The sequence below is a fragment of the Corvus moneduloides genome, chromosome 5 (assembly GCF_009650955.1).
Source record: "Corvus moneduloides isolate bCorMon1 chromosome 5, bCorMon1.pri, whole genome shotgun sequence".
Lineage (NCBI taxonomy): Eukaryota > Metazoa > Chordata > Aves > Passeriformes > Corvidae > Corvus > Corvus moneduloides.
Genome location: NC_045480.1, coordinates 16550352 through 17127067, shown reverse-complemented (window position 1 = coordinate 17127067; position 576716 = coordinate 16550352). Strand labels below are relative to the sequence as shown.

The 576716-nt window shown below is 36.6% G+C and overlaps 3 protein-coding genes and 1 long non-coding RNA gene across 15 annotated transcripts in view; 2 read left to right on the top strand and 2 right to left on the bottom strand.

Annotated features, from left to right (window-relative positions):
* KCNIP4 (potassium voltage-gated channel interacting protein 4) overlaps positions 1-84867 on the top strand; it is a 401922-nt gene extending 317055 nt beyond the window's left edge. For 9 of the 12 annotated variants that reach the window (XM_032108714.1, XM_032108710.1, XM_032108709.1 and 6 more), the window contains 7 exons: positions 40669-40793; positions 64064-64133; positions 68232-68302; positions 75570-75677; positions 76745-76849; positions 77460-77522; positions 83881-84867. In XM_032108714.1, the coding sequence (XP_031964605.1) occupies positions 40669-40793; positions 64064-64133; positions 68232-68302; positions 75570-75677; positions 76745-76849; positions 77460-77522; positions 83881-83928 (590 nt within the window). In that variant the 3' untranslated portion in view covers positions 83929-84867. Of the gene's footprint in view, positions 1-35643; positions 35746-40668; positions 40794-64063; positions 64134-68231; positions 68303-75569; positions 75678-76744; positions 76850-77459; positions 77523-83880 lie in introns of all 12 variants that reach the window. The other 3 variants (XM_032108708.1, XM_032108707.1, XM_032108706.1) reach the window with 1 other exon arrangement.
* Positions 84868-86441: 1574 nt separating this feature from the next.
* PACRGL (parkin coregulated like) lies at positions 86442-98050 on the bottom strand. The gene is made up of 8 exons (XM_032108719.1): positions 97796-98050; positions 95182-95312; positions 93599-93666; positions 92416-92506; positions 91084-91218; positions 89276-89383; positions 88246-88326; positions 86442-86878 (listed from the first exon to the last, which is right to left on the bottom strand). The coding sequence occupies exons 2-8, from the start codon at positions 95293-95295 to the stop codon at positions 86822-86824; spliced, it is 654 nt and encodes a 217-aa protein (XP_031964610.1). The 5' UTR covers positions 95296-95312; positions 97796-98050; the 3' UTR covers positions 86442-86821.
* Positions 98051-120344: 22294 nt separating this feature from the next.
* Positions 120345-383729, bottom strand: SLIT2 (slit guidance ligand 2). Its single transcript, XM_032109098.1, is given in 43 exon segments — positions 120345-122194; positions 123281-123492; positions 127401-127689; positions 133385-133539; positions 138867-138997; positions 139335-139575; positions 139668-139805; positions 141691-141784; positions 153189-153328; positions 154731-154828; positions 154960-155084; positions 160180-160343; positions 162838-162909; positions 165519-165590; positions 165807-165878; positions 167849-167917; positions 172798-172930; positions 173699-173840; positions 173842-173866; positions 175016-175159; positions 176711-176783; positions 176786-176874; positions 182161-182235; positions 185799-185801; positions 188294-188441; positions 191999-192022; positions 192789-192888; positions 192890-192952; positions 193082-193226; positions 195119-195190; positions 195718-195748; positions 195751-195788; positions 196393-196464; positions 213776-213914; positions 215780-215791; positions 216302-216465; positions 219183-219254; positions 223156-223227; positions 232506-232577; positions 362921-362992; positions 380025-380096; positions 381327-381398; positions 383141-383729. Coding segments are annotated over 43 exon segments (4614 nt in total). The 5' UTR covers positions 383317-383729; the 3' UTR covers positions 120345-121952.
* Positions 326511-331854, top strand: LOC116444044. The gene is made up of 2 exons (XR_004240188.1): positions 326511-326638; positions 329625-331854. It is a non-coding gene; the product is annotated as an uncharacterized LOC116444044 (long non-coding RNA).
* Positions 383730-576716: the final 192987 nt, after the last annotated feature.

Below are 576716 nucleotides of genomic sequence, written 5' to 3'. Positions count from 1 at the left end.
GAGTCAGTGGTCTCGAATTGGGCCAGTGGACCCAGATAGATGAAGTGAACTCATCTCCCTCATTTTGACCTTTTTCGCCTTTTTGAACTTCAACAATCTTAATTACTTTAGTGACCTCCAAATTTCCTCTTGCGTGACTTTTGGATCGGTTCTCACAGAGGGAGGAAAATTAGTAATTGTCTTTGTTTCCTAGACCAACTTATCAATGTTTCTGTTCCTCATTCTAAGCACAGCTAAACAAACATGCAAATGACAGATCACCAATTATTCAGTAATCAATTACTAACATCTTGAAAACCGTTTCAGGTCCAGCTCTCCTAACTATTTTAACTAACTCTAGCTGGGCCCTAATTCCCTCTTAGTCTAACTAATTTCAACACAGCGAGCCTATAACTAAAATCCTTATGTTTCTTTTAAATCCATGTTTCAGGCCAAGCTGTTATACTAAAGTGAGAGTTAAAATTAACTTTAAAAAATGCATTTCTTGATGTTATGGTAGCAGATAGCATTTTATTTCAATCAATGAATAGAGTACTATCTGTGGATGCTACGTGTTTTAATTTTTTTCCCTTACCCTCCTAGAAGTAGTAGGACATTAAAAATTAAATAACAAAAATGAATTCAAAAGTTTATGATTTACAATTGTTCCTGAAGGGGACAGATTAATGAGAAAGACTGGGCTGGGATTAACTAAAGTGATTCTCCTTCAAAATTATTATGACTATATTATAAGGGACTGGATTATGAAGGTGTGAAGGTATAATACACAGTGGAAGTGTAATAGGCTTAAAGAGGGAAAGTTTGTCAAATGTATGTCAAAGATATCACATGACAGTCCCATAGTTTAAGACTATATTTCAATGATCTATTTAAAATGAAGTTGAGTCAAAATGGTCTGAAGGTTGCCCACAGAGCTCTTCAATGGTGATTTATTTTGTGGTTGTACATTGTAATAAAGAGTAACGAAAACTTCCTGGAGCACGAATGATCTAAGTATTGTAAATGTTAGCCACGAAGACAGTATTTGTCCACGAATTCTTGAAAGACCACTAGGAACTCTAATTGAAAAAAAAGGAAAGAGGCTATGACTCATTATTAGTCTCCAGAACTAAACTGGTTTAATTAATTGAAAAATAATGGTAACTATCAAAGTGAACTAAAAAGGTACAATTTCTGTCAATATTTATTGGATTAGACCTTCCTGTTTTCTCTGAGTTGGGTACTGCAGTGGTGCTGCCTTGTCTTCTGGTAGCTGTGTTCACAGGCTGGATCTACATGGCAGCACTGTCCTCATTTCAAGCTGCCTTACGTCACTTTAACCTTTAGTCTAATACTGGCTCCATATGACAAACAGCCAACCAGACTACTGGCCTGTGAGCTGGGGCTACCACAGTGCCTCTGATATTAGCAGGGTATGTCGCTCTGGAGACAGACAACCTCTTCCCTCCTCTTTCCTTGTGTGTACTTAAAATACACTCAATGTCATATACACATCATTAGCAAAGCAAATTTCAGACAGCAGAGACTATGAATAATATTTTCAGTGTAATAGAAATGAACCTCAGGTTAAAAAACCTCTCTCTTATTATTCCTTCTTCAACAATATTTTAAATTAGGTTAATACACACTGAGGCATTTTACCTGTCACATTCAAATGAAAGTGGTGAACCATATGCTGGTTATTTTTCTGAAGAGCTGTTCCGTGTGAAAGCTATTTTAATAAGAACACGCAGTTGTGATAGTTCACAGTATACATTTGTAATGTATAGTTACTCGGGGCTTGTCCTGCATTTTCTGCCAATTCCCATTTCTCATGAAGAACCCTTGATTATAATCTTCATTGTTAAAGTTACCAGGAGTTTAGAATATGTAAAAAGTGCAGAATGTGCCCTCCTTATTGTTATCAGCAAAAGTGATCTTCAGACAATATGAATAAATTACTGTTTTTCAAATAGTAGAAAGGTCAGCTTCTACCTCTCTGTTCTTTGCAGAGTGAAATTGTATGCTTGCTACTGTTAGTTTAATAAGATCTATTAATAATATAGAACTTTTTGGCCAGGAGAGAAAAAATCAAATGGCACAGGACTTTCAGTCCCCTTTTCAGATGATGCACAAATTTAGCAATTCACACAATTGCATTATGAAAATGAGACACAAAATATTAATTGCCTTTTTGTTTTGATTATGGTTTTTTTTTTCTTTTTGCCTTGTTTTTTTTGTTTGCTGTTTTTTTTTTACTGGCACATCTATAGTAATTGAAAGACATCTTTGGTTTAAGGAAATCTCATAGGCAAACTGCTGCATCACAGTGGCTGACTATTTTAATAGCTGTGAAGAAATCTACCTTTCTGGGCAATTCATTTGTAGTAAAATGGCTACTAGGCTCCTTCTGCAATCTTTAAACTTTCCTTGATCACATGCTAGCAGAGAAAAATAGCTCAGCAAAGGCAATTGGTTTTGGGACCCTCTCTGCCTCAGTAAAGAAGTGGTGTCTCCATTCCCAGGAGAGGAATGGTCTGGAGACCTTATGTACGTGGCCTGTTATCTACTGCCCAAAGGAAATTAATATCTCAAAATTATGATTTTTGGCTGCATTGAAAGCACATAGAAATGTGGTTTTCAAGGTTATCTATGAGTTTGTTGAGCTGTAGAGCTTTTAATTTATTCAATGCTTTATTTTTTATTAGGAAACAGTCTTCCATAGTCAGTTAATGTTGAACTTTCTGTTTGTTTTAAAAATGAATAATTAAAGTTGCTGACCAAGGCAAAAAAGATTCACCTTCTTTTAAATATTGATGGATTTACTGGTAATTAGACAGATGTAGCTAAATTTTCTAATTTATTTATAGGTGTTGTTCATTGAAACATTATTCAAGAAAATTTACGATATTGTGGTGATTATATGAGGTGCAACATTACATATCTCCATAAATGAGAGATAATTTAATATATTGTACCAACTATTTTATACAAACACTTATAACAGTGACAAATTGAAAAGTAGTATATTTTACAAGTTCATCCTTGAGAAAGGCCAGACAAAATGGATTGATTTAGCAAGAAACAAACTTTTCCCTTGGAATAAATTCCTATTTTTTTCAAGATAAATGGTGAAAAAGCTGTACAAATTGCTGAGAGGAAAAGGGATATGAACTATTCTCTTGAAGCATTTTTCAGGCTGGCAGTTACTCTAGCTACAGCTGCCAAGGTACAAGCTATCTTGACTGCCAGGCTTTCAGGTTTTTTCAACAAAAAGTTTTTTATCAGTAACATTTGTCAGGGAGCCAGAGAAAGCTCATCTGTTTGAGAGAGGACTCAGTTACCCTCACTCAGGGTCAACTAAACTTTGGAATTTGCTTGTAGCCAAAGGTTCCAGCCTAACTTACGGAAAGGTTTTTTTTTAATCAAGCTGTGAATTGATTAAGTGAATTGATCAAGTGAAGCCATAATAATTCCCTTGTATTTGGATCCCTTTAGGCAAACAAGTAGATGTTCATCATTATCCAGCTTTTCAAATACAGTAAATTCTAACTTTTCTGCTCACAAGTTGCCTGATTGTACTAAGGAGTTGGTACCTTATTTATTTCTAAATATGTTTCCACACATTACAGGAATCAGTGTAGATGAGAGTAAACCATGACTAGGATTTATGTCCATCTCCTGGCTTTGCAAAATTGGTCTGATCTGCACATATCTGTTATGACTGCAATGACTGGTGTTAAAGATGGAGAAAGTGTTAGAGACTGATGTAGAGAGAGATATTGTATAACTTTCCATTTCTGTTCTTCCTGTATACTTAAAAAACCCTTGCTCAAGGAGAAAGGCTGGATGTCAGACTGACATTTTCAGTTGGGACCAGAGTAAACCAAACAGGAAATTACATATGCTTTTCTGATCAGTGTTTGTAAAAATATTTTGCTTGTACTTTTATTGCCAAATGAGACTGTAACATTGTCTGTCCCAAAAGATGACACCATAGACTTCCCCATGGCACAAGTGTGACTTAGACCCTTTTTAGTGGTTTAAAAGTTCCTCACTTGAAACTTCCCGACCCTTACATTTCTAAAGATACCAATTACAAATAATTTAATGCTGCAGGATGCTAGTCACATGTTTTTTTCTCCAGGAAAACATTCATAGGAATGTGTAAATTAAAAGACAATTATTTCCATTAAAGTCTGCACACTTAAAAATCAGTTGAGTGAATGTTGCTCAAACTTAGAAAAAACTGAAAGCTAGAATAGTATCAGAGAAATTATTGCTTGGTAGAGTCACATACATGATTAGCCATTCAACCTAATTTATGGTGTTGTCTTGGGTTTACCTAGAAAATTATCATTTATTAAGATGACAGGTGTGAATAAGCATGACTAAATTAGCATGTGGTGGCACTGTATAAAGGCATGAAAAGTAAGGAAAGTTTGCAAGACACATTGATTATAAGAAACCTCTTACTTAAACCAGGTCTGATGTTGCTTCCAGTGTACCCAGAAATGTACATTAGTCATCATTATAAAATCAACCTGTCCCAACAATTACCACAGTGATACATGGATACTGCAGTTGTTTCATGGACACACAAAAGCTTTGCAAATCCATCCCTTCAATTTCTGAGTTGAAAAACATAAATAAATCCTGCAGAACTCTGAGCACATGGCTGTGCTAGAGATGAGGTAATGGCTGGATTGCTGTGGAAATTTATGGGTCTCCAATAACCCATGTTAAAAATGTACTATATTAATATGCAGAGTCAGAGTGGCTTTTGCACAGTAAAAATCAAATTAGGCAATGGTATTATTATGGGTTACTATTGTGCTCTTGTTACAAAAATGCTGTCTGAGATGATTCTTCCTGTTTGAGAATGTAATAAAATATTTGAGGTCTCTACAGCTGTGTTCTGTGGGGCTAGGGAGAAGAGTAAGGAATGCCTTCAGAATAGCTCCTGGCTTTTTTGTGAGTCACTCTGATAGAGCCTAAGGAGTGCATACAAAGAAGTATTATCACCTCTGGTACAGGCATGAGTGATTACTAGGTGTTTCTGAGGTGCTAATGTGTCATGACTTCTGAAATTTTCCTTCTACTATATTTTTTTTCTGATTCTAAACTTTCCTTTCACTTGTGGAAGGTTCATAGAAATCCCTCATCCCAAAAATTACTTGCAGCATTTGGTTGCACTTAAAGGCTTAATGACAATGATTTCATAAATAGTGGGATGAATAAAAGAATGTGTACCGTATATATATATCCAACATTAATGAAAGTTCACTGAAAATAATAGGTATTTGTCATTCTGATCTTTGAAAAATATCACTCTTGTATTTGTGGTATTGTCACTAATGCTTTTGACAACCTCAGAAGTTCATGACAATGTCATGTCAGTCTGTGCCAAAGGGACCCTTCTTCTGGATAGGGCTTTACTCCGTTTCATATCCTTGGCAGATAAAAAATCCTTTTTTCTCAAAACTTAAACACAGTTCCATTTGGTGGGACTGAGAAGGGGCATGTGCACACCATTTCTTGGTTCTCAACAGCTGAGGACAATTGTTTAAATTCCATGTGGCTAATCTTATATTTGGCAGAACCTTAAGCAGTTTTGGCATCTTTGACAATAAATTCTTCAAGGAAATCACTTCTATCTTGCCACCCTTTTTTTTCCCCCCCATCTAATTTAATCAGAATTACTATAGGCAGCTTGAAGACTTAGCTTTCCAACATTTTTTCTTTTAATTCTGCAAGTTGTAAAACACTCACATTTGTAGTTCTCTGTTATTATTATCCTATTAGCTACTTTTAACCTTAATTTTACTGATCATAGATAAAAACCCCCTTCATTTCATTATAAAAATGTAATATTCCAAATTAACTGGAAATTATGAGGCAGGAATATATGAATGAAACATTATTTTAAGGCTGAATTGTAGATGAATGCAGGAAACCCACCTAAATAAAATATAAACTTGCTATAATTAACCATCCCCAAGGCTTTGTATATTTATGTTGCTATACTGAAATTTGCTTCAGTTAAAATGGTGTCTTAGAAGAAAATACCAATGTGGGAATGACAAGATACTTTCTCAGATTTAGAAATTATGAAGATTACATTTAACACCCTGAACGGGTTTCTCTTTCCCATAAAGGGGCTTGAGTTCCACATAGAGAAATAACCCTTCTGCAATGGAAGCAGAACCGCACAAAGCTCTGGTCTAAGTGCCAAGCTGGCTGGTGTTTTGCAGACACTTGAGGTTTTTTATGGGGAAAAATTTCCTTCTCTGAACTACTTAATTTCCTTAGATTTCATCCCAAAAACATCGCAGACAATCTAATTTATCCACTGTTCCAAAGGTGGCTTCTTTCAGTGAACCTGCCAAAATTGTATCCTATTACTCCAGCAAGCAGATTACCTATCAAACCATCTTATAATACGTCTCCTATCCTTTACACAGGTCCTCTTCTGCATGGCAATATGCACTTTTAAGAACATAAAAATGTGCTTTGGTATCAGTATTCCGTTAGTAGACTTGGGTTTTTGCAATACTCTCTCTTCAGCTGCCTATCAGAGATATCATAGAAAGCAATGCATTTTTACAAAATTTCAGATTTTTCACCATAAGGATTTGCAGGTTATATCTACTTTTCAGACTTTTTAGAGCAACAATTACATCTCTTATTCTATTTCAAGGCAAAATAACTGATAATGTAAAGTAATTTCAATATTTTGTCTGGTTCTCTTGAAAACAGCTTTGTTAACAGTCTGTTACAGAATAGTGTATTAATCTTAATATCTGTTAGGTTCAGGACCTCTTGGTACGAGCATATGTAAAGTTCCAGTCATATGAACTTCATCATCTCTACTTACATGGCATTTGTCACTTTCCTTGTTGGGATGGTTTTTATTGTTTATTCATACATTTATCCATAAAATCCATTGTACAAGAAAATTGACATAAAACTTCCCTTCTCCCCCTGTTCTGTAACATGAGATCAACAATCTGCTCTCTCTCTCTGTGCCTCTATGAGTTAAAATTTGGGTTAAAGTCAACCCTTCTGTGTTTCTCCATTTTTAGTAGAGGAATTCCTTCCCTCTTCTACCATAAGCACCAACTCTCACTTTCCACCTAAAAAGGTTTTCCAAGGCCCTTCCTTCAGGTCATCTCTTTTAAACTTGAATGTGTTGTGTCTTCTTGAAATTCCTTAATCCACTGGAAATGGTGTTCCATGTTACTGGCCCTTTCTTGGATGTCTGGTAGGTGTGGAGGAGATTCTTGTAGATTCACAGCCTTCTCACGTATTTCAGTGTTAATAAGGACTTTATCTGTGGCCACTGAGAAACTTTCTGTAGCTCTCCTTTAATTTTTTACAAATTTCTGTTCTTGCTTTAAATTACTTCTGTCATTTCATTTTCATATCTGTGAGCAATTTAATTTTTTTCTGTCTTGGTCTAATGGAAATTGTCATTTCCACTTTCCCTTCTTCATCTTACGCCAACACTGCTGTCTACTCTCAGATCAGCAACATTCTGGGATTTTGTGTTGGTGGTGGGGTTTGTTTTTTTTTTTTCCAGGGGATTTTTTTTCTTCTAGTATAAGAGAAAAGACACATTGGGCTCACATAAATTCTAACATCCTGTTAAATTACTGCAGATGTACATCGTGTTCCAGGGTATGGTAGGCCTAAAACAAGAGACAGAATTCTATTTACAAATACTGTTGCAAATATTGTTTCTGTTGACTTCTTTACTAAGTTGCATTGTGTGAGCCATTTGAGACAATATAATATATTTGTCATGTTAACTGCATTCCTCCGTAAAATGTAGTTACGGAGCTTCTCTTTGCATTAATTTTTACTACTCCTACTGCCTTTCATTCTGAGATTCTCCCTGGCTTTATTAGGATTTCTACTGACTGGCAGATGCCTACTGATTTGATTTTCCAATATAGTCTTTGCTTTAAAAGAATAGAGACAGCAGACAAATGGAGTGTGGTTTATTATTCTTGTGTATATCTATTATAAAATGCAAGGAGTGATGGTTCACCAAGGTCACTGTCAAAGTCAGTGATGATGTAAGAAATTTATCCTTTATTTCCCAGTACTTAGGATACCCGTTCCTGCTGGTGAAAGATGCAATCAGGAATATTCTGTATTACTGTAACTTCTGGTACATTTATTATGCTTACCTTCACACAAGCTGGAAGGAGATTTTTCATTGTGTCTGTTTTATGTGTTTTCATGGCTTATGTCCTGATGCCAGAGCAGAGCAGATTCCCTGTAGTTTATATTGTGCTCCATTTACATCTGACAGGTAAAAAGCAGAGTTACTGTGAGTGCATGGTTTATTGAGACAGAAGCTTTTCAGTCAGGGCCTGAGACACACTGACTCTGAAATTTCAAAGTAGATGGTACAATAAAAATTGGTAGAAAACCCATGTCAACCTGGAATAAAAACAGACAGTATGAAGAGAGGTTAGGCTGTTGAGCTGTGTAATTAAGCAGTATCTTATATGTACTGTGTGAAGCTGAGGTTTGGGCATGGGAGTAATGTGTTACTGTGAATCACTGGTTCTTTGGTAAATGCCCCGCGCGTGTTTTACTATGTTACCTGTTCATGGATATATGAGATGGTTCTCTCTCTTGTTTTTAATTCTGTAAGGATTTGAACAGAAATCCTCTGCTAATGAGGACAGATAGGAGTGCATCCCTCAGGGGTAGATAGACATGTCTTGTATTACCACTATGACAAAAAATAGGATGGGATGCTAAACTCCCAAAAAAATGTGAGAACTGAACTGTAACTCTTGAGGACTTATTTTACTGAAGAGTTCATTCATTACTAACAAGACCACTAAACCACTGCTTGTTTTAATTGTGGAAAAATAATCTCAAAGTTAGTTAAGCATAATGCAGGATATATGTAAGGGACACAGTCTTTACAATATTTTCAACAGGTTTATGCCATGTGCTTTTTCCTAAAAGGTATTTGAGGTATGTTCCCTAACTAAAAAGAAAAGCTGCATCTTCAAAGTCCAATTTACCTCTAAAGAGACAGCCAGAGAGTTCCTCTTAGACCATCAGTTCAGCTAACAAGCAATTTAAAAGCTAAAGACTCAGCATAGTGTATACATTTTTGACTGAAATGAAGCTGCAGTAGATGTACAACTTGCAAAAACAGCCAGTGGAAAAAACCCAACAGATATGTAAAATTATTAAATATACGTAAAAATAGTGACAAAAAAAAAGAGAAAAAGCTCAACTTCTTTGTTGTTTGCTATGTAACTTTCCTGGTATTACCTCAGAGCTTTATATACCCACAAAGATGATTAAACGGCATCACTTTGCATTAGTATTTAGACCCATAAAGGTCTTACTTAAACATTTTTACAATGAGTAGGTTATTTTGCCAAACCATAATTTTGGCCAAACTATAATCCAACACTGTGATTTATTGAAGTTCACTGAAAGGTGCTATAGGAATTTTGAGTGTTGCAAGGTGCTAACTGGACAATATACCCCAAGGGACCAAGACTGAAGAAGGACTCCTGTCCTGACACATTCTCACAGAATTCTTCCCAGAGCTCTTCTGGAGCACCTGCATTGCACCAGGGAGAAGGCAAAGCTTTGCCCCAGTTTCGCTCCCAAACCTCTGCAATTCACTAACGTTCATAATTAAAATTACTTTAAATTGAAGGTCCTTGTTCTGGGTCACAATAATTACCATGGTGATTTAGGGAATATACCTAAGTATAATTTCTGATATCACTTTGAGAATTTGAACTCTGTACTTGTAATTGTGTCAGACTGAAAACTCCATTTGTACTCCACTTCCTACCTCCATATTGGAAAAAAAGCTAGCAAAGGATGGTCAAGCTTTGATTCAACTTATTTAGGTGCAATGTTTGAACAATTTTGAGTGTTGCCACATGTGAGTATGGTCATCTGAGAAATATATTAGAAATCATCTGATGAACATGCATGGAAGTTGTAAAAGAGATTTTCAGATCCAATGTTTTGTAGAGGGAGAGTAGATGAGACAAATTTTGTTGAGGGGTAAAAATTCATGTCAGAGAGGTAAGGAAGAACAGTGCATTACTCACACAACTCTGATTCAAGTAGAAAGGAAAAATTTATTGTTGATGTAATAAATTTTCACCCGCTTTTTAATTTTTTCTTTTTTTTTTTTAATATTTGATGACATATCTAGAGACAGGATAAAGTATATTGGAGGTTTTTACAAGTAGCACATACTATATGCTGTAACTGTTGTTTAAGCCAGAGGAGGTTAATTGTAAACCAAAATTCTGGTCAAACTAGTGCTCTGGAAAATGCTGGGTTTTTAGCAATTGAGGTATTTGGGAGAATTTGCATTAGTCATAAGGCCTAGGCAACTAGGCTGTGGGAGATCTTACCTCCCATTAATGCTCACTGTCTGGCAAATGTTATATCCTGAGACAGCATCTGGAGACTGAAAACCAGGTTTACATTTTAACAATGTTGTTTTGGTAAGTAAGCCTGAAATAATAGCTTAAGGAGTGATCAGCAAAGGCAGATTTACCAAAACTGCGATGATTGCCAGCTATAAAAGTCAACCAAATGAAATTGGAAGAGGAAATGTTCTTTTAAGTTAGCTGGTATTTCAGAACATCTGTTTATATTATCAACAGCTTCTAAAGGAACTTACTGTTCACAATGTGGTCTCCTGGGATGTTAGAAGAAAACAGCATTCAGGCTACTCCAGCAAATCCTCAAGAAGTTACTACAGGATTTGGTTCTGGGTAGCTGAACCTCTCTAATTTTATCCTTACTTAAATATAATCCTGATAGAACTTGCACTAAAAATCAATGGAGGAATTTAGGAGAGATTGCTGCTTCCTTTCCAGAGGGAAAACTTTAGGAAAGAGATACAAACACTTGACTGATAAGTTATGGTACTCATCTTTGCATATTTTCCTGTAGAACCAGTGGTCTTATTTTCTATAACTGCAAGACTAAATCTCCTGGATTCCCTTAGCAATGTTTCCTTATACTTTCTACAAGAACAGACCCGAGATTTTTAGAAGCTCCGTTTTGCTGCAGTGCTACAGCATGGTTTTATGTGGAAGGTGTTGTTTAGCTCAGACCATTCTGTAGTTAGCACTCTGATTTCCTAGCCTGCACCTTGGTGGTTCTGGTTCAGCATATCAAATTTCATGGTTCCTCCCATAACAACAAGATGAGATAAATAGTTGCTTTTCTCTTTCTTAAAGTAAAATGGAGCATACCAAGGGAAGATGACTTCGATAACATCACTCTCATCTTATTTTAGGCTATCTGACTTAGAATCAGTGTTTCCCTTTCCTTTATTTCTCTAATCTTCCATACACCTCTGGACAACTCAGTCTAAACTGCTGGTGTTCTGTAGTTACATAATTACTGACATTTTGGACTTCAACAGCAGTCTGTGATGGAGGAAGTAGCCAAAGGAAAACAGTTATAGAGCTGTTACTGATCAGTAATTGATCAGTTACTTTATTACATAAAAGAATGTGTAGTTGGAAATGATTAGCAATATCCAGTGATCTGTAATTAGCAGTATCTTTTTAACAGGATGGCGGAAAATTGTGATGGAAAAGCTCATGGGTGGACATAAAGACAAGGTGCTGGCTTACTAAGTACCTCCTCTTCCATGGCAAGCAGCACAGGGAGAAGGGGAATGAGGGATTGCAGTCAGTCCGTAACAGTTCCCCTTTCTCTCTCCTTCCCTGTTACACTTTTTCTGTGCTCCAGTGTATGTCCTTCCCATGATCTGCACCTCCAGCTTGGTCTCTCCACAGGCTGAAAATTCCTTCAGGAAATATCCTCCTCCTCAGGCGTAGGGTCCAGCAGCTACCCCACTGCTGCCAAAACCTTGCCACTTAAACCAAGCACAAGAGGAAATAAAAACCTGGATAAATACTCAGTCACCAAATCCTAAAACCTCAAAGGCAACAGTCATATAATCTTTTGTGCTGTGTCACCAAACATTTACCTTGAAACTGGGTATGTTCTTGAGCTTACTAGTGCAGCTGAATGACTCCAGGTTTCATGGTATATCAAAATCTTGTTATTGTCCAGCTTCAGAGTACTTGCAGTCATTTCATACTCGTTTGTTCAAATATTATTCTTTGACTCACACAGCATTATTTCCAGTTCTCAAGTTGCTATTTTTGATATATCTGCTGACAAGAGCCATATCCTTTCTTGGTATTGCCTTAACTGAGCTAAACAAGTTCAGGTCATCCTGGAAATTTTTGTCTTTCTCTATTCCAACTTCAGTTCATCTTTTACAAACATGACTGAACAGAATTTTGCATTCTATCATTGAGTGTTTCTGTCTGATACCAAAGACTCAGAGTTTCAAACTTTCTCTAAAGCATTTTAGGTATCTTCTGTCATGCCACGTCAGATTGATCAGTAGTTGATGGCCATTTAATGATCAAGTAATACATGCAGGTTTTTACTTTCTCTGTCACTTCCAAATAAGGGGATCCTTTTTCCAGCTCACCTTTCCTGTTGTTAGGTTATTTAGATTACTACTGCTTATTGTGTCAAAATATTTTATAAAAGCCTTGTTATTTTGGTATTACCTATTGGTACAAGGTATTGTCTCAGTACTCGTATGAAGAGCTGTGAAGAGAAATTTGCCCATTAAAAGAGTTGAAACAATTGTTTCAAAAAATTGTGATGGAGAGGTAAGAAGAGAAATAAATATAACTCAACAACCCTGATAAGTCTGGCTGTTAAACTGATACTGTCTGGGTGAGAAGGAAGTTTCAGAAACTCAAATAATTGGTTAATCTAAATGTTAAATGAGTGCAAGATTGGCAAGTATACCATAAAGGAGTGTTATTTTCCTGGTTAAATGTACTAATGCCACTAATAAAAAAACTAAAGCAAAGCAACTCTAACCCCCTTCCTCACATACAAAGTTGTTCTTTTCTTGAATGACCTTCATAAGCTCCAGTAAAACATCTGTTCATCTTTCCTACCTGACAAGACCATAAGAACAAAAAGAGGGTTGCTTCCACCTACAGATCTCAGAAACATTCTGGCAAGTTGTTATTGTTATAAACTTTGCTCTCAACCACCAAGATAATAACCACAGAGTGGCAGTCTGCTTTCATCTTTTTTAATACCCCAAATTTGTTGCCTTTCTTGTCTTTGTGTCTCCATGGCAACAGCCAGTAATGAAGTTGCCGCAGGTGTTTTAATGCCAAAACTTTGTAGATCGGTTAGTTGACCAAATCCATGCACCTGTAGCCTTTTCATTAACACTTAACTTATTCCTATTTTCTCTCCAACATGCAATTAATTGGGTACTTGAAGCAAATGCATAGGCTACCACCCAAATCTCAATGCACCTAACTATGCCTGAACAATGTGTTTATTACCTATTTACAGTTGTGAGAGTGTGTGGAGTGTATATTGTATGAACCTCATACAGTACACAAGTCTCTTCCATTCAGTTAAGTTTTTCTTTAAATATGAGGTTTATAATTGCTGTTGCTTAGTTCTCAAAATTGTAAAATGAGGATGAAAATAATTTATGTAACCTCTGCCTGAAAATAGCTCAAGCCCTGTGTATTTTAAGATTTGGTTGTTGATAAGTATAGGAGTTTGCTTTTCATGCAGAAAAGCAGAGGCACAAAGCTGAATGGTTTTAGTGCTTTTCAAATCTGAATGCCTCATCATCTTTGGGTATCTATTTTGTGTTACACACCAGGAATGATTTTGGTACTAAAGCTTTAATGTACATCATAAAGCTCCCATGGCAGCTCTTCTGCAATATTTTGTTTTGCTTTTTTTTCTCCACATATTTGCTGCCCAGATGATTTAGGATTTCTTAGATCACAAGGGCCACATTGTGAGTGAAATTGTTTTTTCCCAAGAAATGTTCTTTCTAAAGGAACAGAGATTTGTAATTATCTCAGAGCTGAGAAAACCTCGAAGTTGCAGAGACATATTGATTGAAATTTATTACTTCGGGGCTTTGTATGAGACATATATGACTAGGAAGAGCTTATTAACAGAAACAGTGATTATCCCTCCATGGAAATGTTCATCTTGGCATGTGACTTCTGATAGTGCTAGCTCAGATACCTTACCTTCTTCCACTCATTCTCAGTTAGACATTATGGGGGACAGTCTCTCCTGCCAAATAAAGTAAAGGATCAGACTTATTTTAGTGTAGACCAGATACCACTTTCTCTGAAAGCAGTGTTTTGTTCATCCAACTTACAATAGTGATACCAAACTTTTTTTTTAGTACCTTTTTGATGTAATTAACTTTATGCGCAACTTGGCTCATCTTTCAGAACTAAGCAGAACTGACTGGGTTTGCATACATTTTATACTTAAACTCTTCATACTTTAGTTTGTGTGTTTCTAATCATTCAGAGCACAGACCTCAGCATCAAAATGCTGGTTGTGAGTTGTGAGAAATGTATAGGAAGACACGTGAAAAAATATTATCTCTGTCTATTATACACACAGAATTGCTGGTGTATGCTTCCCAGTGAATGTGTCCAAACAATCCAATAACTGGGTGATTTAAGAGTTCAGTTGGCAGCTGCTTTCATTCAGCTTTCAGTGCTTTTGAATTATTAAATGATACAGTCTGGTGACAGCAGTAGAGTTACACTCCAGGTGCCCTAAAATTAGATACAGAATTTCATTAAAGCCTGAGAAATGAGAAGAGAAAGTTCCTGTGTTGTTGGTTGTGCCCTAAAACATACTGTATGACTAATATCTGTTTTAATTTGGGTCCAAGCATCTGTACTTGGGAAAGACCACAGTCATCAGTCCAAGCAGTTACAGGTAATATTAGTGAGGAGCCAGAACAAAAGGGTTGTGATGGATGATAACATAAGACCCATTCACAGGAAATTAGATTTTTGAAGTGCCAAAGAGAAACATTACAGAACTCAAACACCATAAAATAACTGCTTTCTCCATCCTTTACCCTGGAGGAGGCAGCACTAATGTTCCTATAAGCCAGAAGGAATGTTGTTTTAGTAATTGAAACTGTACACTTAATCTTGCCACAGATCTTCTCTTTCATTAGACTTAAAGGCAGTTCTGACTCCTAAGTTCTGACTCCTATTCCTCACAGAGGCACAGAAATACATACTGAAGAAAATAGTGTACAGACTTTTAAAATGTAGTTACCAAAATGTATATTTTTGTCTTCATTTGGGTCATTAACACTTATTTTTCTGATGCTGATTAAGAAGACATCCAAAATGAGAAGGAAAACCAGAAATACTTCAATTTCAAAGGCAGCTCTTAGTAACGGGATCTTTAAGCAAGTGTTAGTTAGATTAGGCTCAAGTAATAGACTACCTGATGTAGGTGAGGTTTGACATGATTAACAGTTCTGTGTTTTTGTAAATATCTTCTTTAAACTTATGCTATATGCTATTATATTCCTTTCTGCATTTCATAAAACATTCTTGATAAATATTTGCTAATTACAGCCTTACTGGAATACTAAACAGTCAGAACCATCCATTATCCAAGCATCTGAAGGTGAAGAAGATGGAAGGAGCCCATCCTCAGGAACTTGTGCATATGTTTTGCTGGGAGTTCACTCACACCACTGTACCAGCCTCTTCTGAACCAGGGTTAGTGGTATGATTTATTAGTCAGTCTTAATCAGCAGCTATGCTAACATAGACTCAGGTAGAGGCACAAGTCCTGCCTCAAAGATATAACAAAAGTCACACTTAAGACAACTGAAGCTCCTTGGTAGGCTGTACTTAGATAAAAAACGAGATTTATAATTTATGGAGGTCATTGGTTCTCCACAGGGAATTGTCACTTCTCGTAGAAACAAAGGTGGTGAGGCTGTCAGGTGGTCATTTATTGTGTTGCCTAGTCTAAAGCTTTAGCCATTTCTGACAAATGTTTTGAAACAACTAAAGCAATGTTGAGTACACAATATGCCTAAGAAATCTGACATTATATCAGAATTATTAAAAAAAACCCCCAACCCTTACTATAAATCTTTTCTGGAACTTAAGTTTATTACATATTGTTGTGGCTCAACAGGCATTAGAATATACTTCTGGTTTTTGTGACAACTTTGCAGGGAGTGAAGATTGTTGTATTGTTTCCCTTAAGTCTTATCCTTCTTAAATGAAAAAAACCCTTGTTTTTCAGAATTCTTTCTATTAGAGTCCATTTAACTCCTGATACTCATTGTGAATTCACTTCTACAGGTTTGTGTCCTTGAAAAACTGTTCCCTGACACTGGTGCAAAGCCATACCTGAAGTTTTACTAATTTTGCAAAGTCATTCTTTCTTCAGGGAGCACTTTGCTCTTTTCTCCACTGACTTGTATTCTTTTTTTTTTTTTAACTTGTCCAAATCTCTTTGAATTCTGATCCTGTCTCCAGTGTGCTCCCAGATCTTCCCAAAAAATTCCTAGAAGAGTTATTTTAAGACCTGTGAGGTTATTTCATGTAACTTGCTGGTGTTAGGATGTGATTTTCAGTAGATTTTGTCCAGAAAAGCCTTCTAATCATAGCGAGATAAGCCATTTATGCCATATAGAAAGTTATAATTTTCCCCTCTTTTTTTGATATTATCAATAAACTCATCTCAAAAGTATTTACAATAGTAATGACATATTCTGAATATTTGGCCTTTTTTTTTTTTTTCAGTATTTCTTCATCAATGTTTTTCAGCAGAAGTGCTAAAACGAAATTTCTGCATCATTATTTACACAAAAATGCAAATGGTTTTTTTTGTAAGTGATATTAAATGACTTGCAGAACTATCTTTCTGGTTAGCATATTTGAACAGTTAAAGCAAAATTTCCACTATGAAAATGTTTCTTTACGCATCTTGGAATGCGCTTTCTACTTCCATTTTTACCCCCTGCTCAAGAGTGATATAATACAGTTTCAATTCTCTATTGTAAAATTGCATTTTAGCAATTATTTAACCAAATTCAAACCAGCACAGCCTTGGTAACTTCATCATAACTGCAGTAGTTCACGTTTGCCCAGCACCTGCCTATCACATTTTTATGCAACTTCTAACTGTTATGAGTGATTTCAGTCATTTGTATTACACAGACAAGGACATGTAATAGTGACACCCAATTGATGCTAACCTAATAAGTCAGTGCATATGACTCACTCTCCATGAACCTTTATGTGTAATAGGATGTGATAGTCAATCAGAACAAAGATCGCTTCCATGTGCTCTTCCATATAGTTTCTCTTTACATAATTCAATCTTAGGAATGACTTCAAATCTACCTATTCTTGGATTATATTGCTTGCTGGAAAATGATACATTTTCATCTGCCATCAGTATTACAAATTTATGATTGCTGATGAATCATTGTTCCTCAATATTTGACATTTTAATCAAATGTTCCCTGGGGCGCATTTTCATTTCAGATCATTAGTGTGATTCTTATTGGAGTACAGAAAGAAATGTAATGGAAAACACCCAAGAGCGATCTGCAAGGCAAAAATTTTTCTACAGAGGGTTAAAAGTCTATCAGAGTCCCATTCTGACATTTTTAATGAAATAATTTAGACTAATTTGGTATTCTGACTGTGAAAGGAAGCTGTGTTTTAGGTGATCACAGAGGATCTTCCAGGATTACATGGGCCTTTCAATTTTAAGTAATCCAGTACTTCTAATATATGCATATGGCATGTAGGTTTTTTCTTTCTCTTGCTTTTGGTTGCAACACTTAACAAAAGGAAAAAAAGGTAAAAAAAAAGTGTTTCTTTTTGCACAATAGGTGTTACTGAAAAAAACACAGCTGCAGGCTGTTTTAAGTATTGGACTGCAGCTTTCATCAAGGAGATTCAGACTGTAAATTTCTCTGTTCTATAACACAGTGTATGTTCCAAATAGCCAGCAATAAAGGAGAAACAGGATAGCTTTCCAGATATCTCAACAAATAGGCCCCTGGATTTGCTATCAGGAAGGGACTAACAGTAAATACAGTAAAGAACATTTCCATAAGGCCAGAATCTGTAGCAGCAGATTTCAATGTCTTTCTGAAGAAATATGGATAGATAAATAGTAATGCTCAGTTGACCAGAAAGAGGCTAGAGGATGACTAACTGGCCTAAATTTCCAGAATATATTTCCTGAAGTTGTTCCATTCTTAAGGTCAAAAGAAAGGTGTGATCTCATCATCAACCCAGACTTTAATCCTGAAAGCAATGTGTATTCTGCCCCCAATCCAGCAAGATAATATTTCTGCCTTGTATGAGACTGAATTTATAAAATTCAAGTATTTGTCTATTTCTTCAAGATGAAAGTAGGATCTCATTCTCCACATCCTCAACTTCGTTTTCACTGAGTTTATCATGAGAAGTGTGGGTAATAATTTAGTATGGCTTTTAGCATATATACATCTTCTCTGACTTTTTTAAACATCATTAGATTGATAGTTCCATTGAATTGGCAGAAACATTCTTCAATTAAGTAATTCTGATTACAAAATTATGATTATCCTCACAAGGTTTAATTCAGAACTGATTTTTTTTCATTCAAACTATTTTCATAAAGTCACACCACTGGTGCTCCTTTACTTTCTATCTTTCCTGTGTGCACTTCTGTCAAAACTTTTCCAACAGATTTACCCTGAAGTGTCCTAGGATGGTCTAGCTCTTTTGGTTGAGTAGACTCACAATGACCTGGTAAAGAACCTTGGGCTATGTTTGTGAAGAGTGTGAATGTGTTCTGAAGGACCATAATGCTATAGAGTAACTTTAGCTAAAGAGTAATACTTTGATGTGTCTTTTTAATTGTGGAAGCAACTGCCAAATTCTTTCATTCATTCATTCATGCATTCATTCATTTATCCTTTCATTGATTCTCCTGCTGTTGCAGCTGCTGGCTTTATGCTCCTGAAATTACTGCTTTTTTTTTTGAGACATCATAAGGGAAGGAGCCCTGTGTGCTACTTGCAGGTTTTGCTTTATTCTTGCATGGTTTTCCATTAAGATCAGAGCATTGCTGCAGGCTTCACACTATGAGAACTTTCAACAAACCCTAACAATATTTTAGAAGACTGTATTAGTCTTGGGCTTCTGTAATAAGTCTCAAATGTGCCATCCAAGAGGTGGAATCTCCATCTCTAAGACGAGCTTGTACATAATTTTCTCTCACCTTATTATTTTGAAATAATTACTGGCATTATTTTGAAATACAGTATTGTCAGTTGGAACCACCTCTTAAAGCATGCAGTGGAGCCCTTTCAGACACACACTGTGCAGTGAAGACAATTTTAATTAAACAGTTCTAAGAATTTCATTTATTCAGCTGTAATGAGCCCTGCAGCATATAAGTGAAATGATAAAGTTTTTGCAATTCTGAAAAAGCTCACAGTCTAGAAGCTATGAACTAGTAATTTGAGGGAATAAAATAACATATTTTTTGCTATCATTATGAATTCCCTTTGTGCGTATTATATCCTAGAGACAGTTTAGGAAAGGTTTTGATGCAAGTGATGCAACATCTTGTTTAGTAGCATCATTGTCTGAGGGGATGAGATGAAAATAGCAAATGCCAAATGAGATATTTTAGTTACACAGATTTGTATAAGGAATGTTTAGCAACTACAATAAATAAACCTTTGACAAAGTCTGTGTTGATTAATTCACCAGGTGAATATTTTTAAAAATATTTAAAACATATATATATATATATTAAAATCACACATAGAAAAATAGCATTGCAACTTAAGACATAAGCAATGCTTACACCAGCAAAAAAAGGTTTCATTTAAAAATAAGCTTTTTTTTCTTTGATATACCTGCCCCATTACCGTAATTAAAAGCCAGAAATTCTTCCGAACACTGTGCTTTCAAAAAATGGTTGACTCAGAACTGAGGAGCAATTAGAAATGGATTTTCTGTATATAAATATAAACACTTGTTTATTTCAGTGCAAGTGTTTTCTATCTGCTAATAAAATCATAGAACTCCTCCAAGAACATGGAGTCCAACCAGCACTGCCAAGTCCATCACTAAATTGTGTTCCTAAGAGCCATGTTTACACTAAATCCCTCCAGGGACAGTGACTCCACCACTTCCCTGAGCAGCCTGTTTTAATATTTGACAACCCTTTTAGTAAAAAAATTACCACGTATTTATTTTAAGTTTATTAGATAGTGGTCCTGTCTGACAAAAGAACCTGTAACAACCCTGATATCAGCAGCACCCTAAAGGCTCAATCACTTCTGGCTACAGCTTTGCCGGCAGGAGAGATTATTATCCACTGCTTTCTTACAGACATTTTTCACTCTGGGGTGGTTATTGTCCTCTCACATCTATTAGCTCAGTCTCAAAAATAGACCACACTAGTATAAACAGTTTCAATAGTATTTTGTTCACATTTCTAAGCATATATATGTGTTGGGTAATGAGGTTTTATTTCTGAATTAACTGCCATAATGGTTGTGTCACTGGCTACTCAAGGAGAGAAAAAACTGGTAGATGCTAATTTACAGTGTATTGCACCCCAAAAAATAGCCAGGTTTCATCTCAAAAACACATTAAGCTATACCGTAACAAAGTGCTGTACTAAATTGCTTATTGATTTTGAGATCCTGAACAATGGGTCATCAGGTTGCTTTCTCAATGCTCTTTGTCCAGTTCCCTCTTTATTTTTGTAATTGATTTTTTTATTTAGTTAGCAATAATAGAAGTTCTATAGATTGCAAAACAGTATTAAAGAGTCTAAAGTTATTCTAAAAATGATTAATTATAAATAGAAATGACGGTTTGAAAAAGAATTCTTAAATTGCTAAAAGAAAAGCAGTACCAAACACCAACAGATTTTTTTTAAAAGCTTAATTAGCTAGCATTAGTATGGCCATCATTAAACACTTATTCCAAACAGTCACCAAGAAGATTGCTGATGGTTTATTAGGCACCTTTTATTCTGTCAGTCCAAGTGCTTTTATTAGGAGAAGGCATCTTAAAAAAAAAATCTTCCTGATGTCCCTTTTCCTGAACCTCAGTAATTTCCTGAAGTTTCAGGGCACAGATTTTCTTTGCAGGTAATTGCAGACAGAATGCTGCAAGCCTTAGTGTCATTGTTGAGTGCAGTGCAGCCACTCAAGTCGGTTTGACTGTCCAGAGTGACAATTTCCCTAAATCTCTTTTCCACATGCCTAAGAGATCTGAAAGAAAAAAGAAGAGTAAGGTGCTGCTCTACTTTTCTGAGCTGGCTAATAAATATCCTTGTGACACAGGTCACCAAAACAGGCATTTTCTGAGAGATTTCTGTCCTACTCAGAGGATCAGGCTTTCATGCAAATATTCCTGGTGTAACAGCCTATGTTTAGTGTAACAGCATCAATTTAAAAATCCCACTTACATATAGAAAGTCTGGCTTGTTTTGTTGAAAATGATATTTTTCTCCTTCAGTATGTTTACTCTGTAGTTTTTATTACTGTTTTTTATTGTTTTGGGTTGTTTTTTTTGTATTTCTGAGGACAACAAAGCCAGTAGAGAGATTTGATTTCCTAATGAGAAAATGTGCATGTAAGTTACAAAAATGATCATTAAATACTCTTATCAGAAATAATATCTGAAATGATTACTGTTCCTTTTTAAATAAATCTGATTTTTTTTTTCTGTGTCCCCACTGTCCTAATTCTATATGCAAACAGCAAGATTTTGTTCTTTATGTCCTAGCAGAACTTTGAAAACTGTTGAATTAGGCATTCTTTAGAAAATACCAGCTTATGGTTTTGTCCCTGTGATAATTTATTTTTTTATACCTAATGTATTTTTTTAATTTTCAAAAGAAATAATTAGGAGGGTACTTTTCTTTAAAAGTAGATAATTCCAGCTTAGAGAAGCTGTTCTCTTGAAGCCTGTTACAAAAAGAGACAGACAGAAACTTCTGCAAAAATGCCATAATTGGGAATTTGCTGTCTATCTCAATATTATTCTTAATTGGTGGGAAGGAATTCTGATTAATTATGGATTTCTGTTTTAAATTCTTAGTGTCTGTAAATAAAATTAGATTAATTTGATATACATGGGCTTTTGAGAAGGTATTAAAATTGGGTCCTTCCTACTGCTTCTTTCACCAAATTGCTTTAATTATTCTTAATTCCTATTAGATAAAGTGAGAATTATTGGTCTTACTGTAAGTGTTGGTAGTGGTCTGTATTAAAAATTCAGAAACATACAATTTTGTCAATACACAGTCAAGACTAGAAATAGAAAGGTACTTTCTATGCAAATGTTTTTCCACTGTTACTGTTTTAATTCTGCTTCCCAGTCTTTAACAATTGATACTAGTTCTAGTGTTTCTCTTCCACAGCTGTCCCTGTAAATTTTTACAAGCCACCTACTCTATTCACAGCTCGTTCCCTGTGCTCTGGCTTGCCAAATTATTGCTTTCTATTTTAGCTCATTTCTTTATCAAACCACTTCTCATCTATGTTACTTCATTTAAATAGATCAACAATATCTGTTATTTTATCAACTTCTCCACTGGGTCACAAAGTGGGAAGGCTTGAGACCCTCTCTATTACTGATTTGTATTTGGACTGTTAAGTGCTTATGTGCTTTTCCAGTTACAGAACTTTCACACAGGAATTCATGTATTCTGCACTCTAACTAACCATCATTTGATGACTGTCTGGTAGTACAGAACACCAAAACAAATGGCTTATAATCATGTATTAATCTTTTTGAATGTGGATTCTGTTCAACAGAATTAAGCATTTTTTCCATTGAGTTAAAATCACACCATATTCTGTGCAAAACAGAATGAACCATTCACTACGGTGAACTATTTTCTATATTCAGATATTCCTTGAAGGTAAATCCCGCAAGAAGAAAGGACTGAAAATTGAACATCTTACTGCTACTCATATCTTTCTTCCATAGGTTTTCACCACCTAGGTGTTAAGCACTGGGTAACCTTCTCAGAAGTAACATATTTTTTACTACATGAAAATCTAAGGGACATAATAAGAAATGGAGTACTTCTGCTGAAATTACCTTAGACCAGAAAAATAGAGAGCTTTATTCAAACATAATTGGAGAATTATATGCCAAGGGCTGTAAAATTATTCTTTCAATCTTTTTCTTTTTAAGAAATTGCTACAGATTTGCATATCTACTTACAATATTTATTTGGTCATGTCTTATTTAGTGTATTACTTAAAAATTAAAAAAATATATGTGGTCACCCCAGATTTTTCTCAGTATGACATAAGGTTTTTTTCTGACAATTTATGTAACTACATATATTTATCCATATATGAATGTGGTTATATCTGTATCTGCTCACCTGATTTTAAATTGAGCAACAAATACCATTAAACTTTGTGGATATAATTTCAGACAGTAAGGCTTCTGTCGCTAGCAGCTGACATTAGACAGCTGTGCTGTATGGCTTTGTGCATGCATATGTAAAAATCCACAACGAATTTTGTTGTTTCTCTACTTTATTGTGTTTGCCTCATTTACTTTGTCTGGGACTTACCAATAAGTCTCTATATCTCACACTTTAAGGAGTTAATTGTGGCAATTAGTCTGAAGTGATATGCTGTAAGCACCCTGAAGAAATAATCTGAAATTATTTCTTTATAACACAACTTCTTTGTGTTCCACTGGGAAAGAAATTATTTGAAGAAGTCTTGAGAAACTAAAAAGGAATTTCAGTTTATTCCTGACAACAGTTTCTAGATTCCCAAGATGGCCAAGATCCATGTGTGGATGGGCTATCAGAAGACAAGAGAGCAACTTGAGGACAATTGCCAAACTACAACAATAAAAAAGGTCCAAGATTTTATTTAATTGCAGTCAAGATTGGAAGTGGTCTGGAAAAGAAAACTAAAAAACACCCAACCAACTATCATAGCCTTCTGTGAAAAAGATAGCAAGTGGTTTTGTGTGCTTTTAGGCCTGGTAAAAACCAGTATCCAGTAGGGCAATTTATTCTAGTATGGCAAGAGTGTGGTTTGTCAGGATCCCTGGGGAGTCTCTCTGAACTGAACAGATTTGCCCTGGCAGAACTCCCAAATCAATAACCCTTGCTCTAAAGGGACTTTGCAAATACATTTTTTTTATTAGTGATAGGACCTTTGGGGCAGGTGGTTTCTCTACTGGAAGTTTGCTTCTCCTTGTTTCCTGTATGGTAGAATTACAGCACTCAGTGGTCTTCCTACTTACTCTTTCTCCCATATTTATTGACTCATAAATTGATGTTCCTTTGGTCGCTCCTTTTACCACAAATTGATACGTGTTATCATTCATGGGTACTTTACACTGGTTTAGCTGAAAATTTTGAAAACTAATTAGATATCATTTAGTAATAGGGAATGAAAAAGACATAGGGATTTTATGTATAGCAAATAAGTCATAGCTGATTTATACCAGGATCTCTCAAGTTCAAAAGTCAGATGTATTTCTTTCTGATTGACACCAAGTAAGCAGGAGAAAAATGAGATACAGCATCCTCTTCAACAAGCTGAATCATAAAATATCCTGAGTTGGAAGGGACCCTCAAGGATCATCAAAATACAACTTGCTTGGAAGTAACTGACTTACAGCAGGGCCATGAGAGCTGTGGTCCCAGCACTTGTTCTTCCTGAGCAGTTGGAAGTTCTGTCAGTCTCAATGTAAGAATTTGCTTCATGCTGCTGATAACAGAGCACTGCAAAGGCTCTTCACATGAAGTTAAAATCAAGCACTTCTTCCTGTTGAGTAGCTGCCACAAGTCTTTCTTTTGTTCTTTTTAGTAATTGTTTTAAGCTTTTGAAAAATATTGTCATTTATAATCATCCTGTATGAGATTATTGCCTAAGGATCGGAGTCAGCCTGCATTTACTGTAGTAAGTATTAATTAATGTCCTTGTCCTCCCACACACAGTGGGACCTAAGTGACCAGAAGATAGAAAAGGAGTCCCTGATAAAAGCAGAAATAAAATACAAGTAAAATACAAAGCAATGCATGCCTTAAATGCCCTTATTTATGCCACTCACAGATCTTCACTTTTCTCTGTGAAAATTTGATCTAGTTGTAGCTCAGTGCACAAATAGAAGAGTTTAAAGGGATGGCAAAAAGAAGAACATGGTCCAGTTTTCACTTCCTTGTGCATGCAGAGATATGAATAGAAAGTCTCAGAGTCTTAGCTAGAAATTCAGAGAACTGGGTGATGAAAAGCTGAGATCACTAAGAGAACAAAGGAAGATGTCAACCTTATATTAAAGTAACTAGTCTAAATGAATTAGATATATTTAAAGTGTGGAGAGTTTCCACAAGATGAGAAAGGAGTATTACTGCTGGAGGAGCAATATGGAGAGAGAAGTTTAGAAGAGATGTCTATCCATGTTACAGAGCAGCAAGCAGTAACTCCATGTCAGAATGATATGGTTATGTCAAGGCAGGAATTTTATCTTAGTAGCAGATTCTGAACAGAGTGCTGGAGATACTAGAACTAGGAATGTAATTAATGCACAACAAATGAGAACTGAAATACGAAGTTTATGTGGCGAAATTGAAGCTGCAGGCAAAAGAGAAGAAATTGAGCACTAGCAACTTAAAAAGCATTTCAACCACAAAAAACTGCATGTTTCAACAAAATCAGGAGGAAGTAATCAAACCCCATTATTTGCAGCACTTTTTTTCTTTTGTCTTGTGACCTGAATTGCCACAGGGCAGACTTGCTATCAGCATTAGCATACTGCAGTCAGTGTTTGTGTGTGTGCCCGTGAGTGTGATTGTTGGTTCGTAGAGAAGAGCATCGTTAAAAACTGTCCAAAACCTAAAAGTTTAATCTCTTGTTCAGTAAGTGGCATTTCTTTTATGTTTCAGTGTTAGTCCTTACTTATGTCCTTTGCAATGGTTAGCAAAGCATTAGGATGGAAAATTTCATTTGAACCTTTCTTCCTAATTGTTTTGCAAAGGTTTCAAAGTTCCTTTATAAGCCAGATTTCATATCTCCTTGTTCAAGGAACTAGTTTTGTAAGGATTTTTGGCTGGCAGAATCTAAAGGCCTTTTCTCCAAATGTCCTCATAATGCTCTGTGAATTAACCAGCCTTGAAAACATTGTAATTCATAGAAAGAACTAACATAAATAAATTTTTGGAAACTTTTTTTGTATATTTATTGCATGAAATAGATAAATCTCATTTTTATGACAGTGTATAATCATCTAACATTTTTCAGGCTCTTGCTGGTTAATAATTTCGTGGTTTTGCTATAGAATAGATGCCTTTGAAAACATTCTTGAATAAAGAGGGCTATAAATGCAATTTCTAATCTCAGAAAGTATCGTGGACTACCTCAACTTCTTTCTTTTGCAAGGATTAACGGGAAAACATTTTTTGTCTTCTTTCAATAACACTGCACCTTCTCTCCTGCTTTGTGATGTAGAAAACAAAATCATGTGTCAGCATTATGTGAACTTGGCAGCAAGGTAAGCTCACACTTGCCCAGGTTAAGCATTTGTTCTCAATCCCACACAAATCCATCACTACCCCAGGCATTCAGAAAGAAATAGTTTCAGAGACGTTAGGAAATACAACCAGTTTTGCAAAGGAAAGGGCTGTTCTTAAGCAGTCAGATGCTGTCATGGGAAACAGTGTAAAGGAAGAGAGGAATAGTTAGGGACTCTCAGCCCAGGGATTCAATGGAGTCTGCCATTGAATCACAGACTTATTTTTACTAAGGGAAGAAATTATGATTTTTTTTTACTTATTTAAACATTATTTAAAAATGATGCAAACACATCATATTTATATAACATATTAGCAAATACATGACTCCTGATTTTTATTACGCCTTAAACTGCTCATAGAATTATTGTAAGTTCTTATATTCACCACTTAAGAGATTTTGTTACTTCAAAAAGATTTCTCTAATTAATACTTTTAGAACTCCAGTGAAAAAATTATGGTATATGATCACTCCTATCCAGATCATTAATACTTCAGCCTATCTGACATTAATTGTACTCTCCAAATGCAACTGTAGTCAAGATGTATGAGAAGACTGAGTAGAAGTTCTGCATTTTGTAGCAAATTACACAATGGTTCTTATGGGATCAGATTGACAAAAATATATTTGTTACTTCTAGCCAGTCTGATAGCAAATCTGTCTTACTTGCTAAAATCCATCATGCTCACATGCCAGGTATTTTTAATTACAGATTCACCACAACCTTGGTGTTATTAGCAGCTAAGACCGTCATCTTTTGTGTGCCTAGAAGTGGTTTTCAAGATGGAACTGTACACATGGTTGTAGTAGCTGCACCATTCTTAAGGAAATCAGAACAATTTTGAAATAAAACACAGCACTTACCTTTTTGTTAGTAGGGTGTACTGCATCCAACTACATTAAATAATTTGTAATAACTCAGCTCTGTACAAAGGAAATGTAAATGTAAATACAATGTTACACTTTGTTTTAAGGCTAGTTAATGAAGAGGAAGGACTGATACTAATTTCTTCTATTTCTTTATAGTATTTTTAATGAAGCATTTAATGAATGGCACAATTTTTGGTTTTTTTCAATCTTTTTGTGAAAAGGAAAAGTAACATGTTCATTACTTTGTTCTGCCCCTCTTCTGTCTTAGTCAAAAAGATAATTTTTATGGAAGCAGCATATAGATTTTCAGTGGAAAGTGGAGCAATTTACCTCAAGAGTGGCAGCATAGCAACTGGAAACTCTTAGTATGTCAGAAAGTTGTGGTGTCTTCTGTGCAAAGATAGTGTAATGTCACTATCAGGCCAAATCAAAATGAGCTTTACCCAAAACACAAAAAATTGCAGAAAAATGTTAGCAATTTAAGTATGGAATATAAAATTTAAGCTCCAGACAAACCCTACAGAATTCTGTGGAAAATTTGCTGTTGACTTTGACAGCAGGCTTGGAAATGACCTATTCCTGACTGACCTAGGTCAAAGCTGACTCACTGACTAGTTCAGCAGAATTGAAAAACATGTACTGGTTTAATTTCACCATTTTGTGGCAGTTCTCTTTAAAATCTTATAAAGCATTTAAAAAGCACATTACAGTGACTGCCTAGAGCACTGCAGGTTAATTATTTCCACTCAGATTAATAAGATAATAGTGTGAACACTATGAAGGTATACTCCTCAAATTATTCATTAAAAGTATCTCTCTCCTTAACTTTCCTAATGAGTATGAAAAGACTTCTCTCCACAAGATACTGGTGTACTTGTTAAGGGATGTTATAACACGCTCCACACACATGATTTGGAGGAGACACAGATGCTCCTCCCCCCTGCAGCTGGTACCACACACACGGGCTGTGACCTGGGGTCCCGCTGCAGCTGCTGGCACTGAGCCTCTCACTCACACTGGAGCCTGCAGTAGGGGTTTTTCAGGACATGCACCCAGCACAGTTGCTGGGACTCCCACCCACTCCAGTGGGTGGCACAGAGACCTCACTGGCTCCAGCCAGCGGGTGACACCACAGGTCAGAGGCACCTGTGCTCCTGGGCTGACTCCAGCTGCTGTCCCTTTGGCAAATGTAAGCGTCTGAGTCCAGCATTGTACATGTTCACATATGGCATAGACACAGTTTAGATAAGAAGCTAAATTTGGAGGTAATAAATATTTGAAAGGTCTCTTTCTTTTTCATTCAAATGTGTTTACTTTTTCATTCAAATTATTAACTACTCTTAAACATTTTTGCTTTTTTCTCTCTCTCTCCTTTCTCTGCTGACCTCTTCTTTTTCATTACAGCTCATCTCATATCACCCATTTGATTTCTGTCACTGTCTTTTGATAGACTAATTTTTTTTTTCAGTTGCTTTCTCTAATCTTCTTACAACAGTATTTTTCCCTCTTTGCTTTCATATTTCACAGCATAGGCACTGTGCGCCATTGGTCTTTAGCCTCCAGGTTAGATCTGATCCTTCATTTCAGTTGAAGCATCAATTAGTTTTACTTCACTGCAAAACTCAGGGAATCTCCACTAAACCAGATGAACTCAATTGAGTAATTAGTAGAAATTCAATCACTTTAACAGGTTTTCTTTATGGGTTTGTGCTGCTGTTTGTGACACGCTAAGTGCTTGGAGGGCCTTTCGCTGCCCGCGCTGCCCTGTCACTGGTGCTCTTCACCCTCCAGGCTCTTCACTGACCAGGGACACCACCACTGAGGTGTCCAGAAGTGTCTGCCCAGTGCTAGGGCCCATTCACTGTTACTCAAGTTTCCACCTTCTTCACTCTTTGTATCCATAAGCCATCTGCCAGATCTCCACTTTCTCAGCATCACTTGCTATTTCTGTGGCACCAAACTACTTGTGAATAGATATGGCCAGAGAGACTTTTCCTAAATTCAGTGTCCTTCCTGAAGTAAAACATTATTGAGCAACATTTCCTTTGCCCCACAACTTATATTTGCTGCTTATTTCTTTGAAAGAAGCTGTTAAATTCCATTAAAGCTGTACAAACATGTTTGAATTCAAACGCAAGGAAAAATAACTTTAAAAATAGTTCTTTCATCTTTTTTGATTACTACTTACACATTTGGTTTTAAGTCTGCTAGAAAATGTTAAGTACAAAAGTTGTTAGCTGTGGTTCAGCTTTTTTTTTTTCAATTCCAGAATCCCGTTGAGCAATGCTAAATTAGAAATTTTGTTAAGTACAGCATGCAATTCTTTTATTGCTCAGGATAGTAGAAAAGCTTTACTTGAAACTATTGTATAGGACAGATTTTTTATCTTTTTTCTTTTATTATTATTGTTTTTCTACCCCATCTCCTATACTCTTCTTTGAATATAATTTTCCTCTGAGCTGATCTCTTATCTATCTAAAAAACCTCATCCTAATCTGTCTGCTTTCTAAATCCCCACAAGATCCCTTTCTGCTGATGTAAGTTTTTCTGTGAACATTTGTATACATTGCAGATCGCTAAAAACTTCTAATAAACAACAAAAGTGGGGAGAGGAAAAGGAAGGAAGCTGCATAGTTCAGTGTAGCAGTAAACCTGATTCATTGTGCATTTATTCATATGCTCACATGGTCCACTTCAAGTGAGATTTCTCTAAAGAAAATAAGTGATCTGGTAAAAATGTGTTTCCTCCCATAGGGGACCAGCTTAGCTTTACACACACAGAATGTGTGTGCACATGTGTTGAGTGCTATTAAATGAATGAAGTCATCTTGACATACTAGTACACTTTCAAGTATTGCACTGAAGAAACTCTGCAATTTTCAGCGTTTATGCTCCTGGAGATGTTTATAACAGTTTTAGATAATGTTTGCATTGAATATTTGCATAGAAACTGTTCATAACATACTCAGTTTTTCAGATTAAAAATCTGCACGTATATCATGGAAAGGCAGGGTCTGAATGATAAAGCTGTATTTGGGAAATCTAATGAAGACTGTAAGGAGAAAATTATGGCCATTTCTCTGCTTTATCATTTTTATACTTTGACACTTATCTACTCTATTTCTTCTCTCCAGTGGTACTACTTAAGCCTCTCTTCTTTCATCCTTTTTCTTTTGACAATCCAACAAACACCAAACTGTAGTTACTGGTTTTGACAAGATCACTGGGTCTTTGCCCTTCATTTTCAATCAAATCCTGTTGCCTCCAGACTTCCTGATTGGCTCTGATCTCTAATTTATTGATAGAGAAGTGTAACTATCAGTTCCTAATCTGCATTGCCATTGGGAGACTGATTTATAACAGTATGTACAAGGGAATTTAAAGTGAAGGAGAACGATCTGACTTTTAAATTAGAATTTCAAGGTATTCCCTAAAATGTTGCCATCCGATTTTTTAGCTCAATACCTTCGTGAGTGATCTGGTGTGATTTATTGGGTTTTAGTAGTCAGTGAAGTTGATAGGTATATATTGCAATGAAAAACAGGAAGCGAGGGTCAGTCAAGGAAGAATCAATGAAATGCATGTGTACGGACAAATGAGATTGTCAAGAATGTTTTCCTGGCTTGACAAAAAATGCTGATGATCTACCAAGTAGCCTACTGACAACGCACACAGTTCCTTGGCAGGTGCTTCCAAAGAACTGAGGCTGAGACTTATAAATATTTATGTTGTACATAATTTCATTCTACTCCCAAGCTTACTACACAGAAAGCACATGTACTCTGATTTGTCTCTCTTCCACAAGTCCTGAACTGTGAATATGAAATCTGCACTTCATTTTGTCTTCTGTGCCTTTCCATCTGTGATGAACCATTAGCAGTTTAGTGGGGCTGCCACTGTTAAGGCCCTGAGAGAAATTCCATAATACACCTGAAATTGAGCATAAATCATCATGTCAAGAAACCACTTAATGCATTTCCCTTTCAGTTTTCAGAGTCTTTCTCATCTTTGTCTCAAAATTTTATATTTAGAAAAATGAACTCTCCAGCCTAGATTTCAGATCTTCTGCTAAACTGCTTCCAAAAATATCACATCCAGAACTAATATAACATAGATATTTTCCCCATTTTTTTGGAAGACATAAAATTCTGTTGGTGAACAAAATCCAAATTCCAGCACTGCTGGGAGCTTAGCTGTACTGTCAAGGCATTGGAGGTGGCCAGTGGATTGTAAATACTGCTGACTAAAAAACAGAGTTAAGACTTAAAAAGTAAGAGCTAATCTGCTGGTTTTGCCAAATATAGGAGGGAGACTTTAAGAAGGAAAAAAAGTAAACAGAAATAAAAATACATGAAGAGAGAAAAGAGAGAGGGGGAAAAAAAGAGGTAGTTTACATGTGACTGTTCTCCTTCACCAACAGTGAAGGAGGAAATTGTTGGAAGAATTGTTTCTAGTTTTTGAACTAGAAGCATCCTCCTAAATAGGATAGTTACCCACCCCAAAAGCTTTTAGGGACTCAGATTACTGTGCCTTCTGTGCATATTTGTCACCTAAATCCCATTACAAAAAGACAGCAATGAGGCAGGTGGGTACTTCTTTGAAGGGAGAGCATTTGATGAAAGCAGGAAGGGTGAACAAGACTTTGGGGGCAAGGGCAGCAATAACAAGGTCTATCTTGTGCACTTAGTGGGCATTTAAGACAGACTGTCTGATTTATCTGCCACACCTGCAAAATGTGGCCTACCTGCCCTTGCTTTCATGCTGACTACAAAGAATTTTCAAAGACACCAATCACACATGGAAAGGGAGATATTTTGCCTCTGAAAACTCTTTTCTAGATTGTCTCTCCTGGGGTAGTCTGACCTGTCTCTGTAACAATAGGGCAATGTGTAGTATATACTGTCTTTCTAAAGCTGAGATCATATGTCTGAAAAAAGTAAATACATCGAGTTAAGATAGTCTGGGTGTAGATGTATAGGATTAGAAGTATACAGTCATTTATAAATCACTTATAACTTTTAGCTTATAAAATTTATATATTTTTGTATTTTTTCATAACCAGCAGTGTCAACACTGTGATAAAGAAGTGACTAAGTCACACAAATAACAATGACCTGGATGCTTCTGGTCAAGTAGAATTTTTAAAAGTAGCACTTCAGAAAAAAATTGCACTGGCCATACGTCCATGCTGTACTCTCGATATTAAACCTTGATTAGTAAGTTACAGTTCTCTAGTTTAAATATCTCTACACCAGAGCTTTAAGCTGGTGAATTTAACAGTTGCAATTACAGATATAAATCATGCTAAATAGCACTAGCTGGGCACTCCCACATGTCTGTGCACAGGTAGCAGTACAGGGGTACCAAGATATGAGAATAAGCCATGTTCCAGTTACAGAACTGTTTGTGAAATGTAAGCACCTCTTGGGACAATTGCCCACAATTCCACTGGTGTCATATGGAGATGAGTTCTAGGACACTCCCACAGTGAATTCTGGGGAAATATGTGTCTCATAGTTTAATTTTCATTGCAAGGAAACAGATTATTAAATCCAAGAGCGAGCAGCACCAGTGAACTAACCTTAATTTGAAGAACCTTCATACCTAGCCCAGAGGAGTTTGTGCCTTACTGGGTTAGGGATAGGAGCTATGACAGTTCTAGTCAACATATTACTGAAAGAAACCCAAAATGAGTCTGGGAAATTTAGCTTCTCCTGAATATCTATTTTCAGGCTAATAATTACTATTCTTCCATTATAGAAGTTTGAAGGAAATAGCATCAGTCCATCATTATCAGTGTGTTGATGCTTCATAGCTCTTCTTTTCATGACGAGGCACTTTAAAGACTGGTAATAAGAATTTCCTACTGTGTAAATAGTTTTAATCTATTAGATTAATTAGCTTCTTAATGGTCACACCTTTTTCCTTAGTCTGTTTCAAACTGGGAAAATTGGTACAGAATTCACAGAAATCATTGCAATATTCATCTCCATTATCCCCTTTAGTGTTTCGACACCACATAGGTCCAGTGTGCAACATATTTTCTCTGTATTATGTATTTTTTTAGCTCATGAAAAATCACGTTGAAAGTTGCAGTACTGATCAAGAGATCGCAACAGCAGACTGCAGTAGCTGCAGAATAAATTAACTGCAGCCACTGGGAATGAAAATCTTCCATGCTGCTTTCTCATACTGTGACAAGATCAACCAATCCCTTCACCGCTGCCCTGACCATAGTGTCAGAATCTTAAATTAGCTCCCAGAAGTGAGTACAGAAGCTATACTGTTCTCCTTGGTTAGTTACACCTCTGATATTACTTTCTCCCATATATATTATTTTGGTTTTGACCTTTATCATACGACTGCAAAGCCCATATGGTTTGCATTGAATTCCATGAGCTTTTGTGTGAGCCAAAAAGTAGCAAAATTGTCTGTTTACTCAAGGTTTTTAGCTTCAAACTGTTTAGAAATAATACATCCCTTTAGGTTTTTTTAAGCATTGTATATATCTTCAGTAATTACATAGGTGTGGACCTATGTAATTATGTAAGTAATACATGTATAGTAAACTTTTGCAAATCTTTAATGAATGAAATAGCAGTAGATATTTCTGCATCATGTCTATGCTAGAAGAATTCCTAATAAAGAAAAAAATCTTTAAGGTAAGAACATTTATTTCATGCTCAGATAGGTACACTTCAGGCATAGTGTGATACAGAGACTGCCAGCTGAGACAACAAGCTACCCATTTAAAGGCTCAGGTTTTGTACTCAACTGAAAATAAGAAGTTTGAGATCCCATCAGATCCCAGATTGCATTGTATCTTATGCATTTATCTGCACTATGTTTCTGAGTTGAGCTTATGGTTAGGTGCTACGGGCTAAAAGTATATTCATTCTTATTATTTGTATTAAAAGGTTTAGACATTTCCTGAGACAGTCATTTAGGTCCATCTGACCTTCCGGATTGTTTTGTCTATTCACTAGACCTGCTTCTCTCTCAGAGGCAGAATTTGTCTGCTGAAAGTTGGTTGACTTTTTCAGTCTGTGGCTGAGTTGTCCCTGTTTTTCCTCATTCCTTTTCAGTTTCTTTCAATGTTTTACTCATATACAAACTGATATTTTTTCCTTTTATTTACAAAGTTTAATATCCTTAAAGCTTCTTGCTTGCTGTTCCCAAATACAAGCGTGTACCTAAGATGGCTTGGAAACAGTTCTATGTCATGTCTCTAACACCGGGATTCAGCACAAGTGTAGTAGAGGGGATAACCAAAGATTATCCTGGTGCCTGTGCCCTTACCACAGGACCTGTCAGTTGTGTCTTTCATCTCTTGCCCTGTTTTGCACTCTTGCTGTTGTGGCAAGAGCCAGCATAGTGTTTGTGTTTCTGTGCACGCCATCGAGATGAAAAGTGCAGGAGTTGCATAATGTCCCAGCCAAGCTCTGCCTTTCTCAGGAACATAAATCAGTTACTAAGCTGTTTTACAGGTGTTAAGTCTGCCATTTGCAGCAAATATCCACCCAGGCAAGGCTTGCTTATATCACCCATTTTGTATAAAATGGTTGGTTAGACCTCACAGGAAGATAGTCCAACAATTTCCATCACAGTAAATAAGGGTGATGCTGTTCACCTGCTTTATGGCACATGAACATTAGCTATTCAGCCAAATTAGTTTTTAAAATGAGAATATAAATAATATTTATATTTTATATGTGTAGAATGCCAAATATTACAGGGAGACTGGCTACACATCATGGTTGATATTTTAATACTCAGAAAAGGCAAAAGTACCACATTGGTTATCACAGTTGCCGAATTCATTATATGGGAAAGCTCAGCCATGAAACTAGAAGTCTGCCAGAAAGGACAACAAAAGATATCTTTGAGATTTCATTTGGGTTTGGTTTTGTTTTCCATTTTAAACTTTAAAATTAAATAGACTTAAAAGTCTTTAAAATATTTTAAGATTAAAATTTTTACGAATCTTTTACCTTCTGTTGCTTCAAATAAATAATCTGATACTTCTCTGTTAGATGATTTAAGGTGGGTTATAAAAACTTAAATGAGTTATAAGAATATTACAAGAGATGCACACAGACAAACAAATCCCTTTTATTGGAAAGATGCTGGAAAGATACAAAGACAAAACAATTTTGTTGTCCTGTTCAAAAATTCTGTTTGTCCTTTGTGATTCATAATGGCTGCCATCTGTTTGGCCTTTTCCCATGAGGATTCTGCTATAACGATGAACTCTGCAGCATGTACAGAAATTGTTCTCAAGCCTATGTTAACAGTCCTGATAATATATTTTTTAGGTTTCCTCTACGCTCAGAACAGTACCAAACGCAGCATTAAAGAGCGACTTATGAAGCTCTTGCCCTGCTCGGCTGCCAAAACGACATCTCCTGTTACTCAAAGCAAGTTTTATTTTTCATTTTTTTCATTTGATTTTTTTTTTTTTTTTAGGTTTGCATGCATTAAAAGTTATGCTTTCATTAACTGCTCATTTGAGAGGCAAGATATCTGCTGAAGTAATCATAAGGTCTATCGAGGTTTAAAACCTAGTGATGAACAGATTTGTCTATGCAGAGTGCGATGGCAAGATACCAGCACCACAGTCTGCCATACAGGAGCTGCTGGGTTGGCACTTAGGATCTGAAAGTTAGTTGAGAAGTGATTCCTTGGTTAAATTTGATACTTGCTCTCCATGTATTTGAAAAGTGGTAACTTTTTTGCATTTTTATGCACACGTCTACATGTGCTTCCTATCCAATACACAGGGAGTACCAGCATAACTGGTCTGGGAGGAAAGGATTGGCCCTGCAGGTTTTGAACATATAACTTCAAACTATTTAGGGAACAGGACTTAAATTTGCTGTCTGAGAGAAAAATAACATTAATGAGATTGAAAAGAAAGTATGTGAATGTGGATATACAGGAAAAGCACACTGAATTATACTGAATGTCTTGATATGCTGTCAGGAAATAAAATATCTCTAGGGTGGGTAACAGATAAATATAGAGGGACAGAGGGAGTGAGTGAGAGATCAATACATAGATACATATCTATACCTAGATAAATTATAGTAATAACACTATAATGTCTTCCTATATAAATAGGCTCCTATAGCAGATTTTAAAATATCTCTCTGAACCCAATTCAATCTAGATTAATTTGATTTAATTCTAGGCACTAATATGAGCACCTAAAACCAGAAGCTGAATGGTCCATGTGCTTCCTGTATACTCTTCTGATAAAGCATATCAATCAATCTCAGGTAAAAAAAGCCTGCAAGAGCAGTTTCCCATGTCTAGTGAATCCAGGACAACCAAAGGCAACTTGGCTAGAAATGCAAGCCCCTACTAAATGTCCAGACTTCACAGATATAGATCTGGGCTTTCTTTTTGCTATCCCCCTTCACTGTCTTTCATATGCTCCTCTGTAGTGAAAACTCTGGTACTTGCTTTCCTTTTTAAGCATTTGAGATCTCTAAGATGAAAAGGGCTAAATTTCTGGATGTACACTGATTTATTTTTTTCATGGTATCTTCAGCTGATATATTTTAATTGAAAATAGATTACCTTAAAAACCTCAGTTACTGTTGTGGCACTTGATAATAATTCCTTCTGGAGAAGTTGCTTTCAGCTGCATGACCTGATCAATATAGCCCTAGACAATAAAAGGAATCAGAGAATCACAGGTTTGCTTGAGTTGGAAGAGAGACCTTTAAAATCATCTAGTCCAGTCCTCCCGCACTAGACCAGGTTGCTCAAAGTCCCATCCAATCTTAACATTCCCAGGGGCATGGAATAGATAAAGAAAATAGAACAGAATTAATAGAAGTTTGATCTGTTTGTTTGAAGTTGGTGAGAGAGTGACACATCCTTATTCCTTGCATATTTCTATTAAAGCTCTTTGTCTGCACAGGTAACCAAATATATTTAGTCAGTCTCAGAAACCTTGATCATGTCAAACTTATGTTTTCTTGCTGAAAGTATTCTCTAAACCAGAAAAGAGGTTGAACTAAAACTAGTATTAAATACTTCCTATTTGACAACCAAGTGGTAAAAAAAGTGCACTCAATAATTTTCTCTGTAATCTCCTCAATAATGAAGTGCTATGTTAAGTAAGAATGTTATATTAAGCTAAAATGTTAAATAAAACTACCATTGTAGATACACATTGTTATTATTCCATTTTGACATCATGTGCTATTTCATTTCTGATAGCATGAAAGAAGCAACATTATAGTGTCCTAGGAATAAAAACAGCTCTACTTGCAATAACAATCACATGATGTGAATTCCTTAGAAATTATCAGGGAAATATTTTTAAAACAAGTAGCTTATTGAAATATACATAGGCTGAATTTGCACTTCTACACTTCTATCAATATGTGCTGACAAAGGTTATTTAAACACATAAAATCTTGTTTCAGCTTTTGTATTGAACATATTTCAGCATTCCCATTGAAAAAAACATGTAAAAGTACACTTTTCTTATTTGTGTGCTCTAGTCTAGTAACTCTAAATTTAAAACCATCATTCCCTAGATACGTGCATGTACTAGCACACTAGGATAGGACTACACTCAAGAATGGTTTTGAAAAAGAAAAACATGCTAAATAGTTATTAAATGGTTAGGGAGGCTATAATTTGGAGTTTGTGCAGGGAAATGCATGTGCACAATTTTTAAAGATACGAACTGAGCCCTAGCTTTGGGCATGTTTCTCCAGCTGCCACTGTTTACAGTGTCATTTGCTTTTTGCAATGTTTTTACCATTTAGTTCTTTAATGAATAATGAAAGTTTCACAGCATATCTCCTATGACATTCACATTAAAAACTCTCTTTACTATTTATCTATAAGAAACCCACTCATTAGTGAAATCAGTAAGGATATTTTGTTTAGTATATTAATGAGGGATTGTGAACTTGTTTCTGGTTTTCAGTTGACATGAAATTTCATTTTTATGAAAAAAAAAGTACTCCTAACTTTTCTAGGCTGAAGAAACCAAAGAACTGAAATAACTAATGCCATAGAAATCATAAGTGTTTTGAAATAGATAAATTTTTACACATTTTCCCTGCATATTTTAAAGTATAGATTTTTTTTTTCCAGCCTGGTAGCTAGAAGTGTGAAGAAAAAAATTTAAAAACTGCAAATGACTCATGAATGGTATAGCATTTTAATCATCACAGTTGTTACATTCTTATATTCTTATATTTTTATTATTTATATCTATAGGAGACTAGAGAAGTTGAATGTGAAGAATGTGGTACTGAACCTTTTCATTAACATCATCAGCCCATTGCAGTCTTCTACATTCTCACTGAATCATTTAAACACAATAAAAATGTTTACTGCTAAGGATATACCAAATATTGTGCTCAGTATCCCATTGTCTGACCTTTATCTCTAGCCTCACATTTATTATGTGTATTCATTTAGCTTCTAGAAAAGCTTGTAGATGTCTCTCTAGGTAGCCAGATGTTTTACAAATGGGTGCTTAGAGAACTCGTTTCAAGTTAAGTCCTTTTCTGTCTAAACTAAAGCCCATTTAAATCCCATGTAACAATTTGAATATAAAATACAAGTGAGCTTTCAACAATATTTATTCTCAGGTTGATTTTTTTTGCCAATTTAATCTAAGTACCTGGTGCTGACTTGCAGTTAACAAAAAAAAAATCATCTGGATCACACTGAGATCATCATCCTGAGATGAGTGCTAACAGCAACATATCTTTTACAGGAAGAAGGACAAAGCCCTAAATTTTGTGAATATTTTTCAAAATGTTTATATATTATTAAATATCTCTTTAAAGGTTGCTCATTTTTTGTTTAGTAGAACTGTATCTTCTCTTGCCAAATTTCTCCCAAGCAGCTGAAAGCTATTATTACTGCATTGTAGCAGAACAAAAAATATGTGAAACTGTAGGCATAATACTACTTTGAGTATTCTAACTCTCTGCTCTTATGGATATTGAACCAAATAAAAGTTTATTCTAAGAAAAAAGAGTCCCAGAGTCTAATGAAATAAAATATGTATCTTCAGCATTGTAGAAGTGACAATTAGGCATGTTGTATTGTTATATTTCTATAGTTGGTATATTTCTTAAGTTGGAATAAGGCAGTGATTTCATTAAATTAGTCTGGACTACTACGTAAGTTATGTTTTATGCTGGCAGTACTTAGAAATGGACACACATATTCGTAATTTTTGGTCAGAAGTGACTGGCGCCCTATATATGAATACATATTGTAAGTTCCTTCACCTGTTTTATTGAACTTCCACATTTAAAACTGTACCTAGGAAAAAATGCATTGCTAATTCTCACTGGTTTAGGGCTACACACAACTGTAAACCTTGAATGTGTATATGTGCATTCTTACTCACCTAAAGAAGAGGTCACTAAAACTATCATGTTCCCCACTTAGGCTGCTCACCCTCAATAATATTTGCCCCAAAGTGTCAGTTACACGATACTCAAAGTAAGATCTGCTCCTGAGTGCTCAATATCAATTTCATATGCCTTCCAAAGGACAACTTCACAATAAAAACCCCAGTCTGATATGGTGAATTCACATCCATTAACTAACTGAAGGAAAATGTTCAGTTTTCTGGAGTCGCTAAAGTTATATTAGATTGTTTCCTTTTGTCAAGGAGTTGTAGAAACAGGAAAGTCATACTGAATGTATCATGCCTGCCCTTGCAGGATGTTGGCTGTCCAGTTTATTGCTATTAGTACTCATGAGATAATATGCAGGCTACTGGATCATCTCTGCTGTTCACGATTGTTTGCAGCCCCAGAAGCAGATGATAGACACTCTTTTCCTATGAGCTCAAAATGGACTCATCATTTGTCATTAAAGCGGCAAAAAAAAGTCTTTAAGAGAATGTTTTCTTTCTTTCTTTCTTTCGTTCTTTCTTGATTTCTTTCTCTCTTTCTTTCTTTCTTGCTTTCTTTCTTGCTTTCTCTCTTGCTTGCTTGCTTTTGCTTTCTTTTGCTTTCTCGCTTGCTTTCTTGCTTGTTCTCTCTTCCTCTTTCTTTTTTCTCTTCTCTTTCTCTCCTTTTCTTTTCTTTTCTTTTCTTTTCTTTTCTTTTCTTTTCTTTTCTTTTCTTTTCTTTTCTTTTCTTTTCTTTTCTTTTCTTTTCTTTTCTTTCTTCTTTCCTTTTTTCTTTTTCTTTTCTTTTCTTGTTTCTTTTTTTCTTTTCTTTTTTCTTTTTCTTTTTCATTTTCTTTTCTTACTTCCTTTTATTTCTTTCTGAAAGTGTTAAGTATTTCTACCTCCTGTATTTCTTGTTGAGTTTTCCTTCTCTGTCTCTTGTATTCTGCAGACACTGTAGAAGATGAAATGGAAATGGCCACAGTACGACATAGACCTGAAGCTCTTGAACTGCTGGAAGCACAGAGTAAATTCACAAAGAAGGAACTTCAGATCTTATATAGAGGTTTCAAGAATGTAAGCACTTCCTTTTAAAATTTACAATCTGTTTACAGGATATGCCACTGCAATCTCAGCTGTGTAAGAGTGACTAGCAGTGCAACTCATGAGATTCAGTAGCTAAATACTGCATGTCTGATCAGATGAGGAAACAATCACTCTGAAACAATTGGTCTAAAGTCATTAAACTATTTAATGACCAAAAGATGCAGACAAAAGAGAAAGCATGCAGAAGAGAATAATTATAACTTAGTTTAGTAGGACTTTGTTCAAAGACAAATTGAAAGTTTTGTTGGGGTTGTTTGTCTAAGGATGCAATAATGGAAGCATCCTGAAGAATTTGGTCAGTAAGAGGAAAGATTTTGATTTTAGTATTCACAGGAGCTGTCAAAAGAAGTAATTGATTTCAACTGCACTAGATGGCTTTTTTATTTGGTGAACAGCTTACTAGTTCTACAAATCTATAAACTTCTTAGACCTCTTATATCCCCTAGATCCCTTTACTGGGAGTTACTGGGAATTTTTTTGCTGATAATGTGTGATGTAGTGGCAGGTTCAATGTTTTACTCGGCAGGGATCCCAGCTGAGGACCCCAGTACATCAGTGTAGTCTGACTCCTTTCCAGTGTGTACAGCTGCCCTGTAGTGCTGGACTTGGCTTTGACTTGTGAGGCATGCATGGTTAGTACAGCAAAAAAATAAGACTCAAAAACATGTCAGTAAATAGGACTAAGCTCTGTTCTCTTAAAAAATAGACTTTTTCTCTATTTATTTTACTATCTTTCATGTGATTAAAAAATATGTAGAATATTGCATGCAGTTAACATTGGATAGAAAATATTAAAGAAATATTATATTAAAAAACTAATAATAGTAAATTTTTAATCATCAGTGTTAAATGTTAATCTATAGTGCCAGACGTAAGTATTAAAATTGTGCAGATGCTATGTCTCCTGCTAAGCTGAAGCTGAAGATGAATTTAATTGCATTTATCACCTTGTGATTTAGTTTTTCTTTCACCCTTCTTGGGTGAAAAGGGCCGACTTTTTGTCCATGGCATTTGCTACTCAGATGAAACTGCATAACAAAGTATAATGTTGATAAAAACACAATGATGCTCCATTATGGAATCAGAAAGGGTATCTTCAATAGCTTGTACAAGAAGTGTAAATCTTGCAGAGTTCTTAGCTCTCCTGCATTCTGTAAAGAAAGCAAGACATGCAAAGGGATGTTTTAAACATATATTTTTATGGAAAGCTTACAATGCAAGTGAAACAGAGTCACTTAATGTGTCCTGTCTGTATCATCCTCAGTTCTAGAAAGTATGTAATGTTGGCATGTTAGTGATTAACAGTGATTGCTCTTAAAAGCTTTTCATTTCCTCAGGGTTCCAGAGAACATTCCCCTGCTAATGACAGTATTCTCCAGGCATTGGAAATCATGATCTAATGTCCCTAATTATCTAAGGCAAAAAGGTACAAAGTATAGTGGATAAAATAAGCCTTCTGTCTGTTTCTCCAAGAATAATTATTTTAGAGTCTCAGAAAGGAAGAGCCTTGATATTTCTTTGCATAAAATGAAGTATGGAGAAAGAGAATAGGTTATAAGGAAGTGTTTTAATTGATACCTGTTTTAGCATATTCTGGAAAGAGGAATTCCAGCTCTTCATATGCTTTTCTGTTCCAAGATGTAAGTTCTACTTATATCTATACAAAGGAATGTTGATGGTAAGACATGGTAATACATCTTTATCCATATGTTTAATTTCTTTATCAGTACATGATAATTCAAGATGTGCATGTGTAACATATCTTTGACTATTTAGAGTTAATAAGCATGAAATTCAATGTTTCTCTGTATAATATCATTGCAAAATTATCAATTATGATCTAAAATGCTGTAAAGCATGCCTAGGGCTAGTGGCTATTATAAAGATAAATCAGTTCAAAGTAGTATTCTTTAGCTCAAGAATTAGATTTCAGAAATGAATGATTTCAAACTTTTGGTTGAGTTAGAGTTTGTTTTATTTTTCATATTAACCATTTCTACTGCAAAATATGGTGCTAGATCACAGTTCTCTAATCACTTCAGAGAACTGGTAGGACAGGTCTACTTCAGCTCTATGTCTATGCTGATTAGTTCACCTTTCCTGTCACATATCTATTTTTTATCAAATACAGCTTGATTGGCTTTGGTGGGTACTGACCCACAATGGCATTGCAGTGCCTCCCATGATTTGCTCTCAGACTGTCTTGCCCTTACAGTGCTCCATCATCCTCTTCTGCCTGCCACAGGCCACCTGCCTTCTCTCTTTCTGATCCAGCTTAATGCTATCCTGACAATATTTCCATGCCTGTGTGCTTCATGTGTCTGCTTCATGTACCAGTATCTCCTGGGTGCCACCCAGCTGGAGACTGACTTTGCTTTTTTGGGCATGAGCCAGCAGATGTGTCTATGCGGCGAAGGCAGCAAATGGTACCCTGTTCTACTTTAGGCAAGGCATTTCCAGCAGGTCGAGGCAGCACTGGGAGGCCACACCAGCCCTTCCCTCACTCAGCCCTGGTGAGGCCACATCTGAAGTGCTGTGGCCTGTTCTGGGCTCTCCAGTAAAACAAAAATATTGACATACTGGAGAGAGTCCAGCAAAGGGTCACAAACATGTCTAAGGGAGTAGAGCATCTCTCCCCTGAGGAAAGGCTGGGAGAGCTGAGGCTGATCAGTCTGGAGAAGAGAAAGCTCAGCAGGGATCTTACCAGCATCTCTAAATATCTGAAGGGAGGGTGTAAAGAAGGTGGAGCCAGGCTCTTTTCAGTAGTGCCCAGTGCCAGGACCAGAGGCAATAGGCACAAAGTGAAACACAGGATGTTCCCTCTGTACATCAGAAAACCCTTTTCACTGTGAGGGTGACTGACCACCAGCACAGGTTGCCCATTGGGTTTGTGTCACCTTCCTGCTTGAAGATATCCAAAAGTTATTTCTCTGACATGGCCCTGGCAATCCTGCTTCAGGTAGGCCTGCATACTCAGGAGTGTGGAACCAGATATCTCCAGAGACCCCTTCCAACCCCAGCCATTCTCTGAATCTGTGATATTCTGTTTAATCATTCCACTAAGAAAGGAAACTACTGAAGAGATTTAATGAAACACGCAGGTACACATATTTAACATGACGCCATCAAAACTTGTGCAGATCCTACCTCTGTGCTTTATGGTTTTCACCTGATATTTGCCTGTCTTACTCTCTCTTCAATAATTTAAGTATATAAAGCAAGATGAATTAAAGCATGAACTTAAGTTACTGTAGTTCTGCTGATGTTGTGGTCCTGTTAGGTGAAATTAGCAGCATCCTACAGCACATTAGTACTAATTGAAAAGCTTTTGTCTGTAGAATCTCACTCCAGCCTGCTTATTTCCCTGAATCCTGTCGAGTTTTAGGATGTCCGTTCTGAGATAGGGATGAACAGAACTTTTTGCAGCTTACCTCCAGTTTTTTGTTATTTATGACGTCAAATTGCTTACATGTAGTTCTGACTGACTTCAGATGAGAAAGCAGCAAAATACACTTGTATTTATGTAGTGTTGATGATTACCAAGGTTAATTTATTATCATCCATTTGATTTTCCACTGTACACAAATTACATGCAAAATTCAGGCAGAAGGAGCACAGGGTCTCACAGAGCATCTTTGTGTGTGCATAAACACCTGAAAACTTTCGAAAGTCTCAGATCACACTGTAGTAGAGCTGATGCTCTGAGTAAGCAAGAGGTAGAGTATAATTGCAGGGAATGCTCAAAGTCTATTGAAATACTTTTGGGACAATGGTTGTTTTGGTAGAACTCAAAGTCAGCATTTAAAATGGAAGAGGGGACACACTAAAGAAAACCTAAGGAAGTGGGATAAGCACCTTCAGATGACCTAACAACTATTATAAGGAAAATTATCATGGGAGAGCTGATGTCTATATTAGGTAATTTAGCCATTTTTAAGCTTCTATACTATCCTTGAAAAATGAGCTTAATATAAGTCCTAAGCCCTTCTCAGGCTCAAAAGGTTGTCCCCAGAACTCTGGCTTTACAGTATTCCTGTGCTGTTGATGAATTGTTGCTCAGCTGCCATCACAGTGGGACGTTTCCAATTTGTAGTTGGCTTCCTGTCATTCCATTTCTTGTAAATTGAAATTGTGATTGCTGTAGTCATTAACCTTTCAAACCAATGGCTCTGTGGCAGTCCTAGTACAAGTGGTACTTCACAATAAATTGTACAGACTATCAAGCATGGACTCAACATGTGGTCTTTCTTTCTCTTCTGTCCATTGATAGATCTCTCCCAGTTCTAAAAACGTCAATTTTAAAAATACCTAGATAATGCTTTTGCTGCACAAAAGATGCTCCTCTGCTAAATTTAAATGTTAATAATCTTTTCATTTCGGTTGATTATTCTTTAAAAATTTCTGTAGAATCCTGTGTTGGGAAACTGCTAGATTTTTCCAGAAACTGAAAGGATTTTTCATGAACATTTATCTTACCTGGCTGTATATCAGAGAAAAAACATAAATTGAAGTCATACATGCATAAGAATGTCTGTGGACATATACTGGAGCTTTAAATAGGCAGCTCCATACTTTTGACACTTATTGGGAAAATGGCATTTCTAAGACACTTCCCTTTTTCAAATGAGACAAAGAATGATAGTAAGAAAATAAATCTGACAATGTTACAACACAAAGATCTGTTCCCTCATCACACTACCCATCTATGTGCGTAAGTCAAAATATGATAACTTATTCTGAAATTTTCATATTTCAGTTATGATTTGATGGTGTGTGGCATTTTTAAGTCTCACAGAAAGTTTAATGGAAGCTAGTTTTAGAGGTGATAAAGCTCATTTATTGATTGTCTAAAGCATTTTAGTTTTGTGTTTGAACATTTTCCCATGTAATTCGAGTTTTAAAAAGGAAAAGGAAAATTATAAATTTTATAAAAGTAATTGAGATTTAGAAAAGCAGAACTGAGTTGGTACACTGCATACAAATAATTTTTACTGTATAAAACACTTTTCTACTGCAATTTTTTGTTCCATAATGAAGATGAAATTTGAGTATATACCATGCATTTTGCAGGATATGCACTAACTTGTGCAAAAGCTGAAACACCTCAATGTAATTTTGAGTACCAGAGTTAAAGTTTTCAGTAAGATTTAACTTTTCTGATGTATTTGTATGCATGATATTCTAGAAACTAAATACAGTTGTTTTTTTCACTGCAATTGGAACTGACTTGGTAAGAAAGAAGGTATGAGAAACGTATCTTAGTGTCCTACACATGGATGGCTTTTATCTTTATGGCTATGCTATTTGCACAGCCTCTGATCTATGGCAAATAGAGATGTACAGTTCTGTCTTTCACTTTTGTCTTTCAAATGTATCTTCTAAGATAATCAATGTCTTGATTAGAAATTATTTAGTACAAACTGAAATCTTGTACTGACAAGGGATGTTTGACTATAAAAGAGATTAAAAAATGGGCATCGCAAAGAGTTAAAATACCTCTGTGATGATCCAAAACAGAGATTTTGAAACTCCATTCCATTTTTCTTGCTTTCTTACTTGACCTTTTCCACCTGTTCTAAAGCATGACAGGGGACAATGACAACATAATCCTCTTAGTTTATATCTCTGGAACGTATATTATGAAACAGAGGCTTTCATGCTACAAGAAGTAATATTTTAGCTTGGATCAGCTTTCTCTGAATTGGCAGTGTCACCTGTCTCCCAGAGACAAGAGGATGTCTTCAGTTCATTGTGATCCCATTCAATTCTATACTGAACCTGTATGTTAGTATTGCAATGAGTAAATGCAGATTCAAGATTAATACAGACCAGAACAGAGAGGAAAAACCCCAAACTGAACATGAGTGGAAGTGGCACTGGTGCAAGAGTATTTTGCCCCTTACATCAGTCCTCCAAAGCTTGTTCTTGTAAGTGAAGTAGCTTAGAGCTTAAATATGATTTTCACCCTCCCATGTGGAGCCCTAGTACAAGCAAGGAAGAGTTTTCATTTGACCAGCAGTCGGTGCAGTTGCTTTTCCTCGAGATCTGATGACTGTACAAGTCTTAGGGCTTCACAGCATGCAGTCTTAGCCAGAGTAGGTTCTTTCCAGATGCAGAATTTCTGACCAAACAAAAGAGGGCCTAGAAGAAAACTATAGATCAGTTAAAGGTTCCTACCTGGTTTTCTTGGCTAACATAAATCAATACTAAAACCATTTGAGCTACATCCCTCTGTGACTCTGAATATCAAATGGGATCTCTGCTGGGCATCAGTGCACGAGACATTCCCATTGTGCTGAAAGCTTTTGCAGAGGTGCTGACCCCTCTGCACAAAGCAGTGCTTGAACATCAGTGTTGTGGACATGAAGAGGCTGTACGAACAAAGAAGTACCAACAACTTGTCTTTTCAGATAGACATAGTGATGGCAGCTGAACAGGTGGTGCCTCATGCATATAAACCTGCTAAATTTGGGGCATAGAAATGCCAATAAAATAGAAAAAAAAAAAAGTAGTTCTGAATCTTGCTAGAAAATCAGATAGTAGTAATTCAAACTGAAGATAAACATCTCCCATGTTAGAAAACTCCTGTGACTTGTTTGTCTTAATAAACTAAACAATATACAACAGCATAATGAAGTTCAAGCAAGTAAACCTAGAAGCCAGATAATGAATGTAAGCATTATTTACTGCTCAGTTTGTTAAAAGATTTTCACAGTTCCCTCTGTGCAGTCAATAGACAGATTTCTGTAAATCTTCTTTTTCTCTCTAGGGTTTCAGTAGACATGTATAATGCACATAGCTCAAATCTTCCTTTTTTAAATTGAGTTCTTGTTTTCCTGTTGTGCTTGAGATCAATTGTTTTCTCAACTTTAGATGACTGAAGAAAAACTTTAAAATAACCAGCCCTTGCCAATGAAAAATTTTGTTATTATTTTACAAAAGCCCTGGCATTCATTTACTACAGCCTTGGAGGGAACTCTTCCATATTTCAAACAAGGCTATGTGAAAATCTTTTCGCAAACTGAGCAATAAATAATGCCTACATTCATCGTGTATTTCCTTCAAATGTTAGTAAAGAGACTTGAAATATTTCAAAAATGTATCAAGTAAAAATAATTTGGAAGTACATTTTGACAGACCTAGAGTATAGTTGTCAGTTGTCACAAATTTACAGATAGTAATGTGTTCAGCAGCAATACTTGTTTCAATTAGTCTCACAGTTACTGGCAGAGACTGAAATCTTCTTTCTGAAAGTTAGTAATGAACTCAGTCCCTATACTTCTATTCATCTCAGGACTTGCACGGAGATACTTCACATCGTGTTCACTAGGGAAAAAATGTCATCTAGCTTACCAAGGACTGTCTTCATAATAGTGTCTGCTTGCTCATGAATTATCTCTGAAAAAGGTAGATGCCAAGTCTCTAATTAAGAAACATACAAAAAGACTGTGATTTTAAGTACCCAGTATTAATAGCAGCACAGAGCACCAAATGCCTCTAAAGATTGTCTTTGTGAAGAAAAAAAAAGAAAAAAAAAGAAAAAAAAAGTCAATATTAAATTCTAGTGGAATTGTATTGCTCTGTGTGCTTGTGAGCCCCTCCTATTTGGAATTGGCAGTACCCTGTCCTGTGCTCTGGTGTGCTCTCACTGGGGCTCACAAGTGCCAGGTTGACACTTGAAGCACAGTACAGACCTTCTGCTCTACCAGCCAGATGCTCAGTGTAACTCATCTGCTGGTAGAGCTGTTTTCTACCACATGAGCTTTTATGTGCATCAGTTTGGAATATAAATGTTTATGTACTAGAATACGAGCAGCCAAATGTTGTCTTTGGCTACAGCTCACTGCAGTTATGTTTTTGCAGCATCTGGACTAAGCAGTACAGAGCCCGGTATTTGAGTTATGGGCAATTGTTGGATTTTGGTTTCTGGGTAATCACCAACACTAGAGAAATAATGTTTGGTGCAATGCAGCTCTGATGATGTTGGAAGTTAAAAATTTAGTAAGGAGACACCTCTTATTCTCCTTTCTCTGTCTGTCCCCTTTTCTTCCTGAGGTGAGATGCATATTAACTGTAACTGCTATAAACATTGTACTTTATAACACACAGCTTAACATAAAAAGGTTCAGTGATAATATTTATCAGTTGAGACAGCAGCATTCAAAAATCCCTCTACCTGGCTTTCTTGCTACCAATTTTCTTACTTTCAAAGAATTTTTATACAAAATGTTGTAATTCTGTATTAAATCTTGTACTAAGTGGTCTCTCTGTTTCCCTGCAATTCTGAAACAGCAAGTGGACGTACACATTTTCAGGTGGGGATCCTAAGCCTGCAAAATGAGAGGAGAGGAAATAACCTGCTGGTGAAACTTCACAGTCGTGCAGTTCAACCATTTGGGTCCTATGGACTTGATAGATAAATCTTATTTGTTCTGGACTCAAGGTTCTGTCATGGATCCCAGGAATTTCCAAATTATTTTGGATCTTTATATTTTTTTCTACTTTAAATTTTTGATCAATGTGAACAAAATTAGCAACATGCAAGTTTTGTCAGAAATAAATGAAACAGAAAAAATTCTTTTCTTTCAACAGAATTAATTTCTGTTTACAAATGTCTTTAGATCTACATCTGTGCTAAAAATAAACACTGGTAAATCTTCAAATGAAACAGCAAATCACAAGTGACAAAGTCTCAAGGTCAAGTCTTTCAATGTCAGGGAAGTTTATTACAAGTCTTGGGTCAACCTGCATTTACCTTTGAGTGAAAGTGTCTGACAGAGCTTGTATTCTTTAGATCAGCTGGACATTTGTGCAGTTGCTCTTCCCTCCAATTATGTGAATGATTCTCATATTAGCTTTCAAGTAATGGAATTCATTCAACCCAATGAATTCCGTTGTGAAATATTCTTAAAAGATCTTCGATACGGTGAGTGTCAGAGAAGAAATAGGAGCCAATAACTCAGAAGACAGCATGATTCAGTAAACACAGCATGAAACTAAAAGTCTAAAGACTCCAACCTTTTTTGCTCTCTGGCAGGCTTATTAACTGCCACACACCTTTAAAGGCCTTAACTATCACACTAAAAAGCCTTCTGGGTTGCCTGAGAGCATTATACCAGTGCTTCAGAGCCTGCGTGGGCTCCACATTGACAGCTGCCTAATTTAATGTCTCTGGTCTGACAGCCAAACCTTTCAGAGGGTTCCTGGCTATCGGAGAGATTGCTTCTCAGCCATTGATCAAAGCCTCCTCAAACACGTCCTGGGAACAAAGTGGGAAGTACCAGTGGGGGGGCTGGTGGCTGTGGGAAACTGAACTTTCCCAGGAGCTGGAGATAGCAAAGTTCATCCCTAGAGGAGAGAAAAATGAACACTGAATTCCTTGGTGTTAAAAGTGAAATGTGTGTTCTGTGGGCAGTGTATTTGAGGGAGATGCTTTACCCTTCATTGGTCAAGCTCTGTATCTGTCAAATAGAGATCTCAGTAAACTCCTGCCTGAAAAAACACTGATCTAGAAAGCATTTTATGTGCACTTTATGTATTTCTAACAATTATTTACACACTCCATTTATGCATCTCTGACACTGTGACCAGCTTCACAGTAGCCTCACAAAAAAGAAGAACAACTTTCGAAAGTGAACTCTCAGTGGCTGAATATAGCAGTGTTTGTATCTGACATACTATCTTCGAGCAATTACAAGTATCAGAACAACACCATGATTATGATTTTGCTCGTGACTTAAAATGTCAGCATTAAGCACTGAATTTTGATGCACAGGCTACCAAGTCAATAGTCTACTTCACTGAAAAAGAGGCATAGTACCACCTCCTGTAATAGAGCCTAAGTTATAACAGCCTTAATTTCTTATTCTGTTCTCAAATATCTGCAGTTATGGAACAAAGGCAAAGTTTATGTGCCATAAACTTAGCAGACTATGCAAGAAGTTTTTATGTCCTGCAATTTCAGCCTCAATGTACCTCCATAAGGAATGATACAACTGTGAGAAATGAAATCTCTTTTTTAGGCCTGAACTGATTCATAGATGACTCTTTTTTATATGTATCTGATTCTCCAGTTATCTCTTTTTATTCTTCTTGTTACCTGTTTTAACTGGGAAATGCCTTCTCCTTTTTTATTTCTCTATGCTGTTCATGTTTTCATGAAAATATGCCAGCAAAAATCAAGCACCATTTATACTGGTTTATTTAAGTATTCAGTTCCAATGATTTGACTTATGATACAAATTTGAGATATGCTGCCAAAAGCAATGTGACAAGTATCCACATATGAGAAAAGGAAAGTTTCAGAACAGTCTAAAGGAGATTTATATGTTTATTTCAATTTTTTGCTGTGCTAAAAGATTTATCAGTTCATATTCCTTGCTAAACTTCAAATTCCATTCTGATGCTTTTCTCATGTCTTTTACTGAGTTATAGGAATAATATCTCTTTTGTAAGCAGTAATGGTACATCCTCCCCTATCTTACGGAGCTGTTCACTCCTCCTTCTCAAAAGGATTTAGATGTATGGCTGCAAAGCCCTCTCTGGCCCTTCCATGATCACCATGAACAGGAGAGCTCTTATGGCTAAGTATTTTCTCCTTATCATGGACCTGCACTCTGGGGAGCCCTTTGGGCGACAGAATAAAATAAAAATGTCAGTCCTGGTGGACTGGGCAAGCACGGATGTGACAGTGAGGTTTTCATACACGGGGGGGACCTTGTGTCAGACATTGAGTGCCAGAGATCCTCCAGGATGAGGCATATTGACCTCACTGTGTGGGCAGGGAAGAAGCATTTCTTCCCACAGATCACATCTCTCTCTCACCCACAGCAGCCTCATACACATCACTGCCTCAATTGTGTCTGATTTTCCCCACTGTACTTGGTGAATCAGCTCCAACTTATGCTAATGTCAGGATCAGTTTTATAAATATTTATGCAGGTAAGCACATTTGTTCTTCTGTTTGCACTGCTGGGGCCCTTCTCCTGAGATAAAATGTTGTTAGTAGTGGGGAAAGCAAAAACCTTTGTTAAAGGGTAAATGTATTACCATATAAAATATAAATAATGAGCACAGTGTTTGATTTTCAGTTCTAAACCAGTCTCCATTGAATTTTGTTCTTTGCCATTTCTGAAAACTGGCAGGAGGCTGTAGGCAGTGAAATTCCTTGGTCTTTTCATTGTATTTAGCACTAACCAAATATTGACCTGTCAGCCTTTACCATTGCACATCTTTGAAAGAAACAAAGAACAACCACTCTGAAAAGTACTGCTATAGCATGACTTAGGACACACTTTCAGCCTGACTGTCTTTCATTCAGACATCCATCTCAGGAACACAAAACTTAGTGTTCTTACTTCATTTTTAAAATAAAAAATTTGGTTTGAGGTCAGTACTTAGAATCAACACCAGTTGATTGATGAGCACAAAAAAAAAATCATATCAGCATTTGAGACAGGATACAGAATATTTTTTCACCCCCAACATGCTGAGTCTGCTTCATAAATACCTTGTTCTAAATTCAGGCTTTTCTATTTTCAGATAAGGCTATGTAAAGATGGCACAAGTCCACTAACATTTAGCAGAAGGTTGTTGGTACAACTTCTTCCTCACTGAATCTCTGACTCTTCAAGGATGCATTGAGCTTTTAGAATAAACAAAAGCACCATCTCCCTCATGTAAGAAAAGCAAAATAAATGCCTCCATGGTTTTAGAGTAGGGAATTGACCTACCTTAAAATATAGCTTTTAGGGACTGGTAATGTTCCCCATGCTGCAAGAGAACTGTTCTTGCTGCACAAGAGAATCTCTTGAGTGGGTCTAATGGAGTACACCCAAGGGACCAGCACTTGCTAATATGGAGCTATTCCTCCTCCTCTCACCTAGGATTTCAGCTGATCTGAAGGGGCTTGATCAAAAGAACTCACGTGGGAATGTGTGAAAGGCAAGTCACCAAAGCAGTGCTCACCTAAACACAGCTTTTCCCAAGTGGATGAGCACCTTTTGTTTGCCAAAGTGTTTACAACAAGCTGCACTGCTGAAGTATAGCTTCTGCTTGCATTTAGTTTAATTATATTTCCTGCCTATTTGTCAAGTCAGGATTGTAAATGCCCTCCTGCAGTGACAAGTAAGGACAGAAGCAGTAAGCACCATTCAGATGCCAGGGACTCATCCATGAAGTTCGGTGTATCGAGCTTTTGGGAGAGCTTTTAATTTCAAATCTTTAGTCGTGTTGTTTACTGTTGTTTTACTGCCAGTGCTAATAATAAGAAACTAAAAATTTCACTAGCACTAGTTAGTGGGCATTGCTAAACAAAGAATGGCACTGATTAAAAGCATTTGCTGGCACCTTGCCTGCTGAGTTGTGGAAGCGGCCAAAGTGTTGATTGTTATTTACTGTGTGAAGCTGCACATGCTGGATGTGAGCTAGTTCCTTTATTTCTGCTTGTTTTCCTCTGAAACTGCCATAGCAAGTAGGGGGTGGGAAGAGGCTTTTGTTCATTAGAGTATCCTCCAGTGGAAGACTTAAAATGTAGTACATCTTTGCTGTGCCATAGGGAAATATTATTGTAACTCTTCTACAGGTGGCTAAGTAAAAGCAAGAAGTTCTGTGTTTTACCTGATGACACAAAGCTTGGAAGGAGTTTTTACACATATTTCACCAATGGATGTCAATGGAGACTGATGCTGTCAAATAAAGACTGCCACAACGTTCCTAGAAATGTAGACTGTTGTCACTGAGCTATAAAATGAGTTTACAGCTCCTGTGACAGACATGAAAATGCAACAACCTGAGGTGTTCCCCCTGTGAGTCTTTAGCTGAAGTAATCTTACTGTACTTTAAGTCAGAGAGGAAAGATTGAAAGGAAAGTTGTCCCTTTACTCCCAGTAATTAGGGCACTCTGTTTGGGTCTCCTTTATTTTGAGTCTTATAAAACAGCTTGAGCTTTACACTGGTAACCAAATAGGCAAATTCATAGGAAGACTTAAGAGTAGGGACAGAAGATTTTCTGAGGTAACCATCCCTAACCATTTCTGAAAAAGCACCATCCTTTTGTATTACTCTGTATGTCTTTCACCCCATATAGCTTCTATAAAGACTGGAGAAAATTTTTCTTTCCCACCATCACTATTAGCTCTCTGGGCTCACAACTATATTCAAGAATGCAAGACTAGAGTATGTTCTTTAGTGTTCTTATCTATAAGGACTGATTCTGCAATAAATGAAAACAATAGCAGACTGTCTTAGGGAAGTATTTTTTGGCCCTCTTGAAGTAAATAAACCTGATCCGAGATATAATTTTGTTTACGCATATTTCATCGTTCATCACTTTTTTTGTTACATCTTTCTATATGATGGCATATATAACCATATGAAGTTATTTCTAAAAATGAACACCAAATTTTTTTCAATAAAGAATAGGTGCTCTGAAAGTGATTTTTTTAAAGCACACTCCCGAGAAAACTAACACGAGAAACCAAATAAAAAGCCAAGAAAACTAAGAACTAGTTCAATTTCAATAGATAGGAGGTTAAATTAATAGCTGTCCCTTTCCTGATAACACAAAATATAGAAGTGAAAATTGAAGTTAAAAACACCAGTGGTTTTCAATATAACTGAGTTGAACATAGGTTATTTATTAGAGAAAATGAGTGAAAATCTATCACACTAGAAATAGGTTGTTATAAACAAATTCATGTGTATAATATATATTGTTACACATAGTGAGGAAAATATTTCACAGATGAAAAGCATATTAATACTGGCCTTGGAGTTAAATTTTTCATAAAAACTAATTTCCAGTAGTGTAATAAATAAAAATTAAAAACCCTACACCACCTTGTATTTTGTGCTTTTACAATTTCTCCTCTCTGAGTATCTTCACGTGTCTTACACACGTGAATATACTGGGACACTCAACTCTCCTACAAAGTAGGAAAGGCTTTGAGCCTGTTTGGCGGCCAGTACTGTTGACTGGGCACCCGGTGCACACATATTCAAAATTTTCCTTTACCCATCTCTTCTACAGCAGCCTCTGCTCTTCTTCTTTTCTCTGCATGTTTCTTGATAATGAACCAGCAGCTCCTTCAACAGCCTTGCAGAAGAAAGGTCTGGACTTGTTCCATTATAGCACAGGCCTGGGCAGACCCCAAAATGATAGGCATAAAGATAGAATAAAACAAATTGTCATCCTTTGTGAGTAGTTTGAGATGCTGTCCTGCCAATCATCCTCCCAGCCCTTTGACAAACTGGCTTTTACAGTAGGCAAACAGCAAAGCTCAAGGAGAACACAGAGTTGGGTGAATAATATAATTGCTTGATCAAAAGAGCCAAAGCTGGCATCTCTTCTGTAGTCACTGCAATTATCTCATACGTGCACTGGTTTCCTAAAAACTTTCTCAAAGCTCCCATTTGATGTGCTGACATCTTGAATGATAAATCTATACAAAGGAATCTCTCATTCAGGTAGTTTCAAAAAGAGGTGTTTAAATGCAGAAGCCCAAATACTGACAATGCAGCAGTCCAGAAGGCACCAGTTCAAAGAAGCTGATCAGAGAAATGCCTGTCTAGAATAGATTGCAAAGACATGGGTTTTTCCTTTTAGTTCATAGCTGAAGCAACCCCTTGAAATTTTATCAACACCTAATGGATAATGCTTATATTTCTACTTCTGTGAATTTGTTGCTCTCTTGGGGATATCTACAGCAGGAAAGCAGCGGCTCTCTTCTCCCTACATAATCTTCTGTTATTTATTCTTTTAGAAGTATTTAGAGAAAAGGAAAAAAAAGAAAAGGAGCATAAATATGGTTGTCTGTGATTTCTGATTTCTGAAAATCTGTAGTGATAGAAAAGATCTTTTGAACTGTCTGAACCCAGGTTATTTTTTCTATTCTTAATATCTAGTGCTTTGCTCAGCCACATTTCAAATATTTCAAGAGAGAGGTTTTTCTCTGAATTAGTTTTCTGAGGCAGCTTCACAGGCTAGTGCATGGCGTGTCTTTTAAGCATATCTTTTGAGATATTCTTTATACTACACTTGTTTTCTCTTTAATGACTTCAAAACCTTCTCTCCCCCAGAAACCTCATTTTGTTTGCATAATCTACTTTGAAGTCCTGCTAGAATATGTTCACTTTTATTAGCAGCTGCAGGATATTTACCCTGCTCTTGGTGTTTTTTCTATGGCCAGTAGTGTGACCAGAACTCCAGAAATTCCACCCAGCCCCTTTTCACAAAGATAATTTCTGATATGTGTTCTGTGTTTTTACTGAAATAAACCAGTATCGAAAGTAAACCCTGTATTCCAAGAGTACTTTCAGGACAGAAAATTAATCATACTCACACTTGCTTCAAAATAAATAGGCAATGAAATATATTCCTGATGAATATAACATGGACAAGTTTATTTGTATTTACTACAGAGAAATGAGTTACAAAATTACAAATTTATTTGGTTTTTAATTTACAATAAATTACAAACTTATTTATTCTCGGCATGCAGCTCTAAGGTAGGTCAAAGTTTCAGTTTAGCCCTGTTGGTATTTGGTAAATACATCTTTAATTCTAAAAGTATTCCCAAGTAAAATGGCTACAGTACTGATGAATGAATGTATTGAATTATAGACATTTATTAAATAAAAGAAATGAAATAATTACATTTCTTAGGGGGAAGTATCAGATTCAACAGCATGAGAGAGAAGAGGATGCTGCCATGCCCCAGATCCATCCAGCAGAGGCTGAAGGTGTATTTCCAGAAGGCACATGCACACAGAGCACATAGATACATCACGTGTGCCTGTACACACGGCCAAGCACACGGGTCACAGGCAGGTGCACAGAGCAGTCACACAAACACAGGCAGCACCAACAGCCTCATCCTGCTCCCCTCTGTGGCTGAGCAGGATGGAGGTCCACTAATGCAAATACTTTCGTACATACATACATGTGCACACACACATATACACACAGGTGCAGATCCCTCCAGCAGCCAGACTTAGATATGGGGCTCAGATGCCCAGTGACTGCTTCTAGAGACCAGTTTCTCCGATTTCTGGCACCTGGGCTCTTAAGATCCAATTAAAAGAGATGCCTCTGTCTAAATTACTGTGCAAGTAAGAACAATGTGCCAAAGTCAGTAGTATGGATTTTATTTAACAGTAACTGTGGGGTAAAGAGAGAAAGAAGGAGGGTGGGGGGAAAAGGGGAGAGAGAGAGAGAGATTTAGCAAATATGTCACTACTACATGGATCCCTGTTTCAGTCTACAACTCACTTGTGAAGGGAAGTGGAGGTGCAGACACTGATCTCTTTTCTGTGATGAACAGTGACAGAACCCAAGGGAATGGCCTGAAGTTGTGTCAGGGGGTTTTGGGTCGGATATTAGGAAAAGGCTTTTGACCCAGAGGGTGGTTGGGCACTGCAACAGGCTCCCTTCCAAGTGCTCACAGCACCAAGCCTGGCAGAGTTCAAGAAGCATTTGGACAATGCTCTCAGGCACATGGTGTGACTCTTGGGGATTGTGCTGTGCAGGGCCAGGAGTTTGATGATCCTTGTGGGTCTCTTCCAACTCAGTATATTCTGTGATTCTGTGAAAATGCCAGAAGCATCATACTTACAAAATATAAACAGTTATTATTAAGTATAAATGAAATATAAACAAGTTTAGTGTCGTATTAAATTCTGGTTTTGTTTTCTACACTGCTTGAAGTACATTCAGTGGTCTGCAGACATGACTAAATTATTATCTGGGTACTAGCAAAATTTCAAAGCTGCAAGGCATAGTAAAACTGTAAAATCCAATTTCTGCATTGGTCCTGGAGCAATGAGGTGCAGCAGGCATTGAATTCTCTTCTTCCTGTGTCCACAGGCCATGGGATTTTTAGATTTATTTAGTGTATAAATGTCTCCTAACATTTTGCATGTGCAGGTCCACATGAGGACATTATCTGGTACCATTACTTATTTGCAATTAAATAAAACACCTAGTAAAAATATAACTTATAAGCATACATGCTTACTTATATAATCTTTCAATTGTTTTCTTTAATGTCCAATTAATATGTTTCCAACACTGCTTCTGCTTGCCAACTTAAGATCACCCCTTTCTCATGTCCCATGAGTGTTGCAGTTGCTGAGGGAACACTGACTTTTCCTGTTAGCCATGAGCATGTATGCTATCAAAACAACATGATGTTATCACACTGCTTAATGCTGCCCATCTTGAATTACACCTCCTTTTTTCTGGGAAAAGTTTCTCTCTCTGCATTCTTTCTCTGAGTTATGCTACAGAAACAGCACAGGACAAGATCTGACAGAGTGAAAATGCAGGAGTATTGGGAAATAAATTCTTTCATGCCTTTCACAGAATGTGGCAATTCTTAAAAGCGAGCTGGGATTTTGGATCTGTCTGACATGAAATTTGCATCTATCTGATGCCTTCTTGGTCTGATCTTGGACTGTTCTGTCTGACATATGGGGTACTATTTGGTGATAGCCTCATTAAAGGTTATCTGGGAAGGAGCTTCAAGAAGGGAAGAAAAGATCAAGATCTGAAAAAGATTTTGAGATGTGGGGATTTGAAGGGGAGTTGATAGACCTGTTCTTCCAAACAGGCACTATGTGAAATAGAGCTTGAGAGAACTTTTTCTCCCACCCTCACCCTTCTGCTTTTTTAACTACTTACCCTCCTTTGTGCAATCAGCCTACGGATTGCAAAAAGGCTACAGAGCTGGTGCCTGGACAGCAACATTGGGAAGCAAAACGTTATCCAAAGTGAACTGGAAAAACATATAGAGGCTATTGAGGGTCAGAGATCTATCTTTAGGTCTTGAGAGTGACAGTTGATAAGATTTATAGAACTAGTTGGGTTTGGATCCAGTTCTGTACCTGTATGACAGATACCTGCTTAGCTCATCTGCTGCAGCACAACGCCTGGTCAATGCCTTTGTCCTGGCAAAAGTCTTCAAGGTAAAAGTCATATTGATACCAATATGTCAGTGTCTGTGTCACCTTTCAGAGCAAGATTTATGTTTTTATTGTTTCTCTTCTCCCAAGGCATATGAGAACATGATAAACATGTTTCACCAAAGTCATTATCTTTTCCATCCCCAGGGAGAGTGCTTGTACCTGAGTTTCTTATATGTACCACTTTTGACACACGTTTTGCTTTGGAGGAGGATTGTTCCAGATAATTTATATAATGCTTAAATACTTCACCAAATGAATCTTCAGATCATCTGAGTTCCCTTGTGATAATTTTTCTATAAGCCTAAAGAACCCACTGCACATTTCAAATACAAATTTTGCCAATATAATGCATTACTGTAGCCACATGAACAAAATGCTTCTATCTGATAAAAAATTGGCTAATGGTTTGCTGGTACTTTTGCTGAGTAATTTTGCTACGCAGCCACTGATGTCTTGACACAGGCTATATGCAAATCAATGTGCACTGATCAAACACCAAATACATATAATTCTTTTCTGAATGAAGCTAGATGTTTAGTCCAAAAATACTAATTGTATTTCTTAGTGGGAGAAATTAATTTGGTATTGCAACCCATGTGAATTGTTTAAATTGTAATTTAGCTCACTTTTCTGAAAAAAAATGAAAATCATCAGCAAGGCTAGGTTTTAGAAGTAGCGGAACATTAGATACAGCAAATATCCCTGGAGGGCCCCGAGACTGTCCCAAGCAAAGAGAGAGAGAATAACTCCTCATCCTGCTGGCCTTGTCCCAGTAGGTAGTTTATCTCATATGTCATAAAAATGTTTTGCTGGCTCACCCTCAGCACCCCTGTACCCCCACATCCTGTTTGGCAGTGCTGAGTTCAGTCATTTCACAGCTGGTGCTGGGGCAAGGGCAAATTTCTTCCCAGATACAGAATACAGAAATTCTTGTTGAACTTCATGACGTGCCGGATGGCACAGATTTTGTTATTATTTGGCCTAGATTATGTAATTAAATCAAGGCCATTTGTTAAATGCTCATGTTGTTCTGTTCAAAGCTCTATCATGCTCAAATGGAAAAATTAGGAACTGGATGGGTCTGTGAAAAGCCACTGTGAGTTTAGGTTTTGAGAGTTTTGGTAGCATTAGTTTTGACATATGTGCACACTATGTTCTTCCATTAAGTTTTGTGTTCATGGGAAATTCAAATTTGCGGTCAGAATAGAAGTACATGCAAAAAGAGAAAATATTATGAGTTATTGATAATTAAATCAATGGACATGAACATGTATCTAAAATGAAGCAGTATGAAAACTGACAGCAGATGAAGCATGGGATGGAAACCTGTCATGCAAAAGTTTAAAATATATTCAAAGTTGCCAAAGTTCCAGCTTTATCCATCATTCAAAATTGTTTGTTATGCAGACAAATGTCTGAACTTTGTTTCTCCTTCATTCTCTTTTCTACATTTCATTATTTCTCCTTTTTTGTGTCTTCTTGGTTTTCCTCTTGTCTGAGGAGGATGTTGATTAGGCAGTAAAGAAGAATCACCTACTGCAGTCTTTTTAAAAATACTGAAGGAGAGACAGCTTAGACAGTATGAGGCTTGTAAATAATTTACAGGGTTTGGAGTGGTTCATAAGACCATGTGCTGGAGGTGTAATTTCCCAGCAGCAAAATTGCAAGCAAGAGAGATCATCAAAAGGCGGAATATACTCTGTCTCTTCTTTCTGTCAGTTTATATTATTTTCTCTTTAAAAGAGAGAGAACTAGACTCAGCTCAAGATGAACATTCCCTCCTTTCTATTCTAGAGAAGGACAATCTAATACATTAATGCAATTTTAAAAGATTGTCAAACAGAAATTTGCTGTAACAAAATAAATTTTATTCAGATCAAGGAAAGAAAGAATATAGGAAATTTTTTAAATAAGCCTCACTTTTTTTTTTTTCAAACTCTTTAATTATTTTCCTCTCTTTTATAAGAGTTTAATGAAAGGTTAGGTGGATTTTTTTAATTATAGTTGGTACAGTGGAAAAAGTCAGAAATAGCTTGACATAAAACCATGGGGCATACTTAACAATTACAGTATTTAATCTCTTTCCCTGAACTGCACAAATCTCCTGATAAACACAATAAAGACAGATTTAGGAGTCAAGAAAAGTACAGTCATGGAGGTAAATCATGTTGGCCACATATATTTTTAGAATGAAATTATTCAAGATCAGAAGTGTTCCCTGTCATGTAGAGTCTCAGAGGAAAGATGCATGCTAAAGAAAGAAAAGTTTGAGCTGATATTTCTGGTAAGTATAATTGGCCAGCATCTCAGATTTTTAATGAATGTCCTTAAGACACCATTCCTACAGACCTTCAAGGATGGAGAAGGTAAAGTGTTACTGGTAATGCTGTGGCAAAGAACAGAGGAAACTACAGAGGGACACGCTAGAGAAACTCAAGATGTCATTCCTGGCTCTGCCAATATATAATTATCTGAAAGTAGGTTGCCTTTTCAAGCAATGATTCTTTCAAACAGTATGGTGAAACCAGAGCTTATTAAGTGACAGAAAAAGAAGGACTGCCTTTAAAGGAGGTAAGTAGATCATGTATTTCTCTAATAACAAAGGCTGCCAGCTTATTTTGAGCTAACAAATAATAAATCGTATAGATTTTTGCAGAGTATCCTTAATTCACCTCTAACATCACAACATTTAAATGCAGTCAGGAAACGGGACTCGGTCTTCACAGCTTCAGACTAAGCACTGACAGAGTTGGACTTGCTGGCATTTCCTGTAAAAAAGGAGAGAGCATTCTTTGCAAAACGAGTATAGTTTGAATGTCTGTGTCATCCAAGGAAAAGGGGAAAAAAATGCTTTACATGTTAATAAGTCAGAGAGTTAGACGAACTTAAATGTACATTTTGTCATTCATTATTTATTAAGCTTCTCAGGGAAAAAAAAGGCAATATCTCACCTGTACAAATTCAAATATACAGGTTTTCTCTTTAATTCCTTCAAAATGTGCCTATCTTCTTTTTCTCTTGTCTGAAAAAAAATTACCTGCAGAACATAGAGAAGCCACTGCTTCTTTTTGCCACTGCATTACTCTTTCACACTCACAACCATCTCAGGGGAAAGGCTGTTTATTTTTCCTCCTGCAGGTCTGGGATTGACTTAGATCATATACCAGTGTATGGTTGGAAGAGGAAATTGTGAAATAATTTTGTTGTATTTTCTACATTGAATAACTATAATATTATTTCGGTATCTGAAGAATTCACTAATATTTTCTTTATTGTACTTTGAATCCAAGTAAAAATACTGCTCTTCTGCATGCACTTATACAACTCCAGAAGGCTTCACAAAGCCAAGCAGCCTAGTAGAATCACAACATCATAGAATCATCAGGGTTGAAAAAGATGTCTGAGGTCATCAAGTCCAGCCATTTACCCAGCACTGCCAAATCCACAACTAAACCATGTCCCAAAATGCCACACCTACACGCTTTTAAATATTTTCAGGGATCGTGACTCAACCACTTCCCTGGACAGCCTGTTCCAATGCTTCACAACCCTTTCAGTGAAGAAATTTTCCCTAATATCCAATCATAACCTCCCCTGGGGCAACTTGAGGCCATTTCCTCTTGTCCTATTGCTTGTTACTTGGGAAACCGACTGTAAACCTGCTAGGAACCACAGAGACAGTGGCCTATCTGACTACAGTCTTTTTGGGAAGCTGGTAAAGAGAGAGAGAGATGTTTTAGAATGCCCTCATACCAAAAGACATGACAGACAGAGAGATGCCTTCTCAGTTATGGGTTGCTCTTTACCCAGTGAAGGGTAGGGATTCATTTCACTGTTCCTCCCATTCCCCACAGGCTTTGGTTCCAAAGGCAGTGTGGCCCAGCAGTCAGTATTCATCTCATCTTACAGACACCTGTGCTACAACTCTGCCTCCATTGGTGACAGCCTCTGTGCCCAGGGACAAATAGTTTTGTATGTGTATCTCTGACACAGCTGTTTGTCTGCCTGTTTGATCAAACATAATTATTTCTAACTGTATGTTTGCATATACTTAGTTATGATGAAAAGCTGATTTAGCTAAGGATAAGTGACATAATAATAATAGACCTACAGATTTGACATACATTTCTCAGATGGTGCATTTGTATCTCAGTTAGAAAGTTTACACTATTTGTTTCTTAGCAGAAGGTGCCAGAACTATGAATATTGCAGTGGTACTTATTTGATCTAATTGGAGTACTATTTATTCTCACAGGAACAGTTGTTATTACACTGGTAAAGGATGTGATACTGCTCTTTATCTCCATTTCAAGCTATTTAGTTTCCTGAGTTTAGGAGCACGTATGTTTTGACTCCTCAGTCTAAATAGCATGACAATAGACAAAAAAATATATATAAATGTATGAACCTTAAAACTTAACTTGCATTTTCTTGTTTTCCTTTGTTTCTAAAAGTCCTTTCCTTTTAAAGAGCATACCATGCTTTTTTCCCCCCTCTTTGTGATAAAGAAGGAATTAAGGCAAAAAAGGAATTAAGTGCATTGCCCAAAGTCTTCTGCTCAGTCTGGCAAATTCAGGACTAGAAATCAGCTCTCCGGTCTCGGATGTTTATGTGTGACTTAGTAAACAATTACAGTATTCCTTCTGCTTTTCCTACCTCTTTGCATACATCATTTTTGTAAAGTCATTGGTTTAATCACCTTTATTCTTCTCCTTCACTTCCTTTCATTTTCTTTGTAGTCACTGTGTTCCAACATTTCCTACTTATTCTTCTTACATGTTTCAGATTTTGAAAATGATGTGAAGATGCAAAAGAATCTGCAGGGCTTGAATAAGATCTTCAGTGGCAGGGTCTTTTGAATTCATTGAATATAACTCTTCCAGTAGAGTATGACTGAGTGTTCTATCAGTAACATCGAAGTGTTCACATTCCTGCTTGATTTCCATACCGTGCAAATGCTGATTGCAGCTGAGGGAGCCACCACCCATGGCCCACAGGTGACCCCAACAGCTCCTCTCACTGCAGCAGTGTGGCTGCTGCTCACGTGTGTCACTCAGGTCTCAAATGAAGTTGAGATCCACGGCACAGAAGGAATTTTTGTCTCATAGGAATTCTTTAGGAAGATACCTCAGTGTGAAAATGTGCATTAATATTTGGTTGAGAGTGCGAAGTCACACATGTTGAACTGTCAGTCACACACATGTTGTGGATGGTCTCATGAGCTGACTAAACCAGATTGGATGGTATTCATTTCTTGTCATTTACTTTTTTTCCAGGAATGCCCCAGTGGTGTTGTCAATGAAGAAACCTTCAAAGAGATTTACTCTCAGTTCTTTCCACAGGGAGGTGAGTACTTGGCAGACATAATTAGTACTAAAGTACGTCTGTTGGTACCTAAGTCTGACAAAAGAGCCTGTTGTTCAAATTAACAAGATTGTTGCCTCAAGCTCTGCCTGAACTCACAGGGTACTTCCTTGAAGCTTGGACACATTTTTAAGTATATATTTCTGAATGAAATGCAATGATATCTACAAAAATCCAGTCTTCTGTTATGAAGTTACTGCCGGTGCTTGGATACCTTTGAAAAACAAGTTTCTCTGAGTAGGTTATTTCTCTTTAATGTTTCTAAAAATTCTTGCCCATTCTCTTACTCAAAAAACCCTTTCACAGTTGGAGGAACTGTAGGAGGTACTGCAGGTACCCTCTAATATCAATAGCATAACCCCACTTTAATTCTGTGGGGTTTCTCTTCTTAAATGCTAACCTGGATTTCAATCAATTGAAATTCCAGGAGTTTTGTAATTTTTTATTTCCATTATCTTGTAGTCCAATGAAGCTAACACAAAAATGTGTGACAGGTTTCTTTTCCTTGAACCTCAGATTTCTTTCATTTTGAATTTTTTCCTCTTTTTTTTGCTCTTGTGTTTGCTACTTAGTTACCCCTCTTTATATTTTCCTACAACCCTTCAATCCCACCTCTTCGACTTCTCCCAGAGCACTTGAGATTTGTGTATTTCTCTGAGACTGTTCAGAACTCCTTCTTTTCATTTTTTATTTAAAAACCCATATTAATAGGTAGGAACAAAATATCTCCCCATTAGTTTTATTTTGAATAAAGACCTAGAAGGTAAAGAGCAGCTTTCAGTATGGATTACCATCTCTGAAATCCTTAAGAAGTAGGCACACTCAATAGAGATGAATAAAAGGCTAGAAGGGTTGACCTGCCTAGTGTTTGTTTCTATATGTAGACTTTTAGACCAAGCTAACAATTACAGTTTGAAATACTCTATTTTGTATTTACCCTGGATAATGAAAAAACTCTCTCTATGCGATTTACTATACCTTTACTACACTTAATAAAAAAACCCCTATCTTATTTCCTACTGTTACACCCAGCATTTTTTATGGGCAAAGAGAAACCACGCCTGTTCTAAAAGTAAAGTCAAAACATATTGTGAGAGTAAATGTAATCTTAAAAGACCAATCTTTATTAGTCCAGATCTAATTGTTACAGAGAAGAAAAATTATTAATGTAGTTAAAATGGATATATACTGAATGCCTAGTTTCTCCCCCTATTCCTCAAGTTAACGCTGATCCTTCTCTTCCTCCTCTGGCACTTAGGGCAGTGGCATCCTTTGGAGAAGGAGGTGAGAACTGCAGCTGACTGTCTAGTTAAGAAGCCAGACTGGGTTCTTAAATCTTTGAATGTCTTGTCAAAATAATGTGTCCAGCTGGGGCTTTTAAATTTCAGTTGTGCTTAGAATAATGATTTTATGTATGTCCCAATATTAAAGAGGAAAAAAGAATCTTGAAAGTTGTCCCCAAATTAAAACATGTAGATCTGTACTCCAACTGTCTGCGTGATGAAAAAACAGGTACAACATGATATATCATTATGACAATTCATATCTGAACAAACAAAATTATGTCTGTAAGATTTCAAGCTTCAGGGCAACCAAATAAAGTTTTCAATGTCATCGACCAAGTCACTTCCTCAAGCAACTTCCAAGACTGTCCAGGACAAGGTACATGAGGATTGCAAATAGGACAAGGGGCCACAAGAGTAACAAAGGAAAGGAGATGACACTGGATTGCAGTAAAAGCAATGTATTTTAAAAGTCAAAAGTAGCTTTGTAAAAAGCTTTCCATGCCAGAAAGGGCACTCCAGTAACTTCTTTTTAGATTCACTGCCATACAGGTGAATGAATACAGCCCCTGCATTTATGCAGTGGATCACCTGAAATAAAACTTGGGATTTTTCTTCAGCCAGGCAGGTCATAGATAAGAATCCACACATCGAATAATTATTACACTCCTTCATCACTTCTGAACAAAATAGATCGTGCTCGTAGTTTGATAAGCCATACTCTTCCACGTATAATGATTATCATTTTTTGTCTCTGACATTTAAAAGGCCGTGATGGTGTTTTTCAAGGGAATTCTGATTTAATATCTGTTCCTATCTCAGCCTGTTAAAAGAGCAAACTAGCCTACTAGTTATGATATCAGATCCTTGGAAAGAGACTATATTTAATTTAAAAAGTTAAGATTTTGTCTAAAATGAATAAAGTTCAAGATTTAGGGGGGAAACCAAAAGGAGGAATAAGACTAATCACTCTAGAAGACTAACTTGCCTCATCCTGCTGTGGTTTTGAAGGCAAAATTTAAGACCAGAATTGCTTCAAAAATCAACTCGGAAAAAGGTTTTTGATTTATTTTTTTTCAGAGGAGTTACCAGAAAAAAATATTCTTCAACTAGAAACTTTTTTTTTTGTATACCACCATACAAAAAAAGTAGCATATTGTATCATGTATGGGCAACAAAAATAAAGTACCATTGTGTTTTCTCTATATCTACAGAAAATAACCAGGATTATTTCAGATTTTTTTAAGAAATGAGTGCCAAGAGAATAGGAGGGTATTTAAAATTTATTTTACAGTAATTATACCTCTATAACGTGTTTTGTTCTGAAGATGATTTGCATAATATAGTCTATTGCACAACAGAAGTCTCAGTAGATTATAGAAAACATGACTATTAAAATGCTAAATATAAACTATAGTCAACAAATTTACATTTTTCAGTTAAAGTGTGAAGGTTCCTGCCAAGCTGTGCTTAAGCAATTACAGTGGTGACTGGATATGTGGAAGAATGAATGACTCTCTCAAATAGAGGTGGTGGGGATTTAATTCTCTGAAAATGTGTTAACAGACGGGGTTTAAAGATTGTAGGTTTTTCTTGTTATGATTATTTCACATCATACAAAATTAACATGTTGAAGCAAGACTAGAGAATTTTCTTACAAATATCAGGTTTGAACCTGTGAAGCACAAAGCTTTGAGTTTTGGTATATTTGGTTTCTCGGAGTCAAGGTGGCATTTGAGGTGAGTGTCCCAAGACTATTGCTCAGTTTAATACAAAACAGTATTTTGGGCTGTGAAAAATAAAGGTTTGCAGCATTGATATAAAAGATAAAATAGTTTAGTGCCAAGAAATTGGAAAATGGCATTTCAGCACTGATCATGTTTTTCCATAATAGGGAGAAGTTTGTTCTGCAAAGAGGACACTGATTTCATAACACTTTGCCCTTTATTAATAATTTGTGAGGTTAATGTTAATTAACCTAAAATTAAGGTAAACATATGAAATAGAAAGAGAAAAATGAGTATTAAAAGTAAACAAACTCTCATTCTACATTAATTTGCATGATTTTGAGGGAGGGAAAAACACTGAGGACAGCTGACTTCCCTTAACCCCAGCAACTTGTACCTCAGATCCACAGGGCATTCTCTGGATAAGTACTCTCTCTTTGCAATATATTACTCCTGGAGCAGGTTGTGCCTTTCAGAAGGCATTCAGTGGAAATAGAAAGATGGATCTTTACAAAAATTACAGTCTTGACAGATTTATATTCATACCGCCTTTTGTTTCTGAAATGAGTCAATATGCACTGAGGAGGAGGTTTGGAAGGTATGCAAATAGTGAAGGGATCATTGTTTAAGGTCATATTTCAGAGTCTTACTGACCATTTAGTGAGTCACAGCCAGTTTTTCCAATCCCTAATACCGCAATCATGGGAATTCAGCAGCAAGCCAGCTTTAAGAATCTGTTTCTCAGGAGAGGAGTTCCTCTCAGCTGTGGGTGAGCATCGGACCCGATAGCAGCATCAGCTTTCTGCCCAGATCAGCTTCAACCGGGGAAACAGGTCTGTGTCCAGAGCAAAACTGATACAGTGAGGGTAGTGTCTGTTTCCCTCATTTAACAGGAACAAATGAACACATCCTTCATTTCAAGCATATGAGATAGATCCCTGTCACAGTCAGTGTTCCTGTTAAAACAGGTTGTTTCAGAGTACAATAACATGTCATCTTTGCTAACTCCTCAGGTATCAGTAAATAAGATGTGCTTACTGTGAATTATTTTTTTCTGCTTTAAATTTTAGATTCCACAACATATGCACATTTTCTGTTTAATGCATTTGATACTGATCACAATGGATCTGTAAGTTTTGAGGTAAGTGATGCCGTTGCTTAGTTCTATAAAATTGAATATTTTGCCGTTCCTTGTAATGAAGTACAGTTGGTGCCTGGCTCACATTAGAGAAAATTTAGCTTATGTGACTCAAGTTTCAAGTTTTTCCAATGTAATAACAAAAGTCGTTTTACAATTGTATATTTCATAATGGTAACTCAGACTGTGCTACTACATAATATTTTTAAAAACTTGTCCATTTAAAAGGTAACCCAATTTAAACACAAGTTACCTAAAACAGTTCTTCCTCTCTGTCTTTACAAGGTCTCTGAACTACAACTAATGGTGTGGGGATGACTCGGCCAAAATAGGATTTTTCATACTTAGTTTCCAGAAAGTTCTAGAAAAAGGCTTTAAAACAAATGTTTTTGCAAGCACAAGAGTTGGAAATTCATTCTTCCTCCATTTAACTATTCTGTTTTCCCCATTCTGCCTTTCCGTGCTAAAGCTGATGTCATCCACACAATATAATATGGAAAAAAGGGACCTTACTGCAATGGTGTAGATGAGAACAGGGTGTACAAAATACTGCAAAGGAGACAATATTTTAAGCTATAGAATTAAAAAAAAAAAAAAAAGTCAGTTCATTTGCAAAAGGATTTGTTTTGTCATGTTTTCTTTGGTTTTGATTATAATGAACGAATTATTTCCTTACAACTTTTGATATGTTTGAGATAAATACACTCACTTTAAATTTATTGAAATGTCCTGTCATGTTTTTATGATTTATTTTACTGAATGGTGTTGTGAGGTCTGACAGATTTTTTTTTGTAAAAATAATGAATTGATGTAATAGGAAGAAGACATGTGAGTCAGGTGCTCTGTGATCAGGAATCTGTACCCTAAACTAAGACTATAATCAGACAATTTTTTGATCATTATTTGCATTTATTTAAAAAAATCCATGAACCCTATCTACCTTTTTCGAGGCAGATGAAGTCTGTGTGAAAAAGGGATCTGTGTGAAACTAGGAGCAGGAATGGAGGTTTTATTCATGTCTTCTATGCATAAATCTGCTAGGACCCTTCTGGTCAAATCACAGAAAATCATAGAATGGTTTGGATTGGAACAGATATTAAAGATCACCCAGTTCCAAACCCCCTGCCATGGACAGGAACACCTCCTAGTAGACAAGCTGCTTTATCCAACCTGGCCTTGAACACTTCCAGGGATGGGGCATCCACAACTTCTCTGGGCAACTTGTGCCAGTGCCTCACCAGTCTACCAGTAAAGAATTTCTTCTGTATATCTAAACTAAACTTCCCCTCTTTCACATTGAGAAAAAGGATTTTTAGAATCAGTAGTTGTAAAGTATTTCTGCTGTTATCACTAAAAAGAATGGTAACAAAAAAAAAGCTTTTGTACCTTTTCTGGTCGATTTGTTGACATTTGTATCTCAGAAAGCCTTTAGAAATGTGCTGTATTTGGAGCCCTTCTTAAGGGTTTTGATTATCTCGGAGTGCAGGTTTGTGCACTAAAAAAGGACTTTGGAATAAAATAAATCAGGAAAATAAAAGCAGCAGTGCTTTTTTTTCATTGCTCAAACAGACATTTCTAGCTTATTTTTGTTCAATATCAAGGCAGGCATGAGTGATCCAGACTTTGATATTATTTGCACTAATTGTGAATGCAGCATAACTCTACTGCTGTCAAAATATTCTCACTTCTGTGTCCTTGTAGCAACATTATAGTTACAAACTGTATGATAGCATTCTAAAAGAATCCTCCTGAAGTTAAAAATGTATGGGGTTTTTTTTTGTAATCACATGAAAATAGCTGCAAAATGTGAAAGAAATACTGTGAAATGTGCAAAATACAATCATCTAATTTTTTTCCTGCTCCTTTTAATCCTAGGTGCAACTGTGCCATATTCTTTCTATTCCAATCTTTATTCTAGTTTTCTAATTTCCATTAGAAAAACAACAAAAGTAAACATCTCAAAAGGTAGAGAGGGAGTAATTTAAAAGTTTGGAGAACAAATAATCATTCTTTCCAAAGTACCTTCTATATCAAATTGTAGGACTAAATACAATTTAACGTAATTACCTATGATAAAAACACTCTGGCTATCTTCTGTGTAAAAAAAATGGTAGCAAAATTCTTTTGAAGGTAAGAATGACTTTCTTTTGTATTGCACTCTCAATTTTCCATGAAGCAGTGGTAGCTGGAGCTGTGGGTAAAAAGAGAGAATTTGCTTTAGCTTTTTCCTCTTTTTTCCTCAAATTTTCAACCATCAACAATGAAGTGTTAGAGCTGAGCACAACTTAAATGCACACCTCAATTGACATTTCTTAGTGAGATTGCATGGTGAGATTGCTGTGTCCTTAGAGTTTTGTCATCTCTAAATCTGTATGATCTTTGGTAAGAGCCAGGATCTCTAAGTGAAGGATTTATGTAGTATAAAAAACAAACTTATAAAACTAGGTGCTTGAATTTATCTCTCCTTATCCCATGATTGTATTAATTTTGAGACTATTTTATTTCATTAGTTATGTGAACTAGTTTTGCTTTAATATGAGGACAGAGTTTCTGAAGACCCAGTGACTCAGCAATTGGGCATATTAATGAAGCTCTTTTTTCCATTAGGCAGAGACAGATATAAAAGCAAGGTTTTCATTTGCTGCATCTATATTGTCACTGAGCCAAAATTAAGATCTGGCCTCAAAGCTGTTTGAACAGCCAGAAAAATGGAGGCTAATGAGCTTTGGACACATGGTCAAAGGTAAAGCTCATTGCACACACATGAAAATATCCAAATCAGTATCCTTCGTTTGTTGTAGATGCAGATTAAGGCTACTCTAAATGTGACCTTGCTGAAAGTCATTCAATAATCCCACTAATTCTCAGTGCCTTAAAGCACAACGCTGTGCCCAAACACAATGGAAGTGTTTAAAGATTTCTGTCATATTTAATCAAAACCAAACGTATATTGGTTAATAAATTAGCAAGCGTGCTAATTTTCTTCTGTAGGGAAGTACAGTTCTTAAGATCAAACACAATTTCATATTTCACTAATAATAAAAGTAGTGTCCAGGGCAGTATTATGAGGGCAGCAGTTAAATGAGCCATAGAATCATCGAATGCCTTGGATTGGAAGGGACCTTGAAGATCATCCAGTTCCAACCCATGGCAGGGACACCTCCCACTAGACCAGGTTGCCTGAAGCCCCATCCAATATGACCTTAAGCACTTCCAGGAACAGAGCATCCACAGCTTCTCTGGGCAACCTGTTCCAGTGCCTCACCATCCTCACAGTGAAGAATTTCTTCCTAATAGATAATTTAAACCTACTCTCTGCCAGTTTAAAGCCATTCTCCTTGTCCTATCCCTACATGTCCTTGTGTAGAGTCCCTTCCCAGCTCTCTTGTAGGCCCTCTTTAGGTAATGGGAGGTGTTCTAAGGTGTCCCTGGAGTCTTCTCCAGGCTGAATGAGCCCAACTCTCTCAGCCTGTCTTCGTAGCATAGATGCTCCAGTCCTCTGGACTTGTTCCAGCAGGTCCATTGCCTTCGGCCCCTGAGCTGGATGCAGTATTCCAGGTGGGGTCTCATGAGAGCAGAGAAGAGGGGCAGAATCACCTTCCTTGACCTGCTGATCACGTTTCATTTGATGCAGCCCCGGTCATGGTTGGCTTTCTGGGCTGCAAGTGCACATTGCTGGTTCATGTTGAGTTTGTCATCAATCAGTATCCCCAAGTCCTTTTCCTCAGGGCTGCTCTAAATCCATTCTCTGCCCAGACTGTATTAGAGCTTGGGATTGCCCTGACCCAGGTGCAGGACCTTGAACTTGGCCTTGTTGAATTTCATGAGGCTCACAAGCATAATTCTGTGAGTCCAACACAAAGATGTTTGTCCATGTCATGTAGGAAATGAGCTAATTTTTCTCAGTACAATGGTGATCTCATAAGCCTTTTAACATCATCTGATTTAAAGTAGCTACAAAGAAATGCATTTCCTTTTAGCAGCAGTTCCTCCTCTGTAACCTTTGTTTTACACATACCAGGGCTCCACCACTTCTGTGACATCATTTGATTCCTTTGCAAAATCCTAAAATCTAAATTTAAAAATGGATTTAGGTTCCTGCCTACCTACTTCTGGCCTTGAAAAAGACATAAAGGAGCACATGACCAGGTGGAATAATTTTAAGCTTTCCTATGGATTTGAGACAGCCCACTAATAAGCTTGTTAAATAATTTATTAATGAACTAGTTATCCCCAAAGATTTACTGAGCGATAAAGCGATCAGAAAGTCATCAACAACCTCTCTATGAGATAATTAATCACTGCTGAAAAAAACCCCACAAATACAAGTTCATCCCTGATCACAACCAGACACTCTCTACAGCTGTAGTGCAGAACAGAAATGTCAGCAGGCTCTGAGTGCACAGAGGCTCTGATACAGGTGCAATGATGCTGCATTTTGCAACCCTTCAGTGAGACATCCCCCTTTCTTGAAGAATCAAAATTAGGCACAGAAGGAGGTCTGAACAGGTATTAGCATGCTCTGCAGGAAACTGGCAAGTTACAAACAGGAAGCTGTGGAAAGGAGCAAAGGCAAGTACCAAGGCAGAGACTTTTGTGCTTCTAACTTCACTGTCACAGACTGAAGAAAGACCAAACCTCGAGCTGAGTCTCAGCCCAGACCTCCTGTTTTAGGCTCCTTTGTCACCCTCCCCATTAGGTGCTCAGCTGAGCAGGACCATCCCTCTCAGTGGGCAGCGTATCTGAGTATGGTGAAATTTTCTTAAAAAATAAACAGGCTCTAAAAGTAGAATTCTTCCCTCTCTAGAAATTAGATGTCTAAACCAGGCCAGAAAACAGCATCTGGGTACTCTAATACTGTAATGGGGACTTGTATTCATGCTCTTTGCTAAATGCTGTGCCTGATTCGTGCATCACTGTGTTGTTGGTAATGTGCATAAAGATGGGCAGCTGCTCGCTGGGTTTAGCTGCTTCCCTCTGTGCTGCTGTTTCACTGTGGCTTTCTGCACTGGATTTTCAGCTTAACAGCTAGAATGGCTACACTGCTCCTGACACACACATTGCCTCCCACCATGCAGAGCATTTTCCCGGTCAAGGCTCTTGCCCAAAATACCCTGTGGATTTGGCCTATATCCATTGAATCAGATACTCTATTTCTGTATGATTCTATTATATGTTCTTCAATTGCTTGAAAGTATGTGGAAAAGACATCCCATCTAGCTGGTCATTATCCAACTCATCACAACTTCCTATTACAATAAATCCTTTCTGTTGTTCCTGAGATGACTCCTGCACAACACTCAGACAAAAGCAGTGCACTTGAACTATGTGTGATCCCAAGACATGTTGATGCAATATGGAAGGAGATGACTCACTGCTGCAATGTTTAGATCACATACCCAGAAGGCTTTTGAGTTGTCTCTGCTTTTTAAGAACACCCAGTCTCATGAAAAACAATATAAAGTAAAGGGTTTTATTTTTAAAATCAATGACAGAAGGGTAGCCTTGGAAATGGGGATATAAATGATTCCAGGAAGCCAGCTAACATCACAGAAAGGAAGAAAGAGAATTGAACAGGAAAAGAAAAATGGATGTATTTTAGATAAAATAAATTCACAAATATTGCTGTCCCAAATTAAAAATAAATTCAGAATTCTTACATATAATCTAAGAGAATAATGCACCTGGGGACCTTAACACAGGACTTCAGAAGAAGCTGCATCAAGAATGTAAAACAGTGTAGAAAAGATTTGAAAACATGGTACTGAATTAAAAAGGTTAATTGTTAATGCTGTAATGTGATCAAATCTGTTCTGAATTTCTTGAACGTTTTAATGCTTAATAGTACATTGTTAAAGAGCTGTTTGGAGATTTAACCTTGTGACCCTCAATTAGTCATTGACAAGACAATGACAAGCATTAGACAAAACAAGATGAGCAAAATTCTTTCAAGATTCATGTATTTACCCCAAAGGGCACATATACCAATAAGACAGAAATTTGTGACAGACTAAGAAAACCCAGAGCATGCCAACTGAATTGTTAAAAAGACTGAAGAGCTGTCTGTGCCTACTAGACCATCTGAGGCCGTGATATCTGTGTGTACTTCAGTGTATCAGGTATACTCATTTGACTGTGTGGTATGCCAGACCTTTGTAATTCATGTCTAACCTCAGTGTAGACTTTTCCATTGTTCCTGTGTTAGAGAAAATGCAAAACCTTGCTGGTGCAAGTAAGAAATAGGTCAGCTTTTATTGTCTTTGCTTTAATGTTACTCTAAGACTTCCTGTATGTCATTGCCAGCAATGTAGAAAGGCACATTTAAATATAAGCACTTGCCATATTCTGCTCAGCCTATTATGAAGTCAATTTCATATAGTTATGGGTTCATATGCTTATCAAATAAAAAGAGGTGGAGGAGATGGTTAGGGAAGAAGAAAGCTATTGTTTACAAAACATTAACATGCTAAGAAATACAGAAGAGAAGTGATGGGAGTTAATATTTTCTCCAATCTGGAAGATGCTCACTAAATGTAAATGAGGTTTGTGCTGTCAAAAGAGTGTTTATTATGAACAAAAATCTATAACCAAATACTACATATAAATAATCTCAAAAGCCTTCTGATTCATTTCTGTGCAATAGCTCTGTAGCAATAGAGCATTGGTGGGTCACAGAAACATTAAGATGGTACGTGGACACGTAATATATTTACTATTCCCTATCATACATCCAATAAAAGCAGTAAGAATTGAGGTGTGCAGCATCATACATGAAGTTTGAATTGTTGACTGCAGCAGATTGATATCAGAGATCTGGGAACCACATAATCCACTTTAACAAGGTACAGATTTTACAAGAATTTAATGTTCCTTAGTACATAGTTCTCCCCAAATTGATCTCCTGTGCATAGATTAATCTAACTGCCACTTAAGCTTTTCTTGGACCATTAAACCATGGGGATTGCTTTTTCCTGGTATTAACTTCAACAGGAACTGCTTAGGTGCAACATTAGGCATTTCAGAGGATACAACCACTAATGGTAAATGATGGTTTACTTTATAGAAAATTACTCAATTTACTTATTAATTATGAGTATAGGAAATAGTTCTTAGATTGTTAATCCAGCAATCATTAACACAGTCAGTGAAGCAAAAAAAAATTGGAACAACCCATCTTTCCAGACTTCTGACAAATGCATTATTCTGGATTTCTGAGTGTTTGTGAAAAACTGCCCAATTCCAAACTGACCAAGACTTTTTGTCTATTTAGGATTTTGTTATGGGTCTCTCAATTTTACTCCGAGGGACAGTACAGGAGAAACTGAACTGGGCTTTCAATTTATATGATATAAATAAGGATGGATATATAACTAAAGAGGTAAGGTCTACTTCTTACTGTAGCCACTGAAAGCAAAGGTTGTAAAGGTAAGTCCTGCATTGAAAGAAGAATGGTTTCATTTTCAAATTAAGCGTGTTAACAAATTATCAGATATTATGAAGTTAGACACGCTGAAAATTAAAGAAATTATCTCATTTTAAATGCATATATGAACATTTAAAGGGGAAAATCTTTACAGAAATTGTAAAAGTTCAGAATTCTTCATGTACAGAAATGGTTGGCTTCAACCTATACAGTCCCTAGAATAGATTCATAGGATATTTGGACAAAAATGAATTAAGTATGTGGACAATAATTGTTACTTATTTTATGAAACTACTTCTAATAATTTCTACTTGAAACAGAATTTATAAAGATTCCTACCTCTTTTATTCTGCAAGGATTCAAACATATACTTAAATTACAGTGGGACTAAATGAGTGCTTTCATCAAAATATATGGAGGTTTTTTTTAGGTGGGATTTATGCAAATATATAAATTACAATTATAATTTTACACTTTTAGGAAACACTTCAGGATCATTATGAAAGGGTAATCTAAAGAATAATTTCTTAGCATACTGCAGATGACTTATTTTTGGAATTATTAAAATTTTCACAAGCCACTCTTAATAAAATTCAAAGACTTTGATATAAAAGGAGGACTCTGCATAAGTGCAGGTGTGTGCATGGGTGTTTTGATTTTCTCTGGGGAAAACAAGTTTTAAGAAGCTGATGTGCTTTGGCCATTCACTTGCTGTTACAGAACTTATTTTCCTTTTAATTTTTATTCATAAGACATTGGGAGATTCTTCCCACAATCAATGAATTTTCACGTATTAAAACCATTTAAAATTAAAATCATACATCTATGAAAGCTGAAATCAGATGCTAGAATTTCTGGGAATTAAGTAGTTCCTTCTTGAAGCTGTTCAGTCAAAAACTAACAGGTGAATTTCAAAATTTTATTCTAAAATGCAAATCCTAAAAATTATTTATGTGTTCTGAGTTAAAGCAGTGTCTACAACGCACATTACATTGCAGAAACATAAGTTTTTTCCTCTTCAGGAAATGCTTGATATCATGAAAGCAATATATGATATGATGGGGAAATGCACTTATCCTGTTCTCAAGGAAGATGCACCTAGACAACATGTGGAAACATTTTTCCAGGTAGGTCGGGTAACATAGAAGTCAACAAGACTGCTCTGTGAGCAGGTACAGAAAGATTTTCATTGCTATAACAGTTTTGCATATCCTTCCAATTCTGTAATCCTTTTTATTCTCTGTGGTTCCATCCCAAGTTTCTCAGATCTACTCATTACATCCTGTTTTTTCAACAAGCTCTTTAAGCATAGTCCAGTATATCACTTACTGTGACTTTTGGACTGGTTGTTCCTGGGCCGACATGTAACTGAAATGAATAATGAAAAGGACTTGTTTTACCCAGGAATTCAGGAGAAGAAACACACTGTAGAGGTTTGACCCTGTCTGGATGCCAGGCACCCACCAAAGCCTCTCTCTCACTGCCCCGTCAACTGCACAGGGGAGAGGAAATATAGCAAAGTGTTCAAAAGAGTATCATTCCTGATGGGCTCAGCCTTGGCCAGCAGGAGGTCTGTCCTGGAGCTGGCTGGCATTGGCTCTGCTGCACATAGGGGAAGAAAAGCCTCTGGCAGCTTCTCACAGAAGCCACCTCTGTAGCCCCCCTGCTACCAAAGCCTGGCCACACAAACCCAATTCCCATACATTCTTCTTCTTTTTCTTTTTTTTTTTTAAACAGAAAATGGACAAAAACAAAGATGGAGTAGTTACCATAGATGAATTCATCGAGAGCTGCCAGAAAGTAAGTACTCAGTGTTAAGTACTGAACACGTATCTGTTGATTATTTCTATCATAGCTCTACACAGACTTCTGGAGTGTCAGTGAGGGTGATCTGAATACCAGAGACAGCACTTTCCCAAGGTAGAGTATGTAGGTACACCATTACACAAAAACACTAAACAGCGTAAATCAATTTGCTGCCTGAATCTGCAGAAGAGCTGTTATATACAAGCTGTCACTGCTTATTAGAAAACTGTGCCAATATCCTTTCTCTCTTTAATAGTGTATTGTTTGCACTTGATAGGAAAAAGTTTCTTTACATTCAGCTAAATATTTATTTCTATCTTCTGCTCATGCTGGGGCATACAGTCCTGTCACAACTGGCCTATAATCAGGACAATAATAATATTGCCTGAAAATTTGTCACCCATGGGTGAGTTTCACAGTGAGTTGTGATGTGCTTATAAGGAGTGAGGCCTTATAAAAAGAGAGTGCAAGGGGCTTGCAAAGTGTTGGATGGCAAGAGTTAACACCAGACAAATTTTCTCCAGGCAAGGCTGAGAACTGATTGTGATTATCAGCCACAAGCCTTTACACTACCCAGGTGGCTGTTAATTTCTTTCAACTGCTGTGAGCAGCTCTTGGCCTCTAGAGCCACGATAGAGAACTTCTGAAGCAGGAGTTACAGCCTGTTTTCACTCATTTGCTCTTCAGAAACCAGCTTGTTCTCAGACCAGTATATGATATGAGGAAAGGTAAGATGCATTTTCATAAATTTAAGGAAATCCTGTTAATTTGACAAAAATTGTAAGAAAAAGAAACACGATAAAATAAGGATGACTAGCCTTTGGCATGATAAGAGGTTCATAGAATTGTAGAATCTGCTGAGCTGGAAGGGACCCATCAGAATCACAGAGTCCAAGTCCTGGCTCTACACAGGACACCCCAATAATCAAGGTTGTTGAGTGCAGTAAAGCATCACATTAGACCTAGTGAATATGATAGGCTTGATTGCATTATGTAAATTGATACAGCAAATAAGCCTGACACTATTTGTTACAGTGAGAAATATAAGAAGCCGTAGTAGTGGTCTACTGATACCTTGCCCAGCAGACTGATTAATACAAAGCTGATGGAGACCAGCACTATAACCTGTGCTTATTGATTCTTATCTTCTATGTCAAGAATAGAGTAATAAAGAGACAGAAGATAACAAGACTATCAAGATAAATGCATTTATTGAGTGATAGTTTTTTAACTATTTGGAATACAGAAATCTCTAGATGCTCAAAGATGCTCTAGAAGCAGTCTGTTTTTATATGCATCTGTAGCTATTCATTGGAGTTGCTCTTACGAGCACAGCTACTTAGTAAGTGAATCTTTGATTTTAATCCACTGATTTTGGGCGATGAAAGACAGCCAAGAGCTAACGGTGGCTGTTCTGTGGATCCTTAGCAACGGGCACTGGGCAGTGTCTCATCTGTCAGCAGTGCTCTGTTGCACTGACCATAGTTCCAGCTTGTCAGTCTTGTTCAGTACCAACAAAAGGCATTTGCTCTGCTAACTCTGCGTGATGATCAGAAACAGAGAAGAGATTAATTTCCCAGCTGAGGTCTGTAGCATTCTGGAAGTTAAATGACACATTAATCTGCATATGACAGCAATTGTGCTGATTGGGCTGAGTGATTCATTTACAAAGAAAATGAATACCTTTAGTAAGGAATTGCCTGCTTCTTATCCAGTGCAATTCAGTTTCTCAAGTCTGTTAGATTTATTTTGTTTGTTCTAAGTATTCAGAATACATGTGAGAGAGATGCTCTCTAGACTGCTAAATGATGGAGATACAATGAATGCTACAGAATGCTACGACTGTCATCATGCTGCTTATCTCACCTTCCCTTGCTTTTAACTTCAATGGTGGCCATGGTTTTTTGATACAAAAAGTGTCCTGCTGCCTAAATTTTTGTCTCTCTGACAATTAAGAACTGTTTTTCTTTTAAGACTTCTGTGCTTCAAAGTGTGTAATTCATGTTTATATAGATATTTGGTTTTAGAAATGAGGTTTGGGGTTAGGATTCATAGACTCACAGAATACACTGAGCTGGAAGAGACCCATCAGGATCAATTGCAATTCCTGGCCCTGTGCAGGTCACCCCAAGAATCGCCCCAGGTGCCTGAGAGCATTGTCCAAACGCTTCTTGAACTCTGTCAGGGTTGGTGCTGTGACCACTTCCCTGGGGAGCCTGTTCCAGTGCCCAGCCACCCACTGGGTGAAGAGCTTTTTCCTAATATCCAACCTAAACCTCCCTTACACAACTTCAGGCCATTCCCTCAGGTCCTGTCACTGGTCACTGCAGAGAGGAGATCAGTGTCTGCCTCTCCTCTTCCCCTCATGAGGAAGTTGTAACTGCAATGAGGTGTCCCCTCACTCTCCTCTTCTCAAGGCCGAACAGACCAAATGACCTCGGCTGCTCCCCGTACAGCTTCCCCTCCAGAGCCTTCACCATCCTCATGGCCTCCTTTGGGTATTCTCTAATAGCTTTATATCTTTCTTATATCGTGGCACCCAAAACTGCAATTTTCAAGGTGAGGCTGCCCCAGTGCAGAGCAGAGTGGGACAATCCCCTCCCTTGCCCGGCTCGTGATGCTGTGCCTGATGCTCCCAGGACACTGGTAGCCCTCCTGGCTGCCAGGGCACTGCTGACTCATGTTCATTTTTTCATTGACCAGGATGCCCAGGTCCCTTTCCACAGTGCTGCTCTCCAGCCTTGCATTCCCCAGTCTATACACACAAGCAGGATTGCCCCACCCCAGGCACAGAATCCAGGACTGGCCCTTGTTAAACTCCGTATGCTTGGTGATTGCACATCTCCCTATTTTGTCCAGGTGTCTCTGCAGGGCCTCCCTAACCTTGAGTGAGTTGACAGCTCCTCCCAGTTTAGTGCTCTCCCCAAAGTTAGTATTCCTTTGAGTCCTGCGTCCAGGTCATTAATGATGAAGAGAACTGGTTGAGGATGAGCCCTGCAGGACCCTACTAGTGACTAGTCAAAGTCCTTCAAGAAACTCAGTTCAGGAGTTAATATGGCTTTGCTCTTTTCAGGATTATTTATTTTACTAAAGAACATGGCTGCTGCTATTAAAAGACAGCTGCAGGAAACCCTTTTCTTAACATCCTGATAGGTATGAGATCTAAAACGGTAAGGTCTGAATCTTGAAATAGACCAAAAGTGTGTTCTGCCAGGGAAAGGCTGCAGGAGCCTTTCTTTGAAGGTTATCTCAGGCAAGATTTGCAGTCTCTGAGAACTGGCATTCCTCTACTTTGAGTTGGAAGCCAAATTAGTGAGTTGCAGAAGTACATCCCTTTTACTGCTGTTTTGCAATAACCAAAGGAAGTGTGGCATGCTTGCTTTACAAGCAAGAAGGAACACGGCAAAACATCTTTGAACAGAGGTCATACTTCAGGTTCCTGGGGTACATTCCTGAGATTTTTTTTGTGTAGCATCAAGAGACTATGGTGTGTTCTTAAACACTCATTTTACATGTGTGCACCTTTTTTTAAAACTGTGTTGTGCTGAGCACTTGTTTGGCACAACTATCAATGCAGCGGCACTGTACAGCCTGAGGTATACAGTTGGTTCAAGGCTCTTAATTCACAGTCCCATTGCAAAGAATGGCCTGTCCATTCAAAAAGCATTAAAAGTTATGCAGGGAATTAAAAAGCATTCAGGCTTTGAGCACTGTCTTCTCTGGCCACTGGGTAGAAAGATCTGAGTAGAACGGTGCTTCCCCTCATCCTTCCTCTATCTTAGAGAGGGAACGTGTATGACCTCATTTCCCTGCCCTCCCTATCCCACATGAGTTTGAATGTCAGTCTGCCATCCAGACTCCAGGATTCTTCCTGCTCCCACAGGAGAAATGGACGATGCTGCCCTAGACACGCCAGACCGCATCTCAGAAAGCAGTGGCTGTTTGTCTGGCTTCATATAAATTACCAAAGAGCATATCTAGGTCCTGAGAAACAGTAGTGTGGCTACCTCAAGACCTGGGCATGTCCCAGTTCCTTACCTGCCTCCTTTCACTGCTTGGTGCTGGTGGAAAATCATCTGGCATTGCTTCGTATCTACAGCAGCACCATGAAGAACAGAGACAAGGACTAAGGGCATGCACGGGGCATAGGTGACTGTCGGGGGAGTGACTTATAGGTCCTTCTGATAATGAGAAAAAGGCTTCTGGCACAGGTGTTTTCTGCAGGAGTAACCTTTTCCATATACAATGCTGATGGTCTGGGTTAGCCTGAAAACAGCAAAGAAACCATTTCAAACCTAAGAAAAACTGGCTTAAAGGTAGGTCAGATCTGCCAAAGTTCATTCATCCAGCTTTGTGCTTCGTATGGACAATGCTTCATATGCGCTAATACCTCCCTTTGTCTTGAGTTAGGAAGTGTTTAACAAATCTAAGATGAAAAATTGTGTAGAAAAATGTACTGAAAAAGAGTCAAATGAAAAATATACACTTGACAAAGAATTCCAATGCAAGCATCTGGGGGTTTTCTGGTTGTGTTTTTTTTTTTTTTTTTTTTTTTAAATGGGAAAAAACGCTACTAAAACTCATCCTGTTCTAAATATTATGACAAGTCTGTATTTTCTTGTGAAGACTCTTCCCATTTGATTTACTAAGGGAGTGGCATTGGAAGTCTGTAAAGAAACAGCCAACCTCAGAAATACGTAGTTGATTTTAGAAAACTGCTAGCTTCATTCATGATAATACATATATAATAAAATTGGTAGGAAGTGTCAAAACACTTCGCAAATTCAGAGCATGTTCTTTGCTTCACACATTTGCTGAGCATAGTTGCCAGTGTATATACAAAAACATATTAGTACAAAAACATTTGTACTAATTATATGACAAATTACTTAAGTCAAACCAAAATTTAACCTTACATCAGTAACATTCACTGGTTTATTGATGTTTCAAAGCAATGAAGTGAGGAAGAATTTAACTTTCAGTAATTTAATATAATAGCTTTACTATACAAATTTTTTAAGCATTAGCCTATATTGTGTATTTTTTGTAATTACATTATCATTGCTTCCCTAAGTTGTTTTATTGTACAAAGTAGTGTGCAGATCATTCCTTACAGCAGCATCATTTGAGATGACATACTGAATCAAAGATAAAAAACCCCACTGTGCATGTTTCATAACATAAATTAAGCTAATTACTCAGACCTGTCATTTTCTACAAAGCAAATCACCCACTAGACTGAAGAGTGAATAATTTAACTGGAAATTGATACTGAACATGTGTTACTGGAAGATTAATGTACAAAAATCTCACATACTTATCAGTAGTGAAGAATACTGTTGAGATAACCTTTCTAAGAAGTGGGTTTTTCGATGCACATCTTTCATGAAACATTCAAAAATAAAAATAATTATTCAGTCTTTTTATTCACTAGAATTAAAGATGGCTATATTATCTCTGAAGAAAGTACTAAAGGGTAGGATCATTACAGTGGAGACCAACAAATGCTAAATGAGCATGTAATAAACTCTTGTATTGTGTATATACATCGTTTTGTGCAAACAACTGCTGATGTAGAAATGCCAGCAAATATGGGCTATTGCAAGTACCTCTTCTATACACTGGAAGGTAAAGCTTACAAAGAAAAATAATTTTTGCTGACTGCTGTGCTGAGTGTTACCTACTGGTAAAACCTGGAGTAGAGAGTGATGCATCAGTATAATACAGAACTTGAAAGAATAATATTTTGTTAAAAAATTACCTAATGCAAAGCAATCAGAAAGCAGAAGTAGCATTTAGAAGCAGTCACCATCTTTCAGTGTGAACACGCAGAAAATCTCAACTGAGGAGCTGAAGAGTGTTGTGGTGATACTTGTCAAACTGACTGATTTTGGCTCATGCAAAGGTGCACACTTCAGTTTATTTTTCTTAGAGTTATCCCTAACTATGCAGCAGAAGCCCCAGGATTGCAAAAAGGATCCTATGTAATATGCACAGGACTAGCAATTACATGTACAGGTTCACACTTGATACCACTATTCCATGATTATTTATTGTCTAAGTGTATTCTGTTATCCTGAATATAAAATGATAACTTCAGAAATGTTGCAGATGTAATTTTCTCAACATGCTATTGTATTCTTGACAGAATAGTTTTGGTTTCATTAATATATAGAAAAACTTATTTAAGCATGGATCCATTAACAGCCTTTTTCTGCGAACCATTTCTCCAAACCAGCTGAAAAAAATGTTGCAATTAACTAGAATTTTCTACCACATTTCAGTATAGATATATGCCAACTACATTTGTAATGGTGTATGATTTTTGGTTTTGTGTTGTCTTTTTTTACAGGATGAGAATATAATGCGATCCATGCAGCTCTTTGAAAATGTGATTTAATGACGACATCAGGTCTACAACTAATGGAAAAATACGAGCTATTCTGCAACATTATCTAAAAAATTGATTTCCCACTTTATCATAAATAAAGTTACTCAGCTTTACACTGAGACAATGTATTATGCAAGTAAATTTTTTATTATAAACTTCCCAACAAAAAATCCTTTCTAAATTATACAGTTTAGCACTTCAGCAGTGGCTACTTAGTTAACAGGATTGTTCTGAAAAATCAAGTTCTTACCACAAATGCAACAAAATAGAACTGACATTATGCACCCTTATTATCATTCCAACCCCTAGTCAAAATCGAGAAAATCACAAGGAGATTAAATAAATATTCTTAGTTTTGCTACTCGTTTGTACTGGATTAACTCCAGGTGTTGAAGCGTATTTCTTAAATCTCTAGCTTCTGATTTATACAGAGGCATTACAATTTGTTTTCTTCTCATATTTCTAGGGTGTAGTCCTCATTTTTGAATGATCTTTTGAGTTAAAATGCTATAATCAATGTGCAATGCACATCTTGCTACAACTGCCTTCCAACTTTGACTTGATTTTCTCTTCAGAAAAAACCCCAACAAACCCAAACATAACAGATAACTTGAGAGCAAGATGTTACAGAACAACAACAACAAAAAAATTGCTTATAGGTATTTTTATTCCCTAAAAAATATGAATAAGCTTCTATCAATCTCACCTAATAAATCTGTACTTAATTTATCATGACATGAATATCAGGAGTCCTACATACTGTATTTTTAATTCTTCTTGGATGTGTCTGCAAAATTCTTTGCCTAAAATTAAGGATCTTCTGACTTCTAATTTTTCATGAAGAAACCTTAACTGGATCCTAACACTTCTTTCCTAAGTACGTGTCCTTCTGCCTTTAATGAAGAAAAAGGCATGAACTTTTGAAACTGCCATCCCCCTTTAGTGCTGAGAATGAACATCACTAAGTAGTAACATCTAAATGACTGCTAGAGAGGCTAACATCCATTTCAGCTTTTTGTAATACCTTTAACTATGAGACAGAACCAAGAAAACAATGAAAACTTTAGCTATATATCATCTATATGTGATAAATGCATTACATTTTTTAAGATAATTTCCTCATTAAGATTGGAGCTACTTAATTCTGAACCTAGAAAGATTCTTCTAAAAAAGTATGCATATAAAATATAACACTGCCCCTCCATCCATGTAATTTTTAAGATATATTGTCCACAGAGTCTATGCCAATACTTCAAAATAGGTGAAATGCTATCAGATAGGCCAACCTTCATTGTGACATTGCTGCAGAAAATGTGAAAGGGGATTAATGAAGTAGAAAGAAGGTTACAAGTATTCTTTTGTAAAAATAAATCAGGTATCTATTCTGGTGTAGAGATGGGATGTTAGAGGCATGCTGAAGGCTGCTCTGCTATCACCAGTGTAGGATAAGAGTAGTACAATACATGTACACCTGAAATCTGCTGTAGCGTGTTTGTGTAAACTAAATGTGCACATTTTGTAAAAAAAAAAAAAAATAAAGTAGACATGAAGAAAAAAAGGACCATGATCAATTTTTTGAGCTGTTAAATACCTGCTGGCAAAAATGCTTATTGAAGAAATAAAATATTTTTAAGGCATAAATACATTTATCTTGACTTAGCACAGGTCTGATCTTGGCAGAGATTGGTCCTGAAGTGAATTTTAGGCTGTAGTAATTTTAAAAAAACTTCTGAAATTGCTTTCACATGACAGACTTTTATTAATACTCTATGCATCAGCATCTTGTTATGACAAAATACATCCTTTCCAACAACTTTAAACGCCAGAATTGAATATTCCTCAGGGGAAAACATTCTGTGCAAATTTTGTTCCTTCAGTTAACTCTCCCTCACAGTGTACTCAAATAAAACAAGACCCTGAATAGGGTCAAATTCAAATCAAATTCAAATCTAATTTGAATCAAATTCAAATACATTCACAGACAAATGTTGTACCCTACAAAGCTTGACAGGTAAGCTGGCTTGTACACTCTTTTTGTTGTCTTTAACTCATATTTTTTATAGCTTCCACGTTCAGAAGCTTAGTAACTTGTCTGGACCTGAATTCACAAGCAAGTCCCAAACATATCTATGACATTACTGAACTCAGTGCAAAGGGAGCACAGTGTAAGTACTCCAAAGTTACATCCAGCTCCCATTCAGTAGGCCCAAAGTTAACAGGGACTAATGAGCTGAGCAAAACCTCTGCTGTGGCTCCGTGGAGCAACCTGATGCCTCTGCACTGGATTTCCAAGAGCCTCTCCAGGCTCTCAAAACATCATGCTGAGAATGCACTGAGCAAGTTCAGCTTTGCACCATATGCTGCCTGTTTACTGGGTTCAGCTTCACACCTTTAAAAGCTGACTCTGAAGAAGTCTGTGAGGGCTCACAGTTCTATGTCTGCTCTAGTCCTGATGAATCTAAATGCATCCATCTCTCCTGTGTCAAAAAATAAGTAATATACTTCAAAAGCAACTATACATATACAATTTAGCACCAAGTTAGATTTTATTTAAGTAATTACAACCAATTTATTTTGCATCACACAATTATACAAAACATATTAAGCACAGCAGATATATTAAATGAAATTGTAATTTAAAACAAAATAAGATTCAATATTTACTCTTTGAAATAACAGCACATTAACCAATGTCATTGTTAAGCACAATGCATATGCAAATATACAAAGAGAAGTCTTCCATAATTACATATTCACAAACTGATAAGACTCCTGCTCTCCATCAGACTGAAGGATTATTATTATTTTAAGAGAATGTATCATACCCCAAATAACAGTGATATTTGCAGACAGTTTCTTTCCTAACTTCACCTTACAGTACAAATCACTACAGTTTTCTTGTTCAAGAGTAGATAGAACTATAGGTTGGAATTTTAGATTTGATGATAGCCACAGTTGCCTGTTGAAGAAAACAAAACAAATTTAAACAAAATAAGGGACACTAGCACTACATATGACTACTCATATAGTCTCTACAAATTGCATAATTCATCTTTGCTATTATCAAACAGTAGAAAACTAAAAAGTTAATCTTGGCTGAGAAATTTACTGTCAAAAGGGCTGAAAAAAATGAACGGAGAAAATGCACCATTGTGATAACTAATGCTGGAGAGTAAACATCCAAAAGAAGGGACATTTAAACTCATACCCAAAACTGGGCATAAATATAGACATGAAATAGTAAGGATTTTTAAGTAGAGCAGTGATGTTCTGGAAGGCACTTCCAACAAAAGTAAGAATCATATATCTTATAACTAACTTAGAAAATAAATTTGATAAATTAATTGGTTGGATTATATAGTATTGCTTTGTAACCACAATTTAGGAGTCTGTTTCCAGTTTTTTTTGCTTTATCTTATTACTGTATTTTTAAAAGACATACAGGAAGACCTACTCACAAAACAGGTAAGACTACAAGAAATTGGGGAACTGACAGAAGAATTAGAGGTTAATGACTCACTGGATTAGTTACGTTATTGACACCTAAATTTTCAGAACATTAAGATGAGACATAATTTTCCTTGTCTTGTCTCACTTCATATAAATAAAAAACTCTCATCCTCCTTCATTTTTTGTAATGTTTTTCAAATCTGTAAGACAAACACTGCTACTGCTCTGAAATGAATATGAGCACACACACAAAAATGAAGAGGCACCTACTGATTATTTTGGCACCTACTGATTCAGGCACACAAGCTTGGTACTGGTAGGCCTGCATGTATGGTCCCTAATCTTCAGGTTATTGCTATTCTTTGCAAATAACCATTTAATATAACACATACAACTGTTCATAGGGTCAAGAAAGCAAGTATTTTCTCTTCTGGACAAACATCCAAGCCACTACTCCTCACTTTTTCTCCTTTTCTCCTTTGTGCACAATGTACAGCATAACATTTGGCAAAAGAACATTCAATGGAAGAAACCTCTGCCATCTATTACTTAAAGCATCTTTTTGATTTATAGCCACTGCAGATCCAAACTCTGCATTAACCAGGGTGGGCTGGAATGTGTCAGATTCCCTCAGTAAATGGCATAAACAATAAGCTATTATTGGGAACAGCAGGCATCATCAATAACAGCAAAAAGTAACTTTTTGCAAGAGTAAATCTTGTTGAGAAACATATTTAGTCCCAGAAAATGGAGCACCAAGCATGTATCCCAGCCCTACTGAAGCAAGAACATGGCAACAAAGCCAGAGATGAAAGTTCTTTTGGCAAAATTGTATTCAAAAGTGCAGATTACTGAATAATCATCCGATCAACTCACCTTTCCACCATACTGCTCCAACTTTTGTAAAGCAACAGTAACTTTTTCTCTAAATTTCTTGTCCATTAATCTCTTTAAAAGCTATTGGAAAGGTAAAAATAAAAAGGTTTGTTGCACAATATAGTACAGCATATGCAAAGAGGCAATATTAACCTATTTTGTTACTTTATTCCACTTTAACTTTGCAAGATTAAAGCCACAAAAAAACATTATAACTTGCAACTGATGTCAAAGTATGGAACTCAATAAAAGCAAATGGAATAAAAAGTTAACTAAAGAGAAACTTAAATTCAAAGGAAACTGATCTGTTAGCCAACAAAAATATTTCTTTTTCTTTTAGCGAACAAATTTGAAAGAAATATCAACCTTAAAAAAAGTAATGAAAAGTCGTCCACATGAAAAGTTTTTTTATGTGCATTGAAAGAGATTTGTTGTAGTGGAAATACTTCAAAAAAACATGCTGTAGTTTCTCTCTTTTGTATTGGATGTCAAAAACGGTCCTTTTATTTTGCTGTAAAAGTGCACTTTACAAGCAGGTTGAAAAAAACCATGAAAAGCCTGTCTGACAGAGGAAGGATGTCCCCAGAATGACTTGGTATAAAAGTACTTCTCATAATCCCACTCAAAGCTTATTTAATGAAAACTTCCTTGTGCAGAATTCCCATCTGAAAGAAGTGGGAATATTTGCTTCTGCTAATGTATTGAAGCGTTCATGGTTTTGTTAAAATACTCAGACTTAAAAACTCATTTTATAATAAATTTTCCTCCCAAAACAAAAACATCTGGATGTTTTATTAAATAGAGAGAAGACTTCCATTATTCTCCAGTTTACATTAACAACAGTTTTTGGTCCCTGCTAGAACTTTATAAGTCACCATACTATAGGAATGAAGGAGTCACACAGGGGACCATATGAAATAATGTTTTTCATAGAACTGCTGAGTCCTCCACTGTATCTGTGCAGATATTATAGTAAACAAGAGTGCCATTAAAATACAAATAATTTTTTATTACAACATTAAAAACTTACATTTGTGAGTAGAAGCTTAAGATGATCATTAAGAGATGGGCCCACAAGAGCACTCAGTTGCACTAAAGCATCCAATCCTCTTCCAAATACTTCGTCATCTGCATGGGCCTTCAGAAGGGGCAGAAAGAAAGAAAATCCTATGAGTAATATTCAGACTAACACACAAGTTTTTTTAAACTGCAATGTCTGCATTATGATTGTATGGAGTAGTTTTAAACATAAAAACTACTGTGCGTATATACTAATACTGACTGACTATTACTATCTAGAGGCCATGTTTAAAGCCAGAGTGTATTTCTGAAGTGGACAACAAAAGCATCCATGAAATGTCCCCAGAACCCTTGCATTTCTTCTGAGAAAACTAATAATTTACTATTGATGAAATAAAAAAATTGGCATGTAGAATATCTTGCTACACTGGCAATTTCAGTATTTCACTGCATATTAGAAATAACCTTCCAAATGCTGCTGTGTCGAAATTGAGAGACACCATTTTAGTTGCAAATGAAATGAATTCTAGGTAATTTCTATGTAATTCATAATGATAACTTTCTTTGTTGGAGAAACAGAGGAGCCAATGACCTTCTGCCTCAATTTATTTAGTTCCTTGCCAACTACACCTTTGTCACCTGCCAGCAATTATCAGGCTCTTATCTACTTCTACAATTCTTTGTCATCTTTATTGCTCCCATGGAAAGGTTCTTCTATACCTGACTTCTCTAATGGTTTAGTTATTTCGTTTTTCCTTTAGCAGAGAAATAGACTCATAACAATTTATTGTGGTCTCATATTAAATTTTAAGTTTGTTTAAACAACTGTTTTTCCTCTCCAGCATCTGGGCCCTGAACATTTTCTTTTCAACTATAAATCATTGACTGCTTATGCAGTAGAAGGTTTAACAAGACTTAATACCAAAACAGTACAACAATAAAAATTATCAGATGAGTAACATTAATTGGAGAACTATAATTCTAATTTTGTCTTCAAGCTAAACCAAAGACAGTGATAACATACAATTCTAAACTTCTGTTGCATCTGATTTGAGATCACAATTAATCTTCAAACTTCAAGCCATCTCTGTTAAATCAGAACTGAAAAACAGCTAGATAAAAAGGACAGATACTTACTGAACCAGAAAATGGCTCTCAAAGACATGAGAAAGATCCAAAAGAGATAACCTTCAAAGTCAATATCTCATTTTATTTTCTGATGGCGTAGAAGAGTTAAAAATATTTTAAAAATTAGGAATATGACCTCAAACACTATAAATGTATTCTTCCCTTTTCCTCACAGACATATTCTGGAGATGGTGCTGTGCAGGGCTGGGAGTTGGACCCAATGATCCTTGTGGGTTCCTTCCAACTCAGCTTATTCTGTGATTCTCTTTTACCTTTGTAGCATGTTTTGAATTGTTACATGTAATAGATGAGTATTTATTCCTGAATATCCATTTTACTTCACCTCATTTTTATTTTTTTAGATGTTATTGTGTGGACATATAAAAAAACCCACCACAAATACATATTTTTATTTCTGCTTATATTAAAACCTTTAATAGAACAGTTTCATAAAATTTTCCCATAGCTACTGTTATGTAGTTACACAAGAAGTTGCCCATCTGAATTTATATTTAAAGACATATTTAGCTAATAAACTAAGGTAGGGTTAACAACAGAAAGAGAAACCATTCCTACCCCCCGCCCATGCAATAGATTCATTACATTAATATTATCCATGTATTTCTCACCAGCAGATGAAAAAAAAAAAATCAAACCCATTAAAATCTCTGCATGAAGAGCAAGACGTACCAATGAAGCCTTTAAGACTGGAACTAGACGAGGCAACAAGGGAATAGCTTTTTCAGCAGCACCTTCAACCAGAAGTAATTCTTTAAAACCCTCCTTGGAAACAAAAGTATAGGGATGTTTTGTCTCTCTTAGTCCCTGTTGCAAATGTAAAACATAATTTTCTTAATAGTGAGCCTTCTTTTACACAAAAACATGTTTTAAAAGTTCCACATAGCAGCAAGATAATGATTACATTTTGTCAGATCAGTTCAAAACATAAAGTACACTAACTCCACCATGTGGAGCCACTGGGTACAACTCTGCTCACAGAATATTCTAATTAATTTTTCTTTTAGAACATTGAATATTAAAACTCACATTATGAATACTGCCAATTCGATCAATATTTGTACTTCACTACCTTTAATCTAACAACCCAAGGTATTTTTTCAATGAGACCATGAACTAGAACAGGCCATGTTTGTAAAGGGGTTCTGTACCCTGAAGAAAAAAAAGAATAGAAAGTGAACTGTGGAAGGAAAGACACCCCACACCACATACCTCTGTATGCAACACTAAAAACTTGTAGACAGTAAAAAGATGCACTTCTGGCAAAGGCCTGACTGGAAAAACTCAAAGATTTAAAGCCCTGTGGCTGAAGCCTTTTTTCTTAACATAATAGAAGCTTTATGTTACTTTAGGAGTTGACAGTTTTGTTTAATCTTAAAAGAAAACAAAGGAAAGAAAGAAAAAAACAAAGGAAAAATAGAAACAAAGAAAAAAAACAGAAAAAGAAAGAAATAAAATAAAAATTTAAAAAGCCACCTTAGTGTATGCACTTTATTCTACCTGCAACATTGGATTCAGCCATTGGATCACATTTATTTAGACACCTGAAACATTTTTGGTGATAAATGTCACGGATGGTTCTGAGAAAACAGAAGCCTCAACCTAATGTATAGTATTTCTCTTCCAGTTATTTACACTGTACTATTTCAGTCTATTGAGGAGAGCATTCTTAATTCACAAGGTAGGCTTTTGTACAAAAATAAGCAAAACAATTTAGTTTACAAAAGATCTGCAAAACCACAAATTTCATTCAACAGCTGGGAATTTGAGATGCAGTCTTGCATTTGATCAGTATTATGAAGATTAAACAGCTCTACCTAGCTCTCCCAGAATGCTCTAATTAAACTACAAATAGCAATGCTCTTGACCATTTTCATTCATACAAGTGGGGGTTTTTTTTAATATTTTCCTAGTAGCTAAGCCTAAATTAGCTAGATTGTTTAAAAATGACATTTACCATTAGGAAATGGTTGTGTGCTTAATGTTACAAGAAATTGAGTTTACCTCTGCCAATGTTATAAGGAGAGGATCAAAGGGAACAGTTTCGGGAAGGCAGTCCCACTGCAGTTTGTGCTTTACTGATCCATGCACTAACCTATATAAAGAAAAAAGTTTTAACAAATTAACATATAATAACACATAATTTATTGCTAAGACTATTTGCTTTAAATGTATCACCAATTAGTTTGTCGTATTACTACATTGTACACACAATCACAATACATACTGCTCTCCTCAGGGAAATCACAGGATCACAGAATCAACTAAGTTGGCAAAGATCTCTGTGATCATTGAGTCCAACCTGTGTATATGTATAACGGTTAAGAGTGCAATTATAATAAATTCCCAAAATATGGCAGTTTTCAAAATTCCACTCCTAATCACATAGAAATCAGAAAACAGAAGTTACAAAAATTATAGATGCCTCTCATACCAGCACAGAAGCTATTCCTTTTGCAAAGTTACTTATTTTGGTATGTATATCAAGAAACATTTTCCTCAAATAGCAATTGGTAAGGGAAATCAGTTCAAACTGAAAAAGATCATATTGGAATTTACTATTTACTCCTAAGACACAGATAAATGTATTAATGTATTAATACTATGTATTAATGATTATTTTATACAAGTATATACATGTACATTTTATTAATGATGACTTATATTTTTGTAAAGTAATTCTGCATCCATGTGACAAAACACTAGAGTATTTATTGTCTAGGCATATATATAACTAAGTAACTTAAAATACCCTAAACTATTACTTAGAAGTAGTTTTGTTAATATTTCATATTATTGAAAACTACAGAATAGAAATATTCAATAAAATGTTGTCATACTACTAACTTCAGATAAAAAAGGCTGTGAAATGTTTACTTACTAAAATGACACTAGAGAAGTAAACACATTTACCTGAAGAAATTGTTTGTGAAAGAGGTTTAGGAAACCAAGTGTGCACATACTTAACTATTCTTCAAAAATGAGGCTTTGATATTAATACAGCATAAAAAAGAACCAAAATAAGACCATTTCAAAAGCATGGAAAGTTGCTTTCTGCTCTGGAAAGAGTTAAGTATTAGAAATTTTTCCAGAAATTAATGGAATCAAACAACCTAACTAAAAAATGAAACATGAAGAGATGTATTTCATAATATATTTAGTAAAAATAAAAACCAATCCAACACACCTGCACGGAATGCCACCTCTAGCATATTTAGCAGCAAATGCAGTTGACGGTTGAGAATAAGGACCAAACTGTGAGGACAGAAAAAAAAGCATTATTTATTCATAACAGTAATGTTTTAAAGCTATTATGAATATGTTAAAACTGAAGTTTACCAAAACCTGAACTTAATCATGTGATTCTAAAACAAATCAAGAAAAGAACTGCAGCCATGGGGTGGAAAACGTGAGACACTTATGAGAAAACAGCTTCTAAGACTCATCTGGCTGGGGAGTTGTTAAAACATATAAAAATGTAGAATCAGTGGTCTCCTGATGGAATAACTTTATTTTTCTATTTTTTCTTGCAAATGGTAATATTAAAGTTTTACAGGTTCTCTCCTTAGCAGATCAAGGACTCCCACTTACCTGAAGCTCTTGTTGCTATATTGGAAACATACAGAAAGCACGTTTACTCCCATGCCATCTTGATCTGAGTATAGACAAAAGTGTATGGTGGCAAGATGTGGGAGAAACACCAAATATTGGGCAAGATGGTGGGAGGGCACTGGAAATGCACAGGGAGGTTCACACTGGGTGAGAATCTAGGTAGGACACACTGGAGAAGGACACTAGGACCTTCATGCAAGGAAAGGCTGAGAAAAATTGGTTTTTATCATATACATGCCTCTTATGCATATGAACTATTATATTTACTAGCATGATCATTCAATGCTGCTTTCCAGATTATACATATTATCACAAAGCATTCAGAAGGAAATACCATGAAATCTCAGTTTTTGTGTTTTGAGTGTTTAAACCTCCATTATGATTAGTAGAATTGTGTTCATGGCTTAATTTCAGTCATTGTGCTACTTGCAAAGAGATTTCAAGTAAAAAAGATTCCCACATTGAAGTATTCAGCCTCTGTTTATCAGTGAAGTACTTCTGCATTTAATTCACTTTCCAGAAAGCCTGTGGCATTACTAATTGTCCAAATTATATGGCCCAGTGGTGAATTATAATTCATGCATTCAATGCTAGTTCTCCAGGCACGTGACTTCCATAAAATAAACAACGCCTTTCATTACCATTCTCCCAAGAGCACAAACTTTTCCTGAAGCATTACATAGTCACAGTAACTGTGAATTTCAAATAATGCTCACCAGCAATTAATTTTCCAGATTTTATGAAGCCTTGAATACCTTCAATATGCCACCTGATTCTTGGTTTCATTGCACAATTGAAGTAAGTTTCTCTAAAGGAGCAGGTGCCAAAGTTTAGACGTATAAGGAAAAGAACAACAATCCTTTTTAATGTTTAGCTCTACGTCTCTTTCTAGGGCAATAGTACATAGAGAATAACAGTTACCATCCAAGCCACAATTGTACCAAAATACCTTTTTATAAAAATGTAATATACAATGTTATACTTCAGGTATTTGAGCTTAGAAGATAAGGAATGTATGATTAATAACGGAAGTTTAATTTCTATGAAAAAAATAGGACCAGAAGAAGCATGTCCTGCATGCCATTTCATAGAGTAAGGAAAATTCTTCAAACCACAGATGGGTTTTGACCAAACAAAACCACCATCACCTATACATACCGGATCAATAGTTTTAGGATTCAGCTTGTCACTAGGCTTTGGCTGTGATTCTGGAAAACATGTCTTGCTTTTCTGTGCTGCAGTCTTTGTTTTTATTTGGATGCCTGATGACATTCTTAGAACATTGCTTCCTACAAAAAAAAATTATTAAAAACATAAAATAATTTTCATTCCTATATAAGAGAATATAAAGGGTTAGAATCCCCAGGCTCAAAGACTGACATGAACAAACAAGTAAGTCTGAGTAAGTGCACTAGGAAACAAATGCTTATTCTAATATATTGGACACAGTGCATGGAATAATTGTAATAGTCTTGTTACTCCATTTTTCAAATGCACACATTTCCCAACCTGCTCCCCTTCACTTGTGTTTTTTGAGACCTGCAGCTAAAGTGAATTAGATACAGTCTGCTTTTCAGGCAGCCTACAGAAATCCAAACAGCAGTACAGGGCTCTGCAGAAGAGCCCAGAGTGAAAGAGGATTGGGTGCAGTTACTTCAGAAGAAAGCAACAATTTGAGGAATGTCCAGGATGAAGGAATGAAGCTAGTACATTCAGGACACAAACTCCAAACCACAATCAATAAGAGATGAGAATAGAAATGTAAGCCAGCAAAGAAAAAACACAGAAAATGAATTCCAATAATAAGAATGAAAGTACTTTTTTAAAAAGAGTGCAAAAATAACTTTGTCTACATCCTTAAATACTGATTTAAGTACACTTATCTTCTATAAGTCAATGTGCCAGCTACACATATGTATGTAATTGGGTTAAAGTGTCCCTAATAAAAATAATAGTTCTCTGCCTATTTAACATACCAAGTCTGATACTATGCTGAATAATATCAATTATTCCAAGATTTCAAATATTAATGAAATTATAAAGAGTGAAAATGCTAGTTTTGAATAATATTAGTGCTCAGTAGTTTTTGCTGTGGTATATTCTGCATGAAAAAAAACAATTTAGTAAATAAGGAATTAAATTGCAATAGTGAAAAAGAAATTACACTATATAGAGATGAAAATAACAGGAAGCTAAACATGGAAACAAATATTGCCTCAGGGATGAGCAGAGTGCTTGCTATCCAGCCATCACCCTTGATGACACCTGTCTTTCTCAAAAACATGATTAAATGCCAAATACTGAGATCAGGATGAATCAGAGAGCCAGATTTTTTGGCCATGCTACTTTCTCACCCTCAGCTCTACCAGCCACCATGCAGTCCTTGTATAGCTTGGCTATTTTAATTCTTCTCTCCAAACAGGATTTCCAGTCAGGTACCTTCTTCATCATCTACATTATGAAATCTTTAGGATTGCTTCTGTTTCTGGTAAGTGATAAGGTCCCAGCACGTGTGTAAATATGCTGTCTTTATGACTTGTGGAAAGAATTAAATTAAGTGCCTAAGTTTTACTGAATGTTGTGTAACAACATATAATAATGATTAGCAAATTAGCTAAAATACAAAGCAAAACTAAAACTGAAAGTTTAAATTCATACTTCTTGACTGATGATTTAATCAGAACTAGTCATACAAATCAGTTCACCTACTGCACATATTGTTTTCTCTTTCCTACCATTTCCAGAATGTGGCCTGTCTCCACTGAAAGTCTTTTTAAAAGAACTAATAATATACCACAATTAGACAATTAAGCCTCTTCAGAACACACAAAAACTTACATGACACTTATGGGAACTATTCTGTTTGTAAAATGGAATCAAATGAAAAACATTAATATAGAAGGAAATCTACTGATTTTGTATGTCCATTTATTATCACAAAATTCTAATCACATTAGAGTTAGAAGACAGATTTTTAACTGTCAGAAAAGTAAGAATCAAGATCGTTTCATACTATAAAAACACCAGGTAAGTTCTTGACAGTAGCAGCACATATCACAAAATACTGCTGTCAGTGTCAGCCTTTGAAATGTACAATTGCTCATAATACAGTCAGCCTGCTAATACCTACATAAATATTTTTCTCAGAAAAGTATTTAGAAGTAATTCAGGTGTATTTAATCTTCTCTGTTTTCCAAGTAATCAAGATACATGCTAAGGTACATTAGGTTTTAACTAATGACAAAATCCAGAAAAGTCAGTGGTTGTACCAGGAGAGAAAGTAAACAAAAAGAGTGACAATAAGCAGGAACAACGTCAGCCTTTTGGTACAAAGTAAAATAAGAGTAATGAACAGTGATAATGGTTTTGTAAAAATACAACTGGGACAACATGCCAATGTATTGGCAGTGAAGGAGGTAGCACTGAGCAGAAAAAGAACTTTTCATAAGGACGTCCCACTCTCCAGAGATGAAAGCTCTTGTGTAGTGAGGAGCTGGAAGGGTCACACGTATTTGTAGAGCGATCAGACGGCTGAAGCACGGCTGTGAATCAAACAAGCGACATACGAGGTTTGATACAGAAGTGACCCATCTACTGGCAGACGACGGACTTCAAATAAAGGAGCGGCACTTTAAACAGAAATAGGAAAAGCGCTTTTAAGCGACATCTTTCAAAAGACGAAAAGTGCAGCCTGCAGTTCGGGTTCTAGAAGTCACTTAAGGCAGGCAGAATGGAAGTCAGTAGGATTTGAAAGGCGAGGTTGCTCCCTTACCCTGCGGAGTGTCAACTCTCCAGGAGTGCAGAAGCAGAAACAGATGAGGAGCTCCGAGCACCGTCACCGCCGAGAGGCTCAGGCAGCGAAGCTCCGGCGAGTTCCCGCAGAGCCACCGGCCCAACCCTCAGGAGCCCCGTGGGACACCCAGGGGCCCCGCGGGACCACGAGAGGCCGTCCCGCTCCCCTCGGCCCCTCTCCCGTCCCCCGACTCCCGCTCCCGCTCCCTGGGCTCGCCGGGATCCGGGCAGCGCCGTCCCGCTCCCCTCGGCCCCTCCGCACCGCAGACGCTTCCGGCCGGTTGCCACGGTAACTACGGGCCGCCGGCAGCCCAAACTTCCTCCGTGCTTGCTGCAGACAGAGCGACAAGAAGACTAAAAGATCGAAAGATCGGGGGGGTTTTCTTTTTTTTTTTTTTTTTAGCCTAACTTGTATGCTGTGATTAGAATGAGAACGATGAATTTTCAGGTGACATCTCCACTCAGTTCTAGCCACTTTTTAAATACCTTCTCAGCTATACAGCTATACGATACTGAAAGGTCCATTGGAAGTACAGCATCATATCTGAATGTGGTAAACGAGCTTTTGGGTAAAAGGCTACTTTTTAACTTGACCACGAGAGTGCTTTCATGTTTTCTTCAAGAGATCTGTATATTCTTTCACGCACACAAAAATAAATCTTCAAGCAAATTGTTTCCTTGGTTTGCTTAAATTGTGTGGGATACAAGCTCTCCACCATTGCATTCTTTCTCACTTCTGTCATTTCTACTGCAGAACTGGATGTCGATAAGAAAGACTATTTTCCTGATTTTCCACAGGAAAAAAATTGCACTGACAGTGGTGAAAAGTAGTTGCAGACTATTTTTAAAATGCCATCGGCGTTTTGGGCAATGCAGGCATTTCATAATTGTTTTTATCCAACATAAATACTTTGTATCTGCCAATAATGGGGAGTCAAAAGTGAGGACTTTTTCAGAGTTAAAATAGGCTGCGTAATTGAGTGCTGTTGAAAGGCATTAGTGCAACATACCATTTGGAAATAAATAAAGAAAAAAACCTATAAATAATATTGGAGAAGGGAAGATTTCTATTTTTTTAAGTGTTGTTAATTAAACTCGAGACATTATAGTACTTTAACAGAATTATTTTACTGTTCCACAATACTGAAGGCAATAGAAAAATGGATGGTTTTTTATCCAAAAATGTTATGGATTGATAAATGATCTCAGAAAAAATCCAATTTTTGAAAAGCAGACCATGAAAATCTTTGAAAATCACACTAAAAAATGCAAAGCAGCCTGATCATTTCCAGGATGAGAAAAAAAATCTGCTTTTCTTTTGAGCAAGGTTTATTTTTAGTTCAGTGTTTTAGTATCATTTTATACATGTATGTGCTGTAGCTGTTTTGTGAGTACAGAACAGACCACAGCTGTGGAAGAAAGTAGTAGTACAATTCCTAAGTCAGTAGGAGGTACGAACTGCTGTGTAGCACGAAGCAAAACCCCACTGATCAGCTCCGTGGAGTCAGCAGCTCCCACTGAGTTCACGGAGGCACAGAAACGACTGGGTTGTAAAAGGACAAGTAAGTCTCCAGTCTCTGTGAAAGAGCAGGGCTTAGTACAGAGTCCAACCATTTTCCTGAGAAATGCAAAATAAGAGTGTCACGATCCTGCAGTGAGTATGTACCATGGGGAATCCTGCTGTTCTTGGGGTGTTGAATGTATGGCAAGGCTCAGCCACTGAGTGAGTGCAGGCAACCCGGTATTTTGGGTGGGCTTGGTCCTCTTATGTGGGAGCCTAACTATCCCACGTGGGAGAAATACAGACTAAAATGATCCTAAATTCCTGGAGTAGGGTAGGATGAAACTGTATCCTTATCTATATTTTTCTAACTTGCATGAAATTTTAAGAGTTAGGAAAAGAGAAGTCCTAAGGTTAAACACAAATTCAGTCCCTTCTGATTCCTACAGTATGATCTTAAAATGGTTTTTATTACACTTGTCCTAAGCATTTGCAGATCCCCTGCTCCCTGAGTAGCTTCTTCATTGTTATAACTGCCCTTGGATTTTCTCAATATAGACATTGGGAATATGGGTCAAAATGCTTGTAATAAAATATATTTATTTAAAATAAAATGCTTTTCATTCTGTGTCTTACTGATTTTGGTAGTTTTAATAGGAACTAGTCTGTGACATTTTAAACATATTTGGTGGATGGACAATTTAGAAGGGAAAATACTGTATGATCACAGTATGGATCAACAAAACACGACGAATTTTAGCATTTTTGTTCATTGTGATGATACCAGTTCGTAATGTTAAATATGGTAGCATGAGCCACTATTACTGTATGCTTGTGTAGCATTAGCTCCAGTGATGAGTTTCTTCATTATGCATTTTTAGTTTGTTTAATTTAACTGCCATAAACTCTCCTAAAGGTTTGAAAATAAATAAAGACAAAAATATGAATAATTTCCAATGAGTATTTATAATGAAAAGAAACTTATGTGTTTGTGTGTTCAGCTGAGCATATGGAATACAAAAATGAAAGTTAACTTAGCACTGATTACTTACTTTTCCATAATAATACTCAACCAATTTAAATAGAACCAATGATTAATTAATTATCTATAACTGCTGATAAAACCAATGTGCAATTTGACTTCTTTTTTTTAATTAGTCACAATTAAATAGTTAAGTACTGAGGGGGAGGAGAATTCACCAATGCCAAATGAATTCTGAGGCTTATGAAATAAAAACTAAGGCTTATTGGAATATGGCTAATTGAAAGAACATAAACCAGTCACATGTTAGATCTTTTTGTCTGAGCATATTTATACCTTTGTTAAGCTAATTCATTTGGCATGGTTTAGACTTGGCATGTTGCCAGAGCCAGTTGTGAAATTGTGGGGAGAATATTTCTTGACAAGTGCAGGCTTTTGAATGTGAAAGGAAGAGAGTAGATACTTTAATTTTTGTCATAATTTAATTAATTTGAATTGTGAACATTTTCCTCTCTGTTTTAGCAGTTTTTCTGTTAGACAATAAGTGGTTTATGCTGATTTGTTCGCTATTTTTTTACTAAATACAAGAAGGAGATTAACAACGGATTTAAAAATTGACTAATTTTACATCTTACTAGAGTCTTAAATGTTCGTCTAATAATACACAAACATATATTTTCATTTGAGATTATTTTAGAAGCTTATAAACCAAGTGCAATGTTAACCACAGTTGGGGGCTGACAACTTGCAACCTAGTAAGAACAGTAAAAGAACAAAACATATTTCCTCTATGTATATGGTAATTCCTTTCATTTCTCCAGAAACTCTGAAAAGTTAAAAATTCTCACTGGTCTTTCAAAAAGTTTAAAACTGAATTCTAGGAGTGTGTTACTTAGATAGTCTTCAAATACCATTCCACAAAGCTTTTATCCTGACTTGACCACTTGGCATGCTTTATAAATAGTGCTCTCTAAAAGAGGAGTTACAGTGTTTGGCAGTAAATGTGAGCTACAGAACAGATTGTTGACACCTAATAGTAGTTTTCAGGTTTGTCTGCAAAGATTAAATGCTCCAGGCACTTGCATTGACAAGTTGCATCAGATGATTAGTTCAGTGCCTGTCACCTCGATGGACCTGTGAATATACCCTTTTATCTTCAGTGAAAATTGGTGTGAAACAGCATCCCTTCAGCTGAACAATTCTGGACAACAGTCCATAGACTCTACTGGATTGCTTGCTCTTTTTCTGTAATACACCAGAAATTATTTGATTGCCTATTATTAAGTGCTAACTTGCTATAGGGACTTTGGATTAGCAGATCAAAGTCCTGTGTAAAACTCAGAGGCAAGGTCCCAAGAAACAGACTGACCCACAGGAACCTTCAGGGTCTGATGTTTCAGAGTAACAAAAATTCATACAGGTATGACCCCCAAATTGACAAACTTAATGAGATTCCTGATGAGTATCATGGAGTAGATGGTACACAGAGTACTGTTAGTGTGCAGGCATGCTGCTTTGGGTATGATTCGTGAATGAAGATGCAAGGCTGAGCACAATCAAGTAGTTGCATGGACAGTTGCATGGACAACTGCAGTTAAATTCCACACTAGGCTTTTTGATTGCTCTCAAGGATATCTTGCTGATCTGAAATTATTGGGAAATTCAGGTTTTTCCATGAACATGAGTGCCTGAGTTGGAGAAATTTATGTCCATATAGATATAAAGATGCTAACTCATCATTGCTCCACTTTACTTAATTGTTTAGAGCAGCTCTGCAATGACTCAGTTATACTTGTATTCATCTTTTACCCATGGCCATACAGAACCAATGTTCCTGTCTCCTGTATATAGCTAGTACTACCAGGAGCCAAAGTAGACCAATTATACCCATACTTCAGTGAACTGTACTACTTTAAAAAATGAAATTAGGATTAAAATGAGACATGTCAGGATTTGGTTTTTCTTCTGATTTGTCTAACTTTTCATATCTCCATCAATAATGGCAGTTTGAATTTGCTCTTTCTGGTGATGCCATTTCTGGTGATGCCAATTGCTCAGGTAGGACAATTAATTCCATTCCATCACTCAGATGCTGGCAAAATCACAGCTACTTCTGTAAAAGTACTGTGCTTGTTTATGGCGAAATCCATTCCCACAAATTTAGTTAAAAAAGAAAGAGTTAGGAATCTCCATTTCTTTGAATCACTAAATCTGAGTTTTAAGATACTTGATTTCCTGCCTCCCTGCTGTTCACTGGAATCTTAGTTCCTAATTAGTCTCAGGAGTCAGAGCATTTCCATAGTTAAACACCTAAGAAGAAGATTCATAGAAAGTACCAAAGATGACCTGGTGATGACCACCACTGAGTCATGGAAAAAGTAAAGGAAAAAGCTATGGTTTCAGAGAAAAGTAGTTGACAAACAGTTGGGGAAAGAAAAGGGGGGGTTGGATATACATTTGTGATTTCTTTTCTGAAATTCACAATTGTCAAAGTTTTCAAAGGTAACAAAATGTTTTGAAAGCAGTGCTAGGAGGCTCACTGGATTATGGAAAATCTGGTTTTGCCTGATTTGTACAGACTTGAACCCAGACTCTCCTGCCTCTCAAACCTGACAAACACATGGTGATATCTGAGTATTATTCTCAATTGCTTTAGGGCATAGCAATGGTATTCTAAATTTTCCCAGAGTACACACTTTTATTAACTATTTTTTTCACTAAACAGGTGAAAGTATTTGTAAGTAGAAACAGAATGAAAGAATGCATAGTAATCCTGAAAATGAAGTCATACCCAACATCACAGAAAAAAGTGAAAGAACTAGAAATGATATGTTCTCTTTGTAAATCAGAATCTACCTTTAAAAAATGGACAGGATATTAAAAGATGACTACTTTACCACAACTTTGGGTGCCTTGAGAAATGTTCACCACTATTTTATATTGCAGGTACTTGTATCTAATATGATATATGCCACCCCATGCAAATAAAAAAAAATTAGTAGTGTGGCCTTTCTCTTTGCCCTGCAGAGAATGCCATTATTCTCCTCTTGCTGATTTTTGTGAACTTGGAATTTGATTTTAAGAAAAATAAAAAAGTTCTCATTGACTAATGTTCTATAAATGCAAGACAGACATGAATGAGCTCTAACTGTACTCACCAGATGATTTTTCTATAATTATTTGAAAAAAAACCCTCCCTACTAAAATTCTAAGGCAGGATAAATATAATTTAAATTCTGCTGAGGGAAATAATTAAGCAAAGTTGAAAACTTGCACCTCATTGTCAGGGTGCTGCTATGAGGGCTGATTGACATGTTTTCCCCATCAGAGTTGAATAGAGAAAAAAAAACAAAACCAGTTGAGGCACACACTGCAGTTTTGTGTTTTCCCACTCGGTGGCAATGATTCCCTCTCTTTCCTTCCCACTTCTGTGCTTCCTCCCTGATAGCTGCTGCTCTGCATTCTGCAGCCTCTGCTCAGAGGAAGAAACAAGGGAAAAATCATAGTTTTCTGTTACTTCAAATATCAGAGATGGCAAAATAGAGGAGTTTGTTAAGTGAAAATGTAAGTATCTTATAGTTCACTTGTCAGAGAAAATGTGTTCTTTGATGGGAATTTTTTTACCAGTTTTATCCCATTCTAGGGCACAGACCAGTAGCGGTGTGTAATGTATTGAATATGAGCAAGTTTACTGGGCTTTATAGCCCTTCGCAGAATAATGCAAATAATAATAAATACAAAAAAGTCTGCCACAAATTCACAAGGCATCACGAGAGTATTTCCACTCTTGTCTTTTCTTTCTTCTTTTCTTTTTTTTTGTTTTTTCTTCCCAACAGCAGGAATAAACCCATGTACTTGGTACTACTTGGTCTGCAGGGAACATGTTAGGGAAGAGATCTAATTGCACTGGCTAAACAAATGTATCTCTGCAGAAACTGTAGCTAGGTGCAACATGTTCTTTCATAACGTTTACAAACCTTTCAGCTTTTGCCTGAGTCCATGAGGTTCCCTTTGCTGGATCAGACGTAGCAGAGTGCTGCAGCAAGGGCATCAGCCTGTGCTCTGTGGCACACACAGCTTGGGAGTACTGCATCACAAAAGCATTTAATGTCTCCCACACAACAAGCACAGCTGGCACTTGAGATAATAAGTCCAGGCATGGTAGGAAAAATATCTTTGCTTAAGACATAGAGAAGGTTTGAAAGAAAGGCTTAAGATTTATAAGACTCAATTCAAGATGGTGTCTCAGAACTAGTAACAGCCTAGAAGTACTGGCCATAGTGATGGTGATGAGCTGTGATAACAGTCATGACTAAATAATAGACTCAAAGGTAGTGGTGATGTAGCAATAGTTTTCATATTTTCTCCTTTCAGAAAGTGGTTCAGCAACATCCCCTCTGTCCCTGCCCACCCAGGAGTAGCAAGTGGGGGAGGAAGGCTGCCCTGCTCTCTCTTGCTCTGCTACTGGATTTTGGAGGAGGATGAATTGAAACATCTTTGCAAATCAAATAAACAGAAAAAACCAGAAAACCCCAAGGAAAAAAAGAAAAGGAACGAAAGAAAGAACAAAAATAAGATATTCCAGGAAAGGTGTTGGGAGGTGGGGGGAGGAGAGGGGACAATGGGGACAGTGCACTGGAGTTGCAGTGAGAAAGAAGGCGGTTAGTGGAGAACGTGGAGGGATTAAAAATGAGGATATTGGAAGTGCAATGTCTTCAAACTCATGTCTTTTAGACTTTGTCCGCTCATGGATTGTAGTTCCTGTAATTCAGACATCATTTTGGTTTTCCACAGTTCTACTTTTTATATGAGAAGACACTGGGTAAGAGAAACTAGAGGATGGAGAAACTACATAATTAACTAGAGGAAAAGGGGGCAAGGAGGAAGGGAGATAAGCTTTTGGTATATTCCTCAACATAGTACATTTCTTCAGTCTGTATTTGAAATAGTACGATATGAGCACGTGTATTTTTGAGGAAGGCAAAGGAAAGGATGGGAACGGGAAGTGTGGGGAATGAGGACCTCACTGCACTGTTCAGCTACAGACTGCCCTGCTATTGCTGGATGCCAACATAGGTCATGCTCCTTGTGCGGGTTGACTGGAGAATCTCAAACTGATGTCCCTGTGGATGTGAAACTAATCTCAAGAGTAGGCTGAAAAGAGTAGTGGTGTTGTCAGAAAGGCTAAGAATGCAGGAGTCTGGAAAGTTGGTGGATTCTGTAGGATAAACACTAACACATACACACTATGGGAGGCAAAGAGGAAACTTCCCAAGAGCCTGCCAGGTCATTTATTTGCCATGAGACAAGGTATGGACAAGTACAACATTTACTATCAGCTTCAAGTCTGAAAGGTAATTCAGTTCACAAGAGAACTGTGTGTTTAAGTACTACAAACTTGCCATCTCACAAAAAATATCACTTCAAAACTGTTGCACATTCTGTCTAACTGGAAGACTTTTGTTGAATTGAACATAGGGGAGATCAAAGATTAATGCATCATAGTGTCTGTTCATTGAGTGTCCAATCTGAGAGAGCTGAAGAGGGTGCCCAGGGAAGACTACATGAAGTGAGGCAACTGAACATAGCACTCCCAGCTTTCAGCCTTTTGCCATTCAGTAACATCCTGAGCCAGGGATGGTTGCAGCATATTCAGTAGTTTTCAATGGATTTCTTTCATGGGCAACTCTCCTGTTGAACCACAGGAGACTTAGTATTCACAGTAGCCTCTTGCAACTCACCCTCACCTTTTTATGTTGGTTGAGTATTTTCTATCAATTAATTTTATTTCTTGTCAAATAGTTCTTCTACTTAGGCTTTTTCAAGGTATCAGGATCATGAGCAGCACGAGTTTGTGTCATCCCACATATTTCAGGTTTTTTTGATTGGATACTGAAAAATATGGTATCACTTCTCAGAATCTCAATACTATCTCTTTGTTCCTAAAGTCCCAAACTTCTTTAGGTTTCAACTTTTCTAGACATTCTGTAAAATTAGTTTAAATTGTGGCAATTTTTCTAATCAGTAGTGCAAAGCACGTCAGTCTGCAGTGGGCCAGAGTGTGCTTTATAACTGTCAGCTGGTTCACACTATACGTGGAAATTTTACTGCACATGGAAGACCCCACAATGTTTTCTCCTGTCATCCTCCTTAATTTACTATTTCCTATACTTATTTACTTCTTTTGCTACTCTGAAAATAGATTCAAGTTTTGGCCAGGCCACTTCAGTCTGTGTCCTGTTCTAGGCCAACCTCTCAAATGCTTCCATCAGACGCTGGTTCTGTAGATTTCCATCCACAAAACTGAAATGTCATCATTTTCATTACCAGCCCAATCTAGGAAGTGCAGTGCCCCACTGAATATGTTGGTATAACATATTCTTGAGAGCAATGCAGACTCAGTCCTGCAGTATTATTCCATTCTGTGCATCCATCCATTTTATTTAGCATATATACCATGAATGCAGCTCTAAAATGATTCCATGAGCACTTCTAGCATGGAATTCAATCTTGCAACTTACTACAGTTTTCTAAAGATGACTTCTGCAAACAGTGGTGTTATAATTGTGGAAATCAAAACAATCAGTGAGGGATGAATAGTGGTAAAGACACTGGTGTCCTTGCATGGTCCCAAAAGGACTGTATCTGTTGGGACAAATACTGTGTGCATTCTCCAAGTAGTGGAGAAAAGCAATGAGCTGTGGGAGAAGGTTAGGTCACCAACTGGAGGTTTTTTGTTTGGTTGGTTTTGTTTATTCTAATTAGATACATTCTAGTTTGAATAAATATTTTAATGCTCTGTGATTTTTGCTGAATAGTAATTATCCATCAGCGGCAATAAGTGCTGCATAAGTGGTTATTCAGAACTTACATTATTTCTTTGACTCAAAATAAATAATAATATTTTACACCCTTCTTCTTCACTAAAGTGTGATTTTGCACTCAATTGTTTTAATGTTATAGCTTTAGATAGTGACAGTAGTAGTCAGAAATTGATTTAATAGTTTGTTCTTAAATTGAAGAGGCAATGACCATTTAAACCTACTCTTTAGTTTTTGTTCTTTAACTGGTCTTTTACTTACAACAACATGTCGGCCAGTAATATTTCATTTCTTAGTGCTCTGAGACACTGGACTTTGTCACAAGGAAAATGAAAAAAGATTAGTCCACTGTTTTGACAAGCAAGCATCAGATATTTTATTGCTAAGAAAAATCTCTTTAGCTGAATCTGACAGTTAGACCCAGACATATCTAGGTATTCTAGTATTGATGTATGTGCTTTTAAAAATATGCTTATATTATTATTTCCTTCTGTTTTATAGGTGCAAATACAATTTTATGGAGTGCTGCTGTTTAGATCAGATTATTATGATTATTAGAGATATTCCTCTGCCTGAATTAAGGTGTAAACTACACCATATGCTGAAGTCAATAGTATGGATTTTATTTAACAGTAAATGTGAGATAGAGAGAGATAGAAGGAAATAGAAAAAAGGAGGGGGGGGAAGGTTAGAGTAACAGATTAAGTAGAAAGATATCACCACCCATGGATCCAGACAGTGTCCCATTGGTCCTGTTCTTCTGTTCTTCTTAGTGATGGGGAGGTCACTCAAAACTCACCACTTACACATTTTAGCAAACAAAGGAATCATTTCTCATTGGATAAACAGTTCTCTTATTCTATTGGTTAAATGATTCCCTTGCTTCCAATGCTAATTAGTCCCATGCTTAGTCTTTCTCTTCTTTTGAGTTGGTGGGCCATGGCCTCTGCCTGCTGGACTCAGTCAGAGCTGATTTCAGCACAGTTGCTGAGTTGACTTTCCTTGTAGATTCTTTTTGTTCATTATCAGTGCTCCCCCAGCTTGTTTACCTCTTCCTAGTTTGAGATAATTGGACAATAGTACCACCTTTATTCCATCTCAAGTTCCACTCAGGTGGCTCAACTTATTGCCCAGAAATCCAGGGTTTCACTGAGACATATTCAGAAGGGGGTGTGTTTGGTGGTCACAGATGAGCAGTTACTTCTTTATACAGTTTGCCATAGTGGGTAAAGTCCTTCAGTGATCTTAACAGTGTTGGAGGCAATTACGACCTTTAAGTCTCTTACAGTTGCTTCCTGACCACTAAGTAGAGCAAACTCTGGGAGATGGCTTTTGAGCATCAGCTGTGCTTGGGAGCCTGTGAAACTGGGTATAGAGCAAGTACAAATGTGGCAGTGTTTCTAGAGCCAACATGGGTCCAAAGGCACTCTGTGCCTGCACAGCCCTGAGCAGGAGCTCTGCTGTTAATAATAAGGCCTATGGCCTCATGCCGGCAATGACCCAACACCGCACCCTTGGACCTGAAATGATGACAAAAAGGATGGCAGGAAAGCTGCATGGTGCCACACAGTCAACAAGAAGCTGTAGGAATTCATTAGCTCTCATCAAGGTCTGACTGGGCTTATTAACTGCAACTTAGCACCGTATTTCTTCAGTTCCGGGTGTGCAGGCTGTAGGTACAAGAAATTCTCTGTGCAACCTAAAAGTTCAATAGTTATTTTAATAAGAGAAAATCCTTATTTTTGCAAGATCCTGAGATATTTCAGACTTAAAATCACTCTGTGTAGCATGACCCTTTCCCAGATGAGTTCCAGCTGAGCTGGTATGTCTTCACAGCATAACCTTTTTGCTAATCCGTACAGCAGTACCTCTGCCCCAGCAATGTTCACCTGGCCTCTCAAGCTGTAGTCTGTAAGACTCTGCATGATGCCCTATTTCCCCAGGTGCTTGGTTGGTGCATAAACAAAAAATGTGAAGATACCATAATCTCTAACAAAATTGTGAGAGGTTCACCATGCTGAAGAGGCCTAAGGTCCAAATGCATGTGTACAAGCATTTTAACCATAGATGTGGTGCCAGGTTCACTGTGAAAAATAGAAGCACCAAAAAGCAGAGGTGACAATCAAATCCTGTGACAATCTGTTGGTAACAAGCCATTGGAAACACAGCAGGTCCACTGAAGATTTAGAAAAATTAAATAGGAAGCACCATTCCCAATGGGTTTCTTTGGAGTACTGTTAATCAGTAAAGCAGAATCATTTGGAGAATGAAATTGAGATTTAGAAAAGAATTGTGAAAAGTGCTTATACTGGAAATATGAGCCACAAAAGTGGCTAGAGCAAAACAAAAAGAGAAGAGTTTTAGATTATAAAAGTAAAAGTTCAAGACAGTATTAAGTACAGATGTTTGGATATACCTCTCAACTACAAAGTAATTTACAATAACAAGACTGAACTTGAGCAGGCTGAAAAATGTCATGTGACAATTATACTGAAGGAATTGTTTCTGCACAGTAGAATATAATAAAACTGATTCTGCCAGGCCCAATTCAATGCTGTTATGTGCCCTCAAGGCACCATTTATACTCCAATAAAGGGAATTTGCGCATTGAAAATTATTATATCCTTAAATCACAACAATTCCCTGCATTTTGTCCTTGCAAAACTACAAAATGACTAATTCAAGACTCCTCCACAGAAAGTTTAGCAATTAGTATTTTTCCCCCTCATCCCAAATATGTGTTGCTGGGTTGGGATTGTTTTTTTTTTTAGGATCTTTGTGAAGGAAAGGGCTTTGAGGTAATGAAAGATCTTCTATCAAAACAAAAGAGGAGTCTTTAATGAGTTACTCTTTAGCTCTATTGTAAATGTAGTGGCCCATTCCAGATCAGTCAACTTCTTCATCAGCTTAGAAAGAAATTCCCAATAGGGCAAATCCCAGATTCTGCCAAAACTCCATTTGTTTGTTTATTTTTTCTTATTTTGACTTGCCAAGGGTTTGTGTTTGACTTGTTGCCATGAATAAAACTATTCCTCTTTCAACAATGGGCTCTCTGGGAATGGTGTGGGAAAATTAATCCCATTACACAGCTCAGAAGTTCCCACTCAGTGGTGACCCAGGACAGGCAGCTTATCAGGCACTTAGCAGAGCTGTCAGCTGGTCAGCTCAAGTGGGATATTCTTCTTTGTGAAGTGAAGCAGGCCAGCAGGAGCAGTAGTGGGGTTTGTTTGTTTGTTTTAAGTAAATAGAACAACAGGGAACTTCTACATCCTTGACCTGAAAGTCATGCTCTGTAAATAAAAGGCATTAATGGTAGAACATGTAGGGTGTCATTAAGACACTGGTCAGAATTGTTAATTAATTTATATTCCACAGATGAGAGGGGTCTCCCCAAGATGCTGTGTCTCATGACATTTCCTTTGACTCTTTCTCTTTCCAGTAGTTCAGACTAGCCAAGTCCTTTCCTAGGTGTCTCTTAACAGAATAGTTTTCCTTCAAGGGAAGTTGTTTTCAGATTCAGTGATGCCTTCATATTTTTGCTCTGAGTGATGGGCATCTACTGATACTTCTTGCCACATGGCCAAGCTCTCCTGATGATATTGAAGGGAAGATAAATACCTAGAGAAAGAGTTCTCTTTTTTTTTTTGCTAAGGTGGAAACAGTGGCAACACTGCCTGAGGGAGGGGCCTTGCTTCACAGTAATGAGGTGAGAATTTGCTGGGGAGGGACAAGATTATCCATAAAAACATTAAAAAATGCATGGAAAAACATGTGAGAGTACCTGGGTTTTGGAGAGAGCAAGATTAATACAGAAGAGGAAAATGTGATTTTTTTTTAGTGTAACTGTGCCTTTGACTTATGAAGCCATCTCTGCATGAAGGGGAGGCTGCATGTGGCTTTTAAGCACTACTGTTCCAGAAGCCCAAGCACTGGAGACTGAAATAGAATAGAGTGCCAAATTGAGCCTGACCCCAGTCTTAGTAGTGTTGATGTCTTAACTCATTGTCCTAATTGTTCAATTAAAGCAAAATATTATCTGATTGTGGCTAGGAAACACCACACTGTATCAGAACTCAGAAAAATTTGGATTCTGGTCATGGTGCAGCTTGTGGAAATCTTTTTGTGTGCAGTCCTTGCCATTATTTCCCTGATATTCTCAGTATTTCTCTTTTACCTCAATGTAAGTGTAGTGCTCGTATTCAGGAGACATAAACCAAACTGTGCTCATGAGAGTTTTGAATAGACTAGTGACAACAGCCTAGCCAGAAAATATAGTGGTTAAAAGTGCCATTTAGAGAATGGCCTTCTCAAATTCTTCTTTAAGAGGAAATGCATTACTTTTTTTTTTTTAATCTCCTTTATTTTAAGCAATTATATTACTTCAGAGCAGCTCCCATTTCCTAATATACTTCTCGAGATGAGCCAATCTTGCAAGCTACGAGGTGTCATCAGTTCCCAGTGCCAGTGAAGACACTGAGGGACCTCAGTGATTCCACAGACCAAGGACTCTACAAGGAATTGTCCTTCAGCCATAGTTTGATATTTGTCTGTTTTTTCATAGATTCTTAACCAATGGCATGGCATTCTGTGATTCTGAGTTTCTGGTTTTGGGGTTTTTTTTCTGTTTTTTGTTTGTTTATTTTGCGGTGGTTTTTGTTGTTGTTGTTGTGTACTCAATATTTAGGCCACATAGCATAAAAGGCTAACAAAATGAAGCTGTGTTAAGAGCACCTGGGTGTGCCACCTAATACTTGCTAAAGGAAATAAGGAGGCTGAACTAGATAAATATGATCTGTGTTTTAGTTTTGCAATTTTTTTTTTAATTGCCTGTTACTTCATTGCCCAAGGTCAGTCTTGTCAGACAAGTGGACCAACAGTTCTCTAGAGTAACATAAAACCATTAAGTTGCTCTTTGATCTTGCACCTTCTTTAGAACCTTTTAATCAATTAACCATGAAGCTACTCAGCTTATTTCCTGCACATAAAACTACTCTGGTCGAGCTGACACATCACTACATTATAGATCAAAGATTGAAGGAAATTTCACATCCAACTAGGATAATTATGTGGAATTTTTCCGAATCCATTATATACATTTTCATGCCTCAAATGGATGAAAAACAACATTTTGATCTAGAATGAATTAAAGGATTCTTGTGTATTTTAAAGTTTGGTTAAAAGGGTTTGTGCATGATTGGCCTTACACAAGGTGTGGATAGATTTCATGGCACTGTTGCTGAGCCTCAGCTGTCGGTCTGTCCTTTGAAAGTGACCACTATTGACAATAATAGGAAACATGACCTGTTGTAACATAAGCACTGTTCTCTTGCTTAGGATACCTTTAAATAAAAACGATATTTCAGTTGTTGACTGTATTGTAAAGTGATACATATTGAAGTCCTCTTAGCTCGGGAGTAAAATTTTGATAATGGAAAGAGTTGTGGTTTTAGGCTTGTGTAGGGCCACACTTCTGTGTTCTAATTTGTATGCATAAAATGCTTTTTTATCAAGAATCAGAGATACCTTCAGTATTATGTTTTTAAAGATCTATAACTGTTTATACTTTTATTTTCTAGTTATATGGGAATGAAGGTGTGTCAAAACATATATTCCACTCCTTCTGGACAAATACTGGAATACACAAACAACTTCAATCAGCTCTTTGTTTGAGCTTCTCCCTTAAGTGGGACAGTGTTACCCACACTGGTCCAAAGGAGCAAAGCATCTGCTCATTCAGATTTTGCTTAAGGCATATTTTGCACAGCTGTTTCTTGTGGGACTGGTTTGTTCCCCTTCTACTTGCTGATGCCGAAAGCAAAGATGTCCTGACCCAGATAAGAGTGTCACCTGGTGCAGGTGCAGCGGTAACAGGTAGAAATACCAAAAGCCAGCACAATTTCTGAAGAAAAATATGACCCAGTAAAGAAGCATTTTTGAAAGAACCCATGTTATGAAATAAAGGTGTAGGATCTTCTTCACAGATATCACCTTATTCCCTGAAGACATATCTTGAATTTAGACTCACTAGACTTAGAAGGAGATAGGAAATAGGAACCCTTAGAGCTTCTATAACTCACATTCTTTTCACTGCTAAGTTTAAGCCACGCTCTTTGCAAATCTGTATTGATTTTTCTGAATGTCGCACTTCCTTTAGCTAAATAGCTCCCTGCTGATATTTGTCATCTTCCTTTTAAGCTGAATTAAAAGTGAATGAACAAGTTTGTGGATAGCGTGGATAAAGTGCTCTTTGATAGATGTACTTCTTGTCTTCTGAACAAAGATGAGTACATTCAGCTCTTGGTACTAAGGAGGAAATATTTTCCTCAATCTCCTTCTATATAAATCCCTCATTTAAGTCTAAATGGAAATTTCCCAGAAAAGGGAAGGATATTTGTGAAGCTTGCTTCTACATTTACCACTGCAGTGTCTTTTTCATGCTGGATTCAGGATTCAGTGCGGTGCTTTCCTTCTGGGATTTGAAAAGACACAAAAATCCAAAAGGAGTCAGTAGGAGGTTACACTTGATTTTGAGCATAAAGCAAGCCAAACTTTAAGTTCTTTACTTGTTTTCTTTCTACCTCCAGCTATAAATCATCCCAGATTCATCAAACTGTTTGCAAAGCTAATCCAAGCTGGACCATGTTACAGACTGGACCAAGATGTAGGTTTATAGTAATGTCTGAAAACAGGAAAGACTTTACATCAGAAAGGAAAAACTATCTGGTTTCATTACATGTGGCTTCAAGTTTCATTACAAAAGGTTTTATATGGCTTTGATGGTCTAATTTGGCTAAAAACTGGGGGAAAAAAAAAAAAAGACGTGATCTCCATGTGCACACAGCTATTTCAGTGCATGTATGTGACTAAATTTTAGATATGCTGTACCCCAGTGAACTACAGTGTGTTCCACACAGACATGCTGCATTTAAATGCATAGAGTACAAAGTCAAGATAGATTAGGTCAAACCTCCTCGCTGCCAGCTACCTTGAATTCTTAATCATACCTGCTGTTGTTCATAGCTGCTCAGGGGAACCAAAAAGCCTGAATAAGTTCATATCCTGAAAAACAAACAAAAAAAAGTACTCACTTTCTACTCTTGTATATATGTATATATATACACACACACACACTAAAGATTTTACAAGAAGAATCTGTTTTCCATAATGCTCTCTTATGGAGCCACAATTGAGTCTTTAAAAGAGAGTATTAAAGAAATGACTTCAAGAAACGACTTCACTAGAAGCAGTTTTACTGCAGTAGTACTCACTTAATTTTATTTTTTTGGTTAAAGACCTTCTGTCTTTCATTTTTGATTGCTGTTGCTGAAGAGGAATTGCCAATTCCCTTCGTTCCCCTGGAGTCTGGAGAGCAGCACTGAAGAGCAACCTCCTTTCCCACAGATCCTCAGCATCCTTTAAACGGGGAAGCAGGGCAGAGCTGAGCAAGAGGGGCACAAAGGTTTTCCCAAAGTAACACAAGTGATGGTTCCTTTAGCCAGTAGGCTGCAGGATGAACCACAGTTCCAAACCCAGGTTTGATGCGCTGAATACTCTTTTTTTCTAACAGATAGAAGTTGTAGTGGCTCCAGGCCAGCTAAGTTGGGTTTACAGCTGCTTTGCATCACTGAAACAGCGTGAAGCAGCTTGAGCCTACAGTGAATCTGGCCCTAGATGTCTTCAATCTTTAATATTTTCTTCTGTCTCATCTAATACTGTTGTTTTTCTACATTTTACAAGTCTGTTAATTACCATATGAAATTCAAATGAATTGTGATTAGTTTTGCTAAAAGAACTTATTCCCAAACAGTCCTTTCATGTCAGCATGAAGTAGGATGACTTGTGTAGCTGGTCACTCTTTTCTGGGCTGCAAGTGTCCTTTCTACAAAAGTTTGAAAATACATGTTTGTTACCCTCAAGCAATTGCAGCAGTTAATTCCTTTGTGAATTCACTGCCTAGCATTTTGATATATCCAGAGCTGGTTCCTTTTTAGCACTCTTATTTCCCAGGCATGCATGCCTTACCTATTTGATTGCTAATTCTTTGTTCTCTCAGTAAAAAACCCAAACAAAACAGACAAACTGGGGCATATTTTCTGTTTGTAGTGTTTATATGTGATTGCTGAGCAGATTTTCAGTTAGTGCTAGGTCTCTTTACCCTTCCTTTCAATTAACCTGGTTACACTTGCTTTTCAGAATGAAAACGAAGAGGTGCCATTCTCCATGTTACACATAGACTGGGAATTTTATTACTTAAATGTTTTGACAGCCACAGTTCCCACTGATTGGTACTAGCACTTTGCTGTAACAGTTTAAAAATTAATAAGTTATTTTTAAATGCTCAAATGTTAATTAGCTGAAGAGTGTTCTTTCCATTGCCAGCATGGTGTTTTGCCCTGACTAGATGCCTCATGTTATCTTAGGGAAGGCACATGCAGGAAGATGATTGCTGTGACTTTCTGTGAATGGGAAGGAAGAAGTGGCATCTGGGAAGGCTGTGGGAATGGCAGGCACAGTCAGGCCTGGAGTCGGGTGGGTAGGAAAGGGGGGAAGCAAGCAGTGTCTGGAATGCCTGGAGCAGGAGAGAAGGTGGGGATGCCAACAGCTGGTCTGTGGTTTGCAATAATGGATGATGAGCACTGTTTTGATCACTTGGGACTGAAACCTTTTGCTTCTTACATTTAAGCTGCTTTTCAAAGTTTCTTGTTACAGTTTTTTTGTTTGCCCTTTTTGTTTGTTTGTTTTGGGTTTTTTTTCTTTTCTTTTTTTAAATTATTTAGAGTAATAGTGAATCTTTTTCTGCAGAGGAGTATGTGCTGTGCCACATGATCTTGCTGTGGATATTCTGCGTAGATCTATGTGTCTTCTGTGGTCAGTTTTATTTACTGTTGACATTGTCTCATGTTCTTACCTTGCCCCTACAAAATAAACATAAAACTACACAAAAATGGGTGAACTGTTAGGGAAGGAGATCCAGTGAAAAATAAAACAAAACAAAAAAAAATAAAAGAAAGGAAAGAGGAGAGAGAACAGGCAAACCTCAGACTCTTTGAATTTGGTATTTCAAAACAGCAAACAACTTCTAAGGCACAGGTCAGAAGGTACTCCTCTTATTGCTGTTACCATAGCAGAAACACATAAATGTGATTAAATAAATAAAGCTAATCAGAAGCAAAAGAAAAAAAAAAAACCAGCTCAAGCTAACCTAGTCTCAGAGGACTTTGAAAGAAAACAAACTTCTAAAGATGTTCTGTGAGAGATTTTAGGCACAGCTGCAGGAAAAAAAAAAGGTATCATTTTCATTTCTCTGCAAGCATTAAATCTGTTCTGGAAATTAAACAAAGTCGACAAAGTTTCGCAGAAACAACAGATTGACGCCTAGAATGTGAAAAACTATGAGAAAGAAGAAAAATGTCCTGAAGAAAGGCTACTGGATACTTTTAAGGAACTTTAATGTCAGAATAAGCAACCCAGGCACATTAATCCTACCTTTATTTGTCTCTTGTGATATGGAAAGTATCCTAAAAGGAATTTTAAAAAAAAGTAAAAGTAGTAGCAGACAAAACCAGATAACGATTCCCCGGTCTACGTCTACAAATATACAAAATAGGTAAGTTTATATCACTCTATAGCTGTCAGACTGTTTCACATGAGCTAGTTTAATATTTTCTGAATTATAAAGGCTATGAAAACGTTTTATCTCTGTAGCTGGATGTATAACCTTCTTCTTTAAGGCAGGTCTTCTGATCCCTCTACAGATGTTAATAAATACCTAAAACAGGAACAAAAAATCCAAGTCCTAATTTCCTGTATGTAGCATAGAACAGTGATTGAGAGTACTGAGGCTTGATGTGTAGAACTAGAGGAGTTTACCTCTTATCTGGAAAGAAATAAAAGGATGGAGTTGTAAAGACCAGAAAACACTACTAAGATCAGCATTCTGAAATAAAGTTGTGGATCTGGGAGGCAGTTTTAAAGCCTGTTCCCATGGCTGAGCAAAATTCCTGCAGTCATGCTGTAGAGCTGGAGCATATTTACTGGGACTGTGGATAGCCAGAAGTCTTGCTGTTCAGTGAGATGACTGTTTTTTCTCAGCTTGACAAATGACATGCAGCTCTGACAGAGTACTTCTCCTTTGCTGGCCATCACCCCTACGGACACTGGCCAGAACAGCAGCAGCAGGAACATACCCTCCAACTCTGATTTAATCACATGGAGCCCAGGAGACTAGTGAATAGAGCTGTTAACTCTCTGTTTGGTTTGCTTTTCCCATCTGTGTTTTATTAAACTGAGAGCAAGATTTATTCACTTTTTTTAACATCAGGATCTGTTGGTGTCCGAGATGATGGTTGATGTTAGGGTATACAGACACAGCTTAACCTGGCTGAGGGCCAAAGAGGCCTATGATTTCCAGCCTAGACAATTTATTTACAAAAGGACACAAAATCCCTCTATTCTAAAATATTTTAGAAAGGATGAGCATGACTTCCCACTCTCCCAGGAACACAATACGTAAAGAACACAGTGAAAGAGCAGGCTCTCCAGGCATGCAGGCAAACACTTCAGTTTTACTCTACTCCTGACAGCCTCTACATAGTCACAACTACCAATGATTTTCTGATTTCCTCTCCAGGAATCTTAAATAGATTGGAGATACCAGCTCTGTCTATAGATACTTCTAAAAGCCAAGAATCCTGAATGGCTCAGCTGGTGAACTGCACTTTATGGGAACTGAAATTATGTGCCAGGCTCTCCACTGTAAGGTGGGATAGCTGAAGAACAGACACTTGCATGCCTAATGAGCTACTGCAGGAATAACACTTGCTTCGAAAGGAGAAGAAAGGAACTAAAAGATGAGATTTTGAATTGCTTTGAAAAGATACACTTTTCCTCAAATAATAGGGTTAACTCAAGACAGAAATATCGACTGTGTTTGTCAGAACTGTAAAGGATTTTTTTAAAACATGTAAGTTTCAAGCAGCAGCAGATAAAGCTTCCAAAATAGAGGTTCAATACAAACAGCCCCCAAGACTCTTGACAGTTTTCCAAAATTTCTGGGCATTTTCTTCTTAACAGCAAGCTCCTTTCCATAATGTACCACTCTCTCTCTCTTAGTCATCACCTTAGTGACCATATTTTAGTCATCCTCTCACCAAAACTAACATGGTGCAATCCACTTACTGTAGTGCCTTGCTACTGTCCCTGCAAGTACACTGTGGATTATCAGGTCTGCCAGAATTCTTGTCATTTCCAAAACCTCTGCATGCTCCTCTTTCCAAGCAAATGCCTTCATAACATCATATGAGTGTTATATTGGTTGTGGTGCCTACACAGAGGATCCTCATATTACAATTCTTGTAATACTAAGGCTCGTGGTATCCTCACATGGCAATGAAAAGTATTCTGAAGACAAAATTGTTACTACAACAGATCTTATAAAATGAACTGCATCTCTTAAAGCTTGTTCATAGCCTACCATTGGTTTGCTTAGAAAAAATATCCCTCAAATATCCATCTGTCCCAGACAGGTTAAAACAGACTGCAGAATCTGGTTCCATGTGTGATAGCTGCTGCTCTGAACTGACTTTCAATGTTACCAAAAGAACAATGACTTTTGTTAGCTTTATTCAAGAATGGTCTTTTTTCATGCTCTTCCACAATTTTGTCATCTGTGAGATGACAGTAAGAGCTGTGCATGAGCCAGTACAAATTAAGCAGTATTCATGTGTTTTCTCTTTTTTACAGCTTTTAAGAATACTGGCAGAAAATGATGGAATCTTCAAGTTTTATTTTTCTTAGTTTCTAATGAAAAAAGAATTCAAATTGTATGCAGTGCTGCATTGACATGAGAATTTGGACACTCTACTGAGTCATATCCTTCAGATCCAATGCATTTTATGGATTTTATTCAATACATTAAAAGCAGACTGTACGAGAGTGATTCCTAGAGAAAGTAGCAGATACAAAGAGAAAAACCTAATCCCTAAGCTCTGTGTTAAAAGCTGCATGACTTATGTTTTTGAATGAAAACTTGTGTCTGGAGCATTCTGCAGTGAACTAAATTCTCCACTGTGGTAGTGATACCTGAAGTAGCAGTTCCCCATTTCCTTTTTGTGGAATACAGGGACAAGACAGCCTATTATGGCAGTATTACAAGAACCTTGATTGGAAAGGTGTTAGGCTGACCCAACCCACTGAGGAAGTTCTCTCTTGTCATGCACAGTGGCACTTTGTGATGCTTGAGGATGCTTGAGGTGGTGAGAAAAGGGGTTACGGAGAGCTGAATCATCACTTGATGTAGGTGCCTTGTCTTTCTTCAGAGGGCCGGGCTTTGTTTTGGGGTGTTGGGTGGGTTTCTTTTTTTTTTTTTTTTTTTTTTTTTTTTTCTTTTTCCCTCTTTTAATTCTAACGGTGTTTTCTGGTTCTGCTTGGGCACCACAGAAAATCCCTCTCTTGATGACCTCAAGATCACCAGTAGCTGCCAGTATTGCTTGAACACCATTGCAAAGTTCCTCTTTCTCTGTCAATATGAGGACAGAAAGCAATCCAGCTCCAGATACTTGGTACAGGGACTTTGAGCTCCAAGCGATGTTTCCATATCCAAGAACACTGTTTAAGGACTGTTAGGCAAAAATGGCTTCTTTCTCCTCAAAGCTACCCCTATTTACAGCACATTTTTAGCAGTCATAGAAGATGCAAAGAAGGCCTTATACCATAGGCTGTTTCACTGGATATCTAGACAAATTCTAATGTAGACTAAGTAAAATAAACACAGAATTATTTGTAAAAAATATTTTAGAGAAGATAAACTTGGTTAAGTATCATCCCATCCAATTGAATTTAAAATACTCAGTCAAAGATTAGTGAAAATGAATCCCTCTAAAGAATCAAATTACTTGCTAGAACAACTATCAAATTGCCATTTTTATAACCAATAACGTATTAGGATAGACTCAATTTGCCTTTTCCTCCAGTGTACTTTATTTATAAGTATTTTCTTAGTTTTGGTGTAAGTTCATCTGAGTTCATAATGCACAGAGATTTTCAGATGTCACTGCCTCTAGGTGTGGTAATCCCAAGTAAATTCCTTCTTCAGATTTTCAGCAATGAATACACTAGATCTAGAGTTGGGTTTATACTGTTTTTTACCAAATATTCTTTGCAACAGATGTTTAATTAAAGGCTGCTAGACAACTTAAACTTCTCAGAAGAATACAAATAAAAGCTGTTAATGAAGTAAATATCTGTTTAATTTACAAACATCAGTAGCATTACTGATATCAGTCCAAATATGACAAAGCACACTGCATTACACATGTACATCTAACTTTTTTTGTAAAAAAAATAATAAAATAAAATTGAAAAAACATCTGCATTTTTACAGGGTACCCTGGGTTTTACTGAAAGAAGAACACAACCCACTATTGATTACCAATTCTACATTATAATTTAGCAGCAACATGTTAACATGGGGAACATTAGGGCAGTAAAGTAGTTTTATTATTCGGGGAAAATCACAGTTTTTGATAGCACAGCCTTTTTTCTTTTTTATAAAAAAGGTAAAGAGCTCCATGGGAATATTAATTTATAAAGATCTATCTTCTAATATCATTTTCTACACGCCATCTTATTTTCTGTAAGTACTGTATATAGGGAAAATTAACTTCTCTACAATTGCCATCTAGTGTAAAGACATTTTCTGTCATATATTACAGGTTCTTGGAAGGTGTCCTGAATATCTGCTATACGTGAAACTGCAAATTGTCACCACTTTCTATTCAGTGACACCAAGTGGTCAGATTCTAAGGAAAAGTAAAAGGGAACGGAAAGATAAAAACAGATTGAAAACATTTACCCCAAGACGACATGCTACCGTTAGTTCTATTGCAAAAAAATCCTGATTTTTAAGTCCTTTAAAAAAAATTACAAAAATACTGGGACAAATATAAATTAATATATATTAAAGCACTGAAAAACAGTAAAAGGGGTGGCCTAAAAGGGTTAAGTACAATGTACTTTGATACAATAAATATTTCTCAATGAAACCCAATACTGTATAGAGTTGTTTAGAACTCATAGAAACAGAAATCCATATTATTACTAATTTATCCATCAATAATCTATTTTATCATCCCCAGAACATTTATATTACAAAAAATTAATACTGTAAAAGGGAAGATAAACAATTTTTTATGCTTCTTTTGCTAACATGCTGACATAAAAGTACACATCATAAGGAGATTTCAGGATTATAGTATATTCTTGTATCTCCCATTTCCCATTCATTAAATGAGACCCCATCTTCTCAAGATGCTTAATAATTCCAAAAGACAAAATGTGTTTCAAGCAATTATTATTTCTGTGTAATCTGATTCTTTTTTCTCATAAAACTTCCTCATCCATAGGTAAGTGACTGGTATGGCCTGTCAAGACAATAAAATAGACTGATACGAAAGTGAAAAAACAAGCCTCGTGTTCTGGTCAGTATTTCATCTCTGAGATGTTAAGTTGAAAGTCACATGTGTATAGTGTCAGTGTATCTTCAGCATGTTATAAAGAAGAATCCATGTTAAAAGCAGTTAAAGTTTCCCATCTCTGCTGCAATGTTACCAGGTCTTTTTTTTTTTTCTTCAAAGCTCCTCTTGGGTATGAGAAGTCTCAGTTCAAGCACTTGAATCTTTTTTTCAATGAAGAAAAAGTCTTTATTCTCATAATAAAAATAAGTCTGTTCTGTATTTTACAATATATTTCAAATATTTCCACTATGAAGCATTAATTAGTCCGACACGGTCAATAAGTATACAACATTTTCAAAAGACAAGTGTGACAGGGACACTTAGGAGGGACAACTTGTACAGCCACACTTCACCACTTTTTCAACCTCGTCCACAAATGACGACCCGTCAGTGCATTCGAAGGAGTATTTCCGTCTCTTGCTCCGTAGTGGCCCACAGCACTGCCCGGCTGAGCACCCGCCTTTACATTCTAGTCTCGATACCTTCTTAGTCGTCTGGCACGCAGCATACCCTTGCTGCTTTTGGTAGTAATCTCGGACTCGTTCCCCTCGACAAGAGATTTCTGCACAAAACAACATTTAAAATAAGAGATACAATTTTGAGACATGGGTCAAAGAATGTGCAACACAGGAAAATGCTGTGTTACTATTTGCAGTTGGGGTTGATATTTTAAAGTTTGACTCAGACTGTATATTGGAAACTAGTGCTTCTACCAAATGTAAGTTGATTAATGCTGGGTTTCATTCCCTATACCTCCTATTTTCGGTAAAGCTTATATTATGTATATGTAAACCATAAATACGAAGCTATTACAATGACAAGAAAATTGGAAGCTTAAATCTTTTCCTCTTTTATAAAAATACACATCTTCTGTTCCTACACTGCTTGCAGCTGGTTCTGTTTACCACAGGGAAATGTTTCAGAGAGCATGCAATTTAATTTATTAGACCTGGAGTTTAATATTATTCAAACTCTTATTTAATATAAGTTACATTCCGCTAACTTCATAAATTACTGAGGTATAAAGCCAGCTAAAAATGAGACATCTGTTAAAAGTTCTACAACCATATTCTTCTATTCACATCTATGTACAATACAAAATAAATGCCATCTGGGGTAAGGGAAAGAGAGGGAGAGGGAGAGCTTTGATAGACAAAGGAAAAAGAAAAAGGTAGGGGGAAAAGTCATCCTGTTTTCATCCATCTCACCTGCATAATTCGTTGTGATAAATCAGTTGAAGCTGAGAGGTCAAAAGTAGAGTTTGTGATAAAACTAGGAGCAGAATCATTGGATTTGGCTTCTCAGTTGCAGAAGGTAGAGAAACAATAAATACAGAAAGATACAGCAGGTAAAAGGTAATAGTTAAATATAGTAAAAATGTGTTTCTGAATAAAGGCAAAAAAAAAGAAATGTTTTCACGGCAAAACATTTGATGAAAAAATCCTCAAAATGTAAACAAATTCATGGGAAAGGCTTGATTTTTCTCTCATCAAGATAAATTCTTATGGTACAAAAAAAAGCAACAAATGTGTGTGTTGTGGAAAAAAAAAATTGGTCATGTTTTTGGCTGTTCATGTGCTTGGCTGTTCATGTTTTACTAAAAAGGCCTATTTTCTAAGACCACAACAACGTTAATTAATTTTTTTACCTTTATCACAACTGTCCCCCGTGTATCCGCTGCCGCATTCGCAATATGCTTTCCCAAGTCCTGAAAGCCTACATTTGCCATGTTTACACCTGATGGATTGGCAGGGGTTAAACAGCATTTCCTCTTCATCACAGAGGACTCCCCCATGTCCCTGCAGGCATTTACAACTGTATGAAAATGCATTGATCGGCAAGCAGGTACCATGCACACATCTACAGGGGAAACAAGCCCAAGAGAATAAAAATAAATTATTCATCAAAGTTCAGGCCAAGCAACATTAACTACAAATACTTTGGACTGTACTCAGGAGAAATTGCTTTTGTTTCTAATGGACTTTTTCAGTGAGATGCAGTGAAGTGGTTTATAATTGGTATGCAGGTTTACACAAAATAAGCTGCAGTACAGAACTCTCTCTCACCAGAAAATAGCCACTGTAGATGTGTTATGGAAAAATTTTACAAGCCACAGTTACTAAAAACAACATTTCCTGTCTACCTAGATTTTAAGCATGCTTTTGAGAACACAGCAAAATCAAGCCAAAGAAAAAAGAAACTCACCTGAAATTCTGGTTCACGTATCATTTAAAAGGAACTCCATATTGTCACTCATGAAATATAGGGCTCCCAGCACAAAGACAGGTCAGGCCCTTCCTAACAGAAACTATTTTCACTCAAGAAATGGTAGTATCAAGCTGAACATGTGCTTTCCCTTCAAATACATTAGTCTGCATTGCCAACTGCCAGTAGCAGGGTCTTGTATGAATGAGGCAGGTCTGTGCTTCACTGCAAGGCAATAGCACTCACCCAGAATTCATACCAAACCTCACATTAGAGGAGACTGTGCATTATCAAGTCTCACCCAAAGTGATTAAAGTAGCTAATCTCCCAGTTGAGCTTTGATAAACGTTTGTGGCAGGCTCAAACTTTGTTAGACAAAAAAAAAAAGTGAGTTAAGCTGCATCTGCTAAGTTCTGATGTACAGTGGTATGGGAACACACAGCTGGTCTTACTTCTCTTTGAGAGAGAAGTGGTGCTTCCCAAAAGGAGGATGCTTAATTACCTGTTCATAGGTGTAATTCTAGGGGATTTCATCTTCAAAACATCGCCAATGACTCAGAATAAAATTACTTCCCTTTCCTCATTTTTTAGCACAGGGTCGATAACTTCCTTCCAAAAAAAAATGTTATTCTCTTTAAGTGTTGTTTCCATAGAAAAATTTCTATCTACATACAGTTTCCTAGGGAGATCACAGTGAATATTCCTGTGTGTGGAGGAATGCAGTCCTGACATACAAGTCACCCTTCCTGATGTTTCTCCTCTCTAATATTTTTCCTCTCTATAGTGTAAGCTTCTTGAGCTCGCAACCTCCTTAGTATGCTATGTATGCCACCTAAATAAATGCAAATCTTTAGATATAAAGATCATATAAAAATCCCATTTGATCTAAAATAAAATCATTTGTTTCAATTTGAAGATAGCAAAAATTCATCTAAAATTGTATGATGTTGTAAAAGAAGAATTCTGTTAAGAACAACATCTCATTTTGAAATTTTTAAGATAACATAGCCAGTTTGGGATTAAAACCTGCAAATATAAAACTAATAGGTTAAGCACTTCCAACTTCTCTATTAGTCTGTATATTGAATCAACTATATTCTCTACAAAAATTAAAAATTGTTCCTGTGGTTGAAGTCTGATATTCCAAGACTGTTATTAAGCATTCAAAATTGAAGGCATAGACAGTATCACAGGGCAGATAGCTTTTGTTTAGTTTTCATTATGTTCAGCATTTGATCTTTTCACCATTTATAAAACATCCACTTTTAGGACATCTGATCTACAAAGTTACTCATGTGGCACTGACATCCTGTCATACTCTATACAGGCTTTAGATATCAAAGCAATCTGTGTCAAGATCAAGTCAAAGTTTTGCTTTGACTTAGAAGATGATTAAATTTTAGCTAATGCCAACTCCCATACTTTTGTTTCCACCTGCTCTTTGAAGCTCTAAATTTCATCTTCAGACTGTACTGAAAGGAACATCAAGCTAAGTGCAAACTCTTGGGCACAGTTTCATCTCATCTAATTTTAGGTACCTGTGTCAGGCACTCAAGTTAGATGTATAATTGCCATAAGCTCCAGACACAGTCATGGAGAGAAATGAGCTTACCCAGCGGGTGATTAGTCAACTTGAGGTCTAATTTATTCTTTTGAAATGGGCTTATTCCTTTACTGACTAGAGAACAAACTTTGGTCACTATATTTTGAATTCAAATGCCTAGATGTAGGTAAAATAAATCTATCTCAAGCCTTTTCATGACGTGCAGAGATCTCCAAAAGATCATCTACATTTTTGAAACAGAGATCACAGTGAGAATTCTGTTGCTCAGATAAAGCAGCATGTCAAACTGTATTAGATGGATAAAACACATCTATTCAATAGACAATTTAGAGATGAATCAAGAAATAAAGAATTAAAATCCACAGGAACTAAAGAACAACAAAGCCCTCCTCCACTCAAAATAGTTTTGGTTTGGCTTTCTGTCTTAAAAGCTCACAGCACTGTATACAGCTGAACCAAACCCAATACTTTTCAAGAGCAAACAAAATATTAATGCTGTGCTCCCTTGCTTTTATCTTTGATCCTGCCTACATCTGATACTGAGAACTTGTAATTTGCTGCAAAAACCACTCAGTTTGGGTGCTAATGTGCACAGTTATAAGAACCTTTGAAGAATCTAGTATTTCAAGGACAGTTGAAAGAAATTCTTTGGCTTTTCTTATAGTAGAACTTGTGGTTACAGTTTGATGTTATTTTTTAATCCTAAAGTATAGAAGTATAAAGTCACACTTGTATTTTTTAACCTGCTGTGACTACCTTTCTTTAAAGTTAAAAAGAGAAAGAGGACAGGGTAAGTAAAAGACCAATAAACAATGAAATGGTATAATGACATCCTTCAAATCCTGACTGCTCTAGCTCTAGGAAAAGTTCAAAACTTAATGGCACTGAAGGAGTCTATAACCCATATAAAGAAAACTGCATTATAAAGCATGCTTACTGCTGTATAAAGATTTAAAGTGTCAGACACTCCACACACTATGTGAAAAGATTATTTAAACATCATTTTATATGGGAGTTGAAAATCATCTTATTAGAATCTCTTAGCCAACTGAGGCCACTGGTCCTTAAAAGTCAAAAATTACATAGGTAAATGCTGCACTGAAAAAGCAGCAGCCAAAAGATCCAAGCAGGCTTACTTTACCAAAAAAAAGAGATATTTGCCAAGCTGTAATGAGTACAGTGGTAATGACAAACAGAATGACATCTTGTTGCCTAAGATCAATAAATACAGAAGAATTTTGAACTTCTGAAGTTTCTGATCTTCTTGTGCTGGGAGTCCATGAACCCAAATTGAATCTGTCTCTACAGCAAATTTAAAAGATCAATACTGTCATATACACAATTATGCCCAACTTCTTCTCTCTCCACACATTTATATACATGAATCTCTCTACAGACATATATAAAATGTCTAAACTAAAATTTTCTGCTCAAATCAAGTAAATAGAATTAACACACTCAGACTTAAACAGAAGTTCACCATAAAGATCGAAATCTATTTTCCTGCTAAAACCTGGGGTACTCTGAAAATATAAAATATTAGATATATCCATTTTGTAATTTTTTAAAACACAGTAGAGAATATTAATAATAATAATAATAATAATAGTATTATCTTCCTCTATATACAATTGAAAATAAGCAAATAGGTTTTTTTTTCCATTTGCAACTTCTTCAAAATTATTTTTGTGCCAAGGATCATATCCACAGTTTCATCAGTGCATCTCATTACAAAAGAAGCCCATTCAGAAGTATGTAAGAGAACCTCCCAGGCTTTAGGCAGAACTTCAGTGAGATGTGTGAATCTGTTCCTCTAAACTGGGGACTTTTCCTCATTAGGTTTATGGAAAGAATATATACTAAACCTGGATGCTGTTTTCACTTTTCCATGCTCAGTTTATGTTGCTTCTTGCAAGTGTGAACTTTTATGAAAAAAATATACATAACAGGAGACTTATATACATATTATACTACTGCTCTTTCTTGAGGAAGGACGTACTTATTTCCAAGACATGGGTCGTTAGTTTGTTGATCACAGAGTGGTCCGGTCCATCCTCCTTCGCACTCACAGGAAAAGCCTGACTGGCTGGTAGCATGGCATGTTCCATGCACACAAACTTTCTTATGACAAGGCTCACAACCTGGCAGAATTCCCACTTGCAGTGGCACATTTCTGAAGTCCTGGAGTTCACTGTTGATATATAGATTACGGATGCAGCCATGGAAGCTAGTGCCATTCTGCCCTGGGGACTGGCGTAAAGCTGCTATGTTATTTTTCACAGGCATGCCTAGGAAATTAATAAAAGCAAATAATCAGCGTAATAATCTCACAATTTTCTATACCCTTTTTTAAAATTTTTAAAACACTTCTAAAGGACTGCTTCTTCTTAATTAATTATTCTTAGCTATTCAGACTAGAACCATGAACAAGAATCTAATTTTTGGAAATTTTCCTGGTTCTCAAGCATGTGTGTAAGCCAGCTCCGAACCTGTAAGTCTCTAAGACACACTTAAGAGATGTATATAAGACTTCATCATACAGGAAGCTCAGAACTGTGAAAAGGTCAGCTCTGCCTGGTTTTGACCTAGTGCTTTTAAGCCCAGGATAGCACATAGTTTCTGAATCCCAGAAAAACAAAAGTTGTTGAAATTTAGCAGCTGATACGTCATTTTTTGTAAGCTAAGATACTGAAATCCAGAAAAATTTAGTAGGACCAGCTCATCAAAATGGGGCTGGCATACACATTTCAAATGTGAAGTTTTGCTATGGAAAATTTCTTGGAAAGGACAGGTTGAGGTTCCAAAACTAAAAATACTTTTGTTTAGCATGCCTCAAAAACAGATTAATGAAATAAAACTGAAAGCCATCCATAGTTTGATATTACAGTCTAAACCAGTCAATAATAACAATAATTCAATATCAAACTACTTATGTGTATAAACTTTTAGGTAATGCAAATGTCCACAATGTTGACCATTTTCAGAGTAATTCCTCTGTTACAGTCTATAATTGTAACAGGTGAAATTACAGCTGTAGGTGTATGTGATGCACTTATCCTGTTATGATCGTTCAAGAATAATTCAGAAGGAACATTACTATTAAACTTTTTCTTGTAAACATGGAAGTTTCTTCTACTCTACCCCCTGCTTTTCTTTATTCTTTTAACTTATTGCCAACATATTAGCCCATAGTAGGTAGTCCTTAAGATGCTATTTTCTAAAAATGAATACACAAATGCCTAAATGAATCCCAAGACTCACGAGTAAAGGAAATCAAAGGGCACTGAGCACATTAAAAAGGATCTGTTCACCTGAAAATAAATATTCTTATTAGCTGCATAGGTTTATTCCTAGACAAAATCAACAATTTTCATTCTGGTACTTAGATAATGACAAGAAAGCAGCAATGTTCTGCATAGCTGCTCCTTAATCATGTAAACTGATACTTCTAATAATTTTCTGTATTACTCTGAACAGTTAAGAGTCATGCAGAAATGCTTTGCAACCTAATGAAGTAGACATGCCTTTCATTTAGAGGTTATTGTAATTTCATTTGTGCTAGGCTTCAGTGATTATAGAAATGAACAATATTGTATTCATATTGTTGAAGAGCCTAATCTTCTTTGATCTTATCAGTTAAGTAAGTGTATTGGGTTTGTGTGGCCAGGCTTTGGGTAGTGGGGGGGCTACAGGGGTGGCTTCTCTGAGAACCTGCCAGAAGTGTCTCCCATGTCTGAGAGCGCCAATGCCAGCTGCCTCTAGGATGGACCCATCAAGTCTGCCAAGGCCAAGCCAGTCAGTGATGGTAGCAACAGCTATGTGATAAGATATCTAAAGAGGAAAAAACCCCAAAAGAGTAATTGCGCAGATGTGACCAGAGAGGAGTGAGAACACTGTCAGAGGAACAGCTCTGCAGACACTGAGGTCAGAGAAGCAGGAGGGGGAGGAGGTGCTCCAGGCACTGGAGCTGAGATTCCCTTGCAGCCTGTGGTGCAGCCCATTGTGGAGCAGCTGGGCCCTTGAAGCCCATGGATGTTCACAAGGCAGCAGAGATCCACCTGCAGCACATGGAGGAGCCTCATGCCAGAGCAGGTGGATGGATGCTCGAGAGAAGACTGTGACCCCATCGGAAGCCTGTGCTGGAGCAGGCTCCTGGCAGGACCTGCAGAACTGTGGAGAGAGGAGCCCACACTGGAGCAGGTTTTCTTGGGACTTGTGACCCTGTGCGGGACCCACGCTGGAGCAGTTTGTGGAGAACTGTCTCCCATGGGAGGGACCCCACACTGGGAGAGGTGAAGGACTCCTTTCCCTTAGGAGGAAGCAATGGCAGAAAGAACGTGATGAGCTCACCATAACCCATAATCCTCACCCACCTGCATTGCTTACAGGAAGGAGATAGAGAATCGGGGGAGAAGTTGTTAAGCCTGGGAAGGAGGGAAGGGTGGGGGGAAGGTATCTTTAATAAGTGTTTTACCTGTCCTTATCCTACTGTGATTTGGACTGGAAATACATTAAATTAATTTCTTCAAGTTGAGTGTGTTTTGCCACATCAGTAAACGATAGAGGATCTCTCCCTGTCCACATCTCAACTCATGAGCTTTCATTATATTTTCTCTCCCCTGTCCAGTTGTGGAGGGGGATGGTAGAGTGGTTTTGATGGGCACCTGGCACCCAGCCAGGGTCAAATGTTAAAAAAGGCTTTGAAGTATTATATTAAAGGACTCAGACTGCAAACAATCATGAGTTTCCATTTCCTCACACCTACTCACCCACCATATTCTCAAACCAGGGACAGGGCAGAGTCACCAAGGTCCCTTCACCCTGTTGTCTCCCTTGAAAGCCACACTCAGCTAACGTTCATGGAAAAGGCTTGAAGTATCTCAGCAGAATAGATGCACTGAACTTACTCTTTGTAAAAATAAAAGGTGTATAAAACTAAGCACACCAATGCAATGCTGAACTAGATGTTATACTTGAAAGTGTCAGGAAACTTAGGTGTGATTTCTGGGAAACATATAAGCATGCATGTATGATACCAGATAATAGGCAGTATATCACACATCATTCAGAAAAACTTTTGTCTACATTCTCTAATAAGGAAGATGTTTGGAAACACAATGCAAACATATGCACAAGCTTTCAGCCTATACACTTTTGCTTCTTCTAGCAAGCTAACAAATGTCAGAAGGCCAAAGTGTGTAAAACCTGCTTATATTCTTTAGCAATATTTCTTAGATAATTTTTATATAAAGATTCTTTGCCAGTTAGGAAAGAACTGTGATAGAAACAATACAGACAAATATCTCAGATCTATTTTTGGCAAGGTAAGAGTGTAGTTCCCACCCCCTTTTAAGCTTTTGGAGACTGAACCAGACTATGGGTAAACTGCTGTTCAAGGAGGCAAATGGGAAGAACCTCTCTTAAATAACAGTCACACAGTAAAACTGTCAAAACAAGTATCTTATTCTAGAAGCTGCCAGAACAGAGCAGGCACAAATGAGAAGCAGCTGATAGTCTACCTGTCTCAGAAATAGGGACATCCATGAAAGAAGGTGCCACTCTCAACTAGTAAAATATGCTCTAATTTCTGAGAGAAGAATGTGAAGTATCGGTGATGTCTGTGACTCCTTTGAAGAATTTTTGAGAAGAAACAGATTGTCCCTTAAGAAATCTTACAAAAGCCATGCACTCTCAATATGTTTTACTGAAATTTGTTACAGAAAGACTGAAAAATATGAAGCACGTGTATTTCTGACCACACAAAAGAGCCATATACTTGGAAAGGTAAAAAAACCCCAAAAGGTATAAATTGATTATCTCACTTTTGGTAAAAATAATGTTAAATTATCCCTTTCAAACCAAGCTAAATATTGTGACCCAAGAGTAACATTAAAAAAAAAAAAAAGAAGTAGGGGGAAGGCAGGAAGAGATGGAACGAGAGGGAATGAGAGCACACACTGTACAAGGGCTTGCTGTCAAGTCTGAATTTCATCCTGCCAACTGAGGTGATGCTTATCAGAAATGCCATTTTAGCAGGAAAGTGGTAAGAGTAAGTGTAAGTTACATGATGATATAGGTGTCAAACTAAGACTTTGGCAAAGATAAAAATACTGCATAAAATCCTAGTGAGAATTTAAGTTCTTAACTGATGGAAATGTGTGATAAATTCTCTAAAAAAATCTAGATATAGTTGGATAAGAAAAAAATTATTGAATCTCAAAAAGATGGGTAGTATAAAGATACAAGAGTGAAAATTACCATCTTGAGAATTTTAAAAAAATCATAAATACATAAATTAGATAAAGAAGAGGAAAGCTTGAGAGCTGAACATCAACCTATGTGGTTCTTTTATTTTATTATCATGTTCTTCTATGACTAGTTTTCATGTTTTTTTGAATCAACATTTTCTATGCAGCAGAAAATTGTCTGTTTGGAGCCCACATGTGAAGAATTATAATAGAATAAATGCGGGACCTCCCTAAAGAGCATGCACTAGAATGCAAATGACTGCTGCTCTTAGGTATCAAACCACTCAAGGAAAAGATTATTTCCAAAAGTTATTCTTCCGATACTTGAAGATGACGATGCAGATTGGTATGGTTCTCCCAGTGGAGGCACAGATCTGCAGGGTGAAGAAGCAAGGAAGAGAACCATATGCCACAAATCAACATCGCTGTGTTAAGAATGTGCCCAGAATAAATGTTTACAGTTGGCAGGCTGGCCTCATTTCATCAAAAGGTGCTTAGAACAGACAGGAGGATTATTGTTCTGCACTAAGCTCAGATTTCAAGTAGTACAACTGGCCTCAGCAGTCATAAGACAAACTAATGTTGACAATACATGTAAGCAAGCACACAGTGTCTTATCAGAGTCTAGGACCCCTTCTTGCAAATGTGGCATAGGACACTGTGAACAACAGAAGTGATACACAGGAAAAAATGCAATGTGCTTCTACAGGGCAATCCTCATTTGAAGGCATCAGTACCTCACACAAATGTACTACTGATAGCATAATTTTTTGCAAGGAGGCAAGATGCTTAAGTCTAAAAAGTTATTCTCAGTCATAAAAGAATTAGGCAAAATGAAAAAGAAAGTAAGTATTCTTTTAATAGAAAGATCAGAAGGAGACTCCTTACATGCCTCTTGTAGGAGTATAAGGTTAAACTCAGAACATGAAAATTTGTAGAATTTAAGCAGTATTTAAAAACCATGCTGAATCTCTGATCACAAAGAACTTTGACTTGCTACCATGTGAGGAGGCACAAAGTGTGGGCTGCATTTTCTTTTACCTAGATTGCACAGGCCATCAGAAATCCAACAGGAACTGCTAGTTAAAACAATGTATTTGAACTCAGAGTTCTACAGAGTAAATTGCATCAAATGATCAGAATTTTTCAAATACTTTAGCTGCACAATTTAAATGAACAATTAAAAAAAAATTTATTTTTTCTCAAAAGAAACAAAAACCAGGCCCTGACAAATACAGTGAGGCAACTGTCCAGTTGGTTCCCTTACCTAGTGTCCTAACTCCTATCAGCCCTAAGCAATAAGATCTCCGGACATAAATTATACTTCGTGACATTATACACTGCTTTCATTTCCTGCAGATACCAGTACAGGGAAATAGAAATGTAAACCGAGCAAAACAGAATGCTACCATTCTACACTTTCTAAATATGCATTACTAAATCTTCATGCAGTTAAACAATGTTAAGCACACTTCTTCAGTATAATAAAAGGTTAAATAACAGTAGAAAATGACAAGATTTTATAGTCATAAAAAATAAACACAATTATAAAAAAGCAACAGGTTCAGTTTGAGGACAATATTTCTTAAAATTGAAACTATTGACATTAACTGATGAAGTTTCATTGTAAGGTGTTATGTCAATGAATGAGTCTCTTACCATGTGTTTCTTAAAGCATGCTACCAGAGTAAATTGTCCATAATATCTCTAGTAAGAAGCAGTAAGATCCTCTTACCTCCCACATACAGCGGAGAATCAAAATTCAGAGTGGATTGCTTGGACAAATTGGTAATTATCTTGGGACTTCCTCCATCAATAGTTAAAGATAGAATCTGATCCATAGCTAGTAGCTCCACAATGTGGAAATTCCCATCATTAATTGTTTCCACACTGCAAAATAAACATTAATATTAAAGAGGTTGATGGTCTGGTTAGAACAGTTTTTTATCTTCTTCCCCTTTAAGAGTCAATACAGTTTCAGAACAGAACTTCTCTAGGAGTGCATTCTCCTGAACATTACATTTGAGGCAAAGACACGCATGTATGCTTAAAAGCCAACACAATGTAACATCCCTTCTTCTGCACTAATGATGACAGGGCTGGAATGCTTTTTCTATGAAGACAGGCTGAGGGAGCTGCGGCTGTTTGTTCAGCCTGAGAAGAGAAGGCTCCGGGGAGACCTTAACAGCAGCTTTTCAATATTGAAAGGGGGCTTATAAGAAAGATGGGGAGAGATTTTTTACCAGGGCCTATGGTAACAGGACACAGGCTGTTTTAAACCGAGAGAGGGTAGATATAGATCAGATAGACTTTACTAAGTAAAAGAAGTGACATAAAGAAAAATTTCTTTAATATGAGGGTGGGTTAACATGAAACAGAGAATTTGTGGACCTGTTATTGGAAATGCTCAGGATCAGGTTGGATGGGGCTTTGTACAACTTAATCTAGTGGAAGTTGTCCCTGCCCATAACAAAGAAAGTGGAACTGGGTGATTGTTAAAGGTCCCTCCAACCTTAACCATTATGTGATTCTAATGTTACTTCAAGATCATATGTGCATGCAAGTCTGCGTGTATCCTACATTTTGCAGAGTATTGGGTTTACATATCTTGCTTGCAAGTATGAAGGCCTGAGTCAACTCCAGTGATACATAAATCTACTATTTCATGGAATATGGAACTGCATCTTACTTTAGTCCTGCCAGACAAAATCACATCATTGGTGCAGACAGATCCACTGACACTTGCAATAAAGTTGTTATCTTTACTGGGCATGGTTATTTGTGTTCAGCTTCTGGCTAGTACAGTGAGTATGAATATTGTATTCTTTTTCTTTTTCTTGTCTACATACACCATTTCCTTCTGCTTACTAACAAGATATGAACTCACTAGCAAGAAAATGCCTGAAGGTTGTCAAGGTGAAAATGCTTGTTTCAAGCACGGGTGCTTACCCTGCATAAGGACAAGCCTACTCACGTTACTAGGCACAAGAAATGGCTGCGGGTGCTTATCAGCCTCAATATCTACGTAGCAAGTGCTTAAGTGCAGGAACTACTCTGCACTTGAACACAGTTTAAGTACATCAGAGAAAGAAGAATATCATTACTCAATTCTGGGACTGAATATATCATTGTACTTGCATAATTTGTAGTCCATTTTCCACTGGAGAAATAGAGCTGAATATATGCATGGAAGGTGTGAGCTGTAGTCCAGAGACCAGCATTCCCACGAAAGCCTTTATTTGTTTCAGGGCACCACCAAATAAGTGAACTTAAGCCATTGAAAAAAGTTATTTAAATGAACCAATTGTATGATAGCCTGAAATGGACTGAACAGTCACACAGTCAATCAGCTCCTCTCATTGAGAAAGCAGGATAGCTGAAAGGGATTAGGTTCCTAAATCTCAAGGCAAAAATCAAGCAAATTACCTTAAAACATCCTTTGTGATGTTTTAATTAACCTAACTGCTTTTGTCCTGGAACAGATCAGCAGCACACATGGTCATTCACAGCTGTGACACATTAAATACCTTCTTAGCCATTTATTACCAACTCTGTGAACAGCCTCTGCTCACTGTGGATCAAAGATCTGTATGGTAGCATGCATGCTTTACATAAACCCAGCTCTATGTGAGAGTGCAAACACATGACAGAGCAAACACTAGCACAATAAACACTTTGTGGGAGCTGGCAGGAGGGGGACTACCAGTTTCCATGAGTGGAAAGGAAATGGTCAGGGCTCATCATTGCTAAAGAGCAAGATTTTTTCAAGGTACCAAGAGGTTTGTTTGCTCTGATCAAGCAATATAAAAGATGCCATGATTAAGTTACTTAACACATTTCAATGAATCCAGGCAAAAAAAAAAGTGCTAAAAAATCAAAGTGCATATAACTTCTTGACTTCAGGAAGCAGGAAGCCCTAATATAATGTTCTTGTTTCAAGGAAACTTATTTTACAACTTCTCAACCTTTCACCCAACAGTATTTAAAAGAATAAGAGCAACACAGAAAATACATTTTTAGAGCAAGAGGTCATACCAGGGATATACAAACCATAATGTGTAAGGGGAATGTGTCTCTGATAAGATTATTAAAAGCCTCTGTTTTAAACTGTTTTACATGGTAAAAATTTACTGCACAAAGAGGAGCCCTCCTAGGTAAGGGTGGTTTAAATTGAAGGGGAAATAAACTCAAGGCATATCTGCGATATTTCCTGCCAATGCACTGACATTACTTCTAGCCCATTTCCCATTGGAGATATAAGAGTTGAATGCATAGATCGTAATGAAAAGCTGTAAGAGGAACTGATTTAAGGCTTCTGATACTCCGTAGAAGAATAACGATCTGGGAAGAAATACTCCCATATTTCCAATAAATATATGATGAAAACTAGTTTACAAAATGAAAAGGGGTTTTTTGTTTGTGTAAAAAACAGTTAACATTAAAAATGGATGCCTAGACAGAATAAAACACAAGTGAATCAAATTTTTCCAAATAACCATCTCCAATGAATGAATATTAATTATTGGTCGTGGCATCATCTCATCTTGTTTTACAGATTGACTGATGAATGCTTTTGGGATGACGGCTCTTTCAGCAGTCAGTTCCCATGAACTGGGAGGGAGGAAGGAAACAAAAGGGAGGGACTGAAGGAAGGACTGGAAACATCCCAGGAGACAGCTTTAATAGGCAACAAAGGTACAGAAAGACAATTAACGGATAAAAAGAAGGTAAAGACCTTAAAAAGGGCAGAAAATACCACAAAGATCCTAGGAGGGTAAAACCGTAAGAACTGGAAATGATGACGAGATTAGAGTAAAAGATCCTGTGCTACAACATACTGCTTTCTAGAACCTGAAATAGAGATTGAACAGTATGCCATTTGTAGAGCTATCACTAGATGCACAATACCTATATACAAATGTGGAGATGTATATATGGCTTCCAAAATGGAATCATGAAATCACAGAATCTTTTAGGCTGGAAAAGACCTCTAAGATCATCAAGTCCAACAACAAAACCAGCACTGCTAAGTCCACCAAACAGTGTCCCTAAGCACCACATCTACACTTTTAAATACCTGCATGAATGGTGAGTACACCACTTCCCTGGGCAGCCTGTTCCAATGCTCGACAACCCTTTACATGATGAAATTTTTCTTAATATCCAATCTAAGTCTCTCCTGGTCCAACTTGAGGCCTTTTCCTCTTGTCCTATTGCTTGTTACTTGTGAGAAGAGTCTCACCTGGCTAAAATCCTCTTTCAGACAGTTGTAGAAAGAGATGAGGTATGCCATCAGCTTTTCCTCAACAGCAGGAGACTTCACTACAGTTGGACTATTACATGAAAGTTTTCAAATATCTCAGTAACTCACCATCACACTTATTTGAAATTAAATGGAGGTTAATAACAGTAACAACAATAATAGAAACAAAAATAATAACACTAAAAGTGTGTATCTGCTTCACTAAACAGTGTCACTCTGTAACACGTCACTACATTTTCCATCCCTTTCTTCACTACACTTGCATTCTTCATATGCCACATAATTCAAAAGAGACAATCAACTATGTAGGTGAGATGCTTTTTATTATTTTGTAACAGTAACCTAAATGGGACTTTGTTAATTGGTCACTTTGTTATTAAGTCCTTACATGTTTATGTTTTTTTTTTTCCTGTGTGAGTACTGTTTTTCAATCCTTCTCTAGAAAACTATAATGGACAAGTGTGAATTACCAGTATTTATTATATTTCAATAATGCCAGAGAAAGCATTAAATTTATGAGAAGGAAATATATGTTTTGAATGGGAAGAAGTATTCTGGATAGATTAAACAAATGGGAGCCAAAATAGCTTGGAACTACATATGACCCTCATTCGTATTGCTTCTTATTCTCAGACAGATGTACCTATTGAAATAAAAATCAACAAAAATAATTAAACTCCTGAAAAAACAATCTAAACTTTTTGTTTAGCCCTAACCAAGATAGAAAATAAAAATAATACTATTTTCAATTGTAGAAACTTGGAAAAGTGAAAATCTATACAATTGAAATACATACACTATTTCTACATGTTAAACCATTTCATGAAGTCGTAAGGAAACCTTATGAAATACAAATCACATAAAAAAAAAGGACTCTTAAAGACGCTTATTGGGTATGTTTTTTCTAAACAGCTTTATATTGTGTTTTATAGACTTTTTTCCCCCCTGTGGAATGCTTTTAGTAATCTACTAAAATGATAGTTCCCTAGGTGCTACTACCTAACAGAGTTTAACACTGTTTCACTGCTATATATATTTAAGCTTTTGATTTTGTACTGCCATAGGAGTACAGTCATTTATAAAAATCATTTGTTTTCAGTGAGATGTCCCTAATAGAATGCAGAACAGTGTCACTGCTACAAACTCTATAAAGCAAATATACACTATATATAATTTTATAACACAAAATAGAACAAAAAGAAGATTCAAAGAAAACTGATTTAATACTTCCCCTTTACTTCTGAAAGTAGTTTTAGCACCAACAGGGCAGTCAAGGCCAGGAAGTGATGCCTGTTGTCTTTCTGCTCACTCTTGCAATGACTGTCTGCAAATTTTTGTGAAGTTATATAATACCTCCCAAAAAATTCAGGTTGTAATTTTTCAGAGAACCAGAGAAATTTGATTTTAAAAAACCCTCAAAAATTATTCTCCAGAAGCAGCTGTGGATTCTCTCTCTTAAATACTTAGGAAGCAAAAGCCATTTCTTTTTCAAAGGTAGTGCCTTTTTTCAGAATCAAGTTTTTAGCTTTCTCTTCACTTGCCAGAGGAAAATCCCACATTATATGACTGTCTAACAGAGAAGAGAAGCTTCTATTTAATTTCTGCTTATACAGTACAGTTTTACATTTTATTCAGCACACTAGGAAATTATTTGGCAGTTACAACAAAGAAAAAACTCCAATGCCACTTGTGAGCTTTACACAAATGTATAAATATTCTGCTGAAAGCTAACTCTTATTCTGTTTTATTGCATCAAATAATATATTTATCTGACATATCTGCATTAGAGTTATTTACCAAGCCAAATCACATCTTTTGGCAAGAGGTTTTAAGTGTCTGACAATACATTCATTTGCATATATTTCTTTTAACCATCTATTAAAAAATGTGACACTGATATAAGGAATGAATATAGGTTTTGTTTCAGTCACAAATGTGTTTCATCCAGGTTCACCTGTAAATAGCAGAGGCTGGATATGATCCTGTGTCATAGCTGACCCTCACTCTACCCCGGTACAGTTCCACTGCTATATGATCTTTATCACCTTTGTACAGCAGGATCCCACTGTCTTCATCTGTGGCAATCTAGTTAAAAGATAGAAATATTTAGAAATAACTAAAATTAAGTATTTAATAAAAATGAGGTATTAAGTGAATCTCTGAATTTACTGCCATAGTCTGTTACTTCATAATAAAATTCTGTTTTGAAGGGCAACCTGACAAAACTCTTTCTATTCCTATCAATAAGCCCACCTTCTCCCATATGAATATAGTTATTGCATTAACTCTTCTAGAGTTTTTAGCTCAAACTGTGAAAAGCTCTTTAAGTGACCCAATGACAACTTTGGGTCATTTTCCATATCATGAAAAGTCATTTATTCTCATTTCCAGAAAAGAGAATCTACAACACAAGCAAACTTACCTGTAGAGTGATATTGGTCTGGGGGCGTATCTTAGCTGAAGGGATTTGCAGATAGGATTCTTTGTTGATGAAGTTTATACTAATCAACTTTTCACATTTCTCACCCTGGTAGCCTGATAAACACTGACAAATTGGTTCACTTTCTTTTATGATACACTGGGCTCCATTTTGACATTCATAATTATCACAAGGGCTGGTGCGAGGTAGAACCATTGGTGGTGAAAATTCACAAAACAAGCCACTAAATGAAAACAGAAAACAATCATTATTTCCAAGAAAAAGCAGCTTTGACAGAAGACATACCTGTTTGTACTACCTTCAGATCTTTCTCACCTGTATCCTTCTGGACAAATGCATGTATATCCATTAACTGCGTCAGTGCACTGTGCTCCATTTTTGCATTTGTTGTCTTGGCAGTCATCAAAGTCAATATCACAATGCTCACCTACATATCCAGGTGTGCAATCACATCTGTAAAACAGGAAAGAAAATCAGATAGCACAGTGCCCTTTAATGATCCAGTGTGATTATGACCAAGTTAAGGAACTACTCTACTGTTTAAAAATCAAGGAAAAAAAGGCATTACTGTTACTTCGTGTGTAAAGACTATATAGCTTAATCATATTATTAGATGGGGAATCTACATATGTAATGAATAGAGGTTTGCTAGTTAAAATGTTTACACACCTGCTATTATATTGAAGAATTGTGTGTAAATCTAGAGAGCCCTCATAAATAATTTTGACAGTTTTTAGAATTTATGAGCAATGCAGAATATTGCAAGATGTTGTTCGTGGCTGCAAACACTAAATATAATCAATATTCTTAACTAGTGAAACTGAGGCAAATAGTCCAAGTCTTGTACTGATGGTTATTTTCTTTGTCAACTGAACAGCTATGAACGGACCAGTGGTCCATTTATACAGTTTAAAGGTTATGCATAATTTTTTCCCTTACAGTTCCACCAGTCTGATTTACTGCAATAGCTCCATGGTTGGTGAACTAACAGAAATCTCAAAACACATCATCTGCCGTCCCTGAACCCCCACTGAACTAGAAACAGCTCATCCTCAAGAGAGTATGTAATGGTTTTTGTTTATTTGTTTGGGTTTTTTCCATGTGAAACTCTCATTGCTAATGCTAGTGACTTTTCTTTGGGGATGTCTCATATGTAAGGCTGAGTGAATGCCCAGAACTCTGTGAAAAATTAATGGAAAAGATTAGAAATCCATGCATCCAACATGGTATTCTTTTTAATTAAGATGTCTTTAATTGATTTCATGAGATCTTGTGATTCCCTCCTTGATGTTATTTCTTTCAGTATCCAAAATTTTCTCTAAGCTGGCAAGTGTGATTTTAAATAGCCGTGTAACTTTAAATTTAGTACTTCAATCAAGTATGTCTCATTTTTATTCAACAACATGCATGAAAAAGAAAAGGGAAAAAGAATATAAAGCATGCTATTAAAAGTCTGACTGAGATACATTCTTGAAGTATACTGCATGTGATGTTTTCTGATTTATAAGCTCAGAAAGTAACATGAAAGGTTAATGAACTGGACAGTAAAGTATAAGACACTAAACTAGGTTTATTGAAGTGACATGAAAAGACAAACATAATGCACTACAACATAACCCAAACCATTTTTCTATTTTCGAGTTGAAAACTATCAACTTAATTTCACATACAATTGAATATTTAATATATTTTTCCCATATTTTAAATAAAATGTCATTTCATAACTAGTGGAAATGATAATAATTAATCTGATTTTAGCACAAAAGCATGCTATGTATAAAACAGGTACTTGTGAGAACAATTTAAAGCTGCAGGTTTCCTGTATTTATTAACCTAAAGCTTATAAAACAACTTTAAATTGTGCATACTAATTAATCATGATAAGGATATGGCATAATTAAAGATTAGCTTTCCTGGGGAGGGAATTCTTTACTTTATACCTTTCAGCATGCCTTCCTAATAATCTCTTTCACAATTACTTCTCTAAAAGCAATATAATTATTTCACTTCAATTAAATGCAATTATTTTCCTACTGCCCAGAGTCCTAAAAGGGTTTTGCACAAACCATCATAAAGACTACCCTGTGTTTCCACTTAAAATCTGATTGGAATTAGAACTGTTAAAGATCAGTAAAATTCAGTAAAACATACTTAAGATAATAATGCAGCTTTACATGAAAATAATGGCCTGTTATGCCATAATGCTTACTAATAATCAAAATTACTACTTTGAGAATAGAATTGACTTCCACTTAAACAGAAGGAAAAGGAATATAGGCAGGATAGAGAAATACAAATTTCGATTCAGTTGGACTCTGAAACAGTATTTCAGACTTACTTGTATCCTTTGGGTGTCAAGATACACTTTGAATCATGCTGGCAAGGATTCAGGTTTTGGGCACAGAAATCTAATTTCTCCTCACAGAGTTCACCTGAAATATAATGTATGTTGTCAATTCAGTGAAAATATCACAGTGACCTGAAAATAGCAATGAACAGAATTTTAAAAGTAATGGCTACAAATTCCTTTGCTAACACTGAAACATGCATACTTCTTTACATAGTAATAAATACGTTTAGAATAAATACTAATAAATAAACAGTAATACAGAAATAATAAAAATAAATAAGAATATACCTGGTAACTCCTTTATAAACAATATCAAGTTCAACATCAATCATCTATCCATGGATATAAATGTTAATTTTGTAATTTTTAAAAATTTACAATATTTATCCACCTCTGCTATATAGCAACACTAGTGATTGAGTCTTCTCACTAGAACAAAAAAGCCATCAATATGTTTTTCTCTTATTTTTAAGCACATTATGCACAGATTTGCCCTATCACTATAAGCAATCTATTACCTGAAAAAAACCTGTTAATATCACTGCATGTCAATACAATTCCAAATATCCAAAAATGAACACTTGTTTTCTACTTTTCCTTAAATATGACTCTCCATTTTTTGCATTTGTTAATGTACCATAATTATCTATCATCTGTGAAGAGAAAAGAAATAATCTATGTAAAATATCTACCCTTCCCTACTGATAGAGGCAGTGGCTCTAATTTCCAAAATGGGGTTATAATCTAAATAGTATTTTAATATGGTTAAAAATTATTTTATTTGCAACTTTATGAAAAGGAAACACATGTTTATAAACAGATCAACAATATCTTGTTCCCTGACTAACTCACCAGATGATACCACGAATAGTGCACTTGCTAAGCTTGTAACCACTGGTTTGTAAGGTAGAGACACTTATTCCAGCTTCCACATGAAGAATATATATATAATGAACAGGTATAAACCTGTGCCTGCTGAATTCAGGGACTGACAGATCCGTCAGACTCTAAAACTACAGAGGGAGTAGGATTGTCCCTTGTCCTCCATCCAGTAATAAAACATGAGCTGGCAAGTAAAGTAGAACTGTACATTAAAATGACAAAGAAAAGAGCAGAAGAAAGGATTGAATGATCAGACAATCAGTGCTCAAGCTGAACTTGCCTTCAAAGAGGCAATTATTTGGTATCCCTCAGTTTTACTGAGCTGAGCATGGCAGTGGCTTGCAGTGGAGTGGACAAATAAACAAAAACTTCAAAAGCGTTGAGGAATAGTCTATATTAAAGCAAGGATAGAGAAAAAGGCAAAATTGAATCAGGAGAAAAGATGGTTATGCCAGTAAAAACAGAACTGAAGCATATATACTAAGCGCAACAAGACATGGGACCTCTACACCTTCAAAAATGAGAGGACAAGCCAAAAAACAGCTAGACAAGTATTTTGCAGCCATTAAAAAGATACAGCGTGGTTCTACACAAAGTTTTTTTTTTTTTAAAGATAAATAAGTAAGTAAATAAATAAATACCACATTCTCAATTTGCAGGTAGTGCATTTTCTCTACAAACCAAATAAAGGTTTGAGTTAACATAAGAAAATGGCGCTCATGCACAGGCCACTTAACAGCCTCAGGAAAACTGTCAGCAACAACGTGACTTACTCATTATATGTAGGAAACTGAATGGAGATCAAATGCAGGCCACTGAAGACGACTAATACAAAGGATTATAATTCTATCCTCAAAGTCTCTTTGAGCTCTCAACAGAATTATTAGTCTGGAAATGTGCAACTGTTATGACTAGGTCAGTGCACAAAGAATCCTGAAATACCAGGGATTCTTTGCATCCCACGCTATATTAAACAAAACCCAGATCTCTTTCTCTTTTCAATGGGCTTTGTTCAAACAAATACATATATAAGAGGTCTTCAGTGCTATTCTTCACATAGCATTTAGTCAATTTGCAGAACTTGTAATAGCTAAAATCTGTTTAAAGACCAGCAGTGTTTAAGAGTGAGATGCAAGTATGGGAACAGAGAATTCTGATTTTAAGGATCATGGGAGTAGAATAAGCAAAAAGTGACTGTTGTTTTAACCTAGTTTGTGCACATTCCCATAGTTTAGAAATGTATGTATGTGCCTACATATATGTGGATATATATGCACATTTATACACACCTACACAAATATCTTATTATGGCAAATATTGTATATTAAATTGTATACAGAACTGAAAAAATATATGACAGCCCAACTACAAATAATTAAAATGTGGTTGTATAGTACTAACAAAAATTGGGACAAAAACACTTCTAAATATTCCCAAGATTATTAAATCTAACAGCATATCAGAGTTTCTGAAAGTGATACACTGAGCCTCTCTCCCAAGCAGGGCTGCAGCTTGCTGTCTCTTACATTTTCACAGCAACAGTTCAGTGAAAAGAAAACCAGAATACCTAGAAAAAGGCAATTTAGGAGTGGCATAGTAGGAGCAAGCACTCTTACCATTGCTGTCAAATTTATTGAACTGATTTTGCTATAGGATATTAATTGGGCCACGGCTTAGATTATCATTGGCACAGACTTCGGACATACCTTGTGGGGAAAATAGCTTTACTGAACAGTGTCTAAGCCTGTCCCTTTTTGTATATCCTCCCCCAGGTATTTATAAAATACAGGATTTCTTAGAGTACACCGCATTTCAGTATTCATAGGTTGATGGCCCTAATATCTTCAGAACTATACTGAAAGCTGAATCACCTCATGTGGGGTGCTCAGGGGCACTTGACATCTCCTTATTTCCCACTCTTAGCTGTGAATCCTACATAATGATTGGATTTAAGTTTTAAACAGGTTTACAGTTTTGAAAAAATTCCCACTTCAAATCATAAAATCAATGTTACACTACCAGGCGTACTGCAGCCAAACAGCTTGCAAACATCATCAAACATCACCAGGCATTTTTGAGATTATGGTCAGACTTTGATCTGAGTACTCTGTAGAAAAACACTTAGAAGCAGGACTTTTGTGCTGTGACAGCAGGAAAGTAAGGAAACTTTCCCCTTGCATTTGTAAATTGTATGCATGGTGAATCACATCCCTGGAGTTTTAGTTAAACAGTCCATAGCAAATAGGAAACAGGATTCAAGGAAAAGGATATGGTGAACATGGTGGCCATATAGCAAAAGACTCATGTAAAAAATCCTATGATCATAAAAGCTAGCTTTACTTATAGTACAACCTTCAGTCATTAAAAATCCCGTAGCATTAATGACAGACTTGAGCACAGGATCAGTAAAAAGAAAAACAAGAAAAATTCAAGATGGAATCCAAATATGTACAACAGATACTCTATTTCTGAATGAAGATATAAATACCAGAAGAAAAAGCCAAAATAATCCATACGCAAGTCTTCTACAGCTAATAGATAGTATTAATAATTGTTAATAACTGCTAATAGGTCTATACTTCAAATGGAGCATTCTCATGGCCAAAATAAAGCTGAAAAACTTAATAGAAAAGGTAAGTAAATTATGGGATATGGAATCTGAAGCACTGAAGAGTATAGTTTCCTGCTAAAGAAACCCCTCCTTCAGCATACTGAATAATCACTGTGTTATTCAGAATTTAAATGAGACAAGGTGGAAGGGAGTAGTTAATTTTGTTGAAATGAAAATATAGCGATGAAAGTGAAACACTCATTGAAGAAAATACCAGATTTACCAAGTTAGGCTCCTTGGCTTTACTGGAAGGAAATCTTAGAGACTTTCCTGATTCAGGACACATAATACAATGTTTAAAGAGCATACTGCAAAATAATCAAAAAAGGTTGTGAGAAAGAAGTCTCAATTCAAGGAAGCTTGACACCAATATTTGAGGACATTCTTTTATTCATCTAATAATATTTTAACTGAGGCTTCTGTAAGAGCTTGGCTAAGTAATTATGTTTTTGAAAGATGGGAACATTTCTGTGTGTAGGAAAATAAGGAACAGACTAGTTTGTTTAAAAGTAAGTAGCGGATAAAGTGTCAAAAAACCTGTGAAAAGTTTCCAAAGTTTAATTAGAACCAGCAATAACTCTTTTCATAAGACATCTTGCTTAATTCATCTAGGGAGTCTGGATTCTGGTATAGAGTAGCATTGAAACCAGTGGAACTCTGTGTGGCACAAATGAACACGGCCCTCCAAGCTCCAGACAAATATTTACTGAGATTTTGCATAGAGTACGATGCAGACTTAAACAGCCAGAAAACATTATTAAATACTGATGTATGCTGACGATACTTGATATAGCTATCCAAGGCTATTTACGTTTGCTAGATTCACAGGTCAGTTTGTGTTTCCCCTGAGTGTGTTAATTCACTCTTATGACTTGATAAGATTATAAATCACAAAAAACTTAATCACAGAATACCAGGTTGATCCCTCAAGGATCATCTCTTGGCAAAAGCAGAACAGACAAGATGGCCCTGCACCCTGTCCAGCTGATCCTAAAAGTGACTAATGTTGGGGAATCCACCACTTCCCTGGGAAGGTTATTCCAATGGCTCAGTGTTCTCATTGTAGAAAGGTTTTCTCTTTTTAAATCTAATTGGCATCTCCCCAGGAGTAACTTGTACCCATTACCCCACCCCTTTTCCACATGACTCCTTGTGAAAAAGGGAGTCTCCATTTTCCTTGCAGCCACCCTTTCAAATACTGGAACAGGGTGATAAGCTTGCCCCAAGCCTTCTTTTCTCAAGGCTGAACAGACCCTTAACTCTAGATTTTCCAATATATAGACATGCAGTACAACAAATAATGAGTAACAAGGCAATGACGTGAAAGACGATTTACATCTTTGTTATTTTGAATAATTGGGCAATAAATTTAAAATAAAGCAATGTCAGCCACTACATTTCTGAATGAAGAGCACAGCTCTAACAAAAATGGACATAGGCTTCTGAATATAATAGCACATTGCTAATTACAGGCAAGGTTTTGAAGAAACAAGTTTAAAATCACCCTTAAATTATTAGCAAAGCTGAGTTTGCTATTTGAACAAAAACTAGACAGAGAATGAGAAAGCAACAGTAGTCAGTTTTAATTATCAAAACTCAGGTTTTTCCTAGAAGAATTATTTCCTCTTCCAAAGTCAAAATACCAAATACCTACCACAGACTAGAATAGAAGGATTTTATATGTGTGCTTATATATTCGTTCCAGCTTCTGAGCTTAGTTATGATATACTGTGAGTCAACTTTTGCAGTGTTTATGTTTTATCAATTAGGTATCACTATCTGACTGTGACTGGATGTCTCTGTTTGATGTTGCGACTCAAATAGCCAATAGAGCACATAAGGGGTTGGAAAATGTCAGTGCCATTTAACAAACCATATACAGAAAATTGCTGCATTTTTATTAAGCCTTGAGTTCAATGTACAGTATACAACATAAATTATTTCAGGTCTTAAACTCATTATTCAGAAAATACAAATAAAAGTATCTACTATATGAGGGACAAAATTACTTAGAATTAACAAAAGTTTGCAGTCACAGTAGGATGCATTTTATAATCATAAATCTAAATATATTTTTGGAATTTAATTTCAGAGTCAAATTGCTGGATTGTTCCTATCTTTCACCATCTCATAAGTCTTTCTAGCTATCCCCCGTGCCTGTGGATCTCAGTGTAAGACGGGGCTTATTTAGTTTAACATTTCTATTTGTTTTACATTTGCTGCTTGATAACAGCAGAGAAATAGTAACTTTTAGGCAAGTAAGCTTTAAGACAATTAAGGTATACAGAAGGGTGGATCGTAGACTAGAATGAGTAATGGCAGTGATTAAACCAGTAGCAGGTAGCTTAGGTGCCACAAATATCATGTATAATTCCCCTTTATGCAAATGCAGTAAAATTACTTTACTACTTGAGCTTTTAATATAGAACAGTCATTTAAAGTATATTAAACTAGATGAAATAGAAAATTTTATGAGTGATAAAAAGCAAGAGTAACAAATGTATCTATTTATTCTAAGAATATGTAACACATGCAGTTCTTACAAGGATGGGGATTATGATTTAATTTGATGAAATTATTAAACTTTTTATCAAGTTTGATGTCACATGATTTTCATTTGATTACTTGCATGCTTAAATTTCAGGAAGGTACTTATTTGATTAGCAAGTGAATTCAAAGTAGTAAAGCAGCTCCTTTATTGCAGTGGCAGGAAGGTTGTCTCTAAGGCTTGCCTAAACTGAGATAATTGCTTGAAATGATCTCTTTTTTTTTTCTTAATACTGTCACAATTCAAAAGATGTCTTTCATGATAAAACTGACTGATCCTCTAAGCAACTTATAAACTATCAGTAACTTTCATGTTCAGCTGGCAAGCTAATATAAATATGTATCACATGCACATCTGCTTAATTTTGGAGCTGAACTTAGTTCACATCCCCTGGATGTTTGATAATTTGTTTGTGAGGACTTTGTTCTTTCTATAATCAGTAATTTTAATATGTTACAGTTCACACTTGTGTAATAAACAAGAAAAACAGCAGGCTATTTTTGCTGTCCACATAGTAGTAATAAAATGCAAATACAGCAAGATGTCTAAATGGAAGACAGTTTAAGCATGGAAAACCTATGGTTGGAATAATTTTCTGGAAATACCTTATACTCTGCTTCAGTTACAGAGAAAATTTACATTGAGTTTATGTTGTAGTAATTATTCATCAGAGGTCTAAATTAATCAACATAGATGATATAATTGCAGTCTTGCTCAACATGTTACTTCATGGATAATGAACGTATTTTCATTACTATATATAATCTATTATATTGCTTTAAAAACTGAAAATATATTTATCAAATTAATGGCAAATACACCACAAAATTATTAATTTGCTTTTAAAACTAAATATGCAACTTTGTACTGTCATTAACTATGCTAGGCCTCAGATTGTATATATGATTGGATTGCAGAGAAGATGGTTTATGTCTGTTAGTGTGATAGGTGCTAAGCAGAAACTTAAAAAAAATTAAAAATTAAACACCCAAAGTCAGTGTCATAAATCTCTTCAATATTACCTTTCTTTTACCACAGCCCCAGATTAATATGGTTATTTCAATTTTTTAAGATATTTACAGCAAATAAAAAGCCACAGAAATAATGAGCAAGAAGATTGCCATTTGATACTCCAGCATGTTTTCTAGTAACACAATCTATTGAAAAAATTAAAGCAAAACAGTGCTAAGTGCTATAACACAGAGAATACATTGGCACAGAACCAAGGGATGGCTTTAAGGTGAGGCGAATAAGGATTTCAGAACATAATAATTTAAGCTTTTTTTAGTCCTGTATCAGTGTCTGCACAAGTTTTTAATGGATCTGAAAAAAAGACAATGAATGCAGTATTAAATTAATCCTGCACAGCAATCTGCATCTTCAACAACATTCTTTGGACATGTATTCACAGCAACAGCCAAGTGCCTAATTTGAGGATTTGCAGTGAGCTTTCTAAATTATATCTATATATGATTTATTTGGTCATTTGTAATAACTGAAATCCATGCACCTTTAAGAAAAGGAAAGTGAGAAACCAAGGTAAGTGAAAATAGGCTTAAAAGACAACTGACCTTTTTCCACTTCATTCAGATTAGCAGCTTGCAGTGACAAAGACAGAAGAGACAAGAGACTTTTTACATTGTAATACGACAGCATAGCACATTAAGCTAATGCACAACTATAGCAGCAGAGAGGTTGATACAGCAAATGAAGCAAGCTTCAAAGTCTCACCTCCAGCAGAACAAAACAAACAGAAAGGTAAGAAGTACATGCCACCAGCGGCGTAAGAGAGGTTCTACTTCTGGATCAGTTAGTTCTGTGGTCTAATGACTGACGACAATGAGCAAGAGAAATGATTATCTGTAATCTATAGAATGTACATAAAATGACCTGAAGTTTACTAGACTGAGGTTAAAATAAAGGACATGGTAATGTTAAGAGAATAGCAAGATTAAAGAGTGCAGGACATAGTGAGGTATTTTGAATGTTTTATTTCTCCAGGCTTCATGAGACACCTGAATGTCTGTTGATTCCATTTGCTTACTGTTGTTTCACAGTTACAGTCTTAAGAAAGCTCATATCATAGTGCAAATACCATTCGTTGTCTTTCCACCTGTAACTGTGGTGGTTGCTGTAAAACTTAACTGAGGCAGAGAAAAATGGATTCCTGATTCTTAAGCAACAGCACAATAAGCTTTTTAATTGCTTGTTTTTAAATCAACACAATATAGTTGAGAAGTGTTGGTTTTCAAGGAATTGTTAGAAAAGTCAAAAAGAGACAGTTTTACACTGGAACATTTTTTGCAGTTCATTTTGGATTCTAACAAGCCCTCATAAAAATAAGACTTTATAGAAGAATGATTTACATTTCATACCAGCAGGTTTCAGCTGACTTCTTCCTTACACAATGCTGCTGAAATGTAAAGCGTATTTGCAGATAACCATTCACCCAGAAAAATATTCTGGGCTGGTGCAATTCCATGTTGAGTTCATATACGCTGTGACATCTTGAACAAAGATGATTCGGGGTATTGCCAACAGAATTAAAAGAGGAAAGGACAAGGCTACAGTAGTATTTTCCTAGTATTATATACTGTGCCACTTACGGCTCAGGGACTTTCTATGCTAGAGATCAACACCTGTGAATCTAAAAATCTTTGTATATATTGAATATATAGCCTGTTTTCCTGATTGTTAACAGACTTTTGGCCAGCTAGTACATGAATTCATTCAGTGAAAAATACCTTTCTTAAAAAAAACAAACATTAGAAATATCCATATCTGATTTTAACCTGTTAGGACAGATATCAAAAACCAAATGCTTACAAAGTTCCTCATGAAAATCACTCTATACGTACTTGACAGGGATTCTGTTATTTATCTTTCAACTCAGGTTATAGGCCAGAGAGGAAGAAAAGTTCTACAAATTATATGGTACCTCATACACACTTGAGGAAACTGTACAATTACTTTATGTTCTGAACGTTACCCTTTTTAGATCCTGATGTGTCCAGACTGCTTTCAGTTCAATTCTTAATACTGAAGGTTATTTACTATGCAAGACCATGGTTGACAGATATGGGGACCCCTTGGCTAGCTCAGTGTTTCATTTCACCTTATAATTTATTTCAAAAATCACTTAAGATCTCACACATTGTGTCTTATTCTTAGATGCTTTGTATGATAGATAGTATATTGTAGAATTCTGTACTTTATTCTGTATAATGGAAAACCTAAAGTTTTGCTACAATTTCTATAAAATGAGTCGAGGCTCTAGTGATGCATTTAAAAAAAGGTCTTTTTAAAAAAAAAGTGTTGAAAAAAGTCTGATAAGCTAGTGCAAATTCTCAACAGTTTTTAACAGGGAGGCTAAACGTACTGATTAGAAATAGATTGTTTAGATTTCTTTTAGAGCTGGTGAGAAGATTCTCACCTATTCATGTGTCTTACTGACTTCAGTAGAGATTATGAGCAGGTATTGTATCTGTAAAACTCACCATATGATTACAGTGAAATTATGCACAGCTATGAAACAAATTTAAAAATGCATTTTCTTGTATTTTGATTAAAGAACTGCAATATCAACAGCAAAAATTTTATCAATGTTTATGCACTCCTTTTTTGCTCTATTCATAGAGATATATAGAGAAATGCTTCAATTTTTATTTCAACTGTAAATTTAAAATTTACATTTCATTTTCAATACTCCAAAAATTCAACAGGCACGCTTAATCAAAGTTTTAATCTAGGACATATAGACAATCCTTTGTATCCAATTTATGGATATTCAATAAAAAGCAGTCCTTCCCATGGCATACTTTGAATCCAGAAAACTATTGACTCTAGCAGTTAAAGTTAAAATAAGGTTGAAAATGTAGAAATGAGCAACATAGGTAAAAACACTTGCAAAGCTGCAGAGGAGGAATGCACTTGCAAGTGAATTATCTGCTATGCAATAGATACATGAAACCTCTTAGCATGAAGCTGCTGAAGAGGAATACTGGACTGATGTGACTTTGCTTTACATTCTTCCAGCCTACACAAGAGAATACCTGATCCCATTTTAAAGGAGATAGCAACTGATGCCTGGGGAGCTGAAATTCGACTCACATATACCTGAAATATTAGTTGTAGGAGAAATAGAAAACACCTGTTTCTGCTTACTGAGGCTGTTGCCTGTTATTTCTTTCCAAGGCTTGAATTGTCAATTGCTCTTAGGTGATAAGGTATTGGTACTTGGCAAAACAGTATTTTGTCTTAAGAGTAGATTATGTCTGTCGTTTCAGATATGGATCATCCACTTATTGTTAAATAGCTTTCTAGCTTTCTGGCTTTTTTATTGCTTTAGATATTGTAGCTTATCCTGCATGGGGGAATTTCTACCAAACATTTACTGAGAATAAGTACGGGGTGAATACCTATATTAGATTATGAAGTTGTATTTCTTATACCTGTGTTTTAACATCTTCACTCACTATGCATTCCCAATACTTAAATTCTGACTTTAAATCTGAATACCTTGAAACATGGGAGCAATCCAACATTCTGTGGAACTAGTGATGGAAACACATGGCATGAGAAAGGAGTTATCTGGGTTTTCAATAAAGGAAATTAATTCATGCCTTCACCTCTCCTTACAGTTTCCCAGAGCTCAACTTTGATTGATTGATTAAAGTAAAAATATAGGATAACTGAGTAGAGTTAATTCCCAAATTATGGTGGATCTTACATTTCTTTTTTTTGCATTTCAAATTATAATTAATTTAAGCTCTATGTTCTTCTAGTGGTCAGCTAGCTGATAGAAAATAGATGTGTCTAGTTAGAAAAGCTATAAAACATTTCAATGCAAACAACAGATCTACTTCCCCTGTGCTGCTTTTCCAACTATCCTTCATTCCTACAGAGACCATGACAGCAAGCAAGAGATCCTCTGTCACAAAGAGAAGGATATGCTTTGGCTTGGCTGCCAACTGATAGAAACAAATAATTAGACACTTGTCTTTTTATTCTGTGCAGGAAGCATCACACTCGGTATTAATATTTCTAGCGGAGTACAGGACGGACAGCATCCAGCCAAACACAGTTCCCCAATGGCACAGACAAATTCTTTATAGTAAAATGAGGATTACAGATAAAAGTAGAATATTTTTCAGATTTCTACAGCTACAGAGGTCCTCCACTGAGGTGTCTAGGCAAACAGTAGGGAGGAACACATTTTGAATGACCTTTTAAATATAAGAATACTGTAATTTCAAAACGAAAAAAGGAATTATTGAGTGGACATTAACTCTAGTTTTGACTACAAACTGTACAGGAGAAAAATATGGAGGGAAACCTGGTATTAAGTCAGTTGTAGAGTAACTACTAATTCACCTGCAAAGTGGAAAATATTACTGTTCTGCTAGGAATTCTTGGAATTACCTGTGCTTTCTCTTATACTCCTACCTGTATATTCAGGTGGACAAAGGCAAGTATAGTTATTAATTCCATCCACACAAGTAGAATTGTTTTCACAGTCATTGTCTTCACAGTCATCAACATTTACTTCACAGTTTTCACCTTCAAATCCGTCTGCACAAGTGCACCTGTTAATACAGAAAACCAAATAACCACATGGACACTTTAGATGGGGAATCCAGACAAGAAGTTCTGAAACTAATAGAATTATATTAGAATTATAATATTCCATAACAGAACATGATTGATATAATGTAAAAAGCCCTTATATCAAACAATCCCAAAGTATTTTTCATATTTTAAATAACAGAAAAATACTTCTAAAGTCATACCTTAGTCTTTACTTTAAGGACCCTGCTAAATTAAATCATGGAGCATTCCTTTTGAAAAGCATGCTTCCTTTACATTATAAGATTATATTTCTTATGGAAAGTGATCCTTTTGGTTTTTTAAGGTTAAATACATGGAAAATACTCCGGAATCAGTGATTAGTATGTAATAGTTTTCCACAATCATTCAGTTAAGTGCATCAATATAAACTCTCTTTAACGTACATGCATTCATATAAAAAACCAAATTCTGTATAAATTCTTCAAAGCAGTAATTTATTTTTTGCTTTTAATCATGTTTCTGCAAAACAAATACATCAAAATAGATAGTAAAAGTCACTCAAACATGACTGCACATACATTTTCATGTAGTTTGCACTATCTATAATTTCTGAAGCTTTCACTATGAGATTGTTTTGATTTTCAAAATATGTAGTGTTCAAACAAATAAATGAAAAAGGTCAAATTCTGAGGCATGACTATGTCAATTTAAATTCTTGAGGCATAGTATTAAGATGTATACACTTAATTTTTAATAGAAGACTATTTAATCCTTGGGCAGAATTTGGATTAAAAGTAAGAATAATGCCATAATGAATTGCAGGATAATGAATTGTATCTTTTTGAAGTGTCATTTCTAACAAGCTTGAGGTATAGATTATTAAATGACTAATAATCTCACATAAGAATGCTAAAGAACTTTATTTCATAATTCATGAAGTACATCTGGAGTAATTGTACTGTGTGATTAAATAACTCAAGATTAAAAATGCTCACAGCATGTTTATCTGCTGGCATAGTGAGTTTGAAATGAATCATTAATTTTCTGTTTCACTGGGATTTACATTTTATCGTTTACATGCTGTCTGTTGAAGTAATACACACAACAACAGATGAATGATGAGATTTTTTCAGCAGGGATCTAGCTAGCTATTAATTAGCATTATGGAGTCAATACTATGTGTCTTGACCTGATATGCCTCAACTAATTACAATCATTTGTTATTGTTTTTAACTGATTCAAAGCTTTAGAAGCTTTCCAAGGATGGCAAAATGTTCTGAACATTTCCCAAGTGCTAAAAATCTGCCTTTGTGGTGCACTTACCAGCAAACACAGGGAACCTAAAGATTAACACCAACATTATTTTACCATATAAATCTCAGTAGTTTTCCATCCTGTTATTACAATTAAAAAACCTACCAGAAACCATCTTTTTCTCCTTCTTTCAAGTGACAAGTTCCACCATGGTGGCACGGGTTACTAATGCAAGCATGAATGGGAATATCACAGTCTTGACCCTACAGGGAACAACAAATATAATATAAGAGGAAAATACAGACACTAGTGGAAGGGAGACAAAGAATACTTCAAGGTTGTTAAGGATAAGCTTACATTTCAGTGAGCTTTTTCCTCTTCATGCAGTGCCTACCTTAAAACCATATGGGCATGTACATCTGTAGAAGTCAACTGGATCATTATTGCAGGTTCCATCATTTTTACACGGATTTGATAAACAGGGATTACACTTTGCAAGAATATTAACATCCACAGGCCCTTAAAAATACAAATTGGATAGTCAGAAACAAGCAAGTATTAATTTACCATGGACAGGACCTATCTGCCATGTTGCTTTAAATTTTAAAATAGACTTTAGACTTTGTGGTGTATTAATGAAATGCTGAACTGTCCTTAATTCTTTTGATGCGACCAAATAAATTTGGGATTGGATTTTTGGTTTAAGTATTACTTTTTGGTTTTTGTTAAGAAGCTGACACCAAAGTGATTCCCATATTCCTATTCTATGAAAGCTGTACAGTTATAATCCATGAAAATTACCTTCCCTTTCTACTAACAAAATGAAGAATACAATTTCAGCTTTTGCTTTGATATGGTGTAGGAATTGCCTGTGAGGAAACGGGCTATCACAATTTTCAATCCTTCCCATGATGGTGTTACAGAGAACACTTTTTTAAATGCATTTTTGCTTTAACTTATTTTTTTATCTGCAGGATCACGGAGATGGCAAAATGAAATGTTAAAATTGCCTGTAAATTTCTTGAACATCTGCAAACTGTAATTTAAATTCATTGTCCAAGCTATCTCGCCATAAATAGCTCTATACTGTGTCTTTTTTCCTTAGAAGTCAGCCACTGTTCTGTGCATTACTGTGTTAGTTGAGCCCACAAATTATGTAAACTGTACCTTGAACCTATGTGCAAATGAAGACTGCAATCCATGCTTGCAGGCCAGCTTCTTCTATTAATGATTATAATTAAAGGATTCAGAAACGAAAATTGACAAAACCCTAAGTTTCAGAACCCAGACTTAGAGCTTTGACTTACACAAATCTTGTCTCTTTTATATAGATGTTTTCTAGGTTGTTTTTTTTTTCCCCCTGTAGTTTTCCAGTTCTAAAGCCATTTTATGGTGAATATTTAAGTTAGGTAACCTTTTTTGTTTGTCAAGCAACCACAAAAATCACTGGTTTCTTGTTAAATGTTACAAAACACCTGTGTACAAATAATCATTAATTTTCATAATTTTTGTGAAGTTTGATTACTGTAAGAGAAAATGGGTGACTTTGCCAAATGCCTATTAAAAGAATGAAGATACATTCTCTATCACCCACTCTATGGCTTAATGACAATACTGCCTCCAGTTTGATTTCAGATTTCTCCTATTAAAAAAACCCTTGAGTTACCCACAGGTGAATTGTTCCTCTGAAGGAATAAACAGTGATTTCTTCTAATCTAAATGGAAAAAAGACCCCAAACTCCTGGGACCTGCAAGAGCTAATGTCTGATGGCTCCGTAACAGGTTTTACACAAAATGAGCCAAACTGCAGAGTTTTCCAAGCTGAAAGGGATTTGCTGAGATATGGGGCTTTATTCTATTTTTAAACTTAGATTGCCTAACTTTCTGATTTGTCTTTGCAAATTAATCTCAGATTAATTGTAAAGGAGCTGGCCTGGAAGGAAGCCATGTGGTTGTAAGGATCCAGTAGGAAGTGTTAGACAAAGAGCGGGTGACTTTAATTTTTTTTTTTTTTTTTAATCTGCAGTTGCTGGTATCCTTCTGTGTCACAGCTTGCAAGCAGAACATGGTAATATGTGATAAAGTGCTTACTGCCAAAGCCATAATCTGTATGGATCATTAATTTTTTTTTCTCTTCATTACATTATTTTGAAAGAGAAATCTATAGCTAGTTAAAGTATGTGTTATATCAGCACACAGGAGAGGTAGAAAAGTTGAAATAAACATGACAGAATCAACATCTAGAAAGTCCTGACTGTACTCTAGTCTACTGCTGATTATGGAGTACATTAAGAGGTTCTGTGAAAAAACTTAAGTCAAAGAGGCACATGCATAAAAATTTGTAACAATGCAATATAGCCTGGGAGTCAATCCTTGCTTCTGTTTATTCTGAATACTATATCCTCTTTTCAACTTTTCATGCAATAAAATGCTAATTAATTGGCACAAATTAAAAAACATTCAGTAACTAAGGTCTTCTTCCAAAATGGTTTAGCAATCTAAATTTCACTTCCAAAACACAGACAGAAAATGGGAACCTAAGTCTCAACAAGATAGTAAACAACATTATCTGATTTCATACTTTATTTATTTCAAACTAACACATATGTAGTATCCAATATAAATGAGTATTTTGATTTATCATTCTTCAGTTGTAAGATCAAAAAAAAGCAAAGACAATTTTGGAACCTATTTGTGTTTTCACTATAGTGTTCCTCTTTCTGCTTGCATGTGTTAAAAGACTTGTATGTGAAAAAGAATTTGGTTCATAACTTATTGTTTAGTTTAGTTTTTCAAATTGTAGACATCTATGTTCTTGAATAAGCCCTGAGAAAAAAAATTCTTTTGTAAATAGAAAAAACCTGATAGTATTTTATTGACACAGAGACATACATGTAGCTAAGATGCTTTAAGAAAACCTATGACACAAACCCTCTCAAAACAGCTTCTAGAGAAACCTGTTCCAACAAAAACTTTGAGCTCTGACATTTTATGACTCCTCTCTTGCATATGGCCTCAAAAGCAGTATCTACACTGCTAATGAAATCACCAATTTTAGTACAATGCAATGGAAGTAATAATTTCAGTTAGATAACTTTCAGATTTTAAATCCAGACTTTTGAAATAAAAAAACTGTTCATACAATATGCTATATATATATACATAAAATGATATATCATGAATAATCAGCTGTAAATTCATCACAGGGAAAAACGGACAGTAAACATGCGTGTCTTAGGAGAGAAGTCTGCTTGAGGTACACAAAAGGAAGGTCAGAAGGTCTGTTCTTAAGCAGATCACCCATTCCAGATCTACTTATAACCTTACCTGGTATCAGAAAACCACAAGGCCCTGGAATCTCTAGAAGCAGGGCATGGATGACAAAGAGGTAAAAGCAAAAGATTGAGAAGCTGTTAGAGGCCACATTAAAAAAAAGAAAGAAAAAACCCACCCACAAATGCAAAAAAATAACTGGAAGAAGAAAATATTAACAGATGATTCCTGCAGTAAAAGAATTCAGAAAATTAGAGTAAGGCAAAGTGATTTTGCCGAGCTTTACAACTGGAAGAGACTTTATTGTAAAATGCCATTTTCACTGGGAATTATCATTATGTAGGTAAAATTCAAGCACCCATTTCACTATCAGTCAGATCCATAGATAGTGATAGGAGGGAATTACACATTACTCTTTTCCTGTAAATACATATACAGTAGCAGACCATCAAGGGATATTCTGAAAACAGCCCTTTTATTCATAGCCAAAAATTTTGGTTCTAATAGGAACCTAATTTCTATTATTCAGCAGTTTATTTTTAAACAAAAGATAAAATTACTTTGAGCAACAGACACAAAATGTCTTACAGGGCCATCATGTCACTGAGAAGCTGCTGATCTGCAATCTGCAATTGTGAGCATCTTCATATGACAGTGGCAGGAAAATTATTTTCTTTCAAAGGTATCCATAATACCAGATCTCCTCTCTTGGAAGTGAAACAAATACACAGTTCTCACCCTGCATAATAATATAAAGGATATTTTCTGATGGGCAAGAGGGAGTAAGATATACTTTCTGGATTGCCTGACAGAAACATAATGATTGTAAGCAGAAGTGATACAGTTTGTAAAAAAAACCCCTTGAAAAAGCTGGAAAATAACTAAACAGGTTCTTCATGTCCATGCAAATATTCTTTCACTCTCATCCCTATGGCAGTGTGCAATAAAAGCATATCTGCAATATTGTTCAGTGGATGTTTGCAAAGAAAACAATCAGATTGGCCAGCAAATGTCCTATCTAAAATGAGGTTAAGAGACTTTACAACAGATGAGTATCATATGCAATGAACACTGGCATGACCTCAGAGATGTGATGCTGAAAAATTTCAAGAAGGATTCAGAGGGAAAAATAATTCACTGGCATCACAAGTAACAAGATGGCGTCCAGTAGTTTTTATATTAAAAAAAACTAAAAGGTTTTTTGACAGAAAGTCTAAAGAGAAAAGATTGAATAGATTAAGTGTGCAGTAAAGAACAACTTTGGATAAGACAAACTCTGAGAAAGTCCCACGGCTTTTTTAAGAACAAAATGACAAAGGGATAAAGTTCACCTTTGAAGATACATTAAAAGATGAATAAGTCAAAACAGCTTGAAGATTACCTAGACATTACGTTACTTCTACAAGACTAAAGATCATATTCATCTGATGCCTCAGAAATCACAATGAGCTTAGTAATGGCTTAAAAATGTAAGAACACATAATTGGTTGGTTTTTTTTCAGTTGGAGTTTTAATGTTTTGAAATCAGGCCCATGAAAAATGAAGCTACAGTAGAAGCTTTCTGTGTTTTCAAAATATTTAAGAAGAGATAAATCAGTGGAAAGGAGGAAGATTAAACAGTAAACAAACAAAGTTCTCACTTGATGTAAGTAAAAAGTGTACTTTTCTAAAAAGTAATGGTACAGTTGAGAAAAAGAAACTAGGAATTAATGGACAATAGTACAGGTTGTGATACAAATGCCAGCAACACTGGTACCAACATGGAGTTAAATACCCTGAGAAACCTGCCCGTTTAACAGCATTTTAGAATGAGGCCTCTAGAGTGGTTATTACATTCCTTTATCTACCTTTTCCTTGGTTTTTTGTTTGTTCATTTTCAGTTTGGTTTGTGCTTTCTTCTGAAATATCAGAGACATATTATACATTTAATTGCAGAAGACTGCAAGGATTATCAATGTATTTACAGTTTTTACAGTGAACAGCTTGAAGGAAAAAGGCTAAGGGAAGTGTAGATGTTTAAACTCTATTCATGACTGGGGCAGTACAAAGTACCTGTGTACCTCCTGTACTATGTTGTACTATGTACACATGAGGAATACTATACTGCAAATCCGAATACTTTTTTCTCTATCTATTTTAAAAGAAATAGGAATTAAAATCTTTAAAATAAATACATTTCCTAAGTGGAACCAAAGGCCATCTCACTGAGTAATAATGACAAACTGAGTGAAGATGTTATAATAAACGTATTTTGAGCACACACGACTCCTAATTCACAGCTCAACTATTTGTACAAGTTAAAAACTGACACTTCAAAGAGAAAAAAAAATAACAACCATACCTTGGCAAGTAAATTTCTTAGAAGGAGTTGTGAGAAGAAGTTTATCTGCCATTTCTCCAGGACCAGCACAACGTGCAATACCAGGTTCTTTGTATTCTGATTTTACCCAGTCAGATAGCCACTGCATGTTACAATCACAATAAAGAGGATTTGCTCCAATAGCCCTGTGGAGAATAGACAAATAAAAAAGGGAATCAAGTTTTAAATGGCTGCGTTTTAAAAAAGAAGGCAGAGAATGGGTTGGCAAAAACCATTAAAAACCCAAACCTGCTCTCCCACCACCAAAATGCCTGTTAGAGCACTAAGTGTCTGGATTTGGGTTCTAGATCAAGAAGTGATAGTTTTAGTAGAAACTTGGTCCAGAAATCTAGATATTCTTAGCAGCACTATGTGTGAACTTTGATGAGCCAATACCAGCTAGCTGTGTTTCACTGTTAGCTTGTAACAGCAAAGATCAGCTGCATCAGCAGAGTGAGACTAATACTGTGCAATTCAGTTAACAAGTATAAAGTATTTCTTCCGAAGCAGTCAAGACAATTCCACAGAGTTCTGCCCTGGTATTTTTCCTTTTCAGTTTATGGCTCCCAGGCTGGTACAAACCATCTGTTTCTAAGCTTACAAATTTGATTTAATTATTTCCTCTTTGGAGCTCTCTCACTGAACTCACAACTATGTGCAGAATTCTGTAAGAGTTCTCTGCTGTGTAAGTAAATAAAACTACATTATCCTGGCTTTGTGGTAGTTACATAATAATTACCTCATTATGAAAGAAAAGCCATTTCTTTAAATGATGATCCTTCTGATTTTTTTAAATTAAAAAATAATTTAGCTAGAGATTTTCAGAATTAATTTCTGTAACAGCTTTTTAAGTGTTTATTTTCTCTGCTAGAAACTATAAATACTCTTAAAACTCTGAAAACAATAGCACATTGTGTAGTTAATTCAGAGGATTGAAGCATTGTGCTATTCTGTAAAGATGTACTCATGTTCCTTTTCAGAAATAATCATGGAACTTTTAACAGATACTCTCAACATGTGTGAACACTATCAAATGGCAGTATTAGAACATCCTCCTTCTCTAGATGTTTCAGTAATTTTCTTCAGATTGTTCCACAGCTTTGAATCAGTGGGTCTTCTAGAGATACAAGTAAGTCTTTGGCAAGCAAAGGCAGTAGAAACTACCAGAGCTGACATGCTCTTCTCTGCCTCACTGAGCAGAAAGCCCTCTCATATTAACTTTTTAATACATTCAAGCCGAACTCAAGAAAATATACATCTCTTTTCAGTCAGGCTTAAGAGCCTGTAAAAAAATGAGCAGTAAAAAATTAGACTTAGTGACAAGGGAACTTCCCATGCAAGGAGAAACACCTCGAATTTGTCCATTCCATATTTGCAAAAGTGGATGTCAGCCTGAACTGAGATAACAGAATTGCTCTGCTAAAATAAGAATATTAACAAGGATAACTGGTATCCATTAAGAAAGAAATACCAGCAACAATCAAATTTATGTAAGTTTTACTGATATTTTATGCAGGTAAGGTAAATAGTTGCATTTGAATGAATTATCAATGACTGGGAGCTTAATCAGTATGAAATTTCTGAGAAATGGCAAGCTAAATGTAAATGTCCAATACTGAATGAGAAACAGATAATTAAGTTTTTAACAACTGCTGCTGTTCAGAAACTTAAACCCCCAGATATATCTAAAGGCACTAGTCAACTTACTCCTCAAAGTCTTAACTATCCATAAACACGAGGTTTGCAGAAAGGTAGCTTGTTCTCATTTAGGTTCCCAATGAAAATTAAAAACCAGAAAACTATTGCCTCAAATTATGTTCTGAAATCAGATGTGATGTATTCAGTGTCAACAGACACCGACACAGAATCGTAGAATAATTTACAGCACTCTGGAGGTCATCTATTCTCACCTCCTGCACAAAGCAGGGCTACCTTGGCAGTCAGGGTTGTTTAGGGCTGTTTCTAACAGCTCTCGAGATCCCCAGGGATGGAAATTCTCCTGCTTCTTTGGGCAACCTGGCTGAACCATCCTCACAGTGAAGAATTTTTCATTATGTTCAATCAAATTTCCCTTGTTGCAGGTTTTGATGGTTTACTCTGATTCTTCACTGTGCACTTGAGTCTTCTTCATCGATGTAATCCTTAGAGGCCTGAAGACTATTAGGTTTCTCCTTGGCATCCCTTTCTTCAGGCTGGATAAGCCCAATTCCTGTAGCTTCTCTTTACAGCTCATACGGCCACCTCCCAAACTTGCTTGCCCCTATGCTGGACTTGCTGTAGTTCATAAACATCTGCTTTGTACTGGAGAAACTGAACACATATTCCAGATGTGGCCCTAGGAGGGCCAAGAAGAAAGGAGTGATCAGTATCCTCAATCCCCTGGCTGCTCACTTTCAAACTCAGCCCAGTGTCTCTAGCCTTCATTGCCATAAGGATGCAGGGCACACAAGTTCAACTGGCAGCCCAGCAGCAGGCCTAGGATTTTTCTGGTGAGCTGCTGCCACCTCTCTGGCCCATGCCCAGCCTCTACACTTGCATAAACTTCTTCCAGAGAACTTCTTTGCATAATGTCTTTGTTTGACTATATGAAATTTGCTAAGCATAACAAAAAAAAATACAGTATACCAGCTGAATACTCACAGGTGTGATAATGCTGAAAGATCATTAAAGGCTCCTTCAGGAACAACAGAAATATCATTGCCATGTAAAGACCTTAAAGAGGAAATAAACACAATAATGTCAATGCATAAAAGTCAAGGTTAACTTGACAAATTTCATCTTCTTTCAACAGTTTTCAGCTTTTCACATTTTTTTTTCTTCCAGTTCCTCAGTGTTTCCAATTGTTTGTGGTTTTTGTTTCTTTTTTGGTAAGCTCTACCTGGCAGCCTACTTATCATTTGATTTTTTGCATCCTGGATTTTCATTAGAAATGTAAATACTGTGGTTATTTTAAAATTGAAAAATACAAGTTGATAAAAGTAGGTACACTTCTGCAAAGTAATGATTGGATTTAGAGATAGCAGATAGAAAAAGAGTTTCTGATTTTTTTCAGCAGCTCCCTGAAATTTGCATTAATAATGTTCATATGTTCTTTTTAATCTTTCATGAATGCATAGAACATACAGGCATTGACTGTTAACAGAAGTATTAACATTTTTGTCTGAATTTGATAGCGGAGGTAGAGAATGAAAGATTTCCATAAGCATCACTACTGGGAATAGTGATATTTCTTTTGTAGAAAAGCTGCTGTTTTCACCAACCATATGAAGTTCAACAAGGGCAGGTGCTGGATTCTGCACCCAGCATGGGGCAGCCCCAGATGTAGGTTCAGACTGGGCAATGAGATGCTGAAAAGAAGCGCCACAGAAAGGGACTTGGGGGTCCTGGTCTTCAAAAGCTGAACATGAGTCAGCAGTGCCCGGGCAGCCAGGAGGGCCGAGCGTGTCCTGGGGCCATCAGGCACAGCATCGCCAGCTGGGCAAGGGAGGGGACTGTCCTGCTCTGCTCTGCACTGGGGCAGCCTCACCTCAAGTCCTGGGGACAGTTTTGGGTGCCAAAATAAGAAAGACTTTGAACTATTAGAGAATGTCCAAAGGAGACTAATGATGGTGGTGAAGGGCCTTGAGGGGAAGCCATATGAGGAGTGGCTGAGGTCACTTGGTCTGTTTAGCCTGGAGGAGAGAGGGGAGATCTCACTGCAGTTACAGCTTTCTCGTGAGGGCAAGAGGAGGGGCAGGCACTGATCTCTCCTCTCTGGTGACCAGTGACAGGACCCAAGGGAATGGGCTGAAGCAGAGTTAGGGGAGGTTTAGGCTGGATATTGGTGAAATGTTCTTCACCCAGAGGGTGGTTGGGCACTGGAACAGGCTCCCCAGGGAAGTGGTCACAGCACCAAACCTGACAGAGTTCAAGAAGCATTTGGACAATGCTCCCAGGCACATGGTGTGTCTCTTGGGGATGGTGCTGTGCAGGGCCAGGAGCTGGACTCAATGATCCTTGTGGGTCCCTTCCAACTCAGCTTATTCTGTAATTCTGTGAAAAGTATCTCTCCTTTTCTAGAAATTTATTCACTTACATGAATATCTAACACATATAGAATTATGGTTCTTGAAATTATCTATATTTATATTGAACAACTGAAGTTATGAAAGCACACTTAAATAATGCCACGCTTGAGGTAGTTAATCCAACCAAGTATTTACATGGTTATAAATTACCCAAATGGAGGCCTGTGTTGGCTGGTGAACATACATTACAAGAAACAGAGAGTTTTCAGTAAGACAAGTCCCTAGTACCACAAATACCTTTTTACATTAGGGTGACCAAAAAGGCTTCTCCCAGGATGCATTGTTCTGTTATGTTAATCTATCCCAGTTTGGATTCCCCGGTTGGCTGTTGGCCTCTACTCCTCGTCACTCCCCCAGAGTTTCTCCATTGGTCCCTGTTCCCTAGTCCTGCCTTTTCCCCGCCCCTGGATAAAACTGTGAGCTTTGGGACCATGTTGGCATTTGCCTCTGCACCCTTTGACAGTGTAGCCGCAATAAATGCTCCTGCCGGAACACACGCAAATGCCCTTCTCGACTCTTTGCTACCGACTGTGATATTGAACCCACGCGTGTGACTGTGGGGGCACGTGGGACCCCATGGGCTGGGCAGGGACAGTATTAGAGGCCAAAATTACATGTTCTGCTGTGGATGTTTGAAAAGGAATTTTTGCAGGCTTTTTACTTAATGACAAAGTGAAGCTGTAAATGAGACTGACTGTTCTTTATTTTCCTTTGTCCATTTCTGTGCCCTGTCAACCATGTTTTTCCTAGTGGTAAAAAGGAAAGTTTTCATGCAACCAAAAAGTAAAGTTACTGATTTTCAGTACTTAACCATGATGTCATGGTTTTGGAAATACTCCCACATTAAATGAAACAAGACAGAAAGAAATTTACTGTTGGGTTCAAAATTCAACTGCAAACCCCCCTCATATATACTGAAGGAATTTATACATACAGCATTTCTGCTATACTTTAATGCTTATAACAAGGAAGAAAATAACACAAAAAAAAAGAAATACAGCTGGCATTAAAAATCAGAAAAGTAGAAAGTGCATGTCTGTATATAAAATGTTCTCCAGCATCAGGTCACTTCTTGTGCAGCATTTTGAGATTGTACGTCCCCAGAATGAAGCCACTTAGTTTTTAAGGCTACATAATTATCACTTCTCAAATATTTGATAGGTTTTAAAATCTTCTAACTTCCTACGGTTCTGCTATCTTCTGTACACAAATAAAAATTATGGAAAATAGCAATGATTAAAAAATAATACTTACAACAACCTAAGTGATTTCAGCCCATCGAAAGTCCGTGCAGGGATACATCTTAGGCGGTTGTAACTAAGAATTCTGAAAATATATAAAATGCTGTCAGTAAGGGTATCAGTCATTCAATAAACTATGCAGAGCATGACCAAAATCAGCTTTTGCACACACAGCTAGTTAGGAAACAAGTTATTTTACAGCCTCCAAACCAAGCAAATTTTAATCAACTAAATGCCCTTTCTTTCCAAGACAAAAAACCCCACTGCTTCCAAAGAGTCACTGTTACATGTTTAAACTTACAAGGTGAGCAGCTGAGTCATGTTGCTGAAGCTCTGATTAGAAAGAGTGCTGATTCTGTTGTTACTTAAATCTCTAAAAAATAAATTCAGAAATTCAGACCTTAAAATGACTGCCCCAGTCCCAAACCACTGTAAGTTAAAATGACAGATATATTTTCATTAGTAGAAGTAATATCATCATTGATATAACTATTTAAAGCAGCACCTGTTTTTATTTTCACATGCCATATACAAGCCCAGCAAGTGTTTAGCTTGATCAATAAAAAGCATTCTCATTTCAACACAGATGAAAAAGCAGTGCAATGCATTCTAATACAACAGCAATGTTCATCATGCTACCAAGTTAATAATGCAATCCTTCATAAACTCAAGCACAAAAATGAAAGTGATTTTTTTTTAAAGGGAAAGTCATTCCAGTCATGTCCCTAATGACACCTAAGTAAATATCATTTAATACTCTACTTAACACTTATATGTGGAAGACATCAAAGCCCAGAGCTATTATTATAAAGAACTCTATCTAAGATTTACAGATAAAGCCTTAAGGTCCTCTTTGTTCAATATTCTAATGAATAAAATCTTAAATATGATGGAATCTGGAGTGGTATGCTGGTAGCTTCAAAGATGCTGCATTAAATGGGAATACTCTCTGTTCTTTGTTCTCATATTGTGCTTTACTTTTCATTTTATGTTGACTACTTAACTATTATTTCATGTATTTTGTGGTGAAATATTGCCTTTGTTTCTGAGGGAACCTTGATGTGTTAACTTAAGAGTACTGTTGAATAGCTATGCAATATACATATTTCCCCACTTGAAATTTTCATGAAAGTATGTAAGATGACTGACTCAAAATAAACATATAAGGCAAGTATAACAGAGCAATATATTCATAAGAGAAAGAAAAAGTTAAAAATAGACAAATTTCCTTGTTAATTGGGAGCTCAGGAGACTTGTATGTAATTCTTTGTTTGGCCACAGAACTATGAATAGTGGTTTCTTTTTCCAAACACAGCTGAGGAACATTCCCGACTACATAACAGCAGTATGAGTAAACGTACAAAAGAATTTAAAATAATGTGCCCTGCAGGTCTGATAAATGGAGACTGTTAATACTCATTTGCATTCTATTTACTGTTCGTCTATTCATAACTTGTCTAAACAATTCACAAAGATTTCCTACAAGTTCTACACTGGATGGACTTGAAAATATTGCAAGGCTTTTTTCCTGATGTTATTTGAAAAATACAAAAAGTTTTGAAAGTATGGGTTTTTTAAAAATTTGTGATTGTGACTTCTTTTGTTTAACATGAGATAAATAAAGGAAACCAAACTCTTATTTTTGAATTGCTCTAAACCCGCTGAAAAACGAAATTTAAGAGATTCTGTTACTCCCCTCCACTTTTCATTCTGATTATAATGAAACCACAAAATGCTTTCAGAATGTAACACAGTTCAGCCTCAGCTGGTATAAATTTTTATAGTCCTAACAAAGACCATGGAACTACTGCCGGAATTACAGCCGTTTACATCTACAGTCTTCCTGTTTTTCTCACTGTACACTTAAAAGGTCCAGAAATCATATTCAAACCATTCATGAGGTAGAGGTAATAAATATTAGAGCAACTAGGGTTTTGCCTGAAATCACATAGTGAGTCAGCAGTAGTGTTGGCAGCAAGGCATGTTAGACAAGCTCTCTCCTTGTGTCCATACACAATGAACACCATACATTGTGGGAGAAACAATTACCCTGACTTTATAAGATCTTATGTCTCTTTTGAAGTCAACTATAATTTTTGCTTATTTATTTTGTGATGTAATCACTGGAATAAATACCCATGCTCATAAAATGTGACTGAATATATTATATGTAGGATGTGATAAGTAGAATAAAATATACATTATAAAATATGGTTGGGCATTGGCTGAAAGATATGATACATTTTACAGGCTTTTTCTTTTAAATAAATTCAGGTATAATTGAGTAAGGTATTTTATTATGTTTTTAATTCCAGTAAAGAACGTTGCTTCAAAACTACTTACATGAGTGTTAAATGCTTGTAGTTGGAAAGCTCTTTTGGAACAAGGGTAAACTGATTTCCATCCAAATATCTAAACCAGAAAAACAAAACAAAGAGCATTATTTATTTCATTAAAATAGCATAGTAGCATCTTCATCTACTAATCTCAGTATCCAACAGTAAAGTTAATAGCAAATGAACGCATACTATTTCCATTTTATAAGAAAACATGCTTACAAATTTTGGGTTTCAGAGGCACAACTGAAGATTTGTAGCCTAAGATCCAAATGCTACTGTATCATATAGAATGCATATTATGAAGTAACACAGTAAAAATCATCTCTTGCATTATAGTTTCTATTACTTCATAATGACTCTGCAAAATGAGGTCTTTATCATCTCCATTTCCCACATGCCTACAGAGGAAAGGTAAATCTGACTTCCACAAATCACAGTGAGTGTGGATTTTTAGCTATCATAAATAGAAACAGACTCTGACATTGCAGAGGAAATCCTTTACAGTATGAAGAGCAAGGTCTGGTTTTAGCTCTAACAGCAAATTCATTTGTCGTGCCTGTGGTTCAGGTCACCTTCCTTAATTTATCCCTGTATATTTCATGATACATCACGTGCTACAATCCTATTCCTATGAAGTATGTTAGGGACTGAAAACAGTAATCAATTACCCTTCACTAGAAAAGTTAGATTTTTTTTTCCCCGTCTTGGTAGGTTTTACAGCTCCTGTATTATATTGCTCACTCTTCTTCCATGCTCGTAATTCTCAATAAGAGACCTTCTCATCCTTAGAGTTAATGGGTACAGAGCCATCAAATTGTATCAGCACCTGTGTTACAGGCAGAGAAAGGTAACAAACCTTGCCTAAAAAGCTTCCAGTGTGCAGCAAGACATAAAGTACAAGTGGAGGGGTTCTTCATGTAACCAGGGCAAGTAGTTTAGAGATGATAAGAAGTGCTGAATTTACCCGATGGTTTGAAATGAAGCAGATAGTGGCAAGAAGATTAAAGGCCTTTAGTTTCTCAGCTGGGGCAAATGACTTTGCTGATGGTGGTATTACATATGTTTCCTGGAACCCAAGTGGAAACTACACCCTCATTATCCCTATACAAAGAAGGTATTTTTGCTATCCAAATACTTGCAACAAGCTTGAGCTAAGAGCAGTCTTTGAAAGAGACATTTTTAGTCTGATTTTGGGCTTAATGTCTTTACGTATGTTGTAGCATCTGTGGAAACTTTTGTCTTGACTAAATGGATGAGCTGAAACACAGTTAAGCTTCACGAAACAACCATCTACATCTAATAAAAAAGCTTTCTTTCTTTCTTCCTTTTTTTTTCCTTGGACCATGCCTTTCTAGGGCTGCTTGCCAAATCCAAAATGTGTCTCAACAAGCTTTATACTTACACTGTGTTAATGGTGGTGAGTAGAGCATGGGCTCATATAATTAATTATTAAGAAAACCAAACCAACTTTTAAAATTTTTGAAGTAGTAACTATTCTGAGGAAATTCTTTTATCAATAGATAAATTAGGTTATATTATTAAGCTTCATTAGAACTGAAGTACTACAAGTATCCACTTGTCTGATAAAATTCCTCCTTGTTCAAATGAAGCATTATTAAGATATTTTATAAAACACATGAAGAGTGCATGTTAGAAGAGCCATGCATGCTAAAGAGCAAGAAGAATCAATCAGTATGCAACTGTTAACAGGAACCACCTCCATTATCCTTTTGAAAAATATGCCAAATTGCATGCTTAGACACTAACTAAAGCTTACAAAATTGTACACAAATGGCTTTTCAGTCACAGGGTTCCACTTGCAATTCCAAAAGTATCTCTCTTTATCTGCTTTGTTTTACATTGCTTTGATAACCTTATACTGCCAAATTGTGTTTATACCGAACTATATTCAAGAAAGTCATCTCTTTGAGGAAAAAACCCCAAAATACCAAACCCAAAACCTAATGAAGTTATAGTTTTATATATGTGTGTGCTAATTTGAGTTCTTAATAATTTCAATTTATTAATGGCTAAAGACTTTTGGATGCTATTAAGCACCAGACTAATGATGGATGATGGATATCTCAGAATCTTCTATACAATACCAAACCATAAAACAGTAAAATTATGACTTATGAAACATAGTTATGCTATTTCCTGGAAAAGCACTATATTAACCAGGCATTATGAAACATTATTAAATACTTGTCATATGTAACACAAACCAACATTTTTTCTCATAAATAATTTCTTTTTATTTTTCAATATTGTGACCTATCTGATCAAGAATTAAATAAATTAATATCTCAATTTTTAGGTTCATATTTTCCCTTTCATAATGCATAAAAATTTGCTCATATATTCTTATGAGTAGCTTATTCAGTTAATATCTTCAAACAATACATGAGGTAGCAAGCTGTTTTTTATATCTGTTACTGTTCACCTGCATATTCAAATCGTATCTTTCATGAAATGCAATCTTAACAATTTTTCTCATAGAAAAAAATGTATCGAGATTAATAAAATATCCCAGATTTTATAAAACTGCCTATGTGAAAAGGAAGACATACTATTAAAACCAGTATTTTTGAAATATCACAAAACTATCACAATCTCTGTATCATAGAATATTCTAAGTTGGAAGCATCACAAAATCACAGAATCATTAGGACTGGAAGGGACCTCTGGCAATCATCCTGTCCAACCCCTCTGCCAAGGCAGGGTCACCTAGAGCAGGTAACACAGGAACACATCCAGTGAGGTTTTGAATGGCTCCAGAGGGGGAGACTCCACAACCTCCCTGGGCAGCCTTTCCAGTGGTCTAACACCATCGATGTAAAGAACTTCTTCCTCATGTTGAGGTGAAGCTTCTTGTGGCTTAGTTTATGGACATAACTCCTTGTATTGTTGCTGGGCACCACGGAAAAGAGTCTGGCACCATCCTGTTGACACCAGCCTTTGAGATATTTGTATGTATTAATGGGATCCCTTCAGTCTTCTCCAGACTAACCAGGCCCAGCTCCCACAGTCCCTCCTCATAGGAGAGATTCTCAGCCCCTAATCATCTTTTTGGCCTCCACTGGACCCTCTCCAGTAACTCCTTGTCTTTCTTGAACTCTGGAGGCCAGAATTGAACACAATACTCTGGAAGTGGCCTCACAAGGGTTTGAATAGGGAGGAAGATCACCTCCTTTGACCTGCTGGTTACACTTTTTCTAGTGCACCCCAGGACTGAGTCCAACTCCTGGCCCTGCACAGGACAATCCCCAAAGGTCACACCATGTGCCTGAGAGCATTGTTCAAACACTTCTTGGACTCTGGTAAGCTTGGTGCTGTGACCACTTCCCTGGGGAGCCTGTTCCAGTGTCTGACCACCCTCTCAAAAATAACCTTTCTTTGCCATAATTTTACTTCACGCTGAAGTGAAACTGACTGGTTTGTAGTAACCAGGGTCAACCCTCTTGCCTTTCTCAAAAATTGGGACATTCTCCAGCTTCCAGTTGACTGGGACCTCTTCCAGATTACCAAGAATATACAGAAATCATTGAGAGAGGCCTTGCAATGACAGCTATCTCTTTGAGTACGTTTGGATGACCCCAGAGACTTAGAGAAGGCCAGCAGGAGCAGCAAATCCTGTGCAAGTTTGGGGTTGGCTGGGAGTTAATCATTCTCATAGTCATGGTCCTCCAGCTCAGGGCACTGGAACCCTCAGAGCCGATCATTGGTATTGAAGACCAAAGTGAAGAAAGCAGTAAACATCTCTGCTTTCTTTGCTATCCCTGTTTGTGAGGTGACCATATTCATCAAAAAATAAACCAGTGTTATTTCTGGACTGCCTTTTGCTATTAAGATATTTTAAAAAGCTCTGTCTATTGTCCCCAGCAGTACTGGCCAGCTTCAACTCTAACTGGGCCAATTTTCTTCCTACGCTGATGAGCAGCACCTCTGTATTCCTCCCATGTCACCCGACCTTGGTTCTACTGGATGTACACTTTTCTTTTTTGCCTTAGCTCCAGAAGATCCCTGCTTAGCCGAGCTGGCCTTCTGCCTCACCTGCTTGACTTCTGACATCTTCTAATTGCTTGCTTTTTAGCTCTTAACAGGTGATACTTGAAAAGTGACCAGCACTGATGTACCTCAGTACCTTCCAAAGCATTTCCCATGGAGATCTAGCTAGTTCCCTGAGCAGCCTGAAGTCTGCTCTCCTCATATCCAGAGTTGAAGTTTTGCTGGCACTTTTCCTCCTGTCAACAGAGATTTTAAACTCGACTGCTTTATGACCACTGTGGCCAACGCAGACACCACATGCCACTTTACTCACAAGACCTCTTATTAACATGCAACAAAACCAGGAGAGCACCCTTCCCAGGCCACTTCCTTAGTACCATAAAGCCACTGTCCAGGTGTTTTTAACTCCCTGACCGAGATGAAGGCTATTGATTTAGAGGATTAAGGTGCTTGATTTGGAGTTAAAAAGTATTGATTTAGAGGTATAATAAACATGTTCATTATGAAAACACATTCATATTATTTTCTTTTTGCTTTCTCGTGTAATTGAACTTCATTCCTTCCTAACCAGTGACCAGAGTTTAATCAGATTCACTGTTGCCCCTAATTTAACCCATTGTAACATATCATCTACACGTGGTTATACAATTGTTCAGTGCTGGGGATATAAATTATGATTACAATTTTATATACATATATTTTTAAAACTTTTCAGTAACAGATAGTTCTTAACAGTGGTTTGGGACTTAAAAAGCATTGCTAATTCAGACTTAACCTCAAGTTTCTCAAGATAATGTGAAAGTCTTTATAAAGCAGTGGATTAACAAATTTCAACTCATCTACTAAATTCAATTCTTCATTTTCTTTTCTTGACCTCATTCTTGACCCTGACAATAAAAATCTGACATTAATTTTCATAAAAGAGAAAAAAAGTGTGCCACTTACAGTTCAGTTACATCTTTTGGGATGCCTTTAGGCAAGGCTTTCAGACCTTTGTTGCTGCAGCGAACTACTGTGTCCAGACAAGTACATTCTGCAGGGCAGCGGGCCAGGGGAGAGCAGCTATTGTCATCATTTCCTGGTTAATAAAAACAAACAGATGCTAATATTGCTAATAAATGTCACTTCAGTATTAGCAATAATAGCCCAACTGGATTTTCTTTAAGCCAACATGATATTTCTACATTATAATATCTCGATAGGGAAAAAAATTACATCATCTATGTAAACCATCACTCCAAGAATTTACATTTCAGGTGATGCTTTACTTAGTACAATGCTGTTTTATTAGGTAAGAATGTTATTATAAGGAAAAAAATCATTAAAGAAAGAATAATCTTGAAAAGAAAGACAATAACATTAATAAAGTATTAAAAACCAATGTCTTTAAGAAAAGATACAGCCTTGAAAATTGACAAATCAATAATGCAGTAAATGGGAAAGTATATGTGAGGGATACAAGATAGCAGCATTTCTTTTAATTAAGAGCTAATGAAGCCACAAGCTATAAGATGTCATGCTATTGATCAAGTACCTGAAGTGTGCTTGATTCAAGCATTGGTGTTTGAAAATATTCTCATCTGAACTATAACATTTGATCAATTTCTTTATAACTATTCTAAATTATTAAATTACAGTACAGAACATAGGCGAAAGAAACTTTAGAAAGCATATGTACAGACAGCCTGTGCTTGCTGATCATCCAAAAATGAGTGGAAAATTTTAAACTGACATAGAAACTGAGCACGAAGGCCTTTAAAGTGCAATACTTTGGGATCTATGGGAGTCATGCAGCTATCTATATGAAAGCTGAAATTATAAAAGGTTCAAATATTGATTTCCTTACCATCATCACATGTAAAATCCTGAATTGCCACATCCTGGATAGGAATCTCTTTGAGGAAGTAGGGTTTTTGGCAGCGAGGGTTCCCCGTCACAATGCGTTTCTTCCTTAGCCAGTCTCCAAGCCATGCGAGATGGCAGTTGCAGGTTGAAGGGATTGGCCAAGAGGTTTCTGAGAGAACCACAGGAAAATTTATCTCAGATGACACCACCCTTTCATCCTAAGGATTCTACTTCTATTTTCAAAAAAGCATACCTAATACACTGTTCTTCAAAAAAATACTGCATGTAAACCATAGGTGAAAAGGTGTAATTTAGGCTCTGTGTGGGTGAATCTTAATACAGCTTGTTCAGAAATAATTTAAAACTGTCAAAGACCTGACTGCATGTCAAGCCACTCTGTACCAATAATGCAATAATTTCATATAGAGATGGAGGCTGATTACTTTACATTATTAGCTTTAACCTGACAACAGCTATTCCATTAATTTATCATCTCAAGATTTCCATCTTTTATTTGCTCCAGAGAATAAGTTTCCTATCTGAAATGACAGCTAAGTTGATTACATGCCAGTTACAAAAATGAATTTACTTCTAAAAACCTCAGTACTTTTGGCATTTCCTTATTTCACCACAAACCTATCGACAATTCTGTTATTTATAAACATGTCATCCTTAATATGCAAAATTAGTAACTGGGTGCGAAGTGTCACTTTTCATGTAAAAAGGGGATTAAGTACTTTCCTGAATGATGCTACCTACAACCAGCATTTCTTCACGAAACTGAGTGGCAGCTTTGCTTACTCTTTGCACTTCCCTTAAATTATACAATATTTAAATAAAAAAAAAGATGCTTCTTTTATAGAAAATATGACTGAAGCTTCATTATTAACACATATGAATTAAGATTCTCAGCAGGCCAAGGAAATTTAAGCTAGTAACTTTGTGGCACAGGGCAGAAGGACAAGACACATGGTAATCTGACCAGCTGTGATTGTGTGCTGTCTACCCAAAATGTGGCTTTCTACACTGGTTTAGATCAGGGGGCTTCCACGAGGGGACTGACCAGGGTGTTTTTCCTGCCTTCTCGGACACTCCTGCAAACCAGTCTAACACTGTATCAAAGGGCACCATGAAAACATACTCTTCATGTGCCCAAGGTGGTCCATAAAATAAAATTTCTCAAAACTGCCTCTATAAAATCTTTTTATCCCTTAACTTTACCATGTGCTGTGAAATTACACATCAAAGTATTAAGGGAAATGCCCCCCAAAGGTCAGAGATTTAAATATGGTTATGGTAAAAGAAGAACGTGACTTACAGCGTAGAGAGCGAATGCAGCGTGTCGAAGGAGCCGGGCGCCACAGTGGTGATCTGGTTGTCATACAGAGAGAGCAGGCGGACAGAGCTCAGCCCTGTGAAGCTGTCGTTTCCCACACAGCTCACCCTGTTGCTCCTCAGCATCCTGAGAAAGAAGGATCAGCATTTTTCAGCTTAGCCTGGGCAAGGACCGGGGCTGAAGTGACTGCTGGAGTGAGGACCAAGAGGTATGACTCCAAAGGGGCTGCTGCCAGTGAAGAGACCACCAGTGCAGTGACCCCTGTGCTGCCTGTCTCCTCACTGAAGAGACTGAGTGCAATGTGTGTGGAGCAGGCTGGAAGACAGGTGGGTCAGTTTCACAAAGGCAAGGTGTGTTTCACAGAATCACAGAATGCGTAAGCTTGGAAAGGACCACTCGAGATCATCTGGTCCAACCTCCCTGCTCAGCAGGGTTCCCTAGAGCTTTTCCCTAGAGAGTTACTCAAGATTGTGTTCAGGTAGCTTCTGAGTATCTCCAGACGAGACCCCACAACCTCTTTGGCAGCCTACTCCAGTTTCCCCATGGCATTTGTGGTTTTTCTTGTTCTTTTCAATACGAGAAGCAGTAATTATGAATTTTTAATTGACAAGAAATGAAACTGTTTGCAATTCCCCAAATTAGAGAAACACAGCAGCCCTCTCTTCATATTTCCAAGGCTGATGATTCCAGAACTGCTATTTATATAGAGCGGAGGCATGTACCAGCTGACCTCCTCTTCAAGCCCCTTCACTTCAATTTTCCTTAGGACAAATTCCAGAAACCACTTCTACTGCATTCAGAAGCATTTCATTCAAATAAAATCAAGCTACCCTGACTCCTCCTCAGCATGACTCTAAGACAGTACAGCTTTCAGAATCCTAAGCTATTCTAAAATCTCTCGAATTTCTATAAAACTTAAGAGCTTTGAAGTCTGTTGTTCTCCTCTCTGTCCACTGAAAGATGGTAATTTTCCCCCATGCTCTTGTCTAGGACTAGCTGCTTTAAAAAATTTTAGCAGCTTTAACTACAAGGTTAGAAACTGTAGACGTGCTTTATTTAAAATACCTAATGTCTGTGGACAGCTGAAACCCCAAAGACCATTTAATCTTGGCTCTGGCCTGCAGATCAGGAGGACAGGCTCTCTGAAGAAGGCCAAGATGCATGCAGACTGCATAAACTCCTTTTTGAGTGGAAAGAACTAAACTGCTTCATGGAAAAGAATGAAATTAGTTCAAGATATAGTGCTTTTAATCTTGCCTTCACTGTTGAAATGACAGAAAAATTACTTAGGAGAGAATCATTTCCCACATTTCAATACACACTAGAACAATTTCCTCCTCCAGCAATTCCCAGTAATGGCTGAGCTGAAATGAATCAGACTCCATTACGTAAAATGTGTAATTCCCGTGCAAAATTCTGTTACTTTGATGATTATTCCCATTTCCATTTCTGAAGTTGGATGTTTACCCATTCTCAATTGCTTCATTGCTTTAGAGGACTCATTATACCCATAATTAATAATTAATAAATTAATACAATGTATAGCTTCTTGTAAAATAGGAACAAAAACTAAAATATGCTTGAATAATCCATAGCTAATTCTACCAAAATAATTTTTTTTAGGACAGATACAATAATATTCTCAAAAATACTGGAGAGAAAAGAAGAATAAAACACACTGAAATAAATATACTTACAGTGTTTTGGAGACTTTCTAGTCCTTTGAACATTTTGTGTTGAACACTTTCCAGCGGTTGCTTGTGAGCAAGAGTTCATTCACACCAGAGGCTCCATCAAATGCTCCTTCTTCTATATCTGTAATCTTGTTATTGCTCAGGTTTCTATTACGCATGAACAGAAACAGAGAAGAACTGAGAGGATTTTCTTTTATAAATATCCTAAATTAACTGTTAAATGCTGCAGACTGCATAAATTTCAAGACAAACTTAGAATCTTAGTTTTCCACTAAGGCCCACTAATATCCTCCAAGATCATCAAATGCAATCTCGATGCAACAGTCAAGTTATTGTGTAAAAGCACAAAATATAAATATACCATTCAACTTCAAACCAGTAAAAAAATTTGTATGCCCTTCTAATTAAAGAAGCAAAGATTTTTAAAGTAATCTTTGGAAGATGTTTTTAAATAATGGCAATTACCCAACCCATGCTGCAGTCCCACAAGAACATATTTTCCTAATTTTGAATCGTATCTCTAACTATATTTTTTCAGGTCTCCAGCCTCTGTAGTATTTTTAGATGAATTTAATAACAAAATTATACTGTATGAGTTCAGCACAACTAACCTCTCTGATTTATTTTAGCTTGATAGACAAATATAGGAAAACAGTATAAACAGCAACATATGTAAAGGAAGGTGTGAATGTAAACAGTACATGAAATGTTAATAATTTGTGACATTAGTTAGAAGGCAGGGTTTATAAGCAAGATAGTTCATTTATCTGCAATTTGCATGCAAAGTGGATCAAAATGGTGGGAAAAATGACCTAAAATATTGCCAAAGTATTTAGTAGTTACGATTTAGTTGAAATATGGAAATTACATCCCAAATGTGTAGGATCTGTACTATATATACACAAAAGCATACATACGCAACAGCACAACATTTTCTTAGATATTTTCATGTTAGTCTCCTTTTGTTTTGTTTGTTTCATATCATTAGTTACACGTATTACAGAAGTACATAGCTACACATTAAATTAGTGTTATAATACACTAGCGATTTTTCAAAAGGTCTTAAAAAACTCTCTGAGACAAAGTGAATGGAAGTAAAGCTAAAGACTCTTTGATGGAATTAATGGTATTGGGAAGAAAATCAAACATTATTTGATGCAATTTTTAGAATAGTGTTTAAATCATTCAAAACAAGAAAGATACTATTTCTTAGAAAAAAAACCCAAGAAGTTGTGGCTTAATCTTTAGTGCTGACTACTCTCTCTAACCTGAAATAGAACCTACAACTGAAATGTAACCTACAACTTGCCTGTGAGGAAGGATACAATCATGGAATCAGTTAGGTTGGATAGGACCTTTAATATCATCAAGTCCAAGCATTTAATCCAGCACTGCCAAGTCCATTACAAAAAGGTATCCCTAAAACCTTTAAATTCCCCAGGGATGGCAAGTCCAGACCACTTCCCTGGGTGGCCTGTTCCACTGCTTGACAGCTCTTTCCATGGAGAAACCAAACTAAACCTCCTCTGCTGCAATTTGATATCATTTCCTCTCATCTTGTCACTTGTCATCTGGGAGAAAGGACAACCGCCACCTCACTACAACCTCCTTTCAGATAGTTGTAAAGACATGAAAGGTCCCCACTGAGCTTCCATTTCTCCAGGCTAAGCAACCCATTTCCCTAAGCTGCTCCTCATCACACTTGGGCTCCATACGCCTCCAGCAGCTTTGTTACCCTTCTCTGGACTCGTTCCAGCACCTCAATGTCTTTTTGGTAGGGAGGGATCCAAAACTGAACTAAGTACTCAAGATGTGGCCTTACCAGTGCCAAGCATTGAGGAACAACCACTGCCACCAGTGCCAAGCACTGAGGGACAATCACTGCCCTGGTACTGCTGGCCACACTATTGCTGATACAGGCCAGGTGCCATTTGTCTTCTTGGCCACCTGGGCACACACTGGTTCATGTTCACCAGGCTGTCGACCAGCATCTCCAGGTCCTTTTCTGCTGGGCAGCTTTCCATCCCCAAGTCTGCAGCACTGCATGGGGATGTTGTGACAGTGCAGGACCTGGCACTTGGACTTGCTGAACCTCATACCGTTGGCCTTGGCCAGTCTGAATTCCTCTGCAGAGCCTTCATGCCCTCCAGCAGATCAACACTCCCGCCCAAAATGGGATCATCTGCAAACTTGCAGAGAGTGAATTTAATCCTCTCATCCGGGTCATCGATACAAGTATTAAACACAACTGGCCGTAACACTGAGCCCTAGGGAACACCACTTGTGACTGTCTGCTGACTGGATTTAACTTCATTCACTATCCTCTGGGCCCAACCATCCAGCCATTCTTCTATCCAGTGAGGTATAAGTCCATCCAAGCCATGAACAACCAGTTTATCCTAGAGGATGCTGTGGGATATGGTGTCAAAGGCTTAGCTAAAGTCCAAGTAAACAACATCCACAATCACCGCTTTCATTTAGTTTAACAGTAGAGCTGTTCAGTCTGCAAGGTGCTGTGGAAGACTGGAAGCAAGAAACTAATTGTTTCTAATCTCAGATGGCTTGTCCATGTCAAGCCCTTAGTTTCCTAAAATCTTTTTTGTTCTTGTGGTAACACAGATACTACTTCACCCATTTCACACAGATATTTTAGAGATTAATGTTGCATTGCTAATCAATGTTCCAGTCCATACACATGCTTTGTTACTGATGAAGCATCCAATCAATGAAACATTTAGGCCTTAATTTTTCAATGTCATCTGTGCAGAAATATCTTTGCACCTATCTTGAACCTCCAAAAGAAATACGAACTTCACAAAAGTATAGAATTCACTCATATTGGTGTCTCTGTAACACTAGTACTTCACTGCTTTCCAGTAATGCTTAAGCAGTCACTGTGTTATTCTCTCAATGAAAAAATGTTGTAACAACTGATAACTATATTAGGAAGTTATGGAGCAGTATTATTAAAATAGTTAACTTTTTATTTATCTTTTTAAATTTTTTTGCCTTTTAAATTAACCAGATTTTAAAGCCTGTGGGAGTTTCAACAGACAGGTACCCCAAGACTGATTAATATTCTTTTTTTTTTCTTTTGTCTTGAACACCTCCTCAACTTAAAAGGAATATGGTTAAATATGAAGATCTGATATACATATGTGTGTGTATGCATGTGCATGTATGAAGCATGAAGCATTTTATTTATTTTCTAGAATCCTGCAATCATAGAATGTCTTTGGTTGGAAAAGACCTTAACTATTATCTAGTTCCAATCAGACTGCCGTAGGCTGGGACAACTTTCACTATACCAGGTTGCTCAGAGACTCATCCAACCTGGCCCTGAATACTTCCAGGGATGGGGCATCCACAGCTTCTCTGGGCAACTTTTCCCAGTGTCTCATCACCCTCACAGTAAAGAATTTCTTTCTGATATCTAATCTAAACCTACTCTCTTTCCGTTTAAACCCATTCCTCCTCGTTCTGTCACGCCCTTGCAAAAAGTCTCTCTCCACCTTCCTTGTAGGCTGACTTTGGATACTGAAAGGCCACAATTAGGTCACTCTGAGGCCCTCTTCCAGGCTGACCAATTCCAAATCTCTCAGCCTTTCCTTGTAGGAGATGTGCTCTCCATTCCTCTAATAATTTTGGTGGCCTCCTCTGGACTTGCTCCAACAGGTCAATGTCCTTCCTGTGCTGCGGACCCCAGAGCTGGATGCAGCTCACCAGAGTGGAGTAGAGTGATAGAATCCCCTCCCTCGCCCTGGTGCCCACACTGCTTTGGATGCAGCCCAGGACACATTTGGCTTTCTGGACTGCAAGCACACATTGCCTGGTCATGACCTTCTTGTCAACCAATACCCCCAAGTCTCTTCTGTTCATCCCTGAAACCATATTGATACTTGGGGTTTCCGGGACCCAGGTGCAGCACCTTGCACTTGGGCTATTGCACATCATGAGGTTCCCAGGACTCCCCCCTGCACCTTGTCCAGGTCTCTCTGGATGGCATGCCATTCTTCAGGTGTGGCAACAGCACCATTCAGCTTGGTGTCATCTGTAAATTTTCTGAGGGTGCACTTGATCACTTTCTCTATGTCATTGATGAGGACATTAAATATAGGTCCTTAAGGGACACCATTTGTCACTGATGTCTGGTGGGACTCTGATCCACAGACCATTACTCTCTGGATGCTGCTGTCCAAACAATTTCTTATCCATCTAAGCCCACCCATCAAATCCAACTCTCTCCAATTTAGAGAGAAGGATGTTGGAGGGGACCATGTCAAAGGCTTTATAGAAGTCCTGATGAATGACATCTATAGCCCCTTCCTTGTCCACTGATGCTTTGTATTGATACTTGATAGTTCCGAAGTACACGGTAGTTGTAAAAAGTGCTAATCTGAGATTCTTGAAGATTGAAGAAAACAGCGTTATCTACTATATAGCACCAGAACACTGTTGTGCCAGACATTCCTACATTCTTTTTTCTAATTATCACAGCCCAATTCAAAGTGGCAAGGTGTACTCAAGTGGAGAGGTCAAAGGCAAGGTCATTTTACATTGTTGGAATTTTTAAAATCTTTTTATCTAAAAAATCAGTAATAAATATTTAACTAATTGTGATCATGCCAGCAAGGATTTGGTTAAGGCTAACAATAGTTGAAGCAATACTACTGCTCCCTTAAGATTTTGATCGCTAATAATTTAGACTGATCTCTTACAAATGGTAGTCACTTGGTGACTACTAATCTATTTCCACTTGCATTTTTCTTCACTTACTATTTATGTTTGGATTTAATCCTGAAACGATTGAGCACAGAGTCACAAAGTCTAACTAAATGATCTACCCTCATATACATCTTTTACATAGGCTAAAGAAAAGATTTTCACAGTCTTATTTTTAGAAACAACTGCACTGGTAAAATTATAAACTCCTCTTAAAATATTAACTGTTAACATGGCTTTACATGGACGACCTATCAAACCACTTTTTTTCAGTCATTTTAATTTTGATATTCCCCTCACCTAATGACAGTTTAATGGAGCACAGAAACAATGGCATGTCCTTAATGTGCTGTAAGAGGCAAAATTGTCTGGTTAGAGAGTAATACAGCAAGTTACAAAAGATTACTGGAATCTTTTCTAAGCAGCTTATACTGCGAGCTCCCTGCTGTGGCTGCACAACAGACCAGCTGGCTGGACATTGCCACAAAGGTGCTGGAGCTATACACCATGAGAAGTGGTTGCTGGCAGTGCCAAGCCCCATAGAGAAGAGCTGCCAACTCTGACCTACCTCAGGGATTAATTTAAACCCATTCTTGATTTTCGATTGGAATATACTGAATCTTTTGTACATTAGAACTAAGAAAGGTGGAGAGACACAGCAAGGAGCTAATACACTATCTGAATAGACAAGGTCATTGAAGTTGCACTTACATTTTACGCAGCTGAGGAAGTTTCTTAAAGATTCCAGTAGCTTCCAGGACTGAAAATTCATTGTTATTTAGTCGCCTAAAAGAAATTACATCAATGTCAGAAAAAAATTATTCAGGCACTGGTACAGAATGTTCCACATTAAGTGAACTTTTCAGTTTGGTTTCCCTGGATAGCTGATGTTTAACTGGTAGCTGAAGAACAATTCCTTATATAGTGACATTTCTAATTTTGATAATTCCTGTGAATGAACATTCTCATTCCTGTGAATGAACATTCTCATTAGTTGAACTTAGACATATGTAAGACATTTTTAAAACCTGATCACAAAATTTTATATAGCTGAAATCGAAAAGGAATATAAGATGATGTTTTTAATTTTTCAAACAAAAATGTAACTAAGGAAGGATTCCATGGCAACTTATAAATAAAAGTCTTTAAGAAGGACATATAAACCACTGAAGATTAGTCTTCTGTTCTTTAAAGGATATCAGATGGAGTCTGCCAGACATCTGGAGGTACTCACAGAACACTATTTACAAGAATGAAATAATTACTCTTCTTTTGAATAGGGTACCCACTGCATTGGTCTTCCCATGAACTTAAAAACACTTCTCTCACCATGATTTATCTTCATACTACTACAGCTGGCACACATATATTGCTTAAGACAGCATTTAATGCTGACTTGTAGCACTGTAAGAAGATATGCAATGAGCAACAAATACCAGCTGGGCACTTCTCTTTCCTGCACAGGTATCAAGGCTTACAGTACAGTACACCTTTAACAGCAGCTAGGTTAGGGGACCATCTATAGTTCAAAAATTACCTGCATTGACCCAGTACTCCCTATTTCCTCTCTTGAAAGAAAATGGAAATTAAGAGTCTTAGATCCTTTATATGCTCTAATTATTATTTTTCATAAAATAATATTATTTTATTATGCCATAATATTAAGGAAGGGAGTCTGTCCAGCTTTTCTTTAAAGATTTTAGAAGATATGACTGACAAGATCACCGTGAAATGGAATTCAGCATAATTCTAAACCCAGAATGCTTTTCAGAATTGTCTTACTGCAAGACAAGTTTAAAAAAACCCTAGAAAATTAAAGAAAGCTGCTTGTACATCCTTCCCTCCTGTTCATTCTCATTGATAGCCAGAAGGGAAATTAAGGTTGTAAATCTGAAGATATGGTTGTACAACAGTTTCAATATGGAACCAAACTGAAAGAAGACAGAAGTTTTTGGATATACACAAAACATTCGTATACCACACCAAATTACAAGAAACATGAATTTCAGAAGATGCTATCACCTCTAAAAATCATCTGAATGATTTGGTATCATTTTTAGTGGGACCATATAAAATATTCTTGCACATTGTCAATTAACAAAATTACTTCACTCTAAACAGCCTTTTCTTTACCCTCTCTATCAACAACAGAAGCACTGACCATTCTATAAATGTTGACATCTTCAAATACTTTTCAAGTGCTATACCATCTAGAAGAATAACTTAATAATGAAAACATTTACTGTTTCTAATAATACTTGCTCTACTGAAAACATTTCTAACCCCATTGAAAAAGGCAAACAATTTGATCATTTATTCTTTGCAACAATCTTCTACCTATTAAAAGTAATTTACTTTGTCTGTCCCTCAAGTTTCTTTCACACAAATGCCCTCAACCTTTCCAGTCTTCTTTTCCATGATTCTTGTTCTCCTTGAATCTTTTTCTGAGCAATTATATCCATCCTGAAAAGTGAGGCCTTTAACACAGTATTCCAGCTGATAGTTTACTACTGCTATGTACAGTACAATAATTATTTAATATAATTTACATGCTACATTCCTATACCTATATCCTGAAATGAAATTTGCATTAGTGCCCAATAGCACTTCTTCATCTTTAATATGTATGATAACCACATCCTTTTATCTTGACCTACTTGCTGGTTTTTCCTCACTCTTGTATGTCCGGTGCTATATAGTTCTATCTAATTTCATATGTAGAATTTTAATTCTCATTTAAATTGTATTTATTTTGTTTAAATTAGTCCACACACAATGGAATCAAAATTATTACACATGGCTGGAAAGTTTACAGATGTGATCTCCATTCTGGATCTTAATATTATTTTTTGAGCCCAGTGCTCCTCACTGGTAAAGACAGCAACTATAGTTGTTACCTATCAATCACTAGATCAAGAAAATGATCTTAAAATTACATTTATCTGGTTTAGTCAAAGAAAAGTACTGAAATACCATTCTCAAAATAAAAAAGTAAACAGAGGCATTTGATGATGATGTCTATACATTCTGTTTGGATGGAATATTTGATGCTTTTTCCTGTTTTAGTAACACAATGGCTAAGATATTGCATGTTTTTGAACAATAGCTGAACTTTCCTGGAAGGCAATATAGTGCAGTGATATTCATGCTTTCCAAAATTACCTTGTTAGGTTATCATCTATTGTATAATCATTTTAAAAATTCAACATATAAGACTGAAATTATTTCTTATTTAGCATTTATCCTGGGGACTTTGGTTTGAATGATTTCTGAAATGCTTCCTGACTTTTCCTATGTATTAGAAAGCTACCTGAAAAATATTTTATTTCTGGGGTGCAATTACAGACGTGTACTTTATATCAAAATTGGCAGATTACACAGATATTTTCACTGCTTTTCTGGAAGACTGTGAGCAAGCGACAAAATGGGAAGTTAGAAACAGCAGTTAGTTGGTTTAGTTATAATTTTTTTAACTTTAAAAAATTAAGTATCTGCCTTGAACAACATTAATATTTTCAGATTTTTAAAAAAGAAAACAACTACTTCGAAGAAATAGGGTTTTTTTCCTGTGATATTATTACTGTTGCAATCTACACAATGGACACTTTTTTAGAGAATCAGAGAATATGCAGAGTTGGAAGAGACCCAAGGATCATCGGGTCCAGCTCCTGGCTCTGTCACTGGTCACCAGGGAGAATAGATCAGTGGCCTGCCCTCCTCTTCCCCTTATGACAAAGTTGTAACTGCAGTGAGGTCTCCCTCAGTCTCCTCTTCTCCAGGCTGAACAGACCAAGTGACCTCAGCTGGTCCTCATACGGCTTCCCCCAAAGGCCCTTCACCATCTTTGTTGCCTACCTTTGGACACCCTTTTTTCCTTACTTTTGATCTTCATTTCCAAGCTGAGATTCAACTCCAAACATCATCCTGCAGCAATTAGTCTAGCTCTCCTCATCACCTACAGAAGCATCAATGTAATTTGACTCTAACAAGTATTTTTATATCACATTTTGTGGGTAAAAAAAAAAAAGGCTAACTAGCTGCTATTCTCATACATGCCAGTAAATATTGTGAACTGGAAATCAAAGAATGGGCCTAGAACTAGACTGGGAAGTCCCAAGATGAACAACAAAGACAACACATCGAAGACCAGGAATAACAGAAGGAAACAAGAGAAAGAGCTGTAACTTTTGCATCAGTGAGGCAAACACCTAAAAGAGTGTATTTGGCTAGAGCAAATGGATTTTTAGCGGAGTAAAAAAATGAAGAAGCAATTTTTCTATCCTCTCTAGAATATTTTCAGGACTATTGAAATTTTTATTATATCAAATGGCTTGAAGGACAATCCGTACAGCCTATCAAGTACCATAGAAATAGAAGGTTGAATAATGACTTTGTCACAGTTTAACACCCTTATACTTGGATAGAATGCTGGAAAGAAGAGGGCTCTTTAACAGCAAAAACTATAAAGGCAGCCATGATGGAAACCGAAGAGTGGTAGATTCCATCTCAAACTAAAAGTTCTCAGTTAAAAAAAAATTTACAGAAGTGAAAGGAAATAATTACCTTCTGTAAAAGTTTCAGGGGAAAGGTGGATTTTTTAATCCACTAACATTTCAAACAAGACTGGATGTTTTCTGAAAGAAGTTCTGTAACCAAACATTTAGTCAAAAAAAAATTGTTGACTGAAATTTGAGTGTTTAGGATATAGAGTAGATGAAGCTTGGTTATCTAATTGTTCCTTCTGAATTTAACAGGTAGGAACCATAATTACGGAAGAGAAACACCTGACACTATCTTCCACATGTAAAAAAATGAATGAGAAAAACCAATTAAAATGCTAAATTAAGATTATTATTTCTTCAGAGAAGAGACAATTAAACATGTTTCCTCCTAAAAATCAAAGCAATACATGCTTAATCACTTCAACAGACTCCATTTCTCATCTCTTGGTTCAGTAACTATCGTATTTACAACCACTACTTATGATCTCCTGCCACAATTTAACCTGTTACCTATTCCATCAGCTTTTATTTTTAAATTTAAAAAAAATTATCCCAAAATATTGGATAACATAAAATGTATTTCTCTTCTGAATCTATCTCCCTTCATCCAAGACATGTATCCATTTTTTTCTCTGATTGTAATTTTCAGATTTGTAATAAGAAACATGTTGTGGTTTAACCCAGCAAGATACCATGTTCAACACAGCCACTCGCTCACGTCCCCGCCAGCAGGATCGGGGAGAGAACCAGAAGGGTAAAAGCTAGAAATCTCCATGGGTAGAGATAAGACAGTTTTAATAGTAAAAGAAAAAAGCCAAGCACACAAGCAAAGAAAAACAATAATTAATTCACTGCTCTCCACGTGCAGAGAGGTGTTCAGCCATCCCCAAGGAGAGCAAGGACTCCTTCATGTGTAACAGTGTCTTGCAAAGACAAACACAATCACTCCTAATGTCCTCCCTTTCCTCCTTCTTCCTCCCCTTTAACATCCTGAGCACAATGTCACAGGAACGGAATAGCCCTTCAGTCAGTTTTGGTCACCAGTCCTCACTCTGCCTCCTCCCAGCCTCCCAGGCACACCAACTTCCTTCCCAGCATAAAAAGCAGAAAAGGCCTTGGCACTGTGTAGCCCTGCTCAGCAATAACAAAACATCACTATACTATCAACCCTGTGTCAGCACAAATCCAAATCATAAGCCCATACTATCCACTGTGAATAAAATTAAACTCTACCCCAGCCAAACCAGCACAGACCATCACTAAGTTCAACTCATTCTCCCAGCTTAGAGACAGACAAAAGTCTCCATCTGTGTTTTAAAAATACTTCAGTTTTGAATCCCTTTTCGTCTCCAGGTATTCAAATACTTAACAATACTCTCATTATTTCATATCTCATTGCATACTGCTGCTTGATGCCAGCTGTAGACTGCTCTTCTAAGAGATGTGCCATCCTGTTGCTCATCTCACCCCTGTGGGTGACAACTTGATCACAATACTCTTGTCTCCACATCTCTATACTGCTTTACTATATCAAATCAAACTCTCTTTTTTTTTTCCCCTCAACATTTTGCCTTGTTCTTTAAACTGAATCTCCTAGGAAAACCAGCTATTTCCTTCCACTTTTGCTCTGCAATGACAGCCACTTTCATCTACCTTTCTGCCAATCCTTCAAACCACCTCTGCACTCCCATAGTATTCTTTGCACATGGGGAAGCCTTGTAAAGCTGTCTTATTTTTATCTTTCACTCCCTGCTCGAAGACTACATCCAGTTGTAATGCCTACAAAATCATTCCCATATGTCACTTATTAAGCAAGTAATAATCTCTGAGTTCTTCTCTGCCCATCTCTATTCATTATATATTATCTCATCTTCTTAACCCAACTCTGTCCTGTTTGTCTGCTTTATCTTCCTCTGGTCTCCTGCCTGATAAATGTAATGTGTGCTTTGCATAGCGATCAGCTCTGTCTGTTTAAACATCTAGGCAGCACTTTTTAAGACAGACCCCTCTGGTTACTGGTGCCCTACTTCTCCTGTAGTTAAAAATTAAAAGTAAAATAAACCCCACTACCTTTCAAAAATCCAAGTGGGTTGCTCAGGTCCTGAAAAACTAGAAACATAGAATAGGTACCTATTTATTTATCATGGGTTTTTAAGGCTACAGGGTATTGAAATAATGCATAATATTTTTTATGAATATTTAGTCCATTGAAGTGGCACCACAGAGGTTACTTTTAATTTTGCTGTTCAAAAAAAAGTAAGCTGTGGTTTTATATTTGACTGTTTTAGTTAGTTTCTCCATAAGTAATAATCCTTTCTTATGGGTTCATACAACTTACAGACTCTGCTGTGTCTTGGGGGATGTGATCAGGAATTTTGTTGAGTTTCTGATTGGAGCAGTCCACTGTGGTCCCTTCACAGCGACATTCTCAGGGCAGGCCCAATCTGCAAAGGCAGTCTCCACTTAATTTGGATCTGTAATCTTCAGTGCCTGTAGAAGAGTTCAAGTCAAAACACAGATACTAAGTCAATAAAGTATAAAATTTGCTTCTTGTGAGAGGGGTTGAAAGACGTCTGCAATGCAGATAATGGGTGGGGCAACTTGGGAAATGCATGATAACTTCGTGATACTGAACAGACACAAGGGCTTCAAGAGAGGGTTCAATATAGGGACTTAAGATATGCTGGAAAAAGAAACTGGAGACAACTTCACATAGCAGATAACATTAACTTGAGCTTTCACAAGCTGTACTTTCTGCTGATTATGTTGGTCAGCCAATCTAGCCTTGTTATAGCTCATCACACAAATGCCACTTTTTGTTTTAGAATTTGTTTTCTTTCTCTGCATCAAGAATAAATAGATCCTGAGTGCCACCTTTTCTCTTTCTCTGGTTACAAATTTGTATTGTTGACTGGACTTCATTAACCTCTGATTTTTTTGTATAGCCCCAATACTCCACATCATCTCAACACATAAGATTGAAAAGCCCTGTTTCAGCTTTAATTTAAAAAAAATGTGTGATCCTGACTTAAGCCTCAGCAGCGTGCCATGCTGTAGAAAGCTGCGTGACGTTCCATGGTGCTTGACGAACCATGTTTTATACTCATACCTCACAACCACATGGTTAGATCAAGCACAACAGAAAATCTCGCTACATTATCAAAACTGCATCCATTAGGCCAAGGATAAGAGCAAGGGAAAAGAGGAAGGAGTAGGTATAAATCACAGAAGCAATTTGAAGTTTAATACTTCTTACATGACATGGCATTCTATTACTGAATGTCCAGTGCCACAGTAACAGTATCACTGTCACAGATTAAATAAAAGTACAGTATATATTTAAAAAAAAAAAAAAGAAAAAAAGAAAAAAAAAAAACCACATTGAAGTTTCCTCCACCATTTCCCAGAGTCAGTCAAAAGAAAACATCCTAAACATATCAAGAAAAAACATCCAGTAAGGAACTGAGGGTAGGTGACAAAGAAAAACAAAGAGAAGCCGAAAGGAACCTGTGGGTTCTTCTTGGACAAGGTGAAAAGACTGAGACTAGTAGAAGGTGCATCAGGGCTGGGAGGTACACTGTGATTTAGTTCAGACACTGAACTTTACTTACAGCCAAAATGGTGAACTCCTGCAAAAAGTAAAGATAGCCAAGAAGGAAAGAAGACAGAGTAATGCCAATTAAGACAAAAACATGAACTAAGCTCTCGTGTCTCTACTTAACTTTTGTTTGATTAGAAGATGGTTCTAGGGCCATTGTCTTTAGCAGAAAGAAAGAATAATTCATTTTGAGTGGCATTTAAAAATGAAGGTAAGATTGGGTTTATTACAGATTTCATATAGGATGATGATCATGCCTCCCATGAATTATTCTTCACTATTTTGAATGCGTTCTTTAAAAGCTGCTCCTGAATATATATAGGAGTTACAAAGAATATTCTGAGTTGGAAAATACCCTGAAGGATCATTGAGTCCAATATACATGCTATGCCACTTAAATCCTTAATAAACCAAACAAATATAGGAGAAACAGATTGCTCAGTGGAGGGGAAAAAACCCCAAGAGTCATCACATATTATGTTATCTACAACTTGTAAATGTTTTAGTAATACATATGATGAAACTACTATAGAGTATTTCTAGGAGGTAGCAGATGAATTTTTTTTCAAAGAAATGATTTAATACTTGCCAAACTTTTAGTCTTCCAAATTACTATAAATGAAACTTTAATAACACTTCATAGCGTCCGCAGAGCAACATCTCCAAATGACATATTAAAAACAAATATTAAAAAATATTTAAGTGTTTAAAGAAATGCTAAGATTTTTTTTATAGTATCTGCTTAAGTATAAAGAAGTGTTTTAGCACTTTCAAATACCGAATGAACAAGTCTACAAATAAGTTTTTTTTTTCCTCCTGTGTCCAGAGTACATCACTGTTAGCAGTTTAAACAATTAAAATATTCAGGGACAATGCCTTCAACAACTAAATAATTTTAGGTAGCATCTACCTGATAGCCTGCTAGAAAGAGAAAAGCACAGAACTGTATTTCAAGAAGCAGGTATATAGCCCATTTTGTTTAATTGAATTGTTTCCTTTCTTCTTCTTTCCCCCCGCATCCCCGTGGAATAGCAATTTTTAAAGAGTACTTAAAGAAGCCTCAACTGCATGTGTGGCCATATTATAACCAGGCTGTGAAGACACCTGCTGGCAAGAAAACACTTGTAACTCACAACAAAAGTTGTGCTGGTAAGGTTGGGTAGAAGCCACTCTGTGGCAGCTGTTCTACGTATTAGGAATTGAGTGGTACTACAGGTTTGTGAAATTGAATAGCCCCTGTTTTATGCTGCTTTAAAACACATTTTGTGATGCCAGTGCTGATAAATTGCTGCCTTATTTTGTATTCATTTTGTCTTCTCTTCATATTCAAAACAACATATTAGTATAAGGGCATGAAGAACTTCACATGACTGCTGCAAATGTAAGTGTTAATTCACACAGCATTTGGAGAAGAGCTGTTAAACACACGAGCTAAAGAGACAACAACTAAGATGACTTCAGAATGATGATATACCTGTAGTATTTGAAAGAAGATGTGCACTGGTGTCCTATTCAATTATTGTAGATATTTTTCTAGATATTAAACTATGGCAGAAAATCCTGATTGCGAATCACATACTGTAATTCATCAATAGATGCATTATTCTCTTGTTAATTTTGTTATTTATAATCTGTTATGAATATAACATGAGTATATTTTTTTCTATTAAGAAAACAGTGCACACACTGACAAGCAAGGTAAAAATAGAAGAAAGATCCATACTTCAAAGAGCTAGGGCCAACATCAGTAAATCTTTTGTAAAAATATCATAGACTTATTGTAGCTTAAAGCAGTGTGTAAATTGCTATTTCACCCCAAATCTAAAGTCATATTTTCTTTAATGGAAAGCATTTCTGATTCACTGTATGCGTGTGACCACCGAATGCCTCTAATTAAGAATATCAGCTTTCTTTTCCAAGCATTCCACTGTGATTTCCTAAACAAAAGGAGGGTGAGCAAGCAGTAGATGCAGCCAGTGTAGAGCATGAAAGCAAGGCAAGAAAACGTTCATTTGTAGAACGTTTAGTTTTTAAAGTTGTGCTAGCTCTTTGATGGCAGCATGGTTTCTTGTGTTTAAAAGCAGCTCAGGAGCTACATTTTAAAAACAGCAGCAGCAGAAAGGCAAGGTACAAGGTAAGTAAAAGTGTCAGTTAAAATATGAACTAGCAGGTGCAACCTTCTAAATAATTTAAGTATAGCTATAATTTTGGTAGGTTGTGTGCAAATCTGTGAGAAAGAAAAAGGTAACGGAGCTGCATGCTAAGCTCTTATATTCAGAAAACAGAATTACTAAATAGTCTACAAAGGAAAAACTACGTATAGCTACAGGTATTGACTAATGTTAATACACATGCATCAGTTTCCTAAAATCTATGACAAACTTTGCTTATGGGGGAAAAGGGAGAGAATATCTGCAGTTAGTCCAATCTTACTGCAGAGCCAACCTACCTGGAATGAAATACTGTTCTTTAGCTAAAATAAAGAGAAAAAAAAAAAAAATAGAAGATGCACCTGAATGTCAGCAAGCAAAGAATGAGTTTTATTAGATTAAGTATGGACTGCAGTTAACTACAGATAATTTAGTGAAAAAATGTGTATTCACAACGAGAGCTGATAAACAACAAAGTGTGAATAGTCATAAATGTATCTGGAACATGGATAAAAAACCAGTTTTCATCTGGTATTTGCACTTGAGACTGAATAAACTGTAGAATGGTGAAATGCACCTGGAACATCTGGATACCATATGACGAAAGTTAGGATTTAAAGAAATGTAGTAGGAAACGGAATAAGATTAGAAAAAGAAAACAGTAAATTTCAGTATGAGGCAAGCTGCCTATATAAAAGGGGATATGTCATGTTTCCATATTTAGCTTAGAAAATTTTCAGAATCTTTCACATATTCCAGAAGCCCTGTGGAAATTTACAAAATGGATTAATGGTGTGATATTTGTAGTGAATAACTTTAGCATTTCATTCTGAAGTTTTACATATTACATTTATTTTCTTAGACTTAATGCTAACTCAGAAATAGTGCCAAATGTGTAAACTACAGTATGTTCCGTGATCCAATAGTCTATGACTTCCAGATTTCCCTTTATTCAGTCAAAAAACTAAAAAAAAATTCTGCAATGTTTAATAATTCTGTAGAGAGGACAGCTGCTTTCATTAGAACTTCTATAACCACTACTTTTTTTGCCAATAAAGGAAAAATAAGCAGCTGAACTAAGAAAATTACCTGAGCAGCGGAATTTCTTGCTATTTGATCTGGCCGATCCTTTGTTTGCCAGACGGCGGGGGCTGGTGCAACGGGCACCACTGGTCTCAATGGGGTTTGTGGTGAAGATAATCCGCCAGCCACTTCAGATGGCAGTCACAGATAAATGGGTTCTGAGCCAATGCCTTTCATGAAACAAAAAAACCAATAATATCACACATTATTTCCCTTTTGTCTCAGCAGTACCCAGTGCTTTTACTGCACTGTAGAATATGAAGTCGTACTTGAGAAACCATAAACAAGAACATACGTACAAGGGTCTGAATCGCACGTAGGGGTGAGAAGGTGCCTTTTGCAATGGTCTGAAGCTTGTTGTCATACAAAGAAAGAAGATTCAAGTTGTGCAGATCTTGAAATGCATCAACTCGCAGACAATTGATCTTGTTGGCATTCAGTAATCTGTTTAATGGAAGACAATTATAAAATTGAAAGAAATTGCTCCATGCTGCAGCTTCAGCATTTTTTCACAGACAATTCTTTGTGCACCTTTGCAACCAGAACAAGAGATGTAGTTACAAATAATAATTGACAGTGACATAAGGAATTTCAGTGAATTGAAAGTGATGTAAGGAATTTCAGTGAATTTAAGTATCTTCTTTAGGTTATATGTATTCCTACATATTTGAACCTTGGAGTTGAAATCTGTACATTTATTTAGCTAAAATCACATTTCTTATATGTGCTGGTAGAACGTCTGTGTGGTATTTGTGTATAGTGCAAAGAAACAAGCCTAAAAATCAAGTATATTCAAGGAAAACTAGTTTCTTTTTGCCAAATAAACAAACAAAAAAAGGAAACTGAACACTGTGGTTCATTAGCTGGAAGAGATGTTGCAGTGGCACTTTTAATTACATGTTACTAATCAGCATGCTGCCACATTAACAGAGTTGTAGTAAAAACTGGTGGCATGGAATATATCCAAATCTGTCTTGGATCCTTTTCCTCTGCATCTTCAAAGGGAACCTTTTCTTCCCCGTACCTCCCAGACTTTTAGTGTTAAAACAAACAAGCCAATCTAAACCAGCTCCTTTTGAAGAGAAAAAAAAAAAAAAGTCATTCCATTAGACGCATTTTTATAACCCAATATTTTTTTACTCCTTCCCATGTTGAGCCAGAAATGGAATGAAATGGTGGATTTGAAGTCTAATGCTCTGATAAAAAGTTTTGCAAACAAGTAGAAACTTACTTGGACCTAAATGTACTATCTATACAATGCATATTAAAATATGGAATTGTTTTTTAATACAGAATTGAGAGTTCAGAAAGGTCTCTTACTTTTTTTTTTTTTTACAAGATCTGAATTATATTTTATAAATAAAACATCTTTAAAGGAAAACAGGAAAGTATACCCTGCCCACCACTATACTATTTTTGTGGCTAAATTAAATCAAAATGCAAACCTCTAGGTGGTGCTAGAACTTGCATTTTCTGTGTATATATTTACTGTTTTGCCATCTTCAATTAGTTGTTAGTAACGGACACTTTGCCAACACTTCATGGTGAAGTCTGGACATTAGAAAATTCTAAGCATGTGTGAAGAAGCCTTAGATTCTTTAAGAAGACCCTAACTCAACAAGTCAGTTATTCTGGGACAAGTTCTTTCAAAACCACCGTTGTTTTATGGTCTATTTAACACATTTCTTTTACACAGTACACCTACTGCACAGCCTCTTCTGCTAAATATTGACAATATTTAAGAAACATATTACCATGGCATTCTTTATTCCAGTATAAAATCTAAAGAGCAACGGTTTCAAAGGTTACATGTGGAAATTTCCAAAGTGTTAAATGAAGTAGCAGCTGGAGTTCACAGAGTCAAAGAATTGTACTGAATGTCAGAAAACATTAAAAGCCACCAATGAAACTGTGGTGTAGTACTGTTCTTTCATGGGTACAACTAGAAAGGCAATTGCATAGCATTTCCACTATATATCTTCTCTTTATAAAACACACAAATATTCCTTTTATGGTTCCCACACAACTTCATACATGCTATTTGCCATTTAGAGGGTATCATATCTTTATGTGTGTTATCCTTAGAAATTCCACTCAGGAGAATGATTTAATTTTAATCATTTTAGGCTGAAACAATAACTGATATGATCACATTTGTGGATGAATGGCAAGCTGGCCTAGAACAGTCTTGACTCTTTCGGTTTTAGCATAATTTGGTTTTACTGTACTTTGATCTTACATTTGGGATTTCCTGCCAGTTCTTCTGGCATAAAATCTCTCATCATGTTTACCCTTTTGAATGATTCCAAAATAGAAATAAACAAAAAAATACTCACAGCAGTTGCAGAGAAAAGAGTCCTTCAAACAGGCCCTTTGGAAGTTCTGTGATTTTATTGCCATAGAGGACTCTGTACCAGGGAATAAAGCAAAGCTACCATTATGAAACGCATATGCTATGGGATTTTGACTTCAAAATTAGAGAAATTCCAGTATTCCTGAAAGGAATTTAATAACAACCACTTGATACTTGCAATATCCTTGTGGTCCTGTGAGGCAGCAGGATCACACAATTTTCCCAAAAGGTGTGTAGCCCAACGAGCTCTCTGCAGAAACCAGCACCTCACTGATTACAGGTTTACCAAGGACCTTGCTAAGTGGATTTGCTGTTTGTAAAACAACTAACTGGGGAATAAAAGACATGTTTGGTTTTGTTCAACTCCTTGCCATGAACATATTTACAAAAATCCCCATAAGTTATTAGTGTCAAGCTGTAAAAGAATGTTCAATTACCACTGTTGTTCTGAAATGATTATTACAACTTTCAGAATTGATTGAATTTATAGCAAAATTTTGCAGGGAGCCAAAAGGGCAAAATAATTTCACCATAAGAATATAAGAAATTTTTCTTCTGTTTACAGGTCAAACAGATACCTACAGTGAATTGAGTGAACGTAAGCCCTGAAAGCATCTGGAGCTGCTTCAGAGATCTGGTTATTACTCAGGTCACTGAAATAAATAAAATTTGATTCAATTAATTCAAGCTATTTTCAAAATAATGAAGTTTAAGATAATATGTAATTAGAATTAAGCATGAATGTGAGGAAAGAAATTAAAATATTTACATGAGACACTGCTGAAGATTTTTAATATAAACACCACTAAAATTGCCAGTACACTGAAACAAAATGCATAATTAAAATAGACCTTTCAAATGCTTGAAAAAAAAGACAAAATATTTACTTTTCCTAATTGCTTAAGCACATTTTCTTAAGAATCCTCTGCTTGCTATGACCACAGCGCTATATAGCCTCAAAAACAATCTGAAATTATCCTCATTCTCTTTTTTACTAGAATTTTCACTACAGGAACATACTGCTTCTATGCAGAACCATATTAAACAATTTCAATATTTTTTAAAAACCCAAGTATTATTAATATGACAAGATGCTATATGGTGTCAATAATCAGGCAGCCGTATCAGTTTACCTTCTAGCAGTCAAATTTTTTAAGTGTTCACACATTAACTGCAGTTCCCCTGTACCATCTGACTTGTTTTTTATCTTGTTATATATAAATTTATGAAAGTAAATGTAAGTTATTGGGTACATACATTCTTCGAAGCTTTTTATAGGGGGAGAAAGCTCCAGGAGGTATGACCTTAATTGAATTTTGTTCCAAGCGTCTGCAAAAGAACAGCAACAGCATAAAAAATACAGACCCCCAAGCTAAATAAGAATCTAAAGCCATAAGAAACTAGAAGGGATAGACTTCAACAAAGAAGACAACTTTTTCTTCCTTTTTCAGTATAATTTTTATTTCTTTCATAAAAAAAGAAAAAAGAAAAAAGAAAAAATTATTCAGCCTAACTTAACCTATTGAGAGTAATACTGAAATTAAAAACCCAATATTGATTTTATATTTAAAGAAAACTTATTTTCAGAGCATACAAGAGTTTTCTAAAATTTAAGATAAAATTGTCATTAAAAATTTCCATCTTGAATTAGTCTTAATTTACTCCCAACGTACTATTCACATATAGCAACTTACATATTTTAAAATGCCTAGAGACTTCCATGAATTCATTGAAATATGCAAACCATGGGAATGAGAAGGGGAATGTACCTACAGAGCAGATAACATATGTTGCTACCTGCAATAAGACAACTGCCATGTTTTTAAAGATGCACACAATTTCTTTAGATACGGTACACTAATTATTTTCTTTAAGGTATAATATTAGGATTGCACAGCCACAACTCTAACTTCTTTAAACAAGTATTTTAATCTCCACTTGTAGCTAATGTTACTGGCCACACTTGCTTTGTGTGTATAGTGGCTGTAATTGAAAATTCCCATACTGCAAAGTGTGAATTTATTGATGGAAACCATTTTCCAAGAAGTTCTTGAACTTGGAGAGATTTGCATTTGGGAAATCAATGCAGATATAGACCTATGGCTCAGGTACCAATGAGTCAAAACAGAATCACCAATGAGCACACTTAAAACAGAAGCTACTTACTCACACACGCCCTTATACCACAGTTATGGCAGTGCAAATTTCCACCATGTAGACATAAGGTAAGAAACTATTATACCAAAAAGCACTACAGGAAAAGGCAGGATTATTCGAACTCCATACCATGCTTATCTAATAAGCTTTGTATTTCCCTCTTTCATGCACAGGTATCAACTCTATGATTTATGTACACAAAGACAATGCCAAAATCTACTTAATAAAATTAATCAAAAATCTGTAAGTTTACTGCGTTAATCTAAATTACAAGGACATTGCATCAGAATTTAAGGGGAAAGAGCCTTTTTTAATCTGGATGCAGAAGTATTGGCCTATTTTTTTCCTTTTACTCTTGTCCTATTAACTGTCTTCTGTTTCACTTTTGTTCTGATTGAGACATATGAGCATCTGTGTGTGTACAGTGTAACTAATAAACTCAATATTTTGAGTAAGCTTTTCCATGAAAATATTCTAACAGAAATTGTTTCTTTTGTAAAGTTTCTCAAGAGATCATGATATGGCTTAACTGAAGCTTTTTTTCCTTGCCTTCATTAAGTCTCGTACAGATGGAGATATTTATATATTTAATACTTAAAATCTCTTTATTCTGGTCATGCTTTTAACTTAGCAGAATTTGTTGTTGAATGGCTTATGATGAACCCAACAAAAAAAACCCAAAAGCTCCAGAAAAATCTTCCAGACACAAAGAAAATCTCACTTCATCACAACTGTTTTAGCTCTTTCTAGGCAAATGTTGTCACCTTGCTATAGATTTCAGGTATATTTTAAACACGGAAGGGAATCCCATGGCACAAGACTGAAAACCTTTCCATAAACACGATGCTCATTCATACTCTGCCTTGGCTGAGCCTTTTGGATTCATGAAACACATTTTGCATCAGACTAGGGTGCTGGCCAGGATACAAAGCAACAAGGTCACTTCTCTCCTATACACTTGGCTAGATGCAGGAGGCAAACACCTGAATAAGTAAAAACTTGCTGAAGTTAAAGGCCAACACCAAATTAGGCCACACCCAAGTATTTTCTGTCCTTACATTAAAATTTTAGCTTAGTTTTCCCAGAAAATAAAGATTTGGCATGTTTATCACCTAAGACAGTTTTCTACTCAGATGGCTAAATCAGGGAGAGGTAAACTCTCCAGATAATAAAACTTCCTCATTTTAGCAACTGGAAGGAGTTGAGAAACCAAATTAACCCAGCCATGAAGAGCACGGTTGCCAACCATCCATACCTGTTAAACACTCTACTAGGCAGCAAGCAACTGCCTAACCACCAGGGATAGCCTAACCTGACATTTATCAGATGTGGAGCTCTGAAAACCAGCCAAAGAATATCTTGCACAGGCACATACATAGGGCATATGCAGAGGACTGGAAGGGAGCCAGGGGCGAGGGGTAGGTAAAAAAGGACAGGGAAGGACTAGGCCATAATACAGAGGAGGTCTTGAATTGCCAGAGAGAGAGAGAGACTGTGGGGAAAAAATGTCTCTGGGTATATGGGAAACAGATATTGCAGTAACAATGCTCCCACGTGAGGCTATCATTTATAAAACTGCTTATTAGCCCATGACATAGAGATTTGTAACTGGAGTTACTAGTGTCTGCACTAGTGCTGGAGGGGCTCCAGCCTACATTCACGTATCTTTAAACATATAATGATCTTAACTAGGTAGAGATAAGGCATGTAACTCGAGGGCTAGCATTAAATAAAGACACAATGCATTTTCCAGTTTACTCTCTTAATTAAAAATATATATTAATTCTATAAACTGAAGTACCTTACAGGATCAATGTAGGCCATTTTTTCAAGAGAAGATGGAATAGCAGCTTCATTTACTTTTGTCCAATTTGCTACAAATTACATGGGTCCAAAACTTGAAGAAGTCTTGCTGCAACATATTTCTGAGAGCTAATTTTCCAGCAGTTTCTAGTACCAATTCCACTGACGGATATGAAAATGAACTTTATGTCAACTTTACCTAATATTTCCTTTTAGTGAGACATTTATATTCTAGCAGACAAAATGTGCAGTGCTGGGATATATTTACAAGCTCTTCTGGATAAAGGATTTGTTATAGTAGGATCATCTAAATATGTCTTTTCTTATGCCAAAGTGTAGGAAGTGAAAGACATTGCATTTTAGAAAATGAGATTAACATAAAAAGGGAAGAATAAGATTATATAAATACAGAAGAAAAATCTTTTATACTCCACTTTGTCTGTAAAGAGAGCAAATCAAATCCGCATTTTCAAGCTTTGTTATCCTCTAATTTTCTGCTTTATCTTCATAGAATCAGCTGAATTTCACAGAGTATAAATTTGCATCCACTATTCCAGAGAAAATATAATTAGATATATTCCAGAGTCACAAAGTACAGATAGACTAATATCTAAAGGAAATTTGCCATTCTACTGATAAAACCCATAGTAATTAAAAACTCCTTTATATTAATGCCCTATATTAATGAAATATTTGAATTCTAGAATAGGCTGGGTTGTAGTTATCTATTACTGAAAAAGTCAGCCATTAAGTGCTTGCCAAATGACTTGGCCAGAAATAGCATTTTATCACCAAAGAACAAAAAAAAAAAAAAAAGCTTGAGTCAGTATTTTCCATGAAATTTGTATTAAAATTTTGTTCACAACAACTTATTTCAAAGTCATTCCAGAAGTCATTCTTCCTTATAAATGAACATCTATGTATCATAAACAGTGCCTTGGTGGTTCTTTTTCAAAAGTCACAGTCAATTTTAGTAGCATATTTAGTAAGCTAAGCTAATGGAGGAAGACAGTTAAGTACATTCTTCATCAAAGCTTGCATTGCCTCATGTAAAGAAAGTACTCTGCCCATCACAACACAAACGCTAATTAATAGCTTTTAATTAATTAAATCTCTGTCTCCTTTTAGTGTTTCACTTCAAAGAAGTTCTGCATTGATATATAAGTGTTTTATTGTCTGTTAATTCTACCAAACTGGTTGAAACCTTTTTTGAGGGCTAACTCCCTAATTTCTCCTATCTAGGAATGTACTGAAAACATTTCTCTTTGGAAATCTTTCCCTCTGCTTATCACTGCAGACACTGTAATGCACAACCACTTACTATTCTAAGAAACAAAGGCCGCTTCTGCAGTTGTGACTTCCAACCTAATCAAATCAAATCAAAGTAGGTCCCCAGCCAGTAGACAGATTCTTCCCACACGGTCCCCAGAGAGCCCTGTGACATGTAAATCACTTGACACTTTCCAGGAGGATGCTGTTCTGTACTATAAGCCTGCAGCACACCATTACTGATTACTAACTTCTGCACTTACAGAGACAGACAAACATGCTTATTATACTGACGCTTTAAAAACTAGCTTATTTTCCCACTATAAAAAGTCGTTTCTGTGAGCGACTGCTGCACCAGGAAAGAGTGCAGACTGGGAATGAAGAACACCCTGTTGTCTACAGAATCGATTTTTACTTAAATCATACAGATGGGGTACAAGATACTAAGTCCTCCCAGTAGAGAATGGTAAAAAAATACACACCAAGATGTGCTGGCACCTAAATGCATGTAAAGGGATCAGAGATATATAAAAAGTATTTTGTAATACTAAAATACAAACAAAACATGTGCTTAAGAAAACATGAATTTGAATATGGAGGAGCAAAATTAGGACATATATTTTATAATTAAACAATCAGAACATAAAATCTTGATTAAGTAAATATGGATGACAGAGTAGTACCTTTAGCAGTTAATTAATCTATACTTTTAATTCCACTATCTACTAATTTACAAAAAGTCTTGCCAAGAAGGTTGTCAAGAAATCCCAAAAGAATTTTACTACAGAGAGAAAGTATAAGCAGTGCAAATGAGTCTGATGTATTGCACAGATGCTGATTATACATGGTAATAAAATTGACAGCTCTTCTTTGCATTTTTCCCCATCTGCTTTTAAACTAAATGGCAAAAACAGCTGTCAAAACCCAAAAAATAGATTTCAATGATGGGGATTGAGTGCAGCTCCTGAATCTGAAGAACTGCAATACACAGCCAACACATCTCTCATCACATGCAACATCTGCCAGATTCTGGGTTTTTTTTTGTTTGTTTGTTTTTAAAATAAGGAAACAGTAATGATCTCCCTTGCTGGAGGAATCCTTGAGGCTATTAAACAAAGTACCTTTTTTCTCTCTCCACAACTGTGCCTCTAGAGTGCTTAAATCCACTAAATGTCACTCCTAGCTTTAGCAGCAGCAGAATTCTGTTGAAATCTGTGGATATCATCCACATCTAACAAAACAAAAGATGTATTTTGAATGATTAGATTACTTGCATTTCTTACTTTCAGAATCTAATTCTGTGTATTAATAAATCCATTTGACAGTTTCCTAAATATTTGTATATAAAGAATCACTGTCAATGTTGCCCTAAAGCTTGCCAAACTGTTAACATCCAGTCTAATTGTTCTATCAAATATTTCCTCAGGGGATTGATTTTAAATGACAGATGACTTCTTCAGCTGCATTACATGAAGAAAGTAACAAGAATTGCCATTCTAAAGCTATTAAACAATTCATTGAATTTACTCAAAAGCAGGTCTCAAACCTGCATTTCGTTACAGAAAGGGCCATCTCATGCTCTGAACTCTAGAGCATCACTAATGATGATGGGCTTGACATCTCTCCATTGTTACAGATTCAGCCTATAGCAAAATACACCACTTGTTAAAGAATTATTTGGTTAGCACTTTGGCTTCTGTCAGTGTGGCTCCAGTGCAATTAGCCTGAGCCACCCAGAGTCAAGTTAGTCTCTCTAATTAGCCCATTTTTGATGAGAGTTCTTATACTACGAAACCTAGTCAAGCTGTTCAGATAAGTGTTTTAAATTCACAAAAAAGTAGATAAAATCCTGCTACACTCTTGACTCATCACAAGCATGATCACAAATATGGATCTGTCCACCTGTTCTAAAAGAGCAGAAACACTACCTTGAAAATCTCTCCACTGTGTGAGACCAACAGTGTGACAGGAGTTTACCTTCTAAACAATATGTGGTTTCACACTACAAATGTGCCATAAAAATAGAAGTTTTTTAACTGAGAATATGTGGTTGCTTACTTTAGCATGTATTTAGAAATGTAATTGATGAAGAAACATTTGAATGATAACTACCGAGAAGTCAGTATCCATAGTTTCTTTTGAAATTACTTCACTCCCATAATTGCTGAGGAAAGTGAAGAGCCATGTGTAAAAATAAAATCTAAGATTAACAACACCTTTGGAGTGTGGCACAGCTGTCAGAGATCTAAGAGGGTTTTTCTGGAAAAGTGACATGGGCCTTCTCCAGCTTGCCTTCACAATGTATAAAATATTCATTTATTCCATGCTTGAGTTATTTTCTTTCCCTTGGCAGCAACAGAGAGGTCCATCAAGGTGCCTCTTCTACTTAACACCCACGAGAAAATTGCACAAACCCCCAAGAGGTGGAATGGTGTTCATGCTGGCCAGTACCTACTGCTAGTGTCTGGAAACCAGCACTGGTTTCATGTGTTTCTTGTCTGGTTGTTGTGTTCTGTGTCTCTATGTTCTCTTGACTCCTGAAATTATCCTGTTGTCTGAATTTAATTAGTTTTCAAGATAGGACACAAGGGTATGAAGAAAGCCAAAGATGTGAACAATGGCAGCATAGAACACATGCTAATAAAGAACAGATTAGATGTTATACATACAAAACCATCTGACAACTCAAATGAAAAAGCTGGTTTTCCTGTTTTGTAAAAAGCACAAAGGCACACGATTTACAGTAATTTTCAGATTAGGAAGATATTTGAGTAAGAGCATGACAAATCATTTCTCTTGTGTGTGTTAAGCAGGAAGGATTAGCTATCCAAGTAGCAAAATCATCTATTTTTGAAGTAGTCAAATGGAATATGGTTTAAGTTTTCCCCAAGAAATATTAAGATAGGAATGCCAAATATAAGCCACAGGTAATTCAGTGAAATCTGCATTGGTAAATTAAATATATTAGGGTGAAGACGTTAATACCTCCACAGATTTCTTTACCTCATTTTAATTTGCTGAACCTTTATTCAATACTCTGCATTATGGATAATGCATTTTTTGTTATTTACATGTAGTTATTCTGTGTTTTTATGCATATATAGAAGATGTTTAGATTTTAGCAAATTTCTAAATTTTTGATTAAGCACACAAAGCAATTTTATATTGCAATGGGCATAAACTCTGCTTTAATTAAGAAATAATGACCTTCCCAAGATCACAGAAAAGCACAACAAGAAAACTGTATCATTGACAGATGAACAGTCTAAACAGAGGTCAGTGAGTGACAAATCATAAAACCTTTCTAGTAAAATTATAATATAGTATTATTTTTATTTTCATGAAAAGATTTTCAATGTTTATGGCCTTATTTGAGATATTTAGCCAACTAGAGAGGGTAAGGGACATTTTTTAAATTATCATGCAGAACATGGAAAACTTCAGTCACAGTGTATATTGATACTAAAATTTTAGTTTCATGTCAGCTATTTTGCAGCAGATATTTTCATTTCATTAGGAACCTTTTTGGTCCTCCTCCATATGTAAAGCTTATGAATTCTCATGAACTCTTATGAATTCTCATGAACAAGCATGTAAGCAATACATTATAACTAAATATTGCATCTGAAGATTATGTACTATTATTATTTGATATAAGCTTTTGGACATAAAAATGCATTAAATTTTATCAAAAACAGAAGCAAAAGTTCTAGATTTCAGTGAAAATTCACTATGTCTCCATAGTCCAATGGTGTAAATCTGATTATCTGGTCCAATGCATTAGCCAGGACTGATCTTGAAAACACTGGTCTTAGAAACCTTTGGGAAGGGAAGACGATAAGAAAAGGTTTGAGGAAAAGGACACATGAAGTACAGTTGAAGAGAAGTTAAGAATATAAGAAAAGTTAATTTTAATATCAGGGCAGTGATATGAAGTTGCTCAAAAGTTTGGAGTGTTAGAATAAGAGCTGAGAAAATATTAGCCAGACCATATGAATTTAAGGAGCATTTAGTTACTTATGTATCTTTTAAGACACTTTATTTTAATCCAGCAATTTCTGAAAATTCAAAACCTGACAGTTTTCTGACTTCCTACTGACCAAAGTATGTATCAGTATTCATAAGAAATGAATGCTATAACAATTAATTTAATTTTTTATCCATAAGTAGACATCATCTTTTCACTTGACAACTGCAAGTGAAGAGCCACGTGTGAAAATAAAATCTAAGATTAAAAGCACCTTTGGAGTGTGGCACAGCTGTCAGCATTTGTTATGAGAGCAATTAAGAAAAGATTTTGATAAAACACGGAAGTTGCAAAAAGAGCCATAAGAATGATTAAATTATTTTGAAACATTTTATAGTGAGACCAAAGAGATTTAGCTATTTCAGGTAACATCAGAAAGTTAACATATATTTTCTCAAAAACAGAAAGACACAGTTATAGAGGATTCTTGCAAACTGCTAAAAGCAATACAGTGTAAAGAGCAATGACTATATAAACATATGTATATATAGAAACAACTTGGAAAAACCCTTCTAGAATCTCACTGGATGTGCAAGATTCTTGCTGATGGCTTAACTGTTTAAGAGGTAAATCACATATATGAACGGAGATTCTAAGTCCTAAGAAGACTGATGTTTTGATTTAAACTAAAAAGCAAACACAAACCTAACACGGAAAACCAATCACCAATTTAATGTCTTGTAACTTAATGCATCCTCTCCACAGTATTCCTCATTCCTTTCAAGCTGCAAAGATACAGGGTTTGCTCTCATTTCTGTCCTGCTACATAGACAGCCAAATCATGCTTTGAGCTGCTAAAAATAGAGAAAGCTGCCTTATCACTGACATTTCAGAATTTTCCTGCTATGAGAGTCTTTAAACTGTCTTCAATAAACATGCCTAAACCCTCCCCAGGTGACTTTTCTCTGTAAAGGGCCATCCTTACAAGTACCTTTGCATCTTGATAGACTAGTCTCTCTGTTCAATTGCTACTTATTTAAGACTGTACTTTGGGCTTTTATCTAAGGATTAATATTAAAAGACAACAGAAATGGCGAAACTGTACACATGCCAACCGTCACTGGGAAAGATACAGACACAGAGCTCCCAGTACCCAAATAAAATTCCTCATGTATGCAAAGCACTTTCCCAGTGTCTGCAGTGTGAGCAGACCACTTTATCTTGGTTAAGTCCATTTGTCAAAATCAGTTCTGTCAGATCTCTTTTCCTCTTCTTTTTCTTTTTTCTCTCCTTTCACTTCCTTTTTTCTCCCTTCTCCTTTAATATAATCTGAGTGTTACTTTGAGAAGCGATCTCAGGAGCTTTTAATCCTGCTTAATTTCAAACACAACTCACAAAAATGTAGTTGAGTGCTTGGCATAACACACAATCATTAATCAACAGACTTATGAAAACAAAGTATAAGGAAAAATGAGATACAGGAAGATGAAAACATCAAGAAAAATAGCCAGAAATCAGGATGGCAAGATAAGACAAGACTAAGAGAAAAAATTAGGAAACTCATGGAAAATGTAAATAATGTTGTCATGGAACAACTGTACAGTTTCTACTTTTGGCATTCAAGCATTATAAAGCTCCATTCACATGAAACAAAAACTTTATCCTGAAAGCCATAGTAATAAGAAGTCAGGGGCTTTTCAGTACACTGGATTGTGAAGCTGAACTGTTAAAATTCCTGACTCTGATATGTTTTTTCATTTCACAAATTATGTGGTTTAGGGTCTTTTCTGCCCATTACAAAGACTAGAATTATCTATACAACTGTTCCTTTTTTAACAGTGGCAACCCTGCAGTCACCCTTTCCTCCAGCAAACCTTCCTCCTCCCCAAAACGCCATTGTAGTGACCGTTATCCTTCTGAAAAAGAAAAAGAATTTAATTAAGTCCTTCCTTTGACTAATAATTTTTTTTAATATAAAAAAGTGAAGGAACAATCAATTTAATTCCATTTCTTTTTGCTTAAATAATCACTTGTACAAATTTATGGACATTAGCACAGGTACTCCTTTTCCCCCCTTCCCCCTCCCCCACCCCTTAGAAACACTTATTGCAGGTCTATTTACTTTTGTTTATGCATAATATTACAGTAAGGAAAGAAGTTTAGAACCACTTTGACAGGTTGAGCCATGGAAGAGAAAACAAAACCAAAAGAATATAAGAGCAGCAGTTCACAAAGTTAGGTCTAGCTCATTAATGGCTTTTTGGCCTCCTTTGAAATAAGGGCCTGTCACACCATTATGAGATAAGGTACCAGTACAATTAATAGAATTGCTGCTGGGTTGCTATTTGTACAGTTTCTCACAGTCTGTTTGAACACATGCCAAAAAAAAGTCTCTATTTGAAGGGGACCAGAATTATTTCTGCCGATCATTCAAAGATTTTTCAGAAGGTGAATCCTGAAATTGAACCAAATGAAAAGAGACTAACAGGGACGAAAAACTAAAATATGGAAGGAATGCCTGCATAGAGGCTGATAAATGCTATTGCCATTAGAAAGGCTGTAATTTCTAGCACCAATTAAAGTAATAGTTTTGAACCGTAAGAATGACATTTAATGCCTTTAATACATGAACTGCATGACAAAGGAGGAAAGCACTAGGTCCATTAGGCCACTTAAGCTGCTTATGTCTAAGAGACTGAACATGCCAATGAAAGGGCATCCCCTAAAAATTTCTGTAAAAGGAGAGGGGTTTAAACAAAAAAATCTACACCAACTCAAATTATGATGTTTGAGATGAATTAATGAATAATGTACCAAACTTTGCTTAAGTCTATGAAAAAAGGCTAAAGTAAGGCATACAAAATAACAAAAGTTGGAAGACTATTTGTATTATTTATGGCCACTGTATTTTGCCTCACAATGTTACAATACCAACATTAAAATAACAGGTCTATGGGAAATATTTTAAGTTCCTGAAATGTTTCCTGCAGGTCACTCATGGTATGAAATCTATTCATTTGAACCAGTGGCAAAGGTACATCTGTGCACCCTTTTAATTGTTGTGTTTACTGTAGAATTCATAGGTGCACTAAAACTGGAGGAGTTTTGGTGCTCAACAAAATATTTCTAAATGTTTTTAAAATACAAATGGAATATGAACTATTTCTTTCTCAAATATTATCACATTGATTGGATAAATCCTGAAAAGTTTAGGTATTCTAATTTGGCTGTGAGTTTATTTAGATAATAAAGTAAGGATTAATTTTGCAGAAAGGGTGTAACAGGTACAGATGCAATTGTACTAAGTCAATACAGATTAAGAATTATATTTACTGACATGCGGAATACTTAATTTTGCTGAAGCTTTATCAAACAGAAGGGAAAAATAGAGGACACCACAGGTTTTATTCTCCTTCCATTTTCACTGGCAGCTACTTGGAGATAAGCAGTCCTGTTTCTGAAAGCATCTTCCCAAGAGGCACTTGGCAGACAATGCACTGCCTGCTGACTGCCTTCATGCAGTGGGAATCGCTGCTTCCAGCCAACTGACTTCTGTACCAATTGAGAAGTCAGGCAGAGAGTATGACAAAATCGTCTCAGCAACACCCTGACAGTCACCAGTAAATCCAACTACACTGGAATGAAACAGCATTTTGGCAACTGGCTCTGCCGCCTCCTGCTCCCGCCATCACAGAATGCCTGCTCATTCCTCAACCACTTCAGCTTCCAGTGCTATACTATTTTTCTTAGTGGTTTAGGCTATCACACCAAACTCGAGAGACAGGGAAGCTGCAGTGCAGTGCAAGCACATGCTCTCCCTGCCAGCTCTGCTACAAAGGTAGCCATCAGCCTGAAAGGACAGTTCCTAATGTCTTAAAACAGCATTCTGAGACAGTAGGGCTATCAAGGCAATGTAAAGTCACAGCATCAGTGTTAGACTAAACAGAAAGCCTTTTCTTGCACTTTTCCACAGAGAGCTAACTCAGAGCTTCAACATGCAAAATTTTACTCAATTGAAACTGCCAATGTATAATACTTAAGAAATTCAATATTCCATTTAAAGGTTCTTTATTTAACACACTGTTTAGATACAAGCTAATTTATCAACCCCCTAGGGCAAAAAACACAAGCATACAATTGTCAACATGGAATATACACTTTAAACCTGCAATTTCATGGTATTTATCAAAAGGATAGAGAATAGCAACATTAGTAATACCACTTGGCTTTATACAATATTGCCCCAGACAGACTAACAATGTAATGAATTCAAAGTGTTCTTGTGCAGAAACATATCAGACAACATTTTTTTTTTAAACAAAGTTAAGAAATCAGTGTTTCATAGGGTACTGAGAAGTTGATTGAGGTCAGGGTTTCCACTGAGAGAAAGAATGGAAGAAACAGACAGAGAACTTGGCAAAAAATCACAAAACCGCGAGCATGTGTTGAAGACAAACTTCAAAATAAACTCAAGAAAAAAATAATGGAATTACAGATCTTTTAAAAGTAAATATGCATTATATTCTTATTAAAAATAACCTGCTCTCCATATAAGAACAAATAAGTAAGAGGCAGATACAGATGGAAAAACAAAATCTCACAAAAATAAGTTGTCAGATTTTAAATACCTCTATAAAGGAGGTTTGACAATAAAGTTTAATGTCAGCTGCACAGGAAAATATTATTCATATGAGATACAATAAAGAAAAGACAAAAGGATGGAAAGGTGTAAGCACCAGAGGAGTTTGTGTACCATGAAGTTGGATGAAGCACAATATAACAGGCTGGTGGTACTCAGCACTGGATTCTTCAAACACCGCTCATAAGCAGGGGAGAGAGGGCAGAGAAACTTGTTCAGAGCAAGGGAATTTGAAAGTATTGTGGATTTTTCTAATGTCCCTATCAATAAAGTATAAAATGTTCAGATGAAAATGCAGTAAAAGATTGACAAAAAAGGAAAAGTACTGAAAAGATTGGACAATAATTGGTGTAGGTAAATTAGAAGTATAATCCTAATTTTCTTGCAGTGTGCAGAGGAATCTGGTAGTATTACAAAGACGAGTGAATAAATAATAATTCGGCTGTTAAAGCCTGTACATCCTTCAGAAAACAACAGGGAGCCAGCACAATTCTCTTTCCCCCTCTCACTGAGAACTGGGGAGCTCCTGCCAAAGCATGTGCTTAAAATGGTGATTAAGGTAATGAAGCCATGTGTGTGGGAACTGCGTAGTGGTGGTGGAAAAGCAGTGCTCACTGTACCCTTCTGCCTTGTGCTCAGCAACTACCCAGTATTCCTAATGCTGCCATGACAGCATGGGCTCATCTCTTCAAGTATTTACTGTCAGCTACCATCTTGGCATACTGACAATATTATCGCCTAAGAAATAATTGAAAAAACAGATTATTTTGTGGGATACAATCATTCCTTTCAAACTAATCTCAAGGGATTGCTATAAGCAACAGTTGCAGAGGACTTCTTTAAAAGTGAAGCTTTAAAATACTTCTTATTGTATGATAACAATACTGGAATGTCACAATCTTCCAGCATGTTAAATTTAGTTAAAAGCAGAGAGGACTGAAGTCTTTCATAGAGCAGCTTTAAAACGTGACATACAACCTGATTCAATGCTAGAAATGTCTGTGGATGGGATAATAGGATTACTTTTACCAACTTCTTGTTCCTGACAAAATCGTAACAACTAGAAAATAAGCCTAGGACTCTGCAGGGCTAGTACAAGGTGCAACATGTACTGGCAGTTAAATAATGCAAGTGAGTATTAGGTTGCAAAAGGCAAATGAAAGAAAACTAAAATTCTGTTAATAAAAACCTAATGATTCACTGTCATCTGGAATATTGTATTCAACTCCGGTCATTGAAGGTAAAAAAAAATTACAAAACAAGTATTTCAGAGAAATAGGAGGAGATTAATTACAACATGGAAGGTTTTGGCATCAAAAAAGATTGAATGGAGTTAGAACATCAGAGAAGAGAAGAGATGAATGAAGATGGCATGCAAAATAGAAGGTGACAGGGCAAATTATGTATCTGACTGCATTTTCCTTCCCTCTACAAAGACAAAGGAACATTAATGAAACTTTAAAAAACTGTATTTTAAACTGGAAGAGTTTGAGCACAACTCCCTCCTCCAAAATTTAGTATCTTAACATGAAGATTTAAACATAGTAGGGTTTAAAGCAGACCGGATATTTAAAAGAAAACCCTTTTTTTCCCTGAAAGCTATGCAAATTTTCAAGTTTCAGAGCAACCCCAACACATATTGGGAGCAAAGAAAATATTTATGCTACTGGTATTTTATTTCTGAAGTTGTAAATTTCTGTTTCCAAAATATTCTTTAGGGAAAACTGATGTGGGCCACTGGCCAGGGTGGAGTGCTAGTTTAATCCAGAGTCTCAGACTCCCCTCACTTCGTTATTGGTAAAACCTTTTTCACTCCACAAACCACCCATTTTCCAACCTCTTCTCTCTCTCATTCTCTTTGATGCTATGAAGCTAAATACACCTCCCACCCATGAAAATCATAAGAAAACTATCACTAAGTATTTTCTTCACATTAAAGCAACGAGTATAGCATAAAGCTTTCTCCATATAACCAGCAAAATATATTTATTGTCAAAATTTATCTCCTCTTCAACGTACTGACAAGGAAGGAGAAACAATCCTGTGATTCTCATCAAATACTTACAAGATCCTCTAATTCTTCCACTCAGTTTACCCCTCAATTTCAGAACATTTCCTTCCTTCCTTCTTTCCGTCCTTCCTTCCTTCCTTCCGTCCTCCCTCCCTCCCTCCTTCCTGCACTTTTCTCTCCTTACCTTCCACTCAACAGGGAAGTGTTATTCTCTCTATGATAAGGTCAGCCTACCACTGGCTCAAATCATATCTTGTATCATATTCTTCTTTCTGAGTCACTCAAAATCTATCACTGAAGTTCAGCTCTGTCACCACACCAACATTCACTGTGTGTGCACCTGTTTAACATAAAATGATTACTAAAATTTGATTTTTTAATGTTCTATATCTTCTTACCCCTCCTGAGCAAAATACTGTGATCTGCATTTTATTTAGCCAGAACCTATGAACTAGATACAGTAGAGAGAGGTAACAGATAGTTTACACTGTCTCAGTATGGACTACATACACTGTACATATTTATATGAGCACACATATCTCTATATTTTAATGGATTATGGATCTCAAAATGTGAAAAAACCTCACTCTGGAAACTGAATGATGCCTAGCCTAGCAGGAAACATTGAGCATCAGTTTGCAATCTGTTAAATGCCTATAATCTGTTAAATGTACTGAAGGTGGTGTGACATGGTTACTTTTACCTTCCAGGACAATAAGCTGCTAAAGAACATAACATTCCATGCTTAAAACTCAAGAGCATTTCTTACATATCTAAGAAAAGTATAGTGGAAAAAAAGTCAGTCTTCAGTGTCTGTAATCATTGGTTAGCTCCAGTGGTTAGCACCAGAAATATAGTGAGGAATATGTGACACATACTCCCTACTTCTTTCTTGCAATATTTTTCCTCCTCTATGCACATATATGCATATATGCAAGTAAAAACGTTGATATACAGTTCATTAAGTAAACAGTTCTTCCTGGCCACTGTGAGTGGATTTTATGAAGGAGTCACTTTATTTGGAAGCAGAGGGATTTTTCTGAGAGTGGTGAAAGGTAAAATTGTTTGTACTATACAGCTGAATGACTGTATTGGTTCATGTGGGGTCAGCCAGGTCAGTATTAACAACAGTAATAATGAACTGACAGATGTGATTATTATTCACATCCTAAGAAGAAACCAGGGTAGTTCCAACCCTGTAATGTTCAAAACCACAGGTCAGATATTAACAAGATAATTAAAATCTCATTGTGGAGCCCTAGATTTAAACATTCAAGATCGTCTTGTATCATCAAAATACTCACAAGCTTTTTATTCTGAAAATTTTCTCCAACTCATTTACTTCTAGTCAGACTCCACTAACCAGGTTGTTGTCACAGCTACTTTGCCACTATTTCCCTGGAGGGAACTCCCAGCTTCCCTTCCAAAACACTGCCCCTGCCGATCCCAGAAAAGAGAGATCTTCATGGTGCTGTTCCCCTACCCATCTTGTTAGCAAGCTCACCTTTTACTTTTGCTGCTCACCTGCACAGACAACAATGCAGCAGTAACTTTCCTGCTATGCCCACACAACCTCTCAGCCACATTGCTTTTGGAGACTGTGGGCCCCATAGCACCCTTGCTATGACTCTGCTCTGCAGTCAGGACATGGTAGTACTCTGCATATGACATGTCACAGGACACTACCAGTGTTCATGCTCTTCTGTACACAGATATGTGGCATTAACACAATGACTACATTTTACTCTTGCCTTCTCAGATTACCCCCTGAGGATACTGCTTTAAGCAGAACACTTATTATTGGTCGTACAGATTGCTGATCTTTCACGCAAAGATACGCCTCTCTAGTAGCAAGTCTGATGAATAAAGTGACTAAAGGTGAGTGGCACAGTTTAACCCCAACTGGCAACTAAGCCTCACAAAGCTGCTCACTCACTCCTCCCCACAATAGGATGGGGGAGAGAATCAGAAGGTTAAAACTGTGAAAACTCATGGGCTAAGACAGAGACAGTTTAATAGGTAAAGCAAAAGCTCCATGCGAAAAAGCAAAGAACAGAATTCATTTGCCACTTCCCAAAGGCAGGCAGGTGTTCAGCCGTCTCCAGGAGAGCAGTTCTCTGTCATTGTAACACTGTCTTGGGAACACAAACGCCATCACTCTGAACCTCTCACCCTTGCTTCTTTCCCTGGCTTTATATGCTGAGCATGATGCCATATGGTATAGAATATCCCTTGGGTCAGTTGGGGTCAGCTGTCCCAGCTGGGTCCCCTCCCAACTCACTGTGCAGCCCAGCCTCCTCTGGTGGAATTGGACGAGGAGCAGAAAAGCCTTGGTTCTGCGTAAGCACTGCTCAGCAGTTACAAAAACATCTCTGAATTATCAACACTATTCTCAAATCCAGAACATGGCATCATACCAGCTACTATGCAGAAAACTAACTCTATCTCACTCCAAACTAGCACAGAAAGCAAACCTGAAAGCAACAGGCTTTAGAGTCTGCAGGGAAAAGCCATTCACTTACAGAAGAGCAAGATTCCCAAACTATTTTTAAACCAATTCAGAATGCAGTTTACTCATGAAATATGAGCAGAACATACAAAAATAACTCATAAGATAGCATAAAGGCCTTAAATGCTATCATACACCCGCATATTCTTTTTTATATCTGAAGTTGAAGGTATATACCAAAATTCCTACCCTATATAAGGCATGAATTTATACAAATAACAAAAAACTAATACACAAGAAAAAAATGTTTTCTGTAAATTAATGGAAAAATGTCAGATTACACACATTTCAGTAATGGTTTCTGGAAGGTTCGTTGGGATCTCAGTAAGGCCTTTCCCACGACAGTCCACAATGTTGTTACTACAGGTGCATGCAGTAGGGCAGTGCAAGACACTGCAGGATGGAGCCATAAAGGACTGGTGACCTGCAAAGGAAAACACAACATTTCACTTTTTGCTAAATTTAAGGCAGAACTTCTAAAATAGACATTGTAGCCTATCAGTGCTTTCAAACCGCACTAATTTAAACACACAGTTAATAGTAACATGTTGATACAACCCAGAGAGGTGAAAGACAAGTTCACAACTATTGGGCCAGCACTACATAATTTTTCAACTTCTTAGCAATAACCATTCAATATCATCTCGTTTAAGAAGACTAAGTGTGATCCATTTTTCAGGTATATTTTATTTATTGCATGTTGTTAAAAACTAATTACTGATTTATTTAGTTTTCAGAATGTTGTATAGTACTAAAAAATGCATGTCAAGAGAAACTAATGAACTTTGCTACAAGCACTGAAGGTGACCTGCCAGTTTTGTTCTGTTCTGTCAATACTTATTTGAATATGGTCCTTCAGCTATGTATTGCTTAGAGACAATTTTGGAGTCTTCGTTCATTTCATGATGTTTTCATTCAGTCACACAAAAATACATAGAAGTTTTGACTTTCACTTACTCTGTTTTAGCTCATCAGACTTCTTCCTCCCACAATCTACCATTCTTTCTAACTCGGGTGGATAATTTACATGAGTTCCCTCCAGATTTCTTAGTGCTGTATGTTAAACTCGACATTTTATATTGCATTTAAACTTAATAATTTCATATTTAGGTATGTTTTAGAAAGTAAAAACTGTATTATATTTTCCTGCAAACAGATAGATTGCACATTTTAAAATATATAATGCACTCATTCTTCTATCAATTTAATGATACAGAACAGTTGTTTTGTGATGGTACAGAAAGACATAAAGGGATGGGAAAGGCACAACAGCCTTTTCTTTCTTTTTTCATTAAGTTAGGAAAAGCTAGAGACTGTTTTGAAATTCTCAAGGAAAAAAAGAAACAACTTCTTTACTATGAAACCACAATTTAACTTAAGATCTCTCTCACAGTATTTAACGTCATATATTAATATAGGAAGGGTACATTGATAATGTAAGTTGCAGCCAGCGCTATTCCCATTTAAAACTTCATATAACAACTGTCCAAGTTCTAAATTGCTGAAAAGATTTTGAGGCCAGGTTGGAAGGGACTTTGTGCAAGCCTGTCTGGTGGAAGGTGTCCCTGGCCATGGCAGGGGAATTGGAAGTAGATGATCTTTAAGGTCCCTTCCAAGTCAAACCATTCTATGATTGTATGAGACAGACTTTTACAATATAATAACTTGATTTCACATTTATGTTTGTGCTACAAAAGTACAAACAGCTGCCAAATCTAATAACACACACTACTCTTTTTATACTATCAGGAAGGAAATGTTTCACCTACGTTTATTGAACAAAAATACAGTGATTCAGGGAGAAAATACGGTTATTCCCCTTCCTAATAATCAGCATTATAATGATCAAGTTATAAAACTGTTCTTGACACCCAGGCTCTGCAGCCATAACATTTACATGTAAGATATATGAAATTATCTTGTTAGGAAGCCTTTTAAATGTACATAAAAGCAGAATTAGTGGCAAGAATACTGTTAGCATTTGCTGTGTGAAGGTGGCAGTGCCTCACACTTTGATGTCAGAGGCTATTTAATAAGGACAGAACACTGTGCTCTCCACAAAACTCTTTTTAAAACATGGATCTGTGCGAAATTTGGCATATTTGGCAATAGGCTTCTGGGAGTTTGCAGAAAATCAACCAGTAGGAGAAACCCTGCTGAACCACTGAAAAGACAGCAATATTGAAGCTGGTTTTTAATGTTCTTGGCAAAACTTGAAATGGTAGACAAAATTTACAGAAGATTTTCCATCTGAGTGTAAAAATATTTAAATAAGAAAGATAAACTTGCCTTCTTCCTCATCTAGAAGATACAAATAAGGAAAAAAAATTGAATAGAGAAAATGTGATTAGTAATGAACTGTTAGTCATTTCATTATTTCATATAAAAAATAACCTGATGTATTAAAGCATAACAATAAAATTCAGAAAGTTACTTAGGAATTCAAAATAGTATTTAAAAGTCAGAAAATAACAAGTATATACCTGTAAAGTTTTTAAAAAAAAATTCCTTACTGCTAATGGCTTTATATTCTCAATCAGTACACATTTTATTTCATTTCCTGTACCTCTCCCCCGCAACTATACTTTTAGAAGTTTAGAAAATCTATGTCAATGCAATATTTACACAAAATTTGAGAGGACAGGAGCACCCCCACAAATATCTATAAAAATGATTAGGTTTTTCTTAATAAGCATTCATGCTTGGATTATGCAAAAGCTAACAACAGCGAACATGCAGTGCTAGCAGCCACCCTGAGCTGTCAGTAGCGTGGCTCAGGCGGGCCTCGGTGGGCGAGCCAGCTTCTCTTACCGCTGCAGACAAACTCGCGCTTCTGGACCTCGGCTACGTTGTGGCCGCGGAGGTGCGAGGGCCCCATGCACTGCGTGTAGAGCCCGACCCGCGGCCGCTGCCGCAGCCAGTCCGACAGCCAGGCCAGGTGGCAATCGCAGTACAGGTTGTTGGAGTGAAGGCGGCTGCAAGGAACAGAACATGGCAACACCTTCCCATTAGGAAGGACAAACAGAAAGGCAGCCGGCTTGCCCAGCCCTCCCTTCAGCAAGCAACTATTCCAATTTAGGAATAAAATTGTTAATGAGGAACTTTTTACATATTTCATTGCAAGTCTGGGAGTTACAAGTTATTAAATAAAACTATACAAGCAGCAAAATCACTTTTTATTTGTGGTCTAATTAACCGGAAGAAAAAAGAAGGTTTCTTAATAAATTAACTTTTCTGTAGTTTCTTGTTTCTTGTCTAAAAGAAAGAAGTAAATATACAAAAGCTTGAAAGCTGACATGGGACTCTTCCATCCAGATCTATAAAAATAGTGAATAAGACAAAAATGTCTCAAGAAAATGCCCTAGAGTGGTAATATAATGTCAGCAAAAAAGGGTTAATAAAAGATTTGGTTTCCAATTAGATATATCTGTAAGTCTGGCCATTATTAGTCTCTATAGAAACAGCCTGAAAGATCCCTTTAACAGGTCATACTCATTTTCTGCTGAAAAAGATAGAGTAATAACTCAGTATAAAGCACCTTCTTTCACATCTCTTTTCTGATTTCCTCTCTAGTTGTTTAATAGCAGAAAGTGGGATTGGCTGCTTTTGGCTGCTAGGCATCTATGTTTTAAGCAATGCCTGAAATTAAAAGACCAAATGGAAGCAAGTGATGGAATTAAGAAAGTTGTCTCTTTGTTGGTGTGATCTGACACAAGACCATGGCTCCTTGCCAAATGGCAAAAAGCACTTTGCCATTGATAAAATATCAGACAAGTGTATTCACTAAATCAGGTAAATGACTCTGGCTCTTACATTTTCTTAAACTACTGAAAAGGATGTCCATAGCTATAAATCAAATAGTTACTCAGAATCATCTATAACAGGGAAATGCCATTTCGGTCCTTTTTAGCTGATGTACTCAGCCCTAACTAAATAACTGGAAAGGAAGTGCAGGAAATTCAGAATGTAGACAAAGAGTCTAATTAATCCATTAGAAAATAAATCTGCAAAGCAACATGAAATGTGTAACCAACATAAACTAAAATATTAACTAACAATTTTTCCCCCCCATAACTGACTAGAAATCAAAGGCAATATATTTTCCTGTACTAATTCTTGGGTGGGTGCTTTGCAAATACAGCTCACAATACAGCACACTCATTCAGTGCAATCTGTGGCCAGCTGTAGGCAAGAACACCATTGCAAATCAGAACTAATGCCACTGAAATCAATACAGTTATACAAGCATATTCTGACTGCAAAAGCAATGTTACAGCTATAATCCAGGACAATGTGTGTCCAGTTTATTTTGTTTCTAAAATATATTTTCAGAAAATGAAATATCCTAACCAAAGAAAACATAAATATAGCTAATTTGATTAACTCTATTTTATGGTTCAAAAGAGAAACTGTATTTGAAAGTTTGAAAGAAGTACAGAATGCACATTTTCAAGACTCAGGCCTGCAAGAATAGAATGAAATTCTATTATCAAAATCTAGCTGAAGTCACCAAAAGCCCATGGTCAGCATTATTTAAGTACTCTCATATTTGTCCAAGCAAGAATAGTTGCAATTCTGTTATGAAAGCAACAGAACTGCTCACCTGTGTGAAGTCTTCAGTGACATGTCATACGTTAACCTGGATGAACAGTCCTACTGATTTCAGAACAGTTATGCAACCCAGCATGGGTAAAAGAAACTAGACAGGTTTTTTGTAAAAGTAGTTTTTTAACATTAACAGCTACTTTTGGGCTCTGATAGAAACATCCCATTCATTTTTAATTCCCACTTCACTGGAAAATCTGTTTGAAAGTGAGTCTCTGGACTAAACCTGGTTTTGCCAGTCAACAGGATCTAGATTTATTTGTAGTCAGTATAAATATACCAAAACATAATTCCAGCCTGTATGACTTGCATACATATTCTTTTCCCTTTGCTTTGTTTTAGAAGCCTGAAGTGTTCCTCTGTGAAAGTCATAACCTCTAAAAATGAGGACCTTATTGTAAATGCTGACACAACTTTAATTATAATAGCACTACTGGATGATGCTATAATTTTATGTTACAAAGAATGTTGGCAAGCCAGTTTAGTTTAATTAGGTCTGCTAGCAGTATGGTAATAAAAGCATAAAGATTTCCCATTTATCACGTCTGACAATCAATCAAAGAATCTCCAATGTTCCTAAATGAAATGTGACCCATTCAATAGCTGAAAGTAAAACAAATTTTTGACTTTCAAAAAACATCAATTTATTTCTCCATATAGCTGTAATATGTAAAAAGAATTCCCCCTGCCTTCATCTTTTTTTTGGTTAGAAGGTGAAGCTTTTCTGTGACTGAATACAGCACTGTGGGAATACCATTTGGGAAGAGGGCACGAAACTGTTTTTATAGACTTATTCATCTCATATCCTAAAAAAGTTGATGGAAAGGGATACAACTGCTTCTTTATCTCCTGAGCCCCAAGTATAGCTTTGGGGTCACTTGTTAGGTTTACCTTTCAGAATTAGCTTCCATAGACGCACACACAGACTTCACGCTCGTCAACCTCATGAGACATCAATATTTTTTATTTGAGCTTATGCTTGCTTTGCCTGTATAGGTATTTATAGATCCCTGACAAAACTTAATAGAGGTAAAAATAAAATATTGAACTGATAAAAAGGGCAGCCAGTTTCAGTGGGACTACTCACAATGTTCTGAGTTTGGGCATATGGTTGAAACTTGCCACAGACAGTCGAGTGATGTTGTTATTGTTGAGAGTGCTGCAAAGCCAAGAAGAAGCACATTAACATGTTAAGAGTTTTGTCACATTTAAAAAAGGCACAGCTAATGAAAGTCATGGGTACTGCTTTTAAGGATGGGTATCAGGAAAAACCCCATATTTTTAGTTATATTTTTCCTCCTTGTTGAATCCCTAACAAAATACCACAGTTTTACCATTACCAGTCCTAAGTAAGAGGTCGCATTAGCCTATGATTCACTCAAAAGGAGCTCCCACCATATTGATAACATCTATGGCATTCAAGCCAAACTTGACATCCTGAGGTAAAAAACAGAGTCCTTGGAGAAAATGTCTTGGTTCTAGGATGGTTCTAGGATGCTGATTTCTCTTTCTAGCTTCTGAGAGTCTGTTTTTTGACAGATGATACAAGAGCTGAATGGTTTTTCCCAAGAATTTTAGGAAAACAAAATGGACTGCACTTAGGTTTTATATGGAATGAGTTGCTATAAATGATCCAGAGCTGCATGAACAATGGGGGAGTTTCCAATATGATAGAAGGAGTCAGGAATTATAACACTTTAACAAACTAGCAATTTAAATTTTAGACAAGGTGTTGGGAAATTGAGATAGGAACTAGAAACAAATCTTAGCCAATTCTTGGCTACACAGGCCCATTATACTCAGTAAGTGTAGCTTGTAAAGATTCAGAAACTTTATGAATTAACTTGCAGTTAAATATTGTCTTTAGGCTGCAAATAAAATGCAAACAAGCTTTACTCCAGAAAAAGGAAGCAAGCAACAGAATTGAAAGATTTGACTTAAAGATTACTCATTTGAGCAGAATGGAGAATGAGCTCTATGTAACTAAAACAGTAATAAATAACTCCACCGAAAAAATCTATTCTCACTTTTGAAACAGAAAGTATTTTCCTTTTTCCTTTTGTTTTTTTAAAGCAAAAACTGTAATTTGTACCTATTTTGAACACATTTTTAAGTACTGTCTGATCTTGAAACACAGAAAGGTAAATTCACAGCACCCTGACCAGGATCAGGCTATATATATCCACATTAACCAAGCAATTATTAACTGGTGCAATGTGCTGCATTTTACCTTTGTGTGCTTACTCATTCCATGTACAAAATCTTTCCTTCGCTGTGCATAAGGGATCTCTCCTGTGGGTTCTTAGGGATACATAAACAGAAAGAAGAATAATTGATAAAAAGATAAAAAAAACCAAAATGAAACAAATAAATAGGGGAATTGTGGCCCTTTTCAAAACATAACAAAAATGAAACAACAAAAAATGGCCATGCACAAAAGGTGTCTTAATGAATAAATGTCAGTAAATTGTGGCAGAGTTTTCTTACAATGTTCACATGGTAAATGATGGCTCCCACAGTTCTTCCTGCATAACTTCTTACAAGATTTTAAAAGCTTATCTTATCAATGAAGGGGAGGGAAATCAGTCCATATTTCCACAGCTGTTAAGAGAAGGCAAATCTACAAATGTTTTAATTTCCAATTTTGACTGCTTGATGTTTGCCTTGCTATTTTGTATATATGAGCTATTAATTTATTTTTGCAAGAGTAAAAAAATTAAAAATAGGAATAGATGTAGGGAATACATAAGGAATTAAATGATTTTTATAGCTATTTCTCTATAATGATAAAAATGCTTGATTTCATTACAGACATGTAATTAAAAAAATTTGGCTCAATACTTTTACCTAAGTGTTACATACTATAGCAAAGAATTTGATGACTTTTTTTTTCTATTTTGTAGACACTTTCCTTTTTTTTAACATGTCAGCATTATATTTTTCTCATAGTCTGTTTCCCAAATTTCCCAGATTTCCCATAAAAAAAAAAAAAAAAAAAAAAAGACAAAGGAAAACTAAAATTTCACAGAAATTCATGGGGAGGAATATTCAGGCTATTTTGTATCTTTAACACTAACAGCCTCTAAAATTCTACAGTTATTTAACCAAGATATAAAGACTTGTTACTTTGGTAAGTGTTTCAAATTGTCACTAAACAGGATTACAACCTATTTAAAAGCTTTACCTCAAACTTGGAGTTTCAAGTAATATCCACTGTCTGTGCTTAGTTAGAATAAGTGACTCCAAATGAAAACGATATGCATAGCCTTATTTGCTACTCAGTGTATATACAGTATGGTCTGATCTACACATCTTACATTCTTTAAGCCATATTGTAAAGGAAGCTTAATTAGATACAAAATCTTCAGTTCTGTTTGGAATATCTATCTCAATTTCTTAAAAAGCCATGAATCTGTACATTATTTTTATCACATAACATAAATCAAAATAGCAAACATTTAGTTGTATATTTGAACAATGCTAATAGACTATGTATATTCATTCACAAAAATTCTATCTACTTTTCAGCAGGCTATTATTTCAGAGGCTTCTTCCTTCTTTTTTCCACTCATTGAAATCAGTGTAAAAATTCTACTCCTGACCTATACTGCAAGGATGACCTTTTAAGAACACTAAAATTGCAAGCATTAAAAAATGCAGAAAACATTTCATTTCTTTTTTTTCTTTAATAAATATGTAACCCTTGCACTTGTAAAGAAAGGCTCATATTAAAAAAAAAACCAACCAAAACAAAACCATAATAAGTAGATTAAGCCATTACTGGAAAAAATATTCTGCCACATATATGAGTTCCAAATGTAAAAATCTCAGAGAACATCACATTTACTGATGGACAACTAATCATCAACTTAACAATTAGATGTAGTATTGAACCTACACTATATTTTACATGGCTTTATACCAGAGAGTTAACAACAGGCTTGTTATTATGTGATTGCAAAGTAAAAAAATATCAAATTTGGCTGCCAGTTTCATTCACTCACAAGTAAAACCAACTAGTGTTTAATAATAAAAAACTTTTACCACCAGCTACTCACATACTCTTCGGTTTCTTAGACATGTAGACACTAGCTATTGCCAGAGAAGCTTCTGTTCTTCAGAATATTTAAAAAAAACCTCAAAAACCCAAACACAACAAAACCTTCCTCACCCTCCTCAAGTTGTGATTTATCAGGTGTGATTCAAATTAACATGAAGTAACTCACTTATACACAAATTCTTTCACTTCTCTTAATGAAGAAAATCCAGAAAAAAATGTGTCATTTTGACTGACAGAGCAAGTATTTCAGGAATGTGTCCTGTGCCTCAGATTCTTTGAGAACTAAGGCACTTTGCTCATTACAGTAACTATTCTCAGATGATAATTTTGTTACCTTTAACCTCACTAATAGCCACTTGAAGAAAGTGAAAAAAAAAGTGTGCAAAGAAGAGTTGCAACAATAATCTTCTGTGACACAAAAAAAGATTTTCCTACACATACAAATGTATTTATGCACATAAAACTTAAAATGTTTTAAAAGGAAGCCATTAACATGGACATGATAAATATCTTAACATATAGCAGTAGTGTTTGCTAGAAAGTGCCTCTTTGAAAACATCCAGATTGTCAAATAGATATAGCATATTGCTCCTTACACTGAGTGTGAAAGATCAAATTGATGTTGAGTATACAACAAAAGCAATCCTGAAAACGTTCAGCACATCAACAGTAATGGATAATTTACAAAATTAATTGGGTTCATTAATACTGCTGCCCTCCCCCATTTTAAAATGAAATATATTCTTTTCTTACAGTATCTGCCAGTGGCTTTTTAAATTATTATTATTATTATGTTTAATGGCTGTCTTGGAGAGTAAAGGAGTATCTCTGCCTCTCCATATCTTCTTACCATTTTATAGCACATTGCAGTGGATTATTTTAAGACATCTTTTCATTAGACCATCCTGACACCAGGCTGCAGCTTGCAGATAAGCTTCTACATTAGTACTCCCCAGATGCTGAGCTCTTGCTACAAGTAAGAGATACAAGGAATACTTACAGCACTTCCAGGTCACGCAGAGCCCTAAATGCCCCATCTTCAATACAGCTGATCTGGTTGTAATCCAGTTGCCTGTTAAACAGATTAGGAAGGCATTTGTAAGGGAGAGGCACGCTGGCAAGGAGAGGTGTAAGGGAAGCCTCCCAAAGGGGTGGCAGAGCCAGGCCATGCGAACAGAAAGGCTCTGGCCATCCCTGCCGCCCGCTCGAGGCTGTCGCACGGCGCTGGCCTGCACGCTGCCACAGAAATCCCTTTTTGTTCTCAACTGTCTGCGCAAAACAGCAGCACTGGGAAAGCTCCAGTAAATAATAACTGCACCTTATATTAAATGCCAAAGGAATGCAATTTCATTACATCAAGAAAAGCTATCCATTAAAAGCTCTCAGCGTCATCTTGCTGAAACAATTTCATTAAGGTAAAGGACGGTAAATCACTTAATGTCACACGCATCCCCTCGGTGACCTAACAGAATCCATTTATCAGAGCAGCCCAGCTGCATGTTAATTCCACCCGCCGCGGCAGAGACCAGGGACAGACACGAGTTTTAGGGGTCTCCCTGCGTGTGTGCATGCCTGGAGCGGGTGGGAGGTGTTACCCCCAGGCATGCGGGGGCTTTAGAATAATTACCTCCTGGAATATGTCTACATGTAGAAATAACAGTCTCTGAGGCATTTCCAGACTTGTTTACTTATCTCCTTTAATTCTGCTCCAAATGAAAGTAGTGTTTCTGCTGTAACCTTCAGTATCTGGTTTTCTACGGACTTTGTGCTGTCTGCAATTATATGCAGACAGTATGTTGTAATGGAGCACTTGAATTCTAGACATAAAACTCAGCAATCCATCCCATACATTATTAATCCTTAAGTATTAAGATATGAAAAATTTAGATTCATTTCTCTGAAGAATATTATTACCTTTTCAATTCAAAACATTGATACAGCACATATAGACCAATTAAAAATGTCTGCTTAAATTAACAACCATGCAAGTATGAAATCACACTTTCTCGACTGATAAAAGCTTTCCCTATAAATACTGAAATGTCTTATGCATTTCAGGGCATGACTTGCAAAGCAAAGATGATAAAACCTCACTTTAAAACTTCTCCAAGCTGGTAGCTTGTCAGTGTCAAATAATATACATGAGTAAATGTGTGTGAACAATACTGAGAAAATGAACAAAATACAAATGAACTCTCCCCTTCTGTCTTCAATTATATATTAGCTAGCAGGGCTAATGACACTTTTACTAAAGCATTTTCTGTGATTCTTGTGAATCCATGATAACATTTTACTTTATTAATAAATCATCACACCCACTGCTGAATGTAGTACCAACTTCTATAAAGTTCTTCTAGTTTCATCTGAATTACTACTACAAGGGAATAAAATATTGTCATAATTGTAACAGTGCCTGTGTTTCTGTGTACTGAAAGTTAAATGCAAACTATCAGATGCTGAATATGATATTTAATCATTTTGGTGCAATGTTACAACACCAGTGCTGCAGTGTTGGAATATTTAAGTGTACTTTCTAAGGCTTCTTCAATTTTTACTAATGAATTTCATTTAACAATTAAGCTAATAGCCTTTTTATTTTAAAGAGGTAAAATATATACACAGTACAATTCTCTAACCTCTCAAACAATTTATCAAAGCTATTTAAATTACTACAATGGCATGAAATGTTACCCTTGACACAATACAAAAGAGAAATTGTTTCCAGACAAATTGGAAAAATCTTTTAATGCTATCAAATTTGCCTAATGCAGTCTGCAGGTTAATCTGTAAAAGGGTGAGCTGTATGTTTGCCCATATCTTATTATCCTTAGCTGTCAATGTATAAATCAGTGCTGACACAGCTTCTTCTAAATCATCCATATTATACACAAAGGAAAATCTTTTAAAGCAGAGAAAGCACTTGAGCAAATCTTGTCCTACACAAACTGAAAGGCAGATGTCTTCCACTAGACTGTCAGCAGTTGCGGTGATCCTGAAAACTTTTGGACTTCTTCCTTTAATGAGTCACCATGATCATAACCTTAGTGAAGGGTGAGTTGTTACCATTTAAACCGTCTTACTCTGTTTGCACTGAACTAATGGATTGGTTTCAGTTTGAGGAAGGGAAGTTTGCAGATGGGAGAAAAAAAATATTCCCTAGTTTTAAAAATTACTGTCTTTGAAAGATGCATTCATCTTTATGTTTTAGATTATCTCCCATCAGTTACACTCATGATATAAAAATGACTAGACACACACCATGAAGAGCAATTGGTGTGATATATATATTTTTGTTTTTCTAAGCTATGAAAAGGACATGATTTTGAAGACTGTGTGACTGGTTTGAATAGCAATTTATGGTAAAAGTAAAGGTTAAGGGTAAGGATACCTACACTGCATATATGACCCAAACAGAAAGTTAGGCAGTATTCCACAACCAGCATAACATTAACTTATGATGTCCTTCTAACAGATATACTGAAGAAGTCTGATTGGGTTTTTTGATTAAAAAAAAATACTCGATAGCAAGTATGTATTAAGATATGTCTTAAGACATAAGCAAGAATACTAGAAATTAAAAAGTACATATTTATCTATTTTTATGTTATACTTTACAGTTTATTTTAAACATGACTTTCAAAACTACACAATAAAAATCTCCAGTATCATAACAAAACCTTTCTCACCACTAAGCTACTGAGGATACTAATAACCCTAATTCCATTTTAGAAAGCCTTTTTTTCCAAAAGAGCTGCTTTTCTTCTTTTTAAATTATTAGAACACTCTGAGAACCGAAGCTGACCAGACACGGACCAGCAGCTCTGGCCCATTCTCATCCTTCCCCTCTCCCCAGTTTCTCTTCATCATATTCCTGCCTGCTCCATCTCCATTTTGGATCTTTTCTGTGTGGGATCTCTCCATGCTTTTGCAAAGTTGCTGTTCCTTTCTGCCTCCAACATTCACAAAGCTTCGGCAGTGCCATTCCTGTGAAGCTCATAAAATACCAAACACCAGTTGTCACGTCCAAAATCTTTCCATAATCACAAAGAACTAACTGGACTTTGCACCCATGTCTGCAGCATTACCTGGGTATTTCATATACTTACTAACCTACTGCTACTTAAAATGTCAACGTTTTTGTGAGTTCAGCAATAAGAACTAGTAAGAATAATAAGCATTCAACTAATAATAAAATGTCTGCTTTAAAATGTTTTCTATTTATTGCTCTTGTGGATATATCCTATGCTGTAGAAACATGTTGCTAACTTATATTTTCTTCCCTTCTGGCATATGTTGTCTACCAGATAATGATAAATAAGTAAATATACTTTGTTATCCCTCAAGTAGAACATTTAATGACTAACAGAAGTTGCATACATTTAAAAACTACTACCCTCATACAGGCAAAATCCATCATCTGACTCTTGACAGAGAAAACCTTCTTTACTCATTCCTAGAGGGTTAAAAGTTGGGACAATTCAAACAATTGTCTGCTTTACTCTCCTGTTCTTCACAGTTTGAGGACACTTTGTGGTCCCATGCTAGAGAGCTACTTTTTACAACAGAACTGAGTTATGTTTCCTATTTCTTACTTCTCAATTTCAGTTTCAAGACAAATCAATAATAATTTCAGAGGAATTAGTCAAAAATGATGTAAACAAAATTATGCCAGAATTTATTCTGTTTTTATCAAATGTCAGAGAACTGCTTGTTTCCCATGACTATTACTATTTACATCCAAGTAACCCATACTTGCTGAACAAACTAGAAGAAAAGGGAGAACAGATCTATAGTTCAGGTGCTTAATCCCCTAAAAATTGTCTAGCACTCAACTTGGTTAATCCCAGAATTATTTTATATTGTCAAATAACAAAAAAAAGTAAAAATGAAACAGAAGAATATCATCAAAAGGAGAATGTGTACAAGATGAACAATCTGTATGTTAAATGACTCAAAAGATACGATCACATTATTAAGAAATAATTTTTAAAAGAAAACGAAACTCTAAAAATAGTATTGAAATGCTATTTATTTTAACAGTCAGTAAGAACAAGGGGGGTTTTTTGCCAAAGGCTCACCAAAGGATCACCAACCTGCTTGGGAACAAGAGGTTTAGGAGGCACTAGAAAACTGTACCTATTCTTTCCTTCATGGCTTTAGAGCTATTTTTTATTATAACAAAAATCTTAGGCATACACAGAATATATTTCACTAACACCCTGTGAAAATCCTTCTTGATGTAAACTTGAAATGCAGGTGGCTAGCGGTCCAGTTGAGATTCTCAGTAAGAGCAAGCATGAGAAATATTGAATTCTAGATTCTTTAAGCATATCTTAGACAAGTGATGCATTTGGAACAGCACTTGTACAAATGAATAGACAACTATACTTCCAGTTGCAGTGGAATTTTATGCGTGATCTTAGAAGAAATAAGTAATTAGAACAGCTTCAGCAGGAAACTATTTTTCAACTACTAATATCTGAAATTAAAAAAAGTCCAATCATTCCCAAAAAAAGATTAATACAAAATTCATTTATGTCCTTAGTGGCAGTTTTAAATGTTTCAAAATCAGCATAAAAGAGGCATCAGGGCAACAAGTAATACCGATCAAGGTTTTGGACAAAGATTAGTATAATGGGAAGGACTTTGATTGGAGGCTGCTGACTGTCTCCCTCTTCACTAATTCTTCATTTTCCCAGGCAATTTAATGGGTGAAGCTACTACATTGCCCTGCAGCCTTTATCCCTGGCATGACAGCTACAGTCTCCCCTGCTTGCTGGGAATGAATGGAACCAAATAAACACAAAGAAGAGAGGAGTCGAAAGAAAGGCCAAAGGCATGATAAGAAAAACAGGGCACAAGATCCTTGCATGAGATACGATGAAAATGTGCCCTGCTGTTTTTGGTAACATTTAAAATTGCATATATTTAGAGCACAATTCCACCATGATATTTGTATATTCCTTTCCATCCTCTGCCAAGTATTGATTACACAGAGAAAGAGAAAATTGGAATCTTATAAAATTTTACACACTTGAAATGGAAAAGTCATAATGTCAAAATCTACTCAAAAGGAGAGCATAGCACTATTGTTCTTTCAGTGGTGTCTTACACCTTTATGTAACTGAGTTATTTTTCTTCCTAATTCAACCAGCTTCAAAAAAACCACCCCATCCAAGCTTACAATCTGGGCACCTAAAGCATTTTCTTACCATATCAAATATAAACAAAATTCCTGAGGTTGGGAAAATTTAGAACATCTTTCACATCCAGTGTGTGTGCTATATCACCAGGGAGGGTTATGACACCTTCATTAACATGTATATTAACAAAATTGTGTTTATTTTCCCATTTAGATGATAATTTCTCTTTATTTTTTTAAAAAGTGGGTGCCACTGTGTTCTCTGAAGAATCTAATGTCTTGGTGAATACTTTCCTCCCTGAAAAATTAGCAAGTTAAGGGTAACTTTCAGAATTATATTTCCAGAATTTCACGTTTATTTCTCTCAAGTTGCAGATGAGTAGCTATACTTACAGTGTATTACTCTACGTCATTCAAGAATAATTCCTTGAATAGAAAAATTGAGACTTTGACACATTGCAGCTGTTTTGTTTTCCTACATATGAACAGCCAAAATAATGGATACTGGTTTTATAGTTTGGAGAACTACTACAACATACGCTTCCCTCATTTTTTGTCACTTTTACTGAAGAGCTTAATGCTTTACAAACAACTGTGCTGCAGTGGTGAGAGTGAACCCAGGGACATTCTGTTTGGCGTCTGTGAGATGACCTCTGAGTTTGTGAGATGGCACCTGGCGTTAGCCTCCCCAGTAGAAGACAGAGACTGAGTCCAAAGAGGGCCACCAAGATGAGAGGGTTGAAGCAAGTGACATTTGGGGATGGTCTGCAAGAACTGTGTTTCTTTGGCCTTCAGAGAGAGGGGAAAGGGGCGACCTTACTGCTGCCTACAACTGCCTCAAGTGAGAGTACAGACAGAGCCAGACTCTTCCCAGCTATAAGACAAAAGGCATAACAAACTGGAAACTGTGTAATTCCAGTTTGATGTAAATTACATTTGTGAGGCCTGAAGGTTTCTCAGTTTGGTTTTTTTTTATTATGAGGGTGTGGCAGGTTGCCCATGTTGTCAATTCTCATAATGTCTTGCCCATTTTGTTTTTATTTTCTACAGATTCTATACTGTGAGTGTTATTAAGATGTCTAGAAAGAAAACACAATGGATGCATTTTATGGAAACAAAACTGCTTCTTCTGAGAAACATCAAGAGGACTCTGGAGCTAACATACTGCAGGAGATTTTAGTGGTATTATCAACCTTAAAGGAAGCCATTTCCTTCAGATTATCTGAATTAACACCTCATTCCCTTTGCTCTGCAAAGACTAGAAGTATACAAGTATCCAAAATATTCCAACTCCTGATTCAGAACGAAGGTATTTGGTGGAAATGAGAGAATGGTGAGTCTCCATTCAGGAACATAAAATACTTATCAGGTCAAGTTCTGTGAAATTTGTTAGCCACTTTTAAAAGAGCTTAATAGAACTACTATTCTGGATGGTTATCAATCATTCCATGTTAAAAAAAAAGGCTCATAAATTAAAGTGAAACTGATGTAATTACTATTGTTACACAATTTTTTTTTTTTTAAATATATATTACAATATGCTCTAATGCAGATTTCTTTTCTCTTTGTACCTGCCCATATCTCATAGATGAGTTTGGAAGAGATGTAACATTTTTAACATTATGCTTAGCTACTGGGCTATTACTAGAAAAATTATCCAAAACTAGAACAAATATGGAATTCTGTTTATGACAATTCTTAGTAAGGACATACAAGTACTTGGTTCCTGGACCTTAGGTTAATGTCTATTAACCTAAGGTTAATCACCTTCATAGGTTATGAGTCTATGAAGGTTAATCACCTTCATAGACTCATAGAATCACTTAGGTTGGAAAAGACCTGTAAGATCATGGAGTAAACCTGACACTGCCACGTCCACCTCTCAATCATGTCTCTTAATGCCATATATTACACGTTTTTTAAATACCTCCAGTTTATGGTGACTCAATCTCTTCCCCAGGCCACCTTCCCAAAGCTTTAAAAAATTTCTGGTGAAGAAATTTTTCCTCATGTCCAATCTAAACTTCCCCTGGTGCTACTCTAGGCCATTTCCTCTTATCCTCTCGCTTATTACTTGGGAAAGAGACTGACACCCACCTGGCTACAACCTCCTTTCAGATAGTTCAATTCCTTCTGGAATAGTGATGCCTTCTACTACCTATCACTTATCAATTGTCTCCTTAATTTTCTTGAACAATGAAATAAAACTTGTAAAATTCTTGCTATACCTTTCTTCTCTAAGTAATGTCCAAGGCTAGATGGAAGGCTGGGGTTTATCTCTCCTTGCCAAAGATTCTGGAAAGGCACAACGGCCTGATCTAATTATATAAATGCTGTGCTAGAATCCACCCAACCCACCCCATGAACTCATTGGTCATTCTGCAGAGTGACTGTAGAGGGATAATAAAGTTTTCAGATTAGGATTTTGATGGCATTTTTTCCCAGGGACAGCTAATGAGGAGATATCTGTAGTATTTGTCCTATCACATTAAAAAATATGCCACGGATATGATTTGGAATTTGTGGCAATGCTATGGAATTTATGATTTTTTAAAATATTATTTCCCCAAAAGAGAAAGGCTTTAAAGGGTAGATCTACTGTTTTATGCAAGTTTCAGACACAATTCAGGATCCTTAGCTTAAAAATACACACTAAGATAAAAATAATATCTCAGATAAAGATTAGCATCCTAATGCTGTTTCTAACTGGAGTTTTCTTACAATGTCTAAGTACACTTACATTCTAAACTGCTGCTTTGCCACTAGAATATTCTCAATGATGCTGCTATTTTTACTACCAAAGTTCCCTTCTGTAGCTGTATAAATTTTCAAATATAAAAGATCATGCAGAAAAATGCAGGTTTCTTGTAGCCAAACCTCTTTTTCACCATGCATAGTGATGGGACTAGTTCTGAAAAAAACTCATAACCTGTCAATTAAACCAAAGTACCAAAGCTACTTTGAGAAGCACTTGCATGTTTAGGAACACAATAGAATTGAACATAATAATTTTTTCCACTGAGGTACGATAGAATTTCACAGCAGGAAAGAACTGTAGTAGGCCAAATTCTCGGCATTCCACTAAATCTTAAAAAGACATTTTCCTCACCAATTTGTGTGCAGTGCTGCAGGCAACAGAATGAAGTAGAGTCCATCACAGAAAGACAGAAACGCAAAGGGCTTCCTGTCCCATCCTCTCCTACTGAGGATACATCACAACCCTCCCTTTACAATCACAGAGCACTGTGTTTACAAAGCAGTACAACTAGAAAGTTTGTCTTTCTTTTTTAAAACTGGCAACTTCAATTAATAAAAAATATTTCAGCAGGAATTACATGAAAGCCTCCTATAATGATTTGATATTTCCCTATATTTATTGATGCCACATAATTTAGCAATCATATTTTTTCACAGTTCCATCACACACTGGAAGCTCCACAGTCTTTCTGAAACACATTATTGCATGTCCTCTGTCTTTGTTGGTTGTTTATAAGTGGCGAGTCCTTAGCTTACAGCAGGGGTTATAGCTTTTGAGAGCATGACATTTGATTTCCTGCTACAGAAGTTCAGAACAGTCTTCAGGTTGCTTGACTCGTTCAATCCACTGAACTGACCTACCACTCTGAACAGAAAGTTGAAAAGTCACTGCTTTGCTTTGTCTTGAAATTCATGTATTTCCACATTTAGAAACCATAAGAATACAAAACCTGCCCGTGAACATCAAGGTCACTATCTCCAGGAAAGTGTCTTTCTTTCAGAAAAGACAACAGAAGAAAACTGAGCAAGAAAAATAGTCACACAAGTATAAAAACATATGTTAGCAAAACTAGATAATAGCATGATTTTCTTTTATGCAAGCAAACAAAAGGCAAACTTTTAAAACCAAGGCAAAATGATTTTTTCCACTTGAAGCCATAAAATGTTTCAAATTGCCTGACATTCAAATATTAAACTCAGGTTTTATAAACTAATAGTTATAATGCCATGTTGTCTTCAACTCTATTTCAGTGTTTTACATTTCCATAAGGCAATTTTCGGATGTTTAAGATGTGTTAAAGTATTTTGCCAAAGCAAATGGTATCGGTTTTATGCAGAGATTCCTTATGTAGCTGTAACAGTTCTTAGAAAAAAAAAATCTGATACAATGAAATAGCACTGTATCAACAAAGTATTATCATCAGAATATATGGAAAGAAGGAAATACTTACAGATTTTTTATGTCTACTGCTCCTCGGAATGCCTTCCTTGGTATTGCTTGAATCTGATTTTCACTAAGATCACTAAGAAAAAAAAATTAAAATAAATGTAAAAATGCTATATATATATATTTAGTTTTGCATATAACAAAAAGGAAATATAAGAAAATAATTTCAGCCATTATGGTTCAGTCAGTATTTCTAATGAAGGTAATTTTATTACATTAACTGATTTGTAATTGAAAAGAAGAAGTAGCAATAATAGTCAAAACAGTTTATCTGTGTTGCACTAAGTAGTTCCTTTAAAAATAGCAACTTATATGCCAAAAAAAAAAAAAAGCAGAAGTGAGTGTTTTCACTTTTCAACCATTGCAAATCCCTGTTTGATAGTATATTCAGCTTTATGTAAAGAAGACTGTAATCCAGCAAAAAGAACAAATAGTGACCTATTGAGAAACAACAATGAAGCTGTGTAATATCTGAGATCAATATGCTTCTGACTTTTGTTTCAGAGTGTCAAGCACCATATATTTTAAAAGAAGGAATTAAAATACATTCTGCAGCAGATATCTAATATTCCTCCCCAAATCCCTGTATGATCAGCTGTACCATGCTATCTGAAACTATTGTCTTTTACAAAAGAGAAATATTATTAAAATGCTTATAAAATTATTATTCAGTAGTGGTTTTTTGCTATCAGTATGAATAAACAGCCCTTTTTTTTTCTGAAAACCAGACATATTTTTGGCCTTCACAGGTCAATATTGGAAATAAAATCTAGTGAACTGAAGACAGTAGCAGAAGACACAGAGAAAATAAAAAAGAAAGAAACAAAAGCAAATTAGGATCCAGAACTTTCCATTTATGCTATGCACTATTAACAATGATGCACTGCAATAGAAGATGACCAATACGTTAAAGTCAGTATTGCTGTATCTATACCACATGCAGTTTGGAGGTTTCACTTCAGACAATAGTTTGCTACCCTGGACCAAATACACCTATCACACACGGTACATGAATGTTTGAAGTCTTGCAAAGGGGCTTATCTACTTCGTTGTACTAAAATTATGAAATAAGATCTTCTTTTGGAAGCCCTCCGAGATGCACCTATCTGTACACAATATGGGCAACACAATTACATGAAGAAGCTTTCTTAAGCATCTGAATAAAATGTACAAACAAATCAGATGCATACACGTGTATCTACAGAGGGATTTTAAGTCCATTTGCACAGCAGTTTTCTTGTGGTTAACTAGATTTCATTTTTCTAAAACCAATCCAGGATCTTCACTCCAAAGCATATCAAATGCAATCCAGCTCCTAACAGAAGTTTCTCTGTCTTGAGCTTTAGAGACATCTTTAGAGGGCCTTTTTCATAGAGTTTTTAGAGAAACATTGCAAAACTGTGCACAGCAAAAAAAAATCTAGCTCAGAGTAAGTGAACAAGCAAGAATAATTTAGTTGATTAGATATAAATAGTCGTGCTTTTGAGATATTCTTTCTCTAAAATGTAATCTAGCATGGGCTCATATTGCCAGTTCTGAGAAATCACTCCTGAAGATCTTTCAGATTTATGAACTCACAAAAAAAAAAATTTGAGGACTTTATAAAACCCCATGATGCCCAACTTTAACAAAATTTATATCAATATAATTATTTTGAAAATAATTCCACATACATTGACAGCAATTTTGTTTTATCCAATTCATTGTTAATTTATGGAAAATCACTTTCTATTTACTAAATCTTTCATAGTTCATGCACCTAATTGCACTGCAATATCTTACGAAGTATACTTAAAACTAGACCCAATTTTAGTATTATTAACCGTGTGTGAAAAAAGAGAATTTGTGAGCTGTGATTTAATTTTCAAGCCACCTAAGTAATCTTGAAATGGGATATGACTGCACTGCTCTGACAATAAATTCAGGGGCAATGAATGAAAAAGCAGCCTTCAGCATTTGTTACGGTAACATGATTTAACAGCCTACTTCCTTGGAAAAAAATTCCCTCATAAGCATAAAATGCAAATATCTATATTTACACTTCTGCTTAATTGACTAATACATTTTACCTATATAAAAAATTATGTGTGAAGTGGCTAAGCTAGCAGTAGTGATTTGTATCATGATCAATGATGAGTTTATAACACAGATATATGTATGTATCTATGTAAGCCACTGCCATACTCATATACTAGAGGAGATAATGGGTAACAGTGCATCAAGCTTTTCATGGCATTTGATATAACATCATCATTCACCATTTTATAGAATTTTAAAAAGTGAAAGATGAGCAATACTGAGGCCATCAGTGCAAGTGCAAATTATTTTAAAAAACTAATAGAAAATATCAATGGTCAAAATCTTTGTTTCTGTGGGAAATTTTGGCACAAACATAAGGACTTAAAGGACAGCTATTGTGCCAGGTTCCTCAACAGACAATACACTTAGGCTGGATGTGCAAAAGACAGAAGACTAATTAATTGCATGCTAGATTTTCTGCTGGGTCCGCACAGTCAACACCATTTCCATGTAGCACAAGCTCAAGAAAACTGAAGTATAGTGTTCCCTGGTAATTTTAGCTCATTTCAAATGTAAACTGCTTGACTGCAAAGGTTCCCAACCTTGCTGAACAAGGCATTGTTTAAAGCATCCATTTAAATATGCAGAGCTAAGTAAGGTTGGCAATTGTTGTTTTCCAAAAGTAATTTTTTTGCAATGTATCAGCTGGTTTCTGAAACTTTCTTTGAACTGTTTCTCTAACAGAAGTGTAAGTTCATTTCTACACTGCAAAATTCTACTTCTCATAAAAAAATATGATTTTCCTTATAGCAGGAAAATTTTTAGTAGTTATTTATTGATTGCTTCAAGTTTTCATCTGCGCAGTGTAAAAAGGTTTCTTCATAGAAACCTTGAGGGGCTTAAACAAACATCCAACTTTTTCTTCTTGCATAAATTACACCTACATTTCACTACTCAGAAGCTGTGTGTGGTCTTTTTTATTGATGACTGAACCCATTCCACTGCAATTCTTAGACTGCTCACAAAAATGGCCACAAGCAGCACAAGGTGCATTGTGACTTTCAGGGCAAATGGGGCAAAAATCTATTTTGTAGATTAAACCAGACAATTTTGCAGGCCATTACACTACATTGATTTGACTTTGCAACTTATATTCTGTAGTGAAGAAAGGTGCAAAACCCCTTTTCAACCTGATGGTCATTGTATTGCTGCACTAATAACTGTGTGGACTTCATCTTCCATTTCAAAAACAGGCAGCATTTGAACAGAGACTCTATGATGGCAATTGATACCCCTAAAATGAAAGAATGTCTAAGCATTTCAGTAACATTTAAGCCAGGATACAACAAAACATCTTTTATAAGAAAAGATCTGTATTTTTTTTAAAAAGGCATGAACCTGCTTCGCATTAGAAAGCAGCAATATGACCAAGATACTTTAATTGGAACAAATTATCCTCCACTAATATTACAGCCCAAGACCTTACATGAAAATCCAGAATACCTCTGAAACAGCAGAATTAATTTAAAAATACAACTAGAGTGAAAAAGCCAAGGCTATCTGACAATTTCTTTCTTTAGAGCACAATGATCCAGTGAGATGTTTAGACAAATTCATCTTTATGCAGATTCTAGCTGTCATAGAGGCCTCTTGCAACTAAATTATTCTTGACTCTGTTATATAATTCCTAGAGAGATACACTCCCAGTTATTAAAGGGAGTACCTTAGACATTGAGCTTTCAAGAAAATTCCATGGCGGAACTTTGTGAGCCTCATTTATGTCATGCAGTGGTGGGCAGAGCACCTTCATTCCTCGGCTTCCACCACTCCTCCTTGCTCCGGCATCACCAAACCTGTGCTCAGGGCCACATGTAACTTCAGTCTCTCTGAATGTGAGATGTTCTCAAGGAGAACTCTCATGTTTGTTTCCTCAAGTTAAAAGGTAATACAGGGGTTAAATGGCAGATTTGCACCAAAAGCCACCTGGGTGAGTTAGACTGGCAGCAGCTGACAGAGATTTTTTAGAGGAGGCACAAATGAGCATCACTGCTGCTCTAGATGCACAAACCAGCCTGGGTACAGCAGATTGTTTCAGATAAGTTTAAGATGTATATAAGTCAAGAATTCTTCTGAGTTGTAATATCTGGCTGCAACCTCATTTTCTCAAATGTAAAAAAAAGGAAAACCAAACCCATACACCAAACAAAGCTAAATCCCACTATAAATGAAGATACACAGTGGAGAATGCACAAAGATTTCTGAATTTTTGCCCAAGTACAGCAATGTTCTGAAAAACTTGCATACTACTTTTTCCTCTCTTAGAAGATCAGGTGTGTTTTTCTAAATCAAAGACTAAATATGCTGCATCTAAATAATTACTTTTTATAATTAACATAGTCTATCCAAGTATTCAAACTCATCAATAAAACCAGAAATAGTATAGATTCTCTAAGATCCATGATCAAATAAGTTCTGCAATTACGTGCTTTTGTAAAATAAAATTTCTTTTTAAACAAACTGGATAAAGGAAATTTACATGCAATGGATTCTGATAAGCACATATGCCTCAGCTTTTAAACCAAATTCCAAAGATTAAAGATTTAATTCGGATATTCTGACAAAGCAACTGAACTTGTCTAATTTGACATTATGCCTAAAAGAATGTAGATTTCTGTATTTCACAAAGCAAACTAGAAAAAAAATCAATAACAAAAACAACATCAAAAAAGGCCCCAAAGACCTCTGCCCCACTCTCCCTCTCCCAACAGCTTCATTTTGTGTATGCAGGGTTTTTTCTCTAAGTATCCATGGGTAATGATAATGTATGACACTTGTGGAAATAGCAGGAAGACCTTGCCAAAAACCTTGTTACTACTGAATCCCTCCTAAGAACAGGCGGGAAATGGTACAGTTATATTTATCATATCTACTGGTTAGTAGAGAGATGTGTATCAGGGAAAAACCTCACAGCTTAGAGTCCTGTGAACATTTGAAATTCATACCAATAGAAGATACAAACACGTTCTCAGAAGATAAAACCTTGAAGACTTACATGCAGTATTGTTTTCTTATCTGAAGATAAAGCCCTGAGATAACCTGAAATTAATGATCCTGATAGAATGTTTCAGCTCTTAAAAAATGCAAACACTACCACATCTCAGTTATTTTATTACTTACCATGTATGGTTCTCAGTTGAATATCCTATTTACCCTTAAAAAGGAGTGCTCAATTTTTAATTATATAAATTGAAACATCACATAAAATATCTATATCATAAACTGTTAAGGCTGCATCACAGTTTTGTTGTGTGGCTAAATCATTGTTCATTCTGAAACACTAAATCTTTTGAAGATGGCAAACCTGCTTGTAAATTTAATTACTTGTAATTTTATTTTCCTCTATGGTTTAACCTCCCTCTGTGTCTGACCAGTGATATCATAAATCTGTACTGCCATCCTGTACTTTGCAAAATACTGAGTACTGGGAATGAGTAATGTGTCCTGATTTTTAAAGGAAGAGGCAGAAATACTCAGCCAAACTAAGTATTGAATGCTTACCAGTTTACTTACACCAGTTTATAAAAACTTCTCAGAAAGTGGCTATTCCATAATCAGCAGCCTGATAATTATTTACATATAAGTGACATGAACAAAGTAAGCCTTGCTAAGTACTTCTCTCTTACTGGAAAACAACAGTCTTAACATTAGCTAACTATATTCTGCATGAAATCCTCCATGCCTGCGCAAGGTGGCAAAGTGTCATAGTTCATGAGACTACTGGACATTCAAAGAAATAACAAGAATGAGAATTATTTAAATTATTTGACTGAAAATCTATTATATGTATTTGGACATGGGGGATTTCACTTGGAATACAAAGATGGTGAAAAAAACCAAACAACAAATTTTAGAATAGGATAGTTCAGTTGAAAGGGACCTACAATTATCACCTAGGCCAATCAGATGATTTTGATGGAACAAGTAACAACTTCTTTTTAGGTATCAAATAGACAATTATCCTAAAATAGTAAAGCTAGCAAAACAATTGATTTATGAATATCAAATGCTCCTGTCCATTTCAGCTGTTTTTATTATGATCAGCTTTTTCTTCAGTGTTCCTGCAATATTTCTGTATCTGAGTACACCTTAAAAAATACAGGTGGCAGGGAGAAGACAAGCACTACCTATTCATTAAGGAGCTCCTTGCAGAAAGAGCCTGTGAAACGTGCTCTGGTATAGGCTACTCACCGGATCCTGGACTTGATTAAGACCTGTGAGGTCTTGCATGGTCTGAGATACTTCTCTAGTCACAGTCACATTAACGAGGCACATCATCTAAAACCTCAAAGCTATTCCAGAGCAAGACCTAAGAGCGATTGTTTACTCCTCTGGCTTTGATCTTAGGGAAAGCAAAGTACTCTGCCTCACTGGGAGGCACTGAAGACACCAGCAGTAAAATCTGAGATATGGAAGGCGAGAACATGCTGACACATGATAGTGTAAGACAAGGGAGCCACAGCCCCAAGTTTCAACTGTCTTGATATGTCTCCAAAGAAGTATGGCAAAAGATTATTTCATATTATCATGAACACTGGCAGCTGCCTCTGTTGGCAAAAGCTGCCATAGCCATGGGCTTTCCGATTCAAAGAGGAGAGAATGAAACCCCAAAGTAGATTTTTCATGTTGCAATGGATCTCTGATTTGGATTTTACTCCTAAGATGCCAGTTTTCGACTTCCAAAATTTGAATAAATACGTTTTTCTACTCTGTATTAGATGTCTTGGGTTAACATGGAAAATTTCTGAACAGATGGGTTTTTTTCTGCTCATGAAACTTCATTTATCACTATACAACCATACTCCTAAATTGCAAAATTCCAGCATGACTAGGAATTTAATCTAAGACCTTTTCTGAATGCTACAGAGGCATGCTTCGACAACCACAAGTTTTTGTTGTATTAGGATAAAGTATATATGAAAATTATTTTCCAAACTATGTAATGAGAATCAAACCAAAGTAAAAAGTCTTCAAGAATACAGATGCTACTGAACATTGTGGTGCTATACCTGGAGAGACAGTTCCTTCAAAATTAGTAGCTCAGGTGAACTGAAGATACTGAAGCCTATTGGGAATTCCATCATGGCAGAAATATATCAGATTGTAACACAAGCTTTCTAAACAAACGTGACACAATGTGCTTTAATCTATGACACAACATGTTTTATCCTATGTCCAGAAAATACATTAATATATACAAACAATTAAGTACCTTTCCCATCAGTCAAGCGAGGCTTATCCAGTTAATTGTAAGAATACTGACATATGCTTGGCTTTAACTTTATACAGCTACTGTATAACAAGTTACAGTACAGCATCACTTATTCATGAAGATAATCTTATACCCAAATGGCTTGTCGTGTCCTTTTAGCAGGCATAGCTTCCTGGCAGATCTACAGATCAATTATGATGGAACAAGGAAATGTTTAAAAATATATACTTAAAAATACAGTCTAAACTCTTGTTCTGAAAAAGCAAAACAAACAAAGAAATAAAATCAAACAACCAACAACTCTGCTGCACCATTATTCTTTGACTGTGAAATAAACCAGTTAACTTCCTATTAATTTCAATGTTTTTTCCTTCTGTTCTTTAGTAAAACAATCATTGCAGCTATTTCTCTTCATATTGAAGATACAAAAGGTGTCCAATACTATCAGACTAATATGTCTCTATGGCACATATATCCCTTTATAAAGATAAAACCTATAAATTATAATTTCAAACATCAGTCCTGTAAACCATTATTGCTGCTGCTTCCCATAGGAGGATTAAAATTTCATGTATGAGAAGGCTACTATGAGCCTCCTTTTACAGATGGGGAAACCAAGGTTGCATGTATCAGCGGTAGCATGTATCAGTACCCTGCTGAGGAGCACAAAACCGATGAGAAAGATTTTGATCACAGAGTTTCAGGTTCTCTCCGCATCACTAATTTCCATTTGCTCTGTTGACTCCCTAGAGATTCAGATGCTGCACATAGTAGGCACATAACCTATTCTCACGCCAAAGCAGGATCACTCCCTGGGCCATGGTGTGCTACATTGCCCAAGTGAATATTTCACATTTCACAACACAGGGCAATCATCACTGCAACACGGACTGAATTATTAGAGTCACACCAATTCCCATGGTAAGGAATGCAGCTTTTTTTTTTTCCTAAGAATATTCAGACTGAATTTCCCTGCCCACTTTTATCTCTCATTTTTTAATGATAGCACTTTTGATGATATCATTGATGTTTCTTTCATTCTTAATGCTTGAGGTTTTTTAAATGTCATCCATTTATAAATCTGTTACAGAATCAAAATGTACTTTTTATTATAGTTCTGACATACTATTATTTGTATTATTTAAGCAGCAGGTCTTTTAATCCACTTTATCTATTTATTTATTAAAGAAGAGAGATCATTTATGCGTAAGTATAGAACATATACAGCAAAAGAGAAAAAGTAACGCACTACACAATAGTAGTACAGGTAGTCTGGTGATCTCCAGAGTTTACCAGTACCTTCAACCTTAACATTTAGTACAAGTCATCCAAAATTTAAATTCTGATAACTAGGTCTAATTTTTTTTTTTTGTTTGAGAAACTCTCTCATACCCATGCAATATAATACACAACTTATTTATAATTTTGAGTATTAGTAATTAGTGATTTCTGCAGAATCTAAATAGCACAGAGTACAAGTACTAGGCCTTTAACTTTTTAATAGGAATACATTTTGGGTTTGGACTAAGCCAAAACCTTCAATCTCAGTCTTGGCAGAAAAGTTAACCCATGGGCTACAAAATCAATTCTACTCTACAGTGTCTCCAAAAGTGTACTTAAATCAATTTGTATACTCAGATACTACTGAAAATAATTGCCTAAGAATATTCACCATTTATTCTTTATTGTTCTAGAGTGGCCTAGCAGGGCAAATGCTAATTGTGCAATAAAATAGGAGTATTAGGACCACACATGTATTTTATTGGAGTCTTAGAAATTATTTTTGAAAAGGAAAGCAGTCTTTAATAGTCTTTTCCACTAAATTAATTTAGAATTCTCTTTTGTTTAGACTATAAAAACCCCAAAACAAAACAAGAAAGGAAATTACACATTGTAGCTCCTGAAGAGGAAAGGACCACCCACAATTTCAGAGAGAACTGACATACTACTTCAAATTTGGCTTCAGCGTAATCCTTTTCATAGAAAAACTTGAAGCTCTTAAGAACACCCCTCACCCCCCAAAGAAAAAAATTGACAATTTTTATCCTCCCCACAGTCTCAAATTGGTCAAGCTGAAGAAAGGCACTGAGTAACATTTTACTGACTGCTGCTTATCATGCATCCCTAATAGCACTATCATTCCCCAACAGGGCCCAAGACAGCAGCACAGCTGTGATGTGTCCAGGCATTGTTGACCTACAGCCCTACTTGCAGTTTGCAGAGTGGGAAATGACTTTTACCCACGTGGATGTATATCCATATGGTGAGGCTGCACCTCCGGTGCTGTGTTCAGTTCTGGGCCCTGCAGCACAAGAAAGATATTGAGGGACTGGAGTCCAAAGGGCAATGGAGCTGGGGAAGGGTCTGGAGCACAAGTCTGATGAAGAGCAGCTGAGGGAGCTGGGGGTGTTTAGCCTGGTGAAAAAGAGGCTCAGGGAAGACCTTATTGGTCTCTATGACTGCCTCAAAGGAGGTTGTGGATAGGTGGGGATCAGTCTCTTGCCCTGGGTAACAAGTGACAGGACAAGAGGAAATGGTCTCAAATTGTGCTGGGGAGGTTCAGGTCAGATATGGGTTTTGTTTGTGGATTTCCCTCTCCTTTTTCTTTAACCAGTTTGGAATTGAAGGCAAAATAGAAAATAACTTAAATCTTTATATGTCACTTTTTCATACAAGGCCACAAAAGACTGTTTCTTTGTAGGGAAAGGGTGAAGATTCTGCTATTTTCATTTTACTTGTCTCTGATAGGCGATTTGGTGATTAATTTTTAATCAACTATTACACTTGACAGACTTGAAAATGCACTATAAGTTGAGAACTTTAAAAGAATAAAACAAGATTCTGCCAGGTAACTTTCACTTCTTCTGGCACATTAGACACTCAGCATATGCATGGCTGAAACATCCATTTGGCTTGGCTGGGGATCTGCTCACATTAAGAATAGATGAGATGGCATATTTAATTTTCCAAAAGACCTCTTCAACAGTATCTGAAAAATCTATCACTACTTTTCCCTGTAACAAAACTTCCTTTTTAGAAGAAGTTTGCAGCTGTCAACATGTCTTTAATATTTAATATTGTTTCACCTGCTTTGGAATTGAAACTGTAAGCACTTTCAGGAACTGATTGAAAGGTTGTCTGGTACATTGTCTAGTTTCACTACACAGTCGGTAACCCTGTATATTCTCTTCTGAAATATCACTCAGCAAGCTGTGGCAATTTCTGTTTCTTCAAAACAGAGCAGAGCGGATTCCTGATCCAACCCCATTATGCAGAGCTGCAATTCCAATACAGACAAGTAATAATTACATTCCTGGACGTTTTTCATGAAGTATAGCTCCAAACTTTTACTCTAATAATAACCTGAGTAGTTCAAGTCTTTCCTAACAGTAAAACTAACCTTGAACAACTTGTCAAGAGACAGGGAAAAATTTGAAGAGTAAACTAGAAAAGATCTTGCAGACCATTAATGTTGAACAGCACTGTGCTCACTCTTCCTTCGAGTCAAATGATGCAATTTGGGGATTGTCTCTTGAGATAGCTCATTGCTTGATAAGACAGATTTATTGTACAGTCTTAGCTTTATACAATATGTATAGTTGCATAATATATATGAAGCACTGATGCTTCAAGCTTTAAGGCTGTTGCCTGTCAGTGCCAAAAACTATGCTAAAACAGTGAAAGAATCCAAAGCAAATTATTTAAAGGATTACCACAGATGATTTAAAAAAAATCGACAACAGCTAAGCTACCATCATGGCTGCTTATCAATTTTATGTGACTGTTTTTCTGGTCTTCACCCATCTCTTTATAGATATCTGTCAATTCTTATACTGTAATATCTTTCACAAAACTATTTTGCTTTACTGGGTGCTGGTTTGTTGGTATTTTTCTTATTCTGCATAAGAGTAAGTACAGGGACTAGCACCACTGGGCTTCTGGACCAAAGAACTAGGGCTTTTAGCTGTTCTATGAGAAAACTAATAATGGAAAGGACAAGAAACGTATGTTCATATTATCTTCCACTTCACTGACAATGAACTATAAAACAGTAATAACAAGCTCAATTATTTAACTGAATGACTGGATTTTTTTGTTTATTCTATTTGTTGTGTGCTGTTTATGTGCTGGTTAACACAATTAAAAGCTCTTAGGAGAAAAAAAAATTGTTGAGAAACTTCAGGGCAATTACTGATACATATATTCAGGTACTCTGGAAGTAAAACTTCCCACTGACCAGGATTAGATTACTTTAATACTCTAGCTGCACGTCCCAGAAGTGCCTAGCCTCAAGTTTCTGTTCAAGGGCTTCAGGCTTTTCTTTCTTCTTGAGCCTGCCTTCTATTTCTCTGACTTTTCCAGCCTTTTCCCCCAAACTTCTGTCACCACAATTGTTTTCCCTTTCAGTGCCACACAAAGAATGAGAATTTCAAGAGGTATTTTCCTCTTAAAAAAGGAGCTGAGAATACAGAAGAGGCAATATAACTGGTCTGTAAAGCAAGAAGAGTGCATCCTACCTGGATTCAGGGGCTATTTAGAATTGAAAACCCTTGTAAAAATGGTAAAAATGTATGTAAGTAATAAAAAGAAAATTCGCCATTACAGAATGAATTTATCACAACCAATTTCTTAATCAATAGCAAAATAAGATGAACAACTATGGGTAATATCTGCATCAGAGTGCTTGCATTCTATATTTCAAGAATGTGAAAAATCCCATTTCTTGTTACAGCCCTGTGTGTATGCTGTTGCCACAATACCAGTATGTAAACCACATTAAAATGTTCTAGGAAAAATAATCCATGCAAAATGGAATTTAATATTTTTTATAGAAAAGCTTAAATTTTATTGCTACTTCTGCCATATTTATCCCCCTTTTCCCTCTCAAACTTGCAAAAAGGCTCAGCTGCTTGTACTAGGAATAATTTCCATTCAGACATTTTTTTAAGCTTGAAGTCTACAAAGCTGATTTTCTGTTCCAGGACTGCACTTTTCCACTGACACCATCAAAAAGTAGCTGCTCTTAATTGCACTTTAAAAACCCATCTTCTCCCTTTTCAGATATTTTTCCTCTACCTGTATATTCTCAAGCCTTTTTTTCCCAAATTGCTAAATTCTTTCCCTTCAACCAATATCCAGACTCTGCTAAGCAGCTGATGGAGCTTTGCCTCAAGTAACTACCCAGAAAATTCCACTAATCAGCCCTAATAATTAGGGTAAAGGGCATTTGTGTGGGGGGGTGTGGTGTTTTTCTCTTCTTGTTTGAGGGTTTTTTCATTCAGGAGGATGGGTGTTGTGTTTTGCTGTGTGAGGGCACACAAAGGCAGTTGGATGGAAGGGATATGAGTTAAGCAATTGCAATCAAATGAGAGCGCGGCACACTCCGGATGAGCAAGGGTGACATTGACGTCTCCATTCACAAGATACTACACACTCCAGCAGTGAATAAATGGGTAATTTCAGAAAATAGAGGTCCAGGTGACCACAGAGAGGCTGAGAACACTTATGGTAATGGGAAAAAAAGACTATTAAATTTACTTGTAAAGACCCCAACAAAAAATGCATAAGCTTCCCTATTGCTTAAGGACTAATTTAAAAATATACCATAAAATGTTTAAATATTTTGATTGACTGCATTTTGTTTGAAGCATAAATGTTAAAAAGGGATTTAAGAAATAAGGCTAAATATAAGAACACATGGCATTGCACCTGTACCAATAATAGCCACTAAACAGATCAACATCTCAGCCCTGTACAGCTGGGCTTTCTGATAAAGCAGTCAGTGTGAATCCATTTGCACTTCTAGGGAATTCAGAAAGACTTCTGCCAGCTCAAAAATCCTAGGACATGCAACTTTACAACAGCAGGAGCATCTGTATTCGCTCTTTTAACTGACTGTGAACAGATCCCCTCTTAGAACGGGACCGACTCTGAGCCCTGAGGTGACTGAATTTAAACGATATTTACACAGATAGCAGAGAAGGTGTGAGAATTTGCCTCTTCATAGCTCCACTGCACTTGCTATCTCTTGCCATATGGCTAATTCCTTCTCATGCTTATTCTTCTGTTTCAGTTCATGTTACAGTATATTCTTTTTACAGACCTGCAGCTTCTAACATCTGTAGCAAAGGTCCCAGAAATTGATTTACAGGCTGAAACACAAGCATATCCAATCCTGCTCCTACGCAAGGCTATATATCTTTGTTGGAAGACTGACACATGGGCCCCATATGCATCAGTGATAACATAAGCCTTAACATAAGCCTGCCAGGCACAGATGTACTTATAGCTCCAGAGAGATGCAATCTAATGATGGATAGGAATAACCCAATCATACGAACATTTGTATTTGTAAACCCTACCTAGTGCTACAGACAATATGTCTACATTTCACTGCCACATTTCTGCAAGGATATCAAGATGTTCCTAAGGTATGACAGGCATATGATGAAACTTAATGGTATGTAAGATAGAGAGACTGCTTTCTGAAGCACAACTTCATAGCTGGAAGTTCTAAAAATTAATTGCTCTTCTGGCAAACCCAATGAAAGTTAAATTAAATTAGATACTGGAATTTTTTCATTTGAAAGCTCTGGCAAAATAAAGTTAATAGATGGAAAGCTTTCTGCAATTAAAAGTGACAGGTGCATTGCTTTCTCTAAGCTTTTAAATCACATCTGTCAAAAAGCCTACTAAAATGCATTTTTTAAGCTCCTTCCAATGTACTCAACTTTTATGAATCAAAATACTGTAGAATTATTAAAGATATATAACTTAAGTCACAGCTTTATGGCAGTAAAGAGCTAAAATTTCTATAGAGTTAGTCATCTAACATATTTAGGACAATGGATTAAATCACAGAGTAACTCTGTCTCCTGTTTCCATTCACTTCATTTGTCAGCATGATTTCCTACTTCGGTTCCTAACCACTGCATGAGAAACACACAACTTGATTTCCCTAATTTAAAGCTAAGTTTATAGTAAATTCTGGCCAATCACAACTTTGCTTGAATTATCTATTCTATGTGTTTAAGGTGATTTAGGAGAGATGGTTAACAGTATTTGTGCCTTTGAAGAAACTTTTTCAAGACAGAAAGTGTCTTGGAAAGAGGCAGAAAAGTCTGAGGTCAGGTTCTGCTGTGCTTCTTGCAAGTGAAACTATTTTCAAAGAACATGTGTTCCAACAGCGGGAGCAAAACCACTTATTGCATGTCTTCCCCCTGCCCTTCAGACATACCTGAGCCAATCCTCTACCTCTCATTCCTCACTCACAAAACCAGGAAGTACTTATGCCCAAAACTCAAAAATCTTCAACTCAAAAACTCCAAAGTCTATAATGATTATTTACAGGGGTTTTTTTTTGTTTTGGTTTGGTTTGATTTGGTTGGGGGTTTTTTAGGTTTCAGTTTTCATTTTGTTTTGCTAGCTGTTTTACTGTTGGTTTTGTTTTTCTTTAGTAATCAACAACCAACCCCAGTTTTGATAGGTTAGGAATGAAGTTTAGTTAGGGAATGCTTCTCATCCCCACTAATTCAGAAAATAAAGAAAAGCATTACTCTTCAAAGATCCTAACTATCAACTAAATGTAAAGCTGTTACACATTGTAAGATGACCTGTGACAATATGAATTTTATAGGCCATGGCACAGCACCTTCAAAGACAGAGGATGGAAAATTACCCTCAGTGGTACATATCTCTTATTAACCACACACATACAAATAATCTCATCCCAATTCAGGAGAGCACTGAAGTATGTACAATTTATCATATGTGCTCAAATCCCAATAAATTCATTGTAACTACTCACAAGTTTAGTGTTATGAAGGTCATGAAATATATCTTTAAATCACAAACAACTTACAGAAAAGCAACACTGAACAGATTTCAATTACAGGCTTCCCTTATTTAAGCATATATGAACAAAGACAAAATTCTCCTCAGGTGGGAAAACAGAACAAGAAAAATAAGTAAATTGGTTTTTGTTATCCATCTATAAATTTTCATCACGCCCGATGCCAAATTATTGTGACATCAAAACTAGTATTTCAGACAACTGGACCATGTGCAAGTCCTTAACGTAATTATCATTCGTATTTAACAAAACTCAGGGGTTTGGTGCTGCTTTTTGGGGGTTTTTTTGAGGAATGGGGGTGAATCTTGCCAAGTTCTCAGTTACTCCTGCAAAAAAAAAATTTTGAAACTCCAAAGTCCTCACATGCTTCTCCCTTGCACTCCTTATAGGTTCAAGGGATTTTTCTCAGAGATGGAAATCTCTTCCAGTGGCCAGGTAGATGAAAGCTTTGGAGTGGAAGGTCAGTATTTCAGGAAGATTGACCATTCAACATAATACTACACTTCAAAATTATGTGTCAGGTCTGCATCCCTGCAGAATAACACAGGAACTGTGCTATTGAGAACAGCATTCTGAGGAGGAATCAAAAGCAGTTAACATATACACTGGAAGAGTATATATCTTGCTGGAAAAATAAACACAGATAAGGATTCATCCCTGACTTGCAACTGAGTAAGTCTGAGAGCTGAACTGCAGTGCTACTGAGTGCTTCACGCATGAAAACTAAAAATACACCAAAACTGCCAAAGGAGCCAAGGTGTCATCAGGATATGTCTACAAACATTTGCTCCAAACAGGGACAAAAATATTTAAATATTTTCCCTTAGTATCAATTTTAACTAGACCGTGGGTGAGAATGAAAGGTCTGCAGTCTGTGAAAATGAAAAGATCAAATTCAGCATTCAGTAGGGATACAGAATATCTAATTAAGCCCTGGATCTGCAGTAGTTTTTTTCCAGTTTCTGTTCCATATATCTTTTTCCCTCTGTTAACCATCTTCCCATCCACATCTATAAATAATGAAAATAAGCCAAAGTTTCCTCACTGATATGTTTTATACGAATATCTGAATGGAAAATATATCCAGAACTCTTTTGATGAGCTGTATTAATTGAACAGTTTAAACAAACATAAAAAACCATATAGAAATATGGACTTGAAAAAAGGTATTAGATAACCCTCTTGTAAATAGAACTTAAAATACTGGAATCTTAAGGAATAGGAATTACCAGATTCAAAGCCAGCATTAAAAACAGCCTGGTGATACAAAATGAAATCTAAGTCTCTGTGTTGGTAATATTGACTTTACTCAGGTGTTAAGTCTAAGCTTAAAAATAAATGTTCTGATGAACTTTAGGATATGTATTTTATTCTCCTGCATTTGTTTTTTCTTTTCCTTTAACCTAGCTGAAATTTCATTATAGATACTTACTATTTTTAATACTGATTAACGCGTATTTTTATATAGAACAGGAAGAAGAGTCTTACATAGACTTGTGCATACCTATACCAATTTCTCCTTGTTGGGTTTTCTTGTTTTGATTCTACTTTTTTAATTAGGGACACATCACTTCCAGTGGGAAATTACCCTCCACATATGAAAACAAATGTTAACTACGGTACAATGCCTGACCTGAAGAACCAGAAAACATCTTACAGTGTCTGTTTTCCACAATACTTTTAATATGCATTATTTCCTTTTCCATACATACAGTAATAAGCAACACAAAATAGAGATTCTCAATTGAGGCAGAGATGACATCTGAGCTTGCAGTTGAACAAAGAAACATAGAAAAACCATTTGAACAACAAAGAGAAACTGACTGTTTTGTTCTGGTTTTTTTAATAAAATCAGGATAAACCTCTGGGTAAATGTGCTTAACAATGAAAATCACAACAGCCAGGATTACAATATAAGGATTTCATATTACTGCCAGGTATGTACATGTCTAATAGTGAATGTCTTTGTCTTCCTTCCATTTATGAACAGTTAAAGATTATAGCAATAAATCCCCATGCTGAAATAAAACGGAGACTAATCTCAAGATTAGGAATCTAATCTCCATTAGAAATAAGATATAGGTATTTAAAATGAATAGGAGGTCAATTTGCTACAAGCAACGTGACATTCTGTATTGTTCTGTATTGCACATGCAATGCATACTCCTGCACCACAGGTGAACTATGTTAAAACTTACAAGCTGACACAAAAAGCAACAGATTGAAAGGAGAGTTTCATTAAAAGAAACCAAATGTGTCAGCAACCATCTTCAAATCGAATTTTGGTCATACAGCTCCCTGGTATTTTTCGCTTTGCTTTTCTAACTAGTTCCCCTATGGATTAACCTCTTCTCACCTCTGGTTGTATATACACTGCAAGATAGAGCTGCTGGACAGTTCATTAGAGAAGCTCCTGCTGTTTCTTCCACTGGAGAGGAGGCACCTCTAAGTTATCACACACAGGCAGGCCCAAGTCAACATATCTTCTAACAACTTCTGGCAGCTTTGATCACACTGGTGGTTCATACAAGTTTCACAGGAAAAAAAAAAAAAAAAAAAAAGAAGGCAGGAACTTTGAGGCATTTCCTGCTACTGCTACTCCTTTGGAAACCAAACACCCTCACTTAGTAATCCATGCACCATACTAGTATCACCGGGCGGGGGCAGTGGGGGACGGGATCTGGGGGCTTTTTCTGTCTGGCACACCTTAAAACTAGAAAAAATATATTTAAATGGAACACTTAAATGCACTGCTAGAAAATTTATGTTTTAAACAACTCCTAGATAGAGGTTCAAACATAACACTAAATCAAAATTAAGTTTCTTGATTCAATATTTCAAATGCCTGTTTCTGAGATGTGATCCACCCCAAGGTTTACAAGAAGCTTTGCTTTTACAGCCTCACCTTTGTAAACTGCTTGAGGCTGCTTCACTTTTCTAGAGTTGCTCTATGTGACATGGTGGCAAAGAACCTTAAATTGCACTTAAGCACTTGAAATAGGCTCCTTCATACTCAGCAACATTTCCCACTACTCAGCTAGGTCTCTTTCCTTGACACCTCTGGTGGCCAAGCCAAAAAAGTCAATGGTCTGCAGCAATGAATGAATACTCCAGGATCCTTTCATAATGGTGTAGCTGATTGAAGCCGTGTTTGAGAGGCCTTACCTCATTTCCCACACATTTTCTGACCCATTTTGTCTGCCTCTTCTCAGAGGGGTTTTGCCTGTTATATTGAGGACTAAGCAGTAAACTAATTATCTTGTTCAAATCCCTTTGCAACCCCTCTAATCCTATTAGTTATAAGAATGTGTGAATACTGATTGCACAACTTAAAACAGGGAGAAACAGAAAAAGAGACAGAGGCAGAGGGAAAAAGCCAAAAGGCAGGATCTGGGAAGATCTGCTAGGCACTTCAGCTTTTCAAACTTGTCAGGACGCTCAAGACTCCCATCCATCACAAGACAGGACAATTTGTAAGGTCCACATTTTCATTTTCTGTCAGTCTTTCGTGTCTGCCCCAGAACTGCTGCTATTATCCGAGGCAGCTCCGAGTCCTTTGCTCACAGCAGAACTTGCTGACCTGTGACTCCAGTTAACAGTTACATTTTCTCTCTTTCCCCTTTCATAATGAACATTTTAATGAAGGGGATGACAATATTACAAGTGTCAAAGAAGCCATATGAAGTACCGGAAATGAATGGATGTTAGTGTAGGCATCTATAGGCCCTATGAGCCCTACTTCTTTTCTTCAAAGAAGCCTCACAAGTCTTATTAAAGAGCCCTCTCGCCCTCTCCCTCAGCTGAAGATACCGGAGCAGTTGCCTCCTGCCGTCCAGTGCTGAGTGAACTTTAATCACTTTTCCTATTTTGTTCACACTGGGGAAGGAGCCAGACTTCAGTGAAAAGCCTGCAGTCACTGTTGATGTTAAAGAGCATGAAATTTAGCTGACTTCCATAAAAGATGAGCTCTGCCCTTCCATTCCTGCTTTTGCTAAGCTGGCTGCTCCGGGGACAGCCATTCTCTGCTCCAAAAACAAATATTTGCTTTTAGCGTAGATGGATGCTGCTGCCTAGGAGCGCCTTTCCCCTTGCTTTTTAAACTGTACATTTAGTTGTTTCCACCTACAAAGAAGACTTGTGGTCTTGGGAAAGAAATTTAACTTTATCATTTAGACATGCTGTTTTGCAAATGAAGGTTTTAAAAATTCAAACAGTTCCTGTTTTACATGAGTAATAAGCTCTGGCTAATTGGTTACCATAGAAGCAAATTCACCAGAATTCTCAGAGAGTAAGAGAGTAAGAGATTTACCTTTTATTTTTTGACCCCCCTTCCCTACAGAAATGTCTGACAGTGAAAACCTAACTCTAGGATAAAATACGAAGTTTCTTTTCTCACACACCCTACTTGGAAATTTGAGACATAATTTATCTGGTGAAAATTATAGTAAGTTGTATTATTTCATAGCATTCTATTACTAGGTTTTAAAACCTTGCTATTTGGAATTGGCTCTAAAATTCCATTATTAATGCTTGCTTTCCTCACAATGGCAAATCAATGACGTTTTTGTGTATATTTCGCAGTGCACATCTTCTCTAAGGATTACTGCTATATAAATAAGTGTTTTCAAAACAACTGACTGTGTAACTTTAGAAATGTGTATTTCAGAAGTGGTAACATTTCTGTGTCATTTAATTACTCACATATTTCAAATTCTGTAGCAAAATGGAATGTAAAGAACCCCAAAACAATTCCAGGAGCAATTTATCTCTAAAACATTTTATGTATATAGCAAACCTGAAAAGCAGTAACAAAATTGCATTGATAAGCTTGATAATAAAAAGATTGTGCTGGAAAGGAATGAAAAGTGGTACTGATCCACTGACCATCCACTGTGCATGCCATAACCTACTCTAATCCCCAATTGATACTGACAACTGCAATGACAAGGGCTAAATTGGAGCCATAAGTGGGAGTAATGATTGACTGCCACTTCAGTACGTCAGCAATTGCCCGATTAAAATGAATACCACGCAAACGTTCTCCTGTAAAGCAGAGACCTATCAAAAGGAAAGAAGAGCTTCTTTAACTGTAACGCATCCCAAAAACATGCCACCGTGGGCAGGATGTGCGCCCAAGTGCCCAGCAGACGTGAGCTGGCCCTCAGCAGGAGGCAGATGCACAGAGGAGGCTTTTCTTGCTGTACTTTTAGCTGTGACCACCTAGGGGCACTCAGCGTCCTACAAATCCATTTATATCTCAGCTTTTGATCCAGCCCCATTCCGGTGTAGAGCACAAAACATATTTTCTGTCAAGCATCCTGCCTTATATTCAACTTGAACAACAATGATGAGTATTGTTTATTGATACTTTATTACTGGCAGATAACCAGCCAGACAGCCTTGTTCCCTCTAAATGCTTCTAAAGAGCTTTTTTGATAAAGGCTTTAATATACCATGAAGATTTTCAATCAATAGGCAAAAATATACAGACCATATCTTTTGAGAAAGTGATTTCAGAATTTAAGGCTGGACTTCTTCCAAACTGCCAAGAAACTTCCAAACTGCATGGAAAGCTGTCTAGAGGGAGTTCACTTAATTATAATTCACTACTGCTTTGAAAAGGACATGGCAAAAATGGACAGGAATATAAAACTGAGAAAGCACCATAAGGTCAAGAGAACCGCAATTTTTTCTTCTTCACATACATTCTTCCTTTGTACATTATATTTTTTATATACAAAATGTAAATGCAAACATAACTATTCCTACATTTTGGGATTCTGTGAATTATTAAAAAAAAAAAAATTGGTATCATTAGCCTTCCAAATTTTCAACAAAAAACCCCTAAATATTTGCAGTGAAGCAATCAGCAAAATAAAGTTTTACTTTGGCACAAATGGTTCATTTAGGCTAAACTGCAGCAGCCTACTAGCCAATCCTATCTGATATTTTATGGTCAGGTTTTATAGCATGAAAATTCTGACTTTCAGCCACATTTTTTTCCGTTCAAACAGAGTTCACTTAACAAGCAGAATGCAGACCTGCTGCTTTCCCTTGTGGCCAACTTCACTTGTTCAAAGTCTTTGAGAATCTTGGAACACAGCAATAGCTCTTAAAAGAACTTTGGCCTGCAGCTGTTATTAACTAGCTTTGGACGTATGGACCTCCGTTGACAAGCATCTCATGTAGAGAGGTTAAAAAATTGCTACCATATGCTTTCAGCTTTTTTAACCTACAATGTAAAGACTCAAAAAAACCCAAAAAAAAACCAACCCCAAACAAACCCTTTCAGTACTTTAAAAATACAAATCAATTTACACATAAGCCAACACTTCTATCTTCTACTGCCTTACAGTTATGAAATATATATGTCATTTTTAAAAGGGTACTGCAGTGTTCCAAAAGGCAAGAGCTGATTTCAATGAAAGGAACAACTGCTTATAGGTACAAAGATCTCAATGGGCTTTATTACTGGACACAAATTAAAAGCCACCACACACTTAAAACCAACATTAAATAACAATAAAAATCTGCGTCATGAGAAAATGTCTACTGCAGAGAAAAGCATTCTCTCCTCAATGAAAGCTAAAGCTAGCACTGTTTATTACACCTTTAGCCTCATGTGTGTATACCTCACGTTAGTTTTCTTTTTTTGTGATCTAGTTCAGATCTGAAGGAGGAGCTGTATGCTCAACTCCTTGTTCCTTTTTTCTAGACAGATCCACTGGTTTACTGAAAGGTATAACTCTCTGGACAAGGACAGTCCCATCGTGAGACCAGAGAACTTTTCTTACTCACTAAGGAAGAAAGGTACCAGTACTTGTACCATACATAGCCTGAAATGGATATTCAGTATTTTTGACTTTGCTGAAATAAACACCCCAAAACAGTTAATTGCTGAACTCTTATGTCTCTGTTCCACAGACTCCCATTTCATTCTCTAAAAACACCTTAACAGCGTTTAGTGAGAGGTTAGTGAGCCTCACTTCAGCATACATCAGATCTGGGTTTGAAGATTTCAGATTCTACAGGTACTGTACAGATTTCCTTACTTACTGGAGGATCCCCACTGAGTATCAACAGGAGTTTATTTTTTAATTTTAATTTATCAGGGGGTTAAAGTGCCTACTCAGACTGTTAGATGAAAAAAAAATACTACCATGAAATGAATCGCCTTATACAAGAAAGTTCTGCCATTCACAGTGTAGCCAAATATCCCAAGCAGTAATCAACAATAAATTGGAGTTATGTTTACAAATCCAAGCTACTGCTCTATGAGATGATGAGAAAACCCAAGGAGACTTACTTTCCCTTCTACCATAATAAGTTTTAACTTCATGTATTTAAATCCAGGCCAGTTTTCCCAAAATCCAGGAATATTCCATGTGCCAAATATGTTTTTTTAGTCAGAGAATAGAATAATCACTGGGAATATTAAAACTACCAAGAATTGTATCTAGATAAATGGGCAGGAAACTGTAGATCTAGAAGAAATGCAGTCACTAAGGAAAGATTTTCTGTCTATCATAAGTACTTACAGAATTTCATTACCATGTTGCCTAAATATACATATTTATACATATACATATACCTATTTAATACTTTTACAGTAAAATAAAAATTCATCCTGCAAAGTACATAAATACAGTATTATAATTTCATTTTAAGATAGGGGAAAAAAGGGATCAGTACCAAGGGACTAGCAGTGGGAGTCATCTCACCCATCTTCAGCCAGATAAAAAACAGATAGTCTAGTCTTAATTGTCTACAGAAAGGTGATGACACCTTTAGAAGAAGAGTAGCTTTATCTCTGTCGCCACATTTGAGAATACAAGAAGTTTTGAAAGGCAGCTTGGATTTAGCACCTCAGTTTCAAGGAAGCCAAGACAGAAATCCACACAGACTGACCCTGGCATGCTGCCTAGCCAAGGTCAGAGAACAGTTCACATTAGTTGCATACTGAACTGATGTCTCCCAAATACCAGGATGGTTCCCTAACCATTTGTACATTAGGATATGGCATACTCTAAAAATGCTGGATTTTTCTGAGTAGAGGAAACAATCCAGACTCTGTTCTCTAGCCAAACTGGAGCATCTAGTAGAGTATCTATGGGCATCTCCTGAGCTCCACAGCCTGCTCTGAAGTATGACAGGCATCCTGTATTAGAAGACTTACAACTGCTCAAAGCTAGAGTCAACTATCCCAGTCTCACTGCCTCTTCCTCTAAGGGATTTAATTGACAACTTTTAAACCTCAACAAGCTCTATATATTTTCATGTTAATTACAAGAAACACAACCTATTTTCCAAGGGGTGACCAGAGTGGCAACCCAGAGACTTTCGAAATAATTTACCACTCAGACCCACTCTTCAGTCACAAGTAGAGTCAATTTTTTCATTTAAATTATTAGCTGGATCAACAGTTAGCTCTTAAACATGCAAATTTGCTTACCACTTCAGGCTCAAAAACCTTAGTTAAATTCTACCCATATAAAAATGTGATGAGAAATTGCTAAGACTTAGAAAATACAATGCTATTGAATAGCCACCTAAACTTTCACCTAAAGCTGATCATCTTAATAAAGAGAACCTGTTAGATATTACTTATATGGCAGCATTTGTCAACGAATGGACACATTGCCTTCTAATGAAGTTGCACTAAAATATTAAGGTGGGGAGGGGTTGGGTGGAGTGTATGCATGAAGTTGATTTTGTGTGCTTGTTTAGTTGTGAAGATTTTTTTAATTTGGCTTTTGGACAAATTCTTAGACCATGACTTCCAGGATTGCACAGCGTTACCACACAGGCACCCCTAAGGGAGGGATCCCCATTCTCCACTAACAGCACAAAGACATAACATAGGAGGTTCATGGAAGTGCTTCATCTCTTCGTGCATTCCCTGGCACACAGCCAGGAGCCTGACAGCCTCAGCCCAGGAAACCTACTGGAGCAGGGCAGCCACAGGAGCCTCTACTTTCCCGCAAAAAAGTCAAACACAGAAGTTTGAATTTTTTCAGTTTGGAAAAATGTTCAGGGTGGACCCTAGGAATTGATAAAAAACCTCTAGCCTAATTTTTGTCATTGTGAAAAAATATGAAAATATCAAAATCTTTCAGAATATGAAATGCAGGAAAATCCATTAGTGTACAAGTCCACTTACTGAATAATACTTTAAAACACTTCTCCCCCTGTTTTGGCTCTATGCACCATCTGATCATTCAAAAACTAAACCCACATGATAAAGACAGAAAAAGATACATTTTCAAAAATGTATCAACATGTATAGGTGACTAACAGAAAAAAAACAGATTATTTTAAAACCTTTCAATAAATCTCACATAATTTTCCAACAGCAGTATCAGCCAGCTAAAGAAACCAATTAAAATGTACCTACCCTCCCATACTGACGTAGGCAGTAAAAACAGCATGGATATTCTGATTGGCATTCCTCCCCATATACTATGAGGATTTAACCAGTAGTCCACGGCATAAACTATCTCCTTTTATATTTCTTAAACACATCATTAGTATAAAAAGTTTACTGCTTTTGGAATGAGGACCTTTTAACTAAAGAAAAAGAAAATAAAATAATAAAAAGAAAATAAAAATTCCTTTCTAGACTACTGCTTTTCTATGCTTTTCTATGTGAGACTATTGAGTGACTCACAATTGTTTTACTCTAAAAAGTTGTCAGCATTTACAGTAAGTTCCTTACAATTTATTCAGTATAAGTAATTTAGGGATTTTAATTAAGCTTGGTAAAAATAGGCCACAATTCTTTATTAATTTTGCCACTGTTAAGAGGAGTGTCACAGAAGAGCAAAATGTCTTGAGTAGTTTCACAATATTTTTATATTTTAACTAAATGTAGGTTTTAACTCTCTAATGGAAGTTTCAATTATAAAAGTATACTAGGTCTTAAACCTACTTGAAGGCATGAAGCTAAGAATTTGATAATTACAGGAAACATCAAATTCAAGATGTAATAAGCAAATAGTCGACTTCTTTACAGAACGGACCTTTTTTATTGCAATGTGCAATATGACATATTTCCTATATATTATGGTAAAATGGATATTTTAACAGTAACAGAGCTAAATATAGGAGAAATTTGTGATATAGGAAGAACATTTGTTTTATCTGAATTTAATAAAGACACCATGGCTTAGATACAGCTGTTTTGATCAGTGAAAGCCACAAGAAGTTGAAGTTTGGTTATTGCAAATTTAATTAATTTAGTGAACCCATTCCATTACCTTAACATATGGTATTTTTTACAGAAGCATGTTATATTTTATGAAGTTGTTTTAGCTATATCTACTAGCTTTCATAATCTGGTTCACAATTCACCAACTCCTGGAAAGCATCAGTCCTGATTTGCATTTTTTAAAAGATAATGAACAAAATGTTCTCAGAACAATAGGATTGTAAACATAGGGCAACCTGTGAACTTCTACATTTCCATTCGGATTTTGTAGTACTAGTACCATTTCTAATGAACATTTGAAAAATATTTTAATTCATGAATGATTTAGCATCAGTACAAATCTGCCAATACGAGCAATTCTTGAATGAGAAGAGAAAACAGAGTTCTTTAAAGAACAGGCATTCTTTAATGGATTATTCCTCTGTGTTGCTTCCTGGGTTTAGATTTAAATCAGGGCATCTATTACAGCAGGGACCTCCATTCCTGGGGGGATACTAATTCCATCTCATGCAGTTAAACACCAGGCAGGCTTAGACTATTTATCTGGACGTCAATAGCATCATACAGTGTCACACAACTGACTAAGCAAAGATTGAAAATCCTCTATTCAACAATCATGTCTTCATGGTCACTTGCACAAGTGTTATATTTCATGCTGCACCTATTATAACAATCGTGCAACTATACTTTATGGGTAGCCAAGCACTTTTCAGAGTAAATGCAGCCCAATTACCTGTTCCAACAAGCAATAGGAAGTTATTTCACAGAGACGTGATGAGTAAATATCATTAAGAAAATTTATGAGGGTTTTTTTTCAATAATTATTGTTTTCCTATATATAAATTCTTTTGTTACTTACTACATATTAGCAATCAACTTTTCAGGATCCTGGTATGAAAGCTCTTTGGAGATTTCAGCAGTACCAAAAGCATAATTATCCCTTGTATCTACACAATGTTAAACTAATTGCCCTCACATTTCCCAAGCAACTTCAGAAGCCACGTGATGGTTTAAACTGAGCTCTGCCTTGTGAGCAGAGCTCTACCCATCAGGCTGGCAACAGAATGCAAACATCTTGTTCCTTGCAACTTGCTTTCCATCCTGAAGCACAATGACTCTTTAATACTAAGAGAGAAGGAAAAGAAAATAACAACCAGAGTTGTGTTAGCACCTTCAACAACTGTAAAACATATTCTGCTTCATAAGAAATCAAGTCTAATTTTGACACAGAATTATTTCTAAAGAAAACAACAGAATTCTTAAAGAAGTGATGCTTCTGAAGTTATCAGAGAAATACAAATGACAAATATGCACAAATGACAGTAACCAAACTCCAAATTCTGAATTTATCCTTTAACATATTTCTTTGACAGCCAGAAGTTTTGATGGGATACCAATAGCAAAACATTAAAAGCAATTTCTTCTGGATTCTGATAAGAGTCATCTGTCCAGCTTCTGAAAAGCAAAGCAACGACGAGTTTTGAAATGAGAGCAAAGATGTGTCTTATATGCCACGAGGGCATGTGCAAGTTCTAAAAAACAGCAAAAGAAATAGGAAACTACACCAAGGGGAATTTCAGATCACTTCACATCAATTTTTGCCTGTGGAAGATTTGATATACTGCATTACTGAATTACAAGATGCTTATCAGGCTTTTTTGTTCCTGTCTACAATAGAATAAAACGAATCTATTTATAATTTTTATTTTTACAATTTACAAAAAAAATACACAACTTGAACAACTGGAAAGCTAAACGAAAGAGTGAAAATCAATAATTTTTATTTCTGCACCTAGCATCTTTCCAACAAAGAGAATAGAGAGTCACAAACATTCCTTTGGATTAACTTAATTATAACCTTTTCACATGCAGGGACCTAGAGACAAACTGCAATCAGTACAAGTTCTCACCTTTCTGTCTGCTCAGTCACAACCCTGTCTCTCACGTAATTCAACCCCAGTATTCCTGCTAAAACATTTTGAACTTCAAATTTAGTTCAGTGTCAAACATCAGCAGCCAGCCTAGCAAGCACTGACCTAAAGGATTCAATCTGTAATAAATTACATACATTTTAATCAAGTAAATACAGCTAAATAAGTTTGAACGGATAGACACGAAGGAAAAAAACCCTTTGAGTTAGGTTTGGGGTATGCTAGTGATTCCAAGGACATCATCATACATAAAGAGAAAAGCTTTTGAAATACGAAATAAAAGTCGTTTCTAAACATTAATATCAAACTCTTTAAACATGTGCAATCTAGCAAACTACAGAAGATTTCAGCTACTGGTCTCTCAGCACTATTCTTATTTAAACTTAGTTTATAGGAGATGATACATTATTCAAAAATTCCAAGGAAATATACTCTAGATGATTGTGATAGGCTTCTCTACTTCACAAGTTTAGGAAATTTTAAAATTCACTCTGTAACTCTATTTTAAAGAGCACTATAACACCAAGAACACAGAGGTTTTTAAGTTGTATTTGAGGGTAAAGAAGAATGAATAACATGAATCTGAGTCTCTGAAAAAGGATTTTTCACACTTGGGAATTTAATTAATTAACTAATTAATGACTGTGAAGTGTGAGATGGTGGGAATATGAATCAGAATTTTCCATCATAGAATTTTGTGCTTGATTTCTAGAAATCATTTCTACTGAACAACTTAAAAAAATTTTACTGAACAACTTAAAAAAACCTACCAAAACCAACTAAAAGCTCTACTGCATGTGAAGTCATTGACAATCAGCCTAATTACTTACATGAAAATCTTACTTAGTTAAAAAAGAATTGTATCTTATGACAGTATATAGATTTACTTAATATTGACTGAACTATTTTCCATAGTTTCATAAAAATTGGCTCAGAAACAGAAATTAAAAATACATATTTCAAATCGATGCAAGATAGTCCACCAGCTCTAACAATTAAGATGATGCAGCACCCAGATTTAAATACTATTTTCAATAGTTTTTAGTGTTTTAGCAACTTGTATAAAGTTTCAAACAGGGGAGATCCCCTGTCTCTCACAGGCTGTAGAAAGGGCTGAATTAAAACCTTGGAAGGAAAAGCAGAAGACTGAAAGGAAGTACCTTTTTGGCATGTATGGTTAATGAAAGTCTGCATCTACACTGCAAAATTTGTAAGCAGATCTGTCCTACCATCTTTGAGTCTACTAGTCTAATGGGTAGTCTCTTCTGCCTGGGAAATGATCTTGAATGAAAACCATCTGACTTACAAGCCACCATACAACTCTTAAAAGCACTGAGTACCTAAATCAGAATCATATGAGCTCCTGGTGTTGAACTGAAACCAAGCTGTGCTTCAATCTGGCCCTCCAAAATGGCAAAGATTAGACAAATATTCACCAGCTTGAAGAACCTGAGAAAAACACTGACAAAATTATGATCGCGTGTCAACATGTGACCATAGTTAAACTGCTCACATGTGTAATCAGCAGGGACCTTAAACATATTATTTGCATCAACCAAAAAAGAGAGACCTGTCCAAACCATTGTCACAATAAAACTTTGAGAAACAATCCAACTCCAGTATTTTTACGAGGATGTAATCAAAGTCATTAATCAAAACACCATTTCAGCAGAGAATTAGGCCTCCATTGACATTTTTCCAGCAGCTCAAAGGTTATTAGGAAGAGGCAAGTATACCACATTTCAGTATTTTCTCCTTGAAGCCTAGATTACATCTCCTGGAAGTGCCTGACTGAAAATAAATTCAAGTTTCCTGTATTTGTTTAGAGGAATTAAAAAGGAAAGCATGGGAAACAAATACATAAACAAATTTGTCCAAGAGAGAGGCATAAACTTATACTGAAACAGCTGCTGAGAGGCTGCTGTGGACCACAAAACACACAAAAAGGAGGCTGTGAGCAGGGTTGTGGTTTCTAAGCTCCCAGGGAACTTCTCAGGCAAGAGATGGAAAATGACAGGACCATGGATACCAGGCTTTCAGAAGGAACAGCTCTTTGGAAGATGCTTGCAAGCCCTCAGCACTCTCTTCAAAAGGGTGATGATCTTATAAATTTGAGACATTTTGCAAAATTCACATTGTTCCCTAAAACAAGCCACAACTTCAGATTTCACCATGCCATTGAGACGTCTCTTCTCCTTTTTTCAAGGATGAATGAGGAGGAAGGAAAAATTGGGAAAAGCACATGCATCATCCCCTTGTAAAACTGTCCATGGAAATAACTTCAGTGTAGCTGGCCCTTCAAGCTGTTGGAATGCCTCCCCATATATCAAAGTAGGAATGAAAGGTGGTAGCAGGAAAATCACTGACAAATTCCTACTGAGTCAAACTATGTATTTCCATACTAAATTACACAACATCTTTAGTATTATTTTTCCTATTACAAAGAGCTGCCCCTAAAAATAACTGTGATATTTGTAACATCTTCTCCTGGCCATTGTTAAGAGTCTTCACCGTTATTCTCCAAAAATAATATTCCACATGTATTTATTTAACTATTTAAAATCAAAGTTTTAATTCAGGAGGAGAATAGTCCTCAGATCCTACCTTAAATAAAATTTGAAAAATTAATGCCAGTGCAGAATGGAAACGAGGACTAATTTCCCCGTGGAAAATACTTAACACACATAAGACAGTTAATGGAAACAGAACTGTGCTAATGTATTTTACATTATGAATACACATACATATGTTATTACTTCACACTTACATCATGTCCCTTATCTGATAATCTTCAGATGTGTTTAAAACATTAATGACTTTATCCTCACAGAAGCTCTACTATGTTGGAAGCATTTTCCTGTTGATTTCATTCCCCTCGTGTGAGCTCTCTGAGCATGCAATACTATGTTGTACCTGTTTGGAGAGTGCCTATCAATACCATGGAGAAACCCTCATTAGCAAATTCACGATAATTAAGAAGTCACCGTGGAACAGTGAGATTGTGCACTGTGGAAATTATTTATATGCCCCAACTATCATACAACCATACCATATTCCTACTTCTATCTGCTTCTGACCCTTCATAACTCTAAATCAGAGCTGTTTCTACTGTGTTACACACCGCACAAATCTACCATGAAAAGAAAATTCTACTACTTCAGAGAATTTATATCTAAACTTAAAGCAGAAAGACTAGGCAAGGGAAAAAAGACAAAACATAATGTGATTGTAAAGCCACAAGTTAGTGGTATCTATAATTAAAGCTAATTATTAAGACACTGGCAAGTTCTCTTCTACCCTGCTTGCAAAAATCACTTATGTGTGAAAGCCACTTAACTTGACCCAAATGGCTGACTAACAAAGGGGATCTTAACAGGATAATAAAACCCACGCTTTTTGACAGAAAAAACCCATGCCTTTGAATTATATAAATTGTTTAATTATATATGGTCTATTTAACTGAGGTTTATATAGACAAGAAAAAGATTTTAAATATTAAAGGCATGACTGTTTCTCAGCATATAAATAAGACTTTTCTCTAAATCCCTAGTATATTGAAAATTTACATTATTCTTCATAGGATATCTATGTAGGCAAAAGACACTGGAAAAGATGGATTTGATAAACAAAAAGTAGTATTTCTTAAGAAAACGTGAACATCAGAAGTTAAAATACCAACTGAGAGAGGATTCATGCCCCTCTTAGACTGAACACGATTTTGTCTATGATGTATATGCTGGTGAACTCAGAAAAGAGCTATCTCCCCCCTCATTGATTTACATGCTTTGAGATTTAAATAAATAAAAATTCACTTTTAGGATGCTATTTATAGTTCTTTTCTATAGGTTAAATAGAATTCCCACCTCAGTAGACACCCTTAGTGAAATATTTCATGAATTAGTTCTAGAAACAGATTTCCAAGAAGCTATAAAGACCTCAGTCCTTTAACTGTCTGGGAAAAAATGTCACACACGATTTTATTTCACTTTATATTTGAAGTTGTTTTGTACAATATGTTCCCATCTTTATCTCTACCAGTGTATATGCCAAAAGAGGATAAACAGCTCTCTTATCATCCCCCAAATGTCAGTCTCCAGGAGGTTATCTTACATCTGGCTCTCAGTGTTCCTCTTGGAAACTGGACATAAATGATTACCAGCAGTGCTTGGAAGGCTTTGGTCGAGCAGCAGCTCTGGTCAGGCTTTGTGACATAAGCCTTCATATCCTTCATGTCCAGAGTCAGAGTGTTCATCACCTGAATCCAGATGCCAAAAACTAGAAGGCTGAGAATCCCAGTGGATTCCATTGAGTATTGCTGTGCCTTCAAAGAGCAGGAAAGAGTTTTATGCCAAATATTTAAAGTGAGCACTTTATTGCCAATCCCTGGAAGCTACAGTGGAGCTATTTCTTTGGCTCAGAAAACTTATATTGCTTATACACATATGTGAATTAACTGAAATAGTGCTCATTAGGCCATTTAAATTTGTAATGGGCACATGAATATTTGCTGGAAATAAGGAATATCATATCCATCTTATTAAGATTAGGTAAAAATGCCCAGGCTGTGTATTCTTTGTGCTTCTGTATCAATTATTGCATTGAATGAAAGAGACCTGCACTTTTGGTTTCAAAGTTTCTTTCTCGTTTTCCAGTCTAGAAATAATTTCATAGCCTCCCTGTATCAATTTCAGTAGTACATAATTTCACAGATATTTAAACCAGATTATATTCCTATTTTTATAAGATCCATAGGTTTCTAAGATACAAATTGAGGTGTTGCATTTCTCAAATTGTCATCATTCAATGAGATTCCAAAGGTCCTTCCTCGCCAAGGCACTGAATAAATAATTATTGTGATTTACTGTAGGGAACAGCATTGTTGTAAGCTCAGAGCACGCAACACTTGTATTGTCATAAAACGAATAAGTGGTATCACAAGACAAGGAAGTGACTTGTCAAAACCCCAGGACAAAACAACACAGAAACTCAGTATTTAAGAATCATTTTTCTGCACCGTAAAATAGTTCTGAAGTTCAGTACAATTATATGATACCCAATAGCCCACACCATCAACAGTTCACAGACTGTGAATTCTAGTTTTTCACATGACAGGACATAGGCTTTCTAAGTTAGTGAGAAAGAATGAAGACTGAAATGCTGCACTTGTTGACCCCAGAATTAGAACCATAACCAACTACATCACGTAGTCATACAGATTTTTTTGCTATAAATGCAGATGCAGCTGTATGTTTGTATTCAGCATGTTGCAGCAAATGCGTACATTTACAATAGCTCAAAAATATCTTGCTCCAAGACCTCATGAAAATGCACTTGTAAATTTAAAATTCTTATTCTAAATAAATTTCAGATCTACCCAGACAGAATTGTACTTAAAAAATTATTTACTCAAATGAGTATTCTACAGTCCTTGCTAAGTCAGTCTTCAGCCATGAATCCATTTGTTACAATTTTCTTCAAATTTATTCTTGACTTCAGGTGTTACATAACAATTGATGTAATCCATAAAACAGCTTACTTATAAACAGTTGCAAGGAGGGAGTTTAGTAAAGCCTTCTGCAACTGCCCACAAATTAAATGTGCTAGGAATAAAGAAAAACTGTTTACAAAATCAATTTCTGTGAAAGAAGAGTTAAAGAATCCTCTCAAAGAGTTAAATTAAAAACCAGAATTTGTTTCTCTGCAGAAAATACTACGACTGCATCTCCAATCTTTAGAATGCTATTTAATGTACATAGGTAAGATGCTTAAGTGTGGGGAAGAATGGGCAAGCAATACAAAGATAATGATTTCTTCAGTCTCTAGCTTGTCAATTTCATCCTGGAGAAGAATTAGCAACCAGTCATAACAAATGCAGAAACTGTACATTCTGAATATACTGAAAAATGTCCATTTTAGAAGGAATAGCACAGGCAAGGTTGCAACCATATGGGTTTCTGGAAATCATACACAGGAAGAGAGGAGTTTTGGAAATTATAATGACCTAAGTGTCTTGTGAGACATACACAGAATATAGTTTTGACATAATATAAATATATTTCACCCTAAAATTTGTTATTTTTAATTAGTTTCAGCAAAGAGAAGTCCTCACCTCAAAGTAAAATGAGTTAGATGACTTAACACATTCTCCAGTGCTGTTTTCTATTATTTCAGCTTATAGAAATAGAATTATTTGGTCAGGAAGGGACATTCAGAGATCTCTACTCCAACTCTCTGCTCAAACAGGGATCAGGTGGTTCAGGACCACATCCAGTTAGGTTTTGGAACACCTCCAAGGAAAGAGATCCCCTAATCAATCTGGGCACTTGCTCCAGTGTTCAGCCATCCTTCATGGTGAATTTTTGCCCTCTGTTACATAATCAGAATTATATATATTCATCTTCTATATTGCCTATTGTTCTACTGCTGTGCAGCTCTAAGAGGAGCATGGCTCTGTCTTCTCTGCATCCTCTGATGACGGTGTTGCACACAGCAGCAAGGTCTGCCTCCACCTGCTCTTATTCATGCTAACCAGACCCAGATCCCTCTGCCTCATGCGCCTCAGCCTCCAAACACTGTGGTGTGATCTTCTTCTAATGAAGAGCCCAAACCTGGTCACAGTTATCGAATTACTTGAGAATACACATTTGAAAAGAGTGCTGCCTGAAATAAAGCTTTAAATAGTGCCCTTAAAGGAAGACAGCATTAGTATCATAAAAAAAATTTTCAAAATCTGTATCCTCTTTCAGTTTGTATTTTCATCGTTAAATATTTCAAAGATTCAAAATTATTCTAAAGAAACTTAAAATACTGGTTAGAAGTTTTGAATAAAGTATTACATGTGGTCGTAAAAAATATAATTCCAACCAATGCTATGGACAGAAATATGCCATCAGAATTTTAATAAATCCCAATGAGACATCTTTTAGGCACTAGATAAGCAAGACATCAAGATGACTATAAGATATTATGAATGCCAAACAGAATCTCTATGGAGATCACTTCAAAGGACATTTTCCTGCATCCATAAAATTAAGTTTAAATTATGTGCTGCATGGATCTTTTGTATGTGTTCCTGTTACCATGAACAACCAAATTCCATTACAGATGTATGAGCAATTGTTTTCCATCTTTTCATGACAGTACAAAAATTCTCTTTAGATAAACTTTCATTTGTCTTTTGATTTTACAATATTAACGCTGATAGACATTAAAGGTTTGCTGGAAAGGACTGATAGAGCATTTCTATGATCTTTTATTTCCACTCAGACTTAGGATATAATCTTTAATCTTGGTACATAGAAAACTTCCCTTGATGCAATTTGGTATTTTGCCTAGGAACAAAAATTGCAGAATCAGGTCTGCAATTTGAATTATTCTGCCTTTTTTTTTTTTTCTTTCTATAGCCAGTTTCATGACTGTGGTTAATCGACTTTAAGGCAAATAATGAAAGCAACACATTTGAACTGCCTTTTCCTTGGAAGTCAGCTTATATATTAACAGAAAATAAATTAAAATTCTTAAATTACAAGTTAAAAGAAGAACAAAGTAATGCTGAAGCCCCATTATTTGAACATTGTGGGATTTGTTTTTAAACTGTTTCTTCTCATCACGGGTCAATTTAATTAGAAGTAACTTCTCAGAACTACCTATAGTCATGAAACTAGACAGAAAACCTGAACACATGCAGGACTTACAAGGCCCTTCAGTTCATTCTTACTCTTCCTTAGGGCTCCCCTCTAGAAAATTAAGACTGACCTTTGCCAGTATTATATGACTTTACGCCAAAAACTTTCAGCAAGAATTGTCAAATTTTACAGATTTTAAGATGTCTTTTACCCCAAATGATGCATTTCTCCCATGCACCTGGAACTTTACCAAGATTTAACGTTCAGGGTTGTTATAGTTTCACACTTCAGTTAGGCCAGACAAAGATAAATCACAAACATTTCCCTCCTTCTACTTTCAGTGGTGACTGACACTGGATTAAAATGTTTCCTGTTTGCAATGATTTCAATGTGCAATTCTCAGAGCTACAGAAAATTGTTGTACAATTAAGAATTTAACCTACAGCAGATGATGCAGACCTTGGTACAGTAAAACATTCAAATACATGCCAATTTTGACATTCTGCAAGTGTGTCATCAAATGATAACTTACAGATAGATGTTCAAATTTTTAAAATATTTTTTCAGTGTCCTAATCTGGGAAGCCTTTAAATGTATGCACTCAACAGGACTTCTATTACTGAATTCAATAGAACCAAGATTTCACCCTCTGATTCACAGCACCTATACTGGATTAATCACAGCAGCTAATTTTAGGCTCCTACACATAACCTTGCAAGAACACCACACTTCTTAGTATTTATTAATGCAATCTTTTCTACAAAATTGTTCAAATACCTTTTTTTAAACAGCAACAGAATGAGAAAAAAACAAAAACATCCACTCTCTTGCATTCTCAATCTGTTCCTGTTTTAGTTTCTGTCACAGACACAAACTGTTTTCAGCAATAGTTTTTGACTAGATTTCTGCTGGTGTAACCAGACACAATTTAACAAACTTCTGTTACAGGAAATTATGAGAAAAAAATATTGCAACATCTCTTTTGAAACCTAATTTAAATATCCTAATCCTGATTTTTATAAACTGGTCTAAACAAAAATCATAAGCACACATTACTCTTCCTTTACCTTCACTCCTCCTTTTCTTTAAAAAACTAATGGAGTAGCTTGCCTTTCCAGTCAACAAAGCTCTTTTCATCAAGCCATGCTGACTATCTCTTCCTCCCTTTTTTACCCCCACAATGAAATTAGTATCTTGTTAGTATATTATAGAAATTAGTATATTTCCTGACACACTCAGCTTAGTAAATCTTAAAATGTATGTATTTCTTCTACAAAGGTGATTTTCACTCTTTCCAGTGACTGCTGTTCAGTGTATAAATCAAGATTTGAAAAAAATTTATTTCCTGAAATTTAATAAGCTTACGATGTTAGTATTCTTCTAGCCAATTCTGTGGAATGCCAGTTTTCAGCTACTGGATCCACATTTTTCTATTCTCACATTCTTAAGTTTTAGTCGCATGGAGAATTAAAATCTCACTTTTAATTGCCGCGGATCATCTCACCAAGTTTATTTATGCTTAAATCAACCTGTCAGTGGATAACACTATGGAACTTTGTGACTTGCAGAATAGAGACTGCATTTGAATTATAAAGCTATTAATTTTGGCAGAGGTGGGCTCTTTTTTGGCCAACATTTGTGGTAATCTCATTTGGTGTATCTGGTAGACTTTCCACTCAAAATGCAACTTTGCTTGCTCCACCTGTTCTTTCATGTCCCCTCAAGCGTCTGCAGCTCTCATTCTCTAGCCAATACCATTTAGAGGGCAAATTCTTCTCTGCTAAAGCAACCATCTGCAACATCTTACTGATCCCTTCCTTTACCCTCTACATATATATGTGGACCCTAAAGTACTACTCTACTCACACGTGCCAAAACCCACATGAAATTTCTATAATTTTCTTCCCGATCCTGCCTCCATATCCAGCTGCGGGATAAATTAACCTTCACTATTTATGTATGTTTCAGGAAAGAAGTAAGCAGTAAGCAATCCTTTGAAAATCTGCAGGAATAACAATAATGTTATTTTCATCCATTTACAGCTGAACAACTGAAAAGAAATTTCATTCATAAAATGCATTGGTAGTATTCCTCTTTCTTGTATACACAATGATCTGTATGGTCATACTCTTGTGATTTCACAGTACTGTCATCTAAAGAAGTAGATGTCTATAAATATGGAATAGTCAAAAAATTGATTTTTTAAATTTTTTTTCCATGTAATAGGAATAAGCTCATTTTTTTCCTCAAGTTAATTAGCTTTCCTATTTACAAGGAAACACCATGTTTTATTACCATGAAAAGATTATTACTTGGATAAAATATCAAACAGAATAGATTTGTAAAAGTGTTGTAAATAATTTTCCTAAAAATAACACTGGGTATATTTATCTTGGATACAGCCAAAAGCGTAAAAGGACATTAAATTAACATTCTCTGAAGAGTTACACAAATTTAAAATTTCTTTCAGCTCCTGTGGGAAGAAGGAAAATAAGCACTGTTATTTCTATTTTATGGCTAAAGAAACACAGACAGAAGTTAAGTGACTTGCCCATAGCAATGTCGTGAATCAACGTCAGTGCCAGGACTAAAATTTATGAGTTCCTTTTTCCTACCAAGAATGCTAAGACACACACTGCTCTTTAAAACATATACTACTTAATATTTATTACTATAAAAATATGCAGTGTGCACCTGGAATTGGATTAGTACAAATATGAGTTAAAGGTTTACAGTCCTTTGCTATTAGGTGAGTTGGTAGATGGATAAAAATACTCATTTAGCTACTTCATTACAGCTTTACAATTACAATTTTAGGCCAAATTAATACTCTGCTAATCATCTGCCTTCCCTTAAAGCTCCTCCCCCCTTACTTGAATGACAATCAGTAACAATCGCTGGCATTTAAAAATTGCTGCACTGGGTGGTCTTCATTCCTAACCCAGATATCCATATACATGTATTTCAAATAACTTACCTTACTTCTGCATAGTCAATATTCCTATTTATAAATAATGTTAGGGTATTTTTTTCATGTGAATCCAGTAGTGTCAGGAAACCAAAACTGAAAGGAAGTCAGAATTGCCTAGCAGCACTTAACAAATGCACAGCAAGAAAGGAACTCAGGTAGATAAGAGTAAAACAAGTAAAGAGGAAGCAAAGCAAATTGAAGTTGTTCATTCCAGAAGTCTCAAAGATGGTCAGGAATTCAACCCTACTTTCATTGCTGTTACTGTTGCTAAAAAGACAGCTTTGCCCCTCATCTGACATGCATGCTTCTCCTCTGAAGGTCCAGTTACCAAATTTTCCTTTCAATCCCAGGATGACCCCCTCCACAGGGTAGCATGGAAAAGTTCAAAATGCAGTTCTCATTGTCAAAGCTGTGCCTGGATAACTTTCTAGTGCTGGCCCAAAGTCTGTGTGCAGTTTAACATATGTATAACAAAAATTAGGCAGAAAAATAACTTAATCAACAACTAAAAAAAAATGCAAATCTGGGCAAAGGAGCCAACAAAATTCTATCAGCGCAGAAAGCTGTAGCACAGTTTACTATGTCTAGGATTAAAAATACTTCACTGCATTATGCTGGCAATATTTCCCTCGAATGCATTCTTAAAACAAATTAAACCCCAACACAGAATTATTTCACATAGCAACTGGTACTTAATGTTGTATCAAAATGTAATTTGGAGTTTAAATTAAAGCTTGTTAAAATGCTTATCTGAGAGATTTACCCAATCAGCTTGAAACATCAGTTAATCGATGAAATAGTGATAGCAGTGTTGTATAAGTACAGAACCACCTACCAAAACTAAAGAAAATACAAGATAAAACAATCTGTGAGTACTACCTATTTCACTATGAACACTTTACAAATCTGCAGGAACCTCATCTTGCTACAGGGGATAGGACATGTGATATGCAATATAATCCTCCAGAAAACCAAAAAGGATCTTCTCAGTACTGAAAAGTTGTGAGACTGAACAGAAGGAAAACAGGAGTTGTTAAAGGGACGCCAAAGAAAGATACAGCAAAGAAATGTGTTCAGTTCAAGTCAAAACATACAAGAAAGTCACAACATCTCAAAAAAAAAGAACGCAAACACTGAGTCACAAATTTCTTTCCTACAATTTAAAAACATTGAAAAAACTTTTGAGCAGTTTTTTCTGACCATACTACTTTTCATGAATTTAGGAATATTTCCTTCTTAAGCTCTATGCCTTCTTACACACTGCAAACTCTAAGTAGTGACAGAAGTAAAATCTATTTGTATTTACAACAATGCAGTTTAAACCAACACCTGCTGCTAATTTAGCAAAACACAGATTTAAACTCCTTTTGCCTTCACATCTCTCTCTTCCAATTCTAAACTTATTCTTTTTCAACCCTGCTAAAAATCAATAAACAACTTTTAAGATAAAGAAATAAATATTCAAGAATAAGTACTCTAAGAAACTACTGCCTCATCATCTTTATGTCAATAATGTCATTTAGATTCTTTGTTTTTACTTGTTTAAAAATCGTCAAAACTTCTAAACCTTAGAAGTTAGGTGCTAATGCAAAACAATAAAATATCTTTGGGGCTTGATATATGAAATTTGACTGAACACCTATATTCTTCATTCAAGAAGCCCCTATACAAAACATAGATTATGAACATTGCCCAGTCTGATGTGGGGCTGCTTCTGTGTGACCAAAGCCTTCCAAGGAGAGCCAGTGACAGTGCCCCAAGGAAAAAAAATTGTCACACTACAGAAAGGTTACATCTAAATGGAGACAACATGCTTGCAGTAGAGTTATTTTGAACAGTCTCAAAAGACTGCTCATCGCAAATCTCAAGAGTAGTGTAATTTAACAATAAGGTTGTTTTGTTATATATAAACTAATCATAATTATATTAACTTACACTGGCCAGTCAGGCAGGAGGGAAGGTTCAACGAAACATTGTACAAATGGCTTTGTAACACTTTAAAAGTCCTCTCAGACACACTACCATTCACACAATTGTAATTTTATTAAAAATACATCACACCTTTATTTTAGCAGAAATGTGATCCTGTTTTAAGGATGAGTTGGTGAGGAATGTAAAATTACATTAAAAATACTTTACAAAAAAGAAGTTGCAATTTTAATATGTATTTATACACATCATAAAAGATTCTCTTCGACTTCCCTTTATCAAACCAACAACATACCAGTCTCTTACAACACAGGAAAAAAAACCAAACAACCCAACATTAAATACCTGAAACAAAAAGTTTTACCATAACTGACGTTGACCTTATAGGAACAAATACCTATCACAGAAGACACTGCAAGTGTCCCACAAACACCAATAATTAATTCATTTCACAGTACCTTCTGAATACAGTTTTTCATCTCATTATGAGGTGCTTCAAATTTAATTACTTCATATTTTACATTATTACTTCTGTTATAAGATAAAAAGCTATTTGGCAACCTGCCTGCTTTGATCAAAGTATCTGATTTAAGAGCAAAACAAAATGAAAATTGAACATTAAATACTATGGCAACAAAAATTTCTGTGTGCACAAACATACTGGATTTCTTAATAGCATTATTTATATTAATGTCTGTTTTTATACAATAGCAAGTATTTGCCTTTACTTTTCCTTTGTAATTTTTTAATCACCTCTTATCCTGGTGCCTCAAAATTACTGGCATAAATTAAAACATAATTACATGCAGATTTCTTCCAAGCAGAAAAAAGAGACAGTTTGGGAAATTCCATCACATATGTAGAGGTTTCTTGTAGTTTACTATATGTTTACTTTGCAGCTCTATAATCCAGCCATGCTGAATGCAGCATACAAATTATCAAAGAGGAAGAGGTCTCTGTGGCTTCATCAGGGAACTGTAGAAGTCATGTACAAAACTTTTATTAGAAAGATTGTGGTACTGCTAGCCAGTTTCTCAATCTCATTTAAGATTTTCCAGCATTCAGAGACAGATATATCAGGAACACAACTACCTGGGACAGAAACACAGACAACATAACTCTGAGGAACACAGTGTCTTTCCTAACTTTCACCAAGACCAGTCATGCCCCTGAGTATCCACCACCACAGTTAAATATATTTCAAACACATCATTCCTCATTCAAACATGCAACAGTTTACCCACAGACTGAGCCTGAGGAGTTGCAGACCCCAAAGGGGTATTTTAGATTGCTAACTATTTACCTAGAAAGTGGGATCATTTGTTTAGTTTACCCACACAAACCCTAGAGATAATGAAATTTTTTACAAAACTGATAAATAACTTGATATAGGCAAAAATTCTTGCTTCACGTGTTAAAAATGGTGTGCCTATATAGGTGAATTTTATTCATATATAGATAAACGTGTAAACAGACACGCAAACACACATATACATTCTCCTTCTCCACAAAAAGTCTAGATTACCAACCTTCCCCAAGTGAAAAAAGGATTCTCTGATATAAATGCATTCTCAGACTATGGCTGATTTGTTTAATAAGTTTCTAGACATTTTTTCTCAACTTTCCTACAATTAAAATCTTAAAAGACATTCAATGACTTGATCAAACAATAGACTTGCTTAGTCTTGAAGCTGCATTTGAAGGGGATGATAACAAGGTTTAACCAGTTTATGAGAGTGAAAACCCCCATTAATATTTCCAAAGTTGAAGTGAATTTTCTCATACAAGAGATCCACTGGTTTCCATAAGATATGAATAGAATATCATTATTCTATACAAATAGAACATCATTATTCTATATGCGTTATTTCTGCAGCACTGATTCCTCATGTGGAAGACAACGAATTGTCATATTTTATGTAATTTCCATTCAAGTCAAAAGAAAATTATTGGAACATTTTTGTAAGCAAAAACATGATTAGTGTTCCCCATATAGTTCTGTGTAACTCAGATAGGAAAAACTTTTTGATCACGGCCAACAATTAGGTTCTTCAGATGTTAGTCTCCTTTGAAAAGAAGGTTTCCCTGTGTGTTGTATTCATGGATCTTTGTAAATACCACAAATTGGAATGAAAATCTGTTTAGCTAAAAGGTTCAAATACAGAGGAGTTGGTGTTAACACTAACAGAAACCTGCCCATCACACTGTTTTGAAAGACATTGAAACTCAACAGCAGACATGTCTTTGGAATAATAAACAAGTAAAAAAAAAAAAAGAGAAACCAAACACCACAGACCACAGCCATCACTAAGTTCTAATCTTGTCTTCTGCTCTACCGGCAGTTTTCCAACCTTTTCAACCAAAGAAATTTTTCAAATATACTCCTCTTTTGAAGTATCTTTATAATTCATGGAAGAAATCCATGAATCCAAGGGGAAGAGAATGAACAAGAAACCCATAGAATGGATATCTACAAATTTCTGAAAATTGTTGTCCAAATAAGCATATTTTCTTTTGAGCTATGGCCAATAAGCATGGCAAAATAATGCTGTGTTCCAGAAGCTAACGCGTATCTTTAGACTTTGCCTTTGAAGAAAGGTATGTTCTGTCTTCTCCAGGAATATTAATTCTTTTAGAGACAAAGATGAGGCTGGCCTTGGTGATCATCCTACCCCTGCTTTCCCTTTCCTAGACCAATACTACTGCATAGCCCTATTCCCTCTCCCCACTTCCCCCAGCACAGCAGTTGGCATTCTGCATATCACCTTTATGGTGATGAACAAGTAAGTTAAGTGCTCTCTGGATGCATTTCAGTATTTTCTGTGCATGTTCACATCTAACTTTCATAAACTATGTGGAAAGATTGTTAAAAAACCAAAACAAAACCGAATAAACAGGAAAATAAAGGGGAAAGTAGAGACATTTTCTGTGCTTCATATGCTTTCTGAGTAAAATGAAAGCATTATTTCACTTTTGACTTCAACATAACATTACCAAAAACTGAACTCAGGTACCAGAACAAACAAAATTAAGGTGTTTACCACTAACTTTTAACTGATGGCTTTGCCCTTTTCCATGATGGCAAAACCTTCCCTCTTTGAGCTGCAGAGAATATATTGGTGTCCATACCAGTCTCAGTCCCATAACCTCCAAAAATCAACAGAAATCAAAATTGCATAACATAATAGATTACTTTTGCTTCATAAGCTTAGAAATATGAACTTGTGTAAAACAAACAAAATTTGATTCCTCCCTGTGAATTTCTTTTTACTATGAATACAGATTGATATGGTCTTTCTATCTAATGCCACCCTTCCTTGCCTTTAGCTTCCTACAATAAACCTACAGCTATTACTATTTCAAATTTATTCTTATTACTTCAGAATGTTAAATTTCACATCTGAAAACAGGGAATGTTTATGCTGAAAAAACCACCTCCACACTAAGGCAGCTTTCTGTAGTATTATTTCTCCTATTCTTTTTGCTTTGGAACTTGTTATTCTGAAAAGACTTGTCAGCATTAAACTTTAAAAAAGGAGTTTTTCCTTTGAGTAAATAAAATCATTCTTGTTCACCTGTACGCAAAAGTGAACTCAAAAAGACTGGTGAAAAATAAGTCCAATACTGCAAGGATAAAAATTTAAACATTTAATTTCAGCATGTTTTGATGGAATATAGTTCAGGGCCAGAAAAAACAAGAGATGTGCAAATGTGTGTGTCCTGTTAAAAAAAAAACAGGCAGCCTTAATAATAAAACCATTACACCATCTTATGATGGCAGAGCCCAGAAAACTCTTAAGGTTTGTATCTTTTCACAGATAAGTAAAAACTCCTCCGAGCAAATAGCATTAATTATCGTTACTAATTAAGTCTAGACAAGCTAGATCTCTTCCCCTGGAATGTTTTTGCCAAGCATTTAATACCTGCAGACTTCAGGCTGGGTGACGGGCTGGTAACGCTTCATGAGTTACCCCAAACGCAGCACTCAAAGCTGGCTGGAGCTTTGTGTTAACTTTGCACCTGCGCAGGGCCCCCGGCTTCGAGAGGCTGTGTGGGATCAAGTGCTCCTGCCACGGGGGTCAGTCAGCTGTATCAAAATCACAGCAGACTCCCTCATAACAAAGTCTCCTTTTTGTTGTTAATTAAGACAGTACCAAAGAAATAAACTTACTTACTCAGTCATGAGGGCTGAATGCTCCCAGTAGGTAGCCTTTTCACAATTCAATTTCCCTGATGGGACTCGAAGAGGAAATGAAACAACAAATTGTGCTCCTGATGATCTAAGCAGAAGCTGCAATTCCATGGGGAGTCCTGCTAGGTCAATTAGTTCATCAGGCTAACAGAGTGCAAATCCAGAAACCAGTGTCCCACCAACAAAGGTTTGAAAAAGTGAAGTTCAAGGCCCAGTTGTAAGGCAGTATCCAGTAGATATTATTGTTAGGTTTGGCAAAAGCACATTTATTGAGTATAAAACCAGGGCAGCAGTACTCAAAAGCCAGGGGGATATGCCTGTCCTGCCAGATTCATTATTTTGAATGCAACAGATGCAGCCCACCTTTGTAAGATCTCTAATGAACGCTCCTGAAAAAAGAAGTTCATCTCAACAAAATGTTTCCTTCTTAAATTAGTTATTGAAGAGGTAAGTACCTTTAAGCAAGCCTTTCTCTGAAAAGTCAAAGTGCACTGCTGCACCTGTTGTTTTTTTTCTTTTAAAGTGTTTTGATATTCTGTAAACTCAGTATTATTTCATATTATATTCTTATTGCATAATATTGTTTTACAAAGCTGTGGCAAAAAAAATTAACAGGACATTATTCTTATTATACCACCCAACAACATTGTAATGCAATTGACAGCATTTAAATATTTTTAAAGCCCCACTTCAAGCAAATGTATCAACCTGTGCCAAGTTTTTACCCTTGATATTTTGAATAAGAACTTGATACTTCGGTGGTAATTTTATAAATTGCAAGCACTGTTTCTGGTGCCACAAGGACAGGCTTCAAAAGAAAAGGTGGTCTAACAGACTGTTGAAACTCCCAACTTTCACCTATAGTCCTGTGAATGTCCCAAAATATCCAAGCACCCATTTTGTTGCTGTAACCTATGGGATCTGAATTACAGAACTCATTTTTACCAACCTCGCAGCAGGACTCTGGGATTAACAATTCTTCTCAGTTTGGGAACAGAAAGGACTATAAATTCCAGGCAGCTGTACTCCTTACATCTGCATACATTGCTGCAATATAGTTGTCTTACTTGAATAGTCAAACACGAGGCAGCTGAATCTGCAAATTGTTGTCAATCCTGTTATGTTTATAAACAATTACTGCATTTTCTGCTGCAAAGCCACTCTAGATAGTCCAAGTTTTTGCAGAAATAACAAAAAATAAATACTCTTTTTTTTTTCCTTTACTGGTCACAGTTGTAAACAAAGATGTGTAACGAAAAGTGGGTTATTTGGTTCTAGTTTACTTTATTGCTATCAGCTACTGCAATATTAGACCTTGATGCTTTATTTACAGAACTCCCCACTGACAAAAAATAGCACTGTATAATGAGTAGACAAATGCATTTCAAGAGCACATCTTGAAAGCTGTTTTTGTAAAACGCCTTCTGGCTGCAGTATTTGAATGTACTGTATGCTGACAATCAGTAGGGACAACAACACAGATGTGCTTTGTTTGGCTCCTAATGGATTCAGTCCTGAAAAGCATTAAAAAGAAAGAGTGGAGAAAATTTAAGCTTTACCTTTTCATGAAACACTGATCATGCACTCTCTTTCTCCTCTGGCCATGTGGGTTGAAATAGGGCAGAACAATAATACAGGCTATTTATGAGAGAATGCATTCTCTTTTCTTTCGAAAAAAATATTAAAGCTACAATATATATTCACAGAAAATTATCCTTAGATTGTTATGTTTAATTTTATTTTCTTAAGAATAGGTTAATTTCATTTAAATTTAAAATCATGCACTAAAACATTTAGGTCAAGACCCTTTAGCTTGTCTATCTAAAAATAACACTTTGTTTGTAAGTCCTGTAGAGGTTGTAAAACTTGTTTTACTTAATTAACTTTTTATAATTTAAAACAAATGTTTTTACTTGCAGTGTCTTGAAATAATTTGAGTGCTTCTACATAGTAAATATAAGTGGTGGCTGAAAGAAATTCACAGCCAATGATCCATCGTAAAGCCAGTCCTAGCAGTTAGTTTTAATGGTAATGCTGTTGCCAGTAAGATCATATTATAAAAGATATCAAAGAAGCACCTCTGAACATGATTATTTCATTTTACACTGGAAATCTGCATTTTGATGCAAACATAGACTACCACTAGATCTGATCAATTATCCAGGTGTTCTGACATAAAACTGAAACTAGAAAATATGGTAACTTTACGGGAGCAATTGCTAGTGATCATGTTCTATGAAAACATGATCTCTGTGAAGACTGCTGTTTTGAACAAAGCGTACCTTTTCAAGAGGGAATTATGCTGACTTCAATCCCTTTTAAAATTTTCTGGCAGGAGAACTGGTGTGACAGCGTACATGAGTTGGTAAGTGTAAAGTAAACCTGACCTACAAGTTTAGCTCCTAAACTTATACAATGTCACAATTGCTTTCTCATTTCTAGGCACCATGCTCAACTGTCAGCTCTAAGAGTCTGTGTTACATGTGCCTGAGAAAACAGGCATGGAGCACCTCATGTGAATCAACAGAGAGTATGTAAATATAATACAAACATCATTATCACAATCCTGTAGTCTTCCAGATTGCAGCAAAGAAGAAGAAATAATGACACAGTAACTTGTGAAAAAAATCTTGCTAATAACAGGTTATGCTGTTAGTTTATATCAGATGATGGCTTTGTAAATATTTATATCTAATCCATTTTCACATACCACAGTAGAAAGGATGAAAAGTGGAATTAGTAACCTTAGGTCCAGATCTTTTCTTCAAGTAAAACAATATCAGTACACAAGACCACAAGTTCTCTACTAATTCTCTTGCGTTTTCTTACAAGGAAGAGAAGGAGAGGTTCCAGACACTTTGAAAAGGCTGCTGTCCTCACTGTAAGAACATTCAAGTGACCTTTTCAACTGATGATACTTCCATATGACAGCTTTCAGGAGCACTAATTAATGCCCTATGGTCTTCACATTTGTGTGCCTATTAACAATTATTAGCTCACCGGACTTCGGATGATTGCTTTATTTCCATCTACAATAGAACCTGCACACCAAAGCTTCATCTGAGAACCACTCAAACAACTGTTTGAAAACATCTCTCATAAATGTCAGGCCACCATTCAATTGCATTTGGCATCATTTTAAATGACAACTAAACCATGCAAGTGGAAACTTGCTCCAAATAACAAGGTAATCATAAGATGTTGGGTACTTAATTAGAAACTGCTCCGGGTCCTAGATTCTCTGCTGCTTAGTAATGACCACAGCTTCACCTGATTATGGACTTCAAATTCAGTCTAGCAGACAGATAAATTCTATAAAAAGAACACAAACATGAAGAATGCTCGCAGGAAAGTGGACTTCTCAGGAAAAAAGTTCATGTTAAAACAAGATGTCTGATGGACTCATCAGATCAGTTGACAAAGGCAACATCATTAATGGAAGCGACTTCTACAGACTCTGTAACGCAGGCAGTGATATTACTTTGATCTGGAGCATAAAAGAAACTCTTCTGAAAATACATTATTTCTAGTTCCAGTATTTTTAAATAGCGTGTTGGAAAAATGGAAAGGAGAAAACTAAATGAAATGAGAAAGCAGGCTCTTTAATGACAGTACTTCAGATGCTCATATTGCATACTCAGCAGACATTTTGAAGGTTAATTGAGCACTGACACTGCGAAAAATTTAAAAGAAGATCCTATACTTGGAACATGAAGATAGATAACCTATAGGAAGCAAGGTACATTTTTAACAGTAAACAACAAAAAAAAAATTGGAAAACCTACTGGGGAAAATTCAGCTTTTCATGATGTATTTACATGAAAAAAAAGCATTTTAAATAAAATTTTATTTTTAACATCCCTTTTGAAAGTATGCTGAGAACCACTTAGGTACTTGAGAACAACATACTAGCCAATTCTGAAATTTTATGCTCCTTACCTAAAACATCCAGTAAAATTGCCTTGTATAACTAACCAGCAGCAGACATACAATGAAAAACACAATCAATTTCTTAAAAAAAAATTTAAAAAATAATTATGCCAAAATGTATTATTTGTCATGTTTATAAATTTTGGAGCAATGAGACAAGTGGGATTTCACTTGGTGCTCTAAGCTCCTCTCTGTTTTCCTGTCTGCCTACATGTCCACATCACACAGTTCTTAATGTTCACACAAGTCATTTCAAGTGTCAACAATATTGTGATGGTTCTTGGATGAGTCAATAAATTATACCGATTTACTTTAAGAAAAGACTGAAACACTGATATAAATGACAGCTTGGAATATAGAGATGATTTCACAATAGAATAGAGAAAATATCTGCCTTTGTTATATGATTATCATGCTACTTATATTTGCAAAATAAACTTCAACAAAGGAACCAGAATTAATAATATTTTTTTAAATTTATATTGAGATTTTAAATCTTGAGCCCAAAGTACCGCCACAAAATTAGGTGTGTCATAGTAGAAGTGAAAAGAAGCAAAACCCAATATCATGTACACTCCCAATATCATTACACTTTCTTCAACTAGCAATGAAGTGGAGTAATAACTTTTTATGATTTCAATGTGAATAATCTGAGCCACTGGATATTCCACAGGAAAAATTCATAGGTCTTCCCCACACCCACCTCAAACCGGATTTATTCAGTCTAATGCAGTCAATGATAGGAGCCATGTAATTTGGTGCCATGCAATCTTCAGATAGCTTTATGGAATATACCATATATTATTCCCCATTTCATATGGATTGGTAAAACCTGTCTTTTCCTTGGTTTTCATATACACACTTGCATTTTTATTTCCCTCAGAATATAATCAGAATTCTATTAAAAGAACGCAGGAGATTACTACTTTTCAGAGGCACCCACACTGTTTTCAGGAAAGGAACCAGTGCTTTTACCCAAAACTTTTTACAAGCTATTTTTAAAGATGCAGAAGTAAAAGGAAAGAAATCTAATACTAAGTTTTTGACTTTGATTTTACTTTAAAAGAGTTAGAACAAAATGCTAAGTACTAAGTAGTATTTTAACAAAGAATTGTCAAAATACTTTTAGAATTCAGAAATGTTTGTGGGTTAAGAATTGCTGAACAACACTACACCAGTTCTTTTATTCCGTGCATAAGTATCCCCTGCAGTGCCATAGGAACTTCTTGATGTATTTTTCAAAAGGTTTTCAACTCAACCTACCAGGTGGTTTTAGGAACTCAAATTCTTGTGCTGAAGCCCTGTGCCAGCAGTTATCAAAGAATGTGTGGCATGCATCCTAATGTTCTTGCTGTGTGATCAGTCTGTTTCTATATTTGTGAGCATATGTATGTGTATTCCAAATCTTGTGACATTGAACATGGAATGGTGTAGTGTTTTACTACAGCTATGTACATAGCAGTCTCACCAACAGAGGCTTTTCAAGCAACCATTAACTGACTTCACCAGAATGGTTTGAAAAGCAGGCTTTTCATTTCTAATGGTTTAATAATAATGGTTTGGTTTTTTTTCCAAAAGAGATGTAAAGTTTGGTTTAGTGCTAAAACAGATTAATTCTCTCAGGTTTCTACCTCCACACCATGGGAGATCTGACTAGGTTAAATATTGCCACGGTTTAAGCCCAGCTGGAAGTTAAGCACCATGCAGCTGCTCACTCAACCCTCCCTCTCTCCCTGGCCCAGTAGAATGGGGATGAGAATAAAAGTAAAACTTGTATGTTGAGATAAGAACAGTTTAACATTTGAAAATAAAGTAAGATACAATAATAATGGTGAATGACAACATTAATGTTAGTAAAAAGGGAAAAAACAGTGATGCACAATGCAATTGCTCACTACCCACTGAGCAATGCCAGACCCCTCCTTTCCTGAACCCAGATCAGCACCACTTCCAGGTAACTCCCACCAGTTTAAATATATATATATATATATAGTGTATCTTTATTTAAATTATTAAAAGAAGAGCATCAAGTAGTCTAGTATTCTGTTCTTCAGCTCTTGTAGTTACCTGAGCTTCCAATAAATGTATATACAGCTATTAAAAATGAGAGCCATGAAACATTAAAGGAAACCTTGGTCTTTATCACTGGATACCGATCATGTTACAGAAAGTAATTATTACAACTTCCTTTTAATTGGTTCTAGTATCTAGTCACAGCCAAAAAATCAACTCTCATACAACAAATATCTAACTCCTTGACTTCAATCTGAACAGGAATGGGGATTAAGGAGAGCTCCATGATGCCACATCAAGGGGAGTGCATGTTGTGAGAAGCTTCTTGCTGCTCACCCTGGAAATACTGGGTAAATTCTTTAATAGTGATACCTCTGGTACTGAATACAGCAGCTCTACGAGTAGCAGCAACTAGACCAGGCAGCTTTCTGGAAAGTCTTTTTTCCAGAAAGGGTAAATTCAGCTCCTTGAATTGCCTCAAAAATTGCTCGCAGCGAAGCTACACTATAATACCTGGGTGTTTGCTCTTGAAATTTTGACTGCTGACAACTATGGCTAAGCATCTGGGATCAAAATTTACTGCAGCACCCATATATTGCTCTATACCAACTCCATCTTTGCACTTTCATCAGTTAATATAAAAATCCTTCATTTGAATTTATTCAAGTAATTTTGTTTAATGATCAGCTCACCTAAAGCTGGACAACCAGAAAGTGCTTCTTCCCTTCCAAAGCTGCATATATTTGAGATGCTAGAGGATAGCACTTAATACCTCTAAAAGCTGACAGAAGAGTACTCAGTATCCAAACCTCTATGAATAAGACACCTTCCCCCTTCCCCCACTTCATGCTTATATTCTTTTGTAGAATGAGTATAAAGTTTCTACTAATAAACAATTTTTAAAAGCTAGTCCTCTGCATTTTAATACACACACAATTTTAGCAAGTGTAGTACATTCAGGTATATCTACTACTTAATGTGTGCAGAGTTAATGCATCATTTTTGGCAACATGTGAAAACATTGTAAAGATTAAATTGTATACTACATTTCATAACAGGTTTGAACTATTACTATCAAGTATTCTCAGGGGAGAAAGACACACACCAGACACTAGAGAATAAAGCCTTTACCTATAACTGCAAATAACACTGCTCAATGACATTCACCTCCCAACCACGTGGGCTTTTTTGGGCAATTGTCTTTATGAGTTCTACCTCTTGCCGAAGTTCCCTATTTGTCTCTAAGTAACTTTTTTCCACCACTGTAAGATACATTGTACTTTCACACTAATGACAAAATCTGCATGCATCTGGCTGAAAGTTAGTGCAGGTATCTGTGGCTGACTTATGGAAATCATTTCTAGCACATAGAGAAATCCACTCCTCACTATCAACATGTTTTTCTGCCTAAAGTCAGCTCTTAAGAGCTGCAAAAGGTAGTTTAAATGCCTCTACTTAGTGTATGAGTAATGATTTCTCAATAGATAATAATTTCAGATCTATGAGGGTGGCTCCAGAGCCAGGATGAGTAATTAGAACCAAAAAACAACCATTGTTAAGCCTCCTCCCAGTACTCTTATCTGTGTGCCATCACTGTTGCTTACAAAGCAGCATGGAACAGGAATATGGGAAAACCTAATACAAACCACGACTGATGCAATTCTTAAGAAAGAAAAACCTAACTATGGCTAGCAGAAAGTATCCTGCAAGCTGATAAGGAAGTGTAGGCAGAAATAAAAAATTGAAACTTGTGTTCAAGGCTGTCTGGACAACTGAATATCTTAAAGCATAAAAGCACATTAGCCTAGCAAAAAAAAAAAAAAAAAAAAAAAAAAGCTCAAGTAGGGTTTAGTTAGCAATTTCAGTGGTTAAGTTCAATTTAGAGTGGGACAGAAGCATAGCCAGTTCAGCTTACAGTTCCCCCTAGCTTAGCACCAATCCTGATGAGTGCTTCCACAAAGAATCACCAGCCAGTTGAAGGAGGTGACTGTCTGTCCTGCTTTGCTCTGCACTCTGCTCACCCCGAGTGCTGCATGCAGTTGGCTGCCACAATAAAAGAAGGATATAAAGAAACTCAAGGAGGGCCATGAGGTGAAGGGCTTTGAGAAGCCGCGTGAGGAGTAGCTGAGGTTGCTTGGTCTGTTCAGCCTAGAGAAGAGGAGAGTGAGGGGAAATCTCATTGCAGTTCCAACTTCCTCATGAGGGGAAGAGGAGAGGCAGACACTGATCTCTTCTCTGTGGTAACCAGTGACAGGACCAGAGGGAATGGCCTGAAGTTGTGTCAGGGTAGGTTCAGGTTGAATATTGGGAAAATGTTCTTCACCCAGAGGGAGATTGGGCACTGGAACAAGTTTCCCAGGGAAGTGGTCACAGCACCAAACCTGACAGAGCTCAAAAAGGGTTTGGACAACACTCTCAGGCACATCGTGCAATTCCTGGAGTGCCTTGTGTACGGCCAGGACTTGGACTCTGGTGGAAAAAAAGTCTTTAGTGTGAGGGCGGTGAGGCACTGAATCTGTTTGCACAGGGAAGTTGTGGATGACCCATCCCTGGAACTGTTCAGTGCCAGGCTGGATGGAGCTCTCAGCAACCAGGTATAGTGAAAGGTATCCCTGTCCATGGCAGGGTGGTTGGATCTAGATGATCTTTAAGGTCTTTTCTGACCCAGGCCATTCTACGATTCTATGATCCCTATGGGTCCCTTCCAACTCAGGATATTCTATGATTCTAGGAATGATTTAGTTAAAATATTATAGCATACTGTGTAACAGGTGCTCTGAAACCAACCCAAAAATTTTAAATTAATAACACAAAAGGCAGCACATATATACATACTTGAAAGACTTTGTAAAAAGAGGTGAAAATTAGGTATCCCAGTTTCCAAAGTACCTATTAATATGCAACACTAATCAACATACAATTCAGAGCTGTTTAGAAGTGGTTACGGATCATCTCCTTAATATTCTTTACCTTGCTCTTTAGGCATTCTGAAGAATAAACCATGCACACATTAAGAATTCTCAGTATAAAAACAAGCCGCTGAAAAGCAATCTTTCAATATTTATGTTTCACTATTACACCACAAAAAACTGTAAAAATACACATACATCTACAGTAAAAATAGGAGAATGCAAAATAATACTGAATTATATTAACCCCTTTTCAGAGAGCACAAAAGGTCCTAAGATACATTTCAGTCTTATTTATATAGCAGAATATTAAAAAAAAAAAAAATTCATGCTTACTTGAACTCCCTTCACTAGATGAATTTCATAGCTATGCGATATTTTCAACTATCAGTGTTGAAGCTTTATTCTTATCTAGGTCATTTGAAATGTATAGATATGTGATCTGTATGTACAGTTGTGCATATAGATATCCACAATCAACATCAGCTCAGGTTTTACATCAGTAACACAAAACTGAAGAAACAGGCATAAGGATGCACAAATATATCTGCATGTTAACAGAATACTAATAAAGATAGTGTTACACTGGGGTCTAATTGTTGGCAGCTTTAATTTAATAACAAATGGAGAGCAAATTTTCACGCCATGCTTAATCCACCTCACAGTGGACTATTCCCTGCAGTGTCCATCCACAAATGTACAGCCACCTCCCCTGCATCAGGTGTAACAAATAGACGGTCCCATCAGACAGATCCACAGAAAATCTAACCATGTTTTCTTTCGGATTGTCTGTGGCTCCAGATCAGTGTGCGCCATCTTCTCTGTGAGAGGAACTCAGCCACAGGCTCAAGAAGCAAGCAGAACAGCAGCATTTAGAAGCAAAATGCCTTTATTTTGGATCCACCGCCATGGGAAATTATATCCCTAGCAGCAAACGTGGCTGCAGAAATACGTGGCAGTAAATCACACAAACACGGGATCAACGGCAATGATGTGCTAATGCACCCTGTGCTCACAGCGATATCCACTGAAGTGCGATTTATAAAACCATAGAACAACGCCATCCCTGTGCTTCAGGACCACACAGACTTGCAGCCTTTCCTTTCTGAAATCAAGTGTAAACCATGTTATTCAGGTAATACTAGCTGGACCTAATTCTCCCATGAGTGCCTAACTTGATCCAGCTTTTGTCCTTCTTATGCCTTACTGCCAGAACTTGTAACAGATTTTGGTTTTTTAGCATGAGTACCTAAAATGTATGTTGTGAACTGTTAATATCAATAAACGAGAACAAAATACCATATTATCTTCAACCCCTGCCTGTCTGGATTTGAGTCAGTATACTCATGGGAGAGGCTTTATGGAATAATCAATAAAGAAGTAAAAAAGCGCAGCATCTTCTCTAAAGGAGAGAACAGAGGGCACACAGCAATTTAAAAACCATGCCAATAACAAGAAAGGAAAAACTAAAGTGGAAAAGGAAACCCAAAACACATCCTCTCAACAGAGCTCCCAGCAGAGTAGAAGATAAATCCATAAAATCTAATTTTTGGTATCCAGCTGAGATGTAGTAGCAAGCTCTCTCTAAGCACTCAGTGCTCTGCATCAGATAGGTACAGAACAAACATATATAGCTGTTCAAATTAATCCTGCATAGACCAGTGATTAGTAACCAAGTATCCAGTGATCTGCAATATAATAAGGTACTGGTCTGTTCTGCTGCAGGAATAACCAGCAAGTCCTACTCCCAATCTAGGCAGGTTATCCTCTAAGTGCAGGCTTATTCCCCTCTTAACAAAGTGCACAGAAACCCTTAAGCTTTCTCTCTTGCACATCATGTTATTCTTATCAGAGTTTTTCCCAGCTCCAACCTCTGCTCACTACCTAGGCACTAACAAAGTGCACACAAAACCACAGTGCTGCTACTGTCCTCCTCTCAAAAATGGAAGAGTCAGGAAATTACTCCTGGAACACCCACACAAAACAGATCTGTGAAATGACACAGAAGCTTATAAAACTACTCTGATTACAGAAATACAGAAGGATGGTTATAATCATCAAAGACTTCTAAATATAGAGAGGAGGATGACACTGAAGTGAAATAACAGACTTCAAAAATGTTAGATTTGCTAACACATATTGTAGTGACCTTAGTTTGTTTTGTACTTGCAGAGCTGAAAAAAGGAAGGTCATGATGAGCTGTCAGAACCTAACAGCACACAGGCATGAGAGTGCTGCATCAGAGGCCTCATCCTTACTCCAATTAAATTGTGACACAGCAACATCGATTTTAATGGGCTCAGGGTGGGATCTCTGTTGGAGTTTCTGTCACCATTGACCCAAACCAGAACTCAGATGCTTTGCTTGAAGCAAAAAAACTGGTGTCCACTAATCCCTGAAGCCAGTCTCTTTACAGTAATCCATTTTTCAGGAACATTTTCTGTGTAAATATGTCTATTTTTCAAGCTGCACTCTCTCAGAAGTCTTCAAAAAAATCAAAAATTTTTTCTGTGGCATGTAATGATAAGTTGCTTGTGAATTTTTAAAAAATTTTAAGTCTTACTTAAATATTAAAACCAGGACTTAAAGATACACCATAAATTATTAAAGGAGAACCCAACTTTAAAAATAAACATAAAATCAAGACATTGCAGTCTATGTATACTTCAACATAATTTCTCCAGAGTTAAGCTTTCAATGCATGCAACACCTACACAAGACGGGTGAGTTAGAAAAAAACATAGGACTTACTTTTCTGGTTTTGGACATATGTTTAAACAATCATTACCAATTTTTGTCATTTAAAGATCTAAACTCCTGAGGAGGTACAATGGAAATATCCAGTACTCAAATGTAATCATCACTCAAGTACGGATTTAACAAACTGTATTTCAATGATTTGAGGTCCCACTACAATGAACAAACAAAATGAAATTATTAACGGAGTTTTTCACAGTTATTTGTTAATTAATCATTGTATTCAGAGACGAAAACTAGTGCCACAGGACATTACCAGAATACTATATCTGATGCATATGCATAGTTTTTTTTCACAGATTCCTTGTGGCAGTGCTACCTTTTCAAATCCTGCTCATGTTTCGTATCATTGCACACCAATGAACAACTACAATTGTGCTATTCTTTGTACATACTAAGGGACATAGATAAAGTCTATACAGTAATCTTCTGGTATTTTTTAATATTACAAATTGTAGAAGGAAAAACCCCGCTGTGATCATTGAACCATGTCATGATCCTTCCTAGGAAATCTCTACAGAGATAAAGATAACACAAACTGACCTTTAGAAATCAGATGAGGGACACAGCTATCATAACAATGGTAGCTGAGTTCAAATGCTCAGTCTACAGGGAACAGGAATACTCTACAAATAATTTTTTATTACTTTATTTATTTAATCCAAGTGGAAATGTTTTTTTCAAGACTCCACTTGAAAGCTGGAGGCAAAAAACAAAGATAAATATGCTCACTAATTACACTAGACATTGCATTTTTTATTTTTTTGAAATTTAAATTAAAAGATACTTCCAAGATCTCCATTCAAATTAGGAGATCACTGTTGAACAAATGTACAACAGGTTTCATCATTGTCAACAGCAATTTAGAAGCAACTTGTACTTAAACATTATTATGCTGGAGAACAACAGGAAGCAGAAGCATGGGATTCTGCCTTCTACGCACTTTCAGAGACCAGATGACACAACAGCATGCACAGAAGCTCTGCCTGACTGCTTTTCAAAGCAAAAAGTGCAATGGAAAAAGCAGTCAGTTTTTCCTGATTTTTAAAGAGTTAAGTGTTCTCCCTGCAAGCTGGTACCCTGAAAAATGGAACATCCACAGAAAAACCCATACATTTGGCAATCTGAGTCATTTTTATATGGAATGACAAGAGGTGGGGTATTAAGCAATCATATAAATGCATTTGTAGTACATTCACAGCCAGCTAGAATGGGCGTATTGGTAAACATAAATTCTTGCATCTATACCACTTGATTCCAAGTTGTGTTGAGTATGTGCATGCAATGAATGAAGTGATACAAGTGATACAATGAAGACACGACATGAGAAATAAGATGCAAGTAGTGAAATAACCCACTTGACATAAAATGCCAGAAAAAAAATCACTTCCTGTAAATATGCAAAAGCAACTAATAATTACAATCTTGTTTTTGTTAATATGTGTTACCATACATTAAAAATGTTTCATCTTGTCTTAACTATGATAATATTGACTGTCTCTGATTTAAATTCAAAAGATACACAAAAATTGTAACTTTTTATCTTTATTAATATGGAAATATAGCTTATAGCAGTGAAATTTTTTTTTATGCATTTCCATCAGCATATTTATAGGTGCCTAAATATAAGCAGCTTGATGGCTTTTTTTCATACTACTATCAAATTCTTCTGTCAGCAGCAAGTATTGAGTGCCTAAAAAAATTAATAACTAAAAGATATCTGAATTTTGAGTCGGAAATAACAGTCATATTGAAAAATTTCATTATTCTATTTAGAAGCATGCATTTGAATCAAGTTTACCATTTGCAAACTGAATTGCTATGGATAGACTGTGAGTAAAATGCTACTGGTTGACACATGAATGATTGTACATAAAAGAACTCTTTTTAGAGATCAAAAGGAGATTGCTCTCTTGAGCAAAAAAAGTATCATTTTCATAGAGAAGTTACTACAAGTTTTAAGAACCTTTGTCAAGGAGAGATGTATCTGTTTATACAGCACATGTGAATGCCTCCAGGAGAAAAGACAGATAACTCATCTAAAATTATATACCTGCAAGGTCTTTTGGTTAAGCATTTCTATTTTCCTTCTGTCATCTTTCCTGCAATAATGACATCATGGGTTTTGAAAGAAGACTTATGTAATGGAGAATACTGTAGAAAAAATTGCTATGCTTTTTTTTTTTTCATTTCTTTGTCAGATCTCCCTTGCACACCCATAAAGGAGTTTACCGGTGTCTCCCAATGCTCCACAGCATTTATGAATACATAAACAATGTATTTAAGGTCTGAGTAGATGATCTGAGAAAGCTAAAACAAAGCATAAAGCAGGAAAAAAACTGCATCTCATGTTACTGTGATGCTGAAGAGGCCTCTTGGTTATCTGAGGCACTTTGCACATTATTAAATTTGAGGACGTTTTGTCAATAGAGTTTGCAGATAACAAAGGCTTGGTGAAAGCATTTATGTTTTAAACAATTTAACTAATATTGCTCTATGAATATTGCAAAAAAATGAATTTTCACTGGTGAAAATGTGTTGGGTTTTTTCCCCTCAGGTCAGGCAAAAAACTCAAGTCCTGTAGGAAGACTTACCTTCACCTCAGATTTTGTTGGAGCTATGTCAGTTCATACAATAATGATCTGGGGGCTTTTTCTTTTTTTTTTTCCTATGGTGAAAGATTTTCCAGATTAAAAAATTGCTTTTAGCCTCAAATTATATTTTTGGGGTAGACCTTATCTCTTCTGCCAAACATTTAATCACATTGTTATAATTTTTTGTAAGCCTGCCAGATCCACACAGAAATGAAGATCAGACAACTCTCAGACAATTAAGCATTCTTTGAAATACCATTAAATAAATTAACTTAAATTGACTTTCAGAAAACTATAGGACAAAAACCACAAATTAATAGCAGGAAAGTTTCAGGTATCAGTCTCTTTCTATTTCTCCTGTTCACTCTTCATCAGAATGAAAGAAGTTAATAAGTAGTTTAAGTGCCTTTATTAAAAAAAACAAGTCTTCCATGTTCTTTATGTGATCCTAACAGACAGCCTCACACACTATAAAGCCAAAAGGACCACTCTTTTCATTTCACACTCATTTCCAACACAATCCTCCAGATTTGCTTGCAAAGTGCCTAATGCTAAGAAGTGCCACTGACAATACTGATTTTAAGTTAAAATCCAATTATCTTTTAAAAATTAGCTTGCTTGCTACAACTTCCAAGTGTTTCATGATGTACCCAACAGTTACAGAGCTCCTCAGCAAAGTACTAAAAAACTTAGATACAAGTAATCTGTATTTGCAGATTAAAAATACCTTTCTTAGCAGCTGTGGCTTACCATGATTCTCAGTTATCAATGAAATGAAAAGTAGGTTGAAAATCATCACTGATTTTTTGATGTTAAATGAACAAGGTTAGGCCATTCTCAGTTGGGATTTTGTAGGTAGCACCAGCCATTGACCATTGTCTAATATCATATGTAACCATTTAAAGCACAGATTCTTACACTTTTAAGATTATTTGCTTCTGAATTGTCAGGACTAATAAACATATGGTGTCATTTTAGGTTCAGAAGGCCACTTACTCTCTCTTTTGTTGACTCTGTTCACCGACATGTGATTTCTCTGTGAATCATGAGCATTAACTTTTGCCTGGACAGAAAGCTCACTTACAAAGGTGCAGGGATGCAAGGAAAGTCGTCATCTCTCTTTGTTTTCTCCCCAAAGCAGTCTTCAAAACCAGAAACAGCCAAAACCTCTTGCAGAGCAAGCTCCCATGAAAGAGCCTCCTGGCCCCATTACAGTGTTAAAAGGATGAAATGAATGTGTCTAGTCTCTGTAATCTCTTTATCACCAGCATTGACCTGTTCACTGCTGAGCAGGTCGATGATGACTACGCAAAGATATAACAAAAAGTCACCATTCCTAAACATTCCTCCCTCTCCAGAATTGCTGGTAAAAGATTTTGCTAGCTAACATGTATAAATCCCTTAACAATTAAAAAAAAAAAAAAATTGAAAATGTTAATAAGAAAAATCAACATACAATGGCCATGAAATGGAACACAAACAACTCCACTGTTAAAGAAAACTGGATTTTGTTGGCACAATGTACAGAGCAGAGAACGAAGAGCTGATTAAGTAAATTAATCACTTATGCAACCAAGTGGAACTTTAACTATGGAGCAATAAAAACACCTCATATAAAGGGCAAAAGCATTCAGGATATCCACTAATTCAAAAGACTGTTAATCTTCAAACTTGCTAGTTAGAATGAACCTCCCCTCTTTAAACCCTGGGGGTTAGATATAGCTCACATGAACTGCTGAAATGAGAAAATGTAAGGCATGTATTAAATATCCCAGAGGCAGCAGTACTTAGTCCTCCAACAGCCATTCAGACTAGCTCTTTATACCTGAATGCTCCAGTGAACTCTTTGTGTTTGCTATACTAGATGGCATTTTTACCATGACATCAACAACTATATATCATCCCTCTTTTTCTCATCTTAGGTGGACTCTAATTTTCTGCACTCAATACAGATTCATCTGTAAACCTGCTTTTTCTAAAACTGCTTTCATTCTCTTCAGGAAGCAAAACAAGGAATATGTAAGAGCATGTACTTTTTATAAATTCCAAAGAAAATTTTTTTTTAAAAAAATCAAGTTTATATTAAAACTAAGAAAAACTGAAGACTTGCACTTTAGATCAGGAAAAAAAACCCCAAAAACCCAACAAAACTAACCACAAATATTTATAGAGGGAAATAGGACATCTGAGTTCAAAATGATATTTAGTTATGAAATCAAGGGAGCAGCAAAGGTAGCCCACCGAGCTTCCAGTGAATATGTACACTTCTACAGGGAAACTAATCTATGCTTCTTTTATAGTCAGAGAGCAACAAAAATTTATGGGATGCAAATGATCAAAGCAATTTCAGATTTTATCAGCATCAGAGAAATTATACCCATTATTCATGTATACCTTTGACTCCTTTTTCTCCCAACTGATTTAAAGGGAGATGAATAGCTCTAATTCAGATGTCTTTGTTGCAGACAACAGCTCTGGTCCTTAGGCTTCATGGGAGCTTGTCTTTCCAGTCCAGCAATTAAATTCCGTTTCAGTGTACAACAACACTTAGTTATGGAAATTTTTATTTGATTTCAATAGGACTTTGACATCTACGGGTCTTAAAACTGCAATCACACTTCAGGACCACTAACTTTATCAGCTCCTAGATCTGCTCAGGGCCCTGCACATACAGAAACAAAGTGAATAATATTCAGCCATAGAAGAGTGTTAAGAACCAAAAAACTGAACCACAATCTATATATCAGGTGTTACCTACCACTTATATGGGCTAAAGAGAATTTTTGTATATACTTTTAAGGGTACATGAAAGGATATACATGTAGAGGGCATTAATGACAAGAAGTTCTTGTTTATAAACTGCAGATAGAGAAGTTCCTTAAATATTCAAATTCTCATTGCACTAATCCTCATGAATTCTAATATGTTTAACCCATTTAGGCTCATGGATATTTACTGCTATAATTTATAATTAGTAAAAAAGTTTATGTCTTAATGCAACCAGTTTTCATAGCTGTTTTACCAGTAGTCAAATCCTAGAAGGAGATGGAAAATTTTTAAAATAAACTAGAAATCTATAAAGAGGTGGTTGCTGTTGTATTCTATATGAAAATAAAAACAACCTACAACTACTGAAATATAAAAATATAAAACCTTGAAAGATTTCAAGAATAGAGGGAGGCAGTCCTACATAATTTTTTGCTTACACTCAACTCCTTATCAGTGATACTTCCCTCATAACCTTCACAGGAGATACAACATCCCCTGTAATGCAAAACTTTCCATACAAATAAATACATAGTGCCTAATAAAAAATAGCAGTGTGTTATTGTCTTTTTTTGTACCTTTGACTCTTCCTCACTTCCCCCTCTCCATTTTTGTGATGGAGTAACACTATCTAACTCCTTGAGCTTCTTTCTTTCATTTGAAAATTATGCCCAGGGTATAGAACTACCCTGCAAACAAGGTAGAGCAAAAGACATTCATGCAATTGACTTATTGCTCTTCACATACAACATAAATGCACACGACTCCTCCTCCTTTCTTTTTCCTCAAGAAAAATGTTTGTGTTTCAGACTACCAAAAAATATTTTCAAAAATTTTTATTTTCATAAACTTAACTTTCCAATAAACATGTGATCCTATATGAATTCTTACATAGGTCATTTAAACTTCCTGGAAGTAGACCAAGTTCTTCCTCTTCTTGTGTGAATTCGTAGTAGACTACCTTTTCCATGGACACTTTGGGAGATGAGAAAGACATTTCCTCACTGTGTTGGGCAGGAGAAGCCTACAACCCACCCCACAGAGTGCCAAGGAAAGCCTTTTCCCGCTTTTGAAGCTCACGTAGCCAGGAAACACAGACTGCCACATGACATACCAGGAATCCTTCGAGTGCTAACTGTCCAGTCCAACAGCATTCACAAACAGCCAGCTTTTTCTACCCAACATCATCCAAGAACAAGTCAAAAGTGTTGAGGTTTAACCCCAGCTGGCAAGTAAGTACCACACAGCTGCTTGTTCATTCCCCCTCAGCTCTCCCCCATGGGGAGAACAGGGAAGGAAAACTCGTGGGTCAACATAAGAATAATTGATAATATTCAATTCAGCTTAATAATTGAAACAAAGTAAACTATACTAATGATAGTAATAGCAATATTAATAAATGTAATGGAAAGTAGAGAGAGGGAGGAATAAAACTGAAGCAAAATAACTGCTGCAAACTACAACTGCTCACCACCCACTGACTGATGCCCAGCTTGTTCCCATGCAGTGATTGGCTGCCTTCCTGGTAACTCCCCCACTTTTTACTCTGCACATGACATTCTATGGAATGGAATATGCCTTTGGTAAGTTATGGAGCCTGAGAAGCTTCACATTACAGCCTTGGCAACATAAAGGCAAAAGAATCAGGTCAGTAAAACAACATAGTTTAACCTAATTTTTAAAACACTCTGCATCTTTTACATGCCACTGAACAAGTTTCTTCACAAACCATCCCTGTTTTCCACCATAAAACAGCCATTTTTGTAGGGCTTTCCTTGCCACCTAAAAGAATAGTGGTTTTTTATTTCATTTATTGAATATTTATAACTCACAACAGCTTTCCCAAATAACTCTGCTAGGAATACTTGCATGTTGTATAACTAAGTTACAGAAACTAAAAAAGGCCCAGTGGAAAACAGGTGGCCCCAATTTTACTCATCACTCTGGGATATAACTAAAACTCAAAACAGCACAAAATTAAGAAAAGCAGATACAAATTCTTCCAAGCTTACTTTCTTTTCTAGTGTAAAATCTAAAGCAATGATGATATATATATGACCCCCAATTCTTCCTGCATTTTCTGTGTACAGACTGGTAGGCTAAATATTTCTTCCATTTTTTAAACCTACAGAGTATGCTATACATTATGCAAGTGTTTTACATTATAAAAAAATTACCACACATATTGGATTCTGTTTTATAGCCTCCTCATTGTTTAGTCTGTACAGCTAATAGTTCTCTAATATTTCTCTCTCACTCAATAAAAAACTTAATCCCAAAGATTTCCTTTTATTTTTAAGCAGGACATTTCAAAATTGTGTATGACATCTGAGCAAGAGCTATACACAAAGTTTCACTTCATTTTACTGTCCATAATAACCATTTTTCTAGTTGTTTTACATTCATATGCACACATTTTTCCCAAAAAATGTGCAGTACTTGCAGTACTCTACATCAGAAAGCTTCCTCACTGTACCAAAGCTTACAATAAAAACAGAAGTATGACATTAAAAAATTCAAATAGGCTCCAACTAATGGAGGCCAAATCCAAGAGCAAAATCTGTGTCTCGGTTTTTATTCACTGCTTTTGGAATCTATATTAATTCAGATTTTTTCCTCCTTACATCTTTTGATTACTGAGAATTTTGCTTCCCACTGTTTCAGACAATGGAGGCTTAGAGAGCAGAAACAGTTTCAAGGGGTGGTGCACATTTAACTACCACTTTTCAGCCCTAAAAGCACACACTGGCTTTTCACTTCATTTGGACAAAAAGACAAGGAGGCTAATTGAAAACTCTTATCTTGGCCCATTTCTATTGCTTTATCTCAGTTAAGTACAAAATACAGCTTAACGCAGGAATCACTTCATAAAATTCTGGTCTCTGAATACAGTTATACTTAATGACAATTCTTTGATCTGGCCTTCAACATCTATTACTCCAGTTAAAAAAGAACCTTTTAATTTGGCACACAATGAATCTTTAACTGCAGTTGTATTTTAAAAACAGAACATTAATGCATTCATAACTGTGCAGTTATTACCACCTTCCTTTAAACTCCTCTTCTCTTGTAACAATTCAGAATCTATATGCTTTTGGGTGCAGAGTGACTCATTTTTCTTTCAAATTAGTAATGAGTAGTCTATGATTTACAAGATTTTACTTCTGAAATAAAATCCGTACTTTTTCCTTTTTTTTGTGATAGTTTGATACTTTTATATGTCATTTTTTCCCCCACAGTGTTCCTACTAATCCGATTCTATCTTGCAAGGATGTGAGATGAATCTATTTAGAATTCAAACCAGTAGTGTAGGTCAAGTCCACTAATAAATTCAATAGCAAAGAACAGCAGAGGTAAATTCTCCTTCCCTTGACAACAAGGTATTTTCAAGGATATATATGTATGGGAAGGAAAAAAAAAAAAGCAGTAACTGCAATCCCCTATTTTCAGTGAATAAAATATTCCAGGTTTTCCTTTCCAATAGGCAGAAAAATTAACTTGGGTTTTTTTTGGTAAATGGAAGTGAAATCACTGATTACTCATTTACAAAAGTATACTGAATTTGTTTTGAGCAGATGTTTTTCTGCTACATAAGAAAATTATTAAATGCTTTGTTCTAAGTATTGCTGTATTTATTCTTGATAATTTTTTACTTTTTGTTGTTGTTGTTGCTCCGTGTGATACCTTGACATGCTTAGGTAATCTTTCTTAGGTAATATTGCTGGAATAAATGGAATAAGATCTTATGAGGCATCAGTGCAACAGGACATTTACTAAAATGACAGATTCCTACTGACCCTGATGCTTGTTCCAATCCTTGCAGAAGTTCATGACTTAAACCTGCTAGTATCTACTTGTACTTTCTCAAGCTAAGAGCATTACATACATACTCCTGCTGGACTCTGAACTTGTCTATGGATGCCATGAAGCTCATACCACATGAGAATTTCAGAAGTGTTAATAAAATGGCATTGAAGCCTCTGTGCATATGTTAAAACTTTCCTTGATAGATGATCGGAAACAAAGCTGGCTTGTATAAATATATACAGTACTGCTCAAACGTTGTATTTGACAATAAAAGTAAATTCATCTAGGGACTGTATGTCACTTAAGACCTAATGCCAGAGAGCTAAAGAACCTTTATGACAGGAAATTCTTAAGGAAACTCAGGAACGTACACATATATAACCATATAATATACTACACATTACCATGAGAGTTCTAGAAGTTTCTAAAATAAAAATCCTGAGGTGTATGAGATCATGGCTGAAAACAATCATCCAATGCCAAGACATTTTTAGGGTAATGACTAAGTTGTGACTGAAAAAACACCACCTTAAAATACTGTTTTATCTCACAAACAGGACTCGATTGCCACAAATGCACTTGATTTGCCATGAATCAGCACAAAAAAAAGAGTTTTTTTCTGCATTTTAACAGTGTTCTGCTTTGATTCCCAAGTGTTTGCATGTATGCATACAAAGCAATGACAGGAAATAATATTCAGTGTTCAAAGTGTGAGTCTGGGCACTCACCACTACAGAGTCCTTTTGAGAAATCTCAGTAAGTGACTCAGTTCCCGATACAAAATGGTTCTTCTACCCCTAGCATTCGTGGCGTTTGCTATATTACCTCCTTTTTCTAATCCCTAGGTCATTAATATCCTCTCCTATCCATACTGTCATTCTTTGTAAATTAAAGCATGTCATTCTCATACTCTCTCATACTCTTTCACTGTGTTCTCCTACACTCTAATATATAAATGCCTTTGTCACCTCTCCTCCTGCATCATTCCTATCAGGTGTACCTTATTCTCAGTGCACCATCTCACACCTCTTGTAGATGCACAAGGAATGTTCTCTGCTCACCTGGGGCATCAATAAACTCCGGGGTGAAGTTGTCAGTACTGAATGTCTTAGTCTTAGCTACTTATACTATCAAGTTCTCCCAGATATTATTTTAATAATTAATAATAAAGATGGATCCTGACAATTAGTTCAAGAATGACAAAATATACAATGGGTCAAACTGATTAAAGGTCTTGAGATCTTCTCCCCCTCCCTGAGTTCTTGCTTGCTTACTCAAGAGTGAATTTTTCTAAGCAAAAATACTTTGTATTTTTATGTATATAGTCTATAATACTTTCAGTGACCCTGGAGGAGAGATATGCCATTTTGATATGGAATATCACTTTAGCTGAGTTTATACAAAAGTTCAAATATGAATAGTTTCCTATACTGTATTTATTCTCAAAGCAAGGTGGTTTTGTGAAGAATCAGGTGTACTACTACTTTTTGGGGAAAAACCCTCAACAAACCCTAAGAAAAGCTAAAAAGCAAAGCAAACATTAAAATAGAAAAAATTACTGGAAAAAAATTTTAACTGTATTCTTATGCTGAGCTTTCCAAAGACTCTTAAACAAAATGGGATTAAGACAACAAATGTTTCTTAAAAATTTTCATTTTAACAGCAGTAGCTTTAATACAAAATAAATCTACTGGATACTCTTCAAAAAAACAAAAACCAAAAAACTAATATTAAACTGTTTTTCAAAACAATAATCTCTATCTCCTTTAGTATCTTCTGCTAGACGTGTTTGTTTTTTCTGATTTTCCAAAAATATCTCTGAACTCCCTCAAATCTAAAGGCATATTTAGCTATGCTTTGTGATCAAGAATTATTCAAAAGTTTCCTTGTTGAGTCACATAATCCTCTGCATCAATTATTTTTCCTTTCTTAGTTTCACCTCTTCTGTGTAGTTTTACATTACAGCATTATCCCCCTTGATAAGTGGGAACAGTACACTGCTCCTTGAGCATCTTTCAAAATTTCTTGCCCATTCTCCACTAAATTTTCTATTTTCAGGGTCCAATCTCTGTCCCTCCGCTGAACAACTAATCCTATTGGACTGATAGGATTATACTACAGTCTTTGCACTTTACTACAGTCACTGCAGTTCTTCTGTGCACTGCCTCCAAAGCAGCCGTAGGAGCAGTAAATGGAGCTTCCATGTGGTGCCTGTAGCTGTGCTTCCCATTCCCAATAAGCCCTGCCAGGTCTGTATTTCACGTGTAGATTTCTTCTTTCCCTTCAAGACTAAGTCCCCAGTTCCCAGTATGGAGTGCATTTCCGCCCATTTAGCTCAGCTGCTCCATGATGGCTCATGGGCTAGAACCACTGTTGAATATTTTCTATATTAGACTGCATTTAGCACCTGTGGCTTCTTGCAGCAGTAGTGATAGAATCCTTCCAAGTTTGGAAAACACAGTTTCAGTGTGAGCAACACTGAAACTCTTGTCCAACTAAAGCAGGAAAAAGGTATTAAGAAGTTAATTTAGATACAGAAGTAAATATGGCTATATCTTATAAATATACAGAAAAAACAGAAAGAAAATGGTAATATTTTAAGATTCTAACAGGCACCACTCAAGAACAGAGGTCCCAAATTTTATAATATTACTCTTTCCAGCTGAGCACAACTTGCTATACTGACAAATAGTCTTCTATACTACACTGATTAAGTTATCAGTTTCACAGTGCCTAAAAGACCAGTTAAAAGACTTGAATAAAGATTTTGTAAGTGCAGTTTTATCTCTAGTAAAACAAAATACTATGCTGCTACTACAGTTATACACTGAAAACACTAAAATCTACACTCAAAGTTAGCAGAATTACACTATGAAAAAAAAAGAAGATGACCCCAAAAAAACCAGAGAATGGCATTTTATCCATACACATTTACAGAAATTGTTGGTTCATCCAATAACCTGAAGCCATGCTCTGGGTAATATCGCAGGCAGTAGACAACAAAATCACTTTGGGATTCCTACTGACACAAAAGATGTTCTTATAAAACAGGCTTTTGATTTGAGAACTTAGAAGTCTTTGGTACAAGAACCATGAATCTCATTTTGTAGCAAGACTGAATTTGCTCTGCTTAAAGACCCTGACAAATCTTATTGAATTGCATCAATGAGGAATTGCCAGATAGTTTCCAGCATGCTGATAGAGGGATAGGTAGCTGTGATGTATCTTTTTTTAAATTATTCTACCTTTTTTTTAACATTTTTGTTTCTATTATATAGTTATTGGCTTAAGTATGATTAGGTTTTCCATGTGACTACGTAAACTTGGAGGTTAAGAACCTGAACACACAACCCTTATTCTATCAAGTAAGATGGAAAGAAACAAGCACATCCTAAATCTAGTTATCTCTTTCATTTCACACAGCACTTATAACCAGACTAGGAAGTCTCAGAGCCACTCTGCTCTCCTTCATACCCTAGAGAACTCTTATTATTTCAGTCCAACTTGCTATCTTTAAATTTACAACTGGCCTAAAACCTTTTGGGAAAAGACACAAACGCTCTGGTTCTGTGAACTAATTACAAAAATTTGGGTGCAGATGAAAAGAGATGGGACATGCAATTTGTCCTTTAGTGCCAATCCTCCTAGTATTATTCACTCATTTTTTTTATAACTTCAGAACTCAATGAACAGCATCATGCAGTGTTTGTAAAGTATCAAGGGACGTATAACAAATGCACACTTGTCAGTTACAGCAGTAAAAGTTTAGCCTTAAGGGGAATGGAGAAGGCTGGGTGTCAGGAAAAAGAGAAAGGCACAGGTCAAATAAATTCCAAAGAAACCAAATATCTTGGGGTCTGTGCCAGCGTGACATTACTCATGAAACCACATGGAGCCAAGTCAGTAGAGACATCCCAATACACAGGTCAATGTATAAAGTAATACTTAAATTATTATCTCAAAATAGTGGCAGAGAGAGAACTGAAAACTATCAGAATAGAAAGCAGATTAAATCATCATGTAGCAACACTTTTTTTCCCCCACAGATCTTTAGCTCATGTTACTTGGAGAACAGTGATGGCAATATTCAATTCCTTAGCCAGAAAATACAATACCAGCCAATGTTTCACATAATATTACAGCAGATTATTTGTATTCTTTGTATTAAGGAAAATCTATTACTGAGAAGGCATCCATGCCTCAGCATTTCTCATATACATAAATAACATGGTTTATAAACCAACTGAAAAGATTTTGCATAGTAGCTGCTCAAAAGAGTAATTGGTTTAACATAACAGACAAAGAAGCAAGATTGTTCAGGTCACTTATTTGTGAATTAAACTAAATTATATAAATAAGCATGGGATTCGATTTATCCTGTTCACCAGCTTGCTCAAGCTAATAATGACTGATTCACTCTGAAATGCTGTATCAAATACAATTGATTTCTGCAATGTGAGAAAAGGAAACAGCATGATAAAAGGAAATGCACGTTAGGGAAAACTTAACCTAGGCATATAGAGCATCAGGTTTGTTTAGAATTCATCACATGGCACGTGAGATGAACCAGCACAGCATAATTTAAAGGTAACGTGTTTCTCAATGGTTTAACCTAAAGCAGAACCTAAGAACTAGTTAGGCCTTTTCCTTAGTCCAGGATTTTTTAAATCATCAGGTAACTGCTTTTGTGGACATCCGATGACATTGACTCTTGGCTGGTGCGGAGTTTGTTTTTTAGCCAGATAGTTGTGCATGCTACAATGCTGCATTTAAGAGGTCATTGGTTTAGCATCAAAAAGGTCACAAAAAGCAACCACATTGACTGTGATCCTCCTCTGAATCCCTAAGCACTCAACTGGTATGACTTGGACGTGAAGGAAAATGACTGGAAGGTTTTACTCAGTAGAAGGTTTCCAAGCAACCTTGCACAGTTGAGCAACCTCAAGCAATGGGAACAATGGCTATCTTTGGCAAGGATCCATTAAAGCGAAGCCTGCAGCAATACCATTGTATTCCCACCACCACTGGCTATAAATATAGGCTACATTAAATAGGATAAGAAATAAAATAAAAACAAACCTGGAAACGCGGTGAGCAGAGAGCTGGGCAGACTGACTAATTTTGGCATTGCTTTAACTCCAATTTTGCAGAATATAGTAAAAAGATTAAGAACCTTTGCTTAAAGCACTAAACTTTGTACTGGGATATTTCTAATACATTTGTCGTTCTGGTCTAGGCACAGTCCTCACATACAGCAAAGATAACAAGGTGTTGTGAGATTGCTAGTCACGCACAACTCGTAACCAGTTCAACCCCTTAAAGCTATAATTTAGATCCTTGCTGGGATAGTTTAAGGTAGGTCAAGCTTGGTCTTTTTCGCATTCTTATCTCATGCTTACAGAGGATTTTCTCAAAATCTAAGAATGCCAGCCCACACATCTGAGTGAATTGGTGGTGGTTCTGAAGAGACACAACTTGGATGCCAGACAGCTACGCAGTGGTTTTAGACTTCAAATTGCAAGATAGGTGGAAAAAAAAAAGAAAATGGTGAAATGTTTTTTACTATTATTTCTCACAGCCGTGTTTTTAATGAAACTGCTAAAAAGCATTTCCTTTTGAACCCTGCATCCAAATGATTTGTGTTATGTAGGGTGACCAGAAATCAAATTGTACACTTTTCTGCCATTAGCATTTATGATCCATTTGCATAAGCCTTACAGCTTGTCTCTTTCTCTTTAAAAAGAAGCCTGATGTTTTAATTAAAGTGTTTGTAAAGGAAATTCAGTATGTACAGAAATAATCTAGAAGATTTCATTAAATAAATTAATCTGACTGGACTTCCTTTGAACTCCCACAGCTTCTGTGCAACTGATTTTTTTTTCAGCAAATAAGCAACCATAATTAAGAGGTTTTTGAGCTTTGCAGAAACACACAACCTTGTAATACCAAACAAATAACTGAAAATTCACAATATGTTTGGTACATGCCATTTGGCACTAAACACCCTAGTTTATTTCCTAGAATGTCAATAGAATTACATTTCCAAGAATAAATCACCAAGTACATGCCCCATATTCAGTAGATACTCTTGTGATACCTCTAACTACAGCACTAAAATACCTTGGGGGGGAAAAAAAAACATTGTGAAGGTAGAGATTGCAAAACTAAAGCGAACACATATTCGCCTTTGAAAATAAAACACTGGATTGATAGACTTGGAAAAGGAACAAATTACTCAGATGCTGTGAAGTAAAAATAATCTATAGATAACTAGGTAAATTTACAAGCCATCCTCAAAGCATTGTTCTTGTACCAGAAGTTGGTGAGCAGTAAAATTTAACATTCATTCAGCCAAAACAAATAAATTAAGATTTGTAATGCTGAATACAACACCTGTTGCCATACCAGTTTTTGGAAGTTCAATATTCTGCTTTTAAAAATCAGAACAGGAAAAAAAATCAAGTAATTTTAGCAGTTGTTTCCTTATTTTAATAAAATCAAAATAATAATGCATCAAATATGTCTTAGATCTTTAGAATTATATCAATAAAGAGTATAATTTCTGATTAAGTTTCCCATTATGCAAACAAGTTCTCCTTGAATAACAAATGTAATATAGTGAAGTTTTTCCATTTTTCCAAATACAGGTAGAATATATCTTTCTCTACCTTTCTATTATCCTATTACAACAGATGGTGATGATGCATAATCAGATTTCGGAATCTCATTCAGATCAATTTCTGTATTATCTACCATCATTTAACCATTTGGATTGTTTGCAAGCTCTTTTTAATGTACAGAAAAGACTTTTGCATCAAGCTGTGCTCATTGAGTCACACACAGAAAAGCTTTACACCAACTGAAGTTGTTTTACAGTTATTAAGTTATTATACTTGAAAACTTAACTTGCATAAGTTTGTACATGTACTGAATCTATAGTCTAAACTTAGGATACAGGGGTTTTTTTAGGGTCTTTCATCAGTGCAAATGGTTATTTTACAGTTGGATTTTTTCCCCTGCTTTGCGTTCTTACCATCTAATCAGCCCAGAACCCAGATTAGGACTGTCATGTTGCATCAGGAGTTTACAGTGAGTGCTCACTAGAGTGCCTTTAATCCTCCAAGGTTTACTCAAATATCACAACCATCTGGAGGAAAAGGCGACTCCTTGCTGGGTCCCGCTGACCACAAATTATTTGTAAAGAGAAAAAACAGACAATAGAAAGCAAAATGCTAAGTGTTTTCTCCCCTCCCTGCCAAACACACTTGCAGAACTACTTTTGACATCATGAGCAAAATCAGGAATAACCTCACAACTTCACTTTAACTACTAAAACTTATTAGATGCCTACGGTCATTTTGTTATCAGAGGCCCAGAAGAGCAAATAACACAATATAATGAGAATATGTCAATGAGAAATTTTCCTATGAGTTTGTAATCAATTTTACAATATATAGACATCTTGTTTGGACTAGAGTTCCATTATATTACATTCTTTGTCAAACAGACTAGTTACATTCCAAATTTGAAAAAATTTAGATTCTTTACTCCAGATTTTTTATTTCTTCCTAACTCAGAGATACTCATAAAATTCCTGTGACAAACTTAAAATTGCATAAATATATGTTAAGTAGTGAGAAAATCATATTGCCTTAATCAAATTACAGTAATATAATGGCAGCTTTACAACAGTTTTAATAAAAATCTGGCATAAGAAATATATGGTATTATAGCTTTGCTCAAAGCTTTTACTTCACAGCAATGAGGAGGAGGTTGTACACCCAATGCACCACCCAATACACCCAATACACCTTCTGCTTCTTGTGAGAAAGAAGTCTGTGTCTAGTTTTCATTTTGAGAAGATACATTCCTAATCCTCTTCTCAGAGGAAACCCCCTTCCTAATCTAGAATGGACAAGACTACAAAGGCAGCTGCAACCCATTCTTTAAATAGCTGCATTTGCCACTGTATTTACTTTCCGTGCACCACCTCGAAGAGTTTACGTGTGTTTACTGTTAGTTTTCCATTTAAAAAATAAGAGAAACACGGAAAGATAGGTATTGTAAGTAATTTAGCTTCACATCTTCTATACTTGTCAAAATGGCATTCCTGTCCTTACTTTCTGCTTCTTCTCTGCACAGTATTTCACAGCTAAAAAGTAAAAAGGGTGTGAAAACACATAACAGAAGTGTGGAGCTTCCCATAGCCACCATCTAAACAGAAAGAGCTTTTTTTCAGTTAACAAGGCACTGTCCAGATTTAGCCTGATCACCCTAATAAGTTACTTTAAAAAACAAATTAAAAAATCAGAAGTAAATGCCTTATTGCTTGCATAGGGTATATCAACAGCATCTTTGACCATTGGTTTTATGCAAGCTCACTTTCATGTTTGCTCACTTTCATGTTTGATCATATAGATGCCATGGTATTGTTTTCTATTCAGAACTGACTAGCTAAATATTAGGGTTGATTACTCAAAGTGTCACTGGATGACTTGCAATTGCAATGAAGTGCCCTTGTTGCCTATTAAGATATCTAGTTGGCAAAATTTCAGCCAAATTTTATACCTACTTCAAATACATTCATCTACAGTTTTATTCTCTTCAGTGAACCCTTGATGTCCAATATTTGCATTCATAAGCTTGTAAATACCTCAGTGAAAGCTGGAGGAAAAATCACTCATTTCAGAAATACTGCCAACTGAGTTGTACCACTTCTGAATCTGCCTTTGCTTTCCAAGCTGTAGGCTCCACTTGAAATTAATTTCTGATACTTCATGATGAACAGTCCTTATGTGGTGTGTAGGGCAGAAAGCTCTATTCCTTTTCTTGCAGATACAAGATATGTTCAGTTCTCATTGTAAAAGAAAACATGACATTTTCATTTTTGTCCATAGTCTACTACTTTATTTACTCATAAGGAAGTACTACCTTCAGCACTGTATTTGAATTAATCATTAAAGCCAAAAAATGTTTTGTTATAAGAAACAAAAATGTCAGCTGAATTCAAAACATAAAGAAAACAAGCCTAATGTCTTCAGTGCTTTGCTTTGAGCTGAATTTGGGAAGATGACAATTCTATCCTTAGATCCTTCAAAATAAATAGAGCAGAGGTTTACGTTGAGTTTTAAATCCTATCTTGCAAATATCAGTTTTATTTATATTCCTTAAAATTTCCCAGGAGAGAATTGCGGTCTCTACTTCCTCGCCTTATATCCTCCTACCAAGCATCAGGCAGCCAACTCAACCAAAGGAGTAAGAGGGGCTAGGTTATCAAAACAATTCAGAAATCTAAAGCTCTACAAATGCATAAAATACATTTACTCTGAACTGTTTATAAAAGAGAAAACAGTTTTTCTTGTGAAAAACTGCTTTCTTTCCTGCTATGGTGCGTCTTGTACGTGACAACATGTTGTCATTGGTTGACAGAAGGTACTCAAAGCCAGTCAAAAGTCAGAGTCAAATGATGAGAACTAATTGAGAGTTACCTCTGCTCTCAAACAAATTTACTTTCTAATATAGAGAAAGTATTGTGAAAAGATAACGCAGTTCTCAGAATTCAATAAAGATATTAGATGTTACCAGTAAGCTTCTAAATAGCATTAAAACACGGAAATGGTTTTAAGCCGAATGGTATAAGCCTACAGTTTGTGGGAACTATTTATTTAAAAAACAGTAAATTCTCTCTTTCTAATTTGGCATATTTGTATAGTACAAAATCTTTAGGCCCAATAGCTACAACTCATTTTACTTACTAACAAAATCACATACCCCTTTTAAACTTTTACCTAGTACAGTTGTGACTATCTCTAGGAATGGTAAAAAATGTCATCAGAGAAGAAATATGGAATAAATAATCCTCAATCCATTGAACAAGTAAATGCAATTGCGGGGGGGGGGGTGTGTGAATCTTTCTCCTACATTCTGAGCAGGAACCAGACAGGTTTAGCAGAGCAAGAACAAAACAATCTACAGTAATGTATTTTTCAGATCTGTGAACTCACAATAAGTACCAATCACTATGACACACTAATTCAGTCAAGCACCAAAAGCTGGAAGGAAATTGATAGAGAACAAGCAAATAAAAATCTCACACAGTTATCATTCGTAGACACCTATATTATGCCAGCAGCAGTGGGGAGACCAGTCAGCAAATATGAGCAGATGTTATATCCTTTAAGTTTTGTACAAAAATTAAAGATATGAGCAATATAAAAGTGATAGCACAACATAATGATAGATATTACTGTCGTGTTCTCGGAGTAACATGTTCTCTGTAATGAATAAGGTTCAGAAACTTCTTGACTGGATATGTCAACATAGAAAGTTAATCATCTTTTCTCCAAAGTCTATTGAGATTAATGTCACTATTAAGATGTGCTATGATCCAAACAGTACAGACAGAATTTACATCAAAAGTGATTTTTGTAGTAGGGCACTTTGCATATATAATACAAACATTGATTACAGAGATCTCAGTTAGGGCAAAGTCAGTATCTGCTTCACTTATGCTTTACCAGAACCAGGCAAGGCTTTGGGCTACTCTGTGTGACAGGGTTCAGGTGACAGTGAAGCCTCATCACAGAGACTTCTAATCCCTCATTCATTTATGCACTTAGCCCACAAACAGGCAATTAGAAAACAAATATCCCATCCTACATCATGTCCAAATATTGATGTTTCAAAACCAACTCAGGTGCTTGGCAGAAGGATCATGTTGAAAGATAAGGTTGTGTTTGCACTCACTAAAAAGAAAACTACAAACAACAAATATTACAGTTATTTTTCACAGGATAAATGACACTGTGTTCTGCCTTAAAGCAAACTTAACATTTCAAAACAGAGAGATGGGACAGATGAAACAGACTGACCTTGTCTGTAGAAGTCAGAAAGGAACACTGCCGGGGAGCTATTAATACAATCCAATAAGATTAAGGATATGCTTTTCAACAGGTCTCTATTTGGAAATAACCAGTCATAATAAATGAAATGATAGGATGCTTTAAAGCACAAATAACGTTAATGGCTACCCCTAATGAAGGTGTAGTGGTTTGGTCCAAAATACTCACTACTGCTTACCTTCTGTGAGATAAGAATTAGGAGAAAAGCAAAGCAGGCACAAAACTTGAAAGAATATAAAGTTTATTAATAGACCTAAAAGAAGGAGAAAAAAAATAAAATCATACCACACCTTCAGAACACTTCTCCTTCCCCCACTGACAATGTAAAAAGACAACCCTTGAGATGTCCAGTCTGTTTACCACGTCCATAATAACCTTGTTCAGTTCATTTAGGAAGAGGAGTCTCTCTTGCTCATACTATGGAGATACTATCACAATGCCCAGGCTGGTTCTCTGCTCGCATCATGTGTGACTCCCTTCCCCCGACTCGCAGCTTTTCCCACAACTGCTTTCAAGGGTCCAATCTTGAGCTACTGGGGTACAATTTTAAGGCTGAGCTGCTCAGAAACAAAAGTTCTCTTCACCCATCTCTGGGAGCATTTTCATCTCTGAGAACAGAGGCCCTCCCCCGGGAGAAAAAGGGTCCTCATCATCTTCATCTCTAGGACTATCTCTGGGAGCATCTCTCGGAACTAAGATCTTCTCCTTCCAATTTGGAGCAAGAGTCCTCATCACTTCCATCTCTCCCTGTTCAAACTTCTCATCAAATTACAGCTGCTTCAGCATTTGCTTATTCCAGCACAGGTACTTTTGCTCACAAGTACAAGTTGAACACTCCACCCTCCATGCTTTCATGAAATTACAACGGGTACTCTGATATATCGTAGTCCATCACCATCATAGCTTTACAACAGAACTTCAGCTTTAAGCATCTCCTCTTTCTCCTCCCTCAGGTTTTCAGCTCTTCACAGCACTAAAAGGGTTAATCTCACCTGGGCCTTGCAGCTGGAATTTCACTTATCACTGTTGGTCACATGATCTTTGCCGGGCAGTGGGCAGCCTCATCTGAATCTTCATTTTCGGCTGCACTGGAGAGGAGGGGAGAAACCGGGCTGCTCTGTCTGCACGTAGCAGGGATGTGGGGAGGCTGTGGCTGGAACAGGGCTGCACGGCTCCAGGATGGCTGTGGCCTGGCCCGGCCCAGGCAGAGCAGGTCCCAGCGGAGCCGAGCAGGTCCCAGCGGAGCCGAGCAGGTCCCGGCAGGGCCCTGTGTGGGCCCAGCCCAGTTACCAGTCCTCTGGCCGGAAGCAAGAGAGAGAGCTTCCTGGGGTTTGTCCATTCTTAAATGTGGACCACAGAGGCGGTCAAAATTCTAAGTGGCTTAAAAAATTGTCCATAATCAAACTAGCCAGCTGATAGGTTCTGTCATAGAGGAAGCTGTAAGCACCTCTTTGCAAGAAAATCACTTCCAGGGCTGTGCTTGTTAACCCACAGCAGAAGGTTTGTTCTATGTGCTACATTGATAAAGAATGTGCACTCCACAAATGTATCAACAACAGGAGGGAGGATCAAGCTCACAAGCTCCATGGCCTGAACAGAAAAAGAGAAAACTACCAAGAAATTTAAAGACGTGCTAGATCCTCAAGAAACACTGCTGGGTGCAGGAAGAGAGGACTGAATTTAATTTCTCGATACAGTTTAATAAGATTTATAATATTTCCTTGAACAGTTGACTAGAAGGCATGCACTGTTCCTACCACACTTTATGCTAATATAATTCAACTTTCAAAATCTGTCCCAGTCATTGCATTTACCAACATGTTCCTACTGCAAATTTCCTGCATTTCTTAACTTCATCAGTTGTCTTTTGGACTTAAAGAAATTTACAATATTTAAGTATATTCTTAAAAAATACTTCATGTCAGAAATGTTCAAACATTTTACTAATGCATCCTGTTAACTTTGAAAAAGAAATAATCCCAGATGTTTATCTTTTGGTAATGCACATCTGATATAAATTAAGTCATCTTAAAGGTAATATTTTCATATGAAGGGCATAGTTAGAAATTTGTATTAGCCTATTGATAAGACTCAGATCAACAATCATGGTCACATCATCAATCAGATTCAGCTCACTACAGCATGAATACTTTTAACTCTGTTTAGCCACCAGATTCATCATACAGCCTTGCTGCTTCTTCAGGTGTACAACAAAAATTTTAATCATGTTAGCCCCAATAATATGCAGTGTTCCCCCAGGTGTCTAACCTTTTATAAATAAGATGGCATTTAAAATAAAAACCCCAAACAATATATCAGCACAAAGGTATTTCTACACGCCTATTAGAAGATGCAAAGATGCAAAAAATTAGACAATTAAGGCAAAAAAGATAAGCATACTTATGGGTCTATATAATGCAGAAATAAAACAAACATAGTGAGCAAATATACCAACACACCAAGTACTATGTACTATAATCAACTGCTCAAAGAAAGCAATTTAGGGTTCTAAAATTCTTATATCTTTTCCACACTACAATGAAAAAAAGGAAGTCACTAGCACAGACTTACTGTTTCTCTGACAAAATGAAAATTTACTGAGAGTCCTCTCACAATAGGTTCTATAGATATCTCCTATTTCCATCCCACTTATATGTAAAATAAATGTGTAGAATGTGTAAAGCTCCTACAGGATTTTTTTAAAAAACAAAGATTAAAATTCTTATGAAAAGAGGTTGGTTATTTAAAAAAAAAAGTCCAAGAACACCAAGTAAAGAGATTCAAGACTCCTTGTCCAGCCATTGGAGAGATGTCACCTGGGGGTACTTTGGAGAAAAAAAAAAACATTCCATGCTAAGTTTCTCTCAGAAAGAGTTGTCTGCTCATCATAAAGTGTTAGCCTGCACTGTCAGTCATCTCTACCTATTTAAACTGAAAGACAGCTGAGGAATATAGGAACAGCTTATATAAGTTTTCCTTATTCCTACAGCTTATTAGTGTAAGCTAATTCATATTACTTATATGTATGTTTTCATTTATCAAAGGTTTCAAATGTAGGGAAGAAAAACCTTATGGTCTAGGTAAGACCTTGTGGTGGTTTGACCCTGGCTAGATACCAGGTGGTCACCAAAGCCATTTTATCACTCCCCTCCTCAATTGGACAGGGGAGAGAAAATACAACAGGCTCATGGGTCAGGGTAAGGGTAGGGGGCGATCAATCACCATTACTGTCATGGGCAAAGCAGACTCAACATGGGGAAGTTAATTTATTACCAATCAAATCAGAGGAAGATAATGACAAACTAAATCAAAACACTTTCCTCCCATCCCTCCATTCTTCATGGGCTGAATTCCACTCTGAAATTCTAGTTCCTCCTCTCCCTCAACAGCACAGGGGGACAGGGGGTGGGGGCTGTGGTCAGTTCATCATATGTTGTCTCTGCTGCTGCTTTTTTCCTCATTCAGAGGACTCCTTCCCCTGTTCCAGCACAGGGTCCTTCTCATGGAAACAGTCCTTCATTAACTTCTCCAACATGAGTCCTTTGCATGGGCTGCAATTCTCTGTGAACTGCTCCAGTCGAGTTCCTTTCCACCAAGTGCAGTCCTTCAGGAACAGTGTGGGCCCCCTGTGGGTGTCTCAAGTTCTGCCACCAAACCTCCTCCAGAGGGGGTTTCTTTCTCCACAGGTCACAGGTCCTGCCAGGAGGCTGCTCCTGCAGAGGCATCTCCCAGGTCACTGATGGGCTTGGCCCTGGTCAGCAGCAGGTCCCTCTTGGGGCAGTCTGGCACTGGCTCTATCAGACATAGCAGAAGCTTCTGGCAGCTTCTAACAGAACAGCAGCCCCCCCATACTCCTCACTACCAAAACCTGGCCACACAAACCTCATGCAGACAAAGCTGCCATCCAGCAATTCCAAACGATATCTATCCATCACCAGATCAGCAGGAATTGCTTCTGATGCACAATGGGAAGCAAACAGAAGAAGGGGTGTTTTATCTTATCATTTTTGAGCCTGTGGTAAGTGTGTGAATTAAGTGATATATAGGTATATACATATATGTTTAAATGTCTGTTTCAAAATTAATTCATGTCTCTATGCAAAGCTTCTTTTGTAATGTAGCGTGCATTCCATCTTTATATAAAATTTCATCTATCTTATAGCAAAATAGAACTTTCACAGAACAGAAAGGCACCCTTCATAAAGTAAAATACAAAAATGTACAGAGAAAATGGGTTTAGCTTCATGAAAAGAAAGGAGCTTTGTTTTTTTAGTTATGTTAAACAAGAAGTGAATTCTGATTCCTTCAAATTACTTCTACTGACTGTTAAATCATTGTGTTTTGGCTTTTTCCCGACCTTAACCATTACTTTATTGCAACAACAAGAGCAAGTTATGGATTCACTGATGTTACCTCCTTCTGGAATCACTTCACAGGTGTTAAATTCCTTGCACATTTTGATTTCAGGAAAGGGAGACCGACAGCACAGAGCAAACCAGCCAAAAGACACATTATGCTGGACTAAAATTAAGACAGCCCAGATGGGTAAACACTATCAACACAAAAGACTACAACAGGTACTCATAAATCATGCAACAGAAACCAAATATTGGTTGGAAAAGGGAGAAGGAACAGAATAATGACACAGTTGGTTTTGATTAAAATGGAAAAAAGCCTGAAAACTCTGGGTGTTCAACACACAGGCATAATTTCAGAAATCTATGTGACATCAGTTGCTATAAACCATAATGGTTGCCCAGAGAGTATCAGATTCCACTAGGAACTTCACTTTTATTTTTAGACTATTCTAATACAAAGAGGGCCCAATTTTTGCAACAACAATCAGCAAACCTTTATTTTATGGCAGCATGATAGAAAGAAACAATATGACTTCTCTAAATATAATTACTAACCTTGTCAAATTAATACGATCAGTAGTGTTCCGCTAGATTAAACTTTCAGCTGGATGAAAACAGCTCATTCTATCCACTTGCTATTCTACTGAAGTTAATTCCTGTCTAAATAAAGAATGACAAATACTGAGACCACTTATTTTCCAAACTTGTGCAAAGAATTATACTAAAAGACAAAGAAATTCAAACAAGGGAGGTAATAATTAATTGGAGAAAAGCTTACAATGATAAATCTGAAGGAAAATAATAAATTATAATTGGTAATATAGTGTTGGATTTGAAAGTAGGAAAAAAGATGCAAAATAGATAAAAAGACCAGTGATGAGTGGCATCCCTCCGTGTTCTGTCTTGGAAGAAGCACCATCAGAAAGTTTGCAGATGACCTGAAGCTGAGCAGTGCAGTTGATACAACTGAAGGACAGGACGCCATGCAGAGGGACCTGGGAAAACTTGAGAAATGGGTCTATAAGAATCTTATAAAGTTCAACAAGTCCAAGTGCAATGTGCTGCACTTGGGTCAGGGCACTCCCAGACAAGGTTATAGACTGAGAGAAGAAGTCATTGGGAGCAGCCCTGTGGAGATGGGCTTGGGGGTTCTGGTAGATGAAAAACTGGACAGGGATCAGCTTGTGTGTGTGCTTGCAGCCCAGAAGGCCAACTGCATCTTGGACTGGATCAAAAGCAGTGTGGCCAGAAAGTCAAGAGAGGGGATTCTCCACTCCCACCTGGAGTACTGCATCCAGTTCTGGGGTCCTCAGCACAGAAAGCACACGGATCTATTGGAGCAAGTTCAGAGAAGGGCATGAAGAAAATCAGAGGGATGGAGCATACTTCCTTTGAAGATGGGCTGAGAGAGTTGGGGCTTTTCAGGCTGGAGGAGAGAATAAAGACTTCATTGCAGCCTTTTCAGTACTTGAAGAGAGCTTATAAAAGAGAGGGAGACTGACATTTTACATGGGAACATAGTGCTAGGAAAAGGAGGGAGAGGAGGGATTTAGATTAGATAATAGGAGAAAATAGTTTACTGTGAGAGTAGTGAGGCACTGGAACAGGGTGCTCAGAGAAGTTGTGGGCACCCTATCCCTGGAAGTGTTCAAGGCCTGGTTGGATGGGGCTTTGAACAACCTGATCTAATGAAAGACATCCCTTCCTGTGGCAGGAGGGATAAACCTAGATCATAATTCACTTCCATAGCAAGCCACTCTATGATTTTCTAGTCAGATTTTGAATGTGCTGCTTTAGAAGCATAAGCTATAAATATGGCATTAAAATTAATTTCAATAAAATGTTATTTGAAGGCAGATGGTAAGAAGGGTTGAGATGGATATGTCCTTACTCTTTGTATATATCTATATAAATTTATAATATTAAAGTATTTATACCTGGCACTCTAGACTGATTGTATGCATCTACTTCTCTATAGTAAATACTATGAAAGTAAAACAGTTCTGAGACCAATAATCCTAGAACACATGCAAGTACAAATGTCGGACAGTGAACGCCTTCACTGAAAGCAGTCTTTCAAATATTCTGTGAGATAGAGCACTGAACTTCATCATGAAAAAAATCAAAACACAGTAGTATTAAGTTATCAAAGTCAATAGTTTCCATGGGAAGTAAAGAGAAAAAGTTGATTGGTACCGTTTCAGCAGGTATCCATAAGTTGTTTAAACCAGTGTTTGGGGAACAGAAACTTTTGAAAGCAATCAACTAAAAACTTTCAGAATTAATGGGATAGAAGTAGATGCTAAAATAAGCTCTTTTCGTCCTAGGTACACTGCCAAATCACTACATGCAATTGCCTAAGATTTATTTATCCTGTTTATTTATTACAGATTTAATTACATTTTGAAGGCACAGATCTGCTTTACATGGGGAATTCCCCCACGCAATTCCCAAAAAGCTCATCTTGCAGAAATAGCTCTGCTCTCAATTGTGTTACTAGGAAGCCATACTGCAAGCTGATGAATGTTTGAAAGCATAAGTGTCTTATCAACACATAAAAAGAGATTGTTGACGCAGCTAAGAATTTTGCCCACTTTCAATTCCATCTTTTCCAAGCAATAGGCTATGATGATGGGGAACGTGAGGATAACCACCAGCACTGACAGATTGAAAGCTCCTTTTAATTCCTTGCTCCATAGCCAACACCATGGATACTTTTGCACCACCTTTGTGATCTGTCATATAAATGCTCCAAGCCAATTTCCAGAACACATTTATTTTGCTAAAAAAAGCAAAACCACTGATTTACTGAAAAAGCTAGGCTTGAATGTTTTGTTGTCAGAAGATGATCTATCCCATGACTCAATAATGAACACTTGATCAAAGTGGAAGAAACTAACATAGCTCCAACCAAAACAAGGAAAATATTAATGTCCCTGGGAGAACCTTACCTTCCTTTCAAGACAGGTGATTTTATAAAGTAAGAGTGCAAATGAAGGCTCTTAAAAGAAAACATGTAAAAACAGCTGGGTACAAAATTGACATAGTTTGTCTAGGACTAAGAAGACCATAGGGAAAATTATAAACTTAGCACCTGCTACTAGCATCCCTAAATAAATGCAATCAGGAAGCAGTAATGCCACTACTAGCACTTACTCGATTTAAACAGCAGTGGTATGATGTTTGTCTCTAGACATCAGCTTCAAAAGGCTACCTTAAAAATATAACCCAGACCCTGAGATAGACTATTACTTCCATCTCCTATCCATTGTTCATCCTTCAAAAAATGCAAGCATTTAAATCCATTAACAAGGGCAGACTTACCTGTTAAGCACTGCATTGCTAATTGCAGAGATGAATATAAACTTAAAAAGCAATTACAAATTTTCTTTAATCTGATCATTTAAAAGAGGGTAAATTATGCCACATAGTGCCTTTCAATCAAGGTCTGCTTCTTTAGGACTTATTTACGGAAGAAAAAAAAAAGAAAACAAAAATTCTAGTATTTCTTTTCTTCTTGTAATAAAGACTGATCACAAACATTTTTTCATGAAACTTTACAGCAAACAAATCAAATGTAAAGCCCTTAGCAAAGCGGTACACTGATCAGGTATAATTTGTCAAGAAGAAGGATCTGCTATAAAAAACTTCACCTAAATACACAAATGCTTTAAACAAAATTTCAAAATTAGATACCATATCACAGTTGTAACTCTCACACTTTGGTTGTTTACTATATTGAACTTTTCATGAATTGTCTTTCAAAACAGAAAGAAAGATACTTAGGAAATGTCTTCACTTTCAGAATTAATAGACTACTGAATATTATACAAAAATATTCTTGTTTGTACCAGATGAAAAGCTTCCTGCTCTAAGAACCAAAACATTGTTTTACAGAGGCCAGGTTTTTTGTGCCCTGGCTGCTTCACTGATTTTAAATTGAGGGAATTTTGACATACTCATCAAAACCAATATCTATAAAAACAAATCTAAGGCAATAATATAGTCCACCTGTAGCACTGAAAGCGTATTTGACCTAAGCAAATCCAAAGTTCCTCAGATTGCTGTAATATGAACATCAGCCTTAATTGGTTATTAAAGACTAACATAATTAAGTGACAGACAAGAAAATATGACTATTTCAATGACACATTAAATTACAGTAATTCTAATAATCAGTAATGTTTGATATTAGCTTTTTCCCATCTTGTATTGATGAGAGCACTAGGATCCTTTTATTTTTTTTTTGTCTCAAATGTAAGCAGAATGGGAGATTAGGTTAACTTATTTCCTGAATAATTTGCTAAAAGCTAGATCCAAGAAGATAATCAGGAAAAAATCAGAGCTTCCTTCCTCCATACAAGAAAATACATAGTAACAGAGAGAAGAAAATGAGATGGCCAGCATGTATCATAAAAGAAAAAATGATGAAAAAAAGAGATCAGTGAATGAGAATAAAAAAATAATAATGGAGTTAAGGGTTCAGACCCATGTCCCTAACCCATACAGTTAGTATAAAAGAAAAAGAAAAAAAAACAGAAACTGAAATCATAAAGAAAAGGGAAGAAAAATAAATTCATTAGGGGTACTTACTGTTAATAATATCCACATTCCACAAACTGAGTCACTGAGATTTTATCATTGGTGGGAAACTAAAATAAGGCCCCTGTAAAATTATGTGATTAGAACACAATATTTCAAGCAGACCAAACAACTAGGAAATCCCTCCAAGTGAGTAGTTTGGGTTGGATGGGTTTATTTATTTTTACTTAACCTACATACTTGCTACATGCAGATTTTTATCACTTTAACTCAAGACGTGGGCCTAAATATATTTTTGACTAATGTCAGGCCAACTTGACCAATCTGCTTCAAGTCAATGACTTTTCTTCAAGATGCAATAAAGACCACTTCCAACTAATGTCGCTGCCACTACTGGTTTACAAAACATGTCAAAACGAGAAGCATGCAAAAAGAAAGATTAAAATCTCAGAACACAGCCATATCCTAAGATGCATTTCAAAAGAAAGACTAAAATTATTACTATGACAAAATCAAACAAAGGATCTCAGTTTCTATGAAGAGTAAGAAACAAGGACTGAGAAGAAGTAACTTTTCAACTAGTAGAACTATCATCCAGGTGTCTTGAAAAACTATGAATTCCCACCCCCAAATCCCCTTCTCCTTGAAGGGAATATAGCTCCTCAACTTTTAAAAATGTGCACATTTAAACTATATAGATTTACCTTTTTTTATTTTTCAGACACTGAAATTTAATCATCTCAGCAAAGCTGCATTATTTAAGTTCAAATAAACTGTTTTCAGCCTGAAAATCTGACTCCACAGTAGACTGTGAGGGTAGTAAACCGTGAAGAACCTGAGTACTTCTGACCAGCATGAATAAGCTGCATGACACTGAACAAAACAATGTTTCCCTGTGGTCTACTTCCCATATTGTCTATGCATGCTCTTGAGACCAGGGACTGTCTCACTGTATGGCTGCCAAGTGCTCAGAAAAGTGGATTTCTCTAAAAACCTACTGGAGTCTAAAGAATAATGCAAATAATATAGTAATGAGTTGTGCTTAAAAAAGGGGAAAAAGCTGGGTTGCATTCTTGCAATGCAAGAAGAGATTTATTCCCAGTATCACCAGATAAATTATATCTGACAAAGCAGCGCTCACGCATATACAAGTCACCAACACATAGTCTCTTCTGGTATGCTACTAAGACAGAAAAATTTTTGGATCATGTCCAAATCATCCAGCTATTAAAGCTGTGGGGGTGTCACAGACTGTCTCCGGAAAGTCTACTGGCTAAGGTGAGAAGTCACCAGCTCTACCGTTTCACCCCTACTTTTTGAGACCATAAAGATGAGGATTATACACACTATCTAGCACACTGTCTACACACTGCTGAAACTCTTCTGCACCTCATATTAACATGAAATAATATCCTACAAAACTTATTTTATCAAAATAACATCACAACACTGTTTTGAAAATGAATGATAAAAATTTTGTATTTATTAATTTTTTCACCTCAGATTCATGTTTACTAATAAACGCAGACCAGACAAGGGGATCAGAGGAATAAGGCTCACTAAATAGGTTATTGTCTTACAGGTCTATACTTCCTAATAAACAGTCACAATGTAGCGAGTGTCAAGTGGGTTTTAAGACTTATAAATGAGCAAAATGCCCTAAATAAGTTATTGTTCTTTTTCAAGCCCTCATATACAATTAACCCTATAAATGAACTCTCATCCCTGGCAGATACAAGAACTCATGCACATTTAAGAGATTAAATCTCTTCTGTTTTTCTGAAACATCAGGTATGTATGCCATCCATCTGATAAAGCTTTTCCCTATTTGTGTGCCCAGAAAATCTGCTTGACACTTCTGACGTAAAAATGAATCATTAATACGGAATGCTAGGAGAAACTGTATGAACATTGCCATTTTATGAGTATTTACTTCTTAAGAAAAATCATAGCATACATCATCTGACTTCAAATTTACCTTAGTATGTATTTCTTAGTGAAGATTTAACTCTCTTCTATGTATTCATATGGTCATTCCTCACACTATTTCTGTTGTATTAGGTCATTGCTTCATCAGCTGCACTGATGCTTTGTCTAAACTTGGCTGGTTTGGTTTGGACAGAGATTAGAGAAGTGACCAAGAACTGTTCCTGTTGGATGAAAAATGAAGATGAAATGATTTGGGACTTGTCCAAAATTGTTCAATTTCTAATAAACAAGAAGTGTTGAGTAGGCTTTCCAACTTTAGTAGAAGTTTGCTGAACTACTTTTCATTCAGAAACTATGAATTGAAATGATGATCAGACTTCCTACTGGGCTTCTGGTGGACAGGTATGGAAAGCCCATTTTATAAATTTAATTACATTTATTATGTTTCAATGTATTAATATTGCTAACATACAATACTTCAGCACAGGAAGGCTTTTTTTTTTTTTTTTTTTAGCTTTGACAATCTGTATGATGTATAATAAAAACAGAGACAAGACATGTCAATGTATTAACACCTTCTCCAATCTGAGCTAAGGACAACCATAAACAAGAGTTCTCACTATAATGCCTTACCAAAATCAACAACCTCCCACAGATGCATCCCATGCCATTCATGCCTATCCCAAGATAAACAATGGCAAGTGAAACCAACCAGCAACTTGCCAGCTTCTGACACAGAACACATAGTACTGAAGAAGCTATGCAGGTTGTTTATTTATTTATATATATATATATACTCCTATTTATACATATATATTTAACTAACCCAATTTTATCTGGTCCATTTGTTATTTAACTTTGTATGAAGATGTTGGATATACTATGCTATACCAACAGCACATCAATACTTCCAACCAAGCTTCTATCAATGGCATACTATGGATGGGAAACTATTTTGAACTGCTAACATTCTCTATCCTTTCTACTGGAATATTGATCTCTACAGCATGTGAAGAAAAAATCTATATGCAGTTAACGAACAGTAGTGCCACAGAATACACAGGATTTATATAAATTTTCCAGCATCTGTACTCAAAGAAAGCTTGTTAAAAAGGAGAGTGATAGCAGACAGGATCTCATGGTAGCCAAACAGAGTGAAGCAACAACAGGAAGAGAAGAAAAATTTTAAAAATGCAATTTAAGAGGAAAAAGAAAAAAAAAAGTTATAAAATCTAAGGATGAAACATCCAGCCCATTATTTGTCCTAATGATTCCTATTCCCTCAAATGGGTTCAACATCATCACATGGGTACACACATAATCTTTGAAACTACATCTATTCTTTAAGATGACAACATTCGTATTCTTCAAGAAGGAAATCTTAAAGGCACAGGACCAGGTTGCACTCCTGTTCTGAAAGAAAAGCTAGTGGGAAAGAATGGTCTGGCAGAAACTTAAAGACAAAAGGAGCGTTTATGACCTTTAGAAGAAGGGGCAGGCCACAAGGATGTTGTGAGACTGTGCAGGGAGGAAATTACAAGGGCCAAAGCACAACCAAAACTTAATCTGTCTACTGCTGCAAAAGACAATAAAAACTCCTTCTATTAATACATCAGCAACAAAAGGAGGGCTAAGCAAAATTTCATCCTTTATTGCATGTGGGGGGACAAAGGATGAGGAAAAGGCTGAGGTACAGAATGCCTTCTTAGCCTCTGCACTAGGTAAACAGACTCAGGGATCTCAAAGGCCTTTTCCAACCTAAATGATTCTTTGATTCTATTCCTCTGGTCCTTTTTTTCTAGTGCTTCATTTGGAAAAAAAGGAAGGGCACTATAGATCAGCAGTCACTTTCAACCAGTCTGTGGACATCTAGATCATGCAGCTAGGAACAGTTCAAAATAAGTATGCCAAGCTCCCAGCTGGAAAAACACCAGGCATGTTGAATCCATATGTTCTGTAACAGAAAGCTTTGCAAATGTTTCTAATGCCATAATTCTTCTTCAGTGGTAGTTAAGAAGGCCTCTTTCCAATTTTCTTTGAAACCTTTCATATTCTTCCTGTGTAATATCTTTAAAATTCATTCTTTCCTGCACTGGCACATAATAAATAGTCATATAATTAAAATTCCTAGTATGAAATCCTTACCACAACAGCATCCTATGGCACAACTCCTAAGTTATAATACAATACATACAACATGCAAATAAAGGATTTGGAAGGAACTCAAGAGTATCCCAATATATCTTACCCATTCTACAGACCTTGAGTTCTCCTAACTTCTCTCACAAGCTCAGCTCTACTGAGAAGAGTCCACTTTCAGTAGTCTTGAGTAGGCACTCCTCATGAGCAGCTTAGCTCAGCTTCCCCTCCTGATTCAAAATATGAGTCTTCCCTCAGACATTCATGTTGAAAGCTGGTATATTACCATTGAATCTTCTCTTTTCTGAACTAAACAAAACTAATTCTTTCCAATTAATCTCATTCACTGCCTTTACTAAAACTCCAGCTTATTTTGTCCTCCACCAAACATGTCCTTTAATTTGTCCACATCCTTCTGCTTGAGTCCATTGAAACTAGCTACAGCATTCTGACTGACAGCCCCCCAATATCAACTTGCCTAGAATAAACAGCCTACTGAGTCTGCTATATGTCTGAAATGCACATACTGTACTTAAAATGCAATTTAGGAAAATACATTGCACTTCTGAATAACATCCTGGCTGAATACGAAGCAAATATCCTGGAAATTGTTGCTGCATATCTCTTATTTAAGTATCTCTTATTTTCAGTGTATTTGACATTTCCCCCTTAAACATGGCATTTTTTATTAAATATATTTCTCAATAGTATTTTTCTCCATCTCTAAACATTACTGATAGTTTCAGTTTAATGAGGTAATTTTTTCTGTAAGTAATATATCTTAGAATTTTAGGCAGAAGTAGCAACAGAGGTATTTATCAGGAAGCATAACAATTTTGTGATTCTCTGACTTCTATCAAATATCACTCAATGCTTTGAAACAAATTTCCAAAAGTCCAGAAATCTGATTCTTATTATATATGATTCTTATACTTGGATTCAACCTTAAACTTAGGATCTCCTGCGCCTAGATTCCCTCTCTGGCCTCTTAAACCAGCCAGGGATCAGCCATTTCTTTCAAAGCCTCCAGTAAATTTTTATATTATGCAACCCCAGATCATCACTTTCAGGTAGTCAGATTTCTTTCATGGGTAATCCTTTGTTTGTGTGGGATAACAACTAAGCAGAATTATCTGTCTATTTGCAGTGACCAGCAAATTATACAAGGCTGAACCCACATAATTAAGCTCATCACACTTAAAAAATTTATATTACCAGCTTTGGATAATTGGTCTTAGTAATTACAATATAGAGTGGACATTCAAAAAAAGCAGAAAAGTACCATATTTATTTGTAGTCTCCTTTATACCCAAAGTTTCTAATGAACATACATAAAAACTCAGAAACAATTCACTACTCATCACACTTGGCTATAATTTTCAGAAATGTCCCTATCTTTCCATCCTTCACCAAAGCCTGTAGCATCTTGTAAGACTTTAAGGAACTGAAATCCATTTTGAGTGGCACTACATAAATCTTTACTCAGAATATACAGACTTCAGACACTGGATGGAGCATCAAGGGACAAAACATGCTCAATACCCATGTTTACAGGAACAGTAAAATCAGAAACACTATCACATGTATTGACACAGATCCAAAAATTCCAAGGTTCGATCTTTCTCATATTTAAGTTGTTTTGGACCAGTGCCACCCAGAGCTGAAGTTCTTTAGTATTTCCAATACTGTCAATGTGTCCATAACCTATGTCCTTTCAGGTTGCATTGCAAAACAGGCATGGCATCTTTATCTTAACTGCATTCAAATTACACATGCTTTCAGAAATAAAAGCATACAGAATGAACACTAGCAAAATTCTTAAACTATTCTCTTGTTTTCTGAAGTTAAATCATGAGATTCAAATAACTCAAAACTGCCTGACATTAATAACCCTTCTTGGCTAATAGAATAAAATATATAAAATTAATGCACAGATGCATATTGGGATGGTATTATTTGTCTTCCTGGGACTAACGTTTAAAGAAAAAATACAAACAAAATTATTTACTGACATTTATACGGTAAGGATTCTTTCTTTCCCATAATCATTAGAATACTCAAGTTTCATCCAAGTGTGCAAGTATACATGGTCCTAAACAGAACTGTCTTTGGGGGGAGTGTGTGTGTGGAATATTTCATTAAATCCTAATTGGTTTCCATTACATTTAATTTTTAAAAATTCACTTGCCATGGGCATAACCACCTGACACAACTGTCTAATGCAGCAGAACTTCATTAGACAGAAAACATAGAAGCTTTTAAAATAACTTTTCAGCTTCTCCAGTGTAAGACAGTAGCTGCAAAATTATCCTGCCCAGGTATCTGAGAAATGAATTCTATCTTGACATGTTTCTAGTATGTTGTGGAAGTAGTTTTAAAAGCTGTTTAAATGTAATGCATATATCTATCAGACAGTTTTTGCTTTCCAACTTGGATTCTGAAAATGCTGCTTCGAAGTGATGGGCCACAGTTGCTTCTTTTTGAAAAATAATTCTCTGTTTTTTGAATACCTATTCACTGCAGTCAGAAGTCAAAAATTATATGTGTTAGCATACAATTATTGCTAATTGTGTTCTCGGCCGATTATTGCACATTTCCTCCAAGATCCCTTGGCTCCATTAATCTTTTGCAGTCTTAGTAAAACCAGATCTTTTAGTACCTTAATCTAAAATGTTTACCATTTTTTGTAAAAGTTATTTTTACTTTAAATGTAATAATAAAAAACTAAGTGGTTTCTACTATAACAGACAAAATGAACGCATTTTAGAAAAAGACAGCGCAATACTGTTCATTCCACAGTTCAATGATTGCTTCAAATCAATTCACACATAAGAGCCTGCAATCAGCACATGAAATCACTTTTCTTAGAGCTGAAATGAACTTTCCTTGCTTTGGTTCATTACAGAATTAAGCATATGTGTTTATGATCACAGCATTGAAGCTGAAGTTAGAAGGGACCTCTCGAGATCATCTAGTCAACCCACCTCAAAACTGAGTTAACTAGAGCACATGGCTTAGGACTGGGTCCAGTCAGGTATCGAATAGCCCCAAGGATGGAGACCTTAGTGTCTCCACGGGTGACCTGTTCCAGTGCTTATCCCCCTTATCTTATTGTAAAGAACTTTACAATCTCTAAATGGAATTTCTTGTATTCTGATTCATGCCTTTAAAAAAAGCATTTTTTGTTCTAAGGAAAACCTTTTCAAAATACCTATGCTTTGGGACCCACACTTAATTTTGGGTTTTTGTTTTGACAATTTGCCAGTTTCACGTTTTGTTATTTCCTGAAAATGAGCGACAGAATATTATTAAAAATTATATAAACAATTTCACAGGATCTAAAACCTCAACAGTCCATTGGATTTAGGAGGCAAAATGCATTTGTAATGCTTAATTTACAACTATGAAAAATTTTGAATTATTCAAGCAAGGCTCAACCTACCCAAAAACCATTCAGTACGCTTAGGTAGAAAATACTTCCTTTGAAAAGAAACATTTTACACTGGTTCTCAAAAATATCTGTAAAGCAACTAACAATACCAGAACTTCTAAACAACTAATCCTACCCAGTTCTGTAATGGAACTTGAGTTTTCTATGACTGCAAGTAGCAAATAGTCAAGTCACTTCATGTAGACGTAGTTATGAAAGGACAAAAATTTGTTGCTTACCCAGGCAGTAATCTCCAACTAGTGAATAATCCTGTTTTATGGAAAAAATTTTACAAACCTCCCTTTTTCCACCTTCAGCTGTTCCATTCCCATCACTGTAAAATAAAACCTATTAGTTAACTCTATTGCAGGTTCCTTGATTGTTTTTTTTATAATGACTGTCCTTTTTGGAGCAGTCTGGTGAGACAAGAAGCCTTATTCCTAGGATATCCTATGTGTCTTCTCAATTGTCCAGCTTGTTTCAGGTACTGTAAGACCAGAGCTGCTCAGGTTGGCATTGTCCATGGTAAGATTTTATACTCATTTCTAAAAACACTACAATAATGCTTTTTCTTAAAATTTTTTGAAGGTGCATGTTGTTTTGAGCTGCTATGCTGTAAGACCACAGTAAAAGTCTGCACTATGTAAGTTTATGTTTATTGATTAATTAGTCTCCCTCTTGCACTGGTCCTAATCTCTTGCATTTACCTTTCAAAACACAAAAAAACATACTAAACTGCAATGTTAAACAAAACCAGGTAGGGGTTTTTTTGATTGTGATATCAACTCACAAAACTGAGTTACTAATTTTGCAGAGACGATGTTGGCTAAGTTACTGACATTGTTAATAATCCTTCAGTGATTCCTCATAAAACCTTGGTCTCATTAAACATGGAGTAGTTTCCACACAGTGGATTGAAACAGAAGAGAGCTCTTCATCTTACTGCCACACAAGAGATATCCAAAATACTCCAAAGGGAGACAGTAAACACAGATTAACTTTGATAGATCTCTGCAGTGGGACTATTGAAACACAGTGGAGTAATTCCAATTGTTAAGACACAAAATTCAATCGTCCATGTTCTTTTTGTAATAAAAGTCATACACACTGCAATCAAGTCAATTTTTATTTTCTCAAAAAAGAACAGAGGTAGATAAGGAGAACAGTCAATAGGTTTGGAGCAAAATGACATTTTAAAAAAGTCGCAAAAAAAATTTTTTGATCTGCTGCTAAGATGTAACAGGACTAATTAAAAGGAAGAAGAATGCCATAAATACTTGTCCTACTTTAGACAAAAAAAATTCTTCAACAGCTTAATGAATAAAAACATGACTGAATAATTCTAACATATCCTTTTTCAGCAGGTAATGTTATCTAGTTTAAAGAAAAAAACCCCAAGCATTTTGAGAAAAGTATACTACTGACCTAGTTAAATAGTAAACAAAAGCAAGGGACGGAAGAATCCTCAAGTACCATTTAATTGCAAAGGACATTTCAAGGATTTTTTTATATTTTCCCAAAGAAATACTTTGCAAAGTTGTATTTCAGCATCAACTTCACAATCAACTATTTTATATTGAATACAGTACCAATCAAGTTCAACATCAGCTCTGCAATTCACTGTGGGTAGACTAAGGAATGTAAATGCCATTAAGTGTCCTTCAAGTCTTATGTTAAGCTTGAGCACCAAATTCCTTTGTAGTTCTTCTCGGGTATTACCATTAGTATAGAAGGGTTAATAGCAAAGGCTGATGATTGTTTAAAAATTCACATTACCAAAGTGGATTACATTGCATCTACTGAGGGGATCAACAATGTAAGCCTACACTAAGCCATTATTGCAGAAACAAAGCTTGCATTTTAAGCCTTTGGAAACAAGCATAAAATGGACAAAAGGAAAAATTCTTCTGATGTAAGAACAAGGCAAACACTACATGCTTTTCATACAGACTCACATTTTCAGAGCCATACAGAATACATGAAAATGGACAAATAGCATCCCCTAAAACTCATCATGAACTCCTGAAAAGATCAGCAAACTTGAAGAAAAGGACAAAATGGATAACTGTAAGTGATCAAATGGTATAAAGGAAGTCTTGTCTTCTCTTTTATTCTAGACACAACAAAATTAATTATCTTGAATTTAGGAATGATGACTAGAAGAATCAAGTATGCTTGTTAAAAGCTGGGGGTTTAGATCCTCAATTCAATGCTTGATGTTCCAAGGCACTAAATGATGCAAATTTCTGTTAAGGTCAGTGGAATCTGAGGTTTCTCAACACATTCGTTTATCTGGCCAGTTAGAATTCAAATCTCTTTCATTTATGTTTGAAAATACTAACAGAATCCTTTGGCCTTTCTTCCACACTTCCTCTTATGCTCTCTGAATCCATCACTAAAATTTATCTCATTATACAAAATTAAAAATGAACAAATTTAAAAAAATTAACAAATCCCAGGCTGAGCATGCTTTTTCATCTGGAATAGCTACCCCAGCTAGTTTCTAAGTACCTCTTTCCAAACTCTCCTATGGATGAAAATGCTTATTGTTATTTCCAGTTGTAAATATAGGAGTTCAAGTTTTCTACCACATTACTAGGCAGAGTAAAATACTCTGATGTTATGAAATATATATAGGAGTATATATATATTTAGGAGTAAATCACTGCATATGCTATCTGTATTACAGAAAACACCCTAAACTTTTTCAGAAACCTGTTCTACAGCATGGAAGATTATTTTATATTAATAGCACAAAACCACTTATTTTAAACCCCATGCTAAGCTTCTTCAAAACAACTAAGCAGGAAAGCATTATTCAACATTTCCACAATTTAGGCTTGCTTTTGTTTTAATTCTGTCTCGAATTGAAATTGGATCAGCTACTGAAAAGTTGTGCAAATCTAGTACTTAATATTAATCATAGCTGAAGCACACTACTGCAGGTTGTTTTCTGAAGAGTTTTTAAACTGTTAACAGGAACAGGATTTATGACATTTGTCTTCTATGTTTACTTTAAAAAGAGAATCATTATTTAAACGATCCTTTATATGACTACAGAAGTCCACATATAAATATAATAAAGTTCACACATGGAACAATAATTTTCCTAGCACAGGCAAAATTAATTCAGTGATTTTTGTTAGAGATTTATTTGCAAGACTCAGACTGAGTACTGTAAACTATTTTGCAAATTGGGCAATTAATTTAAACAAAGATAGAAGATCTTTATTCTAACTTCAATTCCAAAGCTCTTAAAAGTCGGATGACCTCGGTACATCCTATAACCTTATGCATCTCTGGCTTTGGATTCTCTGAAGGATGGATAGAAGATAAAACTGAATTCCTTCCACACTGTCACCAGAGTCATATGTTCTAGCGAGTCAGAACAGGGACAAGTTTCTCAACATTTTTCCTCTTCCCATCTATGATAAGGTGTCGGCCACATTTTCTCCTTCCCTCAGTTTAAAAGATGATCTTTATCTTGTATTTTCAACATATATAACCATATGTCCTTTTTCTGCCTGATGGTTTTTTAATTCCTTAAGGGAGGGGAATGGATACAGTTGCATTTTTCTCATTAAGGATGTTGCAATATTTTCTTAAAATATGTTACCTCTTCCTGAATTTTAAAAATGTATTTATCAGAACAGCAAAATTCTAGCAACAAAAAGAAGAAACAAATTCTTGTACAGAAAGACACAATTTAATTTCTTTAAAATACATTGTGCACCTACCTACCTTTTCATCTACTGATGAGATAAATATTAACTCTGAGAATAATCTTCTTAGGAAAATGGGAAAGGCAGTATATAACCCCTTTGATTTGACTTCATTTCATGGGCTTAGATTTCTTGGCTCAGAACAGTCTATTTGTTAGCACTTCAAGTATAAATTAAGGAACTCAGAAGACAAATAAAAAATAAAATTAAAAAGATAATTTAAAAAAAAGCAGTTTCTTAAAAGCCAGTAAGTTTTTGGCAAGTGATAGGAAAAAATTGTCCCACTCTATAGTTTCTCCTTTGTTCTTGCTACATTTTCTAAAAACTGAACAGAGCAGAGGAAACTGGTTGCAGTAGACGAGCATTTTTTTCTGACATGTAATTAATTCTTTGCCATAGGAACCACATTGACATCTCATATGTAGTACACATACAAATAGACCAAGATGCACCATTGACACTGACCTGATATCCTCATTTTTCTGATTGCAGATAACACTCTGTGTTGTAGAGCTACACAGAAATTTTTGCAAGCAAAAAACTCAGAAAAGTAACAAGGAAACAAATCATAAAGTGTCTATATTCCAATAAGTAGGAGCTGAGAAGCAGAAATACGACATTGCTCCTAAAGAATAATACCTAAACTTGGTTTTCAAGGACTATTTTTAGACACAATCACATATAACAGAAAAGAGATAATACAGTTACTTAGCATTTTTCAGAGTTAATGCATTAATAAACAATAATTCCCATGCAACAACAATTTTTCACATGTAGCTTATGAGGCTTAAAAGCTTACACCCAGCAACCTTCAGTGATCCCAGTCTGTAGTCTATGAGCTGGATGAGCTAGGACTAATGGCAAGAGACAGAGAGAGGCTCTGGAGGGAGGGACTGCCTGTCTCTTTCATATTCCCCTTTATACTATTCCTCTTCAATATACCTGAGGAGTCTTGTTCTTTTGTCCTTAAGCAGCATATTAACCTTCTCCAAGTAACACAGAAAAGGCTAAAATACATGAACTAATAAAACCCTAAGACATTTCTGTAATTATTTTTACATTCACTAACTCTTTTCCCTCCTTGCCTCAATTCTGTTGCATTCCCTAATTTTTTAGTTATTTATTAACTTGAAAAAAAAATCAAGTTTCCTAAAAGGAAAATAACATTAAAAGGTAATTGTCTACTAGAGAAATTTCCACTCATCTGACATTAAAACACAATTGTACTAGGATGTTTTTTTCCTCCAAGTGTTCCTACCATTCTTTTAAAATGCTTTTTATAATACTTGTATGAATAAACATATTTCTCCTTCCTAATCTCTTTCAATCAGGAGTAGAACTGGCATGGAGGAGTAGTATGGACCCTGCTTTTGCACCTCAACGAAATAATGAATTGCTTACAAGGGCAAGAAGAAAGGCCAAAACTATTTTCAACAATAGCAAGAGGCAGAAAAATTATATGCTTACTTTTGTTAGCATTTAGGGAAGTGTGACCATGTTTAATATGTTCATCTCTGAAGGAGGTGGGGAACAGTATACATCTTGTATACTAGAGAGATGAAAAACACTTCTGTGGAAAAACGCATATACTTCCTATTTTTCAGGTATCTACCAAATATCTCCTATTAATTCTTTGAACTAGAGAATGTTCTGCCAGCTGAACTGGCAATAGTGTGAAAAGGAACTTATTGGGCTTTGTTAAGTGCTCAGCACACTAACTTATTTCTGATAACTGGAAGAAGAGCAACAAGCTCCTCCACAGGCCTTGGCATAGAGAAATACAAGTCCTACATGAAAAACTGTCTTTGAAATGAAAAAATGAATTATGAAGATCGTAAATAATACAGACAAAAATCAATCAAGACACTGCAAAGCAGAAGAACAAAAACCCTTGTATTTCTGAGAGATCCCTTGGCACAAGGCACTGAACTAACTCAATAAAGATAATGAACAGAAACAACTACAGCATGACTCTTTCTGGTACAGATAGATCAAACTGACGAGTAGGTAGTAAAAATAATAAGGTGGAAATAACTACAGTATCCCTAAGTCTAAGGAGTTTCACCTGTTGATCCCAATTAGCACCAGACCATGAGCACAAGCTGGAACATGCACTGTCCTGTTGAATGAAGGAAGTCATGGAAGCAAAAGGTATCCCATCAGCTAAGAATATCTTCCTACTCAAAACTCAGAATCTGGTTAAAAGAAGGCTCCAGCCCCATCCTGGCTGGTGTGTCCTGGCCAAAAATCTAAAGAAGCATTCATAAAATAGGGGTTTTTCCACAATGCCTCATCTCAAATTCCGCCTACAGATGTATGAATTTAGGACTTTGGTTCATAGTACACTCATGTATCAAAATAATCATTTATATGCACCATAGGAAGTGATACAATAAATACAATTGATAAGTAAACAATGAAGAAAATAGAACCAATGCTAGCACATTAAATCACTGATAAGGAACCCAAGCATATCTGATTAAATTTCAATGATTTTATTTCAATATACAGTTTACATCAAAGAAAAATCTGATGGTAAGGGTAAGAAGTCTTCTCAGTTCATAAGAACTTTGAACTTTATCAGAACTCAAGTAGCAGTCCAAAGTTCTAAATGAAAACTCAAGTCATGCTGCTCCAAACCAAAGAATAGAAAAAAAGCAAGAGAAAAAATTCTGAATGGTTTTCATCCTCTTCAGTTCAGGCTGATTAAATTCTATGATATTTCAAACTGAGTGATATTTTGATCTATAAATACAGAATTCATGATAGAGGCATATTACTACCGAAGGGGAGGAAACACATTCCCTGATCACGGCATAGAACTTAATTTTACTGAATTATTACAAAGGGTAACAAAACAGACATTAATAGCTCAGCAGAAGAAATCAGACAAATCCTGAAGAGGGTATGTAATTCACGCCCTCTAACTTTCAATGAATAAGTAGTCTCTTTAAAATCTGTATAGACAAAGTCTCTGGGGCTGAGGCTGGTGAAGCACTGGCTGGCCATGAAGGTCCTCAGCACCTGCCTGGGCACAGCCTTGAGCAAACTGCTTCAAATTCAATTCAATTCAATTCAAATATGCTCTGCTATAGGCTAAAGGCCCACCTGATTTATCCTACAAATTCTCTGATTGCTTTATCATTTGTGGGCAGGATTCAACAACATTTAAGAAACCTAAGCTTTCTTGGTTTGATTTTATATTCTGCAATCAGTCTTAAATGATAAAATACTAATAGAAAACAATTTCCACTAAAGTAACACAAAGTATTACTTCTGATATATGATTCTACTCTGAACATCAGTGGTACACAGACACTCCAAAGAGTTGGTGAAGAAATAGTTACTCTGCTTGTTATTCTGCCTTCATAAAACAAGTCTTTATTACAAACATACTTTGTAATGGCATTGTATAAGCAACAAACAAATGTGATTCAGCTTGACAAAAATGTAAACATTTAATTAAAATAGATGAGTTAATCACAAAAGATTGCTTATCATGTAATGTAAAAAAGATAAAGTAAATCATTAGGCTATAAATAAATGCACATAACACATGTTCACATGTGTTATTTCCAATGTTTTCCATTTTAATGTTCATGCTAGGGTTGTTCACCATGAGGATTGATTCGACTAAAAAAAAAAATTGTTCCATCTTCAAAATTTACTGCTTTAAGACATTACACAAAGTAAAATGAATAGCTTAACATTTTGAAGCTTCCTCTTGCTCACACTGAAACTCCTCCAATTCTAAACCAGTCTAATTAGGCACCTACTGTTTAATATAAAAGAATCTCTGAACTTCAAACAGAGGGATCTGCTAAAAAAATTGGATAGTGTTTAAAAAACCAAACCGCCTTCAAGTATTAGTGTTTCTACAGTGGTCCTTAGATGGTTTTAATCAAAATCCTCGCATCAGACTGAAAATGTGATTTTTCTCATATGTATATAGTAGAGCTAACCATTTTTTCTTTTCTACTCTTTCCATCCTTTAATTTTTCTCCTAATTGTTTTTGAGCTGCTTAGCCTTTGAACATGAAGCATGCTGTCAAAAACTCCATGCTTCTATTCGTGTGTTCTCTTCAGTTTCATGCTATAATAACTGAATATAACTTGACTTGTGACAATATATCCAGTCACTAGTACTCCTGAAAATTTCAGTCACATGTTAACTGACTCTAATGTGAAAAAGGGACATAAAACCATACTTGGTGTACAGAGATGCCATGTTTCCTGGAATACAATGAACACTGTTTGTGGATGCACACACATTTATACATACAACTGTGAAGGCTATATTTTTATTATAATACCGATTTTAGTCACGCAATTATGTTCTCAGCCTTATAAGAACAACTATCTAACTCTTTCAAATAATTATAAACAGAGTCAATGCATTACTTGGGTGCTGGCCACACATGCCAAGAGAAAGATTCTTATCCCAAAGTTACAGTCATTACTATACTGCTCTCAATCTTTCAGTGCATCTGCATATTCAGACTGCAGATCTGCAGATTGTGCAAATTCCTGCACTTAGCTGAAGCAACCCCCAGTATCAATACAGGCTGAGAGATGAAGGGATTGAGAGCCCTGCAGAGAAGGACTTGGGGGTACTGGTGGGTAAAAAGCTGGACATAACCCATTAATGTGCACTTGCAGCCCAGAAAACCAACAGCATCCTGGGCTGCATCAAAAGAAGCATGACCAAGTTTGAGGAGGCAATTCTGCCCCTCTGCTCCATTCTGGTGAGACCCCACTTGGAGTACTATGTCCAGCTCTGGGGTCTTCACTACAGGAAGAATATAGACCTGTTAGAGCAGGTCCAGATAGGAGGGTAACAAAATCCATCAGAGGGATGAAACACCTCTCCTATGAAGACAGGCTGAGAGAGTTGGGGTTGTTCAGCCTGGAGAAGAGAAGGCTCCAGGCAGACCTAATTGCTTCTTTTCAGTTCTTCAAAAAGCTTATATGAAAGATGAAGATAGACTTTTTATTAGTGCCTTCAGAAACACAACAAGGGTAATGGTTTTAAACTGAAAGAGTATAAATTGAGAGTAGATAGAAGGAAGAAAATTTTACAGTGATGGTGGTGAAACACTGGAATGGAATGCCCAGAGAGGTGGTAGATCTCTGGTAGATCCTGGAAACGTTTCAGATCAGGCTGGACGGGGCCCCGAGAAATCTGATCTAGTTGAAGATGTCCTGATCATTACAGGGGGGTTACTAGATGATGTTCAAAGGTCCCTTTCAACCCAAACCATTCTGTTATTCTACAATGGACAGAACCAAAAAGATTCAAGCCACATACAGCCATTCAAAGCCTGGCCCTCTATAAACCAATGACAAATTACATTCATGTTCCAGGCATGCAAATTATTGCCGCCCTTCAAATAGCCAAAAGTAAATTTCTGTGTTACAACTCCACAAGAATTCCACCTGATAAAACTGAATTTGTCAGTTAAGAACACAGAATCACAGAGTCATTTAGGTCAGAAAAAACCTCTAAGATCACTGAGTCAAATGTTGGGCCGATCACCACATTGTCAACTAAACCATGGCACTAAGTGCCACATCCAGTCACTAAACACCCAGAGAAAGGCATTCTCCTTCTGTTCTGGAGTTCCCAGTGTCCAGACAGATCCTCCATATCTATAACTGTTCAATCAAAATCATTATAAGTAACTCTAATCACTTATTATTTCCTTCTGTTGAAGGAAAAGACCGGAATAAAAGACAGCATGAATCACAATTTTTATCTAGACAGCATTTACATATTTTTCCTTTTCTCTTTTTTATTTAAAGAACTGATATGATCCTATCAATTTGACACACAACACTACATGGCACAAAGATACATATCCATTTACAAATTTCAGCAATAAAAATTATAACATCCACAGCTATGCTCAAGCCCATAGAAACAATGCATTATCATGCAAACCAGGAAAAAAGTAAAATTTTGGAGTAAGAATGACAGTTCTTTCTTCATTCCCTTAAAACCTTTTAAAAATTCATATTACTATTTGTGTACGTCCTTATTTGAATTGTGATCTCTACAGCCCTACAGAAGTGAGGATTTTCAATCAAAATAATTTGAAGGCAGCACTTTTTAAAGTAAATTGCATTAAAAATGGAAAAAAGCATGCAAATTTCTGCAGATATGGGTATAGTATCTCTAGCATACGGCAGAGGGCTGGAAACCAGACCAGACATATAACCTGCTCTCAGAAGGCTTTAAGACTTTGGTATTACTCATCTTGCTCATCTGAAAAATAAATGCAGATCAAAGATTCACCTGGAAGAGAAATGGCAAATATTTACTGAGATCTACAAATATTCATCTACTTGCACAATTTCCTACTATTTGAACAATCTGAAATAATTTGACAGGGGGTGACACATTTAGCTATGAGAAAATAGTTGTATTACAAGTTAATGTTTCTGTAATTTCTCAGACCTCCATTAATTATTTCTTTCACTAAACCAAGACTTTATAGCAAAGCCTCAAGTGCATACATTTTTTTACTGGCAAATACAAGTGAAGGTGATCTCTGAAAAATAAATGTATTTCTTGAAATATTTTCATGAAACCAGGCTTCATTGTGTCATGCTGAAGAGTTACAATTACCTGAAAATAATTTTGATGGCATTTCTGAATAAAGTAAATAGTATCAAATTTCTGAGTTGATTTAGGAAGAGAAAAAGATGAGCTCTCAGACCAAAATCTTTGATTACAACAGACATGTTTTTTCATATGGTTGCCTCAGTACGTTACTGGATTCGAACCACACTTTTTCCACCTATTGTACTTAAACTCCTCATTTTACACCAAAATGCTCTGGGTATTCTAGTGTCTGAGGTTTTCCCTTGTTTTGAGGCTTTTTGAGGTTTTGTTTTGAGGAGGAGTCTTACAGAGAAGAACTTGGTTTTTTTGATCTTATGCCCCAGAGCAGGAAACAGAATCACCCCAAATAACTACATCCCATCAGCATATCATTTCAGTTTGTTCCTACTGAAAAGAGCACAAAGGGTCAATTTGCAATGCAATTCCAACTAAGACAAACACTTTATTTGAGCCACAATTTCACAAGAAAATGTCACTATATAATACCTTAGAATTCCTAACTGGAGTGACAAAATGCTGAAAAGGCACTGTTCTCAGCCTTTCTGTCAACTCAAATCTCTTAAAATGTGCAGCTAATCTATATCCTAATGGCACTGAGTGGGGGATATCATTAAGAGTGACATTTACTACACAACTCCACTGGCATCGGGATATCCAAATAGTACCAGAATGTACACCCACATTATTTGGATTACACCTAAAAATTTACTATTAAGATACCAAAATCAGCTCAAGTCAATGCAATTTATCCAGAAATATCTATTGCAAAACACTACAGTTTAACCGAGAAAGCTGGATAAATCATTGGACTAAATAATTCTGAATTTTCAGGTGTGGTCCTAACGACCATTTATTCACACAAAACCTCCTTTTTAATAGGGGAGAGTCAATATTATGACAAGTTACCATTTGTCAAGTCCTGCTAGGAGATGCATCAATTTTCCAGGCATGAATCTACTGGGACTGCTTGTTAACCATGGCAGCTCTGGTGGTCTAAGCAGGCAACATGTCAACTTGCTTACTACTTAAATAGGTTTCTGTTTTCTAACAAATGTTTCCACTAACAAAAAAACCAGACAAAATCAATGCATGTGTACGTAGCTAAAAACATTTTCCTAACATTGGAAGTTCAGTACTGGAGAAGCAGAGATACCCTGAAGATAGCTTGATAATACAAGAAGAGATAAAAATCAGACAGCCTTTCAAAGGGCCCAAATCTTTCTTTGAGAATATATATTATGAAGTTATACAGATTGAAGCTGAGAATCAGGTCTGTGTGCAGTTCTTGATCAGATGCTTAAGTCTTTATACTTCGGTCAAGCCCATTTACCTACTTCACAAAAGTAAGTAAACCAAGCCTCAAAGTGATTTATTACTGTTACCTGCATCAATGAGATGGAGCTGTGAGGCTAATGTTGCTTCTACGCTTGAAAATCCAGGGATGAAAGGCACACCATAAGTCCAAAGTAGTGGTAGCATAATTAAGTGTTCAGTGTAAAAGCTACCCTGGGCTTTGAAAAGCTATCTCGAAACGTGTGAATATCAACTCATTTCTGTATTAACTGGCTCTGCACAGTTATCTCACACCACCATAAAAATTCCAGATGTGATACAGTATTTATATTTAGAAACACTACCCTTTGTCAAGATAGTGGTACTTCCAATTTTGGGAGGAAAAATTTCTTTGATATAGTATTTAATAGGACTGCTTATATTAAGAGAGTGATTATGTATGAAGGTACACACATAATGGTCTAACTCATTCATGTGAGCAGAATGAACTGCAATTTAAATACAAAACCTGTCAGCTGGTGCTGAGTGAAGATGGGAGCTGCTGCCTACTTTTGAAGTTAGAACAAATCAAACATCAGGATTGGTCTCTGTGTCTCTTTTCTGATGTCATTTTTTTAGTGATGATATTTAAAGAGCACTAAAACGTTTTGAGAGGAGGAGGGACACACTACATCTTTTCTGTAAATCCTTAGCCGTTATAAAAGAACTTCAGACACTTATTTTCATACAAAATCCCAGATATTTAGTTACTTCTTATATATTTTTTGAAAATGCCAACCCCTTCAATTCCTAAAAAAATACTGTAGGGCACTCTAGCTAGTAGTTCTATTTCTAACACTACATCACTGATAGTACATCTTGGCTTGACTATAACAAATTTCTCCTCATAAAATTCAAGACGGCCTTCTTCCAAAACTACTTAAAAAAACCCCAACCAAACAAAAAAAAACACACAACAAAAAAAAGCAAGCTCTTAATAAATCTAGCACCTGAAACCTCTCTGTCAAATCCCAGTATTTTATTAGTAGTATTACAAACACAGTGTGAACTCTTATTATAAATAAGTTCTATATGTTTTCTTTGAGAAATGTTATTAAATATGGGGAAAAAAAACTTACTCCTGTAAGCAAGTAAAAAAAAATCTGGATCTAAATTATTAGATCATGAGATTGTCCTTTTTAAATATATTCTTCCAAGAAATGATGAACGAATGATAACAGTTTGGTAAGTCATGAATTCCACAGACACCAATACCAACCTATTCAATAAATGAAACATGAATAAGACAGCAATCTGGTATCTTAAAAGTATGATATATTAAGATGGCATCATCTTTCAGGTAAGCTATTTACACTTTTAACATGACAAGAAGCAAAAGCTTTTTAACGTTAATAATGAAATAATGAGGACTCGTAGATACAACAGACTTCAACTCCTGGGCTTTAAGATATAATGTCAATTAAGAAACACCAGGAGCTAAATCCACAAAATTAGTTCCAGGTACCAACATCAGATGTCACCAATACCCTCAAGTTTCCCATTCAACAGCAACCTAATCCTTTACACAACTAAAACCTCCACAACAAGGGCATTTATGTTCAAGACCACGTAAGTTCTAACATTCAGACACTTGCACCCACAGTAATGCCTTATAAAATGAAGCAGCTTCCTCCCTAAAATACCAGTTTGGGGCAAAATATAGCTAGCCATAAGAAGATCACTCTGTTTCAAGGATGCAGTCATTTTCACATTGCCATTTTCAAAAAATTATTTAAATTTAGATGTTCTTCATCCCAGGAGGTTGCCCTAACCATCAGGTTCCTTCTGAGCTAAATTTCTCCTTTTCTACAAACTACTTTACTCTGTAAGACCAACCAAATACTCAATATAAAAAATGGGGAATAGGAGAAGGGAGTCACCAATGGAAATGCAATGTCAGAAAGCAGGATTAAAACCACTCTGCAGCCACAGGTACGTTTTTCCTGAGAAGCAGGACTTTTTCAAAACTGAACATGACAACAACTTAGATTCCAAGCCATTGAGTATGTGAGTAGAACCTTGTCCTGGCACACGTGGTGTGTCTCTTCCAAGATACAGGAGTATATAAAAAGAAGTCTTCAATGGCAATGTCCTATTCATGTCTCCTGCTAAGACAACATTTGTTTAGCTTTCTCTTGTTTCTCTTAACAAAGCCAGGCTATCCAAATATCAAAAGAAAGTACACCAGTAAGAAAGCAAAGGATGGAGAGTCACTCAATTATCTGTGGGAAGAAGACAAACTGTGGTGCTGGCCTCAGCATTTCCTACTGTTTTTCTTAATTCACTCCCTGTCAGCTTGCAAGTTCCTAGGAAACATCGGACCTGGGCACCAACTCAAGACTTGTGAGAAGTTAAATCCATAAAATTACGGGATTTCCAGAAAACATCATGTAGGTGCAAACCACAAACTTTAATCATTCCCAGCTGGCACTTCAACTTTGTAGGCACCACATTCCCTTTAATATATCATGTAATGACACTCTTGCCTTTATTCATGTCAGAGTCATACCATCCTTGAAAGAGCTGAGGAGCACGGGCCCAGTCTTGTAGACTACACACTAAAATATCAATCCTAGATCTGTTTCATTTCTACTACATCATTTCTGGTTTACTTACTCCACATCACTCCTTGATCACAAATTCTCCCTCACCTTCTCATTTCAGGAAAGAAGAATTAAAATTCCAGAAGTATATGGTAAATAATGTTTTAGCAATAGCCAACTACTTAGCTAACCATAACCCTTCCTATCATAACACTCACACAAAAAATATAAACAATTATTGCTAAAACAAGGTGGTAGGGAGGTTATTTTATCTTTTCAGGTATTCTGAATACTAAATGTAAAGATGAGATCATAACCCAAAATAATTATTAAGAAATTAAAACAGAAGAATTTATTTCTTGCTAAATAAAAAAGATACAAAAGATATCAGGATCACAATGCAATAAAAACACCACAACAAGTAAAGCTCTAAGTTAAACCATGTTTGCTGTAAAAAATGTTACTTGAAGCCCACAAAACAGGTAGCATGCACCTCTCTTTAAGCATCCTAAGAAGCTTAAAATCTCACGCTCAGACCAAGGAAACCAATAAGGAAGGAGAAAAAGGTTGTAAATATGCTACAGAGAGAAAAGGAAATTAATTAGTTTTAAGCAAGCAAAATAAATTAATCCAGAAACATTGAGATCTCTGCTCTTCCGAAAACAGTCCTACATGTTAGACCATAAATAATCTGAAACAGATAATCACTGATAGGAAATATATCACAGTTCAAAAGCACTTGGGGAAGAACATAATACATTTGCATGTCTTTGACTGAAATATCCTGAAGGATGAAAACAGAATGCTCTAGATAGAAATGAATAGGAGAAGTTTTTTTGTTTTGTATTCTAGGGGTTTTTCAGTAGCACATGCTGCATTACTTATGAGTGAGATTTTAAAAGTAAGAGGCCAGTAAATATGAAAAGCACTGGATACTTTTTTTATGGTTCTAATGCCAATTTAAATTATCTGGTTATTTTTTTCTAATATATAGAAGGCATAGCAGAAAATTATAGAAGTGTATATTATTCTACTTTAGCAGAATAATTTGACTAAATTCTAAGGGTGGTTTTTTTATATTAGTAAAGCCTTTCTTTCCACTTTCACCCTCTTTTTCACTATTGAAGGACTCCAGAAGGTTTTCATTTCTGCACTACTCTGAGAAAAATGCATTCTTCTTTGTTAATGATGTTTCCTCTGTCAAAAGCAGGAGCTTGATGAATGGGTTGAAACTTCATGTAACTTCACTGTTGCTGCTGGAACACTAGCTTTGTCAAAAGCCATTCTATAGCTTTTCATAGTAATATTCAATGAAAGAAATGTTCCACCTACTAAACTGATTATTACTTTGTGAAGGTAGAAGTTCATTTATTCAACAAAAGAATTAAAATATGACAAACCAGAGCACTTAATATAGTGATGCTGTAACTTACATTCAGATCAAAACTGAATAGCCATTAAGGGAAGAAATGTTGGTGAAGACTTTTTAAAAGCTCAAGAAATACATCTGCATTCTTCTGTTACATTATTAACAAGAGCAATAAGAATGAAGTCACAATAATATAAATAATTTAGTTTTTTCTGTAACCTAGTTTGTGGCATAGCAGGATGAAACTGAAAAAGAAGAAAAAATGGTTTATAATCTAAATATAATAATTCATATGTGAATTAACTGGACTTCTTATAGAAAGCATTTCACCTTAAGTATGATTAAATATAATTTCATATTAAATATGGTAACATAATCTATAATTATATAAATTACTACATTTTCCTTATAATTAAAAAAAAATATGTTGACCTTCCTAAATGTTTAGCTTGTGAAAGTGTCACTCTGAGTCAGAATCAGTTTACACAGCTAAATAATCCCCTACCAGATGTTATCAATCCAGTCTTTAAAATAGCCATTGAAGTATGTTTTCCAAAAGCCTTGGTGGCCTTCCACTAATTCAGACAATAGAAAAAGGTTTCCTAGTTTTAAACCTAAACTCATCACTTCAAATGAAGCTGCTGGAGAGAATTGAACAAAACAATTAGTTGCTAATAACTCCGTAACATTCTTCTCTTACTGTCCAGTCCTCTCCCCTCTAGGATAAGCAAACCTAAGTATTTCAAGATTTTGTGGAGCTACATTTCCTAAACTCTGTGATACTCATTTATAGTTCTTTTTAAGGCTTGGTCTTCTATAAAGTTGCAATAATTCTATAATCATCTATAAGAAAAGTTTCCCAAAGTAGACACAGATAAGCACGAAACAGAAGATGATCCAGCCTTATTACAGCAGGAGCTTTGGTAGGTCAGACAGACTATATACCTTTACCGCAACAGATCTATGACTTAACATTTATCCTGTGACCCCCAAACCACTCAAGTCGTACTTTGCTACGCTACCTTGTCTCTGCTTTCTATATTAATTTCTCCTGCTCAACACTGGTCTTCACTGTATTTTGTGAGTGGATTTCAGATCACCTACCTAACACACTACAGACATCATGAACCCCAATTCAGCCAAGGTGTCTGCAGCATCCACTCACTGACCACGTGCCCCAAACCCATATGTTACAAAGGCAGGTTAAAACTCCAATACTGGGGTATTTAGAGCACAAGTAGATCTAGGACTGCACTTTTGACACCTTCTCAGCCTAACAATGAATTGGCTGTTAAGCATTCCCAAGAGAGCAGTTTCAGCTAGGAAGATAGCTGTTAATGATTTATCTAATCCTATTTCCTTATATAATTTATAACAACAGAGTAGAAAACAGAATAACAAATAACAAAAGAAACAAAGTTTATATTCACTGCTCAACATTTATCCTGAAGGCTAGAATTCCTGTCCCATTCCCACACAACACACACTTAAAAGTAGGGCATAAACCAGTGACTGTGCATTGGTTTCCTGGAGTGCAGCAGGACCTTACAGTGTTAAGACAAACATGTGAAAAACATTAAGCTGCATCACCCTGGGGAGAAAACTTAGTGGCAACACAGGCTCTCCACAGCCTTACCCTCATTCTGACCACCCTACTGAGCTTCAAGCAGAAATGCACACTTACATACACACATTAGCAGAGTAGAGATACCAAACTCACTTGAAGTATTTGAGTTCCACAATTTATTTTAAAAATATGTCACCATCATTTAGATAGATGGTGGCAAAGACAGCTCGATCAAAGTAATATACTGTAGGGGATAGCTCATTTGTCTTGACTTCCATCTCCTTAAATGCATTTAAAGAGTCAGAAGGAAGCTTTTATGACATGATCCTTCCAGCCTTGCCCTTTTCATCTGGATCTCTGAAAACATATTTCTCAAATACACATAGAAAATAGTTTCAGTCCGTTACCTAATTCAAAGTACAGGCTGGCAGAAGTGGTGGATCAGGAGACAGTAGCAAGGAAAGATAAATTTAGAGAGGGGTACAAAGAATATTTTTTGCAGGATACCCTTAGACTCCCAGAAAGGTGGCAGGTATATTAGTCCCTGAGATAGACAAAATGAAATGGCAAACCATGCAGGCAGAAGAAGAGTTTAAAAAATTACCTTTTTTCTTAAAACTCTCTGCCTCACCCCCTTCTAACTATGCTGTTCCTACAGTGATAATTATAATAATCTGCTTTATTCTCCACCTCTCTATAGAATTCAGGGCATTTTTTTCCAAAAACCAAATTTTAGAATCCTCCACTGAAAAAAAGAAGGCAGTTTTAAAGGCATGTTTTATTAAAGGTAATTTTACAGCACAAAGAATAAACTAGCAGAAGATTAACACAATTCATCAGACAATTAAATATTACTGTACTCAGAGTTAGCTTCTCACAAAACACTTCAAACAACTACACAACAATAAAATTTTTATTACAAATCAGGCAGATATTTACCTGAACATGAAGAGACAACACAGTTTTACATTAATGTATCTAGATAATAGAACTGGAGATGCAGAGAAAAATTTTATTATTTTAGAAAAGAACACCAGTTACTACCTATTAAACCTTTTCCACAGGCAAAAATACAGACTCAAAGAATAGGAACATTGAATGAGGAACACAGTTCTGAGGAATACTTTTTGACTTACAAATTCTAGAACAAAAATATTTTGTAATCTAAAAGAAATTTTAAAAGTTAATTCACTAAGAAAACAGCTTCTGTTGAGATAAGTTATCAGGCAACCCGATTCTACTAACTCAGATAAAATAGTTTGTGAGAGTATTTTTTAAATTTCATCCAGTTTTTGAATTTTGGATTCATTTATCAATAAAATGCCCAATTTAACCAATGCAATCAGAATCAAATAGTGTCAACAATTACTAGTATTTTCAGCACTGTTTCGAAATGCAATAAATTACTCATACTAATTCCATTTTCTGCATTCGCATATATTTTTTTAAATGTTGCTAGTTCCTGTTTCTTTATTGCACATTACATATAATTTTGGGTACATGGCTTAAAACCTTTTGCAAGCTTTTCATATTAATTTATATATTTGGATGATAGAGGCATTAAAGCACATAATGCAGAAAAAAAACATACAAGATGCTTCTGGAGGTCCAGGTTATTAGACGAAGCATAATAATTTTGTCATTCAAATACTTGGAATCTTTTACAAAATATTTAACAATGCTTGAATAAAAATTCTCCTAATATCCACTGCCAAAGTAAAAAGTATTCAAGATGCTGAGACTCTTGCTAATGCCTAAAAAATATACCCAGAACTTAAGTGCCATATACATTCTCAATTCAGTAATTTCTAGCTGTATTTTTATTGGTCTCTTCTATTTCCTATCTCTTGTGAAAAATCCCTCACCTTATAATGAGTTCATTTATTTCAGTCACTCTCTCCTTGGTGTTCACAACCTTTCTCTTTCCAGTTTCTAGAAGTATCCTTGCTTCCTTAGTAGTGGAAAGGGCCTGAATGCTAGTGTGTTTCTTTGCTTTCTACTTGAAACCCCCATCCTCCAGAGAGTTCCAGACACTTGAGGTCTGTTCAGCAGTTTCCTGAGAATGAGCAGAACAAGCCTGACCCAATACAATAGGTGTTGCTATTGCTTAACAAAACACTTAGGAACGGTAACAGACAGGTGCAACTGAAGATAGCAGACTATACTGTGTTAAGAGAAAATTTTATTTCACTCCCCAAATACATTTTTCCATTTTCACAACACATTTCGCTGCTATTAGTTCTGCACTCTACTCAGAGGTCTCCAGACCACGCCCAATCGTTTAACACAACCACAAAAGCTATAATTTTAGGGGATAGTCCACAACGGAGGTGGAAATTTCTTAAATTATATGGCAAGGTTACAGCAGCACACTGACATTTTATGAAGAAGTAAGGTGAAATCACTATATTTAATAGAGGTAAAAAACTAAATATACTGGATTTTTTAAAAAAACAGTAGCATCTTAAAAAAGTTCTATTCACTTGACTTTAGTGCACTCAGAAAAGGGTGAAAGAAGTTTCCATCCAGACTACAGGGTCTCTTATCACAGTCTTACCATAGTTTAACACAGTTGGCCATAGTCCATTTAGTTCCCACTTAACTGGAGAAGAAAAGTAAGTTGGCAAACTGGGTGAAATCTCCAGGCAACATGGAAAAAGAGGGTCACTTGTTTGAAAAGAGAGCCTAGTCTAAGAACAGATAAGGAGCCTGTTTCACAGCAAAAGATCCAGTTAGCAAGATAACAGCACAAACCACCTTAACCTGTGATGTGAATGATGCAATAGATGTGTCTGTGTGACCCACATGTGACACCTCAAGACTAAGTTGCAGCATTAAGCCCAAATTTACACTAGCTGTCTTTGATCTGCCCATAAGAAATATAGGTATTAGGTTAAAGCTGCAAAGCATTCAAAATATGTGAATCATCTTTCTTTACTCAAGTATCAATAATCATCTTCAGCTGAAAAATGAATTATTTGTCATGACAGTCCTTGTATCCTCCAATTTACCAATACTGTCTTGATTCTACAAAACAAAGATCTTCAAGGGCAAACCAGTGAAGTTATCTGTCTTTCCAGAGGGTTTTTCAGCTTGGTGTTTTCTTTCTTTGGTGCATTGCAAAGAGCAGGTGGCAGGGAAAAGGAGAGGGTGAGAGAAAGGTAAAACTGTGCCTCGTTGGTGAATATTAAGAGCTACATAGATTTAATGTTCATTTTCTGGGTAGATCTTGTTTTGGAGGCAATAGGTGTTATTCTGCAGTATCACATCAAACAAGGTTTTTGTCATTTAAAGATTTTTCACATTACAAAAATAATAAAAACTTGCGGAAAATGCAATATCTGAACTTCCTCTTGCCAGCACTGTATTTTATTAATATAAACAAATATATCACTCTTGGGTTATGTCATACTAAAGTTTTATAGGAATGCAAGGTAATAGTGAAGCTTTCTAAAGAAATGAAGAAAAAGACCGCAGTGGCACATTTAGTTTCCTGATCAACAATAATGTCAAGATACATTGGCAGTAAAAGTTTAATAAAAATTGGATTGCAGCTACTTCCTGAGGCTTGTGAGGTGTCTGTAGCACTGCACCGCAGCATAGCATATCAGAACACAGTGAGGCTGTTTACCCTGTCAATCACTTGTCAATCTATCCAGCTTTCTACAAATACCCCTTGTATTTGGAAGCAGTTTCACAAACCTCAGTAATTAAAATTTTTAACACAATGATAGACAGGTTTAGCAAATCTACTAAACTAAAGCAACTAGCATGCACAAGGAACAAAATTTAATGTCATGGTTACCTTTGAGCAACCAGTTAGATGTAAAAATCCCATACAGCTATTTAAAATACGTGTTTATTTTTCAGGTACTATTTTCATTTGTCTTGGGGAATTTTTTTAATATTTTATTAATAAGTATGTGTGTGTGTGACTTCAAAGCGAGCAGATAATTTGTGTTTCTTCTCCACTGCATGATTCCCATAGAAGTAAAAAGAAAACACTTCCTTTTACACAAAGTATCTTGGAATCATTTACAGTAAAGAAAGATAGACTAACTAGATTTTCCATTAGGAATGCAGAAGAGAATTTTCAGGAGAAAAGGTCATCTTCTCCAGAAAAGACAGAAATCTAGACATCACAATGTCTATCAGCTGAGCCCACAGTAAAAGTCACCAACAAGTAACATCATGTTGAGGTTGAGGACAGTGATGAGACATAATATACTGAAAATATTGAGAAGAAAAAAGCTTTGACTGCATCCAAGAATTTCATGAATTTGATAACAGAAGTATGGAAGAAGCATGACTAAACATGAAATCCCCTGGGATCTGACAAGTTATACAAGAAGAACAAGTGTCATCAGAAATTATTGCTGATATTTTATCCATTAAACGATCCTCTATTTCTTTGCACACAATTTTTTCTTTTATTGATCCATGACATGCAAAAAGGGGATTCAACCAGTATAAAGCTCCTCCTGACTGCCCAGGAAACTTAATCTGGAACTCTGTCAAATTAGGGGTTTGATTGGAGTATGCAGTCAGAGTTTTTATTGGTGAGGAAATAAAAATTTCTGTACTGAATTACCCTATCCTGTGACTCTGGGTTCAGGTGTGGCAAGCTTACATTTCCTGAAGAAACAGAGGCCCCTGCAACTCTAGCAGCTGGCCAAACAAAGTATCAGTCCACAAAAGCAGGAGAAAGAGTAGCATCTTTTTCCCAGTATAAATCTAATTACGATTTTTTAAGTAATAGCCATCATAATTCAGACATGTAAGATGAATTCTTCATCTTATACCTAAAACACATTTCTGGGAACTATAATCTGCATTTTCAAGTGACCATATACAAAAAGGAAGTTATATAATTTGCCAAATTTCTTGGTGCTAATTCATTATGCAGCTTCACTGTTTGTTGAAGCTGCATTGTCAACAGTGTACAATTTCTTAGAGTCATCTTACCCATTTCACGCTGAAAAAATGAGTGAAAACAGCAAACACCAACTCAGGGACTGAGAATAATCTGAGAACAAACAATTAGCTCCATCAGCCAGGAAACCATATGTACATTATAACAGTCCTGGCTAGTACTGTGATAGGAAAAAAGGAATCTGGAAGGACCAAAAGGTTTCTGAATTTCAAAAAAGCATATTTCAACAAGACTGTCATTCACTTTAGAGACAATGTCAACTACTAGGACATTGATCAAGCCATCAGACCAATTAATTGTAGGCCATTAAGAAATCTTCAGGGATAGAGCTGGCACTGACAGAAGTAGAAGAGTGAGGAAGATTGACTTCTTCATGATGAAAAACACACATCTTCTATCTACAGACACATCACTATTTTTCAAGATTCACATACAATTTACAATATTGTTTCCTACATTTTTCATATGCTTCCCTTGGCACCAGATTTCATTAAGATGCTGGTAGTGCCATCTGCAGCTCCAAAAGCACCTCCTCTGTCAACAGTTTGATCTCAGATGAGTCATTCAGCTTGGGCTAGCAAGCAAGCAGAAAAGCCTCTTAAGCCCATGTAAATAAGTCAACTCAATGAGCTGCATTAAACACCTTTCAAGAAACAGTCAGTCAAGTGAAGAGGGCAGAAAAATTGCCTTTACCACAGTTTGAAATTCTAACCTTGAAATTTTGAATTTTAAATTCCAAAATTCTAAAATGTATCACAGGCCACATTCCATTGCTAAGTCCTGCACCAACAAGACAAACAAAAGACACATCATTCCACACAGCAATACAGGGGTCCCTAATCTTTGGTAGAGTTACCTGGAGAACCTGATGGAAAGTAATCTCCCAGCTGCCAGTGCTGACACTCTCAGTAGTATCAGTATCGTATGTCAGACATCCACTACCGGACATGACTTCATTTAGCAGAGGAGCTAAGCAGTACATTTAGAAAAAGTTAACAGAACACATTTATACAGAAATTGCTTTTATCAAAAAGGAGCAGCAGAGGTTGCATCAAAAACAGGAGCCAAGACAAAGTTAAGACCTTTCTGTTCTAACAATAATTTTCCTACTCTCAAACCTTCTTTCTGAGTTAAGACTTTTTGGGTCGGTCTGGCTTGAAAATTACTTGAGGATACCAAAAAAAAAAAAAGCAAAAAAAAACGCCCAAAAAAACCTGACCCACTTTTGAATTATATACAGATACTAACTTAGAAAAAAACCAAAGTGGAGTTATAGGTAAAGTTAGTACAATGCTAGGAAGCTCACGGAAGCTGAAAGTAACTGGCTCAGCATCCACAAGGGGGAGCCTGCCCTTGGGAACAAATCTGAACTCTTGCACTTCATTAGACAGTTTACAGTTGTCGGACAGCTCACCAGTCCACAATTTGGTACAGAACATTTTCTGCAGGTTTTAGACTTTAATCAGGGCTGATGTTTGCATAAGAGGAGAGTCACAGAGAGGGAAAGCAGGAAGGAAGCTGAAACAAATCAAGAAATGGGGATGTGACCTTTACAAAGGGAATATATATAACCTGTCTAAATACACTGATTTTTAAACGGAAGAACCAGCCCAGGGAAACAGGAATGGAACACACGGACCCAGAAGATATATTTCTTATCTCAGTTCCTATAGTATGTCTATTTTCACTTCTAATCTGCTTGGAAATGACTAAATATTTGTTAGTATTTCCATTTTGGAACTATTTATCTTCATAGCCATGGTAATAAATTCACATAAAGGCATCAGAGCTGCCAAATTCCTTCATTACAATTTGGATCATGGTGTAGAGGCTGGGGCGTTGGCACTTGCATCTCACTGGACCCATAACAGCAGACACTCATCATCATCAAGTGATTATCACATTTTCCCTCCATGGCTATGTTTATTTTAAGAAATTCCCATGTGTTCAAACACTACCTAGGCTTATTTCAGGGTACCAATTCTATATAAAATTCAGCACAAATATTTCTTTGCTTTCCCTTTACAGTTCATACCCTCTGGAACAGTTTGTACAGATTCACATCTTCAACACAACATCCAAGAACAAAATATAAAGCATAAAACAGACTAAAAACATATTTACTATAAATGTTTTAACCACACCCCCTGCTCTCCCCCTCCTCCCAAAAGTTACTAAGTTTCATTTCAAAACTACAGTTAATTCACACCACATTTTCTTTTTTAAAAAAGTCTCATATTTGGAAAGTTTTATAGTGTAATACTCTCTAAACATTACACAACCTCAAAAGCACTGCTGATAAAACTACACACAGCAGGATATTGTTATTAAGCAAATAAAGCAAAGTAAAGGATCAATTAAAATGTTATTTCTGATTATACAATATTTTCCTCCAGTAAGGAACAGAAACCAAATTCAGAACATCTTTTCAATCTTGTTCTGGACCACCCCACTGAAACGTTGAACATGACTGAAGTTGTTTGGGTTTTTAAATTACTTGTTATAGCTTTCTGTGTACAATGTTTACTCTCCTTTCTATATGCAAAAAAAAAAAAAAAAAAAAAAAAAAAAAAAAAGACCCTGGGTTTTCCATATCTTGATTTAGAAAGAAAGATGTTCCTAGCACACCCAGGGAAATTCACTAAGCATGGCATGCCAAAATGATGATGACCTTACACTTGAGCAGTACAGATACATTGATTATCTTCCGTTGGTATCTTTCCTTGGGCATATCAAAACTACTAGTCCTTTTTTGTTTTAAATACTTGCCAAATTTATATGGGACCTGTACTATTATTGTACAGAATTAGATTACACCACGAAAGACTTTTCTGCAACATTCACATTTAGCAAACTAGTTGAGAAGTCATCCCAAGTTCAGAAGTCAGAATAAAACACAATGGAAAATACAGTCATACAGCCATAATTAAAAAATGCAAGTAAAGTGAACAAAACACATTAATAACAGCAGACTTTCTTACAAAACAATACCACCCACAGCTAATCATGCAAAAAAGGAGGCTCTAAACACTGTTATAGGAATCTAGCTTAAGATCCATTTTCAACAAAGTACGCCGTTAAAAAGCTGTACATTTCTAAGAAACTATATAGTGAACCTGTAGCATCACATTATTATTCCCTATATGAAGATATTAAGCTAAGTTTCAAATTTATATCTAATTCATCAAATAATAATGCAACATTTAATGGATAGATATTTTTCTTAACTACTTTCTTTTGGAGAAACTGAGAGAAATCTTTTCAAGACAGACATCTCCACCTTTATTGGCATTTTCTCTTTGACTACTTCTCAAACACTGGAATTTCTTTTAGTTCTTTGAGGGGTTGTTGTTTTTGTTTGTATTAAAATGTTAGTATCTTAAACATTAATAGTGAAGGCCCAAAGAATTACCAGTGCTAATGCATTTGCATACCCACACATCACACTTTAAGGCCTTGCTGTATGCGTGAAAGGCAGAGTTGTGAACACTCAAATTCCTATTCCATGGAATACACAAAACTGAGTGGTTATGCTAATAGCACTTTACTTCAGGAAGCAGACTTTGAAGTCTTTTACAGCAACAGGAACAAAACTATGTTTTTACAATACAAAATGTTTTCTATTTTTGTTTATTCAACATGCAACAATCTTTATGTATCTTAATCTAAATTTCTCTAGAGTAAGCGTGCGAAATAATACACTTTTCTGCCAGCACTGAAAGGCTCTCTAGGCTCCAATCCTACATTACAAACTATTACGGTAATCTGCAGCTCTTGTAAGAGAAAGTCTTCCCTGGACAAAAAGACAAATCAGCAATCAGCAGATTCCCAAGTATTTGCACCTTTCAGTTAAATGTCAGCTTTTTCATGTTTCAGAGTTTACTGCCTACTACCAACCCACTGTCTAGGGTCTATCTAGGTAGGAGAAGCACTGCTGGCCAGCAGTGCTGGCTCCTTTTCACCACCCTAGTCCAATACACTACATGGAGCACAACCGTGCAAGCTGTCATTCATACTGCAAGGAAGAATTAGGCTCCTCTCCCCACTTTGCACCTTTGTGAATAAAATCATGATGAAGAGAGCATATAAGAGAATGGTTTGGAGACCAGCAATGAACAAAATAAATCGCAGAAAAAGCTTTGATTTTCAGCTACTACAGAGAAAATCCAATACCCCTGTTATTCCTAAAGGTTAAGTCTTGTGAATTTATTATTCCAGAAATCTGTCCAGTTCCATTTCTTTAATAAGAATTTGTGTATCTGGGAGTACTATTATTATTTTTACTTCAATGCTGAATATACACATTATTATCATTCTTAGATCACCCCTCTCAAAAACTTGCAACTCCCCCTTCAGAAATCTTTTCTTGACCAATCATCTTCCTAATTCAACTACATTTCTCCCAGTTTTGCTTTTTGTTCTTCCCAATATACATGCACACATGATACTGCCATTATTTTGTTATTCCACTCATTTAAACAGGCTAACAGCACATACTAATTCTAAAGCCTTCCCTACAACTGAAATCCATTTCTGTTTTCTTTTATTTGACTGAGGAAAAACAAAAAATAGGTTTTGCAACCTGATTTACAAAAACAGAAAAAAACTCAGTTTAGCCAAAATATTAGTGAAATATTTTTAATGTTGCAACAAAATGGAAAAAATATTCATTTGAAGTGAACATCCCATAACATTAACTAGCAAAGCAAACAACATCATCATCAGTTTTGCAAAACTCCGTAACATAGTTAGAAGTACTTTCTTTTCCATTTCCTGCAGTTCCTTTGATATATACACATGAAATGGGATGATCTTATTGTTCCATGCTGCACATTTACAGCTATTATCATTAAGTCTCTCACAATAGTTTTTTCCCCAGTGATCACAATCTTTAGTTTGCCGTATTTTGTATTTCCCACATTCTCCAATCCATATCCACAGAAGAAATAATCCCAGCATACTTCTTTTTTTTAATTTAAGTTCCTTAGTATTATTTCCTCTACCAAAATTTACTGGTGTGCTGTTTACACAGTTTAGATCAGCAATCAATTGACTACAAAACAATGGAACAAATAAATACTTCACCCCAGTATCTAAAACTTCAATAATAAGTGGTACAACTGGCCATGCCCCAGCACTTTTGAACAGAGCATATAGTTTTATATGTAAGACTTCAAAGGTGATACTACACTGCATGTTGCAAAACTGCTTCATCTTAATATGGCATGCTAATTGAACAATTTTTACTAACAGTAGTCTTTATTTTAGAACTTAAAACACTTGTACAATTTTCTGATTATTTCCTACTCCAAGAAGACTTACAGCATGGTGAAAGACTCTCTTCTTTTACACAGATAGAGGCACTGTTATCAGCCAGAACAGTGAAGATGATCTGACTGGCATTTAGGGCCTCAAATCTGAATGCACATGGCCACCCTCATTACACTGCGGTTATGATTTTTTAATAGACAAAATTTAAATTTGGCATCTGCTAAACTTGCATACAAAACTCAAATTTTGCCATGAGACATCTCTGTACTCTGTGCTAAAAGAGTAGTTTCAGCTTCTGCACCTCTGACATGAACACTGTACTAGAGATCAAGTAGCAAAGCATTCCTCTACAGATTTGGTAGGCTCTCCAAAAAATTCTGTTTTGTCATCTTTAGAAATGACTCTGACATAAAAAATTACAGCTTTTGAGTGGTATTTTTATTGTGTCATAGGCACATAAGTGACAAGGAGAGTACTGTTGTTATAACAAGTTATGGCATAGGAGAGTTACACAAAAGTATTGGCTCTATTGAATTTACAGACATTACTAAAATCTAGAAGGGAATTAAGCCTCTTGCCTTTTGCAAAGAATGCACAATTCATAAAGAACACAGAAAATATGACAGAATCAATTACTCATTGACTACATTTAACATTTATGCAGAAGTAGTAAGGACCAGATAGGAATCTTTTCCAGTTTCAGAAATGATCACTGCTTTCATGCAGTATACATATGTGTCAGTGCCATTTTTTTTAGTTCATCTAAATAACTTTCTTTAGTTCTGTTGAGCTTTTCAAATTCTTTTCTCCCTCTTTTAGATGTACATTTACATTCTTCTCTCTAATAAGCCTTCCATAACTTTGCATTCAGAGAAGCAGCTACTATAAATCCACCTTCATTACATTAGCTGTTATCCTATCTTCACTGCAACCCTTCCCTGTGGGTCTTATCAAACTCAGTATGCAACCTTTGCAGTTTCAGGGTCAATCAACTATCTAAATCCCTGTCAGCTATCCACCACTCCTACAAAAAGCCACATAAGTGGGAAAAAGAAGAGTTGATGCTCCTTCTATCTCCCTCATGTTAGAGTACTAAAAGCACTGAGCAGCTGCCACCAAACCTCCCCTTGTACACGCTACCTTATAAAGTACAAGCAGCCCTTCCTTACAATTGTGTGGATTACACATTCATAGCAAAAATAAAAATAGCATTCAACTGTCTGGATAGAAGGAGAAATGAAAAGAGGCAAAGGTTTTGTCTCTTGTACATATTACCCCGCAAATCCTCAAGGAGTGCTTAACTGAAAGAAGTACCCCCTCCAATTCAGCCCCCTTGTTTCTTCCCCCTAAAGACTAAGGGCCCTGGAAAGAAGCCTTCAGAGTGTGGTCCTTTAAACACCCTTGAGACAGGGAGGGCCTGCACCTGGGCTTGGCTGTAAAGATGAAAAGAGTTCTGCAAGTCCCAGCTTTATTCCCCATGAGGTGGGTCTGAACAGCCATTAGCAGAGCAGGCCTCTCAAGTGTCTGAGGGAGAGAATAAACTCCGCTCAGCATTCATAAGCAGCCTTTCCCAAGTAAAGCCACCAGCCCTGGCTCCAATACCCTTACAACAGCTTCAAGGATCAGGACAACAGTCTCAGTTGTTCATCACTGCAGCCCTGGCTTCAGTTCTTCTCCAAGACCAAGTATTGCACTTAGGATATTGGCACTTTCCTTACCACAATGAGAGTCCCTTTAATTGGTACTTAGATAATTTGTGTGACCTTCCCACCACGCCTCTGAGTCCCAAACAGTTCAGAGTAGTTTCAGATGAAGTTTACTGCTATGCATGTAGATAGTGTAGCCTAAGTCTTCCTCCATGCATTACTCATCTTAATCACTCACCAGCACAGCAAACCTACAAGCTCTACCAGGACTGAGAAGAGAGCAAGCTGCATGAAGCACAGGGTAAGCCTTTCTTATCTATCCTAAGCGTCTCCTAAGGCTCCTTCATCCAACATTTCAATTCATAAATGGATATTGCAGGATTATTTTTCAATTAAAAACACTTAAGAAACGACTGAAATTGCAATACACTGCTTTAACTGCAAATGTTCAAATATCTCAGACAAAAGCAAAGGCAAATCTCTATCTGAATACTAAATTTCAATTTAATAAATATATTCAGAGAAGTTTGAAAAACACTAAGATCCCACTGGCAGATAGAAGCCTTACTGCAGCTGTAATATTTCATCAAGTGTTAGATGGTTTAAGTCAGTTGCGTGAAAAAAAACCAACATTTACTATATCAGCAGATTCCATCTGCGTTTTCTAGCTCAGTTATCGACATGTGAGAAGGACATGATCACGAGGAAAAACAACAATAATACAATAAAATTTGTGGATCAACAATTGACTTAAGCTGTGCTGGGATTTTTATTATTATTCTCTTACCATGCTTTGAAGTTGTGGGGTTTATTCCCTGACCAAAAACCAAATAATAACCCCCAAAACAATCTCTAAACCTATATACAATTTCAATTTTCCTACAGTGTGCTTGTTAAAACACATCAGTTGAAAAGCATCTGCTCTTTAACAAAGAGCATTTCATCTAGCATTAGATCTAGGATGCAAAAAAACCCAATTCAAACACGCTTTCTAGGGCAACATTACTGCAGAAAGCATTTGTAGATCAACATTACAACAAAAAGCATTATGAAGGACCCAGAGCAAATTAAACCTTTTAGATGGCTTTGACTTTGATACAATGGAACATATGGAAGTAGATCTGTGCTGTGTGAAGTGGATACACAATTTTGTAGTAATGCTCTTTCCCTTGCCAATTTCCTATTCTTTTTGAAGAATTCAGACAATTCTGCAACCAGAACACAATATGATATCTGTTTCAAACTTCCTTTTTGGTTTTTCTTGTAAGATCTTGTATATACTTACCAAGAACATACAGACAAATCTGGCAAAATAACAACTTTTTTTTTAACTACAGTAAAATTTTTGTGGATAAATTCTGTATACATTAGTAATTTTCTAAGAAAAACTATACTCTTAAAACAATGTACACTTCGGGAAATTTTTTTAAAAGGAAAAATACATGTGATGTTTGAATGCTGTGTGAGTAGCTTTAAAGAAGCATTAAAACAAATTCAATGCATTTAAAATGCTATATAAATCAACATTCAGGATGAAGGGTCAACAGGGGTTAAACTGTCTTTCTTGATTGCATTCATAAATGTCTTTTCTAGCTGTATTATAGAAGCAACTGCAGCATAACTTGGATATTAAAACCTCCACGGAAACCAACAATAAAAGCTGCTAAGAATTTCACAAGGGGTTTTTGTTGTTTTTTTTTTTTTTTCTCTTAGGTGTTAATTAAATGATCATTTAACACTGAAATGTAAACACAACATTTTCATCTACTGACAGCATAGCCTCTTATAAATCCAGGGTAATAAACGTCCTGGTGTTAATACTCTGAACCAAGTTCCCACAACACACTAAGATGCCTTGTCGTGTCTAAGGTTAAGCATCTAGACACAAAACAAAGATTGTGCCTACTCGACTTCCAGTTCAATTTTCCCATCGCCCAGTGACCTAGGTAACACTTTGAGCAATAAAGAATAAATTTAATTTCTCCAGCATTTTGTGAGGATTAGGAACAATTGTTGGCCTGCAATGACTTTTTATCCTTGGATTCTTTCTCTTCCAGAGCATTCCCCCAGTTCTAAAAGAAAATTCTGATGGTTTAAGACACAGAACAAACAGAACTTTAAATTAGGCTTTTTTCAATCAATTGGAACTGTTGGAGGGGAAGCAATCAACTTTTCTTTGGACTTTTCTCAGCTATTCAGTTACTTTAGGCTTTAATCTTCCACTTGTAGAAGAAACCTACCATCATAGGAACAAGCCTCTATATGTTCAGATTTTCCCTTGGCCTGATTTATTCCTCTTTTCTGTTCTTTTTTTCTTTTTAATCAAGATGACATGGCTGCACTTAAGTGTCCACTCTGTGCAAGCCAAGACTTACAGATGTCCTCTTTATAACATTTCACACCATGTTTCTGCACCACATAATAACAGCAATTCCTCTGACATGCTTTTTCACTTCCTTCACTGAGTTTCAGTTTCCTACTTAACTCCGGACTGAAAGGTTTCCTGCATCACAATTTACCAAAGCTTTCAAGGTCAACCCTCCAGGAACAACCCAGGGACTGATTCAGACTGGACATGAATATGGTTACAGGTCACCCAAAACCAGTCACTTTTATTTTCATATTAAAACACAGTTCTCTGCTTTAACTGCTATCATGCCAACAAAGACACAGAAGATAATTATTTATGCTGGGGGTCAAAGTACCAAAACCACAATAGCTAAAGTAGGCCTCTTAATTACCCTGAATACCACCACACTATTTAAATAGATCTATGGCTTGAGTAATTAATATGATTCATGTTTTCACATTAGACATATTTAAACGCCAGCAGCTAATAGCATAAAATTTTTTAAATAACACAGATATTTATGTTGGTTGAGAAGAATTGCCAGAAGTCATGTTTTTGTTTGCTTGGTGTTTAACATAAATTTCCAATTAAGGTTAAAAAGGGACTGAACAGTTTTGGAGTGTTCCTTCAAATGAAAAAATCAGTAGTTATAAGCATCACAGAATCACAGAATATTCTGAGTTGGGAGGGACCCACAAAGATCAAAGTCCAACTCCTGGATATCCCTATAGACACCTTTTGCTGAAATTAGTCAGCTATATCACTTACTAATGCAGCTTACATAAAGAGTTAGTGATCTGCCCAGATGAGAATTAGTTTACAGCCCCAGCAGTTCATCCAATTTTCCATTTTATCCAATAGCAAAAGAAATATTACTTGTAAAAAACCGACACAATCATATTTTTATAATTAAAGAAATAAAGGCAAATTCAACCACAGTTCAAAGACAGCTTCCAATTATCTCAAAAGTAAAAACTACAACAATCCATACTGATAGCATCATTTCACAATAAAATAGTTTGTTTCCAATTTCAAATATCTCATACTATTACTTCCAGTAACAATATTTCACCTGATTTCTCTATATTTGATACACCATTTTTTTTTCTGCACAGCACCATAGAGGTGACATGCAAATCCAAAAGAAAGCATAGCTCAGGAAAGACCTACAGATTAAGAGATTCTGTAACAAAGGGCAGGAAGAGTAACATAGTGAAGTCTGAAGTCCAATAATCTCACAGAGTGATAATACATTTCACTCTTTTTTCCCCGACTACGTTTCAAAAGTTCATTCTGGTTCTACCAACATTTCCACTCAGCTGAATCTAAGGCTGAATGCTTGCTGTTGCTAGGATATAGCTACTGCAAGTTGTACACCAAATGCATATAAGCAATACTTGTTCCTTTGCTCAAAAAATCAATTACCTGATGAATTGCAAGCATTTTTTCAGCACTTCCAAAAACCTCTAACTTGCCATCCTGTCATATCAGTAAGGCTTATGTCTGAAGCAAAGCTACAGTGGTGTTTTTTGTTTTGTTCAGTACCTTGAGATGACAGTTTTCAGTTTTGAAACATTACAGCAGAGAATGAAAGCTCAAGGTAGAAGCAAGTGGTGTCAGGACCAGAAAATGATGCAGATGTGAGTCAAATTGCTTAAAGTATTCAAGCTCCCAATTCCCTTTTGTCTTTACATTAAAAATGAGCAGATAACAGAAGTAGCAGTCTTTATAATGTCTCACAAAAGTTTATCTCCTCAGTCTTCCATACCAGAAATTAATGCCAGAGAAGAGGCATTACAAACCTAGCACAGAGGTAACATGCTCTTAGTTAACTTTAGTTTATTCTTACAGGCAATGAACCTTAGCAAGCATATTTTTAATGCACATTAACTATTTTTTAGATAGGCCTTTCTATCTACAGATTGGGATTATTGCAAAAATAAACTCACAGAACTGTAACTGGCAGTGGCCATGCAGCATAAGGGACCACATTCACCCTGAAAACATTCCATACTGGGGCAATAAGACCTCCTGTTAGCAAAAACGCACTGACATAGCAAACCAATAAGTGAGCTTCCACACTGCAAAAAAGATTAGTAATTACACATATATTAAAGATTTCTTTCTAATTACCGTCTTACAATAACACAAAGCCAGAACTATATATTCATTTATACCTACACTAATATGCGGTATCTCTTCACTAAATAATAATTTGAAAATATAGTTACATTCTAAGAACTATAGTCACAGTTCAAGAGTGATGCTAACAAAACAATGCTAGTATTTAAAACTAACTAGCAGTAGAATTGCTAGCTCTAAAACGATAAGATTTAATTCTATCACATGAAAAAAATAATGGAGTTGCCTTGTGTGCATGCCGCTAGAATACACCATAACAAATCATAAAAAACTCAAACAAGTGAGTAAAATACCTCAACACACTATCCTGGGGAGGATATAGCAACAAGGTGGCTTCATAATTCGTGTTTGAATAAATGTTTGTTAAATCGCTGTCCATCCAGCCCACATCTGCAATAAAGTGGAGCACACTGTAATGTTACTGCAGCACAGTGGAAACCAAACCACTGCGCTTACCTGACAGCGGCTCCACTAACAATGTACTCTCAAAAGGAGAAAAATTCTTCACTATTGCCTTTTGAAAAGGAGAAACTCATTTTTGCTCCTATTTGGATTTAACACCCAGAGCAGGTGTCTGCAGTTGGAATACTTCAGAGGCTTTGAGGTAACAAGCATTTTTCTAATGAGTGATTCCTTTATTGAGTTGTTAAAATGGATTCAGACTGAAGATAAGTGTCTTTTCTACACAATTATGACCATAGTCCCACTTACCATGAACACTGTTAAAAGAAATATGACAAAAGCATAAATTACACCTTAACAATAGGGAGTCCAGCACTTAAAAACATTTAAAAGTCCTTGTTCTAGCACCTTACATGCACCATCTTATTACCTTCTTTCCTTCCTATCTGATGTGGTTTGTTTTGTGTTTGTTTTTTTTTTTTTTCTTCTTTTTTTCTCTTTCGGCAAAGGTAAAAGCAAAACAACGCTCAGCAAGTGATGCAATCGGCACCTCCAGCACAGCACCGAGAACCAGCGGGAGAAGTTCCCCGGGCCGCCGGCTCCCCGCGCCGGGAGCGGCCACGGGCTGGGGCTGCCGGCCGGGATGAGTAATGATGTCAGTCCGGCCGGACAACGGTAACCCTGGCAACTGTAACCTGCAATTCCTGACTAACCATTGTGGGATTTATTGTGGCAGGGGCCAAAGAGGCCAAGAGTAAAATGAAGCAGAGAACTATGGTGTCTGACACATCGAGTACCACATACTTTAATCATAGCTGGCAGAAATTAATTCAGGAGGAATTTTTGCAAGGGCCCCCCGTACGGCATGTTTTGTTGTTGTAGCTGCTGCTGCTGTTGTTCTGGCCTAAGATAATTTTTTTAAGTTTTTTGATGTTTAGTACTTCTTCCCTGTAATTATTTGCTGTTGGGAATTTTTTTAGTGACTAACAGACATCTCAAAAGTGATGCTTATTAATCAGACTACATTAAGTTTTGGGGTTTTTTTCCCTTTAGAGGAGAAACATTCACAGTGTGTACCTTCAAGTACATATATTAGAAGAAAACATACATAAGACCACATTCACTACAAAGGTTGATTTTTTTTTTTTTTAAAGCCAACATTGCCTAACTTATACCACAGATATTAGTTGGTAAGGAAACTTAACCACATTCCAAGCTCAAGAAATGTAAATCAAAAGGGACAAGCTTTGTGCATGTAATTCAATCACCTTTACATCCCACTGATTAATAAAGGTATCTTTTAAAACTTATTTTTCAAACAGCTTGTGTCCAGCACTCAGTATCCTGCAGCAAACAGCAATCAATGAACTGTGATCTAACCAGCCAAAGTCAGCAGTCAAAATCTATTTGCCTCAGATAAGCACTCACTAGGCTGTAGTAGTTCTCTGTGCTAAGGTACCATCCCTGAGGCTACACAACTTAGCATGAGTGGGCATACGGGTCACCAAAGAATGCATCTTCTCCTGGAGGAATACAACTTGTTGAGCAAGAACTTATATCATCATCCCAGGGGACTTACAAGAGCCCCTTTATTTTAATGGTGTTGCATCAAAGCATAGGTTCATGTACATTGGGCTTTGAGAGATTGCTTGCAAGGTAAGATTGATATACCCTCCAGCACTCTTCATACTATTTTTAGAATTAACTACTTCCTATTGAAATATTTATGTCAAAATGCCTTTGTAGATAGCTCTTAATGGGAAAATCAGCTTCTGTTTTGACTAAAATTATCCATTTTAACTAGTTCCAGGAGATTTCTTGGAAGGCTGCTAAACTGGAAAGAAAGTAGCCTGAAAAATAATTTAACTACCTTCGAAATTAAGTGTCTTTAGACACAGAAAATAATGCACTGTCTCTTTTAAATTCTCAGCCTATTGCTTTCCTTTACTTACACTTCCCATCTGTCAACAAGTGCTTGTAATTTTATTACACTGTCCTGTAGTTTATGCAGAGTTGGTATTATTTTACAGAGTTCTGTTAATGGACTGGATAAATGGTAATGCTATTTAAACTAGTCTCCTGCTCCAGCAAACACAGCTGCAACTGTACTACTATTTCTAGGCAAACATCTTGACCTGAACATGCAGTGCTCTCTCAACCCGTCCAAAGAGAAATTGGAGCAGACAGCAAAGGGAAAGCATAGCCGGCCGCTGGCGGCAACCAACTGTGTCGAATCATAATTCATATACAGTGTAACCTCTTTCTTTTATATTGCATTTAGCCTACACAACAAGCATATGTGCTTCTTCACCTGGCATCTCATTTACAGCCAAGGGTCAAATGGTAATTATTATTCACAGAAGCTCAATAGTATGTTGAAACCTTGCAGTACACACATTGTTTGATTAGCTGTTAAATGCCAAAAATAAATACTAAACCCAAAGCAAAATATATATATTATTGATCATGTTTAGAGAACTTTAATTCTCTCTAGAAAAATATTTATTGGGATGTAAATACATCTAAGCATATACAATGATACATGTAAAAAACAAATCACTTTATACTCTTCAAAGGGAACAAGCTACATATTTTCTGAAAACTGACCAACCACAAGCATTTAACTAACATCAGTGCTTTTGTGGGCCCGACATTTTTTTTATTACAAATTTAGTGCTAAGCAGCTGTAGTTTTTTTACTATCATTCATATTTTCTTTTAAACATGAATACATTATAACCAGACATTCACTTTCATGGTCTGATCAACAATAACCCTTAGGCAGAGGAAATTTAATACTGTGAAGCCAGTGATCTCTTACTTTCCTCCATGTACGCTATGAGCAGTTGTGTGCTTTAGCTCAAAGAACATTATAGATTTAAGACTAGCATCTATCAAATACACAATTCTGAGATAAATATATTCAAATACGATTTTGACTGAAGTGGGTATCTCTTTTTTGCCTGCAAATTATGGCTCATTTCTGTTTTATATGAATCTAGGTAGCAACCATTACACTATAGGTGAAATAATAAAATGATCATAAATCCCTTTCATTTCCTTCCTGATAGAAGTAATGTCTTTATCCCAGCTGATGGAAATTATAAGAGACTCAATTGTTACTATATAATACCATATTTGAATATATTATAATATTATACCAGAGCAAAATACTTTTGTTTGTCAGGAAAAAAGCCTTCAGCAGCTTTCTGGCCTAGTCATTTAACAACTCATTACGTCTACAGGGAATTTCTGGAAACAAAGTATACATCCAAGGCAAAGGAATAAAACAAAAATACACAAAGAAATGTTTACAACAATAAGAGTAATTTTCAGTTTGCCATTGTATATTGCTATAAGAAGGGAGAAAATAACTTATTTCACAATAGGATATTAAAAATCAACTAAAAATAAAAGTTTCAATATCACATTTGTTCTCAAACATAATTACATATGTTAAAGGGGTACAAGAGGAATCCCACTTTCCTCCACCTTCACTTTTCTTTTTCCAAGCACACAAGTGATGAAACCCACTATTAATCAGCAATTTTGAGAGCAGAAATCTCACCTGGAGTCTAAAGAACTGTATCAAACACATATCTAATTAAAACCGGCTGAATTGGTGCAACCCTTCCAAAGCCTACTTAAGCATGTCATTTGTTACCTCTTCCATAACACATACTGTAACTTAAAGATACCTTACAATTTATTTTGTTCAAATAAACCAGAATCTAAACTTTATTCCAGATTTCAACTGCAACAGAATTAAGTGGCTCCTTAGAAAGGACAATGGGTCAAACCATTTATTTTAAAATATTTCCAGGAGCAAAACATTATCAAACCAAGTAACACAATCAAAACAAAAGCTCATTACTCAATTTGTTGTTGTTTTTATTTAAGGTAAAGCGTTTAATAGTTTTTCCTTCCCAGAGCTTGAGTTACTAGCTTTGTCCTCTCTACGATGGGACACAGGAGAGACTTCTCTACAGACCTAGCATTTGCCAATGCTATCATTTTTCTGGCCAAGTGTGTACAGCCACAAAAGCCACAAAAGCCACAAAATCAAAGTGCTTATACAGTGCTGTATCTCTGCATCAGAACCTCCACAAGCATTTTTTATTTCTTTTAACACAGAAACTATAAAAAAACCCCGCCAACAGGAGAAAAGGAAAGTCAAAGTATTATTTCAGCAAAACTTCCTTACAGAAATGGGAATCAATGACAACACTCTCATACAAGTATCAGTATTTGACCTAGATGTAAAATAAAATTTTTTAAAAATCTTGCAAAGCAGTCAAAGAAAGTACTCAGCTTAAACAAAATACCAATGTTCCATGACACACCTTAGTTCTATTTGAGGCAAAAGACAAAAATCCTAATAATAAGACACAATAACAGACCAAATCCAAATTTTCCCAAAAAACAGTTATTGGGCCATGCCTACTTACAGCCTGTATAACTTCGGTGTCCCCAGAAAGAGCAGTTCAGAAAGCAACTGGAGGTTATTTCTGTTTAGGCGCCTTTGGAAAGAAAAAGAAAAAGTTGTGTTAAATTACAAATGCTATAGCAATGCAATGCAACCACTTTGAGTTGGAATCCCAGTGCTGTAACAAGCTGATTTTAAAGACCAGAAAGGTCCATTAGCGGAGACATGGTCCAGTAGTAAATTTACCGTGGACTAATTACATTTTCTGGTTTTCCCCAACAGACCATATTACCTATTTTATGAAAGATTTTGAATCTCTGCAGCGTGAATCAATCACTACAACAGGACTCCCTCCTGCATAAGCAACATGAAAGCTAAAAATATAAAATCAGCAGTGTAAATGCAATTCCCTACCAACTCTATGTTTGTCTTGGTATAATGAAGGAGATAGATATTTTGTGACCATGAAAAGGTTCAAGGGCGTATGTATCAAATGTATATACTTTCAGTAACAAGATAATGTTATGTCTAAAGATCCATATAACCTATTTATATAAATTTTAAAAAGCAAAGGAAACTGTTACAGAAATCCTGATCAAATACGAGTCAAAAAACCCAAGGTGTCACAGTTTATATTCGGCATTACAAGGAGGTTTTTTCATGCAGTTTTTTCTCTTTAACTGTAAAGATAGGAACTTCGAGAAAGCTAAATTAAAAAAATAGAACCCAATCAATTGTACATAAGACAGTCTACTAAAGAAAAAACTGCAGCTGAAATCTGGAAGGTGCCTATTTGTCTGTGAAGATTCTCACTGAGCATGCTGACTCAGCTGCTCAGAGGTGACAAGATCAAAGCCCATTGAATTATACCCATAGACAACAGAACAACCCCTAGATAAGGCAAGTATATTCTATCTTCATGATCTTTTCTTAACATACAATGCAGATTCTTCTTTCTACCTTGTGTAAGTGACAGCCTTGGAGCATACAGTCATCCCAGTCAAGAAGTCAAGCTTAAAACAGGTTTTTTGTTTTTAAGCAATGTACCACATGTGCCACCTGCCATTCGAGCAAAGCAGCCTACTGGAAAAAACTGTTGTGTCCCACAAAATTTATCACAAGTCACAGTTTGCAATGAACGACGCTCGTCAAAACAGTAATTCAAGGCACTCGTGGAAACCAGACTGCATGGGACTATCTGATATATATATATATACACACACACACACATATATATAAAAGTATAATCATTACAGTGATTACACTACATGCACCAATAAATTGCTATCAAGACATTCCACAAGGTGAAAAAATATACTGGGCATCAGTCTTGCAAAATTAAGTTTTAGAATTTCATAAAGGCTCAGATTTTCCTGTTTGTTAGTATTAGGGCTGAACTTAAAAAATTAAGCCTGTTTAGCCCCTCTGGGCTAATTTTTAAAAAAAAAAAATTCCATATAAAGGTTTTTCCAGTTTAAAGGTGTTTCCAGAAATTCCCATTTAGATGCACAGACATTAAAAATCCGATTTTACATAGCTCCATGGTTTAGTTCACTTAGTTATTGCTCCCTTAAAGCTCAATGTGACTACTGATGAGAGTGAGATAATCTGAAAAATATTTTTATGTACACAGAGGTTTGCAACCACTCTTCAGGTCACAAGCAAGTAGTCAGCTTTTTGAGTTCTAGATACCCATAGTTCTCCAGTCTTAATGTCAGGTTCCCTTCTGTTAGTCAAGCTACAGAAATCCTGATTACTCTAAGCAGAAGAAAACTAAATCACGCATTTAGAGATTAAAAGAAAATTTGGAGTGAAAAAAACAGAAAAGGAAAGACTACACTACTGGGATAAGAGAGATGAGTGACAACGCATTTTAATAATTGAGAAAAAATTCCTAATTCAGCAACAATAAAAAAAAAAATCTGGGTTGTGATCTTGAAAATCACATTTCCAAATTAGTAGAAGGAAAACTTTACATATAAAAGAAAGATAGAGCTCTAAGTTAATGACTAGTGGAAGACTTCTGATTGAACATTACTTCAGAAGAAAACCATCCCTACATAAATACAACAAAGTGATACATTCTATTGTTTCTGCATCTACTGCATTTTCAAAATAAAATCATTTAAAAATAGACATTTTTCTGACCATTAGTAAATTTATGTATAAAATTATATGCCAAGACCACAAAACTGAAGTACAAGACAATTGTTTCAAACTAAGTTATATTTGCAATCCAAAGACATTTTGAAAATGAACAAATGATTAAGTAAAAAAGAAACAAAATTCATTCACCACATCTCTTAGCTAAATAGAGATTTAAACCTCTAAATCTGTGATTACAGATCCAAAATTACGTGCAGGGTAAAGACTTTAAAAAGTCAGTTTCTAATCATCTGTTCAGGACAATAATCTCTGTTGATATTTCTTAACTCTATTGTTTGGACACCAGACAATGATGAGCTGTTACTGAAAGGGCAGTGAAATTACTCAGTATCTGTATTTTTGCAGAAGTTTCATATAAGAAAGGCTCTGTAGTACAATGACATAATATTAATCGATGATCAAGTCTGTCAGGCAAGCTACCTTTCACTAAATGCAACAGTCTTACAAGGACACACAAGATCACTCAGAGGGATACTTTACAGGCAAAATAATTGCTCTACTATTTAGCTCCTTATACAAAGAGTAAATACCTTAGATGAGGAGTTTCTGTTATTACTTGTAGTTCACATGGCCCACATAACTGAGTATACCTTTAACATACTGATGCATCTGCCACTGTACAGACTTTCAAATCTAAATTATGGACAATAAATCAACTTCATTAATTAAAGTAGCAATAAATAGCACTACCCTCATGTCTCCACAGTTTCTACCAAGTGAGCTTGGCACTTCAAATTAGTGTTTCAACACACGATTTTAATTTGCCTCTCACAAGACTAAAATATTTGTTCTTCAAACACTACACAGATTGAGGGAATACACAAGTTAAAATACTAATCTCTTATGAATCCTGCATTTTATATCTTCTACTTTGAATAACCATCCCAGTCACTGAATTTTCTTTTAGAACTAAGCTTTCTCTACCAAAAATTTGACCATTCATTATTGCCTGTGACCAAGAACATAAAACATTATTAATTTTCATGAAGGCCATAATGGGAAATATGTCTTTTACTATACTTCAGAAAGAGGCTTCAGCTACTCTTGACATCTACAAGTTATATCAGATGCTTTTAAAAGAGTCAATTTGCTGAGTTTTCTATATGGAGATTTTATGAACTAGACTTCACTGAAAAACATTTTGCAAGACTGCAGTAGGTAGTTCTGTCTAAAAAAATGCCATGAAATCATAAGTGGATTGGAAAAAGTAGGCAGAGCAAGTCTGAAACAACAGCCTAGTATCACAGTACACAACAGCTTCCCATTCAACAGTCACCATGAAGAGTTTCTAATCTTTGGAAAGAGCAACTCAAGGAGTCCAGAAAATACATTACTATTTTAAAATGGTTCAGTATTTTACATGGTTACCCAATAGTTCCACTTTTTCAGGTGACCTGATGCTTAACTTTGTCTGAAAAAACACCTATCCAGAACACACAAACATACTGCAACAAGACTGAGTGAGAAAGATATGATACCTTTCTCTCTGGAGCTGAAACCCAAGGTAAGCACAGTGGATCACAGAATCCAAGACTGTAGGTTTTAAAGAGCTACAGCTACTTTGGGTAAAAACAACCAGAAACACTCCACCACATCTTCTTTCAATGTGTGCTGGCAGACACTTCAGCACAGCTACCTAGCAGGTCATGTTTCCCCTTGGGCAATGTGAGAAGAGAAATTTCAGTTTCACCAACTGAACTGCTCTCCCAGGACTGACATGAAGCTCAGAGTGAAGCACTGAGAAACAGTGATGAGATATCCCATACTGCTACTATTCAGTTTTCCAACTGAGCTACAAATATTTGAGTTTCTCAAGCAGAGAGCTCAGAGGAGAAGAAGCATTAGTGGTGTGAGCAACAGAAAATGTACTGAAGAATCTCTTCTAACACTGTAATAACTTGGACTGCAAAGTCCTTTGGTAGTGTCCAGAAATAAACGGGTGAGGCTCCAATATCATATAGCTTTCAAGCTGCAATTCAATACACATAATTTTTTTCTTCTGTTGCTGAATGCATCTTTAGGAAGAGATTGGGTAAACTTAGGTAAATTTTTGAGCTCTTTATGATGAATTCAAGCAAGGTCCACATACTACCCAAAGTATACAAAGTATTTCAAATACTTCAGCTTAAAGCTCCCAGAGCTCAGTCTTCTGGATACAGTAAAGGCTAGAAAAACATCTTCAAAGTAAAATGATGGTAGAAGTATACAAAAGGATTTAGGGACAAAGAAAAAAAATCTTTGACAAATGAGCAGGTGAAAATACTCATTAAAGGAAGCTCAATACCAACAGGCAGATAAAAAGTAGGAACAGACAAAGAATAAGTAACACTTTGAAGCAAACAACATTAAAGTAAGCAAAAAAGTGTAACTTGATTTGAGCCAGTGGTTCTAAACAACAGGCTATTTTAGTTGAAATTGGTATATATCTGAGTTGTACTTGTCTTCTGCATGCAGCCAGAGGATGTGTAGATGATGACAGATAGAGGTACATTGCAGGAACAGCATATTGCATTCCCAGTAGCAACATATTGTAACCCACTGAAGTCTGGCCATGCCACAAATCCATAGTGATGTCTCTCTGAAGTTTTCACACCACAATAACTATGATCCAGTAGCAATCATGCATGGAAGAGGAAGGGAGAAAAAAAAAAAAAAAAAAAAAACCCTTGATTGCACTGGGTACAGTGTAATCATCTACAGTGCTATAATTCACATCCATTTGTTTCAGACTTGTTACAGCCTTCACTGTTAACTTGTTTCTGATCCCACTATATCAACTACATACAGCCAGAGAAGGTGTGTGAGACTGTAGAGCCTTTCTGGGGAAATGAGTTGTTGCAGTGCTTGCCTGTCCTCGCAGTGAAGAAGTTTTGCCCTCATGTGCAGTTACACTTCTCACTTTGATTTATGCTTGTTGGCTCACCACAGCAATGAGCCCGGCTTGAGCTTCTCCATAACCACCTCCCAAGTACTGGAAGGCTGCTATTTTGTCCCACCTAAGTAATTTTCCAATGGGTTTTAGTTCAAGTAGATGCAATTCTACCCATAGATACCATAGGACAAAGAAGCCCCCAAAGATAACTTGAGAACTGATCGAAGTTAAAAGCTGTTCCAAGCAAGTTGTAAATCAGCTGTACTCTTTAATTAGAAACAGCCTATCCCATTGGGTGCACAGAGAACGAGAGCCTTCCAAAACTCTTAATACACTGCAGAGATGCATTTTATTCCACCACCATTGCTTCGGGAAAAAAGGATAGAAGGCTTCCAACTCACACAAGATTATTGATAGCAGAATTCATTATTTTTCATTCCTCCTTCAAAGTTAGCCAAGAGAAGTAAATACACTATCTGCACATAGTAGCACACAGCACTGTACAGCTTAGAAATTTTATTCTTCAAAGGAGCATATCTACACCTCCTGTTTGTCAGCAGAGGAAATTACTATTACACCCATTCAAAAATAGCATATAACAGCTACTGAAGCTCATTTGCAAAATATAAATAAACTTTAAAAGCACCAAAGCCTGTTTTCATTATATTTCACTTTAAAATGGAAGAACATGTCAGTAATCAAACCTCTGTGTGTTCACACAGGAGCACTTTCTACTCACAACTGAGCCCATCAGGCTCCTTAAGTAGTTCCAAGATGTTACAGGGATATGCATCCTCTGGGAAGGTCTAAAAGCAGTTCAGGCTTTATGAGCTCAGGAAATATAGAATCCACCTACAAAATTATCCAAGTACCTCAAAACAGAATGCTAGTGCACAGCACCCAAATCATCTCCATGGGCTGGTTTAAGTATGATGTCCTAAAAATCTGACTCTAATATATAGGGTCAGAATAACAAACATCAGAATAAGTGACTCCTATTACCTCAACAGAGAAATTACAGAGAGCTTTCAGACTTGCATCTGAAAGGAAGGCAAATCACTACTTTCCTACAAAAAACATTGTGCTATATCTGCCAGAGGCAGAAAATATTTGTGCATCCATGTCCAAAGCCGCAATCTGCTGAACTTCAACACATCTGGCAACTGCTGTCTGTGAATGTGACTTGCATGTCATCAAGTGAGAGGAAAGCCCAAGATTAAGAGCTAAGCAGAAGGTTGTGCCAGTTTTTCCATTAAGAATTCTCTGCAAACAGAATTTCTCTAGTCAAACTACTCAATCTCATTAAGCCTAGCAATATCAAGTTTACCAACCACATGAGTAAAAACTGGAATCTGAGAAGTTCAAGACTGTTCTTACAGCATTTGGGTGTCCAAGAAGTTTTTCCCCAGGTCAAGAACCACTTAAGCAGGACTCCATTTTCCAGGCTAAATAGTGACTAGCTAAAAAAGGTATCTAAGTTATTCTCCATTTAATTTCAAATATAAATAAGATATTTGTTTCAGTAAGGAAAATATAAATTCTGAATGGAATCAGGACACTACTGCAAACTCAGCTTCTTATTTGTGTAGGAAACAGTGAAAGGTACTTCTCAACTATAATACTACATTGAAACAGGGTACACTACTTGGAACTTAAGGTATTTTCTGTCCTTCATTTTCTTCTCCCATGAGTTTGATGTCAAGTCCAAAATTACCACACCCTTCTCCTACCCCATCAGTTCTCCCTACATTATGCAGAACAGTGTTTTGTGCTGTCAAGAGCTTATACTCATTTTGCCTTTTTAAAATGTTTTTTTCACTAAGAAGGAAAGCTAGAAATTAAGGCTGCTGTTTTCTGTATTCTATATTATATTTCTATAAATAGTTGGTCATTATTCCTATTAACTCTGCCTACAGCACAAGAAAAAAGCATGAAAAACATAATAAAAGCCTGGAAACTGCAGGCTGAGAAGCCTCATCTCAATGCCTGGGAAGGCTATAGGGAAAAATAGAAGCTATTTCTATTCCAGACACAGTAAGGACAAGATGATGACTGGGAGTAGTCAGCATGGATTTAACACTGGGAAAATGATGCCTGACCATCCTGGTAGCTTCCTACAATGAATAAGGAACTTGGCAGTAGATGCTTCTGGTACTGCCATTCATAATGATTGTCCTTATAGACAAACTGATAGAGTACAGACTACAGAAGCAGATAGTGAGGTGGATTAAAAACTGCCTAAAGTCCCAAGTTCAAAGAGCTGTGGTCAGGGGCACAAAGTCCATTGGAGAACAATCACTAGTGATGCACCCCAGGGGTCAGTAGTGGAACCAGTACTGTTCAAAACTTCATTCACAGCCTGGAAGAAGGGACATATTGCACCCTCAGCATATTTGCAGATAATACAAAACTGGAAAGAATGACCAGTGCACTAGGTGTGTGCACTGTCTGTCAGAGGCACCTGGACAGGCTGGAGAATTGCTTGAAAAGGAAACTTGGGAAGGGCAACAAAAGGGAAATGGAAAGCCCTGAACCTGGAGAAGAATAACCCCATGCACCAGCACACACTGGAGAACCACCAGCTGGAAGAACCACCACAGAGAAAGGCCTAGAGTGCAGGTGAGTAAGAAATTAAACTGAAGCCAGCAATGTGTCCTTGAACAAAAGGCCAACAGCATCCTGGGCTGTAATCATGAGTGTTGCCAGCAGGTCAAGGCAGGTGCTCCTTCCCCTACAATCAGCACTGGTGAGACAGATGGAGAGGTGTGCCCAGTGCTGGACTCCCCACTACAAGAGACAGGGACATACTGGACAAGTCCAGGGAAGAACTGTTAAGATGACTAAGCAGGCAGATTGAAGCACCTGTCACACTGGAAGAAGTTGAGAGAGCTGGGACTGTTTAGCCTGAGGAAGAAAAGTCTCAGAGATATCTCAATGTGTATAAATAAGTGATACACTTCCATCTCAAGTAAGGAAGACTGAGCCAGACTCTTCCCAGGGGTGCACAGTGAAAGGACAAGAGGCAATCGGCACAAATCAAAGTACAGGAAAACTGTATTTCAACTTAAGAAAAGTGTTTGACTGTGAGGGTAGTCGCACTGAAACAGGCTGCCCAGAGAGGCTGCAGACTCTCCATTGCTGGAGACATTCAAAACCCAACTGGAAACAGCCCTCAGCCACCTGCTCTGATGGACCTTGAGTGTAGCATGGGATTAGACAATTTACAAAGACTTCTTCAAGCCTGCACTATCTTGTGAAGCTCACTCATTGGACTTTATTCTACAAAGTATACCACAAAGAAGGAAACAAGCTATAAAACCTCCACAGAGTAACAAAAGTTCAAATATCAGATGAAACAAGGATGATTTTGACAATACCTGGAATTACTTCCAAGAAAAAAAAAAAGGCAAAGAAAGGGGAGGTGAAGCTGACCTCGTAGGTGGAATTTAGCTAGGGTTTGAACAGATTGTTTAGAGAGACAAGGCCTGCAGAGAGTCCTGATAGGTTTGTAACTGTCTTTCTACCACAGAGTTCAGACAGTAAGTTTTCACCCAAGCATTTTACTATAACAGCTGTACGGACATTCTGCCTAACTAGCCAGAAAAGCTGGTGCACCTTAAAAAAAAATTAAGGGAGACTTTGCCATATTGTATTTGATTATCTGTCTAGACTATTATTAAAGACAAGCCACCACAATGAACTACATACTATGAAGGAAAATAGGAAAATAAAACATTTCTTCTGATGAAGTTTCAACCAGGCTCTTCATAGTAAATGAGGTAATGTAACAGTATGAGTCACTGAAGTTGCAGCCAGATCCCTCGTACATTTTGGAGTTTAACTGTAAAATTCCAGATAGAAGAATTCTGCAATCAAAATAAGGAGTATCTTAGATAATCTTTCAAATATGCTATATTAAAATGTAATCACAAGTCAATTTTCACCTGTGGCCACCTAATATTAAATCAGTATGCTAATAAAATTCAATTGGCTCTGCAACAGATAAATGTGATTTTTACAGATTAAAATGAAAATGTATAGCTTTAAGTTTAATATCAGTGCTCTATAGAATCGACTTAAAATAGCTTCTGAACACAAAACACCATTTGAAACAAAAACATTGGCACAAGAGCTCTGCAGAATCAGATTTAGTTTTACCATTTTGCAACAGTGCAAATTACCCATTTCAGAGGAAGCAAGAAAGAAGAGCATCCAGCAAACAATGCCACAAAGGATGAGCACAAAACAGATGTGGGAAAAATAAACAGCGTTCCTGCCCCGGAATTTGTAAAAAGGTCTGCAAAGAGCAAACAGCACTTCTCACTGCAATTTGACTTCTAGACCTATAAAAGGAGTCCCATGAGAAAAGACACTCAGATGAATAAAATATAATAAAAATAAATAGTGGGCATTGACAAGGCTTTTAGAAGAACATTGCTCTTGGACTTAGAGTTTTATCAAAGATTTTGTAGTGTTCTGTAATCAAAATGTAGCTATAATTTGATTTTTTTAAAATTCCATTAGAACACTGCGTCTTTTTAAATACTGTCTTCAAACTTTGTCTACCTCTGATTCAAGAGACATTTTTAGAAAACATATTTGAAGTTGTTTTGACAAAAGCCTGCTAATGCAGAATAACTTTTTTATTCTTTTTCTTAAAAAAACTATAAATACAGGTGGCCAGTATAATTAATGTAAGATAGTCCCACACTCCCTTGGTAAGTGATTAACACCGCAGGCTTTGTGATCTCCTCCCTGTTCTAAGAGGATGCATGTGCTGTGCACTGCCCTTAAACTATGCAAGGCTAGCTAAAAGAAGGATTTTTCACATCCATGATTAACAAGGAATAACTGTTCACCCCCTTCAGGGCTGTTCAAAACCAGGTATCCTCTACCTGAACTCATTATTCTTCCATTACCTATCACACACCTGTGCAAAAGTATTAACCCTTCAAATGCTCAAATACTCCGACTGAAGCCACACAGGTGATTAAGTACCAACGCTATAGGGAGGAGACAAGAGTAACATCAAGCAGCCTTAAAAAACAAGCACATGCATAATCCCACAAGTTTTAATCAGTCAAACCTAGACTTTCCCAGCAGCAGCAGTCAGAACTGTTCAGAATGTACTCCAAATGAAAAAATTACTTCCCAGACTTCACTAATGAACTTGCACACCAAAATGAAGACCAGCATTCAGTGAGAAAAGAAACTGTAGACTAACTTTCAGCTAAAGAGCTGGTATCAATTTGAGAGCTCAGTAAAACTACTATGTAACTCAAGATCTTACCACCAAAAAACTGATTTCATTGACACAGTTTATAGGCAAGCACAAGATGAAATATTGTTAATTTATCAGCTGTGCTTTTAGGAACTATAGCGATATAAATGACTCCTGGAACAGTAGTTCCACTGCTAACACAGAATTTTTGCCAGGGATCCTAAAAATCCACATTAGCCTTGACACTTTACACCTAAGTGTTTGTAACTTGGGGGGAAAAAAAATCATATTTTTCTTCAGCTAAAACCAAAAAACTGCATCATAAAAAGAGAAGACATTTAACATTTTTTCCAGAATTCCCTGCTCCTAAATTTTTGATCATATATCTTCATAGAAGTGAAATCTAAGGCTTCTAACACTTCTCTTCTGTAACTGAAATAACTATATATTACCAGATTCAAAACTCAGAAACTTCAGCCCAAACCTGCTTATTCTGGGATTAATTTATTGATGCAGCTGACATTTAAAGAATCACAGAAAATATTGCTAGTCCTCTTTTAGAAGTGTTTTCCTACTTGGAATTCACATTTTATTGATAGAGCTAGTCAATTAATTGGAATAAAACTGCAATCTCATGCCACACATCAATGCATAATGAAAAGTTAGCACATAGGTTTATTTTAATTTCTGGACAACATGTTTTTTCCCCATCAGTGATTCAGTAAGTCTGCACCATAAAAAAGAGCATACACATAATACAGTGTGGCCCTTTACTAGACTAGACAGAAAGAACAGTACTTGTTCATCTAGTCTCTTTTGAAGCAGCTGTTAATGCTCTTGATAAATGCCCAGGCCTGCTGCAGTTATGCCCAAGACAAACTGTATTTGTTTTTACCCTAGATGGAACATTTTATTTCTTAGCCTACCCTGCGATGCATGACTTTGTAAGATGAGCTCTGTAAAACACCATACATTCAGAGACCATTTAATAATTTCAAAACTTACTAATGCAGTGTAATAGTTTACCACGTTTATCCAACTAGGTTAGAGCTCAAGCAGATAACTCTAATCCCCTAATACATGAAATACAGCTAAACCCCACTTTATTTTACTGAAACTCACTTAATATTTTTGACAAGATGATGTCCTTTGTATTGAGGTTATAATTAAGCCCTTGCTCCAGCTGAAGCTGCAAACACAGTAATTTCACACACAGACTTGTATCCTGGAAAGAAATCCACCTAGTACCAAAGTTTGTTTACTAAGTAGAAAGAACTTTTCCTTGAAACTATTTTGTTGAAATATACTTTACCTTCTGTGAGATGGCACAGAAGTAAGTTTCAAATTGCTCATCCACAGCATGTACAAAACAATACTGATTTTCAGTACTACTCAAACTCTCATAAGTCCACACCTAAGTAAGCGCTCTCTTCATGTTAACTTTGAATAACCTGCTTTAATGTATTTATGGAGATGAAGCCCAAATAAATAGCAAGTAGAAGCAATTCCTCAGTTTGTCATTTTAGAACTGTGTTGCAAAAATTTAGAAAAATCAATGAACTGTAACAAAACATTTAATTCTTGAAATGTTTCTTTCTACATCATTCAGTAATGCATTGTAAGAAACATGAATATAAAACAGATAGCTTTCAGTTTAAAAGCTACTTCATGTACCAACTTGATGTTCAACCCTTACAGCATTCTTTTCTTCAACTCATGATTTCAGCTTACTCACATCATGTAGCTCAGGAGGGCTGTTTCTTGGGGAGGTATGGTGGGGTATTTAGCCCAGACACCAACTCAGAAGTTGCTGTTAGTACTTTGAGAGTAACATTTTATCTACACACAAGTTTTCAGCAGAAATAGGTTTGGTGGGGATTGGTGGCTTTTTTTTCCTTTGTTTGTGGGTTTTTGGGTTGGGGGCTTTTTTTTGTAGTTTGGCTTAAGTCTACACCAGTAACACTTTAGAACTGTTAACATAATAAATGGACATTTTAAAAATAAAATATATTAATTCAATTATCAAAAGTATAGGGGCTTGGCCTGGAAACATTTTAGGCCACACAAGTAACCTTTCTCACAAGAGTAATCAGTGAGACTACTCATGCAAACCAAGTTATTCACATGGTAAATGTCTGCAGAATCAGACTCCAAATTAGCATTTTAGGGACATACTGCTCCTTCAATGGATTATTCATAAATACAGGAAGAAAAAGAGTGAGTAGTTTTAAAACTATTGCTGTAAACTCTTCCTGTTCTGACATTTTTTCCATGTCATAGCCTTAGCATAGTAACAGCTGGAATCCCAACTACTATACCTAAAAAACATATTTGGAAAAATTATGATTGAAAAGTTTTCCTATCAGGCAATTTTTTTTTTTTTAAATAAATGAAAAGGCAACTGCTCTTCTCTACAAACAAGTAAGAGTATATTTAGCCCTCAAAACCTGACAACCCTATATTTCTGGAATACATAGAACGGTAAAGAAATTTTAGATTTAACTAGCTTCTAATAGAACTGGTTCAACAGTCTATGGTAGCTGTCTTCAACAAAATTTTATACTTCCCTCCAGATGACAATAACTTGTAAAAACACTCGGATATTTTGAGCAGTATTTGCAACACCAGCGAATGAGGTGAACTTGGGGATAACAATGGCCTACACTTACTAAAAATAAATTTTAAAGCTGTGTCTTATAGTGTTAGTTTTTATAAAGTGGAAACTTTCAGTTTATCTTCTTTTGGCTTTCTTAAGATACTATTTCAAAGTATTATAAACATCACACCCAAGATGACAGCTTTACAAAGAAAGAAGAACAAGTATTTAATTTCACATTCTCATGAGGAGTTGCTTCAAAAGCTCTTTCCCCCATAATAAGCAGTGATCTCTGGAAACCCATAAGCATTGTGAAAATCCTCCATGTCTTGACCCTTTTCGTCTTCCTGCGATGAAGCATATTGAAAACCACTGCTGACACATGACAGTGGTCTCTGTAAGAGAGGTTCACAAAATGTAACAGGCCACATCCAATCCTTTCTCTGTGGGACCTGCTGTGTACTGAAGAGCCATATACTCTTTAGAGGCCCTGCTCAAGAACATGGGCTCACACAAGTTACTAGCTAATACAGAAAGTCTTGCAGATGTTAAATACAGTACAGTCAAGACTAATTAATCCAAGAATTTTTAGCACTGTTTCAGGATGTACTCAAAGGTACAAGCTGTCCCTACTGAGCTTCAATTCATACATCCCATTTTTCAGTCAAAGAGGGTTGTTTCAGCAGACAGAGCATCTACATGACACAACAGACCATGTGATTCTTCTGTTCAGTATCCAGTCTGAGAAGAAAACCAGATTTGTGGCAGACTTGCCAGCTCAGGCAGTGCTGTACCAAACTGGACTGGAGCCTTAAGAACTCACCCCTTAAGAGCCTTCAAGACCGTCAGAGATTGGAACTAAGTGAACACTGCAGTGTATAGCCATTTATTTGACTGAAGACTTATCACAGAAGTATCCAGCTGAAAGGCTTACAGCAGTATCAGCAATTCACCAGTGTTTCTCCAGCTACTAAAGTTTCCACAAGCCGAAAACTTACTAAGCTGCTAATATCCACCTTGTTTTCCCTCCTATTTCTTAAGCAGCACGCATAGCCACACAATCATTTATTGCAAACTGAACACTTTAATACAGGCTGCTGTAGTAATAATCACTTGTTACAGCAGTATTTACTGTAGCCTTGGGTTCCATTGCACTTCTACAATTACACTGGTGTGATACAAATTCCCATTGTGGAACACACTAGGTCTAAATAGCTTTGTGTACATAGTAACCTACATACCTAGTGTACTAGAGATACATTGTTGTTTTATTAAGTTATAGGAGAAACCACCTGACAGATTTTTATGGATCTAATAAAATCAATCTTAAGTAAATCTCTTCTGAAGAGGTCAAAATTTTCTTCTCTGAGATTAATTTTGCAAAGTGTTTCAATTCCTCCATTACAGGGAGCTGAGGATACCCAGCATTTTGAATTATCAGACCTATAAATGAGTATTCACAAGCAATTCATTAACCAACCAAACAGTTCCTCCTAAATCAGAGTTAGTGGTCTAAAAAAAAAAATTTGTAACTGAAATTCCAGTTAAAAACAAACAAACAACCCCCCGAAGAACAAACAAAAAAAAAACCTACCACCCAAAAAAACAACAAAAAAACCCCACCACTTCACTTAGATAGATGGGCGTTTCTTTTTTTCCGAAAGGGAAACTACTGTGAAAGTCTGTTGTTCACGTTAAAGAGTACTAAAGTACAGGAAATATATTTTAAAATTCAGCCTGTATACACTAGCAAGATACTTCAACATAAGCAGTGATACATGTAAATAATCTTATAAATCAAATTGACTTCATTTAAGCTGCAGTGAAGTTCTCTTACACCTTCTGCTTGCATGCTGAAAGGTCTGCATCAGGTATTCTTTGACAGCAGCTTGGCACATTACACTTAGAGTGAAAATTTAACACCCTACACATACACACTGAAAAAAAATTAAAAAGCTTTAAAGTGCTTGCTATTTAATGTATAAAAGAAAATACTTGAACAAAGTACCCAAAGGTTTCCTGAGAAATTTTGGATTTCAAAATCCCAAGGAGATGAATTGGCTGTCAGATAACAATGCGCCTTCATCAGATGGACTTGGCAGTTGTAAACAAGAAGAATTCTCTCAGCTTTCCCCCACAAATATGAAATATTTGCTCTTAGCCAACAGCTGGGGCAGTTTAAAGACATCCTGCATATATATTCAAATTACAAGTCACCCACACACCTAACACAAACTGAATTCCACCAAACTAAAGAAACTGACAAGTATTGGAACAGATGTAATATAACTCTGAAGACAAAACATAACCTAACTTTGTAGGTCCAAATAACTAAACTTTCAGATAGCATAGTTTGCCTGCTGAAGGGCGAACAAACATAACTCAAAGTATCCAAAAGTATCACAATTTCTCTTCAGAACTAGTATCTTATGTAAATGGAAAATATCTATTGTTTTCCAATTATCAAGGGAAAACCAAAGCAAAAATGAAACAATGTAATGGCAAAATACAAACACATCAGACAAGTAAGTTAACTATTGAAGTTCATTTTTCTCTCGTAAAACAATTCTATACTTCAGAAATATAAATAGTAAATGCCTTGATATTATGACAAAAGTTAAAAAGTTGTTTTAAATTTGTTAATAAATTACATAGCAGGATCATACTTTGATATACTTAAGAAATGAGGCTGCTGATAAACTGTTTTAAAACTTAAGCATTTTTAAGCATCAGTGTCAAACCACGTTCACAGTGAAAGTGTGGATCTTCTAATGTTTGTTCATGTTTCATATATATGTATTTACATTTGCAATATGAACTACACTGCTGTTTAATTTTTTATCTAGACGCCATAAACCAAATTTAGAAATGTGTATATATTATTCCAATATATCCGTCAGCAAGAAAAGCTGTTTAAAATCCCTATACCTTGTACAAAGTTGAAAACACATTGTAAAAATGCATTGAATTAGGTGTTTTAATATGACTTAGAAATGCGCAGCAGTTTTTTTTTTTCCAAAGAGCAATCGATCTCATTAAAATTTATTAAAAAAAGTTGTACTCTATAATAACACTCCCTTTTTTTAGGTCAAAAAGTTACTTCAGCATATTTGAAAAAATGAGGTAATTATCTCAAGTACGTCATATTTTAACTATTATAGAAATATCATAATTACAGTATTGGTTACTAAGTCTCTTGAATAGCTTTGTCTAAATGACCAACCAAACCATAATGGCTTGTGGAGGTTTTTGTTTTAAACACACAGCAGCTGTGGATACAAAGCAACTATGATATGACAAACCACGTTCAGGCCAGGGCTGCTTTTCAGTGGAGTAAAGTAGCAATACTTTTATAAAGTTAAAGCAGCAGCAAATGAAACACTAAGCAAGACCTCAGAGGTATGCTTAAAGAAAAGGTGATACAATGAAAATGCAAAAACTAAGATGCCTAATAATGAAGACACAAGTTCTACGGGAACATATATATTAATACTTTCCAGGCTCCACACTGAAACTACGTCCAACAATCAGCATCTTGCCTTTAACAAGTCAGACGTCCCAAGTCGCACAATACATTTTTTAAAAAATTCGTTTGAAGAGTAACAAAATAAGAAGGCACATACTGAAAACTAGTTTGGGAATTACTCATTTCCTAGGTTTCCTGCAACTAAGCAGGTGTTTGTACTTCAACTTCACCAGATAAGGTCCTCTCATCTCTGCTCCATCTTCTCTCCCCACAGTACTCAATCTTTTTTAAATCCAAATTCAGATTATTTTTGAAAACTAACAGTTCATATTTTTTCTAAGCCTTCGTAAAAGCTTTCACCATATAAAAACTGGAGAAGAATTCAATTACTGCTATGTACCAAGACAACACTTTACAGCCAGTAGTTACTTCCAATAAGACATATAAAACATCCAACACTAACACCTAACACTATAGGTCAAGAACAGGCTTTTCTTGGTGCGTTTGTGTTTTCAAAAATCCTTGCGTATTCAAGATTAAAGTGAAAATATTTGATAGTATTCAAACTATTTGCAACAGGAAAATTGCAGTTTGCACTTTGAATCCAGACTGCTCTTGAATGCTCATCCCCAACCTAGTCTCTAACATACTGCTTGAGAATTTCTTACTTCTCTTGTGTCTCAGTAAGGCTAGAAGTCCCAAGTTTAAAAAAAAATAAACTAAAAAATCTGAAGCCTGAGTACCTTAATACACAACTCATTTGACCCCCCCAGAAGTTGATACTTTTAGAATTAAAAATACTTACAGCCTCTCCAGTTCCTTTAAATCCTGGAATGCTCCTCTCTCAATAGTACTAATCTTGTTCTCCATGAGCTGACTGAAATACAGAAATTTTTATATGTAAGTTTTAATATCTCTGAGACAACTTGTTGCATTAACAATGGTCATTTAAAGGCAGCTACATATTCTTTAAAACAATACAACAGCTATTCTAGACTGACATCCACTTTAACCTTCTGTATCCCTGTCACCAGCAATTTACACAGGCTCATATACCCAAAAGAAGGAAAATACACCTCGGTAAAAGAAACAGGAATTGATATTACATTTGCTCATTTACTTAAGGAGTCCCAAGTTAAAAAGCCACACATATGCCTACACGCTGTGGGCACACATGCACACACACCACTGCCCTTCGGCAAGACCCCAGTTGAACAGTATGAAGGCGATATTAGTCTCACATGAGAATAACAAGACTGAAACGCGGAATCGTGGTGTTGGAAGAAACATGAGGGAAAGACTGAACAGAGACTGTAACCATAACAGTAGTTCTGCTTTGTAACAGAATTAGAAATTACTACAATTTTGTATTTATTTCAGAGGGAAAAGGAAATGGATTTTACAAGACTACTTGCTCGAATTAAACTGGCCTTAACAAATAAGCTAAGTAGTTAGATATTTCCTCAGAACACACACAAAAAAAACCCCAACCAAAAAACAAAACAACCAAAAAAAATCCCAAAAAATCACAAACCACCTCCAAATTTTAAAGCTTCGATAATGCTCGAAAAAAATTGTTTCAAACAAATAAACAAGAACCCACCCAAACAAACCAAACAATTCCTTCCTCAACTTCACTGATAAAGTCTTTCCTTTTCGTCCAGAAACTACAGAAGAGTAAAAATAATCACCTGGGACTTACTTTTACATCCAGTAAAAGAATAACTTTCTTAATTAATTCCCTTATAGTTCTGATTGAGAGTACCCATTTTCAGTGTGAACTATAAATTTCACAGCCTTAAACTGAAGTAACTCCAACAGTTATTCAACCAATTTTAGCAACTCTTACTTGTAAGCTGTGTGCTAAATTAAGTCCTCAAATTCTCATAATCTTAAGGGGAGATTGAAAAAAATTGAACAAATTATATTTAAGGGAATTGCTAACTTGTACATAACAGTGTATAACACTTGGCAGAGTGGTTTTAAGTTCAGATACAGTAATACAATAGTTAAAAAGTAGTAACCCATCCAGCTAATGAACTGAAATGTAACTATAACCTGTAGCATCAGTCCTAAAAGTTATCAATGAGAGAAAGGGAAAACTTACAGAACTCGAAGGTGCCTTAGACCAGCAAAGTCAGTCTTCGTGATTCTTGTGATGTTATTTCCATTAAGATCCCTAAGAAGAATAATTTGTAAGCAGCTAAATTAAAACATTCAAAAGCTATTTTTAAATTGTTTTGTTTGTTTTCATGGGCACAGAGTTTTCAAAAGTTAGGAGACATAAATGAATGCGACGAACCATTCCTACAATTAACACCATGGGTGTTCCTGATCTCCAAGTAACTGAACTAAGGTTTATCTTGAAACCAGCAGTTTGAAACTTCGTAACAAGAGAGTCAGTTCTGCCTGCCATGACAAAGCTCATGTTTAACTATAGTCTTTACCCATAGAAGAGTCCAAAGCTCTCTGAATGGGGCTATAACTGCATTTAGGAAACCACCAAACTTAGTACTTCCGTGTATATCTATATATATGCTACAACCTTTATTTGACTGTTACAAAAACAAAGTGACTGAAATAAAGACAATTTTCACCATTTCAAGCAATTTTCAGATTTCCTCGTATGCCTAAAAAGGTGGCATAGGGCTTAACAACCTATAACAAACATTAGATTTCAAACAAGCATTAACACTTGGAGTAAGTGGTGGGAAATAAGACTTTACCAAAACTAAGCTCTCCACTTGCTGCACAGGAAGCAATACTGACTGCAGAATGCAAAGCATTTTCAGAAGCAACAGAAACCTGTATTTAGGCCCTAGCACTTCTGATCATACTTCTATACTAGTTTTTCTTCTGGACTATATGCCTCTTTTTCATAACTTTTTTGGGTTTAAGATATAAATGTCTTTCAATTCCAATCACTACAAATAAAACCAGACTTGGCAATACATGAGATAAACCATTAGGAAGTGGTATTGCATGGAAGCTATTCTAACAATTACAGCTCATTCCCAACGTAGCTAGGGGGAAAAAAAAGTAGGTTTTTTTTAGTGTTTTATACCACATATGGCCAAAACAGCACACGAAACCACACTAGTCTCAGGAGAAATGTATCCCTGATACTCTTCGTAAGTGAAATTCACCACTCCAGACGCGCGTCCACATGCCATCATTTAAATGACTTATCAGAGAGTAAGAAATAATGCGCACACCACTTCCACTCCTAGGACCCCTCTGAAAGGCAGCCTGGTATGATAAATAACCGACCACATGCAGAAAACTGCCCAGCTGCGGGTACGAGAATGGAGGGAGGGATCACCGTTATGGCACGACTGAGTGCCTGCGAGCGCGGCTATCGCCCAGCGGCGTGCCCTCGCCCACCGGCAGATGCGCGCCCCCGCCCGCCCCTCCGCGCCGGCCACCGCGGCTCCACGGCGGGAGGGAGCGCGGCGCGCCCCGGGGCCTCCCTGCCCACGCTCGCGGAGCGCGGCGGGGCCGCGGCCCGGCTCTGCCCCGGGGAATGCGAGCCGTAATAGCCAAGTTTGACGGGAAATGGGCGCCGGCGGGGGGAGAGGCCGCTCCACCGCCGCCTCGGGGCGCCCCCCTGGCCGCCGTGGTGCCCGCCCCGCTCCCCGCGGAGGCGGGAACCGCGCTGCTCACCGCGGCTTCCCGGGATGAAAGGCAGCGGCTGGGAGCAGCGCCCACCTCTTCCGCGTCTCCGCGCATCGCTGTGAAACGGGCACGGCCAGCAGCAGGAGAGGGGAACAGAAACTCCCCCCCCTCCTCCCCCACCCAAAGGGCGTCGGGACCCCAAAGCGGGCGGGCGCCGGGGGCCACCTCAGCCCGACAGCCGTCAGGAGCCCTAAGGGGAGCCGGGGACCGAGGGGCGCTCGCTGCCGCCCCGGCCGGGTTACTTACAGCCTCTCGGTGTTGCGGGGGATGTTCCTCGGGACGCCGCGCAGCGCCAGCCCGTGACAGTCCACGGTGCTCCCCGAGCAGGAGCACTGCGCCGGGCACGGCTGCGGCGCCACCGCGCCCGCCATCGCCAGCAGCAGCCCCAGGGACAGGGTGAGCTTCCCCCAGCCGCACATCATCACCGCCCGCTGCAGACCAGCCGGGCCCACCGGCCTCGGCCCCGGGGAGGCGCAGGGCGCGCCGCCCTCCTCCTCCTCGCCGCGGGGAGCGCTCGGGCAACTTTCAGGGTGCGGAGACAGCGAAGTCCGTTCTATCCAAAGCCAAGTCAAGAAAACAACCCCGGCAAAGTGAGGCGGGTGGCACCGGTCCGCGGTTGAAGGCAACCTCGCCAGGCACGGGGCTGGGCCCGGGCCGTCCCTCGCTAGCCCGTCGATGTCTGGGAGAGGCGGCACTTGGGTCTCGTCTTCACACGCTCCCGGCAATAGCGAAGCAAACCCAGGGGCTCAGGGTGCGGCGGAGTTAGGCGAGGTAATTATCTTCCTCCTCGCCCCTTTCAAAGCCGTGACTCCCCGCTGAGCCCCCGGCGAGAGGCCGCGGAGCCCCGTCCGCCCCAGCAGCGCTTCCTGCGCGGCGGCCCGCGCAGCGCTGCAGCCGCTCCCACGCGCGTCCCCCGCCGCGGGCCGCTCACAGCCCCACGGGGGGCGGCGGCGGGGCTGACACCGCGCACACACCGCCCTGCCAAGAGGCGCCTCAGCAAATCATACCCCTCTCGCAGGCATTCATCAAACTGTCTCACGGAAGGAGGAGGGAGGGGAAAAAAAAGTCAAACACACAAGATGCTGTTGGGCTTGGCTCTCCACCCCCCGCGCCCCCTCCTGCTGTACGCTCCCAAGCCAAGTTTAGCAGGAAAGGGCTGGTCCTAGAACATGATAATAATAAGCAGTCGAGAAGTGATTCGTTGCCCTGCTGGAAGGGAGTTCATCCACGACCTTCTCCTCGGTGACAGATCACAGTTATAGATCCTCCTGTGATCCCGGGACCACAGCGAGACAGAGCAGATAACAAGCGAAGTGCGGCGAGAGCGGGAGGGGCGGGGAGGGGTGTTATTCTGCTCCCCGTGGTCTCCCGGATACCGTGGCTTTGCTGCGGCAAAGGCACCTGATGGAAGAGGTGGGAACTGCTCAGTCCTTCCAGGTGAGGCCAGTTCAGCAGCTCCTGGGCTTGCTGCAGGAAAGGGAGCAACTTTCCTCCTCTCCCGGAGCCCCTCAAGGCACAGCGGCTCGGAAAGGGATGGCGCCTCTTTCCCTGATCCCGCCGGTGCACCTGAGCTGTCGGTGCTGGTGCCGAACAGCCCGGCTCTCGGCTCCCTGGCGGCGGCGCTCCTCCGGCGCGGAGGGAAACGGCGGAGGGGGGCGGTGGGGAGCGGGAGAATGGAGGCGACAAGCCGGGCTCCTTCCCTCGCACCCCGAGCCTTTCCGCTTGAACAATGGGATAGCACCGCCGCTCGCAGGCCGGCCGGCTCTCCTCACCGCCGCAAGGTGCCTGCCGCCGACCGCCGAAAGTGCTCCTCGAGCGCGGCCACCAGCCGAACGAGCCGCCGGCACCTCGCCAAGAGCTCCCCACGCGGCCGCCCGGCGCCCCCGCCCCGGCCGGCGCAGCGCCCCTCGCCCGCTCCCACGGAGCCGGGAGCGCCCCACGCGCCGCCCTATATAGGGCCGGCCTGGCCGCGCCCCCCCGGCCCCGCCCGCAGCGCCCCGCGCCCGCTCACTGGCTGCGCCGCCGCCCGCCCGGCACGGCCCCGGCACGGCCCCGGCACGGCCGCCGCGGAGCGGGGGGTGCGCGGCGGCGCCAGCGGTGAATGAAAGTTGCGGGAGCGCGGCGGCAGCGGCGGGGGAGGCAGGTCCCCCCAGCCCGGCCGGGCAGCGCCTCTTCACTCCCCTCTGCACTCCCCGCCGCACGGAGCGTGGAGTTGCTGCGCGGAGTTTGCCACGCAGGCCTGGTCTGCGCGTGTCCAGCGCTCCACGAGGGAGAAGGGAGAGAAGAGAGCGGGACTGGGACTGGGGTCCGCCGCGATGCTCGTGTGTGTTTCAGTTGGAGAGGGAGGGGGCTGAAACGCCTCTGGCCGCGCTGATACTGGAAATATCTTGGGCGTCTCACCGAGGGTCTTGGCTGGGAAAGAGGACGAGGATTGTCGTGGCATGTTCTTTGGTTGCAGATTTACTGCGAAACACACCAGAATCTCTCGTGCGTTATTTTCGAAAATAAAATAAAGGGCAAGTGTTAGTCCATATATTAAAATATGTCGAGTAGCAATGTTAACACTGCTCCTTTAGAAAATACCTTCAATTAAAAAAAAAAAAAAAAAAGTGTTCTAAATACACACAATGTTCCTAATAAATTTTCCCTATGTGTTGTTTATTGTCAGTGCATCTTCCACATTCCTAGGAAAATACTAAGTGCATCTTAACATTTTAACTCATTTTGTTTTCTTCGCTTGTGAATTCAGTTCCATGTGATTTGCAACAGCTCTTGAGTCTCCAGTAATAGGTGAAAGTGATTTGTCTTTCATTAGACGGCAAACCCCAGCAGGGATGACTAAGCCTTCAGCGCGGTGCAGTTTGGAAATGCTCAAGGGAGTCTATCGTTTCTTCCATATGGCTGGGTCCAGCTGAGTCTCTTCATCCCTGAGGTCTCTGCTGCACGATCCCCGCAAGAGGCTTACTGTCTCTTTTTGCCCGTTACCAAGAGGACAAATTTCTCAGATATGCTATTCTAGAGCCGAGTTAATCTGCTGAAGTGGAAGCCAACGAAGTTACTCCTGACTTCTCTTACTGTAGAATGTGAGCCCAAAGGAAAATTGCTAAAAATGCACATGCCTACAAAAACTTTATAGTTTTTGATCCATTTGTTTAGACAATGCACAGCAAATATGATTGTTGCAGTTTTCAAATACTGATAATGGCGTCTTTGCTCTTACAGAGATGCAAAGATACAGTTTTTACATTGATGCAGGAAGGAGAATTCAGTGAGTGTAAGGGGAGTACACCAACTTCCGTGTATAAATGCTTTTCACTCTTTTCTCCCATTTGGTTGTTTTAAGTCTTTACAGAGGTTTTCAAAAGGAATTTGCAAGTTTCCAGCAAGCAAAAGAAAAGAAAAAACCCTTATTCTAACATATTGCTTTTATGCCTCTACTAAAATCCTTTATCATATAACTCGAGAAAAAACAGAAGATACAAATGTTAACCATTCTGTACTTTTCATTATTTGTTTCAAGTACCAGCAATGTGCTTAGTGCTGCAGAAGACACAAAAGGAAGAAACAATAAATCTTTTAAATATAGTAATTCTCAGAAAATCTAAATCAATTCTTTAAACATTAAAAATTGTGGAACTCCTTTATGCAGACCTGATTCAAAATCTAAATTGGTCTTAATTTAATGTACTTTGTTTTCAAAGAGAAGTATTCTAAATATAAGCAAGATCATTTTTTATTCCTTTTTGGGGGGTACATTGATTTTTAACATGTCCACCTTTGAAGCATACCTTTCAGTCATTCAGATTGATTTTCCTGAGTGTCTTGCCTGCCAGCATATTGAAACTCTCTCTTTGTGATCTAAACACTTCCATGGGAGAGCTCCCAATGTCTGGATTTGTCTGAAGACGAGGCCTGTCAGACACACTCTGGTATCCTTGCTGGAATATGAACCTGCAGAGTGCCCTGTGGCTGCAGAATTAACTGTCAACCGCTTCCAAAGTTTTGAGGGAAAATATTCCCATAGAGGAAGAAGCTGGGAAAAAATTTTAACAACATGATATATTAAAAGAAAAACAGTTAGAAACATTCGTCGGTGGAAGAGCAAAAATATTGCTACAGCCATTTCAGAAAATACTGACAGCATCTAAAAGCAGATTTATCTTCTCTGGATTTCTTTGTACAACATTCCACTCTTTGAAGGGTAATCTAAAGGGATACTCAAAAAGCTAAGATCAGAACTATTAGCATAAGGAGATCAAAGTCAATAATAATAGGTAACATCTTCAGAATAGGATCCAGAACATCAAAAAAGAAAAAGCTTTTTCTTTCAAAAAAGAAAAACTCCCAGCTGAGGTTGGTAACAGTGACTATGGCTGTGCACAAAGCTCTGTGCTATGCAGATACATCTGACTGAGCTCGATGAACATAATCAGCTCTGTGAACATCACTGTGGCTTTACAAGGCCAGTATGCCTGAAAGATACTGAACCAAATGACTCATCAATTTGTAAATAACTGAAGGTCAATAAGGTGAGAGAAAAATGGCCAATAGAGGTATATCAAGAAAAAACATTATAAACTAATCTGTTTTCCTTCTTTGACAAGGTAACTAGCTTCTGGGTAAGGGAAAAGTATGATAAATGGTGATATTAGCAGGCCATTTGCCACCATACACATTAACATTCTCCTAAGCAATCTACTTAAATATAATCAAAATTTAATTGCTGGAACGTGGACACTTAACTGGGTAAAAAAAAAACCCAAAGCCTATATCCAGGGTATGGTTGATGGTCAATCTGAGACTCTAAAGATAGTACACTCTTTTAAAAAGCTGTTAAGACTGTTATGGCGCTGAATGATTCCATTAGTGATTGAAAAGTAACTATAACTATTAACAGATGATACCAGAATGGAAAGGGATGCAAGAAGCTTGCAAAGCAGAATAACAATTCAAAATTATTTTGATAACCCAGAGAAAACATGTGTAATTAGTAAATCTTAAGGCAGACATGAACCTAACATTGCATTCAGAAAAGAATTTCAAATGCATAAATGCAAAATGACTAGCTGGGCAGCAGTACTCCTGAGAAGGATATGGTGATGAAAATGTATCATCTTAAATTTATGATAAAGGAGATTCCATTACAGAAAGGCAGATATCATTCTGATGAGGTATATATTGCATAAGGAAGGTAAGAATTCTTAATTTCTTACTGATTACTAAAACATCATATAAGCTTCTGTCAGCTTTTATGAGGAGGATAAAGTGTTCCATTTTGGACATCATTCCTAAAATATGCTGTAAATAAACCAGAGACACTTCAAGGAACAAAACAAAGAATATAAGTTTAAGCAAACATAAACTATGAAAAGAAGTTGGAAAAAAGTGAAGCTTCCTAATTTTAAAACAAACAAACAAACAAACAAATAAGCAAAACACTGCGCCTCAAATAACAAATTGAAGCAAAGGAAAGACATGATAATACTTTCCCAAATTAAAATGTTTCTCTAAGCAGCACAGTGTTCAGTTAATAATAACCAGTAAAGGGTTTAATTTTCAAGAAGGAAGGTTTATGAATCAGGAAAGCTGGTAGTAAAGAAGGGTCTGTAAACCAAAAGACGAAAATGGTGTTTTTTTTCATTGTCCCCAAGTCAAATTTTACTGAAAATTTTAAAACAGATTAAGCACATACTAGATAGGAATTATCCAGATGTACTGTATTTAGTGTCTGAGTGGGGACATTAGATAATTGTCTTTTCAGATTCTTTTTAGTTATGATTTTTCGTGGGCATAAAAGAAGTAGCAGTATTAATAATTGTCAAAGAGGACATCTGGCTCTGTGTATTAGTTGTTTATTATTTATTATCACGTATTTATAATCCAGGATCATCTAGTGCTTCCAGTCCGAATTGTGCTTGGAAGTGAAGTGGTACAACAAAAATATGCTCTCAACCCCCTAGCTTTTTGTTTTTATGTAGACATGATATATGAAAGGCAGAGGGAAAGAAATACAGTTTTTTAAAAACTGGCAAAAAAGATCATTTTGTATATCAAGCTAATGTGAAGTTCGTTAGTTATTTACCTGTAAATAAGTGGAGATCTTGAGGAAAAAGCAATGCAGAGATGATGCTGGCACTCAAATAAGAACAGAAGAGGAAGTTTGTGCTATGATAGGTGCAAAAAAATGTCATGAGGAGAACACAAAAATAATGTAGGATAGAAAAAGGATGCTGGAGAAACATAAACACATACAGTGAGAACAAAAAGCTTGAACTTGCAACAAAAGAACGGAGAAATCATGTATTGCTTTGCTAAATAAATCTGAAGAAAAACCCCATACTTGTCTCTAAGAATCTATTGTAACACAGACAGAGAGGGATACGTGCAATCCACTGGAAGCCATATTTAAATATTGTATAAATAATATTTTGCTTTTATTGCTTCCAAACATTTACTATTTTTTTTACACTCTCATTGGATGAATTTGAGCTTGTATTTTTCAAGCTTTAAGTGTGTTGCTCTTTAGACTGTGAACTACAGCCTAAACAGCAACTCGAACATTATAAGTGTACCTACACAATATTTTAGCTCATGAAATTTTATTTAGTTGCTAGCAATCTTCTCTAGTTTTTACCTAGCCAAGTTTATGATCCGAAATGTCTCCAAATTAAATACAAGATTAAAGTAAACTCGAGCTGGCAGGAAAGGAATATAGGACCATGTCTGTGTTTGTACAACTTCTCCAAGGCAGCTAAGGATCAAACTTCCTGACTTCTCTGAAACAACACCCATAATAAGCATTACAACTGGTAGTAAATATTTCAGAAATGTATCCTTAATCTAAAGCTGAGAGACCTAAGGTTTATCCAATATCAAAGGGACACTATCAAATTTTTAAGGTCATGGATTTCACACATGTAAAACCTTTAGGCTCCTGTGGAGCTGTCTAGAGTCTCACAATGCTTTACCATAAAGTATGATTGAAAATTTATTTGAAAAGTTTCCTGGGTTTTAGGACCTGATAATGAAAACCCTGAATCCCTCCACTATCATTCTAATAGAATAGGGTGTATTTATTAATTTCTCAAATAAGTAGAACTTCAAGTACTCTGTGCAGATCTGTTGTATAGCAAGACTGTCTTTAGAATGTACCCCTTTAGAAGAAACATTTACAATATCGCATGGCTAGGTCTAGAAAAATCTGAGAAGTGAAGAAATGGAAGTGTCAGAGCTGAGTGAAGACAGTCCCATCACAAGACTTGGACTATGCACACCTCTTTTTTCAGGTTCTGTTTGCTTCTCTTGCGCTTAGATTTCACATGGCAACACAGCATTATTTCAAGATAGCTAGGCTAAATTTGTTTAGAAAATGAAGGAGTTATATGAAAGGCTGTCTGACCAGCAGTAATCTGACTACTACTACATAAATGGATAAATTTACCTCTATTAAGAAGATAAATCTCCAAATAATATCTGAAAATTTTTAAAAAATGGGATACTGAAACTTAAAGGGAAAATGGGAGATGTGCTTCTGCAGAGAAAACCAACAGAAAACATTGCCAATCTTTTCCCCAAGTTCTTATGCAACAAATAAATCAATTCATTTCACTATTTACCTGAAACACATATTTAAGTGCTTATTTATTGTAGTGAATCTTCACCTAGCACTCAGTCTCATAATTTGTGTTAGTAAAGTCTTTAACCCTTAGCAGTGACCTCTCAGGTGCTATCAAATGTAGAAAATGTGATAGCTGTTACATGTTCGATACTCCTATGACATAGATTAATGAACACAATACATTACTTATCTTGCATGTAATGGCACTGGGGACCTCATTCACCTCATGCAGTTTAAGAACATTCGTTAAGAACTATTATTTCAACTAAAAACACTTTAATAATTTATGAGGAATTTGTATTTGAGAATTCAAATACCACTTCAGCGTGTGCATATTCTTAGATTTCATTACACTTAAGTGTAAAAGGGATTATTCAAATTATTGAGCCTGACATTTTTCATGAGACAGACCGCTGCAGCTGATATTTCTGCACGAAGACTGATAATTTGTGCTAAGCAAATAACATCCTTTCAGGGTGAAGGATCCATAGTCTCTTACTATGGAAAGTAACCAGGAAAACTCAATCTTTAAATGATTTAGGTTTGGCTTCACTTTGGCTTTTTGCAAACAGAAACCTAATTTTAACAGCAAGCACAGTCATGCTACTTTATCCTCATTTGTTTCAGTGTTAATGTCTAGACTTTAAATTAAATTGCTGTTTTTGTTCCCTGGGGATTGCCACCCTGATATAGTTATAAACAGAAAACATATCCTTTCTCGCAGCATTCATTTTGTCAGACTTCCTCTGTTGTAACTGAATCTGAGGATAAAATGGCTTTTCCTCTTGAGATTAACTTTTGCTTATTCCATCAATGCAACTCACAACTTGTGTTCACTGTCATCTAGCAGCAGAGGTAGAATACTTATTCCTGGGACAAGGAAATAAACTGCAATTGTTTGTTTGGTTATGTTGTGGTCTGTTTTAGTTTGGGGGTTTTTTTTAATTTTTTCATAATGACCTTTCCAAGTCTTTCTCTTCTTCTCCTCAGACTTTTGTAGAAACATATCTGCCCCAAGGTAATTGAAGAGGGTTCGTCCACATTCACCACATGGTTAACTAAAGGGTTTTTTCTTCCCTTTCAAGATGTATAACAATCAAATGGATGGATATGCTAATAGTACAAAGGATATTTTTCTGTAGTTTTAGGTTAAAATTAATGTCTCTTTAAAAAAAAAAAAGGAAAATATTGTTAACCAGCATGGACAGACTTTGTGTCCTTCCTTTTTGCCTCTGTGTAAAAGAAAATTGGTCAGTTCACTGATAACCCTTCTGTTTGCCCTACCAAGGAAAGCAGACCTGCCCTTCTTTCTGGCCTCTCTGAAGACTCAACTCAACAAAAAAAAAACTCAAACAAAAAGACCCCAACCAAATAAAAAAGAAAATCAAAACCCACACCATAACCCAATATCCACTGGACATTTCAGAGGCAAAGGTTTGTTTTAGTGAGTGGGTTCATTTTGGAGAAAGGGAGGCTTGTAAAATGTCTCAGTTAAATACTGAGTTCTCTCAAACTTTTCTGGCAGTTTTCATGGAAGAAGTTGTTATAACCTGATTTTGTCTAATCATACAAAAACTTACTGGAACATAATATTTTCATTATGTATGCATTCTTTATTTTTGTTTCTTTATCACCATGAAGGACAGCATAATGTACTTAAGTTGTATCTGATTAGGATTGAAATTGTGTCAGTTCTGGAGAAAACAGTGCTGAATTTTTGTTTTCTTGTTATTGCTTAAAAATGATTTTGTGAGGACATATTTTCCTGGAAAAAAAACCCAGTTTCTTTCCATAGATAACTTAAAACATATTTTCTAGAGAAATAATATTTAGCTATAAAAGCTGGTAGGTATTTTCACCTGGGTATATTCTATTCATAAACAAATTTTGACTTCTCAGTCACAACCTGAATGAAGTTTTAAATGGGCAAGTGCTGGATTCTGCACCTTGGATGGGGTAATTCTGGATGTAGGTACAGATTGTGGAATGAGATGCTGGAAAGCAGTGCCAGAAAAGGGAGCTGGGAGTCCTGGTCAATGGAAAGTTGAATGTGAGTCAGCAGTGCCCTGGCAGCCAGGAGGGCCGAGCGTGTCCTGGGGCCATCAGGCACAGCATCGCCAGCTGGGCAAGGGAGGGGATTGTCCTGCTCTGCTCTGCACTGGGGCAGCCTCACCTCAAGTCCTGGGGACAGCTTTGGGCACCACAATAAAAGATATCAAACTATTAGAGAGCATCTAAAGGACAGTAATGAGGATGGTGAAAGGCCTTGAGGGGAAGCTGTACGAGAAGTGGCTGAGGTCACTTGGTCTGTTCAGCCTGGAGAAGAGGAGACTGAGGGGAGACCTCATTACAGTTACAGCTTCCTTGTGAGGGGGAGTGGCAGGCACTGATCTCTTCTGTGTGGTGAACCATGACAGGACCCAAGGGAATGGCCTGAAGCTGAGTCAGGAGAGGTTTAGGTTGTCTCTGTGGTTCTGTGACTCTGTGATTCTGTAACCTTTGAAGAACAATTATTAAGAGGAACATAAAACATATTCCTCCTCATGTTGGTAACTCAGTGTTTTCACCAAAATATTTTTGCCTCTCCCTCTCCCATTTTTTTTGTGTACCTGGCACATTGCTCTGTTCTCTAAAAACACAACATGCGAGTAACAGGGAATACTTTAGTGTAGTAACTGTTCAGCTAGGAAAGGGTTTTGGAAAGGAGACAACTCTCTAAGCAGAGCAAGAGGATGACCTACAAATATTTATTTTAAAATAAATATTATTAAGGATGCATGCCCTTTAAGACTTGCATCTTGGACTATTAAACAGCTTGTACTCAAGAGGAATGAAGCAGACTCAAATGTCCTGCAAAGGACCGGAAGATACTCAAGAAGAGGAACTGCCAGTCTGCATTCAGCTCTTCTGAAAAAATTGTGCAAGCATAAGATCGAGGCCTTTTTTTTCTCTTTACTGCTCCCCCTGCATTATACCTGCTAGAAGGGTAGGCACTAGAAAACAAAAACTACAGAAGAAAAGAAAAGCAGAAATATGTATCCTAATTTCCCCTTGGAAAAGGTAGAAATTGTGATTTCTGAATTGTGACATTTCTCCCTACCCAAATCTCCCTTGCTTAACAGCATATGTTAAGGGTATAGGGTACAAGTTTCACTGTAGACCTTAGAATAATACCAGATGAGAGATATTTATTCTGTCCATATTGCATAGCAACATTTTTCCACAGCTGTAGCAAATATCATGAAGCTGATTCTAAGAAAACAGAGAGTGTGAAGATGGAAAGAGACAAGAAAATTTTTTCAGATGACCAGTTTTCTCAATGAAAAATTCATTTTCTGATCAAAAAATGGTAGTTGGAATTCAATATGGTTTTATAAGTGTTGACTAAAAGAATAAATGATACTTCATTTTAGTTGTAAATTTCATTTTGACCTGCTTAAACCAAAATATGTTGACTTGTCTTTTAAAATGATGATTGCCTGCCTGATATAATTTTTTTTCTACTTAATTTAGTTTTACCAAAGAAAAAAAAAATCAGAAAGCAAAGACCTCACACTGACCCAAATTTTCACATGAAATATCTGCTCCAGTTTTGGTATAATCAATGAATGCAAGATTAATAAGTCATGTAAATCCAGTCTCCAGGTTCTTGAGGCGTCTATAAGCAGAACCTTTGCATACCTGGGAGAAGTATGTAAAGAAGTGAACTTTTACTATGTTAATGATGAGAGCTTTTTAAAGTCACCTAGGGTGCAAGTCGGAAATGGATAAAGATCTTCAGAATTATGAAAAAGATTGCCACTGAAAACTGTGTTGTTCTAATACAGTTTAAAATGAGTTTTCTGAAGAAAGAGATATTCCTGAATGCAATAGGAGCAAATTTAATTGTGAAACAATTCCTAAACCATCAATAAGGGTATTTGGCTGGTTTAGATTTGTTTGCAATTTGAAAAAGTACTGCTAAAAAAAATGGTCATAGAATGTAATACTAGATTAAATTATCAATTTTTTAATATTTAAATGAAGAGAAGCAAAACCAAGTGCATAAGATCATTTGGTGTCCTCAGGAAAGTAGTTTATGAAACTATTTCCTCTGAGAACTCTGTTTCCTTCAAGAGAAAAAGACTTGAAATTGCTTTAAGTGAATAGCATAATTTTGATCTGTATTCCAAGGATGTAAGAAAGAATGAGAACAATGCTTTCAGATCCTAGCTTATGAATAAACACCTAAAAACACAAAATGAAAGCAGAGATATCAGACTTTAATATATTTTATAATTCTCAATTGAGAGCAAGATATTTATATCAATAAAATAAAGAACAGAGAAAGGACTGGGGTTCCAGTGAGAGTGAGGTGAAACTGAATTTATATATACTTGAAAACAAGATCAGGTTGTCTTTGCTAGCTCAAACTTGATCATAGTGAAAAGGTTAGCACAGGTATGAAAACACAGTTAGGTACACATTAGAATTTAGGATATAAGAAAAAGAACCAGAATGATTATGGAACCAGAATTCACTGTGTAGAAAATAACCCTAAATAGACAAGAAATATTCTATGATGCATTGATAAAGGTAATTTGAAAAAATTCTTAAGCTCTTTGACTGAGCAAGATTGCCTGCCTATTTCTGTATGTTAACTTCTAAGGGTAACTTGCAGGTGTACCTAAAGAATACTCAATTTTTGCCAAAAAGGATTATAAGTAGTTTTGGCAACATAGGATAAAATAATGAATATTATTTCATCCACTTGAGCCTGCAACTTTTTATTTAGGTTTGGGGGTTTTGTTTGTTTGTTAGTTAGTTGGGTTTGGGGATTTTTTTAAGTGAGAATGGAGGGTTCAACACACTTCCTTTGTGTTTCAAAGGCTAAGATAATTGTATAACTCTAAATATAGGAATACTTTTCTGGAAATCTACAGATATTCTACCTTTTTTTTTTTTTTTTTTTCCTGAAAATATAGACAAATCTGATTCCTCTCATGTAGGATTAGAGATCATGGATTAATTTCACTCATCATTTGAAATACTCCAGTGTTCTGATAATGTGATCATGGTATAATTTCACTCATCATTTGAAATACTCCAGTGTTCTGATAACATGGGTACTACTCACCAGAATTTAGTTATGCAAAACAATGTGTCTCATCTGAAATATATCACTTCCACCAGCCCAGTGGGCCTGGTACTAAAGCAGAATACTAATTCAATACTGAGTAAGAGGCTCCTCTTTTGGCTCTACTGCTAACATCCACAGAATCATAAATATACATAACTTCTTGTAAAGTACAAAAGAGGAGTTCAACAACTTGGAAAGAAATACTTCAGTTTTCTCTTGATAAGTGTATAAAACTTTACAATCGAAACCAAGCGCAGCCTAACCATACAGCTTGTTTGCAAAGAAATTCCTATAGTCAGTGCAGCATACTTTTTGCCACATCAGAGAAATTCTTAGCTCTCTATTAACACCATGTTGAGGAATGAAAAGAAGTTCACATCTACATTTGAAGCAGGAAGAAAGTTGTATGAAAAACAAGACATTTTTTACTGCGTATATACAGCAAATTAAACACTGTAAAGTATTTGCTCCTTAACACCATTTCTAACCACCTCTGTGAATGCTGACTTCCCCAGAACTAATCTTTTAGCATCTACAAAACAAATAATTCCTTTGATCAGGATGTAGCTTATTAGAACAAGAGTAAGACAGAGTTGAGAAACTATTTTCAAACTGCTAAGAGTCCTGGTTTATTTTAGCCTGGAAACTCCATTTTACCACCTCTCACACTCTCATTTTGCAGCCACAGCTGCACTAAATAATTTCCTCAAGCTAATAAGTGCTGCATTTATATGTCAGTCCGCACCTTGATCTTCCTCTCAGTGCAGTAACTGCTGCTCTTGCAGGGGCTTGCTGAGCTGTTGTGGTTTCTCTAACCTACTGTGAGGTTTATGTATTTAAACATGCTGGTTTCTTGTATTATTAAATTTTTTCATTGGGACAATATTATTGTACAAGAGTGTTGATTTAAAGAGAAGCTTTTCTGAACAGAAAAAAATCGCTGTCAGTAGCTAGCAGAAGGTAGAACAAAATATTCAACACTTTGTAGTAAATTGAATGCAATACTCTGATATTCTATCCAGTCCAGAAATCCTAAGTGGAACCCATGAATTATAGATCACCATTATAGAGGTTAACATCTGAAAAAAACCCATACTTGCAATCAGTAGATTCTGAATCATCAAATTTTTGTTTGTTTGTTTGAAGCATAGGCAAAATCTCCAGTGCCTGTGTTTCTTCAGTCTTTAAAGTATATGCATTGTGATAAAAAAAGCAAAGACATTCTCCTTAGGACTCTGCTTATTTCAGTATTCAATATCAGTGGTATTAAGCCAGTAACAGTATTTTTCTTTTCCCATGTTGTTTGTTGTGTGGTCGGTGGTTTTTCTCAGTCTCTATGTTGTTTTTGTGTGTACACACTGAAAACAAAATGGTGAACTTTGTCTGGAGCTTTTGCATGTTGTTTGTCACCCTAAGATCTAACACAGTTCTTAAATATTTACATCAACTATATGAGAAACTATTATTTAATCACCATTCTTTATGCATTAAGAAATTAAGGTCAGAAGTTCTCCTCACATTTTTGGTGCCCAACCTGAGGTGCCTATGACCAGAGGCTTTAGTCACTGTTATACAACTTTGTACTCCACATTGTCTGTACTTCATTACAGTCCCACACAACACATCAGCCCCTCTTTCCATTTAGTCATTCAGAATTGTAGTGGACAAGATTTGCATCAATTCAGTGCTGTCAAAGGGAAAAGCCCCCCCATTTTTTCAATGATTTATTATGTCTGATTCCCACCCAGGTTCAGACAGAGGACGTATATTCTTGGCATGGCTCTGATAAGGACAACTCCAAGACTGAAATTCAAGACGACTCTTCGAATCATGAATTCCATAGAAATGTTTTTCTAAAGAGATCCAGTCTTACTGCTCCCCATCCTCCCAAAAAACCAAACCAAAACAAACCTAACAACCCCCCTAACAAAAAAAACAAACAAAAACAAACAACAAAACAAAACTGAAACAACCAACCAACCAACCAACATGGTCTTCATCTACTTATCCATCTAAATCTCATTCCTGTGAAAAGTGACATACCTCATTCTCTTTTCATCCACTCGTGTTTTGCTTTTACAATCTGTCCTGGCAGACCACTGTCACTACAGCTAAGGAGGCAAAGGGGCATCAAATTACTGAACAGAAGTAAATAATTAGACTTCAGGTGAAAGAGGATATGTAGTGTAAAACAGATATTGTCTTTGCTTATAAATATAAATTATGCATTTTCCCTGTAGCTTCAAAAACAATGACATTAAATCCTCAGCTGTCAGGACTGATAAGTAAGGAGTGATATTAGAAGGACAGAAAACTAACAATAACAAAATACTGGAAGAAGATAAGGAAGAGAGACCAAAGATGTAGCTGGAAGAGGAGATGGACAAATATTTTTTTAATAGACTTTCCAGAAGAAGAAAAGCATAAGAACTCATTGGTCAGCTCAGGAACTGACTAACATGAAAGAAGAAAAGAGCTGACCCAAATGTTTACACGGTTTTAGGACATGCACAGAAAAGACTGCTCTTGTCCATTAGCTCCCTTTTGCCCGTTCCAGTTATACATCATACTGCCCATTTCAAACTAAATGAAGTCAGCAAACCATGTAAGCAAGTGCTTAGGTTCATTTTTCTTCCTCATTTAATAAAGATTACACAAGATTGAATAAATATTATGCAACATACTTCTATTTCCCATACTTAAGTGTAGCTCTTCTTGGCTTAACAGGAGTGTTTCAGGATTGTAACATAGAAGGGTGTAGATAGTAAATTCTTGGCCTTATTGCAGCCAGTGGTAAAACTATTGTTGTCTTTCATGGAAACAGGATTTCTTCAGAGTACTTAGCTTAATTTCTAGCTGTTGAAATTCATGTGCATTTCAGACATTTCACTACATAGAAATCTATAAAAGAGTTTTGTAGTAGTAGATTTTTCACACTCTAAATCTTTATTTTAAATGGAAACTTTGTAAGAAGCTACATTAAAGCCATAAAGTGAAATAAAATTAAATGAAAAATTATGTGTATAAAGAAATACTAAAACATGGAAAAATGCTAAAGTATTTTAATAATTTAAAAACCTCATGAAGGCTACAGCATAATTTTCAGCCAAAATATTTCTAAAACTGGCAGCCCACAGGAACCCTGGAACACCCATGTGGAAACATGTTTTTAATTTTGGAGTAAATAGTTTTTCCTCATACACAGAAGTATTTTCTTTAAATAGCATAAGATGGCTCAAAAGAGTGCAGAAGCTAAGCATTTTTGTTGTGCAGTTAGAAATGAATTATACATAGTTAGAATCAAAATTATTTCTAGGCTACATCTGAAAAGTCTAGAAAAATAAACATTTCAGAAAGCAAAGCTTATAAAGAGGCCTCTCTTAATGCAGTCATTAGTAGCTTAGTTTTCCAAGTACCATTCATCTGATCATTGTGTTTGGGCACCCAGAGGTGTGAACCTACTGACAGGGACCTTCAGATGCCATGATTACACACTCACAGACAATAAAACGTGGAAACTTTTCAGTGTTCTGTGTTACCAGGGATGTCACAGGGAGCAAAGCCTCAGAGCACAACAAAGGAGGTTTTTCTCAAAATACAAAAGGATCTGTAAAAGAAAAGGTTTTTCAGTTGAAAGTTATAAACTGTTCCTAATCTATGTTGTTCTTCTGCCACTGTAGCTAACATTAGGAGTGACTTTCAACACTTTGTGTGTATACTGTGGTTGAGGTAGACAAATTAGAAGTCTTAAAGACAAAAGATTTTTCCAGAAATAAAGTCCAGCATCAGAATGAGCAAAGCTAGTGAGTGTAGCAAGTCTGTCCTTTGGGGTTTTTAGCTTCAAACACATAAAAGAAAAGCACCTATTTCACTCATCTTTCCTGTCATTAACCTTTTGTACTCTGCGCATCTTGGGTATGAAAGGCTTCTCACAGCCCTGAATACTGGCATTTCTGTCCCCGCAACAGGTAGAGAAAATCTATGAATAACATCTACCTTATCGCCAAGCAGAAATATCAGTCACTGAATCTTATTTTTCATCTTTCAAATTATCTGATTACTATACCATGCTTTTCCTAGAGGTGAAATGATACACTTCTAATTTTTTATGTGTTTTTTCTGCTCAGTTGCATGTGAGATGCTATGTTGACTTATATGATAAGGCTACTTGATCGCGTTTCCCAACTACACGTTAGAAAACCTTAAGAGAAAGCTAACAGTAGTGATCAAGAGTATGAAAAAAATGTACATGAACTATGGTGAAAAGACTGCCTACATAGAAAATAATGCATAAAAATTTTGTAATAAAATAGGAGAAAAATAATGAGTAGTGGGAAAAAAAGGCATATTGGGAGCTTTGTTTCTAGCAAAAGAAAATACCATATTCAATTGAAGTTAAAGTTGTCAGATTAGAAATCAGTGGTAACTAATTTGGTATAGTACATAATTATTCACCAGCACTATTAGTCACAGGAAGTTCTGAGAGCTGGAGAGATGAGAGAATTTGAGAGTTGGTTTCTGGAGGAAGTAGGAGGTCCAAGCCAGGTACTGGAGAGACTGGTCCAGGGTCAGCTACCAGGAAGATCCATTTGCATCTGTGAGCTTGTGAGTCAACTGCAAAGCAGGCCACTATTGACCAGAGCTGGGCACACGGGGCAGTGGCAGCCGTGCCTCTGCTGAGCTGTGTGGTTTCGTGACCATTAGCAGATTCAACGCTAGATTTCACAACAGCAGTAGAAAATGCAAAATAAAAATAGCTTTCTTCCATGTTGTTCTGTAAAAACACTGGCCAACAAGAAAAATATGCTGTTGATCATAATGATTGCATTCTGCTTTGTCATAAAAATATTAAATGGTCTTTTTCATCTACTGTGTCTTTATATTCTTATGTTGAGTTATCCTCTGAATTTTACTACTTTTTTGAACATTTTCAGTTTCATAATGCTTTACTAACATGAAAAATACTATAATTGTTGCCGAAAATAAAACTGTATTTACCTCTTAGTGTTGCTTTCACTTATGATCTCTGTACCTGTCTCTGATGTTCTGAATCTCTTCATGGCATAAATTAGCAATATAATTGTAAAAACTGAAAGCTGCTCTGGAGCTTTTCAGAGGAGATCACATTTACTTTACAGTTGCTTGTTAATTGCTTTAGTGCCTAAGGATGTACAACATATGTCCTGCAAAGAGACACCCATATGGTTGTACAGTGTATGTCCTGGCACTCTGTTGCCACAGACTAGAAAACAGACTTCTGTTTAAAATGCATGGCCCATTGCATGATTGAAGGTGTGACATATAAAGGATTATAACTGACAACATTGAAGCCCCACACCTGTCACAGTGCTGTGTTAGGAGGATATGTATGTTGTTTGCCTGAGAAAGGGAAGGAAGATTGACTCCATTGAAGAAACAATTAAAAGATATTTTAGAATTTTGCAAAGGGGAGATTTTCTTTCTCAACTGTCTGATTTATTTCTGTCTGCATAACTCAGCTATAGCTCAATTTTGATTCAAAAGCTATAAAGTTAAAGAAATTCGTAGAGGAAGAAGATGTAAGGGCATTAACTGGCCACGTGGAACCACATTTTGAAAGGTCATTAAGACTTTAAAGCAGCAGAGAGGTGATTAAGGATGTCTATTACAAGTAGCTACACTTTTAGAGGCCTAAACACTTTGAAGAGCCTAGTTTTTAGGTTTGCACTTTTCTGGTATTTTTCGAATATTTGAAAATATGCAAGAATAAGCATACCCTCAGAAAGTCAACAGTAATTGTGGATGGCTTTCTTAAACCAAGGCAAACCTCTTCCAACAAAATAATTGCACTCTAGCACTTGCATTGTATGTGAGGTTCATTCTCCTTAGCTTCAGCTTTCTCAGTAAAGTACTTGGGTAAGAAACTAATCTAAGGAAAAGATTAGTCTCACCTAACTTTAGCTATTTAAAGTATAGTACTACTAGAGCCTGAACTAATCATCTGGGCCTGTATTGCACAACTGCAGAAAGTACTTCCGGAGTCTGTCTTAGAGATCTTTCCCAGGGTAGGAGGAATCATCCTGTGGAGAGGCTCAGCTCTTTTCATTGACTTACTAGATACTTAGGTAAGTGATTTCTCTCATCTACGTTTAGACAGCAAATTTATAACACTGGTGCTTCTTAAATAGTTAACAAGAAGTGAAATACATGACTTCACAGTGAGTCATCTTATCTGAAACCTGAGTCATGTTTCAGTGATGCCTTTCTTTCTTCATTGACTACAGGGGAAGCGTAGGAGTACTCCTACACTGAAATGATCTCCTACCTCAGGTGTCTAATTTAAATGGTTAGATTATGTGAGATTAATTAAGGTTTATGTCACATTTGAAAGCAACCTGAGTACTTTGCTGGAGTTCCTCTTTCTCCTGAAGGGTACAGTTATCTTCTACATTGTGATCCTTTCCAGGTTTTTGCTCATGAAGAGAATAAGTGACAGAATTTATTTCTCCTGCTTAATTTTCCCCACTGGTGTAAATTTTCTGAAGTAGCTTATAACAGTAAGCTTATAACTATTACTTTCCTATTAATATGAATTGGGGCTGAATACCTAAAAATCATAAACAATGGAAGAATATCTAAGGGATGCAATAGTGAATAAAGCCATTTCCAAATTCTCCAGCTGATCCAGAAAAATAGGTGGCTTTTTTTCTATTGTACTTTTGTGCCAATGTTGCACTTTTGGTCATAATAATTTACTAATTGAAGAGCTGGAGCATATTTGAATTTAAAAGGTTCCTTGTAAAAGGCTATTTTAAAATACTATGCATAAAATTTAATTACTCAAAAACATTTTTATCTACAGTTTCCAGAATTTTAATGATAACAAGTCTAATAAAATTCAGAGAACTATATCAGAAGAGACAAGTGAAATAAGATCCACTTAAGAGAGTAATCAGTTAAATCATCAACTAATTGTCTTCTTAAGGTCTTTTGCAATCTTTCTATATAAATGCTTATTAGAATAAACAAACTTTTCAGTTTTATTCAGAAGCTCCACATCAAAATGCATTTCTTTCTTTAAAAATGTGCTCATAACTAATAATAGGCTATAGAAATGTTTTAATAGTTAAATACAAAATAATGACACTCATTATCACTCATGTCACTATGCTATTCTTGTCTTAGAATTTTTCCTCTTTCACACTTAAAACAGACAAAAGAATACTTCTTTATTGTTTATTGCTTTTACACAGCACTTCTCTTCATTTCCTCTGTTACATATAAAAACATTATTTTCCCTTCAGGAAAGCTCCTTTTTTTTTTTTCCTAGGGGCTGTCATTTACAGATGTAATATCTTTCTGTCAAGTATTTTTTACCTTATTTTTCACTTCATGTAATTTGTGAAGCCTATCCCGGAAGATGCCACTAAAATAAATTATTTAGCGGAACTCATACCAAGAACATTCTCTTGAAAATGCTCACAGAAAACTTCTCATATGAGCAGATTATTCCATCACTGCATTGCTGAATTCTTGCACTTCACTCTGAGCCATATGGTAATACCTACTGCTAGACATAAGGTTTCTAGGAATCTCATCTATCTCAGTAAGGATGCTAGAAGCACATGGGGTTCAGTGTTTGTTGGTTCAACACTTAGTTGGTGCAAAGCAAACTATCCTTATAGCATTCCTGTTGGGCAAGCTGTTGTTACCAAATAACCTTTGCTGGGCATTGGGCTTAAATGGTTAGGAAACCCATCTCCTTCTTTCCATCCCAAAGGCCACCTGCACAAAGAATTTGAAGAATAGAGGTGGGCGACTTAAAGTAAGTATTCCACTCACATATTTTTTCAAAACATATTTTATTTACAAACATTTCCTGTGAAATGCAACTTAATCAAATTTACAAAGCAAGGCTCCTTTGATCCTTGCAATGAAGTTGTAATATCAGTTTTAAAGCCTCAGGATTCAGCATTTGTGATTATTTCTGTTTTAGTAGGAAAACAGATTTTCAGTCCATCAGCTGTGAAAGCCCTGGCAATATTGCAGACTAACATTTTTGGCAAGGTTCACCGTAAAGAGCAAAGCAGGGTTTCACAACTGCTGGCTCCAAGGAAAGACAGCAGTAAACAAAACAAACTTTCCTCACTTAATATAGATTTTTAAAGATTTGGACTAAAGAACAGTGAAACACTGATATGACAAAGTTTCACACATGGCAATGATTAATTAGCTATGTATATGCATTCAGAATGGCAAATTTTACCTTGAAGGCCAAAAACAGGAGGCCAGTTTGCTTGAGAAAAAAATAATGTTATTTGTTACAAGTCAGTGGTTTAGTTTCAAACCTGTCTGGGGTAGTATTCAGGAGCGAAATACTGTATAAACATGACTGCAGTGCAAGAGAAACATAAAAGGAGAACTTTTTTCCCATCCTTTTTTTTCAGGCAAAGATGTTTTGACTGATTTAAAGCAAATACACACACATATAAACATACCCATATAAATATATATATATAGAGATACTTTTACAGTCACCTGGCTTAACGAAAAAAGTCAGGACATAAATGTCACCCACAATATTTTTAATGGATTTTTTTCTTCTTTAGTTTTTATTTATAGAACCCAAGATATCTTGGACTATCTGTATTTTATTCTTATTTTTCTAAATTTTATCTGTTTTAGTTACTCTAGGGGGTTATTAATAGATTACATTCTACTACTTAAGCTAAAATTCACTGCTAGCCTTAATTAACTGCTAGATTTGAATGAAAAAGGATGTGAAACTATACATGATGCTTGTAGAAATTTAAATTAGCTTATAGGGAAAAATATATCATTGTCAATGAAGCATATTAAAACTGTGTAAGTTTGCACCATTAGTCTGTGATTTGCATTTACATATAAAGAATTACACTCTTTACTGTAATGTTGAGCTCTACAAAGCTGTAATCTCCCCACAGTATTATCTTCTAGAACACAAAGAAGGAAGGGAAATAATCAACTGAGACTGAATTTTTATAACAGCTTACCCTCTTGAAATCAGATTTATTGTATTTGAAATTGGTATGTATATTTTAAGAGAAAGTATGTGGACTGATTTATTAAAAAATGTAGAATTGAATTTTTAAAGAATTAACAAAAAGAAATCTTGTGATAGGAGAAAAAAAATAGTAATTTTTTGCAGCGAAGCATAAAGTTGAAGACATGTATTTGTGATTTGGAACAACTTTTAGTTTATAAATATGCCTACATGTGACTTTAATTAAATAACCTACATAAACCAGTGGAACTACCTCTCCTCCTTTAAATTATGCAGGTGCTTAATCTCTGCACACAGTCTCCTAGGAATGGGAAATGTTTTAGTTGTGAAACAAAGTTAGATCCCTGTCTTATTTATATCTTGAGACACAGCCTTAAGTAATTCATGGTAACCCACATGATGCTTTGGTGAAAATACACTAAAACCTGATAATATTTACTGCATAGCTGCAGCTATATTTTTATTTATGTATTTACATATTTCAGTTTATGGTTTCACAACTTTTTAATAAAGATTTTATATACCATTTAATCTTTTCATTTTGAGCAGGTTTGTTGGGGTTTTTTTTCCTGGGAAATCAAGAATAATTATTGTGGTCTCACAAAATAAACAATGCCAAGATGTATTGCTCCATTTTCTGCAAAGAATTAGTTTCATAAAGTCACTAAACAGTTAATGATACCTCTGGAAATTATCTAATGACTCTGCTCAAGAATGGTCATCTAGTTAGCCTGGGAACATGCCCAGTCAGGTTTCTAACATCTCCACAGACAGAAACTCCACAACCTTTCTGGGCAAATTGCTCCAGTGTTTGATCATTTTTACAGTGAAAAAAGGTGTTTTCCTCCATTTAAAGGAATTGTTTTGTTCTTTATTTTGTGCCCATTACCTCCAGCCTATTCACTGAGGAGTATTGGACCCTATACTCTGTTTTCATCCTGTGATGTATTTACACACACTGATAAGGTTCCCTGAACTTATTCTCCTCCACACTGTGCAGTTTCAGCCCTCTCATCCTCTCCTTATATGACAGATGGTCCAAGCCCTTAATCATACCCATGGCCTTTTCTGAACTTGGCCCGGTATGTCCCCATCCCTCCCAACACAAGGAGCCGAGCACTGGGCACAGCTCTCCAGATGTGGTTAAAGTGGAAGGATCATCTACCTTACCCAGCTGTCAACTCTCTTTCTTATCGACTCCAGGATGCTGTTAGACCCCTCTTGCAAAAAGACACTACCATTCCTGGCTCGTGATCAACTTCTTCCTCTCCAAAACCCCCAGATCCTTTTCTGCAAAGCTGCTTTTGGCCAGCTGGCCCTCAGCATGTAGTGGTGAAGACCTGAATTGCTTGTGTTTTGGGAATGCTCCAGCAGTTCTCAGGGTGGTTAAAGGTCCCCATGAGGACCTGAACTTGTGGATATGAGGCTTCCTCCAGTTGTCTGAAGAAGGCCTCATCTACTTCTTCCTGATCAGGTAGCTGGTGGTAGACAGCTTTCACTGACTCTGTTCTGCTGAATAATCCTGATCACACTTCCACAGGCAGAACTTGATGCATCTCAGTTGCTTGCTCATGTGAAGGGTGTGCATTAGTGTACAGGCACTTCAGATGGGCTCCATTCATTCTGATTTCCTGAGAAAAGTGCAAGAACACTTCCTTTGTGCATAACACTTGGGATGGCCCAGTTTTCAGTGTTGTTTTTTTTGATTAAGAGGTCTCTCACCCACACTTGCACCCTTTGATTGCCAGCCCTGTTCACCACTTTATTACTGAATTGGGCAACATCATATCTCTCTCTTTCATTCCCAGTTTAAAACTCTCTTCACTAGGTAGGCCAGCCTATTGCAAAGATACTTTCATCTCACTTGGTCAGATAGATCCCTTCTCTTTAAAGCAGTCCTTGGCCCTCAAAGGTGTGAAAACTGAGTCCCTGATGTCAACATGTGTTGCACTTTTCTATAGTTACAGATCTACAGGTGAGGCAGGAGTCTCGGAGAAGACCCAATCAATCAAACAGCTAGGCTAATTAACAATAACCAGCCACCAACATCCTCACACATAAACTTATGGACTGGAACTCACACTGGAAGAAACAGTCACAATTTCTGTTATCTCTGCAATTGGTTCTCAGCTCTAACACCAGTGCTATAAAACTATATTCATTTAATGAAGACTGAAGCAAATGAGTGGAAGATTGCATATGTGGAACCAAAAATGTAAATCAGGTTCTTAGTAACAAATAGCTCATCTTCCCAAAGTACATTATAATCTTAAACAGCTCTGTAATTTTATCACTAATGCACATTATTTTGCCCCGCCCAATCCATAGAAACGTGAATAGGAAGGAAAAACCTAGATAATACCCATACTATTTAACATCTGTTTTTAAAAATTTATAATCAGAAAGCATGTTTATCCAAGCAGTCCATAAACGTATTGAATAGAGATTTATTTTGACACTATTTACCATTCTCTTCTCATAAAGTCCTGAAAGTGGACTACCCCTCCTTGAAGGGCCTTGAAATTACAATGCATTGCAATGAATTCTTAGTGAGCTATTGTTTGATCCACAGTCCTATTTCCTTTTGTATTCTAAAAGTCAAAAGCACATAATCTCATCCAGGTAAAACATGTAAGCGTTTTGTTTTATTTTGTTTTTTCTTCTTTTAACTTCTCACAGGCATAGGAGTTAATGGATCTAAAAAAGTTGGAAGTATCTTCACAAGCATTACTTTTCAATTTTACATAAAATCACATACCTACATTATAATCAAGCAATCCTATTGTACTCTTAATGAAGAAGTCATGTCCTTCGGATGTAAACATTCCCTCAAAAATCACAGCCATACTCTACAAGATATATTGAAATTACATTGGGTTTCTCTGTAGTACAAATAGAAGGCAGCTATATTAAATCTTCAGGAATTATCTTTTAAAAGCTTAACTCCAGTAGGGGAACCTCAAGTCTATTTCTGTCTACTAATCTCACACCACACTGTGTATCAAAACAAAGGCTCCTGCTAAGGAGACATATAGAACAAGAATCAGTATTAATCCGTTGTCATTTCTTAAGGTCAAATTTTTTCTTTGGTGAAGAATATTATTCATGATAATAAGCAAAAGAAGAAGATCTTTGTGAAACAACAGATTTTCCTCTTGTGATCACTACACAGAAACAAAAGTAGAACACTCAACTGTGTTTGTTCAGTAGCACTGCATGTGCATGACAGTCTTAAAAAAAATAGTATAGTTTGGACTGTATTCTGTCTCATGTCCTTTTATATAGTTTTGGCTCTGGAGGTCTTAATTGCAAATTTGAATTTATTATCAAAGAAAATATTTTCCACACAGTAAACAGGTGCCAGGTAAAAGAAGGGGAATTTGCATTAGGCAAGTAAATGCTCTAACATCCAAAGAACATAATAAATCTGTTACAAGGGGAAGATTTCCTAAGTAAAATAGTAAAAGAATGTTTGCTCCTCCAAACCTCTGAAGACTTGAAATAAGTAATTAGCTCAAAATTGAAAACATACAGGAGTAGAAACCCAAATGAAAAACACTAAAAAAAAGTTTTCCTGAAATCAAGGGGCTAACTCAGTAATCCCACAGAAAAATATTTTATATTACACTACATCTAAGAATCATACTGTGGATAAAGTCCTCCTTTCCTCATCTTATACAAAATTTATGGATAATCACTGAACAAATTGGGGAAAATTGCTTATGGTCTAGGGAACAGTAGTTGCCCTAAACTAAATGTAAATCCTTCTGCATGGAAAAGAACAGCATAAATGTTATCAGTCTGCGGGAGTTGCATTGCTTTCATATTATATATGAATAATGTATACATAACTGTGTAGAAGATACCAAAATCTATGTTTAGGCAAACTGCTACTCTAAGCTAAATCTTAAGAAAATTGCATAAAACAATCAGACAACTGTACCAAAACGTAAGATATTGTGAATTTACAGCAAAGGCCAATATAACCAATTATCCAAAAGTAAAGCTAGTAAACAGAAATTCCCATCTAAAAATTCCCAGGTACTTTATAATCATTTACATAACATACAACTCAAATACAAACCCTTTGAACAAAGCATTAATCCAAAGTTTTATTTTTAGGAATAGGTCACAGGACAAATAAAGCCATACATTGAAATGGTATTGTACTTTGAAAAGAGAGTTTTAAGAAATAAGTTCATAATTCTCAATATGTGCATACAGTGCTCAAACTTTAAGTACTTTTTAGGGCAGCAGAGACAATACTACTTTAGGAAATGGATAAATAGCTTAACAGTGTAATTGTGAAATGCACCAAATTACAAGTGAGCATCAGCATTCAAGAAGGTCTTGTTTAAGTGTCAAAGCCCTCACAGGTAATAATGATGGAAAATAAACAAATAATCCAGTCTGACTTTTCCGGACTGTCTTGATTTGTCTGAGGTACCAGTTCGGGGAATTTCATGGTTTTCATGAAAATTTAAGTTATTTTACCAGGAAGTAGCAACCCCAAATAAGTACTAAGCAGCATAATACCATTTTTAAGCTCATGGCATACCTGTAAGTCCTCTAGTGAAAAGGAACCTCAGACCAAATGGCTAGCTATTCCTCTCAAAGACGTAGTTCAAGTTTAGACAGACAGAGTAACAGTGAGGAACACAGAAGCTGAAGACGTTCTTTTCAAGGGTGTCTGGGTCCCAAAGACCACAGAGTCATTTGAAGACATTGGTCAAGCCAGGGAACAAAGTAAGAGCTTATGATTGTAGAAGAAATTACTTTCCAACTGAAAGAGAAGATAATAAAAGGCCTTTGTCAATAATAAATCTTTTCATATAGATAGATAACAAATAGATAACATACAAGTTAATTAAAACAAATAACCAACCAACCACAACAAAATACAAAACAACAAAAAAAAGTCCTTAACATACCCCCTTACAATCCACAGACTAATAATAACCTGCCTACAAAAAATTATTTGAAACCCTCAAAGTCAAACCAATAATAATTTTATCAAATGTGATACATACATCAAGTAAAATAATATGAGCACAGATGGATTATAAGCAGGGTACACTGGTATAAATACTGGGCCCCATTTTTATTGAACATTTTCATCAGTTACCTGTATGATCAAACAAAATACATCCTATGAATTATTTTAATTTAAGACAACAGTTTACATGAACATTATGAGAGCCTCAGTCTAAAATTATCCTAAGAAATCTGTAGCCTACACCTATGGAAAGTCCTTGAATATTTTAAGGTGCTGCATTTAGCACAGCAAATCCCATGCATCTGTGCATGTTTGAGAAGTGATTGGCTGAAAAGGAGGTTGCTTAAAAGAGCCCAAAGGATAAGGTGACCTCCAGGTTGAGTATTATAAATCAAAGACATATGCTTATTACAACTGAGGCTAACCACACACTGGGCTATGTTTTAAGTTAAAAAAATGCCAAAGTTTTCTTTAGGCTTACATAAAAATATTTTGTATTCAAGTTGTGAATATATAATCATCAATCTTTCATTTTGCCACCTTGTATGATACCAAGCTTTGGAAATATCTTTACCCAAAGTAATTTTCTGTGCTCATTTGCTCTCAGCCCAGGGCTAATCCCTCACTTCCATTCAGAAGGTTCTATCCCCCAGAGTGTTATAGACTGCCATATCTGAAAAATTCAACAGGCAACTTTCCTCTCCACTTCCTAGGTGCTGTCTTTGAACACAACAGACTTTACAAGTGGAATGAGTAGCATCCATCACAATATCTGAAAAACTAAATCAGATCGAGTAAAAATTCAGAAAAACCTAAATATAAGTAATGCTAAGTATCTTGCCTATTGTACATGTGAATGAGCATGTCTAGGCCCTCTCAGGTATGGACATGCCCAAGTCAGTGTGGATGGTTTATCTGGGTTGAAGATTAATTGCTCCATATATACAGAAATTGCTACAAAAGGACTAACTCCATGCAAAACTGTGCCATCTCCACTGAGGCTTACCAGCTCAAGTGCAGCACCGTGCAACCAACCAGAGCCATCTCAGATACTCTTCATAAAATGTTGAGATTGGGATTGAGATCAAGCATAGAGAAGCATTGCCATTTATTCCACAAACTGTTGTCCCAGCTGAGTTCACTAACTGATTACAAAAAGGAGTACCTCTCCTCTTCCCCATCTGTTTCTGGTATCAGCTATGCAGCAGTGACTAACAGCTGAAAGGCAGTTAGGAACAGATGCAATTTTTTCACCATTAAAATTCATGATAAAAGCAGGCCAACCCAATGTGCCAAAAGTCTGGCTCCATGTCCAGTGAGTGCTTCAAGATTTTAGTTTGGGTTCAAATATGTAAAAATATATCGCTCTCTGGATCAGGCTTGACATACAATACAGTATATGTTCTGTATGGATTTAAGGAGCCAGATGCAGCCTGTAGAGCTGAGCCAGAACTAATATGTTGAATATATAAAACCACAAACTGGATGGGAGGTAAGCAGGTTGGAAATACAATGAACATATATACTGCATCACCTTCTCTTTTTGTCTCACTAGTTCTATCAAAGCTATGATAAGAATGTAAGTAGTTCAGGGACTGAATTTATTTTATTTCTTAAGGAAGTTACTGGATTTCCTGTGATATAAGCTGTATCTAACATCTTTACCGTTTGCATGAGAAAAGAATTCTTCAGCATATTGTGATAGTATCTGTTCTCCTGGATATATCAGTTTCATTGTTGAAGATCATAACCTTAAGCCACCTCTGTTGTCTGGATAAATAAAACCAGCTGGAGTGCTCCTTTAAAGTATCATTTCTATTATCGTTTGATTATACTATTATGAAAGCGTTTCTGGAGAATAACTTATTCTATCATTTTCTGTCCTAATTACTAGCTTTACTTCAAGAAAAGTAATGAAAACTGAGTCTACTGAACCACTGGCAGTTTACCTAGAGGAAAAAAAATACATTTTAGCAATGTGAGTTTGATACAGAAAAAATGGGGTCTTTAGATCTGTGTAATTTGAATTATGGTGGACTAATTTTTTCACTGCCTAATAAAAGTTTCTTTGACATACTTTTTGACAAGTCCAGAGGTTTGGATCAGCTGCATTTTAATGATGTTTCTATGGGGGCTTCTCCCACTGCTTCTTTTCTTTAAAGAGCTTTTGCCACTAGGTATGCAGTCTATGTGTACAAAACAATCTTTTAACTCTTAAATTGAGTCCTGATCCAATATTTCCACTCAATTTTAGTTATATCTTTATTATTTGAATTTAGAAAGGTTAACAACATCTTAAAAAACAATCCTTAAGAAGAAAATAAATGCAAAGCAATTACACTCCTGCAGAAGATGTATGGTCAGAGTCCTTCAAGTTGTTTTTTCTTAATCATATTGTTAACAAGATTTTGCCATGCAATAGAATCAATAAGGCTTTTGCCTACATTTAAAATATTAAGGTTATTATGTTAAGGTTAGTTACTGTAAGATGCTCAAAGTTAGTGTGTGCTAGCAAGTTTTGTAGAGAGAGCATAAGCATAGCATTGTTGCTAATTTTGAATAAGAATGCTTCAAATAAAGCTATTAAGAGATAGTATGGTTCTATGGGTTTAAAATTAACTGAGTACTCAACAAATGAGAAAGATGAACTACTTTTGTACATACTATGCTACATTTTTTTACTACACAGTTGTGCTTTTATTCAAATTCTTGAAAAAAATCTTTATTTCATTGCAGGGTTATGAAATACATAGATTACAGGTAGTAAAAAGTGATAAACCATTCATACCTTTGATAATAAGGATTCTAGGTGAGTGAGAAGAAACAAGTGCCAGACTTTTCCCCTTGTGTTTCAGATTCTTTGATCTGAATAAGTCGTGCAATACTATAAATCAGAGAAGAAAAAGATAGCTGATACCACACTTGGGAAATAGTGCTTTTTGACTACAGCAATTTTTCCTGAGCTCACCATGGAGTTTGTATTTACACCAAATGTCTAGAACACAACACCCTCTTGCTACTGCCCCTGTCATATTAGGCCATTCATATGCACAGATCAGCATCCCTTAGTGGTGTATCTGGCCATATATTTGACAAAATACTTGTTTGTTATGGACTCAGTCCAGCTCTGACTGAAATAAGTGGAAAGACTCATGTGGATTTAAGTAAGAGTTGGTTCAGACTCCTTCTGAACACTAAGATTTATGACATCCTTAACATTTCATTTCCTCAATTTTAAGCATTTGGGTTTTGTAAATGACGTGCTGGATAAATACACTGTTGTCACTTAGCAGACTTAACTGGTGTGTGAAAAGAAGTCTTTTACTTTCAGATAAACTGAGGGATGGTGGATTACAGTCTGCTACTCAGCTCACATAGACTTGCATAGATCCATGAACCTCAACTGGCTTCCAAATATCTGATCTGTCAGCAAATGGAATTCAAGAAAAAAGTTTATATTTCTTTGAAGACAGCACGTATGGAGGTGCAGGTCAATTACCTGAGGATACAGCCTGAGCAAGAAAATAATAGATTACAGGCTTTCTAGATAAGGTACCTATTTGGTCCAAAATTTTCTGCTCTAAAGCACAGAAATCACAGAATACACATTACAGAACAATTTTGAGAAGCTCATGAAAAACTAATGTTTATCACAGAAACAAAAATGTTTTTAACTTATGGCTAATACCTGAATGGAATTATTCTTATAAATTGTGACATTTAAATGTTAGGGCCTTATTGAAGTAGCTTCTGTGCTGTTGTTTTCTTCATTCCAGAACAACATATCTCCATTATATGCACCAGAAATATAAAATAATTGTAGTAATTTCCATTCAAAACTGATGTTTTGAAGGTACCAAAGTCTAAAACATAGTTTTTCAAGCCTGGAAGGAAATCTTTCTGAAAAAAGTTTTAATCGTAATAGTTTCAACAACTTTTTCAGTTATAGGTCACTAAGCAGTAAAAAAATGTTTTCTTTATTACTTTTTTTTTTCTGTAAAAGCCTATTTAGAAAGAAAAGTGGATGTTGCATGCAGCTGTTTCATCGTCAGGACTAGGACCCTTCTGCCTCCCTTGCTAGCCGCACAAGAGAGGAACTAAAGCTGACCTATCAGAGTGTAACAAAGTTAGTGGCTTGGCTCAATAGGAAAAGATTTCCTTGAAAGATTGAGTCAACCAGTGCAGGAATATTGTTACAGAAGCAGGCATTACCAAAACACTTTCTGAGATTAACTATTTGAATAATACTCATTTAGATTTTCTTGGTTTTCAGGTGTTGTGCCTGTACAGTATAGATGTAATTAAATTAACTATGTGCTCTTAAAAAAATATATCTATATTCAGGCAATAATTTTTACTTCACTGCAACTAATTAGCATCAGCTAGTTGCAAAATTTCATCAGCAGTGTATGGACATTTCAGAATATAGGATCAGCATTTTTCCATTTAAAACAATTATTTCTGTGCTTTGTTCTCTCCCTCCTTTTTAAAGAGACAGTTTAATCATGACAGAAAACTGTGAATAACAATTACTATAGCGGATAATATTAAGGACTTGAGCCTGTTTCCACAGATCTTGGCAGAAGTTTCCTTACAGACTTCAGCAGAAACAGGGACAGCTGCTAGGGTAACCACATACATTAATTTAATTTTTCATAAGGACACATCCAGTGCTCACTGACTTGCGATGAGGCAGCTGCCTAACTCTTCTTGAGTAGTAGGGAATAACGTTATCAGAACATTTACGTACAGCGTTCACCCTCGCTTTTATTACCTGTACTATCTGATATAGCAAAGTCAGGTGAGCTGAGGCTTGGTATCATGTATCTTTTTTGCCTTGAAGTAGCGTGGTACATTTTGTAAACTATCTAATCAATTCTGAAGCTGCAGAGGATTTTCTATATAGTGGGAGAGAAATTTAGTCAATTTTGGTGTATACAGAAATGGAAGAAAGGAATATATTCAGCTCTTGCATATGATTAGCACAGCCATCTGTTTCACCTACCTGCATAATTGTCAGCTAATCAATTGCTAATTGCAAATGTCCAGTTGCTTAACAGCATTGTACCTGCAATTGAAATTCATTATCCTAAACACTTTACAGATCTTCAGTCCCTGAATTATTTATTTCCATGAGAAAACAGTGAAAGGAAGATGTCAAAAGAAAGCAAGGAATGGAGATAGAGGTAAGAAGGGAGAAGGGTAGAGAATACAGATGTAGGTAACTATAAGATGCAGATATGTGTAAGACATATGAGAGTAAGTAAGGCACAATGGCACAGGCTTTTTTATGATGTGTTGATGGAACAGGGATGTGATGGAGAAGGTGACAGGTGGAAACTGGCACAGGAAAACAAGCTTTCAGCAAGAGTAGGCAAAAAGAGATGAAGGGTTATTGAAAGAGGAATTTGGAACTCTGGCACACAGGGAGAAGGCTGCAGAACATGCAGTGAATGTGGTCAGTGCTGGTCAGATTGTTGATGCAGTTATCACAATGGCTTCTAACAGTAATTCCTTTGTTATCCTGAATTATAGATCAAAGGCTTTGGTGAAAGATTTAGCATGATGTAATAATGTATTTCTCTGGTATTATAAGACCAATGACCTTTTTGCCTCCAAAATATGAACTTGACAGGTACCATTATCTCAGTAATCTCATGTAATAAGATTCTGATCTGTTTAAAGCAGAATTTTGGCATTTTACTCTTAAAGCAGAAGAAAGTAAAAAGTAGAGAGAATAAAAATGGATTTTAATCTCTACTTCACTATTTAAATGCATTATTATTTTGGAAAATATAGCTTAGGAAAGAATAATGCATCTGTGATTATTCTGATAAAATACATATGCGTATTACAAGATGTAATTTTCTTTATCCTACCTCATTTCTCTCAGAAACTTGCTTATAATTTTAACAGCATGGATAATGCAAAGAAAAAGTCCATGTTAAGTTCATCAGGAAGATTCTGGATGAATATTTAAAGAAAACCCAGGAAGGAAGAGTTATGTTTTATATACATTTTTAAAAAACCAACTGATTCAACTGTGCTTGAATAGAAAGAAAAAAATTTTAGGAGAGCAATAAAAAAAAAATCTTGTACTCTTAATAGTTTTATCAGATATTCTCGTGATATTTGCATTATTTTGGAGATAATCCATGAAATACTCTTCTGATTCATAATTTATTTGTACCCATTTGTATTAATATTTGTTACATGGTAAAGGGAATGATAGCTAGTGTGATGGTAACAATATGATAGTATCACATAGAGTGACTTCATTGACCAGCTTAATCCTAAAACAAGAGGTTGTAGACTCAATGAACTGTGTCAAAAAGGTTTAATGGAATCACAGAACTATTAAAGTTGTAAAAGACTTCTAAGATCATCAAGTCCAACTGCCAACCCGGTACCACCACCACATTCACCACTAAAACATGTCCTCAAGTGCCACATCCACTCATATGACAATACTCATATGATAGGAGCTAGCCCTGCCCTGGAAGCAGTCCAGCATTTGTTGAAATGGAAAGAATTATTTCTGTTGCCTATAGCATTTCATATAAGATAAAGGAACAGGAGGAGTCAACTAGAAATATTTATTTAATTTCTTTTCAAAATTTGTGATTTAATCACAACTATTTCAACGTCTTACATTACTACATCCAGCTTCTAGGAACACCTTTCTCGGGGGCACAGAGACACAGTATTTTCCAAGAATCCATCTCTCCAAGAATCCATTCTTCATAGTGATTTGAAGTATATTCTGGTTTCAAATATATGCAGGACATACAGTATGAATTTACTATGTGGAATTAAGTAGTCTCCACTGGCCAATGTTGGACATGGAAAACATGGCCTAGTTTGATTTTAGTTTTCACATTTACAGTATGCTGCACTTGAGTTTGTAGAATGATATGTGATTTCTTGAAGCTTATTTTGGTTTAGGAACAGAGTTGGTAATTAAAAATTTGATTTTGAATAAATAGAAATGGCTAAACAAATTCAGTCCCTGTACTCATTCCCATTTCTCTTTGGTTTTTGTTGGTTTTTTTGGATTTTTTAACAGCTTTTGTGAAATCATGCTTCAAATAATTTACTAGAAGTCATTAATTACTGAATTTGCTTAAGCTTTAAAAATTCAGTCAATGACAACAAGCACCCTTTCCTGTGATTCACTTGGGCTAAGAAAATTTGAAAAGACTAGAAAATATAAATACGTATTTCTCATCATCTCTCTTGTTTATAGAAAATTTCACAAAAAAATACATAAATAAAGAAGTGTCAGGTGTTAATGAAGAAAGAGATTTTTGCCACACTGCAACCCCAGCAATAATCAGAAATTGCTTATGATGTTCTTCACTAAAGTGCCCTTATGTTGGCACTATAATGTGTCATAGAAACTTTATATCTATACATAAAGTTTATCTATGATATATATATCGTTCTTATAAGTATTTGATTAAAACCATTAACAGTAGAACTGATCCTGTTGCCTTAAAAAAAACCAGCAAAGCTGCGTGAGATATGAATAAATGAGTGAAAATTGCATTCCAGAATGTTTTTATTTCTGCTTCTATGTTGAAGGCAATTTTTAAAAGTATTTTATAACTTAGACCATAGAAAAAAGGAACAAATCTGTGAATACCAGTGTGAGAGGAGAGGTAATAAAAAGAAGAAAAGATACAACAGTATTTCTGAACTGATGGTTCTCCTACACAACGTTCAGCGTCTTGAGATCTCCAGGTGTATGCAAATATGAATAGTCATCCTGTAAACTTGCACAGCATTACCATTTCTGAGTCAGATCAGTCTCTCTTGGATGCAGAAATCAAGGACCAGGGGCAGAAGTAGCTCTAAGTTTTGCCATCCAGAAGCCCTGATTCCAGAAGCCCTGGAACCGTTTAACATTCCCAGTATAAACCAGAGCAGCCTGGAAACTACTGCATGCCAACTTTTAGTGGTCTCTGAGGCACCTTTTGTTGTCTTGAGCCACTGCAACAAAGTAATCCAACCACAGTGTCTTACATACAGTCATTCTTTCTTTGGATTTGTGTATATATAGAGAAATTATTTTTGGGTCATTCAGCCTGAATACATTAGTAACCTGCTCAATGAGAAGTACTCCCTAAAAAAAATTGCAATTTTGTGTGAGATAGCATTAGTGTTAATTCCCCCATAATTTATTAGTGAGCTGTTCCAATTGTGCTCTTATTAGTTCTTGATTTTATAGCTATACCTGTATCTCATTTTTCTCTTTCTCTAGCTCTACTTACACACAACAATTTTGCTACAATTTAGTATAGATTTTAAAAACTACACAGATAAAAGATAGGTTAGATAATATCTACTATTACATATTGCATTAGGAAGAATGAAAATTTATCATACTCAACAGAAGCTTCAGGAGCTGTCCAGACTAACTTGGAAGAGCTATGAAATTTTTATTTGTTTGGATTTTTTTGGTTGGTTGGTTGGTTGGTGTTTTTTTTTTAGATTAACCTGATAATGCAAGAATTGGTTTCTAAATACAAAACGACACCAAAAGAAAATGATCTTGACCTAATCCTATGTACTTAACGCTTCAGACTTATGTATTTCTCTTTGGTCAGTGGAATAACAGAATCAACAAAACAGATCCAGAGGGCACCACTAGGGTTAGGACTTGAATGTTGTATTTGTGTGAGTTAGATGAGAAATAGCAACCTTGGAGAAAAAAATACTTAATATCCATTTCCCTTCTACTTTGTAGAAGCAACTATAGAATCGGCTGTTTCCTCATTAAAAATACTGACAATAATGCAGCAAAACCACTGAAACAGAGGAGATAAGACTCTGCACAAATTAAATATTAACATTAAAATGAGATTAGATCAATGGCAAGAGTTTGCAAGTTTGCTTTTAAAAAAAAATTAATCTTAATTACTCTCATACAAATCAGGTGAAATCACAATAGAACATGGCTCTCTGTGGGTGTAATACATAGCTAGAATGTCTGTCTCCAAAATATGTGACTCAGGGTATATTCATAATCCCAGTTTTAATGACAATGTTAGGCCTTAAAGAGACAAGTCTCCTCCATACCTTCTGTTGACCTCAAAATGATATTGAAGAATCAAGTAACTTTTTCAAGAGTTAAAATATTAATATGGGTAAATAAAGTGCTAAGGGAAAATTGAGGAGGTTTACAAGGAAAAAATAGGAGGAAAGGAGACTGGATAATCTTTTCTTTACAAAAGAATATAAATAAGAGAGAATTAAGATGTACTGACAGCAATGTAAAAGTATTTAATGGGGGAGAAAAATTGATTAAAATGTTCTTTATAAGATAAATGCACAAAATATTTTTATGCCTTAGAGTTTAAAACAGGCAAGTTTAGACTAGGATAAAATTGTATTTTATTATAGCAATGAGATTAATTAAGAATTGGAACAGTTTATACATGTGCATCTCTGTCACACATTTTAAAAAACAGATTGAAGCTTTTCCTTCTAAAAAGCATAGACTTAAAACATCAATTAATTAAGAAAATCTTCCAGCTCTTGCCAAGCAGAGATGATGTCAGACTGGATTATAACAACGTTTTTCTTCAAGCCTTGGAATCTGTGATATATTTGAACCCTGATTTTCTTTTCTACAAACTCTCCTCTACTCCTCTGCTTCCAAATTACATATTTTCATATTCACTGTTGTGCAAGTTTTATTTTTCAGGTGAAACATTATACAAATTCCTAAAAAAAAAAAAACAAACAAACAAAAAAAAAAAAAAAACCACAAACCAAAAACCCCACCAACCAAAAGTTTATAATGTAAAAAAATAAAGTATGGGCAAAGAAAGAGAACAGAACAAAGGATAAAAATAACAAAACAAATGGATAAAACCAACAAAATGTCCAGGATTATGGCAGGCCAATGGTACTAAGAGTCTGAAGGTCTGTCTATATATTGAGTGATTTGGTTATAGTTTTCAGGGAGGGAAAAGAAGATGAATGCTAATGAAGTGATCAGAATTGAATTGAGAGGGGGAAGGATTAAAAGAGGGAGGAACAGGTTGGGAAAGGCAACAGAAGAGGGAGAGGAAGGTCTCTGATGATAACAGAGGGCTGTTCCCCAGTGGAAACAGAGATTGGGAAAAAATGTCAAGTGTTTGGGAAAAAGTCCAAGATCTGGATTTTACTGATGAGATTAAGAGATCACAGTTGCTTCCTGGCTCCTTCTCTTCTCTGTATGGAGGCAGGACATGAAGCCAATGGCCACAGTTCTTAAACAAGGGCTGGTAGTTTCCATGTCTGAAAGTTTCACAATCACACTTTCGCAGTTTCATTATTGATCCATTTTCAGAATTTAACACTGCCTCAGGTTTTTTTTAGTAAAAAGTTTTTCCACCTGGTTGTTTGTTATACATCCTATTTTAAATCCTTATGACATTATTTGAGTTCAGGCATGAATCAACTTTGGAATAAGCTTTTCTGTTAGCTTCATACCCTGGCTGAACACATGTGTCTCTAGAACCCAAGGACCATTCTTTGTTATTTCCTCTGACATTTTATCATCAGGACTCTCCTCCCGTCCCCTAGCTGCAGGTGATACCATCCAAATAAATGCATCTGCTGGGAGCATCTCCTCCAGTCATATCCAAGATTAGGTCTTGTACAAATTTGACTTCTACTTAGCTTTGGTTGCTTGTTTTGCACCCAAATTCAATCAATCTAAACCAGTCACTTTGGCCTAAATATTTCACTGTAACTGTATTACCTGTAATGGAGCTCATCTCTTCTACAGTGTCACCAGAGACTTTGATGTCGTTTCTTGGCTACAGAAACAAACTAATTCCTAATTAAATTAGTGTTGTAAGATTTTAGGCACTATAAAACATCTTCATAGCCAATAGTGTCTATAACTATATACTTTTGTACTTTTTCAGGAGTGCCTTAATACATTTTTGTGATATAACTATAACCCATCAGACAGTTTTATCATGCTTTTAAGGCATGCAAAGTTATTTCATTCCTCTTCTGCCGCAGGAAAAAAAAACCCTACAAACCCTGCACTTTCCCATCATTGCTATAAGACAGGTGAAAAATCTGTATATTTATGAAAAATGGATCAAAGCCTTCCTGTATTGATCATAGGATCAATACACATCCATCAGTGTAATTAAGTTAAATAATGTCACAACATTTAAAAATCAGCGCTTGCCAAAAATAAGTGAGCATGCCCAGGAGCGTTGTGAATCTTGGGCAAACTCCTACACTCACCTGCATTGCCCTCACAGACATCATGGGTCTGGGTTGAATGAAGGTTGCCAACCAGCCTTCTCAGAAAGCCATCTGAAGTAATCAAAAATGAGACAGACACAAAGAAACAATTCAATAAAAAAACCCCCAAACCCTAACAACCCACAACTGTGGATTGTGTTGATTCCAGGTTCCCAAAGAAGTCTGGATAGCTAATTTAAATGGGGGATTGTGTGGTGGGTTAGCCTTGACAAATGGCCAGATCCCATGCAGCCACTCAGACAGTAAGTTGCTCACTCACTCACCCAATCACTCTTCCCCTTAAGCGGGGAGGGGCACAAAACAGGATGAGAAAGATCCTTGGCTGAGATAAAAACAGGGAGATTGATAACCAGCTACTACTGTGGGTGAAAGAGGCTTGGGTTGAGGAAAATTTATTCAATTTATTGCCACTTGAAATAGAGTTGGCTGGTGAAAAATGAAGACAAACATTAAAATGTGAAATTTTCTCATCTTTCTCCCAGACTCACCTTCACTTCAGGTTTCTCTGCCCAGCCCTGAGGGGTGCAGGGAGAGTGGGAATCTATGGACACCTTCTATCAGTTCTTCTCTGCAGCTACTTCTTCCTCACACTTGCAACTTTCTCTAGTGTTGGTGCTTCAGTGTCTGCAGATCCTTCAGAAAACATCCCCCTGCCCCAGTGTGGGGTCCTTCATGGACCATAGTGTCCATTGTAATAGTATGGATATCTATTCTGGAGTGGTCCTCTCCCTGGGCTGCAGGGAAATATCTGCTCCCCAGCCTGGAGTGTCTTCTTCCTTCCTCTCATCCTAGGCTCCATGCTTTTGTTTCTCCCTCTTTATTCCTTCCTTCTCTCTCCCCCTGATGTTTTTTGTCCTTTCTTCAGTATGTCGTCTGTAGTGGGTCCACTGCAGACCTGACTGTGCAGTATGGGGCAGCCCCTGATGTCCCCTCACAAAGGCCTCCCCTGAAGCCCACCAGCCACCAGCACCTCTCCACAGAGGCCAGTTGTGCCTGCCATGCAGAGCACTGTGTACGTCTGGACTGACAGGGGCAAAGAATCATGTAAAGGAATGTTAGAGGATGACAATCCATCTTAACTGAAACTTTAAAGTAATAGTAATTTAAGTGAGTGTCCATGTGTCTTCACTCTTTGTAGTGATATTGATAGCTACTGCCGAGGTCGTGATGCTGCGTGGGCCTGCAGGGAACCCAGCTGCCCCTCACAAAATGTCCTCTCCTTCCCGGTTCTTGTGCACGAGTAGTGTGTGGTGTGAACAAGCGCCACATGGTGCTGGTGTTAAAGGCTGTATCACTTGGAAATGTATGTGGAATTTATGGGCTGCCTGTCTTCACAAAGAACCCAAATGCAAGAGGAGCTCTGCAGTGCTCCTCCAAGGTTCTGAACTGGTGATGCAGCTGAAGTAGTTCAGCCCAGGATGCTTCACGGGGACAACTTCTGAGTGAGTATCTAGGCACATCTCAAGTTCTGCCTATTGTAACATGGAAATCAGCAGCATTTTTTGGCTGATTTCAATGAAAAATGAGAAAATCCTTAGTTAATTCTCAAGGCCTTATGGGAAAAAGAAAGTGTTCAGAAGGAATCAGCAGAGAGAAAATGAAAAAAAAATTCCTCCAATTCTGAATAAAATTCTTTTTTTTTTTTTTAATACTACAATAGGACAAGAGGTTGGAGAGAAAAAAAGGAAACACTGAAATAAAAGCTTTTAAAATGATGAATAAAGGATGCTAAGTGTAACTTAAAGATGGAAAACCAAAGGCAGAAAGAAAGAAAAACTTTAAAAGTAACATAAGACCGTAACTTTTTTTTGGTCTAGAATGGCATCTGTATAATTCTTAAGATTTTAACCAAATTCCTCTGTCAGGAAACTACATTAGATACATCTGTGTAAAACATATTTTCTGGTTTAACCAGGTTAGAATGACCACATTAATTTTCTGCTTCACTGCAATGTTAAGTAATAAAGTAAGATGTCTTTAAACATAATGAGTCAGCAGAGTTACAGGTTAACTAGCTGTTACCTGTTACATCCCATTGCCTTTTTGATTCTTGATACTGAATATGGCAACTAGTATAGCAACATTTTTTAGTTTCAGATAATAACACTATATTTTTTCTTGGTCTAGAATGGCTTTTCTCCAAAAAAATGAAATAGATGCAAACTGGATGTAACACCATTTTGTAACCTGCACAATGTCTACAGGGGAATATTAAAAAAAAAAAAAAGAAAAAACAACTCTTTTCTTTTTAATAACTAAAGACAAGCAATTAAAATTGAAATCGTAGTCTACTTATAATTAAATTATCTTAGCTGACATGTTTAATCACTGGTGGAAAGTTTAAAGAAAATTATATTTCTTTCCCTCCCCAATTTTCTACAGAGGTGATGTGAAATCTTAATCAGATAAAGCAGAGAATGCATCTAGAATCAATCTTATAATGATATATACATAGCGAATAGGAAAGAAAGTGATATTACATGAACTAATAATTTTATATATATGTATATATGTATAATTAGTCTGTTACAGACATCAAGGAGTTGCTTTTAAGCTGAGCTATTCTAATATCTGAAATTATATTTCATAGACATGTGATTTGTCACTTCCTCAGGAGTTTTTTTTGTCTGCAAATGTAGGACCCAGGATTTTTAAAAGTAACAAACCTGAAAATAAGCTTCATTAAAAAGAGTTGTAAGTCTCTTCCACAGGTTTCCTGTTTCATCTTTGATGTTTGTTTGAGTTTCAGGAGAGACTGGAATATAGTAAAGTACTGAGTATGTTAACAGTGTTAAGTAGAGAACAGAGTAAGTGAAGTGTTTTCAGTATTTCCAGTCTCAGGGCTTATCTGAAATAAATAAAATTACTAGTGATATACAAATATACAGTAAGAACAGCACTGGCACTTATTCTAATAAGTTATTATATCAGTAAACTCCTCAGTCTCAGTAAATGCTTGGCCCTAGGCACTCTTCCGAAATCTATTGTCCTATTTTCCATGATATTGATACCAGATGAAACTTTCTTTCTGCATCCATCTGACCCTAAGCAACCATTCTTCTTGTCATTTTAATTAAATAATTCTGTGGTTTTCGGTTGTTTTTTAAAGCTTCGGATTACTCTGAAAATTATTTTGCCGGACTAAAAAGTGCACACCAAACTGAAGTGTACATGTTCGTGCACATTTTGACCTTTTTTAGGTGTTTGACTTTGGGATAAGAGTTGATGACAGAATATAAAGTCATTATTGAATGCTGTTTATCTTATCCAAGGACTTTCTTCAGTTAATGCATATGAAAGTAAAAGCTTTCGGTAGCTACCATCATTCTATTCAATTCAATAGTTGCACTTTAATCAATGAAAAAAATAGAAATTCTGAGAATTACAAAAGTTGGGATAAAAAATAAAAATAAAACACTTGCAGATGTCCAGGGAAAAGCAACCAAGAATAACTTTGTTCTTTATATTGAATGAGCGTATTTGAGTTTACACTATGAGCACTATTGTCTCCATCAATCCCATTGTAGTTCTAAATTTAATTAAAAATATCCTTCTGATGGCTTCATTCCAATTTGAAATTTTTCAATAAAAAGATTATTTATTAATATGCACACAATAAATGAATTATTTTATTATTTATTCTTTTATTATCTATTAAATTCTTAATTTTTTTTTTTCAAAAATCCATCCCCACAAATATCCAAAATTTTCCTTGTCCAGGTCCTCTGAAGTCCTACTGAATTCAGTAATGGATAGATCATGCTACTCCATATCAAGTAGGGCACCAAGCAGAGGTTATTGCAACAGGAAAGATGCCTTGTGATAGAAGATCACTACCATTAGTTTTATTGTAGTCACGTTCTCTGCTATTAGCCTTCTTCCCTGTTTAGCACACAAGATAGCTTTAACTTGTTCTATTTCTATTGGGATTTTAGGTTATATGAATGTAACTAAAGTAACACCTAAGCTAACAAAAGTTATATTCTTTTTGCAGTTTGTCCAGTTGTATATAGTAGCAAGAGTATTAGATTCAAAGTGTCACAGCTTATTTTCTGTGGAAATGCTGAGGCACTCATAGAAAAGATGAGTCTTGGATCATTTAGAGCTTAAAAACCTTCTCATGATGAGGAATTATGAAAGGAGGAACTTCTCAGGCCCAGCAGTGGTTTCTGTGGTTTCTGTGATGCAGCATTTTGTAGCTTTGCAGTCTGGTAGACAATACCTGTAAGACCTTTGGTCCTGGTTCTGTTCTCATTGCTATTTGTGTAAACCAAGAGCAACCTGAAATTATCCCTGCTTTACAGCATTTTCAAAGAGAGGAGAGATAAGCCTGTACATATCACTTACCAGGGATCTTAAAAGCAAAGAGATTGTTTGGTGCTATGAAGATGTTGTCATAGGTATTATGCATACCAGTCTCAGTCTATTTTAAGTTGACTAATTACGGAAAAGTTGAATACAAAAGAAATGCTCTAGGGCCTCCTAATCTGAAAGAATATCAGGCTGTGCTTTATCAACTCACTGGGGCCTGTTTGTGAAGATTATATGCATGCTTCTATCTGCTTTAGAGGCAGAGCTAAGCCAGAGTTAGCTCTGTGCACTGGAAAAAACACACTGCTACCCTATGTGCTTTTTGGGTGAGCTGGTTCAGACTCCTCTAACATGAAAAGGTCTGTTTTTATATAAATACAAGGAGAAATAATAGGCTCTCAAAATATATGTTCCATCCCTATAGTATTTCTTTCTTGTTAGTGTTTCAGCTCTGCAGAGGTATCTGAGAATTTCAAATTCTTACATATAATTTGTTAATTGTCTTAATAAGTATAAAACTTAAGGCTATTGTAGGTGCATTTTCTGTCTAGTTTTCTCTCACATCTGAAATGAGAGTCTTGAATTTAAGAATTTTTAAGAGCCTATAGATTTGACAAATCTGATATTGGATTTGACTTATAGGAGTCTTTGAAATGTAATATTTTATGCATGGAACACATTCATATTACTTTGCTAACCTGCCAAAGGCATGATTTCATCTGGGTTTTGTTTGGATTCTGCAAAATCTCACAGGAAGCAACTGCAGAAGACTGCTGGAGGACACCTACATTTAAAAAACGTATGCTACTCTGAGATAAGTTCTCTGTTTCCCTATTCTTCCCTTTTAAAGCTTGTACATAAATGAGAAATACATTGTCATTCAGGGCTGCCTCAACCCAACCACAAGTTCTATGACTGACATTTATGCAAAATGTTGATAGACAAATTCCGTAGTTATTTATCAACACTAAGCAGTCTCTGCAGACATCACTCAGCAACCATATCCCATCATACAAGTATTCCTATTTCCTTTCAAGTCATTCATCTGTATATGGGAGCTATTTAAACAAATAAACTTACGTAGATATGAAAACAGTTGCCACATTCATACATATATAAAAGGAAAACTTCATTTAATAAAAGACTTTCTTTTGGATATAAGAAAAACACCCTGTAATATGTGAAGAAGGAGAGAAATAATACCTCCTTCCTATGTACATCCCATTTCATATACAGAGAACTGAGTTAAAAACTTAAAAAGGTAGAATTTATTAACCCATGCACATGCATCTTTATGTGTTTAAGACTTATGAATAAGAAAAGGGCACAATGACTTGTGTTACCTATTTACTTTTAAGAAAAATATATTTTATTACCATAAATAAAGTTTTAAAGGCAAATCTCTGTCTACTCTGTGTAAATTCACTAGAAAAAACTCAACTTACTGCTCTTCCTATGAAGTTTTTACAGGAACAGGATTTTATATTTTTTCTGGGACATGAATAAGAATTTCAGAGTAATTTTAAATGCTTGGAGTACTTAAGACTGAGCAACACTGCATTGTATGTCCCACCTAGATATTAAAGTACAAAATAATATATTTTATGCAATACTTTTTAGTACCATGAATTGGCACATACATTTGGAAAATGTTCATTTTTTAGTTTGGTATGCTAATGCCAAGTGGAAAAAAAAAAAAGAAACCTACAATAAAGCTTTCCTGATCAATAACTTGCCAGCAAGCTGGACTTCTGTCTGTCCCAGTACTCCTCAATAACAGATTTAAGTGTTCCTGAATGATGATTTTGTCCATTTATTTTTTATGTGATGATTTAATTCAGAGTACATAAGACATTCCCTCACTATCTGCTTTTAAGATTCAAAAAACTCTGACCTCAATCTGAATCAGATACAGCCATCCAGGAACAGAATTTTTCCAAGACAGCTGTGTTGGAGACCTCTTCTTCAGCTTTGGAATGTTACAACAGCAATGGGAAGTAGCTTTGCAAGAAGGGCTGTGTGTTCTTCTTTTGAAAAGCAAGTGGAGGGAATTCCAGGTACCATAGTCATTTACAAGGGGTGTGTTCTAAACCCTGCCTTATGTCAGCTCAGCTCCAGCAGGCACAAAGTGCTTGTCTGCTCCTCTCTAATGCAGTTAAAATGGCAGCTGTGGGGCAATAGCTGAGATTGATCTTTCCAGAAGTCCTACGTGGCTTCCTTCAGCTACACAGCTATCTTGCCTCTAGTGATCAGCCCCGATACCAGCTTATTCTTGAAGACCATTTTTAATCATTAGGGTCTGGTGTCTAGGTACAGAAATGAACCCCTGACAGAGTTTTGGAGAATTTTGGGAAAAAAATTTAATTCTGATAACTCTGGCATGAACAAGGGAAATTTAAACAACCTGCCAAAAGAAAACAAACTTAAGTCCTAATGTCTCATAAAATTCAGCTCATAAGAAAAGACAAGATTCAGAGCCCTAACAAATGAAGCTCTTTCTGATACCTGATGGGACATCTGCAAGCAAAGGCTATCAGTGCCAGAGAAACAGTTTCATAATAGGAAACATTGTTTTGAATTTTTTTATTAAAATACAAATATGTTGGTTAGTTTTACCAGTTTCATTAATCACTACATGGTTATAACTGGGTGCAGCTAGTCCCAGTTAGTTGCTTGTGATTAAAATGATCTGACGTGGACAAAGGATTTATCACTTCTCTTGCTTCTGTTTCCCTGATATCTTCTTCTGTCTTGCCTTGTGATAAAAGCCTGAAGTTATACTTGGAAAATCTATACTTAGAAACCCTATTAGAGGTCTACATCAATTTCACCGCCTTATGAATTAGAAAAGGTACTGTACTTCACCAACCTAGACATCAGGTTTTTTCCTTCTTCTCTCATCATAGTTCATCAGTTATGACACACAGAGCTTAGATGAAGCTGGCTGAGTTAAAACAGACAAATCCTTCCACTAATATAGCAGAACAATATTTCAGTCACTTTGCCACCTGCAAGGTGTTAGGAAGCATACCAGATAATATGGTTCCTCAACCATTCTATGGGATATTTATCCTCAGTGGGGTAAGAGCAACATGCCCAAAGAGTTAATTCTTTAGAGTGGCCAGACAGTTAATGTTACTCTCTGTGTCTGATGAATTGGGTCCTCCTCCAAGGAGAGGCATTGCTCTTATGATACATTTGGGAAAATGTGATTTAGAAGGTAAATTTCCCAGCAGCAAGCTGATTCTTCTGAGCTCTACCTTTAACACATGATTTAAGGTGCACGAGTCACTGCCAATCTTGTGACGACATATTCAAATACAAATTTTCCAGGGAAACCTTTTTGATCCTGTGTTTGGATGCATAAACCCCACTCTTCAGGTTGCCAGAACTTAGTAAGTCTGATTTTCTTATGCCTGCAGTTATGTTTTAAAATGAAATAGTACATTAAATTATTTTCTTTCTCTGCCTGAGCTCTTCCCGCATTTCAGATAAAATCAAGTATAATAATTATAAGTGCATATATTTAAGCTGCTGGAAAATATCTGATTCCTTCACACTTAAGAAATATGTGATTCATTCAAATCTCATCAGTTCATTAGAGAACATGTGAATTTCACCCAGAGGGCAACAAATGATATGTTGATAAATCCAATTATCATAATTTTGTTAGATTGACTGTCACAATGGGAAAATACCTTACTAAAAATACAATACTTTAAAAGAGAAATATAAAGCCAGTCTGCTATAATGAGGCTATAAAATATGCATGTGCATTTTAAGAACCATCCATTGCCCCTGTGCAGACGTGCAGAGTACTTGTTATTTCAGGAAGTTAGTGATGCATACATATATCAGAGAAGCATGTCGTGCCATCTTCTCATTTCAGTCCACAAGAGACAAAACCAAGTCAGCACCAGGTGAAGAAAATGACGTATTCATATAGAGTGGATTTTTTATTTACATGGTACCACAGAGTATAGTGGGTCTCTTTGCAGCTCAGTTATCTCACAGATAGTAGTAATTCTCACAGCAAACTTACTCACAGGTTCCACTCTGAGGAATGTTGTGCATTTGTCAGGGTGATATGGAATAACTACTGCAATTGGAAGTTGGCTGTTTGTTAATACATCTGTCTAAACCCCAGTCACTCACTTTGTGGGATGGAACAAGCAGAGCCTTAAAGCAGCCACAGTTTCCATTTTCTGCCTCTGTCACAGCCTTCCCCTGTATGGTGTGAATTCTCCTGGTGCATGAATTTCTGTGTTTGGCACAGAATAATGGTGGAAAGAAAGCTGACTGTAAACTAGAATTTACCTCATCCTCAGTCAACTGAGACTGAATATTCCCAAAACAACCTAAGAGTTTCTTGGCATTCATTTCATCATATCCCTGTTCAGTTAAAATGTTGGTCTTTTACAGACCCTTTATGGAGCAAAGATTTGATGGCAAACTTTGGAGAGAAGGTAAAAAAAAGGTACCTCCTCAGGTACAAAGGTGTACAAAAACAATGGTCAGAAGGAGCGCAAGAAAAATTTTAGTAAGGTTCATTGTTTTTATATTTTCTTTTAAGTTGTATTTGAAGATGTTCCCATGTAATTCAGAAAAAGGTATGAATATATGTCAGTATATCTAGCACATCTGTGTCCCAAGTGGCATATTGTTTGCATCCCTGTTGCAAATCATAAAGAGCTTAAACTGGTGTCCCTGTTACTCAGTGCAAAATTCTGAATCATCAGGGTTTTGATTATTGTAAGATCTCACCATCCTGCATCTGAAAATCCTTCCTTAGAAGAGCAGTAGAACTCTAATAAATGCCCTGCATTTAACAAACTGCCATTTCCAATGAAAAAAATTTTTAAAAAGTAATACACTGGAAAATTTCTAGCTAGTTTGCAACAGAAATGAAAGAGAATTGGTTCTTTCTTTTTCTTTCTTGCTTGCTTTCTTTCTTGCTTCCTTTCTTGCTTTCTTTCTTGCTTTCTTGCTTTCATTCTTTCTTTCTCACTTTCTTGCTTTCATTCTTTCTTTCTCTTCCTTCCTTCCTTCCTGATACTAGCTTTAGGACTAAGTTTAAATGAGTGACACTGGGATCTCCATCATCCCAACTCTCCAGGACATGAGCTTGTTTTGAAAACTTGTTTCATAGCAAAACAGAAGATAAGGCCTTTAAGATATTTCCGAGTAAGAATCAGATATTTGTGTCAAACAGGAATTTGGACTACAATCAAAATAGTTTCTTCTGGGTCTAACAGAGAGGAAAATTATTGCAAATTTATTTTGCTAAGTCTTTGAAACCTCTTATTTACCAAAACACCTCACAAGAAATCTCCTAAAAAATCTCACAACAAACTGGTTGCATGGAAAATGCTGTTTTTACAAAACCTCAAGGCAAGTATGCCATGTATTTCATTTTTACAAAAAAAGCTGAACTTCACAGTCCTCATCTTGTCCATACAACCTGATGAGAAGTATTTTTCCATTCTACACCATTGCCGTTCACCTGAAAGCAAATTAAAGCCATGTTAGAATGTTATGATCCTCATTGATACTGATTGCCATGATAAGAACTATATTTTATGCTTGTAGTACTGGCTGTTCCAGTGCCGTGTCCACAAACTTGAGCTTAGCTTTATGGTCTGGGTCCAGAAATTGCGAGACCATCTAAATTGACACAGGAAAAACCAAAGTGAAGTTATAGAATAATGGTGGATACCATTCTTCAAATCCCTTGTCACAATGAGATTGTCTGTCACATACCCAAAGGTAATTTGCTGAGACCCCACAAGGCATTATAGAAATAAATTCTTCAACACCTCAGCCCACCATATGTTTCATTAATCATCACTCTAAAGGCAGCGCTGCTTTGATCTTCCTTCTCCCCCAACCCCTTATCTTGGGAAAATATATTTTCACTTCTGATTTCTTCGCTGTAGATATAGAAGAAAATGAAAATATGGCATTTGACAAATTTTTAATTTGTGCTGCTGCTAAACCTTTTTATATCATGTTTGTAAGTGTAATAATTTGACCAGCACAGAAAAATAAGTCAAAAAAAGGCCAAGGAAAACTCAAAAAATGGAAATCTGGCAGTGAAAATGTAGTGCTGGAAGGCAGATTCCAAGGTGAACAGTTTAATTTCTGTAGTTTCCTTACTTGCCCAGTAAATGGACACAGTTGTTGATTTTATTGAAAAAGAACCCAAATGCAACTATACTCCTTATTGAATCAAAGATGGAGCATTATATTGTGCATGTCTATTAAATTAATCTGTGTCTTACAATTCACAGGTGGAAAGAGTGTCTATACAGCTCAAATTACTGCAGTACTGTAATATTCTCCTATATGGCCTGTATCATCTACTCTGTGAATACCAATTTCCTTACCAGAACGTTTTCTAACTCTCTAAATTTCCAACAGTTACAATAAGTTTTCTTCTAAAAATTAATCAGCCTGCCACAGAGCCTCACATCTCCTTGCTGTCCCATTAGGTACAGATCTGGGCCAGTGGGAGTTTTTTTGGACATTATGGCTGCCTCATTTAAAAGTCACATACCAGTTGCCCATGAAATTTGAAAATGAAATTTAATTCAGTGAGATAGAGGAGATTTCAGAAACTAGCTTGAAGTCTGATCCATTAATTAACTTTTAAAATTTAGAATTTAAGGTGTGGAAGAAAATAGTTAGTTTAGATCATTTAAAGAAGTTTTATGAGCCCTTTTTACCCTTTGCAATTTGGATTCATTTTAACAATTATAATATTGGGATTTACAGGCAGTACTTCTATTCTTTTATTTCTGTTAGCATTTTAAAAATCTTATAAAATATTCTAGAATGTCACATTTCTAGAAAGTATGTTATATACATGTAATAAAAAATGGACTATGTATATCCTATGTAATATACTTTCTAATATTATTTTGCCATTCCTGTTTAACTAACTTTTGGTTCTTAAATAGCTTCTTTTTTTTTTACCAAAAACCACTACCCATGAGGTATTCATGCATACAGTGACATTTTATAAATTTTTTGATAATATATTCACACACACTTGCACAACATACATTCCATTATATATAAAATTGAGCATTCAGGACATCAGTGCACCCAGATTCCCTACTCCTGTCAGTTGCAGTCATACTCCAAGCTGGGACTTCCAAAACTGAGTAAGGTGAGAAAAATACCTGTAAAGTCCATTAGAATCAAATTACAAATCAATTAGATGTGTTATGAATGTAATGAGCATGGATAGGAAGAAAAAAATCTTGTCATAGATATTTACTTATACATGCATTCGCTATCCCTTTTGTTTTCAAGGCTTGTTTTCATTTAGATTGTATTGTTTGTCATTATGCTAAAAAAAGCTACTGGAGTAAATAAAAGGAATTTTAATGAAAATGGTACCTGGCCTATCAATAATTTTTTCCCTCTTCCCCAAGCATTGCACTGAGGTTGACCAGAGAAATCTTTTTCTATGCAAACAGATCTTGGGCTGTCACCAGAAGGATAGCTTCCAGGATTTTAAGCTTTTTAAATTTTTAAACTTCACAGGATTTCTTTATAAAATGAGACTCAGTGCCAATGTTCCCTTACCTATGCTACACCAGAGAAAACAGTATGAAGGGCGTAACACTGTATGGTATTTGAAATCACACATAGATAAAAGCAGGAACTCCCTACAGCTAGAAATATAGACTCTTTGAGGCATTAGACCAGAAATGTCACAATATTTTATTTTCTAGAAAAGTGATAAAAGGCTGCAGGAGAGGAAAAGAGCTAAAATGTTGTCCAGTGCAACATGGTTTAGCTCCAACTGGCAACTAAGCACCATGCAGCTGCTTACTCACTATTGTAGTTTAGACACAGTATTTCAGCAGGTCCCAAGGAGCATGCTGTTAAATTGTCCTACTGAAAAAGTTCACAGTTTATTGCTGTTTGCTGTAGAGTTCAGAATTTTATACATTCTAAAACTGAACTCTGTGGTATATTTAGGTGAGCCAATAAATATTTAAGATAATGCATAAACGAATTTGTCTAATTGGTGTAGTGCTCAAAATTTTTTTCTCAGACTATCAAGAATATATTTTTCTTACGTACTTACTAGAATTAGCACGTGGCTGGTATATCTAGAGAACCTATCCACAGCAGAACAGGACACTTGTCTTTAAAATAAGGAATTACTTGAACTTTTATGGACAAAGAGACACAGCTGATGGACTTGCTTCCTGGCAGGCTCTTGAGACAATGGATGAACATTTTAACAGGATTAATATTTCATTTCCCCCTTTCCAAACCAAAGGGCTCAATCGGATCCGGAAATACCTCTTCCTCCTCTCAACCCTTACTCTACTGATGTCATCATAGTCACACTATCCCAAAAGCTTCCTCTAGAGGGCGGATAGTCCAATCAAGGCCTGAAAAACAGCCGAGTACAATCAAGCTTTGAATACCTTCACAGTTTCCACAACCTTTCTCAAAGCTTGATTACCCTCAGAGAGAAAATATATGTCCTTATATTTAAGCAGAATTCCCATCTTTCACCATGTGACTACTGCCTCACCGTGCCCCTCTGAGGAGAGTCTGGCTCTGCCTGCCCTATGCTTCAACTAGGAGGTTGGAGTTCTCCCTGCATCTTCTTGTACATGGTGTGCCAGTGCCTTCACCCTCTTGGGAGCCCTTGACTGCACTGACTGAAGCATGGCATGTTCCAGCTGGTACTGGGAAGCCCAGAACTGAACACAGGACTGCAGGTCGTCCTTCAGAAGGAGGGAAGGGACTATTCCTCCCTATGTGTTGGCTGCACTCCTACCAATGCAGCCTGCTGTGCTGCTGGCCACCTTCACTGCAAAGGCAAATTGCTGACTTTCCACTGCTTTAACCTCAGGATACTGGGTCGACATAGACCAATGTGTTCTATACTCATTATACTTAGTTTGATATATAAATAGGTGAAGTAAAAAACCAGTTTGTCAATAACTGAGTGGTGCAGCACAATGCTTTTGCTCTGTAAGACTGCATAGCATGAGTGGACCAGCCTAAATCCCACCCCCTCCTCTTGGTGCACAAAGCTGCGTTTTGGGCTTGTGCTCTTCCCCTACTCTGTGTCTGTGAGTAGGATGTGGATTTAAGGACACCTGAATTAAAAATTCTCTGCTCCCCAATTTTAAAGAAAACAGAACCAGGCTTAATTGCTTGCAGGTCTGCAGGAGTCTTTCCATTGGATTGGGATCAAGATCTGTAAATTTAATAGGCATTTACCACAGATGTCCAGGCACAATCTGATATTAGACTGTTACTAAATCAAACTGTTGTTCTTTGTTTATACAAAACCTTGGAAGAAACTTGGATGAAAAACACATATGGTTCATTCTCTCAAAAACACAAAGGAGTTGTGGATTGCTTTGCTACTTGCCTTAGGCTTTCAAAATAGTCTTTATTATGTCTCTTCTATAGTCTCAAGAAAGTAAAACAGAAGGAGGATTCTAAGCATAAGAACTAATGAAGTACTGTTTTTTAAAAATATTTTACCAAAGGTAAGACAGGAAGAAAACAGTGTCTAATGTTTTTCAAAAGCTATTAACATTTTTCAAAAGTTTTGGTGGGGATTTTTTGGGGTTTTTTTCTGTTTGCTTGTTCTTTTGTGGGTTTTTTTTGTTTACTTGGTTTTTGTTGTTTCATTTTTCTTCTGTTTTTTTTTTTTTTTTTGTTTTGGGCGGGGTTTGTTTTGGTTTGGGTTTTTTTTGTTTGTTTGTGTTTTTGGTTTGGTTTGATTTGGTTTTGGTTTTGGTTTCCCCCAGATCCATCAGATTATTTAATATTAAACCGAATTTGAAGATTTTTTTTAGTCTCACTTTAACTCTGCTGAAAATATTGGCCACAATGCAGCAAAAGCTGGCATAGAAATAAATGCCTTCGTCAATAGCATAGTTTGACTTATACATGGAATAATCAGAGCTATACAGTCCAAGGAGGTTGACTCAATTATGTCAGCTGAGAACAGTGACACATCTCTGGGAAGGCAGTCACAGATCAGTGTATGACATCATACATTTGGACCCACAGTCATGGAGTATGAGGAGATTCATATACACTGGTGTGGTTTAACTTTGATCATGAGACCTATCCTTGAAACACTACCTGTGCATGAAGGAGTGCCATCTGGTGTAGCCTACACACTACAGAAATAAGAAAGGGAAATAACAGAATGTAATAGGACTGAAGCTTTTGAGGAGCTTTCTAAGAAGGGGTGTGTGCTTCAAAAGATATTCAAAACAATTAATTGAAAGGAAATTGACTTTCATTGTACTTTTATGCGTAATCTGAATCAGAGTTAATATAGTTATTATACATGTAAGTTATCAAACATCCTTTAAGAGGTCAAGTGTTATTGCTTCAAATGTCTTATTCATTCATCTTCCTGGCCTATCCAATTTCTCCAATTTCTCCGGAATATATATTCATTTTATTATTTTTGTGATAAGGTCTAACATGGACTTCATCATCAGCCTTCTATGTCTTAAGTTTCTTTCCTTCAGTGATCTCTGAAGTCTGGGATGAAGTGCTGCATTGATATGCTTTGCATATAATAAATCATCTGTCTGTTTGCCTTACTATAAGACAACTTTATTTATTTATTTATTTTAAACACTTAACATTTTGAAAGTGGCTGCTATTGTCCATTTCATCCAGTTAAAGTAGAGGAAAGAATTATAGTGACTACTAAACATGCTCCTTACATCCACCGCTGCAGATATCTGTAACAGAAACAACAGGCTAATGCTTTCTCACATCTGTGTCAGTATACGTGTTCAGGATCCCATAATCTTGGCTGTGAGCTCTGTGTGAGTACTTGGTTTGTGTGGAAAGGTTTCAGAAGAGGGGGACTGCAGAGGTGACTCCTTGAGAAGATGCCAGAAGGTGCCCAAATGTCCAGTAGAGCCAGGGCCATTGCTGGCCAAGGCCGAGCCCCTCAGGTGGTAGTGCCTCTGGGATAACAAAATTATGAAGGGAAAAAAGAGCTGCTGTGCAACAGCTACTGGAAGTGTGGAGCGAGAATATATGAGGAACAGCTCTGTGGACACCAAGGTCAGTGAAGAAGGAGGGGCAGGAGGTGCTCCAGGCACTAGAGCTGAGATTGCCCTGCAGCCCGTGGTGCAGCCCATGGTTGAGCAGCTGTGCCCCTGCAGCCCATGGATGTTCACAGGGGAGCAGAGATCCACCTGCAGCCCATTGAGGAGCCCCACACTGGAGCAGACGGATGCCTAAAGGAGACTATGACCCCATGGGAAGATCACAGTGGAGCAGGCTCCTGGCAGGACCTGTGGAGCTGTGGCAGATCCACAGTGGAGTACTTTGTGAAGAACTGCAGCCCATGGCAAAGACCCACAACGGAAAAGTTTACAGAGGACCACCTACAATGCACTGGAGCAGGTATGAAGAGTATGAGAAGGAAGGAGGGATGAAGACGTGACGAAGTTACTAAAACTCACATTCCACATCCCTCTGTGCTGTTTGGGGGAGAAGGATGCAAACTCATGAGTGAAACTGAGCCTGGGAAGAAGGGAGGCATGAGAGGAAGGTGTTTTAAGATTTGTTTTTATTTCTCATTATCCTATTATCATTTGATTGTTAATAAATTAATTTCCCAAAATTGAGCTTGTTTTGCCTGAAATGGTAATTGCTGAGTGATCTCTCTGCCCCTATCTCAATCTATGAGTCTTTGTCATATTTTTTCTCTCTGTCAGTCGAAGAAGAGAGTGGTGGCTTGGTGGCAATTGGCATCCAGCCAAGGTCAACACATTGCAGTGTGCAGGGGACTGTTGTTGCTCTGAAGGTAAGTAAACAATTGTTTTAACCTGTATCCTTATATACATAACACACACATAAACTTCTAAGTCTTGAGAAATGTTGGTAGAATACTTTTCTACTTCAAATTATCTAAAATTCACTGTATGATCACCAAAATGAGAAGAGAGATGAACACTATCAACAAACAGAAAATAAAGAGAATTTATGATGTTCATGGGGAAAAAATTGTAAACCCTGTTTTATATAGCATGCATTTGCTTGTTTGTTTCTTTGATTATCTATGAAGGGAATAATAATAGCAAAAAGCTCCTGAGCCTTTAATCCTGAGCTTTGTAATTACGCATTTATCCTTCCATCACCACTTTTCCAGTAACTTCTGTAGGTCTGATACTTGCACACCCCCCTCTCAAATTAACAGGCAAGATCTCTTACCTGCAATTAGGGTCTTGCACAGCATCATGTTCTGTGAATAATTATCGGAAAAGTAATAGGGAAGGTCAAAAGATCTGCCTTTCAAATTACATTATTCAGTGCTTAGTGACACAGAAAATGAAAAACTGTCAGCTCTTTCTGGGTTTGTAGCTTTGCTGCTTGACTCCTCAACAATGCAAAATAGTTTCTCTCCATTGCTTACACTGAAGAGAGAAGCTACAATACTGAAAACTCACCATGGATCTGGAAAACAGCAGTATCTGCTCATGCAGCTAACCAATTTTAGAATCACTTCAATAAGCAGAGACTTTAAAGTTGGAAACGGAATAGTAAAGCCCTTCACATAAGGGAAATATGGAATCTGCAAAGTGTTTACTTATAAGAATAATCTGAATGAAAGTATTCAGGGAAAAGTTTGTGCTGGCTATTTCCAAGAACTTTAAAACTGACAACAAAACTACAGGCAGTACCTGGTTAATCGATGATACAGACGGTTTTAGAGACATGTAGATACATTCCTGGGTAAGAGAGTCTCAAAGTCCAGGAAAGAGCATAAAATTTCTTTTGAGATTGTTCTGTTAAGTAAAAGAAATGTTTTCTCTTTTTTAGGTAGATTCTTTGCTCCTCACCCCCACCAGCTGTTATCTCTCTCTCCCCCCTCCCAACACACACAAGTTCCACACCCGAAAGCAGAAGAGAAATAGTCGTTTCCTCCTCAATCTCCACCAATTTTCCTGACGATGTAATTAAAGGGCTGACAGGGAAAGTGCAGTACTTGCTGTGAAATGAAATTGTTACACTAAAGAGAGTCCTAGACAGCTCAGTGATAAGATAATTTAGATGGCAAGGGAAAGCAGCTAATGTATATGTGGGTATAAATGACAAAGAGTGGAGATTCAAGCTTTTGAAAACGTGGTTCAGACATCTCATCTTGAGACTGTGGGGAAGAAGGTGCAGAGCTGTACTTTAAGCTTTCCTGCCAGTCATAGGTAGAAGCTGAGGGTTATTGAACAGGAACTGCATCTGAATGAGAAAGTAAGAGACAGCAGCAAATTGATGGCAGGTAAGTGTTGCTAAAGCAGAACAGTGTAGTGAGGGAAAAAAGTAACAAGTAGAAAGAAAAATATGGTGGTTTCCTGAAGAAAGAGTAAAAAACCAATTTTAAATATTCCTTTCAGATACAAGAAGGGATAAGAAGAACACAGTAGCTGAACTCTATGTATAAACAAACAATTTTTCTAATTTTTTTTTTTAGCAAAACAAGATGAATTACATAGAAATTACTTTGGGTTCTTCTGAAAAGAGACCTAATATATAAAGATTTAAAACCTGTTATATCTGGGTGAGTCAGGAGAACTGGTGCATGAGGTATTATATGTATAAAAGGAGAATATCAGAAGAAAGGAATGACATTTGCAGATTTCCTGCCAGCATAAACCATTTGCACTGCAGTGAAAGGTAGAAATGCCAAGAAAATAATTGCAGGAAACTTTGAAGACTTTGTAGGTCTGAATGACAATCTAAACCAGGAAGTTTAAGCACTACAATGCCCACAATAAAGCATCTCTATTACTCTGACATTTCAAAAATATGAAAACCATGAAGTGGTTCATGGAAGGGGCTAATTTGAGAGTCACTGCAATATGCACTGCCTGAACAGCCAGAAAGACTCGCAGCTTTATTTGTTTACTTCAGAGAAAGGAGTCATATAGACAAACTATTGGTATGCAAATCGACAGTGGTAACAAAAAATTGGACTTAAGATACCCTAAAAGTTTACCACAGAAAACTAAATATTTGAAGCAGTAAGAATTTGTAAAATTCTTAAAAGGCTTTAATTTGAAAATTAAAGAACTGAATGACAGTTAAAAAAAAGAAAGATGTATCTACAACACTCTAAAGTAAGCTTAAAAAAATTTGTAAGCTATTGCTTATTTTCTTTTTTTTCCCCTTTTAATCAATATGTTAGTTTCACATCTTTGCATGACCAGAAATACCAGATCCCCAGCTGTAGAATGAAATCAGAGTCTGAAGGAATATCTTCTTTATATTACAGCCAAAGTAAGGATATCCTGTAAGAAAGCTTACTGCTGAGAGATTTTTCATTTATAATTTTGTAATAATGGGTTTAAACAAAGACAAAAAAAGATTCTGAGAATCCTCAAAGTCATGTCCAAACTATGTATACAGATTTTTAAAAACTTACTGTAATAAAAGATGTTTAAAAAAATCACAGTTGAATGATGGCCTGCTTATGAAATATAGCTAAATTTCAGTTCTGTATACAAAGGATGGACCAGTAAGGGTTGGTGAATGTATGCTGTAAAAATCAAGGCAGTATCTGCTGAACATTCAAAAAGAGCTGCTGGAGAACTGAAAGACTATTAATGAACTTTAATGAAGAGAATGTTAGTCTTATGTCCACAGGCTAATGAACAATGAAACGTTGAAGAAATCTGTGAATAAAGGATAAGTGAATTTCCACCAAATAATTTTTTCTTGTTAATGCAATAATGCTTGAAGGCAAAATTATTATTTGTTTATGTTTGGTATCTATCATTTGATAATGGTTTCAATGTCAAATTTACTGAAATAGATTCCAAAATGCAATCTGTGCCTAATATCTTTGCATTATCACCCATCTTGCTTTTCTCTTTCTTATCCTTTTTCAGTTTTAAAGTCACCATTGTATTTCCTCTCATCTGACTGCTGAAATTCATTGTACTTTTTTGTTTAGAGTCTCTGCATTATTCCTTTGTTAATGAAGTGCAATAATCCTGAAATATTTCCTCATTATAGTTGATGGCATCAAATCAGATTACCTTACTTAGCAACCGTTACCAAGAAAGTCAACATCTCAAACTATATAATCCATGTTAGCATTGTAAAATGCTTTCTTTTATTTTGTTTTAAAGCCTCATCTAACCTCCCTTCTTCAGAGGGAAGGTTTGGCATTTTTTTTCCAGGTAGTTATTTGTGATCTCTTAGCAGTCAAAAGAAAACAATTTTGCTAAGTGAAAGACTCAACAGTTCTCACTCTTCAAACAATTCTGAACACAGTCAAATGAGAGCAAAATCCTGTTTCTTTGCTAGAGTGGCTTGTTAATAAAAATAGATTTTAGGACAAACTAATTTGTAAACTGTTTATTGTTGTTTATAAGCAAATTTAGATAGGTGTCTGGCATGGACAGTTCTGCACCTATAAAACAGCACCCATAAATAAGATGGAAGAGAAAGGACTTGATTAATAAAAAAAACTTCCTATATGCCTGTCACTTTCAGTACTTAAAAGTGTTGGTACTTATTCATGGCTCTTTGTAATTGTTTTATTCTACAATAAGCAGAAACAATATTTTTTTTTAATCGTGACCTCTAATTTTTTCCCAGTGACTAAAGATCTTAGCCCAGGGAGGTGGTGGAATCACTGACCTTGGAGGTATTTTAAAAAAAAAACTGGATGTGGCACTCAGTGCCATGATCTAGTCGACAAGGTGGTGTAAGGTCATAGGTTGGACTCAATTATCTCAAAGGTCTTTTTCAACCTAGTTAATTCTGTGATTCTGTGATTCAGGATGAAGTACAGTTCATCATACGTGATATCCTATTGAGAAATGGGGATAGAGGCAGTGGGATTCACCTGCAGGTTTCAACATAATTTGCAAAATATTTGGAGGAGGCAGTGGCTACTTCCATGCACAGCCTGTAAGGTTGCTGGAGCACTTATCTGCTCTGCTGAAGTGCTGGGGCCAAACCTCTCTTTACGTTTGATTTAGAGCAGACTTGAATTCAGCTTTTCTACATCTCAAGAGAGTATGATAACTTCTGGCTTGTAGGGTACTATGGAATGAGTAAATATCAATATCAATCTCCTTTTGAAGAGGCTCTACTTCATGTAACTAAATATTAATTCAGGAAGAGAATATGAATGGCTTCGCATAACGTAATCATTAGAGTACTCAACTGGATGCAAAGACAGCCGGATTCCAGCCTGTTTCACTCTGTTGCCTCTGTGCCCCATTGTGTTGTTTTTACTCCATTTTGTATTTACAAAACACAACATTCCCCCATGCCTTTGTCTATCCAGAAACTTTTATTTAACATCCTGAAAAGAACTGGCTTGACATTTCTTCAATTTTTCTCCATATTTTGCTTTGCTAGAAATGTGAAAATCATATTTGAAATTGTTTTGACTGTTTTAGAGTTGCAAATTTCAGCAATGATACATGCTCCAAAGGCTTACTTCTTGGGTAGTTTTTCTTGTTGAAGTTTGTTGAGGAGTTGAAATACAAATCAGATTACAGATGTTTGCTATTAACTTGGCAGGAATTCTTGTTATTGTTATTATTTTTGGTTTTCATTCTTAAACACCTTAGCCAGTGACTGTTTATTTAGTAGAGAAAGTCTGCATGGATTCCTCTGATGGAAGGAAAAATTAAAACCAAGGTTTTTTAGGTTTTCTAACACTTTAAAAATATTTGTTCTTCTTTAATTAAATTCAGAATAGATTCAGACCAAAATTTTTAAACTTGACTATTTTAATTTGTTAGAAGATTGAAAAATGTCCTAAACCAGGACTGGCAAGAAAAACTCCTTCCTCTTTCTCTCCCAGACTTTTGTAATTGAATAAATTTTCTTTGTGGAATTTTAAAATTTTCTAGGTCATATGAATGAAAATAACCCTTTTTGCCCTGGTACTCCTTCAGAGTTAATTCCAATTTCTTTGGACTGTGCAGTTGCACTTTACTGCTCTGAATACCACTTCCACTTTACTTTTGGGATGTAAGGAGATTATATAAATTTATGTGACTCTCAAGCATGCTAATATCTCTAAGACTTTACCTTTTGGCACATCTTCTGGCAGCTAAAATATTAAATATGGTAAGCAGATACAAAGATGATTAAGGACTGATTTGGCATTTGTACAAAATATTTTAAAATGTGTATTTATTTAATAGTTGTACAAAGTTCAAAATCTCTGCTTTTACTGTATATGATATAGCAGTTTCAATTCGAGTTGTGTGAAAATAACTAACTATGTATGACAATGATTTTTTCTTTGATGGAATACTTTTGCTGAAGACTGGAAAAAATACAGATGAAACTTTAAAGAGAGTAAGGAACTTCTGTGGCTACAGTGGGATTTCATAAAAGAGCACTTAATAACCAGCTTTGTTGCCTCTCAACTTTTCCTTTGACAGTCGTAAATTTCTAATGCTAGTGCATGAGAGAATATAGGGGTGGTCTTCCTTAACTATTAAATTATATTTCAAGTTTTGTTCTGGTTTATTTTTCATCAACTTTGAATTCTCATTCCAATATTTTCTCTATTTTAACAACAGTGACCATCTGAATCAACCATGTTTTGAGGAATAAAAGAAAACCACATTTTTTCTTGTTACCTGTTAATATTATGAACATTGTGTAGTTAAAGAAACTTTTAGATCTTTCCTTTTTAACATAAAAACTCCCAGCAACTTCTTGCACAGTGGAAAGATGTGGAATCATAAAACAAACACAAGCATTCTGTAACACTTAAATTCTATATACACAGACTTTCTCTAAACTTCAAAACCAGGGCCTAGTTACAAGTGCACTGAAGTCAGAGGATCCACTCAACTTTAGAAATCTTTGATTGCTTTTCTATTTCCTAAGTCATTTTGGCAGCGTTGACTGGTATTAAAAAGGAGATTTACATCTCCTAACCAGGGATAATTGTGAATGGTCATACTGTAATCACAATCACACTGTTACATAACATCTGGCACAAATAAATAGTAGGGAAAACAGGAACATTCAGTAACTTGGTTTTGAGTAAAAATAAGGCACTCCTCAAAGTTAGACTTACAGTTCTGGTTTTTGGGAATCATTGGCCATGTCTCTAAGAGGTTTATCCTTGCTCTTCTGTTATCTACAATATTTTCAACCACACTGCTTGTCCTTCCAGAGTTTTCATTGGGTTGTATCTGAGGAGTAAGTTCAGTAGTTCCAAAACTGTGAATTACCGGCTTTTGCTAAACAACCCAAGTTTCAGCCTTATCCTTGGGGCTGTTTTCCTCCCAGGATCTGTTTCTTCAAAACACTTTTTCCATTTTTTCAGGGCAGAAACAGTAGTTTGCTTGTGTCAGTAACAGTGCAGTATGCACTCTTAGAGTGATAGAAGAACATTCCAGATATTTATCTTAATATAATACTTCTGGTATCTCTAACTATTTTAATACTGTTTTCTCTTACAAAGTAATTGTTTTATGTTAATGTCAAAATCATTTGAAGATGACATGGCTCAGAAAAATATTTCTCTAGAAACTATTTCATTTAGAAGGTAAAACAAATATTTCTCTTGTCCATCTGTCCCATTCAGCTATGCCACCTTCTGCATACTGATTTTCACTTCTCAAAGCTTTCCCACAATTCACTTGATATTTTAGATAACTACCCTCACAAGAATGAAAATACATAACTGAGAACTAGCAATGAAAATTAGGATTTCATCACAGTGTGGTCAGAATCCTCAAAATCTTGGTTCCTATTTCTAGGATACAAGAATTTTAAAGAACTAATTTTAATATCATTAAAATGATGTCAATTGTTTGTCAATCCCAAGTGGAACAAAATTCTATCTGAGAACAACAAAAAAAAATATTTTAACTTACCTGATCAACATTAAAAGAAATTCAAGGCAAGAAATTGAAAAAAAACCTTTTTACTAGTACACTCTCAATATTTCTTGATATTTGTGGCTCAGTTAGACTTTTGTTCCCTTATTACATAAACAGCTCTTAAAATATTTGTTATCTCATTTCTGTGAATAGAACTATAGCAAGTACCTTAAGTCTTTAATGCTTATTCCAGTACAAAAGAAATGCTGTGAATTTATTCCAAAGATAGCTATAGCATCTACATATTTGTTAGTTACTTTCAGTACTTCTGTACTTCAGGTACAGTCTCCAAATAGCTCTACATATTTGTTTGTTTGGAATATCTTCCCAAGAAAAGTGATGGAAATTTCATCAGGAATATTGCCCAAAACTACAAAACCAAATGCTATCTAACTGGCCCTTTACTGGCCAAATGATTAACTAATTTTTATGGGGAAAAATTTCAAGAGATTTTGTACCACATTGCCTTTCTTTGAAAACCATTTTCTATAATCCCTCAGACACTATTAGAAAGCTTATTTAGCAATTTTAATGTGAAAATAGCAATGCAAAACATTAAGTCTTTCTAAGATTCTGAGTCATGAACATCATGAGCTATTCTCAGCTCTTCTTTTTCATGCCTCATTTTTGATGAGTTTCTCATTACAATCCTGTTTTCCTACATGAGAAAATGTTTACAGACATTGTTTTGCTAAGTTTTTCCACTTTTTAAAATTGAATCCCATTTGTTTTAGAGTAGAATTGACTAATGAAAACTTTTTATAATGAAATACTGTGGATTTTTATGTCAACTTGTTGATGGAGGAAAGTGTAAACTAAAATTTTCTTTTGCTGAGGTTTTTCACAACATTCCTCAATATTTTTTAAAATTTTATTTATTTTTATTTTGGAAGCATGCTATTTTAAGTAAGAAAATATTAAAGGTTTTAATCTATTTACAAGATATATTCTTTCCCTCTGAAACAAATGGCATTTCCCTACAGTGACCATAGAGCAGCATCTAAAATACGACATTTTTTTCTCAGTGCTACCAAAAGGAAATAGCAATTTTGCATCAAATGCCTTTGATTACTTATTATCAGCAGTATGGGCATAGAAAGATAAACTGCTCCACTGTCACATTTTGATTGTTCATTTAGACTTCAGAGATATAACAGCAATAAGTTTTCATATCAGAATAGAAATAAATAATGGTCCCGTCCTTTATTTTTCCCCATCTTTTTTGTTTGCTCTCTCGACTTTGTCAGAGGAATAGACCCAGGATATCACTACCTTAACAGTTAATCAATTTTTTAGACTAATGGTTTTCATGTCCTTTTGTTAGAGGTTCCCCCTCCTTTTCCTCAAGCAGCTGCTGTTTTCTCTGAACCATAGCAACCAGTCAAGCAAGCAGAATAAGTAGCTCCCTGAGAAAACAACACCAAGTCTGCTCCATAGGTGATCTAGTGAAGAGAACTTCATAGCAACCACTCCTGTCCTCCATTACTAGGCTTATAAATATGATTTCTCATAAGTGAGGAGTGTTACCAGGAAGGGAAGCGATATCAGTAGTTATACCAGCACTTGTCTGTGGTCTGCAGGCAGAGTTGAAAAAATTCTTTCAGCAGTCTTCCATGTATTTTGGATCCCAATGTCACAAGGGTAATTCTTTTTGTGCTAGGAAGAGGCCAGCTTTTAGTAGCAGAGAACTTTTGAAAAGGCTGTACAGCTGGAAAAGCATAACCTAGCAGAGCTCCTCTACTTTGGTATCTTACAGCCATTATTGCAGCAGCCTAGCAGAAATACAAGCACTAGGCAGTGACTATCAAGAGTTACTTCACACGAATTGGCACCAGGAGACGTTCCCATGTTTTTCACAGACTGTTGAAGCTTACCTGTCCCACCTGAAGAGGATATTGCTTTAGTTTCACACTTTCCATCAGAGGCAGAGTAAGAAGCACTGTTGAGTTTCAGATTTTCCTGCCTTGTAAGGGAATGCTGATGTGTCAAAGTAACAGGCAAATCTTAAGAAAGTTTTTGGAAGGAGAGGAAGTGAATATAAATCTACTACTTTGTTATATGTCTTCTATCAGGAAGTGTTTTTAGAGCACAAACTTTTAAAAAGCACAAGATTAAAAGTCAAATAAAACAAGAATGATGAACTACATAAGCTTACATAATGGTTAAAATATAATTCTGATTTTTTTTTACAAGATATCATAACTGCTTTTTGTAAATCCTACAATGATTAATGACAGTGCAGAAGGTAGACATTTACAGGTTTTGGAATAAAATCAAGTAACTAACTCAATGGAAGAAGTATTGTTGTACTTTGTATTTTTATGCAAAACATGATTTAAAATTTATGAGAATAATTATGTAGTCCATGTATACTGTTGACTAAATGTAAATTAATGTCACTCCTCTGGGGCAAGGCTTGTATGTCTTGTTATCTAACTTGCATTTGCAGATTGGAAGAACAACAAAAATGCCTATCTGTTTTAAAAGTTTTCAAGAAATTCCATCATTAAAAATTCAAATAACATCTGATTTAAGGTAAGAGGCATCTCATTTTTAAAGCATCTAATAATATCATACTCACCTGAAAGCCTGTTATTATAGCCAATGAATACCAAGTGAATGCATCAAATTATCTGGGATAACTTTGCACAGTCTGAGGTTTCCAAAGCACAGAGTAAGGAATAATTAATTATACCAGTTGCCAGTGAGGTGTAGCTTTGCCCCTCAGTCAGCTGTTTGTGAAACTGTTCCACTATTTGAAGGAACACAAGAAAGTAGTTTCCCTGGGTTACTGCAGCTGGAAGAGGTCCTGCCATTCACTGAGGAGTATTGTTATAGGACGTTTCAACAGAGTGCAGACAGACTTTCAAAGCTGAAGTGAAACTTCACGACCTTTCAATTAATACATAAGAGGATAACTGGAATGTGAGATAATAAGAATAAAGAGTCCATTGAAGCATTTTATTCACATATGAAGCTTTTCTTCCATTTACCTTAATTTTCAGACTAAAAAGTGGCCGTTGCTCCAGTTTTCTTTCAAGACTTTTTTTCACTGATGTTTGTGTCCTGAGTTTAATTAAGCTTTATGAATTCCTTACAGCTGGAAGACTTAGCAAAGGCTTAGATATGTTTTCCTGGCATGAACACTGTTATTTTCAGACTGAAGCTGGTTTTAATTGGATGGTGGAATAAATAGTTTATTGCAATAAGTGAATCAAATTCATGTAGGAAACTACTGAAATATTTACAACGTAAAGAAGAAATAAATGATCTGGTAAGATACTATAGTACTTGATGTGGATGTAAGTCTTAATATGAGAGGGAGTGGTCATAAAAAAAAGGGAAATGAAAAGAGATTTGACTAACCCTTAGAACAGGTCTTGGTATCTTAACCATCTATACTGTGCTATCTTTACTCAGTAAATTACGCATACCACCATGATGACATCACTCCAAGGTCCTCAATTAATCTACCCCTTTTTATGGTCTTTCACACCTTTCATTGTGGTCAAGAACCTTGTGAAGGATGAAGTGGATGCTAATATTTATACAGCACTTAATGTAATTGGGTCCTGACCTGGCTAAGCACAACAGTTATATAAACACATACGGAAAAAAAAGAGAACTGCTGCAGGGCTCAGCATGCATTTGTTCCCAGAACTCAGTTTTTGTTGGTCCTCTGGGCACAGGAAATATCAGATTATTATGACACACTGGCTGTGGTCTGTCAATAAATTAATATTTAACAATCAAGAGAGATCAGGAACTGAATGTTAGCTTTAGAAAAACACTCCAAAATTCCAAACTAAGCTGCTTCCTTGAAAACAATAGGCAAAGCCCAACAGAAACCAATTAACTTGAAGGGTTAAATAGAGATTTGGAGAAGTGCTATACTTAAGATTTGAAAAATATAGGTTTAGGAAGAGGAGTGACCTAATATAGAAATGTTAAACATAGAGTTTGTAAAAAACACCTCAGCAGTTGAATGGCGAAGGTGTGGGAAGGCTACTTTTTTCTCTCTAGATATAGAATCTAATAAGAATGCTAACAGAGAGACAAATCTTGATCTTTCTTGGAAAAAAAAGTAAAAATGTAGATTAACAGACAAATATAAATTAGAGAATTGTGAAGGTATATCTTATGGAAATTGTTCTTTTCCTAAAATAGTTTGTTTTAAGGAAGTATGTAGTTTTTTGGGTGCTTCAAAAATGTTTTTCTCTAACTCTGCAGCACCACTGTAGAAATAAATGTGTGTGAAGAACCCAAAACAAAGAGCCTCTCTGCCTCACTCAAAAGTCTTAACAGGATTTTTTCTGTCTGACAGTGAGGCATACTTAAAAAAAGCTGCAGCTGGCAAGTAAAAGGAGAGGCTGAGAGGTAAAGGCCAAAGTGTACATGCAAAACCATCTCAAATTCAGTGCTTGAGCACATAAAATATTTTCTTTCTAATCATTTAGCATTTTTAATCTTCTTATCACTGCAAATGATACATTCACCAGTATACAAGTGACTGCATTTCCTATTTCTGTTCAAGAGATTTATCCTCTAGCTGTTATTTTGGCCTTTTGTTTATATGTTTACAAACCTAAGATTGAGTGAATGAAGAACGAAACATGAACTATTAAAGTAGTATAAGACTGCTAAATATCTTAGCCATTGCTTTTCTAAACTTTCAGTATTTGTGGTTGTAAATTTTTATTAGAACAATGAAACTTTGTGTATTGTATTACTTGGACCTTTGTGGAATGCCAACCTCAGCTCATTTTTGTCAGTGTTTAATACAGGAATATAGTAGTCCCTATTAGAGAATGTTGTGCATTCTAATAACCTTTCACGGTGAAAATCTGCTAATTCTTTTCTAATTTTAAATCGGCTTTTCTCACTTGAGATTGTCCTACACTGCTGCCAGAAAACTGGCTTAGATTTTAAAAATTATGAATCCACTACTAGGGAAGATTTCAGGGTAAATAAAATAATTTACTTATAATTTTTTTTTTTTTTTGTCTGGGTTGGTTTTTTATCCCTGAATAGACATAGCACCAGTTGAATTCAATAGGCTTTGTCACTTGAGGTCCATCTATGGCAAAAAAAGAGCAACTACTACTCAGAAGAACAGTGGTGTTTCTCATATACCACGCCAATCACAACTGGTATTAAAAGGAAAAAAAAATAACAAAGAAGAAATGAAACAGCATTTTAAAGGAAAGGTGCTATCCTAGACATGTTGGGATACAGTCTTTAATGTTACACCAGGCTTAAACTCAACAAGAAGCTGTAGTTGTCTGAAATACTGCAGGTGTCTGTACAGAAACACATGCAGCATGGGAAACAATGTGAGGAACTAGAGCTCCAGAGTGACAGAATCATGACGTTGTTGAATTAGGAGTAGGCATGGCTACTCTGATTGCAGTGCTGCAATAGATGGGAAGCTCAAAGGTGAGTTTCAGGTATATTTTTGCCTTCTGCATCAATAACTTGTTTTTCATAGATATTTATATCCATATAGAGTGAGATGTTGGAGGCCAGAGAACATGCATATCTCATCCCCTTAGCTTCAGCCTTAAGCTGCATTATTAATCACCAAAGTGGTCTGATCCTGACTGAAAAGCTGTTTTAAGGAGCATGTGATGTCAGATGCATCAGAAGGATCAGCTGTCATTATCCCAACTCCAGGGTTTTCGATCCCTTCCTAAAGGGTGAGCTGTAACAACCAAAAATTTGCTGAGAGAGCACTTTGGAAAACATGTAAAAGAAGTTGTGAGAAAATGTCTCCAAGTTCCTCTTGGAACAGCTTTTGCATTGCTGGAGTTTTTGTTATGGTATACTGTATAGGAAAGTTTAAGGGAAGCTGGAATACTAAAGAGAAGCTTCAGGTAGTTAAATTCCCCTGCACCATGTAGGAACTCTTAGAATGGAATGAGTCTGGAGAGATGGCAAATTCTGAAGTGTAGGCTTACTTACAACTTTCATGCTAGGGTCCCAGCTATTCTATTCATCTGATTTTTCATTTATCTTCAGTCATCCCCTGGCACATGTACTGGCTAGATATCTTTCCCTTGTGAAGACAAATTAAGGGAAGATTTGGAACAAAGCAGGACAGCTGTGTTACCTGACAGATGAATTTTCTGTGCTGAATTCTATGAGTGAAGGCACTCAAGCTTACCCATTCTTTGTCTTTGTTCCTCAGGAGGAGGGTAATCATCTTGACAAAGGGTGGGGGATAAGTCGTGCTTGCAGTGGAATCTTATTTTCCTAAAAGAATATTAGATCTGCAGAGGGCAATTTGAGACACACGAAGGAGTCTAAGCTTTAGTAAACAATCATATTTATACAGACTCTGGCTGTGAAAATATTGCAAGGTATAGAAATCCCTAGAACAATAAATCTTCTTGTTCTTCCTGATGGAGATAGATTCTAAGGTCATCAACTATAAGGATCAGATGAGTCTCACATGAATGCTTGGGCCCAGAGCTGCACTGGTAATAAACAGGATTTTTATTACATTTCTAAGTGCTTCATGACATGTGTTAAATTACTGTAGGCTTCACAAACTGCAGCTCAGAAGTGTTGTGCAATTGGATAGCTCAAATTTGTTCCCTTAGTTCCATTTCAACACAGTGCTCTTGCAGTGCTCTCAGCTGCTCTTGCAGAACAAAAAAAGTCATTTGCTTCTTTTATTCACTATCTGATCTGAACCGTTCAACTTTTGCATGATTATGGTAAATGACCTAAGGATTTTTCATATTATCATAGAGTGAAATACTTTCTTAATTGTATTTTTTAGCTGATGGACCCTTCCATTTTGTATGTTAGTCTGTCATTACTTTAAGTTTGCATCTAAAGTGCAGGATGTAGAAGCCCTTCTCAGGCTGTGATAACTAGATAAATCTGAGCTTTCTATCAGCCAGGATGGTGACATGCAACCACCTCCTCCTGGCCATTCTGTCCAGGCTAGACCAGGTCTTTGTGTATAGCTGTAATTTAGGTTATAAACTTTTGTTACAAAATAAGTGAGTCTATCTTTCACAGGGTCTCACTATCTGGGCTACACTTCAAAGCCAAGTGAATCCATGCATGTATTTGAACTGATGTTAAGTCAGAATGTTAACTCCATTTCTGTGTTTGGACATATTAACTCCATTTCAAAAATCAAGACTGAAAGAATTATTATGATTCATTGTGAATCAGAGCTTCCACCTCTCAATCAAGCCTCTCAAAGAAAAGACACAAAACAATAAGTATTGTGGACAAATTCAGTGCAAAACTGAAGTAAATTAGTTGTGGCATTTTTGTTTTATCACTGCAGGGAAAGCTAGGGACATATCCAAGTCTCTGCTTTTAATGAAACAAATATGTCCAAGTTTCCTCAGCAGAGCTGATTGCCTAGTCCTCAGCTTATTCTTCCATTTTATTAAGTACTTGGAATGAATAAGGCTAAAAATATAATAAAAACAATTCCTGCATTTTTGCATTTGAAATCAGATGTCTAAGGGTTAAAGCAGCAATATTACAGGGTGAATATTCTACCAATAAAATAAGAAGAAATTTTAAGTGCGGAAACATAGTCAGTCAATGCTTCTCCCTAGAATACTAAGAAATATTAAGAAGTATTTGGTTTTATTCATTTATTCGTGGCAAACATCTACCTTCACATCTTTGTAGAAATATTCCCAAAAACCATAATTTGACCTTGAGGTAGGTGGTATCTTATTCTGGACAAGCTATTTTTTTTGTGACAGAGAGATGATTAGTAGATGTTCTTTTAAGAATTCCGAAAACTATTGCAGAGGAAAGAACATCTATAATTTATATTCAGAATAGCAACTCAATAACTAAAGGTTAACAGTTTGGAAAAATTACAACAAAAAAGCCTCAGCAAATTGTTAGTGAAGTAACCTTATACTAAAGGGAATCTTTTTATGCTTAGTGCTAGTTTAAAAGGAGAAATTCTGGAAAGTTACTGAAAGATAACTAAGGTGAGAATTTAAAGTAAAATAGCTGTCTTTAGATGTTGTTCAGATCTCTTTTTTTTTTTTCTAGAAGCAAGATTTTAAACTTTGCTGGCATCATAATAGATCAGTTAATTTGGCGTTATTTATATCTGAAAATCTGTAATGTTATTTTTCATTTCACTCTGACAGTATTGCAAAAATTATTTTGGGTGTTATTTTTAACTGTCAGTAGAGAAATTCTCTAGGAAAAGTATGAAATTCTATCATGTAATTTACATTCAACTTAGTTTAGTTTCTTTTTCAAATGTCCTTGTTTGCTAATTTCTTCTATTTGTGCTAAATTATTAGCTAGTATTAAATTAATTTGCTTACCATGTTTGCATATATTTTTCTTCCAGGAAGCAGGAAGCTTTTATGTGGTCACGATTCCATGTTTTGTCCCAGCATGTTTTTCTTTAAAGTTAGGGCTCGACTTATAAAATAGCTTTTTTTCTGAGAATCACAAGAGCTTCAAGGATGCTTCTGTGATAGTGTCCTTGGGTAAATTTATACTTTTTTTCTACCAAACAACCTCTCCCATATATTGGCTATTTGACAGATGGTTTCACTTCCACAGCAGTTTTCCCTTGTAGCCATATTTTGGTCATGGCTCATATTGTTTCAGCTATTTGTTTCTATTTAAGAGTTCAATATCTCTGCATTTATTCTAAGAAGCCACTATTATGCCTATCAGCTTCAAAGAGATTTAACCCACCTATTAGCACAAGAGGGCTTCATAACTACAGAATAATGTTTCATTAGTCCTATCCATCAAAACATGATTGTCTGCATCATGAGGAAGTAAGACACTGGACATATCAAGTTCTAAGGTCATGCAAATAGATTCTGCTCCTAGGGCTTGTCAGGTGTATCCAGCTGGAACATCCAAGGATCAGGGACAATACCCCACCTGTTATAGTCTGGGAAGAAATATCTGCTGTTGAGTGGAGAGGGAGCATATATTTATGAAAATAGAACATGTATTTTTGGAAAGGAGCAGAAGCAAATTGCAAAGAAGTCCAAACATGTTGGATTTTGATCAAGGTAAAAGCATTTGTCTGCTACAGGCCAAGAAACCAGAAGCAGGCTTTTTCAATTTGGTACCATATTCTAAAAATCATATCAGTTTTCTCCTTTTGATTATCAAAAACTTTTGTATAATCTGTTCCGTAACAGTTTTGTAAGCCTTGTGGCAGATTAATCTTGTCACTTGTATGGGACCGCTTATTTTTATGAAAAATTTTTAAGTTCAGTCATACAATAACTCTCACAGTTTTTGTTTTCCATGTTTAAAAAAAAAAAAATAGGAGTCCACCAGTAACTAAATGCAAAGAGAATTAATAAGATATTTCAAGCACCAAATGTCATAAAAACACTGCAAGACCAAATATTCAAGGGCAGGCCATTAAATTGGTCTCTTGCATTCTTTTAAATGTAATTTTAGCTGAGAAACAATCTCAGCAGGTAGATAAGATTAAGTGGGAAACGAACAAAACCAGAATTGCACTCCTTTTACTGGAGAGGCTGAGGCTGTAAATATTTTTTGCCACCTTCACATGCATTCAGGTGCCTTCCAAAAAAGGAAGAGCATTTCCAGCTGCCTTCCATGAGCAAACATCTTATTACTGATGCACATTACTCATTAGACCTTAAAGGCAGATGGAGTCCATATTTGCAGGATATTTTTGGTTAACTTGTCAGCAGTCTGGTCGTTGATATGAGCACTCTTTGATTGGAAAGAACACAGAAATTGATGATAGGTGCTTGTTTGTAGACCTCACTGTACCAGCACAGTGATTTCATTTGGTGTTACACAGACAGAGTCAATCCTCCATGAAACAAGACACTTTTGTAACACCAGATATACAATAATAAGAATGAGTGTAGAAACTGCTCTAAGAGGCCAACACCCTAGCCCTAGGTACTGTAAATACAGACAGTTTTATCAGCACTCTCAGAATCAGCACCAAAATCAAAAAATAAAAAACCACATATGTATTTAATGTCCAAAAGCTGGTACTCAATATTGTATTGTCCAGCCTAGTACTGTGCCTCATTTTACTGATAGCATAACAGATTTCTGGTTTTCTTCATCCTAACTACAAGTGTTTTATTTTTGAAATGAAACCTGGACAGACACTTTAGATGTCAATTTATTTATGTAGTTCAAATTCTTAAGGCCCACTAAGTCTTGAAATAATTAATGATGTATATACAAGTAAACAATAATTGTTTCCAATGGAAACAAATCTCTATTTGTATAGCAATTGATGATTCTTCTAAATACAGCCAGTTCAGGGGCAAACCCCAGGATTTACTTTTCCTCCGTTCAGGATCAAATATTGATATATGAAATTTTAGTTCCAAATATGTGTGCAAGGTTTAAAGGGATATACTTCAGAAAGGCTATGTCATTGCATAATAATAAAAAAATGTTCAAATCTGGACACTTTGTCACTCAACCTCAAATATGAAATGAATCCAGGCAATGTTACATGAAAATCTGGGCTTAAAAATTTGAATGAACCCCAGGTAACGATCTAAGAAATAATTCAATACATTAACGAAATATTAGTAATAGAACAGCCTATGATTGTTTGTGTATTCTGATCTTTCTGAATTTGAATATGATAATCTTTCATTTTAAATCTTTTTTCTGAAATGGAACAAAATTATTCTAAGATGCATGCCAGACTCTCTTCCCATAGGACATTTGTGAGTAGGTTTTCTGCAGAAACATGGTAATTATGCTGTATTTACTATTTTTACTGTTTATGATGCTATTTGTGGGTGGGTGTGAGTGGAATAGCTTCATGTGATAATGACTGTATTTTTTATATATGCAGCTTGTTGCAGTAGCAAGGCATCTCCCTGTTATAAAGGGATATTAAACTTATAATCTGCCAGCCGACATTAAAGTCCTGTAACTCCCAGCAGCTGAATTTGTTAAACAAGTTGATACCACTCTAAGTTTCTGGTGAGGGCATATGCTGCACCATGATACACTGCTTATCTCCAGGCATAGCTGTGCAAACAAAGGCTTTGAGAAGGATTTGCTTCTCTGACTGGGAGAATGCTGAATTCAAGAGTTTTTTTTTTGTTACATGTTGAAGATCCTGTTCTTGTTGAACACAGAGAAAAAACTGAAAAAAAGACAATGTCTGGGTTCTTGAGTGGTCCACAGTCCTATCGGGGTGATGGGATAATGAGATTATTTTAATTTGCTAGCCAAAAAAAACCTTTTTTCTTCAAAAATCAACCAAAACAAAAAAAAAAAAAGAAAAAGCAAGCCATCTAAAATAAATATCCTTTGTTTTGGGGCTTCTCTTTATCCCCTGGTCACAGTGTTAGGACCTTTTCGCCAACTTTGTCTGCTGCAGGCAAAACCCCAGGAAAACCATGTTCCAGTCTGAACACAGGAGAGCAGCCAATCATTAGGATCTCAGGCTTCTGCTCTACTCCCCTGAGGCCCTACTCCACTATGTGCCTCTCCTCTTTTTCCCTGAATCCTGAGTTTTCTCATTTCATTGATCTTAGTGACCCTTTCATATTCCTTCTACCAAAGGATCCCCCATTACGTGACCCCTTTCTATTAGATCCCAGGATAAGTAAAAAGAAAGCAAAATAGACTCATGCTGTCTTTACACTGATATTATCGGTAAATTAAATATACTATTTTATGTATTTATGCTATGCCTCTTAATTAAAATGGTAACACATCTTTCCCTGGGAAGTCTACAATCTGTGCATTTTTCCCCCTAAATCTGAAGTTAAATTAAATTGAAAGCAGAAAACAGATGAACAGCTGTCTGTAATAATAGGTTTGTAAGTGTTTTAGTAGACACATCAACAGTTTTTGGTATACAGATAGGGAAATGGGACATATGGCAATGGTGAAGAGCAATTACGACATTTTTTGAACATGCTAATAACACATACATGTAATCATAATCACTTTAAAGTTTCCCTTGTTTGAAGCTCTTTATCTTCAAGTTGTTTTTCTACAATTACATCCTAGCAATGATGCAATATATTACCATATGAAGCGTGACTACTATTGTACCTCTTAAATATCTATCAGAGGCAATGCTTTAATAATATAAATTACCTCAGGGTTGAAAGCATATTTTGTCATGACTCTGTCTAGCTGTCAAAATCTTTATTGCTATACATAAAAAAAGATGGAGTTATATTAGCAAGACCATGGCACTTATGAAGCCTTTGTAGTCTGTTCAATAATTTTTCTGCATCAAATATTCATTTTATTGTCAGTTGTTACCTCATTTTCTGCCAATGCTATCCCGTTAAGTCTAACCATGTTAGATCTTCGGTCCTCCCTTACATTTCAGATTTCTGCACATCTTGACTAAAAATATGGCAGGAAAGTATTATGCATGATTCAGATTCACGTGTACTTACCAGTATTCTCACTAGACTAACGGCGCATTTTTCTTGTGATTATCCCTGTAATGTTTCCTCTTTCTGGCTGCCAGATTAAAGCTCGATCACAGTTCAGAAAAGATGGGCGAAAAAGTAATGATCTGAGTTGCCTGCACATGAATTGTCCCCAGACCTAGCCCTGGGAAAAATAGATTGATTGTAAGCAGAAAACAATCTTGCCCTTGACAGTATGACACACAGACTTAAGACATTCTCATATTAGGCAAGGTGATTAATTTAAAATATTATATGCAGTGTCATATGTTTGCTGATTGTTATCTCCTTTCTCCTCATTGTGATCACAAAAAGAATGAAAAAGAAAATATTCTTCTTTGTAAATATGTGCGTGTATCTTTTTTAAGAGACAAACTTAGTATAAAGTGAATTGACATTATTTCAATTATAATCTGCACTAATGATCAATTATAGCAGTGATTATTATCAGTTACAATTGGTTGCATGCATGTTAGGCAGAGGCCCCTGCAAACAGAATTTCTTGCTGAATAGGGCACTGATCTAAAGAGCTGGCAATTTAAATACAAGACAGGCAATATCACTTTCCCTTACAAAGATTTTTTTAGTATCCTGAAGATTAATGAGTTGGTGCCTGTGTGTCAAGAAAGCATGTTCATTAATTTTATATCAACATTTGATATACATGTGCCCATGCAGAGGTAGTCTTATTTGATGGAAAAGGCCTGTTGGTTTGGTAAATACTATCAAATGCTGTAAAAAATTCCTTTGCCAACAAGCTCTAAAATCTGTTCTATTTTGTACTGTAAGCCTGTGGGGGGGAGAAAAGACTAGTTTTCCAGGGTACTAGTTCTCTTACTACTTTACGTTTACAGAGCTCTGCTTCAATAGAACATTCCACCTTACTATGGAAAACTGCATGTGAAGCTAGGGAGGGGAAATGGCACTTCCTTTTCATTCAAGAAAGTTTTAGGAAAACATAAAGTGATGAAAGAAAATATTTGTTCATGTTAATTTATATGGTTTCTATGTGATATTAAAGCTAATATGACAGTTTAAAAAAAAATCAATGAAAATCACATCTTAAATAAAATTCTGTCTGAAGGAAGACTGAAGCATGTAAAAAACACAGTATTACCCAAAATACAAATGAGAGAGCATTGGTGGTGTTCTGACAACTTTACATACATCTGGTACCTTTAAAAATTTGGAAATCTTTTCAAAATTAGCTTTCTGTAAAATGTTTTCAGGTAGGAGAACACAAAAGTAACTCAACAGATCATGAAATCATTATAAAAATAGTTATAAAATCCTGCAGTGCAATGCATTAGTGGTTTTCACAAGCTCTTCTGTAAGTGCTCTGCTGAATAATTAGAGACAATTGCCCAGAATAGTAGGAGACAAGAAGTTATATTCCCTGGGTAGGAAAACAAGGTAAAGAGCCCAAATTTTTTTAGTATCAAAAAAGGACCACAGTTAAAAACATTTTTAAAAGCACGTAATATTATTTTATTTAACTGAATTCTAAGCCCTTATTTAACTGAATCTTGAGCCATTTGGGATATAGCATAATTGTGTTTGTTGTAACAAAGTAGACAATCAAGATTCTGCTTATCTGTGAAAACCTCTTTATAGAAAACATTAATGAAAAATCATGGTCATCATGGTTTCCTACAACTGGAAAGAAATTGTCTGGTTACACCTTTATTTAAAAAAGGTAAAAAAAAAAAATCTACAAACGTTTATGCCAGAAATTAAAGCATTTCTAGCATCAGTTAAAAATAAAATTTTATTGAGTGTTAAAAAGGAAGTTGATCAGTCTCTGAATTAGAATATTGGCCATATTCAATGACAGTAGGAGGGGAATCAGTATCTTCAGAAAGTTACATTTTCCTAATAGGCAATGTAAAAATTCTTAGCTAATTAGAAGGCCCATAGCTGATTTTGTTTTTTTCATTCTGACAGTACAAATACAGTGCCCCCAGTTAGGTGCCCCCACTGAGGTTCTCCCAAACCAGATGCTGCTTGCTCGCTCCCCCCTTCCCCTTCTCCTTCCCAGGACAGCAGGATGGAGCTGGGAATTGGAAGCACAAAAGCTGGAAATCACAGGTTGAGATAAGAACAATTTACTGAAACGAGTAACGAGCTAAGAAAAGGGACTGTAACAGCAACAATATTAGTAACAAAAGGTATAAGAAAGAAACAATTTACAAGGAAAGTCGGTGACAAATACCAACTGGTTTATTCTTTCTTCCCAACCATGCTGTCTCCCATCAGAAGGGGCACTCCTCTCCAAAACGAGAGCATCCCTTTCCCGGAGCCCAGCAATGAGGTGAGGGTGTATAGAATAACCTACTGGCCACGCCCATGGCCGCAGGCTCTGCCCCCGTCATGGCTACTGCAAAAAATTAACTCTGTCCTGGATGAAACTAGGACAATCCCTAAATCAACCTTTCTACTGTTTGGAGGAAAAATAACTAAACAAATGATACAGAGCATAAATAGCATTATCCAGCTATGAAGATGGCATTAGCTATGCAATTGCAGGAATAGAAAATGAACATTTTTCATCCCAAAACTAGTCTACGTATATATTGTTGAAAATATTTTGTCTAAATTCCCATCCCATCTGTATGGATTTTGTCTTTGGTCCCTTAAAATTTTATACTCCAAATTACTATATTTGTAATCTTTAATACGCAAACCAGCTATTATTTATGTCATATATAACTGTATCTGTGTTTATGATTAATAATCATGGTAATTTAGAATTCAAATACATTCATGTGGTTTCCTTACATTATGAGTGTTGTATACATCCCAGATAGTGAAGGTGAGAATCTATTCTAGGAAGATAGCAAGGAAAGAAACAAACACAGAAGTGAAGGATAGCATTTATAAAACTATAGCAATGACATTTGAGCGCTGGTGAAAAGATTTAAATATATTTTCTGGGGGAACACTGGATTAATGATAGCTGAGTGAAAAACTTGTCCATTTATAATAAGAGGTTTGAACAATATAGCTAATGAAATTACTGGTGATATGAAGAGTAGGAAGATTCTGTTGGGGGCTAAAACCTATAATCAGCTGCACGTCTTAATGACTCGGTTAACCAAGAAAGCAGACATTGAAGGAATCCTGCAACACAAGCTGTCCCAAGCTACTAATGTCTGCACAACTATACTATTTTTACAGATAGTATAGAGAAAAATAAAGCTATCACTTTGTAGGATTCAACTTCAGAAAGTAACAAAGTGAAGCTGTGACACTTTAAAACATTGTGCAGGCAAAGATGGAAAAATTTCATTTAAATAGCTTAATAAAAAAATATATGCTAGTGATTGAGACTGAAAGGACCCTAAAACAAACAGGAGATAATTATTTTTGATTAAGGGTATCAGAGAGCTGCAACAGCATCACAGAGCCTCTCCAGAACAAACATTGTTCTTTCACCAGAAACTTTGCTGAAAACACTCACTGACTGTAGAGCTGAATGTTAGGCATGGTTTAATAATATATATAGTTCAAGAACTAAAATAATGAAAAATTAGGGGAAGGAGAAAATATACAACTGTCTGCAAAATATAACTACTGTCCCTTGAGAACAATACTGGAGATCTGTAGATTCCCCACTTTGCAAATGACAGTGTAGGGTCCCCTGATAATATTACAGTCATCTCAGCACATGTGGGGCTGCTACCTACATAAATTGTAAACCTTTGTAGAATCACAGAATCAGAATCAATTAGGTTGGAAAAAACCTTTGAGATCATTGATCCCAAGCTATGACTGAACACACCATGTCAACTAGACCATGGCACTGAGTGCCACATCCAGTCATTTCTTGAACACTTCCAGGGATGATGACCCCACCATCTCCCTGTGCAGTCCAATCCAATGTTTAATCACCCCTTCTGTGAGGAAATTCCTCCTAATGTCCAACCTAAACCTCCCCTGGTGTGGCTTCTGACTATGTCCCCTCATCCTGTTGCTGTTTGCCTGGGAGAACAGACTGACTCCCACCGGGTTACACCCTCCTTTCAGGAAGCTGTAGAGAGCAATAAGGTCACACCTGAGCTTCCTTTTCTCCAGGCTAAACACACCCAGCTCCCTCAGCCACTCCTCATAGGACCTACCCTCTAGACCCTTCACAGCTATGTTGCCCTTCTCTGGACTTGCTCCAGCACCTCAGTGTCCTTCCTGGATTGAAGGACAGTGTACATATATATATGTATATACATATATATATACAGGACAAAATACATACATATATACAAAGGACACAGCAGAATATTTGTCTTCATCTTGTTCATAAGAGAGTGTTTGGACTCCAGTTATTTCAGCTTGGTTTCCTCACAGCCTTACTAATATATGCAAAGCAAATATGCATTGCTATGAGGATATTTTATGGACCATTTTTCATTCACTAGGAAAATGCATGATTGGTGATACATCAATTTTCTACACTCCATCTACTAAAAGTCATAAGAAATCCTAATTGCAGAGAATATTTCTCATAACTGTATGCCATAAGACTTGTCTTTCTAATAATGGCCTTCATCTTCCCTAGGAAACATTTTTGAGTTTATTGATCAAAGGTCATTGAAAATCACTGCCTAGTGACATAAGGTATTCTTCAATCCATTGCAGATGTTTCCTTCAGAAAACTGTCACAATCAGGTAAAATTAAGTGCCCTGTAATATGTTTTTTTATCAAAAAAATAATCTGAGATTCTCATATTAATGTCATGACTCTATGTCCAGCCACAGTTAGCTTGTTTCCTTTACTCCTGGACACATAAACATATCCCAGCACCACTCCAATCTCAGTGCTTTTTTTTTTACAGAAACCCTCCTTCTTCCAAAACACTCAATCTGAGAAGAGCAACCAACTCTCAAGCTTTGGTCTTGCATTTCCTCATAAGCTTTTGTTGCCGCCAAGACAAAATATAATTTCCAAGCAGCTATCCCCTAATTGATTGGAAGGAATATTTTGGCTATCTCTATTTCCTCTGGGTGGCTGTACTTAAGGCACACTCAAGTGCGTTGGAGTTTTATTGGCCTTGAGAAACAGATGACTTGATTCATTCTACAGAGTGAGTTTGAGCAGATCAGTAAGCAGCTTGAACAGCTATGGGCATTTTGTTCAATTCCCAACATGCTGGTACAGACACAAGATTAATGTACAGAGATTTTATTCCATCACTTAAAGCAGTCAGTATCTAACTTTACATCTGGCTGTAACATTTAGCTCCATCTTGTCATTTCAAAAATCTCTCAAATACAAAGGTTCCAGTGAGAACAAAGTCTCTTGCTTTCCTGCTTATGGAAGAAAATACATGACAGTTCTGGAGGAAAGCAGCTTGCCTTACCATGTGCAGTTTGATCTCACAGAATCGTGTAATCATTAAGGCTGGAGAAGATCTTTAAAATCATCGAGTCCCACTGTTAACCCAACACTGCCAAGTCCATCACTAATCCATGTCCCTAAGTGCCACAACTACCTGTCTTTTAAATACCTCCAAAGATGGTGATTCCACCAATTCCCTGGACAGCTAGTTCGTGTGTTACTACACTTTCAGGGAAGAAATTATTCCTAATTTTCCATCTAAATTTCCCCTGGAGCAAACTGAGGCCCTTTCCTCTTGTCCTGCTACTTGTTATTTGGGCTCATGAACAATCCAGAGTAAAGGCCCACAGAAGAAGATCGGTGTGAGGATGTACACTCAGACAAGTATTCTGAACCAGTGTTTGAGGAGGAATTTAAGATGAAATGATGTATAAAGCATGGAATTGCTATTTTATCTGGAACATAGATAATCATATGCCTATGTCTTCACTTTCTGGGAACGTAGGATGAGTAAAATCCAGGAACATCTGGTTTCCTGCAATCTGCATATCCTCAGACATCTAAGCTATTGATTTTGATGACAGTGCTCACTGTAGGACACTCACTGTTCTGAAGGAGGATTTCTTCAGTGGTGTAGATACAAATCATGCATACCAGCCTGTCATCGTTTTTTCTATTGTCTTCAATAAAATTATCACATGTGCTACCAGATGAAGACTGTTTAAAATGGATTAAATGAATTCATAATTTTTTGTTTAACAATTTCATACTTACTCTTTGCCAGAATCTTTGCTATTTCCCAAGATTTGATCAGAAGTTGATCAGATGTTTGTCAGACACTAAATTTTTGTGCATCAGGACTGAGATATTTTCCAGGCATATTAATGCACATGTAAGAGAAAATTCTTATATGGTAATTTATAAGAATTTATTTTTTAAAAATTCTTATAAGGAAATTCAGTTTATTCTTTATATGATGATGGTCTTGCATTGGCATTCTCAATTCAGAGTCTCTTGGGAGTATATGTTTTCCATTTTTACGGTAAGTTACTGAACTTGTCTACTTTTTTGCATTCTACATAGGGAAGTGTCTTTTCAGATTTTTTTTTGGCTGTTTAGAGTCACTAGGGATGTCCTTCACAAAAAAAAGAAGGGAATTCTATCTGCTGAGAACTCCCCAGGAGTACAACTGCTGATCTTATAAGCACATGGAGCAACAAGCACAACACAGTGCCTGCTTCTGTACCTCCAGCTCAAAGTCCTGATAACTAGTTCTCAAGCTGAACATAATCCTATGATCCCAGTATCTCAGAGACTGGTTCTTTCTGTTCACACACTAGGACTGTCAGGATTAAAAAGAATTCTTTAACTAAGTTTCTGTTGCTGAACAGGAAACAAAGATATGTATGCAATCTAAATATTTGGCACATGTAAATTAAGAAGTTAGCATTTTCTTTTCCTTTCAAACCAGATTTTTTCAAACTAATATAAACAACATTCTTTACATGGCATAAGTTGCTAACTTTTTTAGAAAATTTATTTGTTCCTCTCATTTTTAGAGAAAGATGTCTGATCAGATTCTCATTTTGTACCAAAGTTCTTAAAAATAATGGATGATAAATCCATTTTAATCAGATTTTATGAGTTGTCTCTGATTTCAGTCAACTTTGTTCTCTAGAATTCTTATTAGACTACCTTTTTAAAATGAAAGTGCGTCCCTAAATAGAGTGTCAAAGGAATCAAAGAGTAGGTGCAATTCTGCATCTGAGTGTTTTCATTGTCATCTTACATCTTTGAATTGGGTTTCAAATATTTTGTGCATTTTAGTTCAGTTTCCCACTATTCATGAGGAGAGCAAAAGAGCAAAATGTAAAAGAGTACAGTGTTCACTAATAATTATGATAAATTACTTTTTCCTTCTAGAAAAATATATGTTGTAATATTTGAGAAAATCATTTTATAAAACCCAAGCTAATTTCTGGCAGACATTTGCATAGTGTTTTCATATGTCTTTCTTTCATTGATTATGCAAATAAATAAAACTAAGAAAAATCATCACTGTATGTTTCTGATTTGACACTGTCTCCCAGTTCCATAATATAGATATAATATCTTGGAAAACAATTTATTCTGTTCTGTTCAGTTTCTTGAATTATATAAAAATATATATCAACTTGTCCTTCATGCTAGGTGTTCTGATCAGTATAAATGTATTCATGGGCCATAAACTTCTTTAGTAGAGAGCATTATTCAAGCAGTAATAGAGAAGAAAATAAAATATTTTATTCCTCATCTTTATTCACTTTTCAGCTTTTGAGGGCTTATTTATTAAGGTGCTGGACTTACAGTGCTGAGGGAAAATCCCTCTTTTCATCTTCACAGCTTTATCAATTTTTCCATATTGTTTTGGGTAGGACCTAAATCTAGGAAATCACTTTAAATTTGAGTAGTCTCTTCACAAATAGATTATTCATGTGCCTAAAATTCAGCAGTGTAACAAGTTTCAGGTTTCAGTTGTAACAGTCTAAGGATAGCAGGCATGGAAATGGAGAGATAGTTTAAGTGCAAATTCCCTATTACAGGAATTGGGTTTTGATCAGAGTGGCTGCACACTCCTTAATGAAAGCAGCGACACTCAGGTCAGATTCACTGACCACTCTGCTAGCAACATCACCTTCATAGGCATATATAACAATTAGGAAAACAGAAAAGGAAGGTGTGAGAGAACTGAGTACACATTACAGAAACAAGTAATCCTGGGAATTTCTGTTATGCATTTTCTTTATCATTGTTTACTACATACCTTGCAGGGATTTGGTAAGAAATTTGAAAAGGAACTCAAAGCTCTTCTACTTCAAAGTAAAACAGTGATCAAGCTTGTGATGCAACTACTTTGTGACTGATCTAAAATAATCAATATCTAGTGTATATTAATAATTCACGTCTGTGAGCCATTTGACCATTAAGGTTCATGTAAGTAGGGAGGGCACTGCAGCCTCTGAGATGTCCTATCCTCTCCTTTCTTTCATCGTCTATCCCAAACAGAGCTATCGCCAGGTCTGACACTGTCACACACATAATCTGTGCGTGTATATCTGTCTGTCTGTCTGCCTGTCTGCCTGTCCTCAAATAAATAGACAAAAATCTACATATATTTGTGTGTGGATGTACACATATATATTTACATAGAGACATTTACTGGGGGATACAAGAAGGTATTTACCTTTTAATTAACTAAAGAACATCAGAACTGGCCCAGTGTATAAAGACTTTCTAATTCATGACTTTTCCTAGAAACCACAAGTCATAATTAGCACAATGGAAACACCCTTTTCAACTTCTTTTCCACCTCTTGTATGAAGAGATTTTTTTTCACTTTTAATGAAAAAATGAAAAAGACTTTTTTAGATAATTGCCTTTAGAGAACATAAAATCCACCTGAAACACATTCCCATGGTCAAAGCCTAAAAATATTTACTGCTTATAACTGAGCTACAGAAAGCAATATGTGAGGTTTGTTATGGGTCTGGACTAGAAAGTCTTTCCTGATTTTAGGCTGATATTCTGACTGAGAAATGTTGTGGGGAGACTAAATTTAGTGGCACAAGTGAAAGATTAAAAAAATTTATAGAAATTTTTCCTTTCAGAATGCAGGAAAGATAAATTTACAATAAGAGTGTTGTAATCACATATATATAAAATAAAAATTTCTGACCTACATTTTTAAGAGTGAGCAGTACTGAAAACTTAGTCACACTTGAATCATGATGATCCCCATTCTCTTTCTTAGTCCTATTTTGCATTCACAGAGTATTATTTATTTTATTATTATTATTATTATTATTATTATTATAAATTTTTCAGCAACAAGAAAATTCTTGCTTTCCATATATTTTTCATTCAGGTTCCATATATCTGTCTTTAATGTAAATAAATATAGAAATACAACACATTTGCTTTTTATTATCAATTCAGTATCCTTTTCACTAGAAAGCTAATCCAGGTTAACCAAGAAACTCTAATTTTGGTTAGGCAGGGCTAACATTAGCATGACAGTAAATACCATGTGAACTGTACTTGCATGGTTTTTTTTAGCTTTCAGAATTTACTGCTAAGGTTTCTATTATTTCCAGATGACAGGACATGGTGATGAAAAGTATGGGAAAATATGGTTAAGTTAATGGGCTTCCTGCAAACTAAATCATTCTGAATCATTGAACGTGGCTTCTGCATTATCACATTGTTGCTTAAAAGCAAAAAGGCAAATTACAGTGCTGGAATTTCCTTAAAAAGATTATCTGATGAACTGATTCCAGCAGTGGCGAAGAAATGTCATATATTCTTGGGCTTGATGTACGTACTTTCCCTGTAAGATCTTTATATCTGTGACAAAGTCACAGGCAGTGAAGTTATATTCCCACTGGTTATGTTACCATTATCATAGCACGTGTGTAGAGAGATTCTATCTAGACTGAATGTTGTTCAGCTTTCTTCATTTTAAAGAGTTCAGATATTCTGCACTAGATTAAAGCTCAAAATCAGAATACCATTGGAAAGAGAGGTTTATTTTCTTCACACAGGAAATTAAGATTGACTGTTATTAATTTTCAGATATCAGAGCCATGCAAAAAAAAACCAGACAGGGGCTTGTTAATTATTAGATCTTAGCAGTGTACCCACACTAAATGGTAGCCTGTAACAGATTTACCAAAAAAATTATTTAAAATACATTTTTAATGATTTGAATACTTGAGGAGTAGATCTCTCCTAATTGTGATAGATGAGTGGCTCTTTTCCGTTAGATTTGGCATGCAAATGTTTTTAAAAGAAATGCAAACATATTTTTGTAATTTTTTATCTTCTCATATTGCTGCATTGTTAAAAGCTAATGATGTTCTAATACCTTTGAAAGATGCTTTGAAGGTTATTGAGATGCCAAAGAAAATGCGTGCTGTGCCTATAGAAACATCCTGTCTATACCTGGGTTGACTAGGAAATCCTGCATTGCGGCAGGTTTTTCCTGCTCTTTCATCTCTACATTGTTCTGCCTTCAAATTTTATATGGACCCTTGTACCTGCGTGAGGCCAACCAGCAAGGGTCTTGTGCTTGGTGCTTGCAGGTACATTGCAGAATCCTAAATGTAAATCCAAATTTTGAGCAAGTACTGAAGGCATCATCTGCTGAAACCTACAGACACTGGCTGCAGGGTGTCTCCTTATCAACACTCCCTGTGCATATGGTTTATACAGAAGGGATGAAGTATACTTTAGATCTGGCAGGAAGGAGCTGTGAGAGAGTGGAGCATATGGTGATCCTGTCATGCATTCCTGCATCTCAGCTGGATTCTCACATAGGAAAGCAATATGCATTTGCCTCTTAGCCATTGAAGGTGGCTGCAGTAGCTTCTGGGTAGACATAAAATCACTGGAGAGATGAAACCACAGAACATCTTTCAGCCTGTTGATATGTCCAAGGCAGAATTACGTAGGTCAGTGATGACAAACACACATTGAGACCCTTTCTACTTACAATGAACACTTATTATTGACAAATCTGCTGCTCCCTACAGCAAACCTGAAAATGGTTGCAGTTATTTACTGCTACTGCCTAGTTGATGTTTTCCTCTTGCATTAATACCTTGGTCTTGTCTTTCAAATGACACCTTGCACTTTGTCTTGATTGTTGTGAGGTCTAGGTATATCCTCAGCTATACTGGCCATCTTCTCACCCCCCATGTATGATCTACATATTTGTCTTGGGGTGACTTTATGATGTGTATCCCCTATTGTTGCTCTATGCCCAGAAATTAATTTGTGCCTTTCAACTGAGCCTGAGAGGGGGGAGAGGAAAAAAAACTGAGCAAACTTTTCAAAGCAGTTGTTCAAGGACACAGATACACACTCCTCTGCATCCTGCTGCAGCAGCAAGAGCGGAGAAAGCACCCTTCTTGCTTTCCAGCAAGCTTTCGGCTCTTTTTCTCCGGAGAGTTGAACTTTGTTTTCCTGGGACTTCGGCTTTTCCCTTCATCTCTTCTGGACTCTTTCAACACCAGAACACATCGGGAGAATTTTCCACCAAGGCCCCGGAGGTGGGCCCATACTGACCCAGCTCCGAGGAGGAGGAGAGAGACCACACCTACAGAAGGACGCCGAAATCTTCCCAGGTTTCTCTCCACAGTGAGAGGTTTTATTATTTAGCATTATTGTCCTTTTCCTGTATGTTTGTTAAATAAATAGTTTTTATCTCTTTCACTTTCCTCTGAGGAAAATTTCTTTTTCCTGAACCTGGTGGGGAAGGTGTGGTTGTAACCTACCTTCTATCAGAGGATATTTTCCTCCAAATTTGTCCAAAACCAGCACAATATTTAAATAAATTTAAACCTCATAACTAATGAGAACTCTAACTTGGGACAGACCCCAGCAGAATTTCACAATTGTACTCCTTTGTTTTGACACAGGGCTCATCATAACTCCTTTCAGAATTTGATACAACTAGCTTTCTATCTTTCTTCTTATATTTTCATTGAGGCCATTCTTTCATCTCTAAGTTTGTAGTAGTAGTGCTGAAAATTTGCTAAAGTCAGGCTATGTATCAGCCGGTTTTCTTCTACCCATGTAGTTGGCTAGCCCGTGGGAGAGAGATATTAAATTGATTTGGTATAATTTCTGGTTGATAATACGCCAGATGCTATTAATTTTTGTGTTTCTGTCTAGGTTTTTAAAAACAATTTACATAGCTCTTCCTGTACTTTTCCAGAGGCTGATGTTAAGCTGGTTAGTCTGTTATTTTCTGCCGTCTCCTTTTTGCATTTCCATTTCTTCGAGCTATGTTTGCCTGTCTCTCCATTCTTTCTAATTTCTCAGAGATAACAACTAATGATACCGCAATTTCATCAGCCAGCTTTTTAATTGCACTGGAGTGAAGACTGGCTGCTTCAACTATTTTGAGAATATTTAGATATGGTTTGACCTGTTCCTTCCTTATTAGAGGAAGAGGTCTTACCCTCTGATAATTGCATTAATTATGACTGCCCTATGACATTTTCAGGAATAAATTGCAAAAAAATTATTAAACTCCTCACTTTTCCTCTATCAGCCTGCAATAATACCACACTACAACAAGTAGTCAACAAGTAGTCAACCAGTCTTTCCTCTTATGGAATGATTTCTTGATATAATTTAGCTTCCTAGTTACAGGTCTTCAGTTTTGTGTTGTATCTTCTTCTTGCTCTCTCCCTATGCACTTATTCTGCTTTTTGTATTTGACCATAGTAACCAAACCTAGTTTCCACTTTCTTTTTATGTTTGAAATTCACAAAAAGCCCATGATTTCATCAAGCTCATCTCTTACTGCACCTTTAATCTTTTTTCTGTTATAGTTTATTTTGCACCCATGACCTCAATATTATTTTTTTATGGAACTGACAGTTCACTTTAATTTCTTTTTTCTCTCCTAGGACTCCTTGTTTACCAGTTCTATGAATTTATAGAAGCCCACTTTCTATAAATGCTTCGTTTTTGTTTTGTTATAGTTCCTCTTTTTTTTTTTTTCCCTAAAGATCATGAACTCCATCATTTCACTCTCTCTCTAGATATTTTCTATTTAGGTGTTAATAACCATTTTCTGCACTTTCTGTCTATTGATGTCTCCTACTCTTATATTTAGAAGTCATTACCAATGTGTATGAGTTAACTGAGAGTTGCTATCTTCCTTTTCACAGAGTGAATGTGTATATTGAGTCTGACTGAGTTAATTTTCCCATAGCAGCCCTCACAGTGCTGTGCTTTGGCCAGATTTTGGTAGAAGGGGAGTTACAGGGGTGGCTTCTGTCAGAAGCTGTCAGAAGCTTCCCCCATGTCCATCAGAGAAAATGCCACCTGGTTCCAGGACAAACTGGCTGCTGGCCAATCAGGAATAATAGTAATGACTCTGTGAAAAGATATTTAAGAAGGGAAGAAAAGTTATTGTGAAGACTACTTGCAGCCAGAGCACAGCAGAGTGAGAATACGTGAGAGGAACAGCCCTGCAGACACCAAGGTCAGTGGAGAAGGAGGGGCAGAAGGTTCTTCAGGTGCCAGAGCTGAGATTCCCTTGCACCCTGTGGTGCAGACCATGGTGAGGAGCTGTGCCCCTGCAGCCCATGGACATCCACGAGGATGCAGAGATCCACCTGCAGCCCATGGAGGAGACCCACACTAGAGCAGGTGGAGGCCTGAAAGTAGGCTTTGGACCCATGGGAAGCCTGTTCTAGAACAAGCTCCTGGCAGGACTTGTAGGCCCATGGAAAGAGCAGCCTGCACTGGAGAAGATTTCCTGGTAGGACTTGTGACCCTCTGAGGGACTGACATTGGATCAGGCTGTGCCTGAAGGACTGTACCCCATGGAAGAGTGACCCACTCTGCAGCAGCTTGCAGAGACTTGTTTCTCATGAGATGGAATCACATCAGAAGAGTTCATGGAAAAGTCTCCCGTGGGAGGGATCTCATGCTGGTGCAGAGGGATTCCTCTCCCTGAGCAGCGAGAGAAACAGTGTATGATGAGCTGACCATAACCCTCATTCCCTGACTCCCTGTGCCAGTGGGGGAGGAGGCAGAGCTCAGGAAGAAGGGAGAGGTCGAAGGAAGGTGTTTTTAACATTTATTTTACTTCACATTACCTGCTCTGATTTTATTAGTAATAAATTCAATTAATATCCCCAAGCTGAGTCTGTTCTGCCCTTGATGATATTCGTTGAGTGATCTCTTCTGGTCTTTGTCTAAAGTCATGAACCTTTCATTATATTTTCTTTCCTCTGTCCACTTGTGAAGGGGAGTGATAGAGCAGCTTTGGTGGATGCTTGGCGTCCAGACACGGTCAACATACTACAATGGGCTATACAAATTCACTTTTATTTGTAAGCCTGGTTGTTTGAATGACTTCTTTTGTTGCTCACAAAACCACTCATTCCCTTCCTCTGGCTCTGGTGGTATATAGCGGATGATTCCATTATAGCAACACCATACTTTCACCTTTGCCTTTGCCCATGGTTTTTTCTGCACTTAAAAGACAAAATTTTCTTAAGTTATAATATATATTGCCATGTCCCTACCCCTTCTTTTTTCCCTCTTGGTCTTTGCAGAACAAGTTCCTCCCTCATATAATACTATTTCAGTTGTCTTGTTATACCAGCTCTCTTATACCTAAATCCTCAGGCTCCATTTTTTTCTCCTTTACCTGACTGCTCATGGCAGATTTGAACAACCAGGTTATGACAGTGTCTGGTTTAAGGGACAGAAGAAGCAGTACAAAACCAAGACTTTTGCACAGTGAGTACCTCATATTTCATTTCTTCCTCCCTGCTAATAACTGGCTTAGGCACTAGGCACAAAACCTAGCTCCTGTAACATCATTTCTCTTTTAACCGAAGACTCCTGCTTTATATGAGTAGTCTCTTTTAGAAGCTCTCTGCGTCACATTTCCAAGTCTTTACCTGCCCACAGTGAGTTAATCTGCTCCTCAGCAATCCTTATATTGCCTAGTCTTGCACGCACATGATTCATTGATATGACTTAAGCTGCTGACTTTGTCACTGACCTTGCATGGTTGAACATGTACTTTAATTATTGCTAATGTTGTGGTCTTTTTGGAGAGGAAATATTGATCACAGCCTTAAACAAATGGTCATATGTAAAGTAGCCCATTATCTTAGACTTTGGTCTCTATATCATATATGTCTGTGTCAGTGGCTCCAGGCTAACTATTTGCGCCTTGAATTGCACCTTGCACATGAATTCCTTGCTTATTCTTGCATAGTAGTACATAATTTCTTGTAAATGTCTTTTTCTCTTCTTTAGTCAGATCTTATCCACTCTGGTGGTGATGGTGTTGTGTTCTTCCAGTCAGTTATCTTCCTATGACCCCCAGTTGTAGCAAATTACATGCATACATCCCCCCATCCCCTTGCAAGCCCCCTAAAACAACCTGTCAAACAAACAAACACACAACAAAAAACCCAACAAAAAACCTGAAACAAGTCTAAGTTTTGGTGGACTTACCATGTTTTATAACATTCCTTGTCAGAACAATTCACTTCTCTGACTGTCTTGGCCATCATGAAATAGAAGTTGTTTATTAAGTAAAATAAATATGTAAGAAAATCAGGGACAGTACTCTCCTTGGCAAATTTGTAAAAGCAAATTTACATATGACTGATATCATCATCATGTGATGTGATCTTACCAGTTTCCACTGGCATCAAGAAGTCCTGTCAATAATAAATTTTACAACATTATTACACCTTTATATCCTAATTTATAACTAAACTAAAGAATTTAAATATATTAGGCTGCAATGCAAGTGAGTGGTTCTTAGTTGTATAGCCATAAACTGTTCCAACACCTACAAGGTTTTTTTCAACCATGCATTATAGATTTTCTGAGCACATGCTGCTTGGTAATATCCTCTTCAATTTTTCCAGTGTTTTAGAATGGACATACTTTCCTCAGCTCATACATGCACTTCAGCATGAGTGATGCAGAATTCCACTCTATACCAGAAACTGATTTATTAGAGCATTTGGCCTGCGCAGAAGAGACCTTTGCTACTTCCCCTCTGGGAAAAATGAAAGTGAGAGAGCTAAAGTCTTATGCCTTGCTTTTTTTCCTTAAAGTATCCATTGGTAGGCTGTACTGAAACTTAAGATATTTCATATACATACAGATACTGTACTGATAGAGAAATGATAACCTCACAGCCGGAGAAATTTGGAGAACAGACTGAGTGCTTACAAATCTGAGTTTGTATGTGGAAGTTTTATATTGCAGGAGTGTAGCTGTGGCTAAGGAGTGAAGAAAAGAGGGACACAAGGGAAGGTTTAGCATGGGAATAACTTTGAGCACCTTAAATGTGTTATCATTACTGTGTCTGGGTGAATAAGGGTTTTTGAATGATTTGTTTATTGGAGTTGTGCCAGTCTCACTTCTTATCTTCATAAAATCTACAACAGGGTTTTATACTGGACGGCAGAGGGAGTGTAAAGTAGGGGAAAGAGGAACAATGTGTTCTAACTACTCTTTTAGCTTCTGAAATACTCTTTCAGTGTGTCCTTTTGTATCTGTTTGATATTCCATGAATGTAAGACTACTGGGTGGTTAAAGGTGGAGATGATGGCACTGGGGGTACCCATATTTCACACAAAAACTGGGAATGACCAGCCACTAGCTTGCTTGCACCTGGCTTTGATGAGAGACTCCGTCATGGATCCCACAAACCTTTTGTGATTAAAGTTTTGAGGAACACAGTTCTGCTTTTTTTTTTTTTTTTAGTTGATTGATCTCTTTATGACAAGTATATTTAATCAAAAAGATTCTACTTAACTCCAAGGAGAACTGTTACTATTCCATTTGCTCATGATAACAAATTGCCACAGGCTTGCATGCAAAAAATGGAAGACCTACTGGTACTGCACATCAGATGGTCTGAGCATGTTTTTTATAATCAAAATTTTGAATAATCTCAGACACTTCTACCACTCCAAGGTATATGTTAAAAGGTTCTATCTATTTTAAAATCCCCCAGGGATCAATCATATCCTTAATTAATAATATAGTATAAAGATATGTGTAATAGAGACAGGTAAAACTGTCATTAGATTTTGATAACAGAACTGTCCCCTTCTTTCCATCTCTAAGTTTGAGCTTCTGCTATATAATTTAGTTTAAATCTCTTATGAAATCATTATTTAATTGCTATTTTGAAATAAATTTTTAAGCCTTCTGAGAACAAATTGTGTATAAAAGAGACTATATAAATATATAGATGAGACTGTATTGCTTTTTATTATTTTTCTCCATTAGGACAAAAACCTCTACTCAAATTCACTACATATGTCTGCTACTTTAAGTCATGGAAGTATTTACTGCTGATTTACGTTGAGATACTATGCAAGTGATAGATCGTAATGAGTTGTATGAAATCATTCCTTCTACAGTTTAAACAAATAAAAAAATTGTGCACATGTATTTGGTTTTTCACTTCATAATGATATCCAGTAACATCTACTATCACCTGAAACTTAAGAGGGACCCAGAAAGAAGTGTATCTCTTCTATATCGCAAAATAGTGTTTCATAAGTGATGGTAGATTGTAGGGTATGCCCAGCCACTGCCCTGGAGGGATGTCTGCTGAGATAAGGAGATTGAGCAATCTCCCAGCAGGACCCCCCTGGGAAGGCAACCACTTTTCATTTACAGTGAGAAGAAGACAAACCCAGAATCTTCTGGGAGACCCTATGCAGATCCTTTGTAGCCCATTGGCCTTTACCCTCTGACACCCACCCCCTGTATCCCTATAAAGCCAGCCCCCTGCCCCTGTGAGGGCAGAGAGAGCTCGTCCCTGGCTCCCCTTCGCTGAACTAATAAAGCTGCCTCGTGCGGAACAGCTACACGGGCCTCTCGTCTCTCTCTGGTCTGGCCTGGAGGCTGCCCTGCAGAGCTGAGCTGGAATCACGAGCTGACAATCACTAAAGAGCTGACAGCCTCTGCACGGGCCCTCCTGGCCAGCAGCTGAGGGAAGACACCGGGCCTCCGGAAGACGATCTCTTTTGGGACCATCTCTCCGGAGCGGTCACAGCTTCCTCGGTCAGAGCTACTGACCCCTCACCAGCTGTCATAGTATATGATCACATGTAGATGTTAAAACAATTGAATACTGGTTAACCAGCACTAGCCCTTCAAGAACAGAATAAACTATTTCATTGTAGAATGTAGAAAGTGGAACAAGGGGCAATGATATCTGGTTCCTGTTTCTCAAACATGATTTTGCAAGCAAGAATTTTAAAAAGAAAAATCCCCTTGATTTGAGATTATTTTTTGCAAGCCTAGTATAGGAAATCTCAAACAACTCAGCAGAGGTTCCACATTTTTTCTGCTCCATGTCCATTTGTTAGCTTTACTGAACATTCCATGCTTAGTGCTATAAACTCATTTTTCTAATTGTGTATGAATTTGTCTATTCCATAAAACACCTTTTCCAGCTCAAAGCCATTTGCAATTCTAAGAGGGTGTCTTCCTCCAGAACGAGGGCAGGGAACAGAAGAATGTGTGCGGGAACCTTGTCCATTGTCCCTCTACTTAAAAACTTCAAGACAACATTAGCTAGAAACATCCTCTAGATGATGATTCCTGAACTTGTAACGATGCAGAAGCCAGCTCTGCAGAGCAGCATGAAAGAATTGTCATTCAAAAGTCTTTATGGGAATTTGTAAGCAAGGACCATTAGAAGATATGTTGATACCAAGAAGACAACTTCATATTGTAATGGTTTTAAGCGCAAAATTATGACTACTACCTACATAGTCTTCACAGGACATGGAAGCACTGTTTCCATTTCTTTCCTTGTACCAGTAGCTGTGATTTTCCATCTTCCCCCTGAGTTTTGAGATCTGCTTTGTCTCTTGTCAAGGGCTGTGCTACAATCTGCAGCAATAAAACTACGTAAATCAACATAAGGAAATAGTTTAGCTAACAGGGTTTCAACAACAAAAAAAGCACCATCTGTGCATGCTAAACCAATTGTTTCTCTTGCTAGTTTCTCTTCAGTTACAATATATCTATATATATATATATATATGGCCAATCTTATGGACTGGATCCAGATATTGTTTGTATAAAACAACATGGTACTGCTTATGAAGATGAAAGCATTTCTGTCTGTGGTACTGCTGCATCCAAAATTGCTCACTTCAGGCCCATACTAAATATGCTCTTGCCCTTTTCTTGTAATTGCGTTGGCTGTTTAAAAACCCAGACCTATAAATGTTTAACCTCCACTAATTTATTTATGTATATATGTATATTCTTGAAGCAGGGTGGCAGATGTTTAATATATGTTCTTTATATATTAAAAAAAATATTTTAGAAGTTAGTGTTAGCAACTAATTTATTTAATATTTTTCAAAAGTTTTAATTTTATTAAAATTAAGGTTAAAATCTTTTCTTATTTCTGTGGGGATAGTCATTATACTGTCTCACAGTTCTAAAGCGAAGTGTTCAATTGTCAAATGAAGTATATTGAGCCATGAAATTGTGTTTTTATATATATATATTACTTTAAGTTTTCTGTTTACTTTGGATGCTTTAGTTCTAACTAGCTGCTTGCAACTGAATCATACTTAAAGTTATATAAAATTGCTTGGGGTTTTTTTGAGTTGGGCTCTGATTTTTACATCACATGACTTCAAATGCTGAAACTTTGAATTACATGTTTTTTAAATTATTATTTCTTTAAAATAAATGTTTAAGATTAAATAAATGCTAAAAATTGACAAAAACTTTAGGGTTGAGAACACCATTCATTGAAAAGATGCTTATAGCTTTGTTGTGTCTGCAAATTATTCCTTTCAAATGTACATTGTACATTGTCCATTGTACATTTGCAAGAAAATCTCTTTTCTTCTAGTTTGGCTTTCCAGGAGATATGGGAGACTTTCTGAAGGTATAAAGCTTAAATAATCTCCTCAGGGTCTCTAAAAATAAGCCCTACTCTCTTGTTGCATTGAGACTTAGCTGTGGCTTTACTGCAAGCAAGTCTACTACCAGTGAACTCTAAACTGTCTTTTCATTCACCCTGTTTAGCAAACCTCTCTGGCTCACTCTCAAATTCAGCATGTCTCAGGTTCTTAGGTAGAAGCTATCTTCCTTCCTCCCAGAATGGCTGACCTGAACCAAAGCGCAGCAGCCCAGGTCCCATAGTCAGTCAGCTTTTCTTATTGCTGCTCAACACATCCTTCTTTTACAAAACATGAAAAGCTATTGATATATAGCAAACTGTGTCCTATAAAGATAATTTTATTGTCCAGAATGGCCACTCATTTTTGGTTATTCTCATCCTGGTTTGTAGCTGCAGCATGCAAAATAATGGGAAATGGGGTTCACTTGTTGTTTTTAGACAACTACTTGACTCCAGGCACAAGAGCTGTATATCTTGTAGACAGAGAAAAAAAAAAAAGTTGTGTTTATATCTTACCTAGTCCTTGCTACCTTCCTGTGAACCCTTATTACTCCTAAACTACAGAAAAACTGTTCCCATGAACTTGGCTCTACTCCGATGTTCCTCCTTCCACTGAAACACCACATCCAGACAGCCCTCCTAAATCATCCTTGATAATTATCCGTGAGAGGCATTTTCCGAGCAGATGGGAACTCCTGTATTCATCTGTTACTGTGCCTGTCTGACACTTAGACTGTAACCACCACTGCAAAACTGAGTTGGTGTGAGGTAAGTTCCTCAAAGGTCTCCTGAGAAATGCACCTTGGCTGGACTAGGCAGTCTCTAGCAATTCAAATAGCTGTCTGTTTCTGAATAAGGATGGCAACAAAGCATTCATAGAGCAAAATTACTAAGCAGGCTTTTAGACTTGGTTAATATCCCCATCACCTTTATGCGTCCTCTCACACTCAGATGCTCTGGGGTTTGACTTGAAGGGGTAAAAGCATTTGTTTCGGCGTGGTTCAGTGATAAAATGTGGGATCTGAGGTAGTAAGCCAGGTCTTGTTTTCATTCTAGCACTTGTTCATTCTTAAGTGGGGGGCTTAGAAATACTGAGAAGTCATGGCTGTCTGCAGCATGACTCTGAAGAGATATTGTGTATGTGGTTGTCTCTGCTCCAGTCTTCTCACCTTCAAAATTCAAGAAGGCATGTGCTCAGGTCACTAAGACTGGACCTTACACACAGGAATACACACATACCTCTCACTCACTTGCTTTCACTCCCATAGCCAGGCTGTCAACAGAGCCACTGAATACATGATTCCTGTGCAACCTGCAAGTTAATGCCTGTGGGAGAAGAAATCTAATAAAAGCTTCAAAATGTGGTCTACTAACTACATAGAATTCATTGCTTTAGGATAAGCATCTTTTGACCTCAGTTTCGCAACTCAGTTAGTGTGAAGTCAATTCAGAATTTAAACCAGTGGTATTGTAATTTTAAAAATCTAATCCTTTTTTTCCCTAACCATAAACATGTAGTGGAAACATATATTAACATATTTTCAGATAGAAGGAAAATCACTTTAATTAGAAGTTTAGACTTAGCAGAATATTTAGCAGGTCTCTGCAATCTCAGCAAGTCTATTTATACAAGGAACATATGTATGTATGTGTAGTTATTATATATATTTCACTGCTGAGTTTGTGACAGCAGTGAATATAATATATATCACAAGTTTTAAGGTATTGAGAGAACATTTCTATCATTAAGCTGCTGAAGCATACACACATCCATCCTTAAGTCTTTCATGGCACAATATTCCTCAAGCATTCTATATTTAACTTTTTGACAAGCATCAACCCTTCTGTAATATTTATGATTTCTTGAAAAGTTACACTTTTTTGTGAGAAAGTGACTGAATTAGATGAAGATAATTTTTTTTCTGGAATCAAAACACGAAGTCAGCTATTTAGATAATAGTATGTAGTACTGACTGTAAATTCCTTTTATCTTTCTCCTGTGACATTACATATCCTTAATTTAGTAGTTGCACTTATTAATATTTTTTTTAGTATTTTTCTTTCCTGAAAAAATTACTATATACATTTCATTTCATTCAATATTTTATTTTTTGCACTTTATCTTTTAAATTTATAACAAATGAGCTGCTTAATGAAATACTAAACCCTGAAAATGTTTCTTAAGGGTCTCCAATTTTGTCATGCATAAGGAATCCAAAGCTGCAGATGAGAAATCCCTATCTTGTATCATAAAAAAGTAGTTCTAATAGCTGGAAAATATTTTAGGATTCTTTCAACTGTAGAGTAGAGAAACATTCTTCTACATTTACATATAGGCATGACAAAATGCAATATAATTCCCCAACTTTTTGGCATTTGAAGCAAAGAGAAGAAAACTATTTTCCTCTGTCTTCAGACCAATTGATGATACAGCTATAGCATATTCTCCTATACTAGGCATCCTAAGGAACTTTCCATATGTTGCATTGCTCTTGTGAAGATAAGCTGACAATAGATTATTCCCCATTCAGTGTTCCTGTAAGGAGCAGCTAGCAAAATGTGGGTTTAAACTACTATTTGAAGTCTCAGTGACCACAGAAAAAAATCTATCATTTCTGTTTAGGAGATATCTGGTCTCTGATAATGGTTGGTGGGGGATACTTGGAGAAAGTGTTTAATTGATGGGAGGCAAGGAGCTGTAGGATCTGTGTGCTCCTAAATTTCCTGAAGGTTATGAAGGGGAAGCATAAAGAGTAATAAAGCAGTTTGTGCTCTTAGTTTGAAACTCTTCACTAACAAAGAAATCTGTGCTATTATTTGGAAAGCTGATATTTTGAGATGGATTTCCATGATTCTGCAAAAAGTTAGAGCATGAACAGTTGAAATTAAGCATGTCCCTCCTTTTGAAGAAACTCCAAGAGACCTTCCTCACTGGTACAAAAAGTGGCCAGTGTGATCATTAGTTAGCACCATGCTAGGGGAGATGCAATATCTTACACACGCTTCTATCATTGAATAGTTTTGAACTAGGTGAGTTCTCTGCCTAAAAGATGGTCAGTGAGGCTGGATATTCTGACAAGGAATTATATGAAACTGGACCTTAATTTGTTCCAGCCTCTAATTGTCTATGGAGAGGGTGAAGTCTTTTAAATAATACTGTGACTGGAACGAAAAAGTCTCCCTAAAACTAAATAGCTGGTTAGTATGGCATGAAAAAGAATTATTTTTGTTCAATGTATTTTGCACTATGGCAACAATAAAAGCTAAATCAAACTTTTCCAGTCCCATTCTCTAACCTTTATTGCAACTACATTCAATAAATATTACTCTCCTTGTCTATTTTTTTAATTACTTCTCCAGATTAATGACTTCCTGCAAATAAAAGATAATTTTAGAAGAAAGAAAACAAAGGACCCCTTTCTGCTGAATATGGTATTCTGAAACTATTTATTGAATATGAATATAAGGTTTGGAAGTGTTCTGAGTAGGACAATGTTTTTATCTATTTAGATATATGATTAGATTATCATCAGGAATGACGACATGCCTATATGAAGCTTTTAAAACAACAAATTCTACAAAAGTGTTTCGTGATTAGTGAGGAAACTATCAGCTCAGTTAAATAATAGAAATTAGGAAGGAGTAGTTTTCATTTTGCTTTGGGAGCTAATATATTTTTTATTCTAAGAACCCTGTAATGAGGTACCTTCCCTCTCCTCCCTTTTTCCTTTCCTCACATGGCTTCACCTGCCTTTGGGATTGTCACCAGCAGCAAAATGCTGAACTGTATCTGCATGACTACAAATGTTGACATGAATGCAACTGCTAACGGCGTAATCACTGACATGAATACAACTGCTAACAGTGTAATCACATGTAAATCTACCATTTACACAGTTGAAGAAAGGGGAAAGAATATAATTTCAAAATGGTAGCTCTTTTGGAAAAGGCAACATTACAATTTCCAAATTGTAGATCTAGATATACAAAGCAATACAAGCAAAATTGCACTTTGAATATAGAAATTCTGAGTTGGAACAGAAATGGTGATGAAAAAATGGTAGTGGGTGGTGGAACAGCTCAGGAACATCACCTGGGAAAATACACAGTCACCATATATTTAGAAGCCAGATAAGTGCTTACTTTCTTCATTCTGTTTACCATCTTGATGGTAGCCAGAATGTGGCCACAAATCCTCTGCTGCTGGGAGCTGGGCCTTACTGTGACTGTACAACACTCTGAGTACACACTCCTATGAAAAGGTCCCTGAGGTTAATACTTTTTTGACCATATTGTTATTTACATTTTTCTCTGCTCTAGTTGGTGACTCACGGCTAATGCTTATGAAATGTCAGTAAAATATCATTGACATTCATTTAAATTAATTTCATGTAAGCTCATGGCAGACTATTTTGCTAAAGTTGACGTTGTAGTTCTGAGACATTCTTCACATGGAATGGAGAAAGAATAAATGGTCCTTGAATCAACCATACCATTTATATTTGTTCCTCTTTTTAAATTATCAAGCATCCTGGGATTGGAATGCACAATCAGTTTACAGCCATTTTTACTCCAAGTGCTTAGGATGTTTTACTTTGTCTTTACTGCAAGTCAATCCATAAATGTAATTTTTAATATGTTAAACATTGTTTATTGGATTTTTTTCACAGTTATCTGGAATGTTCCCTGAAGTGGTATTAAATTCATATCTAAATCGCTCTCTCTCTAATTGAATTGACAGCAAGAATTTGGAAAACTGAACTATAGAACAGACTAATTTAGTAACATGTTTTAATCAATTTTTTAGTTTTCTCATATCAAACATAAAAGCTTAGTGACTTGCTAGAGATCAAATTCTGTTCCCTGTCTGAGAAGTGTGATTATGGGAGTGGATAGTATCAAAGACAGCACACTGTCTTTGAAATGACAGAAAACTTTGCTTTGATTTAGTCTTTAAACAGTATTATTTTCCAGAAAAGACATATCAGTCCACTTGTCTGACAAGTTTTATTATTAGAATATTTGGTTGTTGTTTTACTTTAGCTCCTGGGAGAGCAGGGAAGAGGGCCGCATGAATTTGAACTAAAACAGAATATGTGGTTGTGAAACTTACACTTTCAAAAGCAATGAGATATATAAATATTTGTTATGTTAATCTACAAAATTACTTTTATTATTTGACCCATATGGCTATGTGGATACCAGTGCATATAATTCAATCATATATCCCAGTATTACAAAAAATGCAGCCTTAGAACTTAAACACATTTTTCTCTTGTGTCAAAGGTGAATCATTTCCTTATGTCTGAGATATCAGGATATGAAGAAGATTACTTTCACAGACAAACAAGAGACAGCTGCCCTTGATAATGTAAGATTTATTCTTAACATTCTTTTCAAAGGATCCATTTATGTCCAAATTTTCATAATGAAACAGAACTTTTCAAAACTGTAAGAGAGGCAAGGCAAGGCAAGAATATAATCTTTTTGCTCTCACTTTTGGTGGACTGAAATTCATTCATCATGAAGTGAATTCAAAAACAGACAAACGTAATACAGAGTTTACAAAGGGGAAATCATGTTTCTCGGTTTAGGAGCAGAGTATCTGCCTGTTGAATAAGTGCTAAAGGTATATGCATACACAAATTCAATTTTATAAGACCTTAATTGGGGTGTGTAGGGTGATAATCATCCTGCAGGAATTTTGGTCAAGTGCACACAAGAAATCTATGTCAGATGTATTTATATTTTTTTTTTCCTCCAATGTGTAGCATATAGAAGGAATCCATGTCTTCTAAGTCACAGAGAATGAAATGGAAGATTTGCATATTTTGTCTGGTTGCTCAATGATATTTGAACTTCAGATAAAAAGAAATCAGTCCTTACATCTCAAGAGCACACTGTGATGAGAATGATCTGGAATCAGAGCTGAATGGTTTATGTCTTTTATGATCTTTAATATGAGAATAATGAAAGCTGGAGGAATTGCAATATTATTCTAATAGAAAGATTGTGCCATACGATGTCTGTGTATTAATTTATGTGCTAGCTACATGTGATTAGTCTGTGGTCAATTTTTGGTTAACCACGAAACAATATATAACTAAAGGAACTGTAACAATGTGCAATTAGAAATGCATTGGTTTTGTGAATATGAATATCAAATAAACTTTTGAAATTGTGTTCTGACTGTTTACCAGGTTCTGCTGTTATCTGACAACATTACACTGTCTCTGGGTTTGAGATGTCTGTACATTGTCCCCAGGACCTTATGGCTGTGTTCTGTGGAGCTCACAAATGGAAATGTGACTCTACTGACCTGCATCTTAGTGTTGTTCTAAACTTTAAGTTATTTCATTTATTCTAAGCACCATTAATTTCATTATCATAGTCAAAAGCCATTCATGACTTTTTTATTGCCTGAAAGAAGCCACTTTACCTAAGTGTCCTAACACTCCTCTCAATGGCTAAGATTACTAAAGGTGTTTGTGTGTTGTACCATCCTTATCACTATTGATGGTTTCTTTTACTCCTTGTTACACAACGGGAAAACTGGCTACCTTATTAATGTTCTTGTTATCTTATTGTTTACATTGTTATCATTCTAATATTAATAATATCTTTTAGATATACCTTTGGTTTAAAGTATACTTTAATTTTAAAACAAAAACTCCCTCTGTTTCATTTTGGTGAGAATATTTAAGATCTTTTGCTCTTAAAAAAGTCATGGGATGAGAGAGAATATAGCCACAAGTAAAAATAATTCTAAAAGTGTTCAGTTTAAAATGTAGGAAATAAAGAGTAGAAGTAAAGCAGTAGTTTTCATAGAGAGGATGAAGTCCCACAGGAATCTGTTCTGTGTATGTGCTCTTCAAAATCAGGGAAAAGGAAAGAACAATGAATTAAATATATTTGTTAGAAATATCAAGTTATCAAGGTAATAAATTGAGGTGTTAACAAAAATTTGCAGAAGAAACATACAAATTTCAATGAGTCATAAAATGGAATAAAGTATTTTGAATAAGTGTATATGTAAAGCAATGGAAAAAAATCCAAAATTTATGTACACAATAGGCTCAGATCTGATCTAAAATTCAAGAATTAAATACTGGATTTATAATAGTTCTATGAAAAATTATCACAATAAAAAATACATCATAATGAAAAATCAGTAATAATTACAAAAACTGCAAAAAAAAAGAATAGAAAACATTTTAATTTCACTGGGTACACGTATCATTATGAGCATATCTTGCATACTAAGTACAGTTTTCATCCCACATCTCAAAAATGTAGGCATGAGAATTGAAAAATTCTGGATAAGAAAAATAAGAAAAATAAGAAGGAACAGCTGAGTTGACACGGACTATTTAGATTTTCTGGATCTCTTATTTTAGAATGAAAAAGAAATAATCTGTGAAGAATTTAGCATATTTATCAAAACCAAAGTAGCATGGAGAAAATGCCAAGGGAAGGACTGCTGCTTGTGCTCTATGCCACTAGAGCTAGGGAGGCATCAATTCAATTCGGTAAAGCACAGTTTAAAGCAAACCAAAATTAAGAACAAGGTACATCTTAACATTAATTTATCTGAAGGCCGTCACATATATCAACAAGTTTGTATGGGTTGAAAAAGTGACTTAATACTTCATGGGAGAAATATTCTTTGGCCTCCACCTTGGCTCTGTAATTCACTGGGAGAAAGCCCTGGGAACTTGTCCAGTTCTTTTGCTCTTCCCTATGCATCCCCTACCATCTTCCCTATGCATCCCTTGTCATTTGTACAGGTGTGCTTTGGGTTTGGTGTGACATCAAAACATTCCAGTACTTTTCTCAAACATTTATGGCATATGGTTAAGCATTCATCCCAGTTTAAAACAAAGTGCAGAAAGAAACGTATTTGGCCAAGGACTCCAGGCTAAGGTCTGGAAAAAAGAATCACCTGATATCTACCTGCACAAGGATTGTTGCACATTATCAGTGTTTCACCCTTCATATGGCCTCAGATTTACTCCTGCCTTTAACCTTCAAAGTTTAATATTAAGTAATTAATGATTTTACTGTGGGCGTGTCTGCTCTGCAGACCACAGCGTATTTTACACATAACAAGAAATGGTTTAGCCAAGACAGCAAAGAACTCATTATGAGCTAATTTGTTCTGCTTCTCATATGGGCTGGACATGTGAGTTGAAGTCCATGTTGCCTCAACACACCTGCTTCTGGTGTGTCAGCTAGCTAATTGGAAGGTGGCTCAGCAGTATCCCTGCATCACAGTCAGCAGCACGGATGCATGTGTGTGTCTTCTTTAAATTTTCTATCCCAACCCCAAAAGAACCAGTTTTCACTTCACTGGTTTGCTGGTCTTGAACATGTCTATGCTCTGAGAAGGAAATTTTTCTCTGGGACTGTAGTTTCGAGCTGCAGTCATGGCTACACCCGCTGTTTGGACCTGGGGAGCCATAAACTTGTGTTTTGGATCTAAACCAGTGGAACTTTAGCCTGTGTTTTCAGAAATCACCCAGAGCTGATGAAGTTAGATTAATTTGAATTCAAAGCTTTTCATCTTCTTTGTAATATCTCTCAGATTTTCCTGTAAAAGCAAGAAAAGTATTAGAAGAGAGAAGAAAATGACCACCTGCAGTTTTTCTTCATTTTATGAAGTACTTGAAAGAAGTAACTCCACTGTGGGGAGGTTGAAATGACCCTGCTAGCAGCAGGAGGGAGCTTGAGGGCAAAAGATAAAGTGACTATTTTGACTACAAATTTCCCTGCATACACTGGATTATCTACCTCTGTTGGCTGTATTAAGAGAATAAGTTTTTTTCACATAAATATTGTTGGTTTAGAGTTCCACTACACTGAATTTTCAGACTAGATTTGGAAAACCAGAATACGATGCTATCCCTTTATCCTTTTAAAAGGAGTTATTTCCCATATGGGTTGTCTGATCTCACAACATGTAACACTGGTTCTGTGGCTGAGTAAGGGCTTCTACTGCAGTGCGTCCTGTACCTCCTATGAAGTTAAGACATGATCCATATCCATATTCAGACTGTTTTTTCACTGTTTGCCACTATAAGCATGAGCAAAAAGTAACAAAAACTAGTTCTTCCCCCATTATGGTTTATTCCCCCATCTCATTTGCAAGTTTTTGTCACACTCTTAGTTTTATTGAAAATAAACACATGAAAGACATAGATAAAGAGTTCAGCTTGGTTTAGTAGCAAAGGAAGTTTTCAAGTTGGTGTTTAGTTGTTTGGGGTTTTTTGTAAATATATTCAAATGATAAAATATTCAGTGAGTGACATCATGAAAAAAATTTCAATATGGCAACCTTTTGATACCTCATTTCTTCCTCAAATGTCCTTAAATTAAACAGTGGTATAAAATATCAGGTATAATAAATTATTGGCTTCAATTCAGTGCCAGTACCATATTTGTAGGTTTACTGCTGCTATTTTTGTTATCCAATCTAGACTGTAATTTCTACGTAACAAGAACTCAGTTTAAAGAATTTCCTATAACATAATTACTATAACTGTCATCAGTTTCTTTGTGATATATTCTAATTTATTGTCATTATTTCCAGCTATACATTCTTCAGTTATAAAATACACATTTAATCAAAGTTAATAATTTCTTTCAGTCTACAGTGATTACAAATGTAAAATATTTGCAGTTTGTTATCATGCTCTTCATTAACATATTGCTTGCTTTCCCCATGACTATTAATTCTGTGCTGTAGATTGCCTCACTGCCTCCAGAAAAATCCTTATTCATTTTGAGTGAAGATGCCAGAATGTGGCCTTTTAAATCTTTCTTGCATTATATTTTAATGTCAAATAAACAGTTCAGCAAATTGAATTGCCACAATATGCAATATAAATAACATTCTTGTTTGGGCTGAATGGTGACTGCTGAATCTTGCCATGCCTTTGAATATTTTGCTCTTTGACAGATTTAAAGAATCAATTTACCCGTAACTGGAAAAAGCTTACACTTCTGTTTATTCTCTCCTACATCTGCCTGATCAATAGGTCTGCAGTGAAGGGGGCATGATGAATGGTTGTAAAAGGCTGCTGTTCAAACACAGCTCAGAAGAATAACTCTCAGCTCCAGTGTATATCTTTGGTGATTTTTTCAGTATACAACGTACGTGGTATTTCAGTGTTTGTTTTTTAAGTAGCAAAGGAACTACATGGGAGCAGTAAATGGCATTCTAGAGACATGGGAATGACAGGGAATGACATTGCCATCATTGATCTGTTCCAGTAGACTCAGAAAACACACATTTTTTCAGATCACTATTTCAGCTTCATACTCACAAAACACTTCTTTAATAAATGCTAGAAGATTGTATTGATGGTGCAGTTGAAATATATCTAAATTTTAGTTTTTGCAGATGCCATGGAGGGAAATTTAGTCCATTTGAAGCACTATTTTTTCTCCTTCTTAAATAATTTATTTGAATGAAAGGAGGAAATAGTTGTCACTCTTTTTTATGAAATGGGAAGAGTTCTGGAAATGTATTCTATGGTAATGCTTTACTCTGTTATGATTTTGAGCTCTGTACCTTCTGTACACCAATTTCCTGGCTTCTAATAGCTGCAACAAGAAAAAAAAATTGCCAAATGATATTCTGCTATCCACCAAAATTTTAATAAAATTGCTTTAATAAAAAGAAGGATTCAAATATTTTTCTGTTAATTTAGAAAAACTATTCTACTCTTTTTCACAGACAGAGCTACAATGATAAAGCGTGATTATGTTTCTATTTGCTGATACCTGAATTTCTGAGCTCAGTGAGCAATATTTAACATCTCATAACTGTGGTCTTTAGCAAAAATTTTTTTTTCCATTTATATTTATGCTTTAAAATAAATTTTCAATAATTGCTTCATATGCAGATAAAAAGGTTGTGTTTAAATTTTATTATTCATTGATAATAGCAGAGGCATGAGGTGAGAGTTTGATCAAGAGCACTTGTGTCAGACTAGAAAAAAGCTCGTGCTGCCTCCAGTGTCTATAGAAAAAAAGGAGTTATGGTGAAGGATATCACAATTATCCCTCTGTGGTGGATGATTACAGCGGAATACTTACTTGTGGAAAGCCTCATTGCTAGATTATGTCTATTAGTTAAGACAAAAGGTGAGCACTGTCCTCATTCCTCCCATGGGTGATGTTCTCACAGGGTGGACATTCACAACTTTCTCTCTGAGTGGATTTTCAAAGGTGTTTTTACTGTCCTTGAAAGAGCTATTGAACATTTACATTTCAAAAGATGATGTTGCGGTGTTAGACAGTCACGGTAGTGCACACGGTAGTGTGCAGAACCTCCCTCTTGTCCTTCCTCATTTATACAATATATACTAGTTCCTTTATTCAAAACTCTCCTTGGTTGCATCTTCATTGGCATAAAAATCTTCTTGGACATCATCAACAAACACTACCAACTTCAGTAATGACAATTTTGACTAAAGTTAGTAGGAACTGCAAGCACTTTATAACTGAGGCCAGTGTCAGAATTGATATATAACTGCAGCCATCCAGGAGGAAAATAGTACAGACCTGTAATTTTTAATAGATATTTTTTCCTACATTTAAAATAATGGATTTAAAGCCAAAAATTCCCACAGGATTTAGGTTGCCAAAGCACTGCTATGTACCTGGTGGTATTTTCTCTAATGATTCTACTCTGCTTGGAATGCTCTTTCTTCATGGCCCTGTTGCTTGCAAACCTTTGTATGCTTGTTTTTCCCCCTGTTAGAATGCATCACTGATTCTATATTTCTTTGAAGTATCTACACTGGTATGTCACCTTCTTCTTTAAGACTTGCTGCCTAATAGGAAAAAGTAAGAATCCTCATTATACTTCTTTGCTTATGTGAATTTTTGGTCATAATAAGGAGTTATACCAACTAGGGTACACAGGAGGTAATGAAAAAGCAGGGAAATTGCTTCCTATTTCTCTACAAGTAACACGAGATTTCAGAGTTATTTGTGGGCAGTGCACAGTTACCTTTAGCCCGAATGAGAAGTTACTATCCTTACTCCAGTGATTGTAAGGGAATTATTCTTTCCTTAAACTGATAAAAATCAGGCTCAGAAACAGGCATAAATGCAGACTAGCACACAACCTTGCTGTATGGTACCACGCAGGCATTTATTTTTCTGTCTATGCTGTTTTATTTGACTGCAATAGAACTGTTTCTTTCCGTTTCTTACTGTCTCACTCTTTTCCTAGTTATTGCAGTTCTGGCCTGCTTTAAAAGTCCATAAGGGCTGTGCTATAACATTCTTCTTTAAACCCACTTTTAGATATTTCCTTGTAAGAAAATCACCATGGGTTGATTTTTTTTCTAATTACTTCAGAAAATATCCTGTGAAAACAGGTAGAAGGTTTTGGATGAGGGATTTGGTATCCAGATGCCATGGGCAGTTTGATCCACTAAATAATTCACTAGCCATGCTGTACAATGACATTAAAAAATCAGCAACTCCTTGTACTATTATTCTGGCAAGTTCCTTACAGATAACTTCCAGCGCTTGAAGACATCATGTGAATACTCATTTTTTTTCAAAACCAATGGCATATAATTTTACCTTTTTTTTTTCTAGTATATTTATTAGAACTGAATTTTAATTTGCACTGTAGCACATACCTAAAAATTACTTTTTCACCATAAGTTGATGTAAATGCATTTTGGTTCATATTATCTACATCTAGAAACATTGTTCTAATTACAGGGATCTTAGCTGGGGAAACCAACTGAAGCGCAGCAAGCTAGCTTTTCTTACTGGGATCTCTTGATTCCTGTGAATCTGCAAAACCAAAGTAGGATTCTGTCAGAGACTGGATTAGATCAATGTCTCCAGATTCAATCCTCAAATTTCCTTTTTCCTCCCTTATCAAGCTCAGAAGCTGCAGTCCTTAGAATTGTACATGCCTCAGTAAAATGAAGAATGTAAAATCAAAGGAATATCCAAGAGATTAAAACAATGTTTTGATGGTTGTGGTTTCATTTTTGGGGGGAATGGTTTTTTTTCCTAATAAAACATACATAAACAACTCTGAGGAACTGAAAACATGGAGATCACAAATGAATTCTATGTTTTCCGCTGTGTTTTTGGTTGGAGGAGATGACGCATGACTGAAGCCTTGATAATGGAACAGGTTTAGTATGACTTGTGACAAACTAAGAAATGCCTTGTTGTTTATTAGACAACAAGATTAGTGGTTACCTGATCAGAAACGTCTATCTCAGCAGGTACTGAAATAACCTTTGGGAAATTTAGCTTCAGGTGATGCAATAAGAGCTGTTGGATGCTGCAGATGTATTACTTGAAAAATCTAACCTAGCTATGATCACCACACGGCTGTAACTCTGGTCCTGCCAGAATCACTCTGGTAACTCTGGTATTGCTCTCAAAAATAAAGGTGAGCAACCTAGAAGTCCTTGTTATTGAAATGTTTACTTAAACTTTCCTTGTTCTGTGAGGTTTGTCTAGAATGATCCATCATCTTGTTGTTCTTTTGCTCCTATTGGAGATATTCCAAACATAAACTTTTATTTCAAGGATGAGTCTCTCTGTGTCTAGGCTGGTGAATTATAGAAAGCATGGCATGCTTCCCACTGCTGCTTGTCCACAGTCTGAATAAATCTGGAATCCCAGTTAAGAGACTGGGAACCTGTGAGGCAACTGTGGGATAGGTTCAGTGACATTTTGCTTACGTATAAATTAGAAGCCATAGTGAAAGCTAAATGCACGTGGAAATCTGTCTCTCCTTTGCAGAAAGACCTGGAGGTGGAAAAGTTTGAGTAAGGCCTTGCTGGATTTTCACAATTAATCAACCGCTTAGAAGACAGAAGAGTCATGGTGTAGGCCTTGGGATATTAATGTTTTTCAAGTAACAAAGTTGGTTTTTTTTCAAGAACAAACCACTTTGATGTTTTCAACAAATTATTTTAAAAAAGTAGTAAAAGCTGTGGATCCTCCTATAAAAGTTTTATCCCTACTGCTGATTTAATAAATCCTGGAAATCTGGCCGTTTGTGATTCTAAATATGTTGAATTTCTACTTTCCCTGACTATTCCTTCAGGCAAAAAATGAAGATCAAGTCCTCACAGAGAACCTTGCAGCAACCATCTGAGGACTTCTGAAGGTTTTGTTCATTACCCAGTTTGCCCATTTGGTACACTGCTCTCTACAGGTCTAGCACAAACTCATTGGACAGTATCACTCAGTGGAGTACATTAGCTTATGAACTATAATGTCACATTGAGTTATGTCATATATGACACAACCTGACCCTAAAAAAATATGATGGATAGTGATGAGCAGAAAAGGACATTTCAAAAACTTCTGTCAAAGTTAACTTTTTTCATTATTATTTTTATAGCTGGCCTTGAAAATAGCCATATTTAGAAAATAAGATTTTAATAGGGCACAAGGATTTCCCCCACAGTGTAATCAGATATAAGTAATTAGTGAAAAAGCAAGTATTTCTCATCATGTAATACATTCCATCCACAAAAGGTAGAACTTCTATGACTATACATGTCCAGCTGCTCTGTCTGCTGGAGGAAACCAACTTCCCTTCAGTCTGATGTGTGAGGCTTTTTACAAATCTGGAGAGATTATGCTAGATATATATCATATGCTCCCTCTAGCTGAGATTGTTTTATACATATACATGTATGCTTTCTCTTAAATTCCCTTCTTCAGATTGATGGCTCCCTAGTGGGCTTTTTAACACTTATGTGGTGTTTATCATCTTTAAAAGATCTTTTAAATATGTGTGATTGTACTTAGCTTCATGAGGTGTGAGTGAACTGAAAGGACAACAGATCTGTCAATGCTGTTTAAGGTTAGTTTTACAGGTCTCAATTTTTGATTATGCCGTGAAACCTCCTACATGTTAACATCTGATATAAATCCCATGACACGTGTTTCAGGGTCATGCTGCTGGATGATATAAGTGCTGTATATGGAATCAATGGCTCTGAGAGAAGTAATGCTTGTGGCTGTGCAATTGCTGCTCATAGTGCCAAAGATTGAAAGGTGATTCATGGTGCTATGAGCAAGTTAAAATGTATTTATTATTATGAAAATTGCCTTTCTGTAGTTCACCCTTCTGCTCTTGCCTCCTCAAGGAATTGTTTAACTTCCATAAAATACAAATCCACCAATTTATAAATTTGTTTTGTCCATTGGCAAGTAGGTTCCACTTCCTATCCAGTTTGTCTCTATTTCAGACACATCTTTTCTTCAGAAAAGGAAATTAGTGTAGGAAGATTTAACTGTCTTGGCAAAAAGTCCATGGCTTAAGATGTTTAGCATATTTTGTAAGTCTGAGGCTTTTTTGTGATTTTACTTAAGCATTTATGATGATCTTTGCTATCAATAACTGGTGAAAGCTAAATTAGAGGTCAATGAAGTGTGCAAAACTCTTGCCACTTCCTTCTTAAATAAGCAATGTGAGTTAGCAATTAGTAATAGAAAAAAAGCTTCTTTCCTCTTACAATTATTAATATTATAATATTGATAATATCAAAATTATCAATATATCTTTCAGAATTAAAAATGTTATATTTGACTTTAGTAAGTTTTGTACCACACTAAAAATAATTAAAAATATGAAATTCGTGTAACTTTTAAAGGGAGGTAGAGATGGTTTCACATGTTATGGGTTTTAGTATGACGCAAGAATATTTCTTCAAAGCTTGGAGTTTCCGGTATCCTAAAACTAGCAATGTCCTCTGATGTTTAAACATACAGTCTGTATGCTGTGGGTATATTTTCCTCCTGGAAGGGAGGTCAAGAGTCCCCACATAACTTGATTGACGTCTGTAGTGAAATTGGCATTGCTCATTCTAGTTCTGGGGTTAAAAAATATGAGTTTTGGGAAGCAAATGTGTATTTTGGGCTTTGGGCTTAAATATCCTCAAAGGAATTCTCACTATTTGAATCTGAAATAATTTGTCAAATTAGCACGATTGACATTGCATGAAACACATTCTGACATTCTGCAATGTGGAGTACAACAGAGTCATTGAATTGAATTATTACTGCTAGGTGAGGCATGAAAAGGCTTGAACAGCATTGCATGAGTGTGAAGCTGCTAACCCAATAGTAGAACATGAAGGAATTCATTTAAGGTTTTTTTTAATAAGAGAAAAGGGATTTAATTGTCATTAAATTATAACAGAGTTTATGAAGTGTTGTTTCCACATGTGTATTTAAAAGATCTAAAAGCATATGAAAAATATGAAGGCTGGTTTTAATCAACTGTTCACTCCTTTAGAGTATAAATACAGTACCAGTTTGCCTTACACAGAAAAATAAGTTAGGCATCCTTTGTTTTTGTGTTTGTACTACCAGATCTGACACTTGCACTAGCAGATCCAGTACTCAAGACAAATGTATTCTTTAACCTCACTGCCATGGACTATATATAGAAGAATTTTCTTTTTTGATTTTTTCTTTTTTTGGTGAGGAATTCATGTCAATAGTGTCCTTCTATGCCTTTTTAGTCTGACCAACTATTGAGATTTGAAAGGGTTTTTTTTTATTTCTGAAGAGAGATGATTGATAACAACTGCTGTAATGAGAATGATCACTTAGTAATCAAATCACTTTCCATATACAGTCTATGTTGATGTGCTAAAACATTTAACAGTTTTTGGCCACAGTGGATGAAATATGTTAAAGTATCCAAGCTCAATAGCAAATAAAGAACAGAAGAGTTGACAACAAGAATTAATGCTTCCCAAGATGGACAGAAGAAGTTCTGGCTCTTTTGGCCTCAGGGAGATAGGTTGTTTCAGCTGCAGGAGATGCATGAATGTTCTGATACTTCTCTCAGGTTTAATCTGAGATAATATGTTTTGAACCTAGTAAATATAAAGGAATTTCCCAAACACCTGGAAGAGTGGCTAAATTTCTGGCAAATTCAAGAGTAAAGACTCCATGACTAAAGCTCTGATTTAAATCCAGTAGCGACTCTGACAGTCTCCTGCAAATAATGGAATTGAGTCTCTTCTTGCATAAAAGTATTACCTCCAGACTACTACACTTGATACCAAATTAGGTAGTCAGGTTTACATCTTCCACCTAATTTTTGATCCATCTGTGAAATGACAAAACATATCACCGGTTCTGTGAAGGGGTTTGAGATCATTTGGACCCATAGTGCTGAGCTGTGGAAGCTGTTGCTTGGGACTAAGTGGAGTTTTCTCTCCAAGCAGATGATGCCTTTAAGCAAGGGGTGCAAAAAAACCCAGGTCCATAAGGATGGATTCCAGGAAAAGAAGATTGTAAGTTTAGCTAACTTTTACTGTCTTAAGTTAAACAAGCCCATTAATTTAAATACACAAATTAAAAGTCACATCCATAATGAATTAAAAATTAAAGCTAGATTAAACTCGGGCACAGGTCTTGCAGCAATCACCATTCCATATACCCGAGTGCAAAAGTATAAATTTAGCCACACTTTTTGAGTTCATCTCCAGATTTTCAAAACTTCTTAGCAAGCCCCTTCAAAGCTCAAACTTCAGATGACCCAGTACCCCTTTCAAGCTCAAATGAAGAAGTTTGGCTGTCAAAGAAAGCTTAATCACTTGAAGTAATAGTCTTCCTAAAAATCTGGCTTTAAGTATGTGTATTATACATGTTTAAATCTGTACTTCAGTGATACTGAAAAATGAACTGTCTTGAAACTACACACTGTTGAAATAGAGAATGATTGTTTATCTTGCAGGTAACCAGCACATATATGCTCTGGAGGCAAGCATCTGGTAATGTTTGCAAAACCACTGATTTGTTATAAATTTTATACAAAATGCTCCCTTTGAGTGAAAGTGTTAACTGTTATACTGTAATGACCAAAATTTGGAGAGACAGTTTGAAAACATTTTATTCACATTGATGAATAGTTACTTACATAAACAGCTGCATTAGAACTCAAAATAGATGTCTAAATGCATAAAGTATCTTGTGATGCCTGCACACATTATTAGCTGATAAATATTCTGAAATTGTTTCATAACCCACATTTTCAAAAACTATGAGACTGGATGTCATCTTATCCCTTTTTAAATCATCTTTTTGTCTGTGTTTGTGGGCAAGATTACATCATTGCTGAGTAAATGTTTAATTTAGGTGTCCTCCTTAGTGTTGTAACCTTTTTGGTCCATTTGGTCCTGAATGCTTCATGCATGTACTCCAGATCCTCGCACAGGTCTCTAGTGAATGTAAAAACAGAAACACATCGAAACTGGATGTTCTTTAAAGAACTAAATATGCTGCTAACACAGAAAAAAATCCATATTTGACTGAATTGTGAAAGGCACCATGCTGAAAGTTTAATGTGTTTATTATGCATCATCCAAAATAAATTGTCCTACTTTAATGCTGGTTTCTTAAAATATGCATTAGGAGTTTTAGTGATTAAATGGACATTGTCAGCTAGGTAACCATGCAGTATTTTCCTTGTTTGTTTTTTTGATTTTTTTGAGGATTCAAGTGCATTTTTTCTATTTATTGGAGAGGATTTTTTCACTACAGTTACATGAATACCCCTATCAAGTAAATTCCCCTCCTCAACCTACTGCCGGCTGTTCTGAGGAAAATGTTTACATACATAGGGCAAATATAGTCTGAGTTGCATCATCAGCCTGAAGAGATTACAGATACCAGTCAAAGAGACTATCCAGGCAAGTGAATGGCACTACTCTTCCATCAGATAGGCAGCTGACAAATGGACAAAAACTTTTATTCTTTACTAGCCAGAGTTAATTGAGCCAACAGAAGTCATGATCGCATATTACTGCTAAAAGCCATCAGAAGATTACTGTTTCCTTTTACAGAGACACACCTATGCAGGTGCTGCTAATTCAGACTATGAACTAACCAAATTAGACCCACAAGGATGTCAAACACATAACACAAAATTCTGCAAGTTTTACCTAAGACATATAGACTTTCAGCTGCTATTCTTTGCTACAGGTCTACTGCAGACACAGAAGGGTTAAGTCATGAAAAGTCACAGGCTAATAAATCGCACCTTACTCCTCAGTGCTTCGTATCAGCGTCAACTGGACATTCTCCCGCTGAATCTCAACTGAAATTGGACTACTATTGGTGTAAGTTAACTTTCCAGAATGGTATAAATAAGGAAATGTTGTTACTGTATGCATGGAGAGGATATGAAGACCATCAGATTATGACCCAGGTTTAGGAATCTTAGTTTAAATCAAACAGAATTATCCCTTAAAAGAAATATTATGAAAATATTTTTTTTTCCAGGCAAGGAAAGCTTTATTACATTCCTTATGTGATGTTGAACACATAAGCAAAGGAGTCAATTATTTCTGACATTTCCTTGCAGTAGAATCTAGTCAAGAAACTGGGGGAGAAAAAAAAAAAAAAAAAACAAATCCAAAACAACCTGGGCAGAATTATTGCTGTTACACTATGAGTTATTTTTGGTAAGGAAAACAAGTGGACACAAGAAATCACAGACCTGTAAATTGCATTGTTGTACTGAGCAAGCTGAATGATTCATACACCAGTAGTTGTCAGTCTGTAAGCAATTAAAGGAGGATATGTTGATCAGTTCTAGGCACAGTGGATTTATGAAAAACAAATACAATGCATAAATGTCCCTCTTCTAACCAGATTTGTCTTAGAATGAAATAAGCATATGTACTTTAAAAGTGGAAATTTGGGTACAGAACAGATTTTAAGTGCAAACTTGTATGCATTTTAACAAGTAGGATCTATGCTTGAAGATGATAAAATGGTTACATTTTACCTCAAATCACTACTGGATGTGGGAAATGTATCAACATGTTGAACTACTTGAAAAGTTCATGTATGTCACATGCCCAGAGGGCAGTGATTTGTTGACAGGAAACCAAAAGGGGTCAAATAATTTTACCTTGATTTAAATTTCAACCAGGTTAAATTTTCACAGCTTATTGGGGCAAATTCCCACCATTTAGAATTTTTTTTCTAGGGTTACATGGTTAATTGTGTTAGCATCTACTGATATAAACCACTGAAGACATAAAAACACGTTTTGAGGCCCTTCTCCATTTAACAAAACACTTCCCTCCTGACAATTTTGCGCTTCTTACACTCTGTAAGACAACATGAAATATTTTTCCCTTTCCATGTTCCTCATTTATGAGAATAGTTTTCTCTTCTCCCCACTCCCACCTGTGGGATAGCTAAAGGAATTCTGCTCCTAATCTCTTCTCATTGTACAGTCTGTAAAATCTACTGGTTCATGTACACCATGGAACATGGGAAACTTTTGCCACAAACAGCTTTTACTTAGTCTGTTCTCAGTGCCAGCCACTCAGGTTGATTTACTATTCCCAGCTCTTGTGACTTTCTCACAATATTTATCTCTTTCTGTAAGTAGTTTGGAAATATGTTGCATCTGAATTTCACTACTGAACTGGAGTAACCTAGAGACATTGTTTACACTGTGGTTTATTACTATAGCCTTTTACTGGCATTGTTAGCATAATATAAGAAAGAAGTATTTTTTTCAAAAGAAATATAACTACATGGTTGGACACATTAAAAATCAATATTTGGGATGATTTAGAAATTTATTTTCTTGTTTAGTTGTGGTCATAGAATCAACTAGGAAAGGGTGAATTTATTATCTATCATTGTTAATTTATTTTTGGTGAGCATTAGATTACTGAAGCTTAAAATTTAGTTTTGCCAGCAAATTCAGTCACTAATATTTTAATTGCAAGTGAAGATGAAAAAAAAAAAAAACCAACAAATTCAATGGTTTTGAAATTTGAATATGTATGCATAGAAATTGTTTTTTTCTACTTTTCCAGGAGTAACTATTGCACAGTTCTGACACAGTTCTACAGGGTCAAATGAGGAGGCTTGGTTTGTTATAGAGCGACTGACAGCACAGATATTGAAAACAGCACTGGAAACAAAATGGTGAAGAATGATTTCCTGAGTCAGAGCCATTCTTAATATAAACTCTATCAGCATAGGCCTATACACATCAGAGGACTTGGGCAGGGCTTCATAGTGTAGTGAGTGAACCTGTAGGGATCTTTTCCAATCTAAAAAGAACTGCACATTTTGAACAAGAGCTCAGTCTTCTGTGCAAGTCACACACTCTAATGGCAAACATCCTGTTAGAGCAAGACCAGCTGAACATTAAGTGTTTGTCATCATTTAGATGGAAAGCTGAGATTTGTTTAGATGCTTTAGCAGAAGTGGTAGAGGTTTCCAGGCTCACATAAACATTTACCTTTATTTAGTGATAAGCCCACGGCCGGGAATCTTATGGGTATTTATATTTGGCTGGGGCAGTCTTGTAATTATTTAATAAGGCACACTAAAGATAAGGTTACCATGATATAAGTGCCTGTAATCCCTCTGCGGTGTAATTGCCTCATGATAACCTCATCCCTTGAAGTTGTCTCTATTGCTAATATGAAAAGTGTTTGTTTTCTGTGGGAACATATATTTTGTGATGGGACAGCATTAAACTGTCAGATCAAAAAGTTAAATAGCATTTGGAATGAGCAGAAGGGTTCAGATGGATTAACTCAACCCTTATAGATGGTTGACCAGATGAACTGAAAAAATCCGAAACCATTTTAAATGAGTCAGGTTTTAAGTCTGAAAGCATCTGAAGAGAAATAGCTGTTTTCCCAGAAACATACCTTAGGTTTCTTAGGCTCTACTAATGAACCTTGAGATTCATGAGTATCAGGAAATATGTTTCAAAAGACATAGTTGTGGGGGTTTTTTTTGAGGGGTTGGTTTGGCTGGCTTTTTTTTTGTTTGGGTTTTTTTTTTTTGTAATGGTAACATCTGTATCTTTTCTTCAAAATTCAGCATTTTGACTAGTAGATCACCCATTCAGTAACACAGCATTGTGTATGGCATTGTAAATCATGAGATAAGCATTAATAAAATGCACATGCTTCACAAAACAGTCTTGGAGGACATCTGTTGTACTTGTTGCTACAAGGAATTTTCAAAACACTGAAGTACATTAACTCACTTGAAATGTACCACCTGAAAACTAGATGAGTCTGTCATGAAGACCCCGAAATATATAAATAGCACTTTCCTCAAGACTAGAGAAGTGTATGGACAGGAACACTCCTTGGAGAGGCAGAGAAATACTGTTCCTGAAGGACACAAGTCCAGGTCAGGGACTTAGCTTTTCTCTTGCTTCAGGCATCAGCTGACATAAATTTGCACCTCTGAGCAGTTGCTCACAGATGAGTGTATGACAGGCATGCACATTTTGTGTCCCATTTTGCTTTCATGAGAAGCCCTGCGGCCTGCTTGTACAAGCTGCTATGTACATTCTTGTGACAAATTCACTGTGAGGTCCAGCAGACAGTCACCCCCTGCAGCTCCAGAGGCTGGAGGGACTGCATGGAGAAACCTTTCCCATCACATGAAGGGTGTTACAAATGGGAGGTCAGCATGGCAGGCTCAGTGTTTAGGTTTCTGCACTTTTTATAGGCTCTGGCTAGTTGTGTGCCTGAAGATGGAAAATATTTGGAAGTAAACCAAAAAATTCAAAACTAACCTTATATTTCCTTGGGATTTTTGGCATCAGTGGCTCTTTTGGCTGCGTCTGAGTGGAATAAGCTGTGTCTTTGAGTTTAGTACATTATACAGTAACATATTATACTTCTCTATATTTTGTGCCTGGGAATTTCACCTCATCCATCTTTCACAATGTTCAGCAGAGACTTTTAAAAATCCCTGAGCCAGCTTTACGCAATTAATTGGAGACAGAGCCAAACCCTAGATCCTGATTTCAAACCTAAATCTTTGTTCCGCTTAATTCTGATGCTATGCTGGGCCTAAATTAAATACAGAATCAAAACACTCAACATCTAACAAAATTTGAATTTAAATGTTATTTGTTTGGCTAAGACTGAATATCCTAAGTGCAAATTCTGGCCATTCAATACCTACCCTTGAAACAAATCTTACACTCAATAGTAATAGAATTAGTGAGGAAAAAATGGCATAGTTTAAAATAGTTCATCTCAATTAAAGCTAGATCTCAATTAAATGTTTAAAACATTGAAGCATTTGAAGTTATATTTCATTTGAATGTTTAACTATTATTTTGATTTGGTCATTAGTTAGAAACTCTTCAAATATCTCATATGTGTATCTGTATCCCTTGGTCTTCCTTCTTTCCAGTTGTTGAAGTGTTGACCACAGCCTTGTTACTCGCTATTTCCTTAGAAGAACTTGGCAGCTTTTGTTTACACACAAATGTATGTGTTAGGAAAATACATAGGCGATAATTGGTTTTTTATTCTATATTACACCATCATCTTTATGTTATTTATATACACATTTATATTATTTATATATGCATATGATGCTATTTAAAAATAGTAATGAGAGTTTACTACAATTTTTAGCCATTTTTTTCATATTTCCATTTTAGCTATATTATTCTAAGTCAAAACATTAACAGCCCATGTTAGCTCATAGCTTTCATTTTTCCATCTTAATGTAAGTCACACTCAAATTTTAGGCAGAAGGGCATGAGACCTATAATTAATTAAAACTAATTAACCGTTTCTCAAATTTGGACAGTGACATTTGGGCAGTTTCCCTTGAGTACTAGCGCTACTTTGGAGCCCTCTCCTGGAAGCTCTATTTGTGAATTGGGAAGCAGCTCATGAGTTGTTTTTCATTTGGAACTTGCTTTAAGAGTATGAACTGGAAAGTTTACAGCTGTCTAAATAGTGGAATAAAAGGGTTTTTTCCTCGAGTTCGACTATTTTCTTATCTCTTTATAATTAAAAGTGAGAAGCCAGTGGTAAAGCCATGATTGTTAATGATGTTGACAATATAGTCCTTTCTTGATGCTTGGCCCACTTCTTTTAAATGTCCTGATCTGCCCACAGAGACTCCAGGAATCTCAATTCTGATAGATGTTTTAGCCTAACTCATTTCAACTCTAACTCTGATATCCTGACTTTCAAGACACTAGAGAAAAGTGCTCGTTTTATAACCTTTTTCACTGAGTATTTCCAGGATTTGTTTTACTCTGTTTCATCCTACTGGATTGCTTCTGTATCTGACCAGGTAATGTATTACTATTTTACCCCAGGCTTAAGATTCATTCTGTATACCCAAGATTTATTACTGGTATCATTTTACTCAGTGTTTAACTGCCTGTTCCTTGATTGCATATTTTCCCACACATGAAAACAGAAGGGATTTTGAAAGGCAAATATCGTGAAACTTTAAAAAAAATCCCTGCACAACATTGTGTGCTACCTTTCAGTGATAGCTAAAGAATTTTTGATTTATCTTTCTTTCTAAACTAAACCAGAAATACCCACAAAATTCACCAAACTTTCAGATTTCAAATTAACAGTTCTTGAGGCTTCCAGAAAGAGAAGATTTGTGAGATCATGTGGAGAGGATGTAATTAATCCTGTCATCTTTTTCTGTGTCATTGCCATGTACAGAGTAGTCATTGTGCTGTTTCTGCATCTCTCAAGTCATAATGCCTGTTCATACTCTGTCATCTCTTCCCAATCTCATGGAACACAGGGGAGGGTTAATTATTTTATCCATTTTCTTACTTTCTTCAGGTCAAAATTGAGCAGAAACATAGCTCTCATCAGGAAAATATGAACTGATTAGTGTTCCATCTGTGGCACGCCTTGACTGCCAATGGATTTTTTAATTATATTAAAATGATGGACTTTGATATGAGAAGTGAAATAGGAAGCTAGTTTCTAATAATTGCTTTAAAATGCACTTTGGAGGAAATATGGAAATATTAGCATTACCAGTAATACAATCTGAATGAGCTAAATGGGAGGTGTAATGAGAAGTTCAGGGCAGGATGGAGCAGGCAGAAGATTGAAAATGTCATTGTGTGCTGGCTATCATTTCCCAAGCGATACTTTGGCCTGCCCCTGCTGTATCTGAATACCAAATGAATGGCTCAGCAGTGAGTCTGTGCTCATACTGATTTACTCATTGCCATTGCTCCTACAGATACATAGTCATATCCCTGATATGTGTTTAGAGATGATATCCACAGAACAATGACATTAATGCCTAAACTAAAATTGACTTTTCCATGTTTGCTCTACCTTCCAAGAGTGTTCTTTGCTCCTGCTTTCATGTTGGAACTCCATTGCAATGTACAGTACATAGCTTGTGTTGCACTGTTCTGAACAGCCACAGTCAGTGAAAAAATCCAGCTGAATTAACATTTTGACAGTATGCTACAGTAGAGAAAAAGGAAGAACTATTTGTTGATCTTTGCAATTAAGTCCTCTAGCCTTAGGACAAATGCTGTTCATCTGAGAGCCACAGGAGACTGCCTTGGCTGCACCTTCAGTATTTTCCCTTTCCAGCATTTTAGCTTTTTCAGATTTTACTTTTTGTTTGAATATACTTTGGTGAAAAAAAAATTTAAAAATGTGTATTTCTTTCCTTCCTGTTCTTTACTATGATCTTTACTGTAAACAAAGTACTGCAATCAGCCAAAATTGTTTTAGCTCTCTAAAGAACACTATTCAAGAGACTGATTTGGAAAACCCAGAAATGACTTGGGTATAGTTACAATGCAACACAATGAATTAAAATTAGGGTCAGACATTGAAGAACAAATGTGTGTGCGATTAGATGCATAAAACTAAGTTCCTAAGGATTTGACAGTTATGAGATTTCTGCTGTTAGCACGTTTGTGTGTTGTATGTAGGATTAAGTTCATGAAAGTATCCTGTGTTACTGTGAACTCAAATAGTTTATCAGACAGAAAAGATTCTGTGTGGGAGAAAACTGCCGTGAACATCAAACCTTGTGGGACAATGGATAAGGCATCCATAAGATATAAAGACGTAGGAAATTGGTTTGTTAGCTTTGCTGCTCATGAAAATACTTGTAATTTTTATAAAATGTTAAAATTCATAATCTTGCTATTTCTAGTTGTATGAATTTTCAGTTTTCTGAAAACTGGGTTTCCTTGTTTCCAATGAAAGCTGGATTTAAGACAAAATCAATGCTCTGAAATGGCGTTTAAGAAATAGCTGCATTAAAAAAAACCTTACAACTACAACAGTTTTAGTATTTAATACCTCTAGTACCCCTTCAAGTCTTATTACTTTGGATAAACAGAATGCATCTCCAAGAACCTACTTTCTTTTTATTTATACATCATCTTAATTAAAATCCCAACCCCAAATTTTCTGGCAAAGTCTATACCCACTTTCAGAGTCATTGACATCTTCAATACAGGTTAAAATCCATTACTTTTTCAGAGGATTATTTGAAATTGCAGTAACTGACACCAAAACAAGACATATAGAGCATCTAGCTTCAAATGTCAAGAGAAAACTTCAACACACCATAGCTGTCCCAAATTTTCTGTTCATTTTCTAAAAATGGATAGTGAGCAGTGTAGAACATAGACTGGTTTGTAATGTTATTAGCCTTTGAGTCCCTATAGTCCTGACTGGCCCATAGCCAATCTGAAGCCCCAATTAGGCAAGCACAGAATTCCATTCATGCTTAAAATTCATAAAACATACAGTACATATGTTGAAACTCTACAAAAATAGTGTGGCTTACTTTTATTACACCCTGATCTCTTGTTTTCTACCTTCTATTGCTGTCACTTACTGCCTTTATGGATAAGTGACTTAATGATACTTTATCTGCAAACAGTTCTCCTGTGTCTTGTTTTATTTTTACTAACATAAACCTTTCTGTAACTGTGGCTTTCTGTTTTAGTGAACACAATCCTACAGCACTATCTCATTATATGACCTCGTAATGCTGAAAAATTTTAGGGGGGGAAGACTGACTGTAAAGAGACTGTGAAGGTTCTGTTTTATTTTATAAACATGGTGAAATCCATATTAGTGAGATTCTCTATTTTATTGCTTGCTCTAGTATCTATGTCATCACTGACATCAGCATTACATGTGATTTGGGTGCTTCCACAAGGATTGCATTTCCTTAAATAACACTAAAATCTGAAGAATCAGCAAAGAACCTTAAAAATATAATTACACATTGCAAAACAGACAAAATTATGGCATTGCACATTTTCAGTAAGAGATTCAAAAATATATGTTGTGAGAAAACAATTGGGGATGTTGTTTCTTCCTTAGTTTAGGGTTTTCCTCTAAGGATGTGTCTCAGACCTTCATCAGGCTCTCCAGAAACGCATGGGTATCCTGAGGGGCCCATGACCTATCTGCCAGTTCTTTGCAGATATTCTGGATACCCTAGAGGGTAGAAGTGGGTAAAAATGAGGTGCCTGCATTAAGGCAACTGAATCTCACCCTTGATGAAGTCCATTAACATGATTTGATCTTGGGTCAACATTCCCCAAATAAAATTATCTGAGCAAATGCCAGAAAATTGGTAACATATAGCAGGAAGCCAAAAATGAAAAAAAGAAAGAAAGAAAGAAAGAAACTTTCATACTGTCAACTCACAGTAGTCACTGAATGGAAAGACAGAATTATGTGTAAGGAATATTTTGGATAATGATGGTGAAAGGATACAATTAAAATATGCTTTTCAAATGTTGGTTTCAACATTTGAGAGTGTTGAGATTTTCAATCTATGCAGAAATTCTCTATGGAGTTAGTAAATTGATACCTTCTGAAAGAAAGCATTAGTCAAAGGAACTCTTTCTCATCTCTTGCATGTTATTGATGGAGCAGTTTACTTTAAGAAAAGTCTAGAAAACAGGGATAAAATATTCTCAGAAAATAGCCTAAACTGCAAAACCATGAAAATAATACAAGATTTACAGAAAAAAATTATATAGAATCAACAAAAATTCTCTTGGTGAAACAAATGCAAACATATCTCAGGCATAAAAAACTGAAACTTAAGTCAATTTTCAACCCTTTCAAAAATTAGCTGTAGGCACCCTTACCAATGAAGATACTACTTTAAAATGAATTGACAAAATGGCATTTTCTGACAGATATTCTTTTTCTAGCCTATTTAATATTGTTTATGTAAATCTATTAGTAATTTGGGCAGACTGAAAACTGCAGTTTTTTGCATTAACTCAGGTGCAATCAAGTTAGCATTTCTGTTTCAAAGCATGAAAAAGAGTACTATTTTTGAAGGCAAAAGCCCATAGCTGTTTTTCAGCCAATCATACAATGTAAACATTTTTTCCAGCTCATTAATATGCCTTGGGAAAACAGGTGAATATTTGTAAATAATTATTTCAACAGAAATTAATGAGTTCACTGTTGCATATCTTTTTATATATTGCCTCACCAAATTAATTACATTTATTAATAATGTTTTTCTCTGGGGAGACTTATATCAACCACTGAAGTGATTTAGACTAGGTTTTGGAGTAAGTGTTTCACAATTTAAAAAAAATTGTTCCATATTTTAAGATGTTTACTGATAAGGGTTACTACAGCTGTGACAGTCTTTTGAGAGGGTGATGAGGAAGTTTTAAAATCTCAAAACTGACAAAATGTTCTATATTTGTAATTTTTCCATTGACACCTCAAAATAAAGATGAGAGTCTTGAGAAAGGAACATCAGAAAGATTTCTAGGTACTGACAAGATACTCATCTGTTGTCATAGGTTGCTGTGTTGGAGTTATGTTAATAGTGCAATGTAAATTAATTTCTAGCAGATTAAATAATCCTGTATCTATAGTAAAATTGATAAGAAAGCTAGAATAGGTACTCCAGAGATATCCCATTTTTCATTACTAGCTAAAATTATATCTTTTTATTTGTGTGTACAGCTACAAATGCACCTACACTCTGTGTGTGTGTGATAGCGAGAGTACGTTTGTAAATGTGCAATACCATATGTACGGCATATATGTGAACTGAACACTGAAAACAAAATTGTATTAAAGAGTTGCTATAAGAATTATTATCCTAAGAAAGAGCTGTTCTAGAGAATTCAGACATGAAAGATGTTCACAAGAGGGTGGTTGTAACCCTAATGCACCATTTCACCTAATTACTATAAACAATTGTAATCCTAATGCATCATTTCTCAATTGCTCTTCTGAGGAGTTGGGAGAAGAGCTTTATTCCTGAAGTACAAGCTTGCTGAAAGGACATAAACCCACTGCTATGAGCAATGATTGAAAATAACACCGAAGTTTTTATTGGGGAATCAACAGCACATCTTGTGTTTGTAGTGATATTAATAGATAGTGAGAATTTGTGTGAAGATTTTATTTACTATTGTGCCCATTTTATTCTACTCGTGTGCCCTGGGTGAACTGTTAAAAAAGATAAAATAATGGGTGCTCAACCCCAAAGTGACCATCTCAAAGCATCATTTCATAGACAGAAAAACTAAATTATAGAGAAGGCGAGGGATTTTTTTCACAAAGGGTGAGCGACCACATCTCAGATGAGCTTGCTGGGATCCCTGGACACTCACCTTTCAGGAACTGTAAGTCACCCATGGGTACTGAAGAAGTCAGTGCCCAGACCAAAAATAGAAAACACTTTTCCTGTGTTATAGGTTTACATTAAAACCACAAGTGCATTCCTCGTATTTATCTGCCAAACCACTTCTGGGGTGATTTCTCGTTATAATGTCTTAAATTACAGAGTAAACCAGAACTGGATCATTTTGGTTTTGCTAAATGGTTTTTATATAGATTGCCAGATTGGACAGACAATTCATGTCTTCTTTAGACGGAACCTGCTTTTTTCAGAGTTCCTGTGGATGCTACATTTAAGGTTGCTAATTGACCCAAAGGACACTTATTTTGAACAAAAATATATGTAAGAGCAATTAAGCTTTTTTGCTGCTATGTCACTTGTTTATATAGCAATGGGGTTATTTCAGGTTAAAATATATTTCTTTCAACAAATTCAGAGATTTTTGCTGGGAAAATAATGCTATCATAGCTAAAAGAAGAGCTTCTGATAAACATAGCTAAGATTCAAATGGAGACAAATGAGTTTAAAATATGGAAAGTAGTGGCAGATATATCACAGTTTTACTAACATTATTCAAAAATATTGTTGGTTTTGTATGCAATCCACTGTACAGCTCTCAATGAATATGCCATCCACCTACTCCTGAGAATATTCATGACACTGCTGCTAGACGGTATAAAGTCACTGTCACTAAACTACAAAGGGGAACAAAGAAGGTTGACATTCTCACGTGCAGCTCTGCAAATCACATCATATTTGACATAGACTTCAGCTGATACAATCATTTCTACTTTGAGTCCAACACAGTATTTAACTCATTCCTTGCCTAATAGGATATTTGTAGTTGTTGTGCCTTCAGTAGATTTCTAAAAGCAAATACCAACAATATCAAATGAGCAATTTCAGACCTTATGCATAGACAGAATGTACAAAGCCCAAGAAGGAGGACAGCAGAGTAACCTTTTATTTTGAAATTAGAATAATGATGCAGCCTTATATCACAAGGCTATAAGACCCTGACATCATGGTGCATTTTAATACGCATTCTAATAATGAAAAGCCTAATAAGACCCTTTCCTTAGTCATTTTACCTAGAGCTTTTTCCAGGCAGACCTCAGTCTTTGTGCCAAGCAGATCCTTGTTGGGGTGGGCAGCCTGTACAGAAGATCTCCCAGTGCAGAAGTAAAGGCTTGTACAGCACAGGGTGTGGAGGGGAGGGGGAGACTGTGTGATTGAAGCCCTCTCTGCTAATGGGCATCTTGCGAACCCTTACTGGTATAAATAAAGTTCTAGTGGATGAGAGTAACTTTTCACTGAACTGTTTCTCTCCACCAAAACCTAAACCTTTCCTCTTTTTTTTGGTTGGTTTGTTTGTTTGCTTTGTTCAGATTTATTAAAATTCAACCACAATGTCAAATACAGGCATGGGAGTTAATTATACCTTGAAAAAAACCTATGTTTTGCATAGGTTTTCAGATAGCATTTAGGTAGACTGTGACTATTTAAATGGTGTAGCTATATTAAAATGGGAATACTAATAAGTATGTTTCCCTTGAAATTTGAATTTTTATTTTGCCTTTGCCAACAGTTCAAAATACTGGTAAAAATTGAAAAACTTCTCCACCCAAAAAAACCCCAAACCAGAGTACTAATTACTGATCTGGAATGCAGCTACCTGAGTTGAAGTGAATTAGTCACAGCTTTGGGGAACAAAAGTTGTCTTGCATGATCTTGTCATCTCCGTCTGAAATTTAACTGTAGCATTACCAGTAGGATAACTGAGAGATCTCTCATCTTTGAAACTCATGAAATGTTTATCAGAATATAGCATATGTGTATTTAGATTAGCCTATTCATGGGTTCTCATCATCCTTATGAAAATGATACAAAATCTCTGAATGTAGCATTAGTACTAATGTCTGGTCATCCAGTATATTCTTAAAAATAGTTGTATGTCACCAAACTTTCATGTGACGGCAATAGAAGTAAAGAAATTCAATACATAAGAAAACACAACTAGAGTAAAGAATGTGAATTCCCAAGCTCTGGGTCTGTGAGAGAAACAGATCTTTTTGGAGAGCCAGAGAAAAAAAGAAGTAGGAAGAAAAGGTGATTCATGCAGTCTTGTCTTGACTGCAGAGTAAGTCTGTAGCTTAGAATCTGTGCATAAGAAGTCTCTCCAGAAAACATTTTCTTACTTACAACTGACCAAAGTGCTGCAGACAATCAGATGCAAAAAAAACCCCTTGGGTTGGTAGAGTCAGAATATTTTAAATCAGTGTTCTATGTTCTTCTGAGCATCAACTGAGACACATCAAAATAAGGCTTTAATTTGCAGAGAATTTCAGAGATTAGTACTTTATTGTTTTCAAAAATGTTTTTTTCTTTTGCATGTCCAAAAAAACCAGATAAATTATTATCTGACAAATATCAGGGAAAAGTTGCTAAAATAATTTATTCTTGAGAAATATCAATGCGGGAAACATCTAATGACAAAAGACCCAGTCTTCAGCTATGTAAATTGGTCATTGAAGACTTGGGACCTCATTGTGCCCCATTAATCACATGCCCTAACCTGTTTTCCAACCTGGTAAAGTTTTTTTTTCCAGCAAAGATCAAGTAAGAAAGATTTTGTTATATACCTCTACTTTTATAGACCATTTGAAAAACATTTGTGTTTCAGTAGGAAACCCTTAGGACAGGGACAGGATTCATCCCACTTAACTCTTAAGCACTTAACTGGGGCAGCTGGAGTTGTTTCCAGTTATCCAAGGTTCCATGAAAGAGATAGGCATCTCCAGAGGGCAATTCAGTTGATTTAGGATCTCTCTCCATAGTTCTACTGTTATTATAATGTTTTTAAACATTACATAATATTTATGTCTGTTTACATTAATTATCCAAATTACTCTCTATAAAGTTGGTTACCAAGCCCTCATTCTTGTGGAATGGTCTGAAGCCACAGCCTGGGAAAAACAGAATGAGTGTTGATGACTTTTCAGAGTTTTAAAAGGAAATGAGATATGATTTTGTTTAAAACAAATATTAGTAAGACTGGAAGTTTTAAAATAAAATATAGGATCTTTAAGTCTGGGAGGAGTATAAAGGGGATTTGTTAACAGCAAAACATAAGAAAAATGGAAGAAATTAACAATCATCTGCTGTGTAGAAAACAGAAGCTGCTATTACTGGCACAAGGAAGTGAAGAAAACAGTGGCTTTTTGTCTTTTATTTTCTTTCTTGTTATAGTGAGTAAAACTTAAGACTAAAAATTTAAGTCTCTCATGTATAGCAGTAAGATTCAGAGATTTTTCTTTTCCTTTTCCACTTTGTCAGCCCAGTCTAAAATTCAGAAAGTCTGATGAAAATGAGTTGTACTCACATCTTGTAAAACAGTGATAAGCAAAAAAAAGTAATCCTTTCTCCTTCTGGTAAAGTAAATAGTGGTTTTGGGAATTCTGTTTTTCCTATTCAATTTGCTTCTATACATATATTTTGTCAATATTCTGGAAATAATTAGGAGTCTTTGGAACCCTTTGAATGTCAGGGTAAACTCCCTGGGACACCATCTTCCCAGTAAGCAGTGTAAGCAAATTACAGGGCTCGGTATGTGGTTTATGGTTAAAGATTCCCATAAAACAGCCTGCAGCTTCTTGCTTCAGAAGCAATCAGGTTTTTTGTGTGTTATTTAGTTTCACCTTCCAAACCATAGGAAGAGAACTGGAACTATGGAAAAATGACTATTTTAGTGGTTGGGCTTTTTTTTTTTGTGTGTGTGTGTGTGTTTTCTCTGTTTGTTTTTTGTTGTTTTTGGTTGGTTGGTTTAGTTTGGTTTTTTGTTTGGTTTGACTTTTGTGGTTTTATTTGTTTTTTGTTTTTTTCATATTGCAATATATCTTGCTAATCAATTAATTGGTGGTGTACAGAGATAATTGCCTCTTTCTGTGTCAATGCTCTGAAAAAGCCAGCACATACATACACCAGTAATGCTGTCTAGGTCAGGGTAACAAGTGAGTCACACATCAAGGTAGGTTAACAACATCTCCTTTAAAAAAAATTCTTCAAAATAAAATAGCAAATAACATAGCTGAGTTAACAAAGCTACAGAGTATTGCTGGGGATCATGGAGAGTCAGCAGTGGATGTCAGCTGTTATTTACGTTACAAGGTGTTAGTGAACAGGAGGCATGGATCTCTTGTGAAAATAAAGTCATTGATGATAACATAACCATCACATCTTGTAGGATGTTCTGTCCACCTGGGAACCTAACAAAAGTGAAGGTGTATTTTCCATACTTAAGCAATAGATCAAAATACATGTGGCATAAGCTTTTCAGGAGCAAGCACCCTTAAAGGGTATTTTTTTATACTAATAGTTCAGGCAGTCTTGTCTGAGCAACAAGCGGTGTGAGGATAGACACTGAATGTGAGATATTCGCTGTTTTGTAAAGAAAATGAAAAAGAAAACCAAGCAAAGACCCATGAGACTCCAACTGGTTCTTGGGCTGCTGTTGCAGTTCTATGTGAGCATCTGCAGTTTGCTAAGACTATTCAGATGTTCGAGGGGCATCTGCAGTTCATGGTGAACCCCTAGAAGTTCAATGGAGCTTATTTCCTCATGCTTGTTCCTAATCTAACATTTGTGGGTTGGAGCGTTTACACTTTATTTCAGTGTGGCATTTGAACATGATTTCATAAGAAAATGAGTCTTGGGACACCATCATGCCTGTGTTTTCAAAAACTATGTATTTGAAAGTGTTGACAGATTTAAACAAAATTTGACAGACAAAAGTTTCAGATATATTAGGTTTCTTTAAGTTTCATAAAAACTTGGTTAGAAGTAGGAGGGAGATTTTTGCGTGATTTACTTGCCTGAGCAGGGACTGTACTAATATTTGTGCTATCCTAGTTTCCTGCCTAGTCTCCAGCTACCATAACAGAAGGGCCCTCTCTGACTGTATCAGGTATAAGGATATCCCAGAAAGCATTAGATGCTTGTGTTTGGGAATACTCTGTAAATCTCCAACACAACTTTCCAAATTGAAGCAAAACCAGCATTATAACTCAAGTATTATTAAAAACTAGAGAATCTACACAGAACAGACTGCTTAGAAGTGCTCCAACTACCCAGAAAACTTCTGGTTAGAATTTGCAGCGACCTAGTTTTAACATCTATAAGAAATCCTGCTTCTAGCTTTATGTAGAACTTCTGAAAGAAGATTAATAAATTTAAAAATATCCTCTGGTTTACAAAACAGGATTATCAAATATCACGAAATTTCCAAGTTCACAAATATATCTTGGGACTTTCACATAAAAAACCTGACATTCATTTACTTTAAATTTATTGCATACAGCTCTTTATTAAGCTACTTTTTGCTTTTAATGACCTAAATTTCTTCAATGCAACCTCTTTTTGGTTTTGTTGTTTGTTCAGTTTTGGTTTTTTTTTTTAATTTATCATTTACAGGAACCTTGCTACTTTTATATTTTTATTTTATTTTGAGTTGAGATTGCCTTGCTTAAGGACCACTTTTTGTACATTGTTCTAAACACATACCCCCACACATATGTATGGAAGGAGTGAAGTTTGCTGGGAAGACTGACAACATGGATTCATTCAAGGGGAAGGTCATTTTTTTCCATAGTATACATCATGAAGATTTTTTATAGACAAGTCCCTCTATTCTAAGTTGTATTAAAACCAGCTTGCATAAAGCTGTCCAATACAGGACATTTTAATAAATATTTTGGAACTTTTCCAATTTTTGCAGCATTCTGTGAGATGTGGTGATTTTTAATAAAGCAGAAGAATAAATACCCTACAGAAAGTTTTAAGTGAGAAGATTTGGGGGGGAGGGAGTATCTAAAGTAGTATTATTTATAAAATATTTATTACATGCTTATTACATTATGTGGCTGTTACTGCAGCAGTTCTATGGAGACACTCCAGCATCAATTTGTGCCACAGCACAGGGATTTGATACTGGTTTTACTCTGATGCCAGAGAACACCTTTGGCCTTGCTAGCATCTTCAAGAAAATGCAACAAAATTTTGCTGAAATGGCAGGCCCTGAGGCATCTCAGGTCACACTTAGTAAACAGAGTTTTCTTCAAATCTGATGACTAAATTTTCCTCAATGGAGTATTTACACCTAGGTTCTCTGTTGTGTGTTTATCTGTATGGCAATAAGAATATAAACAGTTTTCTTTCTTCTGGGAAATTTAATGTGCGCTGTACCAGACATGTAGACTTTGGTCAAGACTTTCACTGTAGCGATTTTTCATGCTTTTAGAGGTTGCTTTTGTTCTGGGTACAAGAAAGGGGATGTTTTCCTCATATGTTTCAATGTTCATGCAGCTGCTTTTAGGAAAAAGAGGAAAGAATAGGAAGTGTCCTACCTGGAATTCAATGAAAAAGCAGGCAAAGATGGGAACCTAAAGCAGACTGATGATAATGTGACTGATTTAAGACTAAAAGACACTCTATTCGCTTTTTAATCCTTTGAAGTTGTTCAAATATGCAGATTGCATTGGCACCCACACTGACACCACTGAATTTCAAGAGAGGTGTGCTTGCAATTCACACTGGTTTTTGGTTTTGTTCACAGCAACAAAGCAGACAGAGAAGAGGGGCACTCTCTCATGCTTGCAAACCAGATGAAGTTGGTAGATTTCATTTTAGGTCTACCAATTCCTTCAATATTTATAAGGCTGGCACAAGTTAGGGCAAGTTAAAGAAAAAGAGATAGAGTCGAAATTTGTCCATCAAGCTGAGCTGGAAAGAGTGTTATTATGTAATCTGTATCTTAAGGGGGAGGACAAGGTCTTAGAGCAGTCATATCCTGGAATTCTTGCAGAGTGATAATGCTGTGACAAGAAGCAAGAATTATTAACAGGACCTGTGAAAGCTGGTATCTTTCCAGCTCTCTATACTTTAATCTTCTGTCTATTAACTGCTGCAAATGCTACCTTGGCATATATTACAGCACATATATAATTTCTCATTTTCTCTCTAATAGCACCCCCAATGGGATATAATGCAATATTGCTATTTTACCTGCCTGTGACATATGACAAGGTAGATCATACCCTTCAGTTGCCTGAAATTCCCAAAAAGGTTGAGGAAAATAACATCAATCATTCATTGCTAAAGTATCCATGAAGAGGAAGCAGATTGGCTTGTTACACTGGATTACTTCTAGTTTAGTAAAGAACAAAAAAAAGCAACTCAAGGATTCAGATTTGGTCTCTTTAGTTCTGCTTTGTGCACAACATCTCCTTTGTGAGCTGGCAAACGACACCATTACTGGAAAAAAATCACATGCTCTACAACTTGATCTTAATGAAGCACAGATTTGTGGTGAAGCAGTGAATTGTACAGTTAAAAGACAAAAAAATGTGACTTTCTTGGATTGACTAATGAACTAGAGTCTTTTCTCATTTATTTACAGAGCAAGATGAAGCCAGAACTGAATAAATTATCTAGATATTAATAATTTAAAACAAAAAAGTAATTTGATATTTTTTCCTCTAAATCTTTTAATTGAATGAAACTTTCAGGTAATATTGGTATCAATTCAGCATTTCACTCAACTGATCTCTTTCTTTGACAGGTTAAAATTAGACAGGCATTTCTTGGATACTCTCTGAGTGCACTGTGCTTATGAAAAGGAAGTTACAGTTGCACACTCATTGAAGGGAAAGGTGCTAGGTGTCATAAGAACATTCAGATGCCTATTTTGAATGTCTAATACTATTCATAATAAATATGACAGGATTCACATAATGCTGTCTAATTATGTAGCATAATGAAATGGTTTGAGCGAAGATTTGTGTCATACTGGTTTTTGATAATGATTTTAGACAGACGTTGTTCAGACTTGACAGTGAAGAAGGATCTAAAAATGGTGTCTAGAGGCTAGAGATGATGATCAGGTATTTTCTGGGGAGCTGTGAAAAGCTCCTATGTGTATATATCTGTCTACATACTTACTCGTGTGCACACAAATATATACATTGTCTTGCTCACCATATAGTATAGCAATTATGTGAACATGATAATATAAATGATACTATCCTTCAAGAAAGCAAGATATTATTCATATGGGATTTTTATGATCAACAATGTGTCTGATAGAGCTATATATTAATAAATCCCCTAATTCTATGGGCCTCCTGAGTAACATGAGTAATATTTTAAATATATTATTATGAATACTGTCAAAGTAAATCTATATATATGTGTGTTGAAGTTGGAGAGAGTTGAATATTCCATATCCTGTGTTGCATAGCTGTGACAGTTAAAGTATTCTAATCCTATTGAGGACTTGTGGTAGTTAAAGCTTCATATATTTTGGCTGTGTTCTTTACTGAGTCTAGTTTAGGATGATCTTTCAAATGAACAGATGAAGGCGTAGCAGGGAAAAACGAAGACATGAAAGAAATCAGTAGAACTACATGACTCGTGGAAGACAATGAGGGGTGCAGGAGTTATGAAAAAAAATTAAATTGCATTGACTCAATATCAGTCCTGCTGTCTTCTTCCCTTGAAATTCCAGCATTTGTAGGATCATATGTGTTTCATTCTGAAAGTTTCATTTTTAACCACTCAGAAGTTCACAGAAGTTGTACCTTAGGAAAGCCTTCCACTTGGGTTCTTCATCTTTATTTAAATTTTCTTCTGAAGGCAAAGTCCATATTTTTTTGCTATAGACATTCATTGCCTCGAACACAGAGGAGCAGCATCACTAGACAATAAAAAGAAAGCAAAAAGGATGATGATAATACCAACAAAATTGCAAAAGTGTGCTTCAACATCTTGGTGAAGAGAAAAACAGATGCACAAATACAAACTGAAATCCTCTCGTTTATGTTTAATTGCACTCTTTGGAAAGATATTAAACATCTATTACCCCAAAATTAATTAATTAATGATTAATAAATTAAAAAGAAGCATTTCAGTTAAAAGCAGGGAAGAAAGTAATTAATTCCACCAAGGTAAATAATTAATTTTTGATTTCAATCGCCCGGAGGAATCCTGTTAACCACAAGCCATTTCTTCTTTTTTTTCTATTACATTTTAACATTTTATAATGAGCATTTATGTCTCCACAGCCAGCATACTAATATGGTCTCTATTGTTTTTATCCAAGCTAGTAATTAAAGACACAGATGTGTTTCTTAGATCACTGATGTTTCACTCAAATGATTGTATTGGGTTTGGGCTGAGTGGTCAAAGCCTGCTGACAGCCTGGGCAACTGTCCTCCCCCCAGTGCTGTTAGTTATCATTCAGAGAACGGCAGCATGCCTTGGGGAAGTCAGCAGTCATGTCACTCCTGCGTGCCATGGTGAGGAGCACAACAGCTGTTAACCCCGTAATTTGTTGTATTAGTTCTGGCAGGCTTTTCAGGACTGAAAATTAAAATTTATTTTTGTACTCTCTGCATCTGTAAGAATAGTGGGAGGATCCAGGATGGCACAGAAGGGTCACTGAAGTCTCTATTTGGACTAGAGATGGGCTTGGGATAAAACTCCAAGGCTGATTTTGAATCTGGATTTTCTCCAGTGCTGAGTGCTCAAGGTAATCATTGTGTGGATTAGAACATACAATAAAAACAAAAAGAAAAACTGTTTTTTCTGTTGTTCAAATTACGATTTTCTCATTTTCTTCCTGTCTTCTTTTCCTCTGTTAATGGTTTTCTTTTCCAGCCTACTCCACCTGCCCTTCAGGGTAGCTTTACAATGCAGGGTAACAATACATGAGTAGACTTTTCAATGAGATACAGGTGAATATAGTGAATTTTAAACTTTCTTACCAGAAGTTTTGAATTTAACCCAGCATATGGAATTTTTTTTTGGTGGCTAACAGATTAAGAAGAGAAAGGCAGCAAAGAAATTAACAGAAGTGGAGATCTCCTTCAACTCAGGATAACGGAGAGTTCCCAGGATTCACGTTAATATTCTTCTAAGACTAAAAGCCACAAAAATATGATTACACAGAAAGCTTAGAAACTTCTTTTGATCAGGGGAAGATTGGTGTGATATACTGCAACACCTTAGTTTTGCTACCAAGCTTTAACTGAACTAGAAAAATTAACACAGGTTATCTTGTTATTCCAGTGTTGTGCTTTTAATACTCCAATTACTTCATTTTGTTAAAGCCAAGGGCATAACTTTTGCCTCCCTTCCAAGTTATTGATATTGTGCTGGGAAAGAACAAGATTAAGACATGGAAGCAAAAGCTCAAATGAATGCAGGTACACTACCATTTTGAGTCATTGAGGGTGTTATTTCAAAAAAAATTATATTCAACCCAAACCTGTTTTATGAGTGATAAGGTAAAAATGTAAAACCCAGTACTTTTCCAAAATTGGGCTAACCATGATGACACAAATAAGATATTACATATTTTAAAAAGTATATTTTGTTGTACTGAAAGCTGTGTGAAAGACAAATCAATTTATCTGAAGAAACACAAGTATTAAAGTAACACTTGGACTTCTCATGTTTTTCTTAGGGTGACAAAGTTTGCTATGCGAGCATTTTTCCTTTTTATTTCACCCCTCATTTTCACTTAGTGTCTTGTCACACCTATCCTGAAATTCTAGCTAAGGAGAATTGATATCCTTTTTAGATAACAAGCTCTGGGTCCATGAAAATGCCTTTTCTAATTAAGGCATCTATATTTTAATTTAAAATGTATATTTTTATCTTTATGCCTCATGGATGAGCACAATTTTTCAGGGTCTACTGAGTATTAAACAAAATATATTGAATTTATTCTCATATACTGTTACAGATTTGGGCCTAAGTGGCGATTCACCTAAAGAGATACCAGTTTTCCCATTTATTTCACATAGTGAAAGATCTGCCTGCTGTGGAAAATTATCTTTGATTGCCATGTTTTTTCTTCCAAAAGAACTTAAATTTTTATATCTCTATTTAAATAAAAATTTATGTGTCTTTAAGTGAAACCAAGGGCTAAATCAAATATAAATATTAAGTACACATTTCAGGTTCTTTTTACTATGCCATGAGTGTGAATTTCTTATTTTAGGAAAAGCATATTTAGGACAGTCAGTATCAGCATGTTCACTATTCCAGAATACAATTAACAGTCTATGGAATATGTTTGATAAACCCTGGCGTGGGAATCCTGTGCAAAGTTTGTTAGATCTATAGTGTTTAACAGCTTTATGGCCTCTGGTCTGTCCAGCCTTGGAAAAACTCCCCAAAACCCACAACACTCGTGAGTTTCACAAATCACTCATATCTGAGTTTAAGTTTCAAGTGGATTGTCCCTGGCTGGCTACCAGATGCCCACCTAGCTGCTCTCTCACTTCCCCTCCTCAACAGGGCAGGGGGAGAAAATAACATGAAAAAACTTGTGGGTCAGGATAAAGAAAGGAATATCACCTACCAATTACTGTCATGGGCAAAACAGACTTGCCTTATTAATTTAATTTATTGCCATTTAAAATAGAAGAAAATAGTGAGAAATGAAAGACAAAATTTAAAACACCTTCCCCCATCCTTTGCTTTTGTTCTTCATTCCTTCATTCTCAACTCCACTGCTGCCCTGAGAAGTGCAGGGACACAGGGAATTTAATGTCATAAGCTAGACCAGAAGGTAGATAATATCTTCTAAACCACAGATCTACAGCACTGGTCTCAGAAAATTTCAAACTATTGACAAGTCTAAGAGTTATACTTGAGCAGTCCTGAGACCAGTGATGCACATGCTCACAAATTTAGTAATTACTGTATAGTTGTTTGAATATTCCTGCTGGATAGTAGACATCTGAGGCAGATTTTTTTATGAACCCCAAATACTTCCCTTTGTAAATTTGAGCTTATAAACAAAAAATGTCTTTTAAAAGTTTTAAAATTGTGTTTAATTGATAACAGATTTTTTAATGCTTTTTTTTGTTTGGTTGATTTGGTTTGTTGGTTTGTTTGTGTGGGGTGTTGTGGGGATATTGGGTTTGAGCAGTACTGTGAGGGCTGCTAAGAGAAAATGAACTCTATCTCAGTCAGACCCAATACAGGTATTTGTGGGGTTTTTTATGACTGGTAACATTTAAAGGTGTATACATTTTATTCACCCTTAAATAGTACAAAATGGAATATTCTAGGAACAAAAAGGAAATTCAGAAAAGGTAAGTAAAGCTTTTTTTCCATTTCTGCATAGCATTACAAAGAGATATTTACTTTTGTGAATGCTTCTCTAGTCATAAGGATGTACTTTTTCCTTTTTGGCTTCACTCTTAAGCAGATATTCTTACTGGAATGTTAAGTTCAAGTAAGACTAACATATTTCCTTATCTGTATGAAAGTGTTGGCAAGAAGTGTTCAATGAAATTAATAGCTTCTATCTCTCAGAGATGATTTACCTTTCATGTATTTAAATATGTAACCATTCTGAGTGATTACAGCATTTTTTAAACTGTTTAGACTATGAGTAAAATCATCTGTTATACTGAAACTCCAAAATCTACTCATCCCTTAGGTAACAACTGGGTAAGGATTTCCAAAGAGACATCTATTCTGGGAAACCTAAAAACAAAACAAAGCTGAACTAGGCAATATCTCACAGAACCACTTTTTCATATGCTTGTCCTCACATTTTTTATTTTTCTTAAAACTTTGAAAAAATACTAGGTTAGGCTCTTAGTCCATATGTAAAGTGAATTCCTGATACTTCCTCTCACCTCCTTAGTACCACAGTAAAAATATTAATAATGTCTATAAAGTATTATATTGATGAGTATTTAATAAAATCTCATCTTGGATAAACAGACAATATTTTTATTTCATATGTAATTTACTTTTATCTGGAAAACAATTCCTTCACATGACACTATATTTGATAGATGATGAACGTTATGGAGTTGATGAATGTCCCGGTTTGAGACAAATTAAGGGAAATGCTCTGGGAGGAGCATCCCCTCCAAAGAAGTCAGGTTCCATCCACCCCTCTGCCACCAGGTTTGGAAAGAAAATTCCTCAGAGGAAAGTGAAAAAGGAAAAAAAGTTATTTATTTAGTAAATACAATGCATGCAGTCATGGGAAAAGAATAATGCTAAATAATAAAACCTCTGTCTGTGGAGAGAGCCTGGGTAGATTTGAGAGTCCTTTATGGGTGTGGCTTTCTCCTCTTCGGAGCTGGGTCGGCTTGGGCCCCTCTGGGCCGAGGTGTAAGGTCTCCTGGCCGATGTTCTGGTGTTGTTGAACAGTCCACAAGAAAAGAAGAAGCCAAAGTCCCAGGGCTCCCTACTTTAGCTAACAAACAAGAAACTAGCTAAAAAGCAAAAGGAATGCCACTCTCTTCCCCGCTGTAGAAGCAGAGCAGCTGGGCAGAAGAAGCCAGCGAGCTGATCTGTGTTTTTGAACACAGCGCTGAAGGAATTCCACTGGCTTCCCCCCCTCTCTTAAAGGTCTGCCTTAAAGCTACAGAAAAGGCACAGGATTCATGTATGGGCATAGAACAGGTGATAGGGGATACACATCATAAAGTCACCCCAAGACAATGAACTTTGGTGGTAAAGAGTGCAAGAGACAACCTGCATCAATTAACTTATCAGGCATAGACAACAACAGTAAAATACGTCTAACTTAAAAAGAACTACAAAACATCTACTTCACTTAGCATCAGAGTGGCCATGAAGCCTGGCTGAATATCCTATAACAAATTTAAACCTGCAATAAAAGACCAAAGTCACAAGTCTAATGTATCATAGGAAGACGAAGTAGATGACAGTTTTCATTTATGTTCTATATCCCAACAAAGGTGAAGAATTTGCTAACATATCTTCCAGGGTAACTGAGGAAGTAGACTATGCTCTACACTCAGATTTATACCATCTTCTAATATTTCTTTACTGTGACACCAATGTCCCACACTTTAAATCAAACCTCTTGACTTAGATTTGCTATCTGAAGACTCTGCACACTTTATTTCTTACCTCTTTTCATCCTTTTCATAAGCATATCAAACTCCATCTTGAACTCATTAAGATTTCTCTTATATAATTGAAACACTTACAGAATATCACTCAACACCATTAGAAACTGTCTTCCAATTTGTCATCAAAATATATTCACGACTAATTTATAATTTTTGATCTTGTATTGCTGTTATTTTAACCTAAGAAGTTCATCTGTATCTCAGTATTTATCCTCCAAAACTGTTTGAAATGCCATCATATTGCCTTCAAATGAGAAGCAAACCTATGGAAGCTTGTAAACCTCTCTCCACAAAATAGAAAAAATGCACATCTTTTCACTTTGTACTATTAAATTTCATTCTATTTTGCACTAGTCAACACTGTCATTTAATTTGTCCTACACAATGATCTTGTCATCTTCTGTATTAGCAGAAACTCCTAACCAGTATGGTCCAAAATTATAAAAACTGTCACCTATTTCCTTCTCTGTACCAATTAATAAAGAAATACCCTGTATGAATAAATGTAGCCTCATTTATAGATGATTTTTGAAACCAAGTCTTTTACACAAATGTAACTTGTAATATCAGATCAGAACTTCTTTAGAGTGAATATCTCATGAAATAAAATACATCAAAAAACTGTTACCTTCACCTTTGGTATTCAGAGGAATATTTATCAAATCTTTTCTACTCTGAACTTTACTTCTGTTAAACCTTATTTCACAATAAGGATTTTGCACTACTTAAACTCGCACCTGGCTTATGCTTCTTTCATGTTTCATCTGTGTTTTTGTAAAAATGTGTTAATTTTTATGTTGAATTCCCTTAGTTTAAGGCGTAGATATCGCTAAAATTATCTAAAAGTTAAAAAAAAGAAACTGAGAAAAGTGTTGTTTACCTGTTGTTCAAAAATGGCCACTCTCAGGTGAGCTGCCCTGAGTACAACATTCAAGACTTGTCTTTCTTTCCTGACCTGATAGGCTACACATACAGAATTCTGTATTTAACAGGCTTTACTTCCCTTCAGCTAAAAACTCCTTCAAATATATAACAGGAATAAAGTGATAAAAAGTATTGTAGATTTCTCTTGTATTAAAACACATACTTTTTGTTTATTTTCTTCCTAACTTTTATTGCACAGCTTTGGGAATAGTAATACTATTTAATTAAGTTTGTGTCTCCAGGTTACTGAAGTTCTAGATTTCTAAAGGCAAGTACCCCATTCTGGCTCCTTTTATAACTTCTTTCTGAACCAAGAATTTCTGAGGTTTGTATTAGAAATATTAGATTGGAAGTGAATATGACAGTGCTAGATCAACAAAGTGTCTTCCTGACAATAATGTTTCTGCAGTAGATTATTATGAATAATACATATTTAACTTATTTTGCATAGTCTGAAAAGTTATGCAAATCACATTAGTAAATTGCCTACCATTTTAGTTGTTTTGACAGAGAAGGTAAGTTATCTTAGCTGATACTGCACAAAATTGATATGCAGTTTGCTCACACTAAATCTTTATGATTATTTTTAATTAAAAGATCTGGATCTTCCTTATTGAAAGGTATTTTCATACAAAATGTTTATACAATTGGAAACTCCATGCTCTTAGCAGTATGTTTTCAGAGTATCAGAAAACTACTGAGCCAAACTATCTAAACCTTCTGCTACCTGGAAATCAGAACAGTAGCAGGGATGGGAAATGCAGACTTACAGTGTGGACATCTGTGATGCGTTCAGAAGTCAGGCCAACAAGCTAAGCCCAACATAGCTATTTGCTCACACCCCCAGCCCCAGTGGGACAGGAAGAGCAAGACAGAGTAAGTCAAGATAAAGATAGTTCAATATATGAAGGAAAGAGGAAGGAAAAAGTTGTGCAAAGGTAGTCACTTCCATAAGCAGACGGACACACAGACAGCCTCCAAGCAATTTTTACCTACACCAAAACCACCACCCCTCAGTGTTTATTGCTGACCATGAAATTATATGGCATGGAATATTTTTAGGTCAGTTCTCCAGGTTGTGTCCCCTCTGAACTTTTTGTCCACTCTTGGCCTACTCACTATGATGTCAGTGTGGCAAAAAGGGAAAATTTTGTTGCTGTACAAGTACTGCTCAACAATAACCAAAACACTAATGGCTCCTTAAGACTGTTTTAGACACATACCCAAAACACAGCACCCTATGGGCTCCCATGAAAATATAATAACTACCTCTGAGCCAAATCTGGCTTACAATCCCTCCTTACAACCTGGCTTATCTGTCTAGTCGCTTTCCACATAGGGAAAATAAACCCCTGTAAACATATTGCATCTATACTTCTTTAGATCTCTTCTCAGGCTGAGATGAAAAATATTCCCCAAAGAAAACTATGTCATCCATAGATATCTAGTTTTCACAATCCAGTTTGTCAACAAGCTAATCATTAGCCAGCATTTCACCCTCATGGCAAAAAACGCCAACAGTATCTTGGGCAGCTTGAGGAAAAAGTTATCAGTAGGTTGATGGAGGTGATCTGCTCAGCATTGCTGAAAAACATTTGTAGTGCTGTGCCCATTTCTGGAGTCCCCAGGACAAGAAAGATTTGACTTGACTGCAGTCCAGTGCAGGGCCGCTCATGTGGTTAAAGACTGAAGCATCTGTCAGACATGGAGAGGTTGAGAATAATGGGACTGATACTGGGCCTGGTTGAGAGTACTGAGAGTTCAGCCTGCACTCCTCTCAGTAGTGTCCACTGATGGGACAAGTATCAAGCAACACGGATTAAAAGAGATGAAATTCCATCTGTGCACTAGGAATTTTTTTTTTTTTTTAATGGAGAGGGCTGTTACAACTGGCACAAGTCGCCCAGAGATGTTGGGGAGTTTTCATCCATGAAGATAATCATAATCCATCCGGACACAGTCATGGACAGCCTGCTTTAGTTGTCCTTGTTTGAACAGAAGGTTTGGACTACATGAGCTCAAGAGGTACCTACAAATCTAAATGACTGTCTGATTCTATAAATTCAGATATTAGAAGGAATTACCACAGACATGTAATTGCTGCTCAGAACAGTAATAGAGAACATATTTTTTTATTTAATAAATTAATATTAAGATTCAATGCTTATGTTGTTGTTCTCTAAAATCAAATACTTTACAATAGCATCTGAGCTATATTAGCTTAAGGTGTTAGAAAACTTGCTTTAGATTTGAGATATATTCTATGTGTAAATGATTTTTCTGTTTAAACAATCTGAAGTCAATTGCAAGTATAAAAAAAATTTAAAAAAAAAGAAAGAAAGGAAGGCAAAATTAAAAGAAAGATGTTTACTTTTGTTAGCAAGGAGGAAAAGTGACCACAATAAATTGCAAAACATATTGTTGGAAATATCTCTTGCTACAACTCATTTAATGCTATTACATGTGGAAAAGAGAACCATAGGTTGAAATCACCTTCATTCTTGCTTACATAAAGAACTAGCTATTTTAAGTGGTGTTGAAATAAGCATAACCAACTGCTGTGCCAAGTATTACAGCAGTGAATTTGGCATATAGAGTTATTGCATGTGATATATAATCTAACAAATTTCCAAACAAACATTCTGGAAACAATTACAAGTAAGCAAGCAACCCTGAGCAAAGACCATTGAAGTTTTAAATTGCATTTTGGTCACCCACGACCATTTTAAAATATGTTCCACAGAATTTCTGTGCCTTGAGCAACAAAAAGGGAGTTTTGGCTGTCTGTCCAAGTGAGAGTTTAATGTTGTGAATCATTAGGAAGCATACACATTAGTCTCAAAAATAATTGTTTGGTTTATAGTCACTTGAGGCTATAGTCTCAATCAGACCTCAGCTGTGGTGGGCTAGGAGAACATACAATTCAATATAAATACAGTTTCTTGATATATCACTGACAGAAGCATATGTTACACCATTAACTTCCAAAACAAACATGCAAAATTGTTACCAAAGAAGGAAAAATGCTATAGCATGTAAAAAATAAATTTAAAGCTACTTTGAGAATAATATGATAAATTCATAGATGCATATCTTAACTTTTCATATCCATGTGACTTAATAATATTAATAAAATAATAAATATTTTAACAATAAATAATGTTTGTCACAGGACCTAACCTAGTATTTTTTACAAGGGCAGGGCATGTTCTTGGGAGGTCTAGCATTATGTCTATTCCTATTTATTCAACACACAGTCCTTCAAATATATACAAGGTTATTAGTAAAAAAAAAATCCATAAAAATGTCTTTGTTGTTTTGAGTAGGCATATTTTCTTTCCTCTGTAGAAAGAGCTTGTCTCTTTTTTTAAGTCATCAGGCTCAAAAGACTCTGTTCATGGGAGAGGTTGTGAAATTGTGACATAAAAAGGACCAAGAACTTTAAATTTGAATTCCAGGGTATAGAAAGAATCTTGTGTTCCTACATAAATTGAGCAACTACTAAGCAAACTTTTGTTATGTTTTGGCATCTTCGGCAGCACAGTGCTGAAAGAAGCCTCTTTAAAAACTAAAGTATTAATATTACTAGCAATACTACTTTTAAATAAACACACCAGTTCAGGAAAAATCCAAACAAATGAACAAAACCAACGTGGTAAAAGATCAAAAGATACTACTGTAAAACCCATAACTAGTAGAATGATTTTAAATTATAAATCCAGTCCAAACCATCTTATAGCCATTGGGTTCAGTGTGAGTAGGACAAGGCAGCCATTTGTGCTATTGCATTTTCTAATGACGAAAATCCCTCTCTGAATTAAAACTATCAGTGTGTCCCCCTGTGAATTTAGTAGTAGAAATGACCTTGGGGTGCTGTTGTTACTGTTATGCAGAAGGAAGGAGTTATTTTCTCTTTATGGATATTTTGTCTCTGATAAAGTACGTAATTGATTTTGGTCTTAACAATAAATTATAGCTGATTTCCATTAGAGGAACTTTCAAAATATTCCTGCCTGTTCCCACTATGAAAACAGACAGACTAATATCAACCATATTATACAATAACAATTCCCCAAAATTATTTAATTACTTCATGAATGGAATTCGTTTTTAATCTTCAATGCCTTGAAGAGGAAATGTAGTGTTTTCTTTCTGAGATGCATCAACAAATGAGTGATTCTGGTTTTTTGACATTACTAAATGTCAAAATGACATTTAGTGAAAATGTGTTTTGACTTCACTAAACCTGTCTTATCTCTATTGGTGTACCAAAACAACAAACGGAAACACAAGAAAGGAAGAGAACATAGGAATATCAAATGCAATTGATATTTACAACACTCACTGGTAGCCACATTTATGTCACATTATATTAATAGTTCACAAAAATTCAAACAGTAAATATTTCATATTCCTGCCTTACAGGCAACAAAATGTTTCCTAAAAATCTACAACAAAGTCAAGTATAATAAAAGGTGTAGCCACTAATAGGCACAGATGTTAAGTCCATCGTTCTATGAGTATTTAACATTCTGTTATGACAATAAACCAAGAGATAGTAACACAAACTGTGATACACTGTAAACAGATGGCATTAATTTGTTCTTTTTAAATTTCACCTTCGTATAGTAAAGAGTAGGCATAATATATTTTCCCTCAAGTTTAAGAAATCTTGTGGAGTCAACTAGAAGACAAAAAGGGCATCTGTTTTTAATGCAACAGTTGTGCTTATTTCTAAAACACTTCGTTAAAACTATACTTTATAAATAACAAACATGACTGGATCACAAAACTGTAATATCATTCATTGTAATGCCAACAAGCTTTTTCACAGTTCTCCTCTTTCCTTTTCCCTTTTTATCTTGTTTACTTGTTCTTGTTTCTGTATCACCAAGCCAAGGTTTTAATTTCTGAATCTTAGCACTAAGAGAGGAAAAGAAACATGTACAGGACATTTAAATGATCCCCCTTCACCATTATAACCCTGCCAAACACATCATTCTGTTGTTCCATTTGATACACCATTTGATGATACATTTGCAGCTAATGCTGTTTTTCAAGAACTAAAGGAGAGAGTTTGGAGTAAAAGGAGTCAGCTAGATAAACACACACAAAAAAGGGATTGCTGAAGTAACATTTTTTTAAAAAAATACGTGTGTTTTTATCTCCTTGTCCTGTATTCTAGCCATTAAGAAGAGAAGGTATAGGGAGAAAAAGTAGGAAGCTCTATGGCACTTGTAGGAAGTTGCACCCCTTCTGAAGCAATCTTCAGTGGCAGTGCTCGAACACTTGCCCTACTGCTGACCCAATGGTGACACAGCAGTGGAGAAATATTCCCTTCTCAAAGTAGGAATGTCCTCTGTTCATCTCAGTGAGTGTAATGGCATAGAGGTCAGGTCAGGAGATGGTTTGGCTTTTTTAGGAGCTCTTATCCTTGCTCTGCAAGGTGAGCAGAAGTTTCTTCTCTTTTTCCATTCATTCAGCAAAGTGGAAAGAAGTCTCTTGGTGCTTAATTATCCAGAATCCAGTGATGCTGCTGTACATTGCCTCTGTTATTCTTGGCTGAAGGGACGTCTCATTCACTCTTCTTTTTGAGGCCTTTCCTATTTCTAACTCTACAAGATACGCATTTGAGGGTCTGCTGAAGGACAAAGCATCAGGGTGCTCATTGTTCAGCAGCTGCTGGAAGCTGTTTGAAGTAAGGACATTCCTTTTTCTCTCATCGTTTCTCTGGCATACATTTGGACCTTCTAATCAAGCAACACTTTTTACATCTAATATTTATGAAGTAAAAGTTCATCTTAATCATGCTGTAGTTTAACCCCATTTAAGAAAATATCCTGCAAGGCTTCTCACAAGTGTAGCAGAAACACTTGTGACAAATATTTCCTTCACTTCAGCAATAACCTACCCCATCAGATCTGCATTTTTTCAGTTTATAATGTTTTTATTGTGAATTGTTGTGCAGAGAATATGCATCTTGGGTGGAGGAGTAAACACATTGTAAATAACATAATTTCCTAAAGCATAAATTTGTTAATGAAACATAAGAAAAGTGTTAAAAATACCAAATGGTCCTACTTCCCTTTCTAATAAAAGAATTGGTAGTTAAATGACCCCAGAAGACCAAAATGAAATTAAAAATTCTACAGGACTAAAAGGTGAGGTTGGATGGATACATACCCAGTCCTGAACTCAAAATATTTTTTTGTTTCCACAGAGGCAGTTTGAATTGAAATGGATGAACATTTATGCTCCTGGTAGCTTCAAAGGACTCTGACTAGTGTGCCAGGGCAAATGAGTTCCAGGCTGCTCAGTAAGGGAGGATGGGCCAGAAGCCAAGGGTGATCCACCAAAGTGATGCCCACTCCAAGAAGCATCTGAGTGTGATGGATAGAGAAGGGTGCCAGGCACAAGGTCCCACAGCAGAACCAGCAAGGGGAGAAACCAGGCTCAGGGTGTGTCCAGGAGAAGCAGAAAAAAAGAATCAAACACTAACATTCCACCAGCATCACTAGGGCAGGGACTGATGGCCTCATCTGGGCTGAGATGGAGCCATGGCAGGGTGGCATGGGAGGCCGAGGTGAGGCTGGGCAGGGACAGTCAGTCTATAAATGCTTCACAGTGGGTACTATGGCTCTGAGGGTTTAAATGGGATTTGAGGACTATACTAAGGTGGTGTTGATTCAACTGGAGTGAAAATTATGTGCTCTGCATGACTATTTTAAAATTAATTGCTTTTCTTCTTAATGTAATGATACTATAATGTGAATCATCTCTTAAATGTGGAGTTGCATATAAGTACCTACAATAATTTGAAACAAACTATATAAACTTCAGTTGAGAAATTGTCACAAGCCTCACTAAATTGTATTGCTACAAAGCCATGTGTACATCACAACCTTATGTCAAACACTTTTCTTTGTAACAGGGTTAAGATTTTGCATTGTTTGGAATATGGCCTGCCAGTCCATTATATTCTGTTATTTCCAGCTGCATTCTATCTGTTAAATGCTGCCATGGGTATCATGCGCACCAAATTTGGCCCTATTTCCAGTATTATGCCTTGTAAGTGCACACCAGATAGAAGACTTGGGACCCTTTTGTTTATCATTTCATGAAGGCTTACCTTGGCTTACCTTGTCATCTCTTTGTATCAGGGATTGCTGAGACAAAGATCAATATAGTCTCCCATTAGTGGTCCAGGAAGGAGAAAAAATGGTTTCACTTCGACCTTTATAAAGAATTTTAACTCAGGACAGCTCTTTGGCTTTGCTGCTTTCAATGAAGATACAGTGCAATACATTTTCATAGCTTTTGGAGCTTCTAACTGGAAATTACAGTCTGTCACATAACTTTTCAACATTATCTTTGACTTCCTTATTGTCAGACTATAAAAAATCAACATGGGGATATAGTTTTCAGAACATTCCCAGCTTTATGCTCTTCCACAGTGCACCATCTTGAGCTTGAGCTAAGTGCTCCTATGTGACCATGTAACAAAATATTTTGGTATCCAAAGTGGGTATCCTTTTGTCAACAGCTGTTCTTGTTATGATGTATAAAGTATACCTGACTAAGGACTAGACTTTCTCCTGTTGCCATACTACTGTAGTGGTACAGAGCCTTAAACAACAAAACTTTATCAGTTCTCCCTGAATATTGGTTCCCATATTTGGGCCATTTTTGTTCCTACATGGTTCCAAAGGAATCTTCTGAGATAGTGCAAGATGTGTGTTGTCTGGAAGTTTGGAAATGAATGAGAGTAATTCTCCTATTAGATCTGAGGGAAGCAATGGACACTTTGTTTGCAGGTGTTTGCTGAATGAAGCATCTCTTTGAATTACAGTTTAAGTGCTACTGAGTGTTTTTTCACCACTGGCTGCATGCTAAAAATCTTCAAGTCTTGTGTAGCTGTACTTTTAGCATTATTTATATGGAGGTAAATGTTTTATTGCAAAAATTACTAGCCTGGACTAATTATCTTAACAGAGACAAAGCTGTATACATGAAAGATACTCCAGGAAGCTATCTGTGAATTTAGTAGTTATGGGTTTCCCCAAACAGGGTCAGCCATGATTTGCTGGAATTGTAAATGGTATTTGCAGTAGATTTCCTCTTCAGCTTGGATGAAGATCATGTATGTAATGCACTATTAAACTACATTCACATCTACTATCCTAACATATTAAACTTTTAATTTCAGATTCTGATTATCATTATAGTGGTGTGACTCAAACTGTTTCAAATGACACACACCAATGTGGATTACCACCTTTTCTCTTGAGTAAATGTAGAACAGCTGGAAATCAAAAGCTCAAAATCAGAGTCTGCCTCTAAAATAGTACAACATAGTTCTGTGTTGACATTACGTAAGGAAATTAAATTTGGACACTATGCTCTAACATAATACTTTCTCAGACCTAGATAGTCTCTTTGGCTTTACTACCCAAAGCAAAATCATCCCCATGGCAGCAAAAAAGGAGAAAAAAAAAAAAAGGAAACAAAGTTTCTGAGTTTGCATGGTGAAATGGGATAAAATCAGGGACAATTTTGGTCTGCAATTTTACTGTCCTTGTGGTCAAATTATATATTTTGAGACTACTAAGCTCATGAGGTCATAAATCATTCCAGCAGTTCCTGAAAATCACAATATAAATAATGGATATATTTATATTAAAAAAACCCAAACCTCTTTTGCTTGCATTTTACTTACTAAGCAAAGTTTTTAACTTGTCATAAAGTTTAAGAAACAAAAGTTCAATTAGTCATCTTAATTACTCTATATAAATGTAAATTGGTGCCAGATGTCAATTACATTAGTCATTATTATTACGGACTTTTAAAAAGTATTTTACTTCACTTTTCCTATTTAATTACGTTCTTACATGTTTTCATTCTCCTTACTGGCAATTAATACCATGACATCTTGATCCTGGGCCTAAGGGGACAACAGATGAGTGTGGGTCTCCTTGTCTCATTTCTCTCTCTGGGAGCAACACTAGATCCCATGCGGATCCCCTTGCAGAAGCAATGCAATGCAATACAAATAAGGAGGACTTACCACACTTCTCCTCTCTTTCTCCTCTCCTGCCTTTCATCTTGGGGCAGAAAAGCCATGGTACTTCAATTCATTCTACATAAATATTTGCAGGCCCAACTGATATCAGTGGTGATCTGTAAGGACACAGATAGTCAATTTAAGCAAATTAAAATGCAAGGTTAGAGGTTGCATTTCTAATCTGTACTTAAGAACAGTATTCCCAAACTGAAGCAAAATTCTGTGAACCTTCATACAGCTGAAAATTTTCTACCCACTTGAAAAATTAGTGTGTTCACATAAGCTGTTCAGTATGAATATTCACTGCTGGTTTTACCCCTCCATTAAATACCTTTCATTTGGACTAGTTTTAAAATGGGAATGTATCCACTCTGACAAATTCTAGACATTTCCATGGACACAGAGTTTTGTCATTTTACTATTTCTGTTCATGGTTTGTCATAACAAAGCACTGCAGGATAAAATACGATCTGTCCTCCAATGCGTCTTTCCACTTTTTTCATTGGTCTCTCTAGATTTGCACCTTTTTTTTTTGCCCGCTGTAAATCCTGATGTTTCTTCTATTCTGCAATGAGGGCATTTCTAAGAAACTGCTTTTCTCTCTTGCAACCAGGTGTTCCTGCTAATTGCTGCTAAGTGCAAAATTTTCATAACTGAGTCATTAGATTCCTCTAGACTTTTTAATGTAATGGGCTGTCATCAAACAAATGATATGAGATTAAACAGTCACAAGTCTTATAACTGAGTAATCTAAAAAATGTTCAAAATGATTTAATACCTTATATCAAATGTCTGACATAGTGATAAGTGAGGTATGAGACCTATCAACAGGAAGAAAAGAGATTAACTCATGACCAGTCAAATTACTGAGTGTCATTTAATATCCAATTAATCAAAGCTGTATCCTGGCACCTCAGTAAAATCTTACAACCTTCTCCTCACAGTCGATTAGTTTCCACAAGTCTTTATTGGATGTGGTTTAAACAAAGTTTAACATTGATGTTTCTGTGAAGCAAATTACAGAGAAATTCATATCATTCGCTTCTATCAGTCTTATATAGCACCTTGGAAATCTGCAGCCCTAAAGAAAGTGCATCGACTGGAGTGTGCCTGGTCTCTGCTCTACATCTTGGGTGACCATTGAAAGAATTGTTTCTTCCTTCATTTACCCTCTCATGCAGACTGTTGTGCAAGACAATTTTCTGTTCCTATACACCCTAAGCTAATTTGGAATTAGTTTCTGTCCTACTTTGTGTTGGACATATTTCCTGTCATGTAAATTTTTACCTGCTTATTAACATATAAAAAATCCTGCTTAAAACATATCCAAAACTCGTTAGAATTAATCATAAACCTCTAAATTATTTCAGCAAGATCAATCTTAGTTTTTCAAGTTAGTTCATTAGTTCAAGCCAGGCAAACTTAGTTCTCATCTAGAGTAGCACTGTCTTTTGGTTTCATTCTCTCCAAAATATTTCTGCTATCTTGTCCTTCAGCCAGCCTTACTAGACCACTTACTTTAGCAAATATTTCACCAAAACTATAATTTTGTTAGTTACAACAATTTCTGTGTTATTACAGACAAATTAATAAAAATTTTAAATACATGCCTATCCTACTTCATGCTATGCTCTTTGCCTTTCTGCTTGACTTTTTTAGGCTACATATTCCTGTACATAGACCTCTACTTTCTGCACAGATCTCTAGATATCTTACTACTTTTCACTTTTCTTTCTTCATTACAGGTATTTGTATTTACCTATGCTTGGGCAAAACTTCTCTGTTCTTATTTCCATTTGAATTTTGAATTCCTTTCTCAGGTGGACTGTTTTCCGCAACTAAAGAAACACATCATGCTTGCATATTTCCCAGGCATTGAGAATAAATTTTTGTTTTCTGCATTTGTCTTCTTTTTTCTCATTGGAAAAGTAGGTTCTGCACATCATCCACAACCATATTTCTAACATGTCTTGTACTGTGCCTCTTGTGGATTCCCTTGCCTGTCAATATTGACCTGTTTTGAAAAGAAATAAAAGGTTAATGTTTAGTAGAGAAATTCCTATCTGTTCTGACTTTTAATTGAAAGCTGTTTTGGTTTCTTTAAGCAATCTCAGTAGAATAACTCTTTCTTTTTACTTTTCAGTCAAAATAATTTCAAATACCTTCTTTTGTTTTTGGGAAATTCCATTCATTCCTTACTCTTTTATCATTCTGTTCACAGACGTTCTTTTTTTTTCCCAAGAAGTCTTTATTTTCTACCATCTTTTGCCATTCCAATTCCAATTAATTTCACCTGTAGTGTTTCCCCTCTTTCTGGTATTATGTAATGACTGTAAATTGAAGCACACTAAAAAATTTTTGGCATGTGTGAAATGTTTTGGCTATATAAAATTAAGGCTTTTTTAATTACTATTTGAAAAATATAATAGTTTAATTTTAGTTGTTGCTGATTTGGTAATATAATGCAAAGTATTATATATATTGGGCTGACACTTAAAAAAAAATAATCACATATTATTCCACCTTTTCTTTACAACTTTATCTCACAGCTCTGTCACCCACAAATGTATAAGTTTAAGATCAAGGGGTCACATTAATTCATTGAATAATCAGTATCACCAAGTACGTTTGCAATGCAATGCATGTGTCTGCCTGCAGAGAAGCAAGTCCTCAGCATGTCCTCATCCCCGGTTTCTGCTCATTTTGCTGCCTCATGAGCTGTCTTGTGAATATGATGGCCCCAAGTACCCACATCTGAGCCTGCTCTGAGAGGCCACTGAGGAGCAGTGACATTGAATGCTTCACAGAGAGAGACGTACATCTAGCACTTACCACATCCTTGCAACTGTGCTTTGTGTGGGCAATATAAAGGCAGAGAATGGTAGATTTTTTTCACAGCTTAAAGCACCAACAATGGTAATTAAACTTGTTAATATCTGAACTTCAACAATTTCAATTCATATTCTAATGAACATAGAGGATTTAGAAATCGTCTTCAGAAGCAGTTTTGTGTTCTAACACTGGGTAACTAGGCTACCCTTTAATGGTGAGATGTGAGCAATATTACCCAGATTCCTCTAATATAGTGTTATTTATCAAATGCTAATTTATTAGTTCATAGCAATGACAGAGTATAAAGCTTTAGGGAAAAAGATACCAGGATAGTATCAATGAAGCCTAACACTTACATACTCTTCTCTTTCTTAGTGTTGTTAATGTTGTATTAGATATGTTTTCAACTATGTAGAAGTAGAAACTACATTGACCTATATTTTGATACTCATGAATTGCATAAACCTGCTTCCTACCTGTTTGATCCTCACAGTCTAAACTCCAGAAGATATAGAAGAAATACATAAGCTGAAAAGTCAGCATTCACTTTATCCACTTTGTTTAAAATAAAACAATTTCTAAATGAGTTGCAGAAATCTGACAACCTAACAAAATATGCAGTGAAGCAAGCATTACTGAAATGCTTGAGAGACTGTTTGACCAATGCAAAAAAAAAAAAAAAAAAAGTGCAATGAGCAGAAGTTAAGAAAGGAGTTGCATTGACCTCCCACTCACTGGAATTACATTCCCAGTTTTGTTACTTCTCTGCAGATGTTGGTAATGGTCAGGTGGGAAGCCAGTGCCAAACTGCATCAGAGCAGGTTCTGCCATGAATCACAAAATGGGTAAAGATAGAAGGCACCACAATGCATCATCTGGTCCAACCTCCCTGCTCAAGCAGGATCATCCTAGAGCACATTGCACAGGATTGCATCCAGACAATCCTTGATCAGAAAACATCTTTATGGGTCCAAATATGACTTGAAAAATGTAGGGGACATCATCCTAGTCATACAAGGAGATAATTTCACTTTCAGTCGTTCCACATGAGGCAAAATATGTTAGATATTTGGCAGAGAAAAATATACGCTGGCAGCATTTCATGTTTCATGTTAGAAAAGACAAATCAAAAGCATGTTTTTGCCAGGTTCTGACAGTGGCTACTGAAAGACAAGTAATCTGTTAAGCAGTTCATGAGGAAACATCCCATCTCTCTTATCACTTCTATCTTCTCACCCTCCCCATGCCCCAGACCCTTGTAAGCAATAGACAAAAACACACAATGTATGTAGTGAGATAAGAAATCCAGTGTAGAATACAAGAAAAATCTTTACATAAAAACACATTGATAGAGGTCCTCAGGCACTGAATCTCACTTACCAGCATTTGTTTTATTTTAAAGTGATGAAGGTAGAAAATGGTATACAAAATCATAGAAACATATAATCATTAAAGCTGGAAAAGACCTCTGTGAACATCGAGTCCAACCTTTGACCAAACACCACCATGTCAAGTAGACCATTGCACTAAGTGCCACATCCAGTCATTTCTTGAGCACTTCCAGGGAGAGTGACTCCACCACTCCCTTGGCCAGCCCTTTCCAGTGTTAACCACCTTTTTGGTGAAAATTTTTTTCTTAATGTCCAACCTAAGCCTCCCCTGGCACAGCATGTGGCTCTCTCTTCTTGTCCTGTCACAGTTGCCTGGAAGAAGAGACTGACCACCTGGCTACAACCTCCTTTCAGGTATTTATAGAGAGTGGTAACAGCCCCCTTGAGTCTCCTCCAAGCTAAAACACCCCCAGCTCCTTCAGCCTCTCCTCATAAGACTTGTGCTGCAGACCCTTCACCAGCTCTGTTTCTGGACTTCAGCACCTCAATGTCTTTCTTGATCTGAGGTGCCCAGAACTGGACATGGCACTTGAGGTGTGGCCTCACCAGTGCCAAGTACAGAGGGACAATCACTTTCCTCCTCATGCTGGCCACACTAGCCACACTAGCCACACTAGCCTCACACTGGCCAGAATGCCCTTGGCCTTCTTGCTACCTGGGCACAGTGCTGACTCATATTAGTCTAAGACTGGGCTTCAGAGTACTAGTTTTTTCCCTCCACATCAGCAGAACTTTAAAAGTTCTTTTTTTTTTTTTTTTTTGTGTGTGTGTCAGAGACAATTTGTTTCTCTTTAGTGCCCTGAGCTGTCAAATGGCTTTACTTTTTTGAGATGTTTTGCAAGATTTCTGACTTAAGTAAACTGCCTCATTCTCCTGTCTAGCAGGGGCCGTCTGGTAGTCTCATACCCAAAAGGTGGGCATTGCTACCAGAGAATAGAGAAAGAATGTTTTCAGGACATCCTTATTAATCTCACAGCTTTTGCTGTGGTTACCTTCCAGCAGCATTATGCTGTAAACTCCACGAAGACCTAGCTACATACTATGAAATTGAGAGCAAAGCAGGCAACATGCAAAATGAGATGTGGATCATCATGAACAATGATGGACATAAAGAAAAGGGTAGATATTAGCCTCCAGATAGTAGGAAAATGGGTAATAAACAAGAAAAACTGCAATTCTTGTTGGCAAGAAAGATGTTAAGTGAATGGAGCCAGTGAAATCAGTTGGAGGGGCTCATTCAGTTGTTATCCCAAAAATCATGTGAGTTTTATAGAAAAAAATGGAGCATGCAGAGGGCATAACAGATGGCATTACTTATGACAGGCATTCCCTATTGTGAAACTATGAATAGTTTGGACAGTTGGATCCCAGAATAATTGCAGATAAGCACACTCATGATCATTGCCTGGAAAGGAAGATCTGTAGGAGTTTGTGACAGACTATACACTCACATGGAAACCATGATATGTTCATTGTCTGTCCAGACTGTGCAGAAAAAAAAAATGTATAATGGAGAACTCACATTCAGAGAAATGTTGAAGGTTTGAGGCAGGCAGTAGTAAAACAGCATTAAAGTATTTAAGTAATCATACAGGATGATTTTTTAACACAAAAGGTATTGTAAGGTATTTGCATGGATCATGCTGCATTGAATTTCATCACAAGAGATAATGACGATGTAGTAATCACTCAGATAGAAAATGATGGTTGAATAGTGGTCAAAACTTCTACTCAATGTAAGCAAATAAAAGAAAATCAGCAGAAATAACAGAAACAGGCCATGATTCAAAGAAGGCAGATTCTCACATCTGATGAAAATCAGGAATATAATTGATGCAGAGGAACACTTAAATGGAGAAGCGTGAATAAGAAGTAGGAATTTTTCAATATGATTTCAAGATGAATTTCAAGTTATTTAATTTCAATGCAGGAATGTTTTGCAGCAGAACTGGGAATCCAGGGCAGGTTTCCTGAGCCAGGGAAATGCCAGGTGAGTGCCAAGACCTGCCAGGAGTTGGCAGCTTACACAAGAGAAGCTGTCAAGCTGTGGGGCCAAGAGTGATTGGTGGCTGCCCCTCACTCCTACAGAGGCAGCCCTGAGGAGCACGAGCAACCAGATGACCAGAGTGAGCAAACGGTGTGACACGTCAGCCAGGGAGGTTCAGACAGCAGTTTGAGCAAGAGGGAGCCCCTTTGAAGGAGGGACATTCCACGGTCCAGGTGCAATGGGAGAGACTTGAAGTACATACAACCCAGTAACTGGACACCAGTCTGTGACCATCCGCACAGCTCAAGGGCACTTCTGCAGTCTGAGGTGTGACCTTCAGCTTCTTCCTTCAGCAGATCTATCTGGGTGGAGGATCACTGCCAGGATAGATGGTGCAAAGTCCCTAGAGGGAACAGCAGCCTTTGATCTCAGACGAGTGCCCATCATCTTCCTATGACAGCCAGATAGGATGACCTGTGCCAAAACCTTTCTCTTGGGTCAGGGAAACATGGAGGACATGCAGGTGGCTAAGCTGCAGGAGGCAGTGAGAAGACTGTAGCAATAGGGAGGCTGAAAAGGAATGAGATAGCAGGTTCCAACCTCATGGAACCTGCAGTTCCAAAAACTCACCCACCAGCACACACAGAAGGGAGACAGGACAATAACCTGCAAAATGGAACTTGCAATGGCAAGGACCTTCAGGAGGAAGAGACTCCCTCCCAAAGCCTGAGATGCCCTTGCAGACTCACTTTACTGTCCTGCAGAACGAAGAGGAAAGGCTTATCACTTCAGGAGAGATGCTGGAGCAGCCCTATCTGCTCCCCACATAACAGGTAGCACAAAGAAAAGGCAATGGGTGATAGCTGTAGACAGCTCTTTTCTGAGAGGTATGAAAGTCCCCATTTGTTGACATGCCACACTCTCTAGAGAGGTGTGCTGTTCACCAGAGGTCTGTTTCAGAGATGTTGCTGAGAGAGTATGAAGTGTCACACAGTTTGCTGATTATTATCCGCTGCTGTAGTTTCACATAGATGCTGGTGCCAGGAAGAATCTGAGGTATAGCAAGAAAGATTACAGAGCCCTGGGTGGGACAAGGGACTCTGGGACGTAGGAAGTGTTTTCATCAATCCTCCCAGTCATAGATAAGGGTTGAAAGGGCCAAACAAATCTGGCAAATCAACAAATGGTTATAGGACTGTTGCCACAACCAGGAGTTCAGCTACTTAGACCATGGGACTTGCTTTGAAAAACCTGATTTGCTGAGGGGTGATGTGGTCTCTCTATCAGAAAGGAGGTAGAGAAGAATCACAGAATGATTTTGGGTGGAAGGGTTCTTAAATCATCTAGTTCTGACCCCTCAGCCATGGGCAGGGACACTCTCTGTTAGACCAGGTTACTCAACACCACCTCCAATTTGGTCTTGAACACTTCCAGGAATGGGGCATCTACAACTTCTCTGGGCATCCTGTTCCAGTGCCTCACCACCCTCACAGTGAAGAATTTCTTTACAAATTCTAATCTAAATCTATCCTCTGCCAGTTTAAAGCCATTACCCCTTGGCCTATCACTTCAGGCTCTTGTAAAAAATCCCACTCCATCATTCTTGTCAGTCTCCTTTAGGTACTGGTGTTGCAGTGGTGGCTGCTGCTGCCCAAGTTGTTGGCAAGCCACAGGGCCGAACTGCAGCATTAAACTCATGGTGGGCCGGCTCAGAGGTTTGGCATCTCCCTTGATGGTTAAGGTAAGCACCCACAGGCCCCTGTGCTAACCACTCAGTTACAATTGGTTCATCATTTCCCCACCCCATTTTATGTACGACCTCTTGAATATGCATCACCCTATTGAATATGTATAAGTTCTAGAAAGTTCTCTGTTCAATACCCCATTGGTTCCCCCCCCACTTCTCCCTCCCACCTTGTCTCTGGTTGGTCCGTTTGTACTCTCCCCTCCCCTTTGCCTAAACCTGATTGGTTAATTGCACCCCTATCAAACCCCTGGATCCTCCCCATTAATATCTTTTGTCCCTGGACCCTCTGCTGGCACAAACCCTTCAGAACCCATACAAAAGACCCCTCTCTGTCTCTTCATCTTCAGTGTGTACGCTTGGAAATAGCCGCTTGCATTTGGGCCTGTCATCGCTCCTGGGTCAGTGGGTGTTTACGTGGTGGCTCTACAGCCCCTCCTGAGGGTTGCCAACTGCGGATAGGGACTCCAGAGGTCTCCAGATCTGCGGCGGACACTCGGGGAAGGCGTAGCACTGGTCCTCTCCCAGATACAGTGGCTTGCATCATACTGGTAGATTAAAAGGTCTACCTGGAGCCTTCTCTTGTCCAGGCTGAGCAACGCAACTCGCTCGGCTAGTTTTCATAGGAGAGGTACTCAAGCCTTCTGATCATCTTTGTGGCCCTCCTCTGGGCTTGTTCCAACAGGTCCACATTCTTCTTATGTTGAGACCCCCAGACCTGGATGCAGTATTCTGAGTTCTGATGACAGCAGAATAAAGGGATAGGAAAACCTCCGTCAACCTCCTGGCCACACTGCTTTTGATGCAGCCCAGGTTGTGGTTGGCTTTGTGGGCTGTGACTACACATTGCCAGGTCAGGCTGAACTTGTCAACCAACACCTCCAAGTCCTTCTCCTCAGGCTGCTCTCAATCCATTCTCCACCCCAGCCTGTATTTATGCCTTTTATTGCCCTGTCCCAGGTTCAGGACCTTGCACTTCGCCTTGTAGAACATCATGAGGTTTGCAGAAGCCCACCTCTCAAGCCTGCCCTTTAGATGGCATTCCTTCTCTCCAAAGTGTTGACCACACCACACCACACCACACCACACCACACCACACCACACCACCTGGTATCATTAGCAAACTGCCTCAGGGTGCACTCAGTGCTACTGTACGTGTCACCAACAAAGATGTCAAACAGTTTTAATCCCATATTAGCCCCTGAGGAACACCTCTCATCACTGTTCTCCACTTGGATATCAAGCTGTTGACCTCACGACTTTAACTGGGAACATCCAGCCAGTTCTGTATCCACTGAGTGGTCCATCAATCAAATCTCTGTCTTTCCAGTTTAGAGACAAAGATGTCACACAAGACAGTGTCAAATGCTTTGGACAAATCCAAGCAGATGGCATCAGTTGCTCTTCCCTTACCAAACAACACTGTAACCGCGTTGAAGAAGGGTGACAAACTGTCATGTGTGTCAGGCATAAATTGCCCTTAGTGAAGCCATTTTGGCTGTCACCAACCATCTCCCTATTTCCCATGTGCCTTAGCACAGTTTCCAGTAGGATCTGTTTGCTCCATGATCTTGCCGGGCCCCAAGGTGAGCCTGAGTGGTCCATTTTAAAAATTGGGGTTACATATAAACAAATTGACAAAAGAAACAGTGGATTCTGCATAGGACTTCTTTATTGTCTTCAGATCAAGGGAGGATGTGTTTCTGGATGAGATGCTTCATGAAAATGCACTTTAACCAAAGTGAAGCAGCAGGGTTGAAAATACAGTACCTATATGAAAGGTAATGGCTTATGATATAAAGCAGGTCAGACAAGATGATCTTTTGATTTCTACTAGTATTAGAATCTAGGATCTATGAAAAAAATGAAGAAAATGTAATAACCATCCATTTTATTACATTTCTCTGAAGTCAAGAAGTACAGGTTGCCAAAGGTGTGATAAGACTGAACTGACATTAGTGCTGCTGTAAACTTTTATTGTTAAAGATGACAGGAAAAAGAGGAGTTTTAATTGCTGAAGCGATTCCACAAAGTCTTCCTTGCTTAATTACTTATTTATTTATTAAAGAAATGTGATAGCAAAACTTGAATGAAAATTGTATCTACAGGGAAACAACATTAAATACTTAAATACACTGGCCGCTTGTTTCATTTTCCTCCCTGCTATATTTCTTTAACATCAGGGTAATTTATCTTTTGCTTAATAAATAAGACAGAAAGTGAAATTCTGCAGTGACTTGGAGCAGGCACAATGAAAACACTTCATGTCTTTCATTCATTTTCTTTCTAATCCCCTTCAATCCATGAATATTAATAATAAACTTTTATTGCCCTTGCATGCCTTCACTATGGTATTCATGTGCCTAAGATATTAAGGGAGAAAGAAAATATTTATTTTAATTGTTTATTTAGGGTGTTGATTACTTGTTATTGATTGATTAATTTACTGATAGTTAACTTTTTACTTAGGATACTGTATTGAGAACTCTGGATAACAAAGTTCTCTATCTGACTGGAGACTAAAATTGCTGTTCAATCATTAAAGAAATGTTAATACTAAATGCTCATATCATAATAGCGAGTGAGGACTGCAATAAAAACTTGGTAACTCCAAGAGCTGGATGAGAAGTTGTCCTCTGTCTTGTGCAGCAAGAAGTTCAGAAGATAAAAATGAAATAAGGTCTAGATGATGAGGGTATAAATATGAAGGCAGGTATGAGGAAAAAGAGGAACAGTTCTGTGTATATTTAGTGTTTTGTTTATACATTTTAGTTCTTGTTTATATACTTTTTTTTTGTTTTGAAGAAGATTCAAGAACATTTTTAATTGTAAGAGTGAGAAGAGTAAGGGAAACAAACACCGCAAAGGGATAGCTGATGCCTGTCAGTTGCTGAGTGCCAATCAATAATTAGGTTATTCTTGAGGAAATGTCTTTAAGAAATATTTGAAGGAGAATATAAGAAAGCTGAGTAATTTAAAAAGCTGTACTAATTAATTAAATACTGGAAAGATAAAAGAAATACAGAGATCATTGTTCTGAGAAGTAGTTAATTATGTGTGTAAGTTTGTTAAGTATATACATTTTCACTTTATACTTTGGCATGTGAAGAGGGGAGGTTTCCTTGACCCTTAGGGTTTAATTTGTCTGTCCATGCCCCAAGATAAGCTGAGACCCTTGCACCCAACTGGAGTGTCAGCATTCTGTTGGGGGGGGGCTCTGCCCTGAGCAGTCCTGTGGAATTGGGGGTGGTTCGACTGACTTAGTCAGGAAAATATGCCAACAGGATAAGGAACAACCCTCAACAGGTCTTCCTCTTCATTTGAGTATGTTATCTGCTGCTAGCAGCTGTTAATGCCCATGAAGGACTCACACTAACAGTTTATGGAATAACATTCCTTATTAATATAAAATTTGGCAGGTTAAGATTCGAGGATTGTTGGTGATAGTACCTGATTGCAAAAATGTATTCAAAGAAATGTACAGACAAGCTCTAATCCACAATAAAATATTCAGCCCTCACAGAGTATGATTCTTTCCCAACATGCTACTGGGGAGAAGACAGATTCAGCCCATCAACAGATCCCAGCAGTTACAGTTGAGTCTTCCCTACCTTTTCCCCCATTCTCAACTTTTATACTATTTCTTTGTGTTTAGGCGGAACTTGATTGACTCTAGTCATACATATCTTTGCTACTGATTGTTGTAATATTGTCTCACTTTGCTTTTAAGATACAGTCAAAAAGAATATAGAGCACATGCCTGGTGAGGGGTGATAATAACTTGCAGACAGATAAATTTGGGATGGAGGTATGTGTTAATATTACAATTAGGCTATAATGAACCAAGTTCATCTGAGGTGAGTGATTTTGCCACAGCTGTTGGCTCAGCAGCAGGACATCTTCCCCTATCTCCCCTGGTTGACAGGCACTATGTGGTTTATCAGCTGCAAAGTACCATTGAGTTCCCCTCCTCGCAAGGATTTCAACAGAGCCTGGCTGTGGTGTCTCCACTCCACTCCACCCCCATTCCATTCCCTTTAGCTGGTGCTTACAGTTGCAGAACTTGTGTATGGGGAATCATCATGGAATAGGTTTTGAGCATGCCAACTGCATTTCATCCAGGGAGCAGGAGATGTATTTTACCCTATAATTTCTGTAGTGTTATAACTCCTGTTATAGGTAGGTAACTGACCAGCTGGAAACAGAGATGTTTTAAGAGTTGGTGTAGAAGTTGAAATAAATATTTCAACTGTTTTATAGCTGGAACAAACTTCAGAAATTATAAATAAAAGAACAGATCTTTGCCTGGCCGCTTCTAAAATACTTTGCTGTTTGCCTTCATGATCCACTTACATCAGATTTTATATTAATATCTCAGCTGCTATTTTGCCATGGAAATATTCCACTATATCTCCTGCAAGCACCAAAAACCAGCTTATTTTTCTGCAAGCAACAAAATGAAATAACTTTCACTACCTTTCAGTGTACAATTTTAGCTGACTAAAAAACATTCTTGTATTGAATGAGAAGGTAGACAGACCTTTCAGGTAAATGAAAGAAAATTTCATTGTTTCCAATTATTTCAGATTACATGGAAATTCTAAGATTCAGTGATCCTCTCTTGTAAACCTTTTTCAAATGTTATAATCTAATCAACTGTTCAGTAGATCAGTGTAGAGAAAAGTTTGCCAGAATAAAACAATTCAATCAGAAGAGAGAATGTATCTTCTATATTGCTAAAATACTTCAGGATGAAGCCCAGATTTGAATGAAAGAGTATGACTAAAAAGCATGGTTCTGTTCCTACTGTGTAATTCTGCTGGTCTCCCAACACAGCAGAGCCACCAGTTTTAAGGCCCCTTGGGTCTACATACTTTTTCCTCTTTTTTTAGCTTAGTCTTCAAGACTGAAGGTTTTAGAGAGGATTTTCCTTAAAAAAAATCTAACCTTCTTCATCACTGTCTTTCATCGTCATCTCCTCGGGAGGGCTACTGGGGGCCCATCCAAAGCAGAATCAAAGAAAACTCCTGGAGTTCTTTTTAGCTGGAAATTCTTGGACCTGGAGCCAGACATCCCTGTAACAATGCTTTGGGTAGTGATGAAGAGAAATCTGGCATCTCTCTCTAAAGTCTCCTTGTTAATATCTTCAGGCTGTGTGGACAACTGCCAAATGGAACTTTCACCTATAGACATTATCTTCAATGTGTGCATTTGTGTAACTTTCGCTGGAGAAATCCTGGATGTTTGTACGCAGCACTTTTTTAGTAACAACTATAAAGAGCCACATGTATAAATAAACATTTTTGTTCTCTCTGTGCATAGATAAAGACAAGGCTCCAGTAGAAAAGCAACTTAAAGAACAGCCTTTCCTTTGTTATATTACAGTAATTTGTTTGATACACAAGGAGAAGACAGACGGGAATGGGAGTTACCCTTGTAAAATGTTTATATCTCTAGTCTGTGCATATATGTTTTTGTTATACTTGTAATGTATTTTGTTAGGCAAGTATGCAGGACCTCCTTGAGAAAAAACTTTAATTCACATATCAACTTTTCTCAGGGTATGTAATGAACTGCAACGAACATGCTGTTCTAAACTGATAAAAATCCAAAAAACACAAGAATCCTTTTGTATAAAAAGACACCTTTGAAGAATTGTAAGTAAATTTCCTCAAAGGAAGCAAAGAAGAAAGAAAAAGTTACAGTTGAGATTAAATATTTTTTTTATAATGGTGGTTATTTATTGATCTGTATATAATTTTTTCCAAGAAATACTACAGGAATTACAAAATTTTTGAACTGCATTAATTTCATTCATGTGTTTGTATGTCATTAAAATTTTGAAAGAGCTATAATTAACAATTATTTTCATGAGTAAAAGTTCTTCCAGAAAATTTTGAAAGATACAGTTTTAGAAACACAGCCATCAAGCAAGACAATGCCATGTGAAATGAGTGACCAAAAGAGCTCTGATGAGACAGCGAGAAAATTTAGAAAACTAAATTTTTAAAGTAAATGTTATAAAGTAATTAGGTGCCAAAGTTGCTCATATGAGTACTTGGTATGTGCAGAAATGTGTATATAGGAAACAGATTGTTTGGGTCCATAGCCTCAGATATATTTGAAAAAAAAAAGGCTATGTCCCTTTAGAGACAATTAACAAACAGAAAAAGCAAGTAAGCTTGTACTTTTCTAACACTTCCATCAGCCTTGATCTTAGAACTAGTGTCAAACTAAGAGCTAAGAAAATGTGTATATACAAGATCATAATAAACAGTCAATAATCCAAGATCATCTTTCCTATAGAGAATGAAAAAAAAAAATCGAAGAGGAAGGAGCACATTTTTAGAGAATTCATTTGACAGGGCCCAAGTCCTGAATCATTACTTCATGTTTCTTAATCTTGGCAGTAGAATAAAGTCCTTAGCAGAATAACATTTTAAAGTCCAGATACACAACACTTCAGAGTTCTTATCATAACTTCTCTTTTTATGTCTACATAATTTACAGCGTTTGCAGAGAGAAGTAATTTAATACTGTGATGATCTTCCATCTAGCCTGTTTCCTCTCAGTGACCTTATGTTTACTATAAGAAAGCACCAACAAGGTGTCTTATTTCTCTGTAGAAAAATGGCAACTATTTTAAACAAAGAGATTTTATCCAAGAGAATCATAACTCTTCCACTATCCTCATGCTTTAACAAAAATGCTCATTTGTTCTAGGGGAGTGTTTTAGTAGGAGAGAGAGAGACAGCTTGGCTTTGCAGCAAAGGATGCATTTAAAATAAAAAATAAAGCAATAGTAAGAACCACAGGTTTTATGTTTTAAGTGGATAGAGTTCTAGTTGGAAAGGAGTTGCTTACATATTTCATATCATGACCTCACATTCAACCAGCCCTTCCTCACATGCCCCCTAAAAACATCCTGCTGTGGTTCCTGGCATCTATGAAAGGTTGGTTGAAAGTTGCAAATTAAGCATATTTCCCAAGAGCTTGGACAGAGAATAATGGAAATAAGATCTCAGAATCCTTTTACCCATCCTGGAGCTGCAGTCCAAAGGCTAAAGTGAACCAATCTCAATATTAAAATATGCAATTTTAGTAACATGATAGGTTGTTGTGGGACATCTCTAGAGTACTTTATTGTTGATAAGAAAGTTGAATCCTTTGGAAAAATATTTGTCAGGCTTTTTACTAAACTAAAACAAGCTACAGTGTCACATTTAACAGAAATGTAAAATTTTGTAAATGAAACATTAATGTCACCTAAGCATTCGAGTACTGTAGTTCACAGAATCACAGAATATGCTGAAGTGGAAGGGGTCACTGAGTCCAACTCTTAGTCCTGTGCAGGACCACCCCAAGGATCCTACCATGTGCTGGCGAGAGATTGTCCAAACACTTTTTGAGCTCTGTCAGGCTTGGTGCTGTGACCACTTCCCTGGGGAGCCTGTTCCAGTGCCCAAAGCCCCTCTGGGGGAAAAAACTTTTCCTAGTATCAAAGTTAAACCTCCCTTGACACAGCCTCAGGCCATTCCCTCGGGTCCTATCAATGGTCACCAGAGAGAAGAGATCAGTGCCTGCCTCTCCTCTTCCCCTCACGAGGAAGTTGTAAAATGCAGTGAGGTCTCCTCTCAGTCTCCTCCAGATTGAACAGATCAAGACAACTCGGCTGCTCCTCATACAGCTTCCCCTGAAGGCCCTTCACCACCTTGCTTGCCCTCCTTTGGATGTTCTCTAATAATCTGTTGTTTTTCTTTTATTGTGGTGCCCAAAGCTGTCCCCAGGACTCGAGGTGAGGCCGCCCCAGTGCAGAGCAGAGCAGAGCAGAGCGGGACAGTCCCCTCCCTTGCCCAGCTGGCAATGCTGTGCCTGATGGCCCCCAGGACAGGGTTGGCCCTGCTGGATGCCAGGACACTGCTGACTCATCTTCAGCTTTCCATTGACCAGGACCCCCAGGTCCCTTTCTGCTGCACTGCTTTCCAGCACCTCATTCCCCAGTCTGTCCATACATCCAGGATTACCCCATTGCAGGATCAGAACCCCTCACTTTCCCTTGTTGAACTTCACATTGTTGGTGATTGCCCAGCCCTCTGATTTGTCCAGGTCTCTCTGCAGGGCCTCCCTTACACCAGCCTTGGAGCCATGCATTGACTCCATGTCTCGGTTTTGAAAGACAGGTGTCTGCTAAGGAAGGCAGAGCCCCCCCTTGAAGTGGCAGATATAACCCCTTTTCCCTCGGGTATTTTGAAATCAAGGGCCTTTAGGCAAAGATGTGGGAAATAGGAATAACAGTTATTTACTCTATATATATATATGTATATAACCAGTCAAACAAAACAACAACAACTATGGCAGTAACAGCAATCACAAACCCAGTGCCAGCCTTCTCGGCTGTCAGGCCCTTTCCCCTCGGGTGCAGTTCCGCTCGCAGCCGGCAGGGGCGCTGGCGGCTCCCGGTGAGCAGGGCAGGTGCGATGGTTCCCCCGCGGCTGCAGGGGGCGCTCCGGAGCGAGCTCGGGGAGCACGTGGCACCGGTGCTCCGGGGATCCCGGGAAGGGATGGGACAAAGGCTTCACAAACCCCTGGGCAGCCGATCCCGGACTCTCAGGAACAGCAGGCTGAAACGGCAGAGACGGACGCAAATCCCGGGTGGCAGACGAGATGTATCCAGATGGGAAAAGCCCACGGAGGCCCAGGCAGGCAGGGCGAGCAGGGCTACAGCGTAGCGGAAGCTCAAAACAGCAGCGAGGCAGGGCAGCCACAGCTCGGTCTCCAGCAGGGCAGGGAAAGCGGCTTTTGGGGTCCCGGCGTTGTTTCCAGCAGGAAGAAAGAACGGCCAAAAAGAAAGCAGCAGCAGCTCCTTTCTCTGCAGCTTCTCTCTCCGGACGCTCAGAGCGAACTGACCCCACACCCAGGTGTAGACAAAGGAGTAGCCAGGTCCGCCCCACTCCCCTTTTGTCTTTCTTAAGTACAGCTATTTGTCCCCTAGCAACATGCATATGGGAGAAAATTTCTTTAACAGAAAAAAAAAACCAGACTAAACTAAAACCCCAACATTATCCACCCCGAATTTTTTCCCATACTAACATGTTACATGAAACTTAACTTTTTTAACCATATAAATCTATGCATTACCCAAATTATATACAAATATACATGCTGATACTGATACAAATACAGAGCCATGGGTAGTTCACCCTAAAACAAGGTCCCCTTGAGGTAAGCATCGGGTCTCTCCATCCTTTTGCATCACCCACCAGGTGCAACCTGGTCCCTGAGCAAAAACAACCCCACGGATGGGTTTGTCTTTGCTCAAGGCAGACTTTACCCAAACAGTTTTTCCAAGCATACCTCTCATGTGCACCACTGGAACCTTATCCCCGTCTGTTGTTTGTAGGGGTTCAGATTGGGCAGGGCCTGCTCGGCTGGTGGAACCTCGAGTGTTAACTAACCAGGTGGCTCTTGCTAAATGCATCTCCCAGTTTTTGAAAGTCCCCCCACCCAGTGCCTTCAAGGTGGTTTTAAGCAGTCCATTACACCGCTCAACCTTCCCAGCTGCTGGTGCATGGTAAGGGATGTGGTACACCCACTCTATGCCATGTTCTCTAGCCCAGGTCTTTATAAGGCTGTTCTTGAAATGAGTCCCATTGTCAGACTCGATTCTCTCAGGGGTGCCATGCCTCCAAAGGACTTGCTTTTCCAGGCCCAGGATGGTGTTCCGGGCAGTAGCGTGAGGCACAGGGTAGGTCTCCAGCCACCCAGTGGTGGCTTCTACCATTGTGAGCACATAGCGCTTGCCTTGGCGGGTTTGAGGCAGTGTGATGTAATCAATCTGCCAGGCCTCCCCATACTTGTATTTGGACCATCGCCCGCCATACCACAGAGGCTTCACCCGCTTGGCCTGCTTGATCGCAGCACATGTCTCACAATCATGGATAACCTGGGAGATACTGTCCATGGTTAGATCCACCCCTCGGTCTCGTGCCCACTTATAGGTGGCATCTCTGCCCTGATGACCTGAGGCATCATGGGCCCATCGAGCTAGGAACAATTCTCCTTTATGTTGCCAATCCAAGTCTATCTGGGACACCTCTATTTTCGCAGCCTGATCTACCTGTTTGTTGTTATGATGTTCTTCATTAGCCCGGCTCTTGGGGATGTGAGCATCTACATGACGGACCTTCACGGATAGCTTCTCTACCCGAGTGGCAATGTCTTTCCACTCTTCAGCAGCCCAGATTGGTTTTCCTCTGCGCTGCCAGTTTGCCTTATTCCACCTTTCCAGCCAACCCCACAGAGCATTGGCTACCATCCATGAATCAGTGTAGAGGTAGAGCTTTGGCCACTTCTCTCTTTCAGCTATGTCCAGAGCTAATTGGACAGCTTTGAGCTCAGCAAATTGGCTCGATCCACCTTCTCCTTCAGTAGCCTGTGCAACTTGTCGTGTGGGGCTCCATACAGCGGCTTTCCATTTCCAGCTAGCGCCTACAATTCGGCAGGAACCATCAGTGAAGAGGGCGTATTGTCTTTCACTCTCTGGTAGCTCGTTATATGGTGGGGCTTCTTCGGCACGTGTCACCTGCTCCTCTTCTTCTTCAGAAGATAACCCAAAAGTCTCACCTTCCGGCCAGTTCGTAATTATTTCCAAGATCCCAGGGCGACTTGGGTTTCCAATTCGGGCGCGCTGCGTGATGAGGGCGATCCATTTGCTCCAAGTAGTGTCGGTGGCGTGATGCGTGGAGGGAACCTTTCCTTTGAACATCCACCCCAGCACCGGTAGTCCGGGTGCCAGGAGGAGTTGTGCCTCTGTGCCGATTACTTCTGAGGCAGCCTGGACTCCTTCATAAGCTGCCAGGATTTCCTTCTCTGTGGGAGTGTAGTTGGCTTCAGATCCTCTGTAGCTTCGGCTCCAGAATCCCAGTGGTCGGCCCCGTGTCTCACCAGGCACCTTCTGCCAGAGGCTCCAGGACAGACCATTGTTCCCGGCTGCAGAGTAGAGCACGTTCTTCACCTCTGGTCCTGTCCTGACTGGGCCAAGGGCTACGGCGTGAGCAATTTCCTGTTTGATCTGGGCGAAGGCCTGCTGCTGTTCAGGGCCCCAGTGGAAATCATTCTTCTTGCGGGTAACCAGGTAGAGAGGACTCACGATCTGGCTGTACTCGGGAATGTGCATCCTCCAGAAACCTATAGCACCTAGGAAAGCTTGTGTTTCCTTCTTGTTGGTCGGCGGAGACATTGCTGTGATCTTATTGATGACCTCAATGGGAATCTGACGTCGTCCATCTTGCCACTTTACTCCCAGGAACTGGATCTCTCGGGCAGGTCCCTTGACCTTGCTCTTCTTGATGGCAAAACCAGCTTCCAGGAGAATTTGAATTATTCTCTCTCCTTTCTCAAACACTTCGGTTGCGGTGTTCCCCCACACAATGATGTCATTGATGTACCGCAGATGTTCTGGAGCCTCACCCTTTTCTAGTGCAGTCTGGATCAGTCCATGACAGATGGTGGGACTGTGCTTCCACCCCTGGGGCAGTCGGTTCCAGGTGTACTGCACGCCCCTCCAGGTGAAGGCAAACTGAGGCCTGCACTCTGCTGCCAGAGGAATGGAGAAGAATGCATTGGCAATGTCAATAGTGGCGTACCACTTCGCTGCTTTGGACTCCAGCTCGTACTGGAGCTCCAACATGTCTGGCACGGCAGCGCTCAACGGTGGAGTCACTTCATTCAGGGCACGATAGTCCACAGTCAATCTCCATTCCCCGTCAGACTTGCGCACAGGCCAGATGGGGCTGTTGAAGGGTGAGTGGGTCTTGCTGACCACCCCTTGACTCTCCAGCTCGCGGATCATCTTGTGGATGGGGATCACAGCATCTCGATTTGTCCGATACTGCCGGCGGTGCACTGTCGAGGTGGCAATTGGCACTCGTTGCTCTTCCACTTTCAGGAGCCCAACTGCAGAAGGATTCTCAGATAGTCCAGGCAGGGTGTTCAATTGCCTAATGCCCTCTGCCTCCACAGCAGCAATCCCAAATGCCCATCTGAGTCCTTTTGGGTCTTTGTAGTAGCCATTCCGGAGGAAGTCTATGCCCAGAATACACGGGGCCTCTGGGCCGGTCACAATCGGATGCTTTTGCCACTCCTTCCCAGTCAGGCTCACCTCAGCTTCCAAAAAGGGTCAACTGCTGTGATCCCCCAGTCACCCCAGCGATGGATACAGGTTCTGCCCCCACATGTCCCAATGGCATTAAAGTACACTGTGCCCCAGTATCAACCAATGCATCATATTTTTGTGGCTCTGATGTGCCAGGCCATCGGATCCACACCGTCCAGAAAACTCGGTTCTCCCGTGCCTCTTCCTGGCTAGAGGCAGGGCCCTTCTAGCCCTGGTTATCATTCTTTCCCTGGGTGTACATGCTCGAGGTACCTTCAAGGGGATCCGACATATCATCCTCCTTTCTGTAATACCTGGCAGCTCGGTCACGGGAGGCTGAGGCTACCTTCACCTTAGCGGAACCCCCTCGGTTAGTGCCTCCCTCCTTGAGTTCACGCACCCGCGCTGCCAGGACAGAGGTGGGTTTCCCATCCCACCTTCTCATGTCTTCCCCATGCTCACACAGGAAAAACCACAGCTCAGCTCGTGGGGTGTACCCTCTCTCTCTAGCAGGGGGACGATGGGCTCTGACTTGGGGGCCTGTGACTCGCACTGGTGCCACACTGACCCTCCTCATCTCCTCCCTCATCTCCTCCCTCATCTCCTCCCTCATTTCCTTCCTCATCTCCTTCATCTCCTCTTTGAGGTCCTGGACCACAGCAGAGACATGAGCTTTCAGCGGGCCATTGATCATGCTGTCATAATGCCTGAGCCTGTTGGCAACAGAGCCCACTGTTTCTCGGGTATTGTCAGCATCAATCGTTGCAATGAAGGTGGTGTATTGCGATGGCCCTAGCCTTGCCAGGTTCCACATCATCTGTCCTGTGCACCTGACCTTATCGGGGTCATTATCATGCTGTCCATCCTTCCCAAAGAGTACCTCTAATATTGCCACCTCTCTTAGCTGTTGGATCCCTTGCTCGAGTGTCTTCCACTGCATTCTATGATGATACTCCTGCATTCTTTCTTTGTGAATGAACCTTTCTCTCACACTCATTAAGAGCCGCTCCCAGAGAGAGAGAGGCCCTGGCTCCCTCACAAATATCTGGTCCACACCTGGGTCCTGGGTCAACGATCCCAGATACCTTGCCTCACCACTATCCAGTTGCACACTTGTGCCCATAAGGTCCCAAACCCGAAGCAGCCAGGTGGTATAAGGCTCACGCCCCCTTCGCACAATGTCGTTTCGCATAGCACGGAGACTGTCGTGCGACAGGGACTCAGTGATGATTTCTGGCTCTGGCTCTCCTGCTGGTTGTGAGGGCCCTGGTTGCCCATCATCATTAACTGGTCGTACTGATTTGGTCTTATACTTCCTCCTTTGCACAGGGGCGACTGCTGCTGGCTGTGGTTGTCCTTGTGGTTCAGCTGAAGCCTGGACGGTTGTAACATCCGTGGGTTCCACTGCTGCACCATCGGACTCACCCTCTTTGGGGCAGGGAGAGGGTTTTTCACTAGCTGAGGAGGTGTATTCCCTTAGCAATTGGCATATCTCCTGGCGCACCTGGCCCATCTCCTGGCACATCTCCTTGCGCACCTGGCCCATCTCCTGGCATATCCCCTGGCGCACCTGACCCATCTCTTGGCACATCTCCTGCATCCCTTTTGCCAGTACCCCCACCCAGTTTGGGTAGTACATTTCTGAGGTGGACTGTTGGGCAGTATCAGTCTGTGGGGCGGGATCTCTAGTGTCTGGGGCTGTGGCAGGCTCTGGCTCTGGGGTAGGATCTCTAGTGTCTGGGGCCGTGTCAGGTTCTGGGGTAGGATCTCTAGTGTCTGGGGCCATGTCAGGCTCTGGGGCAGGATCAGGCTCTGGGGTAGGAACTCTACTCTCTGGGGCCATGTCAGGTTCTGGGGCAGGATCTCTAGTCTCTGGGGCTGGTGTCTGGGTAGATATCCAAGCCAATCTCAACTTATCCTTGAATGCTAAATAGAGTAGGCCTATCAGCAGCAGATGGTTAGTATTCAGAGGGAATTTAAACCCTTCGAAAATTGATGGGGTGGGCCCAAAGAACTGGTTGAGGGGTTGGGAGAAAACTTCCCCTGGTGTCATTTCCTCACAGAAAGTACCATTGTTAACATAACCCCAAAAACATGTGCTCAGTGTGTGATAGCTGTTTATCCATGTGCCCACATTCCGGAGGAAGTTAAAAACCCATGAATTCCTCACCTTCTCGACCCATAACGCAAGCTGGATAACAGCAATGGTAGCCTTAGTCAGAGGACCCATATTCAAGTAAGGAGCTGCAAAGGGGAAGAATATAGCCACGGCTACATGCCACCCAAACTAGGGTAAACTAGACCACATAGTGCTGCCTAACAAGGTTCCAATATCCAGCACACAAAATAAAGTTATCGAGGAACTGTTATTCCTTTTTCACCTCTATCTCTTAATGCCCTCAGGCCCCACATTGGGTGCCAAGATCTGTCTCGGTTTTGAAAGACAGGTGTCTGCTAAGGAAGGCAGAGCCCCCCCTTGAAGTGGCAGATATAACCCCTTTTCCCTCGGGTATTTTGAAATCAAGGGCCTTTAGGCAAAGATGTGGGAAATAGGAATAACAGTTATTTACTCTATATATATATATGTATATAACCAGTCAAACAAAACAACAACAACTATGGCAGTAACAGCAATCACAAACCCAGTGCCAGCCTTCTCGGCTGTCAGGCCCTTTCCCCTCGGGTGCAGTTCCGCTCGCAGCCGGCAGGGGCGCTGGCGGCTCCCGGTGAGCAGGGCAGGTGCGATGGTTCCCCCGCGGCTGCAGGGGGCGCTCCGGAGCGAGCTCGGGGAGCACGCGGCACCGGTGCCCTGGGATCCCGGGAAGGGATGGGACAAAGGAGCTTCACAAACCCCTGGGCAGCCGATCCCGGGCTCTCAGGAACAGCAGGCTGGAGCGGCAGAGACGGACGCAAATCCCGGGTGGCAGACGAGATGTATCCAGATGGGAAAAGCCCACGGAAGCCCAGGCAGGCAGGGCGAGCAGGGCTACAGCGTAGCGAAAGCTCGAAGCAGCAGCGGAGCAGGGCAGCCACAGCTCGGTCTCCAGCAGGGCAGGGAAAGCGGCTTTTGGGGTCCCGGCGTTGTTTCCAGCAGGAAGAAAGAACGGCCAAAAAGAAAGAAGCAGCAGCTCCTTTCTCTGCAGCTTCTCTCTCCAGACGCTCAGAGCGAACTGACCCCACACCCAGGTGTAGACAAAGGAGTAGCCAGGTCCGCCCCACTCCCCTTTTGTCTTTCTTAAGTACAGCTATTTGTCCCCTAGCAACATGCATATGGGAGAAAATTCCTTTAACAGGAAAAAAAAAACAGACTAAACTAAAACCCCAACACTCCATCAATCTGCCTATTCCTATCAATATTATTCCTTGTTACCAGAAGAATCTAGGAAATTACTACCTGTGCTCCTCATCCTTGTTGTGCTCAGAAATTAATACTGGACCTTGTTAAGGAAGAAATTTGGCAGAAGGGGTTACATAATTGTGCAGACACCCAAGTTTATGGCAGCAAGGCTGTAGGTATCCTAGATATTACATAGATGGCTCTGGAATTCAATAGGTAGCTACATTGCTCAGAACTTTAGTAGGTACCAGTTATATCATATTGTTTCAGCTGTGATTATTCTCCATATTTGAATTGATAATAAATTATGAGAAACTTAGGCATTTTTAAAGGAAAGTAAGTTTATATGCGGCAATTATAAAAGAATGCTACTCTTTAAAGTTTTCCTTTTTTAGGAAGGTCTGCCTTTTTCCTATTGGCCAAGGTGAGAAGTATCTCATTGCAGGACACTTAAGCTGCCTGGCTAGACTGGGAAGATGTGTGAATCAAAGTGTTTCATAATCAAGTTGCTTGTGGACAACTAGAGTTTAGGGATTCTCATGCGCAAGATACAGCATGTCTGTAACAGTGGCAAGCACGGGGAGCTCAGAAAGCTCACAGTTTAGACACGGGATTGTATATCTTAATGACTATATAGCTAAAAGCTGAAAAAACCCATAAAAAACATTGCCTGCTCTACCACAGTCATAATTTCCACAAATGAGAAAACTGTGCTTTTGTAATTTTCCTTGAAAGGTGAAAACAGTAAGCATACTTTTTGTGGTAGAAGATAAAAACACTTCCCTTTTCCTATTTTCTGTTTCTTTTCACACTTTTATATCAACACCATCATTCTTACAAGAAGAAAATGCATTGTATAGATAGGACAGTAAGGCCCTCATAATTCATTTGTAGTCTTTTCTCTGAGATTTATTGGGTTTTCTATCACAAATAGAGATAAGAATCACATTCCACTTCTCGCGCTTTTCATGATACACTACAAGATCTATGCTGATAAGAACAGGGATCCTGTAGTTTGACAGAGGACCTAGAATGTATTAAGAAATGTTTTCATTTGACTTCTACAAACTGTGTGAGCTTTTTCTTCAGGCAAGTGATCCTTCAGACTGTTGTGTTCAGCAGTCACTCCAGTGCTACTTATGTTTATTTAAGAAGTATTTATAATCTCGGTATAACTGATTTTCCTGGAATTCACCTACTCCCATATTCTACTTCTTGAGAAATAGTCCTCACCTACCTGGCCTTTTGAAAAAAATCTTGTGTGGAATCTGGATAGTAACTAATTTTCATAGTCTCTGGTTTCCGTTAATTTGTTTACAGGGATTCAGATTCCATGGACTTTGGCAGGCTTGAAAGAAAAAAAGGTCATAGAAAATGCAATGCATTTTAGCATTAGATAGCAATAATTTTCAAATTACCAGATCCAACTGCATTGAACAAATTTAGATCTGATTTTTGTCTCTGTTGTAAGAGGAGTTATCCCCAGATTCAACTCAGAGTTCTCACATTGAGAAGTACAGGGTAGGAACTATCCTTTTCCTTGTCTGTCTTCCTCAGCATGAGTTGCACTGTGCTTTTGGTGTGTCAGATCTGGCCTGAAATCCTCAAACAGAAAAAACTATCATTCATCTGCAAATCTTGCCTCAAGGTTGGATATAGATGACAACATTCCAGTTATTTGCCGAGGAACTGGACACAAACCCAGGGTGTTTCCCCTTTATTGCTCATATATGAGAGATAACAGTGGGCTCTTATTAAGACTCCCAAAAACCTTCACTGTGTAAGCTGTTGCATAGTGCAGAACAAATGAGGGATTAGTTCAGTCAAGCTCTCAAAATGTAAACCCACTTCAGACTCAATCACCTTGAACATCAGAGACCTAAATTAAAGAATATTTGGATGGAGTTATTTGCTAGGAAGCATCACAAGTAACATGGCCAAAGGTGCACATTATTTCTTTAATATCCTTTCTCATATGCATGTGAGAAAGTTCCTGCATAATGATTTTGTGAATCATATTTAGGTAGTACAAGGATTTCACCTTAATCACCATACAGGATTCACATATGTTTTACATACATCCATACAGAGAGGTTTTTGCACATACAAGTATATACAGACTGCTGATGAGTGATATTTGCTCTCTTCCCAATACTTTGTGCCTTAATCAGAAACAAGCAGCATATGTTCAGACTCACATGTTGTAGTGTTTTGCTACTGATCTTATGAGTCCTTATATCCCAGAGGAATGGGACAAAACCAGGCAAAGTGTTTGTATCTATTTCTTCCTATTGGAACCACCCGCAAGTAAAAGCTAATACATCTCAGATGATGTCTGCAGTGCTTCATAATGCTTTTATGAAGAATGAAGTTCTTATGTGAAAGGAGATATCAAGGGTGGGTGGACAAATTAGTGTAATAAAAGGGTAATTATAATTTACTATATGTGTGATATGATATATTCCTTCAAAAGAAGGAACTTTTGTTATTATAAAAAATCTGAACAGCAATGAAAAATGTATAGTTCATGATGTATCAAAACAGCTCTACAATTATATTATATCTTAATGTTTTGAGCATGTTTTAGGTTCATGTTACCTGTACAACTGATTCATGATACTATACATGATGAATATGAATCAGAGTTGAATAACAGTCTATTAATTTTTCTTCTTTGATTGTATCTTCATTTGACAGATTCAAACACAATTTAAGCCTGACTGCTGTTCATATGCCAGCTATCTCCACAGTAGCTTTGTGCTATGTAATCCTGCTGGTCTTGCACTGCCTCAGTAGTTCATAAATAGATTACACAACAAAAGAAAGAGATAAGATCCTCAGTGTAAATTATATTTGATTAATTCAATATGATACCATACTCTCATTCAGAAATGTATGCAGAAATGCATGGAAAAAGGAAAAACCTCCTTATTATGCTTAAAAAAAAAAAAAATTAGTTGCATTTTCAGATAAGCATGCTCATGTCATCTCAGCTTCATTTTTCTCAGTGGTATTATGCACTAAATTTGTCCCCTTTATACAGCAATCAGAAACAGATAAACCTTCTTTAGAAAATTTGACTCTCTGTTTATGATGCTGGAATGGGAATCTCACATACTGGACCTTGTTGAAAGGCACTTCTATGTCTGGTTAGCTTTAGACTTTGAAATGGTTGATGTTATCAACCTAATATAAAGTTATTATTTTCCCCATTATTATACAAAATATAAAATTTAATGGCAGGTTTATTTGATGTTTATCTGATGAATTATTTAAGTAAATGATGAGATTAGCATATGTCCTTTAACTGGATTTTAACAAGCTCTATCACATTCTGTGGTTTTGATTAAAACAAAAGCTGTAAAATTTTTTATCCATATATTCAGGGACAAAACTTAAAATGGAAGAATAAATGATCAACACTAAGAAAATAAACTTCACAAGGCAGAACAATGTGAAAGCAAAAACATTTAAAATGAGAAACAAATGTTTCCAGTAAAATAAATGCTGAGGGTTTTTTTTAAAAATAGGCATTCTTAATTATTTTTTTTAGGATGAAAATTTACATCAGTATTTGATTCAATAACTCCTAACCTTAATAAAAGCTGCATGTTAAAAAGAATTCCCACCATAAAGTAGTGATTTTTTGGTATCTGGAATACAATACCACCATATACAGGTCAGATTTGGCTGAGAGCAGAAAGCATTTAATCCCAGAGGTAACATTTTTACTTTGAGCATGATTAAACTGTTCACATTTTTTTAATAAATCCATACTAAAAATGTGTGTCTTAAGTAAGACGTGTCTGTATCAGAAGTTTAAAATGTCTCATGGTTTCTAGCACAGCTTTGGGAAGTGGCAACACTTATATTTTCCTGTGTATAACAAACACATCACACACTTCTTTCCTATGACCAACTAGGCAAAACTCCAGCTGGTCAAATAGGCATAGTTCCTCTTAACAGCCTATCCTTCAGAGGAAATGTACCTCCTTTTCAAAGTACATCTTACTAAGATATTTTGAAGTATGTATCAGTGAGAAATGTCCTGATATTGTTAACAATGTTACCTTGTTTCCTTGCATTTGGAGAGGAGAGAATGAAAAAGAAATATATTGTTACAACTGCATTTTAACTATGATTTAGTTGCAAAAGAAAAAATGAGGACTAAATAGCTATATATGTCTGTGTTCAGTGGACATTAATTTGGAAATTCTTTTCTCTTAAAGTTCTTTCTAAAAGTTACCTTATTCCCATTGGACTGAAACCCTGCACTCAGCCCAGCGCCACAGCTTTCCACCACCCTCTGAAGGAAGAAAAGCCTTGAGCCAACACCCAGCTGTGATGTTTTTAAGGTGTGAGATATATAGATTTCCAGCTATGATTGAAATAGAAAGAAGGAAATGAAGTAGCTTAAACAGGGACATCTAGTGCTGCTTGAGCTGGCAGGTACAGCCCAGTACTTATCCAAGACCTGAGCTCTGCACCAGCAGCCAGACACTTGGTAGGATAAGCTGGAGCATCTCAAATGCAACAAACAGAAGAAAAACCTTGAAAAGTTATTCTTCCCTGCTCACCCTTGCCCTTCTGCCTTGCTGAAGTGTAAATATGTTGTGATCTCTTTCCTCTAAAAGGAGAATCTCCTACTTTTATCATCATACATGAAGTCACAGTAAACTGAGACATGGCAGTAATATGAACTGCTCAGGAAAACTACAAGCCTAGTCATGTCAATGTTTCGGTGGTTTTATATGTATTTACATATTTCTGCATAAATCAGCTCAACAAGTTTTCTCACATATATATCACACCAGTTTAAAACAAGATATTAGATTTCTTCTCATCCATACTAACACACACAAAAATGAAAATACTAAGTTTTTAGTGCATCTTGATTCCTAGGATGAAATAAGTGCTACCTCACTGCTATTTAATAAATGAAAATGTATTTCATTAAAATATATTGCAATTAAAAATATACACACATGCACAGTAGAGCACTGTATTACACTGTCCTCCCTCACACTTCTCCTTAAAGACTAAGCAAAAGGAAAAGAGACTGAAGTACAATAAATGATACTTCTGCAAATTAGCAAGCAAGACAGAGCTTCTCTCAGACAAAACTCATTTGTGCAAGGTTTCCTTCTAGGAGAGGGAGTACCATGCATCTTTGTATCTCATACTACCCAGCAAATCAAATTTTGTTGCCAGTAAGCCTTGTTAACATTTATATCACAAAAAAAAAGATAAAATATTACTGAATTGTGGTCATTCTTTTGAATGGAGTGTCTTTTATTTTTTTCCCACCAGAATATATTATTTTGCTCTCATGACAAATATATGGAGTCCATTCCCACAAACATCTATGTACAGCACACAGTTAAACCCACAGGCCATTATTCCTCATGGAATTAAAGAATATGTTTCATGGTTGTGAATTAGGATTGAAGAGAAGAGCTTTTCTCTTTCTCAGGGCACAAGTCTGATGCAGAAATTCACAGATAATAATGTTAGTGGTTCTTGACAAATTCAAGAGCGTAAGGTCAGCTACATCCTGTCCATGTGTGTGTAACTCACTGGTGAACATGTATTACAGGTCTCCATCTGTGCCTACTCTCCACAGGACATGATTGTACTAATCCATACCAGAAAGCTTGATTACAAGCTTCAGCAGGTTTTTGCTAAGTGCTGGAGCTCTTGTTCCAGTCCCCTGTATGACAGCTGGGATAGCAGCTGACACCATCGGTGTATAGTACAGCAGACCTCCTCACTTCTGATGAAAGACCAGAGACACTGGTTTATGAGGTGTCCTGTGTCCCCCCTTCGCAAATCTTTGCAGGACAACTCGAAGAAATTCCTCCTGCATGTCCTACATCCACTCCTTTTGGGGCCATTTGAAGGTCCACCATTCTCTTTCACAGCGCCACCCTTTGACCATCACACTGACAGTGTATGTCTGCTTAAAGGTTTGTGCTTTTAATTTGTTTTCTCAGACCTGAAGTCCCCTTAAAGCATTCCCACTGACTTCAGAGGGCTATAGATTAGGCACTGAAACAATTACCCAGCTATTTTCTTTTGCTGGACAATCTCCAGTGAACTGTCTTTATACTCTCCAGCCATACTCTTTTCCATGATTTAATCTTTGGCTACATGTTCATCCAAAGTTTTATATCTATAAGTTAATTCAAAATGTTCAAATTAATTAATTTCCTATACAGTTGGGGCCTTATCATCTTGACTTCTCCAGGCAAGTTGTCAGCAACTATTCCTAAACTGTAGGAAGCTACTGTATTGCCCAAGCTTGGGCAATATTAAACTCTTTGTCAAGACTTGAAGTTTTTCCATTCACATTCCCACATCTCACTACAAGACAGTCATTGAGGCCCTAAAGCGAGTCCAGAGAAGAGCAACAAAGCTGGTGAAGTATCTGGAGCACAAGTGTTAGGAGTACCAGCTGAGGGAGCTGGGAGTGTACAGCCTGGAGAAAAGGAGGCTGAGGGGGGATCTCTCTTGCTGTCCAAAACTGCAACAAAGGAGGTTGTAGCAAGGTGGGGTTTGGCTTCTTCTGCTAGGGAGCAAGTGACAGGATGAGAGGAAATGCCTCAAGCTGCTCCAGGGGAGGTTCAGATTAGACTTTTTCATGAACAGGTTTGTCAAGCATTGGAACAGGCTGGCCTGGAACTGTTCAAAAAGCATGATGGGACTTGAGGACATGGTTTAATGGTAAACATGGTGATGATGATGGATTGATGGTTGGACTTGATGATCTTAAAGGTTTTATCCACCCTTAAATGTTCTATGATCTTTTCCAATCTCTCTGCTCTTGCTTTTACCAGTGTTTCCATAGACTTAAGGCAACTAAGGCACCAGAGAGCTGATGCTGTTCCTTGGCATCTGGAATAGGTTAAAGTGCTGGTCATGGAATTTTTTGTGGTGACAACCTCCTGCTTCCAAACGTGAGAACAAAATGTAATATCCTGTTGAGTAGTAACTGTGGGCAATTCAAATTATGCATGGCAAGTACAGGAGCAGGGAATCACCTAAGATAGCCCCTTCTCATAAGATTTCTTGTACAAATTACAGATTCATTAAGTATGGCTGCATTTTGAGTGATTTGCCTATGATAGTTTATACCTCAAAGCTTTTGAAATTCTTTTCATATGCAAGTTAGAAAAGATAATTCCATATCATATAGTATTTTCCTTCTGAAAATTATATTTTTCTTTTTGTAAAAAGTACCAGAATAGTCATTCTCACACTTACTGCGCCTAATTGTGCTAGAGTGAGCATATTATTCTGGAGTGCTAAGCTAAAGGTTACCAAGGAAGAAAAACATATTTTTTTTTCAGTCTTGACAGTGCCTGGATAATTGCTATAGTACTAGCATGTGGATCTACAATAAATTAGAAAGAAAAATTGTAGGTGTTTTTTGTAGTTTTTCTGTTAGAGATAAGAGAAATTGGCATTAAATTACTAATTTGATGCCATGGTTACTTCTAGTTATTCAGATTGTTTAAATGAACAAACATGTTGATTTTGCCTTAACCTGTTCCTACTCAGCTACCACTATAACTACAGATTTTGTGGGGAGGTGGGAGTTGGAGTTTTGGTGTGGGTTTTTTTCTAGCTTTAGTTCTTATATTTAGATAATTTTCATGTCTCATAGACTGTCAGCATTACAGAGATAGCAAGAAGAATTGTTTAGCAACCATGCAAATGGTTGAAAACATATTGGCATAGGGAGAAAACCTATAGTTAAAAGTCATTATCAGAGGCTATAAGTTAAGGTCAGTGTAATTTATTTCCGTTTTCAGAATGTATTTTGCAAAATCCTTTTGAATAAAAAGCTCTTCTGTATAATTCCACTAACATAAAAGTTATAAATGAAGAGGGGGAATCAAGTTCACAGACTAAGAACATATTATTAATTTCCAGCATGGAAAATGGTCGACAGTGGGAAATCTCATGCTTCTGTAGTAATGTTTCTTGTTATATTGAGCAAGCAACAGTGAAAGATGGTGACTAATAGAACATATACATATAATAAAACATATCTCAAAAGTATTCAAGCCTTAAGAGAAACTGCATGGTTTCTGAGCATTTTGGCTATGGTCCAGTAAAGCTCTTAGCACTTGCTTAATTCTAAGCCCCTGAGAGGTCTCATTGCAAAAATTCTGGCCATGCAGCATTCTGTTTTCTGCTTGTTAGATGTTGTCAAAAGTCAAGATTATTTTTTCAGAAAATTTTGCTGGCAATTTTCTTTCTGTTAACATGTGATTAGCTGTTTATTCAGATAATGACTTTTATTTCTTTGAAGTTCCTTCTTTAAAAACATAACTGACCTAATCTCTTCCTCAAAAATTGATAGCATCAAATTTTACAGAAATTAATTAATTCTTCCAAATTCCCTAATTTGGGAAGGAAAAACTCCTCACAACATTATCAGCAAGAGCTACAGTTTGAAAATGTCTTCCACCTTAACTGATCATAGGAAAAGCATATGGGGTTCAAACAATATAATTGTTCATCTGGAGGGTTCTGCAACATAGTTGACCTGTCATGGAACTAATCCTGGTCCCATTTACAGCAGCATAATTCCCTGACATCAATGTAAACAGCACCACTGGCATTACAAAGGACACGGTTCCTGAAAACAGCAAAAAGACAAAGAGCACAAAAAAGAGGTTAAAAATAAATGAGATGTCCACTATTGACTCATGAATAATATTGTTTCCAAAGAGTAATGTTTTTCATTTATGATCCATGATTACATACTAAGATAGGGATTTAGTGGAAAGGCGTCATTGTCTCAAGTACTGCTCAGTCCATGCAGTAATACATATATATTATGAAAGGCATGATAGGATTTGGTGTAATATATTTTGCTGCAAATACTTGGTTTGGGCCCATGCATTGACATGAATTTGACTTGGAAATATCTACAGTCACTGTTTTTATTATTTTTTACCTTAGTACTTTTGTCTGCAGTGAATGGAAGCAAGGGCAAACACATGTAATGCAATGTCCTCCCCAAACCTAATAAAGATGTCTTTTGCTCTCACAGCTCTGCATGAGACAGCCACAGATGGGCAGGAGTAGTTCTCAGGAGCTTTTGCCCTGAACATTTCTGGACATGCTGCATAGGGACAGCAGAGGATGCTGTCTGTCCCTTGAAACGTCCTCTGGAGTTACTAACATTTGCCCACTCATTGTCATGGAGATTTTTAGGCAGATCTATATTTGCATAGCCAAATTTGGCCTGTAGCAGATATGGTGATGCTGTTACACTCTTGGTTTTTTAACAGGGAAAAGTGTCTCTGTGTGTGTGTGTGTGTGTGTGTGTGTGTGTGTCTGTTGTACAAATGTTTTAACAAAATACATCTCATTATATTTCAGTGCTATGGGAGTATGTGAAGTAAATAAATACTGAAGTTAGAAAACTCAGAGACCAGGTTCTGTGCATGTAGGAAAGAGGACTGCAAAAAACCTCTTACTCTCCAGGAGATACAGATGGGCTTCTATGAAGTTTCTCTTATTGTTAGCCAAGTGTTGGGGCCCTCCCCCTGCCATGTAGCCCTGGGAGAGGGGCCCTGGGGGAGGCACAGCGTTTCCCTGCCCCTGGTCAGCCTCGTTCCCCATTGGTTGGTTTGTGTTCCCCTGTGCGGGCAAGGACCCTCGGGTCCCGTGATTGAGCAGTTCCTCGGCAGAGCCCCGGCCATGCGGCTGGAGAAATAAACATCTCTGAAACATCTATCAAGAATCAGTCCATATATATTTCTTTTCCATGGGCGTCGTTGTTTGATACACATGTTGCAGTTTCCCCACCGTAACATTAGCCTGAGGGGCTAATTTTTTATTTTTTCTATTTTGGAAGGAATTTACTTGGAATTATCATTCCATGTTAAAATGTATTACAAAAAAGCTGGAGAACTTTATGCATACTCATTTTCCAGTAAAATTATTTTTAGAGCTCACAGAGCACCTCAATGCTGTTTTCAGAGCATCTCAGTGCAAAATGCCATAAATTTTCACATATTTCTCTACTGTGAAATGAGATCTGAGGTAGCTATAACTTTCCGTTGCCAGATACTCATTTCTTGCATGAGATCCTTTGAATGCTGCGGCTTTCTTGTAACACTAAGAACCTTACATTTTAGTCGAGACTCATTATTCTATACAAGCAGTCAGGTACATCACCATGTAGTTCATATTGTATGTCTACTGATAGGGAGCTATGAATTACAGTTCTTTAGATCTCTCTCTGCCCTGGCTTTCTGCCTCAGCATTTGTAGCATAGTATTACACTGTACATTATGATCATTCCACTACCTGCAGCAATTTAGTTAACAAAACGCCTTTGTATTTGTTTCTACTGTGTATGTTAGCTATTAATATTTCAGTCAATTATAAAGATCAGCTATAAGGCTATATAGGTGATTTTGAAGATATTAAATCCTATTTAGCACCAATTAAATGAGTGTAAGGAAAAAGGACAACTAGAGATACGACACAGAACTTCAATGTGATTGTTCTTCACAAGCACTTTTTCACTTACATACCTGAAGCACGATTGTGGTCCAATTACGACACTGGTTCTACGATAGAAGTATCATGAAATTCAGGCTGGAGACATTCCTCTTACTCACATAACTGTGCTTTCAGAAGAGTAAATACTATGAAACAGTCTGTTCAAAACCTTCATACGTTGACATATACAAATCTGTTACAATATTTCGCTGTACACAGCTGCCTTTGCCTATACAAAGCAGACACATACTTTCCAATGGAGGAAAAAAAACCATCAGTGGATGGAATTCAGTACAGGCCATGACTTCTAACCACGACTAACATTTTGTGAAACATGGCCTGCTATTGAGCTAACAGACTAGATTCACAATTTCAGATCTGAACTAAACCTACCAGTTATATTTTCTCTATATACAAATAATGTTAGAAGTTTTTTAACATTTTTAAGATTTGGGCAGACAGTGTGCAAATACTGAATTTTACTGGATGAAGTTTCTGTATTGGTTAAATAGCTATTAACTGTTGTTTGGTTTTGGTTTTTTTCCTTAATTGGCATTAGACAAATCAGAATTTCCTTTTTTTTTCCTGTTTCTTGTTGAAATGTTTTTAAACACAACTGAAAAACAAATTTTTGCTTTCAGATATAAAAAAGAAAACAATTTTGTTGCCTTCAGCTAAAATCAGAACTTTTTTGTAAAAGGTCTTATGTGGTATGTTTAAATCCTTTACATAGATAGAAAATATCTCAAGTTTGTTATAACAGAGAATTATGGAAAGACTTAGGTACATAAAAAATATTTGAAAAGGTGTTTCAGTATTTTGCCTGTTACAAAATAGCAATTAAAAAAAAAGAATGCTTGTGCATCAGCCATCTAACATTAAAAAAATAAATTTAATTCATTATCTGTGGGATTTAACTAGCTGGTCCCAACAATATATCTCCAATATTTTTACACAATTGAATTTTTAAACAGTTTTAATTAACATATATGAAAATCAGTATGCAAAAAAAAAAAAAAAAGAATACTTTTACGAAGTAAAGTGCTTTAAATCTATTAATCAACAATGATCAATAAAGTACATAAATTTTTGCAAATATCCACTTCTTTGTTGGAAAAAGCCAATAGCATATTAAGGACATAAATCTCTGCACCACTACAATGTGCACCCTTAATAGAAAATGTTCAAATAAAATATTAACTATCAGGAAAGTACATGCTTGCTATGTTGCATATGATTACTCTCTTTTTTTTTTTTTTTCATGTTTGCTTTTCTGGTACCTGAGAGAAATCAATGATTTCCAATAAATTTTGAAACAAGTTTATCCATCACTCATTTTTAATTTGCTGCCTGGTACAATGTTATCACAAAGCATACCTTTGTAAAGAAATAGCTTCCTCGTAAAGACAGCAGCTAGAGCAGCTAAATGCCTTGCTTTTTAGAATAATGGACTTACCCAAAAACTGTAGAGTTCAAATAAATTGGATTTTAATTCTAACAAATGCAGAACCCCAAGATAAAGAAATAAAATATACCTTCCCAATCTAATGCAAACCTCTCAGTCACTCAGCCAGATTGCAAAGGATAATAAAAGAAAGGCATGAGGATAATGATCTGACAGTAGCTGATTCCTTCCCACAGATAATGCCCTGGAGAATGGGAAGACAATGAAAATCTATTGAATTCTGTGAGAAAGTAACACTATCACCTGGATTAAAAAATCAAATCAAACCAAACCAAAAGCATATCTTTTTTATGTCTCAAAAACATATCTACCTTGACGATCACCCAAGTCAGGGTAGTGTTTGTAGCCCCTACAGACACGTCTGACAAGTCATATCAAGTGCTGAGACTTTCAGCTGATGTTGCTCTCTACACTGCTATTGATGCGCAAGCATTTAGAAAGTAACTTAGGTTTGTCTTCAAGCTATGACCAGATATCTCAGCTGCAGCAGAGAGGCAGCTAAAGAATGGAACATCTGTGAAAATTAAGTGTGGAGGCAGCCGTTTCTAATCAATCTCAGGGCATGTCTACACTGTCACACTGTAGCAGGATGGAGAGATACTGAAACTAACAAAGGTTCTGGAATGAGAACAGTAACATCATGTGCGAGAATCTACATGAATGCAAACTGCCTAGTAACGTGGCATTTAATTCATGCTTTTAATATAATCTTAACTGTATTTTTCTGTGGTCAATAAATCAGGAAGAAATACTCTGATGAGGAGAGTCTTAATAGCTACAACAAGTCCATGACTGTGGAGAAAAAAACTCTTGGGAAAAGAAGAATCTGAATGTGGGAGAATTTGGGCCAAATAGAGCTGGACCCTGGTGCCATAAAAAAACTCTGGGCTCTTTACATTGGAAGAACACTAAAAATGCTTTTCAAAGCAGATGCTATGGGAAGTGAGATGAAAAATAAATGGGTGGGAAGGAGAAAATGGAGTATCTTTTCATCAGCTACAATAGTCTTTATTCCTTCCTCCCCCTTGTTTTTCTGAGGTGATTGGGTCACTCCTGTCCACAGAGCAGTAACTTGATGACACCAATAATGTAGTGACAGCTTCCTCTGGAGTCTGTATCTGTCTCCCTCCAGCAAAAATTTCCATTGGAGGGCTGCCCTTTTGGCATTTCATACAATTTTGCTACTTACAGTTTTACAGTTCAAAATGTTTCTCAAAGGAAGTTCACGAATTCAAATTATTTTGTTACACATTTAGCGTAGTCTGGGAGTGTATTATTTCTGAAGTGCTCTCCCTCTGATGTTCTGGAAGTTCAACCATATTGCCAGTGAAGTCTGGACTTTTTTGAAACCCTGATAATCAGTGTGGATAGCCCGGAACGTGTTTGTAATAGTTTCTGAGCTGTGCATAAATATTACCAGTTTGCAGTCTCCAAAATCGTGTATATTCTGGGCAGAGTGAGAAAATAAAGAATTTTCCAAGCAATACCACGATACATGCAGCAAGTCTTTTAATTTTGAATAGTCAAGAAAACAGCTTGATGGCTGGCATATCAAAGACTTTATATTTGTAACTCTGAATGAGTAAATTACTACACAAATTTATTTTTAAAAACATGTAGCAATTTTTCTATTTTGTCCTGAAAGTATTCATGCATTCCAAAGAAGCCCTAACCCTTTGCTGAACTTCATGAGAAGAAAATACAAAATTCCTCTGACCACATAGTCCTATGAGAAACCAAGTGGTTCAAAAGTGCCAGAAGGCGCTTCTAAACATGTACAAGTCAGAAGATAATTTTACAAGACTTTCGTGCTTCACATCCAAACACATTTGCCAAGATAATTGAAGAGACCATTCTGTCCTCTAAACCACAGAATCTTACTCAAATCAGTGTCATGACTGCTATTCTTTTACTCAGTCGAGAAAACACAGAAAGAAAGTATATTTCTGAAAACTGGGCTAAATTTGGGATTGTTGTGGGTTTTGCACCGTGTGTAGATAGAGGTTGGTGAGAATCTGACCGAAGTAGCACTCTGAGCATTTCTCTGATTTGCTCTTGCTTCCTTTAACATGTTTTCTAAAACACTGCAAGCATGCTGGGACTGTTAACAAATACTTTTTCTGAATGAATAAATTCTGCTATGGTCTAGCAATCCTTAAATGTTGCATCTTCAGGGAATTAAGCCACCTTTGCTATCATTTTATAATCTTCAGTCAAGCTGAACTTAATGACCCGGCCAGTTATTTCTATGCCCCAGAGGGAAAAAAATAGCAGCCTAGATAGCGTTTATAGAAAAGGTTTGAATGTACCTAAACATGATATATTTTAGTCTACCTTGTTCTCATGCAGACACTACTGTAATTCATATCTTTTATTACCTGATAAATTCCAATATGGTACATGGGTCCTAAAACCTTATGTGAAGCCACCTGTGAAATGACAGGGGCAGAGAGCACTGGTCTCAGTAAAGTACACATCAACAGGACATTCTTCCATCTGCCACAGAGGAACCCTACTCAAAACTGACTATGCAACTCTCAGATATTCAGCCATAACCAGAGTCAGGGCCTCCTTCATTTTCCCAAGGCTAACTTGAGAACTGCCCAAATGATGAGCAGCACAGCTACAGCTCTCACAGAGCCCTTTGGCTTTTCAGTCGTAACTGCTTCCTTCCCTCAAAGTCTCTGTGACACTACTGGCAAGGCCTCAAGATAAGAACTGCCAGGAGATTGGAATCTCCCATCTATAAGCCATAGGGAGAGCCTAGAATTGCCTTGCCAGGCATACTGCTCCAGCTGGCTTCTCCGCATACATGAATGCTTTTGTCATCATCAGACCACTTGGAAAACTACCTAGTGTGGCTGTGCTTGCTCATCCAGCCAATACCTGCCCTTCCTCTCTTGCCACAGTGAAAACAGGCTGCTTAAGACAGCAGGAGCATTTCCGAGCTACTAGTGCTAGAAGAACCACCTTCCCCAAAAAGCCCAAACCCCAGCATAATCCAGAAGCAAAAGTCTGTAGAGCTTACATGAGCTTCCTATTTTGTCTCTACTGAATGGAAACCATTCCTCAGACTGTTCTCTTCCCCTAACATTGAGCATACACTCCTGATCTTGGCTGCAGTTTCGGCAAGCTATGAGAGAAGCAAGATAATTCCTGCAAGCTGAATCAGCCACTGTTCATATTTTGTTCCTCCACAAAAGAAACACAAGTCAGCATATCCTGTGTTGTCCCAGGCAGTTTTAGGACAGACGACACTGTTGGGGCTGTCCGAGGCAGCACAACATCCAGCTTCAGACGTCTTTGGCTTCTGCTGCCACAGGCAGAGATCGGCTGCAGCAAGCAGGGAAAGCTGTCAGCTGCAACAGGCAGGGAAAGCTGGCTCCTTTGCAAGGAGAGAGCCCCAAACAAAGATGGTGCAAAAGCGTCGGCAGAGGCAAGGGATGAGAGAGGGGTCCCTGTGTAGGTTCCAGCTGGTTTATTGCCTGTGGAGGGTCCCAGGACAAAGACCCGGAAAAAGGAGAAAGCACAGCATTTTATACAGGGGTGGAACAAAGGGAAACAACCAATGGGGATCAACTGAGGAGGAGGAGATAACAGGGGACTATCCAATAGGGATAACTTAAGGGAGGGAGTTACATGAACCAACCAATGGGGCATCGAAGAAGGGAGAACTTTCCAGAACTAATACATAAGCAACTAGGGGAAATACATAAACATGACCTTATACATACAACTGGGTGGAGAACTCCTGAACAAATAAACTTAAAACACGTAAACTCAGAACCACTAGGAACAGGGGAATTCGCTATAACCGCAGGGTGAGAATCCGACCTCTGTGTTCTGGAGGCCTGTGCACCAGTCCTCTGTATGCTCTGCTGCAGTGGCCACTGCCACCCTGCACTGCCACAGACAGACATGAGCAACCTTACGGAACCCTCCCCCCCCCAGTTTTCTTACTTAAAAGAATGCCTTGCTTCCTTCATGTTCCTGTTACATCCTTGATCTCTACTGTGAACATGACCACTCATAGGCATGGCATTGTAAATTAAAATATTTAACAATGATCACAAAGAAAATTTCCAGAGATGCATTGAAATAATGTCAACAGGTATGGAGACAGGATGGGATGACTCACGAACTTGAGACTGGAAAAGAAGATTGAAAGGGGGAAGAAGCCCAGGCCCAGTATTCCTTGAGGCGTGTTTGCTAGACTGCTGGACATACATGCTAAATAAATTTGAAAATTAAGCTGAACAGTTGAAGAAGTTTCCTCTGCTGGAAATTGTGTCAGAAGCAAAACCACACAGCAGTGTAAATGTAACCACACTTCTTCCTGCATCCTTCATTGCACAATAGATAGTATTATCCGCAATACCTGACACTTTTTGAATGACTGAAAGGTGTAACCATCTTAGGAAAGTTTAAGTGATAAGGTTTGTTGTCCTTTTCCACATCTGAACAAATCTCAAACTGTGATGATATGGCCATTATTAATTAAATGAGTTTGTAATGCAGTGCAAACACTTAAGCTAACACTAGTCAGTGATGGACAATACTATCAATAGGGATAATGTTGTTTAGCAGCCAAATGCAATTCGATTCTGACAGGTAGTCAGTTATAATGTCAATTATAACTGTTTCAAAATGTCAAGCATAAGTAAAGAAAACCCAAGCAGAACAGTTATCATTCTTGAAAACTGCATGGCATTTTTAAGGAGAGCTCATGCCTTTTTAAATTTCAACAGCATAAAGTACAGAACAGCTGCTCAGTCACAAAGTGTGCTGGTTTTTGAACATTCTTGATGGTTTTGAACTGTGGAGATGTTTATCTGTCTTGCTGAAACATATCATAAAAAGTATTCTTCCAGTTCGTTGCTAAGTGCCGTATTTTGGAAGCACAATCTGAAAGGGAACATACAAGCCGTAATCACCATCTGTATTTTTCCTTTACTTAAACACAGAAAAAAGAATCCTTTCCATACTGCAATTAAAATCATCAATGTTATATAGCAGTAGCAGATCCTTCTTGTACTTTTTAGTTTTCTCCTCTGCAAGCTATTACAATACTCAAAACAGAACCTACTGAAAGAAAATACTAAATCACTTTAAATGAAACTATGGTTTACGAAAGAGATGTGAAGGTAACTTGCTCTACATTTTCAAGCACTTTGACACAAAGCAAACAAACACAACACCTGGTGGATAATTCCAAGTCAAACTCAAAGATACAGACTATGCTGAAAAGAGCTTTTGCCAATTCTATGCTTTGCTTTGCAGAACACTGCTGCTTCCTGTAGCCGATTCACAAAAGTGTGTGAGTGAAGAATGAGATTATTTTCTGTGGGGTTTTCAGTAATGAAATGTGTCCTCGGCTTGTTGTAACATGTCAGCTGAAAGTTGTAGAGAAGATGTGAAGAAATGAACATTTTTCTTACTATTAGCATAAGTATTTTGCTTCGGAGGAGCACGTAATCATAATGGCACATTATAACACAAGAAAGATTTTCTGTTGAGCTCTAGGGCTTTAAACATTTAAAGACAGGTAGCTAAATTGGGACTTGCACTGAAGGTCAGTATCTTAGTCAAGAACCATCATCTAAAAATTCTATCTTTACATGCCTTTCTTTCCACTGTTCTAAAGTTCCAAAGCGATCCATTTTTTTCAGAGTTAAGCTCAATATTTTTCTTATACCCCAATTGCTCTGGTTCTGATCCTGATCCCTCATCCAGCTGCTTCTTTTGAGAGGATCATTACAACAGGTGACATGTTTAAACTACTCTTTTCTGCTTTTAGTCTGAGCCAACAGCTTTTACATGCTGTTAGATTCAGCACTTTTATAGGTATGGAAGTTCCAGGTCATGTATCCTTTTGTTACCATAAAGGATTAAATATCTGTTCAACACTTCCCTGAGGAAAACAGGACTCATCATGAAATGATCCATTCTAAACATGAAGTTCTTGTGTGGGTTTCTTTAAAGTTTGTGTTCAGTGCAGAAAGGAATTCAAGATTTGTGAGCTGAAAGGAAAGGGTGAGAATACTCTACATAGCCTTTGCCTCAGAGTATGTGACTAGAATGGAAGTAAGGAATTTTACTGATGGACTAGATATGGAGTTCCCTCGCTTTTAGGATCTTTCTCCACCTACTAGGTTACCTGTAAGGAGTCCTGTTACTTCTTGTTTCTGATGCAGTGAATTTTTAAAAGTTTTATCAGAATTTGAAAGCTTCCAGCATGGAAGTATTTTGCATTCACAATTATCTATAGAAGTGCATAAGGCAATATGTTCAAGGACATCACAGAGATTAGTCATAGTCCTTCAAGAATAAAGGAAAATAAATTGCAATGAGAGTCAGTCAGAGCAATCTGCTCTGGCAAGTAAGCAAAAATGATTGTGCTGTCCCAAGGATAATAGCTTATATATTTCAGTGTTGTTGCTTTGGAGCAACATCGACTATTATAACAGCAACAGAACACAAATTCACTTACAGACAGTTTTTAAGCTGTGGTGTGATGGAAGTTGTGTGAAGTTGGGACAAACCAGTAGAGATAGGAAAGCTAGACCAGGGACATTTTAGGGGTCAGTAAATCTCTGTTGCTCATATACACAGCTCTTCTGTAGTCAATTTGGGCCCTTTCTTGGTTCTGTCATACCTGTGTAGTGGAACAGACAACATAAGTAGATACAGGGTTAAAGAACAAAATTATTTCCCTACAATCCTGAGAACATAATCTAAATCACGCAGAGAAGGGGACTTTAGACACACCCAACTCCTCAGAACTTCTTTAATGCTTAAAGGCAGGTTGCCCTTCTGCCTTCCTGATATTTCAGATCTTTTTTCTCAACTGATTAGCTCTCCACATGCACAGCAAAAAGAACCTTACACTAGGTTCTGTTATTTCCCTGAAGCCCAGATAGCCTTTCGGTATGTCTTTTACTTTATATGCTGTAGTATTCTAAAGAAAAATAGCTTTATGGTGTGCAGGAGTTTCTTTGTCCAGGTTCCTATTAAGTAACTAAGATATTGAATAGTAAGTATTCCAATGCTCTCAGTGCTCTACACTTACTGACAGAACAACTTATTTCCACCACTGCACAAGAACCCTACTCCTAAAATATCTGTGAAGCCAGGAAAAGAAAAATCAACAGATTAACATCTATTAGGACTAAGTAAAGTAGATAATAACTACATAAAGAGACAAAGCACTTCTGTGCACAGTCTTCTAAAAAAGGAAAGAATAGAAATAGAAATAGAAATAGAAATAGAAATAGAAATAGGCTACCCTTACAAAGAATAGAAAACTCATTGTTAGACTTTTTCCTGATTGTCTTCTTGGCTTTTTATGGAAAGAAAGCAATAACATAGAAACTTTGACGGTCTCTACAGGTCCTTTTGCACATTGTTTTTTAGAAAATTTAAAAACTACGTAGCACTGTAATAAGTTTATATCTTCCTGTCATCTAGCCAGAAGAAATCAATATAAAATCCCATTCTTTTTTCCACTCAGAATAGGAAATCTGATAAAGAGTTCCAGGGAAAATTACCTTAATACTGGCTACCAGAGTGTGGCACTTTTTTTCTGGACAGCTGTTACTGTTTTCTCTGTGCTATTACAATACCTCTGGTTATCCACCTAGGAGAGAACAAATGAATTAATATATGCAAAAAGTACTTTTTTTTTTTTAAATACAACATTTCTGAAGGTGCATGTTTGGCACCTGATGACCAATTTGATCTCAGCATGAATATTGAGAGTGATAAAATGTTTCCAGACATGTCTTATTGGTAGATTAAGATTTAATAGTTTAGGGATTTTTCTGCATTGAAGGTGGTAAGGAGTTGAATTTAGGATGTTTCATCGATCTGTTGATCTCTGACCCAATAATCTATCTAGGTGTACATTTGTATAACATGGCTGCAGAGTTATCTAGCTATCCTTGCATCAATCTTAGCTACTTCTTTTGGACAAATTCAGTCCAGGAGCTTTATCTTGATATGAATCGTTTGTTCTGGGTTTATTCCTCTTGTGTAAAATAAGGTCATTGATATTATCTTGGCTTTTAGTGGACGGTTAACAGCGCTGAAGATCTTTGCTTTGTAGATTAGATTGGCAGCCTGGTGAAGAGAAGCCCAGAGCAAGAATAACAGGAGTGTTGGAAGGTCAGGATTTGTACTGGCTGGCTGTGCTGGAGAGCTTGTACAGCACATTTGCATAATTTGCTGTGGAAATTACACAGTTCTCACAAATATTTTGAAAAGAAAAGGGATGTCTGGATATTACTGGATTTACAAGAAATATTTGCTAATCTCATGCTTTGAGATTTAGGTTTGCAGAATACTGGTTGAATAAAGGGATTTTACTCATTAAACCCAGGAAACAGACTTTGAATAGAAATACAAGAGCTTTTTGTTCTGACTGTGTAAAATCAGGGTGAATGGGACATGTTTCCAACTTTAAATCATGTTTTATGTAGTAATAATAAAAAAAAAAACAAAAAATAGTAATGTAATAATGAAATCAGGACTTTTTTTCAATAATTTTGTTAAAATATCAATACCAGGGAAAATTTAGAAGGAATGAAAAGACAGAGTGAAAAAGTTAGCTTATAGCTTTTTGCTTATACAGACACTGCTTTTGGAAACTAAGGTAGACATTTTAAAGATAGCATCGTGCCTTAATTCAGTACACTCTTCAGTATCCAACCTGGGCAAAACTGATATAGAGTATCAAGAAGAACTTGGAAGGAAACAAATGAAATTGAGGCATGTGCTGCTATGAGATGCTATGAAGGGCAAAATATGAATGAACTCAAAAAAGTGGTAGAGAAAACAGTAATAAAATTTTAAATTCCATGGTCTGGATAAAACTCCAGATCTTACCTGATTACCTGAAGGTCTAACATCAGTCATGGGGAATGTATTTTTTTCGCATTCCGTATAAATTTTCCCTATTCATTTGTTCCTGGTCACTGTAAGAGAAAGGATACTAGGCTATATGGATTTTTGATGTGACTGAATATGATGGTTCTTATGTTTTTTGTTACTCTTTGCTTTCACATCAGGGACCTTCCTAGTTAAAACAGTTTTGACCTCTTGTTTGTGACTATCTGCAGATACCGTTCAAATCAACAGTACCACAATGTGTTCATATATTCAAGACAATTTACTCTGTTTATTTTGAGGTGGTGGGACAACCATATTTCCCCAGATATCTGAATGAATAGCAGAGTAGTAACTCAAGGAGGATCTGTAAATTATTTTGATATATTTTGCCATTATGTATCACTAGCTATGGATTATAACCTACAAGTAAAGCATCTAAAGGTTTCTAAGTATCAAAATGATACCATCAAGTAAGCCCTAAGAGGGTTCTTTGGTCATTTATTTTTCTGCCCAGCTCTTTGGCAAATGGACCATGATCCTAATTTGTTCTGCAGCAGAGCTTGGAAAGGATGGCATAGCCAATATGTTGTTAGTGGGATAGAAGATGAAGTATGGTGAAGATTATGGGCATCGTTTCAGTCTTTATGACAATTTGTAATTTAAAATTTCCTCTACAATTATATAATCTCTCCTATGTACTGTAGCAGGCTCAGCCTTTCTGTTCTTTCTCCCTGGTTACAGTTTCTCCATATGTATTTTCAAATGAAATTTGAAATTTCAACCCTATGTTTAGGAGAAAAAGTGAGCTGTTATTCTACTTACCTCCTGTACAGGTATTTGCTTGGAAAAACTTTTTAGACCATTTACTTTTCAAATCTAGGTTTTTTTATCACAGAGCAATCACAGAAAGCATTAATTATGAGGTATTTAAAAAGAACATGTAGGACAACACAAAAAAGAGAAGCTGGAGCCACACCAAAGACACTCTAAGAGAAACATTTCCCTAAAGGCAGATCTTTCCTCAGATTCAGCAGCAGTGAGCATTTCACATTTGCCCATTTATGGCGGATTATGAGATTGTTTCTGTGCAGCTGACTGTCACAAGAAGTTTTTCCAAGGCTGGAATTTTTTACCTTCTTCTACAGCCGTGAAAGTAGCTTGCCCAGATGATTCTAGCAGTCATATTTCACCTAATCAATCCCCTAGCACTAGAGCAGCCATGGCAATTAATGGCATGTTGGTCTAGCCTGGTTTTGCCTGAGAAATAGAGTTCTCTAATTTTCTAAGGACTGAAAATAGTTTTTTTCTACCCAAAATCTGATTTTGATTAGAGGTAAGTAAGGGAAATGTAACACTGTGAAATACAGGAAGTAAACTTTCTGGCCCTCAACCCTTTTGCTCAGTGTTTTGGGGAAAACACTGAGCAGAGCAAAGTTTTTTTGTTTGTTTATTCTCAGGCACAGATACTTTACACAAGAAAAAGCAAAGGTTGTTATTTTGGGATAGGTAAAAAAGAAATAGAGCTATGGGGCACCTGAAGTGTCAGCAGATTAAATCCTTTTGTTTATTGTGCAGATGGAGGAGAATACTTTTTATTACTTGACCTTTTTGGATTCCGAATTTAAGAGCTTGTTAAACAGTCATCATAAGCAGAGAGTGCCTCTGAGAGCACATGGTGAAAAACACTGGTGAGACACAATGTATTTATTTAATCATAGCTTATATTGGATATCAGGGCTGGAAACCATAGCTTGAAGAAATGCCAAAAGGACAGAAGTATATTTATTTTAAATATTTATATATGCCAGGGGTTCACTGCAGGCATGAGATTCTTCTGTGGGAGTGGAAAGGAAAATTGTACATTATGTATTCCAACCCTGTCACTCTGAAGAATTGTAACCCCCTATTAGATCTCTGGCTTAAGAATATGGAAACAATGCAGACAAGGCCTTGTGTGAAGACAACTGTGTGTCACGTTATGTAATGCCAAAGGAAGGCTGCCTATCAGACACTCTTGAATAAGTTCTGACTAGTGGGCATATACAAAATATAGCAATAAAATACAAAATTGTTTAATCTGAGGAATTTTTGTCCTTTTATGTGATTTGGAAGTGCCTGTACTTTTTTATGCTGATGGTTTCCCTAGGTGTTGTTACAATTTGAACCAAAAGTAAACTACTTTTCTGAGAATACAGATTCACTTTCAAATAAAAATGCGTCTAATTTTGAGAAAAAAATAGCTCTTTTAGGGGGCAAAATTACTGAAAAATTTTCAATTTTCCTAATTCTGTAGTAATAAAATTGTAATAAAACTCAGAAAATTTGCAAATCACAGAACATCACATAGTCCATTTTGCAAGACAAGCTTCATAAAGAAAATACTATACAGCTTTCTTCATTACATTAGATAAAAGAGATCTGAAAAACAGACCTGGAGTAGACCATGTCTTGTACACTCTACAAGAAGTAAACTATCCCTGGTGGTTCATTTTATACACAAAAATCCAGCAAGGTCAGGGATTACCCATTGATTCTTTATAACAGTCCTCATTCAAAATGCTGTACATCTGAGGATGTGCATCCTTATGATC

Bases quoted from the DNA above. Each gene is read 5' to 3' on its own strand.
- PACRGL (XM_032108719.1), bottom strand. From the start codon at position 95,295: ATGTCATCAGGCATCCAAATAAAAACAAAGACTGCAGCACAGAAAAGC. The intron at 93,667-95,181 runs GTATGTATAGGT...CTGTCCTCACAG, and splicing joins ATCCTAAAACTATTGATCCG to TTTGGTCCTTATTCTCAACC. The intron at 92,507-93,598 runs GTGTGTTGGATT...TTCTTTATATAG, and splicing joins AGAGGTGGCATTCCGTGCAG to GTTAGTGCATGGATCAGTAA.